Source organism: Pseudoliparis swirei, chromosome 7 (genome assembly GCF_029220125.1).
Source record: "Pseudoliparis swirei isolate HS2019 ecotype Mariana Trench chromosome 7, NWPU_hadal_v1, whole genome shotgun sequence".
Taxonomy (NCBI): Eukaryota; Metazoa; Chordata; class Actinopteri; order Perciformes; family Liparidae; genus Pseudoliparis; species Pseudoliparis swirei.
The window spans coordinates 21,923,246-22,499,961 of NC_079394.1; the positions used below are offsets into that span (position 1 = coordinate 21,923,246).

Sequence of the window (576,716 nt, forward strand, 5' to 3'; positions counted from 1 at the left end):
GTTGAGTGAGTGATCAGCAACTGGCCGCTCAGACAAGTCGCGCACCTCACAGTTGCGTATTGATCAGACAAGAAGACACGCTTATCAACTCCAGTGTTTCCCCTACTATTATAACAAGGTGAAATCTGACCACCCGTCACCCTGTAATTTTCATCTACCCCCCGTCAACTCTTCTCGGCTCGCGCGCGCCAGAGCTCCGATGCCGGCGCGCCTCCCTCAGCCGGGATGCGCGCACACAGTTGAGCCCCCCCCCTAGACAACGCGTCGTCAACGCTGGTTGTGATTTAAAGCTTGGGTGGGCCGCAGAAGATTTTCAGATTTCAAATTGAGTTTGGGAACCGCTGGCCTAATATCACAAATTACAAATTTGCCTCAGAGGGCTTTACAATCTCCACTCACATCGGATCAGGTAGGCTCACACAGCTCGGTAACTTTCACCGACTACCAGGAGCGGCTTGTCCATAAGGGCGACGCACTGCCCAGGGAAAAAAGAAAAGAAAAAAGAGGACACTCCTGATGTATAAACACAACATCCTTATAAGTCGCGTAAATGACGACATGTACATTTAAATGTAATACTTTTTTTTCTGTCGGATTCTACCACAAGACCGTCTGATCTGCTTTTGTATGTCATTGTCGAATCAGGTAACAGTCATTCAGTCAGCCTAAAGTCGTGCTTCAAATGGCCCCGCCCCTTCTGGGGCGATTTTGGGCGAAATGAAAATCGCCCCAGACCTCTCCCATTGACTCCCATGTTAAATCCATTTGTTCACAAAACAGAGCTCTCAATGCATTCTCTATGGCTTCCGGGGGGGCTCGCCCCTCCATGTCGTGTCATAAGTAATCGACATAAAAGCGTATAAGTACGTCATACAACTTCGACAGAGGCATATTCAGTCGAGATGGCTTTCTGTTGTGTGCTGCTAACTACTGGACAAAAAGGTATTGCTGTATGAGGTAATCAGCTCACAACAAATAGATACAATTGTCCTGCTTAAGGTACTTACCGAGTGAGTCGCCTTAGTCATGATAAAAAAAAATTCAGGAGCCGCCACTGCCGACTACGTCTGAATAACAGCCTTTTCCAGCGCTACTAGAGTAGAAGCAGCCAGTTAGATTCACCAACGGCGGAGCATCTCAACACTGATTGGCTTTTGCAACTCGTGTCGGGCGAATACTTGGGGCGAATAAGGCTCAGCTCAATTTGTGCCATTCGCAACCATACCCGTCTGCGGCAAAAAAAATTGAAACGCTTTTGTTATGAACGTAGCAGAAAACGCATTTCCATGCAACGTGTGAAAGGTTACCAGATCAGAGCAAAGCATGACAATACAGATCTACCTCAGTCCGAAGCATCATTTTTATAATGCAGCCTGATGAAAACTGTGTTTAAACAGCAGGAAACAAACATACAGCGAAGACTACACCCTCCACACTTACAAATGACATGGAGGCAGCCCAGTTAACGTATTCAGGTCTCATCAGCCCCTGATCCCTGTGTTGTTTTATTTTGAAGGGTTCGGGGAGGGGGGGGCGGGGGGGCGGCTGTTCCGCTGCAATTATTCTGCTGGTTGAGGAACATTTTCCCTGACATTTCGTATTCCCTTTTTGCAAGCCAGGGAGATTTTAACGAAAACAGGCATTAGGGCTCGCAGTGTGGCAGGCCTATTGCTTTGGATGTACACTACCGTTCAAAAGTTTGGGATCACTTAGAAATGACTTTATTCTTCAAAGAAAAGCATTGTTTTTTCAATAAAGATAACATTAAATTAATCAGAAATACACTCTCTACATTGTTAATGTGGTAAATGACTATTCTAGGTGGAAACGTCTGGTTTCTAATGAAATATCTCCATAGGTGTATAGAGGCCCATTTACAGCAACTATCACTCCAGTGTTCTAATGGTACATTGTGTTTGCTAATCGCCTTAGAAGACTAATGTCTGATTAGAAAACCCGTGCAATTATGTTAGCACAGCTGAAAACAGTTATGCTGGTGATATAAGCTATAACTGGCCTTCCTTTGAGCTTGAAGTTTGAAGAACAAAATTAATACTTCAAATATTAATCATTATTTCTAACCTTGTCAATGTCTTGACTATATTTTATATTCATTTGATGAATAAAAGTGTGATTTTTCATGGAAGACACGAAATTGTCTGGGTGATCCCAAACTTTTGAACGCTAGTGTATGTCTTTGTTGTTGTTTTCCCCCCCGTTGTTTTACAGAGCTGAATTGTGAGTGGCGATCACTGCCCAGTCGCATAGTGTTGGCGTGTGTGCAAAATCATCCACCGAAATGTTGGAATTATGCACAGCCGAAAGTTTGTAGTGTGTATATTCAGTTAGTTTAAGGAGCAGGCAGAATATTAACCATACAGTAACGGGTCCTTGCATGGTGCACAGCTAACACGCCTAAAGGGGGCGGGGTCTTCAGTGTTTCGATCACATTTGAAGGCGTTGGGGTCAGAGAGGGTCTGATGTTACCTCCGGGTCGTCCTCAATTGTCGACAAAGACCCTCTCCTCTCCAAAGGTACTGAGAGCAAATGGAACTGGACCTGAAGATAAGCTAAAGCCATGTGCAGTGATATTTGCAAGGTGGAGGTGGAGGGCTGCGCAATGGGAACATGAACATACTAGAAGGTAGAGAGACGGTCACATATAAAGAGAGATAGCAGCAATATGATGACAATTATTGTTTCATTATGATTAGTTCACTAGAATGGAAGAAGCAAACCGACCTGTGAGGATAAGTTGACCAGCTGAGACGAGGAGGTTCTGTTGTCATGGGCTGTAATGACACAGAATAGAACATGACGCCATCTAACCCCAGAGGAGCCGAAGATTAATGATCAGGTCATAGCTCTATAAATCGCTCATAGAAAGAAAAAAGGAAAGAAAAAAACATTTAATCTGTTATTTTGGAAATAAACAGCTCAGTAAAAAGTCCTCCCAGTCAGAACTCGAGACCGAAGCGCCTCTAATTCCACCGAGGTGAGCCTCTCCAGCTCTATACCACAAACTGACCTGATTTGAAGGATTTCGGCTGAGCCAATCAGCAGCATGTCCAGCTGTGATGGATTTTCCAGAGTCGATCAGAAGTAGCCTGGAGAAAAAAGGTGAAAGGTCTTTAAAAGTCCATAAATTTAACCTTGTGTTAAATATTTATAGAGTATACTCATGCCGGTTGTAAAGAAACCATCATATTTACAGCTTGGTGTCGAGTGCAATCTCTCCTCATTAGATTTGAGTTTAGAGATAGAGAAAGCTTAAATATAAGTCTCTGATCTACCAACTGTGGAATCTCAGTGAGCTATTTTTCCGCTCTATTTTTTTCCTGCTGGATGCAAGTTGTTCAAACTTACCATCACTCTTGTGAGATTCACTGCCCTACGACCTTTCCTCATCTTAGACTTATGGAACATGGACTTGTGCATGTCTGCAACCACTCAAAGCGCTTTAACACTGTCATAATTCACCCATTCACACACTGATGGGAGGAGCTACCATGCAAGGTACCACCTGTCCATCAGGATTAATAACGTTCATACACTGATGGGAGGAGCTACCATGCAAGGTACCACCTGTCCATCAGGATTAATAACGTTCACACACTGATGGGAGGAGCTACCATGCAAGGTACCACCTGTCCATCAGGACTATCTAATGTTCACACAACAATGGCACAGCCCAAAGGGGGGGTTGGGGGGGTTAAGTATCTTGTCCAATGACATGGCCTCAAGGGAGCCAGGGATCAAACCACTGATCTTCTGATGGAGGGACGGCCCGCTCTATTTTCTGAGGCCGATCCCAATCTCCACCCTTCCGGACTCTTGTAACTCCGTGAGGGTTTAGGTTCTGTCCCATTGTTACATCGAGTGTTTGAGGGCTCTTAATAAATTACATTTACACAACAACATTAAGGATTAAAGATGGAACATAGAAACACATGAACTCAAAGGAATGAAAGTAGAAATTCTCTCTATATATAATTAGTTTACACAGATTTATTGATCAAACATTTTGTTTTGTTATTGAAACTCTTTTGACCAAATAAATTATTTGAAAATGAAGGAAAGAGGCTGGAACACGTTAAATCATGAAATTAAAACTCTAAAATACATATCCACAATTGTACAATATTTTATTAACCCTTGTGTTGCCTTAGGGTCATTTAGACCCGAATCAATATTACACCCTCCCCCCGCCTTTGGGTCATTTTGACCCGATTCAATGTTTCACCCTCCTGTTACCTTTATATTTACTAACATATTTTACCCTTTGGATTCAATTTAACGCCAGCAATTAAAACCTCCAGAAAATTATTAGAATTAATATTGTTTTCCAAGTTTAAGTGTGAGGCACTTTATGTTTGTTTGTTGACTACCGAAAGAACACCGACATTAAACATTGAATGGGGTTAAATTAATCCTAAAGCGGGGGGAGGGTGTAATATTGATTCGGGTCAAAATTACCCTAAGGCAACACAAGGGTTAAGTACTCATGGTCACGTGATATGTTGCAGCAAAGTGCTGTCACATTCATATTCACACCATTTCAAGCCCTTACAGCCTTTCACATTCAACGATGGAAGCGGGGTTCACACCGTAGTCGGTTGAAAGCCCGTGGGTAAGTTCTTAAAATGGAAACGAGAGCAGAAAAGCGACCGTAAGAGATTCAAGGAGACCAGAAAGAGACTTAAGGCGATACAAAATGTTCTAAAAGGACCGGAGACAAACGACGCTGCCAAACGACCACGGATGCCTCAGAATGAATAACTGGGCTCGGAGCTTACTACCAACTAGAGTGGGAAAGTACTGACGGGTAGACTGAGACGTGGGTTGGTTTATGAACCATTTTTTATTTGGAACAAATGGTTATTCCTTCAAAAGGATCCAGCAGCGATCAGGACACGGACACACTGTCCTTAGGATACCCTCTTTATGAATATGCAAGCCAAGCAGAGCTGCAGCTCGTTCTGGTGGCTGCAGTGCACGCTCAGGGGTGACAAAATAAATAATGAAATAAGGCACGACGCTCATGACATTAAAAGCTCTAAAGGCACGACGCTGATGACATTAATAAAAGCATCGGAGAAAATTAATAGTTCGTAATTGACATATGAGACTGCTCGATTGAAATGAAGCATTAGAAATGGTGTTGTTATATCATTGGTGCATTTCCATAATCTTCTTAGTTCATTTTAAAATGAATGGATTGTTAGATTCAAATTATTCAAAGATTGCATTTAACCTGCTGGCGATTGTTATACTATTTCTTTCTTTCAATCATTTTGTAAAATGTTTTTGCAAGTTACACATTACCTCACATTACTAGACAACAAATACATTCAAATTACATAACAGCATAACGACCGACTATATGAACAATCAGACAAGGAAAGAAAAACAGGGACATAAATCGAAACATAAATCATCATCCTCCATATTGAACCTACTATACCAATTATTAATATTTATATAATCCTTTCTGCCATTTTATAGTCACAGCTCTGTGGAGCCGAGTATTCCTATAGACCTCAGTGGTAATGACTTTATGAACTTCTTCAATGAAAAGATTTGAACTATTAGAGGCAAGATTAATAATCTCTTGCCCTTAACCAGTGCCGATTTGTCCTCAAGTGGAGCGGCCTTGGAAACCGCTGTATGCCCTGGTGTATATTTAGATGGCTTTTCTCCCATCAACCGTGACCAATTATCTTCAACGGTTTCTACTTCTAACACGTCTACCTGTCTCTTGGACCCCATCCCGACGAGGCTGCTTAAAGACGTTTTGCCTTTAATTGGCAGGTCTCTATTAGATATTATCAATGTGTCTTTGATAACAGGCCACGTACCACACTCCTCATGGACGGATTAAGAAACCACGGCCCCTGGGCCTGGACGTGTCAAGGGCCCCCCCCCCCAACCCGCAAAAAAAAAAAAGAAGAAGTAAAAAAAAAAAGTGAAGTAAAAAAAAAAAAAAACATTTAAATATAAAACAAAATTTAAACATCGCTAACAAAACAGTCCGTATGGAACAACGATACCGGAGCTGAGCAGACAACATAACGCGAATTATATGACCATGACATGAATGACTTAAGCCTAGCATATACCGGCTATGGTGCATCGTGTCATATCATCATATCAATACAAAGTTAATAAAAGCGACTTCACGCAGAGGCTCTGGCTTAGGGGCCCCCTGAGCTCATGGGCCCCTGGTGCCGGTAGGCTCGTTCGGTAATCCATCCCTCAGTAGGACTATTGGGGCCCTGTTACTGACATGAATGACTTAAGCCTAGCATATAGCGGCTACGGCGCATCGTGTCATATCATCATATTCATATCAATACAATGTTAATCACAGTGACGTCATGCGCGGAGGCTCAGGCCCAGGGGCCCCCTGAGCTCTTGGGCCCCTGGGCCTGGGCCCGGTAGGCCCGTTGGTTAATCCATCCCTGACACTCCTTCAAAGTAGTTGTAATTAAACCGCTCCTGAAGAAGCCCACTCTGGATCCAGAGGTGTTGGCTAACTACAGACCGATCTCTAACCTCCCCTTCCTCTCCAAGATCCTTGAGAAAGTGGTCGCAAATCAGTTGTGTGACTTTCTACATCATAATAGTCTATTTGAGGAGTTTCAGTCAGGATTTAGAAAACACCACAGCACATAGACAGCACTGGTGAAAATTACAAATGACCTCTTAATGGCATCAGATAAAGGACTCATCTCTGTACTGGTCTTGTTAGACCTTAGTGCTGCATTCGACACCATTGACCATGACATCCTATTACAGAGACTGGAGCAGTCGATTGGCATTTCAGGCACGGCACTAAGTTGGTTTAAATCCTATTTATCAGATCGATCTCAGTTTGTATTTGTAAACGATGATATATACCTACAGCCACATTGTAACTACCTGGACTTACAGTTATTCTGTGCATCATTTACTTTGAGCTAAACTACTGTCTGTCTTGGCTGAAGCCCCCCCCCCCCCCCTAAAATAGGCCTAACGACGCCCCTGTCGACAACCAATGCTAAAAGGAAAAAGGGTGTAACCGAATTAAAGAACAGGATATTATGCTATTTCTAACAAGCTAGTGTAGACTGAAAGTTTGGAAACAACTTCTGCGAAACCTGAACCCACTGGAGGTTAAAGCTGCCTTCATTCTTCAACCCACTTTGGGCTACTAAGCCCGCGAGGACCTGTCACGAGAAAAAGCGCGGCTATGTGGCGTCCACTGACAGACGGTGTAAAAACACCTTCAAGCCGCTCTAAAGTCTCCCCTCGTAGCCGCGGCTGTGCATCACTCCTTGTATATATCCATCATCTGAAATGCGGGTAAATCTCTCCCCCTAAATAAAGCAAGTAAATGCCCAGCGGCTGCGATGCATTGGCGGCAGTAGTTGTTGGTTTAAAGCGGAGCCGTTCCAAGTGTGGGTGCCACGCGATATCAAACCGGCCTCACAAAGACACCGACGTGCCGCCGTGATCCTCTGGTGTGTTTAAGTGATCACAGGCCCCCGGGAGCTGCTACGTGACTCGCCTCACATGTTGGAAAACCTCAGAGTCAGACAGAAGGAACACTCGTTCACAGCAGGAAGACATCAAGCCCCCCCTCTTAAAGTGGTGCTTGTTACCAAGGTGACACACGTATTTGCAAATTGGGTACGTGAACATACAAAGTACCAATATGAGTACTTAATTGTGCTATTACAATGCTAATGATGCATTTATATAAAAAACGCCATGGAAGGTTTATTATTTTGGGTTGATTGCGTGTTTTGTATTCCCTTATTGGTTTTGATGTATGCCTCGATGATACTGTGTTGTTTAAAAAATGTAGAGAGGCTTTTTACCGAGAGGACGACAAAACTGGACACAACATCATAAAGTCAGAGTATTGTGAAAAAAAAGAAAGAAAGAAAGAAAGAAAAAAGAAAGAAAAGAAAAAAATGCATGTGTGTGCGTGAGTTTTAATTTTTATTTATTTTAATAAATGTATTGTGACCCAAAGGATGAAAATAAAGGAATAATTTCACCAGCAGTAAGTTTCATGCCACTTCATAGACGCTTTAATGGTTGTAAGTCACTTTCTCTCCTTGGTACTGTCCCTGTTCCCTTCTGGAAGTCAGCGAAGGAAGCTTCAGAAGTTAGCCAGATGTGTCTCTCGCACAAGGACTGTACACTCTCTGTGATTTCATTTTCCTTTAACCCGCCTCCTTTTTTCCCTTCCGTCTCCCGGAGATCACTCCTAAAACCCACAGACATCTCATCTGGCCTTGTTGCATCCAGTCACAGTTACTTGAGAGTGATCCTGCTCCCTCAAAGCTCCCCCCAAAGCTCCCCCCAAAGCCCCTCGGCCACATGCGCTGAGCCTCTTGTACGGCAACTCCTGGCGAGCCGCCGCTCATCCATCCCAAACCGAGTGGACCGAAGTGCAGGCTTAAACACCGGCGTTATCTCCGAGAGCTCCCGGAGTCAAGTCACCGGCGAGAGCGAGCCGGGACGGAGAGGAGGAAGGGGAATATCATACCCAGCGTCAAAATCAGAGGAATCAGCCATCATAAATTGTTCATAAATTATGCAAAGAAGTTTATTAGGTAATAATAATAATAATAACTTTATTTATATAGCACCTTTAAAAACAATGTTTACAAAGTGCTCCACAGAGAGTCAAAGCAAAACAAATGGAATAGCAAGAAACCAATATTACATTTAAAAATATATATTAAAATTAAATTAAAAATTAATTAAAAAGAAAATAATAAAAAAATTAATTAAAAACAGACAAACTAAATTAAGGGAACCAAAGTTCTGCATAAAAAGACTAGATCACTTAAAAGCTGTTCTATTAAAATGGGTTTTAAGAAGTGATTTAAAAGAAGTTACTGATTCTGCAGGTACAGGTCTTATGAACTAAATATACACTCAAACTGTAATTCTAAATTGTCTGATTACACCATTTTTACCAAGTAACAGAACACACAAGGTAGGGTAGAGGCATTTGGTGTAAACATCTTTAATAATCTGGTTCTGGTTTTGGTTTCTGCGCTAAAGAAGAGATCAGGAATGACTGTTTAGCTGACAAATGTGCTCCATTAGACTCTAACGGCAATAATAATCTGGGCTGCTCTAATTGCAAATCAAGGATCCCCAACAATGACAACTAAATGTGCTCATCAATACTCTGAACTGAATATCAGGCACACGGAAGAACATTAAGTTGATTCTTTTCAATTTGTTTTTTGGGAGTGGCGGGATAAACAACGTGGGCACACGTTAGTATCTCACGGTGCTTCCTCTTATCTGTACCCGAACACCCTCTTCTTCCTTCCCCTAACTTCTCTCTCAGCTTCAGCGCCATTCGTCCCATTTTCCTTCACTGAATTATTTAAGTATTTTAATTCCATTCAGTTTATTTTGTGTATCCAAATATCACAAATTACAAATTTGCCTCGGAAGGCTTTGCAATCTGTCCACATACAACATCCCCGACCTTTGACCTGGATTTTATATACACTTGCGCAGGTAAATAAGGAAGTCTTGTTTTAAATAATGCATAAAGAAAGATATTTTACATAGTGGATATTAGGGAGGAATATTCTGATGAGTCTATTATAAAAGCGTAGAAAAATACGATCACTGTATTATATTCGTAACTCATGTTGATTTTATGATGTTTTATTGTTATCATACTATAAGATGTTGATGGTATGAATGAAATGGTTTTATTATGGGAGAGGTGTATTTCTCTTGAGATCGTGACTGTTTTCCTGTTTAAGCTCTTATTCTGAAAAGTCTGAAACCGGAAGCGGAAAACACCTATGTTGGCTCATGGCGCGAAATTCAGTCTGTTCGGAGGCTGGAGAGCAGGGGGAGAGCGTGCCAGCGGGGCGATGCATGACAACACAACGCTTACTGGGAGCTGTAAGCTCACTGAATAGAGATTGTAAGCTCTATTCTTATTTGTGAGACGTTAGATTGGTCGTCTGAGGGTTGGAGGTCGACAGAAACTGTTGGAGGCAGACTGTGAGCTTAAGGTATTGTCGCGATTTAACCAATCCACGACCATGCGTGCAGGAAACACCCGCCATCTTCAGGAGGATTTTAGTTGAACTTCAATCATGATTATTCAACAGAGTATCACACAAGATGAATACGTGTACACGGGTCTGTAGGAAGGGCCTCCGCTCGCTCCATTCCTGACAGACTGACATTCAAAATAATTAGTTATGCATATCAAGTCTTTAAGAGCATTTGTGATTGGATGATAATAAGTTGGGGCTTCTCCAGGTATTAGACTTTGAGAGCCCGTGATTGGTGCGGAAAATAAGTTGGAGGTGGCCCGTGGTTTAGACTAGGGCCAGTGTGTGTGTGTTTATTTGGAGGGGGGGGGGCAGCAGAGAGAGAGACAATGTGTGTGTGTGTGTGTATGTGTGTGTGAAAGGTCAGAGAGAGGGCCAGTGTTTGTATGTGTGTGTGTGTGTGTGGAGGGGCAGAGAGAGCCAATGTGTGCGTGTGAGGGGTCAGAGAGAGGGCCAGTGTGTGTATGTGTGTGTGTGTGTGTGTGTGGAGGGGGGGGGGCAGAGAGAGCCAATGTGTGTGTTCGTGTGAGGGGTCAGAGAGAGGGCGAGTGTGTGTGTGGAGGGGGGGGGGGCAGAGAGAGCCAATGTGTGTGTGCGTGTGAGGGGTCAGAGAGAGGGCCAGTGTTTGTATGTGTGTGTGTGTGGAGGGGGGGGGGGCAGAGAGAGAGAGACAATGTGTGTGTGTGTATGTGTGTGTGAAGGGTCAGAGAGAGGGCCAGTGTTTGTATGTGTGTGTGTGTGTGGAGGGGGGGGGGCAGAGAGAGCCAATGTGTGTGTGCGTGTGAGGGGTCAGAGAGAGGGCGAGTATGTGTGTGTGTGGAGGGGGGGGGGGCAGAGAGAGAGACAATGTGTGTATGTGTGTATGTGTGTGTGAAGGGTCAGAGAGAGGGCCAGTGTTTGTGTGTGTGTGTGTGTGGAGGGGGGGGGGGGCAGAGAGCCAATGTGTGTGAGCGTGTGAGGGGTCAGAGAGAGGGCGAGTGTGTGTATGTGTGTGTGTGGGGGGGGGCAGAGAAAGAGAGCCAATGTGTGTGTGTGTCGGTGTGTGAGTGTGTGTGTGTGTGTGGCAGAGAGAGGGCCAATGTGCTCAGTGTTCCACTATGATTCTAAAGAGTCTATATACAACCTATTTTCTATAAATCTATTTCTACAGTATGAAGAGACGTCGGAATGGGGACCATTATCTGGGCTGTAGCAGCAAGCAGAAGATGTATGCTTGTTAATGCTAAAATAAATACTCTTAAAATGCATCCCTGGTTTGAAACTTCTTCCACAAACACCGGGCTCTATCCAGACTCTTTGGATACTCTTTCAGACCTCACACCAGATCAGGAAAAACTCTCAAAAAAATAGAAAAAAAACTTTCACGGCGAAAAAAGGGAAGAAACCTTCAGTAGAGCAACAGAGGAGGAACCCTCTCCAGGATGGACAGAAGCAAGAGATGTCATGTGACCAGATGAACAGCGTTACAGAGTTACATAAACACATTCTATGAATATGACAGAATATATACAAATAATTGCGGTTTCCCAATGTAAACGTATGGTGCAAAAAAAGAAGAAGAAAAAGTTACATGCACATCTCTGCTTTTTTTTTCACGCCAACTTTTGATGTTTTTTGGTTTTTAGTGTGCAGATTATATGTAAATCATGCCCCCACCCCTCCCCTTTAAATATGTGACAGAAACTGTTTTTTCCCCTTGCCAGGCGGTAAAGTAGGTCAGAAATCGCCCCAAGTCAATTTTCTAACCTGCCCCTGTGTCATCTGCTATATTCAGCCCACGTGACTCCCAACACCAACAACTCAGGTGACAAAATGTCAACGATCAATTGCTTCCCCGAGCGCCCGTCTCCCGGGCCAAAGTCTCGTCTTTACCCCGTCCGCCGCCATTTTCCCGCTGACAGCCTGATTGATTGTTGCGGCTCTTGACTAGATCGCTCTCGAGGGTTCCTCATCACCGTTTCTTTGCCACAGATCCGACTGTGCTGATTGTCAACGAGCCATGATTGTGCTTTTGTTTGGTGCCGGCAGCGAGAATTTTGTCATCTGCTTTTTTATTAACATTAAAAATATATATATTTCCTTTAATTATTTTTAAAAACTTAATAAAAAAATAATAATAAACATAATTCCCTCACTAATATCTATTATATTTAATATTTGTGGAGACATCTTGTGTATCGCCAGTGTTTTCTTTATTCATTTAAGTTTTCCTCTGTCCTTTCCTTTCTTCTCTCTCCTCCTGTAATGGTTCTGGGTTTTGAAGTATTGTGTCCTGTTGTATTTTAAAGTCCAACTATCAAACGGCAACTGTCAATGCACAGAAACGCTACGGTGTCAAGCTCTGCACCAAGTACTGAAGAACAGCCGCTCCCGTCTGTGTTGCAGACGGGAGCGGCTCACCTTCACCCGTAGAAACAAGACATCGTGAAAGGTTTCCATGTTCCAATCATTACTGTTGCAATAATCTCCATCACAAGGTAGCCCCGACCTAAAGCATACCCTGCTTTATCTCTTAAGCCCCAACGCACCACATATGGTGCATTTTTGATATTGTGTTTTAAACTGTCTATACTATTATAATAAACATGAGCAAATATATTGATGTTGTACATCAAATTAAAGAAGACAACTGGGGCTACAAGTATCAGTGAGCCATTTAAACACAACTCAAACACCAACTGAAATAAAAATACAAATATCATAATCATAATTTTGTCAGGTGTCGGCCCACTCAGAACGTTTCCGTAGCTAGCGACATGTAGCTGTGTGCAATCATAAAAGAAGAGATGTTCGAAAGCAAGAGGACTTCACACAGATTCTAAATATCTTTACAGAATCCTTCTGCACCAAAGTATCGCGGAGATATAAGCCAAAGAACACAGAAATATTAATCGCTTCATAGCTTTACATTCAGCAAATTCAACATACTTTTGTTCTTGAGAAGAAGAAAAAACGTTTCTCTCCCCTGCATTCCATCTGGCATGGCTTCAGTGTGTGTGTATGTCCCTTTAAAAACCAGGCGGACTTTTGGGGAAGCGTCATAGTCAGCTGTCAGGAAGTTCAATTTCAGCTAATCGGATATCACATTTCAAATATGGCGACGCCTTTCTGTCTCCTATTGGCTCACAGTGCTGTCAATCGTGTATTTCTTGGTACCAATCGATTCTATTGGCTCTAAGTATTCAAATGACGTGTCATTCTTTAAAATCCGCCCTTCCCGTGCAGAGATATCTGCGCGCGCAACAGCTGCGCTGTGATAGATCCAAAAACCGGCTTTACGCACGCGCACAGCACCACTTTGTTTGATCGTTTTTTTATCTTTGATTTACTGTTTTAAAGCCACATAATGATGTATTTGCATGTATTGAACACCACAAGTAAAAGTGAAAGTGAAATAAATGGTTTGGTACATGATAAAAGTCAAATGGCACAGATGGTGCTTCAATGTGCCCAAATGCAAATTTTAGAGACCTCGCCAAAATTCTCTTTACTAAAAAGTCTCCAACTATTGTTCTGCTTTTTTTTTTCTGAGTCAAACTTTGCAGAGAGTCTGTTCACAAGTTGTATTATTATCTGGGTGATTTTAGGCCTTAGCTGTGCATCCATCCAGGATATATTCAACCTGAAAGTGCTTTTTTTTCTAATCGAATAGAAGTTTCATCTTTATTTACTCTTAACCAGTAACATATATACTAATATTTACACATCTGAACAAAAGCTCACATGTGTTCCCTTTATTATAACACCAACATTATTCAAATAGCTTTTGTGGTTGCAGAGCTACACCCTTTTTAGTTTGGGTATGTCATTTCGAGCAGAAACCTAGAAAATCGGGTGGGGTTCAGGAGGTTAAGGCCTGTTTGAATCTAAATGGAGCATAATTTATTCAATGAACATCATGCTGTATTGAAGAAGACTTGAAACTAGAAATTAAGACCATAAACTCATGTTTACAATGTTTACTGAGGGAATAAATCAAGAGAGAAGTGCTTATAGACTTCTATACAACCAGAGGAGTCACCCCCTGATGGCCATTAGAGAAATTGCAGGTTTAAGACACTTCCACATTCGCTTCACTGACCAAGCCATGCCTTCCTCAGTATTATCTTAAATTAAAAACTACACAGAGACGATGGCCGTTCATCAATATATCTTAGCGTACTTGTGGACTCGTGAAACATCATCAGTCGCAGCTTCGGTGACGTCCGGATTTAGGCCGGACAGTCCAGATTTTCAATGCCCTGTCCGGACGCGTATTTGTCCTCCTTTTGGGAGCCGTGCGACCATATATTCAGTTTCAATTCAATTCAGTTTATTTGTATAGCCCAATTTCACAAATTACAAATTTGTCTCGGAGTGCTTTACAATCTGTACACATAGACATCCCTGCCCCAAAACCTCACATCGGACCAGGAAAAACTCCCAAATAACCCTTCAGGGGGAAAAAAAGGGAAGAAACCTGCAGGAGAGCAACAGAGGAGGATCCCTCTCCAGGATGGACAGATGCAATAGATGTAATGTGTACAGAAGGACAGATTTAGAGTTAAAATACATTCAATGAATATGACAATATATGGGCACTTCCGCACGATGTACTAACGGTGTCATCAGTGAGTTCAATAATCATATGCCCTTCACCCAGCCAATCAGCAGAGATCACCTTACGCCACTGCACCCGCCTTTTTGGCATTTGACCAATCAGCAGAGACCAGGTGCGAGTTTGATTTTCTCCTTTTTCCGAGTCCGAAAAGACGATTTGGCAGCTCGAATCTACATTTTCGGTCCAAACAACTAAACTAACCATGGTAAGTTGATGAAACTCACACGTTATGCTTGAATGGTTTTGCTAAGTGATTACATTCATGTTGTTTATGGAGGACTTAGTAAAATGAGTGAAATTACGGCATAAACAATGTAGGCAACATATTTGATCATACGGTTCCTGTAGAAACTAGAATTGATATGAAATGACAATTGTTGGACGTATGCCCTCTGCAGTAACACATCTTTAAAAATAAGGCAATACAGCTTAGGACTTTATGTTTAATGTTGTTCAAGTGTTGTATAACACTATACAGTGATTCAGTGAGAATGTTAACCCATTTCTAGAAAAAGTCAAGCTATAAATAGTGAATATGAGGGATTTTTGTCAGATTATGACCTTATAACAGTTGTTTGATGTTTTAGGAAGTGCCTGCTGCTGCTCTTTTTGGCAAGAGGAGGCATCCTGCAGTGGACAGTATGAAGTCCAAGAGGTGCTACATGGACTGTTTGCCTTCTCCTGGTGTCAAAGGCCCGTGTCTGAAGGACTTCAGATTCAAGATCTTTACGACTGCCAGCAGCCAGATCTAGCTCCAGTATTGCAAATAGAGAATGAACTAGTTGGTGAGTACACTAGTCTGATTTTTTATTTCACAAACAGACATACACTATGATAAAGTTGTGTCAGGGGCATCCACTCAATATGATGCAATTTGTTTGCTCTGTATATAATTTAGCAAATATAGGATACTAATTTACTGTAGGTAGCACTTAAGCCACATTGATTTCTAATGCAGCATTTTGATTTTATGAATGGGCTACATATAATATGAATATTCATTGGGTTTAAAACTATACAGATTTTTGAAAGCTGATGACAGTATTGTTGATACGTGTCCCTGCAGGAGATGAACAGGCTCGTTGGTCTTGAGTACAGGTGGACTGCTGCACACAGATGAAGACACTGCACTCAAGTCCCCAAGAGACTGAATCACTTTAGAAATTCATTACTTTTTGAGTCGTTAAATGTAAAACAAATGTTTGGTTTTCTTTTTGCTTTTAAAACAAAGCCTTGTGGCACTCAGCACTTTTAATCTCAATGGTCAGTTTTTGAACACCACAATGTATTGAATAAATACAAATACTGTGAACAAACACTTTTTGACTCTTCAAGACTATTCTGTGACATATACATAATGTAGAATCACACACAGTTGTATTGTAGAGGGGAGCACAGCAAAGTCCTATGCAATTATATACAGCCTCACAAAATACTGCATAGTGTCCTCCTTTTTGGTGTTATGGATATAGTCACCCTAGTCACAGCCCGAGTACATGTTCCAATTCAAAGTCCGCTTCTCGCAAAGCAGGTTCAAAATACCCGGATGTGAGTTGATCCTACCACTTTCCGGAGGATGCATCAGAGGAAACTTGTGCGTACTTTGGCCAGCAGATAGCCCAGAATGCATTTCACACCAGCAACTGGAAACAATAGCGGAGGAGAAAATAAACTACTGACAGATGTCTTTTTATAAATACTACTGTTGTTGAGTCACGGAATGTCATTTTAGGATGTTTTAATGGCGAGAAGTTAGTCGTTTAAAAATCAAATCTGTGGTCTGTTTGTTATGATTCAGCCTAATAAAGATCTGCGCCGTAGATTTGAGGTTTTGCTCGCGGGACCAGTGAGCTCTGTAGCGCCGGGTGGTCAGCGCGCTGTGTGGCCGCCGAGAGCAGCCTGATCTCGGCAGGACTCTCTTAAATGCTCCGCTGGCTCTGATGTCTTCGTAGCTGTTAAACATGAGATATAATTTGGTTTGGAGGATCTAACGAGCACAAAGAGTTTATTATTTATTCAAAGATAACGTTAAATCAGTTTGACTGAGTGTTAAAATTCATAACTTAATATTTTATTTAAACTTTAACATTGAACTATAGTGGTGTCTTTTAACTTTTGACCGAATTGTTTCCAATTACATGTGTAATAGAACTAGATATACATACAAATATATATATATGTATGCATATAACATTTATTATATACAGTATATATATATATATTTATATATAATCTAAATATTTATAAACAATATATGTTTTTATTTTTTACACAATATATATACAATTATCTGTGTATGATTATTTTATTTTGAATCGTGTGTATATAAATATATATATATTTATACACACGATTCAAAATATATCAAGGTTCAAGGTTTTTTATTTGCCATCTGTGCCTAGACCAGCAGTCCAGACACATCGGAATTATTTTTGCAGGGTTCTCCGAGTCAACAGAGGTACAGAACAAACACACTATAATAATAATAACCGTAATAATAATAGAAATATGAAACATATATTTAAAAATAACACTGTACAAAGAACACACTGTACATAGTGTGGTAAAGTGTATGCAGTATTAACAGTATTAAGTACTAAGTACAGGAACAGGTTCTCAAAAATAAACATAAGAAAGCAGAGTGCAGAGATAATAAGTAGGTAAGTAGGCTAGTGCTGTACCTAGCTTGTAAAAAGAAAGAAAGAGGGGAAAGGGGAAAGTTATGTGGGGATATGTTCAGATGTTGGGGGAAGGTTGTGTGGGGGTATTGCACTGATTGTAGTATTGCACCTTTTTCACACTTTCAAGGAGTGCGCATTTCTCAGTAGTTCTGTTGTGCCATCAGTCTGACTGTGGCAGGGAAGAAGCTGTTGAAGAAGCGTGTCCTGTGGGTGACGATGCTGTCCGCTCGGCTGTGTCTCAGGTTTTATGTGCAGTGTTTGTGTCTGAGCAGAGAGTGAGCTGAATGAAGTGAGTCTCCAATGATTGCCTCTGCTCTTTTCCGACAGCGCTGCACATACATAGAGTCCATGGATGGAAGTTGTGTCCCTGTGATCCTCTTCCTTATGACTCTTTGCAGAGCCTTCCTCTCTGCCTGTGTGGTGTTTCCATACCACACAGTGATGCCTGTGGTGAGGATGCTCTCTATCAGTCCTTTATAGGCCTGGGTGAGAGGGCGATGGTTCAGACCAGCTTTCCTGAGCATCCTGATGAAATAAAGCCTTTTCTGGGCCTTTTTCACTGTGGCTGTGGTGTGAAGAGTCCAGCTCAGGTCAGATGTCACCTGCATTCCCAGGAATCTGTACCCGTCAGCCCTCTCCACCTCAGTCCCTTTAATGGTGAGAGGCTGTAGAGGGGGAGGGTTCTTCCTGAAGTCCAGTATTATTTCCTTGGTCTTGTTTGTGTTGAGGATGAGGTCGTTCTCCTCTCCGTAGACCAGGATGTTGTTCACCAGGGTCCTGTAGCTCGACTCATCCCCGCTCCCCTTGATGAGCCCCAGGACGGTGGTGTCATCGGCATATTTGATGAGGATGGTGTTGTCCTGGGTGGAGGTGCAGTCATGGGTGTACAGGGTGAATAGTTTGGGGCTCAGGCAGCAGCCCTGTGGGGATCCTGTGCTGACTGTGAGCTCCGTAGACACCCGTCCTCCCATTCTCACCACCTGGGGTCTTTCTATCAGAACGTCCAGAATCCAGTTGCAGGTGGGAGTTGGGACGCTGAGGTCTGTCAGCTTCTTGATTAGTTTTCCCAGGCGGATGGTATTAAAGGCAGAACTATAGTCCAGGAAAAGTATCCTGGCATAAATTCTGCGGCTTTCCAGGTGTTGCAGAGTGCGATGTAGAGCTATTGCTACCGCGTCATCCACTGATCGGTTGGGGCGGTAGGCAAACTGGAGGGGGTCGACATTGTCCGGGACCGTGTGGTTGATGTGGGTGAGGACCAGTTTTTCTAGGCACTTCATGGCGACTGGTGTGAGTGCCACTGGCCTGAAGTCATTTAACCCTTGTGTTGCCTTCGGGTCATTTTGACCCGAATCAATATTACACCCTCCCCCCGCCTTAGGATTAATTTGACCCCATTCAATGTTTAATGTCGGTGTTCTTTCGGTAGTCAACAAACAAACATAAAGTGCCTCACACTTAAACTTGGAAAACAATATTAATTCTAATAATTTTCTGGAGGTTTTAATTGCTGGCGTCAAATTGAAACCAAAGGGTAAAATATGTTAGTAAATATAAAGGTAACAGGAGGGTGAAACATTGAATCAGGTCAAAATGACCCATAGGCGGGGGGAGGGTGTAATATTGATTCGGGTCAAAATGACCCGAAGGCAACACAAGGGTTAAGGTGGGTGTGTTTGGTTTTTTGGGGACTGATATGATGATGGAGGATTTAAAGATACGGGGAACTACAGCCTGAGATAGTGACAGGTTAAAGATGTCAGCATACACTCCGGCTAGTTGTTCCCCACAGACCTTTAGGACTTTGGGGGGAACTCCATCAGGTCCCACAGCCTTGTAGGGGTTTACCCTCTTCAGGGCCTTCAGGACCTGTGTGTGAGTCACCTGAAAGGCAAAGTCCATGGGGTCACAGGGGGCTTTTGAGGGTGTGTCCATATTCAGCCTGTCGAACCTGGCATAGAAGTTGTTGAGGCTGTCTGGAAGGGTGGGATCACGGGGGTCTGTGGTTGTTGTGGTTTTCTTGTAGTTAGTGACAGACTGGATCCCCTGCCACATCCTGCGCGTGTTGTGGTTGAGATAGTAGCCTTCAAGTTTTTGGGAGTGAGCCCTCTTTGCTGCTCTGATGGACTTCTGCAGCTCGTACCGGGCTCTCATATACTTCTCCTGATCTCCTGACTTGAAGGCGTCCCGTCTCTTCCTGATGTTATTTTGTATGTCCCCATTAAACCAGGGTTTTTGGTTGGGGAACATACGCACAGTCCTGGGAGGTGCACATAGGGACGTACACCAGCTGATGTAGTCACTCACAGTCTCTGTGTATTCGTGGATGTCGTTAGTGGCCACTTTGAAAGTGCTCCAGTCTGTGGCCTCAAAGCAGCCCTGAAGGCTAGCCTGTGCCCCATCAGTCCAGGTGTTAAAGATTCTGACGAGGACTGGCTTTGTCTTGAGCCTTTTGTTGTAGACTGGTTTGAGCCGGATGGCCATGTGGTCAGACTTTCCAAAATGGGGTTTTGGTTCAGCTGAGAAGGCATTTCTGATGTTGCTGTAGCATTGGTCCAGTGTTTTATTTCCCCTAGTGGGGAAGGTCACAAACTGATGCAGTTTGGGCATATTTTTCCGGAGATTGCAGTGATTAAAATCTCCCAGAATAATGACAGCAGCGTCAGGATATGTGTTTTCATGCTCACTGATCATGTCGTGTAGCTCCTTCAGTGCAGCCTCCTCCTTAGCGGAGGGGGGGATATACACAACACTCACAATGATACATTGCAGTTCTCTGGGCAAATAAAATGGTCTGAGCCTCAAAGTCAGATACTCCACATGTTCAGAGCAAGATGTTGATATGATCTTACTGTTGGTACACCAGGAGTCTTTCCGCTTTCCACAGCGCATCGGTCCTCTCTGAAGACCGTGTAGCCATCTGGTGTAATTGCCTCGTCGGGTGTTCTCTCCCCCAGCCAGGTTTCACAGAAACACAGTATGGAGCAATCCTGAATGTCCTTCTGCATGGAAATCCGAGCATGTAGCTCGTCCACCTTGTTTTCCAGAGACTGAACATTTGCGAACAGTATGATTGGGAGTGTTAGCCTTCCTATGCTAACCAAGCGCCGGAGCCTTCGGTTAGCTCCTCCCCGTCTGCCGCGCCTCCGCTTCGGCCTGTTGTTCTCATGGCTCCGACCTAGCGTCGAGTCAACATAGCATGTTAGCTCTGGGTAGAGTTGCGGCTCATAGGGGGAAAATAGTCCAAATTGACTTCGCTCTCAGCTGTAACAAGGTCGCCCGATCATAGAAAAACGTTGCACTTTGTGTCTTAGCTCGGCACAAAAAAGTAGTGAGTAGAAAAAGACAAATAAATAAGTTGACTCGGAGAGCTCCGCGACGTCGCCCTCTGTGGAGCGCCATCTTCTATCCACACACAATTCAAAATAAAATAATTATATTTAAAGGATAATGATAAAAGCAGGGTTGTCATATTTTGTTTGACTGTAAACAATTATTTAGAGTGAATAATTGGAGTAAACTCAGGAGCAAGAACAGCTGATGTGGTGAAGTCATCAAGTCAGTTGCTGTTCCAATCGCAGAAAGACCGTCCTCTCGTCCTTTGGAGTCTGGACTCCCAAGACCAAACTCCCAGATCCAGACTCCAAAAGAACACAAGTCTGTACTCAGCATACTTGGAATTGAGAAACGTCTCTCGTCTCTTGTGTCCTCTGTTTCCCTGCACTCCCTGTGATTGTCTGCCCTATGTCCCCTGATTGGTCGTTCCCTTAACCTGCCCTCAGCCAATCCTCTGCCTCCTGTTTGATTGCAAGCCACGCCCTCATTGTTTCCACCTGTGTCTCGTTCCCCTGTGTATTTATTCTTCTGATGTTGGAAACTGACCAAATGTACCCGAAATGTAAGCGGTTCTATTCTGTGCACTCTTTTTCGCACTTCCGTACCCCTCCACTCCTTTTCGTCTTACTTGTTCTTCCATTCTTTCTCTCACCTCCTCTCAGTCTTTGCCCCTCCTTCTGTTGCGTGGGTCGTGTTTTTTTTGTCTTTTTCTCCCCTTTGTGGCAGTAACATAAGGCCTTTCCAATGTGGTTTCAATAAAGTAAATCGGTAAAAAAATGTCAGACTGACAGATTTTGTTTTCCAGTTGACATGATGACCGGGTCGCTGAGCCGGTCTCAGCCCATGGCGCCCCTTCACAGTTGCTGTAGACACCCTTCAGTGTCTCCACCAAGCATTTGTAACCAGCAAGCTGTATGGAAACAGCTAAATGTGCTAAAAGTTTGTTCACGTTTGTGAAGTTGTAATGAGAGCCTATGTTTTCAATTCATACATAGAAAGATAAGATAATTAATAAGGGATATTATGAAGAATGTATTGAGGAAAACAGAGGAGAAAAAGTATGATCACTGTTTTATCATTTTAACTGTAATGTTGATTGTAAGATGTTTTATGGTTATTCTAATAATAGGCTGATTCGGGTATGAATGAGATGTATTGATCCTGGGATGGAGTGGGTTTCTCTTAAGAGATCGTAAAAACGTCTGTTTCCAGGCGGAAGAAGCTCTTATTTTGAAGCCATCTTATTTTAAAGAGTCTTCAGAAAACCGGAACTGAGAAACAGCTGTTGATCTCTTCGGGGAAAGCCGCGCCTCCTTGTTAGCCGTTAGCGTATCACTGTGTCATTGAAAGGTATTGATAACCTTCACTTACCAATGGGGCACAAGCTCGACGAATGATGCCGATTAAAACTCTTTGATTAAAACGTGGAATTGGTCTCTTACGGGTTTTCGTCGGACAGCTGATGGACTGTCGGAACGAAAACCGCGTCCGGAAAGACCGATGTATGGTGATCCTGTTTGTTAAATGAAATACTGTTTATTATACATTCCTGGCACCGGGACTTCTTCCTCATACAGGCTCCTCGAGATTCGTATGAACTTGCATGAGGTCGTTTTTTGTGGATCTGTGGAAGAAGTCAACACCTGCACGCTCAATTATTCATATCCTCCCAACTCCCATGGTTCAAGGGCCACAGTTGTGCCAATAAGACATCAGATATAACTCTTATTTCTTTCCCTGTAACTCTCCAGTTGCAGGAGATGCTGGGACCAATATGAGGTAACGACATAGCGCGTTGATGCATTTTGCATTGAGCCTCCAGGAGTCGGCTCTTATCAGTCCCTCCATCTTGGCCCAAGGGGCAGAGTCCCATATATATGAAGCCTTTTGCCTTTACAATCTCCCAACTTTGATCCAATAGTGGCCCTGAAGTCTTTATTACCATTTGGACCTGAGAATGACAGCCATGTACAATTGATGAGACCTCTGGTGTAAAGGTAGATATCATAAGGTGCCAGGTATTGACACATTCTTTCATCATTTTCTTTTTGAAGCTACGGTCAGCAAGTTTGTGTCAGCTTATCTTCAAATATAGTACACATTAGCAAAGTAGTCTGGATTGTGTCTGCGCTTAGATTTTTATTTCATCTCATCTCTATTGGCCAAAATGATGCATGTGCGTTTTATAATATCACCCATTTTCAAAAGCTTTTCAAGCAACTCTACAGAAATGGTGTTTCTGTGTAAAACATCCATTAAACAGACAAATGACGGCGGGTAGAGATAACGAAGGAGGTGAGGACACGCACAGTCCAAATGACATTTTGAGTAATCGTGATCCTTTAAGTTCTGGAGCGTGATGGATTTAGTTCTGGTGTAGAAATGAGGATGTGCAGTGAGTCTGATGCTAAAAAAACAACTATTAAAACTGCTGTTAAATTCCTGCCTTCAGCTATTTACCTGAATATTTGAGTCAAAACCGAATCTGAAAAATAAAAAGTAAATAAGGTAAGATAAGCCTTTATTAGTCCCGCAGGGTGGAATGTTTCCCTCCTTAAAGTACTCAGTAAGTACTCTACTGTTTGTTGTACTTGCTTTACGGAGCTGAGTAAGAATAGTAACGTAATTCTATTATTTTTTATATCTAAACATCATAATACATGTATAGCTGTTTGGGGCCCTTTTAGTTGGGGGACCCAGGTCCAGGATGCCTACCTTAGGATAAAGTCTGGTACTGGTGTCTCTTCTCCTTGAACCAGACTGCGAATTGATTTTGTGTGCGTGTGTGTGTGTGTGTGTGTGGACATTGCCATCTTTTCGCCACCGATGAAAAAAGTGACCATATTTGGAATGTGGAGGAGTGACATACAGCTCTGGTAGCACCCTGTCAATCACACTAAGCCCGCCCTAAAGCATACCCTGCTTCATCGTTCTGTTTAACTCTCAATGGACCATGATCTACTAAATGAACATCATTCTGAATTAAAGAAGAATTGAAACTAGAGATTGAGACCATAACCTTGCAGTCATTTCGGAACCTGGTTGATTTGTTCCACGTTTTCTTCATATAAATCTCAACCTATTTTTCCATCGTCATGATTGTCATGACTGCAATCTTTTACATGAACAGAAATCCAAAAACCATAATAAGTTGTTTTGTCTGTGATATAAGATCTGTGTTGTAAGATACAACATTTGAAAACTATCAAAAAAAAGTTTAACCAGTGTTTCTGAAGCAAATCCTGACATTTTTAACACTTATCTTGTGGGCTTTTTGGACCTTGTTAAAACAGAAACGTACAAACTTTCTCACATGTTAGAGCTGGGAGGGGGTTTGCAATTGTGTCCTGCCTCCGTGGCATCAGAAGGTCAACCACATTTAATAAGTTTAATTTAAAAAACGGATCGGCCTAATGAAATAGGCTAAATTACCATGTGCCGTTATTGCGAGAGCTGGAGCTCTCTCCAGTGTTCTGCTGAAGAGTTGCTCCATTAATTGCAGTGGGCTGTGATTATTCACAAGGGTTTATAATTAGGAGGGAGTCGGGAGTGTTTTATGCCGGGTAATTGCATGTGTCTACCCAGCCGCCATTTCGCTGGGGAGCGGTAAGCTACAGTTCCCGCCGTCGAATCAAAGGGAGGCTGCTTTGGCCCTTGTTGCTTGAAATTGATTTTGAAGCACTCATCAAACAGATTGCTTTTTGTAAACATCACTCTTCCTTAATTTTACAGATTCTGATGATACGCTGCAGAGCCATTATGAATTTCTCGGTTGAATCCGGGTGCATCCGTCAGCTTCCCGCCAAAGTGGGCTTGTTTTTTTCGCTCGGAGGAGGTGAAAGCTGCGTAATTGCTCAGTATTTTCTCAATTTTAAATTGCCGACAGAAATGTATAATCAGTTGTGAAAGGCCCTGGCAATTGGAAAAGCTTGTCACCTACCATTTCTTTGTAACATAAAATGATTAAAACTAAATGTCTACAAGCTATTTCATCTGCTGTGGTTTCCTATTTTGGGGAGCAGCTTTTGAGTTCAGGGTCTGGAAAAAAAGACTTCCGTTCCCCTAGTTATCTTATTATGTTTCGCTGCACGTGATAATCTCATTTTCACGGTAAACAACGTCCATCTTGCATCACTTCAAAAACGTGTCCGCGCACATATGACCCGTGTTAACATTTCCCAATCGTCTGCTTTTTTTGGTGGGCTCTGTGCGTCTGCCATTTGGGTGCCATGTGGTGCAGTGTGCACGGGCTGCTCAAAATGCAGATAATTCACATTCATTTTCCCCCCTATAAAGTCGGGCAGGCAGGGATTTGCATGATCGGTCACGGTGGTGGGGGGGGGGGGGGTAGACCTTCCTAAATGATTATCAAATTATTCATGAGGTCTGGAGAGAACTGTTGTTCTGCTGTCCGTCCTTGAAACCAGTGGTCTCCAATCACTGGGCCGTGGACCGCTACTGGTCCGTGGGTGCTTTGGTACCAGGTCACACGGAAAAAAATGCTTCAAACAAATATTTGATATATATCGTCATGGTCTATCTGTGCCTCTTGTCAAAACTCTTGTCTCGGTCACAAGATACGTTAAAATTAAGTAAAAAACAAACTATATGGCTATAATCCCACGTCATGGTGAGTTGTATTTTGAATGAACTTTATATCATTTTTTTCATGCCGGTTGTATCATTTTATTGTGTCACACCCCCACACCTTGAAGGCTGTGGTGCAAAAAATGGTTTTAGAACGCTGATCTATAAGTTACAGAGTGAGACATCCACTCTCTGCCTCTTTGTCTCTGAGCTTTACTTTGACACACATACACACACACACATACACACACACAAAGCCCAGCGTGAGACTCAGAGAGAAGAATAACGCTGGGTCTTCTTCACGTCTGGCACTTTTAAATATGAAAAAACAAACGGCTGCCTCTCAGTAATGACAGAATCGGGCCTGAACAAATCACGATCCAGCCCCTTAGCAGACGTGTCCCATCTGCTACTTACCTCTTTTGTTGTTACCCATAATACCACTTGTCCTCAACAACAACACTTCCCAGAGCTGCATGCCACTCATTGTACACCTGCTGCTCGGTGTTCAGACTGCACTCCATTAAGCAGGTCTCCTCGCTCTCGCGGAACAAGAAGCATAGCGGCGTGTGGCCGAATGGAGTGCACACACTGTTCCGGCACGCACAATGTGACACAGTGCTTCCTCTGTTCAACACACACTGTGCGAGTGGTCCTCCGATGTACTGCATGTCCTAAAGCAAGTGGATTCATCTTTAAATCTCAAACCTTTATTGCACGGGGGTTTGTCCCAATAGTCCCTCTGTGTGCTCCCACACTGCACTGACATCATTTGAAGCCACTCACTTTTCTTTATTGGTTCGTACAGTAAATCGCCAATACAACCCAGGAGAGCACGCTTTACCTGAATATTGTGAATATTCACAAGGCTTTACTTGCGTGAGTTTACTCGCTTGACTATTTGTGGCTTATTCGCGTCATTCGCTTAGATGGGGCGTGTTTTATCCGTGGAAACAGTTATCATTCCCGCCATCCAACACGAAAGAAATAACCACTATTTCTGGTTTAAACTTGTTGAGGACATCCCACACACGTCTAAACACATAATGCCGTCGTGTTTGGGTTCATAACATTAATAGCATATATATATTTATACATAACATCATCCGTAGGCTCACCGACTACGACTGAATAACAGCCGCTTCCAGCGCTACTAGAGTAACGGCAACCAGTTGGATTCAACAACGGCGGAGTATCTCAACCCTGATTTGCTTTCGCAACTCTTCGTCGGGCGAATTTTTTGCCAAAGTTTAAATATTTCAACTTGAGTCGAATAACACAAATTCTTCGCTTCGCTGAATTCGAGAAAATCCCGGCGCGCAATTTACGTCAATCGCAACCATTCACATCTCTACATAGACTTTGCATGGCATCTACTCACGCAAACAAATTCTCGGTGGTTCCTAATGCGTGCAGACTGTCTGAGCAAGTTCCCATCAAAATGCTGTATCGTAGTGCATGAGAGTAAAACAAGATAACATTGCCACTGTGGTGATGTTGTAGAGTGATACGATGGCAGCCGTTTCCTATTTAAGCGCGGCTTATCCTCGCATTTAAAGGCGATATATCGTCAACCGATCTGATTGTTTGCCTGAAAAGCACCTCTGGCACAAGAGGTCATCATACCCTTCTTGTCACATCAGCATCCATCAGTCGCACGCGCCAACATATCAACCAAAGCGTTGCTATCTTCAATCCTATCTGACACGGCGATCTCTGTCCAACGGTCTGCCACCTTGTGATTACAAAGTCCCACGCAGAGATTACAGCGACGCGGCCCGACGCCGACTGGAGCTCCTTAACAACCTTGGTCTCAAGGTGCCTCGGCAAACGGGGCAACGTGAGGATGTGGCCGCTGCTATGTGCCAGAAGTTGCTCTGGCTAATCTAGGAAAGGGAAACAAAGTTATAGAGGACTGAGTTGTAGCTTCGTCTTCAACTATAAAGTTCAATTCAAACTATTTTAACATAGACCACTATCACAAATTTGCATTTGCCTCAGAGGGTTTAACAATCTGTACACATATGACATCCCTGTCCCAGGACCTCACATCGGTCCCTTTCACAGGACAAAAGGGTAGAAAGCTTCAGGGGAGCAACAGAGGAGGATCCCTATCCCCGGATGGACAGGAGCAATAGATGTCATGTGACCAGAATGATGCATTACAGAGTTACAACACATTCGATTAATATAACAGAAATGTATGAATAATTAGTATTTAGTATAGGCATGGACCACGATCCAGACCTCCACAATCCATAAAACAGAAGGAGGTAAAGCAGTAGGCATATTCCACGATGGAGACCTCCACGATCCATCAGGCAGATGGAGGTAGAGAGGAGGAGTTGGCGGAGTCTCAACAGTGGGGGGAGTCTCAACAGGGCAATGGCATAGTTGGTAGGAGGCATATTCCACGATCCAGACCTCGATGATCCATCAGGTAGATAGGCTCTATGACGTCTCATAGGGTCCGATGATTCCGGGGAGGAAGCTGAGTTAATAATGTGCAATGGAGAGATGAAAATTCATCCATAAGGAGAGAGAGAAGAGGATATAGGTGCTCAGTGTATCCGTCAGCGGAATCTGCAACGACGACTGCCGTATTTCGTTTTTGAATGAATGCGACTCGCAATTATCAAAACCTCCATCGAGACACCAACTGAAGTGTGGTCAAATACAGACTACCCGTGACTCGCCACCCAACATGTCTTGCAGTCTGCTGCAGCAGAATTAGCCATGGACACAGAGGTGCAACTCACCCATGGACAGACATGAGCAATCGCATGGTTCTCGAGGTGTAATTGAAAATAAAACAATAGAATATTGGGTAACACTTTATAATAACTGTAATTAAGTATGAGTAAACACTTAATTTATTATTTATAAAGTGTTGTTGCACACTTTATAAATGATGGGCTCCCCATTTTTTAATGAAGTATTATATAATGCTTCATAGCATGCAGTTATTATAAAGTGTTACCGTTTATTTTTGTTTGTCTCTGTAATATGTGCTCGTTTGAGACAGCAGTGGGGAGAGAAGTCTCTTCTTTCGCTCGGTAACACTTTATAATAACTGCACGCTATGAAGCATTATATAATACTTCATTTACAAGTGGTGAATCCATCATTTCTAAAGTGTGGAACAAAGCTTTATAAATGATAAATTAAGTGTTTACTCATAATTAATTAATGATTGATAGCGTGCTGTTATTGTTAAGTGATACACAAACTTCATTCTTTATGATGAGTAGGATTTACTCTTTTTTGTTGTTGTGCAATATATGCAGTATATGCAGTATAGAGATGATGGCGCGGCTGTGTCCAGACGCCGTCGAGGTAGCTCCGCGGAGATTGTGCGCTCTTTTAGTTTTTGTGTTTTTTTTAAATATTTTCTTTGCCACAAACACATCGGCACTAACAGCATACGACCGCAGCACACTTTTGGACATAAACTTTTGCGCAAAACAAGGGTTTTTGTCCACTTTTTCCATCGATCCAGCGTGGCCTGCAGAGATCGTACGAGCGAACCACAACAACAACAGTGGAGCCGCTACTACGGGGAGACGACGAAAACATCGAGGGAAACGGAGCGGAATTCGGAACAGACTGAGAGTTCAAGCCCACCGTCCACCTCTGCCCAGCATCCTTCTTGCTAACGTCCAGTCTCTGGAAAATAAGATGGATGATGTTAGGGCAAGGATCAGATTCCAACGGGACATGAGGGACTGTAACATCTTTTGTCTGACGGAAACATGGCTGACCGCGCTGGTGCCGGATCGAGTCATATGCCCAACCGAGTCCTTCTCTGTTTTCCGTGCAGACAGAACGGAAGAGTCTGGTAAATCTAAGGGTGGAGATCATGACTAACAACAAGTGGTGCGACCCCAAGAACATTAAGACTCTTTCTCGTTCCTGCTCGCCGAACCTGGAACATCTGACGATCTCATGCCGTCCATTCTACCTTCCCCGGGAGTTCAGCTCGGTCATCACCACAGCCGTCTACATACCACCACAAGCGGACACCGACGTAGCACTATCGGACCTACATGATGTGTTATGTCGGCATCAGAACAAGTATCCCGACGCGGCTGTGGTGGTGGCTGGAGACTTTAATAGGGCAAACCTAAAAAAGGTCATGCCGAACTTTCACCAGCACATTACGTGTGCTACCAGAGGGGAAAGAACGTTGGACCACTGCTATACGCCATTCAAGAGAGGCTACAAGGCTGTCTCTCTCCTCCGTTCGCAAATCGGACCATGCCGCCATTTTCTTGCTTCCGAGTACCGCAAAAGATCGCGGAAGCGGTAGTGACGAGGAACGTAAAGCGGTGGTCTGACCAATCAGAGGCTGAGCTACAGGACGCTCTGCGTGTCGTCGACTGGGACATGATCCAATCCAGTTCCAGTGACGTCAGCGAGTTTGGAAGTAGCAATGAGCCTCATAGCAACGCTAGCGGACACCATCGTCCCCACGGTAAAAGTTAGGGTCTTTCCTAACCAAAAGCCGTGGGTTGATAGATCCATCCGTGAAGCTGTGAACGCCCTGCATTGCTGCCTATAACTCCGGTCTTGTATCCGCAACATGGACGAGTACAAGGCAGCGGTCTATGGACTGAGGAGGGCGGTGAAGGAAGCCAAGAGGAGGTACCGAGACAGAGTGGAATCACAGATGGAGCAGCGCGACACCAGGCGCCTATGGCAGGGGCTACGGACTATCACAGACTACCAGAGCAGAGCCCGCGCAATGCTGAGTGCCGACGCATCCCTAGCGGATGACCTGAACTCATTTTATGCACGGTTTGAGGCTAGCAACAACAGCGCTAGCTGCGCTAACAACAACACCGTTAAGCGTAGCCGAGGTGAGTTCTACCGCTGGGGATGAACACACACTCTCTGTGACCGAGCACAGTGTGAGGAGGGCTCTGTTGAGGGTGAACACCAGGAAAGCTGCAGGTCCAGATGGCATATCTGGGCGAGTACTGAAGACCTGTGCTAACCAGCTAGCTCCAGTGTTCACCACAATATTCAACCTCTCCTGGCTGAGTCCGTGGTCCCCGCCTGCTTCAAGAGATCCACTATTGTCCCTGTGCCCAAGAATGCTTCTCCAGCATGTATGAATGACTACCGACCGTGGCCCTCACCTCGGTGGTCATGAAATGCTTTGAGGCTGATAAAGGACTACATCTGCGCCTTCCTCCCTTCCTCCATGGACCCGCTGCAGTTTGCTTATCGCCCAAACAGATCCACGGATGATGCTGTCTCCCAGGTACTGCACACCACACTCTCTCATCTGGACAGCCAGAGGGGGGGCTATGTGAGACTGCTGTTCATTGATTATAGTTCAGCTTTCAACACCATAGTCCCTCCAGACTGGCCGGCAAGCTGATTGAGCTGGGACTGAACACCCCTGTGTGCTTGGATCCTGGACTTCCTGACCGCCAGGCCACAGGTGGTCAGGGTGGGCAGACACACCTCCAAACCCCTCACCCTGAACACAGGATCCCCCCAGGGTTGCGTCCTCAGCCCCCTACTGTACTCCCTGTACACACATGACTGTGTGGCCAGGTTCAGCTCAACACCATCATCAAGTTTGCGGATGACACAGTGGTGGTGGGCCTGATCTCCGACAACGACGAGAAGGCCTACCTGGAGGAAGTTGCTGATCTGTCACTCTGGTGCCGGGACAACAGCCTCATCATGAATGTCACCAAAACTAAGGAGCTGATTGTGGACTTTAGGAGGGTACAACAACAGAGGACGTACTCACCACTGGGGATTAACGGGACTACTGTGGAGAGGGTGAGCGGGTATAAATACCTGGGAGTCCACATCACCGAGGATCTGACATGGTCAACGAACACAGACACTCTGGTGAGAAAGGCAAGGCAGCGCCTCTACCACCTCAGGCAGCTGAGGAAATTTAAAGTTTCCCAGAGGATCCTTCAGTCCTTCTACTCTGGAGCTGTAGAGAGCGTCCTGACAGGAAGCATCACAGCCTGGTTTGGCAACTGCTCCGCTCAGGACAGGAAGGCTCTGCAGAGAGTAGTGCGTTCGGCTGAGCGCACTATTGGAACTACACTCCTCACCCTGCAGGACTTGTACACCAGGAGGTGCAGAACCAGAGCCGGCAGGATCATGAAGGATCCTCACCACCCCAACAACAGACTGTTTCAGCTGCTGCGGTCAGGCAGGCGCCTCCGTAGTCACGCTGCAAGAACAGAGAGACTGAGACGGAGTTTCTTTCCTCAGGCCATCAGGACTGTGAACTCCGACCTCACCAGGACCCCCACATAGACCCACACAACTGCCCCTCTTAGGCACACACACACACACACACACACACTTACTGTAAATATTGTGTTTTTTATTGTAAATAGTGTGTACTTGTTGCCCTTGCACATTCCTGCTGAGCATTGCCACTTTCATTTCACTGCACACCCTGTGTGTGTATGTGACAAATAAAACATCTTGAATCTTGAATCTTGAATCTTGAATATACAGCAACTGTATTAAAACTATACTGCTCCAGTCATTTGCCCACATTGGATCTCACAACCATAAGCGATGATTGGCTGCCATGAATCTGCCACAGCAGACCAGACGGTGGTGAGGAAAGTGATAACCGGAGCCTCGTTTGAAGAGGAGCATCTCAGATGTCTCCTCGTTAGCGCGACTCGCTGCACCAACAAATTCAGAGCGAGGGGGAATGCACTCAAACTGATTAATAAGTTAAACACAGAAAGAAGCCGCAACTGTGAGTGATATAATAATACAAACGCCATTCGGAGCTGAGCGGAAACAAAATTCTCAACGCGATCCGGAGAATTCAATTCAGTTTATTTGTATAGCCCAATACCACAAATTAAAAATTTACCTCAGTGCTTTACAATCTGTATACATACAACATCCCCTGTCCCAGGACCTCACATCAGGAAAAACTCCCAAGAAATCGAAACAACCCTTTCACAGGGAAAAAAAGGGAGAAAAAATGTAATGCTTCATTCTGTACACATGTTATGTGTACAGAATGAAGCATTACAGAGTGACATAAACACATTCAATGGGTATGATAGAGTTTGAATAGACCTCATACAGCTCCCTCCAGAGCCATCTTCAATGATGATAGTCATCTTGCACAAGAAGAGTTTTAAAGGCTGCATTCAATAGTTTCTGTACGCTTGCTGTCTGGGTATTACATAAGCTTGGCATTACGTTGAAACCAGAACTGTCTTCCAATCAGGGGATCGCCAAAATCATTGTGGTTCATCCTCAGAGGACAACGAATATCTGGAAACACACTGGCAAATTAGTTGGTCCTTACCAAGCTATTACAGACAGATGGAAAAACTGAGATGGTCACCTTAAGGCCCCACCAGAAAATGATTTTACAAAAGTGATGTCGCCTTTATGGACATATTATATTACATTCAAGAAAGACATGGGATTTCAGGATGTATACTCGTACAAACACACACACACACACACACAGACACACACACACATATGCAGATTTCCATGACTCACACATTCAGAATAAAATAGAAAAATCCATCACAACGCTCGCTCCACATTCCACATACAGTAAAAAGACTTACTTTCAAGCCAATTGACAAAACAATGTTTAATTATTTACACACACACTCCATGTGATTGTGAGGCTCTTTCATTTGAAGAGGATAGGTTACAGCTGTCAAGGAGATGGTGAGTCTGTCAATCCATTTTTAAGCAGATATGCTATATGGAATCAACGTCTTAAGATATAGTGCTTTTGAAATCTTTTTTAATTATGAATGTCATAAAAACGCAGTGTCAAAATGGGATTCAAATGCCATCATATTATCATCACTCATTTCAAGCACGAAGCAGAGTCGGTCATGTGTCATGATTTCACCGGGATGATGGGGAAGAACAAGTTGCTCCTTCTTATTTCAGCCATAGTTTCATCAAATTCATATTCCCCCCCTGGATGTGAATTATTTTTGCACACGTCGATTCAAACAATCCAGTCGCTACGTTATTTTCAACACCATAGTCCCCTCCAGACTGGCCGGCAAGCTGATTGAGCTGGGACTGAACACCCCCCTGTGTGCTTGGATCCTGGACTTCCTGACCGCCAGGCCACAGGTGGTCAGGGTGGGCAGACACACCTCCAAACCCCTCACCCTGAACACAGGATCCCCCCAGGGTTGCGTCCTCAGCCCCTACTGTACTCCCTGTACACACATGACTGTGTGGCCAGGTTCAGCTCAACACCATCATCAAGTTTGCGGATGACACAGTGGTGGTGGACCTGATCCCCGACAGCAACGAGAAGGCCTACCTGGAGGAAGTTGCTGATCTGTCACTCTGGTGCCGGGACAACAGCCTCATCATGAATGTCACCAAAACTAAGGAGCTGATTGTGGACTTTAGGAGGGTACAACAACAGAGGACGTACTCACCACTGGGGATTAACGGGACTACTGTGGAGAGGGTGAGCGGGTATAAATACCTGGGAGTCCACATCACCGAGGATCTGACATGGTCAACGAACACAGACACTCTGGTGAGAAAGGCAAGGCAGCGCCTCTACCACCTCAGGCAGCTGAGGAAATTTAAAGTTTCCCAGAGGATCCTTCAGTCCTTCTACTCTGGAGCTGTAGAGAGCGTCCTGACAGGAAGCATCACAGCCTGGTTTGGCAACTGCTCCGCTCAGGACAGGAAGGCTCTGCAGAGAGTAGTGCGTGGCTGAGCGCACTATTGGAACTACACTCCCCACCCTGCAGGACTTGTACACCAGGAGGTGCAGAACCAGAGCCGGCAGGATCATGAAGGATCCTCACCACCCCAACAACAGACTGTTTCAGCTGCTGCGGTCAGGCAGGCGCCTCCGTAGTCACGCTGCAAGAACAGAGAGACTGAGACGGAGTTTCTTTCCTCAGGCCATCAGGACTGTGAACTCCGACCTCACCAGGACCCCCACATAGACCCACACAACTGCCCCTCTTAGGCACACACACACACACACACACACTTACTGTAAATATTGTGTTTTTTATTGTAAATAGTGTGTACTTGTTGCCCTTGCACATTCCTGCTGAGCATTGCCACTTTCATTTCACTGCACACCCTGTGTGTGTATGTGACAAATAAAACATCTTGAATCTTGAATCTTGAATCTTGAATATACAGCAACTGTATTAAAACTATACTGCTCCAGTCATTTGCCCACATTGGATCTCACAACCATAAGCGATGATTGGCTGCCATGAATCTGCCACAGCAGACCAGACGGTGGTGAGGAAAGTGATAACCGGAGCCTCGTTTGAAGAGGAGCATCTCAGATGTCTCCTCGTTAGCGCGACTCGCTGCACCAACAAATTCAGAGCGAGGGGGAATGCACTCAAACTGATTAATAAGTTAAACACAGAAAGAAGCCGCAACTGTGAGTGATATAATAATACAAACGCCATTCGGAGCTGAGCGGAAACAAAATTCTCAACGCGATCCGGAGAATTCAATTCAGTTTATTTGTATAGCCCAATACCACAAATTAAAAATTTACCTCAGTGCTTTACAATCTGTATACATACAACATCCCCTGTCCCAGGACCTCACATCAGGAAAAACTCCCAAGAAATCGAAACAACCCTTTCACAGGGAAAAAAAGGGAGAAAAAATGTAATGCTTCATTCTGTACACATGTTATGTGTACAGAATGAAGCATTACAGAGTGACATAAACACATTCAATGGGTATGATAGAGTTTGAATAGACCTCATACAGCTCCCTCCAGAGCCATCTTCAATGATGATAGTCATCTTGCACAAGAAGAGTTTTAAAGGCTGCATTCAATAGTTTCTGTACGCTTGCTGTCTGGGTATTACATAAGCTTGGCATTACGTTGAAACCAGAACTGTCTTCCAATCAGGGGATCGCCAAAATCATTGTGGTTCATCCTCAGAGGACAACGAATATCTGGAAACACACTGGCAAATTAGTTGGTCCTTACCAAGCTATTACAGACAGATGGAAAAACTGAGATGGTCACCTTAAGGCCCCACCAGAAAATGATTTTACAAAAGTGATGTCGCCTTTATGGACATATTATATTACATTCAAGAAAGACATGGGATTTCAGGATGTATACTCGTACAAACACACACACACACACACACACACACACACATATGCAGATTTCCATGACTCACACATTCAGAATAAAATAGAAAAATCCATCACAACGCCGCTCCACATTCCACATACAGTAAAAAGACTTACTTTCAAGCCAATTGACAAAACAATGTTTAATTATTTACACACACACTCCATGTGATTGTGAGGCTCTTTCATTTGAAGAGGATAGGTTACAGCTGTCAAGGAGATGGTGAGTCTGTCAATCCATTTTTAAGCAGATATGCTATATGGAATCAACGTCTTAAGATATAGTGCTTTTGAAATCTTTTTTTAAATTATGAATGTCATAAAAACGCAGTGTCAAAATGGGATTCAAATGCCATCATATTATCATCACTCATTTCAAGCACGAAGCAGAGTCGGTCATGTGTCATGATTTCACCGGGATGATGGGGAAGAACAAGTTGCTCCTTCTTATTTCAGCCATAGTTTCATCAAATTCATATTCCCCCCCTGGATGTGAATTATTTTTGCACACGTCGTATTCAAACAATCCAGTCGCTACGTTATTTTCAGAGGCAACAATGAGTTCCAAAGCAGAAAGTTTAGAGAAAGTCGTGGGAATCTAAAAGACAGAAGTGTCCAAAAATTTTTACCTGGGTAGTTGTGAAGAATACTTTTAACTTCAAACACTAAAACACTCCCTGTCCTCTATCTCTTGCATCTGATCTCTTGCTCTCTGATTTTCCCAGCTGCTCCTGAACGCATCATCTCACTCTTCCGGTAAGCTCTGGTTGCCAGCTCAACAGCGAGCATGACTTCTTCTTCTCTCCCTCCCGCTCCCTCTTGCTCAGTGTGTCTCATGTATAGTTATCCCCCTGCCTCCCTTAATGATAACGATACATGCAACAAGTGTAGTTTATTTGCTAGGTTGGAGGCAGGTCTAAGTGGGTTAGATGCACGGCTCCGCGCTATCGAAGCTCAGACAGCTATGCTAGTTAGCCCGCCCTCTCCCGTAGTCGGCGCGGAGCTACAGTCAGCTGTTAGCTGTTCCCCGGCGGTCCCAGTGCAGCCGGGTGGTTGGGTAACTGTTCGCAGGAGTAGTAAGTCTACACAGAAGCCCGCTGTGCACCAACCACTTCACGTTTCGAACCAGTTTTCCCTGCTCAGCGACACACCCGCTGAGGAACACACCCTGGTTATCGGGAGCTCTATAGTCAGGATCGTGAAAATAGCGAGGCCGCGGACCAGAGTCGTGTGCCTCCCGGGGGCCAGAGCGGGCGACGTGGAGTCTTGTTTGAAGCTGCTGGCTAAGGACAAGCGGAGATACAGTCAGATTGTAATACACGCCGGTGGTAATGACGCCCGAGCCCGCCGCTCGGAAGTCACTAAAATTAATGTGGAATCGGTGTGTGCTTATGCCAAGACGTTGTCGGACACCGTAATTTTCTCTGGCCCTCTCCCAAATTTGCAGACAGACGAATTGTATAGCCGAATGTCGTCTTTCAACCGCTGGCTGTCGAGGTGGTGCCCAGCGAATAATGTGGGCTACGTAGACAACTGGAAGACTTTCTGGGGAAAGCCTGATCTGATGAGGAGAGACGGCATTCATCCCACGTTGGACGGAGCGCGTCTCATTTCTGCGAATATGACCAAGTTGATCACCGGACTTAATCCATGACAATCCAGGGTTCAGATCAGGAACCGGGAGCAGAGCTGTAGTTTAACACCCTTCTCTGCTCTTCCATTCGAGCAGTTACCCACCCATAACTTTAGAGTAGAGACTGTGTCTGTCCCACGGCCACTTCAATTAAATAAATCAAAAGTAAGCAGAAGAGGAGTCGTACACAATAACCTTATACAAATTAACACCATTATTTCAGCAGTGCAACAAAATAGGTCTATTAAATGTGGTCTCCTAAATATTCGATCTCTGTCATCTAAAGCTGTGTTACTAAATGATTTAATATCAGATAATCACATTGATTTATGTTGCCTAACTGAAACCTGGCTGAGCCATGACGAATATGTCTGCCTGAATGAATCGACTCCTCCAAGTCATATTAATACTCACATTCCTCGAGGCACCGGTCGAGGAGGTGGAGTAGCAGCCATCTTTGAATCGAGCCTATTAATTAATCCTCAACCAAAATTACACTACACCTCATTTGAAAGCCTTGTTCTTAGTCTTTCACATCCAACCTGGAAAACACTACAGCCAATTCGATTTGTGATTCTGTACCGGCCACCAGGTCCATATTCAGAGTTTATATCTGAATTCTCAGAATTTATATCTAGTTTGGTTCTTAAAACCGATAAAGTTATTATTGTAGGAGATTTTAATATCCATGTGGATGTTGATAATGATTGCCTTAGGGCTGCATTCATCTCCTTGTTGGACTCGATTGGCTTCTGTCAGAGAGTACAGAAACCCACTCACAGCTTTGGCCACACGCTTGATTTTGTTCTTACTTATGGCGTTGACATTGAGCATTTGAACGTCTTCCCACAGAATCCTCTTCTGTCAGACCACAACCTCATAACTTTTGAATTTATACTACCGGAGTGTACTCCGTTAGTCAAAAGTTTCTACACCAGATGTCTAACTGACAGTGCTGTAGCTAAATTTAAAGAAGCGATTCCTTCTGTATTTGATTCGATACCACGTCTCAATATAACAGAGGACTCCTGGTCTAACTTTAGTCCGTCCCAGATTGATCATCTTGTTGACAGTGCCACAGGCTCTCTGAGAATGACACTGGACTCGATAGCCCCTCTGAAGAAGAAGACAGTGAGGAAGAGGAGGTTTGCTCCCTGGTATAACCCTCAGACCCGCAAACTGAAGTAAACGTCACGAAAGCTTGAACGCATATGGCATTCAACTAATCTCGAAGAATCCCGCTTAGTTTGGCGAGATAGTCTTAAAACATATAAGAAGGCCCTCCGTAATGCCAGAGCAGCCTATTACTCATCAGTAATAGAAAAAAATAAGAACAACCCCAGGTTTCTCTTCAGCACTGTAGCCAGGCTGACAGAGAGTCACAGCTCTGTGGAGCCGAGCATTCCTATAAACCTCAGTGGTAATGACTTTCTGAACTTCTTTAATGAAAAGATTTTAACTATTAGGGACAAGATTAATATTCTCTTGCCCATAACCAGTGCCAATCTGTCCTCAAGTGGAATGGCCTTGGAAACCGCTGTATGCCCTGGTGTATATTTGGAGGCTTTTCTCCCATCAACCGTGACCAATTATCTTCAACGGTTTCTACTTCGAACACGTCTACCTGTCTCTTGGACCCCATCCCGACGAGGCTGCTTAAAGACGTTTTGCCTTTAATTGGCGGCTCTCTATTAGATATTATCAATGTGTCTCTGCTAACAGGCCACGTACCACACTCCTTCAAAGTGGCTGTTATTAAACCTCTCCTGAAGAAGCCCACTCTGGATCCAGAGGTGTTGGCTAACTACAGACCGATCTCTAACCTCCCTTCCTCTCCAAGATCCTTGAGAAAGTGGTGCAAATCAGTTGTGCGACTTTCTACATCATAATAGTTTATTTGAGAAATTTCAATCAGGATTTAGAAAACACCACAGCACCGAGACGGCACTGGTGAAAATTACAAATGACCTCTTAATGGCAGCAGATAAAGGACTCCTCTCTGTCCTGGTCTTGTTAGACCTTAGTGCTGCATTCGACACCATTGACCATGACATCCTGTTACAGAGACTGGAGCAGTCGATTGGCATTTCAGGCACGGCACTAATTTGGTTTAAATCCTACTTATCAGATCGATCTCAGTTTGTATTTGTAAACGATGACGCCTCGATAACCACCAACGTTAATCACGGAGTTCCACAAGGTTCTGTGCTTGGACCAATTTTATTTACCTTATACATGCTTCCTTTGGGCAATATTATCAGGAAACACTCCATAAACTTTCATTGTTATGCAGATGATACTCAACTATATTTATCGATAAAACCAGAGGAGAGCAACCAACTCGGTAAAATTCAAGCATGTCTTAAAGACATAAAAACATGGATGACCTGCAACTTCTTGATGTTAAACTCAGACAAAACCAAGTAATTTTAATCGGCCCTGAGCACCTCAGAGATCAATTATCTGGTGATGTGGATTCTGTAGACGGCATTGCCCTGGCATCCAACACCACTGTAAAGAATCTTGGCGTTATCTTTGATCGGGACTTGTCCTTTAACTCCCACGTAAAGCAAATCTCAAGGACTGCATTCTTTCATCTACGTAATATTTCAAAAATCAGGCACATCTTGTCTCAAAAGATGCAGAAAAATTGTTTCACGTTCGTTACTTGAGACTGGATTACTGCAACTCCTTATTATCAGGCTGCTCTAATAAATCTCTTAGGTCCCTCCAGTTGATCCAGAATGCTGCAGCTCGTGTTCTCACTAAAACTAAGAAAAGAGATCACATCACTCCTGCACTAGCTGCTCTGCACTGGCTCCCAGTAAAATCAAGAATCACTTTTAAAATTCTTCTCTTAACCTACAAAGCCTTGATTGGTGATGCACCATCATATCTTAAGGAGCTTGTAGTACCATATTGCCCCACTAGAGAGCTACGCTCACTAAATGCGGACTACTTGTAGTTCCTAGAGTCTTAAAAAGTAGAATGGGAGCCAGAGCCTTTAGTTATCAAGCTCCTCTTTTATGGAACCAGCTTCCAATTTCAGTCCGGGAGGCAGACACAGTCACCTCGTTTAAGAGTAGACTTAAGACCTTCCTCTTTGACAGAGCTTATAGTTAGGGCTGAATCAGGTTTGCCCTGGTCCAGCCCCTTGATATGCTGCTATAGGCTTATAGCTGCCGGGGACGTTTTAGGATGCACTGAGTACCTATCTCCTCTTTTTTCTCTCCTTAAGGATGAATTTTCATCTCTCAATCACACGTTCCTCACTCTGCTTTCTCCCCGGAGTCCTTTTGACTTCACGTCTCATGGGGTCATCGGACCCTATGAGACGGCATAGATCCTATCTGCCTGATGGATCATCGAGGTCTGGGTCGTGGAATTCCTGCTCCTGACTGCGCCACTGTCCTGTTGAGACTCCGCCCACTGTTGAGACTCCGCCCTCTCCTCCTCCCCACCGCCATCTGCCTGATGGATCGTGGAGGTCTCCATCGTGGAATATGCCTACTATTAACTATTCATACACTCTGTCATATTCATTGAATGTATTTTAACTCTAAATATGTCCTTCTGTACACATTACATCTATTGCATCTGTCCATCCTGGAGAGGGATCCTCCTCTGTTGCTCTCCTGCAGGTTTCTTCCCTTTTTTTCTCCCCCTGAAGGGTTATTTGGGAGTTTTTCCTGGTCCGATGTGAGGTTTTGGGGCAGGGATGTCTATGTGTACAGATTGTAAAGCACTCCGAGACAAATTTGTAATTTGTGAAATTGGGCTATACAAATAAACTGAATTGAATTGAATTGGTTCTGAAATGGGGGTATGTGTGTGAAGGCACTCCAGGGGCTAAGTGGGGTATTTTTTTCATACATCCATAGATAGATCCGATGTGAGGTCCTGGGACAGGAATGTCGAATATGTAGAGATTGTAAAGCCCTGTGAGGCAAATTTGTAATTTGTGATGTTGGGAATTGAAATTGAATACATTTAAAATTAGCATCCATTCAAAAATCCTTCCAAAATATTGATTAAATTAATAATCAATAAAACACAAGTGTAAGTTCATAAATTTAATTGTATATTAAGTAGGCTATTTTAAGTAATTATCCTAAAAGCTCTGCGTCCCTCCCATATCAGGATGGTGAATCGCCACCTGTCAATCACTGCCGCCTTAAAAACTTAAACAATGGAGTCGTGGTTGAAGCGGAGCGGCGATGCTGCTGAAAACACGGGAGACGAGTGCCAAAGAAGGAGAAACGAGAGCCGGCGAAAAACTCAGAGAGTTTTCAGACGACTATGTTTTAATTGTTTTTTACGTCCACGAGTTGCAACCCACCCTTTCTGCTTAGCTAACACCTTGAGCGTGTTTTCTCTTTTTTAAGGGGAAACTTTCTGAATTCAGGTCATCTTGACACCATGCGTAAAGTCTCCACGACACAAAAACAAAGAAACACTGCTCTGTAGCACACTGCTTAGCATCTTTCATAACATAATAATGTTTGAGATTAGAGAGCTTTCTCCTTGGATATCTCCTCCCTTCCCCAAAGATGAGCTAATGAGAAAATAGATCTGGATAGAAGTTTGATTTTCTTGCAATTTGCTTGAGGTCGACCCACATTTTACCAAGTGTAGAAACTTTCTTTCGATATTAGGATTTTTTTTCTTTTCAAATTTCATCTCTTTTCTTTGCTCGCTTGTGAGTTCAGATATCTTTTTAAAACACAACTGAACTGTTTAAAGGTTTTCAGTGAAAACGCACGTATAGACCGACTGTTCAATGCCCAGCGGACAAAGTCAGAAACTAATTGGTGATTGTAGTGGAGCATTTAGCAGCTAAAGAGTTTTAGTATTTGGAGTTAGATAAGATAAAAAAATTAAATCTCCTAATTATGTAAATAAGCATTACTTACTACAAAATGTATAATTATCATTTTTGCAAAATCCCTGCAATCAACACTTGTTTCTGTTTAATTTAGCCTTTACAGAAAAATGTCATTATACACCTATAGTTTAAGAAGAGTGTGAAGAGAAGGGGAAGAGGTGGCACGACAGTACTGAGGAGTCCTTGCATGATTATCCCTGAATTAATCAAAGAAATTAAGAATAGAATTTATGGAAATAAGGCAAACCTAAACATTGTTTCCTTTTAAGAGCGTGGATGACTTACCCTTTTCAATTCAGTTTATTTTATATAGCCCATTATCACAAATGACGAATTTGCCTCAGAGGCTTTACAATCTGTAGACATCCGACATCTCTGACCTTTGACCTCACATCGGAAAAGGAAAAACTCCCAAGAAATAGAAAAAAAACCTTTCACAAGGAAAAAAGGGAAGACAACTTCATGAGAGCAACAGAGGAGGATCGCTCTCCCCGGATGGAAAGAAGCAAGAGATGTCATGTTTCAACAGTTTCAGCCTATCCAGCGGGATTTCATTTCCAAAATGTCTGGATCTTGAACGTTCACTTGAGTGCACTCGTACCGGTCTGCAGCAACCTGTTCCCCCCTCCTCCTGCCACTGTAGACCTGATCCCAGCCAACCTCGCATCAAAGGCTGGATTTTATGCTGTCCACAGCACCCTCGCACTCGAACAATTGATTATTGCTGTACGTAACTCTACACAGGCACTCGGTAGAGTCACGGATGGACTGCCGCTTCCTCCCTCGAGTTAACTGGCAGAGTTGGTGGGTATGATCACACGCAGCTCACTCTGCTCCCAACGCTTTCATCATCCAGCCCAGTTTCCTTTGGATCCACATCTCTCCCTGACCTTTTGACATCACCTTTAAAAATCTACCTCGGGGGAAAGTAAAACAGCTTTACACTCTGCGCCTGCATGTTGGCTCACCTTCCACCAGATTAACTCTGGGGCCTCCAAGACAGACAGACAGATTGAGTTCTTCTAATGCAAATAATCCTGTTTAAACATAAACGGAAAGCCTTTTAGTCCATATATCAATGTATATATATATAAATATTTATATTAATTTTTTAAAATATATGTGTATATATATATCTGTTATATATATATATATATATTTATATATATAAATATATGTGGATATATATACAGTATATATTTGTTATATATATTACCGTATTATACTTTAATACCAAATATAGTTACTTTTTAATCTCAAAGTCTGGAGCAAAGCTTCTGATCGGTCAGCAAGTCAGGAACACAATCCGACCATCGACGACATTTCAGAAAATACTTAACATACTTAAACCCGAGGCATCTGGAATTGCTGGTGGATTCCTCCCAACAACAAGAATGTTTTTCAAGACAAGCAAATTCATAAATAATTACAGAAAACATTCAGTGTTGAATTTATTGTCATCACGTGCAGATATTGTGGGGCAGTACACAACTTTCTATCAACTGAAAGCGTATACATTTTAGTCGGTTACAAGTTAAAGTGTATACTAGTGGAATCGTATTCATGGTGGGGACAGAGTGCCTGCCCCAAGCGAAGGAGTTCAAGTATCTCGGGGTCTTGTTCACGAGTGAGGGTAAGATGGAGCGGGAGATCGACAGGCGGATCGGTGCGGCTGCAGCAGTAAAACAGGCGCTGTACCGGTCTGTCTTGGTGAAGAGAGAGCTGAGCTGAAAGGCGAAGCTCTCAATTTACTGGTCGGTCTATGTTCCAACCCTCACCTATGGTCACGAACTTTGGGTAGTGACCGGAAGAACAAGGTCGCGAATACAAGCGGCCGAAATGAGTTTCCTCTGTAGGGTGGCCGGGCTCAGCCTTAGAGATAGGGTAAGGAGCTCGGACATCAGGAGGAAGCTTGGAGTCGAGCCGCTACTCCTTCGCATCGAAAGGAGTCAGCTGAGGTGGTTCGGGCATCTGATTCGGATGCCTCCTGGACGCCTCCCGTTAGAGGTTTTCCAGGCACGTCCGACTGGGAGGAGGCCCCGGGGAAGACCCATGACACGCTGGAGAGATTACATCTACCGGCTGGCCTGGGAACGCCTCGGGATCCCCCAGAATGAGCTGGAAAGTGTTGCGGGCGAGAGGGAAGTCTGGGTCGACCTGCTAGGTCTGCTGCCCCCGTGACCCGACCCCGGAATAAGCGGATGAGAATGGATGGACAAGCCGTTGCGCAGATATGGAGTCTGTATGTATATATCAATTGAAATATATATTTTTAAAAGTAGAAGAAAACATTTTAATATTTCCATGGAAATGAAGTAAATGGGGTTGTACTAACAATGAGAAGAGGAAAACACAATTCCAACTATATCTGCTGCATACAAAAATATAAAGTCCTTATATTATTTTAGTTTTCTACACTGCTGTTAAAGAATAAGAGTAGGATTACTACAGTGTACAAATACTGTTGGAGCTATTTATTTGATATTAGTATTTAGTTATTTTATTTAGTAGTATTGTTTAATCATTCAGGTGGTTTGGTTAGATATTTTGATATATAATAGCTTTTTCTTGTGACAGTTTTTAGTTTAGTTGTTGTTGTCTAGATATTTTGTGTCTTTTGGTTGTTCATTTGTTCGCTAATTGGGTAATCTTGTGGGCACCTGTGGTTCTATATAGGAGTAGGCAGGTACAGGACCAGCATGCACCTGGGTAGGCCTTTGGTTTTTGACCAGCGCAGGAGAAGCAGGGTTCTGAGTTCCTTTGTTCTTTTGTTTGTTTTGTTTGGTAAATAAATTATCAGAAAAACAGAATCCTGAATGGACAATACTTTCTTTTGTCTGCGTGAACCACAAACCACATGGTGCATTAGAGGCAATTAGATTTTTCTCATTTTGGATTTATTGGACAAATGGCCACAACAAATACTGTTCCAAGTAAAATCAGAATCACAAGAAACAAACCGAAACTGGTTTAATGCCGACAAGGTTTTGCCTCAATGTCTGGTGCCTACCAATAATATATAACACAATACGAGAAAACAAAAGGAAAAAAGTCTGCTCTAGTTCTGGGAATGAGTTTTTATTACAATCAATACATTTTTGTTTTAAATTGTACAATGAATACATTGTAGTAATACCACTTTTTTAAAGATTTCTCATTATGAAGAAACAAACCTTATTTTCCGACCATTTGTTAACAGCGCAACTTTTAATCTGATTAACAGTATTTCTCACCAAATCTTCAAGAGCTCATTACACAGGTAGGAGTTCTAAATGATCTCCAATTTGAATGTGACAGATTATTTTACTTCCGCCTCATCTCACATATATTAATAAACGAGAATTGTCATTGTATAAGGGTACTAAATCTGTGTGGTGTGCCTGAAAAATATAATATATATATATGTAATGGTTACAGGTACTGGAACCCAAAAGCACGACAAACACAGGAATGCAGGAGAAGGCTGTTTACTTAATCTTTCAGACAGGGTCAAAACCAGGTGATCAGTCAAACAGGGCAACAAATCCAAAAAAGGGGCAGGCAAAAATCTCAAGTCGGGTGAACAGGCAAACAGGGTCGTAACAGGCAGATCAGAACTAGAACAGGGAATTCGCTGGAGAGTTTGGCGGTGACACACAAGACAATCTGGCAGAGGACAAGTGGAAGTGAGGGAGCTAAATAGTGAGGGACTAATGAGGGGATGGGCTGCAGGTGAGAAGGGCGTGAGGACCAGGTGAAGGGAATGAGGGACAATCAGGTGAGGATGACAGGATCTGGAATGACAGGAGAGTTAATTAAACGTGTAAACAGGATGAATTTAACTAGGAAGGTGGGGAATTCGTGACAATATATATATAATATTATATATATGTAATATATATATATATTATATATGTGACATATATATCACATATACTGTATATGTTATATTGTTCATGCACATAATATATTTATTTATATATATATATATATATATAAATATATTGACACTGATACAGGGTATGGACAAATGTCCAAAAAGAAAAGAATACTCTTTGTTAGACCATAATTATCTTTCCAAACAAACATGTATCCCAAATATTCCCATCACTAAAGGATTCCTGGATCTGGGGGGGGGGGGGGTGTTTTATGTTGCATCTACAAGGCTGCTAATTAAAATCCATACCCCTAATGAGTTTTTAGCACCCCTACTGGTTACCTAAGATAAGAGCAGTAAATTTAGGTCCTTTTTAATTAAGTGTAAGATTTACAACTGTTTTTATTTCCCCCAAGAGGCTCTAAATGGTCTCTCTATCTCTCTCTCTCTCTCTCTGTTCTCCTCGTGGCCGAACTCTGAGATTCAAGTCCTCTGGAAGTGACAGTTTCAAAACTCTGCATCGTTAGTTGTTGTCTTTGGAGGCCAGAGGTGTAAGGATGCTATAAAATTATGCATTTCTGGTGCTGATTGCTGTGATGTAGTTCAAGTTGTCAGCACAGGTCTTTTTTTAGCCACATTAACACTTCTTCTGTCTAGCACGCTTCTCAGGAAGGAAAATGCCAGGTGATGAATTTACAGATGAGGGCACAGACATTTACATGAAATATGTCATGCATTTTTATTCTAATACCCAATTGTGGCAGCGGGGGGGGGGGGGGGTGTTAAGGCTCGGCTGCAGAGTGGGTGGAGCGGGGGTGTTGTTCAGGGAACGGTGTCTGATTGTCATCAGCTGGTCGGATGAAAATCAGACCAGCTGATGACAATCTGTGTTTGTGTATCTGCGAGGCTTTGTCTTCAAAAGGAGCTGGATGGACTGAAGACAGGGGTGGAGTGCTGAGCAGAGACACGGTCTGCGGTCCGGAACAATAAAATACATTACGAATATCAATCCGACTGATCATTCCATGGTGCTTGAAGGGGGAACCTACTAGTGACGGCGAGACACTTGTCACACTGGAGCCAAACGTGGAGCCTTTTTTTTTTCTTTGGAAAAAAAACACCATTTTTTGTTGTTGGGAAAAGCACATGGAGAGCAGCCAGCAACACTCGGATCTGCCGACCCAGCTTTTGATGGCGCTGGGTCAGATGCTGGAGGGGATGGCAGCTATACAGCGGGACCAGGCAGAGCCGAACCGGAAACTCTTGGGGACACTACTGGCCCAGGCAGAGAGGCAGACGAAAGCCCTGGACACTTGTCACACCAATGTTTTCACATTGGGAAACCATCCATCCATTTTCATCCGCTTAAACCGAGGTCGGGTCGCGGAGGCAGCCAACCCTGTAATCTGACCCAGACTTTCCTCTCACCGCAACTTCCCTGGGGTCCCAGTTGGATGTGCCTGAAAACCCTTTAATGTCCAGGAGGCATCCAAATTAGATGCCCAAATCACCTCAGCGGACTCCTTTCGACGCGAAGGAGTCGCGACTCAATTGTCATTTTCCCTCCTGATGTTCAAGCTCCTTGCCCTATCTCTAAGGCTGAGCCCATTCACCCTATAGAGGAAACTCATCTCCTTGCCCTATCTCTAAGGCTGAGCCCATTCACCCTACAGCGGAAACTCATCTCCTTAACCTATCTCTAAGGCTGAGCCCATTCACCCTATAGAGCAGGGGTTCCCAAACTTTTTAGACCACGCACCCCCTTCTACATCCCGACCGGGTTCACGCACCCCCAATCCCCCACACCTTAAAAAAAAACGCAACAGAATGCAAGAGTTGTTGACGGGGGGGGGGGTGCGAGTGAGAGTGTGCTCACCTGTGCGCGCATCACGGCTGGGCGTGACGCGCGCCGGCATCGAGCCGAGAAGAGTTGTTGACGGGGGGGAGCGATGCGCGTTATGGGAGCGGCGGCGCTGGGCTTAGCCCAGAAGAGTGAAGCAGCGAAATTTGTAGAAATAGAAACACTCTCAGACAGAAGCTTGCTGTTACGTGCGCCTGCTGCCAGTCTGACTCCGCTGCTTTGGGTGAATGACGTCACGTGCGACCTGGAGGTGTTAACCACTTGTGTGCCAAATCTTTTATTTTTTTATTAACATTCGGGGATAATTAAAAAACATCCGGGGCTTTAGCCCCGGGTTTTTTAGCCTAGGGACGCCACTGGTTAAGACCGAAATGACACTTGAGAGCCCTGAGAATGTTTAATATTAATTATTACACCATTAGACCACCATTACATTTTTCCTCTCGCGCACCCCCTAGAGGCAGCTCGCGCACCCCTGTGGGTGCGCGCACCACACTTTGGGAATCCCTGCTATAGAGGAAACTAATCTACTTGCCCCATCTCTAAGGCTGAGCCCGGCCACCCTACAGAGGAAACTCATCTTCTTGCCCTATCTCTAAGGCTAGGCCCTGTCACCCTACGGTGGATACTAATATCGGCCGCTGGCATCCACAACCTCGTTCTTTCGGTCACGACTCAGAGATCGTGACTATAGCTGGGGGTTGGAATGTAGACTGACCAGTAAATTGAGAGCTTTGCATTGGGAATTCCACACAAAAATCCCCTGTTTCCGTGTGATTAAACAAGCTGCAATGCACAAAGAGTATTAAATTGTCCCGTGGCACACATACAGCAGCGCCCTCTCACTGCACCGGTCTGGCCCTGGAGGTCGCGATGCCTCAGCCCCTTTGTCCAGGTCGCGGGGGAAATTGCTTTTCTGCGCCGAGGTTATTCATGTTTTGCCAATTGGATCATCCCGAGAGCGAGGGAAACCACATTTGTGGTACAGTTGGTTTTAGGGCCTTGTCTCTGAGCTCATTGCGTTAGCAAGGCTCTGATCCAACGCAGCCATGTCCTGTGAATAAAACAGACCGTTCTTTAATACAACTAATTTGGCATCAGATACACCTTTTCCCCCAGTCTATTTATTCCTACTTATGCAGCCCTATTAATGATTTTTTTCTTTGACCCTCTTGGCTTTTAGAAGCACAGCTGAGTCCTCCGTGTCTGTTCTAATGGGATTTTTTTTCTCCAAATGATTTATGCGCCTCTGATTCTTCTCAGCTCAGGTTTTAATTGGTTTTCGTAAAAAAAAGAAATTGCTGAAAATCTCTCGCACTGTGTCATCATAGCGAGCTGTGTGACATTGAGATGAGCACTTAGCAATAGTTTTCTGGAATTTTAATGAGGTGGCTGTTTGCTAAATGTTTTCAGTTGTACCGCCTTACATCTCTTACATCTCAGTTCATATTGTCATTAACTAAGTGGTATGCAAAGTCTCACTGTGTAACGGATCCCCGTATATGAAGTGGCATGAAACTCAGTGCTGGTGAAATTACTCATTTATTTTCTTCCTTTGTCTCAAAATACCTTCAATAAACTTAAACAATCACCACCGTAAGAGCTTTAGCCTCATACGGGTCCATTACTTTTCTTAAATATATAGATGCACATCCGTCCAATAACAAGATACGTAGCCGTACATTCAAACGTAAAACAAAATTGCGATTCCTTTTACCTTTTCAAAACAAAAGTCTGATGTATCTATTAGAGAGAAGGTAACATAAAGCCCCTATACATTCTTCAAATAATACAATATCATCTCGGCATACATCAAAAACAATAGGGCAAATACAAAGCAGGCAATCAACCCAAAACAATATTCCTTCTATGGGGTTATTTACACACTGTATCCAGGTATTTTAAATAAAAATGTATCTCAAAATAATTGTATAACCCCGCCGTGTACTGCAGCAGACAAAGTGTGTGCTCTCTGAATATTGACACTGATCTCTGACTGACATCTCACTTCATCTTGGCATATATTTGTCTGACATTTTGTCTTCCACAGATCCTGCATATATACGTAGCCTCTTTTGATTTTCTTCTCACCTCGAGGGTCACAATGTATAAGATTGCCTTGCTGACATTTGGAGTGGTTAGAGTAGCTGATACCTGACCTTCTCTACTGACTGGTCCCACCTGGCTTTCAGCCGTTGCCCAGCAGTAGCGGTTGTGAATTGAACTCTTAAATATCCACTGCACCCAGTTGACGGTGGCGAGATTTTATTAGATATATAAAACATGAAAAAATTGATTGTCTCATTTGACCAGGAAAGCAAATTGTTCATGGACAGTACACCTGGACACTAGGAGGTGTCAGTGGAAGTGAATTATTGATTGGGAGAGATGTTTGATTCTCTACTGTAGGGACCTAAAGGGTTAAAGGCATTCATGAACTGCTCCGATGTTATAAAAGCTGACTGGGTTTGTGAGTGCATGGAGCTCTCCGACACTTGGATATTGATGTTTACACATCAACGCCTATGCCAACATGAACAAAAACCTAACTTATTTACCTAATTATTCAACCCATTCTCATGATTGTGGCCATACTAACATAGTTTGATTGTTCCATGCCTGTTGAGCAGCTTTGTAAACTCAAAGGGTGGGACTTGGCTGTCCATTGGGTTGAAACTGTGTTTGACTGTTCCCAAGGAGATGTTCAATAGCAGAATGTGTCTGGTTAGGCTGGGAGAGTTGGGGGATAACTCATTGGCCCAATGCAGCACCTTCAACAGCACCACATCCACCACAAACACACGCACATCCACCCACGCTCGCTGACCTTGGCCAAAGGTTTCGTCAATCAGGCAGACATCTCTTCCTCCCCTTCGGTGAGCATTGATTTTCAGCTGGCAGGACACCTCTCTGTGGAGCAGCTGCTGCGCCTCCTCCAGAACAAATCTTCCAGCTGGCCACACAGATGTTGCTTCATCTTCACCTCAACCTTCACCACCCCTGTTTTACTTACCACTTTCTAGCCTATCATCTGGGGTCAAAATGTATTACCCCCACAGAAAAAAAATATTGATAACATGCTTCGATCTGTTTTCGGGGTTGGATTCAAAAAATGAGTTTGCTGGTTGAGTAAAAGTAATAATGATATATGTATAGTTTTTTTCTCTCATCACAGATATCTCCATTACAACATGTATTCCATTCAATTTATAGTGTCTAGAGAATATATTTACCTCAACTTTATTTAAACTAATATATGTTCATATATATATAATTACATATTTATATTTCAATGTAGTTATTTCGGTCATATTATTCAGTGTTGCTACCGGGATAATTCAGCCGCTCAGGGATGCTTCACCAGTGCAGGAATGCCTAACCCCGTCTTGAATCAAGTCGGCAGCCTGGTCGACTCAACAAAAAAAGTATTGAGTGTTTAAAGAATGTAATTGGGCTCTATTTATAAACTCTGTTCTGTGACACTGTGATGTCTCTAGTATACATATCAGTTTGGTAAGTCAAAGACGAATTCTAGTGATGTCACTCAGATGGACCAGGATGAGGTGGCTAGTCACATGATTTAAGCCCATATTAAACACAAGTGATGAACTCAACTATTTGACGTCTGTGTTCTCGGCTAGTTGAATTCATAATTTAAAATTAATTGAATTCATAATTCAAAATTAAGGATTCTTAATTTAAAATTAAGATCTCAACCGATTGGCATCTGTGTTAAATTCTTTAACATTAAGAATCTCACTCTGTAATCGTTAACTCCTCCGATACGACCTTGTACTATTTATTTCCTCCTGACCACCAGATGGCAGCACTGGATATTTTCCTATTGCGTACGCGCAGTGGAGTTGAAATACCAACAAAGTCACCGACCATGCGACGTTGGCGGTATCAAACCTCAATGCCAGCACGCAATCTGCTGCTTATATCTCGTCACCTTAGAGTTGCCGCTTCGCCCTTTTATCCCTACGAACTTCATTATCTTATTGTGGCAGCTGTGGGGGTGGAGTCTCCAATTTGGCCTCGGCTCCTGGCTGGTTGGTAATCAGCCAGCACCCGACGCTGCTCTCACAAAAGGAGCAATTGAGAGTGGAGTGTGGAGAGTGAGCAGAGGTGCCATCGTGTGGTCTGCTGGAAAATAAAGTACATTGTCAAATATCCCGGTATTGGCGTTGAATCTCTGGTGCTTTGGGAGGAAACCCACGGGTGATGGCCATGGAGTTGTCACACTTATCTTGCAGATAGTAAACGGGGATCTTTCTAGTACGGTTTGTGCTAAACAGGTGAGAAGGCTACCTTTGGTTGGCCGTCCAGCCGATGTTAAGAGCCGGCAGCTCTTTCCTACAGTACATTAAACGGGTCTTTCTTGCATTTTGACCTGCTCTGTTGGTAACTCCGGCCACAGGGAACTCAAGAGGAGGATCTGTTGACGATCAACTGCAGCCTCCCGCGGCTTGTTTTTCGGATAAGGTGGTAAGAAGAGCCAATTGTAAGCATGCATTTTCACTGGGGGTCTGATGGTGGGTCATTGCCACAATGAAGCCAGCAATACTGGTGCCTTTGACCGCCTGAGGGGGAATGAAGCTCCTGCTGCAGTGGCTTCCTTCAAGTGCCTTTCCAGTTCCTCCTCAAGGCCCTGGATTGAAGAGCTCCAGTGATTGCAGGGACATGGCTGCCATGCAGGAGGCAGGGAGCTATAGTTTCGATCATGGTTTCAGGTGTTTACCTCATCCAGAGGGCCTTTCTTGCATGCAAACCGAGTCTTTTGAGTTGGCGGCATTCAGTCCATTGGTTCATCAAAGAATGCACCAATTTACAACAGACTGACCATTATTTTATTTGCTACATCACTTAATTCAAATATTTAATGATTGGTATTTATTTTTATAGTGTCTCTGTTTAACCTCTTCCACTCCCCCCCTGATTTTGGAGCAAAAACGCATAAAATGATGTACCGAAATTAAAATGGCTTTACTTTCTGAACCACTCTGACTATATGCAATAATGAGCTCTTTCCAGAAAGAACACACCCTAGCTTACTTGTGAAAGTGTCATGAATCCTTCAGGTTATACAGAAACAGAGCAGTGGGCCTTTGAAATCAGTAACAATGTAAGATTTTTTTCCCGCCTAAAATATAAAAAGTATATTTCAGTCTTAAAAATTGCCGATGTCTGTAACTGAACAGGTAAATGACAGAAAAGGTGTGTAACTACACTATTATTAAACACCTGTCTAAAATTTGAAAAATATATGACAAAGTATGAACATTCTACTTTTTTTTTCAGAAAAAGATCCAGGCGGAGCTCCAAAACGGACATTTGGAGACTCTAAATCAGGGGTGCTCAATACGTCGATCGACCGGTCGATTGCGGCAACCTGCCAGTCGATCGTGGCGTAGTATGGTAGATCGCATGACATTAACAAAAATTGGCCCGCCCCCCTGTCACTTTCTCTATAGCGCCAAAATACAGCAGAAGCATGTCATTTCTGTCTCTACGTGTCGCGTTAACAGTCCTCTGCCCGCCGTCTCGCACGCCGCAGAGCTCTGACGCCGGTTTGCGCGCATCGGGACGGAGCAAAGAAAAAGTCACCCCTCCCGTCGGTCGATCGTCTTGACTTGGTCACATTATAAGTAGCTCGCATGCTGAAAAAGTGTGAGCACCCCTGCTCTAAATGCACATACGGTAACCAAATGATAACCAAATGATAACCAAATGATATTCCAAATGATATTCTGAGACACTAAATGTGTTTTTTCCTTTAATTTTGATATGGTTCAATACATTAGAGCTACATTTACATTTTCCATCTTTTCAATTGATTTTTGGTATGACCACAAACGTTTACCAATGTGTATAACTGTGTAATAACCATTAATACCACTAAAAAATATAACTTTGACTTTGAGAAATAATATATATATTAAAAGTGAATCAGAGCGAAATGTTGCTGTTGTTGCACGAATAGAATTAAAGCAGTGAAAGAGTACATTATGAAGAATATCTGTCAAATGGCAGTAAATACATTATTTGCTAGTTTTGCTACCAGCCTTCATTTATACTTCAGAAACTCTGTGTAAAGACAACAGGCCTTTTAATGTTATCATTAACGTGCGATCTCAGCGGACTGGCGGTTTAAACCATAACAGGAACGCGCACCTGCCAGCTTTTACGGGCACGGAGGTCTACACATCCACAATCTAATTCTGCCTAATGTCATTCTTTCACATCACATCTGGGAGGAAGCAACAACTGTCACCAACCGCGGCGCTAAGTGGATGTGGGATGGCTGAGTGACGGTGAACACGGTCCCATCGTGTCTGAGAACAGACGCACAGCTGAGGAGCTCCTCTGGCACGATAAGTGCCCCGTGATGGATCTTGTCTCTGTTCAACTTCTGAATGAGCTCAGTTTCATCAGCTAGTTCAATTAAATTCAGTTTATTTTCTATAGCCCGATATTACGAATTTTCCTCAGAGGTCCTTATAATCTGTACACATAGGACATCCCTTTGACCTCACATCGGATCAGGAAAAACTCCCAAGAAAAAGAAAGAAAACCTTTCACTGGGAAAAAAGGGAAGAAACCTTAAGGAGAGCAACAGATGAGGATCCCTCTCCAGGATGGAGAGAAACAATCGATGTCATGTAACCAGAATGAGTTACATAAACATTTAACATTCAACATATTTAATGAATATGACAGAAAGTATGAATAGTTCTTGGTAGTCATGGTCCACGATCCAGACCTCCACAATCCATGGGCGGGGCACATCAGCAGGGCCATGGCAGGAGGCATCAGACCCAGCCAGGTCCAATAGACACTATGAGTCGTGATGTCACACCCACGCCATCGACATAATGTAGTCTTTTATAATATAACAGTCAATTTCACAATTTGGATAGGTGGATTCGGTCGAGGCTCTTGGTTTGGAAAGAGTTGCAACCTGCGTGACCATCCGAGAGATAAACTCATGAGACGGACCCGTGCATCGTAGCTCATTGGGGTTATCAGCGTTCATCTGTGCTCGGAGTTATGGACGATGAATACGATCTAGCCAAAGGAACTGTGTGCACGGTGGGCCAAGAAGTAAAATAGTGAAAGCCAATTCATGAACTACACTTTAAAAGGGTTAAATGCAGTGTAAGAAACAAATCACAGTGAACTACTTTAAACTTTCTTTTTCTTTTCAAAATATTTTTATAGATTTTTCTTGGTTTTTTTATGCATCAGCACAGAACAAAAATATGTCTCTTTTGTGCCCTTCGCCAAGAGCATCCTCGCAATTACCAATATTCCATTTTGACTTAAGTTCTCGGAAAAAAATAGACTTTTCTGAAGAGATAATTGCCAATCAAATTTTGTTTGCCACATATCCTTTCATAAGTTGCCTTCTGACACTACTCTTTTTATGGGGTTCAATATGACATAATTTCGCTCTGCCATTGTTTTCCTGAAGGTGTGTTCTTAGATTTCCAATGAATTAATACATTTCTGCTGCTGCTGTCATTATTGATCCTGTTAATTTCTTGTCATCTTTATTAACCTCTCTGAGCATGTGGACTTAGATATCCGAGGGACACTGTTTAGAATTTCTCCACTGTGTCCGACATGTTTCTAAAAATTATTTTAAAAATAGAGATCTTTATTGCTTGTGACTTTAGGAGATGCATTTGGGTGGAACTAATGTAGCCTATATGGGCTATAATATTAAATTGTTGGGTATTTAGAAAAGCACTATACAAGTCTGAATTATTATTATTATTATTAATAATCCCAAGACCCAATGAGAGGGCAATATGAGTATCTTTGTATATATTCTGCATCCCTTTGTTGGCTTTGTTGGTCTCTTTTTTTAGTAATTTCTGTCTCTTTTGTGGCATTTTGAGTCTCTTGTGGTAGTTTAATTTCTTCGTGGTTGTCTTGTGTGTCTTGGCTGTCATTTTGCATCTCTTTGTGGTTGTTTTGTATTTCTTTGTGGTTAATTTTGTTCTCTGTTAGTCTTGCATCTTTTATTGGTTCTTCATTTCTTTGTGGTACTATTGCTTCTCTTTGGGGTTCTTTGCGTGTCTTTTCTCAACGCTTTGAGTTTTTCTGGTTGTATTCATTTTGCATCCCTTTGTTTGCTTTTTGGGTCTCTTTTTGGTCATTTCTGTCTTTTGTGACATTTCGAGTCTCTTTTGTGGTAGTTTAATTTCTTCGAGGTTGTCTTGTGTGTCTTGGTAGTCATTTTGCATCTGTGTGGTTGTTGTGTATTTCGTTGTGGTTATTTTTTGTCTCAGTGGTAGTTTAGCATCTTTAGTTGGTTCTTCATTTCTTTGTGGTCATTTTTGTCTGTGTGGTAGTTTTACATATTTACTTGGTTCTTCATTTATTTGTGGTACTATTGCTTCTCTTTGGGGTTCTTTGTGTGTCTTTTGTCTCTGCTTTGTGTTTTTCTGGTTGTTTTGTGTGCCTTTGTATTACTTTTATATCTATTTGTGGTAGTGTTGTGCATTTTCATGGTCGCTTTGTGTCTGTGGTTATTTAGCATTTCTTTGTATTTATTCTGCGTGTCTTGGTGGTCTCCATCCTGACCCTGTGCATTTTTACACTGGGTGTCAACGGTCTATCATTGGTCCCATTACAGCTCCTCCCAGAGAGTATATCCACACTGTTACGATGAGAATAGGTGTCATCCTAAATCGAGCGGTGCAAGTGGAGCACCGCTGTGCTTAAGGTTACTGCTTGGCGGGTGAACGAGGCTCCTGTGATAAATAAAATGGAGGGGCGAAGACACTGTCTGTGCAATCCACCAAGATTAATGACCAGAGCACTACATAAAGTGAACTAGTTTATCTCAAGCCTAACAACATGAAACTTGTAAATGCGCCATGCCATTATTCGTTTCCCAGGACTTTGCACCGGCGCTCATGTTGCATTCATGGGGTTCCGCCATTACGCATTCAGAAAACATTCTCCCCTTGGACTCTACACTGGCTATTTGTCCGATCTATAGGTGGCTAGGGGGCTGCCTGTCTTCATACTTTGTGTCTTTTATGTTGAACTTGGCAGATACACAAATTTCCGGCAGCGCGTTGTGTTTCATACACAATGCGTTCAAGGCTACGCCGGCGAGAAAATGTGTGTGTGTGTGTGTGTGGGGGGGGGGGGGTAACATCAATTCCACTCAATTTACCTCGGGACCTTGAAATGTGGGACCTGCTTTTTGTCGCTTTTGTCTGCAAAATATTGAAGGACGATGTTCAATCTTCACAAAAAAAACTAAAAAACACCCCAGTCTCTATAAAACTGCTTGACGGTTGTGTTGTACCCATGCACAACATTTATTAAACCTGGTTAGTCACATTTAGTGAGCCACCGCAATCCCTTTATTCATGTAACCTTCCTGTTACTTTGACCCCATTCAATGTTTAACGTCTCTAAGAAAATGATTGACATCATTTTTTTTGGCTTCATATTTCATGACTTTTCCTAATTTATTGGGGACAACTGGAAAAACCTACAATTCACATGATGATATGTTTTCAATGTCCTGTACACAACTTATAAATTTAACCCCAGGCTGTTTTTTACTGTGTAAAACATATAAGAAATATAAACTTTTGTATTTATTTAAAGAGCTATTTAGGTAGTCAACAAACAAACAAAAAATAAAGTGACACTTAAACTTGGGAAACAATATTAATTCTAATAATTTTCTGGAGGTTTTAATTGCTGGGGTCAAATATGTTAGTAGATTTGAAGGTAACAGGAGGGTTAAGGTGTGTTACGGTTTAAACTAAAGCTCCTCAGCACTGCTCAGCTGCAACTGAACTGGTGATTTTTATTTGATCATGGGACCCTTTAGGGAGAATTTAGAGAGGGGCTTGTGTCATTATTTTATAAAGGAACATGTTCTGACGGAGATATCACACAAGCGCAAATATGAAGTGTGTTACAGTACCTATTTCGCCAAATCAATGGACTTACTTGCAGATCCACTAGAGATTGTCTTGTCTTGTGTGTGTGTGTGTGTGTGTGTTTATGGCAGAACAATTGCATCAAAGAAGGTTAGCTGTGGTAACGCACATTCTTCTCACTGTTAGAGTGCATAGAATTAGCACACTGGCTATCCATTTGGTATCCATTTTGTCTTTTGAATCAGTCCCATTGTGTCGAAGAGAGAAAAGAAAGAAGATGGATGTGTTCATCCAGTCGATCTATGCCTGCTTACCCCGCTGGAATGACTCATCACAAAGGAAAAAAGGCTGTGGTCTGCCATCGGCCCCCGTCTTTATCCTACAAAAGCAGAATTGAACTGAGAGGCCGAGTCCAAGACACCACGAAATCCATTGAGCAGTTTATACGAGTGTTTCCCGGACTGTCATTGTGGTCCAGGGCTTCAGGGAAAACAGGAGACATATTTAGCATTTCCGTGCCTGCTTTTCTTTTCCGTGTATTTGTAACCACCGAATTTGACAATGCGACATCATGCTGAGATATTTCCAGCTGCTACAATGCAGTTTAATGACCGCAAATGTACCATCTATGTGACACAGAATGAAAAACATCCCACAGAATCAAAGAGCGGAAAACAAAGCCCTCTCTTTTAAACATCTAAATATTCAACAGTCACACGGGGGGAGAAAAAAATCCCTCTACAGGCAACAAGTGCAGCCTCAAGACAGAGAGAAAAAAGAAAAGTAGAGACGCTCCTTCAGCTCCCTCGCTGTCACTGACACTAATGTGGTCGTTATCGCTACCTCCACCTACAGATAAAAGCCAGTAGGATGCAACAAATGCAGGTGATTCTTCTGAAGTCGAAGTTCAAGGAGACAAGTTAAGGGAAACAAGAATGCAAAATCACGACACTTCATCGCGACTCAACAACAAAACTCTTGAAATGCAATGAAAGGTTTTACCAAGCCCTAAAGCGTTGCCGTGTGTATGGCTGGTATTTCTTCATTGATAGCCATGGAATGTATTTCTATAATATCACTGCATTTCCATATATATCGTTTTCATTGATATTGTTTTAGTTACGTTGTTTAATTGCCAAAGAGACAAACGTACACGATTGCGTCCATAAAATATATAAGGGAGAAAAGATTAAACTTCTGTTGGTCATTTTGGTAAAAAAAGAAAAAAGTTAACAAATATCAAATCCCCAAAAATTGTGCGGATTAGGAAGCTCATGAATTCACCTCTTATACTGCTTTACTCTCGTGTCTTGACTCGCTTGGCTATTTGTGGTTTATTCGCGTAATTCGCTTAATTTGTGCCTTAGAGGGGGCGTGGCTTATCTCTTTGGCTTTTCTCCATGGAAACAGTTATCATTGCCGCTATCCACCATGGAAAAAATAATCACTCGTTCTGCTTTATACTTGTTGAGGACATCCCACTAACGTCGGAACATCTAACGAATATATAACATTAATATTATATATTTATATTGATACATAACATCACCCGTAGGCTCACACAGCTCGGTGAATTTCACCAAATAAGTCTGAATAACTGCCGCTTGCAGTGCTACTCGACCAGAAGCAGCCAGTTAGATTCACCAACTGCGGAGTATCTCAACGCTGAGAGGCATTTTTCGCCAAAGTTTAAATACTTCAACTTAAGGCGAATGAGGCAAATTTTTCGCTTGCCTGAATTTACAGCAATTGTAACCATTCGCGTCTGTACGTTGACTGCATGGGATCTACTCGCGCAAAAAAATATCCTAAAACAATTTTCATATATGGCTCTGCCAAGAAGTGTAATGGATTTCTGAGCAAAATGTCCTTGTATATATTAATATATGACCGTACACAATCTGCACATTACTTTATAGGGAAAGTCAGCCTAATTGATCAGGTTTTTTGAAATTGTCATACAATCTTATTAAGGAGGACCGTGACTATGACCGTGATATTTTACTATGCAGATTTTTAAAAAATTTAAAGGGAAACGTATATTAAATCCTGGATAATAAAAACACTTCTTTAACCCTTGTGTTGCCTTCGGGTCAATTTGACCCGATTCAATGTTTCACCCTCCTGTCGCCTTCGGGTCAATATGACCTGATTCAATGTTTAACCCTCCTGTTACCTTTATATTTACTAACATATTTTACCCTTGAGGTCAATATGACCCCAGCTATTAAAATCTCCAGAAAATTATTAGAATTAATATTGTTTTCCAAGTTTAAGTGTGAGGTACTTTATGTTTGTTTGTTGACTCCCGAAAGAACACCGACATTAAACATTGAATCGGGTCAAATTGACCCGAAGGCGACAGGAGGGTTAAATATTGAATCGGGTCAGAATGACCCGAAGGCAACACAAGGGTTAAAAGGTTTGCCGACTTCAGATGCAAAATCTGAAGTCATTTTACTATCTTGCTTTTAAATAAATTGACAAGTTGCATGATTTCTTCACTTTCCTCAAAGGCCATCACCGCCAGATCAAAGGGCACCAAAGTTGAAATTGACGTTAAAAACTTCCAACAGACTGTATTTTGCATGACGGTAATTATGTTGCAGATGCAAGACTATGTATAGATGATGCACAAACTAGTACAAAACTGAACATGTATGTTTACATTTTCACGATAAAATATTCACAAGAACAGCCTCGACTTTTGCAAAACTCCTTGCAACAAATTTCATTTTCACCAATTTAAATGTACAAACAAAACACCTCAGCTCTTAGTATTTAAGAAGTAGATATAAATCTCTTTCTCCACAAAGCAATCTAAACCAAAATGTCTTGGGTATTTTTTTTATGGGTACTTCTTGTCATATACTCGCATGTTTATTTCTACTTAATTTTGTTTCGTTTTTGTTATCCTTATCCTTTTGCCACCTCTTTTCATCCTTGAATATGTATGCTGACCGTGTTAAAATAGACAGACCCCTCATTGGCTGTAGCTGCTCAGATCCAGCCAGTGCGAACCGGCCGGAGGTCACAGCTGCTCACTGAAGGCCCGCCTCCTTGAAGCTGCCACCAGTGGGGTGCGCTGGTTGCCTAAATTTCATCTCATTTACATTTTCTTCATATTTGAGGACAATCTCATATCAAGATTCCATGAACATCTCCCACCGGTGTGTGCGCTCCATTGTTGTGGTTATTAAACAGCTCCAGATGTACAAAAAGTACAAGTTTTGCAAGATCTCCCATAAATATAAAATAATGTCACAAGAAGACCCCCCCTCTAGTTGGAACAACAACTCCAAAAACACTCACTAACTTGATGTTTAAGCATAAAATACACATGTTCTCCGGAACATCCATGTTGTTTCCACATGACAACGTAACATTCATGAACACACACTGACACACGACTTCCTGACTCGGTCAATGCGACCAACCGGAGCCCCAGTGTCCACTGAGTGCAGTTAGGTGTTCTTATTCTTCTTTTTCTTGTGTGAGTTGTGTCGGTGTGTTGCTTTTAAATCTGCGCTCCCTGCCTCTATGCAACCTTTTAGTCTGCCTCCTCCTGGCTGAACTGGAGTGCTGATGTGTAACCATGAGTGCTGTGGCTTTTTTGGCAGGAAGTTGTTTCATACAGAAATCTCCCAAGTAAAATCTTCAGCGCATCCCAACAGCACAGACAGCAAAAGTACGGTATGTGTGTGTGTGTGTGCGCATTCTAAACACACACTGTGTACGTAAATTGTTAAAATCTTTCTCGATGAATTCAGTCAATTTGACCCAAACAAATTGTTATTATTCTGAAAGTTTTATCGACACTCACAAACTATTCTGTGGCACAAGTAGAATAAAATGCGTGGGCTCAGGGTACATGAAAGGGATTGGACTTTGAGTAAAATGCTATCAGAAATAACCTGAATATCAATAAATTCATTTTCAGCCCTGCTTAGAAATAACAAACTAAATCGAAAGACATCATCTTGGGAGATACACTTGTTTCCCTTATCTATACAGCATTAATGTAGGCGTTTACCCCCCTACCCCCCCCCCCCCACTCCATACACCCCCCCACCCCCCTTTTTCATGCTTATAAATTGCAATGCTGTTCCCCTCTGAAAGACTAAAATACGACAGTATTTCCCCTGACTCGCCAGATTTTCTGTTAATGTCTCACCACAAACCAAACGGGTGATGTTCCCACTCAAACTTAATGACGTTGCGGGGGGTGGGGGGGGGGGGTTGTGTTTTTGACTAAGAGAAGGAGACCAAAACTCAAATCGACACATAATGGGCTTGGTGGGTGTAGAGGGGGAAGCATGCCAGATTCTCACCTGTCTGCCATCCAGTAGTTTTTTTCCCAATGTGGCACATTTTAGATTATAACACTTGAACCAGTCCCAGCTGCAGAATTACGGCACTTCACAGCGTGATTTTCGCCGTCCGTCTTCAGGTGGAAGATACAAGTGGCAGCCTGTGAACAAGCCGTTTTACTTCAACCTTCGTTCGTTAATTGGAAGCCAGGGTGGGGGGTCACATGCCAGAGCGTACCAGTTATTAGAACAAGTGAGCCGAGGCATAATTCACAGAATTCACTAACCTAACTGCCAATTAAGAATTCACACCCTGGTCCAGAAACCTGTTACAAAGGTGCACATCAAGGCAGAAACATCCACATTCAATTCAATTCAATTCAGTTTATTTGTATAGCCCAATTTCACAAATTACAAATTTGTCTCAGAGTGCTTTACAATCTGTACACATAGACATCCCTGCCCCAAAACCTCACATCGGACCAGGAAAAACTCCCAAATAACCCTTCAGGGGGAATAAAAGGGGAAGAAACCTTCAGGAGAGCAACAGAGGAGGATCCCTCTCCAGGATGGACAGATGCAATAGATGTAATGTGTACAGAAGGACAGATTTAGAGTTTAAATACATTCAATGAATGTGACAGAGTGTATGAATAGTTCATAGTAAGCATATTCCACGATGGAGACCTCCACGATCCATCAGGCAGATGGCGGTGGGGAGGAGGAGTGGGCGGAGTCTCAACAGTGGGCGGAGTCTCAACAGGACAGTGGCGTAGTCAGGAGCAGGAATTCCACGGCCCAGACCTCGATGATCCATCAGGCAGATAGGATCTATGTCGTCTCATAGGGTCCGATGACCCCATGAGACGTGAAGTCAAAAGGACTCCGGGGAGAAAGCAGAGTTAGTAACGTGTGATTGAGAGATGAAAATTCATCCTTAAGGAGAGAAAAAAAGAGGAGATAGGTACTCAGTGCATCCTAAAACGTCCCCCGGCAGCTATAAGCCTATAGCAGCATATCAAGGGGCTGGACCAGGGCAAACCTGATTCAGCCCTAACTATAAGCTCTGTCAAAGAGGAAAGTCTTAAGTCGACTCTTAAATGAGGTGACTGTGTCTGCCTTCCGGCCTGAAGGTGGAAGCTGGTTCCATAAAAGAGGAGCTTGATAACTAAAGGCTCTGGCTCCCATTCTACTTTTTAAGACTCTAGGAACTACAAGTAGTCCCGCATTTAGTGAGCGTAGCTCTCTAGTGGGGCAATATGGTACTACAAGCTCCTTGAGATATGATGGTGCATCACCAATCAAGGCTTTGTAGGTGAAGAGAAGAATTTTAAAAGTGATTCTTGATTTTACTGGGAGCCAGTGCAGAGCAGCTAGTGCAGGAGTGATGTGATCTCTTTTCTTAGTTTTAGTGAGAACATGTATTCATTTCAATTCGACACACACACACACACACACACACACACACACACACACACACACACACACACACAGAGACAGACACACACACACACCCTCTCCTATTCATCTCCCTCTATCAGATCCCAACAAAAGCCGGCCTCTGTATGAAGCGCTCCGTATGCCACAGATGATGTATCACAACGACAACGACAACAACAACAACAAAAAAGAAGCGCCCCGGCCATGATAGACACTTACACAGCTCGGATGACTTGATGTATGCAAAGGAATTACCAGGCTGACATTCTGAGAAGAAAAGGCCCCCGGCGGAGGAATATCAGCCCCTCTGATGTCTTTTTGATTGTTCATTTCACGTTAGCTCATGCGCCACCTGTGCCGAATGTGTGTGTGTGTGTGTGTGTGGGGGGGGGGGGGGTATTGACGGGGCCGAGAGTCGCAAAGCAGGATCAGGGTGCGGAGACGGAGAGCGTCAATAGGAAAGGCACATCACTTTTCTAATGAACGGTCGCCCCCGCTCGGCCTTGCCGGGCCTTTGCAAACGCAATCGCTTTGCGAGGCAATATGCGGCGGGGCGGCGGAGGTCGTGCCAGTCATATCGCACACACCGTTTCCTCATAATCTGTTGCCAGGAGGCCTGGGCAGGGGGAGGGGGCACCAAGAGTGATGGGTGGGAGAGAGTGGCGTCAAGAGAGAGAGAGCGGAACGGCACCACACAAGCCATTTTCAAACCACTCTCTTTGAGATACCAGCCAATTATGGGTTTGATAATCCGCCGAGTCAGCTCGGCAAACTTCTTCTGGCTCCGATTCGAGGTTTAATGGATCAGAAAATGGGTTGTATCGGGGATCGGAGTAAAGGATCAGATCTGCACAAAAGAAAAAAGGGACAACATAGAACTTTAAGAGATCCCCCGGGATCAGGTCTTTTAGCCGCATATTCCAATCACTGATAAAGGTCCTTCGTGTTGCTTGGTTCTGTTCTTCGGTGCTCTGCAAGGCACCAAACTATTTTTTTGAGTGCCTTTGCTAACTCGATGAGACTCATCGGGTCCATTGGACCTGGCTGTGTCTGACACTGGTCCTGGCTCCTGACTCCTTGCCCCTGCTTCCTTCATCCAGCCTCTGGGCTAGACCCGGCCTCCTTCCCAACGGCCCTGCCTCCCTCTGTGTACCTCCTGCCTCAAAGGCCGACCTCACTTTTAATGACTAAAAAGCAGACGTCCTGATAACATATTTTCATTGATTATTGGCCAATAACGATAATAACGACGTGAACCGTCGGTGTACCCATCAAAGTTGCCGAACCGTACGATTGGTGACAACGGTCATCTGGCTCATATTACTAATGTTGTCCCCCTTATGATAATACTGCTCCCAAGTTCAATCAGCTGGCACTTTCCTAATAAAGGAACCCACTCGCAAATCCATTAAAATCCATTCTCTCAGTCTAAACATCGTAGCTTTCACTCCCCACTCTCGGTTCCTGGCCCTTATCTGTTGCTCGAGGAGTCTCTCTTATCTGTAAAAAGAAGTGTCTCCTCCACGTCTGTAACTACCTTGTTGTTACTCTCTCTCCCTTGAAAACTCATTCCTTCTCTTCCGTCTTCACCCGTTAGCTCGTGTCAGCCATCCACCTTTCATTCCATCATTTGTGGGAACGTCTGAGACGTTACAAATGAATAAAGTCTCCCGTGGGCAAATGATGGCGTCTCGTGTTTCCACGGATGTGAGGAAGTGGCGCTCAGCTTATTCAGCCATGACCACTCAGTGCTGCTGAAGACCAATAACAAAGATATTTAATAAAGCCGGAGTTGACAATGAAGACGTCATCCGAGGACTAATTGTGTTAATGTCCCTATGGCCAATTAAATTAGTCACTTAGCGCTTCATCAAGTATTGATTAACTAGGAACAGTCAACAATGCCACTTCAACTATGAGGTACAGAATTATTGTCTTGGTTTTCACAATACTGGAGGACGATTTAGAGAGAGAGAAGATTCTTCTCAGTCTTAAAGTAATAACGAAGGGTCTTAGGTGTAAGACCCAAGACAAGTAGGGATGTTTAGTTCACTAAATCAGCAGGTTTGACCTTTGACCTGATAGTCTGATATGGCGTCAAGGTCTTTCTGAGCATCACAATTAAAAGAAATCAGTGTGTTCTCTAATATATTCAGGATATTTTATTGTCATATGCACAGTTAACAGTTACTCTGTCATCCTTCCACACAGTATTACAATAACTTAAACACATCATTTCAATTAAGAATACAAAAAGAGGTAAATGCTAATAGTATATGAAATTATATATATATATATATATATTAAAATAATACACAGAAATATGAGAACAGATCAGAACTGCAGTCGTTCACAGTTCAGTATAGAGTGTATATGTGTGTGTGTGTGTGTGTGTGTGTTGGAGGGGCACGTTGAGGGAGCTGATGGCCTGCGGGTAGAAACTGTTTGTATGTCTCGTGGTTCTTGACTTCAGACTCTTGATGGCAGGAGCCAGAAGAGTCAGTTAGGCTGTGTGTGTTGTGTCCCTGATGGTGTGCTGTGCTCTCCCGGTGACCCTGGTGTGTAGTAAATATCCTGAAGTGAGAGGATATTACATATTTGTCTCAGAGTGCTACCTCACATCGGATCAAGAAAAACTCCCAAATGACCCGAGGACCAGGTGAGGTCCTCACTGATGTGAGCTCCGAGGAGTTTAAAGTTTTTTTTTACCCATTCCACCTGTCTCACCTATGTAAAGTGTGTGCTGCACCCTCTTGGGTCAATAAGAATGAATGAATATACACTTTTATTAATCCCCAAGGGGAAATTAGTTCTCTGCATTTAACCCATCCTTAGTTATTAAGGAGCAGTGGGCTGCGGTGAAGCGCCTGGGAAGCAACTGGGGGTTCAGTGCCTTGCTCAAGGACACTTTGACTTGCAACTAATGGGGAGAGCGGGGATCGAACCCACAACCTTGCGGTTGCAGGACGGCCCTCTTACCCCACTGAGCTAAAGCCGCCCCCCAAAATCACCTCCTTGGTCTGTGTTCAGGGAGAGATTATTATCCTGACACCAGGCCACAAGTAGGGATGCATTGATCCCACTTTTCCATTCCCGATACCGATAGTGATACCTCGGCTATCTCTCACTGTGTGAGAGTGAATGGGGAAGGAAACATCAGCTTTGATTATTGCAAATAAAATGTTAACACATAAATGCATGCTGTCAATGCAAAATGACTGAATTGTAGTTCATTATTTAATTTATCAATTTGGTGAAAGAATTCCCATGCATACCTTTTAATCATTGACATAACTTTGACTCATTAGACAGTAAACTAAAAATAATTTCCATTGGTGTGGTTGAAAAAAAATTCAGGGGCTGAATAGGGTTAAACAACCCAAATAAAGTGAATTTGGAGCAGAGGATGTCTTGGATCATGGATTCAACTGAAGTCTACTAACAGGATCCATGAGTATGTCCCTACAGAGTGAAGATGGTGCAGGATGTAGTCCAGTCCCATGTTGACAACATCATCCAACTTGCAAGGGGTCCAGCAGGGGTCCTGTGAGGTCCTTCAGGTGGGTCAACAACAGTCTCTCAAAGGATGTCATGACCAAAAAGTCAATGCAGCAGGCCTGTAGTCTTTAAACCAGTGCCAGGGGCTTGGAGACCAGGATGGACCTTCACACATCTCCAATGGTCTGTTGAAGATCTGTGTGTGTGTGTGTGAAGATGAGAGTGGATGTATCGTTGGTTGGTTGATGGGATTCTACAGTGTGTGGTGTGGGGGGCAACTCTTATCTCTCTTGTCAGTGTCTTCCTACTGCTCTAATCAATGTGTTTATATCAACTATGGATAGAATGATGTGTCATGGGAAAGTGTCAGTTTAGCAAAAGTACCTCTTTACTAAGGCAACGGTGTACATGCTGCAGCATATATGCTTATATACATATATATATATATATATATATGCTGCTTTAAAGTGTGTAAGATTAAGCCAATCGTCAACCATGGAGGAGTAGGCCATAATCTGCACTATGGATTTTTGTTGTAATCTTTTGGGCACACACTTTCAAGTATTTAGGCACTCAAGTCACAACTTCCTGTCGACCCATTATCATGAGCCAATAGTATATTCAATTAAATAACGTGTTTATATTTCTTTTGAGTAAGCCATTGAGGTTCTACCCCAAATTTGCTTTGCTGCTTTTGCTGGTATTTTAATTGTTTTGACTATGAGGGAGGTTAAACTTGTTACGAAATAGTTTAAATGTATAAAATATGCCTCTGTTTGACCTATAAGTTAACGAGACCATCAGCGAGATTTTGGGCTATTTCTATATTGTTAATCTCCGTTATTGGTGCCAGAGGTCAGATTCCAAGAGAATTCACACAAACTCACCAATTTACCGGAAACTCCTTCACTACAACAGGGCCTCATGGACGGCAGAATCCAAGTCTGGATTTGGCTTTGAATGCCGCCTTCAACCTGCAGTCTGAGCTCCGGCGGGTTCCAGGTGGGGGGGCCAAGACCGGCAAAAGACTACTGGAGGCCCAGGCCTTATTGATGGGCCCACTGCGAGTAAGGGGAGGCATCGGAGAACCAGAAGCAAGACTCGTTGGGGCAGACTGTCAGATCCTGCTGCAGCAAAAATGGAATCCTCGAAAGCAGCTTTAAGATTTATTCGTGGAGTTATTATTAATATGCCAGAATGAACCAGTGGTTTAAATAATGGTATGTTGTGGTTGCGTCTATGAAATCATATACTGCCGTTATACAGTGCCAAGGCCATCAATGATTGTGTCACACAATAAGATACACTGAGAAGGACCTTCCAGACACAGCCACTCCATCTGAATCCCTTTTTGTCAAATGTTGACATGTAATTCAATATTCATCTCATAAATACAATTTGTCAAAGGCAACTGTATCTTTTGAGCCACAAAGATTAGGAAGGGCTTTGACAGGCTTATTTGTCATGTTGCTGGTTTGATATGTATCCAGTTGGCTTGGGTTATGATTGTTTGTTCCATTGTGTTTGCCTGCAGGCATGGTTAGAAATCCATCTAATAACTGCCGAGACTAATCCCTGATGTGCGATCCACAAAGATGATGATGCAGACGTGGAGGAGAGCTGTACTACTGGAGATTTCCTCATCTACAATAAAAAAAGCCCCATGTGATTTATTATATGGACTTTTTTTGGTGTCTAGAATATATCGTCTGACTTTTTGACTTTAATATTGCTTTATCATTGTCATTTATAAGGCATTAGGAAATCTCCAAAGGGTTCGGCTTCCATCTGTATGCCTTAATAAGGTAAACAAACTCACAATCAACACGGCTGTGGATACATCCAGAATTAATAAGGAATAACAACTTCCAAATTCTGTGTTTCTCCTGTTGCTCTGTTCCGGTTAATGTATCATGTTTTCTTGTGTTCACATCTCTTGACACGTGAGCCACTTTGTCACTTTGTTTTGTGTGAGAAACTTTTGGTTTGGCACGGAAAAGTTGGCTGCAAGATTGCCCAACATTATCACCGACAATTCAATTCAATTCAGTTCATTTGTATAGTCCATTTTCACAAATTACAAATTTACAATGTTTTACAATCTGTACACATAGACATCCCTGTCCCAAAACCTCACATCGGATCAGGAAAAACTCCCAAATAACCCACGGTAAAAGTTAGGGTCTTTCCTAACCAAAAGCCGTGGGTTGATAGATCCATCCGTGAAGCTGTGAACGCCCGTACTGCTGCCTATAACTCCGGTCTTGTATCCGGCAACATGGACGAGTACAAGGCTGCGGTCTATGGACTGAGGAGGGCGGTGAAGGAGGCCAAGAGGAGGTACCGAGACAGAGTGGAATCACAGATGGAGCAGCGCGACACCAGGCGCCTATGGCAGGGGCTACGGACTATCACAGACTACCAGAGCAGACCCCGCGCAATGGTGAGTGCCGACGCATCCCTAGCGGACGACCTGAACTCATTTTATGCACGGTTTGAGGCTAGCAACAACAGCGCTAGCTCGCCGCTAACAACAACACGTTAAGCGTAGCCGAGGTGAGTTCTACCGCTGGGGATGAACACACACTCTCTGTGACCGAGCACAGTGTGAGGAGGGCTCTGTTGAGGGTGAACACCAGGAAAGCTGCAGGTCCAGATGGCATATCTGGGCGAGTACTGAAGACCTGTGCTAACCAGCTAGCTCCAGTGTTCACCACAATATTCAACCTCTCCTGGCTGAGTCCGTGGTCCCCGCCTGCTTCAAGAGATCCACTATTGTCCCTGTGCCCAAGAATGCTTCTCCAGCATGTATGAATGACTACCGACCGTGGCCCTCACCTCGGTGGTCATGAAATGCTTTGAGAGGCTGATAAAGGACTACATCTGCGCCTTCCTCCCTTCCTCCATGGACCCGCTGCAGTTTGCTTATCGCCCAAACAGATCCACGGATGATGCTGTCTCCCAGGTACTGCACACCACACTCTCTCATCTGGACAGCCAGAGGGGGCTATGTGAGACTGCTGTTCATTGATTATAGTTCAGCTTTCAACACCATAGTCCCCTCCAGACTGGCCGGCAAGCTGATTGAGCTGGGACTGAACACCCCCCTGTGTGCTTGGATCCTGGACTTCCTGACCGACAGGCCACAGGTGGTCAGGGTGGGCAGACACCTCAACCCCTCACCCTGAACACAGGATCCCCCCAGGGTTGCGTCCTCAGCCCCCTACTGTACTCCCTGTACACACATGACTGTGTGGCCAGGTTCAGCTCAACACCATCATCAAGTTTGCGGATGACACAGTGGTGGTGGGCCTGATCTCCGACAACGACGAGAAGGCCTACCTGGAGGAAGTTGCTGATCTGTCACTCTGGTGCCAGGACAACAGCCTCCTCATGAATGTCACCAAAACTAAGGAGCTGATTGTGGACTTTAGGAGGGACAACAACAGAGGACGTACTCACCACTGGGGATTAACGGGACTACTGTGGAGAGGGTGAGCGGGTATAAATACCTGGGAGTCCACATCACCGAGGATCTGACATGGTCAACGAACACAGACACTCTGGTGAGAAAGGCAAGGCAGCGCCTCTACCACCTCAGGCAGCTGAGGAAATTTAAAGTTTCCCAGAGGATCCTTCAGTCCTTCTACTCTGGAGCTGTAGAGAGCGTCCTGACAGGAAGCATCACAGCCTGGTTTGGCAACTGCTCCGCTCAGGACAGGAAGGCTCTGCAGAGAGTAGTGCTCGGCTGAACGCACTATTGGAACTACACTCCCCACCCTGCAGGACTTGTACACCAGGAGGTGCAGAACCAGAGCCGGCAGGATCATGAAGGATCCTCACCACCCCAACAACAGACTGTTTCAGCTGCTGCGGTCAGGCAGGCGCCTCCGTAGTCACGCTGCAAGAACAGAGAGACTGAGACGGAGTTTCTTTCCTCAGGCCATCAGGACTGTGAACTCCGACCTCACCAGGACCCCCACATAGACCCACACAACTGCCCCTCTTAGGCACACACACACACACACACTTAGTGTAAATATTGTACTGTAAATATTGTGTTGTTTTTTATTGTAAATAGTGTGTACTTGTTGCCCTTGCACATTCCTGCTGAGCATTGCCACTTTCATTTCACTGCACACCCTGTGTGTGTATGTGACAAATAAAACATCTTGAATCTTGAATCTTGAATCTTCACGGGGAAAAAAAAGGGAAGAAACCTTCAGGAGAGCAAAAGAGGAGGATCCCTCTCCAGGATGGACAGGTGCAATAGATGTAATGTGTACAGAAGGACATATTTAGAGTTTAAATACATTCAATGAATGTGACAGGGTGTCTGAATAGTTGGTAGTAGGCATGGACCACGATCCAGACCTCCATGATCCTTCAGGCAGCTGGAGGTAGAGAGGAGGAGTGGGCGGAGTCTCAACAGGGCCATGGCATATTTGGCAGTAGGCATAGTCCACGATGCAGACCTCGGTTATCCATCAGGCAGATAGGATCTATGAGACGTCAAAAGGACTGGGAGGAAGCAGAGTTAGTAATGTGCAATAGAGAGATACAAATTCATCCATAAGGAGAGAGAAAAGAGGAGATAGGTGCTCAGTGTATCCTAAACGTCCCCCAGCAGCCTATAAGCCTATAGCAGCATATCAAGGGGCTGGACCAGGGCAAACCTGATTCAGCCCTAACTATAAGACTATCAAGAGGAAAGTCTTAAGTCTACTCTTAAATGAGGTGACTGTGTCTGCCTCCCGGACTGAAGGTGGAAACTGGTTCCATCAAAGAGGAACTTGATAACAATCAAATATTGATGTTGCTGTTTTAACGGGTGTTGACTAAAGCACAGGTCTGGGTTTGGGGGAAGTAAACACTTTACTTATGCCTCTTAAGGTTTACAGATGGTGGGTGAAAATACCACAGGAAGTGGAAAGAGAGGGCAGTCATTTTGTTTTGTGATCCAACTTAAATCTGTGCATTGATCTCTCTGCCTTGAGGCAAAAAGGTTGAAGGTTTAAGATGCGTTAGATGTTGAGGTTTTGGGGTGTACTGTTGATGGATCGCCTTATTCTGACAGATGTTGAGGGTCTCTGTGGTTCACAGTGAGGACAAAAAAAGAACAAGTATTGCCTTTCATAATGGTACAAGTGCTAATTAGATAGCTGTAACGGAAAATAAACATTGAACAATCAATACATTTGCTTCCAAGCTCAGCATCGGCCCCAACAATGCATGCAGGCCTCCAATCATTATTTTGGAGATCCTGATTACTGTGGCCTTTCAAAACGAAAGTTGTTGCACACTGGGAAGCTTTGAATGGCGGTAATCAACTTCTCATTGATTTTGCACTCACGGGCAAAGCTATAGCTTGTGGAACACAATTACATTGGTATGGAATCAAGGAAGCATGGCAATCTGATTGGACGTCCACTGACTGTGAAAAGTGAGGACGCTTGTTGACCACGCCCCCCCCCCCCCCCCCCCTACACACACATACACACTCTGGCTGAGTTCCCCTTATCGGTGCTGGTTAAAGTTCAGTGTGAATGTGATTAGCGTTAAGAGCTGGTGTGGCAGAGGTTGGTTCTCAAGTGTAACACTCTGTAGGTTTTTCTGGGCCTAATTCAATGTAAGATCTGTGCTGGGAGCTTCCCACATGATAACTCCAACGTCCAACTCTCTTTCCTCAAACATCTGAAGGACTTCGTATGCTTCAAACTAAGATGTGTTCTTAAACTTAACCAAGTGGTGTTGTTTCCTGAACATAACAAAGTACTGTTGTTCGGAATAAACATATTTAACCACATTTAACATCGCGATCATAGTGAAGCTGACTCCAAGGTCTTCCTGACCCAACTTCTTTCAGTGACGAGTTATTACATTATAACATTACATTTTATTTAGCTGACGCTTTTATCCAAAGCAACCTACAATCATGTTACATTCATACACCGTAGCCACAGCTACAGGGAGCAATTCAGGGTTAAGTGTCTTGCTTAAGGACATATCGACTAGGGCGGGGATTAGACCGACAACCCCCTGATTGGAAGAGAGACCTGCGAACCACTGACCCACAGAGTTGAGATGGCTCCATCCAACCACCCCGAAACACTTAACCCAACACCTTTCTGACGTTAGAATAAAGGCAGCTGCATCAAACACCCTTCTAAAACAAACAATCCACCAAGCATGCCCGCTCCACAAAGTGGCTTGCCACTATGTAGAGTAAACAGAAGCAAGTTATTTTAATCAATCTTAACACAACTACAACCCTTGCTTTTTATTCGAAGAAACATTCAACACCAGGAATGTTTTCATGGGGCAACTGTTTAACAATGTGCACCTTTTTTATCATTTGTGTGATTCATCACAATGAGACCAGAGATGTTGTGGTTTAGAAATAAAGAAGAGGTGACTTCCTTATATAGCTCCTCTACGATTAAACTTAAGACAACATCCAATGCACTGAAGAGCTTGATTTCTTTCATTTTCTTTTTGTGCTTTAATCAACTCTTTATAACTGAAACTATTTGAGATGTGTATCGATAAGTTTACAAAATGTACTTACAGCATCAGAAAAGGATCATTTAATATAGCATGTTCCATCTAGTTTACAGATGTAGTCTTCAAAACCTAGTGTCTGAAGTTTTTTCACACGTCTCAAAATTTTTACATTTCTCCATCGGTTGACTGCTATCTTTTTCTCTTTTTTCTGTCTCCACTGTTGACTCCTGTGTTTCTGACATCTTTAGAAAATAGAAGTTAAACATATATAGTTTCGATTATAAGGACTGTGGAATAGTTTTCCGTGCCTGGTCCCTGTCCCAAAGAAGTCAGCACCATCTGGCCTCAACGACTACCGACCGGTCGCCCTCACCTCCCATGTGATGAAGGTGCTGGAGAGGCTGGTCTTGGCCCACCTCCGGCCGCAGGTGAAATCATCGTTGGACCCTCTGCAATTTGCTTACCAGCCTCATGTGGGAGTGGACGACGCCATCATCTACCTGCTGCAACGAGCTCAGTCGCACCTGGATGGAACCGGTGTCTCTGTGAGAGTCACTTTCTTTGACTTCTCCAGTGCATTTAACACCATCCAGCCACTGCTGCTGAGTGAGAAGCTGCGGTGGCGTTGTGGACGCGTCCACCATCTCCTGGATCACTGACTACCTCACAGGCAGACCACAGTTTGTCAGAATGGGCCGTGTGCTGTCTGGAACGGTGGTCAGTGATGTTGGAGCCCCACAGGAACTGTTCTGTCTCCTTCCTCTTCACCCTGTACACCAGTGACTTCCAGTACAACACGGAGTCATGCCATCTGCAGAAGTACTCTGATGATTCTGCAGTGGTCGGGTGTATTAGGGATGGACGGGAGGAGGAGTACAGGGCAGTGGTGAGTGACTTTGTAAAGTGGGCCGATGAGAACCACCTGCGGCTGAACGTGGCCAAGACCAGAGAGATGGTGGTGGACTTCAGGAGGAAGGCGACAGCTCCTACACCTCTGAGTGTCCTGGGAGTGGACGTGGACATGGTGGAGGAGTACAAGTACCTGGGCGTCTCCATCGACAGCCGACTGAACTGGAAGGCCAACATCAACGCTGTGTACAAGAAGGGGATGAGTCGACTCTTTTCCTGAGAAAGCTTGATCCTTCAACGTGTGCAGCAAGATGTTGGAGTTGTTCTACCAGTCGGTTGTGGCCAGTGTGCTGCACTTTGCCATTGTCTGCTGGGGAGCAGCATCGAGCCGGTGACACCAGCCGTCTTAACAAACTGGTTAGGAAGGCTGGCTCCATCATCGGCTGCCAGCTGGAGCACCTGGAACAGGTGGTGGAGAGGAGGACGTTGAAGAAACTGGTGTCCATATTGGACAACCCGGACCACCCTCTCCACCACCTCCTGCAGGGACAGAGGAGTACTTTCTCCAGACGTCTCCTCACGCTCCGCTGCCACAAGGAGAGATACAGGAGAACATTCCTGCCGACGGCTATGAGGCTCTACAACAGTTCACCTCTTGCCAGATCACCCTAACCCTTCTTATATTTTGTGTTTTGGTTTTTTATTCTTGTGTGTTGCTGCTACTGACTCGACAAATTTCCCCTTGGGGATTAATAAAGTATATATCTATCTATCTATATCTATCTAATACAAAAGTCAAACCTCAAAAAGCTAGCATTATTTATTTCTACGTGTTTCATTGACTGAACTCCACATCATCCAACATACAAATCCTGAAACAAAGGTTTTTTTTTACCTTGTAGTACAAGTGGCTTGCTTGTCTGTCTCCTATTATGGGTTACAATGAGTCCAGGTTAGGCACAGCAGAAAGAGTAAACTGATGTTTAAGGGCGCTGAATTTACACTGGTTAACGGCATTACATGCATTTACTTTCCAAAACCAGGATGGTAATCCATTAACTTGAAAAAGATGGGACTCCTACTGGGAGGTCTGATGGTGTGTTACAACCTACTTTCCGTCCGATCGGCGATCAGATCGTATATCGACGGTTGAAAGGCTAATGGATGATATTTCCTTCAACTGTATTAGGGTGAATTTAACTAACTCACTATCAGATCGAATATATTCTTAAAAATAATCTCCAAAGTGTGTGTCCTACTGTATATTTAGAGATCAGCAGGTGAGTGAATTGTAACACCTTAATTACGAAACACTTTGCCATCTCTCGTGGATTTTACAACTTATTATTCCATATGCCTGAGTCAGGCTATGAATGATACATGAACAAACCCTCTCTGTACAAATCTTTGGTACTGTATATAAAGATAGGAATGAAAACTGGAAGTGTTGGTGGATAGAAGAGCTACTCTGGCTCTGTCATGATCTGGAGTTTGTGTCTAGTTTTGTGTCTTGTTTAGAAGTCCTTGTGTCGTCTGTCTCCCTGTGATTGTCTGCCCTGTTCCTGATTGTTTCCTTCTGTGTGATTGCTGGTCCCGCCCTCATTGTGTCCACCTGTGTCTCGTTCCCCGTTGTCCAATCCTCTCACCTTGCCTGTGTATGTAAACCCTGTTCGTCTCATTCCCAGTGTGGCTTCGTACTGTTTGGTCCGCGTTTTTGTCGTTCCTGTCTGGTCTGGTCTGTGATTTTTGTAATTAAATAGTTTGTGCAGTAATGTCGGCGTTTGGGTCCTCTCTTGCTGCGACAACCTGGACTCATCATGACAGAACGAAGCCACCAATAATGGACCCAGCCTTCAGTTTCCGCTGCACGGTTCCTGCCTGGCCAGCTAATTCTCAGGTACTTCTTGAGGAGATGTGGGAGTCCCTCCGGGCCCTGCAGTCAATGTTGGCGGTTCGAGTCCCCGGTGTTCCGTCCCCGGTGTTCTGTCGCCGGTTCTAGTCCACGATGTTCCGGTTCCAGTCCATGATGTTCCGGTTCCAGTCCCCGGAGTTCTGTCACCGGTTCCAGTCCACGATGTTCATGTTCCTGTCCCCGGTGTTCCGCCGCCGCCTCCAGCCCCCGATGTTCTGGTTCTAGTCCCCGGTGTTCCATTGCCGGTTCCAGCCCCCGATGTTCCGGTTCCAGTCCCCGGTGTTCCGTCACCGGCTCCTGTCCCCGATGTTCCAGTCCCCGGTGTTCCGCTGCTGGCTCCAGCCCCCGATGTTCCAGTCCCCGGTATTCCGCCTCCGTTCCGCCCGGCCCCGGTTCTCCCCATCCCGCCTCCGTCCCGTCCATCCCCGGTTCCCCGTGAGCCGTCCCGTCCAGCCCTGGTTCCCCATGTCTCGTCGCCTGGTCCTGGTCCCACAGAGCCCCCATCCCCAGACCCCGGTACCCCTGGGACTTCCTCTCCTGAGCCCGGTCCCCTAGCTCCCCGCTCTTGTCCTCCGGCCCGCCCTCCAGAGCGCGCCCCTCGGCCTGGTTATCGTCCTGCGGCCCGCCCCCCCGGACTGCTTCTGCAGCCTTGGACCCTCCTCCGGCTCCCCTCCACCCACCCTTGTGGAACGCTTGGCCGTCTGGAATTCGTCCCTTGAGGGGGGGGTACTGTCATGATCTGGAGTTTGTGTCTAGTTTTGTGTTTAGAAGTCCTTGTGTCGTCTGTCTCCCTGTGATTGTCTGCCCTGTTCCTGATTGTTTCCTTCTGTGTGATTGCTGGTACCGCCCTCATTGTGTCCACCTGTGTCTCGTTCCCCGTTGTCCAATCCTCTCACCTTGCCTGTGTATGTAAACCCTGTTCGTCTCATTCCCAGTGTGGCTTCGTACTGTTTGGTCCGCGTTTTTGTCGTTCTGGTCTGATTTTTGTAATTAAATAGTTTGTGCAGTAATGTCGGCGTTTGGGTCCTCTCTTGCTGCGACAACCTGGACTCATCGTGACAGGCTCAGTCTGAGAACAAACTAATTTTGAGATAATGACCTTTTAAAGATACGTTTTGTACAATTACATATGTACTGAAGTTGAATAGGGTGAAACTATTAACTAATAGATATAACCGTGAAAAAATTCTGGATTACAGGTTTTCTGAAAATGTGTGTTTGAATGTACTAACTTTTGTGAAAGGACACATTTTTAGACGCAAAATAGACATTAAGACCTACATGTTAATTTTTTTCTTTTTTGTTTCACTAGTCTGAAACGAGACGAGTTATAGAAGCTAAATAAACCAACATCTCAAGATGGAAAACTGAACACAAAGCTGTGATAACAAGCACAGACGCGCGGATAGAAAGGGAGATGGTGTTTAAATACTGGAGAATACATTACATTTGTAAAGGTATTTAAAATGAAATCTTCACACTGATTAATGAATATTTATTCACGTAACTTCGACTATATTCCTTGCTCTCTGTCCATCGGATTGCCTTTTCACGATCTCGATCGACTATGATTGAAAGACATCAAAATAGATGGGAACGCCCAGCCCTGGTTCATTTCAAGCACACAACCATTAAGACACTTCCTTGGTGCTCAATCTGAATGGCACCTGGCATACTTAGATCAGATTGTGTCTGTTGAAAAATGAAACCTCCAAAAAGGTCCAGGCCATTTGTTTCTTTTTCAATTTGCTCAGCCTGTTTCCTTGATTTGAAAGGACAGATGGAGACCAGCAATAGTGACCACAAAAACATGTTTCGTTTGCGTTACGCTTGGTGACACGGACAACTTGTGTGTATAGGTCTCTGTTGTCTTGTGGGAGAACACCTTTTTGAACAAGATTGGCAATCTTTGATCCGACCAGATGGAGCCGAGAGTGAGGTCGGGGGTTTATATAGAAAGATGGGGGCAGAGAGAAGGAGAGTTGCAGGGAGGGACGGATCAATACTAGGGTTTGATAAGCCGATGAGGACCAATAGACCAAACCCCTCTTTTAACTGCACCAGGAGCATTGTATATACACTATAATAACACACCTTTATACGGCTCACATCAAAGTTCAAAAGCAGAGTAAATTCATTCTTTCCTTTAACCTTTTGAGGTCACCTTTATGAGTGAAACCTCACATCCTAACTCGGCTCACTTTTTTACCAGGGTGAGAGAGTGACTCCTGGCCAAATCTAAGGTGATGGATTCTCCTTGAAAAGGAGGGGCAGATTGTGATAGATGGGCAGGTCCCTGAGCCATTTTTCAGCTGCCTCCGCCAGCTGGGCTACCATGGTAATGGCCTCCACCGGACACTGCAGCATGGGGCTTTTTATTTTTAAAACAGAGAAGTTGTCAGGTTGGTGGCTAAGCCAACATTTAAGTCCCCTCTATAAGACTGTAAGAGGTGTAAAGATAACAGTTAAGAGATACGGCTACAATGAAAATCAACAATTCAATTCAGTTTATTTTGTATAGCCCATTATCACAAAATACAAATTTGCCTCAACAGGCTTTACAATCTGTACACAGACATCCCTGACCTTTGACCTCACATAAGATCAGGAAAAACTCCCCAGAGATAGAAAAAAAACCTTCACGGGGAAAAAAGGGAAGAAACCTTCAGGAGAGCAACAGAAGAGGATCCCTCTCCAGGATGGACAGAAGAATAGATATAATGTGGACAGAAGGAGTCATTACAGAGTTACAACACATTCAATGAATATGATAGAGTGTATGAATAGTTGGTAGTAGGCATGGACCACGATCCAGACCTCCATGATCCATCAGGCAGATGGAGGTAGAGAGGAGGAGTGGGCGGTGCATCAGTGGCCATGGCATCAGACCCAGCCAGGTCCAATGAACCCTATGAGACGTGAAGTCACAAAGACTCCAGGCTGCTGGGGGACGTTGAAGGATACCCTGAGCACCTCTCTCCTCTTCTCTCTCTACTTATGGATGAATTTACATCTCTCTATTGCACATTACTAACTCTGCTTCCTCCCCAGAGTTCTTGTGACTTCACGTCTCTTAGGGTCCATTGGACCTGGCTGGGTCTGATGCCATAGCCCTGCTGATGTGCCACGCCCGCTCCTCCTCTCTACCTCCATCTGATGGATCATGGAGGTCTGGATCGTGGAATATGCTACCAACTATTCATACACTCTGTCATATTCATTGAATGTGTTTTACCTCTGTAATGTTTCCTTCTGTACACATGACATCTATTGCACAAGGATCCTGTGAAAGGGTTGTTTCTATTTCTTGGGAGTTGTTCCTGATCTGATGTGAGGTCCTGGGACAGGGATGTTGAATGTGTACAGATTGTAAAGCCTTTTGAGGCAAATTATAATTTGTGATATTGGGCTATAGAAAATAAACTGAATTGAAATGAATTGAATCTTACTTTCTTTGCTCCGGTGAATTTAGTGTCTATATGTCTCAGTTAGCTCGCTAATAGACTATCTTGTCCAACACTGTATGTAAAACATTGTATTTGCAGAGAGGAAGAAATGCAAACATAACATAAAATAAAAATCTTGCACCATAAATGCCTGATGAAGGTCAAATGATGAGGGCTGACTTGTACGCTGACGATACTCTTCAGTTTACAGACAACCTGAGCGAACTAAAGCTAAAGCCATTTTTCTATGGCTGTTAAATAAACAAAACTTCCTCTAAACCTAAAAACTGCAGAAAAGAAGCCGATGCAGAAGTGTCTTAAAATGTGCATTGTCTCTACTGACCAGAAGGGGGCGACTCCCCCGGTTGTATCGAAGTATATGAGAAAATTCACTTCAATTCTGTTTAGTTTTTACAGCCCCAAATGACAAATTTGCCTCAGGGGGCTTTACGATCTCTCCACATATGACATTCCAGGATCGGATCAGGAAAAACTCCCCCAAATTACAAACATGAGTTTATGGTCTCAATCTCTGATTTCAAGTCTTCTTCAATACAGCATGATGTTGATTTAGTAAATCATAGTCCATTTAGACCTAAACAGACCATAAAGCATATGGTTTATGGCGGGCGTTGGATGCATAAAAAGCCAAGATGGCGAAATCCCCGAACTTGAGTTTACGTAACCGCAGCCCACAAACCTAAGGATGACGTCACGATGCCTACGTCGACTTTATGCTCTTTGGCGGCTCTCACTCCTTCTTAGAAGCCAGACCTATAAACCAGAACAATAACATTTAAATAAAATCGACCGCCTGCTGGTCTTGGTTGTCTTTTCCAGTTTATCACTGGGATCCTGCAGAAGGACTCCCGCACACCTCCGTCCCGGTGAGGAGGGGAAACTTCCACGCATAGTGACGCATTCACGGCTCTCTCTCTCTCTCTCTCTCTCTCTCTGTCTCTCACTCTCTGGTAGTCGTTCAACAACAACTGCCCACGTTGACATTCATTACAGCGCAACGATTTCGTGCCACTGGCATCGGAGGGGCAATTTGAGCGGAGGCTGGATCTGTCGCTGTTTACTTCTCGGCAGCTCGGATTGCAAACAAAAACTTGAATGTTTTTCTGCAACAAAACTGAAGCCATATAATTAGCTGGGAGAAGTTAATGCATCCACACTTGACTCGACTGGCCTAAAAAATGCCATATGTGTCAGTTTCCGTTCTTCACAGAATACTCTGAAATGAATCCAGGCTTTTTTTCATTCCAGCTCAACAGTGGTAGGATACTTTGCCTCGAAAGTCTTCTCGAAAAATATGATTTGTTTTTGCTTCAGGTTTATCTGACTCTTGACTCCCATTGAAGCAAATTAGCTTCAAATGTTGAGCCAAACTTTACACTTCCAAACAAACTTAATGTGCTGCCACTTTCTCTCCATCAGCAGACCAGTAAAATGCCTGTGCAGAAATATTTAAATATCAGTCATGCAACACATATTTAATTCTTATCAAGCCATGGTGCACATTTTGCTGTTGGGCGAATATCTTCTTAAATTTTAAAAGGTGGTTGCCAATTTCTCTCAACGGTTGCGAATGGCAACCTTGGCAACTGTTCCTGTCAAGCCCCGCTTCAGGGAACGCTGGTGTTGAGTCCTGAAATGAAAACTGATGCACATTCTTCTTCTTTTTATTACAAATAAAAACAAATGACGCACTTTGATCGTTGAGATCGTTTGTCACCCTTGATTGTGGCTGTTAAAGCGTGCTATATTCCGCCCTTCCGGTCCTCTCCTTCTCATCTCATACCGTGCCGCCTCCAAAGGGATAAAAAAAAATACAAAAAATAGTCCCTGCCGTTAGAGCGGCTTATCTCCTGCAACATGTGAAGCGAGCAGCCCGGTGAAAGTTCCAGGAGAATGTCTCGCTTTTTAATTGCTTCTTTTAAAGCCTGAGCAGCTGCACTGAGGGAGAGGGGACATCTGTGAAATAGCATGCAGGCCTCTCAGAGTTCTGTGGGCGGAAAGCGGCACGCTCTCCTTACACTCACATAGAGCTCCATCGTGGCTGTTCATAAGTTGCTCCACAACAGAGTGCCACTGACTGGGGGCTTTATGGCTTACAGAAGAATGAATGGCGTTGTATAAGAGGCAGGAACTGTTTCAATAATGACAGTCCGGAAAGAGATAGTTGATACAATGTGACCGATGGAGGAGGGAACATTTTCTGCCTCGCCATCGTATTTTTTTCTTTTCTCATAAATTCCTTTTTTCACGGTCACAAAATGTTGAGGTTCAATTTAATGCAACATTATCTCAAAAAAATACAAATAACGTTTCTAAACATCAGCATCTCTGGTGGCGATGGCTCCCTGGGGCTCATGTATCAGGAGCTGCTGTGCTTAAGTCAAACATGGATTTAGGTCACATACACATCCACACACACACACACAGACCACACGCATACATTGCAGAGGAATAACTCAACTAATACCGTCCACAGCTGCAGCTCCGTTGCATCTCTGTCGTCATTTCTGCGCACAAAGTATAATACTTACTGTTCACAACCTCTAAAAGTCGTATTAGAAATGAGACATCAAAGCAGAAGAAATTCTGAAAATCCAATCTCCTATCTATTTTTTTTAAAAATTATTTACATTTTATTATATGTAATTTATATTTATATTATTATTATAGTATTATTATTATAGTATTTATATTATATATAAATACTATTGTAGTATATATATATACTTTAGAAAGCACTATAATTTAGAAAGCACGATCAATAATCAGTCTTGAATATAAAAAGCTTCATATTTCAATATCAGTGTACTGTGTAATTTACAAACAAATGACTTTTAGAGAAGGCACTTCCTGAATGTGGGAAAAAGGACCACAACGGTAAATACTCTTAAATAGCATGCTGTGTGCTTTATGGACTATGTACTCTAAGAAAATAATATCAAATATCTTCATATGTCATTTAATTGTAAGTATGTCGGCCTATCTTCCTTCTCTTTGTGTGGAAAAGTCCAATCAATGAACATGCACCTTTTGACCTGTTGTGCTGCGGTGGAACAATGCTGCCGTGAGCCCAGACGCCTGAATACTGTTATCCAGCTAGTGTAAGAGATTCAACGTATGAGCGAAGTGTTTCTGTGAGATAGATGTACTGTATGCTTCATTTGTGGTAAGAATAGAAATTCCTCCAAACCTAGGCTGAACACTGTTGTGTATACCCATCGCTTTTCTTTAGTTTTCATATGAAACTGATTTTCTTAAGTAATGTGTACAATATCAAAAATGGCCGGTAGGTGTCTCACCACTAGGGGGTTGTCTGTGCATTGTATTCTAGCTTCTTTTGTACGTTTCTCAGCAAAAGAACAGTAACGCAAGACAAAAGAAGAGTGTAGCGCAGTTAACAGGCACCCTCATTAGCCCCAATGCACCCAATTGTCTTATAAACTGTCTATAACATTATAATAAACATGAGCAAATATATTGACATTGTACATCAAATTAAAGAAGACAACTTGGGCTACAAGTATCAGTCAGTGCGTTTACATGATTGTATAATTCGAATCTTGCTTTAGTCGGACTCTGCTATCTTTTGGGGGATCTGCTGTTATCCCAATATACATGGCAGTGAGTAATTCGAATCATTGGCCGAAAGCATGTCATATCCGATACGATAGGCGGCGCTGTTTTCATTACAACTCGTGGTGATACAGCTATTTCCGCTTGACCTCTTCACCACCACCAACAACAACATTTCGAGAAAGATGGCGAACAGAGAGCAAGGCGAAGCTACATCCCTCTACTATTCTTCCATGGTGTTAATAGGAGTACAGCGAATGCAAATGGCGCTATTGGCTGAGTTGATAACGGAGAGAAGACGCCGTCGCCGAAGGTACACGGAGAATTTAATTTATCGTCTCTTTCGACTTCCGGGTCACGACATGGGAGGGCGGAGGGATCTCGAGCATGCGCAAAGACGCAAAGTCCAGTTCCGAATCGAATTCAGAGTTACATGCCGCGAGAGTCGAATTATCAACTGGATCGGACCGAGCTATCCAGGGGTGTTAATCGGACCGAAGTCGGACCGCACATAGTCCGACTAAGGTGTTTACATGAAACGGATAATTCGATTTCAGTCCGACTAAGCCAATAATTCGATTGCATGTAACCGCACTGAGTGAGCCATTTCAACACAACTCAAACACCAACTGAAATAAAAATAAAACGAGCACGTGCACTTTGTGTGATCGTTTTTTAATCTTTAGTTTACTGTTTTAAAGCCACAGAATGATGAAACTTCTATTTTGATAGAAGTTTCATCTTTATTTACTCTTAACCAGTAACATATATACTAATATTTACACATATGAACAAAAGCTCACATATGTTGCCTTTATTATAACACCATCATTATTCAAATAGCTTTTGTGGTTGCAGAGACACACCCTTTTTAGTTTGGGTATGTCATTTCGAGCAGAAACCTCAAAAATCAGGTGGGGCTAAGGAGGTTAAAATAAACTGCATTTAAGGTGTCTGTTATTTTGTGCGCCCATCCCGAATACAGTCACAGAAGGGAAAAATGTTTGCACAAGTGAACGAGCTGTGACAACCAGTTGGATCCGGGATGAACAAGTGAGCCAAGTCTCTGTGGGCTCAACAACCAACCGTCTGATCTCCCGTTGCCGGGTTCTCCGGAGGTCTTATTTCATCCGTTTTATATTCCTGTGACCGGACGGCAGGAGCATGCTGGGTAGCGGAGTAGCAACAGGTTCAAGCTTCTTTTTTTTCCCGATGTTGCTGAATGTTTTCGGTCAGATTATAGGCTGCTGGGGGCCGTTTTTATCTACTTATGGATGAATTTACATCTCTCCATCACACATTAATAACTCTGCTTCCTCCCCGGAGTCCATGTGACTTCACGTCTCATAGGGTCCATTGGACCTGGCTGGGTCTGATACCACCTGCCTCGTGAGCCGGCCTCCTGCCATGGCCCTGCTGATGCGCTATATAAAATAAAGTGAATTGAATTGAACAAATGCTCAATTAATAAACACACAAAAAAGAAAATCAAGACAAAGAAATGTGTGGGCGCTAGCGGCCTCAGCATGTACATAGAACATGTCGCCATTGAAGTCCAGTTTACATCTTGTATCAAATTGTCTGGAACTCTACATGGGTCGAACCGTAGGTAGAAACAAAAAAAAAGAATGCTGAGAGCTTCTAAGTCTCACTCCTTGAGCCTCGACCGTGATTTATTTCTCGTGGAGAAGCACGATTATTTATTTATTTGGATGCAAGCGGGGACAGCCAGCCACAGGGAGAGAGAAACACAATAAGAGAGAAAATGCCTTATAATAAATGGAACTGAGGCAAAAAGAAATATCAAAACACAAAGTGTTGCAGGAGTCCGCTCGGCGTCATCTTGTGAGACGGTCGGCATTTGGGTGCAATCGCAGGCGATGGAGTACAACGCACAACGTGGCATTATTCTTTTGTGCGTAGGTTTGTGCATGGCAGTGTTGTCAAGTGATTCAGAGCTGTCAGCTGTTAACAAAACACACAAACAAAATAAATAAAAAGGACGATAATTGGACAATGTGTCAAGTCCCTATATCAGGTTCTGCTTTTGTCCTTCGTTATTTATTTCGGTTCCGCCTCTTTTAAGCACCCGTCATATCGCCGCTGAAGGCGAATGCTGCGCGGTCACGAAGGGCAACGCTGCTCAAAGGAGTCGCTGTTTTCTTGTGGGGACGTGTTGCCAGGAAACAACACGTCTACACATGAATGCATTTGAGACCTTGTGGCTCAATCTGTTTACCTCACCCGAAAACACACAAACACAGGCAAACTATTAGGGTTTAAAAAAAAACATTTTTAGGTGGCAGAGTATCACAGAATCTCTTGAAAGAGATGGATTGAAGGGGCCTGACCAAGCGGAACCGATTTTAGAATTCCACCCAAAGAGATTCATGAATAATCACATTTTGTCTTGCTAGCTAATCGTGTGTGTGTGTGTGTCGGGGGGGGGTGGGGGGGTAAAACAAATATTCTTCCTCCACAGTGGACTTGCTTCATGCACGTTCAACAAAATGTTTGAACACAAGATTATGGAAGAAATATTAGCAGTCGCCAGGCCATCCATCATGGGGACTGCCCGGGCTATGAAGTGCAGGCTGGGGCCCGACCAACAATGAGTCCTATCTTGTATGTTAGACCTCATGCTTGTGTATTTATCTCCTAAGCGGCTGCAGGACGCGTGATTCATTGAACAGTCTCGCCGATACAAGATGCTGACTACATCTCCGGGCAGTCGGCCGCACCTCTATCTATGATAATGCTCCGCTCGCCCCTCTTTTTCCTCCCGTGTGTTTTTCTTGCTCCCCACTGTAGGTATGCTTATGAAATTGTGTTTCAGATCGTTGGTGTCTATTGGGGGGCAGCCCAGCGTAATAAAGGCTGGCCTGAGGGATGGGTCATCATGAGTGGGAGAGAAGTTGCAGATCCCACAGAAGTTTTTTTTAAAAATATATATTTTTTAAGGGTTAGAAAGTACTTTGTGCAGAGTGGTATACGAGGACGGCGGTTCGGACACGGCGACGAGTCAGCAGTTCTTCCACTATAATTAATTCTCAGTCAACGCTGTCTTTTTCTTGCATTTATGTACTGTGTGTACCAATCTAGCTAATCTGGTCAGCCGGGGGAGGGGTGATGGGGGAGCGATCCTCAGAACGCCATCTAGTGGGACCTGATAGTACTGCCAAATGGTTAGATAATATTTGTAACTTTTTGGTATCTAAATGTGCTAAAGAATTCAATAAAAAAAATATTTCAAGACCAGTAAAATAGAATATCACCATTCACAACATCATCGGGTAACATGAGACAGCTGTTAGCTGTTAGCTGGCTCATTCTCTCGAATGCAGGGTCAGAATGCGGACTGGTCTTGGAAAGGAAAACGTGATGGAGACAAGTGTGCGCCAGTTAAAGCCCCCGAAGTGTTTAGTGAGGAAATATGACCCTAAATACGTTAAATATGGATCCATAGATGCAGGCAGTGATGGTGAGGGTGAGCAGATTACAGTATTTAATTTAGCCAGTATAGCTGGATGTGGCATAATACATATTGACAGCCCACTTGCATTTCTCTCCTGTCTTGTCATGCTATGATTTTTGTTCCCAATTATTTGTGTAGGGCTGTTTGCAATTATTTTGACTGCTATTTAAATTGCTAAATTATGAGTATTGTAGAGGCAAATCTTCTTTTCTACACATATTTACATTGAGAAAATATAAAAATGATCATGGTGGGGGGTCTGTACCAAATCAATGTTTTCTTTAGTCTGTAGAATAGGATGTGTAGACCAGGACATTGTTGTCAAGTAACTTGCATATGTGGGTTATTTCATGTCCCTTGAGATGATGGAGAAGAAGTTTCGAGCGACACGGTACTTGATAAGAATACAAAGTTTATTCTACAAGGTACGTGCCAAAGACAGACGTCTAGAACGACTGGAAACTTTCGGGGTCTGGATCAGAAAGTTCAATGGTTTATCATCTTGATACAGGTTATATAGTCAGAAGAAAAGAGGAGGCGTTCATGTTCGAATCTATGGCCTGGCATTGGTTTCGAGCGGGATTCTAGCCCCCCCTCCCATGATCTCATGCTACCTAATGTAAACCATCTGGTCCAGCTCTAAGCAATGGTATTCTATACCATGGACACCTTGTGGGCCTCTGGGATCAGATCTATAATATGGCTGTATCTTTAAGAGCTGTAATGCAAAATACACGACACATACTTTTGTGTTTATTTTAACCCAAACGACAATCCAAGTGATTTTATTGCCTAAAGTTAATCGAGTACTTCTGTTATGTAAACCGAACATAGTAATTCATTTAAATTCAATTAAGTTTATTTTGAATAGCTCAATGTCACAAATTACAAAGGCCCTGGCATCAGCAGGGCCATAGCAGGAGGCATCAGACACAGCCAGGTCCATATGAGATGTGAAGCCACAAAGACTCTGGGGAGTAAACAGAGGAGGGGATCGGTCCCTCAGTGTATCCTAAAACGTCCCCCAGCAGCCTATAAGCCTATAGCAGCATATTTACATGAGGAGACATGGTATCACATGGAACAGCGGTCTTCTGTTTGACATTCCGTGTTTGTTTGACCATTCAACTTATTCTTTTTGCTCCTTATTCCTGGTCACATGCGTCTAATACCGATGTAGATACGTTTACATTGTCACGGCCTGTCGCAGGCCAAAAGGTAAATGTGTTAATATTGATCTTTTCTAGTCTGAACACTACATCTCATCATTCACCCATTCATACACTGATGAGAGCGACTAACTAACATTCACACGCTGTAGGCACAGCTATAGGAGCAATTCTAGGTTTAAGTGTCTTAAACAAGGACACATCGAGATGGGCTATAGCGGAGCCGGGAATCAAACCGCCGGTCCTCTGATTGAAGAACGACCTTGCTCTACCGCCGACCCACAGTCGCCCATCGTGCCTCAATACCTCGTTCATCAGACGCCGAGTGGCCGTCACCAAGCATCAAGATTTGAGTTTGGACTGAGAACTGGTTGGATGAACCAATCGGTAAAGTCGTGGGTCTTAAAACTAAAACATTACGCTGAAAGGTCCTGAACGCTGAATAAAGCTGAAGGGAGGGGGAGGGGGGAGACCTCTTTCCATATTACATGTTTTCGCATGCTACTGTTCCACGACTATGGCATTGCCAGCTGTATGAGATGCTCCTACAACAGCACACACAGAAGCAGAGCTTCTGGACAGAGCTACATTTATGATCTTATTTGTGAGGCCATCGGTTCTATTGATGATGATGGAGTAACGCGAGATATCAGAATGCAGCGGAGTCACCGGAAGTCAAATATAACTCTGAGCTCCTTAAACTGAAGTTCATCTCTAACTTTAAATCCAATTATAGATCCAGTCCCCTCAAAAAGGCAAACTCAGGAACACCCAGGGCCAGAGGATGTCAATAGTGCACTTCTTGCTGCTGCTGCTCGTAAAGCTTATTGGTATGGAGCGTACAGCGATGATGGAATGAGACCCACGAGAGTCAACAATTGTATTAACTCGGACCAGTTATCTGCGTTACAGTCGGGGGGAGACTCTTCAGATGTTCGTAGAGCCTTTATCGGTGAAAGCCGGGCCCTCCCGTGTCCCCGGTGGAGATTACTCCACCCAGCCAGTATCCTCGACATACCCCCGCACCTCCCCCTCCTGCTCTTCAATTATTGTCAATCAGGACAATTTGTCCGAAATCCGTGGCGAGGGAAATGCTGCATAGACATATTGTCTTTACGGGATGACTCTCCGCTTCCAAGTCAGCCATCGAGGACAGATGCTACCCCCCCCCCCCCCCGCTTGTTAATGAGAGCCCGGCCTTTTTTTTTTTTTTTCCTGGTGGACTCGCCTTGGCTACTTTCCTCCCCCGAGTTTATTATGCACACAATCTGTGACAGAGTACATTAGTTCTACGCACTGTACAGCTGCCAACCCCGAGGTAATCTAATAGCAATGTATAAATTCCTTCTGGCAGGCCAATAAAGCTCAGATTAGTTTCCCTGGCAAAAGGTACACTCGTGCAGCCGCTGACAGACATGTGAGGAGAACATTAGCATATCATCAGTGTATGCTCCCAGGGGGACGGAGGCGCTCGGTGCTTCCCCATCACCTCCGCTGTCTCCGGTACGAGCGGTACACAGGGAAGCAGTGATTTGGTTAACAACTCCTTGATTTAATACATGCTCCGGAGTACTAGGGGTGTCTTATGGATTTATCAGCATTGCAGGTGGAGAGAAAAGCAATAGGTGTCAAATGGATTATGTAAATTAGGGTGAGAAATCAGTTTTATGCCGTTTTTGTTGTTGTTTTTAACCGGAAAACAGTCAAACCTTTTGTTTTTTTGTTTTTATATAACACTGTGATAAAGATAAAGAATGCAAAGCTGGAATTGAATTTAGTGAAAATGGGACAAAAGTGCATGTTGCTGTTTTTGCATTATTCATGAGGGGAGCATTCCATATGTTTATTTTTGTGTGCAAAAATGAATATCATTTTTTTTTTTTATTCTTCCTAAGGCTCAGTGGTGGGCTGTTAAATGTTTGAGGCAATCATAGGATTGATCATTTCAACACAGTTATGTATTTCAACGCAGTGTGTGCCGCTGCGCTATAAAAGGATGGGTAACAAATTAAAACACGCGCACAGGGGGGGCTTATTTTCCATATCATGAAACATACTCTCAGCATACAGCAATGATAACCTGAGTGCTTTAGTTTCCTCGCCGAGTGTCGAAGGGTCACCTTCTCAGAAGATAAGCGGTGGGAGGCAGAATGATGTTTTCCTAACACTAAACTGTTTTTTCAAGGTCCACCATACCCACTTCTTCTTATTATTCCCCTATTATGAAACAGCCAGCCTCAAGGCCCGCTCTATATTCATGACATAAACACAGTTCATATCTAATATTTGTGAATAGTTCCCTGTGTTCCGGTAAACAGCGGCTGCCTTCGCACCACTTGAGCTGCGCCGGTTCCGTTTATTGATCTCCACGCAATAAAAAAGGAGCACAAAAGCACCTTTGGAGATTAGATTTTTTCTTTTTTTCTTTTTAGTCTACATAAATATGGTGGAGGGGAATTGCATTACCTCAGCACATTCATAACATTTCTTTTTTTCCTAAACAAAGTTAAAAATTAAAGTCTTATCCGCAGGGTTGTTCGGGACACGCAAGGATCTCCGGTAACTAATGTAGAACTTAGTCCTCAGGGAAGGTTTTCATAAGCATCAGGGTTCTTATTTTTCTATGCGTTAAGGTAGCTTTATAAACGGATTCAAGTAAAATATGTTTTTTCATAACACTGACTTCATGATTTACTTGCTGCTGGTTTCTTTTTGCAAACTGACACACAGTCGGGCTCATTTTCCCATCGCTTTAGTCGGTGAACATTATATAGTAGGAGCAGAAGATGATTACTATTTTTATTTATTTATTTTCCCCACCGTCAGGGATAAATATTTCCATCAATATGCTCCGGAGTTGCTACACGTCGTCCGCGGCCTCACATTTCCCTGTGATGTGGATGCTGTCTTCAAACAAATGTATTTTCTACTTGCGCAGTCATGCTGAGAGTCTGCATTTGTATTCATTCATTATCAACGCAATGGGAGGGGGGGGGCGGCTCATGCGATATAATGTTCTTCTGTGTGAGTTCACCACTGGAGGAGAACAGACGAATGGACTACACGATTACCTTCGACTGTTTCCTGATTGTTTTTTTGGAATGATTGCTGGACATTGTGCTCGTGAACTATTGTAATGTGGTGAGATTTGTGATTTCTCTTTTTACTCAGACTTGAAGGCAATCGATGTGCATAATTATCCAATCATGAGGGGCAGCGTTCCTCCTTTGTAGACCGCCACAATCATCGCTTTGTACTGTGTACATTTTCTTCATCTTTGCATATTCCTCTGGCATGCACACAAGAAGACGTGGTGACAGAACACATCCCATGGATCAGTCTCCTACCAAAACATATGGCAGTGAGCCTATGATTTTTAGCGAATATTGTGACTTCAGATTTACGCTGGTTCGTAGAGAACTCTGACTTCTGGGTCAGAAAACAGGCCTGGTCAGAAATGTCAAAATCCACACTGACAAAATGAGATCCACTACATCTCAGAGGTAAATGTCATACTTTTTACTCCATTACATCTCAACGGGAACTATTGTACTTTTTTACTGTCCGACATCTCCGAGGTACATAATGTACTGTGTAGACCAGGGTCGGGCACACTTTTTGGCTGAGGGGCCACAATGACTTAAAAATGAAAAAAAAATATTTAGCAGTCCACTCCTCATTAAACACTCAGCACTCACTGTCGACTTTTTTTTTCTTTGGCCGACTCATTGTTACAGAAGAGCTCAATATGTGAGCGTGCATGCAGGGGTGTCTGGAGGATTCAAACAAAGGGGGGGGGGGGGGGGGCTAAGCCCCAAGGGGAGTGCTATGACTTTGTTATTGCTTGGGGCCCCCGGTTATTCATTGTTAGACAGAATAACAGGGTCAAAGTGATATTTTATGCTCATTTGGACACTATCACTGAAATAAAGATGAACTGTTTCAGTGTCAAATATACCATTTAATGAAAAACAATATCAAAATAATATATAATAATGCAAAGAATTGAGAGATGTCGATAGTTATCTCTTGTATTTCGAATTCGCTCTTTCACTCGCTCAATGGAGACAGTTTCTAGTAAAATAGCTAACAGCTAGCTCGGGGGGGCTGAAGCCTCCCTAGAACAGGCCTAACGACGCCCCTGGCGCAGGGCGGTGCAGTCACGTGGGTCTGATGTTCCTTATGCCGAGGAAAAATACTCTGGATGTAGCTGTCAGTTAATTTCACAACTCTAAAACTCTTGTCGTACGAACCCCGTCTCCGGCGACAGAAAGTGACATGCCAAATTCAAATTACCGTAACTTTCCAAAAGTGAACGTTTTACAACATTATTCCAAATGATTCTGAACGCTAATGGTGCGTTCACACCGGACGCGTCGAAAAAATTCTCGACGCGTCTGACGCAGCAGTCTCGACGCGCGTCGAAAAAAGTGTGTTCACACCAGACGCGTCGGGGGCGGAGTAATAAATGGGTCGAGGAACGACAGGACCGTAGAGTACTTCCACTTTTTAGTGGACTGAGCTGCACTCCCACTGCGCTTCTCGCTGCTCTCTCTCTTCCTCTCTCTTTGATACGTGTCTCTGAGACCTTTTCACCTACGGCGGCAGATCTCCTCTGCCATGAAACACATATGCCGGCGGTTGGCTGATAGTAAAGTACAACAAATAGCTAGAATAAAAGCAAGTACATACATTAAAAACTTACCAGGTAGTCCAACGGCTTCTCCGACCTTCTTCCACGCTTTATCTTTATAGCTCCGGTTTCGGTTAGTAAAAAGAGTTGTGTCATAAAGTTCGGGGTGCCCACAAACGGCGACAATAATCTTTTCCTCCATTTTTTCAACCGGCAGGACGATGACGAGCGGAGCTGCTCAACGCTGATTGGCTGACGCAACTATGACTCACGCGTTTTTGCTGCCGGAGTTGGGAAATTTCAACTCGCGCGTCGACGAGCTGCGTCTGTTCGCTCTGTTCGCCCCGCGACAAACCCTCTGTTCATGCTGCTTCAAACGCGTCTGACACGCTGCTCGCTGGAAAATACGCAGCTACGCAGCTTCTACGCAGCTTCTACGCAGCTGTGCATTGACTTTGCATGTAATCTCGACGCGCGTCGAAATTTCGACGCGTCCGGTGTGAACACACCATTAGACGTGGAGCTTTCCAGGGGTATGCGGTACATTACGGGAATCGTAAAAGAACGTGGCGAGCTTGCCTGTGAGGGATGGAAGTGAGCAGAGAGCAGGCTGAAATTGCAAGCATCAACCCTGTAACGCTTCTCCGTTCCCGAAGCACGATGACGGCAACAGGCCAGCGTCTATGTATCTAAATGCTTATTTATTGCTCAGCGCTCTTTTAGGCTGTTTGTGTTGCTCCCCATAAATAAGCATTAAGAAACGTAGACGCTGGTCTGATGCCGTCATCGGGAACGGAGAAGCGTCACAGCAGTCTTTACTGTTATAATACTCGGCGAGCCTGAATAAAAAGCCCAACGGGCCGTAGTTTGCCTACTAACAGGTCTTGTTACGTTTATTTACTTATATTTACGAGTAGGATTGAAAACCCCATTCATACCGCCACCTGGCACAGTTATTATTTCTGCTGGTGTTAAATGAACTCTTAACAGAAGAGAATGATTAATGACGGCCTACGCAGAGGCAAACATGAGCTCAATGAAAGTAGAGAAGATAAACAAACCAACATCTGACCACAGCCAAGAATAATGTTTTTTGAGAGATCAACTCAGCATGTGGGGCTTTGACGGACTCCCGGTTCAGGATGACTCACCACTGATGACCAACGCATTGGCCTCAAGCACATTCATAACCTGCAACACCGGTATCTGAAATCATATTTCACCCAACTGCAAAACTTTATGTGTTTGTCGCTGTAATAAGTTAAGATAACATAAGATAATCCTTTATTAGTCCCACAGTGGGGAAATTTCAGGATCACAGCAGCAGTTGCACATTAGAGCATTAATACAAATAAAAGATACAAATAAAACACAATAAGGATACTAAATACTAAAATACTAAATCTACAGAGGAAACTAAATCTATACAAAAGGCAATTAATATCCTTGGTGCATTATCTTCTGCAAAGCGGACCTTGAGACCCGGGCAGGTAGCAGCTGCAATGCACATTTCACGGTGCTATTTATTCTGCTATACTTCTGTAAGTTAGCTAACAGCAGATCCATGAAATAAAGACCCAGGAATCCGGAGTAGAGTCTAGGGTTTTTAATTAAATTAAATTCAGTTAATTTGTATAGCCCATTTTCACAAATTACAAATTTGTCTCGGAGTGCTTTACAATCTATACACATAGACATCACTGCCCCAAAACCTCACATCGGATCAGGAAAAACTCCCAAATAACCCTTCATGGGGAAAAAAGGGAAGAAACCTTCAGGAGAGCAACAGAGGACGATCCCTCTCCAGGATGGACAGGTGCAATAGATGTCATGTGTACAGAAGGAATCATTATAGACAAATCTAAACACAGTAACAACACAATCAATGAATATGACAGTGTATGAATAGTTGGTAGTCGTCATATTCCACGATCCATCAGGCAGATGGAGGTAGAGAGGAGGAGTGGGCGGAGTCTCAGCAGGGCCATGGCATAGTTGGTAGTAGGCATATTCCACGATCCAGACCTCGATGATCCATCAGGCAGATGGGATCTATGACGTCTCATAGGGTCCGATGACCCTATGAGACGTGAAGTAAAAAGGACTCCGGGGAGAAAGCAGAATCTTCCAATGTGAATCTTTTTTGATTTTGTAAAAAGACTTTGACCTTTAACTTAAAGGCTACCAAGCAGTGAAGGGGAAAAGTAGCTGCAGCATGTACTCTCAGTAGAATCAGAAACAAAAGGAACTAACTACGATAAGAGAGGAGGGACACATTCAAGAACAAAAATGCAATTTGCATTATCCGCCACTTGCCCCCCCCTGGGCCCCCATGTTCAGGTTTATGCAACCCTGGGATAGATGACCAAAAAAAAACAGGACCTCATTCATAATGTTTAATATGCAACTTAATACTCCATGAAGAAACATTCAGGAGGGCAACAGAGGAGGATCGCTCTCCCCGGATGGACAGAAGCAATAAATGGCATGTGTACAGAAGGAACAGTGTTACAGAGTTACATACACATATTTAATGAATATGACAGAAATGTATGAATAATTAGTAGTTAGAAGTAGGCATGGACCACGATCCAGACCGCCATCCAGAATCCATGAAACAGAAGGAGGTAGAGAGGAGGGGGGGGGGGGGGCAGGACAGATCATGGCAGGAGGCCGGCCAACTAGATTACCAAAAAAACACAGGATCTCATTCATGATTTTGAATTATGTGACTTCATGCTACACGTTCCCCTTCAAGCATCAACCCCCCGACAGCTTCTGGCAGAGAACCGAGGCAATGAACTCTCCTCCCGAGGGACCATTACTATTGATAACCTACTTCTACGATTCATTTCATACCATTAAGAGTTCCTCTACCCCTGCGCCTCACGTGAACATATCATTCCTATCCCCATCTCCTCACGCCATGAGAGATTATCAAGTGTGGGTGATGATGGAAGATTTGTCAAGTTCATAAAATGAGCTCTGGGGGGAGTTATTTCCAGGCATCATTGAAGTATGTTTGAAGTGAGCGAGAGTTGATGGCGGCCACAGAATCCACAGCAGAGAAGGTAAATCAAACATTTGCTGACTGATATTGTTCGCCGTTGATGCTTGAACTCAAAGTAAAGGCCTACTTTGTGAACTTTTATCTATGTCTGGCTCGGTGGAGTGCATTTTTAGATGGATATAGTTTAATGCAATTTGCTGAGAACGATTAACAACAACATGCCGTAGCGTACTTTGCATCGCAACATAATGAGACTGACATTTACCGAGGACTGTATAGCGGCAATAATAGTCTATAGCAAAGTGTTAATCGTGTTTCATTTCAGTTCACGTCTGCAATCATTAGCTAAAAAAAAGAAGTAAATGAGTATGAAAATGATACACTGCATCCAAAACTAACACGGATAAAATTAGTCTTTTTTACAAACTATTCTTTACTTTGTATCTCCTAAAACTGAAAGCACTCTCTCAGATCTCCTCCTCTTGTCATTATTTCCATATTTTCTGATGTTGTTACAATGGTCAGTTACAATTATTGCAGTTTGAAAAAGCGTGAATTGTTCTTTCATATCAAATGATTCATGTCAGGTTCATTATCCAAAAGTCAAAATGTATTGAAAAAAGCAATCTAACAGCATCATATATTACAATAAAATATCAACAGTAGCAGAAAATGATATTTTCAAAAAAGTTATTGATGTGTTAATGTCATAAAATATGACAACGGGTATTTAAAGCATTTGAACATTCAATCAAAGCTGCACCTAGAAAAAAAAAAGTTTTTTTGTGATACAACCCTATCATTGTGTTAACTACTCTTGTGGAGAGCACACACAAGTTTTGATAATCAGGAATATAGAGAACAAATATATGGGGTGTCAGATCCATGGAAAAGAGACGGCAAACTGCTTCGTAATTAAGGATTTAATATTCACTCCTCACATGAGCTAATTAACGAGGATCAGCGGGCGGGCGTGCTCCAGAAGAAACATCGTTAAATGTACAGTCGGGCACAGACTCGATGGATCATTTTCATAACAAAGGCACTTCTGTACAGAAGTTATTCCAACCAAAACCATGACCTTTGCCTTGACCTTACCAAGTAGTTTAGTCGCCTTCACACTATAAGTGATTGAGCAGGCGCACTGACCACTCACATAGTAGCATGGTAGTAGCATGCACAAAATAACCAATTGACTCCTCACAAGATCTGATACCATCGTCTGTATGTATGAGGATATTCAATTCAGTTCATTTTATATCGCCCAATATAACAAATTACGAATTTGCCTCAGAGGGCTTTACAATCTGTACACATACGACATCCCTGTCCGAGGACCTCACATCGGATCAGGAAAAACTCCCAAGAAATAGAATCAGCAGGGGCCATAGCAGGAGGCATCAGACCCAGCCAGGTCCAATGAGACGTGAAGTCACAAAGACTCCGGAGAGGAAGCAGAGTGAGTAATGTGTGATGGAGAGATGTAAATTCATCCATGAGTAGAAAGAGAAGAGGAGATAGGTGCTCAGTGTGGGGGGGGGGGGGGCTAATTAACATTAATATTCGGGGCTAATTAAAAAGCCTATAGCCTTTAGCCTAGGGACGCCACTGGCGTGCGTGCGTGACCACATTGAATTTGTATTAACAAACATCCCCAGTTCCCCTATTATGAATTCCTCCATCAGGTCTATGTCAGTGATCACTAAGGTTGAAGTGAGTGCTGCTTCATGTTTTTCAGTATTTATAATATAGTCAGAAGAAAAGTTTATGTTGAATATGTGAATCTTTTTTAATTACCCTTGTTTAATTTATTTATAGTTTGTGTATAAAAGCTGCTCCTCAAGACTGACTTGTAGAGCAGCTTTATGTGTCATAGGTTCAGTGAGTGAGACATGAATTACATCTTTTGAGGCTTTTTAAAACCAGACTTTTTTTTTCATGTTTATGCACTGTTTAGAAATGTTTTAAAGTCTGAAGTTACTGAGTAGTAATGTATGTTGTATTACCTTGTCTCCTTAAGATTCACTTGTTGGTTCATAGTTGACTGTAAAAGGCAATATTACTATATAGTTTTGTTGTGCATACTGTGATATTCTGAACTCTCAGGTTCAAACTGCACCATCTTTTCATTAAATACATTTGAGAAGTTAAAAATGTCTCTCGATTTAGGTCTCAGCTTGTCATTCAGGGGTGATAGTGCGTCCCAAAGCCAGACCAGTGGAGAACCACAGCCCCAGACCAGTGGAGAACCACCTGTCTCAACTGTGACAAAGCTTTTAACAAAGTTAATGTAATAATGTTTGTTTGATTTTTGATAAAGTAATGTGGGTTGAAATATATATAATGAAATTAAAGAGATTTATTTTATAATATTAAATACATTTGCATATATAGTTATACATGTATAAAAATACACCTAAATAAACAAATGCAAAGACAGTTATTTAACAATATGTTCTGGAGTAGTTAGAATTATACCGTGTTAGTGACAACCGGCCCTTCGAGGGCAGCCATGAGGCTGGTGTGGCCCTCGGTGAAAATGAGTTTGACACCCCTGATGTAAGGCGTCAGTGGTCGGTCTCTCTCTCTCTCCTGCACTAATGCTCAACAATCATACACGGAGAAAACCATCATGGAACAATTTTGGCAGTACGCGTTTATCCACTGCCTGCAGCCTGAATGTGTCATGGTCCCCTGTTTGTCATGTGGGTGTCTGTGTGGGCGTCGCCTTCCTTTCCAATTCTTTCTGCCAATCAACCCATACACATGAAAACCCATTCCGTCATCAAGCCCCACAGCATATCTACCTCAGTTCTCCCTCAACTCCTCGCCAGATCGTCATTTCACATTCTTACAAGAGCCTCTTGGATTTGTTTGTATATTCTTGTCGGTAAACTTTTGCTTTCCCAGCCACAGCCTCTCTGCTTCCCCGGAACTCTCCTGGAGAACTACCTGGCTACCCAACCAGCCACCAGCCCGCAAAGGACGCCTTCACGGATCCCACACCTCTTCCATTTCAACTCCTGAAATAAATATAATTGTGTATGACTTCTGCTCCGTGTCCTTACTTTTGGGTGCAGCGCCGCACCACCACCATGACAAAATGAAGCATAAGGCTGTCCTCCAGAAGGCCCTGTTCGGTCCAGAGACAGGCCGCCATTCATTGTTCTTGCACTGTGTTCCTTCGTGCACGTAACATCAGCTGACCAAAACCAACATCATTTCACATTTGAAAAAAACTACGTTGTCTGCTACACAACTGGAGTCTGCTTCATTTTTTCTCTCTCTCTGCATTCATTCAAGAGCATCTTTCCTCCAGCTCGGCCTTTTTAAATTACGCATATTCCACATGTCAGTGAGATGTGCTCTGCTTTTGGATCTGTGTATTTGGGGGGGGGAGGGGGGGGGGGCTGATTGCATTCCTTCATGAATCTCTGCCTTGGAGTCAGTCAGCAGAACCTATGGCCCAGATGACATTTGTATAACCATCGGTGCAATAATGTGTTTTTTTAATCTCAGTGAATATTTCTGATTCTGTGAAAGCAAATTCCATCCTAATGTTGCATGAGATGTGTGAACAAAACGAGGGTTCTCGTGGCTCTGAGAGGCAACATGTTCAGCTGCTTTACGCGATCGTGGGGCAGATAGATATGGGGACTGGAGATGATATTTTATAAATCCCATAAGTGGCCTAAAGCAACTAATTATAGCGCTGAACCGAATGTCTTATTGGTTTTAAATAAAACATTTCCATTAATTAAGGTGTTGAATGGAGCTTTAAATATCTGTATATGTGTGTATTTCATATACAACTGGTTGGTCTCAAGCCTCCTGCTGTTAAAGTCATCCCAACAGACAGGTTGAATGCAAACACATGTGGTTTGGAGCAGAGCATTTCAGCAGAAGATAACATGAAGTGAATTTTTGTAATTATGAGATTGATTTAAACAAAAATAACAAAATCTGTGAGATAATTTTAAACATTTTGAACTAAGCTTCAGAGCTTTGAACTGATTGGTCCGGCCCAGATAAATTGACCATAGTGGGAGTTTTTAGGCGTTTGCTGTTCTTTGTGGAAAGAGTGGGTGGTTCATTTTAGGATGGGTGGGGAGATTCTGGGAGTTTCCATCTTTTGTCAAGACTTGTTTATCACAAACATGTCATTTGTTTTTCTAAATAGGAGAATATTTGAAATATTTCCTATTGTAAAAAGTCACATGGGTCATTATGGACATCGTCAGACGTAGGTTACCGTGTGTTTTCTTCTTCTTTTTTTTCAACCATGTTGTTTCCTGTTAGCCTGAGATATCTGCTCATCAAAGTAATAAACCTTGTGAATATGACAGAAATGTATGAATGATGAGTAGCAGGCATGGACCACGATCCAGACCGCCACAACCTACATCAGCAGGGCCATGGCAGGAGGCCAGCCCACCAGGCAGGAGGCTGGCACAATTATGAGACATAAATAACTTTTTATCCTGATGGCAGATGACAATTTTGGCGATCAAAACTATAACTAACTATACAATTCTGGCAAACAAATACTGGTAGAAAAGCCAGTGGTGGATCAGAGTGAGTACGGTTCATCGTCTGGGAATCATGAACGTCTGTATAGAATTTCATGGCAATCCATATGTGTATATACTGTGTATATATATATATATATATTAGGGCTGGGCAACAATTTGTAATCGCGATTAATCGCATGATTTCCCTGATTAATCGCGATTAATCGCATTCGTATACGTAAAATCCAATAATTAATTCAAAAGTAGTGTATAGCGCACTTCTATTTTAAATGTTCTGCCATATGAATGAAAGTGCCATAACATTTGTTGTCCCTGTTAGAGTGAGACACCAGAAAACACTTTCAGTGCAGTTTGTCAATTCCTAGAACTTGACACTTATTTTAAATGTACTGCCATATGAACTAAAGTGCCATAAAATCTGTCAGGACATTGTCAAACGCACTGTTATGCAGAGACACTGACAGAACGCTGGAGACTGTGCGCGAAGCAGGGGACATGATCAAAAGGCAGTTGTCTCGCAGCAGCGATCATATTTGTGCACTATCTGTGCTCAGTGTGGTGACTTTATTTGACACCGCTGTGCAACTTCAGTAAAGTGTCCCGCGCACGTTTCAGCAGAATGTCTCTCCTCTGTTTTCATCACAGTCAGGGCATGTGAATGGGGGGGGGGGGGTGGGCTGAGATTAAACATCTCTCTTGTTCTGCCTGTCTTGTGATATACATGCCTAAAAGGTGCCAAATATTTCTAGACTTAAATAATATCGGCATTATAATTATTATAACTATGAGGATTTTTTAGTTGCCTATTTTGTGGAGCCCCCTCAGGACTTGGTGCCCTACGCACAGCGCGTAGTGCGCGCTATGGGAGCGGCGGCCCTGGTAGTAGTTTATAGCATGCCGCACAAATAACAATGCAACTAGTGGTAGTGGCAAGGTGCTCAGTGTTGCCAGATTGGAAATGGTGAAGTATCGTACCAAAGGCTCAAAATGGTTGTATTTGGAGGATAATTATCGTGTATCTGGCAACCCTGAGATCGGTCGACCAATGACTGTTCACTATTCTGTCAGCTCACGCAAGAAGGTGGAACGTAAGAGAGATACCATTTCCAAAACTTGTAAGGGGTAAATACTAGTTTATGAAAACCCAGAGAAACACAAATATCCGACAAAGCAAAATCCCGGACATTTTTGGAATCCCTGCCGGACGCATTTTTTAGGTCTCAAAAGCAGGACATGTCCGGGGAAAACCGGACGTCTGGTCACCCTAATTAATCGGCCTGCAGTCTGTAGCTATCCACTTCGCTATGGCATTGGTTAGCTTCTCTTGCCTTAGTTGATCTCCTCCCTGCAGCTAGCGTAGTCTGCCGAAGCCTCGCTCCACTGTGTGTTTGGTTGTATGATTTGCTGGCATCAACGGTGTGTTTAGCATTTAAATGATATTTAAGACTGGAAGTACTCCGGTGATAAGACAATTAATCTTGGCAGTGGTTACATATGACTTTGTTTCTGTCGACTCCGCCGTCTTTGCGTTCACGTGCCCACCCCTAATATATATATATATCCAGGTGGAAACTTCCTTTGGGTACCATGAATTTCATGGTAATCCATCAAACAGTCGTTGTGATATTTCACTTTGACTTGAGCCATGCGGCTTGGATAATAAAAGGTGAACACTGGTTCTCATCACAAACCAACTCTTGAAAAGTTTCAAAAGCATTGCATTTCAGATGTATAAGAGAATACGCCCATTCCAAGAGTGATACAAATTATTAAAAATTCAATTGAAAGCTGGTCAGGGTTGTACTCATTCAGCACCATTATTATGGCTCGTATTAATAGTATGTATGACTTACTTTTAATGTGCTGTACTTTACCTTTGCATTGTGTGTGATTGGTGTTCTTCTTACCACATATACTTTTGTAGTGTGTCTTATCCTGTACTGTTTGTTATGGTTTTATGTTTGTTATGTTCTGTCAAGGGACTACATATGCTAATTAGCTGTATAGCTATAATCTGGTACTGTGCATCAAATGGTGACATTTATGTTTTTACTGTACATGGGCCATTTTACATAAACATAATCATTTATAACATTATAATATGGGTAGATGAAATCAACCATTCTGATTGGTTGAGAATGAGTCACAAGTTGTACTTTAATCAGCCATAATGTCCTTCAACTGTTTACGTTTATCTGAGCGTTACATATCAGTGCGCACTCAAAATAACTAACGGTAGATTTTGCGCAACCGTTAGTTGTCAGTTCAAGCTTGACAGTTACCAAACATGCTTCTTTGAACTTTGATATTTTGGGGGAATGATGTTAGATGAGTGGTTAGCCGAAGAGGATACTTCAGGTGGACGTCATGTTACCAGAGAGAAGAAAGAAATTGAGACCTATGAAATGTTGCGCAATGAAAAACACGGTCAGCCAAACAAAGTGGGCAATGAACTGCTTCCCCAACTGGTGCGAAGAGAAACAGTGACCTAGACCTGAAGACCATCACAAGTAGACCTGAAGACCAGAACCAGAGAAGGAATGAATGAAATACTGCGGGATTTCTATGGCACTGTGCAAAGGTTTGCCGGCCCTCCGCTGCGCATTGGGCCTAACAACACCCTTGAAGCGGACATTATTGACGATACAGGACTGCCTCTCGCACCTTATTGCTTAAATATACAGTGTTTTGGTTTTACATTATGTTGGGCATAAGGCAAAAATCAAATGTGCACTTAAATGGAAATTGCTCTTGCATTATAACCTCAGAACGGCAGTGAAGTGCAATTGTGTTTGTTGGCTTGTGTTGTGGTTTATAGAAGCAATTAGAAGTTCTGTCTGGGGTGGAACAGCAGAGGATCTCCTGTATGTGGCTTCATTGCTCTGCAGTCCAAAATCTATTTCCTCAGTATGAGCGTAGGACAACAGGATTAAAGATGCATGAGATTATCCCCCATGTCCAGCAGGGAAAACGCATTGACCTTGTTCTCAGAGGTATGGGCCAGCCCGTCACCTTTGCAAAAGACCTTCTGCGTTTAACATTTAACATTCATAATTAGCAACCATGGTCTGATGCCAGACTATTGTCCACGGACCGTGAGAGAGTCTCACTGACCGCCGGGTTTGTGTGTCTCAAACGCACAACAATAGAAACTCATTCATTGTGGGGCTGCCGCTGACAGATTATTTAGTAAACGAGTATTTTTCCGATTATTGCATCAGTACTTTTGCTTTCTGTCGGAGCAAGAGCAAATGCAATAAAGAGGACAAATCCATTTCAAAGAAGAATATCGTCCGTCAAAACCAAACCTATCAAATGCCTTTAAGTGCCAAAATACCTTCTGTGGGTCAAGGCTACATTTTTCCATTACCGTCTCAAAGTCAGTGTAAACCCGCAAATATTCTAAATGTATTCCTCAAAGCAGTTTTTTTCATCTACAGTGGTTATTACGGGGAACAATATTGCTTTATTCATTTAATTTAATGTAAAAAGTTTTGGCATTAACAGTTTTGATAAAATGTATATTGTAAGCTGCCTTGTGGGTCAAGGCTACATTTTTCCATTACCGTCTCAAAGTCAGTGTAAACCCGCAAATATTCTAAATGTATTCCTCAAAGCAGTTTTTTTCATCTACAGTGGTTATTCGGAACAATATTATTATATATTCATTTAATTTAATGTAAAAAGTTTTGGCATTAACAGTTTTGATAAAATGTATATTGTAAGCTGCTTGAGATACTTGGATACTTGTTCGTGTTTATAAATATTTAATAACACATTCTTGCTCAAATGTTAATTGTGTTGTTTGCAAAAAACTCTGTCAGTCGCTAAGGCGTGATCCACGATTGGATGATATTAAAATAGAAATGAATGTCCTTTTGATGTTTTAGAGCCATCCAGATGTAAATAACTATACAGAGATACGACCGTTGTTGAAAAGCAAAATATTTTCCATGAGAGCCAAATCCTTGGTAACATGAGACATTCAGAGGTAAACTTCCCCTGCTGCTAAATTAGAGGGTGGGCATGAATATGACAAATTATGAGACGAATTATAAGACACATTTCCACTTCGTATGACAGTTTCAACTTTAGGAGGAATGCAATGGTGCAAAAATAACTAGATCTTATGTATAATGTGATTATTTCTCCTAACCTGATCATATGATAATAGATACAACTGATTAGTAACATATGAATCCTCCTCCCCTCTTTTTTTTCTTCACACAGAAGTAACAGAGGAAGAATGATGCACACTGCCTCTTGCGATAGCAGAGATTCAGTGCCGATCTCATCCATCATTGATGCAGAGCTCTCCATTACAGGTTCATTTGAATGGGACGATAGCACAGCCCTCCCCTTTTGAGCTCTAAAGGTCACTGATTGAATATCGTCCTTTTGCAGAATGTAACCTGATTTCCTTCTCATAGTTGTGCAGTAATTCCGGGGCTCTCTCGGTTTAGTAAACAGCAGCGCAGATTTAGTATGCCACGGAACTGTTGCATTAATCTTCCCCTGGAATTGGTGGGATTACTCTCTGTCAATTTACAGTTTTGGAATTGGGTTTACTATTCAAAGCGTTGCGACATTCTCCTCTGCATAGACCCAGTGCACGTTGCGGCTGATTTGATTCGGCCCAGCGTGTGCTGAACCACCTCTAGTGTCTGGGTAGCTAGAGTATCCGTTGACCAGCTGTTGAGGGAAGGAAATGAGCCTCTGCGTAATGATCGTCCTGTGGTTCTATGCACCTGGCCGTTGCCTTGGAGCGAGGCTTTCAAATTAACTTTGGACTAATGTCTCCAGGACACCTTGTTCAGTAGGCGTGGGGCGGATACTGTGTCTCCTTTACTACTGTATCCATCTCCAGATGGAGGAAATACTGTCTCAACTTAGTGCCAGCCTCAATTAGCAGAGCGAGGCCATCTCAACTTTCTGGCTCGAGGTGTGAGCATTGAAAGTGGAGATGGAGGCCTTGAGGCTTTGTTACGCATTTCCTCCTGTAATGCATCAGGATTGATGATACTTTCAGTGGTCGAGCTTGCTTTTGTTTCCGCGGGTCGCTGCTTCGGCGCAAAGTTGCGTGTCTTTCGAGCTAATGTGAGCAACGCCGGAGGTGAGTTCAAGCCCCCTCAATTCAGATAAACATCTATGTGTCCATGTGTGTCCTATTCATGTACATTTTAAGCAGCAACATAAGCTAAGAGGGATTTAGTCTCAACATATATCTTTTAGCATCCTTTAAGGTGCAATGTGAACGATTTGGCTAGAATGTTTGGCTCATGCTGCATTCACACCAAAAGCGTTGTGAATATTTCGCGCGAATAGATCCCATGCAAAGTCAATGTTCAATTCAATTCAGTTTATTTTCTATAGCCCGATATCACAAATTACAAATTTACCTCAGAGGGCTTTATAATCTGTACACATACGACATCCCTGTCCCAGGACCTCACATCAGATCAGGAAACACTCCCAAGAATTAGAAAAAAAACTTTCACGGGGGAAAAAAGTGAAAGAAACCTTCAGGAGAGCAACAGGGGAGGATCCCTCTCCAGGATGGACAGAAGCAATAGATGGCATGTGTGCAGAAGGAAGCATTACAGAGTTACATAAACAAATTAAATGAGTATGACAAAGTGTATGAATAGTTCGTAGTACAGACGCGAATGGTTGCGATTGAGCGAAGCGAAAAATTGGCCACAAGTTGAAATATTTAAACTTAAAAATGTGCCCGACTCTGATTCAACAAAAATCATGAAGCATAACTAGTGGTTATTTCTTCCATGATGGATGTCGGAAATGATAACTGTTTCCACGGAGCAAAGCCATGGAGATAAGCCACGCCCCCTCTAAGGGGCGAATGAAGCGAATAAGCTACAAAAAGTCAAGCGAATAAACTCACATCAGAATCAGAATCAGAAACAGTTTTATTGCCAGGAATGTTTACACAAACGAGGAATTTTTTTTGGCGGAAGGTGCAACATTTGGACATGACAAACAAACAACAATCAACACGACAGAAAGACAACAAATAATGTGAAAGTGTTTGGGTGTGTGCTTCAAGTGGTGTGTTTTAGTTAAAAGTGTATGTTACGCGTGGCGTGTGTTTAAGTTAAAGTGCATGTAAATAAAGTGGCATGTGTGTGGAGGAGGCCTCAAGTTAAAGTGCATGTTAAAGTGACGTGTGTGGAGGAGGCCTCCAGGAGGGAAGAAGAGGGAGGAGGAGTGGGAGGAAGAGGGAGGAGGAGGAAGAGGAAGGAGCGGGAAGAAGGAGGAGAGAGGAAGGTGGAAGAAGAGGTGGTAGTCCTGGGGGTGACAGTCAGTCAGTCCCGGGCTCCATTGATGAGCCCGACTGCCGACGGGAAAAAACTTTTGGTGTGGCGGGTGGACTTTGTCATGATGGACCGCAGCCTCCTCCCAGAGGGGAGGGACTCGAACAGGGAGTGTCCAGGGTGGGAGGGGTCAGCGACAATCTTACTGGCCCGCTTCAGTGACCTGGAAGTGAACAGGACCTGGAGGGAAGGCAGATTGCAGCCGATAACCCTCTCGGCCGAGCGGATGATGCTCTGCAGCCTGCACTTGTCTTTGGCTGTGGCTGCAGGGTGCCAGACGGTGATGGAGGAGTAGATGATGGACTCAACGATGGCCGTGTAGAATTGTACCATCATTCTCCCTGGTAGGTTGAATTTCCTCAGCTGCCTCAGGAAGAACATCCTCTGCAGCATCAGTGTTGACGTTGTGTCAAAGATGTGTATGTGTTGTGCTGCGGAGATATACACTGTGATGAGCGTGTGTTAACTAGCCAGCCCCGACCTGTCCCGTCTTGTAATACCACTTGGACCTGGAGGGGCGATAGTGAGTCATGGTAGCCCCCCAGGCTGTCCTCAGTCTTACATGAGTGGACGAAGCAGTGGAGCTGAGAGGGCTTTTCAATCACTTTAAAAGCCTGTATTTGGGTTTTTTGGGAATAAATCCAGGAACATCTTGTATTTTTGTGAATTCCTCCCCGCCACTAATAGACTACTAAACCGTGAAAAGAGCGGGCCCCGAAAGACCGGCAGATGTAATGGACATGGACTGAAAGGTTCTTGTATAGCGCCTCTCTAGTAACCATGGATAGCACATTAACACCACATGTCCTTCACACTTGCACATTTTTGTATTTGATTTGTCAGTGTTGTTGTGTGTTGTGTATGCATGTGTGTTGTATATTTACATATATATTTTGTTTTGTATTTTACTTTTATCTTACTTGTATACTTCTATATCTTTCATCCCTGTTTCTTATATTTTGCGTTTTTTTTTTTATTCTTGTGTGTTGCTGCTACTGTCACGACAAATTTCCCCTTGGGGATTAATAAAGTATATATCTATCTATCTATCTATCTATCTGTTCATACACCGATAGCAGGGGCTAACTTCACAGTCACACACCCATTCGTTGACTGGGCATTAGTTCCCTTGCCCAAGGACACATTGGCATATAGATCGGGATCGAACAGCCAATCTTCTGATTTGAAAGAGTCTTGTAGTAACTTACATTCACCCAGTGCAAACTGCAGTGCTTAGGGAACGAAAAACTACGGCCGGTAGTCACTTATTAAGGGATTCATGTGGTCACATTCGGAAAGCTACAGAAACACACAGATGGCCAACGTAAAATATAGGCTATGAACTATAAACTCTTCTTCTTTTGTGTATTCTTGCTCCGCTGGGAGCTGGTAGATGTCTTCTTTTTTCATTTCTTTTTACCGATGACGGTAAACTTAAATAGTATGAACCAAATAGTAGAAGTGAAGCGTTACCTTTGGATTAGTCGCTAAATTCAATTCAATTCAGTTTATTTTGTATAGCCCAATATCACAAATTACTAATTTACCTCAGAGGGCTTTACACTCTGTACACATACGACATCCCTGACATATGACCTCACATCAGACCAGGAAAAAATCCCAAGAAATAGAAAAAAAACTTTCACCTGGAAAAAAGGGAATAAACCTTCAGGAGAGCAACAGAGGAGGATCCCTCTCTCCGGATGGACAGAATCAATAGATGTCATGTGTACAAAATGAACAGTGTTACAGAGTTACATAAATACATTCAATAAATATGACAGAATGTATAAATAGTTTGTAGTAAGTGGCTGTTTCCTCCCGCTACGGCTGCTCTTCCCGGAGATTTTTCGGAGATCTTCGAATTGCAGAGTAAGCATGGACCACAGACACTACTACACCAATAGCTATTGGTCGTGAAACTGCCATGGAAAAGGCACCATCAAAACTGTGAATAGCTAGTGAAGGACATATTGCCAAGGGTAGAATGTCAGGAGGTGGGCTGACACAGGTGGCGATGCGTGTGGCAGCCAGGCTAGTGCCTCTGCAACGAGAGAGGCTCTCCTGGCATGTGTGGGAAGTGTCCGTGTGTTCATAGACACCACACAATGCATGCTGTTTGGAGCGGTGGGATGTGCTGTTGGGCGGCCCTAAATGTGTGGGGAAGCTCGGCATGTAACAACACTGTTATCACAGGTCTGTGTGTTGTGTTCACTGCCGCGCAGGGGAAAGAAATCTGTTGCTCAACAATATCCTCACCACGGAGTTTTGCAGCATTGGAACATAGCACATTTACTCCAGTGTTAAACAAAGTCTAGACGCATTTATTTGTTAAATATGTGATCACTTTCACAGTTTACTTAATTCTAGATAGACTTAAAATATAATATATAGAAAATAAAATGTTCTCATATATAGAAAATGAAATGCAAAACACTGTGAAAGGGGTTATTTGTGTGAGTGGCGGTCACATTTTTAATATAGCACAGTAGTTCTCAAACTTTTTCTGTTCCACTTCAGAGGAAGAAAAATGTTTGTGCCCCACCGCACAAACACAATTGTAACTAAATGGTCCACGCTGAATTTCTATTGAAATAACAACTTTGTGTGACTCCTGTGACTGTGCTTTTTCAAATAATAGAATAAAGAAAATTGCATTCACTTTTAATTAAACCAGATTGCTCCCTCAGACAAAAACAAATAAAAAAGTGCAATCACTTTGTTAGAACAATGTAAATAAAGTTGTTCCAAAAAATAACTAATATTTAGCAAATAGCTTATTGTGGCTGCAATTAACATGTTTGGCATTGGATATATTTTCAAGATAATAACAATAAGTACAACCTGTGAAAAACTAAACAAAATAAGTTCAAACATTTGGCAATAAAGACTTTTACACTAAATATCTTTTCAAAACAATAACGTGCAACTGGTGCAAAACCAAATGAAGGCAGATATGTGTGAGCCATCAAGTTGTATCAGTATTAGTTCAAATTCACTCAGATTTTCAAAGGAATCAATATTCCCTCGATCGAGAGACTGCAAATTAATCATTATAATTTAATTAATAAATTTGACTCCAAAAAGTATATTAAAGATAATATAAATGATCAACTGAGTCCACCTCTTCTTTGCATAATAATATGTGTACTATTGTAATTGTATTGTCCTGTATGACACATGTCATGCATATGTCGGATGTTTAATGTCTCTGAGCTCAAAGACTCGCGACAACACGTTTCCTCGTGAGAGCCACCGAGCTTCATCTGAAACGACTGAAGGCTCCCATCTTCTCACAGAGAGAAAACAGTGGTGTTTTCAGGGACCTTGTTTTTATGACATTGACCACCTTGTGTGGTTCACGGCACATCTAGCGCTTCTCTGTGTATGACACAGTGTGCCCATTTGGAGACACTCTTGATCAGCGCCTGCACCATCTGTGCAGAAACACACACAACTCTCTAATCCCAGCCCGAGTTATGTCAGGTGACTGATCAGCTGATGCCACTTTTACAAAGTGATTTGCCTGCATGCGGTATTCACCAAGTTTCTTCCCGTGGCTTATTTACGTGAGTGGGGTGTAATGTCTCCAAGTGTCTTTTAAATTAGTTTAGGCTTCATGCTGTCCGCTGAGTTTTTAGACATAAAACACAGGCGGGTCTCTCCTCATCTGCGTCGCCTGCGGTTGATTTTATTTTGTCTCCTGCCAAACGTTGTACACACTACTGAGCTACATTTGAGTCGCAAAGGAGCTTGGACATTGCGATCGCTCATTCGCAAGCGTAACCTGTTAATGGCGTAAACACAATGTACTTATTTACTAGTGCTGTGAAAAATAACGCGTTAACTCAGTTAATTAAATTACAGGATTAATTAGTTTTTGTTTTTTAACGCATTTAACGCATGCGCAGAATGAGCTTCCAATCCGTCTGTTGTTGGTCGTCTCGAACCAGCAGCATGTCATTCTGTCTCTACGTGTCGCGTTAACACGACTCCGATCTCCGTCTCGCGCGCCGCAGAGCTCGGATGCAGGCGTGTGCGCGCACATCGGGACGAAAAAAAGTCACTTGCACCCCCCGTCAACAACTCTTCTCAGAGCTCTTGCCTGTCTTGAGAGCCCTGTAAATGTATATATGTGATTAATCATGATTAATCCACAGAAACCTGTGATTAACCTGATTAAAAATTGTAATCGTTTCACAGCCCTATTATTTACACTTACTTTTGGAATATGTGAAGTTCTCGGCACTACCCCCCCGCGCCCCACCTGTAATACCTCGGCGCCCCACAGTTTGAGAACCACTTGTTGTGTTATCTACATAATCTGTGTACTTCTTTCATCACTGCTAATTCAACACAGTCTCATGGAAGTTCTTGAAATAGTCATAACCTGCAAGCTATTGGTTTCGTAAACATAGAAATTAATTGTCCAGATTTTTTGCGTCGAACGACGGGACGGCATTAATTCACAAAACTAAAGTTAGGTTTTGGCAACAGCTCGGCTTAAAATATCTCCGTACAATTATGTTTCTGCAACAAGACGAGCAAGTAATTTTTTTTGAATTTGCCACAAATGTGTTGAGTTCATAAAACCACAACAACACTCAATCTTGTTGCAAAATGGCGCTGTGCCAACGGCTGCTTGTTTCAGTAGTGGCGTTTTGCTTTTATTTTATATTTTTTTTTTTTTTTTCTCTTCTTTTCTTTTTTTTTTTTTTTTTCATTGTTTGTGTTAGTTACGACAGACACTGGACCATAACTTTTTTTTTTCGATTTATTGGCTGTTTGTTTTGTTCACTTTGTCGAGAGTCGAGCAAACAATAACAAACACGGGAAACGGGACCCACTCGCTCAGCTCAGCTGATCGCGCAGGCCGCAGGCTTCTGCCTGCTTCTGAACCTGAGTCGCTGGAGCTAGCTACGGAGCTTCAGGTTGCAGAGCAGGGGAGGTGCTAAGCGAGAGCTAAAACGAGGAGTACCGTCGAACCCAAACCCCTCGCCGAACGTGGGACGTGAGGAGGTTGGCGATATAAGACGCGGAGCTCGCGCTGGGTAGGACCGAGGAGATGATCTTCCGAGGAGTCTCTCTTGCTGTGGCTGACTTGCTGGCTGCCGCACTATCCGGATCACTCGCACTTCCGCGCCCGCCTTCTTCAGGACTGTCGCGACAGAAGAGCGGTAAGACAGAGCGGCCGCGAGAAGGGGTGCGGTGAACGTGTTGTGACGGTGGACCATGTGTGTGTGCGTGCGGTGGTGCCTGTGTGTAAGTGCTGAACTGCCGGCCGTGGGTTGCGTTGCGGTTCTTTTGCCAGAGAGTTCATCACCGTGTGGTGGCCGGTCGACACGTGCCTTACATCAGCTGGCTGCAGGAAGGAAGCTGTGGACACCCCACTCCACTGTGTGTCATCACTGCAGCTCATGCATCTGAGCTGCTGAATCCATCACCTGTGAACACCACCACCAAACATTGAACCATACCCCAACCATAACAATGGCCACAGACTAACAAAACACATACAACTGCTGCTACTACTTGACTAACGCTACACTGCTGCCTCCCCCCGCGGGAGCCCCCCCCGGGTGGTCTGATCATGACCTGCTGTCCGTGTGATGGTGTATGTTCCCTCTGGACCAGGGCTGTGGTGACTGGTGGGGACTGTGAGAGTGACCAGGACTGACTGTGAGACCATCTGGGACGGGAGGACTGCAACGACTGGGATGTGTGGAGGACATCAACGACTGAACCGACTAATACATCACCGACTGCTGCATCACCGAAGTCCATCAACACCACACACACCATCAATCACTGACAACACACCATCATCCAACATCAACATGATCGCAACAAGGACCTGAAGGCTTTCAGGTGACATGAAGGACCTGGTCTGGAGACAGGAATGAGCTGGGAAAGCCCAGCAGCAGAAGAAAGGAGGAGAAGGGGGGGAAGCTCAGGCTAGGGAGGGAGGAAGCTGGGAACAAAGGAAGCTGCCAAACAGGTGAGGAACAATCTGGCAGAGGCAGATAGGTGGGAGGGTGGAGTGGGAGACTTCCAGGTGGGAGGGCACAGCCAGGGGCTTTTTTCCATAGGTTCTTTTCAGCCTCTCCTGTTCACCCACTCACCACACACCACCCACACTCTCCCCCTCCTCCCCCTGCTCACTCCCTCCCACCTGCCTCTCTCCCTGTCCCCTCCCCATAACCCCCCCTCTCTCCACCTCCCCTCCTGGGGGAGAAGACATCTCAGTGTGACCAGACAGGTGAGAAGACATCTGTCTGAACAGACAGAGCCAGGGTCCTGATGTCATCAGCACCTTGAGGCCCCTCCTCCTGCGCCTCTTCCTCCCAGCTGTCTGGTGTCCTCTTCAGTCTTCAACCTCAGCCTGAGGGGTCCCGAACACCATCCAAGTCCTCAACCCTCAAGTCCCCCCGTCTCACTCCTCTCATCACCTGTGCGGCAGGATGAATGGTCTGTCACCTCCTGGCGGATGAAGGGCCTGGAGTGGCGGGGTGTGCCCACCTCCGCGGACGCAGTGGTTGCCGCTGGCCTCATCCACCCTTGCATGGCACCACCAGCGCCATGCCTGCAGCACCGACGGCGCCATCATCTTCCTGCTGCCAGACTCTCACTGGACTGTGTGGACACTCTTGCTTGGACTTCTCCAGTTTCTTTGGCAGGCCACCAGCCACTGCTTGCCAGCTCTGTGTGAGCAAACGGGTGCTCCACAGGCCCCTGGTCTCCACCATCTCCTCCTGAACACAGACCAGTTTCACAGAATGGGCGTGTGTCAGAATGGGCGTGTGTTCTGTGGGGACAGTGACACAGGATGTACAGTCCCTTTCTCCCTCTTCACCCTTCCCTTCCTCTTCACCCTGTACAGTCAGTACGTAACAGTGTGAAAGGACTGCTAAAGGCAGGCATTGGTGGTGACGGGTGGCTGAGGAGGGACACAGAGGAGTGGTGAGGAGTAGGGAGACTTTGTAAAGTGGACTTCTGAGAGTGAGCTGGGGGGAACCAGTGGACGGCTGGTGGACAGTGGAGGAGGTGGTGGGAGTAGGAGGTGACAGAGTGGAGGAGTGGAGGACTGGAGTGGGAGTGTCACCAGGAGGAGTACGTACATGACCGCGACAAACACTGGCTACTGGAGTGCCTGAACGACCATTGAACAACAAACTGGATGAGTCGGCTTACCATCCTTCAGATGCCTGAGAAAGCTTCTTTTTCCTTGGCCCAGTGAGCTGCACGAGTGCAACAGTGATGTTGGTTAGCAGTTGAGTGCTGAGACCAGCAGAAGCAGACATTGCCAGGAACTGCTGGGGGCAACTGCAGTAGGTGGTGGAAGCCGAACAATTAGGAGACCTGGCTCACCTGCTGGCACATCCTCGGACAGCACCAGGAGGAGGTCCAAGAGGGGTGTGGACAGAGGACTGGTGTCCATACCGCCTCCCTTGACCTCACCACAACCACCTCCTCCTCACCTCAGGAGCTGCCTATCTCCTTCTCTATCTTATCAGATTGCCGCTGCCATGACAGATATTCAGCTATTTATTCTTTTGAGTTCACCTTTATTTTTATCTTTATTGTTGCTTTTTATCCCTCTATTTATCTTGTTATTGTTTTTTGTTTTATTTATTTATTCTCTAGTGTTGCTGCTACTAAATCTAATCCTGTGTTTGTTGGAGCCAATGACCTTCCCTCCTACCCACAATGTGTTGTCTTTCTATCTATTTAATACACTCTGACTGTTGTCCATTGACATATGAATGCATTACATTTGTCTACCTCAAAAAAGGGATCCTGCTTGACTTTCCATCGGAATGGTTCTTGTCCTCAGCAAAACGGAAAAGAAAACCAGATGGTAGTATCTTGTCCTATTACATGACCTGCCATGATAATGAGCTTCGGATACACTGAGCACCCATCTCCTTTTATCTCTCTACTTATGGATGAATTTACATCTCTCCATCACACATTACTAACTCTGCCTCCTCCCGGGGACTTTGTGACTTTATGTCTCATAGGGTCCATTGGACCTGGCTGGGTCTGATGCCTCCTATCATGGCTCTGCTGATGAGAAAAATTCAAAAGGAAATTGCACTGGCTGTTTTGTTACCCAGTAACTGAAAACCAGGGGTCTCCTGGAAGTCAGTTAATAAAATCTACATGAAACCTAATCCACTTTACTAAAGCTGTATAGCCATAACTCCCCGATCAACTTTTCCTCTCAATACTGATCCTGCTTGGCGAAAATTGAAAACGAGAGCAAGAACACGGCCTCATAAAGTCTTCAATGTCTTTTTATAGGCAGCATATTGTGTTCTTGCCCTACTGTCGCTGACATTAAAGCATCTCAAAAGGTGAATACAGTTCATCCACTGGCCAGCTGACATGATATCTAGTATAGGTTCAATACTTCTATAAATCAGATGTGGCCGGTGTGGTTACAAGTCCGTAACATTTTCATTAAGTCTTGCTGAATTGCCACGTGTAAAATGGTTGCAACTTGTACAGACCAGCTGATGCCTGCTCCTCCTGCTGCTACTTTAGCTGCAGCTCCTCTCTAACCTCCCCATCCCTACGCCACGCTTCTCTCCAGTTCAACCCACTTGTGGAAGAAGTGGGCCACACTTGATATGCCGCTGTGCTGTTGTTCCATCGGTCTTCCGCCGGAATTGCAAAAGAAAATTAAATGCATTCAACACGTGATTTTGTGTCGCTGAAGCAGCTTTTAAAGCATTACACTGGCACACTGACGAGATGAATGGAAGCAATTAGAATGCGCCCCACGCGTCTCATTTGAATGGGCGACTGAAGGGACATATTCACAAAAGGACACGTCGACCCTCCGTGGTCCTGACAGCGCGAGACATGAGATGGCTTTGATAACAGCAGCCTGGTGGTCACCCCAGCTGGGGGGCGGGCTCAGATCAACCAACAGAGACATCTGGGGGGCCCCCGGCGAATAGACCATCCACTGCACAGCAAGGACTCTTGGATCATCACTGCCTGTTTTGTCTTTCCTCCATCCTCTGCTCTTGGGAGCTAACTGAAGGGTGTCGAAATGGGTTTGGATCCGAGCGAGCTGGGCTTAAAACGTCAATGCTGATAGGCTTTGGCATTTCGGTGTGTAATTATTTATTTATTTCCCCGCCTCGGATGAAAACTGTGTTGGTGCCCCGATAAGTAATTTGAGTTAATATAAATGAAATACATTCACAATACAACCCACACAGGAGCTTTTAAGCTAACAGAGATGGAGAGAGTCTGGAGGAAAGTGATGGAAGGGCTATAATTACTGGCCAAAGATCTGTTTTTTATATCAACAAATTACCAGGTGTACAAAGCGAGCACTGTCGTCTCCGAGAAACAGCGCCGATAAAGCCGCTCCGCTTATTCTTACCGCTGTTTGTCTCTTGACTCTAATCCCATCAAAGACTCCCCATGCTTTTTGTTTTCCCCTTTTCCAAAAGCTAAAATCCTCCCCCGTCTCTGGCTTTCCTCCCTTCGGGATTGGCATCTTGGAGTACGCTCATTGGTGATTACTCACACCCAGACAAATCAGACACATCTCGGAGCGTAAATACAGATGATCCCCTTCCCCACTTCTGTCCACTACAGTTGGTTTCTTCTTAAGAGTAAATAACAAAAGTTCCCCCTGCGCGCTGTCTCCAGCAATAGAATGAAAACGTGACATATTCCTCGATGCCTGTTGAATGCGAGGCATCAGCGTCTCAAAATGTTCATATTTTAGGTTCATTGGCAAATTAACATACAATGGAAGTCCAAATATTGGCAGCTGCGTGTGGACTTGGAAGATGAGGCAGCTTAGTCAGGTATTCAGCATCCTTGTGTTAGGAACAAAACTTGTGCACATTATTATGTGTGTGTTCAATGTTCAAGTGTCTTTTTCTGATCGTTCAGATATTACAATTAGTTGTTTTCTGATCTGCCACAGTCATGTCCAGTCTCTGTGTTCAGGTCACTCAAACTGCTTGGTTAAGGTTAGGTACCGGAAACTACGAGACAAAGTCTAATCGTACAGCCAGTTCTACGTCCAATGCCAACGTGTTCACACTTCTCTTCTAACGATGGATAATATACCCTTCCAAGAAAAATTACTGCATCAATCATTTCAGTAAATAACCATGGGTTAAAAAACAAAGCCCCCCCTGATGGTACGTTCACAACAAAAGTGACGCGATTTTTCGCATCGCCCAGAACGCGTGAGTCTACTCGCTTTGACCATTTGCCGTGTTCACGCCATAAGCTTTGCGAAGCGCCGCAAGGCGCGGGGCTTATCTCCGTGGCTTGCCGCCGTAAAAAATAGTTTTCTTCATCCACCACAAAATAATCAACCACTAGTTCTGCTTTATACTTGTTGAGGACATCCCACAAACCTTGGAACATCCAACGCCCTCGTGTTTGGGTTCATAACATTAATATCATATATATATATGTATATATACAGTATATATATTAATACATGACATCACCCGTAGGCTCATACAGCTCGGTCACTTTCACCGATGAAGTTAACTGTTACGTCTATAAGACTTCCGCTTCCAGCGCTACGAGAGCGGAACATCTAAACGCGTGTTATTGTGTTCATAACATTATAATATATAATATATGTTATTGTGTTCATAACATTATTGTCCGTCTTGTTCTGATTCAACAGTGGCGGGACAGCGGAGCAACTCAAGAGCTGATTGGCCCGAGTTGCGAAATTATCGCCTCAAAGTTGAAATATTTCAACTAGGGTGCGAAAATTGCGCCGCTGAAAACGCGCCGCTGTAAACGCGTCGCCCCAAACGCGCCGCCCGGAAAAGAGGAAGTTGGGTGATGTTGGTGGAGAGCTATAAAGTTAACAAGGGAGGAGGTTGAGGTAGATGGAGGGGTCAACGAAACATTGGACCATTACACGGGATAGCTGTTCTGACTGACTTCAACTTTTGTGGCCGTGGTAATGGCGGGGAGTAAAGGTGGAAGTTAAGGGAACATTGATGGAGCAAATTGGGGTGGATGGTCGCGTCAAAAGAAACATAGGACTTTCACCGAGGAGGCCGCTGTTTGTGTGGAACCTAAATGTACTGTTTTTATAATAATTTCCCACGTTGCATCGTTAGTGTCGGTTGGCTTCTGTAACATAGACTACTCATCTACTCAACGAAGTAGAACCACTGCAACGTTTTCCTTCTGCTTTCTACTCTCCCAGCTCGACTGCAGAGGCGAGCTGATTCGCTCCATTGGCGTCTTTTCAGTGGACGACTTTCCGAGCAAAACTGAACAAATTGTTCGTCTTGACGTGACATTTTGTGTCTATTTGTAGTTGCATCTATTTGAGGATGTGTTTGTTATGTAATCAACCCTAATGAAGTGGTTATTATTGTAACCATGATGACAAAGGCACTCTAACTTGTAGTTACATGACTAAACTTTGAATCAAATAAATAAATAAAAAATAACTCTTGCAGTGATTTCTACCAGTTCTGGAAGGCGCTAACGAATGCTGTTCTGCCGATATTGCTATCGCATCGGAAAGCATTGTTCTGTCGGGCAGTTATAACGACCAGCAATGGTTTGATTTGGAGCACTTGTTGGAGCTATGGTGTGGGTAAGTGTTCGGATTACGCTCAATAAATAGGCAGTCATTAATTGCAGGTCTGCGACGGAACACTAACGCTTGATTTATAGTTGTACATTAAGAGGTTATGGCATCGATACAGAGCCTGTACACGTAGCTGCTGAAGCTGATACAGCCCTGGGCAGAAACTGTCTACGACTTCATCACATCTCATCGGGATTACAGTTGGTCCCTGTGCTGCGGCATTCCGGAGAGAAGCTTTGTTATACTGCCTTCATCTTATAGACACAGGCTTTATTTCTGAAACCAAAATGTTGACCCCAATCACTGCACTCTTTGACTTTAATTTGACTCCGTAGCTTTGGGGGGAGAATGGCTTGGTTGCCGATGCACAATCGACGCAAAACGCCGTTAGTCACAACAGGCAATATGTTAAGAACACTTGTGAAACGCAGCTTGGATCAACTCGATACATTCAAGGGTTTTTGTTTTGATGCTCCTCCCTAGTTGCATTTTCTACATTGTATCTTGTTTTTTGTGTTTTGATTTTTTTTCAGTTTCACTAAACAAGAAATATAATGCGACGAAAACATTGTAAATTACAAAGAAAAACTTGAATAAAGATGAATAAATAAAGAAATGACAGACATAAGTTGAAAATATATAGTAAATTAATAGAGGTCATCAATCGCTCTTTACAATTTCTGGTCAACTATTTTCGGGTCAGCTGAGAACATTTCTTATCTTTTAACTTGTATAATTTCCATTTCCCCCAGCGTTTTTCATGGGACCCTGCTTTGATCCTTAAGAAGAGAATGGAAATATTGCATTTTCAATAGAGTGTATTTCCTCTACAATGTCCAGCCTCTGTCCTGGGCTTGGATGGTCTCTTTTCATCCAGCTCCTTGTGATGACCTTTTTAATTGCTAGTATCAGGATGTTAAAGAGCCTTTGAAGGATTAAACTCGTCCACCATTTCCAATTTAGGTGGCAACATTGTTTTTTTTGTTATTCACGTAATTTTTAACAAGGATGTGGAAAGACACACCGGGTGGGCAGGAACAGAGGTGTAGGGGTCCAATAACTGTCAACAGTTTTTCAGCCAGGAAGCCGCTGTTTGTTGTCAATGTTGATGTTTGTTGTCAAGTCACTTGCATATTTCAGAAACTTTATTTTAACGGGAGCTTTTATCCAATCAGATTTCACCTCCACAGTCTCTATGGAGGAAGAACAGCTCATCTCAGGACTTTGTTTTGACTCGTGTGCTCTGCTGAGCTTTGAGTCTGTTCCATGAGTCTGTTCCATGAGCCTGTTCCGTGAGTCTGTTCCATGAGCCTGTTCCATGATTCTGTTCCATGAGCATGTTCCATGATTCTGTTCCATGAGCCTGTTCCATGATTCTATTCCATGATTCTGTTCCATGATTCTGTTCCATGAGCCTGTTCCACTTTGTTAGTATCTGTACACCGTGCAGCATTTCATCAGTAGATGTAGCAGGCTGACATTCAAGCTAACCTAAACCCCCAAACGCTGTCGACATCTTAACGCTGATTGGCCAAGACTCGACATGTCCCATCAAAGATGTTTTATTTATTAATCACCACATCGCATTTTCTCCGCATTTCACTGCAATTTCATAAAAGCTGGCCGGCCAGTTGACCCCCCCCTACCCCAAAACAAAAACTCTTAGGATCTACACTATTCACGTGGATGATCTATTTTGATTCAATAACGGCGAATTTCGCCGAAAGGGGACAAGTTTGCAGGCATGGTAATGGAAGATGTACTTCCTGTCCATCTCAGGAAAGTTGACCTTGGAGGAAAAACATCCTCTGTGTGTTTGCCAAAATGCAACAGATAAAAAGGCAGTGATGATGTTTGTGGACAAGCTCCTGCCTGCAGGAAAGGCCGCCATTTTGCTTTCTCCTCTCCCAGCTCGGCTGCAGAGGCGAGCTGATTCGCTTCAATCATCTCAGCATTTCACAAAGCAGCAGAAAGCGGGGATGCTTTTTCCGGCGGACATCTTTCTGAGCAAAATGGACGTAATTGTGCATCTTGGCTTGATACGCAGAGTGTCTATTTGACAGTTGCGATCACACATTCTTTAAAGATGGGTATATGCAAACAAACATGATCCTCGTTTCTACCCAGGTAATTTTAAATATAACACAAATTTGGATTCATCTCTGTGGAGCGTACAATAAAGGCATCAGAAGGAAGAATTGCTCAATGGTTACGGCGCTACTTAGTCACAGAGAGCTTTGAATCAGGTCTTTTCACACTTGACACGTAAAAAAAAAAACTCAATGTAAACCGCATGATCTTGACAATGTGGGTTTACTGCACACTCGTCATATTCAATTCAATTCAATTCAGTTTATTTGTATAGCCCAATTTCACAAATTACAAATTTGTCAAATTTTATTACAATCTGCACACATCCCTGCCCCTGCCCCTCACATCGGACCGGGGAAAAGGAAAAAATAACCACCCCCTTCAAAAGGGAAAAAGGAAGAAACCTGGAGGAGGAGAGGAGAGGAGGATCCTCCTAGAGATGGGACAGATGCAATAGATGTAATGTGTACAGGAAGAATTAAAATACAAATTATATGAATATGACAGAGTGTATGAATAGTTCATAGTAGGCATATTCCACGATGGACCACTCCCACTCACATCAGGCAGATGGAGGGAGAGGTGGAGGAGTGGGAGCAGACAGGACAGCAAGGTCAGCGTAGTGAATTCGGAGCAGATTCCATCCATCAGGCAGGATCTATGTCTGCTAGGATAAATGGTCCCCATAGGTCCATTGACCCCATGAAAAAGGACTTCCGGAGAGAAAGCAGGGCGATGTGATTGATTGAGAGATGAAAATTCAGGAGATGAAAAATCAAAAGAAAGAGAGGTAAAAAGGAGGGCAAAACGCGTCCCCTCATATATATAGCCCGATAGCTATATATCAAGGGGGCAAACCTGCAAACCTGATTCCTGTCAACTCAGCAGAACTAGTCTAGAGGAAGGTCTTAAGTCTACTGTCTGCCTCCTACTCTGAAGACTGACTGGACTGATTGGGAAGGGGTGGGGAACTAAAGGCTCTGGCTCCTAAGGGAGCTTTCTGGCTCTCTCTTACTTTTTTTACACTTTACAAGACTCTGTAGTCCTACAGTGGGGAGCTCTCTGTAGTGCAAGCTCTTAAATAATGATGGAGTGCATCACCAATCAAGGCTGTGGGGGCACAAATAATAGGTGAGTTGTTTTAGAGAATTGAATTTTAAATTGCAGAGCAGCTTACTGGGAGTGCATGCAGCAGAGCTGCTAGTTTTTGATTGTTTTGTTTTCTTTAGTTCTGGTGTGACTGGCAAGCTGGAACGGACCTGGGGATTAGAGCAGTTCTAAAGGAGTTGCAGTAATCCAGTGCCAGTCTCCAGTCTCTCAAGTAACGAACGCCAATTTTTTAAGATTTTTTTTTTTTTTGAGACAAGATGTTTGAAAAGATTTGATAGATGAAAGATGAAAAGAATGCAGTGCTTAGAGTGGAAGTAAGGATCGGTGGAGTTAAAGAATAGTCCCAAGATTCTTTCTTTGTGAAGATTCTTAGTGTTGTTGCCAGTCACAGAATCCCGATCACCAGAATATCACATCACCAGATAATTGATCTCTGATCTCTGATAAACGATTAAAAGTACTCGGTTGTCTGAGTTTAAGTTCAAGGGTCATCCATGTTTTTTTGTCTTGGTTTATGTTTTTAATTTATGGTTTTAATAGTCTCTCTTGTTTTCTCGATATATATAGTAATGGTCATCTGTCATCTGAATAATGTTGAAAGTTATGAGTAATAATGACAATAAAATAAAGCATGAGCGCAAATAAAATTGGTAAAGCACAAAGGTCAGAACTCAGAACGGAACTCAATGGTGGTGTTTGGTGGTTATTTCTCGATACACATACAAAACAAAATTCGATCGATCTGATAAATTTAAATTAGTGCTTAAACCAAAATGCCAATCGATAATGCCAGTCTCTGTAACAGGATGTCTAGTGTCAATGGTGTCATGGTGATGGGTGAATGCAGCACTAGACCAGGACAAGACCAGGACAGAGTAGTTGCTGCATTGAGAGTTCATTTTGCTTTTTTGTTCTGTTTTCTGATTGAAATTTCTCAATATTGGTGTTAAATTTCTCAAAAAAAAAACTTGAATGATGAAATTTTCTGATGAATTGCCTAATTTTTCAAGGGAGGATGGAGGAGAGGAAGGGAGAGGAAGGATAGAAGTTAGATCAATCTCTCTGGATCCAGTGGGAATCCAGATCCAGGAGGGAGGTAGCCAAATTTAATAAGTGTGGCCGGTGGAAGTTGTAAGAGACATTGATATAATATCTTAATAAGCTTGAAATTGAAGGCAAATTATGGGCAAAGCCTCGGCAAAGGCGGGGCAAGGATGGGGTCAAGAGATGTAAGTAGAAACCGTTGAAAATAATTGTCACGGGGGTGAGGAGAAAAAACCCAAAAAAATAGTTGGGAAAGCAGCAGCCAACCAGGCCATTTCCACTGGAGGACAGATTGGCACTGGTTGGGGGCAATGGAAGAATCTTATTCTTTAAAAATCTAATTATTTAAATCTTTTCATCAAAGGTTAAAAAAGTAGGTTTAATAATGCTCACGCTCTGTTATTGGCCTGCTTACTCTCTGTAGCTGTCTGCTGAGAAACATTTGGAGAAGTTGAGTTTTCTGTTTTTATTTTTCTTTTATTATTTGAGTAATTACGGAGGCTGGCATATATGTTTAAGACTATATATGTTTTAAGACTATCTCGCCTATTCTGAGAGATTATAGAGAGATTAGTTGACTTCCACTTTCTCGCTTTGATCAACGGCGGAGACATGCTCAGGGGAGGAGGGTTCCTTTCTCCTCCTCTTCTTCCTCACTCTCTTCTTCTTCAGAGGGCTCTCTCAGTCCAGAGAGTTCTACAGCGATATCAAGTCAATCAAGGTGGACACTGTTACTGGACATCAGATCTGTTATCTGTAGAATGTTATATTGGATCTGTTTATCGTCAAATCAAGAAGGAATGGATTCGCGTTTAAAATTTAGCATCCTATTAGTATCTTTTAGACATCTAGTGTAGAAACTTGAACAATTAGAGTACATTATGTTAGTATAAGTTTTGAAGTTGTGAGTGGGAGTCTGTTTGTGGTTCAAAATCATCAATATAATTAAGAACAAAGGTAAGAAGAAGACCAAAGCTGTGCAAGATCTGTCAAAGCCAAACTGTTGAAGCACTTCGAGCTGAAGCTGAGAGTCCAACCACTAAGGGATCATTATCAACATCCATCATTATCAAATCAATATCAATATCCACATGGATCTTAAAATCTCCAACAATAAATACTTAAATATTATAACTTTATAACTTGATATAAATTCTGAGAATTCTCTGTGAGAATCAAATAAATTGAATTGGCTGTAGTGTAATTGTTGTGGCTGTAGAAAGACAAGGCTTTCAAATGAGGTTTAGAAATGTAAATGAAAAGGAGTATTAATTTTTTGGTTGAGGATTAATTAATAGGCTCCTCATCCTCGATTAATATACTATCTCTCCCAGACCATTAATGACAATATGAAGGAGGGTATGACTTGGCCAATATGGAGTCGATTCATTCAAGCAGTCATATTTCACGATCATTCAGCATTCATCATACAGCTTTGGTGATATTATATTTAATTATAATATTTTAAATCATAACAGAGATCGAATATTTTATAGAACCAATATTTAGTTTTTAGATTGTTTTACTTGTGAAATAATTGTTAATACTAAATGTGTATATGTGTTGCTACCTTATTCTTATAACTCTGATTTATTTAATTGAAGTGCTTGTGGGACCTGGATTGTCAGAACTAATTGTGGATTGGGTGGGAATGGGAAGAAAATGCGACACAGTCTCTTGTTGAACCCTAACTCTGCATGAGTTCAGGTCTGCTCCGGGCAGATGTAGAGTATAAGTCCGGTGATCAACAACGCCTGATTCTGTCAAATGAGGCAGCGTTCATGGTCCAATCCGTGACAGACGTGGTTCCTCATCAGATCAAGTTTTCCCCAGAAAGTTCTTTGATTGTGTCATTGCCTACGACCGTCAGCAGGAAAGCGACGACATTCCAGACATCACATTAGAATGTGGGCACGCTGCGCATCGTCTGAGATGAAGAGAAATCGGAATTACGGTTAGCTCCGACAACCATTTGGCATAAGCACACACCGATCTGATTTAATTTTTCCGCCGGCAGCGGCGGCACACTCACGTCGTTACCCACTGTATTTATGTAGCGCTCCCGGTGGCTGGGCGCCGCCGCCCGCAAATGCCCGCAAGAGGCCCGCCGCTCAGGAGGGAACCAGCACCAAGTGGACTCCTCGACTGGTAGCTATGCTCCTGAAGGGAAAGCTTCTCATGCAAGCGGGGTGTCAGCGGGTGTAGGGTGTCACTGCCGAAGTGACGCTGCACCAGCTGGCCAGGTGTGGTGGTGGCGGCTTCCTGCAGGCAGGTACTTCTGCATAGCTGTTTGAACCACTGACCCAGCGGCCAGGCATGCTGAGGCTAAGAGCGTAGCTGGCGCGGCTAAGGGCTCGGCGCCCTAGGGCTAGCTGTCTGAGGAGCTATAAACTGGCCATGTAGCACCCATTAAGGAGACCGCCTGGCTCCAACTAACAAACTAATGTGCACTGTTGCGTTATCATTAAAGGATCTAGGGAGGAGGGGATAAACATTGACATGACACACTGAGCAAGAGAGGAGAAGAGAGGAAAAGAAGGAGGGGAGCAGGTTGAGCTGGCAACCAAAGCTTACGATTGAGTTGGCAGGAATGATGAAAAGGAGCAGGTACCTCACATTTGAGGAGTGTGAGAACATGAGGTCCGTGGTCAGCCAGAGGCGTTTCTTCTAATTCAATGAGTCACTGCTTTTCTGTGGAATGGATTTAATCCTCACTGACATGACCAGAGGAAGTGTATGACATTGGATTAAGTTTGCAGGGCGACACCAGAGACGTATACAGAGTCTCTACATCCCTCCTCCACCATCCAAATATGGTCACTTCCATTCATCGGTTACAAAAAGCAAAGTTGGCGACGGGCCAACATCGCCGATATTGAGGCCTCATAACAGCGGTCCACAAAGTAACGGGTGACCTCATTCCTTACATACAGTCATTAATCCTCCCTGACTAGTATGACCAGAGGAAGTGTATGACATTGAAATGAACTTTGTGGGCTCGTGGGGGGTGTTGGTCTTAAAGGGAGGTGTGATCAGGTGCATTGTTGGTCGCAAAAAGAAGTCTATAAAGGTTGTCTAGAAGTCTATGAGAAAATGACTCTTCTCTTGATTTATTCCCCCAGTAAACATTGTGCACATGAGTTCATGGTATCAATCTCTGGTTTCAAGTCTTCAATACAGCATGATGTTCATTTAGTAAATTATTGTCCATTTAGAGTCAAATAGAGCGGTACGCTTTTGGGCGTGGCTACTGTGATTTACAAGTCGCTGGCGCCACCAGAGACAGAGACGTATACGGACAACATCGCCGATCTTGAGGCTTCATAACGTCGGTCCACAAACCAACGGTGACGTTATTCCTTACATACAGTCTATTGAGTCAACAGAAAGTTAATGCACATGCACTAGATCACACAAGATAAATGGTTCCAATAAAAGCTATAGTGCCAACGCTGTTTACTTTGAATTCGTTGAGCGTTGTTTAACCTTTGTGAATCGTTAAAAGGAAAAGACTTTGCGCTGCACGGGTGCTCATTTTAAAACAGCACTAATCAATAGTTTTATTCTAACAATGGATCAAATGATTATGTGCTCCTGGAGTAAGTCCCTTGTCTTAATTCTGCCACTGTTATGCTATTTCATACCTCTTCACATTCTGTGAATACTGTTTTAAAACACATTGGACGATCAAAAAGTACTTTTTGAAGCCCATCTTAAATTTGGATTAGTTGCTACTGACTGAATCAAATAAAACTGATTTAAACCACATGTCTATGTTACTTCTTTTTATTTGTGCACACAGAACTGGCCTGAGGCTGCTCATAAAAGCTGCAAAGGAAACTCCATAATTTAGTGCAATAAAACAGACAAAACAATGGAAGCATGAAAAGGACACCAACATGTCTACAGATTTCTCTTCTTTGAACACGCATCCGTGATTGAGGGAGCCGGTGCCTACTGGTTTTCAATTAAAACCATTTAAAAATGTTGAACGTCCTTCTACGAGCATGGCAGCTATATGCCATGTTTCCATTTAAATCTTGAGACTTGAAACTTGCACGAGTTAAGAAATCCATCAGTGTTGTGCTATCATGAGCTCAGGCTGATTTGAACAGTTGGTTTTGTATTACTGTACAACTTTGACAGAAATGAAACCAAACCTGCGCTGTGATGGATTACTTAGTGAATCTAAGGCAAGTTTAAGTCTCTGCAAGTGAATTCTCGTCCTGTAGGGAAATGCAACATGCATTTCAAAGATAAAAGCCTCTGGTGGGCTTCAGAAAATGATCAGCAGTTACAACAAGATAACAGGACCTGTAATTGTGCAATAAATGGACTGAAGATGATTCCAAACGCCGGGCACTCCAATCCATCCATCCATTTTCATCCGCTTAATCCGGGGTCGGGTCACGGAGGCAGCAGACCCAGCAGGTTGACCCAGGCTTCCCTCTGACCCGCAACACTATACAGCTTACTTTGGGGGATCCCGAGGACGTTCCCAGGCAACGAGCGAGATATAATCCTTCCAGTGTGTCCTGGGTCTTCCCTGGGGTCTCCTCCCAGTTGGACGTGCCTGGAAAACCTCTTAAGGGAGGCATCCAGGAAGCATCCTGATGAGATGCCCAATCCCCTTCGCTGACTCCTTTCGGTGTTAAGGCTCCACTCCAAGCTCCCTCCTGATGTCCGAGCTCCTTACCCTATCTCTCAGGCTGAGCGCGGCCTCCCTACGGAGGAAACTCATTTCAGCCACTTGTATCCGAGACCTCGTTCTTTCGGTCATGACCCAGAGTTCGTGACTACGGGTGAGGGTCGGAACGTCGACCGACCTATAAATTGAGAACTTTGCCTTTCGGCTCAGTTCCCTCTTCCCCAACACGGTCTGGGGCAGTGCCCGTTTTACTGCTGCAGGAGACCCGATCCGCCTGTCGATCTCCCTCTCCATCTTACCCTCACTCGCAAACAAGACCCCAAGATACTAAGCACTCTGTCCCCACCTGGAGGGAGCAATCCAACGGTTTTCGGCAGAGCACCATGGCCTCAGATTTGGCGATGCTGACTCTCATCCCCGCCGCTTCACACTCGGCTGCACAACGCCCCAGTGAATGCCGGAGGTCACGGTTTTAGGATGCTAACAGGACCACATAATCTGCAAACAGCAGAGAGGCGATCCCGAGACCACCCAAACCTGACCTGCTCCACCCCCAGGCTGCACCTAGATATCCTGTCCATGAAAATCCCAAACAGGACCGGTGATAAAGGGCAGCCCTGGCAGAGGCCAACACCCACTGGGAACGTGTCTGACTTAATGCCCAGAATGCAAACACAACTCTTACTGCAGTTAACTGCAATTAAAGGGCCAGTTCACCCGAATTAAAAACTTTCTTTGACCTAACCTACTGATTAGTAGTTAGTCAGACTTTCTTTACAATGGAAACGATTGGTGGCACTTAACCCTTGTGTTGCCTTCGGGTCATTTTGACCCGAATCAATATTACACCCTCCCCCCGCCTATGGGTCATTTTGACCCGATTCAATGTTTCACCCTCCTGTTACCTTTATATTTACTAACATATTTTACCCTTTGGGTTCAATTTGACGCCAGCAATTAAAACCTCCAGAAAAGTATTAGAATTAATATTGTTTTCCAAGTTTAAGTGTGAGGCACTTTATGTTTGTTTGTTGACTCCCGAAAGAACACCGACATTAAACATTGAATGGGGTCAAATTAATCCGAAGGCGGGGGGAGGGTGTAATATTGATTCGGGTCAAAATGACGCGAAGGCAACACAAGGGTTAATATGACAGCCATGTCTACAGTATAATGCATTCTAAATATATTTATGATTCGTAACAATCTGCTTAAAGCACTATTCATAGGTTCACAATTCTTTATAACAATGATCATAACATAAGTGAAAAAAATATCATTAAATCAATGTGTACAATTATTTATTGTTGTACTTCAAACAAAAAACACTTTGACTAACTTATAATTACATCGTAACGCATTAGAATATGATATAATACTTTACCTCATAAGTCTTTATGAAATGCTTTCAATGTCATTATCATTTAAATCATTAATAATATTTGTGCTTTACGTAAATTAAAAGTGCTATGAGAAAATTATAATGCATTGTAATTATATTAATACATTCGTCACACAGGTGTTAAGAAGTGTGAAGGAAATTTTTTTAGGAATCAAATGTTTCTATAAAGGACAAACTTAATGCAAAATGTACATTGTGTTCACCAGATCATCGTCATTATCATCATGACCTGCCAGTTCACTGAGATTTTTTGGTTTTTATATGAATTACCTATTACTTTTACCTCAGTAACATTTCAATGCAGGACTTTTTCTTGTAATGGCTAATTCTAACAGCGTGGTTTTAGTACTGTTACAAAAAGGTGAGTCGATGCACAGCGCTGGATTGATAAAAACATACGCAGGACATCGGCAGATGTAGGCTCTCAAGGCGTTGTTCACCTGTGCAACTGGATCGTGCCCAGAGTTACACAAACAGTATGCACTCACACACATGCCATTGATCTGTGGTGAGGGATAAACCCACATCCCGTTGTTCCCGTGACATCTGGAGTGTCCCCCGAGGGGAAATTCCTCAACCGACTCCTCGAGCCATCCCCCAATTCACAAAAAAAAAAAAGATCGACCCAATTCAATACCCTTATCAAGCCTGCATCAGCATAAGTCCGGGCCGCGAGTGGTGCAAAACAATTTTAATCACTCGTGCCAAACTGCACATGAAGCTCATTAATGATGTCTCCATCTCTTCTAAGAAGCCCCAACTCAGCGCTGTGGTAATGCTTCCAAGCACCGCTTATAAGAGCCCACAGTTTGTGTTTAGGATGGGGGGGGGGGGGGGGAGTAGGTGGGCCCGTTAATGAAAAGTTTCTCGTGCTTCAATTAGAAGTGGATTCGAGGTAAGCCTTTATTTCTATTTTATTCAGCACGCACAAGGAAACTTTATAAATACCTCCCACTCTTATATCCCAAGCGTTATTATGATAATGGCTCTCTGCCAGTGTAAGAGAAATATTCAACATACACATCCAAGAGGCCACGTCCACCCTTAATTCTCGCAGCGGCTAATTCTGAAGACAAATTTGCGCTTTCTTTTCTCTTCACAAAAACCCCCCACGCCGGAGCCGATTTATCTCCTTGAAGTATTACTCAGAGGAGTTTAAGTGGTGTAACAGAGATCTCCTGTATGTGGAGACAGTCGACGAACGGCGTTCATCTTCAACGGCCGCTGCTCTTGGGGAGGTCGGAGACCTGCGACCTCACGCTAACAATGCTAGCAATGTGCAGCGTCCGTCACAGATCTTTTTTCTCGTCTGCATTTTTTATTTTTATCATTCTGTAGGCTTAAGCAATTAATCCAAGACATTTTTCGACATGTCGCACACACTGTAGTTTAGGTTAGGTCAGGTTACATTAATAGTACCCATAGGTATATTGAGATCAGATCAGTTTCAATAATTGCAAAAGCTCACAAATGCAAAGACAAAGATTCACGAATGCACACGGAAGAATTCACAAATATGTTCGATTTACAAATAAAGTAGACTCACAAATGCACGCAGAACGATTCACAAATTCATTCCAATGCACACATGAATGGATTACGATTCATATGAATGTAAAAGAAAAATCACAAATATATTCTATGTATTCATAAGTTTTTGTTTGTCGATCGCACTGCATGTGATGCGCATTATGAGTCTTTGTGTTTGCATTCGTGAGTCTCTCTGTTTGCCTTTGCAATTATTGAGACAGATCTGACCCCATATAGGTAAACTTGTTTCGCAATGGAAAGTGAGGCGTTCATCTCGACACACATTAAAATCAACACGGACAACAAGACAGACATGATGATGCAAGTACATGAAGCCACGAATCACTTCGTAATTATAATTTGTTCACCTGAAAGATGGCTGCTGAAACAAAGCTGTTGTTATACCACACCGTGGTACTAAATACCTCCGTCTAGAAGGGAGAAGCTTTATAGCATAGGCTGTCAACATATTGCAGGCGTGTGCGGCACAGTTTTGACATTAATATAATAATAGATCAGAAATGTGCGCACCTAGCTATGGATAATGCGTTTTAATCAACGACGGGCAAACCACAAATCTCTCCATCTGCTGGTCGGTAACTCCATTTCATCTTGATTCTGGTCAAATACTCATTCCATAATGACACATGTAACATCTAACCATATGCAATGAGACATATTTATTTTTTGGGGCCAGACCGGATCGGCTCATCATTAGACCTCCTAATGATGGAACCGCATCGTCGCCTCTCTATTCCAGGCGAGATACAAGAATATGTCATGACCTACACAAAGAGCACACAGGTTAATGATGATCCCGCTCATGTGTGACAAAGAGTGTGGCTTGTCTTTAAACCATGAGCAAAGATGAAAGGAAAGAGCTAGCGGCGTAGCTTAGCATCATTAGTGGTACGACCAGAGAGACAAAAGAGAGAGCAGCAGAGGGGGTCTCTCCGGCAGCAGAGAGACCACACAGTCAGTGCGTTTACATGCAATCGAATTATTGGCTTAGTCGGACTGAAATCTAATTATCCGTTTCATGTAAACACCTTAGTCGGACTATGTGCGGTCCGACTTCGGTCCGATTAACACCCCTGGATAGCTCGGTCCGATCCAGTTGATAATTCGACTCTTGCGGCATGTAACTCTGAATTCGATTCGGAACTGGACTTTGCGTTTTTGCGCATGCTCGAGATCCCGCCGCCCTCCCTCCCTCCCTCCCATGTCGTGACCCCGAAGTCGAAAGAGACGATAAATTAAATTCTCCGTGTACCTTCGGCGGCGGCGTCTTCTCTCCGTTATCAACTCAGCCAATAGCGCCATTTGCATTCGCTGTACTCCTATTAACACCATGGAAGAATAGTAGAGGGATGTAGCTTCGCCTTGCTCTCTGTTCGCCATCTTTCTCGAAATGTTGTTGTTGGTAGTGGTGAAGAGGTCAAGCGGAAATGGCTGTATCACCACGAGTTGTAATGAAAACAGCGCCGCCTATCGTATCGGATATGACATGCTTTCGGCCAATGATTCGAATTACTCACTGCCATATATATGGGGATAACAGCAGATCCCCCAAAAGATAGCATAGTCCGACTAAAGCAAGATTCGAATTATACCATCATGTAAACGCACTGAATGTCAGCAACTAATTGTTTATTCCGACTGGAGGAAGAGGAGATAAAGTGGCTGCTGTCGTTGTTAATCCAGTAAAAGCCTGTCAGCCCGGCCCATTTTGGCTTTCAACATCAGGGAAGACAAATTGCTCGTGTGTGATCTTGCTCAGAGAGACAACGGCTGTATCTGTTACTGAGACGCATTACCACACTTTTTTCTCCCAATCTGACACTCGGCATATCAAGCCGTCTGTCAGAGAGTATTATGGCCCTGTGAAGATGTTTTATGGAGCTTTTAATGTCGCAACGCTGTGCACTCGATGCTACTTTAGACATTTTTATGCCGATTCGGCATTTATCATATCTGATGGACTCGTTCTTTGATGTGCACTGGTGTAAACCTTGGATTTCATCCGTCTATAACCAATTATGTTTGCGCTGGCAACCAAAGGAATTTTGTTGAGGGCAAGATTGTGGTTTGGGTTCAAATTGCAGAAGTTGCTTGAGGAAACGTTTCATTTTGTCATGCTATTCAATTCAATTCAGTTTATTTCATATAGCCCAATATCACAAATTATGAATTTGCCTCACAGGACCTCAAATCAGATCAGAAAAAACTCCCAAGAAATAGAAAATGGATGGACGGACGCAATAGATGTCATGTGTACAGATGAACAGAGTTACATAAACACATTCAATGAATATGACAGCTCGTGTTTCTGAGCACCACGTTTCGATAGAAAACCTTGCATTTTACTGCAGCCGGGGTCTGACAGTTTGCTGTCCTGGTTCTGGTTCTCCCGAGCCTCCCATTCCTCCAATTGGCCCGGATCTCTCTAGCAATGCGGTGCTGGTGTTGGCTCCCAGCTGAGGGGACGGCAGAGCAGCGAGGCGATGCTCAGCTCCTGGCCGAGCCCTCTCCCGACTGCAGGAGCTTCTGACTGCAGGTCGAAGGTGGGAGAATGATTACATTTTCGTAAATTTGCATTAAAAAAATGCTCCATCTTTTGCAGAGTTACTACTTTTGTTGCGCACCGAAGAAGATAGACAGCTTTCAAAAGCCCCAACTTCACATTCTGTAAACAACAGATGGGTTGGTCTGAAGGCCCCGTTGGAGCCTGAGCTGAAGGGGTTTCCGGTGAACCTACATGATTTTGTGCGAAATCCCAAAAAGGTGGTACCGATAACACGCATCGAGATTAACTGGATAGAAGCTAAAAGTTCCTCCAAGTGACTTTTAAGTACAGAAGTTGCATAACACATCAACATTACCTTCTCTTATCAAACGGGACATGAACAGCTGTCTCCTGGGTGAAAGTCAGTTATTTTAGACCCACCCATCCACCATTATTTCCTCTCTACATTGAGTTTTCACAATTCATACTTCCTTGTCCACAATTATGAAATAATTGTTTTTGTGGGTTATATGTTTTTCCTAGGTGTAGCTACGAACAGTGTCTGAAAAGAACGGCATGCTTAAACATTTCCAACCAAAACTCATTTTCATTGATTGATATTTGTGCTCTTCAATTTGTCTTTCACAATGCGATATTGCTTCATTGGCACGGCCAGAGTTGAGTACAATTGCGCCACAGAACACAGATTTTCTCTTTGTTTTCTCTTCTCCTTCCATATCTGCTACAATGGACACCAATACAACATGCCTGTGATAAGCAAGTCAGATCATGAAATCTCTCATACTTTTTTGTGTATCGCAAATTATCAAATTATATTTCTACCCCCCAACCTTGCATGCGTTTCAAAGTCTTCTCAACACAGTGACATGTAGAGACTCTCAGATTGTTATTATAACTGTTGAAAAAACAGTTAACTCTCACATGGATACTAAAAGTCAGGAACAGTCCGTCTCTGCTGGCAACATTTTCAGTATCGGGGTCCAGGGTACATTTTCATAGTCAAAAAAAGGTTTACTTCAGTTCAGATAATTGCCACCATAACAACTGGCGGTGCTGTCATGTCTCGTGGACCAGCTCTGTGTTTAAAGATGCATTACGGTGGCCATTCTGTCACTTCTATCAACATCTATGGCTGTCGTTGAGGCCATTGAGACTTAGAAACAAATCAATACGACTCGCAGGCCTTTCAATTACGCTCGCCTGTCGTAGACACAAACAGTAAAGCCACATTTTTTATTGACTCTACATTTCAAGCCAAAACAACTCTTGACTGGCACCTTTCACACATTGGTCGGCCCCCGGTTGCACTTTCAGGGCAACGTCTCAGAGAGCGTCAACATGGTGACATGTCTAAAAGCAAAAGCCATTTCCTGTGTTTTCACCAATGTAATTAACCCTCCGCCTGGAACAGTCGAAACATATCAGAAATCCCTCAATCTTTTAGCCACAGCTCCTCTGAACACCCTTGTTTTTTTTTTCTCTCCATAATACGCCTATGTTTCCACATGCTGCCGGTCAAAGCTGCAGTCCTGATCATGATAAATGACTTTGCTCTGCCTTCTCATTTTTTTTCCAAGACACGGTGGGTTGTCATACGTTTAAGGAAGAAAAATGTGCCTGCGCATTCCTTGCAGACCTCTAGGATGAGCACCTGTGGATCAAAAGGCCACCAAATGGAGTGCAAGGAGACCAAATTGCTTCAGAGACGAGCTCAAGCAGACAGGAATCTATGAGTCCTCGGCTCCGGTCTTTGGATGTGTTCGAGAACTCTGTGGAGCTCAACATCCATTTTGTCGGTCTGCCTGGTCATCATTGTTTATATTGTTTATTTTTCTGCCGTAAGTCTAAACGGCGGAACAGGTGAGTAGAAAACTAAATACTATTTTCAATTAAGATGGAACAGATGTGTTTAACAAATAACAAGTGTTGTATAAAATGCAGTGCTATCAAATGCATGTGTTTAATGAGGAAATGGGTACTTTTCTTGTGCTATTCTACAGAGCGTCCCATGTAATCAAATTGAAATGGTAAATGAACCTGTACTTGTATAGCTTAATCAATGTACTTTAACACTACTTGACATCATTCACACCCATTCATATGCTGATGGTGGGGGGGGGGGGGGCTACCATACAAGGTACCACTTGCCCATCAGGACTATATAACATTCATACACTGATGGGAGGAGCTACTATGCAAGGTAGCCCCTCCCACCTGCCCATCAGGAACATCTAGCCATTTTTGCCCATCCACACGGTTTACTGAAGCAATTTGGGGTTAAGTGTCTTGTCCAAGGACATGAACACCCTACACTAAGCCTATCTGAAACTGTTTAAAGATATTCCAACAAAAAAAAAACTCACTGGTGTAATTATTAAGACACTTCCAGATGCATGTTTCTGCATTTTTTTCCCATTACATAATCCCCTTTGTTCGTATTCTACTGGTATACAATACCAAAACCAAAGATGCCTTTGAAACACAACCAAACACATGCCAAGAGAGACTGATGTTCTTCTGCTCACTGGAAGGATGCCACCAAACACTCTTTTTGTTTTACGAATACATTTTTAAAAAAGAACAATATCCCAGGTAATTATTCCCTTCCTCTTTTTGCAGTGAAAATCTTCATTGTAAATTTCAATGAATGGCCTGATTATGACTCAGCGAGAGTGAAGTGACACATTTCCCGCTGTGGCTTTGCCTGGTCTACGGCTCATGGAAATTCCATAAGCTGAGCGCATGTCAAATCTGCTTGCATGCAATGAGTCACCTCATCTGTTACACAATCTCCTGGGGCCACCCAAGAGTAATCTTCCAAGAGACAAAGCCTGATATCAAACACTCTCACTGCCTGGTTTGTTTATGGATTTTCAGCATGTTCCCTTAAAGAAATTAAGGTTCATCCCCACAGGATGCTCCACATTATGAGCCACTCGATACTTTTTGACACCAAAGCGACGAGGACAGTGGCTCCTGTGCGGGGGAAGTTTCCGGGGCCGGCCTGCTCACTGGAAAAGCAAAATAATCTAAATATAGATGTCCAATAAATTTGAAAATACATCAAAGATGTGCAACGTGAACATGTATTTGATAAAAACTCCGCCGCATGTCTAGCATGATTAATGGCATCGCGTCCATACGCCCCTCCGCCAAAGAGGCAGCCCGCAGTAAACAAGAATACAGTAAGTAGTGTCATTCATCCTGTGCTTGGAAGAGCACACTTCAAGCGCGACATGCCAAGAGTAGCACTATTCTGCGAATAGAGTGCACCTTCCAGAAATAATTGAAAGGTCCCTTCATACAAGGTAATAGAATTGTCATCTTTTTAGATGTCCGTGGCAGACAGAGAATGAGAAGACCAATGGCGTTCCATTCTGTGGTTTCTTTATGCCTTTTGTTATGTGTTTTATACACAAATATATATATATATAGGGAATAGTTTAATTAATATGAAAGCCCTGGCATGAAGCGCAATAGTGGCCACTCGCATGGCGCCTTTATGTTAATCCAAATGTAAATAAGGCATGACAAAGGACCGTTGTCGTGTTGTCAGGTGCAGGAAGCCGATTTACATTTGGCAACATAACAGCTGTGAGTAAAAGTTGATGAAAACGTGTGAGTGTTATATGGAATAAATTGGACATAATTCCCTGCAATCAATAGATTTAGACTTGAATTTGGTTTAAATACATTTTAAAGCATTTCTTTGCATGACCCACTGGGCCGAAAATAATGTTTGTGCATTTGTTTTTCACGGTACCAACAATATGTTTCATAAATATGTTTCACATCCGCCTTGTAGCATGCTTGCATACATGCACAATGTCGTATGATGTATTTGTTGTCCAACTCTTCAAGTTAGCATCACACTGGTTCCCTCTGCAAAAGCCAATGAGATTTTTTCCATTCACTTTTGGATTATTGCAGAAAATAAGTTAATTGACACACATATAACTTAAAAATACTCACAAATGTTGTTCAGTAAAACAATCTCCTCAAATTAAGACCACGTTTGGGATTTTTTAAAGCGTTGAACGCAATCGGCAGAAGTTTAAAGTTAGTGTTCACTACACCGTCTCATTGAGCCAATTGTTAGCAGCTTCCTTTTGGAAGACACTGGGAGAGCTGACGAGAGGCAGATCTACAGACTGGGAGCTGATAAGCCAAGTGCAGACTGGTATGCATGATGAGCAGAGAGGGGGGAGAACAAGGAAGGGAGACCACACACACACACACACACCAAACAATTTCAATTCAGTTTATTTTGTTTGGTCCAATATCACAAATTAAAAATGTTCCTCAGAGGGCTATACAATCTGTACACAAACGACATCCCTGACCTTTGACCTCACATTGTATCAGGAAAAACCGCCGACGTATAGAAGTGACATCCAAGAAGGGAATAGAAAGTGTAGGTCGATAAAATACATTTCTGAAACGGCAGCATGGTTTTAAAAATAGTGATTTGTAGTAAATGTGATAAAACATTATCTTTTAGGTCACTAGGTCGGTACCTCCTCCCACCACCTCCCCAAGGGGGTCGTGCGATAATTTCATGGGGTGGTCAGATGGTCTTTGAGAAAAAAATGTAAAGTCTGTATTAAAAATTAAACACAAGTTCATATAAAATACATCCATATTTTATTTTAACTGAGGGAGGACTTTGTACAACACATCACCTGTTCAAGTGATATCACGGTGTCTCGGGAATAGATTTTATTGAGTGTGTTTGTGTGTGTTTCTGTTGGGGAGGTTTTTCAAAAAACTTAAATATGTTTACATGGACGTCCCTGAAGTCCAATAAGCAGGGTCCGTACAGTCATGGAAAACCTTGAAAAGTCATGGAATTTTAAAATAGTTATTTTGGAAAAGTCATGGAAATTTGTTATATTCATATGTTCATTTACAGTCCAAACAGATGGATTTGCATGTAAGGGACAAAAGTTTTTTTTAATTATATAAATCTAACTATTGTCTCTCATTCGTTAGTGTCATTTAAGGTTATACTGTATGCTTTGGAATTCTCATTGTTAGTTTAAATACTAAATGTTCTCACTTTTTGCTCACACCCGAGATTTCACAAAACGTTTGGTCATGAAAATTTGGTTTAAAGTGATGGAAACCCATTGGTCAACATGTGTCTAAGGGTAGGGGGGGGGGGGGGGGGGTTGGAGACGCTCTGTTTTCGGTGATACCTGCTGTGGCCCTGATAATATATTTTGATAAGATAGATAATAATAATAAGGTGGATATATAATAATGTAGCCCTGTCTACAATAGGATTTGAGATTTTTAACTTGTTTAGCTGATTTAAGTTTTCTAATTGATGTGGTGACCTGTGGTCATTGTTTTCTGGTGTGTGAGACCAACCGCCAATCCAGCCTCACTGTCAGGTAGAGGGGCATAGCCTAAGCAGAGCGTATTGTTGTGAAGTAGGTGACAGCAACAGCTGTTGAGCAGCTGCGTGAAAGTAATTGTGGGACAACGAAGGGCCAGTGGCGGGCCGTCAGGGCCAGCAAGGCCTTCTCTGCTGGCCTAAACATCATCAGAATATATATTTTTTTCTAAATATACTGTATTTCCCCACAAATATGTATTCAATTATTTCCCAGAGTAAGAGTTATTCTCTTAATTTCATAGCGTTCCTCTCGGTTGCACTGCTGCCAGCGCCAGGATGAGATTTGGAGGGCTGGTCTTTATGTTAGATCTTTTATCCAATCATATTCAGCCATCGTGTGTTGCCAGGGGGCTAAAATCTGCCCTTAGGCCTTCAGAATCAACATTGCGGGCGCTGGTAGCTTCAAGTGAATGGGAATGACAATGTTGTGTCAACCAATCAGCTTTAGAGTTGGCTCCTCTAGGCCTTCGAGAAGGCCCCGGAACCGGCACAGGAGCCAGCTAGCAGGCGGAGTGCTGCACGTCTTTTGATTGGATTACCAATATTGAGAGGCGGGTCCTATGGGCAGGTAGATGCAAAACCTCAGAACTAGGAAACTGAATTTGATAAAGGAATTAATTCGCGGACTACAAAGCTGTTTTTTCAACCCACAATGGCGGAAGGAGGAGAAGATGTCGATTTGGTCGAGCATATACTTGAAATCTGCTTTGGGTGCGACAATGCCCTGTTTAGTGAACAAACTAGTGCAAGTGACTTTTTTTCTTCTTCTTCTCCGTCCCGATGCATTCTGCAGCGCGCGAGATGGAGAGCCGAGAGAAATGACATGCTGTTGTGTAGATACGATCAACATCAGACGGCTGTTTAGTTTAATAAATGAACAAAGACGTGCTATAGAGAAAATGACGGGGGCGGGCCAATTTCTTTTAATGTCATGCGATCTACCAATACTACGCCGCGATCGACGTATTGAGCAGCCCTGGTCTAGAGCCATGGCATCATAATGATAGTAATAAGAGGTGGATTAATTCGGGTGGGACTGTGTAGGACCTCACTGAAGGCCCAGGCCCCAGGCCCACGGCCCGCCACTGCAAAGGGCTGACGAATAGTTACGCCTGTATGGATCCATATACCAGGAAATCCGGACGAGACGCATTAGGGAGCTCCTGTGATTCAGGAGACGCCAACTGATGAAGCTGAGCTGTTTCCTGAGGCTGTTGCTCCAAGACCTGCTGTTTTTATTCTCTCAGATAATCCATCCAGTTCTTCACTCCCCTCTCCCAACACTCCGTGGTCATCATGGGTACTCACACACTTTGCACTGCCCCTTTTGTTTCATGCTGGTGTGGACAAGTGAAACGGCCACTACCGTTTCAGGCCTCTACGATCTCCAGCAACGACTCAGGCCTGCAACGGGGGTGTTGTTAGTGTATGTGTGCTAGGGTGAGTGTGTAGGGTGTGTGCGTGAGTGGATTTGTTATATTTATTATATTGGTTATATTTGTTATATTATTGAGGTTCATTAGAAAGCAGTTATCTAGATTTTGTGGGTTTTCGTTGTATGGGGATTGGAATCTTATTTTGTTTTGTGAATACATATTCATTCTGCGTGCAATATAAAACAGTTGGCTGCACCGTCCCTCTTTTAAACATGACCCAGGACCCCGCCCATAGTATATTTGCCATAGCTACATGGGCCGGGGGTTACACTGCTATACAACCACAACGGAAGCAGTTTTCGTGCATTTACTTTTAGTCCACTGTGTCTTAAAATTAATGTTTTTCTATCTAAATGGTCCATGCTCCTTCTCTGTTACAGCTCACTTACTTCCTACTCCGGGCGCTGCTTCTTCGGCGAGACCCTTAATGAATGCAAAGCATAGTTTTTTTTGATAAAGTTACTTTCCCCCGGACCCTTGGGGCTTGTTGATCTGCTGGCCACCGGCCCAAATACAGTAAATGGTCTTGTTGGAGGTTCGACAAAGTGGTTTTGTTCGTTCCTGTAAGCACAATTTGCAGTTTCGACTTGGTTCATTAGTAGTATCTGTAAATGGCTCTGAAAAGGTTCTGTTAATAAGGTGACTATTTCCTGTAAGCATTTATTTTCTAAGTGCCTTTGTATGTTTTGGGTCCTTCGAGACGGGAAGTAGATGTAAATCTCGCAACATGACTTCGCAAAAATTACATTAGCTGACTGTGTACTGAAGGAAAAGGTGTTCATGAGTATTCTTCTTACTCTATGAACTGCTAAGCACCGAGCTGGAATGGGAACAATGTACTTTGTTTTTTATTTTGGCTTTGACATGTGTGAATTCACTTGTAAAATGTATTGTGATAAGATGCAAATGCTCGATTTTAGTCTCTATGTATATAAGAAAGAGAACATGTTGGGATTAATGTCCACATGTGTAGATACATGTCATCTAAATAATGTTGACACTCGTAAGAGCTCATTTCTTTTTTATTTGTTTCACGGTGATTTATGGAAATTAAATGGAAAAAGTGAAACTCTTAAATTCATGTTCGTCAACATGCAACGAGCTCAGTCGCACCTGGATGGAACCGGTGTCTCTGTGAGAGTCACTTTCTTTGACTTCTCCAGTGCATTTAACACCATCCAGCCACTGCTGCTGAGTGAGAAGCTGCGGGTGGTCGGTGTGGATGCGTCCACCATCTCCTGGATCACTGACTACCTCACAGGCAGACCACAGTTTGTCAGAATGGGCCGTGTGCTGTCTGGAACGGTGGTCAGTGATGTTGGAGCCCCACAGGGAACTGTTCTGTCTCCCTTCCTCTTCACCCTGTACACCAGTGACTTCCAGTACAACACGGAGTCATGCCATCTGCAGAAGTACTCTGATGACTCTGCAGTGGTCGGGTGTATTAGGGATGGACGGGAGGAGGAGTACAGGGCAGTGGTGAGTGACTTTGTAAAGTGGAGCGATGAGAACCACCTGCGGCTGAACGTGGCCAAGACCAGAGAGATGGTGGTGGACTTCAGGAGGAAGGCGACAGCTCCTACACCTCTGAGTGTCCTGGGAGTGGACGTGGACATGGTGGAGGAGTACAAGTACCTGGGCGTCTCCATCGACAGCCGACTGAACTGGAAGGCCAACATCAACGCTGTGTACAAGAAGGGATGAGACGACTCTTTTCCTGAGAAAGCTTGATCCTTCAACGTGTGCAGCAAGATGCTGGAGTTATTCTACCAGTCGGTTGTCGCCAGTGTGCTGCACTTTGCCATTGTCTGCTGGGGGAGCAGCATCGGAGCCGGTGACACCAGCCGTCTTAACAAACTGGTTAGGAAGGCTGGCTCCATCATTGGCTGCCAGCTGGAGCACCTGGAACAGGTGGTGGAGAGGAGGACGTTGAAGAAACTTGTGTCCATATTGGACAACCCGGACCACCCTCTCTACCACCTCCTACAGGGACAGAGGAGTACTTTCTCCAGACGTCTCCTCACGCTCCGCTGCCACAAGGACAGATACAGGAGAACATTCCTGCCGACGGCTATGAGGCTCTATAACAGATCACCTCTTGCCAGATCATAGTGCAATAACTACAACAATAACTGAATACTTACACTATGTTGATCTGCACTTCACACATCTCATTTGTTTGCACTACACACATACACACACATTTCATTTGCTCTGCACTCATACACACACTTTGCTTTTTGCACTCTGTCTATATTTAATATTTTTTGTATTTGATCTGTCAGTGTTGTTGTGTGTTGTGTATGCATGTGTGTTGTATATTTACATATATATTTTGTTTTGTATTTTACTTTTATTTTACTTGTATACTTCTATATCTTTCATCCCTGTTTCTTATATTTTGTGTTTTGTTTTTATTCTTGTGTGTTGCTGCTACTGTCATGACAAATTTCCCCTTGGGGATTAATAAAGTATATATCTATCTATCTATAACATGGTTGTCTATGAATAAGGGACATTCTGGAAACATCAGTATGCTTCACTATAGTCCGGCTGGGGTCCGCTACAATGTCTATTTAAACTTTATTATGGTTTAATGTTACTTTTGTGGGGCACATTTCACGGCATTAACCTCAGGTGTAATGCATATAACACAACATATAGCAGTTCTTGGTCCCAGGCTAATGGTCTCAGTGGCTCATCTTTTCACAGTATGTTTCGCATGAATTAAAGTTCACAAAGTCATACTAATCAAATGTTATACAATACACACAGGAGACCCTACGTCACACCTTATCAGAATCACTGACTTCTGAAAGGAACTATCATGATTTTTAGAATGATACATGACATGGAAACCCCTGTGCAGTGTTGTATAATGATTATAATGAAGTTAAGATTAAATTATATGTTGATTTTCTAACTGATGTTTGTGAAACAAATGGTGTCTTATAACACCACCGTTATACTAGTGACCAATTCATCCCAAGGTAGCCCCACCCTAAAGCATATATCCCTTTATCTATTATACCATACATTTACCATCATTTTCAAAAACATCATGAACATCATGCGATATGTAAGTAGTCATTTTCTCAGACTTCTATACAATCTGACTTCTTTTTGCAACTTCAACAGTGGTCTCCTGATGGCCATTTGAAAGAATGCAGATTTAAGGCACTTCCGCATTGGCTTCCCTTTCCAGGACCACTTCTTTTAAACAGTCAATGGTAACAGCCCACCAGGAATACAGGGAGTAAACCTTTGAGTACCACATACATTCAGCAACTATCATAACCATCACATTGACGGTGGATGTCATGACAGACTCTCTGATCCATCTTCCCCATCAGTCACTGAAGTATGCAGGCACCGTTTGGAGTCTTGACAGATCTCTACGTCTCCTCGTACTGTCATAATCTGCTATTTGGGCAACGTTTTGGTCCTTGGGACAAGCACAGGATTGTCAAGGAGGAAAGTGGTTCCCCTTTCAAAAAATCCACCACCAAAACAGATATTGGTGTGACATTTGGAAAAAATAGGACTTTGAATAGTTATTTTCAACCCAATGTGTACCCTTTTTGTGTTGTATCAAACGCAAACCAAACTTTTCTATACTTATGGTGCATTGGCTTATTGTGCATGGTTAAGTATATAGCATATCCAGTGCCATATAACCAATGATTTATAGCATGAGCTAGTTTGCACTACCCTTCTATAGACGGGCCCTTGAAAACCACACAAAAGAAATACATTCAGATAAACACAAACCACAACCGATGCACAAAATACAAACAATTAGACAATACAATTGTCATCAAGCTCAATGGCAAACACAAGATCACTCTTGACTCCATGACTGGTACCATTTTTCAATTTGTATTTAAAATGAGGTATGTCCTATTTGAATTTTGAATGTTTAGGCTTAACATTAGCAATTTAAATTCACTCTAATTTTCAGCTTCATGTCCAGAATTTTAATTGCAAGATTATACATTCGAAGAATAAGTGAGTGATGCCATTCATTCCCCCCTTTAATGGTGTGGTTGCAACACAATTTGATCTGATGTAATATAGTGTTCTAGTGTACTGTACTCACATATACATATAAACACATTTTAATATGTATATATAAATATATATATTAAAGGTGTGGTTCATCAGGCACGATAGCTTTGCCATCATCCTCCCGTCCCCCACCACCTCCACAGTATCCAGAGGACACCCCAGCACGCTGCTGGCCTTCTTCATCAGCGTCTTCAGCCTCTTCCTGTCAGCCGCTGCCATGCTGCTGCTCCAGAAGACCACTCCATAAAAGATGGCTGATGCCACCACAGAGTCAAAGAAGGTCTTCAGGAGTGCTCCTGCACTCCAAAGGACCTCAGTCTCCTCAGCAGAAAGAGTCTGCTCTGTCCCTTTTTATAAAGTACATGTGCGTGGTCAGCCCAGTCCAGCTTGTTGTTCAGGTGAGCACCCAGGGACTTATAAGATTCTACAATCTCAATGTCCAGTCCCTGGATGCTCACTGGTACCGGAGGAGAGTGTCCACAACCAGCTCCTTGGTCTTACTGGAGTTGATGTGGAGGCGGTTCTGCTGGCAACATTCCAAAAGGTCCTTGTTCAGTTCTCTGTACTAATATATATATTAGGCAGGTTACACCCTCGACCGGTCGCCAGTCCATCCAGGACACACATAGAGACAGATAACCATTCAGACTCACATTCACACCTATGGGCATTTAGAGATCAATTTAATATAATATATGTTATATAAATATGATAGATGCTACAAATACAGTATCAGCCCTGTATTTGTAACATTAGAACTCATCGGACAGTGTTTAATGCAGGCAGGAGGATCTGCCTCAGATGACTGCAAGTAGTGAGGATTAAATGCTGAAACTATCACCAAAATACTCAAACTTTTGTTTTATATATGTCAGAAACCCCTCCAGGAAAAATCAGACTTGATCCATCCACAACATGGTGCAATGAATTTGGATGGCTGATATTTATAGAGATGACCTCTAACGCATCGTGTAGTGTATCTGTAAATGGCCATTAAATTGGGAAACGTTAGTACAAAGGAAACAAGTGTACTTTTCTAAGGGCAAGTTATTCCCCCCTTTTCCGATCAATACGGGAAGGACAGCTGGAGGCGGAGGCAGGCAGCGGAGAGACGGCAGCAATACCAACCACAGTCGGGTGACGGCCACACTATCTGTGAGCACACTATTGCCTTTCTGAGTTTAATTTGCTTATGTGTGATACATATACTGCATCAAATTCTCATAATTAAACTGGCGAAGAAGTGAAGGGTTATTTGGGAGTTTTTCCTGATCCGATGTGAGGTTTTGGGGCAGGGATGTCGATATGTACAGATTGTAAAGCACTCCGAGACAAATTTGTAATTTGTGAAATTGGGCTATACAAATAAACTGAAACTGAATTGATGTAAACCAATGTCAGATAGTGCATTCAGGGCCACAGTAAACCAAAGTCTGAAGATTGTTTTTGGTATACATATACATATGGTAAATATGTATCCTCTATCTACCTCCTTCTGCTTTATGAATTGTGGAAATCTGGATTATGGTCCATGCCTACTACTCATTATTCATAATTTGAGTTTTTTCCTCATCCGATGTGAGGTCAAAGGTCAGGGATGTGTACATATTGTAAAGCCCTTTGAGGCAAAATTGCAATTTGTAATATTGGACTATACAAAATAAACTGAATTGAATTCAATTAAATGGTAAATGGACCTGTACTTGTCTCTGGGAGGGGCTACCATGCAAGTTACCACCTGCCCATTAGGAGTACCTTACATTCATACAACATTAACACTGTAGGATATTCATATTTCATTGAAATTTGTTAGTAAAAAATTTGACATTTTTGAGATATGAGTTTTCTGGAAGGCAGCATAAGTACTAGTCCTGTAATTTAATACTGAATCCACTTTTTTTGTTAGTATTGTAAGGATGTTCTGAAACTGGGCACTTCGCAAATGATGGAAAACAGGCTTCCAGACACGCGTGAATTAAGTTATCAACATTTAATGGCAGGAAGTGTAAAACAAACATTCAAGGCCTCACGATCGTGGTCTTCATCATTCTCGGTCCTCTGCCCTCGAGGTCCCAGTGGAAGAAGAAAGCGATCTCTAATCCACAAAGTCTTAGACTCAAAATCAGCCAATCCTCACTCTCAAAGGCCTTTAACACTTAGTGATTGGTTCAAAGTCCCGCTAGAACAATGTCACTGAACACCGGGTCAAAACGTCACTTCCGGTCAAGTCGCTAAACAAGTATTTTCACAATAAAAGTCCCGTCTTGTTATTGTAAGTCACTTCACGGAATTCAACCGGCTTCGTCAATCTATACTTCAAGAGATCCACTATTGTCCCTGTGCCCAAGAATGCTTCTCCAGCATGTATGAATGACTACCGACCGGTGGCCCTCACCGGGTGTGGTCAAATGCTTTGAGGAGAGGATGATAAACTACTTCCTGCGCCCTTCTTCCTCCTCTCCACCGACGCCAGCTTGCTTATCGCCCCAAACAGATCCAGGATGATGCTGTCTCCTCAGGTACACACCACCACACTCTCATCTGGGAGGACAGGGGGGGGGGGGGGTGTGTGACTGCTGTTCATTTTATAGTTCAGCAGCTTTTCACACCATCCTCCCCTCCAAGGCCGGGCCGCTGCTGGACCTGACCTGACTGAACACCCCCTGTGTGCTTGGATCCTGGACTTCCTGACAGGTAGGGGGGGTGGCAGACACACAAAAATCTCTCCCCCTGAACACAGGATCCCCAGGGTGCCAGGTCAGCCCCCACTGTCAGCCCCCACTGTACATCACTGTGTCACACACATCACTGTGCCAGGTTCACACCACACAGGTGGATCAAGTTTGGGACTGACGACACAGGGTGGTGGGCTGGAGGAAAGTTGCTGAACTGAGAGGGAGGTTGACCTGCCTCTGGTGCACAACACACAACTCAAGGGATCATGAAGCCTCATCATGAATGGGGAGGACTAAGGAGGAGATTGGAGGGGAACACGGGGAGGACTGTGGAGACGTGGATGGTTGTGGAGGGGGTGGGAGGGAGTAGGTGGAGGGGACCGACATGTCCACACACAGTCCACATCACCGAGGAAACAACAAACACAGACACTCTGGCCAGAGGGGGCAGCTGAGGAAATCAGGCAGCTTTCCCAGAGGATCCTTCAGTTCCCAGAGGATGGAGTCCTTCTGATCCTGAGCTGAAGCAACTGCTCAGCTGTGAAGCATCTGAAGGCGCTTTTGCAGCAAGGCTGTTTAGAGAAGAGGAAGGGAAGGAAAGTACTATTCTGACTAGACTATTGACTTGAGGGACTATTGGACCACAGGACTTGTACACCCAGAGGGCAGACCACAGGAAGCAGACCACCCCAACAACCAGGACCACTGGCGATCCTCACCTCAGCTCACAATAGACTGTTTCAGCTGCTGCACTGTCAGAGAAGCCTCGAGAGAGAGACCTGCAAGAATTTTCCAGGACCCATAGACCCACACCACTCCCTCACCAGGACACACACAACACACACACACACACTTACACCACACACACACACACACACACACTGTAACACACACACTGTTTTTATTTATTGTGTTGTTGTTGTATTTGTTGTGTTGTTTGTATTTGTTGTGTATTGCTGTGAGTTGCCATGCACTTGTGTTGTTGAACCCTGTGAATCTTGAACAAATAAAGATGAATATTACTAACATAGTCACTCTCATGCAACATACATTAATTCTTGTCATTTACATTTGCATAGAGTAAATATTACCCCTATGCTTCATAATACATTAATAACAATATCAATATTTTCCCTAATATTTCCTATTATAATATCTTTCTATATGTATTAATTTAAAGCATAAGACCTCTGCACATGTTATCAAAATAAACTATTACAACCTAACAGAACCAACAGATTCATTTGGACTTTTCTATGAAGTCTCTCTTTTGCTAATATTAAATGTTTATCTGACTCCTCTGTCCATGGACGTCGCTGCCCTCCCTGAACTAGAAACAATAAAAAAGCTATTAGGCTACAATAAAATATAATTACACAAGCAATATCAGGATTCCCAACTGGTGAACTGCTGCCAGCATTAATAAAAAAACATTGGCGTAATCTGCAATATGAAACGTGGCTTAAATTGAATTGACCTGATAATTGATACACTCTTGGTAAAGTGCAAGATGATTCCCTTGGTAGAGTCAACGGCCCGTTTCTGGAGCAGGCTGTAGAGGGTGACGACATGCAGAATTATATTACGGAGCAAAAATCCAAGAAGAGGCTCAAATATCTGAACTTCAGCGTATCCCTCACCTGTCTAATCAGATTCATATGACTCTGTGATATATGTGTGGAGCGGGTCACGTCTTTCTCAAAAGCACGTTACATGGTAAATCTGCATTTGATCCGTTTATCACAGATGAATATAAATCAAATATCGTTGTCGGAGAACTATAAATTGGAGCAATTTAGTCAAGAGAATAAAAAAAAAAACGTTGCATACTGTTAGGTTGTAATAGTTTATTTTGATTATGCAGACATGAAATGAAATGTAACCTTTCCTATGGAAAACTGGTTTTAATTGTTCATACTGGAGTAAACATTTTATTTGTTGGGGACCATTTTCAGACGGAAGATTTTTTACATACTTTTTCAAGCGGCAGTATGTGGGCCTTTTTTTGTTGGTATAGTCCTGTGTGAATAAGATACATGGATGGATCGTGGAGGTCTCGATCGTGGAATATGCCTAACTATTCATATACTCTGTCATATTCATTGATTGTGTTGTTACTGTGTTTTAATTTGTGTGTAATGATTCATTCTGTACACATTACATATATTACCCCTGTCCATCCTGGAGAGGGATCCTCCTCTGTTGCTCTCCTGAAGGTTTCTTCCCTTTTTTTTTCACGTGAAGGGTTGTTTGGGAGTTTTTCCTGATCCGATGTGAGGTTCTGGGACAGAGACTTCTATATGTACAGATTGTAAAGCACTCTGAGACAAATTTGTAATTTGTGAAAATGGGCTGTACAAATAAACTGAATTGAATACATGACAAATGAAAAGTAATGAGTATTTTCTGTTTTTACTTCAAATAATAATAATAATAATAATCATTTATTTTATATAGCGCTTCTCAAGACACCCGAAGTCGCTTTACAGTCCAGAGTCCAGTAGTCATACATACACACAGTCATACCGGTGGTGGTAAGCAGTAGCCACAGCTGCCCTGGGGCAGACTGACGGAAGCGTGGCTGCCATTCAGCGCCTACGGCCCCTCCGACCACCACCAACATTCATTCATCCATACGAACCGGGATGAGGCTGCAGTGCATGTCTTTATGATGGTGGGGGAAACCGGAGTACCCGGAGTAAACCCATGCAGACACGAGGAGAACATGCAAACTCCACACAGAAAGTACCTAGAACGACCGGGACGACTCGAAAGTTAGAATTCTTATCAATTAAGAGTTGAGACATCTCAGCCAGTATGTGCTTGCAATGATCAAGTTAGAAAATGGAATTGTAAATGTTGACTTATCAATACATGTTTTCATCAGTATGTAATTCTACTGAAAGACGATAGATTATCATATTGCGTTATCGACCAGCCATAAGCTGGTAGTGGCCAGCAGCCAATCACAGGGCGCCAATCCGACGAAAATGTGCGAAATATTTTTCACCCAGATGTTTTTAATAGTTTACAAACCAATCAGGGTTTGGGAAATATTGCATTGTTAAAGCCACGACGTGTACAATTATACACATTCTGATTGTGGTGCCCCCCAGTATGGGTATGAAGAAAAAAAGAAACAAATCTTGCCTTGGTACACTGATTAAACAGACGTGAGAATGCAAGTGTATCTGTATCAATATTTGTTTTTGTAATTATTCAATGAAGAACGCATACCACCAGAATAATTGATCAAAGACACAGATATAAAAAAAAGTAAACATGTCTCATTTCATTCTACAGCATTGACTTTATCAATACTTAATGTGAAATCCCCCCCAACAGTGTAATTTAAACGAATGCTTTGCATTATATATATACATATAAATATATATACGTTATTGATGATAATGCACAATATGACATACAGGTAACAAAAGGAAACTTTGTTTCAGTGTTGGTTTGTTTACAATTGGAAAGAAGACAGGAAAGTAAAACAGAAAACAACAGAGGTAAAGAAAGAAAGAAATGATACAAATAATAAAGTAATCCTATTGCTGCATTCAAGAACAGTTGAACTAGTTGTGTACCATTCGTTCAGCTCTCACGGTCCACGAAAACAAAGCTGCCCACTTCGCTTTATCTGCATGGCTGGCGGCACTTACGCTGATTGCTCCCCCAATCATTTCAAATAAAAAAGCTACAAGAGGTGAATCATTTCAAGTGTTGTCCTTAAGTGCACTTTTCACATCCATTGTAGCCCCGTCACAAGTGCCCAGTCAAAAACGGGATGTTAAAAACAGTGACCGGCGAAGGCAAGAGGTGGTAATTTGAAGGTCTCAGTTCCATGAGTTTTGAAAATTTGGCTTATCTAGAACATTCTGTATTATAAAACATAGTTTGCTTCGAATCGGTGCCCCTATGAATGCCAAAAAATAAAAGGTTTCGATAACCTCTGCCCTACAAAAGGTTGGATATTTCTATTTTGTTATTTTGGCACAAATGGGTCTTTGATTTCACAAAAACAGCATTTGTAGCTGATGACCGTGAGTTTTTATCCACAGAAATGGCGGCTGTCTCTAGAAGATTCAATCAGATATTGAAAAAATAAGACATTTTTAGACACTTGAGCAACATCTTTGCATTTAATTCAGCCGCCTTTTAAAGCATCGAGTTCGATGATTTGGTCGTTGCCATTTTGTTTTTTTGCAACCAGTGAACGGAAGTGAGCATATTTGAACTGAGGAGGAGTAACGTATAGATGTTGTATACAGCTCTGGTAGGATACATACCTTTCAATCACAGTAAACAAGCCCTAAAGCACACCCTGCTTTATGGTCTATTTGACTCTAAATGGACCACAATTTACGAAATGAACATCATGCTGTATTGAAGAATATTTGAAACTAGAGATTGAGACAATAAAACTCATGTTTACAATATTTACTGGGGGAATAAATCAAGAGAGAAGGCAAGTTATTTTCTCAGATTTCTCTACAGCCAGATGAGTCGCCCCCTGATAGTCAGTAGAGAGAATGCACGTTTTGAGACACTTCCGCATCTGCTTCACTCGGCAGAACCGGAGGTTGCTACCAGGGCTTTGTTAACGTTAGCATGATGCATTGGTAACGTTAGCTCTTTAGCTCTCCGCTATGTTTTTTTTATAAATGGAGGTCTGGCTGGCGAGATATACTGTTATTGATTGTCAGTTGTATTCCTGTTGACTATTGTAATAGATATGAAGACATGTAATGTGTACGGTCCCTGTACAAATAAAATAAATACATCTTTGCAGGAGATTCTTTGTCAATCCATATCAAAGTTATTATAACTTCAACTTTGACAAATAAGAAATGTGCCATAAGGATTTGTGGCTAGCAATTATTCTAGTTTTTAATTGTGTCGTTAATTTAGACACATCTTCAATCAAAGATGACAATGAGCAGCACAAATTATGAAAAGTGAATCTGTGCTGGTTGTGTGTGCAGGTATAGCTCTGGCAGTCCTCTGGCCGACCTTCAGCAACATGGCCTTGAATTAAATATGTTGTCCTACAACCAAAGTGTCCAGAAGTACGACACTGAGTCCTCGGCTCCAAGGCAAAACGATTTAGTCATAAATAATCTCTAACTAATAAGCAATATATATATATATATAATTATGACAAATTGGATGGTAGGTTAGTGCAACTGCCTCGAAAACAACAAGTTTTCGACTGTTGTGTGCCGGTTCCTTAGTCAGTAGGATGAAGGTTAAATTCCTCATCAGTCAGTTATTAGTTAACGTTGTAGATTTAAAATTATAAAAAATAATGTCCAAACTCAGTAATGCATATACAGGATCAGTAAACAATCAGCACAAACTATATTGCCACCTTTTTTTAACCCTGGCGGTCTTGGGTGGGGGTGGGGGGTGGGGGGCCTAGTGCATTTGCCCTTTTTGCCCAGCAGGGCCTTTATATTATCTTTAATTGTTAATCTGATAATATTGTATTTCATTGTTCATTGAATCAATTAATTCCTCAGCATATTTGGTTATTGTTGTTTTTGAGTTTTTGGAGATATTCTCATATTATTGTAAAATAATAAATAACAGTTAAAGTGTCAATGACATAATTCAACGTGTATTTTCTGTTCCCCAAATACATGTGAACATTTTGTGTTTAAAAATAAATAGATAATTAGGACTGCCAAGAAACACTTCTTAGAAATGTACTTGGCTCGATCTGCTGTGATTGAAGAGGAAATAATAAAATAATAATAATAAAATGATTACACTGACTACAGTGTCACCACCAGGTTTTGGAAAAATAGAATCAGCTTTTGTCACATGTAATAATGAAGTGAAACGAACTCCTTGTGCTCTGTTTGTGTTGCTGCTGTCGCCATTGGTCCACGGATCTCCTGACCGATGCATTTGTACTAGGAGATGTGCACGCAGCCCTCTCCTCTCCGCCTCCCTCACTCTGCCATTGGTTACCACGAGGTCGGCTCGCGTGATTATGATGATAATGATGATGATGCTTAGAGAAAGAGGGGTAAAAGTCGGAGCGCACGCCTCTCCCGCCGCGCACACGCTCGCGGCAAAAGTGAAGTGAAGATGCTTCTTCCTTTCCGACACACAGTACAGCGCGTAAGCCCCTCACCACTTCTTCTCCTCCTCTTCTTCCTCTTCCTCCTCCCTCTACCAGAGTGCCGAGCTCTGCCCTTCACTGGTTTACTGGAGGAACTTGCGCAGCTGGGCTCGTCCAGCTTGGAGGAGGCGAGAGGGGGCGCCGCCGACGGAGCCCCGGAGCCCCGTCAGCCCCGCAGCTCGCCCGCGGACAGCAGCTCCGCGTCGGGATGGGTGCGCTGACAAAAGGACGTTACCACTCCGCGATGGGCCGCCTCCTGCTCCTCCTTTACTGCACGGTGTCAGTGATCTCCAAAGGTAAGAGTTGCGTGTGATACATGTGTGTGTGTGTGCGTGAAGAAAAAAGAAAGAAAGAAAGAAAGAGCAAAACAAATCCAAGCTTATTGTTCCATGCGCTCGGCTACGCACCACTTGGCACGCGTTCTATCGCGTTTGTAAATATGTTTGCATATCTCTGAAGGTTTTTAAATGCACCACTGTGGTAATTTCATTCTTCAGCGTGTGTTTCTGATTTAATGCCACTATTTGATGCCCCTCCCAAAGCTGTTTATATTGATTCATCAAGCTATATAGCTCCGGCCGTCAACTTCCCACTCTGTTTCGTCTTGCTCATAAATCGATGTTAATTGTCCCGTTTTCACTCACGTTCCACGCGCAGCTCTTTAATGAATCCACCACCATGAAACGCGCTGCGTTGGGGAGAGACAGGTGTCACGCAGTCATGCAACAGGCATGGCAAGGCATTTTTATTTTTTTATTTATATATCTGGGAGTTACTGTGTCTGCTTCTGTCTTCATTTGAGCTCGATCCACTCCTTGATTTCATGAACTAGATGCAGTGTCAGGGAGGCCAGGTCGGGGGGGGGGGGGGGGGGGGGGGTGCAGGAGGCTGTTGTTACAGGGGCAAAAGGGACAGGCATTCATGTTGAATAGGAGCACTAAATAAGAAAAAAGCATTGACACGTTAAAAAAAAACATTTTTAAAAGGGAGCAGTGCATTTTTGATACCATGTGGTTTACATCAAGATCATGTTTTACACGTTTTGTCGGATAAAAAAAAAATTGACGTGAGGTGGCCGTGCCCGCTTGGGAATTGGGCATCCGTCCCAGTTCGATGTGGGATAAGCACCAGCGGACTAGGGTTGTTTTCACCTCTGAGAGTCTTGAGTGGATGGCAAGGTGGCAGAACGTGGTCCTGGGTGGTCCTGGGGGGGGGGGGGGGGGGGGGGCAACTATACCACAGAAACTGGTTTTGAGCAGGCGGGTTTGTACGTCCATCGTCGGAAAACCGAGCAAGACCCGCAAGCACGAAACCTCTCAGGCGTGGTGGAGTCAGGATGAAGAGTAAGGCTGTGATCGTAGGTGTGTGTGGTGGAAGTAAGGAGTGGAGGAGGTGAGGAAGGGGCTTCTTCAATACAGCTTGATGTTCATTTAGTAAATTATGCTCCATATAGAGTCAAACAGACCAGGAAGCAGAAGGTGTGCTTGAGGGCGGGCTTTCTGTGATTGACAGGTAAGTGTCTTACCAGAGCCTACGTCACTCCTCCACAGTTCAAATATAGTCACTTCCTGTTAATCGGTTGCAAAAAGCCGAGACGGCGACGGCAAAAAATCGGCAAACTCGAGACTTCAAAATAGACGACAAACCGACGGTTGAAGTCACGACGACTTAGTCAACTTCTTTAAGAGTCGTAGCCATTGCATTGAATCTCACAAATGTTACAACACAAGAATATGGTTGCCTTTCCAGTTATCTGATTGTAAAGAAAAAAAGTGAATCATCCTTTCTCCTGCCCACTTTACCGGCTGTGGCACTGCGACTGCGTCCTGTGGCTGTAGGTTATGGGTGAGGGTGTCCAGTGATGCTGTTTGAATCTGATGGAATATCACTGATGTGATTCCCCCATTTGGAGCCACAGTATGGTCTGAACTCACCATATTGTGTGGCAGCCACATGGAGCTGAACTGTGCCCAGTAATAGATTGAGGTCACAGCATCACGACTCGCATCGCCCCAATGCCGCCACTGAACATGGCTGTGCAGAGTCCCTCCGGTTAAATGGAGCACATGAACACTCCAGCTTTTTCATCAACGTGCTCGGCTATTGAGAGTTTAGTACGCAGCTTTAAGATAGAACAAATATGTCATTCCTTGACAGTATTGTTTTCAGTATATTTTCATGGAAGGTGTGTTACTGTACAAGGAAGAAAATCTGTCAAAGCCACACAATGATGAGAACTTATGAAAGCCCAGATAACTTAATGCATTCTTACAATGCAGCCATTGGCTCCCACCAATTATTGGCTTGTGACTACTAAACATATTCTTGCAAGCCCCATTAGCACAGGCTGCAAACAGTAAACATTACGAGCCATGAGACGTTTAAGGCTCCAGCTGTTTGTCATTGCACCACCATGAAGTTGGGAGGGATTGCAAGGGACAGATTAAAAACATAAATTGTAATAATTGAAGCAGCAGAGGGAGAGAGATCCTGACTTATAGCCCCTAGTATTCAGAAACAGTAACATTCCCACAATGCACCTTCGTAGAATCTTTAAAAAGCCTGAAAAACGGCCACATCTTTTCGTACGGTTGTATGAGGTAAGTCTTGTCAGTATCTGCTGCCCCTTGTGGACGGGGCAGCAGATAAATGTGTTTTAAACATCTCAAAAAGGCCTACTTAAAAAGAAAAATCTATGTCAATGTTAGGAGTACTTTCTAATAAGAATATTTTCATTGTTGTACTTTCAGTCCGACAGCTGTTCTGACAGGAAATGAAGCCATCGTCAAAGCCACCAGACACTATTGAAAGAAAATAGTAATTTCATCTCGTAGAACGTGCTGATAGTTTGTTCGTGCTCTTCGATGACTTCGGTGAAACCAAAATAACCAAAGTTATGGGAGGTCAGATTTTAATTTATTCTATTTTAATGGAGTCTGGTATCTTTGTAGCGAGAGCATTGACGACGGTTTCAGTTTCCCTTTGGAAACAGACTGTATGGCTCACTCACGACAAGGAAAACCTGCAAAAGTATTCTAAATATAGCGTACACTTGATATGTAGCTGTCTTTAAGGTGCGCCGTTCTTTGGGGTGTCTAAAACATGTATATTTGCTGCTGTAGATGCAGGTTATACGTTACTGACTATGGACACCCGGACTATCCCTTAAGTCTCAAGCCTAGACACTAACGATGTCAACAGGGCTATCTGATGAGACCATCACTGTTATATCAACTCAATTTTCTAAAAGAAATGTTTTTTTTAAAAGATTTATAATCCACTCATACTTATGTTCCACTGTCTTTAACATGCCTGCAATAGGAGCTTGTCTTTTTCTCCCCACAGCCTTGAGTTTTCCAGCCAATGTTGTCAGAAGCAAAGTTGTTGAGTTCAGCCTTCAACTATTAATTCCCAACATACAGAGGCAGAAAGAGACACTCTAGAAACGAGGTTATGAATAAACAAGACAAAACGCGCTGTGTATGAGGACACCTGCCATTTATCTGCACTTTATTCAGCATCTCTCTTACCAGCCAGTTGGGAGATCTGGGCGTTTGCAAATGTGAACCTTTTAAATTGCAGTAAAACTTTAAAAAGGAAAAGGAATTAATCTTAAAAGGGACTCCACAAAGACGCATTGAAAAGCAGAGGTCAGCACTTTGTGGGTCCTGACCCCTCCTGAATAGGGCTGATCCTGCGAGTAGATGTGCAACCTTTCTCCCAATAAATGTACACGATAAAACTGGTTCATGTTCAATTACTTAATCTCGCCAACTAACAAAGACACATCTAGGGCTGCAGCCAAAGATGGTTGCATCAGACCCCAAAGTGGCATCAGACGCCAAAATGGTATCAGACCCCAAAGTGACATCAGACCCCAAAGTGGCATCAGACACCAAAGTGGCATCAGACGCTGCGGTTTCCGACTGGAGAGTGCGAGCTCTTGAGGATCAATGGTGCGCGAGACTCAAGCCATTGGTCACCAAAGGGTTGACTTCCAACATGTAACGCGGCGGCGTGGCCCAGAGGGAAACTTTAAAAGGCCTTTTTCAACCGTGTTTTACAGGACTGATCATGAAACAGATATTTTAAGATGCAGCTTCCTGAGCTGTGATTGGTCGGACTTCCTTTCTTGGGCAGACTTCCTTTCTAGGTCGGAGTATTGATTATTACCTCGTACCATTATCTCCTAATGAAGCCCCACTCAGAGATGCGGAAAGGCAAACAGAATGCCCTAATATGTAATATCCCTCATAACTTGGCTGCTGATGAGGCTCCCGTTGATTTCATTTGACACCCGGGCATATTTGCTCGGGATGATTAATTTATGGGATGTGTGATATAGCGGCTTTGTGTAGTTGTGAGAAAACAATGAGGAAGGGGATTATCCGATATTTGATTGAGGAGTGATGATGTCACCCAGTACATTCGCTGGTAATTAAGTTTCCCTAATGCTGCATACGAGTCCAAGAATATGTTATGAGATCAAAGTATGGAGCCGCTCATGTTTGCCTTGATGGGAAGACTCGGGTAGTAGTGAACAGCGTCTGCTAAGCTCCATGGATACGCGACCGTGTCTCCGACATTCTCCCCAGGCCTTAGTTCACCTTTGACCTTGCGCCACAGATCATACCTCTCTCTGTCCGTGCTCTTCAGGTTGGGGGGAGGATACAAAAAGGAAAAGAAGAGAACAGAGTAGAAAGGATGCAGGGGAATATTGTGACTAATTTGGTTTAATAAGAGGAAAAGAAAAAAAATCTCAAGGTTTATGTCTTATTTTGTTGTCTTCGCGGGCTTTCAGGAAAATAGACAAAGGTCAAATCTGTTATTTTCCCTCAGAGAAAGTAAAGAGGCTCTTATATTTTCTCTGCCGATCCCCCATAATGAATCATTGTAGTCAGGCAGCTGCGGGTGACAACGTGCGCAGTTCAGTGCCCGGATTTACATTTAAATGAAACCAAATGGCTGTACATTCAGAAATGATATACAGTAATGATGATGGTAATAAAAGCAAAGTCCTCTTTCATATTAGATTGGCTCCTGAGACTTGTGCATGTGCAGCAGTTGAGTAATGTCTTTGCTATGTCAAGACTATTACCTTCACATTTCAACGAGTCAATTCGTCAACGTGCCGCCTAAGAGGCTTAATGTAGTCGGCAATCAGCCCCGCAGCTCATTGGCTTCTCCTGTCCGCTATGTGGCTGAAAGCTACTTACATGTTAAATTTTTTTTTCTCCAGCTGCTCCGTGTCATCTCTATCTGTCGGTTTTAAAGAAAGGCTCTGACACATTCAAGGTGTCTAACAGCCTGGTTCTAGAACCTTTGTAGGTGGGATTGTCACGGGGTGGGGAAACCATCTTCCTGCACACAAGCTTTCTTTGTGTCAAAATAGTCATTAAAATATTTTAGAATAATGGTTTGAACACATAATAAAAAAGCCATGTAGCTAAAATTCTAAGTGTATTACTGCTGTTGTAGGCAGTTTACCTATTGGCTTGATTCATAAAAAAGTGTTTCAGTATATTGTAATTTAAGTTTAGGGTCAGGAGTTTTGGGGGAAATGCAAAGGCAAAATAATTCCAAAGTTTGAAAATTCCACTTTCTATAAGCCCCTCCCACCAGATAAGTATGGGCATTCACTTCGACCATCATCCTGATTGTGATTGTGTTCCTGCCAGAAGGCTTATTATTAGCAACCATTTTTCTCTGGCCAAAGAAATGCCCTGTGATTGGCCAAAGTCTCCATCTAAATACATTTGTTATTGTAATTTTGTTATACTAATTTTGTATGGCAAACACAAATGTGAGGATTTTGAAAACTCTTGAGTTGAATATTTTAACGTTTTTGTTATTTACAAGTTAATTCTTGATCTAGTTCATCCCATAATGTAAAAAAGGAAACATAATTTAAGCAGTATTTGAGCATGTAAAGCTTTTGACCGCATCCCACAGTCTTCCTCAGGAAATTGAGTTACCTTCAGAATAAGCTAGACTTTGACAAAGCAATATATTGTGATTTTTTAAATCTAATTTTAAGAAAACTGGTATAGTATAAAGAAGACAATTCCATATGCATAAAAGAGTAAAAAAATATGGTGATGCTGCATTTCACCCCAGGCTCAGAAACATCCAACATTATAACAACTGGTAATTCGAGTTTAACAACAATTATTTAAAGAATACTTGAGTAAAGGAGTTTCACCAATTTCTGCAAAAAAAAGCACTTGATCAAAAAAGATAATCTAGGGATTTATTGATAAGGACAATATTTGTTTGTGGCACAGAACCAGAAATATTTCAGCCACTGCATTTGTCTCGATACTTCAATAATCACAAACAGCCGCAAATAACAGTATTATGGTAATCAACGTTCTCTTGCGGTCCTTAACCCTCAAGATTCGTCATTCCCGGAGAAACCATCGTGCCACGTTGTTTAGAACTCCCGAGTCACGGTTGCGTAATCTGCCCCAGGAAAAAACGCCACAGCTTCCGGTTGACTTAATCTGAGGGGACAGCGTTCAGGACCGGATGAGAGGGCCCACTCAGTTATAGTGCTACATCATGTACAGAAGCTGCAGGTACCCGTCATCCATCTCCGTCAGGAGATCCAATCAGCTTTGCTCGTTGTGCCACACATCATTCCACAGTCCTGTCTAGACTCCAGTCAAGTAGGGTTTCTTTTTGAATATTGCAGTATTTGCATGATCCATGTGAACACGTCTTTTTCTTTTTGCTTCCTTCATCGCTCCCTGAGGATGAAAACCACTCGGGATAAAAAATGTGTGAGGAGGAGAATTCACTGACAAAAAAAAGATTTCCGCTGGGCAAACTGTCTTTTTCATTTTAAAATCTAGAGATGAGTAGTATTGTTTCTCTGACAATGTTAAAAGAATAGATATTATTTTTCATTTCTGGACCAATTCAGAGTGTCAATGTTTCAATTTGAATTTTGTCCGCAAGGTTATGTTTACACATAGCCAATAATATAAAGTGAAAGAGTCAAAACAACAGCGGGAGAAAATATATTAATATCCATGGAATATTCATACAACATACATAGTAGATGATAATTTGTGGAAATAATATACAGTATAACAGTGGCATATACAAAAAGTACTTTTTCTGTATCTGCATGGGTGATACTATTCATTTGGCAAAACCACCCAAATACAAACATAACTGCGATAAACAAAAGCGCTTACATATTCATAGCTATTAATTGAACATCATTTCTTTCCGTTATCTCTGAAAATACTTACATGTGCTCTAAATAAAAACATTTATTGCTGCAAACTGTAATTAATCATACTTGCCCTGTAGAGCTATTACTCTCAAGCATCAGCACAAGTGATGGCGCCGTACGTGATGGCGGCTGTGTGTACGTGATGGCGGCGGTGTTGCGAGCACCCGGATTTTGTAGTAGTTTTTGTTATTTATTCTTCTTATTGCGACTATTTTTGCACAAAACGTTAGCAGCCAGTTAACGTACGACAGATGCACACTTCTGGAGATTGGATCGGCAGTTGCTCGCCGCCTACCAGAGTTTTTCAACTCTTACTCGGACGTCCGCCAGGAACAGTAGCGGAACTATCTCCGTCCATTTTAGGCGCGATGGCGTGCTGGTTAGGCTGAGACGTCGAGCCAATCGACCCCCACTACCCACCATTTTACTGGCAAATGTACAGTCTTTGGACAATAAGCTATGCGAGCTACAGGCTCGTATTCAATTCCACCGAAACTAAGGACAAATGCATCATCTGCCTTACGGAGACATGGATGATGGAGTAGGTTACCGACTCAGCCATCGCGCCGCCAGGATTTTCCGTCCACCGGACAGAACAAAGACTCTCTCTGGTAAAGATCGTGGAGGGGGTATGTCTCATGATAAACAGTTCTTGGTGCAACCAAAGTCATGTACATACTCACAAGTCGTTCTGTTCCCCGGACCTGGAGTACCTAATGCTCATGTGTCGACCATTCTGGCTACGGAGTTTACAGCAGTCACCGTAACTGCTGTGTACATTCCGCCTCAAGCTAACACGGACATAGCGCTGAAGGAACTCTGGGCGATCAGCGAGCAGGAGTCGGCACACCGAGGCTGCTTTCATTGTATGGGGACTTCAACAAAGCGAACCTGAAGAAAGTTCTCCAAGTTCTACCAACACATAAAAGCAACACGCTGGGGTAGCGATCTCACCACTGCTACACTCTTCCGGGATGGATACAAAGCCCTCCTCCGCCCACCGTTCGGCAAATCGGACCACCGCCCATCCAACTACTCCCGCCTACAGGCAGAGGCTTAAGCAGCAACCAATCGCTGTGAAGGAAGTGCAACGCTGGTCGGACCAATCGGAGTCTATGCTACAGGACTGTTTTGAACGTGCTGACTGGGATATGTTCAGGGTCGCGTGGACAACAACGTCAGTGAGTCTCAGTCACCGGGTTCATCAAGAAATGCATAGATGACGTTGTTCCTACCAAGTCGGTTCGATTTATCCCAACCAGAAACCATGGATAAATGGCGATGTTCGCGCTGCACTCCGAACACCGCCTTTGACTCGGGAATATGGCGGAATACAAAAGAGCCCGCCACGACCTCCGAAGACCATCGGCTCTGCCAAGCGGGAGTTCAGGAACAAGGTGGAGGAAAAGCTCAAGAGCCATGACGTGAGAGGTGTGTGGAAGGGCTACAGACAATCACGGACTTCAGAGGGAAAACCAGCGGTGAAGAGAACTCCTCTACCTCCCTCCCAGGCGAGCTAAATACATTCTTTGCTCGGTTCGACGTGAACGGCAGCCCGCCAAGGCAGCGGAGACCAGCCTGCTGATCATCTCAGAGGCTGACGTGGCAGAGCCTTCAAGCGGGTGGACATCCGGAAGGCGGCAGGTCCCGACCACATCCCTCAGAGCATGTGCAGACCAGTTGGCAGGAGTCTTCGACATCTTCAACCTCTCCCTGTCCCAGGCTGTTGTTCCTGAGAGCTTCAAGATGTCCACCATTGTGCCTGTCCCCAAACACCCCAAGGTAACCTGCCTGAATGACTGGAGACCCGTAGCCCTCACCTCGATTGTCAGTAAATGCTTCGAGAGGTTGGTCAAGGACTTCATTTGTTCCATGTTGCCTGCCACGCTGGACCCATGGCAATTTGCATATCGTCAAAACAGATCCACCGACGACGCAATTGCCATGGCACTTCACACCGCCTTTCCCACCTGGAGGAGGAACTGAATGCTGGTTGTGGACTACAGCTCAGCGTTCAACACTATTGTTCCCGCCAAGCTCGACACCAAGCTCAGAGGTCTAGGCCTGCACTCTACCATGTGCAGCTGGATACTGGACTTCCTGTCGGGCCAGCGCCAGGTGGTGAGGATGGGCGGTACCACCTCAGAGCCGCTGACCCTCAACACGGGAGCCCCTCAGGGATGCGTGTTGAGCCCTCTCCTCTACTCCCTGTACACCCATGACTGCACGGCCATGCACAGCTCCAACGTCATCATCAAGTTTGCTGACGACACAACAGTGTTGGGGCTGATCACCGACGACGACGAGACAGCCTATAGGGAGGAGGTTGGATCACTGGTACAGTGGTGCCAGGAGAACAGCCTCGTCCTCAACATCAAGAAGACCAAGGAGCTGATCGTGGACTACAGGAAGCGGAGAGGAGAGCACACCCCCATCTCCATAGACGGAGTTGCAGTAGAGAGGGTCAGCAGCTTCAAGTTCCTCGGGGCACATCTCCGAGGACCTCACATGGACCACGCACACCACTCACGTGGTGAAAAGGGCCCAACAACGCCTGTATTTCCTTAGGCGACTGAGGAAATTCAACATGGCCCCGCATCCTCAGAACATTCTACACCAGTACCATCGAGAGTGTTCTGACAGGTTGCATCACCGTCTGGTACGGGAACTGCACCGCCCTGGAGCGTAGGGCACTACAGAGGGTGGTGCGGTCGGCACAGTACATCGTTGAGGTGAGCTTCCTCCATCCTGGACATATACACCAAGCGGTGCGTGGCCAGGGCCAAACGGATGATGAAAGACAATAACCACCCCGCCACAAACTGTTCACCCTTCTACCGTCAGGCAGGCGATACCGCAGTATCAAGTGCCGACAAACAGACTGAGGGACAGCTTCTTCAGTCAGGCCATCAGGCTGCTGAACAAGGACTGAGACCCTCATTAACACTATACACCAGAACATATTCTGTGAATATCTATGGCCATGGTGTATATTTTATTACATTGTTTATATATATATATATTGTATATATATATTGTATGTATATACATATATATATATATAGTCTCAAAAAAGTGTATATTTTATTACATTGTTTTATATATATATATTGCCATGATGTATATTCTATTACATTGTTTTATATATATATTGTTAATACTTTCTTCTTTTTTTTGTGTGGATATTGTATAGTTTATTCTCATTCTTATTCTTTTTTTAGTCTGCTACTGCTGTCGGGTGTTTTGCACATAAGAATTTCACGAACCGATTATACTTGTATAAAAGGGGATGTGACAATAAAAACTTGAAACTTGAAACTTGAAGTGGAATGGGGTCTTTAAGAAAAAAGCAGCTCTTTCTTTGCATATTAATTTGGTCTTCATAAATGCTGCCGCTCCATGGGTGCTGTAATAGACTGCACAATTAGAGGTGTCAGGTCTCAATGAACTTCTTCATATCTGTGTTTACAGATGGTGCGGACCAGACAAGTTTTTTACATGACCGCTTTATGATAGCATCCTATTTAGCAAGCCTCCACGCAGCCATGAGGACTACTGGGGAATGTGTTTGTGTGTGTGTGTGTCTGCGTGCATCATCGGCTGTATTTGATAGAATCTGTGCCTCATCTCTTATCAAGTAAAAGATAATTCAATATTGTTATCGGAAAATATGTCCCATTGATTTATGGGGTCACGACTCAAATCTGTCAGCCCATCTTGAATGTCTTTAGTTTCTAAGTGAATCATACATAGTCCATAATCTATAGCAATTGTATTGTTTTGGAGTCAACCTATTGTTTTTATCGGCCACGTTATTTTCAGCCAATTGATTGGTGGAAATAATATGCAAATGATATGCAAAATAACTAAATTGGCCACAGTGGCTTTATTGAATTATAAATGAACACCCACAACTTTTTTTAACAACATTTAACTGTTGTTCACACAATTATTTAGCAAAAATAATAACAGACTCAAAGCTGTCCAGCAGGCCTCTGTTTCTTACAATTAACAATAATGAAGGTAATATGTTTTTTACTTGCCAAATAAAAGAAATGTTGACCAGTCTAAGGGTTTGTTTTATTAAGACCTGTATTAATTCACATCCCATACGGTTCTTCCACAATGGAAACATTATCAACTGTTAGTTTAGATATGTTTCGGCTACAGGAGATCTTTGTTGTCCACTCAGCTCATAGAACCCTTTGGCTCGGCTTCAAATGTTATGCTAGCCAAATTAACAATGAAAAACATTGCAAACCATTGACAGATCCTTCTGATGGAATAAGAATACTTCTGATGGTATAATCACATTAGGTCTTTGTCGACGGAATCAGAACCGATGCCGACTGCGTCACGCTACATCGCTAGCAATGTGTCATTATGCGTTGCTGCCATCGCTATACCAGAGTTATAAAACACGTAATCACACCATTCATTAGACCAAACCTATGTCAATTCTGATATGTTCCCACTCAAAGTTCAATTCAGTTTATGTTCTATAGCCCAATATCACAAATTACAAATTTGCCTCAAAGGGCTTTACATCGGATCAGGAAAAACTCTCCAAAAATTGAAAAAAAACCTTTCACGGGAAAAAAAAAGAAGGAAGAAACCTTCAGGAGAGCAACAGAAGAGGATCCCTTTCCTCGGATGGACAGGTGCAATAGATGTCATGTGACCAGAAGTAATCATTACAGAGTTACAACACATAAAATGAGTATGGCAGAGTGTATAAATAGTTGGTAGTAGGAATTGACCACAAATCCAGACCTCTATGAGGTAGAGAGGAGAAGTGGGCGGGGCATCAGCAGGGCCTTGGCATGAGACCCAGCCAGGTCCAATGGACCCTATGAGACGTGAAGTCACAAAGACTCCGGGGAGGAATCAGAGTTAATAATGTGCAATGGAGAGATGAAAATTCATCCAAAAGTAGAGAGAAGAGGAGATAGGTGCTCAGGGTATCCTAAAACGTCCCCCAGCAGGTGAACCTGATTCAGCCCTAACTATATGACTATCAAAGAGGAAAGTCTTAAGTCTACTCTTAAATGAGGTGACTGTGTCTGCCTCCCGGACTGAAGGTAGAAGCTGGTTCCATAAAAGAGGATCTTGATAACTGAAGGCTCTGGCTCCCATCCTACTTTTTAAGACTATAGGAACCACAAGTAGCCCCGTATTTACTGAGCGCAGCTCTCCAGTGGGGCAATATGGTACTACAAGCTCCTTATGATATGATGGAGCATCACCAATCAAGGCTTTGTAGGTGAGGAGAATAATTTTAAATTGATTCTAGATTTTACAGGGAGCAATTGTAGAGCAGCTAATGCAGGAGTCATGTGATCTCTTTACTTATTTTTAGTGAGTACACGAGCTGCAGCATTCTGGATCAACTGGAGGGACCTAAGAGATTTATTAGAGCAGCCTGATATTAAGGAGTTGCAGTAATCTAGTCTTGAAGTAACAAACGCGTGAACCAGTTTTTCTGCAACTTTTTTGAGACAAGATGTGTCTGATTTGTTAAATATTACGTAGATGAAAAAAATGCAGTCCATGAGATTTGCTTCACGTGAGAGTTAAAGGACAAGTCCCGATCAAAGATAACGCCGAGATTCTTTCCAGTGGTGTTGAATGCCAGGGCAATGCCATCTACAGAAACCACATCACCAGATAATTGATCTCTGAGGTGCTCAGGGCCGAGTAAAATTACTTCAGTTTTGTCTGAGTTTAACATCAAGAAGTTGCAGGTCATCCACATTTTTATGTCTTGAATTTTAGTGAGCTGGTTGGTCTCCTCTGGTTTGATCGATAGATATAATTGAGAATCATCTGCATTACAATGCAAGTTTATGGAGTGTTTCCTGATAATCTTGCCCAAAGGAAGCATGTATAAGGTAAATAATATGTATCCAAGCACAGAACCTTGTGGAACTCCGTGACTAACGTTGGTGGTTATCGAGGCTTCATCGTTTACAAATACAAACTGAGATCGATTTGATAAATAGGATTTAAACCAACTTAGTGAGGTGCCTGAAATGCCAATCGACTGATCCAGTCTCTGTAAAAGGATGTCATGGTCAATAGTTGAACGCAGCACTAAGGTCTAACAAGACCAGTACAGAGATGAGTCCTTTATCTGCTGCCATTAGGAGGTCATTTGTAATTTTCACCAGTGCTGTCTCGGTCCGGAATCGAAAGGTCATCATTTAGTAATGTGCGGGTCACTCAACCCAGTACGAGAGCCAATCCCAAACCACTCAGCCCAAAACGTATATATTCATCAATAATCCAAACCCAACCCTTGTAAACTGTCCAGGAGCAGCTACATAATGGGATATATGTCAGTCCACCACTTTGGTCCAGAATAAAAAATGTAATCAACTTTACGATGGATTGATATTAAATTATGTACATTCATGGTCTTGATATATTGATTTAAGTGGTCCTCTGACATCCCCTTTTAAACCCTCCAACAGATGACTTGTTGCGCAGTATGATGGGCCAAATTTCATTACAGTAATTAAGGAAGCAGTTGAGCAACCTGAGTCGAAAAGCCAGTAGCCGCAGCACAAAAGCCTCTCCGATATTAAATCACAGGCATCTTCTCGGATGTCTGACACATGGCCTTTGATATGCCAAACGCTGATGGTTCTCTGCTGTTGCTGTACCAACTTTCATGGCCTTGGGTCAGCTGTTCAAACATGTCCTTTGTTGATCCATGGCGTAGCGGCAGGCCTACCGGGACAGAACGATGTTGAAGGACAAGTTGTTGATGGATAGTGCGCGGAGCGCCAGTCTGAGCTTGCCATGTCCTGTCCGGCCTAGAGGACCTCTAGGCCTCCGCTGGCCGGTACGCGTTAGTCATTGGACCACACCGTTTGTGACCAGTGGCTGACACACACACACACACACACACACACACACACACACACACACATACACACACACAGGTGCTGCAGGAAGAAAAGTGTTTTGATGTTTTTTTACTAAAACCCTTAACATATACGAACACATCTTTCAGCGTGATGTGAAAATAGTGTTAAAAAAAGGTTATGTGATTTATATCTACCACAATGTGGTTATTTCTAAGGGAAATAACGTGATTATCTATTTAATTTGAACAGGATAGTAGAAAAGAAGGCCATTGTGGTGACTATTGATTTATTCTATGAGTTGCTGTTTATGTTTATACTTAAGACGGGATTGTTAGCACACAAAGGAGCCTTCGGCGATCATCCAATAATTTGTAAATGAAAACAGTTCCTCTGAAACGCGACAAGGAAACGCGACAAGGAAACATGACAAGGAAACGCAACAAGGAAACGCAACAAGGAAACACGACAAAGAATTGCCTCAAGAAAACGCGTCATGGAAATGCGTCAAGGAAACACGACAAAGAAACGCAAGCTAATGCAGCAAGGCAACACGTCAAGGGAACGCGTCGCAACAAGGAAATGCAACAAAGAAACGCGACAAGGAAACGCAACTAGGAAACACGACAAGGATATGCAGCAAGGATACGCGCCAAGGAAACGCGCCAAGGAAACACGCCAAGGAAATACAACAAGGAAACACGACAAGGAAACACGACAATAACCATCTTAGAGACCTGTTCACTTGGAAACGGGCCAGCTGCGTCACCTTGTTTGCTATGGTGTCACCGTCTCTCTCTTCAGTGCTTGAGGCTCACACTCTCTCCAACAGCAGGTCGATGCCCAGAACCATCAGCCTGGCAGGTGCAGAAGCACCAGCATGGACCCACAATAAATAACCACCGATGAGGATTACATCATCATTATTTGAAGTTCATGTTATTATATTTTTACACTTTTTTTTTTTCCTCCGAGTTTTCATTTTCAGAGCATTTATTTCATGATTTACTCGGCAGTAAAATGTATGATTGATGTGATATTACTGAGTCTTCTTTCCACAGACATAGCAAAACTAATAATGCCCTCGAATGAAGTTTGACCCGAACACATGCACTTCTGTCTGTGCACCACAGCTGTCATGTCAATGTGACTTCTGCCAGGATCCCAGACCCCAGATCAGCCAGACAACACACCGAGGTGGCCTGATCTCAGCGGGGTGTTGGATAGCATTAGGACAGGATCATGGACAATAAACAAATCCAGGTCTCCATCCCCTCCCACATGAAGAGAGGAGCTGCTGCCTGAGTCCCATTTCCTCATTCTGTTGCTTCAAAATAAAAAAATTGAAATTAACGGGGGGATTTCCATTGTGATGGAGATAAAGGAAATTAAATGTGTTCAACACACAATTAGAGAAGCTTTGTTAGCGGCTATTCTCCCTGAAAACAAGTCTACTAATACTGTTGGGAGGAAGAGTAAGCAGCGAACACAGCGGCAGGGCTTTTATTGAATAAATACGACATTAAATGGGTTTATCTGCTTGTCCTTTGACCACGGAACATATCCGATCCCTCTCCGATCAGGCAGGTCGCATTAAAGTGTCGAGGGTAAACACAGAGCGGCTGCATCCAATAACAAAGGTGGCATCGCGTCACCACGTAGATATCCAGAGGGAACAGCGGCGATTTGTCGCTTTTAGTGTGTGGGGAAGCTTGAAGTTAGCTGCCTCCACACACATTGACTAAAACAGTCCCCCATCTAATTAGTCTTTTGGTTTCCCAGATGTTATTCACTGCATATCAAACATCAGTGGCTTCACAAGCAGGACCAGAGAGAGCGTCCTGCAGCTTCTAAAGAGATGTGCACTGTTTGATGGACCCACTGACCTGGATCAGGCTCAAGGCCCCCTTAATCAGATCCAGCCAGGTCCAATGGACCCGCTGAGACTTGAAGTCACAAGGACTCCGGGGAGGAAGCAGAGTTAATAATGTGTGATGGAGAGATGAAAATTCATCCCTAAGGAGAAAGAGAGAAGATGAGATAGGTGCTCAGTGTATAGCAGGGCAAACCTGATTCAGCCCTAACTATAAGTACTATTAATCAGGAAAGTCTTCAGTCTACTCTTAAATGAGGTGAGTGTGTCTGCCTCCCGGACTGAAGGTGGAAGCTGGTTCCATAAAAGAGGAGCTTGATCACTGAAGACTCTGGCTCCCATCCTACTTTGTTGTTGACTGTTGGATCCAACACGTCTCCCGGCAAGTCACTGTGGGCTTTGAATGAGGAGGTCTGTAGAACCTAAAGATAGCAGCACTGACTGACCGATCAAAGACCAGCGCGACGACTGTGATGCTTCTTTTTCTTCTTTTTGTACAGTTCCCCATCTAATTAGTCTTTTGGTTTCCCAGACATTATTCACTGCATCTCAAACATCAGGACCAGAGAGACGTGTGTACACGGGACGGTCGCAAAAATATCTTTTGGGAAATCTGTTAAAGCAATACTTCACTCTTAAATTAAGTAAATGGGAGGATAGCGCGATTAAAAACATCTGTTTAGCATAACTTAGGCCTCGTGCAGTCAGTCAGACGCAGATCACAGGCCGGCACGTGTGTGAAACTGTTAATGTGGAAGTGTTTAAACACATTAAAAACAGTTCAATTGATGGACACAGTTAAAAAAGCAGAACAGTTAAAAAACTAGAACAGTCTGCAGCAGAGCAACCATGACAGGGAACAAGTCAGGCATAGGCCTGCCTAAAAGGTGAGTTTTGAGGTGGGTTTTGAATACCAAGATTGAGTCAATGTTTCTGATGTCAGGGGGGAGGGAGTTCCAGAGGCGAGGAGCAGAGCGGCTAAAGGCTCATGACTAGGGATGGATATCGGTTTTTTTCGATACCGTTGCTAAACTGGTACTTTTAAAACGATACCGGTGCCTAAACGGTGCCTGAACCCATACTTTAAATAAAAAAATGCACAATGAGGACATTAAAAACCTCTTTGGCCATATTCCCTATAAAAGCCATTATCATGGCCACCCTGACAAAAAAAGGATATCAGACTGTTAACATACACAATATATGTTCTCCATTATATGATGTGATATGTATTGTCATATGCAGACCTTATAGGGTTAATCCTGTCACTGTTTTGATAGGCAAAGAGAACAACCAATTAGAGGTACTGAAGATGACATGTGACAAATACAGTTTTGCTTCTGAGAGCGAGAGTTCCACTGAAACAAAGTGATGCCCCACGGTCTTTATTCCTCTGTAATTATATTCCCGGTAACACCGGGTGTACATCAACACATCTACTAGCAGACTGTCACGCTCGTAGCTCGTAGCTAGCGCTAGCTCGTAGCTAGCTTAAACATAGTTATAATGGCTAATTTATTATTTGTTTGCCTACTTTTATGAATGCAAGACTTGCAATCACCGTTACGGTACTAATCTGAGTTCAGGCTGCTCTTGTCATCATTGGTCTCCATGTTTTCAGGGGGACCGGTGACGGTCTCCCCATCGCGCCCAGCCTGACACTGGTGTGCTTCGCACGGATTCACCCGGTCAAACACGGCGCATGCCTTTGCTTTCAAAGTGAAATGATTGGCTATTGTAACCTGCTGACAGGGCAGAGTCACATTGGCACCGGTTCTCGGTACCCAACCCTACTCTTGACCCCATGCTAGACAGACGAGCTAGGGGGACAGTCAGGTTGATGGAGGAGGCAGACTGAGAGACCGGGTGGGAATGTTGATTTGGAGGAGGTCAGAATATAGTGATGCTGTCAATGATGTATCCAAAGAAATAGTACAACAAATTGTTGCCCGGGAAACAGACTATTATGTTTACATCGCGCCCGCCTACGGAAATTAAATTGCCTCCCACAGACTTGTGTCTAATGATGGGTGTGATCCAGTTTTTGTTGTCCTGGAAATATTCAGTTTATTTTGTATAGCCTAATATCACAAATTACAAATTTGCCTCAGAGGGCTTTACAATCTGTACACATAGACATCCCTGTCCCAAGACCTCTCATCGGATCAGGGGGAAAAAAAGAAGGGAAAAAATGGAAGAAATCTTCAGGAGAGCAACAGAGGAAGATCCCACTCCAGGATGGACAGGTGCAATATATGTCATGTGACCAGAAGGAATCATTACAGAGTTACAAACCATTCAATGAATATGACAGAGTGTATGAATAGTTGGTAGTGGGCATGGACCATGATCCAGACCTCCACAATCCATCAGGCAGATGTATCAGTCAGTCGCGCGCAATTCCAGGATGCTTTATTTTCATTGGTTGCTGAAATACATTTTACCCGGATACAACAGATACGTTTTTTTTTCTGATCGGCTATTGTGTAGCCCATTTCTTTTTTTTTATTGGCTGATAAGTGGCTCCTCACAGCAGAACTCCAGGGGAGCGCTTGATTCCTCCACGGTGAGGGCAGCGCGGCCAGCTCATGTTTGCGCGCTGCGGCACATTAAAACATTAAATAGCCGAGTTTTTTTCAGCGTGAGAAATACGATGTGTGGCGGGAGTGAGTGACTTAAGACCGAAATGCGTGAAACTCACGACGAGTGGGTGGGGCACATCAGCTGGGCCATGGCATCAGACCCAGCTTGGTCCAATGGACCCTAAAGGTAAGTCGAGAGCTGATTGGCCCGAGTTGCGAGATTACCGCCTCAAAGTAAGGGGCAAAAATTGTGCAGCTGAAAACGCGCCGCCCACATTCCGTCGCCCCAAACGCGCCACCCGGAAAAATATTGCATCTATCGCAGCCACACGCGTCTGTACGTTGACTTTTCATGGGATTCGGTTGCGCGAAAAAAATCGCATCGCTTTTGGTGTGAATGTACCTTTAGAGACGTGAAGTCGCGAGATATGCAATGTGTATTAAAAAAAGAGCCGCTTCGGATTTGTTTCTCCCTGCTTCATTTTACGCACAGAGATTATCTTCTGTCAAACTCACAATCAGAGGATAAATCACCAGATTTCTCAAAATGTCTACTACTACTGTTGGTTTCAGAGAGGTAATGATGGTGAAATGATACATTGAGGGCGCCAAGTGTAACCCCTGTGAGATGTCTCCTGGTCAATGAATCTCAATGGAGCTGGGCAGGCTTGTAGCAACTGTTTATTCTGCCTGCATTCATACACAAAGGGACAGAGTACGTCGTCACATGCGACACATGTATTTTTTTCAAAATTGAGAAAAGCCCCCTCAAAGGCACCTTCCTAACCGCCTCCCCCATTTCTTCTTACCGTCTGATCCGCGTTTCAACTGACGTTTTTTTCTCAATCTTGGCGATTGAGTGAAACCGACCATTGAAACACGTGACTTTACTCACCCCAGGTATCAGGCTCCTGGGGTTTTGATGACTGATGGGCAGCGGGCCGGTGTGAAGTCGAGGGTGATGTAAAAAAAATACATTTAAAACCTGCCACCTTTTTCGGCATATTCTCAAGACATAATAGTCTTTTTTCTGGACGGGGAACATAAGGCGGCTGTTATTTTGATGATAGCAGAGGGCTGGAGCTTTTATTTTGAAGGTGATCAAATGACCGGCATGTCTTTTCCACTGACTTTTTCCCTTTTCCTTATTGAATCGAGCCACAATGAGCTCTCAACAATCCTCTGTTGAATTAAGAGGCCCTGGCAGCTTGCCGTGTGACCCGGTAAAGCGGGCGGTTCCTCGTGGGCCCGAGGCGTCCTCCTACTGACTCATTTTCTCGTGCTCGGAATTGTCTTTTGAAAACTCATATTGTCTTTTTGATACAATCTCAGAGTTCTCCGGGGTCGGCGCCGCTGTCGATTACTCAACCCTCCCATGTAAACCGCCGCGTATACATCTCGAACCTCACGCGGGGCCAATGTTTGCGTCTCCGCTGATATTCCTGTGCCATCCCTGATGTTTGTTTTTCATAAGGTGTATCATCATTAATTTGACTTAATAGCGGTTATGCAATAGTGTGGCGTGCGGAAGATGGACTTAACGAATTGATGATGTTTTAATAACTATGGAAGAGCTTCATATTTTCATCTCTTTAGTTAAACTGATACATATACAGTTAAGTCTAGATGTGAAGTTACAATTCCAGTGATTGAAATGCGTTCTTTAAATTGAGTCATTGAAGTTTTCTGTTGGAATTGGAAAAGAAAGTATTTGAGTCATTATTACAGGTATTACATGAAAGGCCTTTCCATATTAGGGATTCATTCGCATGTCCATTTATATTTATATTTTTTTTGACATGCTTGATATTTTTGTCACTTTTACACAGAACCCAAATATTACGCTGAAACCAAGTTGATCTTTCTGAGCCTTCACACTGAAAATAAAGGCATCGACCAATCGAGTTGTGTGTAACGGCACACAAAGAATAGTGTAGCTGAGGGTTATGAAAACATATGCAGTGCAACTGTTTTACATTTGCATCACTGTCGGTACAAATAGTTTTGACACAAGATATTTGCGGACGGGTATTTCCTTCTTTTTCTTCGTTGTTTATTCACAGAGAAAAGACATTAGAAAGAATGCAAACATAAACATACGAGTATGTTAAGGTTAAATCACTAGCTATTCCTTTTATCATAAGGTACTTCCCAATATTTTTGAAATAATTCACTTGAAAACACTGATGTAGAATGTGAGATGCAGTTGAAAGCTCAACAAAAATATTGTACACATTGAGTTTAAAAAAAAAATGATCACACTAATCTTTATGTCAAGGTATTTTCTTTCAGAAAGTCATTCACTCAGATTGTCATATCGCTTTATCCCAGGAACACCCACTCCCCTCTTCTTGCCATTCATATTCTGATATATGTTCATTCATATACTGATATTTGTTCTTTTCAATATTGTAGAGATGCAGACCACAATGTATTTTTAATACAAACTATCCGACAACAAATGCCTTAAATTAAATTATAGATTCTATAAAACGCCATACAGATATCAAATATATTATTCTACCATGTCATGTTCATTTAATTATTCATTACCAAGAAATTGGTAAACATGTCCAAAAACATGTAACAAATCCATCTTTTGTTTTTTATGTTATGAGGCCAACATTTAGTTACAATGCCATGAGAAACACAGGGAGCTAAAACAGCTGCAAATTCAAAGGGTTAACGACGATATGAAACAAAAAATATGATCCAATCTTTGCATTTACCAAGCTTGGACCACTTGATGAATGACTTTTACTATGAAAGGAAATCCCTGCAATAGACTGTCCAGGTGGACCCCACCTTCGCCCCATGTGACCCTAAATAGGATAAGCGGTTTGTATAATGGAATGAATGGAAATCATAAATACTATACATTTGTTCACTGTTGATAATTGATTAAACAACCGTATCATGTTTGGCCTCGTATCGCGTCGCTGTCAAACAGTGATTTTACACCCGCTATAAGTAACAAGACTCCTCCCTCGCTCTTTGAGGCTTTAATGTAAGATACACCGAGATGAGAGGCGGCCCCTCTCGGTCCAGAGCATGTGAAATTCATATCCTCTCTGCGAGCCAAAGATCACCTGCAGAGTAACCGACATCGCCTCCCGATTCCGAAAAGTTTTCAACGTCACCTGCTAGCAGACCGAGGCTACACCGAGCCATCAGTTTGAGTATTGAGATGGAGCCGGAGAGTTAGGGAGGGACGGCGCTTCAACGGGATTTAGAGGCAATGACACGCATCCTTTGACTGCATCAGGGGGCGTTGTGCAGCAATATGAATTTTTAATCAGGCCTAATTCATGCAAAATCATTGATCGGGGCTTGCAAATCTATCAAACAGTGAGTTTGGAATATACATACGCAGCATGCGGCTATTCAGTAATTTCAAAAAGAACCCCCCCAAATTGGTGGTGGAGGAAATATGGAGGAAATAAAGCCACTCATGAAATGTCACTACCGATTTCCGTTAGAATGGTCTCGGCATGGTAACTCGATAGATGTTCGCTGTATGTATGCGCTGTATAAATGGAAGTAGTCCATCACCACCATTGGTCCTTGAGTAATGAGGAGCCGCTCAGGGCTGTATGGAAAGCAGGATGGTAATTGCAGACCAAATGCTTGAAAAAAACCTATTTCTAGACCTTTTTGTTTTTGCGAGTCAGCGGCATACTTAATATTCCACATTCCACATTTAGTCGCGCCTCCATCCAGCAAAGATAAGGACATATGGGGGAGGGGGGGGGGGCATGTCTCCTATTTCAAGAGGAACAAAAAGGCACAAGTAACACAAAAACAATCAAATAACCAATAATGAAGAATTAAAGAGGCATAATACATTACAGAAAAGTAAGTGCAGAACCTTAAATCCCTATCAGTTCCTGTACTCGGAGTGCCTGTGGGTCAGTGGGTAGCAGGTCCGTCTTTCAATCACGGGGTTAGTGGTTCAATCCCCGCCCTAGTCGATGTGTTCTTGAGCAAGACACTTAACCCTGTGTCCCTGCGCCTATGGTGTATGAATGTAACAGGATTGTAAATCGCTTTGTATAAAAGTGTCAACTAAATGACATGTAATGTAATCCTAGAGAGTGGCTTTTGCTTCGGAAAACATCAAGTTAATCTCTATTTTAGTTTTACTCTTGCTGCGGTCTAAACAATTATTTTTCTTCTTTCTTTTTTTTATTGTCTGCCACCGTTTTATGTTGTATGTCTGAAACTTTTGTTTAATGTGCTGCTGCTGTCTTGGCCGATAGAAGGCAGGGCTCTCAAGTGTCACGCATTGAGCGTGAAACTCACGCATTTCGGTCTTAAGTCACTCACTCCCGCCACACATCGTATTTCTCACGCTGAAAAAAACTCGGCTATTTAATGTTTTAATGTGCCGCAGCGCGCAAACATGAGCTGGCCGCGCTTGCCCTCACCGTGGAGGAATCAAGCGCTCCCCTGGAGTTCTGCTGTGAGGAGCCACTTATCAGCCAATCAAAAAAAAGAAATGGGCTACACAATAGCCGATCAGAAAAAAAACACGTATCTGTTGTATCCGCGTAAAATGTATTTCAGCAACCAATGAAAATAAAGCATCCTGGAATTGCGCGCGACTGACTGATACATTTCTTGTCTGTCTTCAAAACTTAAGAGCCCTGGAAGGGTTGGAATCGCCCGCCGAATCTCAAAGGACGGTTGAAAAATGTCACTTCCCCGCAATGATAGTTCTTAAATAACAATAAAAACACGACTCCATAAATTGTGAGTGCTCGTGCTTCTGATGTGGTTCTGGGCCGCTGCCCTTCCGGGTCTAAAAACCGCACTGCGTGCACAGCGCCTATAGATTCTAACAGTTGACCAACTAGTGGGAAACTAATTGCGCGAGATGCCTCCATTCGCCGCATCGGCCTCGGGTAATTTAACAACGATTGGGAGGCAGAGAAGTTCTGGCCGCCACCGCAGCCACCAGTTCTGTGTCGTTTGCTCTGCGCTCACTCGGAAGAGCAGCGTAATTGAATCTCCATTTGCAGAGCGCCACAATTCGATGGGGAACAAGGTCTTGCTCCAGAGTTTACATTTAACGGTACGGGCGTCGCAAAGAGGTAAATAAAATGACGTTTTTTTTGGTCATTGTTGGGTCCGTTCGTGGAGTTGGGTCATCATCCGGTCGCTGTGTTACAAAGGGTTTCATTTTCCGTGTTTTTTTCTGTTTTTTTAGCGATGTGCTTTAGGGGCATGTTAATTGAAATGTAACCTCATGAAATGATGAAATAATAATTTACAGGAGAAAAACAAAAAGGACACACATTCACTGGTCTTTTTTAAACCTGTGTCCTTTGTCTTATGTTTTGTCACTCCTTTAAAATAGAGTGAGACCAGGCTTCTGCTGCAGAACAGAGATTTAAAGAGGCGTTGGAAGATTTTGGAAGGACAGATTTAGTAATTATCATGCGTTTGTCAGAGGCTTCTGGGATGCCCATCATCATAATCATGACATAAATTTATCGTAGGATATACAGACATCCACAATCCTTTTTAGCCCACCTGCATTACATGTGCGTTTGTTGACATTAGAATATCAACAACATTTTGGCCCAAATGATGCTGGAATAGATCGGTTAACACAGCACGCGAGTCCACATGTTTTGGTTTTGTGGTTCCGTTTTATTCATTTTAGATATTTAAACTTTTTTTTCACTCAGAATATTCTTAAGAACTAATTGCTTATTGAGGGCAAGGGCCATTATATTACCATTGAATATGTGGGAGAAAATGGTCATAAAATGACAGGAATAACAGTTATCACGAATATCTCCGGGACCGTCAACAGAAGTGGTACACGTGACCAGGCTTGCAACTCATGATGGATGTTCATGCTACAGATTTGCTGTACCATACTATTTTTTCTTTTTTACTCAATCCGATGCAGAGTCATACAAGCGAGTCAAACTCCAAAAACAGTTCCCATAATTCACCTCTGAGTTTGTAAATCTGGCCTAGCTCAATATAAGATAACCCTGATCCCTGACATCATCGGGACATGTTCTCATGCACCAAAAGTGTTCCGAATATTCGCAACGCTTTACTCGCGTGATTATTTGTGGTGAATTTGCATCATCCACGCCTTAGAGGGGGAGTGGCTTATCTCTGTAGTTTTACTCCGTGGAAACAGTTATGATTTCCGCCATCCACCATGGAAGAAATAACCACTTTCTGCTTTCTAATTGTTGTGGACATCCCACAAACATCGAAATATCTAACGCCCTCGTGTTTGGGTTCATAACATCACCCGTAGGCTCAAACAGCCTGGTGACTTTCACCGACTCCGTCTGAATAACTGCCGCTTCCAGCGCCGTTAGAGCAGCAGCCAGTTAGATTCACCAACGGCGGAGCATCTCAACACTGATTGGCTTTCGCGTCTCAGCGTCGGGCGAATTTTTCGCCAGAGTTCAAATATTTCAACTTGAGACACATTTTTAGATTTGCGGAATTCGGCCTGCGGAATTCGTTTCAATTGCAATCATTTGCTTCTGTGCAGTGACTTTGCATGGGATCTATTTGTGCGAAAAATTTGCACCGCTTTTGGTGTGAACGCAGCATTAGGCTGAAATGAACTCTTGGTGATTTAGCAAACTGAACTGGATGTGTAAAAGCAGTGGAGTGCCCCTTTTATTTAATAACGAGCCCGGTGCAGGTCTGTCCTTTCATCACAATTTACTGCTTTGACTTTGGTTTCTATTTCACGAGGCTGATGAGGATTTCAGTTTATGATCTAATTTGATGAATGGCATTTCTTTCTGTTCTTTGACTCGGAGCGGCTCTGGTATTAATAACCCCGGATAAATGTTACTGTGCTGAGGGTTGTCCCCGGTCAAAGGCCCTCCTCTAAAGGCCATGTTTGTCGTGAGCAGATCCTCTGCTTTTGAACGCGGTGAAGACGAGAGCGTAAATGTCAGCCGCGAAACGGCGGGGTAGGAATCCTCCGCAATTTTTAGGCAAGGACATCTAGCGTGGCAGACGGCAACTTGAAGGAGTAATTGCTTTTAACATCACCGGGGTCTGAAGCCAGAGCGAATGTAAATACGATCAAATGAGATTCTGATGGTGGCCTGAGAGCGAAGGGGGTGAAAAGTAATAAGAAGAAATGATATCACTGGGGAGAACAAAGTGCAGTGATTACATTTATTTCCACTGGCCTATTACTGGAGCGCTGGGGGGAAACGAGCGCTGAGCTTTCTGTTTTTGCAGCGGGCCACAGGCCGTTGAGAGTCCACAGGCCCTTTTTTTATTCATGACGTGTCAGAAAAACGGCTGTTCGGATGATGTGGACTGAATTTAATTTGCAGGAGCATTTCGAAGCATTTTAACGCTTATACATTTAAAAAACTGTTTTTAAATATCTAAATGTACGGCCTGTAGAGGACAGATGCTTAAACTATTTCTGCACATTTGCTCTGCCGGTAGGATGGATACTCGTCATCTATTAGCTCGTCTTATTCACTTCCAGAAATGTTATGAGGATTTTTCATGTCTGAAAAGAACTCGCAAAAACCCTTCTGATTTCAGGCACAAACGTAAATGAATAATTAAATGTTTGTGTTTCCTAATGGGTCCAGGTAATTAAAGCGTCTGCCACATTTATCATCGGATCGCATCCAGGTGTTCGCAGCGTCCTGCTTATAAGCCGCCGACGCTGCCGTCATGAGCATTATTAGTACGTGTGGCGGTGGAGGAGTGTCCTAATAATCCTAATAATAAAACAGCAGAAGTGGTCAGGTTTGCACCGCTGAGATCTGTGACGGCATGCACGGCATTAGACATGATGCATTGCCATGTCAATGCCCCTCTCCCCTCCCCTATTAACACAAGGACTGCAGGACATGGTGTTTTTTTGGGCGGACAGCTGCATTGTGACAGGACTTGTGCCAGTTTATAGGGGTGCAGTCATTTATCTCACGGTCGCCACGGTAACTCTGATGCTTCGGATGGAGAGGACGGAGCTTTTGCCTTTCTTGATATTCTCAAGCGACAGATTGTTGAAGGCATCGTGTTTTGAATTTGCAATGGCGTTTCCAATATGCACTCCCATTATGTCATTATATTGGAATTATTTTCTAAATTAATTGTTTGTTTATTAAAATGGTTTTAGAAAAGGCTATTACAATCCCCCAGAGTGCACTTTGACATATTGAATAATTGCTTAATTTGTAAGCCCAACAGTCCAAAACCCGAATATTGTTGCTGTAGTATCACCATCATGATCAGAAGAGCATCAGCTTCACAGTAGAGGAGCTGGAAAGACAGCGTGTTCGACATTTTTACTTGAAAGACTGAATTTAATTAGTGATTTCGTAATTGTCAGATTGTTTGTTTCTACTCTAGTCATCTCTTCCGCATGGATAATTTATTGGCACATCATTTTTGTCTTGACAAACTCAAGAGCTTACATCTTGGCTGTGGTTCCTGGCCTTGGCGTCTCTGTTGGGCAGTACTTTAAAAAGGTCCAGAAACCTTCAAAGGGAGTTGGTTGCCGGGGAGTAGCAGACACTGTTTAAAGACTGTGGCTCAGTGGTGAGCAGGGTCGCCAATCAGGCTAAACAAGTACAGGTCTATTTACCATTTATCATCACAGTAAATTCAATTCAATTCAGTTTATAGTTTTATGTATAGCCCATTTTCACAAATTACAAATTTGCCTCAGAGTGCTTTACAATCTGTAGACATCCCTGTCCCAGAACCTCACATCGGATCAGGAAAAACTCCCAAACAACTCTTCATGGGGAAAAAAAGGGAAGAAACCTTCAGGAGAGCAACAGAGGAGGCTCCCTCTCCTGGATGGACAGGTGCAATAGATGTCATGTGTACAGAAGGACAGATTTAGAGTTAAGACACATTCAATGAATATGACAGAGTGTATGAATAGTTGGAACATGACTGTGTTAGCGTTATGTTTTTGTCACGTGCAAATGTGCAATCATCGTATATTTTTTCAGATACGGTGGAATCGCAAACTGATGCACAAAAGGAGATCTCTCCCGATTCAGCTACCAAGTTTAGCTCCTGAGTTTAGCTCAGAAGACTTACAAACGTCTCTAATAAAATGTCCGTTCTCTGATTGCTGATTGATTGATTGGTTGGTTTCTCATGCAGTGAGGAGAGTCTGGTGGGTCGAGGAACATAAGCAGGTGCTGTCATGTTTTATCAGGGCCAACCTAACAACTTAGTTAGGTTCAGGCGACAACACTACGTGGTTAGGTTTAGGAAAAGGTAGCAAAATAATGAGTTAGGTTCCGGGGAAGATAGTAAAATACTTAGTCAGGGTTTAGGAAGAAATCGTAAAGTATTTTGTACGGTTTTGGAAAATATGGTAAAATACTTTGTTAGGTTTCGGGAAAGATGGTTAAATACTTTGTTAGGTTTAGGAAAAGATGGTTAAATACTTAGTTAGGTTTAAGCAAAGTATTTTGTTAGGTTTAGGAAAAGATGGTAAAATGCTTAGTAAGGTTTCGGCAACAACACTACTTGATTAGGTTGGGTTAAAAAAAGAATGAGGTTTGGGTTAAAATAACTACGGAGCTGGTGTTACTTAAGTACTTAATTGAGTTACTTGACATATAAGTCAGCGTTAACTTCTAGGAGGCACACGAGGTTACCCACATCCAACCTACTGCTCTCATTATTTAACTGACTTCAAACAAGGCTGTGAAAATCCCATGATGTTAAAATGATGTTACCTTTGATCCGGCCAGCGGTGCTTTAAAAAACTGGCCAAGTTCCAAGTTTGAAGTTAGGTCCCACACAGCCGGCATCGATCCATCCTCGAGCTTCAGTTTTAAAGTGAATCCCGCTGTGCACTGACCCTCGAAAAACTTTTCCAGTCGTGGTGACCTTTTGTTTCAACAAGTCTTCACTTTCTCGGCGGTCGAGACAGACTTGTCTCTCTGTTCTTGGTTTACAGGGGAGTAGCGTGCATTGGTGGACACACTCCAGTGGGCGTCAGAAAATAGATAGACAAAATAAACTGAATTGAATAGAGATATTTTGGTGTTCTCCACCAGGGACACATAAATACGTTGAAAAACCATTTAAAGTACTTTTGGCATGAACATAGTCACATTAAACCTTATCTTAACTGCGAGAATTACGGTCTCTAAGTATGCAGGCCACAGTGAAGAGACACTTTGTCAGTTCTGGCTCCTGATCAGCAGGGGTTGGCTCTTTGCTCATTCGTGGGGCTACTATTTTCCCACCTTTCTCATCACCCACAAAGTTGTGATGTTCCAGGACCAGCTGCCTATGCCCGGTGCACCCCTTTTGTGTCATTGTACATCAAGACTCCTTTCCTTTGTCAAGCAGAATAATGCACCGAGCTACTTACAACTGTGTGATTCTGTATGCATTTACAACATTGCACTTCCCCTTTGAGTCATTGTTTTTCCACTGCTTGTTTTTTTTTAGTGCTAGAGTGCATGATTCACAATCACAGGGGGGGCTGCTTTATTGTTTTGCCAACGGAATTCCATTTTACAGCTCCATGCTGTGAAATGGTAGACGCGAGGCAGTACACAAGATGGGCCGGAAGCCAAGGCAGGAAAGAGCTTTTCATTAGACTAATATTCCTCCTGTGCATTGGCTCTTTTATTATGCTCCCGTTCCTCTTTCCGGGGGAGACAGATAGAGGCAGTGAGAGGGGGAGCTCTTGACCTCAGATTTAAACGAGTTAAAATGTTCCCTCCGCGCTGTGATAAATGACATAGATTAATCACTGTGGTCCCATAGCTCGACCGTTTGTTGTCCACAAGCAAAGAGGAAGTACTTAATGAAATGTTTTCAAACTGCTATTTTAGAAGTTTGGTCCAAACCACTGCTGTTATGCAATTATTGAATATGAGTTGTTAAGGATGAGAGACGCAGTGCGGTTGCTGTCCAGTAGACTGCAATGGCCCCCTGGTTATGTGGTAGTCACTCTGATGTAATGCCCGTCATCACTCAGGCCACGGGGTGGGATCCGGATGATGAGAGCAATGTCTTTCTAATGATAATTGTGCTGAGTAACGTGGGCTGTGGTCACTCACAGCTTCCGCTACTCCCTGTAGACTGCTTGTGACAGTGAGGGGAGTTTAGACATCATTTTCACCAGCAGTGAACATTTTATCTTGTGTACTGCCTCACATTTTGTTCACCATTAGAGTATGTTTAGCAAAGCCCCCATTTTTTTTACCCCATTCACCATTGCATACCAGCACATACAATTTTAGCATGTGTGCCCTAATGGGAGTGAAAGTGAGTCCCAGGATTAGATTCATCAGTGTTGGTGACATCCTTTCACCATTTGACAACTAATTACCTTCGCATTGAAAATGCGGAAGGTTATGTTTTGATCGCCGTGTATTTATTTATTTATTTGTATGCGTTTTCCTCGCACAACTAAAAAAGTATTAAACCGAATCCCATGAAATTTGGTGGGATGATTGGTTATTATCCGGGGACCAATTGATTTGATTTTGGGATTGATCGGGTCAAAGGTCAAGGTCAACGTCATGAAAAGGTCAACATCTTCTTGAATTGCGTGAAATTTGGTGGGATGATTGGTTATTATACGGGGACCATTTGATTAGATTTTGGGATTGATCGGGTCAAAGGTCAAGGTCATGAAAAGGTCAACATTTCTTTTTACCATAGCGCGGTTCATTTCTATCCAATTGGCATACAACTAATGCCAAAATGTTCATAATTCAATGCCCAATCTTGTGATATGCGAAGGTATGCGCTCTACCGAGTGCCCGTTCTAGTTATTAATGGGTTTGGCAGACTTTGTGGCAAAGCTGTTTGGATGGAGTCGTAATCGCCTCAGTGGGTATTAAAGAGCGTAAAAACAGAAGAAAAAAAACGTTGTTAACGTTGCTAAGTATGGCAAACCCCAATGGAGAAAAGATTAGGAAACATTAAACTCTGTGTTGTTGTTGAGGAACAATCTGGTCCGGCCTTTTGAATTATGCAGGTGATGGATGGATTGTGGTGGTCATGGTGAAATATTAATTAAGAGCCAATGCTAACCTATTGTGTTCAAAGTCAAATGCATTGCTCTACCTGCAGTCATGGGCGGCATGCGATGTTGATTCCTGAGTTTGCAAAGAATGGTTCTGTGGGATATGAATTGTTTATTGCGGACTGGAGTGGAATTAACTCAAATAAAAGGAGACTGGGTGGCTTTCCAAAGACAAAACAAAAACTCGCCCTTTTCTATGCAAATGATCCTCTTTGTGATTTGGACTGTTTTTTGCAAAGATCAGTGCTAATAGCCACATGCAGTTACAGCTAAATTAATAGCGTATTCAGAGGGTTTGTTTAAATGATAAGCACTGACTGACTTATATTAGTTCCCAAATGTCTCTGTCTAGTTTAAATTCCCTGGGAAATTGCACCCAGATCCAAAACGTTATGAGCATATTGTGAATTTGACCTTGAGGTGGATAGCATTTGTTAAGAAATTTGCCACAAAAGGTATTTAAAAAGCCAAAAGAGATTGTACTAGATTCTTCTTTTAAATATGGATACAAAAGGTTTCACTTTCTTTCGGCCACATCGCGTCGCCCCAAACGCGCCGCCCGGGTAAATATCGCGTCTATCGCAGCCGCACACGTCTGTACGGTGACTTTTCATGGGATTCGGTCGCGCGAAAAAATAGTTTCGCTTTTGGTGTGAACGCACCTTCAGAAAGACTCCTGAAAGAATCCCTCAGTGAAAGATTAAGTTACAGAAGCTAGCAAACATTAGCTTGCTAGAAGATGTCGTCAGGACTTCAGCTCTCTAGGTAATCTGTAGTTTGTAGACCCTGGTTACTGTCTGTAACCGGAAGACTAACAAGTTCATAAATGATGTGGTTGACACTTTTGTATTTGCACATATGTTTTGCTAACTGGCTCTTAGAAGTGTCTACTTAGTTTGAACTAAAACCAAAGGGATTCATTCCACCTCTAACTCAACTCTGCTTTGTATACCCAAATCTCCACTCTGAGATTAAGTGCTGCGAGAACTACAATTGCACCGTGATTTGAGCATTAATTAGGTTGATTATGACAGAGCGTTGACAGAAAAAAAATCTAAATTATATAATAACATAATTAAACAGAAAATGCTAGACTGTGGGCAGATACTTTTTTGTGATATGGCTATTCTGGGATATTACAAATTCTTAAGACAATGTAAGGAGTTTAATTGTCAAGAAAAACGCCACATGAGCAAACACTTCGCTATCTAGCATTGCTTAGTTAATGGATTGTACACTGCGTATTGGTTCTTTTGCTTTGAACACTAATCCAAGAACAGTTACTCCTAATTAACTATCAGCAGCTTTTCCGTAGTAGGCTACGCTGTCTCTGGCTCTGAGTCTAAAGATACACGAGAAATCAATTAGGGGGATAGGGATCTGTGTGCACAAAGGACAGGGTCCAATCCCTAAGGCTGTGGTGGGCAATAATGATGCAGCATCTTCGTATACAGTTGGGTTCAATTCCCTGTGCCTGCAGGTCTGGAAATGAACATCATCTCCTCACTGATATCCAAATAAATGTTCTTCTTGGATCTGTGGACAGGCCTAGAAAAAAGTGTCCAAGTCGAGCAATTAGGCTCCAAAGTGCCAAGTGAAGTGGCATTAAAGTGGCAGCATTTGCCGAGCTCGTTTTCCACCCTCTGCTGCAATTGGATGTGAATAAAAAGAGACGGTAAAGGGGTTCTGAACTCCGAGCGGTGAAACTATATGCCACTTTCGAAATTGACAGGAAGAGACAGGTGCAAATTATATCCGCTTAACCATATTACGGCGTTAGGCAGCGGTGGTGAGAAAAAAGGGAGCTGTTTGAATCTCTCAGTCATCATTTATAATGGTTGAAATCCCCGGCCCATGTCTGGATTTAGAAGCGGGAGAGGTATGTTGGGGCAGGCTGGATGTTCTCATAGCTGCGGTAGGTGAAGTGATGACTAGTATGGCAGAAAAGGGCAGCTCAGACCCTCCCACTTTTTTATTTTTCTCCCATATCGACTCCATAATTTATAACCTTTTTTCTGCGTGTGTGTCATTTCAATCCAGTAAAAGGGGGATTTTGTTTTCATTGGCTGTGTGAAATAATTTAGTATTATAACACAGTTGACCTTCTACTTTATTGCTGCACAAATCTGTCTATTGAATTCCCTTGTGCTTCTTTCTATCCCCTCGAGTCCTTCGACTATGAAAAGATATTAACACAATCAGTTTGTTGACGTGGGCGTATGTTGGCTTGTGTATCATCTGACTCGGGAGTTTGCACCATTCTATTGGTTATAACAAAGAAGATCCTTCTCTTGGTTTGGGGGAATGCAGCAGTTTGCATCTTACCAAGACTAACAATAGAAGTTATGGCTGCAAGATATATTGCAGGACGTGTGAAGTTGACTTGCTTGATGCCAAAGTTAAACTCAAACAATTCTTAATTTTTAAGACTAATACAGTGTTTCCAATCAAAAAGCTACAATCTAGGTGGACCAGCCACACTTTCAGAGGCTTGTGGTTCTGGCTCTTTTCAGAAACCCTCGCACGGACCTGGTGGTGGCCCTATTGCCCACTGCGTCATGAAAGCCCCGCCTCTTCCTGTGCGGCTCTTAAATTTGCTCTCAAAGTCCTCCAGAATTATGTATCTAAATTTAAAATGCACAAAATGTTGGGTAAATATACTTGTATTCTTTTTGTGTCGCGATGTAACAACTATTTCAGCTTTTTCCAATATAGACAACTCTCTGATTTGCTCTAAAGATACAGCAGACTTTTTCACTCTGAATTTCGAAGAGCCTTTTTTGTTCTCCCTTTTGTAGATGGTGCCATTTAACACAGCTTAAAAAATAAAACCTTGGGAAATGATTTAATGTGGCCATAACCTTGAAACAGTCAAGCTCCACACCCCTTTAATTTTACTTCTGACCAACCTTGAGATGAATTCCTACTCTACAATTCAACCTTTGCACGTAAGCTCCCCCAGCACTGCCAAATTCATCACTCCCCGCCTGTAACGCCTATCATTCCAATGTGTCACATACAGGAAGAGGGGTGATACATAACCGTTAGCTGCCATGTCAGGACACTGCTCATCACTCAGTGTGAGTAGTGAGAGTCGCACATTGTTTTCGGCATCTCCAAAACAGGCCTTCGACGTTCCTCGTGGGGGAGGGGGGGGGTTAACGCTAATGAAATGGCAGAGAAGGAGGACTCTGGCTTTGCCGTGAATGTGCAGATGAATGAACAAGCCTGCCGGGGATGATACATTTTGTCTGAGCACTCTTAGCACTTTTATTCAAACGAGCTGTGAGACAAAATGTGTCCGTATGTGTGTCCCCCCCCGTTGACTTTGCAGGTACAAACTTGTTTGCCACTAACATTGCGCCGAAGGAGTCTCCTTCATTATTTTCACCCGTGTGCAGGAGGAAATGTGCAAGTTAAGAATAGCAGCCTCGGTGTTAAAGTAATTCTTTTCCATTAAGGCAGTTTGCTGAAAGTCGAGGAATGAAAATGTAATCAAGTTGACGGCGTCTGTATCAGTTTTCGTTTTCCATAATATTTCTTACGTTTTTTGTGTCTTTCTGCAAGGATAATACTTGACCTCCTCTTTTCTTAATTTATCGTTTTTTTGCACCACAAATTGATCGACAGGAAGACGCGCTGAAATTTACGTGACATGTTAAAGAAGATTATGTTATTTTGTGGGCTGGATGAGAGAGCTCCTTGGCTGTGGGATTGTACCAATTACATTTCAAAGAAGAAGGATTAAGGAAAACCTTTAGCTAAAAAGGAAGGAGAAGTTATGTTTCCAAATTGGCAACACTTATTACTTCTACGCATCCTCCAGTATAAGCATTTTTAACTGAGAGACAGATTAAAGTATAGAGTTGGTAAAGACGGATGAACTAACCCTTTGGGCTTAATTAACATTTTTGAGATTAGCATAATATTCTCCACTGGGATGTCACTTCCTTCTTGGCTCTTTTTGTAAATTGTTTTAAAACATCAAAGCCGAATTGCCTCGGAGATATCCCAAGTCTTCCAATTTAGCGAGAAGGATGCGGACCCCGTGGACCACCACCGGGGAAAATCAGTGAGGGGATAATGAGGAAGAGGAGGTGGAAATGGCTCCAGAAGGTCCTGCAGTGGGAGATTATCTCTCTAATGGCAAGGCTTCAACAGCTTGTGCTGCCCACTGAAGACTCGTCCTTCAGTCAATTTTGGGGCAAAAGGCGGTTGGAGTTACAGTCTTCATCGCTTCCACTTCTGAGAACAGGAGGAATCTATCGGATTTCGGGAGTATCAGCGTTTCATCCAATTACAACACTTTAACAGTTGGATTCATACTGACACTGAATATATGTAGATGAAGTGCTGTAAATCCAGGTTCTGCCTACTTGGGTGCTGGATTGATGAATTTTCCAATATGTCATGCCGACAACAGCCGGTCCTCCAGCTTCAATATGATGGAACATGGAGATGGATTGATTCATCAATACGAGGCTGGTTGTCTATGTTCTTTGCCCTGAATCGATCAAATAACATGCAGGTTTGCATGAATATGGGCCCGGCCTCATTAACCTGCTTGCGGTCCGGGGGCTAACATTAGTTGCTGGGACCCTGAGGGGCGGAGTCAAACTGGACTAAATATTCGGGGCTATTTTGCTTCAATAACATGTCTTGTTTCAGACTAGCAAATAAAACATCCAAAATACATTATTATTATCTTTATCTATTAGCGTCTGTACATTTCTCCTAATTTACTTACACTCGATGATGCCTAATTTGCATATTTAAACTTCACATTTAAGAATAGTCGTATTATAAGGTAACGTTTCATGTTCCCCTGAGGTGTCTTCAAAATGTGTGCAATTTAAAAAAAACATATTTAAAAGGTTGTTTTCTCTCAGAGTCCACTTCAGCAGCTTTTACATCTACCACACTTTACACTTTCATTCCTATTTTTATTCCGAGGCTTTGTACAGAGGAGTTTATTCATATATCATTCATAGCCTGATTTATCAACCCTGTATCACAAAAATTACGTTCCCCCAGACCTAAAATGCAATTTGCAGTTACGTTTGACTGAAACATATTTCTCTCCAAATTACGTTTGACTGAAACGTATTTCTCTCCAGATTACGTTTGTATTTGACGTATTATAATTACAAATACGTCTCTGATCAACGTATCTTTGCCGTTTGTTATCTCTCTTTTCTACAATGCCGTTATGAATTGTAAAAAGCGTCCTCTAGTCTTATTTATTATTTTGTTATATGTTGTTTCGCCTGCGTATTATGACAGCAATAAGCGTTGTAACGGATCATATGAATTGTCGTGAAGACTTACTGCTGGTGACTCTCCTTTATTTTCTTTTTTTAGGTGACAATACATTAATTAAAACTCATACACTATCACCACCTCATCACCACCTTAACAGAGTTAGTCCCATACGGGTCAAATCAACTATTAAACTTGTTATAAAATGCGCATCTGTCCGTAATCTATACCATAAAGTACGCATTTTAACCTAAAAAAAAGTGCGCTTCCTTTTAACCTTTCAAAATAAAAGTCTGATTTATCTGTTAAGCAGAAGTAGTATAAAACGTCTATATTTATTCAAACAATACAATATAAAAGGCATACATACATCAAAATCAATAAGGAAAATGCCAAACAGTCAAAACTCAAAACAATAAACCCTTCATGGCATTATTTACAGGCGTGTTTACTTCTCATCAAACAAAAAGAGCAGGTACCCGGAAAAATCTGGGAAATAATTTGGGAATTGTTAATAAAACATGATTTACCCTTCAACTTCCACTGATATGCATGCAAACTAATACATTGTTTCACACACACACACACTGACAGAAACACATAGACACTCATATACGTACACACACACAGGCAGAAACACACACATACTCACACACACAGACACACACTCTCATACGCACACACTCTTACACACGCACACACACACACACTCACACACACACACACAGAATGACAGACACACATACAGACACTCACATACATACACACACAGGCAGAGACACACACACACACACACATATACACATACACACACACGCATACTCTGCAGACTGACCCTTGACCTCCCAATTGTCTCTCAGATATAACCCTACTGCTTTATATTAAATATATTATATCTACTTAAATATAAGACTTTGAGGTCATGAGGGGAATCCCCTCCAAAACCTTCACAAGAGAAAATTGTCACCGTGCCAATAACCCTTATACGATCCTTAAAACCAGTCTTTTAGTACATTTTTCATACTTTCAATCAACTTAAAGATCTGGATTCTTTTCAGATTCAAAGAGGGGCCTCTGAATATGAATACCCTAACGTTTTGGACTGATAGCTCTGAGATAAGGGCCCCAAAAACAGGTCCAAAGGGTCAAATTGGGTAAACATGTCAGAGCTTAGCTTTCTTTTCCAGGTTGTAGCCACTCCCAAATGGGGTAGAATACAATTGAAATTGTTGATATAATACAAACATTTGAAGAGTTGTTAACCTTTGAAGGAAGGAATTTTGTTTTTTCCGGGTTTTTAAACCCTTCCCAAGCAGGGATGCTAAGTGCTATATGTTGCCAGCCTACATGGTTGGGCCCCATTTGGGAGGGGCTACAACCTGCAAAAGAAAGCTAAGCTCTGACATGTTTAGAAGAAAAAAAAGCTAAAATCAGCCCAAACTCAAAACAGGGTCTCAGATTTGTTAAACCACACACCCTCTTCAAGTCCTGGATTTCAGACAGCCAATTAACTCTTGTGGGTGTTTTGGAGGAAATGTCACCCCATCACCTCGTTGTAGGCCCTGTCGTGAGTGTCTGTGTTCAATTTGGGATTTCCAGGACTAATATTTAGGAGATTATGGCCATTTTTGCACTTGTCAAAAAAATGCAAATTTAAGAGAATAAGGCCCAATTTGACCCTTTGGACCTGTTTTTGGGGCCCTTAACTCAGAGCTATCGGTCCAAAACTGGAGGGTATTCATATTCAGATGCCCTTCTTTGAATTTGAAAATAATCCAGATCTTTAAGTTGATTGAAAGTATGAAAAATTAACTAAAAGACTGGTTTTAAGGATCTATAAGGGTTATTGGCACGGTGACAATTTTCTCTTGTGAAATTTTTGGAGGGTATTCCCCTGATGACCTCAAAGTATTGTATTTAGGTCAATATAATATATTAAATATAAAGCAGTAGGGTTATATCTGAGAGACAATTGGGAGGTCAAGGGTCAGTCTGCAGAGTATGCGTGTGTGTGCATGTGTATTTGTGTGTGTGTGGGTGTGTGTGTGCGTGTGTGTGATTCTGCCTGTGTTTGTATGTGTGCGAGTGTCTGTATGTGTGTGTCTGAGTGTGTGTCTGTGTGTGAGAGTGTGTGTCTGTGTGTGTGTCATTGTGTGTGTGTGTGTGTGAGTGTGTGTCTGTCTGTGTGTGTGTGCGTGTGTAAGAGTGTGTGCGTATGAGAGTGTGTGTGTGTGTGTATGTATGTGAGTGTCTATGTGTTTCTGTCAATGTGTGTGTGTGTGTGTGTGAAACGATGTATTAGTTTGCATGCATATCAGTGGAAGTTGAAGGGTAAATCATGTTTTATTAACAATTCCCAAATTATTTCCCAGATTTTTCCAGGTACCTGCTCTTTTTGTTTGATGATAAGTAAACACGCCTGTAAATAACGCCATATACATACTTTGGCTCTAATAAGTAAAATTAATGAAACAAGCATTTATTAATAATTCAATTTAGGGGCCATAGAGATGCCATTATCCATAAAGCTAAATTCCTTTTTTTGAGGCCAGCAGAGGTAGGCATGTAGAGAAAAGGCTAGCTAGTGGACCTTCAGCTATGATTATTTTGTCAAACTATTTATATATAAATCTGCAATTGATGATATTCAGATACGCGAAGCCTTTCGGGCGACTGCTTCATGAACTCCGTCAAATGTACATGTTAACTTACATCTTTTCCATTTTTATTGAGAGCTAGTTTGATGTGCGTATTCTTTTTAAAAAAAAAAGTGTTTTCCGATATTAACTGAAAATCATGTGTAGTAGCACATGTTTTTTTTGTGGTAGAAACCACCCATGATTTCTTTGCTTTGGTCTGTACAGTAGCAGGTTTGTATTCTAGGGAGTGAGCTAAGTAATATGCACATAAACCTGATGTGTCACAAGCAATCAAGAAAGAGAAAAAAAAGCTATTTGCCATAATGTATCTCTGAAAATAACCTCTATAAATAGTATTGTTTTCAATCACAGTAACAATGATGATGTATGAAAATGTACACTATGTAACCATTATTCGTTACGGACGGATTATTACGCATGCAAAACGACAAGGAACATGTCCAGACATGTGCTTTCTCCAGCTGAGCTAAGCGACGTTAGCAAGGGGAGCAGATGTGTTGCTACTGCAGCATTTCAACACACATTTCAAACGTCAATGCTTACAGACAACTTTTGCTTTTGTCAAGTTCTTCTTCGTCCTTGTAGATTTTAAATGTAGAAAACCATCTGCCGGCTGGTTCCAGGACAAGAACGCAAACTGTTCTTGTTCCCGAGGTGTCGAGGTGAGCTAAACGTCCTTGATACATTTTGAATCTTTTCTCACTCCGTCAAAAGAAATATCCAAATTTTTTCAAAAATCAATGTCAACATTTCCAGACTTGAAAAAAAGAAAAGAAAATTGCACTATTATTGATGTTTATACCCAGCCAATTATGCTTTTCCTTGGTTTCAAGATGATTTTCTAAATTAATACATTTCGGTGCAAAAGCAGTTTGATTTATAGATCACCTGTCTCATGAAAAGAAATTGCAGAAATATCCTCCAAAAGGTACCCTATCTGCACATCATGTGAAAATTTAATCCTTATTATTATTATGTTGTCGCCAATAATGCTCTGGGGGATGCAAACCGGAAGTTTACTGTTGCTATAGATTCAGTGGGTCAACATATTGAGCCATGTTGTTTATTCTATTTTTATAGAAAACTGGCCCCCTCAAAAATATGTCAAATGACTTATTAGCAGTTCCTGTTTGTAATACACCCCATGATATTACAGATCAGGTGATTGCTCTGATCAGAAGAAAACCCAGATAAATTCTTAAGTAAGTTCAGGTGTGAGGAGCGTTTTGTTTCTGTTTCTTCTTCTTCTTCTTTTTCTTCTCTTATTCTCCTCCTCCTTCTTCATCTCTTCTTCTTCTTCTCTTATTATCCTCCTCCTCATCTTCCTTATCTTATCATCCTCCTTATTATTCTATGAATTATAAGCAGAATATTATGATATCCTTGGAGAGTGTAAGCAACACTTAATCTAAAAAGTCATCAAGTCTACGTGTACGAATTCGAATGAGTGTGATGGCATTCCTTTATGAAATCCCAAACAGGCAGAATGTTTACCTTCACAAGATAATATTAAGATAAAGCTGCATTTATATACATGTTATTTGTATTACTAGATTAATTAAATGAAAAATACAGGCAGACTTGACGTTATGAATTTGATTCCACCGTTGGGGCAACATGTATTATCGTTCGTGTTTGATTTTTGCCATCGTGGCATTCCCTCGAACTGCTTGTTTGTTTTTCCTTCGTGCCCGGCTACCGCTGCTGCTGCAACAGTCGGTGAGCGAGCCATATCAGCCGGGGCCGGACTAACAATAACTTACAATAACTTTGCCTCACATCTGTCCGCCTGCCCTCACAGTCGGAAAACAGAGTTGTAAGAGTTAACATTTTTTTTCTCTAAATTCCCCCCCCTAAAATCACTCCACAGCCCGTCGGTGTTGACTCCGATAACAGGCAACCGGAGCGTAGTTTTAATCTGTCCCATTTAGCCATTAATCCATCATGTGTTGACATGAAACATTACTTTTTAAACTGATTTGAGCTCAGTCTCACGGGACCGCAGAGTAACATGTTGTAATTTAGTTTTAAAGTCATAGATGTTGAATCCATTCAGCTTGCCAAGAAGGTTACTTAGGAAATAAACACAAAAAAGAGATAATACCATTTCATTTCAAAGATTAAAGAATCATGTCACACCACAGACAGCAGATCAACGCTCTGGTCATTCTGTTAGCCTCCCGTTTCGTCTCAGCAGGTGATCCTGATTGCTCTGTAGCAGCTGAGTGTGCCGTCTGTCAGGAAGCCACCCTATGAACACGGAATCCTGGCAATATTAATAACCCAGCACCTACACTTATTTATTTAGTTCATCTCGTATTACATTCCTCAGGCCAAGACCGTATTGCTCACCACGTAGCCAGCTGGCTACAATAAGGCCGTGACACTGGCGGCTGATGGAGGAAGGTGTAGTTAGAACACAGCCATCCGAAGGTTTCAGGGGGGGGGGGATGCTATCCATCTCGAAGGCGAGAGATGCGCCCCCCCCATCCCCCACCCCCCTCTGCAAGGTCAAACAGATGGGTTGACGGAGGAGGTTGTGGACGGAGCCGGTGCTCTTTGTTCTAGCCTCGCTAGCGAGCCTTCGGAGTCCAGCTGGCCCGAGCTGGAGCCGCCCCCGTCGGCTCTCCATGGGCAGTAATCGGGACCACTCTTGGAATTCGAGGTGCCGTCTCCTCCGTATGATTGATGCACGATGATGTGCACGAGTCACGCAATTAGTCATGGGGGGGGGGGCAGGCATCAGGCCTAATTATCACAGCGGTGTGACACTCAGAGATGCTCCGACACCATTTTATCCTCAACCATTCGATACCTGAACCTGCATAACAGACGAGTACTGATCTGTTATGCTCAACAACAAAAACAAGTGTGCATAATAGAGGGTCAACGTGTTGCAGTGTCCTTCAACCTTGATCACACCAGATGGCTCGAGTCCCAGTTCCCATCAGAGACCGACACAGATCACACCCAGGTCCCTCAAGTCTTTTATCTTTCTGAATATCCCTCATCTCTGATGGCTTTATTTTGGCCAATCAGGAGATAATGCTGTGATGTTTCATCATTAACTATATCTATTAAACACAGCTGTGTTTACACCATCACTTTGACCTGAGGAAGACCATGTGTGGTTGAAGCCTATCAGTGATGTCCTTTTTTCTAGTGCATGATTTGTTCCCTTCTTTTTCCGTCTCTCTTCATTAGTCTAGTCATTCGGGGCCCGTTCACATGTTGCGTTTAATAATGTGAGGAAAACGCCAGCCGTATCGTCTTCACACACTCCCGCCAATGCCGCTTTGAGCAGCGAGACTCAAGTGGAGCTTTAACTGCATCAGGCTCCACCAGACCTAGGACCAGTTAGTCTCTCATAGGCAGACCTCCGCAGCGGCGTGGGGACCAGCTGGCCACCTGGCTCTTAATCGGGCACAAATGCACCAAATATGCAAGTCAATTGATGAGTGAATGAATCAATAGTTAACAAAGTGAAAGTGATCATTTTTCTCTACTCAAGTAAGTAGATAGATAGATAGATAGATAGATGTATACTTTATTGATCCCGCAAGCGGGAAATTACAGGCAGATCCAGGAAGATTACAGCATAACACGAGGGAAGAGAGGAGAAAATAAAAAACAACCCCCAGAATATGCCCCTAGAGGGGTACAGTGTGGGAGCAGAAAAAACACCTCAGCACAAAAGCACATACATCTAAACAAGACGTGCAACGTGGAGGAAGGGGGGAGGGGAGGTAAACCAAAGACTGGGTGGTCAAGCTCAGCCGTAGGGGGGCAGAAGGTAACCAGCGTAGACAGGCAGCCAGCCATCCGGCAGCCCGTTAGAGCGCCAGTAGACCACACTGGGGGCATAAAGCAGGCGAAGGCGTGGGATGGGGGTGAGGGTAGTGAATGCATATCAGTGTGTGTGTGGAAGTTCGTGTGTGAGTGGCCTGGTAAGTCGTTCTCCCCCAGGCCACAACAGACACTGCATTACAAATACTCTAATGCTGCGTTCACACCAAAAGAGTTGCACATTTTTTGTGTGAGTAGATCCCATGCAAAGTCAATGTAGAGACAAGAATGGTTGCGATCCACGCACATTTTTACCGGGCGGCGACCGAATGGCGCGAATTGAGTGAAGCAAAAAAATTTGCCTCATTCACCTAAAGTTTTAATATTGAAACTTAACCGAAAAATTCCCCCTTCGCTGAGATGCTCCGCCATGGTTGAATCTAACTGGCTGCTGCTACTCTAGGAGCGCTGGAAGCATCAGTTATTCAGACGCAGTCTGTGAAAGTCACCGAGCTGTGTGAGACCACGGACGATGTCAGGAACCCAAACACGAGGGCGTTAGATATTCCGACGTTTGTGGGATGTCCTCAACAAGTGATAAAGCAGAAATAGTGGTTATTTCTTCCATGGTGTATGACGGAAATGATAACTGTTTCCACAGAGTAGGGCCGTAGAGATAAACCACGCCCCCTCAATGATGCGAATTACGCGAATAAGCCATAAATAAGCCAAAAATAGAGTAAACTCACGCGAATATATGAATGTGAATATTCACAACGCTGTTGGTGTGAATGCAGCATGACGAGTACAATTTACTCAAGAAAGGTAATAAATACTACATGTAAGGGAGTCAATGCGCCTCGTAACTATACACAGTTCTGCTGTACTCGCACTAAACCAGTGGTTCTCAAACTGGGGGGCATCCCTCTAGTGGGGCGCCCCACGACTAGACACTGGCATTACAGGTGGGGCACGAGGGGAAATACATATTTTTTTATTCCAGAACTTCACATATTACAAAGTAAACGTACACAAAACTAAGTCATTAATAAATAAAGAGAGAAATGCCTTTACTTTAGTGTACATGTTTACATTATGGCATTAACAGGTTATGCTCGATTTGGCAAGAATCTCAGTGAGTTCGTTTTTCCTGCTGTTGCCCTTCAAAACAAGACCTCAATTTTAGCATTAATTGAGAGTGACCGTATCAAGCCTGCAACCCCGTTTGAAAAAGAGGTGTAGTGAAAAACTCATAGCAGCATATAATAGTGATAATAAGAGATGACTCACATATCTGCACTAGTTTTGTTTTGCAAAAGTTTTACATTATTGTTTTGAAAAGATATGCAGTGTACAACTCAGTAAAACTCTTTAATGCCAAATATGTGAACTTGTTTTGTCGTAGTTTTTCACAGGTTGCACTTATTGTTATTATCTTGAAAAGATATTCGGTGCGAAACAGGTCAATTGCAGCCACAATAAAATATTATTAATTTTTTGCATGGATGAAACTGTATTTATATTCTAATAAAGTGATTGAAAACATATTAGTTTTTTGTCTGATGGAGCAATCTGGTTTCATTGCAAAATATTAGGATTCACAAAAAGTTGTTATTTCAATACAAATTCAGCATGGACCAGTTTGTTACAATTTTGTTGGGGTGGTGGGGCGTGAACATCTCTCTTCCTCCGAAGTGGGGCGCGCCAGAAAAAGTTTGAGAATCACTGAACTAAGCGATCATTCTTGCAGTTGAAGACATTAAACGTGAGTCCTCAAACTGAATCAAAGCAAGAAACTCCATGTTCCACAGTTGCAAAAGAAAAGAATGAGGCACACAAAACATGTTCACCACATTGTGTGGAAAAATAGATTGTCTCTTTTTCTTTCCTGAGGTAAATGCAGTGTGTGCCACAGCATCGAGGTTTCGAAACACAATTTACTGTTTTGAATTTTTAGAGAAGAAAAGAAAAAAGCTTCTAGAGCAAAGCACATGATGGATGTGTCACTTGGCTTATTTGACGAGTTAATTGAAAGCTGTGCTCTGTACTCGGCTGGATTAAGTGCTGCAAATGACAGGCTGCTGTCAATGAGCAGGACAAATGCACCAGCCGTTCACATAAATGGAAAATCAGTCATCAGAGTCCGCAAAAGGGGAATTGTTCCATCTCAAGAACGGCATTCACATAATTATGTCATGTGCTCCATTTGCTTAATTTGATTTGCATGTGACTAATTCATCATGCAAAACAACCAGCAGTTATTCGCTGTTGACTCAGTGAACATTCTGCATCACATTGGGAATACATTATTAACTGCGGTCAGCATTGGCTGCATAAAAACCTACACAACAGCATTTGTGTAAGGAAGACAAGATTCTAACACAAAAAGATGTCTAGATGTAGTGTTTTGTCTGCCTACAGCAGTTGCTGATGTTTCTTTCTCTTGTTTCCTTGAGTGCTTCTGAAGTCAATTTACTATATGGTCCCCCAAGAGCAGGTGGAAGGAGCCTCCGGCAAATGTATGGGGCGTTCCATGGAGGTACAGTGCAACTGACAGAAACCCATTACAGCCGTCAGTCGGGCGCTGGCGAAATCCATTATATGATCACCAAGATCAATCCATAAAGGTAGCTTTTTTTTATGTCTGCGTTTGAAGCAGCCCAGGGTGATTTTAGCCTTAGGTTTTCAGGAACCTGTTTGAAATTCCCTGAGATGGGCATGTCAATTTGTTGTCAGAAGCCACGGCTCCCCACCGGTAGTTCTAGGTGAAAGTGTGGGTACGGTACTACTGGGGGGGGTTATGGTCCACCACTACGCGTCTCAACAGACAAAATACTATCCCCTCATTGAACAACTCCATTACACACAGCACTCTCAACACACACATATTTTCTTCCCAGCAATGTATTGACATGACGTGACGGATTGCCAATGAAAAGCCGCCATCCATCAAAACCATACAAGCCTGTATGGCTGTGGGGAACAAGTACACTGACAATATTTTCTCAGAGTTTACGCGAGCATGCTCATTGGAGGCAGGTCATTAGTTTTCCCAAATATCCAAGACACCCAAATCTCCCATTCTATTTTTAGCTCAATGCATTTTAGCTCAGGAAAATGTCATTCGCATACTCCGATAATGTCATTGAGCGGTGATGTACTGCATGCTGTTGACTTGTCTGAGTTAATGTGTTGTCACACTCCATGACGGTGCACTGAGGATCATTTCGGCTTCTCGATATATATATAAAGCTTTTGAATCAGACACAGCCATTAGTTCAAACTCTGACATTATGTGGTGACTTCACATTGTTCAACAATATGGCAGCAAACCTTTTTAAAATCATTGGCCGGACTAACGGCAGGGAACCGCTCACTGGCATTGACCAAGAATTCAGCGAGCATAACCTGACCGTTCTAATGGCTCTTTCTTTTTTGCACCACAACCATTAACATTGAAATATCCCTATTTACCGAGTGTGGAAAGGCCCATCAGCCGCCGGAGTCGACCCCGGCGTCGCCTGCCGGCAAACAACTTGCGGGGCCCTCGTTGCAATCTGTCTAATGAGTCTGTGCAAATGGGCTAACGGGGAATTCAGTGCGAATCCTCTGTCCTACCTCTAGGCTTCATCGTCCATAGCTAATTGTCTCAAGCCCTAATGACCGACCTAAATGAGCAAAAAATGGAATCCGGACATGTGTACATGCTCCGACAGACGGGATCAGTAGAGATGGTATGGATTCTCCGACAGAACACATGGACCATGGACAAATGGGTGCCATGCGATACTGACAATTGATCCAAGCTGTTTGGTTAGCTTACGAAGCATCCCTTTGACACAAAGCGAATCCCAGCTTGATTATTTCCACTCGAGTGGCGTGACGATGGCCAAGCCTCATCGCTAGGGAGCAGCTTTCCACGCGTGTTCACAGCAGGACCGCCACCTTTGTGCTGCCCCCTGAACCAGAACCCATTGCTATATTCAGTTTGCAGAGCTGGTCAGTCGCAATCTCTAAAGCAATAGCGGCTATTTGTATTTGTTTGTGTTCCCTGTCCCATTTTCTGGTACACTGAACCAGAACTGAACCAATATGGTCCGTTGCCAGGTGCCACCCAATGTTCTTCTTTTCTTGGCTTCAATTCGATATATGGTGCTATTCATCACGGCTCATTCTTTCTCAGACCAGTCGGGGGATCTATAGCAGATTTCTTCTTCTTCATTTCATTCTTTGGAGTGCCGGGTTGGGAGGGGGTGGGGGTGGGGGGTTATGGCAAATGAGGATGCTGTGCAATATTTCAAGTGTAATTGTTGACACCTGGCATTACTCAAAATAGTGATCACACATCAGTTTGATGAGAGTGTCGGTCAACGCTGTTATTTTTATTCTACAAGTATAGAATTCGATCAATGCCTACTACGAACTATTTATATTCATTGAATGTGTTCATGTAACTGTGATGCTGTTCATTCTGTACACATGACATATATTGGTTCTGTCCATCCTGGAGAGGGATCCTCCTCTGTTGCTCTACTGAAGGTTTCTTCCCTTTTTTCCCCGTTAGAGGTTTTTTCTATTTCTTGGAAGTTTTTCCTGATCTGATGTGAGGTCAAAGGTCAGGAATATCATGTGTGTACAGATTAGGGCTGCAACAACGAATCGCTAAAAATCGATTATTAAAATAGTTGGTAACGAATTTCATTATCGATTCGCGATTATTACGGCACTCAATAAGTCGCGGAGTATAAACAAAGTTGAGTTGATCGCAGAGCGGCGCCGGAAAAAAAATAGCAGAGCGGAGGGAGAGGACAGACCAGAATGCTGCATTGTGCCAGCCAATCAGCGCTGAGCTGCTCCTCCGTTAGTGAATCTATTTGGCTGCTGCTGCTCTCGTGGCGCTGGATGCAGAAGTCATTCACGTAGTTGGAGTGACATTCACGGAGCTGTGTGTGCCTAAGGGTGATGTTATGAACCCAGACACCAAGGCGTTAGAAGTTATGACGTGTGTGGCATTTCCACAAGAAGTATAACGTAGAAATAGTGTTTACTTATTCCGTGGCGGATGGCGGAAAATATTTTTCCACCGAGCAAAGCAACGGAGATAAGCCACGGCCCCTCACTGACACGTATGACGCGGTTAAACCACAAATAGTCAGGCCAGTAAAGCGCTGTCAGTTCTGTTTGTGACAGGGTTCATACACATGCTGACCAATGGATCTCCAGGACCTTTCCATGACTAAACCAAATTTCCATGACCAAAGATTTTGTGAAAACACAGTGTACACAAAAACGTGAGAAGATGTAGTATTTAAACGAACAATGAGAATTCCACAGCATACAGTATATACCGCGTTAATTAACATATTAATATCACAAATGTGCATTTTTTTTCAATGACTTTTCCAGGCCTAGAACCATTTTAAAATTCCATAACATTTCCAGCTTTTTCCGTGACTGTACAAACCCTGTTTTGAATAAATGGTTGAAAATTATTATTATTTTTTTTATCCGATTAATCGATTATTCTAAAAAAATTGACAGATTAATCAATTATCAAAATAATCGTTAGTTTCACCCCTAGTACAGATTGTAAAGCCCACTGAGACAAACTCATGATTTGTCATATTGGGCTATATCAAATTAGCTGAATTGAATAGAATAACACTAATATTAGCTTTGTGTTAACATTTTACACACTTCCAAATGACGCACCCGCGCCGGTAAATCCTTATAGTGTATACACATGGTAAACATATTTTAGATGCAATTCAATCTGCGCCGTCTTTCAGACATAATTACACTCATTTAATAATCTATACACTTTACTAACCCTACAATCTTGTCTGCATTTAACCAATGGGGAGAGCGGGGATTTAACCCGGTACCTTGTGGTTGCGGGATGACCTCTCTCTCCACTGAACGACAGCCCTTTTGATACAATGCACGACACATACACAGAGTGAAGAGAGAAACGAGAGGTGCAGACAAACAAAATCAGTCGTCGTCCTGCCTCTTTAGTGTGCCAATTAGCATATGATAATTAGTTATGGACAATTGGCCTCCTGGATGGTTTCATTAAAAAGTATCACACTGGGACCTCATTAGCATGCTAATATAAGGGGAACCGTTGGACATGTTTTACTCCGGTGGATGGATCTCGTTTAAACGGGAGCAGTGTGATCAAGGATCGAGACGGCTTTGAAGTCTCCCGTAAAGGCGTCAAGTGGGGGCGTTTGATTCGATTCGTGTCGTAACTTGTTTTTCGAGGTATTATGAATACCTGAGCGTTATGTAAAGTGTTTACAGAATGCGCTCAATATCCCCCGGGCGTAGAAATTATTCACGGCAAATTTGCGGCCACCCTCAATGAGCAGAGCCGTGGAGGAGACGACAACAATGACGACATAATAACACCTCCAAATCCCCCCGCTGCCTTCAGCACCTGTCATTGACGGGGAAAGGTTACTGTCGCTTGCCGCCAGCTGTGTGTGCGGGAGGGGAGGGAAAAAGGAGTCTCCCCGGGATCTTTTTTCGAGCAGCCCATCCCGTACAGCGTTCCACTTCTCTGCCCTTCTCTCTGCGGGTCTCCGCTGAGCCTTCTGACAGCTCCAGGTTGTTTCACGATAAAGCAGAGGAAGGCGGTCCAGAAGTCACACAGCGGAGGATGAAGAGCAAGATTTAAATTAACTCATGTATTCCGACCCTGGGAGGAAGAAGCAAGGCATTCATTGTGTATGTGTGTGTGTGTGGAGGGGGGGGGGGGGACTTAGTTCTTCAGATCACACACCAGATCCAGGCTTCCTTCCTGTCCCCGCTGCCAAACAAATGGCCTCATGCAGATGAACTGAGCTAATCTTTTCCCCCTCTACTCCATTTCCAGCCTGTTACAAATAAAGTCGGGTAGCGAGATGAAGACAGTATTGGCACGACTTCCTAACAAGATTGCTTTCATAACAAGGGAAGGGAGTTGAGCTTGCCGGATGAATTATTGATATGAACCCGACGGTGACCCCGCCACAGATCAGGGCGCAAAAGTTCAGTGCTGCAAATCCTTGACAGGCCTCATTATAAGAGCGAGGCAGCTGCAGCAATGTGTCCCTCTGCACCTTTGTTTGACGTCCTCAAGGAAGAGCTCTTCAAATGTTATCGGGTTGCCGGGTGGTAAAAACCACGGTGTGACAACAAGTGTCAAAAGCTAAAGCTGCTCTAAAATAGCGAGCTGTGTAGTGCAAATTGCTCGACAAAATCAGAATCGGGAGTTTTTAGAAATAACCGTCGGGGGTTGGGATATCCTCTGAGATTTAAGCTACTTGAAGAAGCGACACAGTGTTCTGAAATGAAATCCTTCCATATCCATCAGCCACAAAGAAGGCCTTATTTTACACTAAACAACCGAACCTGGTTTAGGGTTATTAGTTTGTCTTTTACGAGCACATAGCACGCAATGCATCCGATGACTCCATCAACCTCGGCACCCCCGACTGCAGAGTGTTTAGTTGGGAACGTGGCGCCTCTCGATCCAATGAGCACATTCTCTGTGATGAAGCTGCGTCATTATTCAAACTAATACAGTGGTTGCATACTCAAGACAATGTCATCTTCTTATTAATGTCAGATAATTGTCTATACTTCTTTTTTAAATTATCATCTCATTCTCTGACCATAATTACCGTTGGATATTCTATTGAGCGGATGAGCCAGGACATGATAAAGCAGAGGGAATGCAGAAGAGGGTATTAGGGAACAGGGCTGGAGAGTGCTGCACATAGAGGAGCTCCCATAATGAAAGTCATTAATAAAATCCAAAGAAAGACGAACTGTACAACTATTACACAGTCGGTATTGAACAACTACTGATTCACAGTAGGGTTGTCACGATACCAAAATTATAACTTCGATACTATACCTGCCATAAATATCGCGATACCCGATACTCACGATACGATACCAGAATTCGATACGATACGATACCGTTATATTTATCTATATCAGACAGCTTGACATGCTTTTTTAATGAAGTATCGATACAAAAATAATGCAAAACTGTATCGTTTTGAACGTACAGGTACTTTTTTAGTATCGGTACACCGTGCAACCCGACTTCACACACTCCTGTGCAGAGCCAATGTGCTGGAAGAATCAAGATAGTTCAAGTTGAACTCCCAGCCGAAGTGCGAGTTGCTCATGATAAATAAAATAATAAGAAAAAAGTAGCCGCCCTCTGATAGTCTGAATGGGCTTTTCTTGTTTGCTAAAACCCTTCTGCTCATAGGTGCCTCGGCTTCGGAGAGATTTGTGCTAACGGGACGCGAGCTGCACCCCTCGCATCTTCCAACTTTTCTTGCCCCCTTTTCACACTTTTGTTTCCTCTCAGGATACCTTTTTGGCGAGACAGCTGTTCTGGGGCTGAACATTGGCCAACAGGCAGTCATATTTTTCCTTACTCTGAAAACAGTCCATTGTTTTATCTTCTATTATTCAGCCATATTGCTCCATTAATCCTGCCAAAAATAATAATACAAGAAGAGAGGAATTAAGAGCTTCTATGTCGGAGCATAATTAATAACATTTGGTTCACCTACTAACGGTTTCCAAATCTCCTTCTAATTTGCAGCATGTAAATGTATTTATGTATTTAAATGTGGCTGAGAGAGCATCTCGATATTGATTGAGCTCTAATTTCTTTTAAACTCGGATTAACGAAACAATTGGTTAAATTTTCTTTTTTACTGTGCAGCAGAGCTTTGCTTAGTTTAAACTCCTTTTAAACCTAGTTTAGCAAGCAGAACTAATCTTTGATTAAAATAATCCTTGTTGGTGAAACCCAATTCCAGGCTTCGTAATTAAAACTCCCTGGCCTCTAACATAGAGCACCGAGTATGGTTCCTGTGTGAATAAAACAAAAACAAAAAAAGGACCAGATTTTGAAATGTTTATTTTATGAAGTGCTTTTGTTCACAGAGGGTTGCTGCACCGTATGTGCATTATTACTTTGACTATATCATGTATATTTAATCACCAACCTGTCCTGATAGCTGCTGATCTGGATTGATCCCAGACGGGAGTCGTACATTATCATACAGATTGAAGTGATTTCCGGTGTGTGACTCCTGATTTCCAGTACATAAGCTGAAGGCGGGAGGTCTGGCTATCTTGAATAGCTGCTGATCAGCTAAAGGATACAGAGCGGCTGGAGGAGAAACCCTGCAGGCTTCTTGGACTTCAGCCTGAATGGGGAACTCAGGGTGAAACGGGCAACGGCAGTTATGCAAGGATCACCGGTGGTCACTGACCAGATGTTCGGACATGAGAGGCAATGAATAACTAACGAGGCTACGAATAAACCTAATCCTTAATATTACAGAAAGGTACATTAGTTGTGGAAGCTTAAAGACTGTGAAGACTGACATACATCTTTCTGGTTGCCTTTTGGTTTGTGTATATTGACGGCTCGGCACATTACAACAAATAGAAAAATCTATTTTCTACTAAGTCATTGTCGTGCTCTCAAGTTTGGTGCAAAGGTCAGAATAATGTTACCCTCTGGGTTGAACTCCAACACCTTGTACCCTTGAGCATTCATCTGATATGTTGGCTAAGTAAGATCAGATTTTAGATCATGTTTGGCATACAACAGCTGGCGCTCATATTGGATGATTCTGCACCTCATGATTTGGGCCCAAAGTTCAATGAGGCAAAAACTAAAGGTTGTAGTGTTCGGACGATCCAGCAGTCCGCTGGGGGAGTTTGTGCGGCTGAATGTTAGTCGCTAACCGCTAATTGAGGGTCCGTCCCCTGGAGCCACATCGAGCCTCCTCCAGGGCAAAGTAGTGTTCTGGTAGGGGGGACGACAAAACGAAAGCACTTTATTTAATCCAATGAATGAAGTATCAAAGCCCGCACCGACCCTGTTCCCTCAACGTGATCAACAAGCCGTTGGGGGAAGCTCTACTTTGTGGTTCTCTCATATTGGACTAACAACAGAATAGACAATTCAATTCAGTTTATTTTGTATAGCACCAGAATCACAAATTTGCCTTGGTGGGCTTGGTATCTCAATAGAGGTGAAAGGGTATAAAAGGTATAGAAAGTACACTAGTAGGATTATGTATTGTGGTATGAATTCTGACTTTACCGTGCTGACTGGTAGAGCCTAGACCGATCAGTCCGATCGGTCAGAACAGCTGTGGCAAAAAAAGCCAGTTATTGCAGGTTTAATTAACCATAGTGTGTTTGCCACGTGCCGCCTACATTGTAGAAAGCATGAATCGCTTTTGATAAAAATAACACAAAATACAGTTTAGACCCATTTTTTCACACTTCTGTTAAAAAACATATATTTGTATTCACTGGTTGTCCCTATTGTCTGATATGATATCCCAGAGCTCATGTTTCCCTTATTTTTGTGCTGGTTGTTTTGCAGCTCCTAGTTTTAGAAGATATTTTGAGGCGTCTTCCTGATAATTGGTCAGAACTGCTCCTATTGTCTCACAATAAATGACCTGTTTTTGTGCTTCTCTCTTGATGGATACAGACTTTTTGTTCTCAATCCCAGGTTTGGTAAGCAGAAAGTGGTACAGCGGCAGTATAATAGCAGCTGTGAAAAACAGTAACTCGAGCAAAAGAAAGAATATATATTATGCATTGAAATGACAGCAACAGATAGACAATATCTGCAAATCGCCATTTGAATAGAGGACTGGTATGATTTATGACGTGTGCATTTTGGTTGAAGCGTCGCTACATTTCCTAACAAGACATGCTGAGTGTGTCTGCATTTTTAGTGAAGGGTTTTCTAGTTGTACATGTGTGTGTACATGTTCCAGTTAATATGATCTGAGACCATGTCTATCACAATGTACAGTAAATTCGCGTTAGCTAACCTTGACATGAAAACAGTTACTTGTTCCAGTCGTGATAATATCATGAAGAATAATATTATCACTGCTGACAATATTTTGACGTTCATCTTTGTGGCTGTAATCAGCGCTGAATCAATATCTCATCTGTTATGGTTCCATTCAACGCCCTCTCCACGGAGGGTCCATTGCAAACATCAGTCTTTTATCAAAAGCGCCGGGGCTCGCGGATCTTTATGCAGCGAATCTAGAGGCAGCCCAGATGCCCTTGGCGACATATAAAGGCAAGATCATGCCTATAAATCACTTTGGTATGAATTGCAATTGGGGAGTAAGACCAGCCCAGTTTAAATTCAAAGCCTTTGAGTCACCGTGACCACATCCTCCCTCTCTTTTCGTCCCTATTTGTCTTCTTTACACTGATGGCCATCCAGCTCTGCGGCAGCTCGGCTCCCAAAAGGCCGCGGCGAAGCCAAGTTAGAGGCATCAATTAAACGGCCATGCTTGGTTTATTTATTTTCTGCATAGAGTAGAGCAGGCACAGATTTGTCTGACTCCCCCTGACAGTAATTTACATGATGTCTGTAAAATATCCCCCTTAAACCTTTTCCCCCTCCCCAGTCCTTAAAACGGGATCAGTCATTTGAGGGTGAGTGGGGGAGATCGGGGGGCATGTTGACTCATTTTGCATAGTCTGAACAAGCAGCAGACGGGTATTTTCTCAGCAACGGGAGCTATTGGACTTGATTTACGTAACTTCTTGCCAAGAAGCCAATGACAAAAGCCCGACTTCATTCGGAACACTTTGGAGATTAAGTGCTCTCCTTTTTGGTGCCATCTTCATTCCCGCTTGTTACGTATTGTTGGAGGGAGGGCTGTCGTGCCCTCAATTTAGTGCAGCTTTGGGCCTGATTTGTGGTATCACAGGCTTTTCCACTGTGGGGTTATTTTACAGTTAATTCTTTCTTCTGTGAAAATGTTTTCACGCCAGCATCCCCACCCCACCCCCCTGTATATTTTCTCCTGTTTATTCCCATAGTACAGACAAAGCAAGAGTGATGAATAAATTTGATACAAATAGATCTTTCAATCTTTCGTCATGTCCTTCTTTCCTATAGGAAGCACATTACACGGATGAAGATGTTACACTAAATATAGATGTTTAAGCACTGTTGGGGGGTGTAATGCCAAATCAGATTCCTTAAAAAAATGTTTTATGGATTTTTTTTCAATCCTCGGAAACCCAGTCATTTCGTTCCCCGACATACGCGACAGCCTTTTACTTCTTTATATTCTTCTGGAACAAGAAACCAATAACCATCTCCTTTGCCTTTTTCTGAGGGTATGTTACTAATACTGTCAATCTCTCCTCTTTAGATGCAAAATGAGGACTATTTGTCTTTTTGCTCTGAGCTGATTTGAGTTTGGCCTTACAAGTTATGATTGAATATGTGGGTGAATGACTGAGTCAGCACTTTACGTTTGAGATACTTAATACCCGATTTAGTGTGGAGCCCCAAGAGACTAGTGACTGGGATGACAACTACTGAAGATAGCCAGATATCTCATTTATGTGCTTTACCATGATTAGCATAACCTAACCCCCTGCTGAGCCTGTAAAAAACTGAACGTGCTTTACGACGTGTTTCGGATGCCACATTAAACGGCCTGTTGCCTTGCTTCCATGCCGATAGTCAAAGTGATTATGATAACGGCTCCAATATTTGAAATGGCGGTTGCCGTTGGGAGAGCCACAAGTGGCTAGCTAATTAGACACGCCTCCTCTTAGCTCCAAGTTTTAGCACCTTTTGTCAATGTACGATAGCAGCGTGTCAAGTGGAAAGGAAATGGAGCCCAGTCAAAGGGAACATTAACTACAACATAACTAAATTCACTTGAGGACTTAATGGCGTACTTAATCCTGCAGCCTTACCAACATGCATGCTCACTCTTTAGCAGTCCTGCGGTAACTATGAAGCTATGACAAGTGAATAAAACACTCGACAAACAACATTGACATTGATAAAATTTAATTTGTGCATATTTAAGGCACGATAGACGGAGAGAGAGAGAGAGATGAAGAGATGAAGGGGAACAGAGCACATTTAATTACTCTGAGCATCCATGTGGTGTAATAGGCGCCTGCTGTTCAAACAACGAGCAGAGCCTCCCCACAAGGAAAGCTGCTGACGCCGCAGCTTTCCTCTCATCTAGTCTGTGCCCTCAATCTCTCTTGATCAGGAACTTCAGAGAAAACTCGCAAAGTTCTATCTTCTTTTTTTTTTGCAGAGCCTACAGCAGGAGAGAATAATGCCCAAGATAGAATATATCTTGGGCATTATGACAGAAAATGACCAGGAAGGAAAAATGCCAAGCAGCAAAGAACTCCTGCATTAATCCAGATAGTAGCCTAGTTTAAGGGGCTGGATGATATGGCTATTGATCAATGTCAATAAATATCACAATATATATCCACTACCGTTTAAAAAATTGGGGTCACTTAGAAAAAGAAAAAGTATAATGTCCTTTTTTTTTCTCAAGAAAATCACTGTTTCTTTCAATGAAGATAACATTAAATTAATCAAAAATACACTCTATACATTGTTAATGTGGTAAATGACTATTCTAGTCGGAAACATCTGTTTTTTAATTAAATATATACAGTATATAGGTGTGTAGAGGCCCATTTCCAGTGTTTTAAAGGTACATTGTGTTTGCTCATTGCCTTAGAAGACTAATGGATGATTAGAAAACCCTTGTGCAATTATGTTAGCACAGATGAAAACAGTTATGCTGGTGAGAGAAGCTATAACACTGGCCTACCTTTGAGCTAGAAGTTTGAAGAACAACAAATATTTCACATACAAATCATTGTTTCTAACCTTGTCAATGTCATGACTATTCATTTTCTATTCATTTTGCAATTCATTTGATAAATAAAAGTGTGAGTTTTCATGGAAACCACAACATTGTCTTGGTGACCCCAAACTTTTGAACGGTAGTGTATGTAATGATAAAAATAATGCTCAATCTAGCTATGTTCGTGATTTTTTGTCCTGCCCCTTTTTAAATCATTATCGAGGAGACATTACATATTGATTTATTGTAACCAAAACATTTAGTTGATTGCATGAATCATATATATGTACAGTGTATACAACACAACTCCTGAGCATGATCCCCAGAGGTTAGCCATATGCTAACTCACATAGACAGAAAATAAATAAATTGCTTGTCTCTTTACAAATGTTACCACACCAAATGTAGAGAGTAAAACGAGGCCTTTTGAGGGTACCGTGATGCTTTATCAACCGCTTTACAGCTGCAACAGTACATATGACAGACACTACAATGGCTGTTCGTCTCGTGTTTTTGTAGTTGCAGCAGGTTGAAAAATAATGATGTTGTATTAGTTGTTATGTATTTTCACATCCAGCAAAGATAATTGATTATTTCAGAGCACTAGATCACTTTCACATAATAACCTCTTCTGTGCACTACAGATTTATAAGGTAATGTCACATCAATAGAAGGCAGTTAATCCTTTCCGGCTAACGGACACCTAATTGTAAGACAAGCCTTGTCTATGACTGATATCTATAAAGATACATTTAAGATGTTCGACCTTGAGAAGACTTTGTTTCATTGAAGTGAACACCATTCTGGGAGCCTTTCAAAGTCAATTGAGTTTCCACCAAAGAGTTATGCGAGTCCTTCTCCCCAGCTCAATCTCCAAGGCTATTTTTATCCATCCGACTGACAGATCAAGTGGCACTGATCAGCACACCTGCTTCTCTGTGATGAGGGCGAGAGTGAGCAAAAAAATGGAGCTCATACATCAATGTGTCACTGTCCAGCGGGCCCGATGGGAGCAAGCTCCCACGGCCAGGTCACGACCGGAGACCCACCCACATTTGCACAATCCAGACTGGGCTGGCCTCATGCAACAAACATTTCTTTGATTTTGTAGGTCGTTAGCTGCTTTCCAGCCTTTTTGAGGTATTAAGGGGTATTTTAAAAGGATGTGAAAGTACTGCTCGGACTATGTAGTTTTGGTGATTTCAATTCCTCAAAAGTATATCCACAACATTGACATCAGGAACCAGTGCATAGTATTTTCTATCTTCCCTGTTCTTGAGATGTCAGGAGGACCTACTAGAGAGTGCTCGAGAGTTTTCTGACATGCAGTATTTACGGTGCATGTGTCCTCCATGAAGGTCTGAGAGCAGCAGCCTGTCAACGTGTGGCAAACATTTGATGGTCATCGAAACATAAGGCTTTTCAGGCACTGGCAGTTGGCCTTAGTGGTCATTTGTGAAGAGTGATATGACAGCGGCGGGGCACATATCTGTCAGATGGAGGACTTCTGACCTCATACCCTGCTGGAGAAGTTGGATCCGGAGAGGTGGCGGTGGTGGACCTCCAGGGGTCTCGTCACACAGCGCTGATATAAATGTTACAATGTACGGGGCGAAATAATGCGCTACAGCTAAAGTCTTGGTTGGTTGTTTTGCAAAAGGATGCCTTTCCAATACTTCTGAGTTTGTACACTTTAGTTCATCATGTGGCATTGCTTTAGAAAGAAAATACATTGTTATTCATCTTGACCTTTTTAGAAGAACATCATTAAATTGAAAACAAACAAATCTGATTAAATAAAACTTCTAAACCAGTACACTCCCAGCACTTTCTTCTGACCCATATACTGATGCACATGTTATATTTCTTTTCTCCACAATCTAAGAAGCGCAACAACTGCCAAAAACTGGGAAATATAAACTTCACAAATTAATGTTTAATACACACGCATACATTCAAACATGTAATACATCAATGTTTTCAAGGGCACAACCTATCCTGTATTCCTGTGTATATGCTGTGTATCACTTTACTCATTTGGAGGAATCAAGTCTCTGAAGTGTTCAAACTAGCAAATCAAAGTCAGGTGTAATTCCTGTTGTTACTATGATGATCATGACTGAGAGAAGCTCTGTATCTTGAATTGTTTCAATGCTGAGAATGTTCATTCCCATAAGTCTGTGGATCCAAAGAGGACCAGCATCCTCTGAGCAAGACTCATGTGTGGAAAGTTTTCCCCTTGAGATGAGTTAAATGTCAGTAATGGCATTGATTCGAGGTGCTACATCAGCAGTGTACCGGACTGCAAAGTCTCCGAGTTCAAGTTGCACATCACTGGGGATACGACATGTCAAAGGAGAGCAGATTGTGGACATATCAGGCTCTACTGCTTTGAAGTCTCCAAATCGCCTGGAAAAATTCCCCATGCCCTCAACATGGCGGCATATCTGTTGAGTTGATCAGCAGACTGAGTCTTGTCTTTTGGTCTCGGGAGGTGTGTGAGAGTGTTGCTCTCTACTCGTCTACAGGGGAGCCAGCAGCTTCTTCAAAAAGGACTTGAGTAGGCTGTGCATCTCATGTGCGAAGAGACCCTTTCCTTCCAATTTTGATATCAGTCCATTCACGGTACATGGTAAGTGGGCTTGTCCCATTTTAAGTAACACCACATGTCATTCATCCATTCATACACTGATCCAGTGATGGCTTTGGTGCCACCTGCCCAACAGGGCTATCTAATCACTCATGTCGATGTCTTGCCGATGGACTGCCGATCTTTTGAGTAAGGGACTGTCTGCTCTAACTTCTGAACCAGTTATGAAGCCAAACGCCATGTCAGTCGAGCAGAGCAGTCTTTACTTGTTAGTTTGGGGATGTCCTTTTCCTTTTGTCGGACAACACTTCTGAATCTCTGATTTCAGGTCCTACACTCCTTGGAGCTCTTTACCCATGCAGAACCACCTGACAGCTGTGTGGTAGCCACACATCAGTTTGTTCAGTCTCATGCTCCTCCAACCGTTCAACACATTGGCTATGATGTAATGCTCTCTCCCTGAGTTTACAACATGTGTAACAACAGCATGTGATACTTTCAGTGCAGACACTTTTTCAAAATTAAAGCCAATTTAGGTAATTTCATCCAACTTTTTAGCTTCATAAGTAGCATTGTATGGTTTGACTTAGACCTGTGAAGCCAAACTGAACCGTCATGAGGGCCGGTTCCGGCCAGCCGGGCCATATATTGCCCAGGTCTGCTTATGCACGGTGTTTCCCAAGGCATGCCGTTGGCGATACTCCACATTAAATACCTCAGACTTGCTGGAGCACAACAGCTAAGTAAAAATCCCCCCCAATTCTAATCCTAATTCTGGCCAACCTCTCAGACGACCTGTTGTACTTCCTCCATAAGTGCCTGTGGTCGCCCTGTCCTCCTGTTGTTGTCTTTGCTGGAGCCGTGATGTACCGGCCTAATAATCAGTGCTACCAAGTCAACCAGGAATATATTGTGAGGCCACTGGCCGTGCCTGAGGAGAATCTGCTATATAGTGGCAAGAACTTAACGTTTTATTGAAAGAGTAGACATGCACCTTGAGGCTTGTTGGTTTAACAACGGCATTTGGGGGAAGTATAAATCTGCCGGCGCAATATTCTTCAGCAGAGAATCTCTGTATCTAACATATTGAATCTGATTTTAAGTAAAAATCTGCTCTGTGTGTCCATTCTATCTGGGAAAAAATGGAGCTTGAACCAGACAGTTAAGAGAGCTGTGAATGGAAAAATGCTGGTGCTTGTGGGGTATGTGTGTGTGTGTATGTGTGTGCCTGAGTGATTGGTTGACAGTATATTGTACCAAGTAGCTAAACTGTCACCACTAACACTGGCACAGACTTCCGATTACTCTGCGAGAACAGAGCAGCATATTGGCTTTTTACTGCATTGTGAATTTGTCTCGTAGAGACGGTTTGATGAATGCCTTGACATATCTGTGACCATTATTTTAGAACACTCCAGAAAAATCAATAGTGTTTGCCTTCGCTGCCCAAGGCAATGATACCCATGAATGCTTTATTTACCTCTTTATGTGTGGAGATTTGAGGCGCTATTCAGTGTTGCCTAATGAACGAACTGCCCTGCAAAACACTCCGGCGATAGGGCACGAGTATCTAATCACCTCCAAATGTCACTCCGGCTCTCTCCCATTTATATTCTGTTCACTCTCCACCTCATCAATAATAGGCAAGGAGGGAGCCCAGTGGAGACGCAGCATGGAGAATGTGTGTCCCGGTGCACCCCTTCCGCCCCCAGGAAGGCCCACTGAGGGCCTGGATGCGAGGCTGGTACCTGGTCTTCTCCTCCTGCCACAGCCAGTTAATGAGGCAGATGTCAGTTAGGCCAAAAGAGCTCCTCCTCAGTGCATTGAGCTTAGAACTAGATCGAGGGCCCCCCTCTATAATTGGCACCTGATGTGTCGGATGAGCTCGGTACACTTAATAATGCACTCTAGGCTCCATTGCTCCTCTCTCTAACCAGCTGTCTGCTCACAACCCCAATGCCATTCGACCTCAAAGCCGGGGTGTCAAGTATTGCCTTTGACACAAGGCCTCTGTGGTAGAGGAGGAAGCTATTGGTCCACTAGGCTGCCCTGACCTCTTGGCCGTCCATCACTCGCCATCCATCGCCAAAGAGCGATCACCTCGGTAGATGAACCGAGGGTACAGGCAGTGCTTTCAGAAGAATGTTGGATTATATTTGGCTGTCATACGAGCAGCCTTATCTGGCTGAACCGCCACGTCATCAGGTGTGCTGCTATAGCGAGCCATGCTGGTTCCTATAATAATAATAATCATTTATTTTATATAGCGCTTCTCTAGACACTCAAAGTCGCTTTACAGTCCAGAGTCCAGTAGTCATACACACACAGTCTTACCGGTGGTGGTAAGCTACATCAGTAGCCACAGCTGCCCTGGGGCAGACTGACAGAAGCGTGGCTGCCAATCAGCGCCTACGGCCCCTCCGACCACCACCAACATTCATTCACATCCATACGAACCGGGGTGACGCTGCGGTGCATGTCTTTATGATGGTGGGGGAAACCGGAGTACCCGGAGGAAACCCACGCAGACACGAGGAGAACATGCAAACTACACACAGAAAGGACCTGGGACGACCGGGATTCGAACCCAGGGCCTTCTTGCTGTGAGGCGACAGTGCTAACCACTGAGCCACCGTGCTGCCAATCAGATCCCAGTGGACCGATGTCCCTGCCAGGATGCTGACGCATATGCCGAATCCTGAACACTCTGCTGGCAATAGCGGACCAGCCTGTCTTCTACAATCAGTCTTGAGTTCCCCAGCATTGCTTCGTGGGCAGAATATGTGTTTTAGGAGAGCATGGCCTGTGATCCTTAAGCTGAAGGAGCGCTTCTACTGAAGAAAAAAAACTGAAAACACAAGCGTCTCCAATTCTGCCCCTTCCACACTTTCCTGGCTGAGGGGATAGTGTGCTAACACGTTACTCGTCACATGCTTTTCTTTTTTTCCCTGACCTGCTGTATGCCTAAAGCCTATGGAGCTTCCTGCAGTGTAGAATCCTTAACCCTCATCCTGCAGAACCGAGAGGGATTCTTTCTGGCAAATCTCACAAAGACTGTCTAGTCAAGTGTTTTTTAATACAAATAAATTAGGTTCCTGGGGGAGCACAGTCAAAAGATATAACTATTTATTGAGTTAATGTGCACTATGTTGCATACACATAAATATCATTTGAATTGTGGAATATAACCCCAAATCACAGAGATGCTGATTCATCCAGGATTTATATGTCCTTCTGTACACATTACATCTATTGCACCTGTCCATCCTGGAGAGGGATCCTCCTCTGTTGCTCTCCTGAAGGTTTCTTCCCTTTTTTCCCCCCTGAAGGGTTATTTGGGAGTTTTTCCTGCTCCGATGTGAGGTTTTGGGGCAGGGATGTCTATGTGTACAGATTGTAAAGCACTCCGAGACAAATTTGTAATTTGTGAAATTGGGCTATACACATAAACTGAATTGAATTGAATTATATTATCACATGAATATCACAAGTGTTTGGCAAAATATGGTAGGAAAATAGTTTGCAGTCAAAATGATCCTATTTCTACTTGAAAAATTAAAGATATTTAAATGTTTACCCAAACTGCTTCAGAGGCCTTTACAATCTGTACAACATCCAACATTCTCTGTCCTTGGAATATATTTCAAGTATGGACACGGAAATGGTGATCCCTACAAAATATGAGTTTAAATGTGTTAAATGAGCGTTTGTCATTGGCCAGTAAGCTCCACAATAAGCCCACACAAATTGCCATGTGATTGGTTGCGTGCTAAACATTGCCGAAAGCTCTAGATTCGGTGAGACTGGAGACAGCCTGCCTCTTTGTGTCCGCGTGTCTGAACACAGCGCTGCAGCTGCACGGGCCGAAGCTGAAGATGTGTCTGCTGAGTCCGACCAGACACTGGTTCATTGTCCACCTGACTTAGTAATGGCAGAAGGGGAGGGATTTGTAAAACAGGTGGTTGACTCGTCTGAGATGTTACAGACATTCTCTTTGCTTCTGACAGGACAGACACCATGCACAGACAAATACCGACGCTAACAGTGCGGCTAGCATCCATCACTGGTTGGCCTGCTGAGATAAACTGCAAGCTAAAAATAAGCTCCTAACAATACCCCCATTCACACATTAAGACTCAAGTAGGTCATCTACAAACGCACAGCTATTCTCACCCCCAGACTTGAGGCTGGCGCACAATTTATTTCTTTTCTCAGTAGCTTCTTAAGTTAAATAATATGCTGCTGGGGAACATTTTAGGATACACTGAGCACCTATCTCCTCTTCTCTCTCTCCTTATGGATGAATTTACATCTCTCCATCACACATTTTAACTCTGCTTCCTCCTCCGAGTCTTTGTAACTTCACGTCTCATAGGGTTCTGTGTCTGATGCCTCCTGCCATGGTCCCTGCTGATTTCTTGGGAGTTTTTCCTGATCTGATATGAGGTTCTGGGACAGGGATGTCATATGTGTACAGATTGTAAAGCCCTCTGAGGCAAATTTGTGCTATTGGGCTATTTAAAATAAATTGAATTGAATTGAATTAACTGTAAATAACAGGGTCAAGTGGCTTTGAAAAAGCTGTTACTACATTCATATACATGGCAAGGTTTCATGTAATAAACACACAGCTATATGGTGAAAAATAATCATTCTGTCCCCATGCAATGTCGTTCTTTGGCGACATTTACCAGATTGCTTGTCAAGCAACACACAGTGGAAAGTATCCGTAAAGATCTGGGATGATTGTTGAGATGCATTGGAATATTGCCAATAATCCTGCCATTGTTGGTCGGTTGTGTTAGCGTTCTATTTTACTTTCAGTCCCTTTTGGCGTGCTAGAATTTGTATTTAAAAAGTGGATGTAGTCAGAGTGAGCCTTGAGTTTAGCAATTTTGCAATCACCATCTTGGATTATAGCAGTCGCCATCTAGTTTCTTTTGCAAACAAAAGTTTAAGGAGAGGGTGGAGCTAAATTCAACAGGACACTCAATAACACAGACCATAATTACATAATTAACTTTTATGAATTTCAAACAATAGAAAGGGACACAAACACAGAACACTCCTAGATTGGACAACTCCATTGTACTCGACATTTCAATTAAATTCCGTTGGAGGGGGGGAGAATCAGCAGCTCCATGACAGGAGGCCGTCCCACCAGGCAGGAGGCATCAGACACAGCCAGGTCCAATGGACCCTATGAGACGTGGATTCACAAAGACTCCGGGAAAGGGAAGCAGAGTTAGTAATATGTGATGGAGAGATGTACTGTAAATCTATAAGTAGAGAGAGAAGAGGAGATAGGTGCTCAGTGTATCCTAAAACGTCAAAATGGGAACATAACTTCCTAAATGAACATCATGTTGTACTGAACAAGACTTGGGATGGGATGCGCCCATTCAGATATCAGCTATCGGGCCATTACTTATTCAAATAGCTAGATTGAGTATTGTGATAATGCAGCTGATCTCGTCAATTCATTTCTAAATGTTATATGTTATTTATTTCCAGTATATAATATATGTAGTTTATACTTAAATTTCAAGTTTAATTTTTGACCAATGTATTGCTCCATTAAAAAAGTTTACATTTGAATTGCCAATTCGTTATCTGCAACCGCTTATCCTTTTCAGGGTCACGAGTGGGCTGGAGCCGACTGGCTGATACATAGAGATAGACAGCCATTCACACTCACATTTATACCTACAGGCAATTTAGAGGAGTCAATTAATTTGGAGGGAAACCCAAGGTAACATGGGGAGAACGTGCCATGTCCTCTCCATCTCTTCCCACACAGTAAGGGCATGGCCCTGCCACTATTCCTCTCATTACTTGTTGTTTTCGATGGGTTGTATAGTTATGTTGAGGCGTGATTAGTGAGATTAGTCAGGTTTAGCATAAGAATATCAGGGTAAGCAAACCAAAGGCAGGGTAAGGAATATGAATTCACTATTGTGAATTCACTATTGTGAATTCATATTAGAAACAAAATATTGCGACAGGTGAGGTCACATGATGTTATTCTGCACAATATTTAGCCTGCTGTGTCTTCCTGTTTGTTGAAGGGAGAGTTTGTATTTTCTTAATTAATATCTTCGTACTGAATCTGATATTTTTGGGATTATTGGAGTTCCGAATGAACGGGCCGTCGGGACAAGGGCAGGGCCCCCACAGTTAATACATATTCCAAAAATGTGTTTGTTTTGCTGTTACAGTTCTGTGTTAATAGAGTAATGGCTTTGAATGCGGCTCAGTCAATAATAAACATAATCAAGGATTGGAGCTATTACTTTTATAATATTAAAAAGAAAACTTTGTTTTCAAGAAACAGCTTTTCCCATATTTATACTAATTGATGTAATATAATTGATAATGACAAGATCCACATGATTTTCAGTTTCTCACTAACCTGTTATGTAATAGAAAGGTATGTAACTATGAATGTGAATTTGAATATATTAACTAATTTGGCTTTTCTATTTTGACTTCTTATGTGTTTCCGTTTGTGAGAGCACCGACTGAATGCAAGACTATAATCGTTGACATTTTCTTATTGTGCAACAATGGTTTATTATCATACTGTGGTATTTTGTTTGATCATCAACAAGCATTTGAGTTCATTGCAGAAACAAAACTTGAAAAAAAGGATTTTCTATGTTTAATCCCAACTAATTCATATAAATCTGGGCCATTCACAGGGAAATGCCTCACAATCCAATGATGCATTATGTATTTATTCATTAGCACGACAGCAAGTTAAATGATAGTCGGGGCGTCTTGTGGCAGCAGGATTGTTGAGGGAAAGAAGTCAGATGCATTTTTCTCCCGATATTGAATCGCACCAATAAAGGCCGTCAGCAATTTCTAGGCAAAGTGGAGCCGCTGAGACAAAGGAGAGATGAGAGGCGTAGATAATGGCTGGTGTTGTTTTATTCATCTGCGGGAATGGTTGCTGACCACTGTTTTGTTTGTGTTGAACTCATTGTGTTTGCAGTCAGAACTGCGAGTCTGCAAATTTCTCATTAATTCCTTTCTGACTGCCAGCCAGTGATGGACTCGGACGTACAGCGCAGAACACAAGTTATTTAAGCGACTCCCTGACCTGGTGGATGACTTTTTTCGAGGTTTTCAAGCTTTAATGTGTATTGTTTACATAACAGAGGAAACATGTTTGCGTCTCTCTATCTGATATCTGAGAGATACATGACATTTCCACTTTAGCTTTTGTTGCTCTATATAAATCGGTGTTTCTCTCTGAAGTCCAAATCAATTGATCTGAATACAGTATTCATAAAAATTGTAAAAAAGAAATGGTTGTCATATGTCAAGAAACCCCACACTTTTTTTTTAATGGCCAGACAAAGATATAGCTTTCCATGCTCTGGTCAATTTTTAGATTGTTGGCTATTTTACATCCCTAAAAAAATACACATTAAGGTCCTTAATATACTACTTTGTCTATTTGTGTTTGTAGAGTTCTCGAAAATTCTCCAACAATATGCATCACAACATTTTCACCATTTAAACCAAAAATAATCAGAAACAAATGCAACAAATGTCTTATAGGAACAGTGAGTATGGTTAAAATGTATATATTGTCAAATATATATAATCACATGAATCAAAGGATGTTGTTTCAAGCCAAACAGATGTAATCATCCAGATTTTACTCTTGAATATCATATACAAAAAGTACAGGTGGTTTATAAGATCCGATCTGTAAACCCTTGACATTACCAGAGAACTGGACCGACATCGACATCGGTGGATTACTACTACTACTCCTGTAGTCAAAACCCTGCTTATGAGATTGTGTTGCTCTATAACAACATCACTCATCCTCTGCTACTAAAAACAACATTTCTAGAACTACTAGAGGGGTGAAAACATATTCATTGCAGATACTCTTCTACAGGAAATGTAGCAAAGAATATCCAAAGCAAAAGTATCGAAACCACTCTGATTGCCAATGAATCTCCGGGTGGTAGAGTGCAAAAACACCATGGTGTCTGACGGAATGATAAATGATCACTTCAATTCTACGCAATCAAAGTGGCGACAAAAGCATTTGCTTTCCGCTAGAGAAGCAATCTAGCATCTGTGCCTTGGCGTGGAGTTTAAGTTTGGCCTGAGCTGAAAAGAGTTTATGTTTAATGTAGCCTGTGTTACAAACTGAAGGATGACGATGTCCATTCAGCATTCCAGATGATTTTATTGTGCTGTGAATACAACAAGACAGTCTCACATTAATCGCTGCGTCACATCTTGACTGTGTGATGCTGGTCTATTTTGCATGTTTCAGAAAATAATTATATTAATTGTGAACATACAACGCAAGTTACGTATGTAACTATGGTTCTATGAATCCTGGATGACCGCCAGAGGCGGTGCTTAGCACTGGATATCTTCCATCTTGCGCATAGCAGGTCGAGTATTAATAACAACAAAGTCACCCGTGACCTCGGATGACCCGCCCACCGGGTATAAGTTCCGGTGTCATCCCGAGATCAGTTCTACGGAATCTTCTCGCGAACTCACGAGATTCCGAGTGACTAAGAACTCTGGCGGTCATCCAGGATTCATAGAACCATAGTTACATACGTAACTTGCGTTCTATTTCATCCTTCCTGACCGCCAGAGGCGGTGCTTAGCACTGGATGACTTATACCAACAGAGTCACGAGGAATCCCAAGGAAACTACCTCATATGACTCAAGCAGAGGATCTGGACCACCTGCAATGCATGGAGGGTGTTCCCGTTCACTCTGTAGTCTCTGGTGAATGTGCGCAACGATGCCCCTGAGGCTGTTGCATACATATGCACCTATATGCCCATCTGGCCTCAATGACTACCGACCGGTTGCCCTCACCTCCCATGTGATGAAGGTGCTGGAGAGGCTGGTCTTGGCCCACCTCCGGCCGCAGGTGAAATCGTCGCTGGACCCTCTGCAATTTGCTTACCAGCCTCATGTGGGAGTGGACGACGCCATCATCTACCTGCTGCAACGAGCTCAGTCGCACCTGGATGGAACCGGTGTCTCTGTGAGAGTCACTTTCTTTGACTTCTCCAGTGCATTTAACACCATCCAGCCACTGCTGCTGAGTGAGAAGCTGCGGGTGGTCGGTGTGGACGCGTCCACCATCTCCTGGATCACTGACTACCTCACAGGCAGACCACAGTTTGTCAGAATGGGCCGTGTGCTGTCTGGAACGGTGGTCAGTGATGTTGGAGCCCCACAGGGAACTGTTCTGTCTCCCTTCCTCTTCACCCTGTACACCAGTGACTTCCAGTACAACACGGAGTCATGCCATCTGCAGAAGTACTCTGATGATTCTGCAGTGGTCGGGTGTATTAGGGATGTACAGGAGGAGGAGTACAGGGCAGTGGTGAGCGACTTTGTAAAGTGGGCCGATGAGAACCACCTGCGGCTGAACGTGGCCAAGACCAGAGAGATGGTGGTGGACTTCAGGAGGAAGGTGACTGCTCCTACACCTCTGAGTGTCCTGGGAGTGGACGTGGACATGGTGGAGGAGTACAAGTACCTGGGCGTCTCCATCGACAGCCGACTGAACTGGAAGGCCAACATCAACGCTGTGTACAAGAAGGGGATGAGTCAACTCTTTTTCCTGAGAAAGCTTCGATCCTTCAACGTGTGCAGCAAGATGCTGGAGTTATTCTACCAGTCGGTTGTGGCCAGTGTGCTGCACTTTGCCATTGTCTGCTGGGGGAGCAGCATCGGAGCCGGTGACACCAGCCGTCTTAACAAACTGGTTAGGAAGGCTGGCTCCATCATCGGCTGCCAGCTGGAGCACCTGGAACAGGTGGTGGAGAGGAGGACGTTGAAGAAACTTGTGTCCATATTGGACAACCCGGACCACCCTCTCCACCACCTCCTACAGGGACAGAGGAGTACTTTCTCCAGACGTCTCCTCACGCTCCGCTGCCACAAGGACAGATACAGGAGAACATTCCTGCCGACGGCTATAAGGCTCTATAACAGATCACCTCTTGCCAGATCATAGTGCAATAACTGAATACTTACACTATGTTGATCTGCACTTCACACATCTCATTTGTTTGCACTACACACATACACACACATTTCATTTCATTTGCTCTGCACTCATACACACACTTTGCTTTTTGCACTCTGTCTATATTTAATATTTTTGTATTTGATTTGTCAGTGTTGTTGTGTGTTGTGTATGCATGTGTGTTGTATATTTACATATATATTTTGTTTTGTATTTTACTTTTATCTTACTTGTATACTCCGCTACTGTGGCCCAGGTCCTGTGGAGCAGGACGGAGACAGCCCGTCTAGCGAGGGTAGAGCGCGGACGCTGGCCTCGCTAGTACGGTAGCTGTAGCAGCCAGGGTCGCAGCAGTAGCACTCCGCTACTGTGGCCCAGGTCCTGTCGAGCAGGACAGAGACAGTCCGTCTAGAGCGAGGACACCTCTTCAATACAGTAGCTGTGATTACTGGTGCTGTAATTACAAGCATCCCACGAGTAGCCTGGGCGAAAGCCTGTGCTACGGGGGAGCAGGTCCTGTGGAAAACAGTCGTAGTGAAAGGGCAGGTCTCTTCGAGGACCCTCTCCACTAGTATGGCAACTGTACTTACTGGTGCCTCCCAGTAAGCCTGAGCGAGAGCTCTGCGCTACTGTAGACGCTGATCCCGTGAACACGGGTCAGAACCCAGCATGTCTAGTGAGAGAGTGAGGACACACTTCACTCATCTGGTCTGTCAGCATTAGCGTGGCATTAGTTGGCCTGAGTGGAGACGCTCTGCTAGCTGTAACAGCGGCGATGTCATGGAGGTACATGTGCAGTATGCATCAGTATCGACTTATAGCCTCCTTAGCGTCCCCCCGGTGAGCCTGAGCGGGACGCCCTGCTCACTGGAAGCCAGTAGCAGTGTAGCAGTGTGGCATCCAGCCGCAACGAGCGGACGCGCTCGTTAGCGCTGTAATCGCCCACCAGTAGCCTGAGCGAGAGCGCTCCACTACTTGGGCCGAGGTCCTGTGGAACAGGAGGTAGCTGTCGGGTTTAGCGTAGGCTCCGTTAGCCTGAGTGGACACACTCTGCTAGCTATGCACGGCGGCAATGCTACCAAAGTCAACACACACGCCATCTCAATCGCTACAGAGAGCCGGTCGCGCCGGTGTGGCAGCACCGAGCAGACGTGCTCCCGTTAGCACACAGTTAGCAGGAACGAGAGCTCTGCTCCTGTGGGATATGCCGTCATAAGCAACAATTGTATTCGATCTCACCCAATTGAAGCTTCGCGGTGAAGGCGCTCTGGTGAAGACCGAAAAAGACTTGTGCGTTCTCCGGTCCGCCTCGACGGACCGCCGTAGAGAAACGCAACGTCCTCCTCCGAGGAGGAGAGCTCGTCGCAGCCTCTGGAGGGCGACGGATCGCAACTCCGACCATTTAGTCACAAGGCTCCCCGCGACGAGCTTCAGTTAAACTTCAGCCTTAGCTGATGCCTGCGTTTGCGAGAAGATGAAAAAGAGCTGATCTCGGGATGACACCGGAATTTATACCCGGTGGGCGGGTCATCCGAGGTCACGGGTGACTTTGTTGTTATTAATACTCGACCTGCTATGCGCAAGACGGAAGATATCCAGTGCTAAGCACCGCCTCTGGCGGTCAGGAAGGATGAAATAGAACCTAAAACTATACATCGTCACACACTACTGTTGATATCTGTCACGGGACACAACTTGTAACTGTATAATCTTACATGAAACAATGCAATTCTCAGGCCAGGGTATTGACACTACAATGGCGCTAAAACACTAGCGCGATTAGCATAATATAGCTAGTGGTGCTAGCCTTACTTAGCTGTCTTCTCTTTCAGTACTAAACACTTAATAACTTCCAAAATATAGCACCGCCAAGCGAGCAAACATAACATTAATATATATGTCGCTTGTGTACTTTCCCCACCTGTGAATACAACAAGACAGTCTCACTTCTTGACTGCCTGTGTTATGCTGGTCTAACTTGCTTGTTTTAGACAATAATTACAGCGGCCAGCAGTCTTGCCAAAACCCGCTACGGACACCTATTGGCGAACACGAGTATTCACTTTAGGTGAAAGCAGGTAGGTTTTAAGTTAACATAAATCGTTTAAAATGATAATAACCAGAAAATAAGGATTGTGGAGGCAAGGTAGGTACACAATATAATACAATAACAATTATGATAACAATATTAGCCGATTAAAATGTCCAGAGTGCCACACCTGCATAGAGCAAATTGTTTTGTCTGTAGCGGGTAATGGCACCCGATGACAAGCTTTAGGGCTTCCAGTCTTCTTGCTGATAGTCTCATCAGTATTACTTCAACTCATTTCATAAAAGTCCCTTGTAATAAATTCAAATCGATTTCAATTGAATTCAGTTTATTTTGTATAGTCCAATATCACAAATTTGCCTCAGAGGGCTTTACAATCTGTACACATACAACATTCCTGTCCCAGGACCTCACATCAGATCAGGAAACACTCCCAAGAAATCGCATCAGCAGGGGCCATGGCAGGAGGTATCAGACACAGCCAGGTCCAATGAACCCTCTGAGACGTGAAGTCACAAAGACTCCTGGGAGGAAGCAGAGTAAATAATGTGTGATGGAAAGATGAAAATTCATCCACAAGGAGAGAGAAAAGAGGAGAGAGGTGCTCAGTGTATCCTAAAATGTCCCCCAGCAGCCTATAAGCCGATAGCAGCATATCAAGGGGCTGGACCAGGGCAAACCTGATTCATAAGCAAGATTAAAAATAAAAAAATTCAAGACACGTTTTGTAACATCTAGGCAGATGAAGTAAATTTCAACTAAGTCTTTCAACCCAATGTCTATCGTATTTGGTTGATTTCATTGTTCACCCTGCCATTAAACTGATATATAATGTGTATTCCGGTGCCCTGCATCGAGCTACACACCAACGCAACAACCCTTTTAGCGCCTGCAATGAAAGCAAAATCAAAGAAAAACCACCAAAGAAAGCAGACTGTTGTTTAAACATTGTTCTTCGATCAAGCAATCCGGTGCTCTGTATTTCCACGGCTCGGCACGAGCAGCCGAGAATGAAACTGTTGTGTTCCCCTCCGTCCGTGTACTTTTCCCCTCTGTTAAAATTGTCAATGAGCGTCACTTTCATGTCTGCCGAATGTGGGTCACATGGCGGCGCTCCGCTTGTGGTCTCTGTGGTCTCGCGCTGGATAAATAACAGCGCATCAGAAGCTACTTCAAAGGAGCTGAGACAAGACTCACTGTGCCGAACGTTGGTGTAGACGCTCTTATTTCTACGGCTCAGTCCACCAAAGGCTTGTTTCTGGCCACTTGCAGAATTCCTAAATTGTTGATATCGGCCCGGATGTAGAAGTCTAAAATAAAAATCTTGATTCGTCATTTGGGATGCTACCGCTGCTATCCTTCATCAATTGTAATGCATGTTAAGGATGTATGGAGGGGCAATTTTCTCAACCCGGTCCATGGGATGAACAGTGTCTCTGGTTTGACGGCATTAACTCTGTCAAAGCTCTGGAACCGCTTCTCTATGGAAGATAATGAGGCAGCCAGTGGAGAGGTAATGTCGAATAAGTGGGATCCTCTCCTTGTCTCTTGTTACGTGTCAGTGAAATGGAGTAAAATCTTTGGCAAAGCTGTCCACGCCAACAGGAGACGAGCATACCTTTTTATTACGGTCCTTTTAAAAGCCCCGTCTTGAGAACATCTTTGTCTGTCACGGTAGAGAAATTCCATTCACCTCTTAAGAGACAGTTTCACACACACAGTGTTCATCACGGCCCGGCTGCCACTCTTCATGACGTTAAGTAGTAAGCTGACCCTGGCGTGAAGGTCAAGGATGACAACGTCGAGATGGAAAGATTAGCGGGTGAAGTTCAGTGTTTCAGCTTTGAACTAAGAAGGGGGCGGGGGGAAGGGGGTTAGAAGGATTAAGATACAAGAGCCCATTCGCTGTAAAAAAAAAAAAAGAAAGTCAAGGAAACTGCATTGCCAATAGCAAAAGCGGCCATGGTGATTTTGGTCTCTTCAAAAACAATACTGATTGAGTGTGGACATGGCGTGATGCAGGGAACCTGCTCACTGCAACGTTACGTTTTCAAATTTATAGCCAGCTGTTGGAAATTTACCGAAGCAAATGGGTTCTCAGAGTAATGACTTCCTGCGCATTTTAAATGAAGAAGTTGGCGTGCCGTTGATTTAAAGTAAACATGGGGACTGATTGTATTGATATATATATATATATATACATATACAGTATGCTGCATTATTAACGGGCAATGCTTGTAGTCCACACCACCGTAATGAACACATTTACAAGAACCAGTCACATTTATTGAGAATAAAACATGACAACACAATCAGACAGAAATGTGGCACTAAAACGCCTTACACTCAATAGAAATCAGAAAGAACCATATAATAAGAACAACAGAGTCAAATTAAAACAACGCTACTGCAGAACACAACTCATCAACGGCCGTTCACTTAAAGTTAAAGTCCATCCTCTTCTCTTTGCCAACAAACAACTCAATTACGCGGTCGGAGAGTTTGTCGTTGAGCTTAAAGTCCACTAACAGCTGCTTATCGATGGCCATGGTAAAAAGTCGTTTTTTCCCAGTTGCGTTTCTGGAATATCAAGCTAGCTAGCTAGCTGTGGGGTCGGGCGACTGTTGGTTATAATGTCCTTCTTTTGCTGAAACGTCCTCCTTGAGAAAAGCTCTGATATTAAATCTGCTCCAAGTCCGCTTCTCCTCCTTCCGCCATTAAAATTTAAAACCAAAAAACTAAAACTGTGGTGACTTCCTGACTTCTTGACCCCTCCTAATCTATCTCCTTCTCCTCTCAGTTGAACTGCATGCGGGCCCACGAACCAATCACAGCGCAGGTTAATCTGACGTACTTTCATGAGCTTCCAGAAGGCCAGAAGACCTAAAAAAATACACCCAGTATGTCAAACTAAAGATATGATTGGTTGAAGATGATGTCGATCATCGATAAGGTCCCCATGTACTTCAAGCAGGCTGTACTTGTCTTGGCCTGTGAAGGCCTGAGATGAGCTGCTCTTCTTCCATAGAGACTGTGGAGGTGAAATCTAATTGGATAAAAGCTCCCGTTAATATAAATTGGACTGGAAGCACAGCAACAAAAATAAATAAAATAGCTTACATTTTTTAACTATGTTTAGGCCTTCTGAGAAGGCTTAGAAGGCTTGGACGGCCCGTCCCTGATAAATATATATATATATATATATATATAATTAATCATAAAAAGGAATGCATAATTAATAAAACATGATGTGCCACCCTGTTTAAGTAACTGTGCGCTGTAAACAGAAAAATGGCAAAGATAAGGAACAGCGGTTAAATCAGATATCAGATTCATGTCATATAAATCTTTGTTTCCTATAGGGCTAGGCATACTAATATCAATACTTGTTTTGTAATGTTGTGTATCATTTGTTATCATTATTAATGTTGTATTCTATAAGATGCAAAAATAACAACATGACATCAGCATTACATATCAGCCATTGGCCGCCCTAATATTTCCATCTGCATCGGCCACTACCGGTGGACCACTGACTAATGAGATATTTTTATACCTGTGTTGGCATTTATTTTTTACATTTGTTATGCAGTCCTGACTGTGGCGTCGGTCTCAATCAAGAGAGCAAACTGCGAGTGAAGCTGCCCTCCTCACCTCCTTTCTTTGACAGTTGTGGGCTGTTTTCTCCTCTATGAGATGCACTCCCAGACGCTCTTTACCTGATTCCAATCTGCCTCCATGTCTGTCATTCAATTCGGTGCTGACTCAGCACTCCACTGAGAGTGGAGACATCAACAGATCCATGGGATAGATCAGAGACCTCTCTCTCTCTCTTTCTTGCTCTCTCTGTCTCTCGATCTCTCTCTCTCTCTCTCTCTCACTCTTTCTATCTCTCTCTCTTTTTCCTTCCCTTTCTCTCTTGCTGCCCAGCCAACTTTGAAACTGTATATTAGATTCCGCGGTGGACTGACTTTTCGGGCTGAACCCGGCTGCTGGGAGACCGGGCTCAGAGTACAGGCAAGGTCAGATGCACCAAGCATTCATTCCCACATGACAACACACAACGGACACATTTTCCATTCTTAATTAGCATTAATCCCCAGGCCTTTTGTAAATGCTGCTGGCTGCCAATTATCAATGATTACGCACTATTAGCTTCTGGGAAGGTGACGAAGGTCAAGGCCGGCCCTTTTCACTGGACGCTATTCAGTAGAAGTCGAGTCTGGTAGATAGAAGCAATGAAAAGAACTTGCCCCACATATTTATCATAATGATCATTTAGCTCGAAATGGGCCACCAGCAGGTACCGTAGTCATATTTTGGCTCGAACTTGAACGGCATGTGTGAATTTAAATGTTTTGCTCGATCTCTGCGGACAAGTTTGAGACGTGATGTCATCCCTAATCGTTATATTTTTGGGCGCCTGGCCAGAAGGCTCCGGAGTCGCCATCATGCTGTTTGCAAAGTGTCTTGACACAGAAGGTTTGCGTCTAGTTATGTGATAAGTTTGCTCGTAATAGAAGATACAGACGTGAAGTTACTTGACTCAGAGGCCAAGCTTGGAACTGATACCAGACTGGACCAAATATGTTCAAAATGATATTTAAATGCAGTCGTGCTAAGGGTATTCCACGGTTATTGCACTACACTTGCAGAGGTCTGTCTGCCTGGAAGATAGAGAATGAATCGTGCCTCAAAATCCCATTAAATTTATTTATAAATTTTAAAAAGCAATTATGATTTAATACATAATGTTTACATTCATTTGATACATTAAGAAACATGAAATTGTTAAATTGCCTATTTCATCATTAAATGTCTTTCTTTTTTGCAATGTGATTTCTCTTTTTCATTTGTGGTTACAGTTTGAATGCCGCAGAGTGAGATAAGTCATTAGTTTAATATAAATATTCAGATTGAAAAAAATCTGAAAAATCCCTCAGATGAATTAATCCATAAAAAAAGGAATCCTGTTTATATAATCTCTAAAGACATTTAAATAATGTGATATATGAGGTTCTGGGACAGGGAAGTCTATATGTACAGATTGTAAAGCCCTCTGAGTCAAATTGGTATTGTGTGAGAATGGGCTATACGAAATAAACTGAATTGAATTGAATTGATAATTAAAAGCAGATCCAGGATTGAGGATCAGAGCTCATCAACCATCAATCAGACCTCATCTAAAATAATAAGGTTAATTAGCGAGTTATTTGATCAAATGTAAACGTGAAAAAACGTATCAATTCCATAAGCCAGATTCTTTGGCGTGGCATTTTTTTTTCAACACCAGGGGTACATAATTTATGTAATTGTTTACATAAATTATGTACCCCTGGTGTTGAAAAAACCAAGTTCTTCACTTCATCAATCATGGTCCTGGATATTCGGATATAACACATGAAAAATAACTCTTGAACAGTTGAAGATACGTCGCACCGGACACCATCCGATGAGAAGTAGTTCCTGATGTCCGAGCGAAGAGAAGAACTGTCAATCATCCATTTCCTAGTTGGAATTACTTCTCTCCCGAGCAATATTTCTATTCATCCTCGCCAGACTACAATAAGCAAAGCGAAGATTGTCAGCTGGCGTTGCCAAGCGACAGTAATTTTGGCCTTTTTGGTGGGCCAAGTCTACTTCAGTTAGTGGTTTCCAATCTAGAGAAAGTAATAGGAATAGTTCCCTGCCTCTCCAGCACACAGCTGTCTAGAATAGATCCCCCCCACCTCCCTCCCCCCTCCCCCGTTTGATTATTTTCATTGGTGCAAAATTGCAACCCGCTGCTTTCATCCTGACGGACGGAGATCAAAACTTGACGTTTGCTGTTGATGTTTCCGATAGCTGAATCATGTTCCGCTGTCAAACTGCGCTCGAGCTCTGCTGGAAATATCTCGACATCTCATTTACATTTGGCTGGTTATCCATCGAAAAATGAGAAAAATTCACCGGCAAGCAACAAAATGTTCAGAAAACCCCCCAGAAAAGCAGGATGTGTTGTGACTAGCTGTTCCATTTGATGTCAAAGTGTTTTTTAGGGTGGATTTTCCCTTTTAAAGATCCCTGTTTTATATTGGCGGTAATTGGATCTTTGACAGGTTCTTCTGAATGACATTAAAAACAGGGGTGGCCATCCAATTGTAGTGCCACACATTTGTAGTAATGAACTTAAAAGCATTTGAGCCGTGGAGGAGGAGGGAAAAAGAAAGATAAATAAATAATGGGAAGCAGAAGGCATGATGGGGGGGATTTCAAACTAATTTGCATTGCACAATTGATTTCTCCCAACTACCCTGTCCGCAATGTCAGTCATTGCCTCTTTTGAGTTTTAATTAAATCCCCCGACTGAGTTCTGTTTGAATTTCTGATTCGAAGCCACAGTCAATAGCGGCAAAGTGTCCAAAGATTGGGTCCCGTTCACTAAATCAATTCCAACAATGCTTCCTGGCCCGTGCCTCTGCAGAGAGAGTCAGCTTCACAATGGGTGTCAGAGGAGATAAAATCTACCCGCTTCTAACCATCCCGTCCCTGCTGGGGGGGGTGGGGGGATGTGTGTGTGTGTGTGTATGTGTGTGTGCGTCTGTCCCCTTATATGAGCAGTAGGGACTGAGGGGGACACACACACTTCAAAACTGGGCGATCAGTGTTCCATTCTGCTCGTTGCCTCATGATAGGATCTCATTTTACAAAAACTATAATGTGATGCCGTTCATAATGGATGGTGATGAAGATTGAATTATCCACAATTAGGAGCATGCGACATATATATTACATGGTAATATATATCCTACATAGTCCATGATAACATCATTATGTACGTGGATGTATTGCATAGTGTTATCTTCACACTTAAAATGTAAATGAACATGTCCAGACATACTGAATACACGTTGCACACACCCATACATGTTCTTTGTTCATATCATGGTTTATGAAATTGAAGCAATTCGTGTTCAAGAACTCTGCAAATTGGATCTTAATACTATTCTACAGGAAAGATATGTGCCAATGTAATATGTGATGAAATATATGTAAAAAAGGAGGTTTCCCAGACAAAGCCTTGTGGTAGCGGCTATGAATAGGACCCACCGAGGACCCAGGTACCTTCTTCCGCTCATTACCACTCACCTCCGGAAGGTCCTGTGTTGCATTTTTAATGAAATGGAGAGCGGAGCAACAGCTTTCATTTCCTATCTCGCATTCCTTCACAAAGCCAAGTCCTCTGTCAGAGATGATAAACTCCAATGTGGTGAGAGGTCAAGTGAAATATTTACATGTGCCTCTAAGCAAACCACCCAATCAATTATGAGATGATATATTCACAAATCAATGGGACGTAGCTGACAGCCCGAAAGAAGAAATGCTCCATCGCAGGAAGATTGGCATATTGGCTTCTGAGAGCAGATTACAGTTTTTCGTCACCTTTTCAAGGCAAAGGGACAAAGTTTCCTCTAATTTTCATCGAGATGTGAAATGGCAGCGGGCCCACCCGTATATCCCTGCTGCTGTTTTCATTTTGAGGGGGACATTCAGTGTGTCCTTCTTAATAATCCACCATAATCCCAGTCATCATGATTTTTGTGGTTTTATTTATACACAATGCACACAGTAGAGTGACGCTGAATTCACGAGCTACGAAACGTACACTGTAAGAAAAGATCCTAATTTTACGGTAAATAACTCTAAATATTTACAGTAGTTTTTCCTTTTTTTCAAATTATATACAAAACTCTGTGAAATTACAGACATTATCCGTAAATTAACAACCCAACTGTTAATTTAAGTATTATGCTAATAATTCAAAATAACATTTTTTTCCCATTTTTTTAAAGAAAAATGACTGTATTATTAATACAGTCTTTTTACCGTTTTCTTAAATGACATACAAATTCATGTAAAATAACAATTATTACCTGTAATTAAATGTGTAGCTCCTTATATGAAGGTCTATGTCCATACTAACAATTTAACGATTTTCTTTGTAATTTTAAGGTAGATCATATTATATTTATATTAACATGTACTTTTACATTCAAACTCTGTAATTCTAAATCTAAATTTAGCTAACTTCTTTCATTTCATTAAACATATACATATTGCAGTTTTTCAAGAGTACAAAGTAGAAGAAATAATGCTAAGTTTTTGATACTTGTTCTTTAGAGGAGCATAGGGCGACCATGAGTATTTGCTGTTATTTGTCCAGAGTCCAATATTTGTAATCAGAACTGATAATAAATAAATTAAAAGAAATTCTGACACTAACATCTTTTAAACACACACATGCACACACACACACACACACACACACACACACACACACACTACTCTGCCAACTGACCCTTAACCTCCTAATTGTCTTTTAAAATTAATCTTACATATTATATTTACCTAAATATAATACATTGACATCATGGGTGAAATCGCCTCTAGAATCTTTACAAGAGGAAAATCCTTAAAACCAAACTTTTAGTTAATTTGTCCTACTTTCAACCAACTTAGGTATGTGGATCCTCTTCAGATTCAAAGAGGAACATCTTAATATGAATACCCTAGAGTTTTGGACCGATAGCTCTGAGTTAAGGGCCTCAAAAAAAGGTCCAACGGGTCAAATTGGGCCGAATTCTCTTATATTCGCATATTTTTTGACAAGTGCAAAAATGGTCATAATCTCCTAAATATTAGTCCTGGATATCCAAGATTGAACACAGACACTCAGGACAGGGCCTACAATGAGGTGAAGGGGTGAAATTTCCCCCAAAACACCCACAAGAGTTAATTGTCTGTCTGAAATCCAGGACTTGAAGAGGGTGTGTGGCTTTGCAAATCTGAGACCCTGTTAAGAGTTTGGGCTGATTTTAGCTTCTTTTTTTCGAAACATGTCATAGCTTAGCTTTCTTTACCAGGTTGTAGCCACTCCCAAATGGGACCCAACCATGTAGGCTGGCAATATCTAGCACTTAGCATCCCTGCTTGGCAGCGGTTTAAAAACCGAGAAGAACAAAAAATGCACTCCTTCAAAGGTTCACAAGTCCTCAAATGTTTGTAATATGACAAATCTCAATTATGATGTTCTACCAGTCTGTTGGACCAGTGCTCTGAGATGTTGGAGATGTTCTACCAGTCTGTTGGACCAGTGCTCTGAGATGTTGGAGATGTTCTACCAGTCTGTTGGACCAGTGCTCTGAGATGTTGGAGATGTTCTACCAGTCTGTTGGACCAGTGCTCTGAGATGTTGGAGATGTTCTTCCAGTCTGTTGGACCAGTGCTCTGAGATGTTGGTGATGTTCTACCAGGCTGTTGGACCAGTGCTCTGAACTTCTCCGTAGTCTGCTGGGGGAGCAGCATTGTAACTGGAGAAAACCAACCGACTCACTAAACTGGTGTGGAAGGCCGGCTCCATCATTGGCTGCAAAGAGGACTATCCGGAACAGGTGGAGAGGAGGACATGAAGAAATGTTTGTCCATATTGGAGAACCGGACCACCCTCTCCACCACCTACTGCAGGGACAGCGGAGCACGTTCTTCAACAGACTGCTTTAGCTCTGCTTCACAAGGACAGACCGGAGAACATTCCTGATACAGAAGAACATTCCTGATAGAGGAGAACATTCATGATACAGGAGAACCTTCCTAATACAGGAGGACATTCCTGAGACATGAGAACATTCCTGATACAGGAGAACTTTCCAGTTACAGGAGAACATTCCAGATTCAGGAGAACCTTCTAGAAACAGGAGAACCTTCCAGTTACAGGAGAACATTCCTGGCAACTATTAGACTTTACAATGAATCACCTCTGGCCAGATCCTCCTCAAATTGAACAACATCAATGAACATTACACCGCTTTCACTTTATATACACTTAGATACACTGTATTTACTTTCATTTTTATTATTTTTTAAATGTCCTTTATTTTTTAACTTAAATGTAATATGTCCTGTCCTGCTATTTTATTGTATTGTATTCTTCTAAGAATCTAGTTACTAGAGAAGAAAATAGCACAGACAGAGACAGACAGACAGCCCGTCCAACAGAGAGAGAGAGAGAGAGAGTTCAAAGGAGAGGCCAGGTGTCAGTGATCAGACTGATCACAGCAATCAACACAAAAAGCAGATTGAACTGTTGAACCCGGTTTCGCGCCACTTCTCCCAGTTTGAGTTGCGCGCTGCTCTCCTGCTTCAGTGACTAAGGAAACGCCACAGAGGGAACGACAGCCTCCTGACATGACATCTCTTCTTGAGGTAAGAATGCCAACTTAATTTAATTTCAGAGAGTAACGTTGTTGTATTGAACGAGCAACGTTAGTGACACTTTGAGGTTTCTACTCGGCTCTCTGGTGAGGGGTTGAGCTAGCCTCATGTGAGCTAGCGGGTAGCTACTTTTGAATTCGAGGCATAGTTTTCTGCAGTTCTGTGTCGCCTTGGACATCAAGAGTAAGTTAACTTGGCTATCTGTTCAGTGTGAAGTGTGTTCACGTTTCTTTAACATCGTCGATGTAACGTAGGTTGTCTGTTTCTGTGTTGAAAGAGCCAACATTAGCTTACTTTACACATGTTAGCCCAGGTGATGTTTAGCTAACGCTCGTGTTATAGGTTCATTAGTGGCAGGTGGGTTAAGACACCTGAGGGGTCACGTGCTACACACTTCATCTAATAACCACGATTTTATTGAAGTGCTTTGAAACTGGTTCCACGCAGACATGTACAGGCGAGCACACACATGCCGGAGCGGACAGTCCGGACAGGCACGTGAGCAGACACGTTATTGTACAGGTCTGTTCACGTGACGTCGGGACTCTGTACACGTGACGCTCTTAACTTGATGCTGTTGACGTGGTCGGGACTCTGTTCACGTGACTGTTGTTAACATGATGCTTATAACTGCGCTGTGGCGGACATGACAGCTCACAGCTCCTCAGAAGCTCTGTGCACCGTGAGCTGTCCAGTGAGGGGATGGTTTCATGATCAAATCTTCATTTACGTACCATTATCAGATACGAGGGCGTCACTGCAAAGAGGCTATCATTTGAGTCCAATGTTTACATTTGTGTACAGATATTAAGAACAATTAGTTAATTGTAAAATCTAATTATTTTCTCCTGCCACCTTTCAGACATTATAATCAATTTGGATGGAAAAACTTCGATGACCTTAATGACACCCATGCAACACGGTGAGATTATAATCCATTTAAATGCCAGAAGCAAGCAATTATTTGTTTTAAGATGTTTTTTCTTTATTTGTGTTAGAGCTAGAGACACACAAGCACCACAGGGAGGATCTGCAGCAAAGGGACCACGGAAATCAAACCTTGGCCGCCATGTGATGACGACATGTGGCACTTGAGGTGAATCTAGCCTTTTCATTTTTATTTACAACATTAGCATTGAAAAGAGCAAAAGTTGATGCTTGAGATGATTTTGTTTTACTGAGAGAGAGGATGTATGTCCTCCCTTTGTCCTTTATCCCCTTACTCTTTCTTTTTAGGTGTGATTACGACTACCAGCATGAACCTCAACACCTTCTTTGCTGTTCCACTAGTGTGACCCATGATTGTACAAGTTGTCAAGGATAAACAGGGTAGAGATTGTTTTAAGTTCAGTGTCTTAATTTAACAACAGAATACATTTTATTGTTGAACCACCTAGTCATGTTGTAAATGCTATTTAAAGTTATATTATTGTTAATCTTTTCTGTTTTGTCTTTTTTCTGGCTGTAGAGAGAATCATGTCAGCCCACAGACAACCGGTTGACCTGTTAGTCTTCAAGCAGTAATGATGACTCACATGCCTTAAGTTTCAGTTTCCTGAACATCATGTCGGCATGAGAGATTCTGTCCCCACCTGTCTTCAGTCTGGACCCAATAGTTTTTATTTTTTGAGATGCGTTTTTAGTCACATGGTTTTCAGAACAGTTCAGGGGCTTTGTCTGAGTTTCCCCCAGTGCTGCAGTTATTGTTACCATTCAGGGTTGTTCAGAAACATCCAATTTGTCATTCTCATTTGAAGGGCTTGCTGTTGTGATTCTTTTGTGTACACTCAGGATTTCTTTGTATTTTGGCATTTTACAAATGTTTTTGAAGATGGTCAACAAAGTTGCACAAATAAATGTTTAACTTGCTTTGTTGTCCTAAATGTGGTAATTTAACTGTTAATCATACATTCTTGCAAAAAAGAAGGCATGATATTAAGTAGATTCTATTTACATTTTAAAAGAACAAAGTGACAATCAATAACATTACACATTACATAGATTTTAAGTCATGTGGTACCAATTATAAAGTTGATTTATAAAATATGACTTTATGTAAAGATAAATAACAATTTCAGTTTAAATGTGTGAATTAAGTAACATTCTTCCAAGTTGAGTTGTTGTAACTTATTTTATTTATTGAATCCAAATCAGTATTATCCAGATATTTAGTAAATGGAAATCAATTTCATCCACATAATTAGTAAATCTAAATTACTTTTTCCACAGCTATTTGGTATATCTAAATTACTTTTTTTTGAAAACCTAGTAAATATTAATCATTTTCACCAATAAAATTAGTAAATATAAATCAGTATTATCCAGATATTTAGTAAATGGAAATCAATTTCATCCACATAATTAGTAAATCTAAATTACTTTTTCACAGCTATTTGGTATATCTAAATTACTTTCTTTTGAATACCTAGTAAATATTAATCATTTCCCCTGTATAATTGATTTGGATTTACTCAACATTTGCCATATTATTAGTAAATCCAACATATTTGTATTTAATATTTTGTTTAAATTTGCTTAATTAAATCAATAGTTTTTAATCAAAGATGAAGTATTAAATTATATTCAATTATATTAATTGTCACTTTGTTGCCTTAATTTTATTGAGTAGACAATGGTCAAACTTTTCTGAGTGCAGGTCAGGAAAGTAGGAATGAAAATCTTTAATCACGTTGGTCAAATGTCCCACTATGACCGACTTGACTGGAGCTCTGTCCACATCCTCACGAGAGAAAAGCATCCACCTGGGGAAAGCAGGTGAAATCTCCCTCTGCAGAGGACCTTCTCCACAGCTCTGCTTTCTTCAGGAAGCCACCCACCTTGTCATACATGTTTAAAATGCTTGTCTTCTTGCCCTGCAGAGACACATTCAGTTCGTTCAGTTTGCTGAATATATCTACCAGATAGCAGCTTTGCAAGCCAGTCTGTGTCCTGGAACAAGGTGGCATGGGGAGACCTGTGCTCGATCTTAAAGGTGTGTACTTCAGATCGTAATTCCAACAGCCGGTTGAGTATTCTCCTGAAGAGAAACCAGCGTACTTCTGTGTGCAGTGTTGTGTGTTCAGCTCCCATGTTTTCACAGAGGCGGCGAAACAGGTGTGCATTGCGTGGCCTTGACTTTATGAAGTTGATCACTTTGACGCTGTCGTTCAAAACGTCATGTAACACAGGGCTCATTTTCTTGCACGCCAACGCTTCCCTGTGTGACACAGTGAGTCCACTTCATGTCGGGGTTTTCTTTTTTAATGCGCGCTATGAGTCCTCTCGCGCTGCCCGTCATTGAGGCCGCTGCGTCCGTGCAGGGGGGGGGGGGGGGGGGGGTGCTCGTGAGAGTGTGCTCACCTGTGTGCACGGATGTGTCGGCGCGCATCACGGCAGAGAGATGCGACCCGAGACGTGTTAACGGGGGGGGGGGTGCTGAGCGATGAAATATATCTCTTGTTCTATTTTGTGGTGCCCCCTCAGGATTTGGTGCCCGACGCGCAGCGCGTAGTGCGCGTTATGGGAGCGGCGGCGCTGCGTGGACGTAAATCCCATTAAAACATAGTCGTCTGAAAACTGACGGGATTTTGCCGGCTCTGGTTTGGCCTTCTTTGTCCCTCCGTGTTTTCAGCAGCATTGCTGCTACGCTTCAACCACGACTTCATTATTTGAGTTTAAAAGCCGGCAGTGATAGACGGGTCAGGACCGTTAAGCGTGTGCCACCTTGGGTCAAACCATCCTGATATGGGGGAGACTCTGGGTTTTTAGGATAATTAAATTAAATTGCCTACTTAATATACAATTCAGTTTATGAACTTACACTTGTGTTTTATTGAATATTTATTAAATAACTATTTTTAAAGGATTTTTGAATGGATGCTAATTTTAAATAGATTTAAAAAAAATCTCACGTACCCCCTGGAGTGCCTTCACGTACCCCCAACATTATAATAACTCAAAAAGATGACATCATTTAAGTAGTCATAGTAACGAGTGATCTTCTCACCTCGCCGGTTAACGGAAACGACCGTTGGTTCCGTCCGGAAGCGACGGTCCTCTCTTCGGCGCACGCGACTACTCCGGTCGGCTCCTCCGGGCTCAGGCCGACCGACAGCGACCGGAAGCGGGGTGGAGCCTCGGGGAGGGGCGGGGGAGGTGGGAGACGGACCGGCGGTTGTTGTGACAACTAACTATGAAAAAGACGAAGAAGAAGACGAGTTCCGGTTTAGGTTTACAAAATAAAAGTCTGCATCACGATTCCGAGACGCTGACGAAAAAACTAAATATTATATTTTTTTTCATTTGATTTTAATTCGTTCTGAACTTAAATTTAGGTTCATGTTGTAAAGTATTCTCAAAACTGGGCACTACGCAGATGGTGGAGAAACAGGCTTCCGGACACGCATGGATTAAGTTATCAACATTTAATGGCAGGAAATGTGAATCAAACATTCAACGCGCTCTCTCCTCGTGTCAAGGCTGCAGGCTCTCGGCACCTCCCGAGAGCACAACCTTCCCTTCGGGGCTTACCTGAGAAAAGAGGCCGGTCTCTCTGAGACACGGAGTTTTCTCTCACCGGTCGAAACGTCACTTCCGGTTCCGTCGCTAAAGTATTTTCACAATAAGATTCCAGTCTTGGTTTTGACTGCATTAAAAGTCACCTTCACGGAATTCAACCGGCTTCGTCAATCTATAATACTAACATACAGTCACTCTCATGCAACATACATTAATTCTTGCCATTTACATTTGCATAGAGTAAACATTACCCCTATGCTTCATAATACATTAACAATATCAATATTCTCCTTAATAGTGTCTATTATAATATCTTTCTATATGTATTAATTTAAAACATAAGACCTCTGCAGATGTTATCAAAATAAACTATTACAACTTAACAATCCCTCCTTTTATACTTATCCAATAGTATAAACAACCAAGTAATAGCCCTTTTATTTTGACCCTCTATGTCAGGGGTGCTCAATACGTCGATCGCGATCGACCGGTCGATCGCGATCGACGTATTGAGCCAGTCGATCGCGGCGTAGTATTGGTAGATCGCATGACATAAAAAAAATTGGTCCGCCCCCCTGTCACTTTCTCTATAGCGCCACATTACAGCAGCAGTATGTCATTTCTGCCTCTACATGTCGCGTTAACAGTCCTCTGCCCGCCGTCTCGTGCGCTGCAGAGCTCCCCCCCCCCCCCCGTCAACAATCCTTCTCGGCTCGCGCGCGACATCACTGCACCCCGTCAACAATCCTTCTCGGCTCGCGCGACTCTCACTAGCACCCCGTCGGTCGATCGCCTTGACTTGGTCACATAATAAGTAGCTTGCGTGCTGAAAAAGTGTGAGCACCCCTGCTCTATGTAAACAAACATTGTACAACATTTTAATAAGCACTCATTATCATTCAGCATCCCTGTGGAAGAACATCACTCCCTCCTTGCATCCCTGCTTCTCAAGGAAACTAAATAACACTAAGTGTCAGTGTGAATGTATTCATCACACAGGTGAAAAATCTTGCTGTCCTGATGGTTCCGGTTGATGTAACGTGTGCACAAAGTGTCCATCTGTGCTTGTGTCTGTGCATCCCTGTGAATCCAGTCCCTCCGCATACATGCTCTGCAACTCCAGTATTCCACCAAGCAGATTGTCAATGATAGTTGCGATCGTCCCACTCAGCTGAGGGAGCATGAACTACTGCGTCCACAGACTGCAAGCAGTTAACTGTCTACCAGCAATTCACACTCACTAAATCTCAGCTGAGGACTTCTCAAGGATCTCGGCCTTCATGCAGCTACCTGCATGCAGTGGTTCTCTGCCGTCATCCAAAAGGTCGGAAAAGCCTTGTCTCTCTGGAACCTGTCTCATACCTCCCGGGCATCCCAGCCCCTGGGGAGATATTATTCCTCATGGTTTTCACTGGCTGAGCCGTCGGTCCGTCGGTGGATTCGCATATCCACATGATGTCATCTGTCCCTCTTCCCCGAATGGCATCGCAGGGGTCCTCAGGATGGCTCCGTCTGCTCCTCAGTCTCTCTGAGCCAGGTGATGATGGTGTCCGATGCTCCTGTGGGCAGCTCCTCATGGCAGGTCCTCACAGCAGGCAGTCAGCACACGATGGAGGTCGATGCTGTAGCGTCAGGTGTAGCTGTTGGAGAAAATGAGAACACAACACAAAACAGCGGCCACTAGGGCGGCTCTATACAGAATGTGACACTTGACTGAATAATTTTCTATATCATAATTTCTATATTTAATAAGTATCTAATACTTTCTAGGCTTGAATTCGCAATTTTTAACTGAGTCGGAGGAGCAGCTTCTCACCCCGTCCAACAGAGTCGAGTCTCATCCAATCTATCAATCCAATTTATCTTTACGGTTATGATAAATGTAATTGATCCTATCTATGGCCCTTGACTAGGGCATATAAATATTCAATCTACTAGGATCTGATAGTAGCGGAACTATCTCCGTCCATTAGGCGCGATCTCTCATGCGTCGCCTAAAACGGAGGAAGCGAGCTGGCGTGCTGGTTAGGCTGAGACGTCGAGCCAATCGACCCACTACCCACCATTTTACTGGCAAATGTACAGTCTTTGGACAATAAGCTACGAGCTACAGGCTCGTATTCAATTCCACCGAAACTAAGGACAACTGCATCATCTGCCTTACGGAGACATGGATGTCGGAGGAGGTTACCGACTCTGCCATCGAGCGGCAGGATTTTCCGTCCACCGCGGACAGAACAAAGACTCTCTCTGGTAAAGATCGTGGAGGGGGTATGTCTCATGATAAACAGATCTTGGTGCAACCAAAGTCATGTACATACTCTCAAGTCGTTCTGTTCCCCGGACCTGGAGTACCTAATGCTCATGTGTCGACCATTCTGGCTACCGCGGGAGTTTACAGCAGTCACCGTAACTGCTGTGTACATTCCGCCTCAAGCTAACACGGACATAGCGCTGAAGGAACTCTACGGGCGATCAGCGAGCAGGAGTCGGCACACCCGAGGCTGCTTTCATTGTGGCGGGGACTTCAACAAAGCGAACCTGAAGAAAGTCCTCCCGAAGTTCTACCAACGCATAAAAGCAACACGCGGGGGGAGCGGATTCTTGACCACTGCTACACTCCCTTCCGGGATGGATACAAAGCCCTCCTCCGCCCACCGTTCGGCAAATCAGACCACCGCTCCATCCAACTACTCCCCGCCTACAGGCAGAGGCTAAAGCAGCAACCAATCGCTGTGAAGGAAGTGCAACGCTGGTCGGACCAATCGGAGTCTATGCTACAGGACTGTTTTGAACGTGCGGACTGGGATATGTTCAGGGTCGCGTCGGACAACAACGTCAGTGAGTGCCGTCCTCAGTCACCGGGTTCATCAAGAAATGCATAGATGACGTTGTTCCTACCAAGTCGGTTGGTTATCCCAACCAGAAACCGTGGATAAATGGCGATGTTCGCTGCACTCCGCAGCGTAACACCGCCTTTGACTCGGGAATATGGCGGAATACAAAGAGCCCGCTTCGACCTCCGTAAGACCATCGGCTCTGCCAAGCGGGAGTTCAGGAACAAGGAGGAGGAGAAGCTCAAGAGCCATGACGTGAGAGGTGTGTGGAAGGGGGTACAGACAATCACGGACTTCAGTGGGAGAACCAGCGGTGAAGAGAACTCCTCTACCTCCCTCCCAGGCGAGCTAAATACATTCTTTGCTCGGTTCGGCGTGAACGGCAGCCCGAAGGCAGCGCCGCCCGAGGAGACCAGCCTGCTGATCATCTCAGAGGCCGACGTGCGCAGAGCCTTCAAGCGGGTGGACATCCGGAAGGCAGCAGGTCCCGACCACATCCCGGGGCGCGCCCTCAGAGCATGTGCAGACCAGTTGGCAGGAGTCTTCGCAGACATCTACAACCTCTCCCTGTCCCAGGCTGTTGTTCCTGAGAGCTTCAAGATGTCCACCATTGTGCCTGTCCCCAAACACCCCAAGGTAACCTGCCTGAATGACTGGAGACCCGTAGCCCTCACCTCGATTGTCAGTAAATGCTTGAGAGGTTGGTCAAGGACTTCATTTGTTCCATGTTGCCTGCCACGCTGGACCCATGGCAATTTGCATATCGTCAAAACAGATCCACCGACGACGCATTGCCGCGGCACTTCACACCGCCCTTTCCCACCTGGAGGAGGAACTGTTGTGTGCGAATGCTGGTTGTGGACTACAGCTCAGCGTTCAACACTATTGTTCCCGCCAAGCTCGACACCAAGCTCAGAGGTCTGGGCCTGCACTCTACCATGTGCAGCTGGATACTGGACTTCCTGTCGGGCCGCCGCCAGGTGGTGAGGATGGGCGGTACCACCTCAGAGCCGCTGACCCTCAACACGGGAGCCCCTCAGGGATGCGTGTTGAGCCCTCTCCTCTACTCCCTGTACACCCACGACTGCACGGCCATGCACAGCTCACCGTCATCATCAAGTTTGCTGACGACACAACAGTGTTGGGGCTGATCACCGACGACGACGAGACAGCCTACAGGGAGGAGGTTGGATCACTGGTACAGTGGGCCGGGAGAACAGCCTCGTCCTCAACGTCAAGAAGACCAAGGAGCTGATCGTGGACTACAGGAAGCGGAGAGGAGAGCACACCCACATCTCCATAGACGGAGTTGCAGTAGAGAGGGTCAGCAGCTTCAAGTTCCTCGGCGTGCACATCTCCGAGGACCTCACATGGACCACGCACACCACTCACGTGGTGAAAAGGGCCCAACAACGCCTGTATTTCCTTAGGCGACTGAGGAAATTCAACATGGCCCCCGCATCCTCAGAACATTCTACACCAGTACCATCGAGTGTTCTGACAGGTTGCATCACCGTCTGGTACGGGAACTGCACCGCCCTGGAGCGTAGGGCACTACAGAGGGTGGTGCGGTCGGCACAGTACATCGTTGGAGGTGAGCTTCCTCCAACCTGGACAGAAACAGCAAGCGGTGCGTGGCCAGGGCCATACGGAGGCTGATAGAGATTAACCACCCGGCCACAAACTGTTCACCCTTCTACCGTCAGGCAGGCGATACCGCGCTATCAAGTGCCGCACAAACAGACTGAGGGACAGCTTCTTCAGTCAGGCCATCAGGCTGCTGAACAAGGACTGAGACCCTCATTAACACTACACACCAGAACATATTCTGTGAATATCTATGGCCATGGTGTATATTTTATTACATTGTTTATATATATATATATTGTATGTATATACATATATATATATATAGTCTCAAAAAAGTGTATATTTTATTACATTGTTTTATATATATATATTGTCATGATGTATATTCTATTACACTGTTTTATATATATATTGTTAATACTTTCTTCTTTTTTGTGTGTGGATATTGTATAGTTTATTCTCATTCTTATTCTTTTTTTAGTCTGCTACTGCTGTCGGGTGTTTTGCACATAAGAATTTCACGAACCGATTATACTTGTATAAAAGGGGATGTGACAATAAAAACTTGAAACTTGAAACTTGAAACTTGGCTGTGGCTCAGAGATAGAGCAGGTTGTCCTCTAATTTAGCGGTACCCACCGGTATCCACAGTACCGGTCCGTGTTACCTTTCGTACCGGGCCGCACAGAAAGAATGAATGAAAAACTATTTGATTGATTGAAAATGGGAAGGATACATCCGTCCGAGCCTCTTGACACACGTCGAGAAGTCACGTTACCCCAAAAGTTCATCCCGCAAGCTGGCAAAAATGAGTTACTCACGTGGCCTTAAACTCTGTTGTTGTTCTGGATAAAAATTATGGCAGAGTATCCTGACATTCTGACTTTTGCAGTTACGGCGACCAAGGTTCAAGGTTTAAGGTTTTTTATTTGCCATCTGTGCCTAGACCAGCAGTCCAGACACTTCGGAATTATTTTTGCAGGGTTCTCCGAGTCAACAGAGGTACAAAACAAACACACTATAATAATAATAATAGTAACCGTAATAATAATAGAAATATGAAACATATATTTAAAAAAACACTGTGCAAAAAACACACTGTACATAGTGTGGTAAAGTGTATGCAGTATTAACAGTATTAACAGTATTATGTACAGGAACAGGTTATCAAAAATAAACATAAGAAAGGAGAGTGCAGAGATAATAAGTAGGTAAGTAGGCTAGTGCTGTACCTAGCTTGTAAAAAGAAAGAAAGAGGGGGAAGGGGAAAGTTATGTGGCGATATTGCACATGTTCAGATGTTGGGGGAAGGTTGTGTGGGGGTATTGCACTGATTGTAGTATTGCACATTTTTCACACTTTCAAGGAGTGCGCATTTCTCAGTAGTTCTGTTGTGCCATCAGTCTGACTGTGGCAGGGAAGAAGCTGTTGAAGAAGCGTGTCCTGTGGGTGACGATGCTGTCCGCTCGGCTGTGTCTCAGGTTGTATGTGCAGTGTTTGTGTCTGAGCAGAGAGTGAGCTGAATGAAGTGAGTCTCCAATGATTCCCTCTGCTCTTTTCCGACAGCGCTGCACATACATAGAGTCCATGGATGGAAGTTGTGTCCCTGTGATCCTCTCCGCGGTCCTTATGACACTTTGCAGAGCCTTCCTCTCTGCCTGTGTGGTGTTTCCATACCACACAGTGATGCCTGCGGTGAGGATGCTCTCTATCAGTCCTTTATAGGCCTGGGTGAGAGGGCGATGGTTCAGACCAGCTTTCCTGAGCATCCTGAAGAAATAAAGCCTTTTCTGGGCCTTTTTCACTGTGGCTGTGGTGTGAAGAGTCCAGCTCAGGTCAGATGTCACCTGCATTCCCAGGAATCTGTACCCGTCAGCCCTCTCCACCTCAGTCCAGACCAGAACTAAGATATGGAGTAGACTGGACATAAAGAACACACATCGAGTGTCATTATCTCCCATTATCCCGAGATGGAACCGACTCATTGCAGAGAAACAAGCTCAGGGCTCCCACTAATTCGGCGTAATGGTGTCTTGTACTGTTATGCACTTTATATTCGGTCGTATATTTTTATTACGTCATATTTATTGCCAACACCATGAAGACCGGCCCGTGAAAATATAAACCGGTCCGTGTTCCTAATTAGGTTGGGGACCGCTGCTCTAATTGGAAGATTGGCTCCTCCAGTCCTGAAGTGCCCTTGGGCAATACGTTTAACCCCAAATTGCTTCGTCAGTGTCTTGCTAGTTAGTTTAGATCCTGATGGGCAACCGTCTCCTTGCATGGAAGCTTCTGCTACCATCGTATGAATGTGTGTGAATGGATAATGCCCTGCAGACATCAGCAGGGCCATGGCAGGAGGCTTCAGACCCAGCCAGGTCCAATGGACCCTATGAGACGTGAAGTCACAAGGACTCTGGGGAGGAAGCAGAGTTAGTAATGTGTGATGGAGAGATGAAAATTCATCCATAACTAGAGAGCGAAGAGGAGCCAGGTGCTCAGTGTATCCTAAACATCCCCCAGCAGCCTATACGCCTATAGCAGCATCTCTAGGGGCTGGACCAGGTGAACCTGATTCAGCCCTAACTATAACTCCTTCTACTTTGGCTTTACTTTTTAGAACTACCTGGTCTGTCATGACTCGTAACTTATGTTGGCTCACGTTAACTAATGTTAGCAAACTTAATGTAGATATTGCTGTGAAATTAACTTAACTGAGTCAGTGTGCTGGCTTTATTACACCACTTGTGCTGCTGGGTTAAGTTTGGAACTTTGGTGTCGACCAAACATCAGCAGAGGCTCCTTAAAAAGGTCCATATGCATCCGTTGCTATTAATCTATTGTGGACAACCGGCAGGACAGGACCAGACATGTGACATTATTTTATATTCAAATGGAAACCACCACTACATTTGCACTACCCCTGCGCTGATAATTGAAACTGTGAAGCAGGCAATCCTTTAGGTGCTCTTTTTAATTATCCACTTAAGATCTTTTGGTTACCACAGCACGAGTGTACCGAGTTTTCAGTCCGGAATTGTTCATGGGTTTGATTATTTTGTGTGCACATGAGACTGCAGGGTTTCTTTTACAATGCAAAGATCTACACTTTTTCAACCACATGACCACAGGATTGTCCACTTTCAAGCCTAACGACCGGGAAAAACTAAAGACTACCAAACAGCACACTCAAATTACTCTTGTGCTTTGGAACTCGAAATACAATTGCAGCCGAACCAGAGCGTTGCATTAATGCATAGAAACGATCAGTGCTCTGTTTCTATCTGGGGTTGTCTGATTTGGATGAATCACCTTCAGTTTTTTCTCCGCAGTATAAACAAGAGTGTTAAATAAGATTCATCAGAGCCGCCGTCTCAGCTTGGGTTTAGAGGCCATTTCCCATGAATCCCAGTATGGGGCTTCCGTGGCCCTCGTCAGCCAGCTTGTAAATAAATCAGCCCCAACCCGTCGGGCTCTCGTCTGTTGAGATTCAATTTACCTTGCGGCCGCTGAATCACTGTGCACTGCAGTGAGCTGGACAGTTGTAGTTAAAAGATAGAGAGTTGAGTTGAGTTGAGGGGGGGGGGGGGGGACGACTTATGCAGAGTGAGTCTTGAGTTTGACAAGCTCAAGCACCCCACCCCCCCCCCCCCGCCCCCTCTCTCGGTTTGACAGGGAAAATGAGTTGGAATTGGAGCTTTGTCAGGTAGCCACAGTTGGTAATTTGTAGCTTTTCAATTTTAATGTGCCAGGAGACGGAGCAGGTAACACTTAAGGAATTTGTCGTCGTTGAAAGAGTGATCAAAGCCCTTCAGTCAGCCAGACATGTTCCATCCCAATGGTTCTGTAGACCTTTTACGCATTTTCACTTTTAGTGATGTATGACAGTCCACACATGCTTTAGAGGACCCTATATGGACCGATTGCTCTGTCTATGAACAGCGTTAAGCTATAATTAAGCTTGTGAACCAACTTTTTTCAGAAGACATAATCATTTTAAATAAAACCAATGCAGACGTCTAGATTTGAATTGTGTCCGATCTGCAGTGGGTGAACCGTGAATTACTTTATTAGGCTTATTTTTTTAACATCATCGTTCAGTCATATACGTTGGCTTCATGTTTCGGGTTTGGGATCAGTCAACACAGAAGCTGTGGTAGCTTCCTCTGTTTTTTGTTTTTTTTAATCTCAAATCGATTAAAGAAATGTGTCAATAAGAGTTGTTACACTGACTGGGCTTTACACTTTATTTTCTGTCCCCAATGCATGTGTGTGTGTGTGGGGGACAGTATAAAAAGAGTTTTAGTGAGCTACCCCACTGTTCATCTCATGTGGATGTAACAACGCTCAAATTAAAGCAGTGTCAGCATGTTAAACTCATAGTCACCGTTTCTTTTTTAAATCCAGTGTGCTGCAGTAAAGAGCCAAAACAACATAACAACGTGTCACTGCCCTCACAGTTTCTTTTCCCACCTACCCCGAATTATTCTATTCTAATTTCTCAGAGATACTACTTGAAGCAAATGCATTTAGCTACCAAAACGCTCTTCAAATACCTAAGATCATTGAAACCTGGGACATTAGATCATCAAATTAATTAAATGAGTTTTATGAAATTATGCTTGTGACTGTAGCTCAGCATCAAACCACCTAACGAGGCATTGATCTATTCCCTGTGGATTCCAGTTTCACGCCTTGGGATTCCTTTTGAATCTTATGAGCCTGTGATGCATTACAAGCAAGGTTAGTATGGCTACAAGACAATCCATGGCTGGGATAGATTTTGTAGTAATATGTAGATCAGTGTCATCAGTATTTCCGGCAACGACATTTCTGCAGTGGCTTGAAGTCTAATAAAAGGGCGGATTGATTCAGCCGTATTGCGAGGATTAGAGCAGCAGACACCTCATGTTTATACATGAGACCGAAATGTGACGCCGAAGAGCCCCCGGCTTACTGGTACAACTAACGGCATCCATTACGACCGCTAACAATCCTAACAAGCCAATTCTTTGTGACTTGAAGTGCTGATAGAATAACTGTTCTTCTCTTTGGTGGAGGCAAGCACCTGGGGAAGTAAAGTAACATGATCCACTGTATGGTATCTACAGCTGTGATCACCAGAGCTACCAACTCTCATGGTTTCGCCGTGTGACACACGCTTTTGCATGTTTTCACACGCTCTCACTCCACACAACCAATTTCTCACGGCAAAAGAAATTCTGATTTTGGGCCGAGGCGCGTTGGTTTCTTTTCAAACTCCGCGACGATAGATCAGATCAGAATCAGAATCAGAATCAGAAACAGTTTTTATTGCCAGGAATGTTTACACAAACGAGGATTTTTTTTTGGCGGTAGGTGCAACATTTGGACATGACAAACAACAATCATCACGACAGAAAGACAACAAATAATGTGAAAGTGTTTGGGTGTGTGCTTCAAGTGATGTGTGTTTTAGTTAAAAGTGTATGTTACATGTGGCGTGTTTTTAAGTTAAAGTGCATGTAAATAAAGTGACATGTGTGTGGAGGAGGCCTCAAGTTAAAGTGCATGTTAAAGTGACGTGTGTGGAGGAGGCCTCCAGGAGGGAAGAAGAAGGAGGAGGGAGGAGGAGTAGGAGGAAGAGGAAGGAGCGGGAAGAAGGAGGAGAGAGGAAGGTGGAAGAAGAGGTGGTAGTCCTGGGGGTGACAGTCAGTCAGTGGGGGATCCGGGCTCCATTGATGAGCCCGACTGCCGACGGGAAAAAACTTTTGGTGTGGCGGGAGGTCTTTGTCCTGATGGACCGCAGCCTCCTCCCAGAGGGGAGGGACTCGAACAGGGAGTGTCCAGGGTGGGAGGGGTCAGCGACAATCTTTCTGGCCCGCTTCAGTGACCTGGAAGTGAACAGGACCTGGAGGGAAGGCAGATTGCAGCCAATAACCGTCTCGGCCGAGCGGATGATGCTCTGCAGCCTGCACTTGTCTTTGGCTGTGGCTGCAGGGTGCCAGACGGTGATGGAGGAGCAGATGATGGACTCAACGATGGCGCTATGGAGCGCATCTATTCAATTCAATTCAATTCAGTATAGCCCAATTTCACAAATTACAAATTTGTCTCGGAGTGCTTTACAATCTGTACACATAGACATCCCTGCCCCAAAACCTCGCATCGGAGCAGGAAAAACTCCCAAATAACCCTTCAGGGAAGAAACCTTCAGGAGAGCAACAGAGGAGGATCCCTCTCCAGGATGGACAGGTGCAATAGATGTCATGTGTACAGAAGGACAGATTTAGAGTTAAAATACATTCAATGAATATGACAGAGTGTATGAATAGTTCGTAGTAGGCATATTCCACGATGGAGACCTCCATGATCCATCAGGCAGATGGCGGTAGAGAGGAGGAATGGGTGGAGTCTCAACAGTGGGCAGAGTCTCAACAGGACAGTGGCGTAGTCAGGAGCAGGAATTCCACGACCCAGACCTCGATGATCCATCAGGCAGATAGGATCTATGTCGTCTCATAGGGTCCGATGACCCCATGAGACGTGAAGTCAAAAGGACTCCGGGGAGAAAGCAGAGTTAGTAACGTGTGATTGAGAGATGAAAATTCATCCTTAAGGAGAGAAAAAAAAGAGGAGATAGGTACTCAGTGCATCCTAAAACGTCCCCCGGCAGCTATAAGCCTATAGCAGCATATCAAGGGGCTGGACCAGGTGAACCTGATTCAGCCCTAACTATAAGCTCTGTCAAAGAGGAAAGTCTTAAGTCGACTCTTAAATGAGGTGACTGTATCTGCCTCCCGGACTGAAGGTGGAAGCTGGTTCCATAGAAGAGGAGCTTGATAACTAAAGGCTCTGGCTCCCATTCTACTTTTTAAGACTCTAGGAACTACAAGTAGTCCCGCATTTAGTGAGCGTAGCTCTCTAGTGGGGCAATATGGTACTACAAGCTCCTTAAGATATGATGGTGCATCACCAATCAAGGATTTGTAGGTTAAGAGAAGAATTTTAAAAGTGATTCTTGATTTTATGGGTAGCCAGTGCAGAGCAGCTAGTGCAGGAGTGATGTGATCTCTTTTCTTAGTTTTAGTGAGAACACGAGCTGCAGCATTCTGGATCAACTGGAGGGACCTAAGAGACTTATTAGAGCAGCCTGATAATAAGGAGTTGCAGAAATCCAGTCTCGAAGTAACGAACGCGTGAACCAATTTTTCTGCATCTTTTTGAGACAAGATGTGCCTGATTTTTGAAATATTACGTAGATGAAAGAATGCAGTCCTTGAGATTTGCTTTACGTGGGAGTTAAAGGACAAGTCCCGATCAAAGATAACGCCAAGATTCTTTACAGTGGTGTTGGATGCCAGGGCAATGCCGTCTACAGAAACCGCATCACCAGATAATTGATCTCTGAGGTGCTCAGGGCCGATTAAAATTACTTCGGTTTTGTCTGAGTTTAACATCAAGAAGTTGCAGGTCATCCATGTTTTTATGTCTTTAAGACATGCTTGAATTTTATCGAGTTGGTTGCTCTCCTCTGGTTTTATCGATAGATATAGTTGAGTATCATCTGCATAACAATGAAAGTTTATGGAATGTTTCCTGATAATATTGCCCAAAGGAAGCATGTATAAGGTAAATAAAATTGGTCCAAGCACAGAACCTTGTGGAACTCCGTGATTAACGTTGGTGGTTATCGAGGCGTCATCGTGTACAAATACAAACTGAGATCGATCTGATAAATAGGATTTAAACCAAATTAGTGCCGTGCCTGAAATGCCAATCGACTGCTCCAGTCTCTGTAATAGGATGTCATGATCAATGGTGTCGAATGCAGCACTAAGGTCTAACAAGACCAGTACAGAGAGGAGTCCTTTATCTGCTGCCATTAAGAGGTCATTTGTAATTTTCACCAGTGCCGTCTCGGTGCTGTGGTGTTTTCGAAATCCTGATTGAAATTTCTCAAATGAACTATTATGATGTAGAAAGTCGCACAACTGATTTGCGACCACTTTCTCAATAAATCTATAAACCTATTCGCTGCATAGACATCCTATTTACCCCAAAGAGTCCCGAAGTTAGCAACAGAAGAAGATTTTCAAACAGACACAACGAGCAGAGACTACGGTGTGTTAATGCATGGCTCTCAAGTGTCACGCATTGAGCGTGACAGTCACGCATTTCGGTCTTAAGTGTGGTGATGTAAACTCAGCTGTCATAACAAGCAGCAGGAGAGCATCGTGTTAACCTCTTGGTATACTGCATGCTCAAAACATCAGAGCATTGTTTATTAAGGCTGCCCACATAGCATTTATCACTCTATTTGCAGGCCTAGGAAAAGGACCCTCTCAAACATTTTCCAAACAGCACTTTGAACAAGTAGCCTAAGATGTATTATAAAGAATTTAACATAAAGACAGGACATTTGTGCAATAGAATTAGGCATGTTTTTGTAAATGAGAGTAGTTATTAAAAACATTTAAATTCTTTAAGGTAGCAAAGATGCCTCGTAAAAGACCTTTGCTAGGCCAGAATGCAGGGTACAACATGGGTACAACGCCACATTAATTCAAATGTCCTGATATTTGAGCCCCCAACGTGTGTGGCTGCGTGCGCGGCAACATTTTGGTCACCCCCGACAAAATCTCACTCCAAGGTTTTTTGAAAAGTTGGCAGCTCTGGATCACTCTTTGAGGAAGTAACTGTATATTTCTTTTAGGGCTGTCAGCGTTAACGCGTGAATCTATGCGATTAATTTAGCCGCGATTAACGCACTAAAATATTTTAACGCAATTAACGCAACTTTGTTTACTTCCGGTGTGCGTTGAAGTTGTTGCACTCCTCTGAGTGTCAAGCCGCGGCAGTCCGCCTCCTTCCTCCCGTCTGCTCCTCGATATTCACAGAGAAACAGAGGGCGACGTGTCGGTGACGCGGGGCGGAAGGTGCAGGTGACTTTTTTTTGTTGCTCCGCCCCGATGCGTGCGCAGACACGCCGGCATGGAGCTCTGCGGCCGCGAGACGGAGAGCGGAGAAGTATGAATGACACGTCGAGACAGAATGACATGCTGCTGTAGAGACGATCAACAACAGACGTTTAGTTTAATGAGAAAATGAGCCCAGACTCCAGAGGGTTAACTTGACATATTTGAATGTCAGTCAGTTTACCAAGGCCACTGGTTCTTTTGTTCAGTGTTAAAGATGACAGGACCAATGGGGTCTCTAATACACCTTTGTTTACTAATCTGGATGTTTCACTGAAGAAACAATTTATCATCCACGATATTAAATACCTCGCTGGCACTTTATATGTAGAAGCCTCTTTGAAAACACAGCTCTGTGTGAAGTTTTGTCTTAAAAAAAGAATACAATTAAACAAGTGTCTAAAATACACGCTGTCTGAAGGGATTACTCGTTCATTTAGAAGATTTAGTCTTTAGAAGAAAAAAAAACTTTTAATCGCGATTAATACATTTTAAAATGTGCGATTAATTAGTTAATTTTTTGTAATCGATTGACAGCCCTAATTTCTTTACATGAGTGACATGGAGCAGCAATCTGGAACCCCCAGGAAATCTTCTCGATGATAATTAAATAGATACATAATTCTGAAGTGAAAAATAATTAATTGCGTCAAATGTATTACAATGTAATGTTTTATAATGACCTGTCACAAGGGCACTATTATTTCACAGTGGCAGTTGTCTTCAATAATAGCACTTTTTATTTCATCATGTCACTTTTCTTTTCACAATGTCTCTTTTTATCTCATGATGGAAGTTTTTTTTCTTCATGTCACTTTTAACTTCATGAAGTCACTTATAGCAGTTTTTATTCCATGATAGAACTTTTTTCACAAGAGCACTATTAAAGTCATAATGGCCCTTTTTATTTCAGAATATAATATTTGATGTCAAAACACCACTTTCTGAATTTCTTAATGGAACTAATTTGTCACAATGGCACATTTTATGTCCAAAGGACATCTTTAATTTCAGAATACAACTTTTTATATCATCATGGCATTTTTGTGACAGTAGGGTTTTCATTGTCCCACTCATCTTTGTGATATTATTAAATAAAACTTGACATGAAATGAAAGTGTTAGTGGGAGAATTCCATTTCAGTTACAGTCACTCAAGAAGTTCCCATCTCACCCAAAAGGCCTTTCATTCAATTTCAGGGTGACAACATGAGATCGCACTTCCTTCACAAAAACACACAAACCAGAAGAATTATGTTTCCTTGTTTATGCCATGGTCTGCACAGCATATGTTTCCCAGACTTACTGTAGTGGCTGGAACTCGAATAATGTTGACATTTATTATTCACATGTTTTTAACAGCCTAATCTCGGGTTTCAACTTCCCCTTTTATGACTGTATCTCATATACATAATATGTATCAAATTGTTCAAGCTCTTTTTTGAAGTGAGGCTACATGTTACCACTGAGTGAACTATTCCAATGTGGCAACCCTATTCCATCAAATGGAAATGTTCTCTCACTCTCTCTCTCTCTCTCTCTCTCTTTCCCACGGGTTTGACTGACTTTCGATGACACATTCATGACCTCTAAACAGTAAAGCCTTTGCCGTTTTTATCTGTATCTTATAACACCTTTCGCAAACGGCGCTCTCTCGGTGACAAAAAGCAGCGACAGGATGTGCTGACGTCAGGCCTGTGTTACCTGTGTGTGTGTGTGTGTGTGTGTGTGTATGTTACGATGGCCTTTACGCTCAAAGAGGGCAGGGAGACTTGGGGTGTGCCTGTGGACCATTAAGTGTGGAAAACGCTAATAGTGGAGAGCCCATAATAGTATCACATCCCTGTCCTTGAGAAGCCCAGATCCGACCTGATCAAATCCAAACACAAGTGGGTCGACTTCCAAACGAAAGATCGGTGGTTCGAACCTGAGTTTTCCAGGCCATGGCGATGTGTCCCTGTCCAAGACACTGAACCCGCAAGTTTGTCCCGAATACTGTGCCACTGTTGTGTGAATGAGAGTTATTATTCATTTGTTTAGTCCTGATGGTGCCTGCTGTCTGTTGTCATGTCCGAAGAGTGCATAACCCTAACCCAAACCCAGTGCATGGTTTGGGGTGAGAGGGTGTGAGAGTGTCCATGGATGGCCTTCAATTCGGCTGGAGGAAGTTTTCAAAAGCAGCTCATTAAAACACTTTACCCGAAGAAACTGTTCGGAAGTAGAACCCTTTTTTTGACAGATTTCTTCTGTATATCTTTTGCTGGCATTTACCTCTGAACTTGGATTCGATAAATATAAAGTCATTGTTTAGACAGCTTTGCTCTTAGAGTAGGATTTTCAACAGCCTATTCTTAATAAAGGCAGCAAAGCTAATTCATTTTGACATTTATGTATTGCAAAGAAACTTCTGTTGATATTAAACCGATCACTTTCTGAGCGGCGCAGGATTTTCCGAGGAAAGAGCCTTTCCTAAACTTTCTCAGCAAAAGAGGTACTGTGTGCGATTAGTCAGCTTAAACAAGTTAAATAAAGCAGCAAAAGAAGCGTTTTATCATTTGAAAACGTTTCTGTAAACAGATTAATAGAGTACATTGTGTGGCCTTTTTCATTGATCTGCGAAAAAGAGCCTCAGCAGACTATCTCATGAGTGGCAGATATTTGAAATTGAATAGTAAAACCAGCCAATATCTACTCGTCGATCAGTCTAAAAGGAACACTTTCACACCATATAAAGGAAAACATCCCACTCTGAGAAGAAGAAGAAGCAGGACATGCGAGAAACCCCAACTAGGGGATTTGATTACCTCTCTCTCTCTTTCTCTGTTGCCCTTTGTGGGAAGTGCAGCAGCCTGTCAATAACTGTCAGAGGCTGTCTCAGTCAATCAGGCCCGTATGGCTGCTCAGGCCTCTGGTGTAACGAGAGGATCCAACAGAAACAACCTATAACTGACACAGCTCCAGATCTATGCACTGTAATCACTGGGGAGCCCACCTCTCAAAGTGCAGCCTCGCCAGCTGCCTGTCAGTGGACACATGTGCCGTGTAATTGCTTGTCATACCATTCAACCTTTTAAAATTGATTACAGGCCACGTAAGAGGCTGAGAAGTGCACAGGCTAGGTGGTGGAGGAGGAATATTTCTTGAGTCATCACCCACAAAGGGTCGAATTCCCCCCTGAGGCCTGCGTTTGACACATCAGCTAGCATTCTGTTCACAACATAGCATAAGGCTACCGTTTCAATATTACAGAACACATGTTTTAATCAAAGCACTGACATAAGAACCTTGCACGACAAGGTGTTGAAGATATTTTGAATTCATGAACACTTCTGTGTCAAATCAGCAAGTGTTGGGGGCGCTAGAAACAGCTGTGTGTGGGGCTGGTTACAACCGTTTGTGGGGCTAGATTGTGTGTGCGGCTAGATACAACTGCTTTTTGGGCTACATACAGCATATGTTTGATAATAATACATGCATATCGTTTTTTTTATTATTGTTTTCATGTATTTATTTCCCCCCCTCTTACTCTCATTCATGTCCATGTTGGCTACTTGTGTCACACAAACACACTATTACACGTTTTGTGTTAAAAAACACATGTACAATTCAGGAATTTATATATAAAATTCATATATCAAACTCACAATGTTTTCGATGCGGCCCCCCTGGACCCCCACTTCCGCGGCCTATGCCTTTAGGTTGGTGTCCCTTGTTAACCGAATAAGTTTCCAATATCCCTGCAGACATCCGGGTCATGTCACGTCAGAGCCTGTTCTGGTAAAGTGGTGCTTGTTTAATGAAGGTGGTTGCCGTGCTGTCGACTGCAAATATCTTTCTTACCTGGATACATATGTGCATTCATGCAATGTCACACACCTGAAAGGAAGATATCATTTATGTTGTACTTGGTTTAAAGGAAATGTGCTACTGTTTTCCGTTGCTTCTCACTGTGGGATTTGCTCTCGTGGATGCATGGCTTTGAGCGCTCCCTCCAGGTCATTAGATCAGTGAAGCACACATAAAGCTAGAGCATTTCCACATGGCCCCCCAGAACTTTCAGACACACCAGCTGCAGTGTTTGTCAGCTATCTTTTATATAATTTGAATGCAGTTACAATAGTTAGTTACAATATTTTAGTTTATTTTTTGTTCACCTAGTGAAGAAAAGACACAAAATGCAACTATCGGGGACGCCTTATTGATGCGAACTTTGAGGTAACTTTGAGGTAACTTTGAGGTACTCAATACTGAACCGACTGAAGGTCAATAAGAGCCCACAAATGTTTTGCCAGGTTTAGCAGGCCATAAACTCACACAAACACCAGACTCTCCCACCATAAAAGAAAACTGAATCTGACCGTCACTCGGTTGAAAGAATCAGTGATTCTTTTGGGACATTTCTGTTAAAAAAAGGACTTGATCATTGCCATTTTTCGTCAATTAACTCATTGATTCACAGTCTGCTGTCTTAGATCTAGATCTACGATTTGAGGAAAAACCACCAAATAGCGCTAGATTCATGAGCACTGTCAGTAAATTACCTTGTAAAACAAACAATTTAGTAAAAATGGGTGTCATGACTTCTGTGATTTTGGTCTTCCTGAATGGCCGTTGGTCAGAAAACACATGTCTCAACTACATTCATTTGTTTAGTCCTGATGGTGCCTGCTGTCTGTTGTCATGTCCGAAGAGTGCATAACCCTACCCCAAACCCAGTGCATGGTAACTACATTATACCGCAGTGATTTATCTTTGACTGACAATATATAACCAATGGAACTAAAAGCACTTTGACAGATTACTCTTCCATGTCGGCAAGTCGGTTGGTTTTTAAACTAAACCGGAATAAACCCGAAACCAGAAGAAGCTTTTAAAGTAGGCAGATATCCTAAAATAGATGCTATGCTTTGGAAAAGAGTCTTGCAGCATGCCAAGCACACACAGCGAAGCATGCAAAATGACTGGTCCTTCGGGGTTTAAATAGGATTTCTGTTCGAGTTCACGTTGAGGTTAGCGTGAAACGGATTGTCAGTGGATTTTCACGCGAGTATCGGAGATGGGAGTGTGTGTTTCGGAGTCCTGTCCTTTCAGTGTCTATAGCACCTATATTCTGGAGTTCACCCAGCGGTCTCTCAGCGGCGCCGCGTGCAGAGCCTTTTTCCTGCAGAGACTTTTTCCTGCAGTTGTGTTCAGCTCAATCTCTCTCCTTTAGTGTCAAGGATTAGTCTGACACCTCCCGACTCTCCTGCCTTTCAAATAAGGAGGACTCCTGCTGAAAAGCTTGAGAGGGTGCTCACCATGTAAAGCCAGTACTCACACTGCTGACGCTCCTCATCCTTGCCCTTCGCCTAAATCCATGAGAAGTCCCCAGTGATCCCCACGAATTGTGAGAGGAAGAATGTGTGGTTTTAAAGGACTTTGGCTGTGGAGCGGCTGTGAAATAATAATGTCCAACTCCTGCTGTCAGTTTGATCTTCTGGGAACCCCCTTTCTCTTCTAGGGTCCATTTTTAGAAGAGTTTGCAAAAAGATCGATGCTGAGGCAAGCTGTCAAATGTAGTGGCAAGAATGGGTTGTGTGGTATCAGCTTTCACGTTACATAATGTTGGTTTTCGTAAAAAATGAATTAAAAAATAACACCAATGTGACATGTTTACCCAGATTACCACGATCCTCAAATAATTGTATATCGTCTTTACGACCTAGTTTAATTTGCTGGTCTTTATTCTAATCTTAAGGGTATCTTCCTACTAGACTAGAGTCCCTTTTCCATAAACATGGCTTTACTCAGTTTGCCATTCAGCCCAACACTGCGATCTTCTTTACAACATGAATACCCCGCTTGACTGGACTCGTGTTGATCATCATGAAGCTGAGGTTGCTGTTGGAAACTGGAGCCAAGTCTACAGCTCTTTATTTTCAACATTATTTCCATGAACACAAATCTCCTGCTTTCATACAGAGCATGATTAAGTGCAGTGCAATTTATGAATTCTTTAAAATATGAAATCGACTGGTTGTGATAGTGCTCCTAACATTGTCCCTGATGGATCTTTAGTTTTTAGCTGCACTTTTCTGCAAGGCGTTTATTACCTTCAATTGCCTTCAGCGCTGCACCCATTCTTTTAATGCACTCCATCTCAGCTCCACCTCATCTCGTTCTATTCTCTCATTCACTTTACGCCATGCAGTACCCTCTACTCTGCTTCACATGCCAGACACCCAATGAACATGTTGACGGTACTTCCAGTCATGTGTGAAGACCGGCAGAGGTCAAACCATCAAGTTTCAGCAGGCCAGGGGGGCTGACTGTACAGTTCTGAGTAACTGTATCTGCCGTGTGCGTTTTAGTTCTGATTTACACATTTCACTCAGCATTTTTGTATTGTGCTTATCCCTGAGCTCCGGTAGTTCATAGTAAACATACGAGTTTTCTACCAGTGACGGATTCAATTCAATTCAATTCAGTTTATTTTGTATAGCCTGATATCACCCATTACAAATTTGCCTCCGAGGGCTTTACAATCTGTACACAAAGACATCCCTGTCACAGGACCTCACATCGGATCAAGAAAAACTCCCAAGAAATAGAAAAAACCCTTTCACTGGGAAAAAAGGGAAGAAACCTTCAGGAGAGCAACAGAGGAGGATCCCTCTCCAGGATGGACAGGTGTAATATATGTCATGTGTACAGAAGGAATCATGACAGAGTAACAACACATTCAATGAATATGACAGAGTGTATGAATAGTTCATAGTAGGCACGGAACACGAGCCAGACCTCCACAGGGTCACCTTTGCCACCTCAGCTCCATAAAGGTAATTGGCGTTCATTACTCAACATTGGGCGAATTTTTCGCATCGCTCAATTTGTGTCATTCGGCGATAATACGCGGCATTCGCATCCATGCATTCACTTTGCATGGGATCCACCCGCGTGCAAAATTTGCAGCACTTTTGGTGTGAACGCAGCATAAATTTACAGATCTTCAAAGACTCTGGTTCTGTTAAGTCTTAGTCATCTGCACTTTAAAAGGCAGGTTTGCATAAGAACCCCATCAGCAACAACTTCACACACTTGTCATGATGTTGCTTTGTGTTGTTGGATGTATAAAAAAAACAATGCAGTCTCCGGGGTCAACTCTTTTTCTGAGCAATGGTTTTGCTGTCAATATTTCAAAAGTCCAAAGCTGCATGACTGTATTGCCCCGCCATTACAATCTGCACGGTCTCAATCAGCGCCGCCGCTCCCATTACGCGCACTACGCGCTGTGCGTAGTTCACCAAGTCCTGAGGGGGCACCAAAAAATAGGCAACTAAGAAAATCATCATAGTTATAATAATTATAATGCCGATATTATTTCAGTCTAGAAATATTAGGCACCTTTTGGGCATTTATATCACAAAACAGGCAGAACAAGAGATATATTTAACTGCTCAAAAAAAGTTACGATGGTGCCCCCCCCCCCCCCGCTGCCGCTTGCCATGGGTGCCCTTTCCTATTTCAGGGGGGGCATATGCGTAGGGCACCAACATGGCTAGCAGCAGCACTGGTCTCGATCCTTCATGGCATATCCAAACAGGCTCTAGTGCTCATTGCCCTGGCATGTCTCTCAGAGATTGTTGATTTTAATCTGTTTTTGTTCAACATGGTCCCCTGGCTCCCAGGCATTGTCAGCCAGCCCGAGCCGACAGTAGCGCCGCCATGTCGTCCGTGTCCCTGTATGCGGAGTGATACCCAGGGCTTCCATCAGCTCCAGGTCCACTGCACTGAGCCACATGTTAAGTCAGGTGGAAACCTGTGACTGGCAGCAGATAGGGCGAGGGAGCATTTTAGAGGCAGTGTTAAAACTAACCAGCGTAATGAGGAAATAAGTGACTTATTGGCGCCACAGTCATTTCCTTCATTAAGGCTGATATTTATGAGCAGCCATCAAGAGCGGAGCAGCCACCGCTAAAGCTCCAGGTTTATGGAGCGTGGATTGTTACCTTGTTCCAATTATCTGCTACCTCTTGAATGTGCTGAATGTTTAAACATTCGGAAAAAATGAACATGGCGCATCATTAGTTGTTGTGCAATGTGAAAAACAATAGAGTGAAAGGAGAGGCTTGTCTGGGTTAGGCAGCGTTGAGTTATTTGTATTCCTCCCAGCAGCAATTAGTTGATTAGAGTAAGGATGCTTAGTGGCGAGGAAGGTGTTGAATGGAGGAGAATGTCATGCTCCAACCATTAAATATGTTAGGGCTTCAAATTATGTTTCTGTTTGAACAGTTTTAGTTTTATATGCAGGTTTCCATGTCAATTTGTGAAAGCAATAAAAGCTGTTTTCTTTGAAAGTAATTAACAGACTGAAGACAAAATACATAAATAAAGGAGTATCAAACTTCATTCTCAAATCCATTTCCTGCCAGATTACGGTTGTTTTTGTTTTATCCATCTATCCATTTTCATATGTTTAATCCGGGGTTGGGTCATGGTGGCAGCAGACCCAGCAGTCTGACCAGGCTTCCCTCTCACCCGCAACACTTTCCAGCTTATTTACCGCGGTATCCTCCCAGTTGGACGTGCCTGGAAAACCTGTGTTGGGAGGCGTCCATGAGGCATCCGAATTAGATGACCGAACCACCTCAGCTGACTTGTTTCGACACAAAGGAGTAGCGGTTTAACCCCAATCTGCCTCCTGATGTCCGAGCTCCTTACCCTATCTCTAAGGCCGAGCCCGGCCACCCTACAGAGGAAACTCATCTCCTTGCCCTATCTCTAAGGCTGAGCCCGGCCACCCTACAGAGGAAACTCATCTCCTTACCCTATCTCTAAGGCTGAGCCCGGCCACCCTACACAGGAAACTCATCTCCTTACCCTATCTCTAAGGCTGAGCCCGGCCACCCTACACAGGAAACTCATCTCCTTACCCGAGCTCTAAGGCTGAGCCTGGCCACCCTACAGAGGAAACTCATCTCCTTACCCTATCTCTAAGGCTGAGGCCGGCCACCCTACAGAGGAAATTCATTTCACTGTATCCACGACCTCGTTCACGACCCAGAGCCAAAATCAAATGTCATTGATGTCTAAGCCTTATTATGTGGTTTTGTTGTTAACCGAACAAATTGGTTTCTTGCATTAAAAAAAAATTTATTCACAACATTAACCATGTGTTTAAAAGCAGTTTAGATGTAATGGAACATCATTTGTCGAAACCAAGATGCCTTGTAACACTTTATTTTAAATAAGAAGTACAATTATCCAGATTGCTTTAATATTCAAATTGAGGAAAGTCAACTTATCTTGGTCCAAAAGTTGTCATTAAGTTCTCTCATTCAGAGAATGCAAACACTCATCGAAAACCTTTTAACTTTATTTGAGCTTGGTTTTGGTAAAATCCTAAACATAATTACACACGCAACAATCTGACTCTACATTAAGACACAATAGAAACTGTTCAATTATTATTCTCTAATCTCGATTTACAAACCTACGAACACACAACATGTAAATAAAGCAAAATTGCAATTACTAGGAGCTAGACCTCCCCATACCTCCTTCCTCTGCTGGTCTCTCTTTCGTAAATGGTAAATTGACTCTTGTATGGTGCTTTTCTACTCAAAGTGCTTTAACACTGTCATCATTCAACCATTCACACCCATTCATACACTGATGACAGGGGCTACCATACAAGGTTCTACCTGGCCAGGACATCAGGGTGAGCTAATCAATCATACCCATTCATGCACCCGAGGCCTATAGCCTGCAGAAGCAATTTGGGGTTAATGTCCTGCCTAGGGACACATCGACATGGACTAGCAGAACCGGGGATCGAACCTCTCTAATTGAAGGGCAACCTGCTCTGCTACTCACAGTTGCCCCTCTACTAAAGGTATACAGAGCAAACTTTTATCAACCTAAAATCTAGCTCCCAGTAAGACACAAAAAAGTCACCCCTGCTAGTACCTGGAATGGGTTTCATATTGGAATCTCACTTTTATGTTTCTAAAAAAGTAATTATATTATTGCCACAGAGGTTTATTTAAAAAACAATATATATTTTTTTGCAAGATAGTTAATAGTTGCCATTATTTAATAACAGCGCTGGTAGTTACTCCACAATCCAAGGCAACGTTTTAAATCTACTGGTGATATAATTTGTGAAATACTCGGCTCTTTAATTTAATTCAATGTATAGTCATGGAAGAGCTGTCTGGTTTTCTTGATAATGTGCGCTTAGGAAGAGAAACTGTTCTTCTTTTGAACAAAATGCCTCCCACGTCACAGCAGTACGGAGGGCTTGACGTTGTGCACCGGCAATGGGATCTTTTTAAAATAGCTCTCTGTTGACTCGGCACAGGGTCACACAGTTATTACATTCTTTGAGAATCCATCAGTTTAAGCTAAATATGAGAATGATAATTACCTGCAAGGTGTCATAATATACTGTTCGTTCTCATAACATACAAAAAAAAGAATCAGGAAAGAGGTAGATAGATGGAGCATCTGATGAAGAAGGATGTACGAATTCTACAGCAAAGAACTGAGATGAAGACAATCTCAGTGTGTGCAAACAGCTTGTGATAGCCGGCGTGATAGCGTGCCTTCCCGTGTGGTGATATATACTGTGTGTGTATATATATATATGTATATATATATTAGGGCTGTGAAACGATAAAAAATTGTAATCGGGTTAATCACAGGTTTCTGTGGATTAATCATGATTAATCACATATTACCGATATTCTCGGTATATTTTGTGAGAACATAGAGATTTATGACAAAAGACGGATATATACATTTATACATTCTTCGATACAATGGTGCTGCAACTCAGCAGTTATTTAGCAGTTTTCTTCCATATGGAACATTAATACATCTTCATCCTAAACAGAATGTTTAACCATCCTGTTACCTTTCGGGTCAATTTGACCCCATTCAATGTTTAATGTCGGTGTTCTTTGGGGTCAATTTGACCCCAGGCTGTTTTTCACTGTGTCAAACATATAAGAAATATCAACTTTTTTATTCATTTAAAGGGCTATTTAGGTAGTCAACAAACAAACATAAAGTACTTCACACTTAAACTTGGGAAGCAATATTAATTCTAATAATTTGCTGGAGGTTTTAATTGCTGGGGTCAAATTGACCCCGAGGGTAAAATATGTTAGTAAATGTAAAGGTAACAGGAGGGTTAAACAGAACATTTTTCTCTTGTTTGTCAACCATTAACTCCACCATGATACAATCTAAAGGCCTCTAGTCTTCCTCTAGCAGCTGCTGACGCAAACTCACTGTGTGGGTTTAGTTCATGAACTGGGCCGTGATGAAAGGGACGGCGGGGACACCGCTGCAAAGCTGAAACCTCACCGGCCCGGACACGGACAGGTGGACAGATTGACAAGTGACTTTTTTTTTGCTCGGTCCCGATGCGCGCACGGAGCTCTGTGGCGCGTGAGACGGAGATCGATAAGTGTTAACGCAACGCGAAGAGACAGAAATGACATGCTGCTGTGGAGATACGATCAACAACAGACGTTTAGTTTAATAAAAGAACAAAGACGTGCTCTAGAGAACATGTCAGGGGGCGGGCCAATCTCTTTAATGTCATGCGATCTACCAACACTACGCCGCGATCGACTGGCAGGTCGCGATCGACGTGTTGAGACCCTGATCTACAGGAAGTAAAAGTCGTAACAAGGTTTCCGTAGGTGAACCTGCGGAAGGATCATTACCGATGAACAGACCGTCTGCATGAGAGCGGACATAGTTCAGATTGAAGTGGTGTATTGGAAGCTCATTTTGCAAGTGACTTTTTTTCGCCCCGATGTGCGCGCACACGCCGGCATCCGAGCTCTGCGGCGCGCGAGACGGAGATCGGAGTCGTGTTAACACGACACTAGAGACAGAATGACACGCTGCTGGAGAGACGACCAACAACAGACGGATTGGAAGCTCATTCTGCGCATGCGTTAAATGCGTTAAAAAAAATAATGAAGTTAAACCTGTAATTTAATTAACTGAGTTAACGCGTTATTTTTCACAGCACTAATATATATACATATACTGTATATATAAGCTAAGCCATGTTGATTTCTCCACGGTACATTCTCTTGCCGTGTTTTGTTGTTGTTTTTTTTAAAGTTCATATACGACATGAATATGGAAATGGGTGGAAATGTATTAAAGACAAGAAGGAGGCAGTGTTAGAAATAAATTAAAAAGTTGGCAGGAGTCAGTTTTTCATCACATTTCCTCTGGCCCGAGTACCTCTGTAGATAGAAATAATAATTCGACTTCATACACCATCCCTCGAACCCCGTCATCCAGTTCTGTCCCATGCATTCGCCGACATATGTCAGCACGAAAAGAAAAAAAATTAATCTCCATCTGTTTATAGGACTGTTTTCGACCTGTTCACTGATTGCTGGTGTTGAGCATTCTGTCATATTTCTCATTACAGTTATTATCCTGTATGTCTTTTTGCCAATCTGCTCGCTCGTCAAACACAATACTATCTCATAAACCTGCCTTTATTGCAAAAATGTACAGCCTTATAATCTGCACTATATAGGTACAGAAATGAGAACTAATAACTATTCATAATGCTTTATAACAATAATCACAACTCATCATAAAGCATTTTACAATTACTTAAAAGGTAAAATATCACAGTAATACATTTTAATCTTTTTATAATGCATTATTAATTCTTATAATGTATTCCAACTATTGGAATTATAATACACTGATGTGGACATTATGAAGTATTATGGTACTTGGCCTGATAAATCATTATATAATGCTTGATAAAGTGTTATGATTCTCATCTTATAGCATTATAAATATATATATATATATATATATATATATATATATATGTATATGAGTGTTTAGAAATCTAACTATACAGTGCTATAAGTTGATTGAAATTTAGCTGGTCACAATGACATAATGTTTTAACCACGTAGAACAAACAATAAAGCATGAGTTGGTTTTCAAACCCACTAAACTAAGTCTGAAAAAGATTGCTCTCCAAAAATGAAAGAAATAATTGCAAGTCAGAATTGAGCCATTGTGCAATAGAAATGTGGCTTGTGGCATTTGCGTTCACTCTGCAACAACTTGTATCTGTGGTACAAAATACAAGTAATACAACTTTGTTACTTCGCATAAATGTAATACATTACATTACTTCCACCTCTGGCAATCGGTTACATCAATAGTTTTTACCCATAATGCAATGTCATTACCTGCTTTCACAGCACAAAACAAATGTCACTGCATGTAAAAACATATAATGCATCCTAAAATGCTACCTAATGGAGGGTTTTATGAAAGAACATCTGCAGCAGCCCTGCCTTGCTTTTGTTCCTTCATTTTTCTAGGATGCATTGAACCCAAAGAAAACAGGTTATGATGGCCTTTTGAATAGCTAAAGGATGTGTGTGCTCTCACAATATAATAAAGATCTACCTGTCCTACAGTAGGTAATGTCACCATTTTATTCCCATTCATTCACCTCAATGCCTGTTTGTTTTATGTTTGGCCTCCCTTTACACCTGCATCCATTCATTTACCCATTTAACAAGGAGAACATTGATTGAGAGAGGTGGTGAGAGGGCCGATTCGATTTCAGGGGACAGAATTGGATTTGATGGTGGGACATAATAGGTTTCATGGGCTTTTTTTACGGCACTGAATAGTTTAGCTGGAGCTGCCTCGATGGGACCGAGGTGTAATTCTGAGAAGGATTCTGGGGACGGCAGGAGCACAAACAACCTGTTCCTTTTTTGCCCTGACCTCAGAGCTCTCTGTGTGGAAGCAAGCACATGGAGGTCAAGACCTACCTTCCAACTAGAAAATAGAATATCCTTGTAAGTCAAGCTCTCACAATCTAAGAATGGCGTTTCCAAAACTGAGCTGCCACGACAAACAATAGTCTTGAAATTAAAAAAACTGAAAAGACAGGGGCGGGACCAGCTGTGAATTCTTGTTAAAGACACGGTGGGACAGCGGCAGCGCAAAGGCTGTTTATTTGTGGAATAAAATCCAGGGCTTGTGGCAGAGATAAGATCTATTCAAACTCCACCGGCACAATTTAGGAAATCAGTCCCTTCCTAATTTCTCTCCACTTGGTCTGCTCGCATTTTATTCATCCGCAAATTGCTCTGAGGAGAACAGTTTTGCTTGAATTGGGCACAAATTGTATTCTCTGTATACACTTTTCCATTCTATAATATGCTAGCTTTTGAATTCAACCCTTTTCCACTGAGCAGTCATTTTTAAATTGCGAGCTGCTGATGTTTTACTGTTGTTTGTGTTGAATGTGTTGTTCACGACTAAAACTTGAAACAAATGTGTCTCGCTATTGTTCATTTCAATAACGTTCTTAGATAAGAGATGTGGGATGATAGAGTAACAACGCTGTTGGTTTGCAGGTGCCACGGGGGATGCTCAGCCGGACGCCCTACCCTCGGTGCAGGGCACCTTGCCACACTTCATCCAGGAGCCGGAAGACGCCTACATCGTAAAGAGCAACCCCATCAAGCTGCGGTGTCGAGCCGCGCCCGCCTTACAGATCTTCTTCAAGTGCAACGGGGAATGGGTGCACCAGAATGAGCACTTTTCCCAGGAGTATAAGGACCTCAACACTGGTAAGATAAAGCTAGCTAACGTGATGTAATTTAAAGGAAAGGCTATGCAGGCGTCCACATGTTTGTCTGTATTTCAGTACAATTCCTCACTTGAATCCTCCTACACTGTAAAATGTAAGAAGTTAACTTTACTTGAAAAAGGTGAGGAAACCGATTGCCTCAAATTTTCTAAGTAAAGTAGCTCAATAATTTTAAGTTCTTAAAACTAAAAATAAATGAGTTTTGGCAACTGATGTAATTGGAGTAAACATAAGTTCAGTCAACTCATAATATGTCATTTCAGACAACTTAAAAGATATGAGTGAAGGTAACTTAAAATCTTTAATCATGTAATAAGTTGACTTTACTTGAAAAAGGTGAGGAAACCGATTGCCTCAAAATTTCTTAGTAAAGTAGCTCAATAATTTTAAGTTCTTAAAACTAAAAATAAATGAGTTTCGGCAACTAATGTAATTAGAGTAAACATAAGTTAAGTCAACTCATAATATGTCAGTTCAGACAACTTAAAAGATAAGAGTGAAGGTAACTTAAAAATCTTTAAGTATGTAATAAATTGACTTTACTTGAAAAAGGTGAGGAAACCGATTGCCTCAACATTTCTAAGTAAAGTAGCTCAATAATTTTAAGTTCTTAAAGCTAAAAGAAACTAAGTTTAGGCAACTCATGTAATTGCAGTAAACATTAGTATAGTTAACTTAACAATTATTAGTTACAAGGTGAACTTAAAAAAGACAACTTAAAAGATCCAAGTTATATTAAGTAAACAGTACTAATAAGAACTAGTTAACTTTACTAGTCAATGAGATCCCATTACTTAGAAATAGTGAGGAAACCGATTGCCTTAAAATGATCAAGTAAGCTGAACTAAAAACTGTAAGTTGTTGAAACAAAAAAAGGAGAACAGTTACAATGGAAGAAAACGTTTATTTAGAAGAAAAACACATGTTTTAAAACTCAATCAACGTGCTTAAAACGCTGAACATGTTGCCAGATTAGGTTTTGTAACGCAGAAATATGATGAACACAGAGTTTTCGGCATTTGCTAAATTTCACGACAGAAAAACAACAAAAACAGACATTTTCTAGAAAAGAGATAGAAGGGTGAAGTTCTCGAGCCTGACTGCACATCATGAACACAGCCCCTTATGGCATCAGTAGATTTTTGAGTGATTGTATTTTAGGGTTTTTGGTCCAAGTGAGAAGCACTCTATGAATAAATTCAGAAGGTGTTCCTCACTCGTTGAGGATACTCCAAATTCAGGGGTAAATAAGTCCGAAGAGTAGCCACACGGCACGGGGAAGATTATCACGGTCACCCATCACGACTGCTCCTCCCAAAACGATGGCAGTAGTTGTAGACTCCAGGTCCAGCGATTGAGGAGGCCACGATGTCTTCAGCACCGTCAGGGTCCCAATGGAGGTGTGGGACACGTCCAGAAGGTCATCAGAGTCCTAATAACAAGAGCAGCATAAAAAACACAATTACATTTCAAATTTCACGTTGCATTTCTATGGTAGAACACACAATGGTTACTTGGATTCTGATATTATTAGATAATCAAGTGAAAGATGCTCAGGAGTGAGTGCGATGATTAATTCATTGATCATGTGATTCACTGAATGATTGCAAAAGCTAATAATAAAGAATATGAATTATCATATTTACAAATAGGGATATTTGAATGGAACAACAATAATAGAGCAAATGTAAACAACAGAATGTAGAAGGACCTGAGAACAGGTCGATGCAGTTGCATCACAACACACCCCGATCAGGACCCGTTGGTGGCTTCTGCTGTGTTTCCATAGGGTCAAGTCGAAGCTTCACGCCATCCTAAACTCACACCTTCAATAAAGAAAGACCAACGTTTGTACGTGGGCAACCAACCATATTCGTGGTAAACATCCACATTTCTTTGTCACTGCTGCTTCTGGGAAATGTGCTCCTACCACAGGAGGCTGAACAGGTACCTACCATCGTCAGCCGTCACACCTGCATCATATTGGCTGCTCCTGAACCTCCTGTGGCAGGAGAGCGAGCATATTGCCCAAAAGCAACAAAGAAATAGCGATAATGTTACAAGTGAAAACCCTTTTTTGGTAACAGGAGATATTAGTAGAACCCCTCTACCATCATGCAGACATGTGAAGGTGTACAGATGCCCATTTAGGTGTGATATGATTTGTAATTTTTTATTTTGAAGGCCTTTGGGTTTTGAATGGGGTGACTAGAGAGCTGCAACTGGACCCGACTGGAAAGACGGGAGATCCCACTAAAAGGGCCCCAATCAGGGATAAGTGAATCAAAAAGTATAGAAGCACTGATTGGAAGAGAAGTAGCCAATACCAAAAGATTAACAGGCAGAACACATGAGATATATTGGGCATCCTGTGGTGTGGAATTAAATAATTTTGACGAAAGTCGACTTACAAATTCTTGAAGAAGTCTGCGTTGTCATCTCCAAGGATGACGGGAGAGCCACGGAGGACTGCTGTTCACCTCCCATTCACATCTGTACTCTAAAAAAATATTTTAAACACACACAATTCACAAGTGTTAAAGGACAATCATTTGACAGCTCTGCATGCAATGCTGTGACACTACTTTATTAACCACATAAAGAAAAATGACTGCTTGAGAAACTTACCCCAGGTGTGACTTGTTGCAGATATTCAAGTTTCTGTCCGACACTTTCCCCCTCTGGGTTTTGAACTTCTCCAGGAAGCGAGGAGTGTATTTGTCGAGATCTTTGAAGAACTCTGATTGCAACTCAGATTTTTGCTTGATAAGCGACAGAACTCAGCCAGAATCTAACGGAAAGAGAAATAAATTAATATTTAGTCATATTAGACCTACAGTATACACATTACAACATACTACATCACACTGGGCAGAAAACTAGTGGCTTCTAGATTGAACAGATTTCATCAGCTCCCCTCATCGGCACTTCATGGTCGTCACAGGAGACACTCTGTGTGAAGACATGGACTCAATCTGGCAACACTTCCATGTGTTATGCAGTAGTGTGTAGAAGAAAATAAGCAATACTTACAATTCATTGCCAGGTTTTTCAAAGCCTACAAAAGAAACAACAAAAGCAATTAGTCAATCTGCAAATAACTCCTCGTCAAGATGCATTTTTACGGCTAAAAAGCCATCAGTTTAATGGAAGATTTCACAGACAAATATGATTACAAATGCTTATCCTAGATATAGATAGATAGATAGATTGAAGTCATAAATAGTCTGTAGGGAGGTTGGCAGGGAGCTTAGTTTCAAACTTGCTATTGGTTATAATGGATGTCATTTCCATTAAATATCACAAAATAAGAAATGATGTTCAAGTAAAAAATAAAAAACCGTTGTACCACATTCGCTGTGGCCGAGAAGTTCTCCATCATACGGTTGTGGTTGAATTATTCCTCGTTACTGTAGTGTTATGGAATAATAGGGTTTTGAGCCCAAGTATCTTTATTAGCTTAACCATACGTAACACCGTGACTGACTGGATTCGGGTAACTCCAAGAGCGGACTGACGACTGTACACGCCCCCCCTCTGATCACACATGCCTTCGTATCACTCCGCATGTCTATAAAGTAGTACCATTACATTACAGTTACATTCAACCTAACATTGCATTCACTCTTAACTCAGTGACAGTAGCGTTATGTGACTCCCGTAGTGCTGCGTTAATGCACACGAGTGAGACAGCCACGACGATGTCCGCCATTAACATTGTGACTCGTTTGTTTTGACGGTCGAGCTAGCTTACATTAAACGCTTCGTAAAGTTAACATTCAACTACGAATATACATATGAACAATATGGCGAAGATACGACGATGTTTACTAAGGACATGAACGGAAAAACGTTATTGAGACGCTGAAACTTACCTGAAAGTAACTCGCACACCTGCACTGCCTTCTCGCTGCCGCCAATCCGTCTCCGCCAAAGAACGTCTTCAGTGGTCGACTGCGCATGCGTATTCGAGCCGAGTGCTGCCGAGTGCGCCCGAGTTTCTTCCAAGTCCGCCTCACTCATTTTTTTAAAGTAAAGCTAACTTGAGATAATAAGTTTAATAACTTTACTCACCAAAAAGTGTTCTTTACTAAGTTTCTTAAAGTAAGGTCAACAAAGTAAGCAGAAATGAGTAAAGCTCACTAATTTTTTAAACTAAACTTTACTATTACATTTTACAGTGTACTTTCTCGAGTGAGAAGTTATTATTAGAACGCAGCCATGTTTTTTTCTGCTTTCACTGAGAACTTGAGAAGTCTGGGTTTTAATCCAGCAATAGCATTGGCAGAATATTGCATATGCCATTTAGTATCCTTGGAAAGTGCATGAAGACAATGGCATTTTATTTTGGATTTTGAAACAAAGATTCAGGTCACTCCTTGAAAACACAAGAGAGATAATTTAATGTCATCATGCATTAATGTAGCATGTCACTCTGCAAGTAGATGGTTTGAGGTGCGGATCATAGCTACATATACTGACCTTCAATATCTCAGATGGTTTAAGCCTAAAAGCCAAGAAAAGAAAAGCAGCTTCAATAATCATAGCTGGGTCAAGCAATATGTGCTATATGCTTATTTTAAGCTCCTTGCATTGCTCGACGGAGGAGATACCAATTCATCAAAATTCAGTTTCAAACAAGTCGTCCCTCACAGAAATGGCTTTCTAATGCTTTTCTCTGATGATCACATACTGTGAGTTGCTCCCTGTCAGGTTGTTGCACATTTAAATATTTAAGCTCTTTAATAACATTTTCTAATTAATATTTCTTTTAACCCTTGTGTTGCCTTCGGGTCATTTTGACCCGATTCAATATTTAACCCTCCTGTCGCCTTCGGGTCAATTTGACCCGATTCAATGTTTAATGTCGGTGTTCTTTCGGGAGTCAACAAACAAACATAAAGTACCTCACACTTAAACTTGGAAAACAATATTAATTCTAATAATTTTCTGGAGATTTTAATAGCTGGGGTCATATTGACCTCAAGGGTAAAATATGTTAGTAAATATAAAGGTAACAGGAGGGTTAAACTTGAATCGGGTCATATTGACCCGAAGGCGACAGGAGGGTGAAACATTGAATCGGGTCAAATTGACCCGAAGGCAACACAAGGGTTAAGGCTGCATTGGGTAAGTTATGGGTCACCCTGCCTGAAAGAGCTTACCTTAAAGCATTTCATTATTGTTATTGTGGCTGGAGAGTGGAGAGTTTCATTACACTCTGAGCGGGAACACTGAACACCCTTTTAGTTTGGCATGATAATAGAAAAGTGGACACTGGCACATTTAGCAACAACATATTGTATTTATCCATGTGGGGAAATTCTGGGGGTTCAGTGTCTTGCTCAAGGAAACTTCGAACCGGGTTACGGGACAACCACTCAGCCGACCCCAAATGTGTGCTGGTTTGGAATGTCAAAAGCCCCCATTGGTCCCAAAGGATATTTCGCAGTCTGCTTTAAAGGCCTTGAAAACAAGTTCTGTAAACGTACTTTGTATTAAAGGGGTGTTCCACATTATACACATGAAGGGCATTTTGGTTAGTCTTACACAAAGAAATAAAGGTGTTAACTAGAACCTTATCGTATAGGGTTCTTAGGGTTGTCATCATAGGTGAACCGTTTTGGTTACTGATATAATCTTCTAGTTCAAACAAGACATATTATTAGTAGAAGTAGAGTCTCTCCTTAGAACATCTAAGGGTTGCGTCCTCAGCCCCCTACTGTACTCCCTGTACACACATGACTGTGTGGCCAGGTTCAGCTCCAACACCATCATCAAGTTTGCGGATGACACAGTGGTGGTGGGCCTGATCTCCGACAACGACGAGAAGGCCTACCTGGAGGAAGTTGCTGATCTGTCACTCTGGTGCCGGGACAACAGCCTCCTCATGAATGTCACCAAAACTAAGGAGCTGATTGTGGACTTTAGGAGGGTACAACAACAGAGGACGTACTCACCACTGGGGATTAACGGGACTACTGTGGAGAGGGTGAGCGGGTATAAATACCTGGGAGTCCACATCACCGAGGATCTGACATGGTCAACAAACACAGACACTCTGGTGAGAAAGGCAAGGCAGCGCCTCTACCACCTCAGGCAGCTGAGGAAATTTAAAGTTTCCCAGAGGATCCTTCAGTCCTTCTACTCTGGAGCTGTAGAGAGCGTCCTGACAGGGAGCATCACAGCCTGGTTTGGCAACTGCTCCGCTCAGGACAGGAAGGCTCTGCAGAGAGTAGTGCGTTCGGCTGAACGCACTATTGGAACTACACTCCCACCCTGCAGGACTTGTACACCAGGAGGTGCAGAACCAGAGCCGGCAGGATCATGAAGGATCCTCACCACCCCAACAACAGACTGTTTCAGCTGCTGCGGTCAGGCATGCGCCTCCGTAGTCACGCTGCAAGAACAGAGAGACTGAGACGGAGTTTCTTTCCTCAGGCCATCAGGATTGTGAACTCCGACCTCACCAGGACCCCCACATAGACCCACACAACTGCCCCTCTTAGGCACACACACACACACACACACACTTACTGTAAATATTGTGTTGTTTTTTATTGTAAATAGTGTGTACTTGTTGCCCTTGCACATTCCTGCTGAGCATTGCCACTTTCATTTCACTGCACACCCTGTGTGTGTATGTGACAAATAAAACATCTTGAATCTTGAATCTTGAATCTTGAATCTGTGAAAAGAATCCACCCAGTACCTATGAGATGTTCTCCAGAAAACCCTTTGATAGTGTAATGTTTCCCGCTTCAAATGTGCAACTAGTCTCATATCCAGCTGCCATGGACTTTGGAAATCTCATTAAAGGGCTGGGCTGATGTGATCCAGAGAAACCTACAACACTTGTGGTTTCCAATCTTTTTTTTTATATCTAGAAAGATAACATGAAAATACTTCTACCAGAGCCGTTACTATTTTAGTGATGCACTGGATATCAATTCTGCCAGACTGGTCAGTTATATTAAACAGTAAAATAAAGAGGAATCCTGCTATCTGAGCCAATGATTTTAATCATTTCAAAGTCTAAATTGAAACTTCCTTCCTACAATAATTTGTATTCATTGGGTTTAAGTCCCAGTTATGTTCTTTTTATTTGTGTTTTAATGTTCGTGAATTAAATTGAGTAGGAGTTTAGTGATTCTATGTTTGGACCATGACTAATCATGGAGGAGATATGTGGACCCTCAGGCAAGACCAGCTGGAACAAATAAAGATCCTTGGGATACATTCACAACGCGGTCGACAGTCGTTACATGTTCAATAAATTATGTTGAGAGTTCCGGGCCGAGGTTGTGATTTGACGTGTGAGGGAAGCAGTGGAGGGCCATACCAATTAAGTCCCATTATATTTTGTCAGGTGGAAGCGTGTTGAATAGAGGACCTGACTTAGGCCTCCAAAAGGGATTTCTGGCAAACAACAAAGCCAATGTGACACCTCAGCTGGAATGCTCTGTGATTAGAGGCAGTGAGAAATCCCTCTTACTTGTATTCATGAAGGTCCCTCCACAGGAAAGAGGCTTTAATTGCTTCTGGAAGTTCATTATAGTGTGATTGCTGTGCTTTTTACATTACATTACATGTCATTTAGCAGACGCTTTTATCCAAAGCGACTTACAATAAGTGCATTTCAACCTAGAGTACAAACTAAGAACAACAAGAATACAGGAAGTAACATTTCCTCAACATAGTCGAACTACAAAAGTACCATAAGTAAGTGCTATCTAAGTGCCACTGAAGTGCTAATCTGTGTTTTAATCCAGATATAGTCGGAAAAGGTGTGTTTTCAGTCTCCGACGGAAGATGTAGAGACTTTCTGCTGTCCTGATGTCAGTGGGGAGCTCGTTCCACCACTGAGGAGCCAGGACAGCAAACAGTCTGGATTTCGAGTGATTAGCTCGAGGTGCAGTAGTCACAAGTCGATTGGCTGTTGCAGAGCGGAGCGACGTGCGGGTGTACGGTGTGACCATATCCCGGATGTAGACGGGCCCGATCCGTCTAGAGCACGGCACGCCAGGACCAGTGTTTTGAAGCGGATGCGAGCAGCCACGGTAACCAGTGGAAGGCGGAGGCGGAGTGGTGTGGGTGAATTTCGGGAGGCTGAAGACCAGTCGAGCTGCTGCATTCTGGATGAGCTGCAGGGGTCGGATGGCCTTAGCAGGTAGACCAGCCAGGAGGGAGTTGCAGTAGTCGAGGCGTGAAATGACCAGAGCCTGGATCAGAACCTCGCCGCCTTCTGAGTAAGAAGAGGACGATTCTCCTGATGTTGTGCAGCATGTACCTACAGGAAGCGTCGTCGCAGCGATGTTGGCCGTCAGGAGAGTTGACTGTCGAGTGTCACCCGAGGTTCCTGGCAGTCGGGTAGGGGCCAACACAGAGCTGTTGAAGGTGATAGTCAGGTCGTGGGTGGGGAGCCTTTCCTGGAAGGAATAGTAGCTCAGTCTTGTCAGGGTTGATCTTCAGGTGGTGAGCAGACATCCACTGAGAGATGTCAGTCAGACAGGCAGAGATTCGTGCCGCCACCTGTGTTTCGGACGGTGGAAACGAGAAGATCAGTTGGGTGTCATCAGCATAGCTATGGTAGGAGAAGCCATGCGAACGAATGACAGAGCCGAGAGAATTTGTGTACAGAGAGAAGAGGAGGGACCCAGGACGGAGCCTTGAGGAACCCCAGTAGTGAGAGGACAAGGATCAGACACAGATCCTCTCCAAGTTACCCGGTAGGTGCGGTCTTTAAGGTAGGAAGAGAAAGAGCGAGTGCAGTGCCTGAGATCCCCAGGTCCTGAAGAGAAGAGATCAGGATCTGGTGGTTCACGGTGTCAAATGCTGCAGAAAGGTCGAGAAGGATAAGGACAGAGGAGAGAGGCTGCTCTAGCAGTGTGAAGCTGCTCAGAGACAGCAAGGAGGGCCGTCTCTGTCAGTGGCGGCCTTGAATCCAGACTGGTGAGGGTCAAGAAGGTTGTTACTGTGGAGATAGGAGGACACTTGGCTCAAGATAGCTCGCTCCAGAGTTTTGAGAGAAAAGGAAGAGAGAGACCGGTCTGTAGTTGCTGACTTCAGACGGGTCGGCGTGGGTTTCTTCAGGAGAGGGTTGACTCTCGCCTCCTTCAGAGAGTTAGGAAACAGCCAGTTGAGAGGAGCTGTTAATAAGATGGGTGAGGAAGGTCAGAAGGTCAGGAGCAATAGCCTGGAGAATGGGAGACGGACGGGTCAAGGGTGCAGGTGGTCGGTCGGCGGAGGTCACCAAGCTAAGAACTTGATTGGGAGACAAGGGGTGAAAGAGGAAAGAGAGGGGGATGAAGAAGTTAGTGTTGGTGAGGTGATAGAAGATGGATTTGTAAAGGAGGAGCGTATGTCGTCTATCTTGTTTGTAAAGTAGTCGACAAAGTGGCTCGGCAAAAGGGTGGAAGGAGGAGGGGGACAGGGGGGATCAAGGAGGTTGGAAAAGATAGAGAAGAGTTTTTTGGGGTTAGAGAAGGAAGACTGAATTTTGGTCAGGTAGAACGAGCTTTTGGCTGCAGAGATAGAGGAAGAGAAGGAGGAGAGGAGAGATTGATAGAAGAGCAAGTCTGTAAAATTGTCGTACGCTTGATAATGGCAAAATAAAATTTGGAACCTCAGTTGTTTGCTGTTCTGTCTGCAGACAAAAAGTACAAGGGTTCACTTGGTGGTATCCGTCAGTTAACAAATGCCACATTAATGCCGGGCATCCAGCAGGGGAGGAAGGTAATCAGTGGATTTGACAGATAAGAGTGAGAAACTACCAAAAAGCCTGCTTGGCCCCCAGGCTACAACATGCAGTTGCTGTGTTAACAAATTGCCAGAAATGCCTAATTCCAAAATGAAAGCCAGACTATCGCGAGAAAAACATTCTTCATTTTATAATGTTAAAGTTGAATACATAGTAGGTGGAGACATACTTATGGTCACGTTCTCATCGTAATCAAAGCTAACCCGGGGAGAAAAAACATCTCGGAATGGATCGGGGTTCTAAGGTGGCCGTGATGCCCTTTTGTGGGGAGAAAAGATAGTTCTTGCGGTTACACTATATAATAACTGGACGCTATGAAGCATTAATTAAGGATGAGTAAACACTTAATTCATCATTTATATAGCATTGTTCACCACTTTATAAATAATAGAATGACCATTTGCAAATGAAGTATTATATAATGCTTCATAGCGTGCAGTTATTATAAAGTGTTACCGTTTATTTATTTCTGTAATATTTGGTCATATTAGAGGTAGCAATGTCTCTCTCTGGTCCTATGGCTCGCTAACACTATAATAACGCACGCTATGAAGCATTATATTATACTTCATGTTGGTTTAACTGGTTATGAAACAAGTCAAAATAAAATACTGATTTGGCTAAAGATTTGGCTTCCTTGCACCTTGCGCCAGGAGCAGAGCTTCGCTTCGCTACTCCTGGCCCCCGCTTGGAGCCAACACTGGCAACCAGCTGCTGTTGGCCCAGGCCGTACACTGTAAAATGTAATAAGTTAACTTGACTTGAAAAAGGTGAGGAAACCGATTGCCTCAAATTTTCTAAGTAAAGTAGCTCAATAATTTTAAGTTCTTAAAACTAAAAATAAATGAGTTTCGGCAACTGATGTAATTGGAGTAAACATAAGTTAAGTCAACTCATAATATGTCAGTTCAGACAACTTAAAAGATACGAGTGAAGGTAACTTAAAATCTTTAATCATGTAATTAGTTGACTTTACTTGAAAAAGGTGAGGATACCGATTGCCTCAACATTTCTAAGTAAAGTAGCTCAATAATTTTAAGTTCTTAAAACTAAAAACAAATGAGTTTCGGCAACTGATGTAATTAGAGTAAACGTAAGTTAAGTCAACTCATAATATGTCTGTTCAGACAACTAAATTATACGAGTGAATGTAACTTAAAAATCTTTAAGTATGTAATAAGTTGACTTTACTTGAAAAGGGTGAGGAAACCGATTGCCTCAACATTTCTAAGTAAAGTAGCTCAATGATTTTAAGTTCTTAAAGCTAAAAGAAACTAAGTTTAGGCAACTCATGTAATTGCAGTAAACATTAGGATAGTTAACTTAACAATTATTAGTTAGGTTAACTTAAAAAAGACAACTTAAAAGATCCAAGTTATATTAAGTAAACAGGACTAATAAGAACTAGTTAACTTTACTTGTCAATGAGATCCCATTACTTAGAAATAGTGAGGAAACCGATTGCCTTAAAATGATCAAGTAAGCTGAACTAAAAACTGTAAGTTGTTGAAACAAAAGAAGGAGAACAGTTACAATGGAAGACAACGTTTATTTAGAAGAAAAACACATGTTTTAAAACTCAAACAACGTGCTTAAAACGCTGAACATGTTGCCAGATTAGGTTTTGTAATGCAGAAATATGATGAACACAGCGTTTTCGGCATTTGCTAAATTTCACTACAGATAAACAACAAAAACAGACATTTTCTATAAAAGAGTTCTATTGGAATGGAACAACAATAATAGAGCAAATGTAAACAACAGAATGTAGAAGGGCCAGAGAACAGGTCGATGCAGTTGCATCACAACACACCCCGATCAGGACCCTTTGGTGGCATCTGCTGTGTTTCCATAGGGTCAAGTCGAAGCTTCACGCCATCCTAAACTCACACCTTCAATAAAGAAAGACCAAAGTTTAAAACGTGGGCAACCAACCATATTCGTGGTAAACATCCACATTTCTTTGTCACTGCTGCTTCTGGGAAATGTGCTCCTACCACAGGAGGCTGAACAGGTACCTACCATCTTCAGCTGTCACACCTGCATCATATTGGCTGCTCCTGAACCTCCTGTGGCAGGAGAGCGAGCGTATTTCCCAAAAGCAACAAAGAAATAGCGATAATGTTACAAGTGAAAACCCTTTTTTGGTAACAGGAGATATTAGTAGAACCCCTCTACCATCATGCAGACATGTGAAGGTGCACAGATGCCCATTTAGGTGTGATATGATGTGTAATTTTTCATTTTGAAGGCCTTTGGGTTTTGAATGGGGCGACTAGAGAGCTGCAACTGGACCCGACTGGAAAGACGGGAGATCCCACTAAAAGGGCCCCAATCAGGGATAAGTGAATCAAAAAGTAGAAGCACTGATTGGAAGAGAAGTAGCCAATAACAAAAGATGAACAAGCAGAACACATGAGATATATTGGGCATCCTGTGGTGTGGAATTAAATAATTTTGACTAAAGTCTCCTTACAAATTCTTGAAGAAGTCTGCGTTGTTATCTCCAAGGATGACGGGAGAGCTACGGAGGACTGCTGTTCACCTCCCAGTCACATCTGTACTCTAAAAGAATATTTTAAACACACACAATTCACAAGTGTTAAAGGACAATCATTTGACAGCTCTGCATGCAATGCTGTGACACTACTTTATTAACCACATAAAGAAAAATGACTGCTTGAGAAACTTACCCCAGGTGTGACTTGTTGCAGATATTCAAGTTTCTGTCCGACACTTTCCCCCTCTGGGTTTTGAACTTCTCCAGGAAGCGAGGAGTGTATTTGTCGAGATCTTTGAAGAACTCTGATTGCAACTCAGTTTTTTGCTTGATAAGCGACAGAACTCAGCCAGAATCTAACAGAAAAGAGAAATATATTAAGATGTAGTCATATTAGACCTACAGTATACACATTACAACATACTACATCACACTGGGCAGAAAACTAGTGGCTTCTAGATTGAACAGATTTCATCAGCTCCCCTCATCGGCCCTTCATGGTCGTCACAGGAGACACTCTGTGTGAAGACATGGACTCAATCTGGCAACACTTCCATGTGTTATGCAGTAGTGTGTAGAAGAAAATAAGCAATACTTACAATTCATTGCCAGGTTTTTCAAAGCCTACAAAAGAAACAACAAAAGCAATTAGTCAAACTACAAATATCTCCTCGTCAAGATGCATTTAAAAAGCCATCAGTTTAATGGAAGATTTCACAGACAAATATGATTAGAAATGCTTATCCTAGATATAGATAGATAGATAGATTGAAGTCATAAATTCTCTGTAGGGAGGTTGGCAGGGAGCTTAGTTTCAAACTTGCTATTGGTTATAATGGATGTCATTTCCAGTAAATATCACAAAATAAGAAATGATGTACAAGTACAAATAAAAAAACGTACCACATTCGCTGTGGCCGAGAAGTTCTCCATCATACGGTTGTGGTTGAATTATTCCTCGTTACATTCAACCTAACATTGCATTCACTCTTAACTCAGTGACAGTCGCGCTGTGTGACTCCCGTCGTGCTGCGTTAATGCACACGAGTGAGACAGCCACGACGATGTCTGCCATTAACATTGTGACTCGTTTGTTTTGACCAGGGGTCCCCAAACTTTTTCCTAAGAGGGCCACATAACGTTTGCCCTGACTGCTGGAGGGCCAGCCGGGGGGGGGGGGGGGGGGGCTAGTTAGAATGTGCTCACCTGTGTGCGCGCATCACGGCTGAGCGATGCGCGCGCCACTCGCTGTGAGTGCTGCGCGTGCAGACAGCATTTAATGGAGCGAAGCAGCGTGTGCGCTCTGATTGCTCTTTTAATGAAGTATCGATACTAAAAATATGCTAAATCACATCTTTTTTAACGTACGGGTACTTTGTTAGTATCGCTACACCGTGCAGCGTGACAACAGCAGATGTAGCGGACTAACATTCAAGCTAACCTAACTTCCCAAACGCTGTGGACATCTGAACGCTGATTGGCCGAGACGCGACACGTCCCATCAAAGATGTTCTATTGCGAAGAGCACCACTCCACATTTTCTCCGTGTCTCACTGCAATCTCAACGGCAGCGGGCCAGGTGAAAAAAATAATAAATCGGAACGCGTCTCTGGTATTGTTCAGGGGGCCGGTCCAAATGGGGAGGCGGGCGGCCGTAGTTTGGGGACCACTGGTTTTGACGGTCTAGCTAGCTTACATTAAACGCTTCGTAAAGTTAACATTCAACTACGAATACACATATGAACAATATGGCGAAGATACGACGATGTTTACTAAGGACATGAACGGCAAAACGTTATTGAGATGCTGAAACTTACCTTAAAGTAACTCGCACACCTGCACTGCCTTCTCGCTGCCGCCAATCCGTCTCGGGCAAAGAACGTCTTCAGTGGTCGACTGCGCATGCGTATTCGAGCCGAGTGCTGCCGAGTGCGCCCGAGTTTCTTCCGAGTCCGCCTCACTCATTTTTTTAAAGTAAAGCTTACTTGAGATAATAAGTTTAATAACTTTACTCACCAAAAAGTGTTCTTTACTAAGTTTCTTAAAGTAAGGTCAACAAAGTAAGCAGAAATGAGTAAAGCTCACTAATTTTTTTAAGTAAACTTTACTATTACATTTTACAGTGTGGGCCCACTGGAGGGAAAAGAGGCACGGGTGAACCAGAACCAGGACTTAATTACATTTCTAGAACCTTACTCTGAACTAAATGACACACTGCATTCAGATTAGCATGTCACACAGAACTGCAACACGTGTAGAGACACAAGATTACTCAGTGCTGGAACTCTGGTTTACAAATAAAAACTTTCGCGTAAGCTAAAACTACCACTAGCTTACAGTGGCTAGTTAGCAAATGTTAACACCAGGGGCGGACTAGGGGGAAAAAGTGGCCCGGGAGTTACTGCGAGACCGGCCCACCTCAATGAATCGCACGTATCGACCAATCAGTGGCTTACTTGGAAATATACCTCTACACTTAACATTATAGCATAATTACTTAACACGTTTTTTGATATTTGACCTTATTATTCATTTCACAATGCTTCATAATGTGTATGTTTATGATTTTTAAAATTATTTAAGGAATCAATCTCTATTAGAATTTTTTTATTTTAATAACATTTGGCTCCACCAATTTGCCTGAATGGACACATGAAATAAAATGATACTGCTATTGTAACACACCAAGGTAGATATAGTTTGCTAGATGAATATGCTTGATTCTAGGCTGGTATCAAATGATACTAAAACTACAGAGCCTTCAGGAATGAATGTCAGCAGAGAATGACCACACAATAAAGAAACGGGAATCAGAAGGTAGAATTAGTGTGAACTATATTGTAGAACAGAAAAATAAGATTGGGTGTGACCATCAGTGGTATCAGTTGTGTTGAATACTGGGTCATCCAGGTGATGCACCTTCCTCCAGACATCTTCTCTTTTTTCTCACTGAGCTTTTCAGCTCCACCTTTAAAGGATTTACGTTTTGGTGCCATGCTGTCGAATCACGCTAAAAAACGGTTTCGTCTGCGAACGTGTGATGCATGGTTCCCATGGTAACGGGCCGCACAGAAAGAATCCCCCCAAAAAAATCAAAGCCGGAAAGATATATTACTTCGAAATATGACCGGATACATCCATCAAGTACCTCTCAGCCTACAAGAGGCTACGTGATAACATTACCCCACAAGTGAAACTTAAATGTACGTTTCAACTTTGCTGGAGTGCCGCTGTTCCGGATAAGTATCAAGGCAAAATATCCTCAAGTCACCAAAAAGCTCTGAAAACCTGCAACATCCAAACCATGAGTTTGAATATACAGATCAGCAGTGTTGCATGCTGGGTGTGGAAACCATGAGCTTGAATACAAATCGTAAGGAGTAGTATAAATCTGTCAGTGAAGAGTGGCTTTAGTATTAAGAGTAAATTTAACGTCTTCTGTGAAGCATAGAATGTAGTCAAGGCCGGCGATGTCCGAGGGAGGGCCGGTTCGTGATGGAGGCTGGCCGGGGCCCAACCCCGTCGGCCTACAGGGGATTTCCCCGGTATCCCCTATGGCCAGTCCGCCCCTGGTTAACACAGTTTGGATAGATAATGTGTTGCTGTAAATGACATTACTAAGACAGTTTGCTGATTTTGAAACTCGTTCTACTTTTACAGTATGCTTCACCATGTAATAAAAATAAATATTGTGTGAAAAAACAAAAACAATGAGTTAAAATATCCTAAAATGCTCCGTACATCCTTCGGCGGCGATCACACCAGACGCGACTTGTAAAAGCGCAGCCGCTACTAAAATGCCTTGGCAAAAACGCGCCGGGCACCTATGGAGCGGGCCTGCGTGCGCAACCGGGCGATAAAACTTCATTTACAAAATGGATTCAAGCAGATGTTGCACTCTTGCCCTTGCTGTGTTGTGTGATGAGGAGGAGGAAAAAATCCCCCAAAAAGCGGAGATTTTGGGTTCACGATATTAAAAAAAAAGGGAAAGAGTACGGCGAATACCACACGGAAACGTGGAAGGACGTGGTAAAGTAATAAAGCCCGCCTCTTGCTTGAACCAATTGGCTGCCTTGGCCGAGTGTGACATTGATGAGCGGTGCGCCTCCGTGCCTCACGCTTAAAGTTGAGAATATTTTAACTTTTAAGCGTGCCTACAATACACGGCCATAGGATTCAAGATTCAAGATTCAAGATTCAAGATGTTTTATTTGTCACATACACACACAGGGTGTGCAGTGAAATGAAAGTGGCAATGCTCAGCAGGAATGTGCAAGGGCAACAAGTACACACTATTTACAAATAAAAAACAACACAATATTTACAGTAAGTGTGTGTGTGTGTGTGTGTGCCTAAGAGGGGCAGTTGTGTGGGTCTATGTGGGGGTCCTGGTGAGGTCGGAGTTCACAGTCCTGATGGCCTGAGGAAAGAAACTCCGTCTCAGTCTCTCTGTTCTTGCAGCGTGACTACGGAGGCGCCTGCCTGACCGCAGCAGCTGAAACAGTCTGTTGTTGGGGTGGTGAGGATCCTTCATGATCCTGCCGGCTCTGGTTCTGCACCTCCTGGTGTACAAGTCCTGCAGGGTGGGAGTGTAGTTCCAATAGTGCGCTCAGCCGAACGCACTACTCTCTGCAGAGCCTTCCTGTCCTGAGCGGAGCAGTTGCCAAACCAGGCTGTGATGCTTCCTGTCAGGACGCTCTCTACAGCTCCAGAGTAGAAGGACTGAAGGATCCTCTGGGAAACTTTAAATTTCCTCAGCTGCCTGAGGTGGTAGAGGCGCTGCCTTGCCTTTCTCACCAGAGTGTCTGTGTTTGTTGACCATGTCAGATCCTCGGTGATGTGGACTCCCAGGTATTTATACCGCTCACCCTCTCCACAGTAGTCCCGTTAATCCCCAGTGGTGAGTACGTCCTCTGTTGTTGTACCTTCCTAAAGTCCACAATCAGCTCCTTAGTTTTGGTGACATTCATGATGAGGCTGTTGTCCTGGCACCAGAGTGACAGATCAGCAACTTCCTCCAGGTAGGCCTTCGTCGTTGTCGGAGATCAGGCCCACCACCACTGTGTCATCCGCAAACTTGATGATGGTGTTGAGCTGAACCTGGCCACACAGTCATGTGTGTACAGGGAGTACAGTAGGGGCTGAGGACGCAACCCTGGGGGATCCTGTGTTCAGGGTGAGGATTTGAGGTGTGTCTGCCCACCCTGACCACCTGTGGCCTGGCGGTCAGGAAGTCCAGGATCCAAGCACACAGGGGTGTTCAGTCCCAGCTCAATCAGCTTGCCGCCAGTCTGGAGGGACTATGGTGTTGAAAGCTGAACTATAATCAATGAACAGCAGTCTCACATAGCCCCCTCTGGCTGTCCAGATGAGAGAGTGTGGTGTGCAGTACCTGGGAGACAGCATCATCCGTGGATCTGTTTGGGCGATAAGCAAACTGCAGCGGGTCCATGGAGGAAGGAGGAAGGCGCAGATGTAGTCCTTTATCAGCCTCTCAGCATTTCATGACCACCGAGGTGCGGGCCACCGCTCGGTAGTCATTCATACATGCTGGAGAAGCATTCTTGGGCACAGGGACAATAGTGGATCTCTTGAAGCAGGCGGGGACCACGGACTCAGCCAGGAGAGGTTGAATATTGCGGTGAACACTGGAGCTAGCTGGTTAGCACAGGTCTTCAGTACACGCCCAGATATGCCATCTGGACCTGCAGCTTTCCTGGTGTTCACCCTCAACAGAGCCCTCCTCACACTGTGCTCGGTCACAGAGAGTGTGTGTTCATCCCCAGCGGTAGAACTCACCTCGGCTACTAACGGTGTTGTTGTTAGCCGGCGAGCTAGCGCTGTTGTTGCTAGCCTCAAACCGTGCATAAAATGAGTTCAGGTCGTCCGCTAGGGATGCGTCGGCACTCACCATTGCGCGGGTCTGCTCTGGTAGTTTGTGATAGTCCGTAGCCCCTGCCATAGGCGCCTGGTGTCGCGCTGCTCCATCTGTGATTCCACTCTGTCTCGGTACCTCCTTTTGGCGTCCTTCACCGCCCTCCTCAGTCCATAGACCGCTGCCTTGTACTCGTCCATGTTGCCGGATACAAGACCGGAGTTATAGGCAGCATGCAGGCGTTCACAGCTTCACGGATGGATCTATCAACCCACGGCTTTTGGTTAGGAAAGACCCTAACTTTTACCGTGGAGACGATGGTGTCAATGGTGTCAAAATCAATGGTTTTGCTCGCGACGCGTTTTTGAGAGTCGCGTCTGGTGTGATCGAGCCCTTAGGATGCAAAAGCAGAAAGATCTACATTTCATTGTTTTCATTGTTTGTGACTTTGCCCCTTAGTTTTGAATCCATTGCCAATGTAAAAGTTATTATAAAAAAACTAAAACACTATCATTATTGAATGATTTTTTTAGCAGGCTTACTTAACGCAAAAAAACAAACCACTTAATCAAACGATTATATCCAATAATGAAAAGTCCTTGAATGCATTACTCTGAGTTCCTCAGAGTTATTTGAATGAGGACATTATTAATATTATTGATAGATTATAGAGACATTGTGTGATTATTGGCTGAGACGCTTTTCCAGAGCATCCCAATGTTCCTTGATAGTATTCAACCTCAAACCTGATCTCTCGTTCGCGATGCTCCCCTGATGCCCCTGTATGCTATCTTTGTGCTAACACTGTAATTACCTTCGCATTGAAAATGCCGGAAGGTTATGTTTTGATCGCCGTGTATTTATTTATTTATTTATTTATTTATTTGTATGCGTGTTATTCGCAAATCTCAAAAAGTATTGAACCGAATCGCATGAAATTTGGTGGGATGATTGTTTATTATCCGGGGACCAGTTGATTAGATTTTGGGATCGATCGGGTCAAAGGTCAAAGGTCAAAGGTCATGAACAGGTCAAAATCTTTCGCAGAACTCAAAAAGTATTTAACCGAATCGCATGAAATTTGGTGGGATGATTGTTTATTATCCGGGGACCAGTTGATTAGATTTTCGGATCGATCGGGTCAAAGGTCAAAGGTCATGAACAGGTCAAAATCTTTCGCAGAACTCAAAAAGTATTGAACCGAATCGCATGAAATTTGGTGGGATGATTGTTCATTATCCGGGGACCAGTTGACTAGATTTTGGGATCGATCGGGTCAAAGTTCAAGGTCAAAGGTCATGAACAGGTCAAAATGTTCTTGAATCACATGAAATTTGGTGGGATGATTGGTTATTATCCGGGGACCATTTGATTAGATTTTGGGATCAATCGGGTCAAAGGTCAAGGTCATGGTCATGGAAAGGTCAAACTCTTTTTTTACCATAGCACGATACATTTTTGTCCAATTGGCATGCAACTAATGCCAAAATGTTCATAATTCAATGCCCAATCTTGTGATATGCGAAGGTATGCGCTCTACCGAGTGCCCATTCTAGTTATAACATGCAATACACACCATTCTGTAATTGGACTGCAAAAACTCCACAAATAAAACTCAACAAGATAGATTTTAGCCGCAAAGGTGTTTTGGCAAACAACGACAAATACTCTCATGTACAGTCTCATGAGACATTGGCAGGAAAAGCACATTAATAATCAAATTAACAACATTGATAAAGACTGCATTCCATTCAGCTTAAGCGGCTCGAAGGCTCCGGCATTGTGCATGGTGGCGCCCCCGTCATGGCTTACTGTTGCACTTAATGGAACTGAAGCATCGCTAATGTTATTAGTTACACCTGTGCTCACGCATGCCATGGAAAATGGCCTATTGTTGGAAGAAGGAGCTTTTAATATCATCAGTAATGGATTACTGCTATGCTTGTACATGTAGAGGAAAAGCACTGAACCACAACAAAAGGGGCAATGTTAGATGTTTGTGCCTGTTTTGAAAAGAAAAAGCATGTTGGAATACAATATACATGTTTAAATTAAGTGATAGACATTAAATATCATTATAATGGCCAATACTGCCTTTCAGAATAGTTTTCTGAAGAGAAAAATGAATGAATACTACACAGTGAGACGAAAGCTACCCTTGGGTGGGACATGATTTTTTAAATGACCACAGGCATTGCTGTCGGTGAACCAATGCTATCACCAAAATGATGTGAAGCCACGGCAACAACGACCTGTTTGACCTCAGGCTGGATTGAAGATTGACTGTTCCTTAAAAGCAGTGACAGGTGCTGAGGCGTAAACCCAACCAGCTGAGGGGAGGACCTTTAGCTTAAGATAATAAAGAATTGTGGAAGTGGATAGAGTTCTTTAGCATCAGGGGTGTTACACATGCAGTCCCAGAGCCAGAACCGGCCAGCAAAAGGGTGTAATTTGGCCCACTGGAGGAAAATTGAAGCGCAATTAAAAATATTCAATGAAATGCACTGCTATGTAAGGGATTTTGTACAGCCAGCAAATGCTAAATTAACCCCGACCCACTCTGTATCATCCTGAAGGGGTTAATTTTGCACGAATGACCAGTCTTACTGTACATTATCCCATGTAGAAATCAGTAATTTGTCACAAAAAGTATTTAATACATTTTATAATAACTTAGAAGCACATAGTCCCAACAAGAAACTTAATAGCACACAGATCTGAATAACATTCAAAATGATCATAGGAAACATTTGCACACAGACATCCACTGTTTTAAATGTGTGCAGGGTTACTACACTTTAATTGTAATAGCAGTCTGCAGATTGGTCCATGAAGAAAGTCTAAAAGCTTTCTTTCCCAACTTGAGGACAACAAAAATTGTGATTACCAGAATAATAACCCTCAACATAAAGCAGGCCTCTGAGTGTAAAACCAAATGGCCAGTAAGACGCCCACAGTTTGTCATCAATCTCAAAGCCCCTTCCTCTTCACCCTTCCTCTTCACCCTGTACACCAGTGACTTCCAGTACAACACGGAGTCATGCCATCTGCAGAAGTACTCTGATGATTCTGCAGTGGTCGGGTGTATTAGGGATGGACGGGAGGAGGAGTACAGGGCAGTGGTGAGTGACTTTGTAAAGTGGGCCGATGAGAACCACCTGCGGCTGAACGTGGCCAAGACCAGAGAGATGGTGGTGGACTTCAGGAGGAAGGCGACAGCTCCTACACCTCTGAGTGTCCTGGGAGTGGACGTGGACATGGTGGAGGAGTACAAGTACCTGGCGTCTCCATCGACAGCCGACTGAACTGGAAGGCCAACATCAACGCTGTGTACAAGTAGGGGATGAGTCCACTCTTTTTCCTGAGTAAGCTTGATCCTTCAACGTGTGCAGCAAGATGCTGGAGTTATTCTACCAGTCGGTTGTCGCCAGTGTGCTGCACTTTGCCATTGTCTGCTGGGGAGCAGCATCGAGCCGGTGACACCAGCCGTCTTAACAAACTGGTTAGGAAGGCTGGCTCCATCATCGGCTGCCAGCTGGAGCACCTGGAACAGGTGGTGGAGAGGAGGTCGTTGAAGAAACTGGTGTCCATATTGGACAACCCGGACCACCCTCTCCACCACCTCCTACAGGGACAGAGGAGTACTTTCTCCAGACGTCTCCTCACGCTCCGCTGCCACAAGGAGAGATACAGGAGAACATTCCTGCCGACGGCTATGAGGCTCTACAACAGTTCACCTCTTGCCAGATCACCCTAACCCTTCTTATATTTTGTGTTTTGTTTTTTTATTCTTGTGTTGCTGCTACTGACTCGACAAATTTCCCCTTGGGGATTAATAAAGTATATATCTATCTATCTATCTATCTATCTATCTATCATAATACACACAATCCAGCATGTGAAGACCTGGTAAAAGCTAGACACCACAAATGGCTTACTTAATTTCTAAAGTAAGAGCTTTTTTTCCAACACAGTGAGTATTACAAAAAAAAAGTGGTCAACAATTGTAACATGCTGCCAAATACTGACTACTTAATGCAGATTCATGAAGAGGTTCATTTCCCCTTCCTTCAGGTGGGCTCATCGCAGATCATTTTTGAAAGGGAAATTTGATGCATATTTCATGGTCATTAACTCAAATTAGGTTTGGCTTGTTCATCAGCATCACCACGTCAGTAAGTGTCCGCCACCGACGCCACTCTTCACAGACTGACTGACAGCAGCCCCCCCCACATCCTTTTCAAAACCTGTTTCATCATCCGTGCCATTCCTCTGACTCCCATGACCGTTTTAAGGGGGTTGGGAACAGATCTCGAGCCATTTCACCTCAAACTCTGTGCCGCCGACACACCTCTCATCACACTTTACTGCTTGTGGCGCTGCCAGGCCGAGTGACACCTCATGCTAGCCCAAGTGGATTAGCAATTAAGAGCAGCCTGAGGATGTCGTCGCTGTAGGCCCACCTTCTATCAGTAATGGACGCAAAAACCACAGAGAAGGACGATCTTAAGGTGGAGGCTTTGTCCTGGCTCAGCAACGGACAGCAACATAGTGTGTTGGATTAGTATGGCTAATCAAAGAGGAAGATCAGTGAAGAATTGGAATGCGATTAGGACATGGGCCCTCAATGCCACCAGGAGCTCCAGATAGCATCTCTTATTTACCAACTAGCCTGATTAATCACTACACACTGATAGAACTGACAAAGCCCTTGAGTTCCCCAGCAGCAACCCTTATTGTCTATATATCTATATCTGGAATGTGTGCCATGCATTTGAGGACAGGCGAACCTGCAAAGTGTGTGCATAATTATTGATTGCATGTTTTATAGATTATTGTCATGCCCTTTGCAGATATTTTTTTTTTTAATTCATTTGAATGTCACTAAATGTGATCAGAAATGTAGGGACATAATAAGTTGGGGCTTGTTTTTTCCTTAATCTTGACATTTCAGCGTAAATTTATCCTTAGCTTCGAGACTTAATTTCAGGGTGCTGCACAGAATGCATAACAACAAATAATATACACTACCGTTCAAAAGTTTGGGGTCACTTAGAAATGTCTTTATTTTTCAAAGAAAAGCACTGTTTTTTCAATAAAGATAACATTAAATTAATCAAAAATACACTTTATACATTGTTTATGTGGTAAATTAATATTCAAGGTGGAAGTGTCTGGTTTCTAATGAAATATCGCCATAGGTGTATAGAGGCCCATTTCCATCAACTATCACTCCAGTGGTACATTGTGTCACCTTAGAAGACTAATATCTGATTCGAAAACCCTTGTGCAATTATGTTAGCACAGCTGAAAACAGTTATGCTGGTGATATAAGCTATAACTGGCCTTCCTTTGAGCTTGAAGTTTGTAGAACAAAATTAATACTTCAAATATGAATCATTATTTCTAACCTTGTCAATGTCTTGACTATATGTTCTATGAAATGTTCAATTCATTTGATAAATAAAAGTGTGAGTTTTCATGGAAGACACGAAATTGTTTGGGTGACCCCAAACTTTTGAACGGTAGTGTATGTATGTATATATATATATATTAGGGCTGTCAGCGTTAACGCGTTAATCTATGCGATTAATTTGGCCGCGATTAACACACTAAAATATTTTAACGCAATGAACGCAACTTTGTTTACTTCCAGTGTGCGTTGAAGTTGTTGCACACCTCTGAGTGTCAAGCCGCGGCAGTCCGCCTCCTTCCTCCCGTCTGCTCCTCGATATTCATAGAGAAACAGAGGGCGACGTGTCGGTGACGCGGGGCGGAAGGTGCAGGTGACTTTTTTTTGTTGCTCCACTCGATGCGCGCGCAGACACGCCGGCATGGAGCTCTGGGGCGCGCGAGACGGAGAGCCGAGAAGAGTGACCGACACGTCGAGACAGAATGACATGCTGCTGTAGAGACGACCAACAACAGACGTTTAGTTTAATAAAATAACAAAGACGTCTTTAAGGAAAGAACCTTACATTACTTCTGCTGTAATCTGGCGCGACAGAGAAAAGTACAGGGGGGCGGGGCCTCAACCCTGATAGAATGGTGGGGGAAACACTGGGAACTTCGTCAAACTATTTTCATGCTAACTAAGGCATATTGAATTACAAAAGCGGACCGGCAATAGCTAAATTAGGTACAATTTCCACAAAAGGATTAATGCAGGCCTGAAGATGAATGTTTTATCAGTGAATACTTTATATCAATTGTTATGGAAGCTCATTGTCCAATAACTAATGACACAATCTCGGCACTGCTGGCTAAATTTCAGTGCACATTACTTTGAACAACCATCTTCGCATGATAAAATATATTTTTTTTAAATGTCCATCCAGATAAAGCTGGAATAAGAGTCATGCAGAGCGGACTATGAAAAAGAAATCAGTCCACATATTGGTCATCCCAATGTATCAATCTATATTCTAATGTATGGAGGACTTAAAATGACTTAAGTATAAATAAATAAATAAATGAATGCATGAATAAATACAAGAATAAATAAATAAATGCTTAAATAAATGTATAAATGAATAAATAAATGTATAAATAAATAAATAAATGCTTAAATAAATGTATAAATAAATAAATAAATACAGGAATGAATAAATATAAGTTATAAATCAACAAGACATCATTAAATAAATATATTTCTGCATTTCTGTATTTCTTCATTTATTTATTTATCTATTTATGTGTCCACACGTATTTCTTCATTTATTTATGTGTGACATTTACGTGTCCGTATATTCAAATGAGCTGGGCGGTCCGAACCTCTGCCTAAAGCATGATTGGTCACAGGAGTGTGATGCACCTGGTGTGTTGTGCTCTACTACTTCTGCCTGGCACATGACGCTGAAGTTGACTCGCTCAGCTCACCGTTAGCAGAAGTTAGCCTCGACAGCTTTTTGACTTCAGCCGTTTATCAATTCCAAGAACACTGAGTACAGACTCGTGTTCTTTTGGAGTCTGGTCTTTGGAGTCTGGTTTTGGGAGTCCAGACTCGAGGACGCAGGACGGTCTTTCTGGTCTTGTGACGTCACCACATCAACTGTTCTTGCGCATGAATTTACTCAAATTATTCACTGTAAAATAATTTACAGTGGAGTAGAATGTGTTGCGGTGTTCACTGTTGTTTGGCGTGAGGCTACGAATAAACGATAATAAATATACAACGTCTCGTAGCTTTCCTGACCCAGGGTCGCTACAATATGAAGTTATGAATCTTAACCCTCAGTCAAATTGACGTAACGTTATCTTTTAGTAAATAATAAACTCGTTGTGCTCTTTAGATCCTCAAAACCTAATTATATCTCATGTTTAGCCGCTACGGAGACGTCAGAGCCAGCGGAGCATTTCAAAAGTCCTGCCGAGATCAGGCTTCTCTCGGCGGCCACACAGCGCTGAGCGCGGCGCCTGAGCTCAGAGGTCCCGCGAGCAGGACCTCAAATCTCCGTCGCATATCCTTATTAGGCTGAATTTCGATAAACCGACCACAGATTTGATGCTTAAACAACTAACTTCTCGGCTGAAAACATCCTTAAATTACATTCCGTGACTCAACAACAGTAGTATTTAGAATGTACAGACAAGAATGCATAATACACGCTGTTCGTCTACAGATCCAAGTGCTAGGGATCGATTGCTTCTGTCTTGCTCCCTGACTTGACCAATCCTGTTCAACAATGAGGTTCGGACCGCCCAGCTCATTTGAATATACGGACACGTAAATGTCACACATAAATAAATGAAGAAATACGTGTGGACACATAAATAGAGATATAAATAAATGAAAAAATACAGAAATGTAGAAATACATTTATTTAATGATGTCCTGTTGAGTTATAACTTATATATATTAATTGCTGTATTTATTTCTGTATGTATACATGTATTCTTGTATTTATTTATTTATTTATACATTTATTTAAGCATTTATTTATTTATTTATACATTTATTTAAGCATTTATTCATTTATTCTTGTATTTATTCATGCATTTATTTATTTATTTATTTATACTTAAGTCATTTTGAGTCCTCCATACTAATGTGGCTTTGGTCTTGTAGATGGGTAAAAGTATAAAAACATTCTTTTAACCCTCCTATTACCTTTGGGGTCAATTTGACTCCATTCAATGTTTAACGTCTCTAAAAAAATGATTGACATAATTTTTTTTGCTTCATATTTCAAGACTTTTCCTAAATTATTGGGGACAACTGGGAAAACATAACATTCACATGATGATATGTTTTCAATGTCCTGTACACAACTTGTACGCATCGGTGTTCTTTGTGGTCAATTTGACCCAAGGCTGTTTTTCACTGTTTAAAACATATAAGAAATATCAACTTTTTTATTTATTTAACCCTTGTGTTGCCTTCGGGTCATTTTGACCCGATTCAATATTTAACCCTCCTGTCGCCTTCGGGTCAATTTGACCCGATTCAATGTTTAATGTCGGTGTTCTTTCGGGAGTCAACAAACAAACATAAAGTACCTCACACTTAAACTTGGAAAACAATATTAATTCTAATAATTTTCTCGAGATTTTAATAGCTGGGGTCATATTGACCACAAGGGTAAAATATGTTAGTAAATATAAAGGTAACAGGAGGGTTAAACATTGAATCGGGTCATATTGACCCGAAGGCGACAGGAGGGTGAAACATTGAATCGGGTCAAATTGACCCGAAGGCAACACAAGGGTTAAAGGGCTATTTAGGTAGTCAACAAACAAACATAGAGTACCTGACACTTAAACTTGGGAGACAATATTAATTCTAATAATTTTCTGGAGGTTTTAACTGCTGTGGTCAAAAAGGGTAAAAGATGTTAGTACATTTGAAGGTAACAGGAGGGTTAAGACCGTATTTCCTCGAGCCAATTAAATGGGCACATGGTGAATATCCTTAAATATAGTTATCCATCAATAAATTAGCGTTCACAAGGGTCTCAAAGGGGCTAGAGCCGATCTAAGTGGTCATAGGTCAAGAGGCGGAGAACACCCACGACAGGTCATAGGTCAATTATAGGGCTGAAACCTTTACACTTCATACACCTGGCATTACAGTGATTTGTGCGTGATTACATTGCAGTTATGTTCGACAACATGAACAAAACACATGTAAATGCAGTTGAAACGAATTGAGGACAGATAGCAGGTCAAACTACCTGTGGAGGGTGTCAGGGACCCACTGAGACCACACTCGAGACAATCTTGCCCCCATGGTCCATAAAGTTGGTGCTCCTAACCCCCACAACAGATCTGTGGATGTGAGTATCAAAATCTCCTGACCCCATGCATGACTAGTGGGCGGAAATAAGCAATCTCCAACTCAACGCCACCAGTTGTTTCAGATATTGGATCTCAACGTGAACACCGGAGACAAATTATAATCTCAGTTGTATATGTAAGGTCAGATCAATCCCCATGCGAGGCACATTCTAGTGCTTTAATGGTAAAGGGGGTAGTAGACACAGACAACCATTAACACTTAAATGCAAACCAAGGGGAAATTTAGATTGAACAATTAAGCTAAACGACCTGTCCTGGTACTGTGCAAATAAGCAACCAATAATAGTAGATTAACACAACATTCTCTTGTAAGAGATTTTTACCAGAAAAAAATATATAATAATGGATAAAAAAACCCACAGTAGCCAGGTAGTATTAGCATAGGTGTAGGCTACTGGTTGGTGGTTAGTGGTTCACAACAAATGTATGCGTCTGGGCCCTCCTAGCATGGCGCTAGACATGGTTCAATCCCAAGTCTTCACTCTATGTATTTGGCCATTAGCTGGTTGATCGACTATCTTTTTCTTAATGTTTTAAGATTGCACACATTTTGCCAAAAAAGTAGCTGTTGCAGAGGAACAGCCTGCCAAAATATCAAAAGATGTCCTGGTTGTTTTATATTCTGAAAGTTTCCGACTTTTGAGCAGCTTTTGAATCATTTGCTTGACAGGTGCTTTCATTAAAATCCTATTTGTGATGCGTATGATACCAGTCACTTCATCAAAAGGCAGTATGGATTCAATATTAGTCAAGTGAATCTATCTTTTGAAGCTTGGATAAATTGGCACAGCTGTCTAATTTGTACCGCTATCATTCATGCCTTCTGCTAATAACTCTGCTGATATACATCTGAAACATGAGAGAGAAAGAAAAAGGAAGGCAGCTATATATGAAAAGAATATTACCGAGGCCAATATGGGATTAGGAGTTGACTCAACGGTGTTTTGGGTGTCAATCTGTAAAGCCTGTCATGAAATCTGCCTCACCCAGTCATAAGGGGCTGAAGCAAAAGCATTTCATTAGTCTGTCATTCAGTGGGCCATGATGTCCCATGATGATCACAAGAATGAAAACCTGCATGTACAGAGAACATTGTCTGGTTCAATCTACAGTTCCTGCTGTGAAAAAGATGAACACGCTTGCCGAACGTGAACAGAACTTTGGAAGAAATTAATAATTTCTCAAGAAATTGTGGTACACCCGCAGGATACACTGGCTACAATAAAAACTAAAGAAATGAGGGAGACGTTAAAGGTCAAAACATTTCAACCTAATGCAAATTAAAGCACAATTCCTGGAGTAAGGTGTGAAACATTTCTGCAGACTACAACTTTGACATTGGCCTTGAAGAACACAAATACATATGTGGCACAAAGTCACAAATAACTGCTTGTTCAAAAGCTATAAACAGATTGACCTCCGAGGTTAACCTTTCCAAACTTCTGATTGATGCTACTCCTTGTAATGCAAGATTCATGTCAACCCCAGGAGATTAGTAAACTGGATGTAGGTGGGTTTCTTCTGAAGTCCATCCCCTGAAGTCAACGCTGTCCTATAGCCTATTGTGAAGAAACTCTCAGCACTTCCTCCCACGGTCCTTGTCTCGCCTTCGGGGCAGAGAGCACACTGATCTCCTGGGTTCTGGTGTGTGGAGCAGTTCCCTCCCACCCATATGTCCCGGACAGCGACGGGGAGCCGTCAATCATCGGCGCCGCCTCTCTTGGCGCACTTCCCCTAATCGTGATTACTGCCTTCGAACCCGGGAGTGTGAGAGGAAATCAGCATCAACCTGACTCTATGAGGGGGAAACTCTTTATCCTTGTTTTTTAGAAACGAGGAGATGTGTTTATGCTGTTAGGACTCGCACTTTCTCCTTTTATGTGATTTTAATTGAGGCAGTTAAGCCTCCCTTAGAGGAATCTGGCTATTAAGCGCTTGGAGTTGCACACAAACATGGACCTGTATAGAATCCCTGTGTTCAATAGTTACCGATGAGGCAGAAAGAAAGAGAAAAAAACCATTGACCTTTCTTTCCAGAATCTGTGGAGTTTGAATGTTATCATCGGTAAGCAGCGAGAGGACAAAGCTTACGCCCTATACACTGCAGAAGCTGTGTCACATGTGTGTGTGTGTGGGATTGGGGTGGTTGTGCGAGGTTAGTATTTATCATCTGTATGTACAATTTGTCATGCGGGGTGTGTGTTTGCACGAGAGTTAATGTGCATTGTGTGTGTAGCTCAGCCATCTGGGTATGTTATTTGTATTGACTGTATTGGTATTGCATGCACCATGTGTCGATAATTAGATTATGTTTGTGTGTTAGGCTGTGGTCATTGTGGGTGCGCTTGATAACAGGTTGTCGGTATGTATGTGTGCCAAGCTCAGGGTGGTTGTTTGCTTACATGCGTGAATGTGTGCTGATATTGCATTTTACGGTGTGTTTCTTTGCATAGTATAGAATATGTTGAGTAAATGCATTTGATGGTGTGTGTGGTGCAAAGGTCTGAGTAAAGCAGATAAACAGTCCTCACCTGCCAAGAAGGCCCCACGGGGGCTTTGTCGCTCGTGTCTGTGTGTGTGTGTGTGTTTGTACGTGTGATTAGGATGGGGTTGCCGGGTGGATGGAGGGCAGGGTGCGGCGCTGAGACCTTACCACCCTTGGAGCTACTCCACTGCCGCAGCCTCACCTCGCCCTTTGCAGCGCGGTGCGTATATATATCTCAGGCTGAAGCATAATGGCCTCTAAAGCCGGGATTGATGTTATCTTTGCCCCGGGGTTGCTTTGTGAGCCAGTTAATGGGGTTGTTAACCGAATGTGGCCCGGACAATACACCTCACACACACACACACACACACACACACACACACACCGTCTCACCACCACTATATACTCCTCGGGAGGAGGAAGGAGGGTTGGTGACTTTTTTCTCCAAGAAATTATTTTATTTAGCCTCACCGCATGTTTGCTGCCAGGGCTGAAAAGTAGGCTGTAAAGGTTTTAGTTTTGTTTGTCGAGAGAAAAAGGAACCCTTACTGATGAGTCAGCGAATTTGGCTATAATACCCGAGCAGTCACTGGAGTATCGATGCATGCGCTAGTGTTTTTATTTCCAATTTGGACCCTTGGGACGGAGCTGGGCGACACTTACTGAAGAAAAGTGAGGATGCAGAATGATTCCAAGAGCCTCTCAGTGCTGCATGATTTCAGCAAGACATAATTCAGGACCAGAGGGGAGGGTTCACTCTTTAGTTTGTTAGCATTTTTTACCATTAACTAATCGTCAACAATGTGGCTATAGAGATAGATGGGGCTATGACATTAAATGAAGGTTCTGGTCTGGAATTCAATTCAATTCAATTCAGTTTATTTGTATAGCCCAATTTCACAAATTACAAATTTGTCTCAGAGTGCTTTACAATCTGTACACATAGACATCCCTGCCCCAAAACCTCACATCGGACCAGGAAAAACTCCCAAATAACCCTTCAGGGGGAAAAAAAGGGAAGAAACCTGCAGGAGAGCAACAGAGGAGGATCCCTCTCCAGGATGGACAGATGTACAGATGGACAGATTTAGAGTTTAAATACATTCAATGAATGTGACAGAGTGTATGAATAGTTCATAGTAGGCATATTCCGCGATGGAGACCTCCACGATCCATCAGGCAGATGGCGGTGGGGAGGAGGAGTGGGCGGAGTCTCAACAGTGGGCGGAGTCTCAACAGGACAGTGGCGTAGTCAGGAACAGGAATTCCACGACCCAAACCTCGATGATCCATCAGGCAGATAGGATCTATGTCGTCTCATAGGGTCCGATGACCCCATGAGACGTGAAGTCAAAAGGACTCCGGGGAGAAAGCAGAGTTAGTAACGTGTGATTGAGAGAATTTAATTCATCCTTAAGGAGAGAAAAAAAAGAGGAGATAGGTACTCAGTGCATCCTAAACGTCCCCCGGCAGCTATAAGCCTATAGCAGCATATCAAGGGGCTGGACCAGGGCAAACCTGATTCAGCCCTAACTATAAGCTCTGTCAAAGAGGAAGGTCTTCAGTCTACTCTTAAACGAGGTGACTGTGTCTGCCTCCCGGACTGAAGGTGGAAGCTGGTTCCATAAAAGAGGAGCTTGATAACTAAAGGCTCTGGCTCCCATTCTACTTTTTAAGACTCTAGGAACTACAAGTAGTCCCGCATTTAGTGAGCGTAGCTCTCTAGTGGGGCAATATGGTACTACAAGCTCCTTAAGATATGATGGTGCATCACCAATCAAGGCTTTGTAGGTTAAGAGAAGAATTTTAAAAGTGATTCTTGATTTTACTGGGAGCCAGTGGAGAGCAGCTAGTGCAGGAGTGATGTGATCTCTTTTCTTAGTTTTAGTGAGAACACGAGCTGCAGCATTCTGGATCAACTGGAGGGACCTAAGAGACTTATGAGAGCAGCCTGATAATAAGGAGTTGCAGTAATCCAGTCTCGAAGTAACGAATGCGTGAACCAATTTTTCTGCATCTTTTTGAGACAAGATGTGCCTGATTTTTGAAATATTACATAGATGAAAGAATGCAGTCCTTGAGATTTGCTTTACGTGGAAGTTAAAGGACAAGTCCCGATCAAAGATAACGCCAAGATTCTTTACAGTGGTGTTGGATGCCAGGGCAATGCCGTCTACAGAAACCACATCACCAGATAATTGATCTCTGAGGTGCTCAGGGCCGATTAAAATTACTTCGGTTTTGTCTGAGTTTAACATCAAGAAGTTGCAGGTCATCCATGTTTTTATGTCTTTAAGACATGCTTGAATTTTACCGAGTTGGTTGCTCTCCTCTGGTTTTATCGATAGATATAGTTGAGTATCATCTGCATAACAATGAAAGTTTATGGAATGTTTCCTGATAATATTGCCCAAAGGAAGCATGTATAAGGTAAATAAAATTGGTCCAAGCACAGAACCTTGTGGAACTCCGTGATTAACGTTGGTGGTTATTGAGGCGTCATTGTTTACAAATACAAACTGAGATCGATCTGATAAATAGGATTTAAACCAAATTAGTGCCGTGCCTGAAATGCCAATCGACTGCTCCAGTCTCTGTAATAGGATGTCATGGTCAATGGTGTCGAATGCAGCACTAAGGTCTAACAAGACCAGGACAGAGAGGAGTCCTTTATCTGCTGCCATTAAGAGGTCATTTGTAATTTTCACCAGTGCCGTCTCGGTGCTGTGGTGTTTTCTAAATCCTGATTGAAATTTCTCAAATAAACTATTATGATGTAGAAAGTCGCACAACTGATTTGCGACCACTTTCTCAAGGATCTTGGAGAGGAAAGGGAGGTTAGAGATTGGTCTGTAGTTAGCCAACACCTCTGGATCCAGAGTGGGCTTCTTCAAGAGCGGTTTAATAACAGCCACTTTGAAGGAGTGTGGTACGTGGCCTGTTAGCAAAGACACATTGATAATATCTAATAGAGAGCTGCCAATTAAAGGCAAAATGTCTTTAAGCAGCCTCGTCGGGATGGGGTCCAAGAGACAGGTAGACGTGTTCGAAGTAGAAACCGTTGAAGATAATTGGTCACGGTTGATGGGAGAAAAGGCCTCCAAATATACACCAGGGCATACAGCGGTTTCCAAGGCCATTCCACTTGAGGACAGATTGGCACTGGTTAAGGGCAAGAGATTATTAATCTTGTCCCTAATAGTTACAATCTTTTCATTAAAGAAGTTCATGAAGTCGTTACCACTAAGGTCTATAGGAATACTCGGCTCCACAGAGCTGTGACTCTCTGTCAGCCTGGCTACAGTGCTGAAGAGAAACCTGGGGTTGTTTTTATTTTTCTCTATTACTGATGAGTAATAGGCTGCTCTGGCATTACGGAGGGCCTTCTTATAAGTTTTAAGACTATCTCGCCAAACTAAGCGGGATTCTTCCAGATTAGTTGAACGCCATATGCTTTCAAGCTTTCGTGACGTTTGCTTTAGTTTGCGGGTCTGAGGGTTATACCAGGGAGCAAACCTCCTCTTCCTCACTGTCTTCTTCTTCAGAGGGGCTATTGAGTCCAGTGTCATTCTCAGAGAGCCTGTGGCACTGTCAACAAGATGATCAATCTGGGACGGACTAAAGTTAGACCAGGAGTCCTCTGTTAGATTGAGACGTGGTATCGAATCAAATACAGAAGGAATCGCTTTAAATTTAGCTACAGCACTGTCAGTTAGACATCTGGTGTAGAAACTTTTGACTAACGGAGTACACTCCGGTAGTATAAATTCAAAAGTTATGAGGTTGTGGTCTGACAGAAGAGGATTCTGTGGGAAGACCTTCAAATGCTCAATGTCAACGCCATAAGTAAGAACAAGATCAAGCGTGTGGCCAAAGCTGTGAGTGGGTTTCTGTACTGTCTGGCAGAAGCCAATCGAGTCCAACAATGAGATGAATGCAGCACTAAGGCAATCATTATCAACATCCACATGGATATTAAAATCTCCTACAATAATAACTTTATCAGTTTTAAGAACCAAACTTGATATAAATTCTGAGAATTCAGATATAAACTCTGAATATGGACCTGGTGGCCGGTACAGAATCACAAACAGAATTGGCTGTAGTGTTTTCCAGGTTGGATGTGAAAGACTAAGAACAAGGCTTTCAAATGAGGTGTAGTGTAATTTTGGTTTAGGATTAATTAATAGGCTCGATTCAAAGATGGCTGCTACTCCACCTCCTCGACCGGTGCCTCGAGGAATGTGAGTATTAATATGACTTGGAGGAGTCGATTCATTTAGGCAGACATATTCTTCATGGCTCAGCCAGGTTTCAGTTAGGCAACATAAATCAATGTGATTATCTGATATTAAATCATTGAGTAACACAGCTTTAGATGACAGAGATCTAATATTTAGGAGACCACATTTAATAGTCCTGTTTTGTTGCACTGCTGAAATAATGGTGTTAACCTGTATAAGGTTATTGTGTACGACTCCTCTTCTGCTTTCTTTTGATAGAATTAATTTAAGTTTAAGTGGCCGTGGGACAGACACAGTCTCTATGGAGCTCTGGGAGGACTGGGTGAGAGGGGCGGATGCCCCGAGGAGGGATGTGCTATGGGGGACACTGGGTGACAGGGATGACAGGGGCGTGGGGCTACTCTGTTTCTGCTTTATGACATTAACCCTTCGTTGTCACAGATATGGTTGTCCGTTGATCAACTTGGTTATGTTTGCAGAAACGAGACGCGCTCCGTCCAACGTGGGATGGATGCCGTCTCTCCTCATCAGATCAGGCTTTCCCCAGAAAGTCTTCCAGTTGTCTACGTAGCCCACATTATTCGCTGGGCACCACCGACAGCCAGCGGTTGAAAGACGACATTCGGCTATACAATTCGTCTGTCTGCAAATTTGGGAGAGGGCCAGAGAAAACGACGGTGTCCGACAATGTCTTGGCATAAGCACACACGGATTCCACATTAATTTTAGTGAGTTCCGAGCGGCGGGCTCGGGCGTCATTACCACCGGCGTGTATTACAATCTGACTGTATCTCCGCTTGTCCTTAGCCAGCAGCTTCAAACAAGACTCCACGTCGCCCGCTCTGGCCCCCGGGAGGCACACGACTCTAGTCCGTGGCTTCGCTATTTTCACGTTCCTGACTATCGAGCTCCCGATAACCAGGATGTGCTCCTCAGCGGGTGTGTCGCTGAGCAGGGAAAACCGGTTGGAAACGTGAAGTGGTTGGTGCACAGCGAGCTTCTGTGTAGACTTACTACTCCTGCGAACAGTTACCCACGATCCCGGCTGATCGGGCACCACCGGAGAACAGCTAACAGCTGACTGTAGCTCCGCGCCGGCTACGGGAGAGGGCGGGCTAACTAGCATAGCTGTCTGAGCTTCGATAGCGCGGAGCCGTGCATCTAACCCACTTAGACCTGCCTCCAACCTAGCAAATAAACTACACTTGTTGCATGTATCGTTATCATTAAGGGAGGCAGGGGGATAACTATACATGAGACACACTGAGCAAGAGGGAGCGGGAGGGAGAGAAGAAGAAATCATGCTCGCTGCTGGCAACCGGAGCTTACCGGAAGAGTGAGATGATGCGTTCAGGAGCAGCTGGGAAATCAGTGACTCCGGAAACCCAAGAGGGCTTTGTAGTATGCACCTTAACTATTAAGCTTCCAGAACACTCAAGTCAAGTCTTTTATTGTCAAATACACAGAATGACACAGGGTCAGACTGGGCACTGAAATTCTTAGGACAAGGCACCACACAACAACTATCATAGCCTAACATAATATAACATGACATAATACTAACATATATACATATAATACACATAATAACTAAACTACAGACATCACTACTACTCATCACTGCTTTCCATCTGTTCATCGATTCATGTTCGGCCTCTTGTCAGTGCCATCCGTCTAGCATGTTCTCGGTCTGTTCCACAGGCCCCGCCCAGCTGGTCATATCTGTAATACCCTCCCCCCCTGCAGGGAATGAGTCCTAAAGGCCATCCCGACCCAAAGGGATTGATTTGCCATTTTCCGGAAGAGTACTCTTAGATGTAGAAATGCTAACCCCCAATCTGCAAAACTCAGATGCAAAATACTTCTGCCTCTCGCATCAGTACCGTATCATATGCAAACTAGAACGGGCACTCGGTAGAGCGCATACCTTCGTATATCACAAGATTGGGCATTGAATTATGAACATTTTGGCATTAGTTGCATGACAATTTGATATAAATTGGCTGCGATATGGTAAAAAGAAGATTTTGACCTTTTCATGACCTTGACCTTTGACCCGATAAATCCCAAAATCGAATCAAATGGTCCCCGGATAATAACCAATCATCCCACAAAATTTCATGCGATTCAAGAATATGTTGACCTTTTGCATGACCTTGACCTTTGACCCGATCGATCCCAAAATCTAATCAAATGGTCCCCGGATAATAACCAATCATCCCACCAAATTTCATGCGATTCGGTTTAATACTTTTTGACTTATGCGAATAACACGCACGCATACAAATACGCGGCGATCAAAACATTACCTTCCGCATTTTCAATGCGAAGGTAAAGATGCAACCCTGAAGCCCCTCACTAGGCTGCTTTCCACACCTGGGCTTCGCCTCGAGATTCTGCCCGTGAAAATCACAGGCAAAATTAGTGAAGGCACAACCCTGGCGGAGCCTAATGCTGCGTTCACACCAAAACTCGCGCGAGTTTACGACGTTGTGGTTTACGCTTTGTTCGCGCCTTAGAGGGGGCGGCGCTTATCTCTGTGGTTTTACTTCGTGGAAACAGTTATCATCCACCATGGAATAAATAACCACTATTCCTGCAATATAATTGTTGTGGACATCCCACAAGTGTCGGAACATCTAACGCCCTCGTGTTTGGTTTCATAACATCGCCCGTAGACTCACAGAGCTCGGTGACTTTCACGGACTGCTTCTGAATTACTGCTGCTTTCAGCACTACTAGAGCAGCAGCAGTCAGTTCGATTCACCAACGGCATGACGCCAGCGGAGTATCTCAAAGCTGATGGTCTTTTGCAACTCAGCGTCGGGTGAATCTTTCGTTTCTCGTCAATCGCAACCATTGTGTATTGACTTTGCATGAGGTCTACTCGCGCGAAAAATTAGCAACGCTTGGTGTGAACACAGCACAACACATAGATAATCTGGACACAAGTGTGTATCTCCACTGCAGGGTCTTTCTGTGTAGAATATGGGGAGGCCGGTAGATACCCAAGTCATGTTTTGAAGATCAATACCAGCATCACGTAACAGCAACAGAGATATGCTCGTGGCATTTAGAGAATTTCACCAACTCATATCATGGTTGACACTTAATACTAGGTAATTTTACTAATTTAGGAACCTTCCTAAGCAAAAAAGACTGCAGCTGTGGACCATATGGCTCGTGTGGCCCCCAGTACCCCATATCCCCCGGTTTGCTGTTTTCCTCTCTGCTCATTTGGCAAAGCTGCACCAGTTGTACAGCAACAACATGACTTGCACTGGCAGAGAAAATTAAAGTAATTCAGGTGTAATCTAGACAAATTGTGTAGTCTTAATGATGAGAATTAATGTGCCCAATATGGTGTGGTGACATTTTTTTTGCAGATGCCACCTGGAGCGGAGAAAGAAAGGAAGATGAATGTGAGAACTTAAGTTAGTGAGGACTTTTCACTTGAGTGGGTCGGCTTGGTGTATCAATCTGCATTTAACACCCCATCCAGACACAGCTAGAGTTTTACAAAACAAGTTGTCCTAGTTCTTTGTTCATGAGCCACTGTGGTTCTAATGGCTGGTTCTAAATGCTTTGTGGGAACGTAGTGTCACTTCTGTTCTCGCCATCTCATAACAATGCAAGATGTGTTCAGTTGTTAGCGGCATATTTGGAGTTTGTCAAGCTTGATTCATATTTTGGAAGCCTGAAATTGGGTATCATTTCAGAGAGGCTGTGTTTCTCTGGTTACAGCGGGCACAGGGCTTAATGGAGATGGGAGATAAAGGTTCTCTTTTCTGGAGGGAACAAGAAATGATGTGCTATCTGATATCCTTCCCGAAAAACAAAAGTGGAATAGACTCTAATGGCTCCATGCACATGCATAAATGTGTGTGTAGTGTATGTCTGTGTGTCTTGTGTGCAAGCCAGTTTTGCTGGTATGCAATATGAATGTGGGCAGAGTGAAATGGTGGCTAATTTTGGGATGCATTTTGAAACGAAGCCTTTCGTGTTTTTAAGTGCTCCGGTTACCAAACAGCGAGGAGAATCTTTCAGAATAATACTCACAGGAGTCCTCCGTCAGCATTAAGCCCCGTTGTGGAAGCCAGCCCTACTCGGAGAGCCGGAGTGGACATAATGAGACCCCGATGGCGGATGATGCTAATGTGTGAATGCTGTTCCTGAGATCTAAAGTGTACTGTCCTAACATCTACTTATCTGCTGTGGCTCTTGTGGCATGTGTAGGTGGCACGCAAGTGCAGGCAACCACATGGGGAAGGAAGATAAAACAGAATATTACAATGGGTTATTAGGCTGTGCAAGATAGGCCTTTGTGGTATCAAGATACTGTATGTTCTACTGATTGCGTGAAGCAAGACAATTAATATTTTGCCTTCAGAAACTGGATACATTTCAAGTCAAATCTTACTAGATCTTTCAAACAAAGCTGTCTAATCATATATTATGCACTCTCCTGATTTGATTAGTTTCGGAACCCCTTCATATATTTTGATGATGGTGGTGCATGTGATTGGATGTTGTTTAAGTGATTTTGAATACTTGCATTACACCTGTTATGAGAAGCATTGAAACAATACCTGCACATATTTAAAGAGATATTTGATCGCTCGTTTGTTGTTGTTGTTGTTTTGATAAAACTACAGCCAGGTTAAACTTAATCCAAATAGAGTTTATATGCTTACTGTCTGATGTCTGATGTTTCTTGTGCCATTGGATTTTCCAGATCTGAGCAATGACTTTGTTCAATATGATGCGCTTATAACGGATTGGAATAATGGCCAACACTGCAAAAATATGAATACTCTTTTAGTGCAAAGAGAGCAACAGTAAAGTACAGCGTAGAGAGATCAAACCACAGCATGCATCCAAATGTTTGATCACATTCTACATTTACACTACTGAGATGAACAGCTCATCATGTGCAATATGTTGATTTTATCTGTGTTGATTTGTACTTAGCATACCACAGCTGCTTTCTTTTTTGCCTTTTCATTATTTATATAGTTTCTGGTAAACTCATTTCCCCTTACCTTTTGACTTGAATGCATAGAAATGCTGCTGTGGTTTTGATTTCATTTGAACTGTATGCATGATAGGTATGGCAACATCTATAGAAACATATTATGTAACCTGTGGCAACATGGTACGCCCTTGATAAATAAAGGCGATTGCGATTTCAGTTTGAATATCTTTAATAACATGCTGGCTCACAGTGCAACCCTGTATCACAAAAATTACGTTCCCCCAGACCTAAAATGCAATTTGCAGTTACGTTTGACTGAAACGTATTTCTCTCCAAATTACGTTTGACTGAAACGTATTTCTCTCCAGATTACGTTTGCATTTGACGTATTATAATTACAAATACGTCTCTGATCAACGTATCTTTGCCGTTTGTTAGGCCTATCTCTCTTTTCTACAATGCTGTTATGAATTGTAAAAAGCGTCCTCTAGTCTTATTTATTATTATTTTATCTGTTGTTTCGCCTGCGTATTATGACAGCAATAGGCGTTGTAAAGGATCATATGAATTGGCGTGAAGACTTACTGCTGGTGACTCTCCTTTATTTTCTTTTTTTAGGTGACAATACATTAATTAAAACTCGTACACTATCACCACCTCATCGCCACCTTAACAGAGTTAGTCCCATACGGGTCTAATCAACTATTAAACTTGTTATAAAATGCGCATCTGTCCGTAATCTATACCATATAGTTCACATTTTAACCTAAAAAAAAAGTGCGCTTCCTTTTAACCTTTCAAAATAAAAGTCGATTTATCTGTTAAGCGGAAGTAGTATAAAACGTCTATCTTTATTCAAACAATACAATATAAAAGGCATACATACATCAAAATCAATAAGGAAAATGCTAAACAGTCAAACAACTCAAAACAATAAACCCTTCATGATGTTATTTACAGGCGTATTTACTTCTCATCAAACAAAAAGAGCAGGTATCCGGAAAAATCTGGGAAATAATTTGGGAATTGTTAATAAAACATGATTTACCCTTCAACTTCCACTGATATGAATGCAAACTAAGAGATCATTTCACACACACACACACACACACACACACACACACACACACACACACTGACAGAAACACATACACTCATATACGTACACACACACACAGGCAGAGACACACACATACTCACACACACAGACACACACTCTCATACGCACACACTCTTACACACGCACACACACACACAGAATGACAGACACACACACAGACACACACTCTCACACACAGACACACACTCTCACACACAGACACACACTCAGACACACACATACAGACACTCACATACATACAAACACAGGCAGAATCACACACACGCACACACACACACAAATACACATGCACACACACGCATACTCTGCAGACTGACCCTTGACCTCCCAATTGTCTCTCAGATATAACCCTACTGCTTTATATTTAATATATTATATTTACCTAAATATAAGACTGAGGTCGTGGGGGGAATCCCCTCCAAAACTTTCACAAGAGAAAATTGTCTCCGTGCCAATAACCCTTGTACGATCCTTAAAACCAGTCTTTTAGTTAATTTTTCATACATTCAATCAATTTAAAGATCTGGATTCTTTTCAAATACTTTTTTTCGTCCCGATGCACACGCCGGCATCGGAGCTCTGCGGCGCGCGAGACGGAGCTCTGAGTAGTGTTAGTTTTTTTCGATTGCTAAACGACAGCGGGCACAACTGGAGTCACATGTGCAAAACTCTAACTACAGTCTGCACTACCAACAGTCACCTGAGCTAAACAGTTCACATCACCTGCAAAACTCATTCCAAGCAACACAACTCTGAACACATGATTCAAAACACGCTCAGTGCAGCCAAACAACATGCACACCTCTCACTGAGATAACACACACTGTCACTCAGAACACAGAGTAAAAACACGAGCATCAAACACCAATACAGAAAATACTAACTTTTCATCATTACAGTTTGAACAATTTCAGTGACTTCAAACAAAGTAATATTTTCTTCAAAGAAAAGAGTGACATTCTTTCACATGATTTATTAAATTTTTTAGAACATAACAATTCTTTAAGGTAAATGAAAATTAGCAGTTTGCTTCAATAGTCTGCAGTAATTTACGGAATTACAGTAATGAGAAAAAATGGTAGAAACTAAAAATACATAATTCAAACAAATAATTGAGGGGCTAATCCTGCCTCTCTCTAGCATCAGGCCACATGTTGTCATTAACATCACATCTAATGTTCTCTCTTGCCATGCACCTGGGGAAGAACCTTCTTGTTGTGTTCTGTAAGGCGAGGTTTGGACCCAAACGCAGCAGGCAGAGTTTCAAAATAAAAAGGTTTCTTTAATTGTTCACTGAGCAGAACCACAGTCTGGCAACAGGAGAGAAACAACAGGGACAGGGACAAGAACCGGACAGGAACAAAAACGACCAGACAAAGAACAAGCAGAAAGACACAGGCTAAATACACTGGGGAAAACGAGACACAGGTGGAGACGATCAGGGCGTGGCTGGGGACAATCAGGAACGAAACAAGCACAAGGAAGGAAGCGCAGGGAAACAGGAAACGAGACAGGGACTTCAAAACAAAACAGGAAACACTCCAAATCATAACACTTCTGGAGGGCCTTATCCATCCCTGGCAGTCCTCTGGACTCGTGTCCTCACAAAAGAGACATTTGGTCATGTGGGTGGTGACCAAACACTTGGTTCACGACATTACATTACATGGTCTATAAGTGTAGCCCTTATTTCATCTGCAATAACAGCTCTTTGTCTTCCTCCACGCATCCCCCTCTCCTGCCTTCTCCTCCACGAACCCATCTTCCTTGTTCCATTTCCAAAATGAGTCTTTCTGAGCTCTACCTATATATACTGTAATATATATATATATATGTGTGTGTGTTCACTAACAAGTCTAAAACAAGACACCTGCTTAGCCTTTCAGCTGAAATTGCAATCCGCAGTGTTTGAAAGGCACAAGGCTGAACTCTATTCCGTTTGAATGTGTGGTTCACAGTTTTGACAGCAGTGTGTTAGCATTTGAACAAAGTGCTGTCGATCCTCAGTGTTGTGCAGGTTGTGGTTAAAGTCATGGGATAAGTGTTAGAGTTTTGAAAACTGTGTTCAAGCAATGAAAAACAAACTAGAGTTTGGTCCACATGAACTGCTGCTGTGCAGACTGTAGTTAGAGTTTTGCACATGTGACTCCAGTTGTGCCCGCTGTCGCTTAGCAAACGAAAAAAACTGTAACGCGACACGTAGAGACAGAATGACATGCTGCTGGTTAGAGACGACCAACAACAGACGGATTGGAAGCTCATTCTGCGCATGCGTTAAATGCGTTAAAAAAATGTATCTAATTAATCCTGTTATTTCATCATAACGCGTTAACGCGTTATTTTTCACAGCACTAATTTTTACATTACTCGATAGAATGTTTGTCAATGCCTTCCAACATTTCAATTCAATTTAGTTCATTTTGTATAGCCTATTCTCACAAATTACACATTTGCCTCAGAGAACTTTACAATCTATACACATAGACATCCCTGTCCCAGAACCTCACATCGGATCAGGAAAAACTCCCAAAAAATGACCAACATCAGTATGTTAGATGAGTGTTGTCTCATCAGCCATCCAATTTGCAAAAGTTTGACTCAATTTAACAAACAGTGACTGCTTGATTGAATTGGGCACATGTCTGAGACTATTTGCATGATTGCATGAATTTGCTTTTTCAAATCTAGGTCACTAAGTGCTTGAGTAAACAAACTGTCATTTTTCTGGGAAGGATTGTCTCCTTTTGTTATGTGGGTGAATCCATTTAGCCAAGCTTCTCCCCTGTATAGAATCATGATTACCGATCAACCTCTTAACTCCTTGACATTATAGGTTTTCCCTGCTGATATATGCTCTTCTAAAACGTTGCGTTTCTATGTTAGTTCGACCATCATTACCTTGCGTTAGCTCTACACTAGCTGCTTAGGTTTACTGGATGTATACGTATGCTGCTTTTGCAGTGAATACAGTCCCAACCAGGATTACAGGAAGTACTAACTAAAGTTATAAAATAAATATCGTGCATTAAATTTGCCTCTGGATTCAGTTCAATTCAGTTCAATTCAGTTGATTTTTTATAGCCCAATATCACACATTTGCCTCAGAGGGCTTTACATCGGATCAGGAAAAACTCCCACAAAATAGAAAAAACCTTCAGGAGAGCAACAGAGGAGGATCCCTCTCCAGGATGGACAGATGCAATAGATGTCATGTGTACAGAAGGAGTCATTACAGAGTTACAACACATTCAATGAGTATAACCGAGTGTATGAATGTACACACCATGGCCTGCCAATTTGATGTGAATAACTGTTTTCTGATCCGTACGGTATTGATGATGTGTTTGCCCATTGTACTTCTAACATTCTGATTGTGACATATTTTATGTCCCGTAGGAATTGTAATAGTAGAAGTTTAAAGTAACAGAAACTTGAAATACTTCAAAAAGTACAGTATTTGAGTAAATGTATTTTTACATTCCTGAACAGAAACGGAAGCAATATCAGATTAAATAGTAAAACTTTACATTTTTGTATTTTAGTAAAAGAGTATTGTATCAAACAAGGAATAATCTTTTTTATTTTTTTATAAAACGGTAGAAATTAAGCTTTTTTCTTCTTTTTACCCAATTAAATAATTGGTTAAACAAAGTTATAATATCATATTAATAATTTTTTTTAAGTGACAACATGCCGTTGGGAACCACCCAAGTAAGCCCGCAAGCCTCAACTCAGGGCCGAATCTGTTTAGAAAAAAACACTGAAAATGTATATCAATTGGTTTTTGAAAGACAAGTTTCAGAGAATCACATTATTTCACTATTGTGTACAATATTTAAAATATCAATCGCATACTATTTAAATTGAGATGTTTTAAAATTGTATCCTATTTTATTTAGACTCTAATTTTGCATTTCTATTGATTTCTATTTCATTGTTTTTTGGAATTGGTTCTTCATTAGCATTAACATTGCGATTGTTGCTGGTACTGGTACTTAAATTACACAAACCCGCCATGTTTAAAAAGGCAAACTATCATCAGTAGCAAGTAAAAAAATGGTAATCTTCTTACATTTTACCAAAGTGCAGCCCGCAAAACTAATCAGTAGAATTTCAGAGTCAAATTAAGCCAAATAAGGCAGTTGACATGATGCATGTTTGCCCAATGATGACTGTGGCAACTGTCTCTAATTTGGCCTCGGCTGCTGGTGATTGGCAATCAGTCAGCAGCCGAGGCCGCGCTCATAGAAGCTCCCAGTGGAGAGTGGAGCGGGAGAAAGGGAGCAGAGGCACAGTGTTGTGGTCGGCTCGGTGTTGTGTGTGTGACAAAATAAAAGATGTCATTGAGCGAAACCTCTTGGTGCCTGGCTGGTCCTTGGTGCGGGTGGGGGAAACCCACGGGTAGCGGCATGAGTCGTGCTACAGTGGAGCCCAACGTGGGGCCCCCTGGAACCCAGCGCCTGGAAGGGATGCGGCCAGATCCGGATGTGGAGCTGATGAACAGCTTGGGGCAGATGCTGGCCAGTATAGAGGAGATGGGGCGGGCAGAGGCGGAGGAGAACCGCCGGTTCCTCAAGGCCCTCCTGGACCCGCCGGCTCTGCGGCTGAACCCCGTTCCCCAGGACCCGTCGGAGCCGCCGACCTCCGAGCCGTCGGAGCTGCCGAGCCCCAGGACCCGTCGGAGCTGCCGACCTCCGAGGTCCAGGACCCGTCGGAGCCCCAGCACCCGTCGGAGCTGCCAACCTCCGAGGTCCAGGACCCGTCGGAGCTGCCGACCTCCGAGCCCCAGGACCCGTCGGAGCTGCCAACAACTGAGGTCCAGGACCCGTCGGAGCTGCTGACCCCAGAGCCCCAGTACCCGTCGGAGCTGCCGACCACAGAGCTCCAGTACCCGTCGGAGCTGCCGATGACCCCTGTTCCCTGGGACCTGTCGGTGGAAGGCCATCCCCGGGCCCCGGCGCCAGCTATCCGTCTCCATCCCGGCCGGTCCCAGCGCCCCGTTCCCCGTCCCGGCGGGCTTCAGCTCCCCGTCCCGGTCGACCCCAGAGCCCCCACGTCCTGAGCCCGAGCCCCCACGTCCTGAGCCCTTTCCCCCAGAGCCCCCACGTCCTGAGCCCGGTCCCCCAGAGCCCCCACGTCCTGAGCCCGGTCCCCCAGAGCCCCCTCCTCCGCCCAAGCTCTCATGGGGGGGGAGGGGCAGTTGGTTAGGCCGGATGGAGCCCCGGCCTAAATCTGGTGGTGGGGAGTGTGGCAGCTGTCTCTAATTTGGCCTCGGCTGCTCGTGATTGGCAATTAGTCAGCAGCCGAGGCCGTGCTCATAAAAGCTCCCAGTGGAGAGTGGAGCGGGAGGAGTAAGCAGAGGCGCAGGTTTTGCGGTCTGCTTGTGCGTTGTTTGCTGACAAATAAATGATGTCTTTCAACGAAACCTCGTGGTGCCTGGCTGGTCCTTGGTGGGGGAAACCCATGGGTAGAGGCATGAGTCCTGCTACAATGACATTTCTGAATTGCCTAATGTATCCTGAAGATAAGAATATATGGCTACCACAGCCCGCTATAATACACAGCGACTTTCCTCCAAGCATGTAAAGAGAGTGGGTTGATGTGACATTGAACAGATATACGTTTAAGTGAGAGTGATAGTCTAATCCTGAGCTCTTACTTTCCCTTTACGAATGGTCCAGTATTTAGGGTTTTCCAGTACATTGAGCAATATATTGCCATTTTATGAAAGGTCTAATTTTGATCTATGGTGCTGCACCCAATTCCAATTGTACCTTTATTGGATGGTTAATAGAAGATAACCAGAGGGAATATGCCTTAAAAGTGAAATATAACAGGGGACAAAAGTTTCCCCTCTGAACTCGTACGCATGAATTTACATCTTTTTAAGCAGAAATGATCATAATGCATTGTTTTTAATTCAATTCAGTTTATTTTATAAAGCCGGGCCATGACAGGAGGCCGGCTCACCAGGCAAGAAGCCAGCCCACCAGGCAGGAGGCATCAGACCTAGCCAGGTCCAATGGACCCGATGAGTCATGAAGTCACAAAGACTCCGGGGAGGAAGCAGAGTAAATAATGTGTGATGGAGAGATGAAAATTCATCCATAAGTAGAGAGAGAAGGGGAGATAAGTGCTCAGTGTATCCTAAAAAGTCTTAACAGATTTCTTCTCACCCACATTCAAGTGAATAAGCTAGACTGTGGCACGCTCTTCTTCACTGGAATCCGAACAGATACAACTTAGTTCTTTATATTTGCCCTCTTGCCAATCTTTTTCTCGGAGTGATTCAGCTATTTTTGGACAGATTCATCAAGTTATTTGAGAAACTGCGAAGAGCAAAGGAGGGGATTGGGGAGGAGAACAGATCAAGTGTTTACTCTAATGAGCCCTGTCAACAGTATTCTGCCTATAAACAAAAAGGGCTGACAGATGACACAGTAGCAGCACTTATCTCCATCTTGCCGGGTCCACACTTTTTAGGGCATCACGCAAAGTCATCAGTCATTATTTTCTTCTCCGCCATCTCTCCTCCCACACATACACTTGCAAGGTCTCCGCTGCTGCTTGATAAATTATGAATTGTGCTTGTGTCTCTGTCTCTACGGGGGCTGCAACCACAAAGCTGCAGCTTTGTTTATTCCTCTTCTTAAAAGTTACTTTTTATTTATTTTTCTCCAGGCCTGTCAATCACGATGGCCGCAAAAGACGCCGCAGTGCACCGTATTGAGATGATGGGCCTAATTTGTATCAGCTTTTCGCAACTTGTCAACAGTGCTTGGTGTGAAAAAAAAAAGCAAGAAGCCCACTTTTCTGTTGTTGCCATTTACACCCAGGCACAGTGGAAGACCGCCCGCCACAAAATGCTCTCCATTTTTTTATTTCACTGCGAACGCCAGCGTGGATCCATTGCCGTGGCCTTGCCGCCAGTCACTTGGGTATAATTGGTATTCATTCCGAAGTCTGCTCAGTGCTTCACAAGCTGTGCAGCAGCAGTAAGAGGGTGTATTCACAAAAGCCACAAGTCATGAGTGGAGGGGTTTGGGTATTGTTCTTTGGCAGTCCCCAGCTCATAGCACATCCCTTGCCTTTAATCCAGCTGTGGCCAGCAAGCTGCGAAAGACGCTAAGGAGGGTTGAGAAAACACATGTGACAGGCCATAAACCGAGGACTCAGATTAAAACCAGTTGCTGTACACCCATCTGAAGCTTAGATGACAGGGTGACGGAGCCTTCCAACTGATGGGAGCGTGTTGCCTAAGAGGATTTTCAAATAAAGGGTTTTCTTCCTGTTCTTCTTCTTTAATGCATTCAATTAAATACAGTCAGAGCAATTGCACAAAGTGCAGTGTTCACATGCCTTTTGTGTTACATAATATTGGGTTTTGTCCTCTTGTCGATTGAACAGCGAGTCTACATATGCTGTTTGAAGTGTGGTTAAGTGTGGTTTCAATTATTAATGCTATTTCTGCTACAGCTGATTTAGGTCTCTTGTTAGTGCCGTTGAGCGCTCACAACATATAGTAAAGGCCCCTGGAGGACTGTGTTTATGCCAATTTCCTTAGTGATGCTCAAGGGGGTGGGGGATGGCCACAGGACTGATAAAGGAAGTGTGTCAGCCTTCTTAAGAATTTATACATAACTAATGATGTAATACCCATTGATCACTGACACAAGCTTGTAGATGTATCAGGCTATTGATGAATGATTATTTAAGGACCCTTATTTAGAAAGCAGGGCTACATTAACGGTCTGTAACTATCTGACCCAGCTGGTACAATCACATCGAAACCCAAGGTCCTCTCTCCGAAGGCGGTCGCATTTTTCTCTCCCTCTCCTCCCCATGACCTTCCCCTCCCTGCTTGGCTTCTCTCGTCATGTCTTGTCTGTCTCTATACTTGAGAGACTCTCTCCGCATCGCTCTTCGAACTAAAAACCATGGACGTGATCAACTGGTCCCTAAACGCAATTGACACCATCTTCTCGACGAGAAGCTCGGGTTCGGGGGAACCTGCCTGTCCTGCTGGGACGAGTGTTGCTGGTTACACGATGGACGCGTGGGGGAAGTGGCGTGTCTTGTGCCTAGCAGCCCTTTCCGTGGAGGACGTAGAAGACATCTACCTATTCGGAACTTTGATTACAGGATTTCTGCTGATTGGAGTTGGTGCTGCCCTGGCTTATCGGAAAATTAAGGAAACGGTGACAGCCGTTAAAAGCCCCCTAAGGCTGCCCGACATGATTGACGCGTTGGGCAGAGTTGTTGGCACTCAGACTGTGGCATTAAACCGTCAGAATGACAACATCGTGGAGAAGCTGATGGCTCTGCAAATGAAATTGGATCGATTTGAAATCCTATTGGGAAATGGGAGGAAAATGGAGGAATAGTAGGTGCGCACAATTGAAATGCAGCTACTGAAAGACCAAACAATCCCAATCTTATCTGCTTTCGGCTCCCTCTACCAGGACGGGCTTTGGCCAAGGCCGTGACTGGAACAACAACTCCCCCGAAGATCACTGAAGCGAGACTCTCTCATTCCTTCCCCCTATCCACAGACACCTGTGGTTGTTTTCTCCCCAGGACCCTTCAAGGCTATCTCCATGGCAACGACCATCTTGCGGTCTGGGAACTTTGTCTGTTGTGGACTGGGGGAGGACGACAGACCAAGGCCACTCACACACAACTTCAACACACTGATATGCAATCACTACCCCCCGTCCCACGCCCGCCTGCTTTGCCCCCAGGGTGACAGGACGGGTCTGTGTCCGGCGCCGTGATGGCTGACGGACCGGGCTGGCTGCTTGTCGGTGCTGGTTACCTTCTGCCCCCAATGGCGGGGCTATCGCCCAGTCTTTGGCTTACCTCCCCTCCCCCCCTTCCTACTCGTTGCAAGTCATGTCTAAGATGTATGTGCTTATGTGCAATGGTGTTTTTTTTTTTCTCCTGCTCCCACACTGTACCCCTCTAGGGGCATAGTCGGGGGGTTGCTTTTTCTTTTTCTCGCCTCTCTTCCCTCATGTTATGCTGTCATCTTTCATCCACCCTTTCCTAGATGGCGCCGCGGACGGCGCCTCGGTGTCTTGGTGCGCGAATCTTGCACCTTCCGCCAAAGAAAATTCCTCGTTTGTTTGTGAAAACATTCTTGGCAATAAACCTGTTTCTGATTCTGATTCTGATTCTGATATGTTTTGCCATGCTAATGGATCCTTAATAATGGCAACTAATTCAAATATACAAATATGTAAGAAGATCACAAACTTTTAACAATGCATTAAGCGGTGGTGGCACCTAATATATAAAAATTGCATTCAGAAACAACGGAAACAATGCAAATGAAAAGTCTCCTAGGAGACCTTTTCCGTCGTAGACACACAGGTTCTACAGAATATGCATTCTAATCAAAGTGCACCTTAGCAGAAGGTGAGGGTGGACAGATGAGTCCAACACGGGACTTTCACCCATGAGACCGTTGGTCCTGTCTTGTGTAAAACCAAGAGGCACTGTGAAATCTTTTAAACCCAAAGTGGCACAGTGATTCTGGGAGCTATGTAGTGTGGCATTAGCTCTAGCTAGGGTCTCCCAAGGCAAACAGGACTCGGCGGAGAGCCCAGACTAAGAGCAGCACTGATGGATAGTGGCATTCGAACTACAGCTACCTCGCACGGACCAGGGAAACTGGGGCACCCTCCCGGGACCAGGAGGGGAGCTCGCCAGCGAGAGCCTGCTTTCGTTTAGGGGCCTGCAAGAATCAATATGGAGCAGCCACCCTGTGGACTGACCACCCGCAGGGACAAGCATCGGGGGCAGGTGTTATGTAGACTGGGCGGCGGGCCAGGCAGGGTGCCTGGGTGAGCGGATTGCCAGCAGCATAGTTCTAGGGACGTGGAACGTCACCTCGCTAGTGGGGAAAAAGCCAGAGCTGGTACAGGAAGCTAGATATAGTTCAATCAGGTAAGACCTTGAATAGTGTTAATAAAGGATGTTTATTGTTTAACATGTGATGCGCAATGGTGAAGTCTCAGAGTCTTTGGTGCTTGGACTCTACGGGGAGATTTGTAGTTGAGGGCTGACTGCCCTGATCAGCAACGAGAGATCCCCCCAGTGGAGTCCAGACCTGGTGGTGGCTGATGAGCTGATGGAATGATGAGTTGAAGCTGATGGATCCTTGAAGACTGGCTGGAGATGGGGTGGTGGAGGGGTGCATGACAGCAACCTGAATGAACTGAAGGTAGAGAGACGGTCATATTTGAGTGAGACAGCAGCGAGACGATTGGCTCGCCATGTCCTCATTTCCCCGCTTATTGGATAGAGTGGACCAGCTGATCTGCGCAGCTGGAGTCATGATTGACGACGGTGAGTAAGTAATGAGTGGGAAATGATTATCGGACTGAGGGATGAAAGGCTGGTGTGAGGGGTATGGTCTTCCTGTCTGAACTTACGCGAAGCTTCAATTGGGCTTACCTCCACGGACAGTTCAATTATATACAGTATATTTTAATTGCCCAATATTACAAATTTGTCTCAGAGGGCTTTACGATCTGTACAGAACCTCACATTGGATCAGGAAAAACTCCCAAGAAATAGAAAGAAAACCCTTTGACAGGGATAAATGGGAAGACCAGGAAAGGAGGATCCCTCACCCCGGATTGACAGAAGAAACAGATGTCATAGGTACAGAAGAACAGCATTAGAGAGTTACATAAACACATTCAATGAATATGACAGAAAGTATGAATAGTTTGTAGTAGGAATGGACCATGAGCCAGACCTCCACAATCCATGAGACTGAAGGAGGTAGGAGGTAGACACAGCCAGGTCCACTGGACCCGATGAGACAAAGACTCCGGAGTTAGTAATGTTTGATGGAGAGATGTAACTTCATCCATAAATAGAGAGAGAAGAGGAGATAGGTGCTCAGTGTATCCTAAATTGTCCCACAGCACTGGCTCTTGCTTTTGCCGACCGTCCTCGGCTTTTTGGAAAAAAAGATGTCAGAAGTGAAATGTGGAAGTACTTTGACTACATTGCAGACAGTGAAGGAAAGCCCCCTGACATATAGAGAATGAGCGAAAGCCCACTGACATACAGACAGTGAACGAAAGCCCACTGACATACAGACAGTGAAGGAAAGCCCACTGACATACAGACAGTGAAGGAAAGCCCACTGACATAGAGAGTGAGCGCAAGCCCACTGACATACAGACAGTGAACGAAAGCCCACTGACATAGAGACAGTGAAGTAAAGCCCACTGACATATAGACAGTGAGCGAAAGCCCACTGACAGAGAGTGAAGGAAAGCCCACTGACATAGAGAGTGAGCGAAAGCCCACTGACATACAGACAGTGAACGAAAGCCCACTGACATACAGACAGTGAAGGAAAGACCACTGACATACAGACAGTGAAGGAAAGCCCACTGACATACAGACAGTGAAGGAAAGTCCACTGACATGCAGAAAGTGAAGGAAAGTCCACTGACATACAGACATTGAAGGAAAGCCCACTGACATAGAGACAGTGAAGTAAAGCCCACTGACATATAGACAGTGAGCGAAAGCCCACTGACATAGACAGATTTATGGTATTGTATCGAATGCTGGTCAACCAGGAGATAGCGTTCATTTTTTTTATCAGATCAATTTAGAATTGTGGTCAGAAAAATCAAAAGACCATAGTTATAAAGCCTTGAGGTGTCATCAAACGACGTGATGACCCAAATAAATCAAACTGCTTTACACAGAGTTAACACCAGAATTCGCAGATCCGCCCATTCCCTTTTTTTTTTGCGTATTGTACCTTTTCCCCTTGATTGAGTTGCTAAGGGCGAATTGTTACAACATAACCAAAAGAATGACAACATTTAGTTTAGATGAAATACCGATCACGTTTTCAGCCTATATACGTTGTTTTCTAAATGTTTGAATGTGGAGTACGTGTGATCGAATACAATATTGTTGACAACACCAAAAAGCTACATAAAAAACTATCCTTATACTGTAGCTGCGAGCGTGGAGTGGCACTATATGACATTGCGTAATCACTGCCAGAAAGCAGGTCGAAGTACATCCGCCCCGGAGCGGGCGGCTCCAGAATCCTACATAGCGGAGTTATTTCCCCACAGACCCCCGATGGCAATAGCGGAGGCGCAAATCGTCATATTAAAAGTCATTGTAGCGGCACCATTTTTTTCAAGCTGTTATTTTAAGGTACAATTGTTACATAATGTTACTTTAAGTATCAAACCAACTTATTTTAAACTTGGACATTTATGTTCCCTTCAGGATGACTTATGAACATTTGACTTTAGTACAATACTGAGGTAAAATGTATATTAGTCCAACAATCAGAATTATGGACTTGGTTTGGGGAGACACTCACAAATTAAAATCTTTAATTTCATTGAAAAAAGTTCAAATCTACACCTGACCAAAGTGTTAAGTAACATATTAGCCCAAACCTGACCCAAAACTCAATGCATTGCTGGGGACCAACTAAATTAACCAAATCCAAACCCGACCCAAAGCTTTACTTAACAGAGCGGCCCAAACCCGACTTGAAACCTAATACTTGGAGGTGGTTGGATTCGGGTCCCAGTAGCAGGCTCTAACTTCTATGTCTTCTCTGTTGTTCCAGGGCTGAAGGTGCGTGAGGTGATGATAAATGTGTCCCGTCAGCAGGTGGAGGATTTCCATGGCCCGGAGGACTACTGGTGTCTCTGTGTGGCCTGGAGCCACCTGGGCACTTCCAAGAGTCGCAAGGCAACTGTCCGCATCGCCTGTGAGTATGAAAAGACCTCCGCCATCAGAACTGTGGCGGAGGTCTATAAAAAGCTTTGTGTTATATTTTAGCAATATGTAATAAACTAGCAAGAAAACTTTAAGGGAAAAGAGTAGTTGAGGACAAATACAGGCAATGGTGGCCGGTGGAACATTAGCCACTGCCATCAGTATGTAAATGGGTGATTGATGTCACACTAAAAAGGTACAGTAGTACCTCATATTATTACAATGACAAGACAGCACTCTGTGTTCAAATGCATATGAACAATAAACTTTGATAAAAACAAGAACAGCTCTGCCATATTTATAACTAGATACAAATATTGTTGATGGAGCAGCTACAGTGTGAGCATAGCCTTCCAAGAATCAATTCGAACTCTATTTAAAAAAACAGAACTGATAAAGCATACATTCCGACTTTTCTTACAAATCTGCATCAATTTATAGTTATTTCGGCATCCTTTGATCCATTTGTTGCAATCACAGATTGTCAGGATGGCTGATGTAGCCAGAGAGAGATAGGACCCAAACTCCAACAACATTCCCCAGAAAACATAATCTTTTTACTCAAAACAGGTCAAACACAAACTAACCAGTACAAATCAACACTGGAGAATGAGACAAAAAGGGGTTCATATACACAGGGAAGATGCAGGTGATTGGACACAGGTGGACACATTGCGGGCGGGGCTAGCGATCACACAGCAGGAAACAATCAGGGACAGGGCAGACAATCACAGGAACAGGAAGTGCCGGGAAACAGAAGACACGAGAGACAGGGACTTCAAAACAAGACACAAAAACTCTGGATAATGATAAATATTAATCCTTTATGTTGTTGTTTATAAAACTGTAGTAAACCAGTTTAATTCAGCCAACACGTGACTTACAGACAGCATTGCGTTTACGCCTAGACCTCAAGCAATACTGTTTTCTTAGTTGCTGAAACGTGATTGATATCCATAGAAGCAAGCCATATGTGTGTGCTACATTAGCAATGAAGAAAATCAAATATAGGTACACCAAGGCAGCACTTTTCTAGTCTTCCTAAAAAACTGAAAGTGCTTAACACTACATGTCATTTACCCATTCATACACTGATGGCATGGGCTACCACACAAGGGGCACCTTGATATGGACTGGAGGAGCCAGGGAGCGAACCACAGATCTTCAGAACGGAAGACAACCCACTCCACACAGAAGAATAATGGTCCTGAAAAGATTATTTAAAAGGCTCTGTGGTTCTATGAAGAACCATCACCGACTGAAGAACCATTATTTCCTTAGAGGCACCATTATAGGTTCTTTGAAGAACTCTTTAAGGAAATGGTTCTTTAAAGAACCGTGGTTTGAAAGGTTGATCATGGAACCAGAAATGGTGCCTTAAAAGAACATTTTATAAGGTTCTTTGAGATACCTTTTAAATGTTATTTGAAGAACTATTTAAGGAAATGGTTCTTTAAAGAATCCTGGTTTGAAAGGTTCTTTGTAGAACCAAAAATGGTTCATCTATGGTATCACTCTGAAGAACCATTTTCGGTGCACCGCTGAGCCACAGCCAGCCCAATGAATGTATTTCTTTAAAACACCAAATGTGATTACATTTCATATTGTTTTTGATACTGTGAGCACATCTGCTCTGTACTGTAATTTTCTATATAAAAAGCACAATATAAGTGCAGAAAATAAATAATATAACAGAAGCAGAGACAACTGATTTACAGAGTCTGTCCATTGGTCTTTAACCTCAAGCCGACTGGAATTCAAACATTTTTTTGCAATTCTAATCTTTAGTTTACCCCAAACTGTGTGAACACAACAAGCCAATATTATCCAAGCAGAAAATGAATCAGATGTATCAGTGGTGAAATAATCTATTCATGGGAACAAATACTGTCTAATCAAGTTTAGACACAATCAGCTATTCACAGCCAAGTTTTGTCGAAATCCAATATCTCTGCCAGATGGTGTTGTAGGTTATCTTAAAGCCCTCCTCTGTGTTCACGCCTGGGTGTAAACTCCAACAGTTCATCCTTGATTTCTTCGGTGGCCCTGGAGAAATAACTGTGAGAAATCACACACATCATGAAAGTCTTTTCTTGTCCTTTGAATAAAGTAAGAATTAGACTTCATGAATGATGACGTGATGCCAAATACTTTATCTGCTAGGATTTACATATCATTGTGTTGCACTGACCTACCTGCCATCTGAACCGCGCCACTATTATAGAGTTCCCCTCCTACATTTAGATCCCTTATATGCAGGGAATCTCTCATGATCTGCAGGTACATGAAACCCAATCATGTTGAAATGACCCATCAAAGGTAAGAATATGATTCGTCACTTGTGTATGCACATGAATGCACAAGATGACCAGAGCAACCCTTGAGCACTTTTAACGATCCGGTGTATCCTTCAAACCATCTTGTTAACAGATTACCTAACACAAGGGCCATGGGATCATCTCCATCCTGCACTGGTTGGAGGGTTTTTGAAGGTCGTGGCATGCACAGTCGAGGGCAGGCCGGCGTGTTAGCTGCCGGAGAGAATTGAGGCAAGGTTTACCCTAACACTTGACACCTGACAGCTGCCTCTTATCTCCCCACGCAGACCTGAGGAAAAACTTTGAGCAGGACCCCCAGGGGAAGGAGGTGCCAATCAACGGGATGATCGTACTGCACTGTCGCCCTCCGGAGGGAGTGCCTGTGGCGGAGGTAAGGCCGCTTTTACTCGCTCCTTCTTCTCGAAGGAGAAGCTTATACTCCCCGCCGAGCAGAACAACATTTGCAACAACAATAGGGAAGAAGCCTTCAGGAGAGCAACAGAGGAGGATCCCTCTCCAAGATGGACAGGTGCAATATATGTAATGTTTGCAGAGGGACAGATTAGAGTTAAAATACATTCAATGAATATGACAGAGTGTATGAATAGCTCGTAGTAGGCATATTCCACGATGGAGACCTCCACGATCCATCAGGCAGTTGGAGGTAGAGAGGAGGAGTGGGCGGAGTCTCAACAGGGCAATGGCATAGTTGGTAATAGGCATATTCCACGATCCAGACCTCATATATATTGGTGTTAGATACCAGCAATACATTAAGAAGTGAAAGTGTTTCTTCCAAATTGGAATGAAGAGGATTCAGAGCATATATTTATTAATCGAATCTTCTGTTCATTAAAGATAGAGATCAGACTCCGAGATCCACTTCTCAAATTCAGTTGTTAGCATCAGTAACCTCGCGAATGTGAGCTTTGAGAAACATCTGGTATAATGTTGGGCAGGCCACAAAGCGAATGGTCCAATTACAGTTTTTTTCTTTTTGTGGGATGATGTAAGGCAGTGGGTATCGGGGGGATGTTACTCTTTCTTCGACTGGATTCCGTAGTTTCATCCATCAGCAGCTCCCACTGTGTTGGTGAAGACATCAAAGTCATGAAAGAGAATCTCATCACTATGTCTGTTGGTTGCAACATAGATATCAAGATATGTGGATGTGCATTGCATCATCGCATCTCATAAATCAAACATGAAATATACCAGGTGATCTGTACTGCTCTGAAATATTTGGGACTCATTAAAGAAGACTATTCTAAGCATCTTGTCCTATCTTGACTTAAGTTTAAAAGAAGATAGGATAGAAAAATAGGATATAATTATATAATTATAATTAATTATTATCTCATTATTACAGAAGAAAGGTTCCCTCTGACAGTCCTGGGCTTTCGGAACTCCAATCTCCTCCGCACGCTCTTTTTACTTCAACAATATGCAGATTAAATATTAATTGATTTTATAGATGATATAAGCATTACAAGTCATACTTTTCATAGTTCTAGTTTGAGAACAGCCTGAACTATAAAAGTACATGTCTTTGTTTTAATCCTTACTCGTCCCACACCCAACAGGGCTTTAGCAATTATTTTGAATGCAATTTAGGAAAAGATCTATGCCATCCTAATGCTGCATTCACCCCAAAAGCCACGCGATTTTTCGCAAACGGCCAAAACACGTGTGTAATTGTGCGACCATTTGCCGTGTTGCGGAGCTCCATGGGGGGCGGGGCTTATCACTGTGGCTTGTTTCCGTAAAAAAAACTTTCTATTTTCCTTCATCCACCATGAAGAACTAACCACTAGTTCTGCTTTATACTTGTTGTGAACATCCCACAAACCTCCGAACATCTCGTGTTTGGGTTCATGACATCACCCGTAGGCTCACACAGGTTGGTCACTTTCACCAATTAAGTTAACTGTTACGTCTAAAAGTATTTTGCTTCGAGCTCTACGAGAGCGGAATATCTAACGCTCTCGTGTTTGGGTTCATAACATTATGAACGGCTGTAGCTAAGTGGGGAAAGGGGGTCGTCCTGCAACCCCAAGGTCGTCGTTTCGATCCCCGCTCTCCCCATTAGTTGCAAGTCAAAGTGTCCATGAGCAAGTCACTGAACCCCCAGTTGCTCCCCGGGTGCATCACTGCAGCCCACTGCTCCTTAATAACTAAGGATGGGTTAAATGCAGAGAATATATTTTGTTGCCTGTGTACCTGTACTCTGTGCAATGACAATAGATTGAATCCTATTGTTACATATATTTATACATAACATCACACGTGTTTTATTCTCTGCGAGTCAGGTACTCATGAGGTATTAAAGAGCTTCGGGTGCCCGCAAACCGCAACGATGAGTGTGTCCTCCATCTTGTTCTGATTCAACAACGGTGGGACAGTGATGACGCGCGGAGCAACTCAAGGGCTAATTGGCCCGAGTTGCGAAGTTATCGCCAAAAGTTGAAATATTTCAACTAGAGGCGAAATTCGGGCAGCACGATGCACGCCGCCCAAAACCACCCACAAATGTGCTTGCGCCTATCGCAACCACTCTGTACATTGACTTTGCATGGGATCTCGTTGCGCGAAAAAAACGCCCCGCTTTTGGTGTGGACGCAGCTTTATAGAGGATTTCTAAAATAAAATTGGATTTGTTTTCTCAAATGCTGTAAAGAAGCAATACCACAAATATTGTTTTTCATCCTGAACTGAGATTAAGATGGGATTTCAGACTAAGAATGTTTCCGTAATGAGGCACCTGGGATCGGTCCTATACTGTATGGTAAGATGTTTTCTGATTATTATTCATTTCCCTGTTTACATGACTCTAATATATCCTCCAGGGTTGTGATCATCTATGGCACAACAGGTGTGGTTGTAAGGCTTCCTCATCCATCAAATATGTAATTGTGGTATCAGGTCAGCAGTGGTGGAAGAAATTGAGAGCAAATGCTCTCAACATGGCGGCGGCTAGAATCTTACGCTGATAATATCATGAATTGATCTAGCAAACATTGTCTTGGTTGACCCTTTTTTTTTAAAGACCGCTATGACATTGTAATTTTGCACAGGATTACCTGCAAACAGCAACAGACCTGCAGCTGCAGTCTGACTGGCGCCAAGCCTTTATTGCGCACTATCTTAAAAATGCTCATTACGTAAGTGTTAATCCAACAAAGTTAATATAATTAAAAACATGTGATAACATGATCATATTTTCATATAAACTCAAGTACTGTGATAAGCATAAATGAAAATATATGTACATTTCCAGTAGGGCTGCAACAACGAATCGATAAAAATCGATGATTAAAATAGTTGGCAACGAATTTCATTATCGATTCGTTGTGTCGCGCGATTATTACGGCACTCAATAAATCGCGGAGTATAAAAAAAGTTGATTGAGCGCAGAGTGGCGCAGGAGAAACCAGAGCGGAGCCGAGGGAGAGGACAGACCATAATGTTGCGTTGTGAGAGCCAATCAGCATTGAGCTGCTCCTCCGTTAGTGAATCTAATTGGCTGCTGCTGCCCTCGTGACACTGGAAGCGGAAGTCATTCAGGTCGTCGGAGTGACATTCACGGAGTTGAGTGCGCCTACGGGTGATGTTATGAACCCAGACACCAGGGCGCTAGATGTTACGACGTGTGTGGCATTTCCACAAGAGTATAATGTAGAAAAGTGTTTTTTTTTTCGTGGCGGATGGCCGACAATATTTTTCCACGGAGAAAGGCAACGGAGATAAGCCACGCCCCCTCGTCGACACGTATGACGCGTTTAGCCCACAAACAGTCGGCTGAGTAAACTCAGGAGAGTAAAGCGCTGTCAGTCTGTTTGTGACAGGGTTCACACACATGCTGACCAGTGGATCTCCAGGACCTTTCCAGGAATTTAAACCAAATTTCCATGATTAAACATTTTGTGAAAACTCGGTGTACACATGAACAAGTGAGAAGATGTTGTATTTAAACTAACAATGAGAATTCCAAAGCATACCGTATATATTCCGTTTAAATTAATATTTGAATATATCAAATTTGCATTACTTTTCCAAAAATTACTAATTAATTACTGTTCTAGGTCTAGAAATAACCATTTAAAAACTCCATGACTTTTCCAGGTTTTCCATGACCGTACGAACCCTGTTTTGAATAAAGGGTTGAAAATTACAGTTTTCTTTTTTATCCGATTAATCGATAAATAATCAACAGATTAATCGATTATCAAAATAATCGTTAGTTGCTCCAGTTGTCTAGAAACCTCACAGGAGGTATTTGCTTGGTCGGGAAAGAACGTGGTGGGTACTGAAGTCGACACAAATATCAATATTTTTCAAGTGATTATTCAGCAATCTGCAAAAAAAGTTCATCTGCGGAAACAATGTTTGTGTTGCATTGACATTGTAAGTACTACTATTGTAAGTACTACCACAACTACCTCCTGGTTGTAGTGGGAACACGTCATCAATGCTTACTATTGCATAACGTGGACCCAAGGATAAAGCCCAAGATACAGTATTTAACAATTCAATTCAATTCAGTTTATTTGTATAGCCCAATTTCACAAATTACAAATTTGTCTCGGAGTGCATTACAATCTGTACACATAGACATCCCTTTCCCAAAACCTCGCATCGGACCAGGAAAAACTCCCAAATAACCCTTCAGGGGGGAAAAAAAAGGGAAGAAACCTTCAGGAGAGCAACAGAGGAGGATCCCTCTCCAGGATGGACAGATGCAATAGATGTAATGTGTACAGAAGGACAGATTTAGAGTTTAAATACATTCAATGAATGTGACAGAATGAAGCTGCTTTTGCCTCCGCCTCTGAGCGGCCCTGCCTGCTGGAGGGCGCTCATCCCCACACCTCTTATGCTGCGTATGTCACATAGTTCAAAGGGTCCTGGGTTAAATCCCGCTTAATGTAAAAATTAGGGCTGTGAAACGATTACAAATTTTAATCGGATTAATCACAGGTTTTTGTGGATTAATCATGATTAATCACATATTACCGATATTCTCGGTATATTTTGTGAGAACATAGAGATTTATGACAAAAGACGGATATATACATTTATACATTCTTCTATACAATGGTACTGCAACTCAGCAGTTATTTAGCAGTTTTCTTCCATATGGAACATTAATACATCTTCATCCTAAACAGAATGTTTAACCCTCCTATTACCTTTCGGGTCAATTTGACCCCATTCAATGTTTAATGTCGGTGTTCTTTGGGGTCAATTTGACCCCAGGCTGTTTTTCACTGTGTCAAACATATCAGAAATATCAACTTTTTTATTTATTTAAAGGGCTATTTAGGTAGTCAACAAACAAACATAAAGTACCTCACACTTAAACTTGGGAAGCAATATTCCCGATGTGCGCGCACGGAGCTCTGTGGCGCGTGAGACGGAGATCGATAAGTGTTAACGCAACGCGAAGAGACAGAAATGACATGCTGCTGTGGAGATACGATCAACAACAGACGTTTAGTTTAATAAAAGAACAAAGACGTGCTATAGAGAACATGTCAGGGGGCGGGCCAATCTTTTTAATGTCATGCGATCTACCGACACTACGCCGCGATCGACTGGCAGGTCGCGATCGACGTGTTGAGACCCCTGATCTACAGGAAGTAAAAGTCGTAACAAGGTTTCCGTAGGTGAACCTGCGGAAGGATCATTACCGATGAACAGCACGACCGTCTGCATGAGAGCGGACAGAGTTCAGATTGAAGTGGTGTATTGGAAGCTCATTTTGCAAGTGACTTTTTTTTCGTCCCGACGACCAACAACAGACGGATTGGAAGCTCATTCTGCGCATGCGTTAAATGCGTTAAAAAAAAAAAACTAGTTAAACCTGTAATTGAATTAACTGAGTTAACGCGTTATTTTTCACAGCACTAGTAAAAATACGCCACCTGCTGTGGTAAATGTGTTCCTGCACTTAATAATAGATGCAAAGGATTATGGGTAATCCTCAGTGACTCAGGATTCCCGAATAGACTGAGCCAGCGAAGGTACCCACAGGAGATGACCAAACTATTCTGTCCTTTGTTATGAATGCAGATGTGGGATAAACTGATGTTACCATAAGCCTGCCCAGATACATGAGAATCATTTGCCAGGAGACATCTCACAGGGGTTACATCTTCACACCAAAAGTGTTCGCGGGAGTAGATCCCATGCAAAGTCCATGCACAGACGCAAATGGTTGCGAATGACAATAATTTTCACTGGGCAGCACGAATAATGCAAATGATGTGAATATAGCGAAACAAAAAATCCATATAAATATTTCAACTTTGGCGGAAAAATTCCCCCGATGCGAAATATTGGTGGTTATTTCTTCCATGGTGGATGGCGGAAATAACAACTGTATCCACAAAGTAAAGCCATGGAGATAAGCCACGCCCCCTCTAAGGTGCGAATGAAGCGAATAACGCGACTAAACCAAAACTTGTCGGGCGATTAAACTCACATCGCAGCATTAGTTTCCCTGCAGTGCAGTATGCAAAGCTCCAGATCACTTCTGTAACAATATAATTAGTATTCACAGGCTAAAGTGTGGAAGTCATTTGTAGTAGTATCAAGAGCAATGTCCACGCAGGTCAGTATGGATGCATTGAAAAAGAAAGAGGACTTTAAATCAAGGGACCATTTTTTGTGTCCTGTGAGATTTTTTTTTAACCCAATCCACATTCTTTTCTGAAACCTAGCTAACTAGTTGTGTTGCCTAAACAGCTTCTCAACAGAGTGCTCATGCTGTTTATTCGTTCGTCGGAGAATGTGCAAAAAATAACTATATTTTTGCCCAAGCAGTGAAATCAAGTCCATGAAAACAAACTCAATGCTGCACTCATGACGAATGGAATGAATATGTGTGGACAGTATGTGAAATGTGAACGGTGTCGATCCCGCAGATTTACAACCAGCGATGCAATACCCCTCAGCTCCTCTGAGCCTTTTACCTTTTATAGCTCATTGCTTGGGTTTTTCAGCTAGCAACCTCTACTCATGAGCAAACACTGTGTGCGCCCACTGTAAACTATCAGCCCAGCATCACATTAAGCAACTAGAACGGGCACTCGGTAGAGCGCATACCTTCGCATATCACAAGATTGGGCATTGAATTATGAACATTTTGGCATTAGTTGCATGTCAATTGGATACAAATTGACCGCGCTATGGTAAAAATAAGATTTAGACCTTTTCATGACCTTGACCTTTGACCCGATCGATCCCAAAATCTAATCAAATGGTCCCCGGATAATAAACAATCATCTCACCAAATTGCATGCGATTCTAAGGTAATAAGGTAATAAAAGAGGGCTCACTCTTTGCGTACCATTGCTTTCATGCAAAATGCCTCCTCTACATTCAAAGCAGAATTCCACATCAAAGTTTAAAGCCTCTTCATCTGTGAGTAATAGTAGTTAACTGCTCTACAGTCAGGAGAGCTGTTTCATAAAGCATTCAGGGATTCTGGCTTACTTTATGACTTCATGTTGGTGTTGAGGTGAAGCTCAGGGAGGGCAAGGACTCCTACAGGAGGAAGCTGGAGGCCAAACTCCAGCTGAACAACACAAAGGAGGTGTGGTCTGGGATGAAGCAGATAACTGGCTTCAAGGTGGGAGGGAGACAGCCAGGGGGCTCCCTGGAGAGGGCCAACGAGCTGAACTGTTTTTTCAATAGGTTCAGTTCACAGCCCTCTCCTGTCTCCTCCACACATCACACCTCCCAAACACCTCCCCCTCTGTCCCCCCTGCTGAGCTGCACATCCACCGAGCCCTCAATAACAATGGGCTCCTCCACCCTCTCTCTGTGACGACTGACCAGGTGAGAAGACAGCTGGAGAAACTACTCCAGCGCAGAGCTGAAGGTCCTGATGGCATCAGCCCCAGGGTCCTAAAGACCTGCGCCACCCAGCTGTCTGGTGTCCTGCAGCACCTCTTCAACCTCAGCCTGAGGCTGGGGGAAGTCCCGGTGCTGTGGAAGACGTCGTGCCTGGTCCCTGTCCCAAAGAAGTCAACACCATCTGGCCTCAATGACTACCGACCGGTCGCCCTCCGGCCGCAGGTGAAATCGTCGCTGGACCCTCTGCAATTTGCTTACCAGCCTCATGTGGGAGTGGACGACGCCATCATCTACCTGCTGCAACGAGCTCAGTCGCACCTGGATGGAACCGGTGTCTCTGTGAGAGTCACTTTCTTTGACTTCTCCAGTGCATTTAACACCATCCAGCCACTGCTGCTGAGTGAGAAGCTGCGGGTGGTCGGTGTGGATGCGTCCACCATCTCCTGGATCACTGACTACCTCACAGGCAGACCACAGTTTGTCAGAATGGGGCGTGTGCTGTCTGGAACGGTGGTCAGTGATGTTGAGCCCCACAGGAACTGTTCTGTCTCCCTTCCTCTTCACCCTGTACACCAGTGACTTCCAGTACAATACGGAGTCATGCCATCTGCAGAAGTACTCTGATGACTCTGCAGTGGTCGGGTGTATTAGGGATGGACGGGAGGAGGAGTACAGGGCAGTGGTGAGTGACTTTGTAAAGTGGGCCGATGAGAACCACCTGCGGCTGAACGTGGCCAAGACCAGAGAGATGGTGGTGGACTTCAGGAGGAAGGCGACAGCTCCTACACCTCTGAGTGTCCTGGGAGTGGACGTGGATATGGTGGAGGAGTACAAGTACCTGGGCGTCTCCATCGACAGCCGACTGAACTGGAAGGCCAACATCAACGCTGTGTACAAGAAGGGGATGAGTTGACTCTTTTTCCTGAGAAAGCTTCGATCCTTCAACGTGTGCAGCAAGATGCTGGAGATGTTCTACCAGTCGGTTGTCGCCAGTGTACTGCACTTTGCCATTGTCTGCTGGGGGAGCAGCATCGGAGCCGGTGACACCAGCCGTCTCAACAAACTGGTTAGGAAGGCTGGCTCCATCATCGGCTGCCAGCTGGAGCACCTGGAACAGGTGGTGGAGAGGAGGACGTTGAAGAAACATATGTCCATATTGGACAACCCGGACCACCCTCTCCACCACCTCCTACAGGGACAGAGGAGTACTTTCTCCAGACGTCTCCTCACGCTCCGCTGCCACAAGGACAGATACAGGAGAACATTCCTGCCGACGGCTATGAGGCTCTACAACAGATCACCTCTTGCCAGATCATAGTGCAATAACTGAATACTTACACTATGTTGATCTGCACTTCACACATCTCATTTGGTTGCACTACACACATACACACACATTTCATTTCATTTGCTCTGCACTCATACACACACTTTGCTTTTTGCACTCTGTCTATATTTAATATTTTGTGTATTTGATTTGTCAGTGTTGTTGTGTGTTGTGTATGCATGTGTGTTGTATATTTACATATATATTTTGTTTTGTATTTTACTTTTATTTTACTTGTATACTTCTATATCTTTCATCCCTGTTTCTTATATTTTGTGTTTTGTTTTTACTCTTGTGTGTTGCTGCTACTGTCACGACAAATTTCCCCTTGGGGATTAATAAAGTATATATCTATCTATCTATCTATCTATGTTGCACAGAACGGTGTCATTTGTTGCTCCAAAGGCTATAAAATAGGCACATGGAATACTGTTGGAGTGCTGCTGTCCATAGCACATGAGCAACCCAAACCTGAACACAAACAGCGACAAATTTCATGCGATTCGGTTTAATACTTTTTGACTTATGCGAATAACACGCACGCACGCATACAAATACACGGCGATCAAAACATAACCTTCCGCATTTTCAATGCGAAGGTAACTAGCCGGGGAAGATAGTTTCATTTGTCTGGCTTGTTTGACTAGCTTACTGGTCTATTCATGAAAATCTACCTGTTCTCACTCCCAACTGTTAAGATACCGAAACTTCAGTCCGTGACCCTACGCTTCAAACTATGTAGCCTACCCCTCTAGACATGTCAGGGACGCAGTCATAATAATAATAATAATAATTTAGACTTTTATCGCGCTTTTCTAGTACACAAAGACGCTTCACAGGGGACAAGAGACAAACAGAACAAAACAAAAAGAAAGCAGACAAAACGAACAAACAGGACATATGGTAACAATTAGAAAGGAAAGCAGACTGGAGAAGCTATGTGGGTCGTATCGGGGGCAAGGGGTTAGCAGGTGAAAGCGAGTTGGAAGAGGTGTGTTTTGAGGGCTTGCTTAAATAATGGTAGGGTGGGAGCCTGACGGATATGGATGGCGAGAGCGTTCCAGAGGGGGGGTGCTGCTGAGAAGGCCCGGTCACCCCAGGTCCGGCGCTTGGTCCTAATGATCTTCAGAGCGGTTGTGCCGGTGGACCTGAGGCAACGGGTTGGAGCGTGGAGGGGGAGGAGGTCTGAAAGATAGGGAGGGGCCAGGTTGTTTAGGGCTTTTTTGGTGATGAGTAGTAGTTTGTAGTCTATCCTGTACTTGACCGCGAGACAGTGGAGGTGGTGTAGGACCAGGGTGATGTGTTCGTAGCGTCGGGTGGAGGTGAGCAGTCAGGCGGCAGAGTTCTGGACATATTGGAGTTTATTGAGGATTTTGTTGGGTGAGCCGTAGAGGATGCTGTTGCAGTAGTCTAGTCTGGATGTTATGAGGGCGTGGATGAGGATTTCAGTGGTGGCAAGGGACAGGGAGGGCCCGAGGCGTGCAATGTTCCTTAGATGAATGAAGGCAGTTTTGGTGAAGTGGTTGGCATCTGGGAGGAAAGATAGGGTGGGGTCAAGAATGATCAGCAGTGTCAGTTTCCACTCATTGCATGAATAGGGTCTTCTCAAAATAAACTTTGATATTCAAGGAAACATAAAAGTTTCTGGATATTACAAGACCACTAAATTTAAAAAAAATTCCACCATAAGATTTACACAGCCTTTAAGTATTATTTAGTTTTGGCCACCAAACTACTTGGTTAGGTATAAACAACACAAGTCTTGGTTAGGCTGAGGACGGTTGACCTTTATAACACATTGTCAGTTGCTCTGACCTAAAGGTGGACTCGGCTTCAGATGCCGAGGGTGACCGACCAAGCGTTGGTATTTGATGAGTTGGGAGTGAGAGCGCGTTGAACAGAAGCACGGATTCAAATGAACGCCAACGTTGTTAGGTGTATGTTGAATTTGTAAATAGACCATTAACACAACTGTGGCTTAGTGGTGAGCAGGGTCGTCCTTCAATCGTCCTTCAATTGTCCTTCAATCGGTTTGATCCCCGACTCTGCTAGCCCATATTGACACTGAACCCCAAAATAGCTCCCCTAGCTGTGTCTACAGTGGGTGAATGTGTGTGAATGTCAGTTAGTCCTGATGGGCAGGTGGCTCCTCCCATCAGGACTAACTGAATGGGTGAATGATGTAATGTAGTGTTAAAGTGCTTTGAGTGGTCGGAAGAATAGAAAAAGAGATATTCAAGTACATGTTCATTTACCATTAACACAAGTTAATCCTTTAAAAGGTGATTATTCACCCAATGATCTTATTAAGGAAGAACCGTAATGCTGTTCAGCCTTGTTATAACATCGTCGTTTAAGAAGCCCATTGAGTTCAGAAATTCAATTATATGTGTATTATGGTGTTGGACAACCTTACTATTTATATTGAGAGGTGTTTCTGTTTATCCTCGCTTTTCACATCCAGACTACTTGAAACAATACAATGCATTCTAGCACCATTAGAAGCTATGACCTCAGAGCTAAATCATAATTAACACCTTTTATGATAGTGTTTTCTGAAATGGAATATATTATAGCCATCATAAAAGTAAACTTGATGGCAGTTTTGTATTTTACTGCATTAGATGGTACAGGTATGGATAGATGAATATACTGAATAGTTTATTAAGCAAATATTTTTATTTTTCACTTTTCCTAACAAACTTGAAAGACTTACTTTGGCTTTTCCGATCTTAGTTGTGTGTCTCCTAGCATTTGTCAACATTTTCTTCTTCGGGCAAACTGAATCATCTTTAATGCCATTTGAGAGCTTTTCAACAAAGAAAATACTCACGGGAGCCTCCTGTTTATTTAAATTTAGGACACGGGTGTGTGAGTCATGGCTGGGAACGAAATTGCTATATGCAAATCCTCAATAGTGTTGCTATGAAAATACCTTCATACATGGTATCCAAAGCGAGACTGTAATTTGCCCACAGTTAATAGAACTTAGAACCGGCTTATTTGTAATTGTGTTTCTGTGCTCCCGATCCAAAAACCAATCCCCCACCTTTACTTCATGGATATCAGGGAATGTGAATGCAGAGCAGATCTTTTAACCCGGCGAGAAGGGAGTCCATGATAACCCTGTATAATGACTTTCTTTTGAGAGGTTACTCTGAGAGAAAGTGAGGAATGAACAGCCAAACTGGAAGCCAATTTCAACTTCCCTGAATGAAAGCCTTTAATCCACGATGAATCCCCTTGATCTACAGTAGCTCAGGTAGACAGCCCGGGCTACGGCACAAAGGGGAATCAACTAAATACTTCTGCACTGTGATACAAGCTGTTCTCTTATAAGCTCTGCAAAGACACCGCAATGCTTTTCCAAAACAAGCTAGCATTTAACTCCATCCTTCCCCCTGCCTCCTCTGCTCTCTCCGATTCCCCTACTTCTTTTCTCGCAGGTCACAAAGAGTCTCCTCGAGAGCAGATGATGAGCTTCAATATCGAGCCAAGCAATTACACCCCTTCCACCCCCCACCCCGGGCCGAAGCCCGGGAGCCCCCTCTATTTATTTTGTTCGGATCGGGGGTGGAATGGTAATGGCGTGCCACGCGGCTTGGAGGGGGTGGGAGAGGTGGCATTTGGGAAGCGACGGGGGAGGCGGATCGTTCGACTTTGTGTTCTCTCTATATCTTTTTCTGATTAACCTCTGGAGCGGGGGGGGGGAGCTCAGCTGAGTGTGCTCCGCCGGCGGCTCCCGGGCTAGTCGTTCCTATGAACACACGCCGAGCCCCGCAGAGTTCAAAGTGTCTGCGGCGATGTGTGTGGGCAACGAGCACGCCTTTCTTTACACGTGCTGTCGATTGGTTGCTGGGTGGGTGGGAAACATCGGTTGGATTAGCGGCGGTATAGCTTCAAATATGCTGCGCAGCGGCTCCCACCAGTCTCCCACTAGTCCCGGGGGTACGCCTGTCAGAGGAGTTTAATCCGTATAATTGGAGTGACGAGATACCCGGCAATTAAAAAGTTCCGCTGGCTTCACCACAAGGAAGCGCGAGAATCGCTCCGAAAGGGGAGGACGTCACGCTACGTTGTGACACATGAGCGTGACTCAGCAGACAGATTTTTCCCCTCGTAGCGCCGAATCGCATCGTTCGTACCGCGTCACCGTGACATCAAATGACCGTTGGACCAGAGGGTGGGGGCTGGGAAATGCGTCAGCTGGCGAGGTCTTGATCAGCGCTCTCCTCTCATAAGTCTTTATGATGGCTGCTGTGTCACCCGTTACATTGCTCCTCTGTCCTCTAATTGCCCCCTCATTCCGCCACATTTCTCAGCATCTAATCATCAGCAAATGTCATCCGAATGAGCTGTGTGTGGGTTTAAGGAGAGGAGAGGAGCCGGCCGCTGGGCAGGGCTGGAGGAGGTGACCTTCAGGGCGGTCCAGGTAATTAAATCACAGGGAGCAATCCTTGATGTGGGGCCCCCGTCTGGAAACCCTTCAGTTAAGGCTGACACTGACGGCCGCATCGTAATTGAAACAAATGTGCCAATTAGGCAATTCATTTCTCACATCCTCTGCCACACACTTGCCAGGCTAATTTGTATTTGTCCTTTCATATTTTATTTGCTCCCTCCCTCCTCCCTCCTCCCTTTCTTTTCTGCTCAGCGAATCTTTACATCATTACCTACGGGCAGACAGACAGATAATGTGCAGCGTGGACCCAACCACTACGAGGGCCATGCGCTAATTGCCTCTTTCAAGTCACACATTTTCCACGCAAAATTTGAAATAAATACATGAAAAGTCCGAGGCGGTGGGGGGTTTAGTGACAGATGACTATAATCATGAGAAATTAGACTCTGTCCCCAGTGCTCCATCTCTATTTTCTTATCTTTCAACGATGTTGAGCGCTTTACCTTTTGATGGAGCCAAAGGCTGTCTTTTAATTGTGATGAACAATCTGGGAGCCTTTTCTGATGGGCTTCCAAGTTTTTCTTAAAGGCCATCAGAAAAAAAATGCAGGCCTCTGCCGCCATTACCGTTACTGTACTGTACTTCCATCTGCTGCTAACAGTGGTACAAATGACTCCAATAGGTGTGAAGAAAAAAAATATTGTGAGAAGTGATTACTGTGTTATGATGTTCATTATCATTTTTATTTGTGTCAATATATAGCTACAATCTATCATCCCTTGGGCCTGTGTGTCATTTATATTTACCCAGTGTTTGTATGCCCACAGGCACTTCCTATTTGCTTCCAGTGAGTGTTGTTTATTACAAAGGTTGCCTGTGCACTTCCTTCCATAAATCCATCAGCTCAGCCCATTCTGCCACACTATGAATGTAATTTGCAAGCGCCGCCATGCAGTGCCCATACCAGGGTAGAAGCAGTAAAGTGTCACTAAGTTTTTTCAATTCATAATTAGTTTTTCTCTCTGTCACTGCTAATTGGTTCTAGTGCTTCCTTTTACTGTTTAAGGGCCCGTTTGCATGTTCTAAAAACACTCACACCGCGCCTGCTGCTGCTAAGCAACCAAAGCCTGTGCGCTGTGATGACGATGATGGTAATGATGATTATAATGATGAAGATGATGATGATGATGATGAAGTTGCGGTAATTTAGAAGTAACCGTGACTGACTAAACTAAACACAGTCAAGCCTAAAATAAGTGGATTTCCAGCACCGTAAATCCGACACATTAGCTTTAATGCTCCATTTTCCTTTCTTACATTGTCGGACCTTTCAATTGGATTTTTCAACGTCCTTGGACAAAAATGGGGAAGATCGTCAAATATTCCGTGGAAGAGATCGTCTCTCAAAGTACTCTAGCAGCCGATTGGCACTCCCAGGTCGTGGAATATTGAAGTGTAGACAAACTGTGACGCTGCCACCTATGAAAACTGAAGTCAGTGCTGAAGGGACTTTCACAATCTCTCTCCGGCCAGCAGGGGGGTTGCAAAAAAAAGTCTGCTTGTATAGACGTCTCTCTGAAAATGTCTCTACTTCTCACTTGATTTATTCCCTCGTTGTAAACATGAGTTTACGGTCTCAATGTCTATAGTTTCAACTCTTCTTCAGTACAATCCAATGTTAATATCGTAAATCATGGTCTATTTGAGTAAAATAGCCCACAGGTATTCGACCCATAGTGAACTTGAAGTTAATATCCTGCCAATTGGCATTGCAGCAGGAGATGGGGTGTAAAATATCCATTGTGCTCCTCTGTAAATTAACTTCAACTTAAAAACTGTAGGTTAGTCCAGCTGTCTTTTTTTACTGGGCTGTGGGTGAAAAACTATCCACATAGTTGCTCTGTATGGGATTTAAATCACTGATAAGTCATGTCAGAATTCATTCCACCTCCCATCGGGTCCCAAAGGGGCTCTAGGGTAAATAAATAGAGTTCTTACAGTTGTATTGTTGTGGCCTTCACCTGTAACCTATGAGATAACCTTATGAAACGAAGCAGTCAGACACTTAGCCAAACGTATTTGTAAGATAAAGGAAAAATGAGCGTCAAAATGATGCTCTACATTGCTTCCTATAATTGTCAACATGTTAAGTGTGCTCACTTGTACCACTTCACCTCCAAATGAGTGCTTTCTGTAAATCTGGCTTTACTGGTGGCTTCACATCCGGTCTCATCATGTGTTTGTTGTCCTGTCGAGCTTCGCTGTCGTCGAGTCACATTGTTCCCTGATGTGAGCTAGAAAAGATCATGACCAGAAGAATCAAACAGAAGACCCTTGTTATAAAGAACAAAAATGATGCTTTTGGGGCCCAATCACACAGAGAAAGAAGTTACCAGCAACAGTATTGTTTTCCTATGGTAAGCCAAGCTTGGTGTGTGGTTTTTTAAGATGCACATTGAAGGGTAAAATATCCTAAACTTTTCATAGACAGCCAATCAAATCAGGCAAGAGGCGGGATTTACTACTTTACCACTTCCTTCCTCGTCTCGTGCCAGTAGATTTCGTGGTGCAATGCGAGTGCAAATACAGACAGAAAAGGTTGGTTAGCTGTATTTAGTATGATCTTTATCGTGGCCTTATAGTTTATTAATAATTGAGAATGTGATGTTTTCATATATCTGTTCTTTTTCTTGCACAGGTGGAATGGCTGAAAAACGAAGAGCTGCTTAGTTCCCTGACCGACGACAACATTGACACCCGCGCGGACCACAACCTCATCATCAACGAGGCGCGACTGTCCGACTCGGGCAACTACACCTGTCTGGCCAGCAACATCGTGGCGAAGAGACGCAGCGCCACAGCCACTGTGATCGTCTTTGGTACGCCATACCAGACGCTCTTATTTCCTGTTTACACGGCGCTTCAGATCAATTGGTTTGGTTTCCTGCGCCCAATACACAAGTGATTAAGACACCCATCTCCGTTTTCCCCACTGAGGAGCGATGTTTCTTGTTTATTTGCACAAAATGTATTATTCAAAGACTCAATTTACTGCCTCTCAATTAAAATCAATGTGTACTTTATGGAAGGAAATAAGACACTGTGTCTTAATCTCATTTAAAAGGAGTGTCGCTTATTAACTATTTATTCGCCAGAGGCCCTTCGGCGATGCAGGTTTGCCGGCTTCGACGGCGCTGCTGAACATTAAGCGTTAGACGGAGAGATCATAGAGTAAACTGCTTCAGTCAGAGCACTAAGTGGTCGCCTTCAACCTGTCGACCAGTATGAGTCAATGTCGCCTTTTAGAAATGGCAATTCCGTTAAAGGGCTGTTGTCTTTGCTTTGGTACAGTTCTTACGTCTATCTTAATCCAAGAGCAAGGAGCATCGGATGCAATTTAAGCAACAGCGAGCTGTATACATCCACCGCAATGAATGTGCGGCGCTCAATCTGCTCCAGCCGTTATGCATCGTTGCTCTGCAGTGCCTCGGGGACCACGTAATCATTATTAACCCCGGCTCTCGTTCGAGTATTTCACTTCGCCAGAAAAAAGTACGAAATGTGTTGTGTTGCGCCCTCACTGCACCTCTTCTCACTCTCTTATCGTTGCTGCACTCCCTCCAGTGAACGGCGGCTGGTCCCTGTGGACGGAGTGGTCGGCCTGCAATGTGCCGTGTGGGCGGGGTGTCCAGAAGCGATCTCGAACCTGTACCAACCCGGCGCCTCTCAACGGCGGCGCTTTCTGCGAGGGCATGTCTGTGCAGAAGATCACCTGCAACGCACTCTGCCCAAGTCAGTTTTCACTCACGGAAATTTTTATTTTATTTTAAATTTATTTAACCAGGAAATGCCTGATTGAGATTAAAAATCTCCTTTACAAGAGTGTCCTGGCCAAGACAGCAGCAGTAGCATGTCACACAAAGTTTCAGACAATACAACATAAAACAGTGACAGACAATATTACAAAAATTTAAAAAATCACAGCATGAATAAAACCAACATAGTGTGCAGTATTTAGGGCTCTCAGACCATAAAACACAGTAAAAAACACTCAATTACAGGACAAACAGACAGGTAATCGCTTGTGCTGCCATCTTGAGTGCAACTTTACGCAGTGGTGCAGATTCAGAAGTTGCTTTTTCTCGAGTTGTCAAAGGTTATAAAATACGTGGCTCAGAAAGGATTCTGCTAACATGTCGACAATTGTGTCAGGCTGCCGTACATGTAATTGTCCACATTTCAATAACTAATGATCTGTGTGGATGACAGGCCAGTTTTTATTCATGCTTTGAGCTGCAGTTTCCCCTTTCACATTTGTTTTCAGATGAATTGCAGCTCTTTTTTCAGCGCACAGCGTGCCACCCATATTAACATCCGCTGATGAGACACAGCGTCAGTGACTTGAACGAACTCTAGTCCTGGCCTCTTTAGCATTGTAGACAACCAATTATAAGGATTGCAAGGGACATATTCATAGTTACCTGACAACATCCCTGTAACCACGGTGCTGATGGGGAGAGAGAGAGAGAACTCAAAGGATGGGAGGTAATGAGAAAAAAGGAGGAGGTTGCCGTGAGAGAGACGATATGACTCAGAGCACTGTGTGATTCGGAAGGGGGGAGGGGGTGATGTAGTTTGTTAAGAAATGAATATAGGGGTTCTTGATAAGGTAAAGGTTATCTGGCAGTGAGAGTCATGTTTTCAGGCTCATCAACATACCGGCAGTTCTGCATTTCTTTAGGGCAGACACAATAATGGTATTGTAGCTCTGATTGTTAATTTTGGTGGATATTTGAGTCCGGGTCAAAATAGGGGATTGACCGGCTGACCAACTTTGCCTTTGCTAGTGTCACCTTGCGATTGTGGATAACAACATAAATAATGACCTCTCCTTTTACTATTGTGTGTCTTTGCCAATGCAAATTATTTGTGGATGAAAGTACTTTAGCTTTCTTTAGCTTCAGCTCTGAAGATTATTTATGCCAACAACATGTATGTAGACCTACATATAAAATCAGGGAAAGATCTAAACAGGCAAAATCATATATGTCCTAAATATATATTAAATGGGTTCTATCTGAGAGAAATAAAAACATTTTCTCTGCTGTGTACATTTAATTGTGAGATCAGTTTTCAGAGGGATGAGAACAGAAGTTTACTGGAACCAATAAAAGGAACCAATGAAGGGCATCGAAAAGAAGCTGTTTTACGTATAAATAATTTAAACACAGACATTGCACCAGCTAAATTAAATCTACACTGTTGTCAGCTTTTAACCTTTTCTCTGTAGAACTATGGTAAACAGAAACATTCACTTCAGGACTAAAAATAGGAATCCCAATGAAAGGAAATGTGTGATATGAACATTCTATATTTATATTTATACATAAGATCACCCGTAGGCTCACTCAGCTCAGTGACTTCCACTGACCACGTCTGAATAACAGCCTCTTCCAGCGCTACTAGAGTAGCAGCAGACAGTTAGATTCACCAACGGCGGAGCATCTCAACGCTGATTGGCTTTCGCAACTCAGCGTCGGGCACATTTTTCGGCAAAGTTGAAGGCGAATGATGCAAACTTTTCGCTTTGCTCAATTCACCACATTCGCACCACCCTACGAAAATTTGCGTCAAACGCAAATCCCATTCAAAGTCAATGTACAGTCCCGCAAATTGACTTTAAATCGGATCTAATTGCGTGAAAAATTTGCAACGCTTTTGGTGTGAACGCAGCATAATAAACCGGTTGCGTGAGATGACATGTAGAGGCTCGGCCTGGAAGTTGGCAGACTAGTCGACGAGGAAACACTGGCCGAAACAGATGAGGGAAGACGACAGAGGATGTAAGGTTTAGGGGAAAAGTGTCAAACATTATATCGAGCAGTCTTTAATATTGACGCATAGTTTCCAGCTTGGGGGCACACCGCTCATGTCTATCCACGTTATCAACAAGTGTGAAGTGAACATATGTTCAAGGTGGATAATAAGGTGACATGCCTCGTCACTTGTGTGCAGATGTCGGGCTCCATGTAGACATGTCAGTCCCCAGTGCATTGTTGCGCATCCTGTTCACACATGCTCCGCGTACTTTACTGTTTTCCCAAAGAGGGTGGAAGCTTGAAAGCCTCGTGCCAATCTGTTCAGACTGCCGAGCTGCAAATGGGGACAGACAGTGGGGTCGAGTTTAACGGCATCACAGCAGGATCTGTAACTGGTACCGAAGTCTGGTAAATAATTCTGGCACTAAACTATGAAACATGAAGTTAAAAGGGTGATTCATTATTTACTACTGTTGTGGAGCAACGATCTGATGAGCCAGCGCCTGATTAGTCTTCTAGACATGCACAATAAACAGTCAGGTGCAATAATGTGTTACAAATAAATGCCTGGCAATGTACCATTGAATGTTAGAGAAGAGGCCATATTAAAGCAACCGATAGTTATGGATGAAACACATTTTTTCGAATGCTAATGCTGCGTTCACACCAAATGGGAATATTCGCAACGCTTTATTCGCGTGAGTTTACTCACGTCACAAATTTTGGTTTAATCCCGACATTCGCATATTTAAGTAAGCATCAACTTCGTTACGGTTCCCATTTGTCCTCGTCACTGGAAATCTTATAGTCCTGAATTTATACATACATTCAGGAAGCCTCTATTATTTGGAACTGGATGATGAAAATGTCCTCTCCACTAAACAGACAAAGTTTAGTGCCTCATGTTAAAGATATGTAAAACTAGAAGAGTTCCTATGAGTGTGTCTTATTTAAATTCATCGTTTTCTTGCTTACTTTTATCTAATAATGTTTTAATGAGTAGGTCATTTTTGGTTTTATTCATGCTGTGATTTAGTTTTTCGTTTTATATATTGTCTGTCACTGTTTTATGTTGTATTGTATGGAACTTTGTGTGACGTGCTGCTGCTGCTGTCTTGGCCAGGACACTCTTGTAAAGGAGATTTTTAATCTCAATGAGGCATTTCCTGGTTAAATAAAATGTTAAATTTTTTTTTTTTTAAAGTACACACAAAGAGCTGCGTCCACTGTGCCCGTATTCCAAGCACAGTATAATAATGCTAACACAATGCTTTTTTGTATTAAACTTTTTTAAATTCCTTAAATATTTTCAACATGATCGATGTTATGGTCTACCATCTTTAGAAAAATATTATATTATGGATATTTTTAGCATACCATCCCGTGATTCCCTTTTGAAACAAATATCTTAGCTTTACTGCTTAATCAATAAAGGTGAATGAGTGTCATTGGGATAAATTGGGCTCAGCTCATATTTTCTGCCACGCTTTATATTATTGCACACACACACAGATTCTAGTTAAAATTGGCAGCGACGTGCATCTTTTTTTATGAAGGTGGCACAGAAAATGACACTGTCGGCCTCCTTGGGTTTCTGTGCAGGAATAAGTCTGATGAGGTGACTGATCAATAACGATGACTCAGCTTTTGCTCTTCAAGGGGCTTTTAAAACTCACTTTCTGGCTTCTGATCTGAAACAAAGAAATTGATTTTCTAGACACTGACTGATGGACGAGTATCGATGTTTTTCAACTAGCTGCCTCTCTGCCAATTAAAGCCGTCAACAGTTGGGGAGGGTGGGTTATGTTTGCCGTGTGGAGTTCACAAAAACAACCCATTGCAAGAGGAATAAGAATATCCTACTTATGCAGAGAGAAGCAGACCTCTGCCACCACCAGGACCTCACAGAATGACTGAAGTAACATGCAGGAGAGATCCGTGTCTTTGTTGGGGGAAGGAGATGCAGATGGGAGTGAAGCATGGGCTGCCACGAACCCAGCAGTCTGAGCTACTGACTGACAAGCCCGTCCAGTTCTGTCAAGGCAGCCCAGAGCGTTGCCTTAATGATGGCACAGAGAGCACAGAGAGGGAAGACAATACTGACAGAAATGAAGGTGCAAGGAGGGGATTAAAACCCAGTCAATGCAGATTGATTGTGTACTGTGTTGTTCCACGGTGTGTCTGTGCAACATATCAACATACAAAGTCACCTTTTCAGCAACATACAGTACATACTCGATAAATCTTGAGAGATTACTCGGTTCAGGCAACAACACTACTTAGTTCAGTTTAGGAATTCAATTCAGTTTATTTTGCATAGCACAATATCAAAATTACGAATTTGCCTGAGAGGGCTTTACAATCTGTACACATGCGATATCCCTGTCCCAGGACCTCACATACAAATCAGACAGGAGGTATCAGATACAGCCAGGTCCAATGGACCCTATGAAACGTGAAGTCACAAAGACTCCGGGAGGAAGCAGAGTTAGTAATGTGCAATGGAGAGATGTAAATTCATCCATACGGAGAGAGAGAAGAGGAGATAGGTGCTCAGTGTATCCTAAAACGTCCCCCAGCAGCCTATAAGCCTATAGCAGCATCTCTAGGGGCTGGACCAGGTGAACCTGATTCAGCCCTAACTATAAGACTATCAAGAGGAAAGTCTTGAGTCTACTCTTAAATGAGGTGACTGTGTCTGCCTCCCGGACTGAAGGTGGAAGCTGGTTCCATAAAAGAGAAGCTTGATGTGGCAGTGGGGGGTGTGTAGGCTCGGCTGCAGAGTGGGTGGAGCGGGGGTGTGGTTCAGGGAACGGTGTCTGATTGTCATCAGCTGGTCTGATGGGTAATTAGTCCAGCTGATGACAATCTGTGGTTTGTGTATCTGTGAGGCTTGGTCTTTAAAGGAGCGGGATGGACTGAAGACGGGGTGGAGTGCTGAGCAGAGACGCTGTCTTGGTCTAGACGAATAAAAGATATTGCCAAACATCCCCCCCGACTACTCCGTTCATGATGCTTATAGGGAGAACCTACTGGTGACGGCTAGCAACGTGTCACACTGGAGCCAAACGTGAAGCCCTTTCTTGGGAAAAAAAAAAAAAGATATATATATATTTTTTTTAAAGCACATGGAGAGCAGCCAGCAACACTGCCACCGACCCAGCTTTTGATGGCGCTGGGTCAGATGCTGGAGGATGGCAGCTATACAGCGGGACCAGGCAGAGGCGAATGGCCCAGGCAGAGAGGCAGACGGGAGCCCTGAGCGGCGGACAGCTGCGTTTCACTAAACCCTCCACCCTTGGCGGGGTGGAGGTCTCAAAGATGACAACGGCAGACGACGCCCAATCATTTCTGGAGATGTTTGAGGTGACGGCGGAGGCGTGTGGCGGCGGTCCGTCTACTGCCTCTTCTCACCGGAGAGGCGCAGACAGCGGCGCTGTCGCTGCGCGATTACGCAGCCGCGGCGTGCCGTCATCGATCGGCTGGGACTGACTCGCAGGACCACCAGCGGAGGTTCCGGGAGGCAACGCTGGGACAGGACCGCCGCTTGCCTACGCCACACCGGCTGAAGACGCCACCAGATGGCTACAGCCCGAACTCCGGAGGGCGGCGGCGGTGGAGAAGGTCACAGGAGCAGTTCGTGGAGGCTGCCGACCGAACAGCAGAGTGGGTCCGCTGTCACGGCCCCACGTCGCTGGAGGCCGCCATTGCACGGGCGGAGGATCACCTGGCGGTGCACCCGGCGGGCAGGTGGACAGCGACAGCTCACTGGCTCCGCCAGACCGACGCGACCCATACAGGCCCCAGCAAACACCGCACCCTTCCCAACCCACAGGTAGTCCTCAAACACCAGGGCAGGCGTGTTGAGGTGGACACATCCGGTGGGAGTGTCCGCTGATGGAGGTGGGCCAGGTGATCCGGGTTGCCGGCTCCAACACCTCCCAGGTCCGGGAGCGGGGTGCTGGAGTCCCTGAGGCAGGCGGGCTTACGGCCAACCCGGGAAGTGTGCAGTTGGACGGAGGGATATCTGGGGTACCACGGCGCCGGGCAGGTGCGCCTCAGGTGGACAAGACCGCCGCCATCGCAGCCTGCCCGCGCCCAAGACTAAAAAGAGGTGAGGCAGTTTTGGGGCTGGCGGGCTATTACAGGCGGTTCATCCCGAACTTTGCGAGCTGACCAGCCCCATGACTGACCTGACCCGGAAAGGTGCCTCAGATCCGTCCAGTGGACGGAGCGGTGCCAGTTGGCGTTTGAGGAGGTAAAGCAAGCTCTGTGGGAACCACCTTCACACACCTAACTTCTCTCCTTTACTCTGCAGACCGAACGAACAGAGGGCTGTTTTTGTCCCAGCAGGTAGGGGTTTGACCGCCTGCTGTACATCAGCCGCAAGCTGTCGGAGAGGAGGGCAGGTACAGCACGGTGGAGAAGGAGTGCCTCGCCATCCGTGGGCGGTCGACTCCCTACTACCTCCTGGGACGCCATTCACCCTCTGGTCGGACCACGCCCGCCCAATGGCTCCACCGCATGAAAGATACAATCACTCGGTGGTATCTGGCTTTACAGCCTTTAATTTCAAGGTGATCCATAGGCCGGGACACAGATGGTCGTCCCGCGGGGAGGGGGGAGGTATGTGGCAGTGGGGTGTGTAGGCTCGGCTGCAGAGTGGGTGGAGCGGGGTGTGGTTCAGGGAATGTGTCTGATTGTCATCAGCTGGTCTGATGGGTAATTAGTCCAGCTGATGACAATCTGTGGTTTGTGTATCTGTGAGGCTTGGTCTTTAAAGGAGCTGGATGGACTGAAGACGGGGTGGAGTGCTGAGCAGAGACGCTGTCTTGGTCTAGACGAATAAAAGATATTGCCAAACATCCCCCCCGACTACTCCGTTCATGATGCTTATAGGGAGAACCTACTGGTGACGGCTAGCAACGTGTCACACTTGATAACTAAAGGCTCTGGCTCCCATCCTACTTTTTAGGACTCTAGGAACTACAAGTAGTCCCGCATTTAGTGAGCGCAGCTCTCTAGTGGGGCAATATGGTACTACAAGCTCCTTAAGATATGATGGAGCGTCACCAATCAAGGCTTTGTAGGTGAGGAGAACATTTTGAAATGTGATTCTTGATTTTACAGGGAGCCAGTGCAGAGCAGCTAATTCAGGAGTAAATAGGAATATAGACCATGAAAAGCTAAGGTTAAGCCAACAAACCGTCTTAGTTTGGTTGAGGAAAAGATGGTTGTTTGGTTTAATTAAGCCCAAAATGAAATTCAATTCAATTCAGTTTATTTGTATAGCCCAATTTCACAAATTACAAATTTGTCTCGGAGTGCTTTACAATCTGTACACATAGATATCCCTGCCCCAAAACCTCGCATCGGATCAGGAAAAACTCCCAAATAACCCTTCAGGGGGAGAAAAAGGGAAGAAACCTTCAGGAGAGCAACCAAGAAATGAAAGGGATAAAGGACCGACGAGTGAGCTTGCTTCATGACCCCTATGCACACAGATGTCAAGTGTCATCCACCAATGGGCTACTTTTATAGGACTAAACATGGGCCTGCCATCAATGCTGTATGCAGTCCTCTAGTCAGTAGTGTTCCTTCTACAGTTGCACTGATTAGGAGCAGTCTGTCTGTCGCTGCATAGACATTCTACAATACCTATAGCGAGCTCATGATTTTTTATATTTTAATAAATCCGTGGTTTTTTTGGAATTAGAATTAACCAGAAATAAATATCTGAACCAAGAAAGAAAAGGGCAGAGGATTCACAAAGCAGTGTGGGCTTATAGCTGCAGAAATGTCACCAAAACAAATTAATGAGGGATCTGGTGATGAGCCAATTTAAGAAACTAGACATAAAGAATGCAGTGAGCAGCAAAAATAACCAAAAATAATACAAAAAAAGGACGCTTGGATTGTGGAAATGATCTGCAAGGTGTGAAAAGTGATTCAGAGTTTTGGAGTCACTACAGATTGTACGACTGTATCTATTGTTTACCAGATGAGCTCATTCAACAGCATCATAGCATCAAGTGGCGGGGGAGTGGTCAGGAGAAACAACATACAACATCACCAGCTACTGCGTTTTAAACTCTGCAACATTCAAATGTATCATTTTCATTTGGAGTACCTGAGAAGAAACCTCTGGCTTACAGAACATCACAAATGAAAATGACCTCCTGTGATTTGGACATCGCAGCTGCTACCAAAAAAAATCTTATGGTCTCCGAATATGTGTTAAGCTAAGCATGATAAGCTCTTCCTTGATCAGATGACAGCAGAGCAGAGGAATCCCAGCTATTAGCATTTAGCAGGCTGACTTGGTTTTAGAGACTTGTATCAAATCCAATTATACAAACAGGCCCAGGGGTTAATGGGGAGGAAATGGCTCCCTAGCTGTGTCGCCACATCAAGCATATACTCCGTGTCATACTGTTTGCCCATTAAGGACATATTCAAATGTTTAATGTGTGTAAATATAGCACAGATATGAAAGTGCACGGAAAAATCTGTCATAAATAGCTTTAGCTTAATATTATAAGAGATGTCCCTCAAATCATCAGATTCAGTTGAGGTTTTGCGAATATAGAATATTTAACATCATATTTTATTCTGACATTTGCTGAAAAACTAAATATCCTCAAGCACAATCTTGAATAAAGTGATTAATGGGATTATAAAAAGTGGTATTTTTTTTCTGTCGGGGCATGACTTCTATTTGTGTGTGGAAAAAAGAAACGGGAGAGTAAACGCCCTTTACATTTTTGGGGGGATTCTGCATTTATTTTACAGATCACAGTGTAGAAAGAGGGAGAGAGGGGCGTGACATGCAACAAAGGTCGCAAGATCAAGATCAAATTGCGTTGCCTGGTTACAGTGCATGCCATAACCACAACGTCCTGGTTTGGATTTTGTCCCTTTGCTACTACTCTGTCCCCCATTTATACACTGTCCTCTGTACTATAGGCAAAAATAATTTAGCATAGCTGCCTTATCTTTCTTTTGTGTGTGTGTGTGTGCAGAAACGTGCTGTGTATCTGCTAATCTTCTAATGTCCACATTTGCACATATCCTCAAACTACAGTTGATGGAGGCTGGGACGAGTGGAGCGAATGGACCGTGTGCAGCAGCCAGTGCGAGAAGCTGCGGAGCAGGGAATGCAACTCCCCGGCACCCAGACATCGAGGCAGGATGTGTGAAGGGAACAGTGAGGCCACTGAGAACTGCACAGATGGACTGTGTACCCAGAGTAAGGCCTTTTCTCTCCCTGTTGGGCATTATCATCATCGGCGTTCTCATCATTTCCCTATCATCATCTCACCATCACATATATACACTCACAGCAACATGGCAACGCATCAAAAGCATGTTTGAAGAGGAGATGTGTGTTGGAAAGAAATCCCACTGTGGGTTGACACAGTTGCCCCGTGCATGATAATGCCGGCGCTCTTTCTCCTGTGTGCTGCTCACTTGACATATTGGATGTCATACTGAATCCGTCACAGAGAAAGAAGTGCAGACGTTCACTCTTGAATGGCGTCTGACGTTTGGAATTAAATGTCATTGCACTGTTTGGCTCATGCACATGCAATGCTAAATGTTTCACTCAGCAGTGTCAACCCTAGTATGAATAACGGTTTCACTGTCGGGCTGAACCGTTTTTTCTTCAAAACTGAACACAAGGGACATCATTGTATTTGTAGTTTAACATTAATCTCTCAAATCGTGGCTACCAATACCAAAACATGTGCAAAGCTGTTGACCATGAGAGAGAGCTGGTGTGAAGTTTTAAAATGTCCCCTTTAAAATTTGAAGCGCAGCATATTATTTACAGGTTTACACTAATCACCAAAAGGCTCTGATTCTGTGAACTAGCTTGTCCTGTTGGTAGCCGTGTTAGTAGGCCTCCTACATATCTTTTATGAGTATTCCCAGGTATCGCACCAGAAATTCTGAATGGAAATGACAAAATCTGTTATAGTTTCCTCAATTCTGCAAATAGTTTATTTTTAACGCTGACTGTTATTTTTATATTTGCATGAGACAAAATCATCTTTTTTGTCATAGCGTGAACATAACATAGCGTTAGCTAGTGGTTTTAATGTAGCTAACGGTAAGAGTTTTCAGTCAGACATCGTAACACTGTAAGACGTGACCTAGCATCAGCGGGTTATTATAGTGGACAACTTTGCAGCTGTTACCAATACATTACATTACATAATTAAATTATCTCAAGTGGGCTGTTTGGATCAATTCAACGGATTAAACAGCACAATCGCTTTGGAAAACAAAATGTTGCCACTGTATGTTTCTGCAAATCACGGACACGATGAATGTCACTGCCGGTCAGAGCCATTGATGAAGTACATCGAGTGACCGGCAGAACGTGTAACAAGAGAAAAGGACCATGAAAGTGTGGGTGGGGAGTGTTTATTGTGCTAGATGGGACAAAAGGAGTCTGTTGGTCGTGATCCGTGTGAAACCAAAAGTCAATGTTGACTTTGCGCTTGCTAACATTATGTAAGACAGTTTAGCTGAGAGAGTTTGTTATTTATTAAAAATACTTAGGTTATTACACTTCCATTTATTATTTTCACTCAAACCATGATCTGTTTTCTAACCTGAGGTAGTTTTGTTGCTTAAACCTAACCAATAGTTTCACAGCGTTAATAACGTGGCATTTCTGAAACCCTAATTTAACACGTCATTGTGAAACTTGTTTTCAGTTTAGAAATATTGACCTGCAAGGTTTGCAGAAATATTCAATATAATATTGATTTTCTGGTGATTGGGTTAGATTTGAGATATATATGAGTGTTTGTTATAATTAATGTATTAAGGTAGGCACACGCGTATGTTTTTTTATTACTATTTAGACCCCAAACATATGTTTTAGGAAATAACTAAATGAAATTATATTACATTTTATAATGCTAAAAATAAATTTAAAAAGGTCCCGTGCAGAGGATTTTAATGTTCATTTTGGTTTTCACAATATCTATGGAAAGAAAGTCATTTGGAATATTGTGGGACTTCAATTTATCTTCAAGAAATGAAATGAGTTTTTTGACTTATGTGAGGAGATCATTAGCCCACCATTGGATCAGTTTGCACCTCACCACCTTCAGCGGTGGTGATATGAAGACAGTAATGACGCCTGCCTGGCCCCATTATCGGATGCTGTATGTATCGTCAAAGAGCACAGTCAGCAGGAAAGCGTCTCACTGCTCAGGGTGCCGGATCTGAGACCACACTTGTTAGTGGCTTCACGGAGGCTCGGACTTTAATCACCACTTTCTCTCCTCTTTGTCTCATTCTATCTCTCTGTCTTTGCAGATCGAAAGCTGCTACATGACGTTAAACCTCAAAGTGAGTCTTCCTCTGTAAATTTATTTTATCTTCGACGACCACGACTGCCACTTATATTATGTAACGCCCTGAATTCTGGGGGCGACAGAGATGATAGAGTCTAGATTCAAAGGAGCGACGGTCGTTTGCATTCATCTTTAGGAAAAGGAAGCTTTAGGAATCGCACGCCCTAAGTTCACTCTGGACTGAGCAACTTCAGTTGTTGACCCCGCAAGATGTGCTCACTATGCATTTATTGTCATTAGTCAGCGACCCACTTTTTATAAGAGCACCGTCGCAGCTTTGCTTTTTACTTTGAAAGAGATGTATCGGTTGTGACAAGGGAACATGTGCTACGTCGTGGAGAATTAATGGGTTGTAATCACGGCAAATGGAGCTAATTTGACCAATTTACGGCGCGGTCCTCACCTTCTTGTGGCAGCTTTCAATCAACTTGCTGGAGTTGCCCCGGTTAAGTGATTGTCAGGTGCCTGCTTGAGCGCTTTTCATTAACGGGGCCACGTTAATGGAAAAGTTGTGTCTACGTGCAAGTCTTTAAGGAAAGCTTGGATGATTGGATGGGGATGGTATTAAGCTGGTGTGTGGCGAGGGATCACCCTGGTAGGAATACTCTAAATAAAATGTTCCCTCTGATTCATCCTTATGACGACTGGTGACCACAGGCTGCACCGCATAGGCGCCACCCTGCATGCACGCTGAGATATCCATCGACGCGATTGGATATAGACCGGCGGGTCTAAAGGCAGTTATGCTAATGCCCTCCATGTTAGCAGCTTGAATGTAATGTGTAACAGTTTAGAGTAACGGCTGGACATATTCGATTATGCCTATCTGTGGTGCATAATGTAGCATAGAGAGATGAAACAGATGGTCTGCTCCATCTTACCACTTCCCATTCGTGTTTCATTTCCATCCCGAAGCCAGACTAACACTTTCTTACTCTGTGTTTGACCTTCAATGTCGACATAATAATAGCAGCATTGTCTTCCTCTGCTTTTCTTCCATCTCCTCCTCACTGGCTCTTTATTAATACAACAAAGACAAGGCTTTTTATTATGTGAAACACATTTAACAACAAATTCTTCATTAGCAAAGATGCCTTCGTCACAGTTAAAAAAAGAAGAGACAAATCTTATTGCTGGAGAAATCTCAGAAGAAGACTTTCACATGCTGAGAATTCACAAATAGTGAAGTGAGCTTTTATTATGTACCCACTTGCCTTGATAAACTCAGTATGATGTATATTTCTACAGCACTAATTCAGTGGTCAAGAGACAATGTCAGTCGCTACACTATTATCGTTATTAATGTTAGTTGCATTGCTATTATTGCCAGTGTTTTTTGGGGGGAGTTTTTCCTGATCCGATGTGAGGTCCTGGGACAGGGATGTCATATATGTAAAGATTGTAAAACCCTCTGAAGTAAATTTGTAATTTTAAGCGTAACAAAATTAATTTAATTTAATTTAATTTTCCGAGATTAAAATAATTAATTGATGAGAAACAATCTCAGAGATTAGAAAGTACATTGTAGAGTGCGAAACTGTCTAATTACATTGCCCCTAAATTATTGTTATTATGGTAAGGATGGTCCTGAAAGTGTTTTCTCAGATGTTCATATTATATGAACATAATGCCAACATAGCATAGTATTTCACTTTATCCTCATGATATTTTGCTAATGGTTTATCAGATCCTTGCGATTGCTATTTTTCTGAAGTCCTCTCTGAAGGTCATGAAAGATACACATGCTCTTTTATGTTCTTTCTATATCCTTTTATGAACAAAATACATACTAATATAAGTGAAGTTACAGGCAAGTACGTAAAACTCATATCTTCATAATCTCAAGAATTAACATATTTTTTTGTTTGAAAATGTATAATTGTTTTCTCGTAAACATACTCAATTAGGTTTTACCCTGAAAAGTATCCCTTCCCCCTGGCTTCAGAATTATTTATTTGTACCTACAATGACTCTAATATGTTGTCGTAACAGGCTACTAATTTAACAAAACCTCAGGAAGTGATGATGATGGTTTGAAAGCGCACGCCACCAATTTAGTGTTTTGCAGTCTTGTATTGACGGACAGTTGAAAATTGATATAGCAGAACCACAGTTATTGTCTTCTATTCCACGCGCTCTTCTTCCTCGCGGTGGCTAATGAAGCATCGAGTCGCCGGGGTCAAGCCGAGGTGAGGAGTGGGCTGCAGAGGTCCGCTGAGCTCACTCCACACCCGAAAGATTAGTTTTCATTTTCAGAGTCTTCAACCACAGCTGACGCTGACATGAGGCAATTTATCAGCCTTTGCTCAGCCATCTCTTGAGCCACCAAAGCCTTTATGAAACCTTTTTTTTATATATGCTCAGTATCACTCCCCAACACCTGTAAACGAACTGAGTTGTGTTCCCTTTAATCTTCTATTAGTAGGGCAAAGACGAAATGACTTGAGTTTCTTATGAATTGGTGATAGGACCACCTTTAATTATTTGACAGTGTCCCTACAGTCATGGAAAACCTGGAAAATTCATGGAATTTATCAGTGGTTATTTCCATGCCTAGAGAAGTTCTGGAAAAAAGAAAATCCCAAAAGTTCTGGAAAAGTCATGGAATTCTTTTTATATTCATATGTGCATTCACGCTGAGTTTTAAATAATTAATATGCTTTTAAAAGAATGCTCAACAATTAAGCCGGCATACGCGCTCATAACTTTTCCCATTTTTCTCGCTGCAAGTGAACTGAAAAGACATAAATGTTAACTATTTTAATCAAATTAATGTCTCAATTACATACTAATACATTTGTATTATTTAAGGTTGTACTGTATACTTTGGAATTCTCATTATTAGTTTAAATACTACATTTTCTAAAAAAAAATCATGTATTCACTGAGATTTCACAAAATGTTTGGTCATGGAAATTCTGGTTTAATGTCATGGAAAAGGCATGGAAACCAATTCGTCGAAATATGTATGAACCCTGATTTGAATACCCAATTTTAAATGAGAATTTACATCTTGTCTCATGTGTCTCATCGTGTGCTTTAAGGTATGGACAGCTCCAATGACGTGGCTCTGTACTCGGGCCTGGGTGCCGGCATCATTGCCGTGGCGATCCTCGTGGTGGCCGTCATGCTGTACAGGAAGAACCACAGCGAGTACGGCGTGGACGTCATCGACTCCTCCGCACTAACCGGCGGTTTCCAGTCCTTCAACTTCAAGACCACCAGACAAGGTAAGAGAGAGAGCGAGAGAGAGCGGGCAATCAACTCCACACCGCCGAGGACGGCGAGGCCAAAAAAGGCAGCGTCGTCAATGCCCTCCGCGACAGGGCCATGCCGGTGATTGATGGCGTTAGCTCGCAGCGTGGCACGCAGCCTCCCCATCTGCTTTTGAATTTATACTTCCACAATCAGTGAAAGGACCTGTCCTTCTATTTTGACAGATCTGCTTCTCAGTTGTTGTGAAACAGGGCATAATCAATCTCCGGTGGCGGGTTGCGGGTGGCGGGTTGCGGGTGGCGGGTTGGAGCGTCGCCACCGTGGACCACACATTTGACTGTCAGGCAACCAATCTCCTCCGTCAGATCACACTGACCTAAACCACTAATGGAAAAATGTCAGGGTGTATGGAACAGTGAACATCAATTCAAATTGTGTTGTGCACAGCAATAACTTCTGTTGCTCATGTGCCCCGGCCCGCCTCGCTACAGGCATTCCTATGACTTGATGATTCTGTATTTCTGGGTTAGCGCATTGTGATAGCCATCGTGGCGACGGGGCAATCCATCTTCGCCACAGTGACAAACCCACACTGTGCCCTCGGCTCCCCCACCCCTACCCCTCTCAAAGAATTGGTCGGTCAAACCCCCGCCGATCACGGGGGCTGGTAGGTGGTAGGAGCCGGGTCTACATGCAGCAGGTCATCAATCCTAATTTAAATAGGCCAGCCTACCTGCTGTGCCCTCCACCGGCCACCATTTTACACTTTTCCTTCCCTGTGGAATGTGGACACTTTCTTCAGGACCCACTTTCCTTTTAGAGGAAGTTGTGGAAGTTAATTTCATATTAACCTACTTCTGCCGCGATTGCATTGTTAACATTTAAATGTCCTTTTCATAAACATAGCAGGAAAGTACACATTTCCTCTAGAGGGGGGGGGGGAGGGTGGTGGGGGTTCTCTATAGGGTTCGTACGGTCATGGAAAACCTGCAAAAGTCATGGCAATCAAAAAATTGTGATTTCCAGGCCTGGAAGAGTCCTTGACAAAAATCACGGAAATGTGTTATACTCATATGTTCATTTTACGCAGTTTGATTAAAAGAATAAACATTCATATAAGTATTTATTCTTTTAATCAAACTATTTTCTCTCATTCATTTGTATCATTTAAGGTGTACTTGTGTATACACTGATATTTTCACAAAAGATTCGGTCATGGAAATTTGGTTTGATTTAAAGTCATGGAAATCCATTGGTCAACATGTGTATGAACCCTGTCTCTAAACATGTTTAATTGCAAATATTAGCTTTATCATGCCTAAGACAAAATACACTAAAAGGAGTTGGATGGCTCTGGGCTGCTGAATGAGTTTTTGGACATGACCCCCTGTCTCTCCACATTACTTCTCCCTCTGAGTGATTTTTAATCAGAAGCCCAATTCCAGACCTACCCCTCAAGGTATTCAACCCGAGGTACATTTCATTAACTTCTCTCATCTCGCCACCGCCATTCCATTTTCGCCGCGCTGTTCTTTAAAGATGCACACTCGAGCAATAATCAGATCATTCTCGACTCGACCGGAGGAGGGGGGAGAAAACTCAGCGGTGATGGAATGTCAGCTGCAGAAGGGTTAATGTCCAACGGGCTGCAGCTGTGGAGGGAATATCTGCACTGTAGGTTGACTGTCACTGTCATATGGGGTCAGATCAGTCTCAATAATTGCAAATGCACACAGAGAGCAAACAAATGCAAACACAAAGATTCACAAATGCACAGAAGAATGTACAAATAAATTAGACTCACAAATGCACGCAGAACGATTCACAAATACATTCCAATGTACACATAAATAAATTACAATTTGTTTGTTTTTTTGATCGCACTGCCTGTGTTTGTGAATCGCTACACATTTGTTTGTGGGTTTTTGAGACTCCCCTGCCTCGTGGCTCGATTCACTTTTTTTTTGACAGACCTATCCGTAGCCAATCAGATGTCTCCCTCATTTGCACCGCATTTGTGAATCTTTGTGTTTGCATTTGTGAGTCTCTCTGTGTGCATTTGAAATTATTCAGACTCATCTGACCCGATACTGTTAGACTGTTTTAATATATCAAATGCATATTGTCATTCTTTTTTATGCAGCATGATCTTTGCAGCGATGATCTGAGAATGTTATTCCGTATTATATTTGATCATTGTATGCATGGTCCATCAGTGATCACCAAATCTACTAATGAATTCAGGTTAATAATCAATAATGTATATGTCTGGTGATGTCCCCAAATCTATTCGTAGCAGTGATTATGTAGCATTAATTTCAGAATACAGTATTAATATGGCTGCCGCGACAATACAGTTTATTCACACAACAATATGAATACTGTATGTTGGAATTAAACCTACATACAAACTACTATGAATAGATTTGGTGACATCATCAGACATTTAGATCATCGATTATTCATTGGAAGCATTTGTCAAGTAGAAGGGACAGAAATTCTCAATAGGGATACTTGTATTCTTCTCTGTGTTTTCTCAGAGTGAACATGTTTGTTTTTCACAACTGGTCAAACAATAAAAGACAGTTTAGGATGGAACTTTCAGCTCTGGGAAACTAATCGAGATTGTTCCCTATTTTCTCGATATACACTTTGAATTAGGGCTGCAACTAACGATTATTTTGATAATCGATTAATCTGTTGATTATTTTTTTGATTAATCGGATGAAAATAATCTGAATATATGTATGTATGTGTGTATAAATATACACATACATGTACGATACGATTCTCTTAATTAGTGTAACTGAGGGTTTTACGTTACTTAATAACACAAGAAACACAGCAACTTTATCTTTTTCCGTCTGCTCCTTCACAATAAAAGCCCCGCACCAGAACACTGTTGAACTAATATCTTACATGAGGTTGTTCAGCTGTAGTAAGACGGCATTGAAGGCCTAGGTAGAAAATGCACGGCCCGTCACTGTAAGCACATGTATATGTGGCCGTGGGGGGTGTGTAGGCTCGGCTGCAGAGTGGGTGGAGCGGGGGTGTGGTTCAGGGAACGGTGTCTGATTGTCATCAGCTGGTCTGATGGGTAATTAGTCCAGCTGATGACAATCTGTGTTTTGTGTATCTGTGAGGCTTGGTCTTTAAAGGAGCTGGATGGAGAGAGTGCTGAGCAGTCTGTGGTCTTGCCAAATAAAAGATATTGCCAAATATCCCCCACGACTCCTTTCATGATGCGTATAGGGAGAACCTACTGGTGACGGCTAGCCACTTGTCACACTGGAGCCAAACGTGAAGACCTTTCTTGAAAAAAAAAAAAAAAAAGATTTTTTTTTTGAAAGCACATGGAGAGCAGCCAGCAACACTCCGATCTGCCGACCCAGCTGTTGATGGCGCTGGGTCAGATGCTGGAGGATGGCAGCTATACAGCGGGACCAGGCAGAGGGAACCCGCATTTTTGGGGCACCTGGCCCAGGCAGAGAGGCAGACGGGAGCCCTGGAGCGCTCGCCCGACGGACAGCATCGGCTCGCCCTCCACCCTTGGCGGTGGAATGACAACGGCAGACGACGTCCAATCATTTCTGGAGACATTTGACCTCTTCTCACGAGGAGGCAGACACGGGAGGCGTGACAGCGCGCGCGCGCTGGCCTCCGACAGCGCGCGCCGATTACACGCAGCGCGGTGTAGCTGTCATCGATCGGCTGGGGCTGACTCCGCAGGACCACCAGCGGAGGTTCCGGGAGGCAACGCTGGGACGCCGTTTGCCTACAGGACACCGCCACCAGATGGCTACAGCCCGGGAACTCCGGGCGCGGGCGGCGGTGGAGAAGGTCGTTATGGAGCAGTTCGTGGAGGGGCTGCGGCGGAACAGCAGAGTGGGTCCGCTGTCACGCCCCCCCGCTGCTGCCGCCGCCATTGCACGGGCGGAGGATCACCTGGCGGTGCACCCGGCGGCAGGTGGACAGCGACAGCTCACTGGCTCCGGACAGACCCTTCCCAACCCACAGGTAGTCCCTCAAACACCAGGGCAGGTGTGTTGGAGGTGCAGACAGCGGACACATCCGGCCAGGTGATCCGGGTTGCCGGCTCTCCAACACCCTCCCCAGGTCCGGGGGTATACATCAGGCAATGGTGGATTCGGCTGTACACATCTATGATCCACCAGAGCCTGGTTCGACAGGGCATTGGTGGAGGCATTGTGGGTGAAGATAGTATCCCATAGTGTCAGCGGAGATTAGATACGGGGGAAAAGCATAACGTGAAGGTTGCGGTTAGCTCCCCTTAATCTTGGGAATCGATTGGCCGGGCTTTGACAAGTTAATGGGGAAGGCTGCGGGCAGACAGGGTCATGCGGGGTGTGCGCGTGCTCAGCGGTGACGCGAGGTTGTCCGACACTGCAGACGGGAGGGGGAACGGGGAGCTCCTGGCGACTCCTCCTCCTCCAGTTTCACTCCATGGAAGATTTTCCACCGAACAGTCTCGGGATGATACTCAGCCTTTGACCAAGTGATACGAATTGATGGTCAGCTGGTGCGCCTGACGCAGCGCAGACCTATCCGCACTTCACATTGATCAGGGACAGACTGTACAGAGTGAGCCGTGACACTCACACAGGGCAGGAAAGCACCCAGTTGCTGGTGCGAAGAGCCGGTTGAAATGGTTTTCCAGGCGGCTCACTATAACCCGATGGCTGGTCACATGGGATATGATAAAACTCTGGAGATAATGACCCGATTCTATTGGCGGGCATCCGGGCGGATGTCGCCGTTGGTGTCGTCGCCGGACTGTCAGTGGTAAACCCTCCCGACCATCAATTGGTAAACCGCCCTCTGCCATTAATGGAGGTTCCATTTGAGCGAATCGCTATGGACCTCATCGGGCCATTTCACCGGATATCGCTTTGTGTTAGTCTTCGTGGATTACGCAACACGATACGGGCGGGCGCCTTGCGCGCAACATTTCTGCAAAGAGTGTCGGCGCGCGCTGTTTCAGGTCATCTCCGGTCGGAAACCCGAAGAGATTCTGACGGACCAGGGCACCCAGTTCATGTCAAGAACACTGAGAGAACTTTACGGGTTACTGGGCATCAAGTCTCCCACAGACCGACGGTCTGGTGGAGCGCCTGAATAAAACTTTGAAGTCCATGATCCGTAAATTTATAATGACGATGAACGTAATTGGGATAAATGGCTTGACGCTCTGTTGTTTGCAGTCGGGAGGTTCCCCAGGCCTCCACGGATTTTCTCCCTTTGAACTTTTGTTCGGCAGGACTCATGGGGGTGCTCGACCTCATTAAAGAAAACTGGGAGGAGGGCCGAGCACCAGTAAAACGAGATCCAACACGTCCTGGACCTGCGAGCAAACTCCACACCCTGGGTCAGCTGTCACGTGAGAATTTGCTCCAGGCCCAGGAGCGCAGCAGCGCTGCCAACAGAGGTGCCAGGCTGAGACAATTCACACCGGGAGAGAAGGTACTTTATTGCTTCCTTCTTCCAGCTCTAAACTCCTCGCCAAGTGGCAAGGCCCTTTGTGGTCACCGTCCTCGCATGGCAAGGGCCCTTTTGTGGTCACACGTGGGGGGATGTTGACTATGAGGTGGTGCGTTCCGATAGGGGCGGACAGATTTACCACCTCAACCTCCTAAAAGCATGGAGGGAGGCGGAGTCTGTTTCTCTGGTGTCCTCGGTATCTGAGAGAGAGGAGCTGGGGCCTGAGGTCCCAAAATCCACCAATCCGGCCGCCTTTATGAAGACAGTCTCCGGGACCCAGAAAACAGACATTGCCCGGTTGCAAAAACAGTTTGCTGATGTGTTTTCTCTCCTTCCAGGACGCACAAACCTCATAGAGCACCAGATTGAGACTCCTCCGGGCGTGGCGGTGCGGTTACGACCTACAGGTTACCTGAACACAAGAGAAAGGTGGTTCAGCGGGAATTAGCGGCAATGCTGGAGATGGGGGTAATAGAAGAGTCCCACAGTGCCTGGTGTAGCCCCATTGTTCTTGTGGTCAAGAAGGATGGGTCTATTCGGTTCTCGTGGACTATCGCAGGGTGAACGATGTGTCACGGTTCGATGCTTACCCAATGCCCGGTCGACGAGCCCTGGACCGACTGGGCACCGCGTGTTTCTTTACGACACTGGATTTAACCAAGGGCTACTGGCAGATTCCTCTGTCGCCAGAGTCTAAGGAAAAAAACCTTCTCTTCTCTTGGGTTATACCAATTCACCACGCTCCCTTTGGTTGTTGTTGGGGCCCGGCTTCAACGCCTCATGGACCGGGTGCTGCGTCCATGCCTACCTGGATGATGTGATCATACACAGCACCACCTGGGCGGAGCATATGCAGCGGGTGGGCGCGGTACTGGTCCCTGAGGCAGGCGGGGCACGGCCAACGGAAGTGTGCAGTTGGACGGAGGAGGGTAGTATCTGGGGGTACTACTTTGGCGGGCAGGTGGCAGCCTCAGGTGGACAAGACCGCCGCCATCGCAGCCTGCCCGCCCAAGACTAAAAAGAGGTGAGGCAGTTTTGGGGCTGGCGGGCTGTTACAGCAGTTCATCCCGAACTTTGCAGAGCTGACCAGCCCCATGACTGACCTGACCCGGAAAGGTGCCTCAGATCCGGTCCAGTGGACGGAGCGGTGCCAGTTGGTGTTTGAGGAGGTAAAGCAAGCTCTGTGGGAACCACCACCACACACACCTCTTCTCTCTCTTTTACTCTGCAGACTGATGCGTGGAACAGAGGGCTGGGGGCTTTTGTCCCAGCAGGTAGGGGGTTGACGCCCGTGCTGTACATCAGCCGCAAGCGGGCGGAGGGGGAGGGCAGGTACAGCACGGTGGAGAAGGTGTGCCTCGCCATCCGGTGGGCGGTCGACCCGCCGCTACTACCTCCTGGGACGCCATTCACCCTCTGGTCGGACCACGCCCGCCAATGGCTCCACCGCATGAAAGATACCAACGCGAATCACTCGGTGGTATCTGGCTTTACAGCCTTTAATTTCAAGGTGATCCATAGGCCGGGTACACAGATGGTCGTGGGACCCTCTCCCGCTCTCATGGGGGAGTAGGCGTGTGTAGGCTCGGCTGCAGAGTGGGTGGAGTGGGGGTGTGGTTCAGGGAACGGTGTCTGATTGTCATCAGCTGGTCTGATGTGTAATTAGTCCAGCTGATGACAATCTGTGTTTTGTGTATCTGTGAGGCTTGGTCTTTAAAGGAGCTGGATGGAGGAGAGTGCTGAGCAGAGACGCGGTCTGTGGTCTTGCCAAATAAAAGATATTGCCAAATATCCCCCCCGACGACTCCTTTCATGATGCGTATAGGGAGAACCTACTGGTGACGGCTAGCCACTTGTCACAGTATACATACATGTACATATATACATCTATACACACATACATATAAGTATATATATATACATATATTTATATATACATTCATATATATACATTCATACGTACAAATTCATGCATACACATAAGTACATAAATGTACATAAACTGTTCTCAAGCCTACTTGAGGATCTGGGAGAGTCCTGGGGACCAGAATATGGTAACCAGGATGTGTACCCTAGATACTAGTAGGAATACGACTGGTGGGGGATTTGTAAATCGCACAGAAGGGGTGGGGGAGGCAATTTCCTGAGATATATACATGTACATACATAAATACACACACATAAATCTATATAATTAAGGGGGCGGGGGGGGGGGGGGGCTCAAGCACTGTTCTCAAGCCTACTTGAGGTTCTGGGAGAGTCCTGGGGACAGGACCAGAATATGGTAAACAGGATGTGTACCCTAGATACTCGTAGACTGGTGGGGGATTTGTGAATCGCACACAGGGGCTGAGGGGTGAATATTGATATTGTTGTTAATGTATTATGAAGCATAGGGGTAATGTTTACTCTATGCAAATGTAAATGGCAATAATTAATGTATGTTACATGAGAGTGACTGTATGTTTAGTATTTCAGATTATCGAAGCCGGTTGAAGCCCGTGAAGTGACTTTATTTGCAGAAAAAGTTAAATTGGGACTTTTATTGTGAAAATACTTGTTTGTGACTTGACTGGAAGTGACGTTTTGACCCGGGGTTCAGTGACATTCGACCCCTCCATTGTTCTAGCGGGACTTTGAACCAACCAAAAGGTGTTAAAGACTGGACTCACCTTTGAGAGTGAGGTATTGGCTGATTTTGAGACTAATACTCTGTACTGGAGAAATAGCTTTATCTTCCGTCGCGGCCACGGGTGCTTCAGGCTGAACCTGAGGAGCCAGGACCTTCACGAAGACTTTGAATTTTAAAAAAGAAAGTTGAATTAATATTAAAATACAATATTTTACAGTGCTGGAAAGGCATACGACTATAAAGGGAGCACATCATTTTACTTACGAATTCCAATATGTTGTTTGCATGACAGGAAAATGCAATCAATATTTGTGAACATGAGCTACTCTCTCCCTCTTAATGCTAGAAACCAGAGTAAGTAAGTCTCAACAGATCTGGAGCCACTCCGTCGACAGGAAGGGAGGCTGATTTATTGTCTCTCTCTTTTTAAACCCAAATTGAGAACTGATTGCTCTGTCATCAAGTCATTGCCTTTGGAGCCCACTTTGTAATTGAAATTTGAATTTATGAGGATGGATGGGGAGTGGCTCTTGACCCAAAGAGCCCTCATCATGTTTTATGTCGTAATTTAAGTTCTAAGTAAATACATTGAGTTGAATATGGTGCAATTATGTCGAACTTATTTTTTTAAATTCTTATTTGGTACTTTGTCCAGATTTTATTCCCCATCTTAAATCCTTGTATAAATTATTGTGCGAATAAAATCCAATATTTTTGTCCACCTTTACCTGCTCTCACAGTTCTATGTGTACCCTGGTCCTTCACAAGCACTTTAGTTTATACATATGGGAGGAAGTAGTTAATATTGTTGGACTGTCCTAGGAGTACCGCGTATGCATGCCTTTAGAAGAAATGGTGTAGTTCCCCTTTAAAACACCACTCAAACATACACTTAACTGATTCGGTGATCTGTGCACTAAGTGAAAAGCTGTTCACACCGTGTGAAGGTGTGAACACGACTCTACAGTTTAAGTCGGAATTTACTTTGATAGATTGCCACTTTGCTTTTAGATGTGTGCACATCGCAGTGGAAATTGAACAAGACTTAATGATTAATTGATTATTCAAGAAAAATAATGAAGAGATGAATCAATACTGATTAGCTATCATTAGTTTGAAGCCAGGACTGCCCTTTATCACCGGTCCTGTTTGTGATTTTCATGGACAGGATATCTAGGTGCAGCCTGGGGGTGGAGCAGGTCAGGTTTGGGGGTCTTGGGATCGCCTCTCTTCTGTTTGCAGATGATGTGGTCCTGTTAGCATCCTCAGACCATGACCTCCGGCACTCACTGGGGCGTGTTGCTGCCGAGTGTGAAGCGGCAGGGATGAGAGTCTGCACCGCCAAATCTGAGGCCATGGTGCTCTGCCGAAAACCGTTGGATTGCTCCCTCCAGGTGGGGACAGAGTGCCTGCCCCAAGCGAAGGAGTTCAAGTATCTCGGGGTCTTGTTCACGAGTGAGGGTAAGATGGAGCGGGAGATCGACAGGCGGATCGGTTTGGCTGCAGCAGTAAAACAGGCGCTGTACCGGTCCGTCTTGGTGAAGAGAGAGCTGAGCCGAAAGGCGAAGCTCTCAATTTACTGGTCGGTCTACGTTCCAACCCTCACCTATGGTCACGAACTTTGGGTAGTGACCGAAAGAACAAGGTCGCGAATACAAGAGGCCGAAATGAGTTTCCTCCGTAGGGTGGCCGGGCTCAGCCTTAGAGATAGGGTAAGGAGCTCGGACATCAGGAGGGAGCTTGGAGTCGAGCCGCTACTCCTTCGCATCGAAAGGAGTCAGCTGAGGTGGTTCGGGCATCTGATTCGGATGCCTCCTGGACGCCTCCCGTTAGAGGTTTTCCAGGCACGTCCAACTGGGAGGACACCCCGGGGAAGACCCAGGACACGCTGTAGGGATTACATCTCCCGGCTGGCCTGGGAACGCCTCGGGATCCCCCAGAATGAGCTGGAAAATGTTGCGGGCGAGAGGGAAGTCTGGGTCAACCTGCTGGGTCTGCTGCCCCCGCGACTCGACCCCGGAATAAGCGGATGAGAATGGATGGATAGTTCGAAGCCCTAGTCCTGGTATGGAATCTGAATAGGTGATACAACACAGTTGAAAGAAAACGTCATAGTATAAGAAGATAAAAGATCAACATTCATGCTATAGTATGCCATACAAATGTCACTGTAATATACCATCCAAAGACAAATTATAATATGTCATAAAAAAAGTAATGAACAGACATTGTGTAGTATATGGAAGAAAACTCATTGTATAGAATGTTGACGTTAAAACTGCCATAATATGATAGAGAGAAGTCATAATATTGGGTTTTAAAAAAAAGGTAGTATAGTATACATAGTGTAGTATCTGTATTTAGTCTGTCAAGCAAAAAGTCTTCAAATTTATATAATTTCTGGCAGATTCCATATTCTGTTTTGTCAGGAATTCCGTTTTGGGAAGACGAAAACGGCAGAAATAGTTTTTAAAGAGCAAGTCATAAGACCAACACTACCCCCACACCCCCAAACTGCTCATCACTGCGGTAATTAACGATTTCCCTAAAAATAAAACAGCCTCTTAGCCTCCCGCCTTGCAACAGCTGGGCGGCAAGGACTTTGTGACTTCGTCGTTATATTGGCCCGGCTCGCCACCGCACGCCAGATCGATGCGTCAGCAAGCTCCGTTTTGGCGGCGCCATCACAATTAATGGCCACACAGACGAAGACCCCCCTCCGCCTCCCCCTCCCCTCACCTCAGGCTGTTGGGTCCACGCTGCGAGCTGAAGGACTCCTCTCATTTACAGAGCAGTCACCTTTACACCCCTTCCCGGCCCTCCCCTCCCGTCTTTCAGGAGAACGACTCGTGTTTGTCCAGAAGAGCTGACTCGGGCAGATGGGTTATGGAGATCAAGCTGCGCGTGAGCGCCCGGTGATTAAATCTAACGCTCTGACCGTGGCTCCGAGCCCTGGACCTTCTGTCCGGGTTGTGCTCCCCGAGCCCTACCTCTGATGCGCACGGTCGCCACCGCCACGGACACGTCGTTTTAATTGGTGCTGGAGCTTCAGCGGTCAGCTGCTGCGGGACGTTTTACAGAGACGTGGCTCTTGATCCTGGTTTGAACTGGATTAATTTCTCCTGACGATGTCCAGGAATTTGGAATTCATTTGAATCTGCTATTTCTGCTTCATGTACAATAGTAAACTACAGTATTGTGATAATATTGCAAACTGAGCGGTACTTCTTCCTGTAAGAAATAATTGACATACTAAATACAGATACTATACTATTTACTGTATACTATACTACCTTTTATTTAAACCCACTATTATTGTAACACCCTGTTCTGTTTCTCCTGTGTTCCGTGTCTCCTATGTCTCCTCTGTGTCTTCTCTGTCTTAATTGTTTAATTCCCTGCACCTGCCCTCAGCCACTCTTGTCTCGTTACTGTCTGATGTCGTACACCTGTTTCCCCCCCTATATATTGTGTGAGTCTTTCCCTTGTCTGTTGTCGGATTGTCATCTCTAGTTCCGTGTCCTTTTCCCGTCGTCCTGTCCGTGTTCCTGGTTCTGCCTGTTGACCCTGCCTGCCCTGAACCTGGATTCTCTGCCTGCCCTGTTTGGACCTTGTTTTTTTGTAAACTGTTTTGCCTCATTAAAGAGTGTTTTTTATGCTATATTACAATGACATTTATGTAGCATACTATTGCACATTTGTCACCCTTATATAATGTCAACTTTTAATTTGAAAAGCTGACAATGTTTACCGTATTTAATTCCATTACCGTGTGTGATTACTGTCCAGGAAACATCCAGGTGAATATGTGGCTGTCTCTCCATCTCTGCAGGCAACCCTCTGCTGCTCAACTCCTCCATGCAGCCAGACTTGACGGTGGGCCGGACGTACAGCACCCCCCTCTGCTTCCAGGACGGCACGGACAAAGAGCTTTTCGACCCCCTGCCGGACATCAAGGTCAAAGTCCAGAGCTCCTTTATGGTTTCGCTGGGTGTGGCCGAGCGGGCGGAGTTCCACTCAAAGGGCCCCGCCGAGACCTTCCCTCGGGACTTGAGCCGGGACTACAGTGCCGCCACCGCGGACAGACGCAAAAAGGGCCTGCTCACCCTCAACGGGCCCTTCAGCGCCGGCAACGAGCAGCCGAGGACCAACGGCGTGTTCGGCCACCCCGGGGGACGCCTGGTGGTGCCAAACGCCGGTGAGGTTCACAGGAAGTAGATATGACGTGCAGTTTCTTCTGTTGTGTCGATAATGAAAACAAGATGCTCACACAGCGAGGCTCTTGGTTTTCCATAATGAGAGGCTGCAGCAGCTGTTCGTTATGGAAGCCGTTGTCAACGGCTTTCCAGAATGCCTTGCGACGCGGCAAACCTCTAACGTGTCTCCACCGTGTTCTCCACGTCCCTGGTGCTCGACGTTCAACGATCTGCTGTTTGCCCATCAAGACCGCACAGTCTGTCTTTGTTGTGTTTTGTACATACACACATACCCACACAAAGTGGTGAACTTTTCTCAGCTGTAGAAGGTGGTACACTATCTAAAAAAATCCTCTAAATTAGTGACTTCCAAAGAGGGATGGAATAGAACAGTAAAGTATTAAACATAAAAACCAATACGTTGACAGGACATAATCAGAGAATGAACAAATAACCTGAATAATGTATTGGTACATTTAAAAATTAATGAAAAGTAAGTATACTACATGTAAACGTAAAAAGATTTTAGTTTTGTCCTTTTTGTCACACAGCCTGCTCTGGGGTTTCCCAATTATTTCCCAAGCCTTTTCCTGAGCCCGTATTCCCGGAGACAAATCAACCATAATAACCAATATTTGCTTATTTGCTTTCTTGCTCGATGAAAAACATAGACACCACTCTCTAAGCTTATCATAGACTTAAAACGGGATAACTCTGTTCAAACATAACAAAATCCACCAAACAGCATCCCACAAGCTCACTAATTAGCATTTTCTAACGTGTTTGTTTAATCTGCCTGACTGTCTTTGCTGTGAGCAGTGGCTTCCTGAAGTCATACACCGGTTGCCTGGCAACCCCCGTTGACGAAAGAACATTTTGATGAAAACACCCCGTGAACAATCTCTTCGCACACAGCATACGACTCTGGCGGGAAGCACACTAAAATCCTTTTGTCTATAAAATATGAGAATCAGCCTTCCGAATCCACCAAATGCAACAGTTCTTCAGGTTGGTAAAACCCTCAGAATCCTAGACATGACACTGGGGAAGTGAAATCCAACTTGGTACTTTATCAGCGAAGCACCACTTATACAATGAGCCAAAAGAGCTTACGGTGTTTTCTATAAAAGGTCACATCGTCTCTATAGAAAGAGATAGTTTGGCTGTTTTGCAGTGGGGTTGTACAAATACTTGCAGGAGATGGCGGGCCTTGATTTTGGAGAAGCAGACGTGGAGTACAGGCGTGGGGGGAAAAGCAAATGCAACCAGACTAGAAACAGGACATCAGTAAACAACATTTCAGCCACCTAGAAGAATCCATATAATTCAAGTGTATGCTATATTTAGAATACTGTCAGACATCCCTTTCTGACAGGGAACTCACAGAAGACTCACAAGAAGAACATGAAAACTCCAAACACGAATAGCCACCACACCACTAATGCAGCCCAAAGTAATATGATTTTGATATTAAAATGATTTTATTCAATAGTGCATTACTTTACTCGTGTGCTTATTCAGTTCCTCATACAACCCCGCTAAAAAAACATCAAATATATTTTAATGTATTTTGAGTACCACAGATGTTTGCTGCTTCAGGAGACACTGCGATAGGACAGGGATGTCGTATGTGTACAGATTATAAATTCTTAATTTGTGATATTAGGCTATACAAAATAAACTGAATTTAATTTAATTGAACTACAAACATGACCAAAAAGAAGTTGAAGTAGTATGAGTGAACCCTAGCTTGTCAAAAGTCCGTGGATCGATAAGAATTTTCTTTCTTACCATTAAGACACGATATATATCGCGAGCTGTTGCTAAAATACATCCATCTGGTTGCCAGGGCAGGTAGCTGTTTGTTATTCCTCCACATACTCGCAGGGCAAATGAGGGTTGAGCTGTCAAGTCCCGCCAACTCAAATGGAGGAGTTTTTCCGCCGACCGTTGCAGTCGTCGCCGGGTCAACCGTCTTTGCTCTGTTGGTGCACGCCGCCTCCTCGTGTGTGTGTGCACGCCGGCAGGCGCGGCGAAGGTGAAATCAGCCGTCCTTCAGGCTGAGGGTCTGAGTGGATGAGTCGGTGCTGTCAAGTGCAGCACTCACAGGCTGTTCTGCAGGAACCGCTATTCATTAGAGTGGATAGCCATCTGCAGCACTCCACCACAGATTTACTGGAGTCACCTTAGTGATATGCAGTGTTCCTTACATCGGTGCAGTTTGATCGGGAGTTGATTTACACAAACTATAAAACACACATTTCCTCACTTGCCCAATGGCCTATATATAAATATATATATAACTATAGAGATTGTTTTACCTCGATAGGTTTTGAGATGTCTGCCTCCGTCCCAAGACAGAGGTGTAAATATTTAATGCAGTTCAATTCAAAAACATCATGAAAGAAGAAGTAGCAGCAACATCTTTCTCCGGGAAACAACCTATCACTCTGGATATAGTCCTGAGACCACAATTTGAACATTTGAACTACTTTCCACAAAAGAAAGCGTCCCGAGGTGTGTACAGATGAATAAAACACAGAGAAGCAAGTCAAAGCACGGGAAGATCATATATCTTCCTCACTTTCACGACAAGCGTGCACACCGTTGTGTTCAAGTCAACAGCTCTTCAGTGACGTTGTGCATGTGTTTCTGCAAGTGTTTCTGGATGTGCCCGTGTTCTGGATGTGCAGCACGTCCTGTATGCTGTGTCTGTGTTGTCCAATTTGGTGCATTTCTTTCGTCAGGCAGTCCCTTCTTAACCCTCCTGTTATGTTCGTTTCTTACATACAGCCGTGATGTTCCCGGGTCAATTTGACCCGGTTAATGTTGAATCCCAGGAACATCATCTCTGTTATATAAACCTGCAGGGGGGGGTTGCAAATACATGATTTTTTAAATTTATTTTTATGTTGATTACACTAAATAAGGTAATCAAAAGAAGTTTTATACAGAAAAAGTACTTAGAAGTATTTTTCCAAGATTTTCAAACTTTGAAACGGGTCAATTTGACCCGCAACATAACAGGAGGGTTAACCTGAGGGCTGGAACTTGTGAAAAGGTTGAAAAATAAAGTGACACATTAGTTTTGTACATTATCGTGACGACAAATTATTCAAAATTACATTTTTAAAGACGACATACGCACTTTAAATACTACATAAAACCTATGTAAGGGGGCACAAGTAGACATTATTGGTCACTGGCCAACCTTTTGTCACGGCCCTCAGTGTCTCATTATGACCTCTGTGGCTTTGACCTGGGGGCGACTGTGAGTCAGTGGTTAGCAGGTCTGTCTTTCAATCAGAGGCTTGGCGGTTCAATCCCCGCCCTAGTTGATAGCTGTTTATCAATGTCAAGTACGCGGAGTTAGTAATGTGCAATGGAGAGATGTAAATTCATCCATAAGTAGAGAGAGAAGAGAAAATAGGTGCTCAGTGTATCCTAAAACGTCCCCCAGCAGCCTATAAGCCTATAGCAGCATCTCTAGGGGCTGGACCAGGTGAACCTGATTCAGCCCTAACTATAAGACTATCAAGGAGGAAAGTCTTAAGTCTAATCTTAAATGAGGTGACTGTGTCTGCCTCCCGGACTGAAGGTGGAAGCTGGTTCCATAAAAGAGGAACTTGCTAACTGAAGGCTCTGGCTCCCATCCTACTTTCTAAAACTCTCGACGGTCTACACGACAACTGGCTTTATATGAAATCCCAGCTTCTGAGCACGTGCGGTTTAAGAAACGATGTGCTTTTTGTTCCAGACAACACACACGTGTCCTTCAGCCACTTGGTGTGACGGCTTAAGTCAAACATATCTGTTCTCCGGATGTTTGGGACCCTGACATGAGAGGCAGCTGTTCACAGACAACCGATCACCATTGTTTTTACTCATAACAACGGACATTCTCTGTGCCTAAACGTACCAAAACATAACAATAAAAGAAAAAAACCTTCAGTAGAGCAACAGAGGAGGAACCCTCTCTCTGGATGGACAGCAGCAATAGATGTCATGTGTACAGATGAACAGCCTTACAGAATACAACACAGAATGCTGCAGCTCGTATTCTCACTAAAACTAAGAAAAGAGATCACATCACTCCTGCACTAGCTGCTCTGCACTGGCTCCCCGTAAAATCAAGAATCACTTTTAAAATTCTTCTCTTAACCTACAAAGCCTTGATTGGTGATGCACCATCATATCTTAAGGAGCTTGTAGTACCATATTGCCCCACTAGAGAGCTGCGCTCACTAAATTCGGGGCTACTTGTAGTTCCTAGAGTCTTAAAAAGTAGGATGGGAGCCAGAGCGGTCAGTTATCAAGCTCCTCTTTTATGGAACCAGCTTCCACCTTCAGTCCGGGAGGCAGACACAGTCACCTCATTTAAGAATAGACTTAAGACTTTCCTCTCTGATAGTCTTATAGTTCGGGCTGAATCAGGTTTGCCCTGGTCCAGTCCCTAGATATGCTGCTATAGGCTTATAGGCTGCTGGGGGACGTTTAGGATACACTGAGCACCTATCTCCTCTTCTCTCTCTCCTTATGGACACATTGTCATCTCTCCATTGCACATTATTAACTCTGCTTTCTCTCTGGAGTCTTTATGACTTCACGTTTCATAGGGTCCATTGGACCTGGCTGAGTCTGATGCCACGGCGCTGCTGATGCACTGCCCACTCCTCCTCTACTTCCATCTGCCTGATGGATCACGGAGGTCTGGATCGTGGAATATGCCGACTACCAACGATGCCATGGCCCTGTTGAGACTCCGCCCACTCCTCCTCTCTACCTCCATCTGCCTGAAGGATCATGGAGGTCTGGATCGTGGTCCATGCCTACTACCAACTAGTCATACACTCTGTCATATTCATTGAATGTGTTTTAACTCTAATCTGTCCTTCTGTTACATCTATTGCACCTGTCCATCCTGGAGAGGGATTCTCCTCTGTTGCTCTCCTGAAGGTCTCTTCCCTCTTTTCCCCGTGAAGGGTTGTTTGGGAGTTTTTCCTGATCCGATGTGAGGTTCTGGGACAGGGATGTCTATATGTACAGATTGTAAAGCAAATTTGTAATTTGAGAGAATGGGCTATACAAAATAAACTTCATTAAATTGAATTCAACACATTTGGGGCGGGGCGCATCAGCAGGGCCATGGCAGGATGCATCAGACCCAGCCAGGTCCAATGGACCCTATGAGACGTGAAGTCACAAAGACTGGGGTAGCAGCAGAATTAGTAATGTGTGATGGAGATATGTAAATTCATCCATAAGTAGAGAGAGAGAAGAGGAGATAGGTGCTCAGTGTATCCTAAAACGTCCCCCAGCGGCCTATAAGCCTATAGTCGAGTATGCTTCTTTAATTGATCCTTTATCTGACTTAGATGTACACAAGTTAGAATCTATTGAATCTGAAATATATTTTGCCTAACTTGTTCTGTGTATTGATAAATCCACACTGCTGTCCGTGGCTCTCGACTCTTTAATATTCTCTATACAAATCGCCTATTGGTCATATTCATATTTTGTTGTAATGGTAACAGGTTTTGGAAGGTAATCACCATCTGTGTATTTATTTAGACTTATTTTGAAGGAGCAATGGGCGGACCAGATACTAATCTAAATTCAGAATCCTGATTCTAATGATTATAAATAACACCTGCTGCTACAGCATACTAATAAATACATCTTCCTTCACTTTGTGATGTATTTATGATGACTAGTGTTAGCATGCACTAAGATCAGCGTTTTCCTTTTTAACATTAAATTGCTACTTAAACTGAGTTGACTTGCTTATTTTAAATGTCACGGTTGATTCTATGAAAAAGAAGCTCTCATAAATATTCTGATAACCCCTGCATGTAAGACATGCTGTGAGCCCTTATTTTCACCTCCACTGTCAGGCAGTTGGAGTTGTCGCTGTTGACACATTTCTCTGTGTGTTTTTCCAGGGGTCAGCCTGCTGGTGCCTCATGGAGCCGTGGCTGAAAATATGTCCTGGGAGATGCATATGGTGATCAATCAGGGAGAGGCAAGGTGAGGCCAGAGTTTACCCAAATATCATTTTGAGCATCTCTCCGCCTGTCAGTCTCCCACTATCATATCATCCATCTTGGTTGGCTCTCCAATTCAATTCAATTCAGTTTATTTGTATAGCCCAATTTCACAAATTACAAATTTGTCTCGGAGTGCTTTACAATCTGTACACATAGACATCCCTGCCCCAAAACCTCACATCGGACCAGGAAAAACTCCCAAATAACCCTTCAGGGGGAAAAAAAGGGAAGAAACCTGCAGGAGAGCAACAGAGGAGGATCCCTCTCCAGGATGGACAGATGCAATAGATGTAATGTGTACAGAAGGACAGATTTAGAGTTAAAATACATTCAATGAATATGACAGAGTGTATGAATAGTTCATAGTAGGCATATTCCACGATGGAGACCTCCACGATCCATCAGGCAGATGGCGGTGGGGAGGAGGAGTGGGCGGAGTCTCAACAGTGGGCGGAGTCTCAACAGGACAGTGGCGTAGTCATGAGCAGGAATTTTACTGCCCAGACGATCCATCAGGCAGATAGGATCTATGCCGTCTCATAGGGTCCGATGACCCCATGAGACGTGAAGTCAAGGACTCCGGGAGAAAGCAGAGTTAGTAAGGTGTGATTGAGAGATGAAAATTCATCCTTAAGGAGAGAAAAAGAGGAGATAGGTACTCAGTGCATCCTAAAACGTCCCCGGCAGCTATAAGCCTATAGCAGCATATCAAGGGGCTGGACCAGGGCAAACCTGATTCAGCCCTAACTATAACTCTGTCAAAGAGGAAGGTCTTAAGTCTACTCTTAAACGAGGTGACTGTGTCTGCCTCCCGGACTGAAATTGGAAGCTGGTTCCATAAAAGAGGAGCTTGATAACTAAAGGCTCTGGCTCCCATTCTACTTTTTAAGACTCTAGGAACTACAAGTAGTCCCGCATTTAGTGAGCGTAGCTCTCTAGTGGGGCAATATGGTACTACAAGCTCCTTAAGATATGATGGAGCATCAACAATCAAGGCTTTGTAGGTTAAGAGAAGAATTTTAAAAGTGATTCTTGATTTTACTGGGAGCCAGTGCAGAGCAGCTAGTACAGGAGTGATGTGATCTCTTTTCTTAGTTTTAGTGATAACACGAGCTGCAGCATTCTGGATCAACTGGAGGGACCTAAGAGATTTATTAGAGCAGCCTGATAATAAGGAGTTGCAGTAATCCAGTCTCGAAGTAGACGAGCACAAGTGAACCAATTTTTCTGCATCTTTTTGAGACAAGATGTGCCTGATTTTTGAAATATTACGTAGATGAAAGAATGCAGTCCTTGAGATTTGCTTTACGTGGGAGTTAAAGGACAAGTCCTTACTCTCCTGATTCCCGCTAATTATTTACCATCTTCTGGTTCTTTTATTATGGCTGCAGAGTTAAATAAGACCTCGGTTGTCTCGCTGCCACACTCAACCGAAATATCTGAATTTGTAAAAAGTTTACAGATGTCACCCGCAAAAGCAAAAGCAGCAAAGATTGTCAGAACACTGAACCAATAATGTGTGAGTCCATCTCTCGAAAACTTAATTGGGTCATTAGTTCCTCTTGAAGACGTTATTAAAAACTCACATATCCTTTTCATAAAAGGCTGTGTCATTTCCTCATGAAATGTTCTTCATCAAATGGAAATAGTGCATTTGTTGAGGACTACTTTTAGTGGCGGACTAATCCACCTTTGATACTGTTGTATTTACACAATAAAAACGTTCTTGATGATTTGGGTGTTTTCCTGGAATTTGTTGGCAATAAGGACATATTTTTGTCCTTATTCTGTATCAATTACTGATAAGTCATTGATACAAATAGAGCAATTGTTAATGCAAGTTGGTATTAGCTGCCAATACATGTGTCTGTTTCTACTCTAAGTAGGCTGCTGGTTGTGTTTACTCACAAATATAAAGAATGCAAACATGGCGTATGTGTACCGATGCAATCCAAAAAAACACTGGACTTTCTCATGTTGATCACTTTGTTTCGATTGTTGCCTCCATTATTATTATTATTGCACTGTTGTTGCTGTTATTGTTGTTATTATTTGTAGTAGTAGTAGCGATAGTGGTTGTAGTTGCAGCACTAGCATATTGGTAAAGAACCATAACTAGCGGTTATTGCAATGCAGTCATCATACATTAGATACAGTAACAGATGTATTAGTGTCATGGTAGTCTTTTCCAGAGGGCCCCTCACAGGTGGTAGTCGGTGCTTTGATGCCCCAGCTGCTGGGGAGAAACAAAAGTTGAAGCTGTGCGACACAGGTGGTGGTGAAGGAGTTGTAATTGAGTGCTTAATTTTTTGCCAACCGACTCGTAGGATCCAAAGTCAAACCTCCAATCTCTTTGTCCGCACTAGAGAGTCAATATGTAGTTATGTACTCCACTCGGTGTCAAGAACGAGGCATCTCTGGGAGAGAGTCACGACCCGGGAAAGCTTGTTTAAACGATGATGAACGCGCAGATGAATGGAGCATAGTGCGCTGACGAGATTTGAAGGCGCAGATGTCTCCTGAGGCCTTTCATCTCTGCGGTGCATGCATTATGTATTCATAATGACCCTCGGATGGACTAAGCCTCTCTCCATTGGGAGGGGTAGGGTGGGGGGGGGGGGGGGGGTTGGATACTGCGTGCTCTTTCCCCGCAGAGAGCCACAAGAGCTTTCATGTTTCCTGTGAAATGTCACTGTTTATTCACACCACTCAAGAGACCCCACAGCAACGCACACACATTAGAGGTGGACACAACAATGTATAAGATACTCGCCAGGTCGAGTCAGTTATGCACGTCAATTTTAAAAGCACTCAATTTCTTTACTGATCTCAAAGAATGCAGAGCAGCTCCACTTTGTTCTGTGTGGTAAACAATATGTCATATAGAACCTATAAATCACTAGCTTATGCAGCAAATCCTGTTCAGTACAGCATCGTTGAAATGTATATTGCGTGCAGAATCCATAAATCTTTACAAGGATCCAGAGCTGCCTTCATCCCCTGTTATACATTCTCACCTGCTAGCACAGGTGTTGGGTTTTCTCCCGCTGGTTTATACCACCTTTGAAACGCTTCAAAAATATTTCAGTCTTCAACCTGACAGTATGTGGTTCTGACCACAGCTGAGCTTTTCAAGTGCCTTTTCTATTTCTCTTTCTTTTTCCGTCGCTCGATGGGAGCACAGGGGATGTTTACCGTGGACACATTTTTCCCTGTGGGCTGTTGCGCTTCTCATCTCGCCAGCTGACAATCACTGTCTACATCCTGGAAGGCCAGAGGACATGCTGAGAAGCCCCAAACCCTGTCCGACCTTCTTTTCCCCCCACCCTGATAGCATTCCATTAAAGCTTAAAAGATGTGTTCTTGGAGTTTTTCAAAGGCTCATCTAAATCTTTTGAAGGCACGTTTTTGCTTAGGTCAGAGATTTTTCCCTTTGCCCCTGAGGTTTTGTGCGGCGCTTTGTGTTGCAGGATAAATCCCTCAATCTATTAAGGTCGAAACAGCTTTGTCCTGGTAGGAAAAGAGCTGTTAATGGTGGAACTTGTTTCCACAGGTGACCATTGGTCCATTAGTGCTGTATGTCATGTGTTGTGGTCAAGACGTTCCCGCTTAAGTTGTATTGTACAGTGCATTGCAGAATCTGTTCTCTAGAGTTTGAGGGTTAAAACGAGAATCTAGTACCCACGGTTATCCATCCCTTTAAGGTTTAGTGAGGACAGACGCTTGACTTGCCTGCTATACTGTGTGGCTTGTGTGATGCAGTGTTGTTCCAGGTCCCCTCTAATTATAGCAACTTTTTTAAAACATTTTTACAAAATTCCAGAATGTTAACGAACTTCCAGAAGATCTGCAATTGCTGGTGAATTGCTTGTTTCCATCATCTACCGTTATGCAATTACTTTGAGTTTGTTCTTTGACATACGCGTGAAGAACTGTTGGCCAAGTCTTCCAAATTGGGAAGAAGTGGCCAGGTATGGGTCTTTGTGTCTTGTTTCCTGTTGTATTTTAAAGTGTCCTCTGTTTCCCTGCACTTCCTGTTCCTGTGATCGTCTGTCCTGTCCCTGATTGTTTCTGTGTCTAATTCCCTGCATCGTCCTGTTTTGTCCTTAGATGATCGCCCTGCCTACTGTAGAGTCTACTTTCTTGTATTCCTCAGTTATTTACAAAAGGAATAAAGTTTATTTTTCCCCGTTGTCGACATTTGGGTCCTCTCTCTCTCTCTCTCTCTTGCAACAAGAGTCGTGACTAGAAGAGGACGTCAGTCAAACCTCAAGCAGTGAAAGAGCTGTTTTTATCTGCCACTTGTCATTTCATCCACGGAGCAGACATTTCAGTGGATATGCTTCACTTAAATCATCATTTATTGTCAAAATCTGTTTCTATTTCACTTTTTTTTGCTTATTTATGATGCATTCACTTTTCCACCTCAGCCAAGTGCTAAAACGCAACAAAATGATGAGTTTCCTTGGCACTAATTGCTATAATGGCAAAGTAGATGAGCAGAAAATTCTGGAAATAAAAGCAGTGTTTGTATTAAAAAAGAGATACTGCATACTGTTAGGTGTGCCATTTCACCGCTATTGTTCATTTTAATACTAGTTTATACTGGAGACAATTTGGTAGAATAGATCATGCATAGATTAGGCGACTTTGGCATTGATAGATGTATCAACCATTCAATATGTTTTATGAAAACAACAGTATGTTTTATTTTCCTTTGCACTGTGAAGAACAAACATAGAACTTTGACCTGATCCACACAATATAATTTCACTGTACGAGTAGAAATAATCATATCATGGAAATTCAAACAGTAGCTTTTGATTTTGAATGGCAAGTTTACATTAGAGACTGATAGTGGTGCTCAGAGAACATCCACAATTGAAAAGAATAATGAATTAGCTCATTCGATTTTGATATATTCTGCCCGTTAGATTTTGTAAAAGGGCATATATCGTCCCAATAGTGGTGCTAGATTTAAAAAAAACAAGGGATCATTACAACATCCTCTGAGAACCATGACTAGAAGCAGCACTTTCCATAGAAATCTGGAAAGTTGCTGAGATATCTTGTATTAAATAAAGTGTGAACAGAAGGGCAGCCTGCCCCAACATCGATTGGCATTGCAATCCCTAAGGCCCCCCCAATAAATCAACAATGTCTTCAAAGTAAGACCTGTATTAATTACATGTTTTAAAGATTTCATCGCTGTATATTTTGAGTGCAATATAAACTTGGAAATATAAAGTTTGTTTTAAAGGGATGGGGATTAAAGTGGACATTGATTTTTGGTATGACCATCATCTTTTCCATTTGCTGTTGAAATAGACCCATGACTCAGCTAACGTCCATCCATCGACACACACACACTCACACACACACACACACACACACTTTATTGATTTCATCAAAACAAGATCAGACTTTGAACAATCAACTGCTCGACATTCAGGATCCTTTGATGGACTCATAACCAATGACTATGAGTCAGATATATACTGTAGGTATGGACGAGTCTCTGAAACAACAGTTAAAGGTGTGATGTATCAGATCTGGCCACCTGTTCCAAATAAATAGGTGGCGGCATTTCTCCTCCTGACTTCACCCTGGACCAAACTACTGAAACACTTTGCGCTGGCAGTAGAGGCTGTGAGTTGAAGACAACAAAATACAAGTTATTTTCTTGTTTCTGCCACTTTAATCCAATAGGATAACTATCAAAACCTGCGAACCTTCAACGTAATTGACTTCTGCTACTATTGTTGTTATTTTGAGTCATTGTTCTATTATTATAACTTCTACCTTTAGTACTAATTTATAATTCCACTTCTTATCAGTAGTCATATTTTTCCCATTACGGCTAGCCTATTATTGGTGTTTCTAGTGCTATTACTTACTGTAATTAGGGCCCGAGACGAAGGGGTCGACGAGTCCGCCGAGGCGAAGAGGACGAGTCGTCCGGAGACCTATTATTCACACTTAGGGCCGAGGACGGCGACGTAGTCCGTCCGACGAGGACCTATTGTTATTCACACTTAGGGCCCGAGACGAAGGACGTAGTCCGTCCGACGAGGACCTATTGTTATTCACATGTTTCTTATTATTATTCTTCCGCGCCTTAGCATGGAGATACGAGTGTCTCGGACTGCCACGACAACGTTCAAAATTTCCAAACATATCAGGATCGGCGAAAAATTCGATATTTTTGAGGTCGCGGGAAAAAGTGACAAGAATTAGCTCTCTAGCGCCCCCTTGAGGTAGAAAGCTAATAATTTTTTTCGACAATGACCGATTGACTTGAGATTTGAGATAAAGGTTCACCTGGAGCTGCTCTACAAATTACTCATTGGTGAAAATCAAATGCGCCTGACTAGATTTTCCTCCATTTTGAATTTTGTAAAAAAATATTTTTTTCACTTTTTTCCAAAACGCTTTGTCCGATTCACCCGAAAATTTCTGTGGTCCATTATTGGGTCAATGTCATCATAATCTGTGAAAATCTTGTTGATATCTTATTACGTTCAGACGATATGGACCAATGAACATTTAAAGGGTGTGGCCTAATATTTGAAGTTACATAACTTCCAAATCCTTTGGCCTAGCCTCACCAAATTTCTATCATATGTCCATATGGCATCCCTTAACCTACCCTATTTTTTGCATAATATTTGAACATTAGGGGGCGCTGCAATTAATCCCTCAATATCTGCATTTTTGGCCATTTTTGATGTTTTGTGATAGTTAACTCCTCCTAGAGCGTACACCCGATTCATTCCAAACTCGCCCTATATGATCTTGAGACCTTTTTCCTACTAGTTATTTGAAGGATTTAAAAAATATTAAACTTTGAGAGGTCGGTCGAACTTTAAAAAAACATAAAAAAACACAATTCGCCATAAAAATCCAAGTTGATGTAACTTGCCCATACATGATGTAATCTGCTCCATATTTCTCAGATATCATGACATACTGACCCTGAAGAGATTAATATGCAAATTTTTTATTATGGTCAAAGCGCCACCTAGTGGCACCATGAAGTTACATGTTTTATTCTTTTATACCCTGCTCATCACAGATTAGTCAGATCCCACTCAAAATTTCCCAAAATAGACCTAATACCTTGGTAATGCTCCCCTGCGAAGCTCGTAACGATACGTTGAACATTGGGACCTCGGTATAGCGTCAAAGTATGGTCCTTCGCCGTGAGCGAATAAACCAATGTCACTCGACTCCACATCATCGGATCCAATCCAAACTCCACATGTGTGATGAGACTCCAGGCCTGAAGACCTCTGCAGTCTAATTTGTCATTTTAGTCGTAGCGCCACCTACTGGTAACGGGAACACAAATAGTTCTTTCTTTGGGCCACGGTATTTGCCCCCAATGACCGATTACCTCGTAATTCATCATACGTGTCCGCTTAGACCTGCTCTAACGAAAATTACATTGTGACCGTAAGCTCCACCCACTTAGATTGTCCGCCATTTTGAATTTTGTTAAAAAATATTTTTTCCGCTTTTTTCCAAAACGCTTTCTCCGATTCATCCGAAAATTTCTGGGATCCATTATTGCTTCGCTGTCATCATAACTACCGAAGATCTCGTCGATATGTCATTGCGTTCGGAGAAGAAAACGTCTAACTCTTTGACGCTCGGTCTGAAGGTCGCAAACCTTCTCGGTCCGGCGAACGGACGACCGGCAAGTACGCTCGACGTGCGTGAATTGTCGAGGGCCCGCTCAATGCTGCTAGCAGCTTTAATGTTATGATTAATATTAATAGTGGGAGTTGTGGTCGTAAATCTCGTCCAAATATTGTATTCCATGTTTGTTTTGAATTTGATTTAAGAAACACTGTCTGCAGTACAAAAGCAAGACAAATACGCAATAAGGATCTTGGCAAGACATACTAGCCTACTATTTCTCTGTTAATCACAGAGGTGCTTCAAGCATTTATTCAACTTGTTTTGGATTTTAGAAGTTATTTTTAGTTTAAGATTAGCCCTCTCGATAATGAGTGACCAAATAGCAGGATGAGTCTTTTCTAAGTGATTAACCTTGTTGCCTACACTCATTTTCCCATCTAGTGGGGTTACAGAGTGCCACGGTCTGGGATTACAGATGAAGTGGTATCTAAATTTGTCCACTGGTTATCATAAATCAAGGCACAGAGCACTGTGATGTTGTATAAAACAAATCGGTGATTAGCTTAAGTTATTAATGTTTTTCAGTGTTGTTCTTTTAGTCAAGTAACTTTATCTTTGACAACTGAAGCTGTTGTGATGAATGCCTTGCAGCTAAAAGAAGGCCGTAGCAGAAGATAGATGTTGTGACTGAATGAAGCAGGAGAACTAAAAGTCCTTGTTAGATATTTGCAGCGATGTACGGAGCCTCACCTCTAGATGCCTGTTTGATTAATGTGTCCGTGCGCCACATAAGCTGTCTGCATCCACTTAAAAATGGACAAAAGCACAGTGGGACAAACAGGTGGGAGACTACAAGCAAATAAAAAGTGAATCTAATGGAGCGTGCTAATGTGTGCATTCATTAAGCCTGCCGCCTCCTCTCCACTGGCCCAATCTGCCACTTTGCACGGCTCCCCAGGTCTCCGAGGAGTGAGTCATTGCTCACTTTAAATAATGCAGCTCATCGAGGGGGCTTGAGGGGCTGCGGCGCAGAGTCCTTAGGCGTCATGACAAGTGGAATCGAGAGAGTCCACTGGCCTCAGCAGACGCTTCTTTAAGGTGGCTGCCTGACGCTCGTTAAGGAAGAGGTAATCTGCACTTTGCATTAAATGTGTGATCAGGCTCAGCGCTGTAGGCTGAGGGATCGGGCCCTCCCTCTGGACCAGTCAGGAGAAGGGATGATGTTGACATAACAGAAATAAACGACGGAGCCAGGAGTGGGTGTGATAGGAGAGGACGGGTCAAATGTTCAGGCGGTAATTTGGAAATCTGCCGTCGTCGCTGTGGACCGAGCATTTACAATGAAGAAGCATTTTATTCAGACATGCTATTGCAATAGTTCAGATAAATTTCTCTTTGTTTGAAAAAAAAGGTTGGGCTGTCAAAAGGAAAAAGTAAAGTTGGACTACCATTTTCTTTGACGCAATTAAGAGTGCATCATTGCATTGGAGGTAGACGATATGGTTTGTGGGGTATCAATTGCCATTTAAAGCAGACTTATCATTCGTTGTTTGTACATATGCCTAAAAAAAAGGTAATGCACGATTATTGGTAGAACCAACGTAATTGGAAGAAAGGATGTGCAGGGCTGCCTCTAAAGGTGCATTCACACCAAAAGCGAAACTATTTTTTCGCGCGACTGAATCCCATGAAAAGTCAATGTACAGACGCGTGTGGCTGCGATAGACGCGATATTTTCCCGGGCAGCGCGTTTGGGGCGATTGGGGCGACGCGATTGCGGCGACGCGATGTGACCGACGCGTTTCCAGCGCCGTGTTTCCAGCGGCACAATTTTCACTCCCCGAGTTGAAATATTTCAACTTTGAGGCGGTCATCTCGCAACTCGGGCCAATTAGCTCTTGTGTTCCGCTCTCGTAGCGCTGGAAGCGGAAGTCTTTCAGACGTAACAGTAACTTCATCGGTGAAAGTGACCGAGCTGAGTGAGCCTACGGGTGATGTCATGAACCCAAACACGAGGGCGTTAGTGTGTGGGATGTCCACGACAAATATAAAGCAGAACTAGTGGTTAGTTATTCTGGTGCATGAAGGAAATGATAACGGTCTTTACGGAGATGAGACACGGTGATAAGCCCCGCCCCTCGCGCAGCATCTCGACGTTCATGGCTTGAACACTGCGAATGGTCGAGCGAGTAAACTCACGCGCTTTGGGCGACGCGAAAAATAGTTTCGCTTTTGGTGTGAACGCACCTTAAGGAAGAACGGTTGCGCAGCATTTAGAGCGACAAACACTGGTTACCAGTGAAAGTAAAAGTTTGTGTTTCTTTTTAAACTAAATGTTGACGTAACTTTAACTGTGTACTTCATTTTACCTCGCAAATGTAATTACTTTAACCACACATCCATAATCCTTTCCTCAACCTTACCATGTAGTTTTGGTGCATGAACTGATTGTGAATTATAAATTTTTTCTGTAAGATATGTTAAATTTAAAGGGAGGATTTTATCCAAAAGCAGCACAGTGAGATGATACTGCTGTGGCTCCGTGGGAAACCTTTTATCGGGCATTGAGAATGTAGACAGGAGCAATAATGCAATATAAAATGTCCTGAAGGATAATTCTGGTAATTCTAGTGGTGGCCAACATTTTTAATGATTAATATTCACGTATTTGTATTCATTGCTTAGATCTCGGAATGTGTTAAATGGGGAGCTTATATTTGTGTATAGTGCTTTTCTAGACTTCAACACGTAATATATCATTCAGCCATTCACACCCATTCATTCACTGATGGCTGGGGCTACCATGACCAGACAAGGTATACACAAGGTTTTTGAAAGGCTAAAATGCCAATAATAAGCAGAATAATGTGAGATTAAAACATGTTGTGAATTATTTTGAATGCATTTTTACTTTTGGACTTGAGACCACTTTGAACTTATAGGAAATGTTTGTATCACATGGGTCAGAAAGCGTCCTGTCAGCCACCACTGGACCTAATGGACACAAACAGTTTAATACGGTTCACTACAAGTCTGCTTGTAATCAATACTGACAACAGTGTCTGCACTTTACCGGAGCCCCATGAAACATGAGAGCAGAGGATATTAATGAGCTGGTGGAAGGTCATCAGTGCAGCCTCATCTCGATCTGCAACAGTGCAGAAATATAGAGTTTAACTAAAATGACTCATCATGCAAAGAAGAAAAACTGTGCAGTATTCAAATGTTGATTTTAGAATACAAATGTAAATGTAATAAATGCTGAATAAGATTTGAAGTTTAGAAATGTTCAGTAACATTTACTACCGATAAATAAACACAAAGTAGTGCTGAAGTGAATGAATCAATGTCATGAGGGTTCATCCTCTTGGGATGATAAATATTGACTCGCTCTAGTGGAGATGTAGAGAGATATTTCACTGGAAAAGTTTGACGTGCTTGTAGCTCGACATAAAAAATCAAAGGATCTTCAAATATATTTTGATTAATTTCAATCCGGACCAAAAAGATGAAGAGACTTTATTATCAACACTGACTTGCTGATGACCTTGAACTGTGTTGCTAACTTGACTGATACCAGTGAGCCAATGAAACACTATCTAAGGGAAGGTTGGAGTTAACAATGTACATCCAGCTTTCTTGATCAGACATCACAGAGTGCTTTACTATTTAAGACAAACAACAAATGTAGACACTGACAAGCCCTCTGCATTGGGACCTCCCCAAAGGTAATAAAAAAATATAATAATTCAGTAACTTCAGCCTTTTTTTTTAACAGACTCAACAACAGTGCTTTCTTGCACTAACATGAAATGTAAAAGTCCAACTACTGAGAAATTGTTTCAAAGGACCCAAATGGTGTAACTTTAGCTGAGAATACTCACACACTGAATCTATGACAACCAACGATGCACGATGGAAAAAGGCAGTGTCCTGAGGATCAGCTTTTATTAAAAAACTCAATTCAAAAAGATTCCAGCATACAAAATGAACGTGTCTTCTGATTACCAGATAGATAGATAAATAGATAGATAGATAGATAGATGGATGGATGGATGGATAGATGGATAGATAGATAGATATATTAAGGGATATAAAGATGGAGAGATGGATAATATATTGATAGCTTGAGAGATAGATAGATAGAGGGATATATAGATACTTAGAGGGATAGATAGATACATACCTTTTTCATCCCCAGTACGAAATGTCTTTGTAGCAGCAGCAAACAAGGTTACAAAATATGCAATACAATAAAATAATAAATAAAATAGCACAGCAGGACATATTCAATTGAATACAATTAAATAATTAAATAATAAAGAAAATGCAAAGTATATAACGTGAAATCAGTAGGTAAATACGGAAAACACATTGTGCGTTAAAGAAATTGAAGCAGTACTCACGTCAACCTGACATAGACCGAGGTTAAAGTAGACAATTAAGGCCACAATCAGGTAATAATAGTGTAGTAGTGAGTAGTGAGGTCATAATCAATGTCCAGTCTATTCTAGAGCTGAGAGGTCACACTCACAGAGACAGGTAGTGCTGAAGGGTAAGAGGGCTTTTTCTGGGTCAAGGGAAGGATACTCGCTCTTCACGTTGCTGCACCAGAACTGGGTCACAGCAAACGCTAAGCAACATTGTGTGATTAGATTACATACATAGTCAGTGCATGGATGCGTATGGATGGGTTACAGATCCATACGCATCCGTGCATTAACTTTGCTGCCCAGTGGAAAGAATACATCATTCCGCTGGGCGGCGTGAATGACGTGGACAAATGTGCCGTGCCACTACTCCTCTCCGCTGCATTAAATAGTCCGGCAAGTAAAGTGAAGCGAATGTAAACGCAGCTTTAAGGAGTGTGAACAGACGGTATTCCGCTGCATCAAAATAAATGTTTTGCCATGCAACTGTTACAGGTATTGGATTGGTACCAAGCAGCCAGATGATGTGATTCTGCAAACAGGACACACAAATGACGCCAAGCACATTCACGTCTGGTCATTGCGCATCGCTCCGCAGAATCCCATTTTCATGTTTCTTTCTTGTTGTCATACTGATAGAAATGAACAAATACAGTGGATTGGTCTCTAACAAGCAGGTTGTTATCGGTCCAACACTAATTATCTACTATCATTCTTCCTCAATCTCAACCTGTTAGTTTAAACGCATTGTGTAGAGTATTGTACTTTAAAGCTGTTGCTACTGCTGCTTCCATAACAACTAAAAATCACTTCCCACTCAACGAAGGCAATCTAAACAAATCAACACACCGCTCTCTGATCTAATGTGAGCTTAGAAAGCTTTGTTGAGGCATTGATCGCCTCTTCCACGATCCCGCCTGCCCTTTAAAAAAAAAAAAACTCCAACATCGCCACCATCACAGGCGAGAGGTGTTTGTTGTGAGCCTCTTCTTTAATGAGCTCGCGCCTGATCGCAGTGACTTGTTTACTCCTGTGCCTGAACAAAGTCCTGCAGCCCGGCTCTGTAGCACTATGGGATGTTCCAAAAGCAAGAGCCCCACCGTCGTTTGTGTCGCAGCAGCAGCTAAAGGAGAGATATTGAAAGGATATTTCGGGACAGTTTGAGTTTGGTTGGTATGAAGGTTAGGTCAGTGGATTATCAACAGTACACCGCTGGAGCGAAGGGATGTATACTGCAGGATGGGGGCAGAAGCATCGCTTATTTTTCGCCTCTTAAAAAAGATCGATATCAGCTTAACGCTATATTTTGAATATTACTTCAACCTGAGCATCAGAGAGCCCTTCCAGACGTGGCACTGAAGCTGCTCTCGATGCTTTCTTCAAAGCCACCAGAGTCCTTTGACAAAAACTGTCATTTTACTAAGCGGAAGAAGGGCTGTCTGAAGAGCTGAACATATTTATTGAATTAATTAATTCATGAATAAGTGAAATATGATTAAATCAAATGAAGAACGGTGCCCACAGTCAGCATTCAGGCTGTACAACACGAGGCATGACAGCAAATCCGCTATCGTGAAAGATTTATTTTTATCACAGATTATGGCTCATGTTCGTGAGAGAAACAAATTACTCTCTTCACATTTCACATTAAGTGTTTTTCAGTCATGCAGTATACTAATGTATTGCTAAAACTACAACTGCATTTGTGAAGGAAGCGCAATGGCTGTCAATTTCTAACAGACTTCATTCTCTGTGTATGTGTGTGTGTGTGTGTGTGTTTGTGTGTGTGTGTTGTGTGTGTTTAGTGTCCAAACACTGGAAGGCTGTGAAATCCTCCTGGGCCCCGAGGTGACATACGGCCCTCCGGTCCTGGACCTCTTCACCCCGGTGGCCATGACCATCGCTCACTGCGCCGAGGTGGACACAGAGAACTGGAACATACAGCTCAAGAGGAAAACCCAGGACAGCAAGTGGGAGGTGAGAGCTGCGGCGGGCCCGCACATGTCAAGTGCAGTACAGCCCATCGAGATCTTTGCTCGGCTCAGAAATGCCGCTTCGCCCCCCTCCATTGTCTTTTCCCCCAATTGCTCTATTCTTTTTTGGTGGGGCTAAATAAATGTCAACAGGAAGGAAGGCAGGGTAACCAACACCTCAGTGTTTCCACTGTTTAAGATTGTTGTACAAGGCCTGCTGCACTCCAAGACGAGATCGTAAATGGCATTGAAATGCGGATTGTATAGACAGAGTAAACCAGTAAAATAGGAGGTGGGATTTATATGACTATGGAAAAGTGTGAAAGGAATTGCTTGTTGTGCCAAAAATACGGGGATTTAACACCCAATTCTGCAGTTCCCTTTACTTCTATCGAGCTTATTGTTTTGGTTGTTTGGTCACACATGTAACTTAATTACAACTTTTTTTCTCAGCACCAGCCAGCAGCTATTTTATGTAAAACAGCTCTCAACAAAGAGCTGGCAAGGGAATAAAAACACGCCTTCGTATCTTCTGGATGTGTACTTTTTATGCTAACACATTTTCTATTGAAACCTTTTTTTGGTCATATTACATCAATGCTGGTGCTGCTACCCCCAAGTGGCAAACAATACAATTAATGCAGCTTTGATTGATTTTATTCAGTTGAATTAGTGTGTCACGGATGGGAGAGCATGTGTCTGATCTCATGTCAAACAAGCAGTATTAATGAATCAATAATGCAGATTAATGCATCTGAAAACAAGCAGGACTAAGCTAAGCATAGTTAACAGTATTTCCTCCATGCCAGTATTCAGTTTCAATTCAATTAAGTTTATTTTATACAGCCCAATATCACAAATTACGAAATTGCCTCAGAAGGCTTTACAATCTGTACACATACAACATCCCTGTCCGCGGATACAACACATGAATATGACAGAATGTATGAATAGTTCGTAGTAGGCATGGTCCACGATCCAGAAAGGGGGGGCGGGGCACATCAGCATCAGGACCATGACAGGAGGCCGGCTCACCATTCAGGAGGCATCAGACACAGCCAGGTCCGATGGACCCTATGAGACGTAAAGTCACAAAGACTCCGGGGAGGAAGCAGAGTTAATGATGTGTGATTAAGGGATGTAAATCCATGCATAAATAGAGAGAGAAGAGGGGATAGGTGCTCAGTATGCGGCTATAGCTCAGTGGGGAGAAGGGTCCACCTGCAACTGCAAGGTAGCCGGTTCGATCCCCGCTATCCCCATAAATTGGATGTCAAAGTGTCCATGAGCAAGTCACTGAACCCCCAGTTGCTCCCCGGGTGCTTCATTCACTACAGCCCACTGCTCCTTAAACACTAAGGATCGGTTAAATGCAGAGAATACAATTCATATATGTATATAACTTAGGGCTGTCAGCGTTAACGCGTTAATCTATGCGATTAATTTGGCCACTTAAAAAATATTTAACGAATTAACGCAAATTTTTTTTTTTTTTTTTTTTTTTTTTTTTTTATTACTTTATTAATCCACAAGGGAAAAAATCCTAGTTTTGAAACCCATCCTTAGTTATTAAGAGCAGTGGGCTGCAGTGATGGCCGAAGCTGCTGGGGTTCAGCCTGCTCAAGGACACTTACACTTTTTGCTTCTTTGTTTTGTTGTTGTTGTTAAAACTCGAGTGTCAAACCAAACACTGTGACATTAAATTTGATTTATTTTCCTTTTTCTCCTTATTTCTCCAAAAAATATACAGCAGGAACGAATAATCATCGGAAATGGTGAAAACTCCTTCCTTCTCCTTCCTTCTCCCTCCCTCCTCTACAAAGGAACGTCACAGAGCTGCGGTAAAAGGTGAAAGGGGGATGTGAACTATGGAGGCCTGTGATACAACGCTTATTGGTCAATTGGTCTGTTCATTCAACATTTCACAAATTCATTGAACTATTAATTGTTCACCTCACAAACATTACCTGTTCATTTGTTACAAGCCTAGCAGCCTGTTAATATAACTATATGTAACTTGACATTAAAAGAATTTCTTTCATGGTTAAAATTGTCCTTTCAAAGTGACTTCTGATCAGACCAGGACGCATTAACTGTCACGTCTGTACACTTGGGACTTTAGCCAAAAAACATGGTCTGCATTGAAAGGCGAAGTCCGGTCCAACCGTGGGACCTTATCTTTGAAAAGATATGTATGGTAGTCGATGGTCCTGGGACAGATGATGTCGCATACTGTACAGATTGTAAGGCCTTCTGAGGCAAATTTGAGATTTGGGGCTGTACCAATTAAATATACAAATAATTATAGTCATTTAGCTGACGTTTTTATCCAAAGCGACTTACAATCATGTTACATGAATTATATGGACAGATTGTAAAGCACTCTGAGACAAATTAGTAATTTGTGAAAATGGGCTATACAAATAAAGTGAGTGAGTTTTACATTCATACAGCTACAGGGATCAATTCAGGGTAAAGTGTCTTGCTCAAGGATACATCAACTGGGGCGGGGATTGAACCGCTAACCCCCTCATTGAAAAACAGACCTGCTAACCACTGACTGAGCAGGTCCGTCTTAGCTGATCCACAGTGGATAATTGATCCCATTTAAATGTTGCCATGCAATCCAAAGGTGATGTTTATCAATTAAAAAGATAAATACAATTTCAAATTCTAGTATATAACTGTTGAAGCATAAGACTTTGAAAATAGGTATTTAGGAAGACAACACATCCAAAAGTGTGAAAGTGGCATCCCGCTCTGAAGCTACGAAGCCTGTGTTTAGTACCAGGATGTTCTCACACCAACAACGGGGTGTCACTCCTTCTTTATGATCAAAAAGAGTCACTGGATTGGAGACATCGGGTAAGATTATGACACATTTGCACATGGAACATAGCTAAGTTACATCGCTTGCTAAAACCAGGTAACGCCCATGTTCGTGACATACATTGTGCGAGATGGGTACAATGGCAAACTGTAACTTTCTTTTAAACCAGCAAACATCATATGTTTCATTTATGGCAGAATCAAAAGGGGATCAACAAACGTTTGTCTACGATGACTACATTTGTTTTTGATAAATAAAATCCTGTGGAGGGCACCAGAAGGGGGGGCTTTGCCTTTCTATTAAATCCGGATCTCAGTAAGGTGTAGACAGCATGTGCTGACAGCTTAGAACCACTGTCAAGTCACTACTGAGGAAAACACAACATTTCCTCATTTAACTTAATTAAATAAAGAGTGTTTTAAAAACAAAACAATCGGGGACTTTAATCATGGAAGAATTTAGAGGAAATTTAATGTGTTTTTCCACCGTTTGATCAGCCGCTCCTTTGATTAGAAAATATATCCGATCCCTATCCGATCAAGCAGGCCAAAACAAATATAATATAAAAACATATGGACACAACCAAGTTTTCAATCACTTAAAGCACCAGTGTAACCGCCGCCATAGTTACCTTCGCATTGAAAATGCCGGAAGGTTATGTTTTGATCGCCGTGTATTTATTTATTTATTTATGTATTTATTTGTATGAGTGTTATTCGCAAAACTCAAAAAGTATTGAACCGAATCGCATGAAATTTGGTGGGATGATTGGTTATTATCCGGGGACCATTTGATTAGATTTTGGAATCAATCGGGTCAAAGGTCAAGGTCAAGGTCATGGAAAGGTCAAACTCTTTTTTTTACCATAGCACGATACATTTTTGTCCAATTGGCATGCAACTAATGCCAAAATGTTCATAATTCAATGCCCAATCTTGTGATATGCGAAGGGATGCGCTCTACCGAGTGCCCATTCTAGTTTCCTTATGTCCTTCTTTCACTATTTCATACAGTACCAGATGTTACTCACTGTAGGGCAGTGGTTCTCAAATGAGGGTACGTGAAAGCCCTCTAGGGCAGTGGCTCACAAACTTTTTTCAGTGATTCACCCGCTATAAATAAATGTTTCAGCCAAGTACCCCCTAAATAGCGCAAAGAAATGTTGTTTAAAAAAAAAGAAAGCTGTGATATCAGTATCTGATATATTAAACTGTAGAAACTGAAGATTGCATTGTTGCTTTGAACTAAGTGCTTTTGCACTTTGATTTTAGTGAGAAACTTGTGCTGATGATCTTCGTCATTCTTGGTGGCAGAGAGGCGACTCCTGTGATCAGCTCTTCTCCAGGCACAGTCACTGCAGAGAATGAGGCCTCATGTAAATATGTGGAGGCAAAGGGGAGTCGCTGCTCCAAAGCTTTCTGTCCCAGGTCAGGGTGCTCCTGTTCACACACACAACTGTGTGAGTGTAGATGTGGCTTCATCTGGAGGCCTCGGTCAGATGACTGAGTATCTCCCTCAGAGAGAGCAGCGCACCTCTGTGTGCAGCAGCAGTGTGTGTGTGTGTGTGTGTTCAGCTCCCATGTGTTCACAGAGCGTGCATTGCGGGGCCTTGACTGTATAGAGCTGATGATGTCATTCAAAACGTCATGTAACACGGGCCTCATGTTGTGAGTGAGTCCACTTCACGTCTGAGTTTTCGGTTTTATTGCGCGTTGCGAGTCCTCGCGCTGCCCATCATTGATGCTGCTTCAGGATTTCCAGCTCACGCCGTCAGGAGAAAACTCAGGTGTGCTGGCTTCATGCTACTGTTGGCTAACCTTTCTCCACAGAAAGGGTGGGTAGCAACTGAACGTGTATGTAAAACCAATTAATCTCCGTGTGATCAGCAGCGTCGCCGCAACCCCGACTCCATTGTTTATGTTTTCAAGGCGGCAGTGATTGGCAAGTGATGACAGGTGGCGTGTGCCAGGTGGGGTCAAAGCATCCTGATATGGGAGGGATGCAGAGTTTTTAGGATAATTACTTTAAATAGCCTACTTAATATACAATTAAGTTTATGAACTTACATTTGTGTTTTATTGGTTATTAATTAAATAACTATTTTTTTAAAGGATTTTTTAATGGATGCTAATTTTAAATATATATTTTTTTAAATCTCACGAACCACCTGGAGTACCTTCACGTACCCCGAAGGGTACGCATACCCCTATTTGAGAACCACTGCTCCAGGGCGTATGCAAGATTTGTTTTCAATATTTTTTAAATGCACATCAATTTAAAAAGTCTTGGAAAATTGTTGTTTAATAAATATTCAATACAATATAAGTGTAAGTTCATAAACTGAATTGTATATATAATATATTGTATGCAAAATGCTGCGTATTACTTATTTTCTTCAAGCCAAAATGCTTTGCACTGGTCAGGGGGTACTCGGCTGAAAAAAATGGTTGAGAACCATTGGTGTAGAGCAGTGCAACCCAGGATGCACCAGTTGGCTGACTGTTATCTCCCTCTGTTTGCTGACCTTTTATATTATATATATATGGTCCTGTTAGCATGGTGGTGTGACATTTACTGTATGTGTGGGCCATAAAGGATTGTTGGGGCTTTTGTGGGGTTGCTCATTGATCCCGCCTCCTGCTCTCTGGGGTCTCAGAGGGTGACATAAGACCCCGTGAAGGTAACACTGCCCGTCCAGCAGGAGGAGAATAAAGAAACAATTACAGTGTGTAATGGGCAAGAAGAGGCATGGCTGCTGTCAATCAGTGGGGGGGGGGGTTGCATCGGGGGAGGTATAAAGGGACAGTTTGACAAGGGAAGTATCGATTAGTGGATCAGGAAATCAGGAAACATGGAATGCTGAATTTAGATGTGAGGCATTCAGACGGAGAGTCATGGAGATTGTTTCACTGGCCGGGCACGACTCTCCATTTCCTTCCCCCGGACATTTCCCAACCCCAATTATACATTCAAACATCCACACTCACACTCACATATCTAACACAGCGTCGACTACAAACACAAGCTTGTTTCTTGTTAGCTTCGCTCTGATGCTTTGGGTTAGGACACATTGTATTTCTACTAGCTCTTTATGTGTATGTGTTTCAACAATGTCAGCTTTTTTCTTATTCTTCTTTTTTTTCTCCCCTCCTTCGAAGAAAAGTGTTTTATACCGGTCTGGATAAAGTCCCAGGAACTTAATCCCAAAACGAAAGGCATGACAAGCCCAATCGCTGTCTTCATTTGCATTATTTGCTCATGTTTCGGAGCAGCAACTTGAAGAGAATATTCATTCATGCGGTAACGTAAATGTGAATCTGATACCAACTTTTGGCAAGCTGTGCATGGGTCAGAATAATGAATACCACAGCGTTGCCCCCAGGCTGTTGTTGTAGTTGTTAGCCCTAAAAGAGCTTGTTATTTAGAGGAAGAAGCGCCATATTTTCTTGCTTTCTACATTGTCTTCTTTTGTCCTGAATTATGTTTTTCTAAACTGTGGAAATGGCTGACATAAAGAATACTTGAGAGCTTCAGCGGCCTCTGCACCACAAGCAAAGATGCAACATAATGGACCTTATTCTTCAGTTAATGTAATGGTTTATTTTTCAGTTTTTACAATTTTTGCCAGGTTTGGTTTGGTACCCTTGTACTAAAGATCAAAATCTAAGTATTTTAGTCCTGGTTGCTATTATCTTATTTTTCACCAGTATAAAATGCTGAGTCTGAGTATATGTTCAGAGCAGGTAGCCACATCTTCACTTGGTCCTGTAGTTTTGATATTGAAACATTATACACTGTTATATTAATAACATAACAACAGTGCTTATTTTATTATAGGAGATAGCAGTGGTGATAGGAGGGTTGTCTATGTTTGAGCCCAAAGGCTCTATAGCCACAGCCTTTCTCCATCCTAACTAACGCAGAGATATGAGATGCATAAGAATAATTTGTTCGTGGGGGAGATGTGAGTGAATACAAGATACATGTCGCTTTGAGATTTCACTCTAATATTAAAAGAGGGCAGAGCTCCTCAGAGCGTCTTGGTTTGAAATAATGACTTACACCAAAGAAAGAGCGAGAGAATTAATACCTGCAAATGTACAAGTTGCAATAAAATACCCTTTTTCTGGCTGTCGTTAGAATACACACGATCCACAGAAGACTCCTCCGCACTCCTCAGCCACACTATATTGTTATTGAGTGTCATATTGCTGTGAGATAAGCCACACTTATGAGGATGATGAAAGCACGAGTGTAAAATGCATAAATATAAAGTGTTCACTGAAGGAATCCAAACACCTGATGTGGATGCGGCTGAACACGTGCCGTAATATTTCTCACTTCCTGTTGCGTCTCATTGAGCATTACGGCGTGTACAAACACACGGATAATGAGATAAGTCTGTTAGATAATGGAGAATTTAAGCTATGTGGCGGTTACGCCGGTGTTCTAAAGCAGTCTTGCGGGACCTGATGGCTGTAAGCTGCCATACGGCCAGTTAACTTGTGATTATTTGCGAGGGGAAAAAATAGGACTCCTCAGGCTGCACTTTGGCATGCCGTTTGGTCTCACAGGTCCTCATTAAATGGTATAATCACATGTAGTTCATGGATTTTATCTGCTTGCAAGGATGAGGCTTGCAACGTGCTGCGTGACAATATTGGGATGGGAGGGGGTCTGGATATAGATTTTAAGGTACATTGGTTGCACTTTGCCTTCCATGGCCTGGATTATCCTCCTGCAGAAAAAGATAACCCTTTGGCTCCAACGTGGGTTCAAGGATTACAAAAAAATCAACACTTGTACGTCACTTACTCACCCCGTGTGGACTTGAAGGAGATGAATTAAAGTAGAGGGATCCTCTTCCGTTGCTCTCCTGAAGGTCTCTTCCCTTTTTTCCCTGTGAAAGTTTTGTTTCTATTTTTTGGGAGATTTTCTTGATCCGATGTGAGGTCAAAAGTCATGGATGTTGTATGTGTACAGATTGTTCAACCCTCTGAGACAAATTTTGAATGTATGTTATTGGGCTGTATGAAATAAACTGAATTTAATTGAAAGTAAATGTGGGATGTAAAGTAAAACTATATTAAAAAAATGTGTTTACAATCTCTCACACCCTTTGCGCTCTATAATCCAAGTCTCATTTTCCCAGTCATATGCTCACTACTTCCCAAGCATATGCATCTTCACTAAAACCGTGTTACCAATTTAAACCATTTCAAACACTTCTGCATAAACAGGTTTTTTAAATATCAAGGTTTTAGTGAAGACGCATGTGTTTGGGAAGTAATGAGCATACGGCTTGATGAAAAAGACTTGCACTATATTGTATGAGGGTTTTGCTTCAATTCATCAGGGTTTTTATGCATGTTTTGCTTTTAGGGTAACACGTGATGGTTAGGTGATACACAAATGATCATTTTGTGGATGAAGTATTCCTTTAAAGAAATACTTATTAGTCATACATTATATTACATGTCATTTGCAGTTTTTGTTTTGTGTATTTTCCTTGAAGTGAATCGTGGCATTTCCACTGAAATTGGTCATTGCAGAGAGTAGGCCTTCTTCAAATATGATTTGTTCAAATTGAAAAAAAATTGAAAAAGTTCATTTCAGATATTTCCTTTGGCTTGTCATTGCTTGTTATAATATAACTCTACTTAGTGGCTGGCTTGGTCTTCTCCTCAGCTTCTGATGAAGGAAAGGGAAGGAAATGAGTATAGACTAGTTGGAAACAATGTAGTGCTTCACAGCTGCTGTTGTCTCCTAAATAAAACAGTACTATGCATTGTTCATAACAACCATTTTGTATTCTGTACTGAACCATGCCTCATGTAGGAAATGTTCTTCCTATCATATTCTCAGGAGACTGCTTACAACCTTGTGGGCGTTTGCTTTGTGATTTAAAACAGGTTTATATTACCTGCATCTTGATTCAACAGCAGTGTACCATAACTCAATTCATAATACACTCAACTGTATACACACATGTTCATTTGATCATATTTCTAGTCATATCTATATAGCTCTGGGCATGAATATTGCAGTCTATTGCAAAATTCAATAAACGCTGTGTACTACATCTAGTATCATATCGGAGGAAGTCTGAGTGTGTAAGATAATGTCTGACTGTTTCTGATGATTGGAGGTTGAACGCAGGTAACTGAGTTTTAATCCATTGATTGTACTTTAAAGGCACAATTTGTAATGCCTGGCCATATACTCCAAACAAATAGAGGGCAGCATTTCACCTTTAACACTGGGTTCATACGATCTAAATGTATAGTCATTGCAACAGCGGGGCAAGAGACAAGTGACTATCGCCTCTCCAGGAACAAGTGGTATCACAAGACAGGACGGTCCGCGGCTAGCTTGTTAGCACGGTCCTCGGCTAGCTGGTTAACACAGTCCGTGGCTAGCTGGTTAGCATGCTCATCTCAGTAGATATCTCTGCAACACAAGACAAATACGTCTTTAAAATAACATCAACAGTGTCACCGCTTCGCATTCTGTTGAAGATAAATGTAATTTCATTATGGTTTAGATTAAAATGCTGCACTTATCTTTTAAATGAAACATGATGACACATGTTTCTTAAACTCTTCTGGAAGAGTTGATTTTATAGAAACAGGAGTAGAACTAAGAATGGTATGTTGGTTCATATAAAATACAAATGTTAGCATGCGCATGAAAAGCCTTTGGGCAAACTTAATAAGAGCCATTGTAAAAAATATATATCGTCATATATATAAATAGTTTGAGAATAAATGATATGTGAAGACGTATACATAATGAGAATATACTTGACATTTGACTGTCATTAGATACTCAATTATGGACCTATTCTTTTTGCACACAGTATGTTCAATATATGTGTGCCCAAAGATGTGTATGAAATAAACTCACTATACTTTTAGAATCTTAAAATTGATCATTATACATAAGGCTTCCTTGTTGTCTTGCATTCATTTCCCAGCACCATTGTTGGTAAAATATATGCAGTGATCCACCTACATCTTGTGTTTGAATATTACAAAAGAAACAAATATTCTAGCAAATAGGATTTTACCGTATCAAGGTCTGAAAACCAACATGTTAATAAAGTGTGTTCAAGTGTGCAGAATGTTTTGTTTTTTTAATAGTCGGTTAATGATAAGACACATACGTTTGTATCGAGTGTTTATATGTTAATCTTTTTTTGTACCCCATAGTATTCTCAACAGTTATGCAGAGCAATACTGAATGTGATATATTCTAGCTGAGAGGAACATTGGGAAGATAGCTACTACGTCTTCATGGGGGAACCATCTCCGTGCTTTCATTGCAGGAAGTGATGTCGGTGGAGGAGGAGTGCACTTCCTGTTACTGCCTGATGGACTCGACGAGCTGCCACCTGCTTCTGGAGCAGCCGGGCTCGTACGCCCTGGTGGGCGAGCCCCTGACGCAGGCTGCCATCAAGAGGCTGAAGCTGGCTGTGTTCGGGAGCATGGAGGCCGGCTCCATGAGCTACAGCCTGCGGGTGTACTGTGTGGACGACACGCCGCACGCCTTTCAGGTGGGGGAAGACGCCGGTTAGGTGTTTAACTTCTTGTTTTTGTCTTTGGCTCTTCCAACCAGGGTGATATTTTCTAGCAGCACTTTGATCCCAAAGGGTTTTCCACAATCTAATTTATTCATTAAGACAATATGGCCAGTAATAAATAATGGCGTAGGTAGTTCTTTGAGCCCAACATTTAGGTTATAAACCAATACGTTTTCCAAATTGTTCGTGAGCTAAACCTAATTACGGGATTTTGTTGCCGAAACCTTATGTTGTTGGTTTTGTTGCCTAAACATAACTGTACATAGTTATTGAAAGTTTTTAACGTAAAGTCGACCCGAAAACAAAGTTGTGCCGAGGGACGCAAAATAATCAGAGGATTTGTGTCCCACAAACACTAGACCTATTTCATTCATTTCATGACCAACTGCTGTGAGACTGTCTAAAAAAAAAAAAATCAAAGTAAGATCTTTATATATCTACAATAGCTACAAAGGGGACACATTTGACCGGTTGATAATTGGAATCTGTGGAAAGTAAGCTGTAGGTTCCTCTACGCGATATTGTTCTTATATTATATGTCAAATCTCACCGGTGTCACAAACCCACAGAGAATCATCCCCTGACTCTTCCATTCCCCTCAGCTCTATACGCAACATTTTATAGCCGGTGTTACGGTTGTTACGAGCTCAGACACTTAGAAGGAAGGGACCAATTGCATACGTCTGTTGTTGTCGTGTACGGATAATTCAGATGTTGATAATAGCAGAGAACGCAGCTGTCCTCGCGAATGCCGCATTGTTTAGTTCTACAATTCAATGAGAAACCTTCTCGTGTCGTGTCTGGTCTGAACATACCGGAGGAGCCGATGTAGAAGAGAAAGCGTCCAGCGACTTGAAGCGTCGCGTGTTGTTTATGGGTTGAAACAGGAAGTTAGCAAACTGCCCTTCCTTTGAAATACATTTGGTCAAATGAATAAACACTTCATCAACATACAATTGGGAGTCTGTTTTGTGCAAACATATATCACGTAGCATAACTCTGTAGTACAAAAACAACAACAACAAAAAATATATATAAGGATGTTACGGGATTCGAACTCATGTCTTTGGGAGGAAAAAATGTTAATTGACGGGGATCTTACCACTAGGACAAGATCGACATGATTTACTCTGTTCGCACAATTAAATAACCTGCACTGCGGTCACTGGTCACCACGAAAGGCAGAGAACCACCAGATCAACTTGTGACCAAGCACACCGCCGACCACCATGGAGCATGTTGACGTGAACGAAGGAGCACTCTACAATAGTGATGGCTTCTCAAACAAATATTCAGCTGTTTCAATTCAAAACGTCTTTAAAGGGCTGCACATTAATGACGAAAATGTTTGTGTTGTTGTCATGAGGTAAACATACACAATCTGGACAATAAGACCAGAAATGGTCATACATGTATGAATATCCAAACATTACACCCATATGTGATTGTTTACCTGTCATATTTAAAGTAAACTAAAGAAGTGACCTCTCTGTGTTCTTGGCTGGTTGAATTCTTAATTGTGTGGCCAGCCAAGAACACAGAGAGGTAAACAGTACAGGTCACTTATTTACTTTATTTAAGTGGCATAAATCACAGACACAATAAGGCAAAGTAAATATGACAAACTTAATGTGGTCAATGACCATGGTCTATGGACAGATGGTAAACAATCACATATGGGTGTAATGTTTTGCTTACACGTTGCTACCCCCCCCCCCCCCCCCCAGCACCACCACCACCAATGAGTGATTTAATGCCACGTTGTATCGTTGTTGTTTTTTTAAAGCATTTCTTACTCAATTCCCCTAAGATCCAGAATTCAAAATGTACATTTTCAATTTCACATTTTCCTACTGCAATAATAGGAACATATTGTAGATCATGGCCTAGATTCAAACTGAACATCTGGTGTGTATGCGCTTTTAGCCGGGGCTGTCTGAGGCACCGGAGACCTCAGCGTGTGTTCTCTACCTGTTAAACCAAGTGAGTAATTGCAGCTTCATTACCACTGAAACACTAGTGCTGAGCTGATGGTGGGATCTCTGTCACCGCCTGACAGCTTCTCTCCCAGAGGTTTTAATATACTGAGACAAAGGCTGCCGTACTGTAATCACTGCCATTCAAATGTTAACGTGAATATTCTATCCTTCAGCGACCTGTCGGGTAAGCATTAGGATCTCATAAGTGAACACTAAGCCTCCCGTCCTCCCCAGAGAGACTAGACTAACTGAACAGAGCATGGCGTGCCTCGTGACTGACTCTGCCATCCCGAAACCGCCTCTCTGTCATGTCGCCGCCGACAGCGGCAAGCTGGCTTTTTAAAATGCATTCTGGATTTGGTTTATGAATTTCCAGCCTGCCGAGCAGATGCCAGACTTTTGCGGGTCCCTTGAGCTCCTGTCTGTTAGCACCGCTTCTCTGCTATGTGTTTTCCAAAGATCGGGCACAATCACAGTCTGAGTTCTGGATCAACAGGAAGCCTGATGCAAAACAAACATTTGCGTGAGGGAAACATTTTCTACAGATGAGAAAAAAGGAAGAGTTCCGATTGGTAGCTTTCTGATATCTTTCTCTGATATTGTACAATGCTGCGGTTTCTTTTCACGCCCTCAACAAGTCAAATCTTCTGGATATTTCAATCAAAATTGATGCCCTTTTTGTAATATTTCAATGTTTTATAACTCTTCTGGAAGAGTTGATTTTTTGAAACAGAAGTAGAACTGAAAATGGTTTGTTGGTGAATATAAATGACAAATGTTAGCATGCGCATGAAAAGCCTTTGGCCATAAGTGCCATTGTAAAAATATATATATATTCATATATATAAGTAGTTCAAGATTAAATGATGTGTGAAGACTTATACGTCATGATAATACTTTGACATTTGACTATCCTTATACTCAATTATGGACCTATGTTCTCTGATGTTGCACATTGCTGCAGTTTCTTTTTCTTTTCTTTTTTTAGTGAAATATCTAGAATCTAGATATTTCAATCCAAATTGATGCCCTTTTTGTAATGTGTCAAAATTCTTCATCTCATTTTTAAATTAGCAGAGAAAACAATCAGATAAAGTAAGAATCCTAAAACAACACCTTTTTAGATTCAGTGATTTTTTTCTCTCTAACAAGAAATTCAGGAAAAGTCTTGTTAAATAATTCCTCTCCACCAGAAAGTCAATTTTCAAGGTCACAGCATTCAGTACTGGAGACTTAATTGATAAAAGCTTCCTTCCTGAAAATACCACCAGGCAGGCGTTATGTTCCACCATAAAGGTTGAACTTAACCTTTAGCTTTTAGCCTTCATTTCTAAATCCTGAATTATGTCATCAACAAAACAAAAAAACAATAGTCTTCACATTTTGGGTTTCCACTATTAAATTGTTGGATATCTCTATTACATTATATACATTGCGACATTCACTTAACTGTAAAAGATAACGTGCCATGTGTCATACAGATGATCAGAAACAGCTTTCTTGCATTGTCTATAAATTCACCTGTGAACAGTTCTAAAATCTAGCTATATGCTACATGGGAAAATATGAATATAAACGACTTAGACGTACACTCCACCTCGGCCAGGAGAAAGCCTGAGAGTTACAATGTGACAGGATCTAGTTTCTGAAACATTTTTCACTGCTGTAAATTCCCATTTTAAAGTTTTCTTTGATGCTATTTGGCCATAAGTTGTAATTTTTCCCACTCCACGTCTGAGAGTGTTTTACAAAATGTACTGACTAAACTGGTTTGTCGGTGGAAGTAAACATGCTGCCATTACTGCAGTAGCATGAGTTCACTTTTTAACAGCTCTTGATTATAAATCTACTTAAAATGACCAGTAACATAGTCATTAAAACACCATTAGTGATGGTAGTTATCTAAAAATACGACACGCAAAGTCACAGAATGGATTGACGCCACTGAAAGCACCATGAATTATGCATCTAGCAACTTCTATGTGCCCCTTCTCAAGATCCGATTAAGAAAAATTATTGTGCTGATTACATTATAGGCTCCTAAATTTGTGCCCTTTTTTGCATCTGATTGCAATTTTCCATTTTGGAAAGTAGAGATCTTGCTTTTGCGCCAAGAACCCAATAAGCAGAACAATGGCAGAGAGACAAAGAATCATGGAATGTTTATTTCGCGAGCTTCAACCGACGAAGTGCAGAGTCATTCCTCAAAAATTAGACCGTATTTGGGATTAAATATTCCATGATTACTGGGGGGTCTGGGTGTGACACCCCTTCTGTGTGTTATCCATGTAATCATGAACAGGGAATTATGAAGACCAGAAAAGCCGACACAGGGCTGTTTGTTTCCTGTGTAAAAAACGACAATCTTTTCCTCAACCTAACAAAGTAGTTTTGTTGCCTCAAACTAACAAAGAATTTCAGGATTTATTCCTAAACCTAACTAAATATTTCAGGATCTATTCCTAAACCTAATTCACTATGTTTGTTGTCTACACCTAACTTATTATTGTGGCTCAGTGGTAGAGCAGTATCATCCTTCAAACAGCGGAGGTTCAATTCCCAGCTATGCTAGATCATGTCGCTGTGTCCTTGGGCAAGACGCTTAACCCCAAATTGCTGCTTGAGGCTGTTCCTGAATGTTAGTTAGTCTACCCTCAGAGACAAATTTGTGATGTTGGGCTATACAAAATAAATGTTATTTAATTAGTTCTACAAGTACAGTCCATTTTCTATTTACCTCAAACTTTGTACATTTTGTGAAAACATAAATGAGTCCCACACAACAAAGACAAAGGAGGAGGAGTTTCCCGAACCAACTATGGGGATTGGTCTATAGCTCATTCCTCGGCCACTCAAAAACCAGTCAGTCCGGAGAGACATAGCCACAAGAGTATTTTTGAAGTATTGGCGACTCTCTTCAATAAAGAAAAAGGAGGTCTGCAGTTTTTTCTTCTACAGTAGAGTCACTAAAGGGCTCTTAAAAACTCCATAACTGGCAAGAAAGTTGCTGATTTCTCATTCTTGGCGGACATTGCAACACTCCCTTAGCTTGTGTGATGTGCCACACAGCAAATCAGGAACAATCACAATCTCCACAACGACATTTTTCAGGCTCCTCTTTCTGTCATTTACATTACATGTCATTTAACTGACGCTTTTATCTAAAGCGGCTTACAATCATATTACATTCATACACCGTAAACACAGCTACAGCAATTCAAGGTTAAGTGTCTTGCTCAAGGACACATCGACTAGGGCGGAGATTGAACCACCAACCCCCAGATTAAAAAACTGACCTGTTAACCACTTTTTCGACACAGTCGCCCATTTGTTTTTCATGTGTGCGTCTTCTATCTGCATGTTGACAACAGTTGATTGGTTTCACGCCTACAGTGACAACAATATGCAATACGCCTTAGGCAGGCTTTTACGCAAACACATGTGTGATAAAAGTGCAAGCACAAACACACGCATGCATATTGGATTTGGCTCTCGACTTTTCTCTCTCCTCCCCATGACCTTCCCTCGCTGCTTGGCTCTCTCGTCATGTCTTGTCTGTCTCTATACTTGTGAGACTCTCTCCGCATCGCTCTTCGAACTAAAAACCATGGACGTAATCAACTGGTCCTTAGCGCAAACATTGACACCATCTTCTCGGCGAGAAGCTCGGGTTGAGGAACCTGCCTGTCCTGCTGGGACGAATGTTGCTGGATACTGGCGGGTCTTGTGCCTAGCACCACTCTCCGTGGAGGACGAGAAGACATCTACATATTCGGAACTTTGATTACAGGATTTCTGCTGTTTGGATTTGGCGCTGCCCTGGCTTATCGGAAAATTAAGAAGCGGTGACAGCCGTTAAAGCAAGGCTGCACGACATGATTGAGGCGTTGGGCAGAGCTCTTTGCACTCAGACTTTGGCATTAAACCGTCAGAATGACAACATCGTGGAGAAGCTGGGCTCTGCAAATGAAATTGGATCGATTTGAAATCCTATTGGCAAGCGGGAGGAAATTGGAGGAATAGTGGTGCGAAAAACTGAATTGCAGCTACTGGAAGACCAAACAATCCCAATCTTATCTGCTTGCTCCCTCTACCAGGACGGGCCCAAGGCCGTGACTGGAATAACAACTCCCGAAGATCACTGAAGCGAGACTCTCATTCCATTCCCTTCCCCTATCCACAGACACCTGTGGTTGTTTTCTCCCAGGCCCCTCAAGGCCATCTCCATACCATCTTGTGGACTGAGAACTTTGTCTGTTGTGGACTGGGGAGGGCGATGCCATTCACACACGAACTTAACAAACTGAAATGCACTCACTACCCCCCATCCCACGCCTGCTTTGCCGGTGACAGGAGGACCGGCTGGCTGCTTGTCGGTGCTGGTTACCTTCTGCCCCCAATGACGGGCTCAGTCTTTGGATTACCTCCCCCCTTAGTCATGTCTAAGATGTATGTGCTTATGTGCAATGGTGTTTTTTGTTTCTCCTGCTTGTACCGGGCATAGTCGGGGTGGCTTTTTCTTCTCGCCTCTTCCCTCATGTTATGCTGTCATCTTTCATCCACCCTTTCCTAGATGGCATTCTTGCACCTTCCAAAAGTTCAACCAAGCTGCTGCATGCACGGACACTTATTCCGAATCAATCAGCGTGGCCTCGGCATTAGTCACAGCTCTGTTCCCAGTCTTTTCCCTTTGTGATTGAGATGGCTAAGGATAGACGAGCCAGACGCAGAACCATCCCACCGGGACACTGAACAATGGATACCTGCAAGCGACAATCAAAGTGGTCTTTCATCATCGCAAACCAGCATTTAAATCTGAGCTTCAATCTGTCACGTTCCGGCCACAATTGTGATGCTAATGTGAACGTGAGTTGTATGATTAGTTCAGCCGATGCTCAGCGGCGCTTCTTGGTGACCTGTTTTCTGTGATAAGTCAATTAGTGGATGTGACGGAGGAAAGGATTTGCAACAGGTGTTTTTGCTGATATGCAAAGGTAGTGCAAATGCTCTCGCATTTATCTCATTTCTCTCTCGTTTTATTTGCTATACTATTCTCTCTTATCCCTACTTTTCATTGTGACCGCTTTCCTTCCATTCCCACTTCCTTTACCTGTTCCTTTCCTTTACGTCTACCCTCCAGGGAGTGGTGGTTGCAGAGAAGACCAGAGGTGGTCAGCTCCTCGAGGAGCCGAAGATGTTGCCTTTTCGAGCGAACACCTTTAGCCTCCAGGTGTCCATCCAAGATGTTCCCCAGTTCCTGTGGAGCATCAAACCCTTTACCACATGTCAGGTAACCATGGAAACAGCAATAACTACAGCAAGATATTATATCCCAACATGAATATGATACTAAAGTGCTAATTTGCAACAAAGGGGTGTGTTTGGGCTTGTTAGTGAGAGATTCTCCCTCTGTGTTGTGGGATGTAACGTTTATCTGGTACCACTCGAGGCACTCATGGAGAACAAAATTATACAAATTTAAACTTCAACTTTCAGCATAAGCAGGCAGCTCTTATTTGAGCACAAATAGGCACTTACTTCTTTGCTTTTTCAACACAATTTGTCATCATATTTAATTTGATGTAATATTAAAATTTACTACAAGAGGTTTTTACCTGGAAACAGTCGCAATGTAATAATGATGCCTCTGTATGACCTACACAAACAAGACCATCAGCAAAGAGATTGGCTATTTCTATTTAGTTATTCTTGCCTGTCACTGGGTCCTATTCCCCTCAACATCAAATGACGATTTTCAGCATGCAGACTCTAAGAGCCGATGTGTACATTTTCACAGGCAAGGTTTGGCGGGAAGAAGTACGTTAGCCAGTTTAAAGCTGTATTTCAGAAGGCTGAAATTTTCAGAACTGGTGGTTGCGTCTACCCTCCAGGGAGTGGTGGTTGCAGAGAAGACCAGAGGTGGTCAGCTCCTCGAGGAGTCAAGATGTTGCCTTTCGAGTAACACCTTCAGCCTCCAGGTGTCCATCCAAGATGTTCCCCAGTTCCTGTGGAGCATCAAACCCTTTACCACATGTCAGGTAACCATGGAAACAGCAATAACTACAGCAAGATATTATATCCCAACATGAATATGATACTAAAGTGCTAATTTGCAACAAAGGAATTGTGTTTGGGCTTGTTGATGAAGATTCTCCTCTGTGATGGATGTAATATCTGCCCACCTTAGAGGCACTCATGGAGAACAAAATTATACAAATTTAAACTTCAACTTTCAGCATAAGCAGGCAGCTCTTATTTGAGCACAAATAGGCACTTACTTCTTTGCTTTTTCAACACAATTTGTCATCATATTTAATTTGATGTAATATTAAAATTTACTACAAGAGGTTTTTACCTAGAACATTTAATGTAATAATGATGCCTCTGTATGACCTACACAAACAAGACCATCAGCAAAGAGATTGGCTATTTCTATTTAGTTATTCTTGCCTGTCACTGGGTCCTATTCCCCTCAACATCAAATGACGATTTTTCAGTTTACAAGACTCTAAGAGCCGATGTACATTTCACAGGCAAGGTTTGGATGGAAGAAGTTAGCTGAAGTTTAAAGCTGTATTTCAGAAGGCTGAAATTTTCAGAACTGGTGGTTGCTGCCTAGGTAGGATAAGCACAAAGAAAAGAAAAAACTAAAATGGAAAGTGATGGAGCACAGGCAAAAAGAAAAAACAGAGTCAACAGATGGAGAGAGGAGTTTGAAAGGAATCCAAACGGATCCTTAATTTACCCTTCCTAAATTCCCATCCCTAGTACGCAGACTGACTAATCATAGCGTAGCATCGGCAAGCTCCCACCAGGATTTGACAACTATCCGGCTCTGCTCCATAGACTCCCACTCAGTCATGCTATTCATGCTTAAACGTTGTGTAACTCATTACCTAGAGAGGTAGAAAGGAGATGTACATTTCTAAAACATAACCTTTCTACATAAAAACCTGTGGAGCTAACATTAGCAGAGTGTGTTAGCGCATGATTAACAAGCTTTAGCACTTTGCTATACAAAAGGCTGTAGGTGTATACACACACTCTGTTTTCTTTTTAATGAGCATAACCGCGAATAAAAACCTAGCAGGCTTCACGGAACATTGTCAATTTCTACGGTTTCAATCACCAGATGATGTGCTGGTTCACGCTCACACAGTGATCTGTAGGCGTTAGCTTCTATCTGTATCTTTTAAACCTTTTCACTGCTGAATCACATTGACATAATGGATATATCCTTCAAACATATTTTTAAGAAACTTCTGAAATTACTTTTAGTTTTGTTTCCAGAAATGTGATCATATTAATACAGGGGGTTCTCGAAAAAAAAGAAGCAATCTCAATGGAATTCACCTGGTTAAATAAAGGTTTATGGTAGCTCTAACTTGTGTGTAATATGTAATAGTTTCATTGATAACTAAATTAATTGTGGGACCTGGTTTTACGTCAATGACTAAACTAACTTTAAAACAAAGCTTTAGTTAACGCTAGTTCTATGATGCAAGCAGCGCAAAGCGTCCTGTGATAATAAACACGTTTGTATAAAGTTGAGCGACTAAACCACGGAAGTGAGTACACCTATTTATAACCAGGCTTTATACTTCCACGGTCAACTTCATCATATTGCAGTTATTAATCCTAAATAGTCACAAATAGATATGTTACCTTATCGCCAGTTATATTGAAAATGAAATAACAAAATTGTACTTAAAAAAACAGAAGTTGCATCTTTCTATCTTCCGATACAATAAACGTGCTCACCTTTTTAAAACATGGGCTTGTGGTACTGATGTTTTTGATTGTGCTTGTTTAGACTTGGTGGATGCGAGGTTGTTGAACTCGTTCTGAAGTGCTGCTAATCTAACGTGATGCTAAATCATACTGCTGCTGCCCCGCTGGGTTCACAAAACAACCTTTATACAGTCTTAAGGTGCGTTCACACCAAAAGCGAAACTATTTTTCGTGTCGCCCAAAACGCGTGAGTTTACTCGCTCGACCATTCACCGTGTTCTCGCCATAAGCGTCGAGACGCTCCGCGAGGGGCGGGGCTTATCTCTGTGTCTCGTCTCCGTAAAGACCGTTATCATTTCCTTCATCCACCAGAATAACTAACCACTAGTTCTGCTTTATATTTGTCGTGGACGTCTCACACACTAACGCCCTCGTGTTTGGGTTCATGACATCACCCGTAGGCTCACTCAGCTCGGTCACTTTCACCGATGAAGTTACTGTTACGTCTGAAAAACTTCCGCTTCCAGCGCTACGAGAGCGGAACTCAAGAGCTGATTGGCCCGAGTTGCGAGATTACCGCCTCAAAGTTGAAATATTTCAACTCTGCGAAATTGCGCCGCTGAAAACGCGTCGGCCACACCGCGTCGCCCCAAACGCGCCGCCCGGAAAAATATCGCGTCTAGCGCAGCCACACGCGTCTGTACGTTGACTTTTCATGGGATTCGGTCGCGCGATGAAATAGTTTCGCTTTTGGTGTGAACGCACCTTTAGGCGATAATGTTTGACCTCCATTGTTATCACATAGGCTCCTACAAAGTGGACAAGTCAAATCTGGCTTGAGAAAAAAAAATTCTGTACGCTTCATGACATTCATCTGGTATTGATTCGCTTCATATTTTGCACTTTTAAGCTGTTATTTCAGCGTGCAACCTGCCGTCACCAAAATTTCCCTCCTGAGGATCAGACAGACGGACATGACTTGAGAGTATGAGAGGAATGGCTTTCTGTTTGTTTTGCTTGCAGGAGCATTAAGATGCGAACAGTATTAGATTGAACTCATTGAATGCACCACGGCCGTCGTCGAAATGCTGTTTTGTACCTTGTTGTTGCCATTCGCAGAGCAGCTGAGCTGTATCCCCCCTGGATGCAGGCTGAAAGCTGTATTTCAAAGACACCCACCCTCTCCGTGGCCTTTATTTATGAGGGACTTGGGATGGCAGGCAGCCACCGCAAACCTGCTTTGGCGTAGCAAGGTGTAGAATAATAGCCGAGCGCCGCGCCCATACATCAAGTCAGCTTTTAGTGCTAAAGAGCATTCAAGCTTTCCACGTCAGTCACCCCCCCCCCCCCCTGTCTCCCTCTCCCTCTCCTCCGCATCCTCCGCCACCCCTACCAGACTCCATTATCTGCTGCTGTGAGCTGCACTGGCCAGCCGAGACCAAAGCCACACACCGTCCGTCGCTTTTAATGCCGCCACCTTCACTGAGAATCGTTTACAGGTCACTTTTAATATGGCCGAGAGGTCAAGGACGTTCCCCCCACAGATGTGCCCGATCTCTGGAAATTAATTATATATCAAAGGCTGTCTTTTTCCCTGTTGCCCCGTATTCCCACATCCTGTATATCGCTTACACCGAGTTAGCTGGAAAGCTGCTTCTGCTATCAGACTTTACTGTACAAGGGAATCAGCCTGGATTTCTTCTTCTCATCAACACTACTTAGTTTGACCATTTATCAAGGCACGGAACCACTGAGACAGTTAGTGACCGTGTGGGCCCTATGGCAGCTCTGTCTTGTATGCAATTTGTAATAGTTTCATTGATAACATATAAATTGTGAGACGTGGTTTTACATCAATGAATAAACTAACTTTACATTACGGATTTGTTATGGATTTAAGCCAATAAACAAAACTATCAAAAGGTGCAAGTGGTCTTATGTGCAACACAGTTTCCCGATGTCCCGTCTTTTTGTTCTCCTTCTGCCTCCTCAGGAGTTCTCCTTCCCTCAAGTGTGGTGCAGCAACCAGCAGCCCCTGCACTGTGCCTTCTCTCTGGAGAGATTCAGCCCCGCCACCGCCCAGCTCTCCTGCAAAATCAGCGTGCGCCAGGTCAAAGGTCAAGAGCAGATTCTGCAGGTCTACACGGCCGTGGCCGAGGTGAGGCTCTGCAGCTGCGGAGGAACGGGGGGGTGGGGAGCGTTTCTCGCTTTCTCGCCTCAACCTTTATATAACCTTCCTGGAGGGGGCCAGCTCTCTTGAGCTTGCATTGTGTATTAATAGAGCAAGGAGGACACTCTTACTTTCTCCCTCCTTTCTTCACAGGATAGTATGCTAAACACAGACAACAGAGATGCAGCTTTTCACTGCACATATGTTTTTAACCTTTATGCATCCGGGGAACTCCAGGCACACAGACCACACATTAACACCTGGGAGCCGCTCAGCAGCTCCACTGGAGCGGCTCGGAGGTAGAACTCCTCACTCAAGAGCACCTTGACAGTCGTCGTTGAGCCAGAAGAGAGTGTGTAATACACTGCTTTTTTTTTTCTTTTTCACAAGCAGTCGCAAAACGTGCTTGTCACACCTCAAGGCCGCCAAAAAAACGCATGAATACTGCAGTAGGACGCAGGTGAAATAATATTTGTAATTACTTTTTGCGTTTTTTATTATTTTTAAATCTGACCCGTATGATTAGTTTGGGTTTGACAGATTGTGGGAAGAAATAAAAGTATTTATAGGAGCTGTGGGTAGAACACAAATCAGCAACACACACACACACACACACAAGTGCAGACACACACAAGTACACACACAAACAGTAAACACACGTGATCGTTGTGGGTCTCCAAGTTGGATCAAAACCATTTTCATGCAGAGCACCAACACAGCGGTTTCAGAGGCGCTCCACGCCAACACGAGCCATCACATTCCCCCAACAGCACAGATTCTAGTTGGATTTCCAGAAAATTGGCAAATGAAAATGCAAATGTTCCCACTGATTAATGATGGTTACTATTATGTAAACAGCAGTTGGTTCATCTTGATTCGGCTGTCATTAAAGAGACGTTACAGTCCACAGAGACGTGATGCGTTCCCAATACCATTTTCACTTCTACATCGCAGCCAAGTGTAAGATGTTTTCGTGTTGGTGATGTGCACAGGGTACCACTCTCTCAGCCCTGACGAGGAGGATGTTATATTTTACTGGCAGACGATGAAGAAATCCCCAGCTGACTTCTTGTGTTTCCTGATTCGGTTCCATCTCCCAGCCAGCTGTTCAACTGTGGCCAGGGTTTTCTTTTTGTCTGCCAGTAAAATAAGAATTAAAAGGAAAATCAGGTGGCGACGTATATGCTTGAGCATCGTTTGTGTGTGTGTGTGTGTGTGTGTGTGTGTGTGTGTGTGTGTGTGTGTGTGTGTGTGTGTGTGTGTGTGTGTGTGTGTGTGTGTGTGTGTGTGTGTGTGTGTGTGTGTGTGTGTGTGTGTGTGTGTGTGTGTGTGTGTGTGTGTGTGTGTGTGTGTGTGTGTGTATGTGTGTGTGTGTGTGTGTGTGTGTGTGTGTGTGTGTGTTGAAACCTGCAGATGGGCCAAATGGGAAAAGTCACTGCCAGCATAAACACATAAGGCAAATGTGAAAAAGTAAAGTAATACTCCACCCTAGGTCCTGAGCACCAAACACATAATCACCTGGAGGCTTGAACGGTGGCCTAAAGGGACAATTCAAGATAACCACCGCTGAATGAGACGAATTGAGCAAAACTTTGAAAATACACCGAACGCTGAGTTGCGAAAGCCAATCAGAGTTGAGATGCTCCGCCGTTCTTGAATCTAACTGGCTGCCGCTGCTGTAATTGCGCTGGAAGCGGCAGTTATTCAGACAGGTGATTTTATCAACCCAAACACAAGGGCGTTTGTAGGATGTCCACAACAAGTATAAACCAGAACCAACCAATCAGTGAAAAAATAACATTGAATGAGGTTGGAGTGCTCCAGACCCTGGCCCTGCTGATGCGCCCCGCCCCCCTTTTCTGGATAGTGGGCCATGCTACAAACTATTCAAACACTCTGTCATATTCATTGAATTATGTGTTTATGTACAGTAAATCTGTAATGCTTCATTCTGGTCACATGACATCTATTGCTTCTGTCCATCCTGGAGAGGGATCCTCCTCTGTTGCTCTCCTGAAGGGTTCTTCCCTTTTTTCCCTGTGAAGGGTTTTTTATAAAAATGTTGGGGCAGTTTTTCCTGATCCGATGTGAGGTCAAATGTCAGGGATGTCACATATGTGTACAGATTGCAAAGCCCTCTGAGGTACATTCTTAATTTGTGATATTGGTCTTTATAAAATAAACATAATTGAATTGAATTGACTCATTGACCTCTCATGACTCAAAGGAACCAACTCCAAACATGTAAAAGCCACATTGTAAGTACACATGATTTCATAATCAAAAGATAATTGTACCTGTTAACACTTTTGACTGTTACCTGTCTGAATTGTCCCGACCCAGTAAACCCCATCCACATGGCTCTCCAAGCTGGTCACAACAAGAAAACTCTTATCTGACCACGGTCTAATTTGAGTCTGTTTCTGTTTTCCTCCAGACTGAAAAAGAGTCCGTTCCATTTTTTATGCAGACAGACTGCACCATCACGTCCCAGACGGGGCCCAAGGCCTTCAAAATCCCCTCGTCCATCCGCCAGAGGATCTGCGCCACCTTCGACACTGCCAACGCCAAGGGCAAGGACTGGCAACTCTTAGCCCAGAAGCTCCACTTAGATCGGTGAGCGTGTGATGTGCATTCTCTCTTCTGAGATGGCGTGATGTCTGAATACTTTTTTTTTTCTTTCTCCGTAATGGCCACCGCCGCCAAGTATGACAATGTGCTGCGAGCGCTGTTAACCCGTTAACGAGCGTGGCTTAAGATCATCATCCTGTAATTGAATGAATGTGTAGTGTGTGTGTGTGTGTGTGCATTGTGGTTTTGTTAATTATAACACTACATCCTTTAAAGGAATAATGTGTCTAATCAACCGCATCATTACTATTTCTGTCACAGTCTGTCGAAGATATATATTGTTCATCACTTCTTCTTTTTTTATACTTTATTGATATCTTAATTTTTTATTGTATCTGTTAGTAAGTTTACAACTGTAAAGAAGAAAACAGGAAAGTAAAACAGAAGTATATAAAAAAAATGATGACAAATAATAACAATGGCATAACAAAATACAAAATGATTATAATAATAATGAATAATAAAACAACCACCCACAGACCCACCCCGCCCACGGCCTTCACATTCTTTCACATAGTTTGCGTAGAACAATATTGTAAAACTAAAGTTAAGTAATTATGTTTAGTTACATTTAGTCAGACGGATAATGGCAGAGGACCAGATACGTACATACACATTACCAGATGTGTCTCATTCAGTGGGCAACATGGACAGATATTGAAAATATAAAATGAAAAGTTGCCTTTTCTTAGAAAAGTCTAGTCATGTTTGTCCATTTTCATAGTGTTAGAATATGCAATAATGATGAATCTAAGAATTATTCAAATCCAGTTGTTGTGTTTGGCCGGTCTGATCCGGTAGCAGCTGTGATCTCCTGTTCAGTGCATGATTCATGAAACGCTGGTATCTAAGAGTCCTTCGGGGGTCCAAAATATCCAGATAAGTTTTCCTCTCCAAGTTGTGCGGCGTTGAACCGCGAGCCCGATGTGACCAATGGCTGCAGCCTTTCATGTTGCTTGTTGTTTTTCCTCCTTGTGCAGCATCAGGCAGCGGCAGGGAAACATTGCCCCCTGCTGGATCCAGAGAAACATTGAGACATTGTACCGGGCGTAACAACAACCCTCTCTTTCTTTAATTTTTGCAGCACCTGATAATTAAATCCCAACCAGATTGTGTTTGCCAGTAATTACTCCTCATTTGTGATGCTAATTTATTCTCTATATGTGTTGATAATTCTAAAAGGTCACACCTTTTTTGTTTTGTCTACATGTAGAACCAGATGGTTTTGTTTACTCCACCAAGACAATTTGTGTTAAATATTTATTTTGTTACTGACCAATATAATAAGTGGATTGTATAATAATCTAGTGAAAGGAACCGAAGGACACATTTTCTTTTATTATTGATTAAGGACTGATGTTTAGAATTAGGTCTTTATACTGTGCATTCTCTAATTAGCTATACTTATTTCAAACTATATTTTACTTATTATATAGTCATATTTGAAATGTTAATCACTTCGTCCTGCTCAAAATAACACAACACTTATTTGGAATTATACCTTTGGCATGTAATTGTTATATGTGGTTTAAACAGGAATTCACATTTAGTCTAAATCACTCAAAGCGTCAACAGTTTGTGGCAACATCTGGACGATGGACAAATTGAGGTTGGGTGGGTGGATGGAGACATTATTGATCCTAATTTGGGAAAATATTGTATGACAGCAGCAGGTTGTACAGGCTATATAATAATATAAACGGACTGAGGGAATGGTTATAAATGTTATGTTCCGGATGTATAAGTGGGCGTCTCACGAGCTGGTAGCGTGTCTGTCGATGGACAGCAGTGATGTTGTTGTGTGTTGTGTGTGTTGTGTCGACTGGGTGAACGTTACTATGACCGAAGCAGCGTGAAGACGGTTTGGAGGTTTTCACGTTTTTTGCGGGGGTTTGGCGTGAGCTCGGCCAACAGTAGCTTGTTCTATGTTCTCTGAATAAACACCCTAAAGCACCCTATAAGCCGTCTACGCCTTCATGACCTCCTGGACCCTACATTTGGTGTCAGAAGGTCAGAAGTAAAACTATCATCAACGCCATCACGGTAGCAGCAAGCAGCAGTGAAGTAGCTACCTATCTTGATGAAAGCATGAGAAACATGAGTCTCAAGATTAAGCGGGAAGGAGAAAGTGGGAAGGGCAAAGAGGAAACGCGGCGAGAGCCACAACGAGCCGGCGACGCACCGAGGCCGAGAAGAAATGACCGAAAGGATGGCTGCGGAGGCTGGCTACAACCACTCAGACGCGCCGGTGAGGGAAATGGCGGCCGTGAGAGATAACTTCTTGGGACGCGGGGACACATGACACAGGAACGGAGAGAAGCTGTTGGCGATCACAATAAAGACCCCAAGATAAGCGGTACAAATCCAGCAGGGCTTTCATGCACGAAATTTGAACCTGTATATGATGCCCATGCCACTGAGTAAAGCTCTCCAGTTAGCGCCCAGTTAGCGGGGTGGGTGGCGCTTTATTTTCTGCTGCGTCGTCCTGATGATCGGAGTGATGCACTAATTGGGGCTCTAAGCGGCGGTTGGACAATGCTCTGCCATAGCCTGCTCGCTCAGACTGTGCAGCAGACATGGCAGCCAGAGGGCCGCTGAGGGCTCGCTGGCGGCGATGAGGGCTTGTTCACCCTCATCCCACGCCTCGTTGATCCACGCACAGCTAGCGGGGTTCCTCAGTCCATCCAGCCATGCCAGCTGACCAGGCATCCAGCACTACTCGCTCACTGGGTGCTCAGGAGGCTTTGGACTTCAGCAACGGAAATGCCACGTACTGGCGCCACTTGGGTAAAGTGGTTGCTGAGCACCAAAGGGCATGGGTTGTGAGGCAGAAGGAGTTAGGCGCAGCCTGCACAGACGGGGGAATAACCAGCTAGTGAGGGGCTGGGGAGCTAACCCAGAGAGGCAGACAAGCCACGACCAGAGTCAAGAGGGGGTGTGTACAATACCTGATCGACACTGCCCCGTGCCACATGAACAAAGGAAGCAGTGAGGACCGCCGATGGGGCGTCGGGACCCAGCATCATCCCAGCCCCCTCAGATTGATGCGACCGGGCAAATGTCCCCAAATAAGACATAACCAAGCCAGATGGTCAGCTAGGCGACTAGTGTTTCGTTGAACATGGATAGGAGACTGTTGGTATACAATGCTCACCATTGGAGGGACATGCTGCTACTGGTAGACACAGGTTTAAAGTAACAACAACCCTGAGTGAGCCCGATGTGGTGACAAGACACACGTTATTTTCCCACTATCGTGAAACTGCAGGGTGTCACCGAGAACTGGGCTCTTCCCACTATTTGCAAAACTGCTGGGATATTGGAAAAGTCTATCCGCTGCCGGTGTGAGTTGTAGGGGCGAGGACTGTATACTGGGGCTGGATGTTCTCGGGGCATTGGACTGTGTCATCGGCCTGAGAGAACTCTCCGGCATTGGATGTCATCCAGATGTGGCCAGCCACGGCTCACCTGTGTTCACGACCCATGTCATCCCTGGCTGAGACAACATGATGCTGCTAGCTGCATCGCTTAAATGTCATATCCACCTGCCCTCCACCCTGCCCCGGCTGTGATTTGCACCACCCCCAGCCCATGTCCGGCTGGCACAAGTCCACACACCACCCTGCCCCGCCTCTGCCCACAGCGACCCCGTGAAAAGTCTTGGCAGTGAAGGGAGATCAGCAGGCAAACTGTGGTGGTCGCCACCTGACCACAAGACCTGTTGGCTTGGCAGTCTTGAGTTCAAGGACTGTTTTTCAATGGGAGACTCTTGTGGGCCGCTGTTGTGGCAGCTGTTGACATGAGAAACAGGAATGCCACGGCGATTGAGGATGAGACCTCGACATTGTATTCTGGCCAGCAGGCTGCGGCAGACAGGAGATGCACCGGCCGATTGCGGTCTCAGGCCACCAGCCCCTGGGCTCGGTACTGCATTCCCCAGAAGAAGCAGGAAAGGAGGCGTGGCCAGATGTGGACTACAGGCCCCTCAAAGTGACAAAAGGACTCCTACCCCTTCACGCGTAAACCTCGACCACCAGTGGGGTCAGCCTGAGTACTCCTCTTTGGACCAAGAGGCGGGTGGAGGGAGTCCCTCTCAGCCCCTGAGCGAGGCCATGCCTTCATCACGAGGGGGGCTTCTCCTACCCCTGTTGGCCTCTGCAATGCTCCTGCCACGTTGAGCTAATGGACAGGGTACTCGCTGGTATCCCTCGGCAGGAGTGTGGACAGCCTGGACGACGCTGGGCCTCTGCAAAACTCCTTCCAGAAGCTCGAGGCCCTGACAGGGGTGCTGGAGAGGTAGCAGCAGTCTAAAGCTGCAATTTGGGAAACATACATGGCTGACAGGAGGTCACATTTCTAGAACTTCCAGCTTGGGAAGTGGCGGTGGCCTTTCATGGATGATAAAGTGCAGTTGCCCTCAGGATTGGCTACACAACACCTCTGGGGACCTGAAAAGGGGGGTGGCCTGGCCTCCTACTACAAAGTTTGTGAGGTTTTCACTGCATAGCTGTGCCACTGTTCCGCCTGCTGCAAAGGCCGGGTGGTGTTTGATTGGACAGAATTTTGTGAGGGCGTTCACCATAGCTGTGAAGCCTGGAGGCCCCAGTCCTCCTCACCGCTAGTCTCACCTGCCCTCGACCACAGGCGCCAGTAGTACAGGCTGGGTGCTGTGCTGGCCCAAGTGACTCCTGGCACCACCGACCTCAATTCTGCCTTTAGCAGACACACGGACAAGGCTGAGCGCAGCGTTGTATCCGCGAGGCAGAGCTGCTGAAGGATGTGGGTCTGTGCCATCGACTTTTTCAGATATTACCTTGGGGGCCTCCACTTCAGTCCGTGTCACGCCACTCACGCCTGGTGGCTCATGTCTTTTAAGGGCAGAGCCCATTGCTTGCAGCTGGATTGAGGAGCTGGCGTATGATTTCACTGTGGTCTGAACCCGGGGTATCAAAGCTCAGAAGGCTTTCTTGCCCGGGCCTTGCAGGCGCTGATGGCTGCAACTACTGTGAAAGGCGCGGGCACGCACGGCTGCAACCTGGTGTGAAATGTGCTGCCCGTGGGCTTGATGGCGCCAGCGAACATGATTTGACAGCTGTGGGGCAACAGAGGTGGGGGTTTGAAACAGGAAGCCGATATAGAGCACGCCGCCAGTGCCATGGGTGGGATCAGTGGACGAGGGGGGAGAAGGTTACCATGGAAGAGACAGCACAAAGGGACCGCTTGGGTGGGATCCAAGCCCTGCGACTGCGTGATGGTGTACCCCAGAGAATTGGAAAGGCCGACGACTGGAAGACACAGTAGCGATGGTGAATGTCGCTCTGAGAGAGACAGTGCTGCAGGCGGCCATGAACTCAGAGAGACCACACTTGATGGGTTAGACCCTCCGTCTGAGAGACAGTGGGATTCTACTGGGGCCAACATAGGCGGGATGTGGGTGCGCTGCAGAGCGCTGGGCGACTGCACAGCGAAGAAAGGCCCTGCAACATAGGCGGTGCCCCAGCTCCGGCAGTTTCCTGGCTGGGTGTCCCATGGAGAGGTGGGATTGGCCCCAGACAGATTACGAAGACTCTCCAGCAGTTCGTTATCCTCACCTACATGGACTATTTGCTGGGATGGCCGAGCGTACTGCATGCCGAACCAGGAGGCAGAGGCCTCAGTGGATGCTCTGGTGGGGAATGTTCAGCAGAGCGCATTTCGAAGTCATCCACACAGATCAGGGCAGAAACTTTGGTGTGACCGATGTCTTCGCCATATGTGGGGCCCTCTAGTCATCCACAGATCAGGTAGCAGAAACTTTGTCTGTCCGCCACACATGCCGAACCAGGAGGCAGAGACGATTGTGGATGTGTGACAAACTGGGATCACAAAACCGCCTGACATGACACCCCTCCATCCACAGAGCGATGGGCTGGATATGAGAAGTGAAGCGTCGCTGGCAACAGGTAGCTGTGAGGCGGCAGCTACAACGACAGTGATGTTGGACGCACCACGGGCTCTGGTGCTGATGGCTTCATAGGTTTCGCGTGCAGGACTCACTCCTGCCTCCCTCATGCCTCTCATGCCCGGCAGAGAAATCCGGACGCCAGGGAGAGGATGATGGAAATTCCTGATGCCTCTTCCCGAGGGGTCCCCCGGCTCGATTTATGCCTGGAAACTCCAGACCGGGCTTTGGAGTCGCCCACGAGTTTGCTAGGAAACCGATGCGAAAGCGGGCGTGAAGGCAAGAGGAACTACGTGCGCCACGTTAGAGGAGCCATTTTTGAAGTCGGAGAGCTGGTCTGTATAGCCTCAGAGGAAGAAGGGTGGTGCCCAAAGTCACAGTGAGTGGGTGGGGCCCTGCCGAACTCTGAGAGACTTGAGAGGTACAGGGTCCAATTGCCCACACGAGGAAGGAAAGTCGTTTCATCGAGACAGGCTGGCCCAGGCTGGCATATCCATTCTATCAGGACAAGCCTGGGCACGGGCCTGGGGCACGGGGAAGCCCAGACTACCCTCAAACTCCCCCCCCAACCCTTCCCAATGGGCCCTTCACAGGCTCTCCTTACAGGCTGGCCCGCCCCTCCCTTCCCCGCCCTGCCCTTGTCCCAGCGCCCCCTTAACCCTTTTCCTTCTCCTAGCGCCGACGGCAGCCGGGCAGAGGAACCGTGAGGCCCCTGACCACCTGAGAGACTTTGTTTGCCGAGGCGAGGGACGGCGAGGGGAGGTAGTAATTAATTTGAGGAATGTTATGTTATAAATGTTATGTTCCGATGGGCGAACGTGTCTCAGTGAGCGGTAGCTGAGAAGCGGTTCGTGATTGGCTAGCGAGATGTTGTTGTGGCGATGGGCTGGTGAAGGTTCAACGCCGCTGGCACAACAGCTGGCCATAGTGGCAGCTAAACATCCAGCGACTGGGGCGACCACGTGCGCCTCTCTGGTGCTGATATGACACAGGTCTGCGGTGCGGGACTCCACTTCACTGCTCTCCTGCCTTCTCATGCTCGTAGAAATCCGGACGCCAGGATGGGATGGAAACTCCTGGCTCCTCGCAGTCCCCGGGGCTCGGGCTCGGGAACTCAACTCCAGGACCGCTTGAGTCGTACGAGTTTGCCAGGAACCAGTCATGATGCGGTGCAAGGCAAAGAGGTTTCAGTGTGTGCACACGTTGGGGCCATTTTGAAGTCGGAGGCTGGTCTGGTGTATAGCCCTCAGAGGAAGAAGGCAGAGGCCCAAAAGCTCGACAGTGAGGGTGGGGCCTGCGAGTCCTGGAGACTTGGAGGGTGGTGTACAGGGGTCAACTGCCACCACGAGGAAAATCGCTCTGCATCGAGACAGGCTGGCCCCAGAACACATCACCCCATCAGGACAATAGCCTGGGGCACGGGAACAAGAGACTCGTAGACTACCCTACAACCCTTCCCAATGGGCCAGCCTTTCGGCCCGCCTTCACAGGCTCTTGTGTCCCTGGCCCCCGCCCTCCTTCCGTCCCTGCCCCTTGGTCCCCGCGTCATAACCTTTCCTTCTCCCCAGCGCGGCGGCGGCAGAGGAACCGCCAGGCCCCCTGACCACCTGAGAGACTTTGTTTGCCCCTGAGGCGAGACTTTATGGGGGAGGGTGGTGTAGCGGACTGAGGGAATGTTATGTTATAAATGTTATGTTCCGGATGTAGTAGACGTCTCACGAGCTGGTAGCTGTGAGCGTGTCTGTGGTGGACAGCGAGTGATGTTGTGTGTGTTGTTGTGTTACGACTCGTCGAGAGCAGAGCTATGACCCGAGCAGGCGTGAAGCTGGTTTTGGAGGTTTTCACGCGTTTTGCGGGGGTTTTTGCGCGAGGCTACGGCCATTGTATGCTTGTTCTATGTTCTCTGAATAAACACCCTATAAGCCATCTACGCCTCGTAGTTGCCCTGGACCCAGGTCGCTACGTCTCGTAGTTTCCTGACCCAATTACGCTACAATAATAAGAACAATATATACACAGTAAGACAGTATACATAAACATTAAAGATATCGATAGAATACAGAATGTAAAGAATATGTAAGAATACACCATGTGTGTGATTTACACCAAATGCAAGCAACCTCCGTGTTTGAAAAGTGAAGCCGGGTCTGTAGGAGCTGTCGAGTAAAATCAACCATGCGATTCTTTTCTTGAATGTCACCATTTTTTTTTCTTTGCAGAACAGCAACATAACACAACATAAATTAAACTTTTATTTGAAAATCCTGGATTCATCGCCGTCGGTTCTGCGCTTGCGCTTCTAATATTGAGAAAGAGAAATAGTATGCCCTTCTGCTTTCTTCAAACCTCAGGTGACGTCTACATAGTTAGCAGCCCCCCCGCATTGCATTGCATATCATCGCCATCAAGCAATCATATGTAAAGAATATGTGAAATACACCATATGATGAATTTACCATGCAGCAACCTCCGATGTTTGAAAAGTGAAGAAAGCGGGTCTTGTACAGGGCTATCCCAGTAAAATCTTGTACATTCTTTTCTTAGTCCTTCCATGCTCTTTTTATTTTAAGAACAACAACATAAACATAAATTAAACTCATATTTTACAGAAAATCCTGATTCATCTTAAATGCGGTTCTTAATATCGCTTCCCTAATATCGATTGAGAAATGATAGCACCCTTCTGCTCTCTTGCTAAACCTCAGGTGGCGTCTACATAGTTAACGCCCCTGATGTCATCATTGCATCATCATCGTCAACTTAATCATGGCAATATATCAGCATGATCAATAGTGTTTAAGCAAAATTGTATCTATGGTAGAGTACACGATTACAATTTACAAAATGGTAATATTCTCTGGACTACCATACTCCATTCTGACTCTAATTCCTTGTAAACATTCCTTCCATGAGTTTATGGCATATTTATCAATTCCGTCGCTGGTGAGAATTGTGTACTTTTGGGTTGGACTTTGGAGTACTTTTGGGTTTGGACTTGGGGTTTGGTCTTGGGAGTCCTTGGAGGGAGGATTGATGGCGTCACCTGATCAACTGTTCTTGCTCAGGTTTACTCAATTATTTCAGCTAAATAAAATTTCAGTCAAACTAATATGATAACCCTGCTTTAAAAATATCCTTTAAAACCAATTATTTTTCCTGCTTTTGTGTGTGTGGACATATATATTATTATATACATATGGTGTGTTATTGATTATATATATATATATTAAGCAAATATATATATATTTATTCAACAAACAATTAAAATAAAATAATCATACACAATATTGTATATCATTGTGTATCTATAGGTAGAGCACACGAAAATAAAAAATAAAACATATATGTAAAAAATAAAACATATAATATATATGTGTAGATATATATAATTATATTTAATTAAAATATTAAGTTATAGATTTAACCTCAGTCGCTGATTTAACGTAAAATATTGTTATGAATTTAACCTCGTCACTGATTTAACGCTATCTGTGAATAAATAATAAACTCTTTCTGCTAGTTAGATCCTCCAAAACCCAATTATTATATCTCATGTTTAACCTTCTGGAGACATCAGAGCCAGCGGACATTTAAAAGTCCTGTGTCGCGATCAGCTGCTCAGCGGCTACAGCGGCCTGACCGGCTGACCGCCCAGCGCTCTGCGAACTCCCGGAGCTCACTAAAGCCGAGCAGAACCTCTCAAATCTCAGCGCAGATACAAACCGATCTGAATCACTCGACGACCACAGATTTGATGCCAAACTACAAACTACCATGCAAAACATCTTCAAATTATACTGCGACTCAACAAGTAGTATGAAGAAAAAGTCAACTTAGCCGGTTGTTTATTTTCTCCTCGGTATTATTTCTTGTTGCTGGTGAAAAATGCATTCTGGGATATCAGCTGGCCAGAGTACGCACCGTCTCCTCTCTGATGCAGCAGACTTTTAAATTCGAAACATGTCCTCGGACTACATTGATAGCGTTTCACCTCCTAAAGGACAAGGTAGCCTCCAGAGGAGAAGAATGCTGATTGATTAACGCCTATGTCTCAATCTCAATTTTGAGTCTTCAATACAGCATGATCTTCATTTAGTAAATTAAGCTCCATTTAGAGTCAAATAAACCATTTATAATCAGGGTATGCTTTTACTACCAGAGTATTGGTTGGGTCAGGGAGATATACGGTTGTTTCTTCGAACAGGGTAGCTTTACTACCAGAGTGTTGTTGTCAGGGTCAGGGAGATGTCTGGTTGTTTTCTTCTGAACTTGAACCCTTTCACAGTATTTCTTTTGCTACATCAAGTTAGTTGCTTGATTTTTGGTTGCCCTATAAACTCCTCAGTGTGTCACTTCTAGTTATAAAAACAAATGCCAACAGCAAACAATGCAGAACTCAAGGCTTCGAGATGGTAATCTATAACATAAATGTAGGATAACATACTATATGCATCAGCAAAGATCAAATGAGGTGGAGTAAAAGCTATAATGGTGTGCATATTCACTATATGCAAGTTATTGAAATTATAACAACTAATTAAGTACAATGGTGCAGACAGTAAAATTAAGATGAAGTTCTTCTTGTGTGCAAGGTTATTGAAGTATAACACTAATTAGAGTACAATGGTGACAGTAACAAGAAGATAGATGAGAGTGAACTGCTACTATAACTCTATATATTAGAAAATATTGTAAAATTGGCATCTTGCTTTTCTATAACTGAAACGATATGCAGCTGTGTTTTTTCTTTTCCTAATTACGTAAGTTTTTTTCGTTTACTCCAAGTCTGTCCAACACTCGCTAAAACCACCAATGTTGTATTAATCCATGCTGAAAGTAGTCCCAAAAGATGGATTATTTCCTCCTGTTTAAGAAAAACATTGGCTATAACCTACAGTGCCTAGTTGTTGAAGAATTTATTTTCCAGTCCTTAAATTTTAATTAGATTTGTTGTCAAAATCAAAATATTATTACATGTAGCTGGCTTTTTATCCAAAGCAACTTGCAATCATGCTACATTCATGCACAGCTAGAGGGAGCAATCCAGGATGTCTTGCTCAACAACACATCGACTAGGGCGAGGATTGAACAGTCAACCCCCTGATTGACAGACGGACCTGCCAACGCCAAGGGCAAGGACTGGCAACTCTTAGCCAAACTCCCCCAGATGGGGATCGGTGAGTGTGATCTCATTCTCTCTTCTGAGATGGCGTGATGTCTGAATACTTTTTTTCTTTCTCCGTAATGGCCACGCCCGCAATAGTGACAATGTGCTACGAGCGTAATGGCCACCGCCAAGTATGACAATGTGCTGCGAGCGCTTAACCTGTTAACCCGTTAACGGACGTGGCTTAAGATCATCATCCTGTAATTGAATGAATGTGTAGTGTGTGTGTGTGTGCATTGTGGTTTTGTTAATTATAACACTACATCCTTTAAAGGAATAATGTGTCTAATCAACCGCATCATTACTATTTCTGTCACAGTCTGTCGAAGATATATATTGTTCATCACTTCTTCTTTTTTTATACTTTATTGATATCTTAATTTTTATTGTATCTGTTAGTAAGTTTACAACTGTAAAGAAGAAAACAGGAAAGTAAAACAGAAGTATATAAAAAAAATGATGACAAATAATAACAATGGCATAACAAAATACAAAATGATTATAATAATAATGAATAATAAAACAACCACCCACAGACCCACCCGCCCGGCCGGCCTTCACATTCTTTCACATAGTTTGCGTAGAACAATATTGTAAAACTAAAGTTAAGTAATTATGTTTAGTTACATTTAGTCAGACGGATAATGGCAGAGGACCAGATACGTACATACACATTACCAGATGTGTCTCATTCAGTGGGCAACATGGACAGATATTGAAAATATAAAATGAAAAGTTGCCTTTTCTTAGAAAAGTCTAGTCATGTTTGTCCATTTTCATAGTGTTAGAATATGCAATAATGATGAATCTAAGAATTATTCAAATCCAGTTGTTGTGTTTGGCCGGTCTGATCCGGTAGCAGCTGTGATCTCCTGTTCAGTGCATGATTCATGAAACGCTGGTATCTAAGAGTCCTTCGGGGGTCCAAAATATCCAGATAAGTTTTCCTCTCCAAGTTGTGCGGCGTTGAACCGCGAGCCCGATGTGACCAATGGCTGCAGCCTTTCATGTTGCTTGTTGTTTTTCCTCCTTGTGCAGCATCAGGCAGCGGCAATTGCCGGCAGGATCGCCCTGCTGGATCCAGAGAAACATTGAGACATTGTACCGGGCATAACAACAACGGTAGTAACCTCTCTTTCTTTAATTTTTGCAGCACCTGATAATTAAATCCCAACCAGATTGTGTTTGCCAGTAATTACTCCTCATTTGTGATGCTAATTTATTCTCTATATGTGTTGATAATTCTAAAAGGTCACACCTTTTTTGTTTTGTCTACATGTAGAACCAGATGGTTTTGTTTACTCCACCAAGACAATTTGTGTTAAATATTTATTTTGTTACTGACCAATATAATAAGTGGATTGTATAATAATCTAGTGAAAGGAACCGAAGGACACATTTTCTTTTATTATTGATTAAGGACTGATGTTTAGAATTAGGTCTTTATACTGTGCATTCTCTAATTAGCTATACTTATTTCAAACTATATTTTACTTATTATATAGTCATATTTGAAATGTTAATCACTTCGTCCTGCTCAAAATAACACAACACTTATTTGGAATTATACCTTTAACGGCATGTAATTGTTATATGTGGTTTAAACAGGAATTCACATTTAGTCTAAATCACTCAAAGCGTCAACAGTTTGTGGCAACATCTGGACGATGGACAAATTGAGGTTGGGTGGGTGGATGGAGAGACATTATTGATCCTAATTTGGGAAAATATTGTATGACAGCAGCAGGTTGTACAGGCTATATAATAATGTAACGGACTGAGGGAATGTTATGTTATAAATGTTATGTTCCGGATGTAAGTGAACGTCTCACGAGCTGGTAGCTGTGAGGCGTGTCTGTGATTGGACAGCGAGTGATGTTGTTGTGTGTGTGTTGTTGTGTTACGACTCGTTCGGAGCAGAGCTATGACCCGGAGCAGACGTGAAGCTGGTTTGGAGGTTTTCACGGCGTTTTGCGGGGGTTTTGGCGAGGCGCGTGAAGACCAACAGTAGCTTGTTCTATGTTCTCTGAATAAACACCCTATAAGCCATCTCGTCTCTCATGGCGTTCCTGACCCAGGGTCGCTACATTTGGTGTCAGAAGTAAAACTTTAGCTATCATCAACATCGCCACGCGAGGTAGCAGCAGAAGCTAAGTGGCTAGCAGCTACAAAACGCCACACCGTTGAGAAACATGGCGTCGGGGAGCCGTCTCAAGATTAAACGGGAAGGAGAAAGTGGCGAACGGAAATTGCCAGCGCAGCCGAGGCCTGGCAGCGGGCACCGAGGCGGGTAAAAGAAATGACCGCTAGGATGGCTGCGGAGGCTGGCTTTGAACCGGGGGCGGTGAGGAAATGGCGGCCGTAGAGGAATAACCGCCGCCCAGGAAGGGACATGACTGAGCACACGGAGACACGGAGAGAAGCTATTGCGTCCACAATAAAGACCCCCAGATATGACGGTAAATCCAACTGGGAAGCTTTTCATGCACAATTTGAACTATTAGCCCATGCCAGTAGATGGTCCACTGAAGTAAAAGCTCTCCAGTTAGCGATGTGCCTCACGGGTGACGCTTTATCAAGCCTGCTGCTGCTGAGTCCTGATGATCGGAGTGATTATGATGCACTAATTGGGGCTCTAAAGCGACGATTTGGACAATGCTCTGCCACTAGCCTGCTCCGCTCTGAACTATGCAGCAGACAGCAACGGCCAGAGGAGCCGCTGAGGGAGCTCGCTAATGACATTGAGGGGCTTGTTCACCGCACCTCGCCCACATGCCCTCGTCCATCCAGAGTGAGCTAGCGAGGGACCATTTCCTCCAGGCCCTGCTGCCAGCTGACCTGCGCATCCAGACACTACTCGCTCACCCTGGGTCGCTCCAGGAGGCTTTGGAGTCAGCAACGGAGAGAGATGCTGTGTGCTGGCGCCATGGGTAAAGTGGTTGAAAAAGCACCAAAGGGAGCGCTGCTTGTGAGACGGAAGGAGTTGGCGCAGCCTGCCTGGGTGGGGAGCTAACCCAGCTAGTGAGGCTGCCACTTGAGAGATGAGAGGCAAGACAAGCCACGACCAAGAGTCTGCTGGGGTGTGGCCAGCCTGGCCACCTGATCCGACACTGCCCCGTGCCACCGCGAACAAGGGAAGGCAGGGGACCGCATAATCGGGACGATGTGACCGGCTGGCACTCTGTCCCAGCCCCTCTAATTAACGGCTACGCAACCGTCCGACCAAATAAGGGCAACCAGACCACGGAGGATTTTGATGGTCAGCTAGGCGACTAGTGGTGCTGGGTCGAACATGGATAGGAGACTGTTGGTATACAATGCTCACCATTGGAGGGACATGCTGCTCTGCACTGGTAGACACAGGTTCGTCAGCAACCCTGGTGAGGCCCGATGTGGTGACAAATGGAACTGATATTTTTCCCACTATCGTGAAACTGCAGTCCGTCACCGGGGAGCGAACTCCTATGGTTGGGGAAGCAATAGTGACTCTGGGCCTGGGGAAAAAGTCTATCCGCTGCCCGGTGTGGGTTGCTAACCTGGAGGACTGTATACTGGGACTGGATGTTCTCGGGGCATTGGACTGTGTCATCGACACAAAGAGAGGAACTCTCACGTTCCCTGATGGTCATGTCATCCAGATGTGGCGCCAGCCACCCCGGCCTGGCTGTGTTGCGACCCACACCGTTGCCACACTGACGGCTGAGACAACACATGATGCTGCCCCTAGCTGCATCCCTTCAAATGAGCTATCCACACTGCCCTCCACCCTGCCAGCTGCTGAGTTGCACCCACCCCCAGCCTCTGTCCGGCCAGCTACAAGTCCACACACACAGGTGACAAACGCCTCTCCACCTGACGACCGTGAAAGAGTCTTGGCAGTGAAGGAGGTCTGGCAGGCAAACTGTGGTGGTCTGACTCCTAGCGAACAAGACCTGTTGTGGCAGCTGCTTCTTGAGTTCAAGGACTGTTTTTCAATGTCGGAGGACGATGTGGGCCGCACAGATCTCATCCAGCATGACATCGAAACAGGAGATGCACGGCCGATTAGGATGAGACCTCGACGCCTCCCACTGGCCAGGCAGGCTGCGGCAGACAAAGCCCTGCAAGAGATGCAGCGAGCGGGAATCATCGAGCCTTCCACCAGCCCCTGGGCCTCGGCGATCGTCATGGTCCCCAAGAAGCAGAAGGAGGCGTGGCGTTTCTGTGTGGACTACAGGCCCCTCAACAAAGTGACAAAAGGACTCCTACCCCCTTCCACGGATCGGCGAGGCCCCCGACACGGTGGCAGGGTCAGCCTGGTACTCCTCTTTGGACCTTCGGGCGGTATTGGCAGGTCCCTCTCAGCCCTGAAGCGAGGCCAAAACTGCCTTCATCACGAATGGGGGCTTGTGGCAGTTTAAAGTCCTTCCGTTTGGCCTCTGCAATGCTCCTGCCACGTTCGAGAGGCTAATGGACAGGGTACTCGCTGGTATCCCTCGGCAGGAGTGTGTTGTGTACCTGGACGACATACTGGTGCATGGTGACTCCTTCCAGGCGGCTCTCGAGGCCCTGAGGCGGGTGCTGGAGAGAGTGGCAGCAGCAGGTCTAAAGCTGCACCCACAGAAATGCTCCTTCATGCAACAGGAGGTCACATTTCTGGGGCACAAGCTGGGGGGCGGTGTCGGCACCATGGATGATAAAGTGCAGGCGGTGAAGGATTGGCCTACCCCAACACTGTGCAGGACCTGAAAAGCTTCCTGGGCCTGGCCTCCTACTATAGGAAGTTTGTGAGGTTTTCCTGCATAGCTGTACCACTGTTCCGCCTGCTGCAAAAAGGGGTGGTGTTTGATTGGACAGAGGAGTGCCATGCAGCGTTCACTTCACTGCAGAGAGCCCTTGTGGAGGCCCCAGTCCTCTCACCGCCTGACCTCACCCTGCCTTTTATCCTCGACACGGACGCCAGTAATGCAGGCGCAGGTGCTGTGCTGGCCCAAGTGACTCCTGAAGGAGAGAGAGTGGTGGCGTATCACAGCAGACAGTTCAACAAGGCTGAACGCCGCTACTGTGTCACGAGACGGGAGCTGCTTGCTATGGTCTGTGCCATCCGACATTTCAGATATTACCTTGGGGGCCTCCACTTCACAGTCCGGACCGACCACTCTGCCTTACAGTGGCTCATGTCTTTTAAGGAGCCAGAAGGCCAGCTGGCACGCTGGATTGAGGAGCTACAGGCGTATGATTTCACTGTGGTCCACAGACCGGGGGCACGCCACGGAAATGCTGACGCCAGCTCCGCCCCGGCCTTGCAGCGCTGATGGCTGCAACTACTGTGAGAAAAGAGAGGCGCAGGAAGAAGGCGGCTGCAACCTGGTGTGAAATGTGCTGCCGTGGGACGGTGGGCACGCCAGCGGGCCATGGACTGACAGCTGTGGACGCAGCAGAGTGGGGGTGCAAACAGGAAGAGGATGTCGACATAAGGCCAGTGCTCGCTTGGGTGGGATCCCAACAGCGACCACCTTGGGGAGAGGTTACCATGTGTTCTCGAGCCACAAAGGGACTCTGGTCAATTTTTCAAGCCCTGCGACTGCGTGATGGTGTACTGCAGAGGGGGTGGAAAGAGCCGGCGACTGGAGAGACACAGTGGCAAGTGGTGGTGCCCAGGGCTCTGAGAGAGACAGTGCTGCGGGCAATGCATGGAGCTCCGGGATCTGGTCACTTGGTGGTCAAGACCCTCCGTCGCCTCCGCCAGGGGTTCTACTGGGGCCAACATAGGCGGGATGTGGAGGACTACTGCCGCCGCTGCGACAGCTGCACAGCGAAGAAAGGCCCTGCAGACAGATCTCATGCCCAGCTCCAGCAGTTTCCGGCTGGGTGTCCCATGGAGAGGGTGGGGATTGATGTTCTTGGACCGTTTCCTCACTCAGAGAGGGGCAACCGCTACATCCTCACTGCCATGGACTAGTTTACTAAGTGGCCCGGCGACTGCATGCCGAACCAGGAGGCAGAGACGATTGTGGATGCTCTGGTGGGGGAATGTTCAGCAGATTTGGGGCCCTGAAGTCATCCACACAGATCAGGGCAGAAACTTTGAGTCCCGTGTCTTCGCCGCCATGTGTGACAAACTGGGATCCCACAAAACCCGCACGACACCTCCATCCACAGGCGATGGGCTGGTCGAGAGGTTCAACCGCACGCTGGCACAACAGCTGGCCATAGTGGCAGCTAAACATCAACGCGACTGGGACGACCACGTGCCTCTGGTGCTGATGGCTTACAGGTCTGCGGTGCAGGACTCCACTTCCTGCTCTCCTGCCCTTCTCATGCTCGGCAGAGAAATCCGGACGCCAGGAGATGATGATGGGAAACCTCCTGGCGCCCTCGGGTCCCCCGGGGCTCGACTATGCTCGGAAACTCCAGGACCGCTTGGAGTCGGCCCACGAGTTTGCCAGGAACCAGATGCGCAGTGCGGGCGTAAGGCAAAGAGGAACTACGATGTGCACGTTAGAGGCGCCATTTTGAAGTCGGAGAGCTGGTCTGGGTGTATAGCCCTCAGAGGAAGAAGGGCAGGTGCCCAAAGCTCGACAGTGAGTGGGTGGGGCCCTGCCGAGTCCTGGAGAGACTTGGAGAGGTGGTGTACAGGGTCCAACTGCCACCACGAGGAAGGAAAGTCGCTCTGCATCGAGACAGGCTGGCCTACGCCCCCTACGGGCACATCCACCCCATCAGGACAAGAGCCTGGGGCACGGGGAACCCTGGACTCAGCCCAGACTACCCCAAACCCTTCCCAATGGGCCCAGCCTTTCGGCCGCCTTCACAGGCTCTTAGTGTCCCTGGCCCCGCCCTCCTTCCCGTCCCTGCCCTTGGTCCCAGCGTCCCTTAACCCCTTTTCCTTCTCCCCAGCGCCGACGGCAGCCGAGGAACCGCAGGCCCCTGACCACCTGAGAGACTTTGTTTGCCTCGAGGGCGAGGGACTTTGTGGGGGGAGGGTAGTGTAACGGACTGAGGGAATGTTATGTTATAAATGTTATGTTCCGGATGTAAGTGAACGTCTCACGAGCTGGTAGCTGTGAGGCGTGTCTGTGATTGGACAGCGAGTGATGTTGTTGTGTGTGTGTTGTTGTGTTACGACTCGTTCGGAGCAGAGCTATGACCCGGAGCAGACGTGAAGCTGGTTTGGAGGTTTTCACGGCGTTTTGCGGGGGTTTTGGCGTAGGCTACGGCCAACAGTAGCTTGTTCTATGTTCTCTGAATAAACACCCTATAAGCCATCTACGTCTCGTAGCGTTCCTGACCCAGGGTCGCTACAATAAGAACAATATATACACAGTAAGACAGTATACATAAACATTAAAGATATCGATAGAATACAGAATGTAAAGAATATGTAAGAATACACACCATGTGATGAATTTACACCATGCAGCAACCTCCGTGTTTGAAAAGTGAAGACGGGTCTTGTAGGAGCTGTCAGTAAAATCAACGCACATTCTTTTCTTAGTGTCACTTCCATACTTTCTTTTATTTGCAGAACAGCAACATAAACATAAATTAAACTCATATTTTACAGAAAATCCTGGATTCATCTTAAATGCGGTTCTTAATATGCGCTTCCTAATATGCGATTGAGAAATAGTATGCCCTTCTGCTCTCTTGCTAAACCTCAGGTGACGTCTACATATAGTTAACGCCCCCTGATGTCATCATTGCATCATCATCGTCATCAACTTAATCATAGCAATATATCAGCATGATCAATAGTGTTTAAGCAAAATTGTATCTATGGGTAGAGGCACGATTACAATTTACAAATCTGTGTAACAGATCTTATACTACCATTCTCTCGACTGACTACCATGGGGCTCTTCTGATTCCCTTTGTAAACATTGTAAACATGAGTTTATGGCCGTTTATCAATTCCAAGTACGCTGAGTAGAGACTTGTGTACTTTTGGAGTTTGGACTTTGGAGTTTGGTCTTGGGAGTCCTTGGGAGGAGGGAGAATGGTCTTTCTGCGATTGGAACAGCACCTTACTTGATGACGTCACCACTTCAGCTGTTCTTGCTCATGAGTTTACTCCAATTATTCACTGTAAATAAAAAATTTCAGTCAAACTAATATGACAACCCTGCTTTTTTCATTATCCTTTAAATACAATTATTTTATTCTGAATTGTGTGTGTGGAGATATATATATATATATATACAGTATATATATATATTTATTGATTTATCAACAAACAATTAAAAATAAAATAATCATACACATATCATTGTGTATATATATTGTGTAAAAAATAAAAACATATAAATATATATGTGTAGATATATATAATTATATTTAATTAAAATATTAAGTTATGAATTTAACCCTCAGTCACTGATTTAACGTTATCTGTGAATAAATAATAAACTCTTTCTGCTAGTTAGATCCTCCAAAACCCAATTATTATATCTCATGTTTAACCGCTACGGAGACATCAGAGCCAGCGGAGCATTTAAAGAAGTCCTGTCGCGATCAGGCTGCTCTCAGCGGCCACAGAGCGCTGACCGCCCGGCGCTGCGGAGCTCGGAGCTCACTGAGCGAGCAGAACCTCAAATCTACGACGCAGATCTTTATTAGGCTGAATCATAACAAACCGACCACAGATTTGATGCTTAAACTACAAACTGCTCGCCTGAAAACATCTTCAAATTATACTGCGACTCAACAACAGTAGTATGAAGAAAAGTCAACTGTCGGTTGTTTATTTTCTCCTCCGGTATTATTTCTTGTTGCTGGTGGGAAATGCATTCTGGGATATCAGCTGGCCAGAGTACGCACACGTCTCCTCTGATGCAAGCAGACTTTAAATTCGAACATGTCCTCGGACTGCGACTGATGACGTTTCACGAGTCCTCGAGAACACAAGTAGCCTCCAGAGAAGAATGCTGATTGATTAACGCCCTATGTCTCAATCTCTAATTTCGAGTCTTCAATACAGCATGATCTTCATTTAGTAAATTAAGCTCCATTTAGAGTCAAATAAACCATTTATAATCAGGGTATGCTTTTACTACCAGAGTGTTGTTGGGTCAGGGAGATGTCTGGTTGTTTTCCTCTTCGAACTTGAACCCTTTCACAGTATTTCTTTTGCTACATCAAAGTTAGTTGTGAGCATTTTGGTTGCCTATAAACTCCTCAGTGTGTCACTTCTAGTTATAAAAAACAAATGCCAACAGCAAAACAATGCAGAACTCAAGGCTTCGAGATGGTAATCTATAACATAAATGTAGGATAACATACTATATGCATCAGCAAAGATCAAATGAGGTGGAGTAAAAGCTATAATGGTGTGCATATTCACTATGTGCAAGGTTATTGAAGTATAACAACTAATTAGAGTACAATGGTGCAGACAGTAAATGTTAAAGATGAGAGTTCCTTGTGGAACTGCTACTATAACTCTATATATTAGAAAATATTGTAAAATTGGCATCTTGCTTTTCTATAACTGAAACGATATGCAGCTGTGTTTTTTCTTTGTCCTAATTACGTAAGGTTTTTCCGTTACTCCCCAAGTCTGTCCAACACTCGCTAAACCACCAATGTTGTATTAATCCATGCTGAAAGTAGTCCCAAAAGATGGATTATTTCCTCCTGTTTAAGAAGTAACATTGGCTAATACCTACAGTGCCTAGTTGTTGAAGGAATTTAGTTTCTTCAGTCCTTAAATTAGATTTGTTGTCAAAATCAAAATATTATTACATGTAGCTGACGCTTTTATCCAAAGCAACTTGCAATCATGCTACATTCATGCACAGCTAGAGGGAGCAATCCAGGATGTCTTGCTCAACAACACATCGACTAGGGCGAGGATTGAACAGTCAACCCCCTGATTGACAGACGGACCTGCTAACCACTGACCCACAGCCACCCACAAAATCAAACTATATTATAACATGAAAATGATGCTTGAAGGACAACAGTTTGAGAACTACAGGCCTTGTTTTCCATGCTTTAAAATCACCCTCAACACCACTCTCTCAAAACAAATGAGAGCAATTTAATGTGTTAACAGAATCAGTTTTATTCGTGATGCAGATCCGAAGCCAATGTTCCTGTATTCCTCCTCCTGTGAACTTTGTTAATCCAGTCTTGTTTGCTCCTCTACAGAAACCTGGGTTATTTTTCAAAGCAGCGGAGTCCGTCGGCAGTCATCCTGAGCCTGTGGGAGGCTCGCCACCAGGACACCGCTGACCTTGACTCCCTAGCCAGCGCCCTCGAGGAGATTGGCAAGATCCACTCCAAAAACTCCCCCAAGGACCAGGACGAGCCGGAGTCCGACTTCAATCACGTACAAGCGGGTGGCGTCTGTGCAACGGGCACGCTAACAACAAATCAGATGACGGAGGACTCTGCTCCGGAATATACGGGCTGAGAGAAAAGAGAAAAACTGACAAACTGAGGCATATATATTATCTGCGAATGGCAACACAGCCGGTGATGGACGACACACTGTGGCCGCACGCCGGAAGGTCAAGAGGTTGTGAATAGACGGCGTGAGCATTCAATGTGTTGACCAAATTCCAAACAGATGGAGGTGAGGCAGTACCAGCTGTGGATCTATCCCCTCTCCTATAAGAATCTGACTAAGAATGGACTGTAAATCTTTTTCTGCCTTGCCACTCTATTTTAAGTTAATTTTTAATGTATTTGTTGTAAAAGCTGCCTCTTCTCATATCTTCATTTCCCAGCTCAGAAGGTGAGCGGGGTATTTCCCTACCTTAAAGTGCACATTACAGTGTTTTCTTAATTTGTGTTAGAAGAGATGGGAGAAGCCCCCCCCCCCCCTCTCCAACCGCCTCCCGTCCTTTTCCAAACTGGTCCACACAGCAGCTGGACATATTTGCATAGAAGTTCTCATCTGCAAATAAGGCAACAACAGTGGCGTCATTTCAGGCCCACCTGATCTAATGTTTTTTTTTCAAACATTCCTGTGTCAACAAATGAATGAGGACTTTAGAAGCTACTTTTCTGACGTCCAATATTATATTTTTAAAAAGGAAGCTGCAGATTGCTTAAATGTTGTGATTGTTAACTTTCAAAGCCAAGTATCTTGAAATGCTCCCATTTTCACCTCTTTAAAAAAGTCTTCAAAGAAATCTAGTCTATAGGGAGTTTAGCACTTCTGATAGACAACCAGTGTAAAAAAACAACAACAAAAATAGGAAAAAAATACAATATGAGCCCCAGTCTAATCCTGACCTAATTTGTGTTAGGATACAGATAAAAACATGGTTGTGGTGTGATGTGGCAGAGTGAGATTTCTAACCGTGGCATTACAGTTCATTACAGTTTCCTCCGCCTGTTTCCTCCCACTAACAGCCATCACACAGAGCGTATATCAGACCCTGACACACCCGGCTGCCTCCACCACCAACTCCCCGCACCCCCCAACAAACATGCAGAAGCGCACATTTATATTTTTTCGGCCACAGAGGTCATGTGCACACAGACTGGGAGTTTGCATATTGTCCAATAAACAGTAAAAGGAATACTGATGGTTACATATCATAATAAAGATGCATCATAGTGGAAGAATGTTCTAAGCATGTGAAGGTTGTGAAATCTAAAAAGCAAAACACATTTTGTTTTAACTTCTGAAGTAATGGTAAATTAAAGGCTGGCTGACATGTAGACATTCCCAGTTTAATCATCATGAACAGGGGTCCCCAAACTAAATCACATCGTTGTTAACGTACGGGTACTTTGTTAGCATCGCTACACCGTGCAGCGTGACAGCAGCAGATGTAGCGGACTAACATTCAAGCTATCCCAAACGCTGTGGACATCTGAACGCTGATTGGCCGAGACTCGACACGTCCCATCAAAGATGTTCTATTGCGAAGAGCACCACTTCACATTTTCTCCGCGTCTCACTGCAATCTCAATGGCAGCGGGCCAGGTGAAAAAAATAATAAATCGGAACGCGTCTCTGGTATTGTTCAGGGGGCCGGTCCAAATGGGGAGGCGGGCCGGATGCGGCCCGCGGACCGTAGTTTGGGGACCACTGATCATGAAGGACGATATCATATTGTTAAACTAAATTGGTTATAGTTAAGAAAAACCTTAACATTTTAAACTTTTGAAAAAGGTACAGTGTGTAGCATCTGAATAGCAAATTACAAATTTGTCTCAGAGGGCTTTACAATCCGTACAAATACTACATCCCTGTCCCAGGGCCTCACATCGGATCAGGAAAAACTCCCGAAAAAAAACTTTCACAGGGAAAAAAGGGACTTAGCCTTCAGGAGAGCAACAAAGGGGGATCCCTCTCACTGGATTTACAGAAGAAAGAGACGTCATGTGTACAGAATAAACAGAGTTAAAGAGTTACATAAACATGTTCAATGAATATGATGGAAATTATGAATATTGAGTAGTAGGCATGGACCATGATCCAGATTTACATAATCCATGAAACAGTAGGAGGTAGAGAGGGGGAGGGGCATCAGCAGGGCCATGGCAGTAGGCCGGCTCACCAGGCAGGAGGCATCGCGAAAGAGGCCGGACCAATGAGGTCAGCCTTTGAGGCAGAAGGCACAAAGAAGGAGGCAGGGCCGTTGGGAAGGAGGCCAGGTCCAGGCCAGGGGCTGGATGCAGGAAGCAGGGGCAAGGAGTCAGGAGCCAGGACCTGCTTCAGACACAGCCAGGTCCAATGGACCCTATGAAATGTGAAATCACAAAGGTTCCGGGGAGGAAGCAGAGTTAGTAAGAGGCGTACATTTGTCCATAAGGAGAGAGTAGAAGAAAGAGGGGCTCAGTGTATTCTAAAATGTCACTCAGCACATATGGAACAAGGGACCAAACCACCGATGTTGTGATTTGAGTACAACCCGCTCTATTAGTGAGCTAATTTGGTAACAACCGAATAAGTGGCTGGTGCACGGTTCTGCAGTCTCACATCCCCACAGCTACTGTAGAAAGATTGCAACATGGCGCACTTCGCGAAGAGAACCCTTGCTTCATTTGTAGATGAAGAGCTAATTCAAAGCTAACGTGAACACGATGCTTAGTTCTAATAAATAAAATCAGTTTGAATTATTAAATTCCATTTCTGCTAATAGCTCTCCTGAAATACTACACTCTACCCTTTTAAGCAATTTTCAGATGTTGTTATTATGCTCTTCTGAACTAGTCAAGCTCTAGCTAGCTATTTGGATACATTCATGCAACATACATATAAATCAAATGTGGATTTAAACTTTTTACAAGAAATACATTCAGAAACAATATCCAATATTTATGCTACTGATATGTTTACATATTGTTTCTCAAATCACAGTGGATCTCTGCCAGAGGGATGCATGCTTGGTGAAAAAGGCCTCACAAATTATGAAAGAACACATTCTCTCACTTTACCCCTGGATGCATCCAACCATGCATTTTGTTTTTGAGATATCTGCCCCGGAGATGTCTGCCTCCATCTTCGCTCACAGTTTTGAGAGATTGCATTGGAAATAATTAACAGCAAGATATCCAGAAACAATGGGCCAGATCCTCTAGAAAATTCACAGGAGTTAACAGACTTGTACGTAGAAAACAGTTCCACCATTTAAATTACTGTAGGGCCTACTGTGAAGGCAGATATCTGTAAAGAAAACAAGTAGGCCTATATTTATAGTTCATACAGATCTGGTTTCCTGATATGGTCGTCTAAATATAAAAAATAAACAAAACTGACAAATTGATACTCAAGCAGATGAAAGCTAGCCAGTAAAGCTTATGACAGAAAGGTGTGGAGCTGTAGAGGCGGGTTCAACTCTAAAAAAGACCTGACTGACAGCAGGAGGGAAACGATTGGCATTTCTAAATTTGATATAAACACTGAAATTGAGATTAGCGTCATTAGCACACCATATGTTCCTCTGGGATTCAGCCACACAAGATCACACTAACTTTAGGGGGAAAGCTACATTCATGAATTTACATGTCCACAGTAATAACATGTTTGCCTGAGGTAAAACCACAGTGTAACAGAGACTCCATTCGGCTGCTGCCTCTACTTGCTATAGCCTAGCTAGCTAGACTAGCTGCATCTCAATTTGGATACTTCTGTTAGTAGCCTACATGTGCTGCACTGTGTACACATGATGTACTTGCGTAGTGCGTGAATTTTGACAGGGTAGTGAAGTCTCAAATCCAACATGGCTGTTATGAATTACCGAAATACTTTTTGAAAATATGACCCCTTCCTTTTTTCTTTTTAATGGAAAATTTGCAATTGAAAGGAGCAGTAGCTACCGCCAACATTTGACCGTGATTGTTGCTCGCCAAAATATCTGCCAGCTTGTTTGCTTACTTGACTTGAATTGTATTAAAACTGAATAAAAATAAACGTGATTTTACTTTTGTTTGCTTGTGTGTGCCCCTGGTTCATGTGAGGTGGAACATTTGTTCACAAGTTTAGTGGTTCCTCCTCTTCCGATGGGTAGCCAAGATAGCGGCCACACTCAACTTTTTAACCATTACGAGTCCGCCATCCTGGTACTCAATGTTCATTGCATTTTGTCATACTTTATCAGCAATTGAGACAGAATCATTCTATAACTTGGGGGTACAATTCACATTAACAAGAAAATGCAAAAGTAATGTAGCCTACTTTCTCACAAGAAAAACTTAGTTTCTGTTAAAATAGTGCCTACATTTTACAGGCTGTAGCCACTATTGCAACGCTTTTGAAATATTGTCTCCTTAACGTTTAAAATATATTTAAATGAGAATCATAAAAGAAATGTAAAGCCTAACATTGTATCTGTTATAGTTAGCGGTGAATAAACATACTTGTTTACAATGCATTATTACTGATAAAATATTTAGAATACTAAGAGTGCAGTCAGAGACAAATTACGTCTTCTATGCTGGTCACATCTGGTTTTGGGACTTTTTTTTTTAGATGCATGAGGATGTTCATTTAATGTATTAGTTTATTTAAGACTGGGTTAGTGTACAATAATTGTATTCAAGTTATAGCTATACTCTCATGTTATATTTTCAACAGCAGTTCGACAAAGCTCTTTGCGTTGTTAGGCCGCCATTGATCCTTGGGCATGTATGAAATGCACATATATCAATAAAAAAATTATAAATCCACCTGTAGGACGTAGATTTGACCTTAATGACAACATTAATTAATACACCTATAGTCCCGACCTTAATGACAACATGACTGTCTTTAAACCGTTTTCTAACGTTAGTATTAAACTGACTAAAGGTGATACACTCATACTTTTGGGGATAGTATTCAACTGATTTGTAGCTGTCATTAAGAAAGTACTTTGAGCACATTTTGTTGAACAATGTTTTATGTAGCAGTAGTTGATCATCTGTGTGTCTTGTTGGACTGAACCGTGCAGCATCTTATGAAGTAAACAAACATTAGACGTAATCAAATAATCAAAGCTGCATTTGCATTAGGTATTTATATTCTTTATAGCTTGTGAGTTGTAAAGTCACTTGCTGTTTTAAATTAGAATGGACATCACCGTGTCATCTGCGAACATTTATATCTCGACATCAAGACAGATGATTGACAAATCATTAATCCTGAAAAACAGCGGTCCTTGGATGGACTCTTAAGGTCTCCCAACAGTGGAGTCTGGGAAGGTAGATTGATGACTGTTTATTCTCGTGCAATGTTGTTTGTAGCCCAAATAGGATGACATGAAATTTATTGTGTACATTATGTTGCATTAGTTTTTATGAGAGCACCTTATGATTTACTGCATCAAACACCTTTTTGAACAACTATCCAGCATAATAATGTAGACTTTTATTAATCCCACAAAGTGGAAATTCTTCTCTGCATTTGACCCATGCTTAGTTTTTAAGGAGCAGTGGGCTGCAGTGAAGAGCAACCGGGGGTTCAGGGTCTTGCTCAAGGACACTTCGACATGCAACTATGGGGAGAATGGGGAATCGAACCAGGTACCTTGAGGTTGTCGGACGACCACTCTCCCCATGAGCTACAGCCAAACGCTTTCCTCTATATGCACTCTATACACACCTCTATATAATTATTAACTTGAGGCCAGGACCCACTAAAATGAAAACATGGACATTGCAAAAACTGTCCATTTAGTAACATGACAATGTTAAGCTAAATGTGTGCATACATGTTTGTCTAATTCGATTTTCATTTAATATTTTCTTAATCTGTAAAATATCTTTTTTTTGCATAAAAAATGCTATGTTAGCTTTTAAACAGTGCTGATGAGACAAATGAACAACACGTTACGTACGTTTGTGTTTTATAATTGTCTACTGTAGATCAAATTGAAGATTACTGAGGCAGAGGAGGGTAATATTCGGAGAAAGAAAACGATATTATACATGTATATTATAAAGTCCTATATTTTGAAAAATGAAAAAAGAAATGTCAAAGATGTGTTTTCTCGTCTACAAATATGTATCCTTCAGGCCCTTCCTTTCACTCCGAGGCCATGCTTACCATAAGAACACTACTTTATTTGCAACAAAATTCAAACAGCTGCTGGTGGTTCCAGTTTTTCCACCATTCTGATTTGTACATTTCTTTTCTCGTAATTTTATACTTTATCATTAACTGTAAACACCCACAATTGTGGCTAGTTTTTGGTGTGTTGAATACTTATTAAACAAAAAGAAGCTACCTTTGATTGGTAGCTGCATTCTCCACTTGATATGTATGCCCAGTTGAGTCAATCTTTGCTTTTATCCACTCCGTGGCCTATAAATGCTCACAAATCCTCAAACACTGAGATTATTCTCAGTGCTGATATTCTCAAATGTATAAAGAGTCAGTGAGCTAAAAGGAAATTGTGGGACAATATGGAATCAGAGACCAATTGTTCATCTTCAAATTGGTACCTTCTGACCTGCAGTCAGCTAAACAAACTCAACCCACAATCTCAACACATCTCTTCTAATGTATATTCTGTTGGTGTTTTCCAAGGTGAGAGAGGTGTACACTATGTATTTTGAATATGTTCATCAGTGTTTTTTTTATCAGGAATGATATGGTGACTTTGAATGCATCACTGAGCATAGCTGACCAGACATGTTCATGGCTTCTCATTTCTCTACATCATCTCTATGCATTTCTAATTCTTTAAAATAATGAGCGGGGAAGAAAAGGAATGGGAAAGTTATCCTTTTTTTCTCTCCCCGATATGATTGTTACGTTAATTGTGACTATATGGATTTCCCTTTTAATTCCTGCAAGCAAAGAGTGTTAAAATGGAAATGTTGTTTATGGCTGTAGTTGTGGCGGGAATAAAAGCCACGTGGCATAGTATGAAGAACTATGAAGTCTCCACAGAGTGAAGAGGTTGGGTTGGCCGATGATGCAGGATTTTCAAACAGTATGTATCGTGTGTATCGTGTGTAACTAAAAGGACAATGTTACCGAATGTTACGGAACTTACGTCAATTACATCATGTAGCTTACTTAATGAGGAAACAGACTTAATATTTTTACAGAATCACGATCTTTTCCTAATGTCGTTTTGTTGCCTCAACCTAATAAAAAAAACTGTTTGAAAACTAAGCATACACAATAGATATCACGCCCAATGAATAATGTACTGGTAAATTCCTCAAACAAGAACAATGTATTATTCTGATGATTGAATTATAGCCTATACATTATCAGTTGATAATATGAAGCCAAACAGTTTTCTTTGACTCAACATGCTACTACATTTTGAGTATTTCTTACACTCGGGTGTGCATAGTAAACAACTGGTTATGAGCTTTAGAAACTAAGATACAAAAATGTTGAATTCATATTGGTAACGGCCATGAGTAGCAAGTTATCATCATCATCGTCAAAAAATGAATCCATATATTGCATACCTTCAAGAGTTGGTACTTGACGGGTTGGGAGTGAGAACATACCTAACACTTACCAAGCACCTTCATTCTGGATGCGTTTTCAGCACTGAATGTCATAAAAATGTTGAAATCCAGTTTTGAAAGTAATCTCATACACACATAACACATTTCTTTTAACTTTTTATTTATTGAATTTTTTTTCAGTTTCACTGAACAAAAATGAACGTGACAAAAGATTGTAAAGAACCAAAAGAAAAACTTAAATATTATAGAAAAGAATAATACAAAATTAAAGTACAAATAAAGAAAAGTCAGACCACCAGTAGAAAATATATAGTAAAATATATTGTAAAGTGATCTCATACAATCGTAAACAAACATATCTTTTTTTAAACTTTTTATTTATTGATTTTTTTTCAGTTTCACTGAACAAAAAATCACGTGACAAAAGATTGTAAATGACTAAAAGAAAAACTTAAATAAAATAGAAAAGAATAATAAAAAATTAAAATACAAATAAAGAAAAGACAGACCACCAGTCGAAAATATATAGTACATTAATAGGGGGGTCATCAATTGCTCTTTACAATTTGTTATCAATTCTTTTCAGGTCAGCTGAGAACATTACTCATCTTTTCCCTTGTATACAGTTCATTTTCCCTCGTGTTGTTCGTGAGATCCTGCTTTGATCCTTAAGAGAGTACATTTTTCCATCGAGTATATTTCCTCTACAAACGTATTTTCACTGTGTATACTGCTTTGGTGTAAGGCTAACTATTTCACGAGATAAAAAGTTCGCTGTCCATGACTTTCTGAGCAAGTTGGCCGCATGCTCTTTCTTTTTGGCTTTACACATGGCCTTCAGCTTCATATCACTAGTCTTGTGCCTTGTAACGACTGTAAATGGTGAATGTTGTAAAGTACAGATGCGGATGAAAAAAAAATAAAAAATCACACTGACACTGGTATAGTTAAAAAGTATTTCAGATTATAATATTGAAAATAGGCTGCAGAGCTTTTCTAGTGCTGAGCATCTATGTCTGGTAATGCCAGGCAGCTTTAAGGTATAATGTATCTATAATTATGGAAATTGTCGATGTTTTTCTGTACAGTAGAATTTGCAAATGTATATGCAGCCTTTTTGAAAATAAATGTACAGTTGAAAGATCTCAACTTGTCTATTATGGTTATAATATGCTAGAATCTGATTCACGTTAAATCTGAAAAGATGATCACCAGGAGAATCCAGGTGCAAGAAGTTTGCATTTTCCTTAACATGAATGAGGACATTTCCCCCATAAGTTCAGCCAGAAAAGGAAGAAATTGGTGCATTAAAATCACCAACATGCAGGAAATGAAATGTTAAAAACTCAATATTCCCTGAATGGAAAAGCTTGTGTTTGTGGCACGATTACAGCCATCAAACACAATCCCAGACGAACGGACTAATTCTATTCTGCATCTCATGTTAGTCGAAGTTGCACGACTCCATGCATTATCAAATAAGATTAAGACAACTATGGGAGTATTAGCTGAGTTTCTTGCACATTTAAGGCCTGTGTGGTAAGAATTCAATTCAGTTTAAATTGTATAGCCCAATATCAAATTACAAATTAGCCTCAGAGGGCTTTACAATCTGTACATATACGACGTCCCTGTCCCAGGACCTCACATTGGATCAGGAAAAACTCCCCAAAAACACCTTTCAGTGGGAAAAAAGGGAAGAAACCTTTAGGAGAGCAACAGAGGAGGATTTGTCTCCCCGGATGGAAAGAAGCAATAGATGTCATGGGTACAGATGAACAGCGGTAAAGAGTTCAGGCATTAGCAGGGCCACGGAGGCAGGAGTCATCGTGAAAGAGGCCGGACCAATGAGGCTGAACATTTGAGCATCACTGTTCAGAATGATGCATGTGTGCAGAGCTTGAAACTAGAGCGCTGCTGTCCGGCTCATCTGCTGCAGTTTCTCCATGCTCACATTCAATCTCACTTTTACATGAGCACGTCTATGAGCAACACTTTTGTGACATCTCGGTTAGTTTGGAAGCCAACGATGGTGCAATAAGTTACTCGAGATACTTTCAGCACACTTCTTGTGTCCACGAGTTAAGCTTTAAAAATGAACAATGTTGGCAGCTAGCCAATAGAGGGCCACAGGGCCTGGCCACACCCACCTTGAGTAAAAAAAAAAAGAAGAAGGATTATAAGTTCACAACATCACCAAAGATCCCGTTAACCCTACACCCCATAGCTTTCCTCTCAGTATACACGGAAGAGCCTGTAAGTGACGGATAAATGATAATGTCCATATCGTTAGAATTGATCTTGACCTTGGTGCAACAGACGAGCAGAAAGCAGTACAGTCAGCCCGAATGCAAAATACTAATGTCTTATCTTGGAAAAAGTGTGAGAGGTTTCAGCCTCCTCCCCGGGCCTTATCATCGAAAACAGAAGTCGCAGCAGTCTGCGGGGGTGAGCGGCTGGAGAAATCCTTCCACTATGTGAGTCTGAGGCTGAGCGATTGTGGACATAGAATAGGGTGGAAAACCGAGGCGCCGTGTTCTTAGAACGAGATGTTGATGACCTGAGGTGCTCAGTGGGCTCACAGAGGGACTGCGGCCTCTGTTCATCAGCCAATGAAAATATCAGTCGCCCAACCGAGTCCACCACCGAGTCCACCAGGATTAGGATACACTGAGCACCTACCTCCTCTTCTCTCTCTACTTATGGATGAATTTACATCTCTCCATCACACATTATTAACTCTGCTTCCTCCCCGGAGTCTTTGTGACTTCACGTCTCATAGGGTCCATTGGACCTGGATGTATCTGATGCTACCTGCCTGGTGTGCCGGTCTCCTGTCATGGCCCTGATGATGCCATTTGTAATATTGGGCTATATCAAATAAACTGAATTTAATTTAATTGAACCAGGCCCATCAAGTTTGTACGGCTTTCGCTCAGACTGCTTTCTAAACTGTGACCCCCCCATTCCAACTACGTGTCTATACAAGGTATAGCTTCGTATCACGACTGAAGCCGAGGCTCTAGCTAGATTTTGAATGCCTTCTCGGGCCTACTTCAGCATATATATTCACAGACCACGGTTCAGTTGAACTTCCTGTTTGGCTGCATATCTGCATTGCTGCAGATATCAGGAAACAGGCACACATGTTTGTTGAAAGCTGTGATGATGACTTTATGTAGTTTATTATGAGGGGCTGTGTGTGATAGTAAGTCTATAGTTTGCCTCACAGCAGAGAGGAGCCACTAGGAACTGTTATTTACTTTGCACTCGAGAAGCAGTGGATCTGTTGAAAGCTCTCCAAGGTGACATGCGATGTGTGTAGGGTTTTTATTTACATGTGTTGCATTTGTAAATTAAACTAGGGTCAGACTTCATGAAGTGAAGAAGAGCTGCTTCAAATTAATTTGGCGGAAGACCCCTCACAAAATATGACTTGGATACTTCCGAGCAAAACTACTCGGTGCATTTTCAATCAAAGGTTCTGTTCCGCACATGGGGCCGGAGTCTTACCCACTCAGCGTTTAGACACATTTAGCTATTTTCTTATGCTGCCTTCTCATTCATAATTTGGTTTTGTCTCTTAACTTCCAGCTTCCATTTTTGCATATCGGAGTTGGTCACAAGTCATTTTTTTGACCAAGACGTCTGTGAGCTGCAGTCCGGTCAGGTTGTGACTTGAGTTATCTTCTTATGGTTGTAATAAAAAAGTACTTCCATGCCATTCAGTCAGGCTAGATCATGGCAGAGCTATATCTAAAGACATATAATATAAGGAAATGTCAAAGTCAAAGTCATCTTTATTGTCACTCGGAAAGTACGTTTCTCTCTTGTCCAACATAAAGTGATTGTAGTAATAATAATAATAATAATAGTAATAAAGTAAATTAATAAAGTGCAAAACAGCTAACAACAACAACAAAGAACATTTAGACAACAAATAATTTTCCAAAAATTATAATTCAATTCAGTTTATTTGTATAGCCCAATTTCACAAATTACAAATTTGTCTCGGAGTGCTTTACAATCTGTACACATAGACATCCCTGCCCCAAAACCTCACATCGGATCAGGAAAAACTCCCAAATAACCCTTCAGGGGGGGAAATGGGAAGAAACCTTCAGGAGAGCAACAGAGGACGATCCCTCTCCAGGATGGACAGGTGCAATAGATGTAATGTGTACAGAAGGACAGATTTAGAGTTAAAATACATTCAATGAATATGACAGAGTGTATGAATAGTTCATAGTAGGCATATATTAAAATATAAATTAGGAACTATTAAAAAAAAATGTACATCTGTCTAGTAGCAGTCAGACATATGAGTCTAAAAGCGGAGGAGTAGGAGAGTGGGGAGAGAGTTCAGCTTCCTCACCGCCTCTGTAAAATATATACATTTATATATATATATGTAAACAACCAACAGAAGCCACCTCAGAAGCAGTTGCAGTGTTGCAATATGTTTGATTTATTGTACTATTATTACGTTATTATTATGATTGATTAGATTCTTTTGTAACTCATTCCAGAGAATGATTGTGTGTACACTTGGCTCCATGGTCGCGGGTCAGATCGTGGCTCTGGGATGTTATCCGTCGGCCCCGCCCAGTCGATTACGTCACCGCCATTACCTCCAAGGAGTCTCACTCTCACACCTGCGCTCCATTCTGGGACACGGCAGCACATTTCGTCCTGCCCACAAGTTTATTTCGACTCAATGTCCGTGTGAGGATAACTACTAAGCATGACCAAGCGCCCACTCTTCTTGGTAAGTGTCCTGTAAATGTTTTGCTTTTGATGACATTGAATTAATACAAAATTAAAAAGTTTTAAAAAGTAATAGATACAATGTCTGCTTCGCTCCGACAAAAACATTAGCGTACAACACTTCCTGAGAGTGACACGCAAGTCGGAAAAGTTTCCGTAGAGTCGTTATTTTTTTATATGCCAACTCTCAGCTGGTGTTTGTTTGGGAAGTAAAGTCCCGCGTGGCGGTGTTACGGTTTACGAAGCGACCGTGTTAACTTTGTCGTAGTTACAGACAGCTGTTGAAAAGAGGAAGATAACACGTAGCTGCCCTCGTTAACATCAAATTGTTTCATTTGTATTCTATATATTAAATATATGAGAGGGGTTGACACTTCATTACAAAATTAAACCAAGCAACATTCACGAGGGCACAGCTCCGTGAAAAGTCGCCAGTTAACAGGGTCGCCTGTTAAACCGTAACACCGGTTAAAGGTTTTTTTCTGTCGCATTAGAATACCGAATTAACCTCTCGTTTTGGGAGAATACGTGTGTGTCTCGCTACCAATTGTGTCCTCGCGGAATGTCACAGGTCTCCGTTAAAAGTGTCTCGGTCCGTCCGAGTCCAAGTGAGAAATTCCTCGTCGCCTCCAGAGAGTAACGCGCTCATTTCCCTCCAACACGACCAAACAAGTGTAAAGTGACCATCGTCGAGTGCACATTAATAATAAAAAATGTAGAATGAAAACAAAATAAATTATACCTGTAGTTGATTGGACGTCTTCCTGACGCGTTGCCCCCAATCTCCGCTTAAGAATGTGTGAATGTGAATCTCTCCTCGATATTTCCACATGTATATCTTCTAAATTCCAGGGTAAACTATAGTCTATGCATTGTATAGTAATCGTTCTTCAATTTGGCGAGACAGTAATCCACCATGTGGCTTTTATTTACGTGATATTTTAGCTTTTATATCCGGATTGCTTGGTGGCATAACCTGCTCCACGACCGGAAGTGAAAGTTTAAATGTCTTTTTTTGATTAGATTATATAGGCACGCCGATAAATAGCATGTCTACTTCAGATTAACGTTGTCTTATTTTCTTAGGTTACTGTCGCATTCAATTGTTTTGAATGGAGGTTTGTTTGATTTGTATTATTCTGTATTCATTGTTTTGGTTTTATGGACGATAAATTCTTTCAATTGTTGAATATGTTTTAATCTAATTTAAATGTAATTGTGAGGGGAGGAGGTGGGGCACGGCACGTCATGGCATGGCACGTGATTTTTATTAGTTGAATAACTGGGAAATAATGGGTGTGGACATAAACCACACCCATTATTGTTTGGTTCTTTTTTTCCACCTGGCCAGGTGTTGACTATATTTGGACATGATGCTTGTTTTCAGCTGAGAAGTGTTTGTCTTGTCAATTGTAAAAACGTTATCGGATCACATTCACATTACATCATTTTGGTTGATCTTCACAATATTGTATGGCATTTATTCGGCGTGTGTTTTAATCTCAAAAGATGTTGAAGCACGTTAAACATTAAGCTGAATGGGAACTCCCTTTTCCCATCCTGTCTGAAGCCAGGTGCATTTGATTGGCCGGCTACAGTCATAGGAGTTTCATCATCTCCATGAGACAATGACTCATATTTTGTGCTTTGAGCATTCTAACTTTTGATGAGTATTCCTTTTTAAACAAGCCACTTCCTGAGAGCAGAGCTGATGCGTAAAGCCCTCCAGACTGTCGTCACAGGACTAGACTGTGAAATCCACAGTGTGACTGAAACAGTCGGGAGAAAAATGTAGAATTGCTTCAAATAACGTGGTCATAAAATGGTTATGGCCGTCTCTAAAACATATCGGATATCTGAGCAAAACTCTAAAGATATTTTTAGTTTACGATACGACAGAGATGATGACATATTTAAATCTCTTATCACTTACTGTTGTGTGCCGGCGATGAGTCAATCAATTTAATTCAGTTTATTTCGTATAGCCCAAAATCACAAATTACAAATTTGCCTCAGAGGGCTATACAATCTGTACACGCAGGCACGTGCACAGATAGAGCCCTAGTGGTGCTCAAGCACCAGCCCCTTTGCCCTGGATGAGAAAAGTGCCCTTTTTGCTGGAGAAACATTTTTTGTATTCATCCGTATTTAAGAATAAAAGTTACTCTGTCATCAAGTCCCCCCCAAATGTGTTTTATCATCCGACGGGGCATTTATTTGAGTTCTTGTGAGAAGTTCGCCCCGATCCGCTCCGCGGCGCTCACGAGCCCCCCCCTCTCCCTCCCCCCGCCGCGCTCCTCCCTCCTCCACTTCCTCCTCCGCGCAGGTCTCCTCGCGCCACCAAACGGGTGCACCTCCTTCTCTGACCGGCAGCATTTTTTAAACTCTGTGATTTCAAAGCCTCGTCCAGCTGTTTACTGACGTTAGTTATGTTTAGAGAATAGAGAGAGGGAGAGAGAGAAGAGAAAGAAGAGAGAGAAAGGGAGAGAGAAGAGAGAGGAGAGGAGAGAGAGAAAAGAGAGAGAGAATTCTTATTCCGTTCTATTCAACAGGGGCTAGTCTAGGATTTGCGTGGCCAGACTGAACAAAAAATCATAAGGCCTCTCTTGTTCAGAGGTCCGGGCCAAATGTGGAGGCGGGCCGTATCCGGCCCGCGGGCCTTAGTTTGAGGACCACTGCTCTTGGCTGTTGATATCTATCAATATCGCTCATTTTGAAAATGACGTCAGAGGGCAATACGGATCTGTATCAGACCAGCGAGGAGGGCAATATGTGGCTGGCATGACGACCCATTAGCCAATCAGAACGCTTGTACTGTTGTTGCTATATAATAATTCATCTTTATTCATAAAGAAAATGTAAGCTAGTGGTCTGATGCTGCCAGAGGAAACGCAGGTCGAGGATGTATTGCATCATCAGAATTTTTTTTTAGCATTGGGTGCCCTTTTTTTGGGTTTGAGCACCTGCCCCCCAAAATGTCTGTGCACGTGCCTGTGTACACGTACGACATCCCTGTCGTAAAACATATCGTACATGTATACATGTTGACTCGTCCTTTTTCCCTCCCGAAGGTTCTTGCGTTATTGAGCCGGTGCCTCACGGATGCTTTTCCACAGCCCGGCCTCGGCTGCAGGGAAGACCTGGAGTATGCGAGCGGCAACGTCTGCTGTTTAAAATGTCGAGCTGGTAAGACACAGTTCTATTCACACATCCATCACTGCAGTTCAATCTTGATTGGTTATCAAAAAGGTGTTGTGTAGGTGTATAAAGATATTTTGGTGTGTGTGTGTTAGGTACACGTATGACATCAACCTGCACTAGAGAAGGAGAGCAGGGGAAGTGTGAGGAATGCGACGATGGGACATTTACAGAGCACGCCAACGACCATAAGTACTGCTTCAAGTGCACGCAGTGTCACTCAGGTAGTTCTCCTCCACTGCTTTAAACCATCGATTTGGAATGACTGTGGGGAGATAGAAAAGAAAAATCAATATTCAACCTTTTCAAAGTGCTTTGGGCCTAAACGGCAACTTAACAAGCTATTTTTTTGCGTCGCTTCTCAGATCAGGAAATCGCAAGTCCTTGTACTCACACTCAGGATGCTGAATGTCGGTGCAAACCGGGACGGTTCTGTGCCCCTGAACAAGCATGCGAGGTGTGCAGCAAGTGCTCAAGGTGAGTCGATACCTAGAACACGCCTCATTAACAAGCCCCGGTTAATTTAAGGTGCGTGATGGAAGATCGATCCTTTTTTCTTTTCTTTCTTTTTTATTATGTTGTGCCTTTCTCAATTAGAGACCCTTTCATTTTGAATTCCTTCATCTTTTGAATTCCTCTTTTTGTTGTTGCTTCCCTCCAAACTAGGTGTAAGACGGATGAAGAGCTCGTGAGGAACTGCACCTCCACCACCAACACGGAATGCAAGAAAACGCAGCCCACCGCTGGCTCTGCCTCAGCCTCAGGTACACGACTCGGCGGGCGCGAATGCCACCTGAAATATATTCAGTATGTGAAGCTGCAACACCAGAAAAGAAACTAAGCTTCACATAATAAGGTGCTAATGGTCTACAATTGTGCTTTAAAAAAAATATCATCAGCAATTGTCTGGCTGATTCCTGGAGTCCTGGTCGCTGTTCTGGTAATTGGCGGGATACTAATATTTGCTGTGTGGAGATATCGAAGGGCAACCGGTATGTACAAATTAAAAGATTTCTCAAAAATGGAAGAACAAACATAATGTGCAAATATTAGATTAAATACAAAGATATGTTTTACCATGTTTATTTGGTTGAGAAGAATAGGCTCTAGTTGTATTCCTGCACAGCCGCGATCAGCTTGAACAGAATGGAACAATGACGGCGTCAACGGGTGGTTTCAGGAAATTAAGACTGACCAAAGGAAATTACAGCATGGAGTATAACGGGACCCATTTTAATTTCTGACAGCTGAAGTTTGGTGCACCACGGAATTGCTTGTCCGTCTAATGCTAAAGAAACCATTTAATTTCCATTAGAGTAGGAAATGAAGAGCCGTCTTTGAGACAATGGCATACACTGAGACATCCGCTTATACATGTTATCTAAATTGTGTGTGTGTATATATATATATATATCAAATTGCTTCCACAATGGGTTAGGAAAGGTGAGCAGGCAATTATTATATATTTGGAGTCACAGAACTACTTCAAAAATGAATTCATCTTCATCAAGATATTTGCTAATTATATTGTGTTGATAAACTAGTCTCGCTGCCAGCTTGTATTTTTTCTTTGATTTCTTTCTTTTAGTCCGGAGCATTTATTCCAGACACTTTTTGCCATACTCCATAGCTTCCTTGCAGCCCAGCAAGTATTGGGGCATAGAGCTAGATTGACGTACCCTGTAACCAATCAGAAAGCTAGGATAAGCCGCCATGCTGTGAAGAACTGTGGGCGAGTCAGCGCCGTGGTTACGCGTTGCGTACTGGTTGGTTCGCATGAGAAGTGATGTCACTGCAGCATCTGTGTATTTGACACACTCTGGCTGTGCGCCATAAGTGTGTTAATAAGAATTATGGTACTGGACGTCTCGCGCTCGATGGAAATCAGGATACGATGGATTCAGTTTAACAATATTTAATGGCAAGTAGTTTAACAAACAGTTAAAGCTCATCAGCATACATATAAACATTAACTCTTCCTCTTTACATTTTATCATTACATAGTCAATACAGAAACCAGTGTATTTCCCTTATGCTTCATAATACAGTCATAATATTAGTGTTTCCTATTTATAATATCTTTCTATATGTATTAATTTACAGAATAAGACTTCCTCTTCCTCTGTGCAGAATCAAAATAAACCATTACAACCTAAGTGTCAAAGCAGTAAGAGCGCAGAAACCTGCTGAACTGGTCCGCAAACAACCATCAACGTCACACCTGGGTGTGAGGATACACAGCAGCACAGTACAGAACAACAGCCTGGCCTACATTATCATAATACTAATGACCTCCATGTGTCGTCATCATCTGGACCAAGCGCTAAACTGGACTACTCCCAGTCTCCAACGTTTGCCATGCTGTTGGTAAAATCCACCCAATCCAGCAAAGATTGGTGTGGGTTCAGGTTCCGGAGCCGCCAGAGGCGTTTTATGCCCTTTTTGTGATTCAGTGTTGATCTATCCATCACAACAAATTGAAGTCGCACGTAGGTGCCATCAAATAACTGCTTGATGGCTTTTGGAAAGCGTCATAATCCTCTCCCCACATCCTCCCTTCAGACACTCGGAGAAGTTCCCCCGACAGGCGGGAAGCTGGGAAGGTGAGTCACTTAAAATATGTTCACATATACTGTAGAAGTAATTAAAAACCAGCGCGGAGCAGTATTGTCCTCAGATGCCCTGGGTTGATTTTTATTAAGAGTGAAGATTAATACAGCAACCCGTACCTAATTTACTTTGTAAAAAGTGTTTACAAAGGAGCCTTTCTTCTTTTAAGCATGTTCCTCTCCCTCCCCAGCATGACCCCTGTCCCACCGATGACCGGAGCGGCGCGGAGACGCAGAGGCTGAGCTGTTTGAATGCGCCCTGGCTACTGGTGAGAGCCAAATCCTCGGCCGGCGCGCTGGACGAGTGCAAAGCGCTGCACGAGAGCCTCAGCAGCTCCGCCAGTAACTCCCAGCACAGCCTAACCGGCTTCCCCTCCTCCGCCTTCCCCGCACCTCCCCCCCGAGCCGTCCCCACGGCCCCCGTGCAGCCCGGCAGGAGGGTGAGAGCGACAACTCATTTCCACCTCTGTCTCCTTCCTCCTTTGTTTCTCGTGAGCAACTTATGCCAAGTAATGTATGGATGGATACACAAGTGTGTTGTATTACAATTTTTCATGGCTGTCTCCTTTTCTCTTTTTTTTGTGAACATGCTTTATACGTTTGTATTTCACTTTTGCAACCGATGAACGGAAGTGGCCATATTCTGAATGTGGAGGAGTGATGTAGAGACGTAGAGTTCTTTTCTCATAGACCTCAACACAACCAGAGGAGTCGCCCTGTGATGGTCAGTCGAGGGAATGCAGCAGCTTTCATTCACCTCAGTTTATTTTGTATCGCCCAATATCACAAATTTGCCTCAAAGTCCTTTACAATCTGTACACATAGACATCCCTGTCCCAGGACCTCACATCAGATCAGGGAAAACTCTCCAAGAATTGAAAAAAAACTATCGTGGGGAAAAAAGGGAAGAAACCTTCAGGAGAGCTTGTTTTCATCATTTTGATTATTGTTGGTTTTAGTGAGCACTTAAGATTAATTTAAATGACAACATTTTCCCTGTGGTGTTTGGAGTTGTGACTTGCTGCTGATTTATTTCCTTCATCGCCCACCCCTGTTGTGACACAGTTGCAGGTAACTGTCATTGTCGTGTTCAGAGTTTTTCCACATGAGTCACGATCCTCGTTGCACCGGTTAAAGATTAACTCATTTATTGGCTTTCATTTCTTTCCACTCCAACCTGAAACGCATCTTTGCATTTCTCAATACATATTTGATCAACACAATTATTTCCAATTCAAGCAAGTGAGCATGGGATATTTTTTTCCAGACATGCAAGGTAACTGAATAAGAGAATTCACTGCATTCCAATTACAATTCATGACTGACTCATGAAGAATTTCAGACTTTTATATTCATTAATGGATGGACTGGCGACCGGTCCAGGGTGTACACTGCTTTCGCCCAATGTCAGCTGGGATCGGCTCCAGAGCCCCGCGACCCAAATGAGGATAAGTGGTGTGGATAACGGAATGGAATATTCATTATTGTTTCTCTTTTGTCATCTAGGAGGATGTGGCCTTCCCCACACTTGTTGCTGTGAATGGTAACGTTCTCTTCTTTTCATTCCTTCTCTCAAACTTAAGACCTTTAATTACTCCACTGGTACACTTATTCAGGTGTACGTACTTGTGTAAAAGTCTATACTAAAGTTCATAATAAAAGAACTTGCTCCACCGGGGGACTACACAGCTGACGGAGGCGCTTTCAATGAAGGTATTCTATCTTTGCTTGCAGGTGAAGAGTCTCTGAGGAAATGCTTTGAGTATTTTGAGGAAATAGACTTGAACCAGCAGAACAGATTCTTCCGTCACCTCGGGATCGCCGACAACGTGATCAAAAGCAAAGATCACCTCCTCTATGAAGACAAGATCCATGATTTGCTTACAATTTGGGTGGAGAGAGTGGGCCGGGAGGCCACCCTGAACGACCTGCTGAGTGCACTGCTCGATTTGAACCAGAGGCGAACCGCGGAGGCCGTGAAGGAGAAAGCCCTCGCTGATCGTCATTACTACGTTGAGTGTTAACGAGAAGGGGGGGGAAACCCTCAGAAAGCACGTTGCTGACGGCCACTGCGCCATGCCACAATGGCTGGTGCAGCGTCGTATGTGACTGTTGCCCAAACTGCGTCTCACCACCGTGACCCTCAGTGGCATCCGCTGCTTGTGGGAGAAACCTTGTGCATCCTTAACCGATCGCACTGCGTTCCCAACTCAGTGTTCTTTTGGTGAGTAGTCCACCTATTCAACCAACAGTTTGCTCGTACACTTGCACATTCCATAGCTGAAGTCCCAAACTTCACTTGGCCCATGTTGCCGTGTAGAGCTCTGCTGTGGAAGTACACAGGCTCTTCAGTCGAACCCTGTCTGATTCTCCTGGTGCACCTTCCACACTCCGAAACCACAGCGTCTAAATGAGGCTGACTGACTGAAGTTTATTTATAAGCCAGTCTTTGGTGACAAAAATAGTGTTTGCAGTCTAATTCAGACACGAGCTCTATTGAGCCCAGATCTTAATACTGGTCTGATGTTTCAAATAGTCCATCAGACCTTATTTATGATTTTGTTCCTTTTTTAAGATGTTTTATTTATTCACTAAAAAAAATAACTCTGTCCTCAGGAATGAATGTCGTTAATGGCCGCTGTATTCAAGCGGCTATGAACAAAAAGCCTAAAGATCAATGAAATAACTCAAGTTCTGAAGGTGGATAATGGCTTTACAGCCTATCTATTGTGTATGTTGATTGAAAGTGTTGGTCAAGATTTAGTTTGACTTGGTTTACTTGCTCGAAGCACCTGATCAATATTGATCTGACTATGATTATCTAGGGTTACGCTTCTGCCTTAGTTCTGATCACAACATTGACTTCAAAAAGGTCAACAACCACAAGGTTCTACGGGGGGGGGGGGGTTGTGACACACTGCCAAAAAAAAGTGCCTTTCCAAAGTTCCTCGTCTGCCATTTTATAGAGAAGTTAGTCACAATGTTACATGTTCCCTCTCACTCAGGTTATATTTACATCATTGTGTTTTTTTATTTTTATTACAACTTTATCACTTTACAAAATGGGAAAAGTTGAACAGTTTGAATGTGTTTAGATAATAATGAACACTTCGTCATTCTCCTTTTTTTCCATTTTGGCTGAACTTTTTGTTGTCATATTCTTCCAACATGGTGGAAGTGGTTTGGTTTTGTGGGGAATTGACCCTTCGCTAATTCCAGCCAATCGCAGCATGAGTAGCATCGGCCAGCTCCCACCAGGGTCTGATTATTGTGAATTGTGGTGAGCCGCTGTGTAATAGAGATGCTCAATACCTGAAGTTCTAAGGAGATATAATCTTTCTTTTTTTTAAGTGTAGTTTGTTCCTCAATACCTGTGTAGCTAACATTAGCACATGCACTTCTTTGCTACATATGGTGCTGACGGTAAACTGATGTCTGCACATGATGCTCTTGCTTTTAATGATTGTAACAGTGAATAAAGACCTACCTGACTCTATGTATCGGTGTTCATTCATTTCATTGCCTTCTTTCTCAATTGTTAGTTTTTCTAATGTGGGTTTCTCTGTGTTTTTAAAGTCACAAACCTCTGAATTGTGGGTGATTTCCCCATCTGCAGAAATAGGGACTCTCCTAAAGTGTGCTTCAGGGGTTCGATTGCCTGCGAGAGGGCCCTAAAACAAGTAACCATGTGACAGTGGGAGAGGCCGGAACTCTCCGTCTGATTGGACGTTGGAATCGAGAGGCAGGAGCTAATACAGTGGAGCATTTCAGACCAGGACAGACGGTATTATAATGATAGTTTTCACGTTAAAGCATGAAACATGTAAGTAGAAACCCCAAATGAAAATGAGCATATATTTTCTTTTAAAAAAGAATTTAACCACACATATACTTCAGACATACACAGACAAACTTTAAGTTTGTATGTTTCCAAAAACATGCGGTGTAATCTGTCGGCAGATTTGAAGCTAATCTTTGAAGTAATTCCACATAAATCAAGCAGTTGTGAAACGGAGAGAAAACTAAATGTAACCTTATTCATGGAAGATGCTGTGACCTGTCATTACAAGAAATGTATTCCTTCAACTATGGCTGTTCTGAGTGTCCTGGTGAGGCATCATAGCCGGGCCCTCTGGCTGGTGACATTGAATGGATTGTTGCCATAATTAAAGTTATTTATCGCCCTGTGTTTATCCTGCTATGACGTTAAATCGAGCATAATCCAGTGTAGCGCTGCAGTATAATCTGTGTTTATACATGTGTGCTTTCCCTGGTGTCACATGTCAACATTTCTATCTTGGGGGTCGGGGGGGTAGCCACCCGAGACAGCAAAAGACCTGTCACACACAAAAGGCCAAGCTCTCAATTATGCATAACTTTGAGCCTCAATATAATTAAGATGGTAAATAGACTTGTACTTGCACAGCTCCTTTCTAGTTCTCCGACCACTCAAAGCTCTTTAACGCTCCATGTCTTTATTCACCCATTCATACGGTGCCCATCAGGACTAACCACATTGGTGGGCTCAGCTTTTGGGAGCAATTTGGGGTTAAGTGTCTTGCCCAAGGACACATCGACATGGACCGGTGATCAAACCGCCGATCCTCAGCCCCACTAAGATGATTCATAAAAATGTTTAAATCGTGCTGAATCCGTCATAATAAAACCTTTTGCCGAATGAATCTCGGCCCGATTGCCAAAACTGAGGAGTACCTGCCCACCTGGACGTCACCAATGGATGACCAGAAGGTAAATAAACCCTGTGTCTTTTGAACCAACACATGCAATCTCATTACTATAGTGGGCAACCAGAGTGGGATCACCACGCAAAGACAAAAAGAGAGCAGCCTTCCGTCAGGTAGAACAATGTCCCCTAAACCTTGACCTGTGTACCAAGGCCATGCGGTTTAAGTAAGTTTCAGAGGGCAAACAGAAAAAAAATTGGAAAAAAACGTTCACAGGGAAAAAAGGGGTGCCGCATCAGCAGTGCCATGGCAGGAGGCCGGCCCACGAGGCAGGAGGCATCGCAAAAGGGGCCGGACCAATGATGTTGGCCTTTGAGGCAGAAGGCACAGATAAGGAGGCAAGGCCATTGGGAAGGAGGCCAGGTTTAGGCTGGATGCAGGAAGCAGGGGCACAGACCCAGGACCAGCTTCAGACACAGCCAGGTCCAATGGACTCTCTGAGATGTGAAGTCACAAAGACTCCGGGGAAGTAATGTGCCTTTGGTAAGAGTATATCATTTTGACAGTGTTCCATTGAGCAGCCCGGGGCCCAGCAGGCCTGAGCCACACCACACCAGAGGGGGATCGGCCAGGATCCTGAACACCATTTCGTGGGACAAACGTGACTTCCTCATGCATACATTAGTCTGAGCTCACGAGCCTCTCAGACTTCCATTGCTTTGCCGAAACATTCTCTCCATTTCTCATGCAGCGGGTTGAATAGCACGCTGCGTTAGCAGCTCATTTACTCTGTGGCTTTGCCTAACATTACCATTATGAATATTGATGGGATAACCATGCCCGTCAATCCCGATACTAGCCCTGCGGTGAGCGCCCCGAAGCCAGAGCGTTTCGTTAGAGGTGTCGCAGAAACATTCAGCGGAATGATACCTCGGCTGTGACTAATCAGCTGTACGACTCTCATGCATCAGACTAATGCTCGCCGAGAAGAACATTATCAAACATTATGTTGCGGCCGTCTAGCAGACCAGATAAATTACCACTCAGGAAAAAAAGTGATTTCAAGGTACATGTCTATTAAAAATCTGAGAGATCGGTGGCCGTGTTGTACTTTGGTACATGAAACACAAATGTGTTTGACTTGGGAAATGTAAATCAGCCTGCGTTGTTAAAGACCTAATGCCTTTGCAATACAAGTACAAGACAAATCTGGATAGAAATTAAATCTACTTACGTGACTACGAATGCTATTGGATGGTAGAGGATGTAAATGGAGTGAAGGAAAAACACATTATTATTATTAGCATTATCCTTTCTGTTCTGTGGTTTGTGAAATCAAAGGTGAGCCATCCAACCAGCAAACTACATTGAAAAAATAAAGCTTCAACCATTTTATACAAATTCCAAACAGATGCTAATAAAACCAAATAGCAGAAGACGCATTCCGAACACATTAATATCTCATTGTGATTGTGATTGTGGATACTGTGCAGCAAAGGAATATGGAAATGAAGTTGCTCGGACATCAGAGCAGCATTTCATCTTCACTTGAGGGGATCTGTTTGAAACACTCACTCAACACATGGTTAGCAAGAGCAAGACTATGGAGGTAGATTTGCCTTTAATTGTCGAATGGACCCAAAATAGTCTGATTGTATAGCAGTCTATGAGAAAATGACCCTATTCATGTTCTCTGTAACATACTTTACTTTTAGACCACATGAAGAGAAAGTGTACAACAGGTCACAGGGAGGTAAGTAGTACGATTCAATTCAATTCAGTTTATGGATGCGGGGCACATCAGCAGGGCCACGACAGGAGGCATCAGACCTGGCCAGGTCCCATGGACCCTCTGAGACATGGAGTCACAAAGACTCCGGGGAGGTAGCAGTAAGTAATGTGTGATGGAGAGATGGAAATTCATCCATAAGGAGAGAGAAGAGGAGATAGGTGCTCAGTGTATCCTAAAATGTGCCCAGCAGCCTATAAGCCTATAGCAGCATCTCTAGGGGCTGGACTAGGTGAACCTGATCCAGCCTTAACTATTAAGCACTACTAAAGAGGAAATTCTTAAGTCTACTCTAAAACACTCCCGGTATTTTTTTTACAATAAACCAACGTCACAACTGCTCAAGCATAATAAAGCCAGAAGGTAGAAGGTAACCAACCCTGAACTTAGTCGATTACCCCTGAGTTTGTGATACTTTGAGTTTTCAGTGATCAGAGTCGGTTCGGTCAACAGCTATGTGCTATAGCCTGAGTCAGAGCAGGGAAAAGTTGTATTCAGTGTTGTCCATTAGTTTACCATTTAACAGACTATGTAGTGGTGGATTGTGTTAGAAAAATATATTTTAGGCTACAGCCTACATTACATAAAAATATACACTACCGTTCAAAGGTTTGGGGTCACCCAGACAATTTCGTGTCTTCCATGAAAACTCACACTTTTAATTATCAAATGAATTGAACATTTCAGTCAAGACATTGACAAGGTTAGAAATAATGATTAATATTTGAAGTATTAATTTTGTTCTACAAACTTCAAGCTCAAAGGAAGGGCAGTTGTATAGCTTATATCACCAGCATAACTGTTTTCAGCTGTACTAGCATAATTGCACGGGTTTTCTAATCAGACATTAGTCTTCTAAGGCGATTAGCAAACACAATGTACCATTAGAACACTGGAGTGATCGTTGCTGTAAATGGGCCTCTATACACCTATGGAGATATTTCATTAGAAACCAGACACTTCCACCTTGAATATTAATTTACCACATTAACAATGTATAGAGTGTATTTTTGATTAATTTAATGTTATCTTTATTGAAAAAAACAGTGCTTTTCTTTGAAAAATAAAGACATTTCTAAGTCACACCAAACTTTTGAACGGTAGTGTATTTGTCTGTTTTAACAAAACACAGATGGCGAGCATAAAAGACATAATAAAAGAAGTCGCAAAAACAACATGCAAATGTTTGAAACTGAATTACGGGTGACTTGACTCTTTGTATAAGCAGCAGGTTAGCTTCACAGAGTTAGTTACTGGGGTTACTGTGGCTCCGTGGTAAGAAGGGCTGTTGTTCAATCAGCAGATCAGCGGTTTGATACTCTGCTAGCACATTTCGATGTGACATTGGGCAAGACAATTAACCGCAGTGATTAATTTATTAATTCAATTCAATTCAGTTTATTTGTATAGCCCAATTTCACAAATTACGAATTTGTCTCAGAGTGCTTTACAATCTGTACACATAGACATCCCTGCCCCAAAACCTCGCATCGGACCAGGAAAAACTCCCAAATAACCCTTCAGGGGGAAAAAAAGGGAAGAAACCTTCAGGAGAGCAACAGAGGAGGATCCCTCTCCAGGATGGACAGATGCAATAGATGTAATGTGTACAGAAGGACAGATTTAGAGTTAAAATACATTCAATGAATATGACAGAGTGTATGAATAGTTCATAGTAGGCATATTCCACGATGGAGACCTCCACGATCCATCAGGCAGATGGCGGTGGGGAGGCGGAGTGGACGGACTTCACGTCTCATAGGGTCCGATGACCCTATGAGACGTGAAGTCAAAAGGACTCCGGGGAGAAAGCAGAGTTAGTAACGTGTGATTGAGAGATGAAAATTCATCCCTAAGGAGAGAAAAAAAAGAGGAGATAGGTGCTCAGTGCATCCTAAAACGTCCACCGGCAGCTATAAGCCTATAGCAGCATATCAAGGGGCTGGACCAGGTGAACCTGATTCAGCCCTAACTATAACCTAACTATAAGCTCTGTCAAAGAGGAAAGTCTTAAGTCTACTCTTAAACGAGGTGACTGTGTCTGCCTCCCGGCCTGAAATTGGAAGCTGGTTCCATAAAAGAGGAGCTTGATAACTAAAGGCTCTGGCTCCCATTCTACTTTTTAAGACTCTAGAACTACAAGTAGTCCTGCATTTAGTGAGCGTAGCTCTCTAGTGGGGAAATATGGTACTACAAGCTCCTTGAGATATGATGGCTTTGTACGTGAAGAGAAGAATTTTAAAAGTGATTCTTGATTTTACTGGGAGCCAGTGCAGAGCAGCTAGTGCAGGAGTGATGTGATCTCTTTTCTTAGTTTTAGTGAGAATACGAGCTGCAGCATTCTGGATCAACTGGAGGGACCTAAGAGACTTATTAGAGCAGCCTGCTAATAAGGAGTTGCAGTAATCCAGTCTCGAAGTAACGAACGCGTGAACCAATTTTTCTGCATCTTTTTGAGACAAGATGTGCCTGATTTTTGAAATATTACGTAGATGAAAGAATGCAGTCCTTGAGATTTGCTTTACGTGGGAGTTCAAGGACAAGTCCCGATCAAAGATAATGCCAAGATTATTTACAGTGGTGTTGGATGCTAGGGCAATGCCGTCTACAGAAACCACATCACCAGATAATTGATCTCTGAGGTGCTCAGGGCCGATTAAAATTACTTCGGTTTTGTCTGAGTTTAACATCAAGAAGTTGCAGGTCATCCATGTTTTTATGTCTTTAAGACATGCTTGAATTTTACCGAGTTGGTTGCTCTCCTCTGGTTTTATCGATAAATATAGTTGAGTATCATCTGCATAACAATGAAAGTTTATGGAGTGTTTCCTGATAATATTGCCCAAAGGAAGCATGTATAAGATAAATAAAATTGGTCCAAGCACAGCACCTTGTGGAACTCCGTGGTTAACGTTGGTGGTTATCGAGGCGTCATCGTTTACAAATACAAATTGAGATCGATCTGATAAATAGGATTTAAACCAAATTAGTGCCGTGCCTGAAATGCCAATCGACTGCTCCAGTCTCTGTAATAGGATGTCATGGTCAATGGTGTCGAATGCAGCACTAATGTCTCACAAGACCAGTACAGAGATGAGTCCTTTATCTGCTGCCATTAAGAGGTCATTTGTAATTTTCACCAGTGCTGTCTCGGTGCTGTGGTGTTTTCTAAATCCTGATTGAAATTTCTCAAATAAACTATTATGATGTAGAAAGTCGCACAACTGATTTGCGACCACTTTCTCAAGGATCTTGGAGAGGAAGGGGAGGTTAGAGATTGGTCTGTAGTTAGCCAACACCTCTGGATCCAGAGTGGGCTTCTTCAGGAGCGGTTTAATGACAGCTACTTTGAAGGAGTGTGGTACGTGGCCTGTTAGCAGAGACACATTGATAATATCTAATAGAGAGCTGCCAATTAAAGGCAAAATGTCTTTAAGCAGCCTCGTCGGGATGGGGTCCAAGAGACAGGTAGACGTGTTAGAAGTAGAAACCGTTGAAGATAATTGGTCACGGTTGATGGGAGAAAAGCCATCCAAATATATACCAGGGCATACAGCGGTTTGCAAGGCCATTCCACTTGAGGACAGATTGGCACTGGTTAAGGGCAAGATATTATTAATCTTGTCCCTAATAGTTAAGATCTTTTCATTAAAGAAGTTCATAAAGTCATTACCACTGAGCTCTATAGGAATGCTCGGCTCCACAGAGCTGTGACTCTCTGTCAGCCTGGCTACAGTGCTGAAGAGAAAGCGAAACCTGGGGTTGTTCTTATTTTTCTCTATTACTGATGAGTAATAGGCTGCTCTGGCATTACGGAGGGCCTTCTTATAAGTTTTAAGACTATCTCGCCAAACTAAGCGGGATTCTTCCAGATTAGTTGAACGCCATATGCTTTCAAGCTTTCGTGACGTTTGCTTCAGTTTGCGGGTCTGAGGGTTATACCAGGGAGCAAATCTCCTCTGCCTCACCGTCTTCTTCTTCAGAGGGGCTATCGAGTCCAGTGTCATTCTCAGTGAGCCTGTGGCACTATCAACAAGATGATCAATCTGGGACGGACTAAAGTTTTACCTCAGTAAATATTGTAAACATGATTTAGAGTCAAACACACCATAAAGCAGAGTATGCTTTAGGGCGGGGCTACTGTGATTGACAGTAGCAGTATACGTTGTCTCTACATCACTCCTCCGCATTCCAAATACGGTCACTTCCATTTAGCGGTTTCAAAAAAACAAACATGGCGACGGCTGTATTCCAAAATGGTGAAAGGTTCATAACGGCAGTCCACAAATCAAGGGGTGATGTCATGATGACTACTTCCACTTCTTATAAATAGTCTATGTGCCACATTCAACCACCAAAATACAATTGAGGCTGATGGGAATGTTGTAGTTTGGCAGGACTTTGGTCATAAACCAAAGTATGATATATCAATTGACATTCACACCAAAATTAAAGAAAAGTCCGGGATATCCCCCAAGTCATAATGATTTATCATCTGTAAAACATGAATGTTACCTACGATGTATCGTGTAGGTGTGGAGATCTTTCAGTTGGTAATTGAACATTTCTACTCGATGGTGCCATATAAAACAGTTGGGGATTAATAAAATTCCTCGGTGCCATAAGAGGACTGACTGACTTACCCTTCCCTATTACCATGTCATTGGCATGGCACTTTAACCACTGCATTTCATGAAGCACTCAATCTACTGCAATGCAATACATGTGTCAAACAGATGATTTCAGTGATAATTGTGAGCATTTACTGGCCGCATATATTGGAAGCATCTTTATTACGATGCTGAAGTACTTTGAAATATCGGAATGTCAGCCTGGAGTGTTTTACGGTTGTGTCTGATTACTGAAGATGATCATGTTTTGGCACTTGAGCTCTAACCAATTCACTGTCGGAACAGTGTTTGTCCGGATCACCATTAACAGAAAGGCACCGTCAGAGAGTGCTCTTGTTCCACAAGAACAATCACAATGGAGCCAGTACTCTCCAGTATTGTGGCCAACGGCAGCTGGATGATACACATATCATTGTAGAATAGAGAGGGATAAAGCACCTGGTCACCCGTCAGTTCTCAGAAAAAGAAATTGCCCAGGAAAACAAAGCCGAGATTGCAACCGGGAGTAGGAGTTGCCCAAACCATAACCCCCTAACCGGGGGGCTAATGGCAGCTATACCAAGTAAAGCAGCTGGGCGGGCCACACTTTGCACACACGTGTACTCCTATAGTACGAACACACACACCAAGTTGCAGGCCTGGAGGACTAACATGAAAAAAGCTAGAGACGATCATCACACCTTTTATATGGCCATAACCCGCTAACACAGGGGTCGGAAACCCACAGCTCTGGTGCCGCATGAGGCTCTTTAGCCCTTCTGTTGCGGCTCCCTGAGCCTTTGACAAAAAAAAGAAGATTTAGTGGACAATGATTCAAAGTGAACACCTCTTATCTTTGAGTTTGAGCTATTACTGTGTCACTTAAAATAACGAAAATGTAATATTTGTTGAACTGAAATGTGCGTCACATCCTATGACGTCGCTGTCCAGCCTCTTCCCCTGCAGGTGGCTCATCATGATTCACAGGGCCCCGCCTTCGTTAAACTGTCAATGGATAAATAAAAGAAAGTCACAGAGACAAATAGAGAGTTTAATGCTGCATGGACATATTCACCTGTATGTTTTATATGTGACAGGAATTATCAAACATGTAATGTTGAAAGACTCTTCCAGAACAAGCACGAAGCAATTGCTGAACAGTATCAAGCTACAGATGATCTAAGAAGAGCGATAGTTCTGCATCGGTGTCTTGTTTATTTGACCTTTTTTTCTTCTTCTAATCTTCATAAGAGTTTGATTTTGTTATAACCAGTAAAATAGCAATACAATGTTAACAATTGTCTTTATTCTGGTTCTGTAATTTCATAAATACAACAAACTGTAGTTTTTGTATACATAATTTGACTATATATATAAACTTTCCAACGCTTTGATATCAAATAGCTTTTGTGGCTCCGGATACATTTTATTTGGTGCAAAATAGGGCCAAATGGCTCTTTGGATAAGAAAGTTTGCTGCCCCCTGCCCCAACATATAGAAGGCCCAACCCCCAGATGAGTAAGGCCACGCCCCTACACACAATTATATGAAATTGGCCAAAAGACAGCAGCCAGGGATTAGGGCTGAAGACTGCTGGTGGAGCGCGCACACACACACACACACACACACACAAATTAGAATAATAATAACAATTTAGCTTCCCAAGTAACTAGAAGCTCAAGAAAGGAAGACCCCATGTCATGTCAAGGCCATGTGGAGGTTTAAAAAAAATAGATTAACATATAAAAAGTGATCAACCAATTAATTCAACTCTAAAATCCATTTTTATCAAACCCTCAACAGGAATCTGACTCTCACTCACTGAAATATCTTCTCCACAACTTTTGTACCTATTTTCGCAAATTTGACAGCGGTTTCCTGTAAAAATTGTGTAAGACCCCAAGAAGACCAGCTGCCCCTCCAGAGAGTCCATTCCCATTCTGTGATAACAGCTCCATTGGCCCTCCACAGCTGCCAAGCATTTCATGGAGCTGAGGGCAGAGACCCAACACTTCTAGTGTGTGTGTTTATGATTGTGAACCAAAAGGCCCTCTGGGATCACACTGACATCCAGTGGTGAAATGACTACTGGTCTCCTTTGAAGAGAGTGTTCTCTCTCTTTCTCTTCCCCCCCCCCCCAATCCCCATCCCCCCACCCCCCATTGCCACAACACAATGCTTATAATAAAGCCATGTTCAGTTCACATCCCTTCAATTTGAAATCACATTTTCATCAGCATTGTGCCTACGTTCATTCAAGAATGATTAATTAGATTTCCAAAATTATCTATCACAATTCCTGTCGCGGAGCCGTGTAAGTGCTCTTCCAACAGGATGCTGGGGACTTCTTGCAATTTTGAGTGAATAGGGCCTGATTTTCGATGAAGGCCATGATGATCACTCCATTCAGGCCAAGTAAGAAGGATACAAACAGCTTGCCAGTCTTTATACGAGGAATTATATTAATCAGCATTGAGAAAGGAATAAAAGGGATTCATTTTTACTTTTTTGTGGTTATCGGCATTTCTTTACCGGACGTAAAGGACAATGGACATGAAATTTAGCTTTAAAATATGAAGCTGCGAAAGAGAGTGTAACATTTATGCTACTGCCTCCTTTGCCAGAAACAAGGAGACATTTGCCCTGTCCCTTAATCTGAATTTGTAATACTGGTATACGACTCTGCAGAGAATAACCTGTAAAACATGGAAAAGGTCTCTGTGATGACATCATTTCTTAGTCATAAAGTTAACTCTTTATTCGCCGCCAATAGAGCGACTCCACACTGTGGATCAGTATGACATCACAGTATCAAGTCTTGAGTTTGGTTCCAGGTCGGAATGGTTCATTCCACAGTATATAATAACCCAAATGTCCGTTTCAGTGGGAATCAAAGTGGGGATTGTTTTCCCCACACAATCTCTGTGAGGCCGGTGAACTTTCTGACCTGAACAAAATATGACAAGTCAGCCCGAGTGCAAGTCACCATTTGACATAGCACGCATTCAAGGACAATGAAAAAAATAATTTTAATATGTAAATATCTGTAAATAATACCAGGGAATCTGTGACATCTTCTAGACAACTTTTTTGCAATACTTATTTTGCAATGCATGCATAGGCTCCAGGTATCTGAAACATTAACATTATTTTTTTCAGTAAAAGTCCTACAGTTCAGGTATTGATTTTACTATAAAACCAAAGGAAACATATCGAGAGTACCACAGCCAGTAGACGGTAAATGGACCTGTACCGACCACTCTAAGCACTTTAACACTACATGACATAATTCACCCATTCACACCTATTCATACACTAATGGGAGGAGCCACCTGCCCATCTGGACTAACTAACATTCACACAATGTAGGCAGAGCTAGCAACTATGGGGTTAAGTGTCTTACCCAAGGACACATGGACATGGAAGATCGGTATCCCTAGTATACCTGAAACCATCAAAAGAAGCAACAACTGTTTCTGATATAATTTTATTCAGTAAGAACAATCATGATAATTATTTCAAAAAGGAGACTGTAATAACTGTGTGTGTGTGTGTGTGTGCGTGCCTGCTTGCGTACTGTGCGTTACTACAGTCTCCTTTTACTGCTATGAGTGATATGACAATAATATGACAATTGTCATATCATATCACATGACATATCACTCAATGCACATGTGTGCGTGTGCGTATGAGTAGCGTTTGTCAAGTGAGGATATTATTTTAAGTGTCTCTTGGGACTGTTGGAACTTGCACACTCCTCAACAGACTGGCACAACAAAAAGCAGACATGTTCCTGTGACTAATATTGATATGGTTTTGCCTGGGAGGTGTGTGGTTCCTGCAGCATGACGAGGTGAGAAAGGAGGGGGAGTTTGAACACAATGAAGTCTCACACATTTATTTACTTACGCCTGGTCATCTCTCACTGAGAACACTACAGATGCTTAAAGTTTGAATAAAACCATTAAACATCAACAGAAGTAGTCACTAATTTCAGTTTTAAAATATATTTTTTATTTCAAGTTGGACGTGTGGGTCAAACAAACACAGGACTTTTACACATGAGACCATTGTTTGTGTCCCGTGTGAAACTAAAAAGCAACGATAACATATTTTACCATAGATTTGTTACTTAACTTACATACTTAATTAATGTACATAGAAATATAAGTAATGTAAGAAACATATTTACTCAATGTAATGAAGCTACTTATTTCAACCACAATTTTTTTCTAAAGCTAACCAAATTAACCTTTAAAAGACGTAACACACATTGAAAATTGAGGGGCACCTAAGAGCATCCTAATTTAAAACATAACCTGACAGAGTCCCCCACATGGTTGTAAACTGTCGGTCACATTTTACCATATTCAATGTTTATCATTAATTTGTTTAGTTCTAAAACTCATATGAGTTGTTTCAAAAGCTTTCCAGGGACTGGAGACTTTGACACTATAAGCCTGTATAGTTATGCATCTCTTTCTTTATAAAAAACAGTAATGTAGCCCCCTAAAAAAGCTAAATAATCCAAATAATCAGATTATTCAACCTGGTCACGTGTTTGAGGTTGAGGTTGAGATCAAATCGTGATTGAAAATGCAAAGTGTAAACCTTGATTCTCAAACAAATGGTTCAGTGGTTTACCAATGTTTCCACATGACAGTCTTCTTCTTATTCTTCTTCTTCTTCTTCACCCATTGCTTTTTATTGCATTCATCACTTTCTTTACGAAAAAACACCACTGGCGTTAAATATGCGATATGGCACAGGTGTGCTTAATATTTTACATATTATGACAGAGCACAGGACATCCTGGGTATAAGGTGTTTAAAAATCACACATGAAAAACACATTAGAAAAACTGTTCAAAAACTTTCAGTGACTTTTGATTCATCACAAATAGTAAATATCAGAAAAGCTCCTGTCTAGATTGCAGAATATATAAAAAAACATACGTTCTTGTATGTTCTTTAGAAAAAACACCCCTCAAACTGACTGGGTCTAGGAGACATCTCAGAAAATATGTAAAGATAGAGAAGTTACAAAAATTAAGTAGAGCTGTTACCATTTGCTCCAACACAGTTACAAAAGGGGAAAGTCTGAAATCCAAGTATTTTAAGCACCTATACAATATGCATGGTGAACAATCTGACAACAATAAACAACAGTAATGTGTGCATATTCGGTACATTTTAATTTGCTCATTAATGATATCAGCACTGGTGCAAAATAGATCTGAGAGGTGGTCCCATGATGTTCTTCTTATTGTGCACGTCTCATTGTGTTATTTCCAAGAGACACTTTCAAATCTATTCTTTTATTTTATTCTTTCATATAAAAAAATGAATTACATGTTTGACCACAGTGGGTCCGTTTTTGATATTCTGCAAGCCCGAACTGAAGTGCAAAATGTATTTCCAAATTTACAGTGAACAAAATATTATGGACTCACACTGCCTCCAGGTGGAGCTGGAAGACAACAGTTCTTCACAGCAGCCATGAGGCCTTCTATACTGCGACTGTAATCACTCATACACACAGCCTAGTAGCCGACTATTGATTAATTTATACTTCATACGATACTTTTATAATTGCAGCCTTGTTTATTATGACTATAAATTGTTCAATTATTTAGGTAAAGTGATGTTGTTTGCTTGAATTAAATGTTACTTTTTACCTGCTGGGGCTTATTGCTTTGATGGCATCAATGACATTATGTCTCCTCGTCTATTCATAAAGTTGTGTCACCCACATATATACCCACATATATATATTTATATATATATATGCAGTGGCGGGCCGTCAGGGCCAGCAAGGCCTTCTCTGCTGGCCTAAACATCATCAGAATATATATTTTTTTCTGAATATATTTTCCCACAAATATGTATTCAATTATTCCCCAGAGTAAGAGTTATTCTCTTAATTTCATAGCGTTCCTCTTGGTTGCACTGCTTCCAGCCCCAGGTTGAGATTTGGAGGGCTGGTCTTTATTTTAGATCTTTTATCCAATCATATTCAGCCATCGTGTGTTGCTAGGGGGCTAACATCTGCCCTTAGGCCTGCAGAATCAACATTGCGGGCGCTGGTAGCTTAAAGTGAATGGGAATGAAAATTTCGTGTCAACCAATCAGCTTTAGAGTTGGCTCCTGAACCGGCACAGGAGCAGCTAGCAGGCGGAGGGCGTGCACGTCTTTTGATTGGATTACCAATATTGAGAGGCGGGGCCTATGGGCAGGTAAATGCAGAACCTCAGAACTAGGAAACTGAATTTGATAAACGAATTAATTCGCGTACTACTAAGCTGTTTTTTCAACCCACAATGGCGGAAGGAGGAGAATATATCGATTTGGTCGAGGATATAATTATAACGCCATTCTCAAGACGAACTTTAAGACCGACGCTGACGCTACAGGCGGGACAGGGGCTCGCTCGCCACTTTCAAAGTTCCAACTACGAGCGCTACCGATGGCTCAGACTCCGAGAAGCTCTGCACACTGGACCAGTGGCGTCCCTAGGCTAAAAAACCCGGGGCTAAAGCCCCGGATGTTTTTCAATGTTTTTGTTTTTCAAAAAACCAAAAACAGCGCCCAGCAGGCGCGCGTAACGCAACGCTCGCACTGGCTACTGGCTAATGTACGATGTATAGAGACGCACTGGACTGCTGGGAATGCCTATTATTTGCAAGTGATCGATTTGGTGTTTGGAGCCACACTGGCTTTGCAAACCTGAGTTGTCTAACCGAGGCAGCAACGAGACACCAAAGTACGGCTCGGCACCTACAAGCAATGGTGCTTTGAAAACTTTTGGGGACACCCGAGCGGATCTACATATCAACGAACACGCGCGCAGGGCAACGGCGCTGCACAATGAAAAAGTGAAGAAAAATAGGGAAATATTGAAAAGACTCATTAATTGTGTCATGTGTTTGGGTAAACAGGAACTTTCATCTTCATCATCACGGTGAAACTGCTCTGGGTGAGAATGCGCTGTTTAGTGAACACACTGTAAAAAAAAAAGGCGGACTTAAAGCTCAAAGTTTGTGGACCAGAAATGGATAGAAGAAGAATATTAATATAACTCTGTTGCACTCGATTATGTTCTTGCCTATTAGTTGAACTGGACTGTATTGTACTCTTCCCCTGCAATTCTCTGAATAAAAATGTCAATTTCAAGGTGACGCAACGCCTGGTTATACTGCGTCTCTGTCTAACTGTATCGTGTCTAGAGCCATGGCATCATAATGATGGTAATAAGAGGTGGATTAATTCGGGTGGGACTGTGTAGGACCTCACTGAAGGCCCAGGCCCCAGGCCCACGGCACGCCACTGTATGTATGGAGGACTAAATTGTTCAGTTCAAACGTGGCGTTATCACGATTAGATAGCGTGGAGAGCTGCAGGAGCGCTGCTGACAACGAAGACTACATTTCCCACAATGCCCTGCGTGGTCCATGCGGAAATCGGTTCGGTAAATATCTCTTCCTGAAATAGATTGTTTTTAAACCCGTTTGCGTAGCTTTTATGTCTTTACAAATGCAGAGTGCAGGAATAAACGCTTCTTGAACCCGGGAATTATTCTGACCGTTCGTGCTAGCAGCGACGTTAGCTGCGGAACTTTACAACAGACATGCGAATTAACGCTAAATATTGCCCCAGCTGAGAGAGAAGAGGTGCTGCGCGACCGCGGCATGAATTCAAGTCACGTTCACGTATTGTAGAAATGACACATTTTAAGTGCGTTTAGCTTTGCTTCAGAAACGTCCGAATACAACGTTAGGTCGAACATTGTTTTAATAGTTCGCTGGAGACGGCACGAATGTCAAATGTGGAGCTGTAACCTGCCATTAAAGCGTCTGAGTATTTTGAAAAGCGCTATAGAAATGTAATGTATTATTATGTTTAGGGAGACGTCAGAAAGTGCTCGTTGTTTTTCCACAGAGGTTTTGTTTTACGAACTCGGTGAAGGTCTTTTTGAAGGTCAGCAAAGTAGTTCGCACTTTTAACTTTACTTCTGTGTGTGTGTGTGGGTGTGGGTGTGGGTGGGTGCTCTAATAATAATGTCTGTTGGTTTGGTTGTGTGTTTATCATGTTTATAATTGCTCTCCACTCAAACTGATGAATGGGCCCGCACTCACCGTCCCTCTTATTTCTAGGCACCAGATGCAGCAGGCTGACCCGTCGTCACCTCCCAGCTGTTCCTCCACCTCTGACTGCTTCCCCCTCAGTAACACAGCCCAATGTGGAAGTGCGCCCTCAGTTGAACCCGAGAAACGCATAGTGAGAGCCAACGTGAGTATCGGTTAAGTATATTTCTTCTGATCGTGAAATGTCCAGCTTCTCATAATATTGTTGAGTTTGAGCAGTCGAAGGAAATAAGGACCTGTCGACAATTTTGAAACTAATTGTATTGTTGTTTGCGTGTTTTTTGTTCTTACAATGGATACATTTAAGTTCATTATTTCCAGACTTTTATATTTTGTCTTATGTCTGGTATGCATTTAATTGAGTTTAACGTTTAATGATGTCAGTTAGCTACTGCATGGGTCCATTGCAGCTGTCAAAGAGTTGAGCGGGGAGGTGTGATCCACAGAAGCTTCAAACAGGATTGAATTGGATTTAAAAGTGAAAGTTGTGTTCACACATGTTCGTTGTTTCAACAGCATTTCAATGACGGAATCTGTCAAAGACAGAAATATAGTCTTTGAATTGCTGTCATAACAATTCCTACATGTGACTGATGTCTACAGTCAAACAAGAAAGAGTCAGCTCAGTCTTAAAGGGACAGTGTGGATATTTTGCAGAAACAGACACGGAAGCTACGCAATGTACTGCTAAACATATTTCAGCCACCGTAAAAAATTTAATATCACTTTAGGTTTACGCTATATTTAGAATATTTTCACAGCTTCTATGAGGAACTGAAGCCGTTAATTTCACAGTCTTGGTTTTGTTTTCCTGAAACGACACACATCGACTGTGTGACCGTCCTTCATCATCCTGCCACCCACAATCTGTTCTGATGTTGAGCTCTTCCCATTGGTTTAGCCGCCACACCTCTGCAGAATGCCGTCCATCGTGAGCTTCTACGTGTGCTACCTGCTGTGCCTGGGCCTCAGTCTGGCCTGCATGGTGTGCGTGTGTTTGTGGAACAGCCGGTGGCGGGGCGGTTTTGCCTGGGACGGGTCGTCGCTGCAGTTCAATTGGCATCCGGTGCTGATGGTGACAGGCCTGATTGTGCTGTATGGCAACGGTGGGTGCTTTTTTTTCTCTTCTTTTTTTCTTTACATTTCTCTTGTTGATAAAACGGTTCCATTTCATTTTCTCACTTCTACTTTTCCTTGTGTGACATTCAGGCCACATGCATCTGCATGATAATCACATAATAATCACAGATAATCACACATTACAGGTATCATAGAGACCTACCGTATATTAAATGCAGCACTTCAATAGCATAAATATGGGCTCACGTCCACAGTGATTGAAGTCCCAGCTTTTCTTTTGTTGTTCTTTTTTTAATGTATTTTTCTCTTTCGAAATATTGACAGGTACATGACGCAGTAGACATGTACTTTAACTGATATTTCTATCGTTTTCCATCTTTTTGTTAACATATACAAACAAACAACAAAAACCCACCCACCCCTCCCACTGGTACACCCACGTAGAGTATAGGAAAATAAATACATACAAATAAATAAACAGAGATCACACATATCTGTTACATCTGTATGTAGACACACCTGCATCACTACAGAGTAAATACCCTGTCATTACATCACACAAGTACAATATATACAGAAATTAAATGATAATAGGATTGGCCAGTCGGCAGAAACCAGAGTGTCCAAATTGTTGTTTATCTAACAGTCAAATGTATAGATAGAGCTTTTTTTTCTTTTCGAAAAGACTCCTTTCAATAAGGAACCACAGTATAACTCCACCAAGGTACATTGTATTCTAAAGATGGCTGCTGTTTGTTTCTGTTTGGGTTCTGAATGGCAGAATACTACTAATAATGCTTTACAAGTTGTACAATACACACTATAGAGGCCTTTCACAATAACACATCAACTTTCAGTACTCATTCAGCATATGAGTTATTTCCCTTAAAAACGCCAGATCCTACATTTCCCTTAAGGCAACAATGCTCATGTCTTTCAAAGCCTCCATATTGTAATGCAGTCTTGAAAGATGTGCCATCAGGCACAACAAGCATATGAACCAAAAATGCCTCTATAAACCCAGATGACATTAAATGCAGCGCACAAATTGAATTTGGTATCTTTTCTTGTCGTCGCCTCCTCCCTGCAGGAGCCGTGTTGTACCGCATCCCCCTATCCTGGGGTCACAATAAGCTCCCCTGGAAGCTGCTGCATGCCACCGTGATGCTCCTGGCCTTGGTGCTGTCCATCGTGGGTCTTTGCGCCGTGTTCGACTACCACAACGTTGGAAACACTCCGAACCTCTACTCTTTGCACAGCTGGATTGGATTTGCTGCTACGGCACTTTTTGCCATACAGGTATAGGCTTATGATGCAGGAAACAAAATAATTGTGCCATGCTGCGTTCACACCAAAAGCGTTGTACATTTTTCGCACGAGTAGATCCCATGCAAAGTCAACGTACAGAGTGGTTGCATTTGGCGGCAATTGCGCAGCGTGAACAATTTGCCTCAAGGTGAAATATTTCAACTTTGGCGAAAAATGGAAGAGCGAACCACTAGTTTTGCTTTATACATTGTGGTTAGTTCTTCCATGGTGGACGCCGGAAATTATAACGGTTTCTGCGGAGTGAAGCCACAGAGATAAGCCACGCCCCCTCTAAGGTGCGAATGAAGCGAGTGACGCGAGTATATTTGGTCTGAACACAGCATTAGTCCAGGTGGGCGTGGCTTTTCATTCCGTCTCGTGCTGCCTCACTGTCCGTGATGTCCGTGTCTTTTCATCGGTCCATCCAGTGGGTGGTGGGTTTGGCCGGCTTCCTGCTGCCCTGCTCCCCCGCGTCTCTGCGCGCTCTCCTCAAACCTGTCCACGTGTGGATGGGCGGCAGCATCCTGTGGCTCAGCATCGCTGCCTGCATCTCGGGAATCAATGAGAAACTGTTCTTTGTTCTGTGAGTGCCATATTGCTGAGTGACTTTTTTTTAAATACACATTTTACTTGGAGATATTGACATAACCCCTCTGGAATGTATTTTTCCAACATCAGAGGCAGTGTGTATGCTGCCCTTCCACTCGAGGCTGTGTTGGCAAATGTATTGGGAGTTTTGATTGTGGCCTTTGGTCTGGTTGTCCTGAAGATTTTGTCCAACCACGAGTGGCAGCGACCAGAGTCCGGGCCCGAGGACCTGGTTTACGCGGTGAGAATATGCCTATTAAAAAAAGGTTATTTGATTTTAAATAGAGTATTTCATAATCCATTTCTTACTCTCTCCTGCAGCCGCTGCATCAAGAAGAACATGAATGAAGTGAATTTAAAAAAGAAATGCTCTCCGCAAACCCTGTCCAAACAGTTTGACCATCACAGATCATTCCCTTTAACAATCCAAAATATCTGCTTTGCATGTACTAATAGCTATTTGAACACTGTGAGAATTATGCAGGTCGTTTTGGGTGTAAATATTTCTTTGAAATTCTATTTAGAATTTTAGCTAAGACAACCTTAGAACATTTGACCACAGATATGTTCCTAAGGTGAAGAATATATCTAAAAAATCAACAACCATAAAATACATTTAAAGCTGGTGTTGTATTATAAAGGCTGACCTAACGTCGATGATCAAATGTTGCTATTTAAGTTTACATAATGACAACTGTTTGCCGGAGTTCACTTTTTGTTATTATTATTCCTTTATTTAAGATCAATATTGAAGTATGACATTGTAACAAATGTCCAGGTTTCTATTGAGCTTTTTGAATAAAGCTTTGAATGTCTGTCCACTTATTTTTTGGCATCTTAAAAGATATAAGCATATAGTATTTTGGGGCTTCTATTAGCAATGTCATTCCCAAACTTGTGATAAGCGAGATCTGATCTAGTGGTTTGAAAAAACTCCTAACAATTTCACTCCAACTGAAATTAAAACCCCAACAAATGTCATGAAAGGATGTTAAAAATGGAATACTGCTCAGTCGTTTATTCAAGCAGAATAAGTGAGACGTCGAGTTTATTTTATACAGCCCAGTATCACAAATTACGTATTTGCCTCAGTGGGCTTTACAATCTGTCCCAGGAAGACAGGAGGCATCAGATACAGCCAGCTCCAATGGACCTTATGAGATATGGAGTTAATAATGTGGGATGGAGAGATGTAACTGCATCCATAAGGAGAGAGAGAAGAGGAGAGAGATCCTCAGTGTATCCTGAAATGTCCCCTATAAGCCTTTCGCAGCATATCTAGGGGCTGGACCAGGTGAACCTGATTCAGCCCTAACTATAGGACTATCAAAGAGGAAAGTCTTCAGTCTACTCTTAAATGAGGTGACTGTGTCTGCCTCCAGGACTCAAGGTGGATGCTGGTTCCATAAAAGAGGAGCGTGATATCTGAAGGCTCTGTCTCCCATCCTACTTTTTAAGACTGGACCACAAGTAGCCCCGCATTTGGTCACAACATCCAAAGGACAGATGGAGAGGAAAATGACAACGTTGCAGCACTATCAAGAGGAGTTGGAGGCGGCAGTTCAGTGCTACAATGAAAAGATGTTACTAGTTGGAAGTGGTAATGGGAATTTAGTTTGGGACACAGTCTTAGAAGTATGGTAACATCTGTATTAAAACTATGTTTCAACATTGTTCTGGGAGGACTGAGTGGAGGGATATTTAGTTGGTTGCAATCAATCACGTGACAAATACTGCACACTATTATTGTATACATATGCAGACACCACTGGAATCTAATTATACCAGTATAATAGTGTAATACTAATAATATCAGTAAAGCTCAAATCTGTAACTGAAAAAATACCAGATTCAAACTAAATGAATCCCGAATTATACATGCTATTTGTTTTCGTATAGATACATTGTTATTGGTCTCAGAGTCAAACACAGAGAGGCTTTCCAGAGGTTGCTGTAACAGTTGACCTTAAGACCAAATCATAGCTGAAGTACGTTGATGGTCAAAACCACAAAATACAGAAGTAGAGAAACTCCCCCGAGGGTAGTCTTCTGCAGTGTATGTTTACAAAACAGGGCTCAACATATAACTATGAGTGAAACCGCCCAAACACATCAAATGTGTCACCCACGCTGCCAACTCCACACTGAAGGACCAACCCAGGATTGGGGATTGGACCCGGGCCCCTTTTGCTGTGAGGTGACAGTGGCAAAGATGTGATTGTTATGTGTCTCACACGTTCACACCTTGACAGTCAAAGCAGCAACTCAGGGGCCAGGTGACAATTCAGCTGTGTAAAGAGGGAAAAGATGAAGTGAGTTTATGCACCACTGATCATGATGGAGTCACTGCTCCATGTGTCATCTTGGCTGGAAGTGAAAGTGGAGGAGCACATAGTGATCAGCAGATGCTACAAACACCGCAAGAAACGCCCCAAAAAATCATAGATGGGAGCCAGAGCCTTCAGTTATCAAGCTCCTCTTTTATGGAACCAGCTTCCACCTTCAGTCCTGGAGGCAGACACAGTCACCTCATTTAAGAGTAGACTTAAGACTTTCCTCTTTGACAGAGCTTATAGTTAGGGCTGAATCAGGTTCACCTGGTCCAGCCCCTAGAGATGCTGCTAAAGGCTTATAGGCTGCTGGGGACGTTTTAGGATACACTGAGCACCTATCTCCTCTTCTCTCTCTCTACTTATGGATGAATTTACATCTCTCCATCGCACATAACTAACTGCTTCCTCCCCGGAGTCTTTGTGACTGCACGTCTCATAGGGTCCATTGGACCTGGCTGCCTCCTGCCTGGTGGGCCGGCCTCCTGCCACGGCCCTGCTGATGGAACAGAACACAATACATATAGTATATGACGTGAACACATAGGATTATACATGAAGTGTAACATTAGCTGACATTTGTTTTACTTGTGAGCTAGAAGGTTTGCCACGTTAACTGGGAGAAAGAAATGTCCCACAAGGTGGCAGCAGACTATACTAGTCTAGTCCAGTGAAGCTTTTCAACACTTACAGGATGTATGCTGCACTCTTGTGATGTGCCTTAAATCACATGACGGAGCAAAAAAAAGTATCCTACAAGTGGCAGGTCAAAGTAATGTGTAATAATTACTTTTCGGAAATATACTTAAGGTCAAACAAGGGAGCTAAAATGTTGTATAGAATACCTACAGCGATGTGACGTAATTGGAGTGGAGACACATTTGTTATATCTATTAATGTATTGCACAATATGTATAATAATAACCTAAACATACTAATAAATATAAATATAATTTCCTAATTACGCTTGGAAATCCAACACAGCAATGTCAGCGTTTTATTGCTAACAGTTTAAAGTAAAATCATACTCCTACTTCTTTGTATGTCCCCTATTGTACAGTCCTATTGTAGATTGATAAAAGCTAAATGTAACCGATAATCAAATCATTGCAATATTATTTGTTCTTTTGTTTAATTTCAGGCCTGAAACTTGTCCAGCTGGACCTCATCAAACTAGACTAATATGCTACAGCAGAAACAAGCTGCTTTGGTGCAATATTAGAATAATTTGGAGTTATACTTTTGGCAACCTGATAGAACTTTATTTTGGTTACCTGCCACTATTTCCTTTGGACATGGGATGCTTGTGCACAGACATTTTGGGGGGCAGGTGCTCAAACCAAAAAAAAAGGGCACCCATTGGCAAAATGATTTTTCTATTAATCACTGTAACTTGAAGTGAGCAAGTAATTGGTTGTTACGAAACACCTGAAACACATTGTGTCGTGAGAAGACATGAGAGCTGAAGACATGAGCGCATGTCGAGGCGAAATTCTCACAAGAACTCAAATAAATGCCCGACAGATATCCAAACACATTTGGGGGGAATTGATGACAGAGAGAGTAAGTGTTATTCTTAAATACTGACTAATGAAGAAAAAATGTGTCCACGTCCCTGGGAAATAAATCTGGAACCGGAGATGTGCCAGTTGTCGATTTACAATATCCTATTTCTGATGTTCAGTTGTGTCTATTCCCCAAGTTATGTGGTATAATAAGTTGGCTGTACTCAAAGAAGAAGAACAACTCATATTGTCATTTAATTTCTGGATATATTGTACTTGTGTGATACTGGGTATTGACTGTGCAGGTGTGTCTACATACAGATGTTCCAGATGGGTGTGTTTGTATACGTCTGGCTCGGCGAAATGAGGTGACCTCTTTGTTTGTTTTGTGTCTACATACAGATGTTGTGTGTGTGTGTGTGTGTGTGTGTAAATGAGGTGACCACTTTGTATGTATTTAATGTCCTGTACTCTAGTGTATACAGTGGGAGGGGTGGGGGAGTGTGTTGTTATATGATATTTCAACAAAAAGATAATAAACAATGGAAATATCAGTTAATGTTTACTGTGTTATGTACCTGTCAATATTTCCAAATAAAAGAATACATTATTTGTTTAAAGAAGAAGAACAAATGAACTGAAGACTTTACGAAAAAAGATAATGGAAAGTAATCATTTGACCTCTCTAACAGTTTCAAGAAGTTGAGTGGGGAAACATATATGTTACACCCAGACCCTCTGGGTAGTTCTGTGTTCACTGTCTGTTTCTGTTGTGTTGTCTGTCACTCACCTTGTCTCTCGTTTCAGACTCCTCCCTCCTTGTGTGCCGCCCTCCTGTGTGATTGCAGACCCCGCCCTCATTGTTTCCACCTGTGCCTCATTCTCCTGTGTATATAGTTCTGTGTCGACCTCTTGTTTGTGTCGGTTCGTCTCTAAATGTTGGCAAGTAAAGATCTTTTGTTCCTGAAGTCTGACTACCTCGTCTCTACTGTCTGCGATTGGGTCCTACTTCCCGTGACTCCCCGCAAAGTCGTTACAGTATAGCTGTCAAATAAATGAAGTTTAGTCGGAAGACCATACACCTGCAAGCCCGCGTCATCTATTTCTCATCCATCTGCCAAGTACAATCTGGTGCAGTGCATCAAATGGTGACATTTGTTTGAACTGTACATGGTCCCTCTGAAATAATAAGATTATAATATATTTCATCTAGCATACAGTTTGGCTTTACAGCTCATACAGCTGTACTGAATAGCAACAGATAACAGAAATAATACCTACATATTTAGTGATGCATTTTCATCTCTCCATCACACATTACTAACTCTGCTTTCTCCCCGGAGTCCTTTTGGCTTCACGTCTCATGGGGTCATCGGACCCTATGAGACGACATAGATCCTATCTGCCTGATGGATCATCGAGGTCTGGGTCGTGGAATTCCTGCTACGGACTACACCACTGTCCTGTTGAGACTCCGCCCACTGTTGAGACTCCGCCCACTCCTCCTCCCCAACGCCATCTGCCTGATGGATCGTGGAGGCAGGCCCGGGGTGGGTAATCGGGAGAATCGGGAGAGTTCCCGGTGGGCCGCTTCACTTCTGGGCCGGTCGAGAATTGTATTTGTTGACATTTGTCACGTGATTCCATCTTCTCTTAAAGTGGGCTACACACGTTCTGCATTCTGACACCGCAGCCTCTGCATGGGTTACCATGCGAGGAAGTTCACCCCTCCCAAATAATAGAGTTGGTTCAGTCCATTATGGAACCAACCAACTCAATTTGGGAGAGGAGAACTTCCTAATAGAGTTGGTTCGGTCCTTATCCGTCTTTTCCAAAAAGTTTTCTCAGCTACTGATAGCTGGGCCGGCCCGACCGCAACGATACGCGTCAGGGAGGATGGACGGGAGGAAGAGGGCAGGAGGGGCTGGAAAAGCCAGGTTGAAAAAAAGAAAGGCATTGGAGGAGGATGCTGCCAAATGTGCTAAGCTTACAGATTTATTTTCAAGAGGACAAACACCTAGTGGCAACTGGTAAAGAGAGACAAAGGCCTAATGATTAGCAACATAACGATTCGGCTAACGTTGTAGCCTTGATTCATATCATTGTAGCGTTGTCAACCTATTCCCAAGCAAAATATTAAATTGAATTAAAATATTAGCCTTTTTATATCACCCAAAATATGGCGATCCATAGACTTTGCAAATATTACGCAAATATTGATATATACTATTGATATTGAAGTATGCAGTAATATCACTCTTAATTTTTCTTTGTAGCTTCAGAGCAGCAGATAAGAGTCTCCTGCTGAAAATGATGAGCCCGACATTTGCAATGAGGAGGCCATGACGACAGGGACAGGTAGAGAGGATAACAGAGAAAACAATATGATTTAAAGTTATATATTCTAAGAAAGAGCAGTATATGACAATACTTGATGAACCAATATGCATTGTTTGCTCAGAAGTGGGTGTAGTAAAGGAGTAAATCACCACTATATAATACTCATGCAGAAAAATGATAATGACCATGACAATGACCATGACGGCCCCCATGAGGTCTCACTCCAACAAATCTGGCCTACTGCCTAATCTGAGTCTGACACCCCTGCTACGCCCTTCTGCCTTTTTTGTTAACTTCTCATTTTAAGTGGATTATTATTGTTGTATTTAACCTTTACATTATTTGTTGGACCATGGTATTAATAAAAGAACTACAGGATAGTAAGAGCTGAACTGTTGCTTCATTTATCCAATTTCCACTACCATGAAAAAAGTGGGCTGGTCTTGAGCCTGAAATTCCCGGGCTGAAAAGTGGCCCCACTCTGGCCCTGCGTGGAGGTCTCCATCGTGGAATATGCCTGCTATGAACTATTCATACACTCTGTCATATTCATTGAATGTATTTTAACTCTAAATCTGTCCTTCTGTAGTACAGAAGGACAGATTTAGAGTTAGAATCTGTACACATTACATCTATTGCACCTGTCCATCCTAGAGAGGGATCCTCCTCTGTTGCTCTCCTGAAGGTTTCTTCCCTTTTTTTCTCCCTGAAGGGTTATTTGGGAGTTTTTCCTGATCCGATGCGAGGTTTTGGGGCAGGGATGTCTATGTGTACAGATTGTAAAGCACTCCGAGACAAATTTGTAATTTGTGAAATTGGGCTGTACAAATAAACTGAATTGAATTGAATTGAATATAATTTACGACTGGGATCCCATTCGGTGTGGTACTTTTCTATTAAATTAGATGCTCCCCCATTACCCCATTTATTCACGGTTGTTTAACTATCACCTCGGCGTTGTTAACAATGTTTCCGACGGCCTTTGAAGGCAGCACGGGCAGTCCAGTAACGCCATCAGAGAGAGCTGTGTTTCAGGTGTTCGGATCCGCTTGTTTCCACGTCCCGGTGCCATCTGCGGTGAGGTCATCGTTTTAAAGGTGGGCGTCAATAGGCGGGGCCAATGGGCGGGGCCACCGCTGCTCCGGTCCGCAGCTGCAGCTCTAGCGGGAGAAAGTTTAGAGCGAAGAGGGAAAGAAGAAGCTGTTGACTTTAAGGGTTTCTGCCGTGCAGCCTGCGGAACACAGCCCGAGGAGAGACACGGACAGTAAGTTCAACGAGACGTGCACACATGTGAGAGGTACCTGAACACAGCCTCAAAGCCTTTGTTGTTGACAATGTCTGGTGGCCAGTTGCCAAGCTGGAGCACTTCTAGTGCTTATAGAGCATGCGTTACACTTCTGTCTAAAGTAGATAGATCTGAGCTAGAATCATAGGAATATTTTTATTTCCGTTTCTACATCATTGAAATATGTCGGTAGTTCAGTGCATTACATTATATCACTTCACTAGAGTACTTTTTTTGTCAATTAACCAATTAGTCGATTGTCGGAAGATTCATTATAAGCAGTTTAGATATTAACTGTTTCAGTTATTCATCAATCAAAAACACCAACGATTTGCTTTCAGTGTTTTTAAGGGCGATGTGTTGCTTGTTTTCTGTTTCGGATGACGAATTGAATCCATTTGGGGTTTCAGTTGTTGGTCTCTGGAACTTTGACATGTTTTATTTAATTGAATTGACTAAACGCTGAATCGATTATTAAAAAAAAAGTAATCAACATATTATGCGACAATGCAAATCTACATGACAACAATTTATCTCCATGCACCTATGATATAATCCAGTGGCGGGCCGTGGGCCTGGGGCCTGGGCCTTCAGTGAGGTCCTACACAGTCCCACCTGAATTAATCCACCTCTTATTACTATCATTATGATGCCATGGCTCTCGACCAGGGCTGCTCAATACGTCGATCGCGGCGTAGTATTGGTAGATCGCATGACATAAAAAAAAATTGGCCCGCCCCCTTCATTTTCTCAATAGCACGTCTTTGTTCATTTATTAAACTAAACAGCCGTCTGATATTGATCGTATCTACACAACAGCATGTCATTTCTCTCGGTTCTCCGTCTCGCGCGCTGCAGAATGCGCGCATCGGGACGGAGAAAAAGAAGAAAAAAAAGTCACTTGCACTAGTTTGTTCACTAAACAGGGCATTGTCACACCCAAAGCAGCTTCACCATGATGATAAAGACACATAACTATTCACTGAAAATAAAAGAAAGAAAACAAATAATTTGCAACATAGGCTATTTGCCATTTTATTTTGTGCCAAACATACATACACATTGAATAAAAAATAGAATGCATTGTATGCCTACTCACCAAAGACTGATTATTTGAACACAAAATCCATCCTTCTTTCTTTCCTCAAGAAGACTTCAATGACTCTGTTGTACAGTCTATCAAATTCAGTTTCCTAGTTCTGAGGTTCTGCATTTACCTGCCCATAGGCCCCACCTCTCAATATTGGTAATCCAATCAAAAGACGTGCAGCACTCCGCCTGCTCGCTGCTCCTGTGCCGATTCCGGGGAGAGGAGCCAACTCTAAAGCTGATTGGTTGACACAACATTGTCATTCCCATTCACTTGAAGCTACCAGCGCCCGCAATGTTGATTCTGAAGGCCTAAGGGCAGATTTTAGCCCCCTGGCAACACACGATGGCTGAATATGATTGGATAAAAGATCTAACATAAAGACCAGCCCTCCAAATCTCAACCTGGCGCTGGCAGCAGCGCAACCAAGACGAACGCTATGAAATTAAGAGAATAACTCTTACTCTGGGAAATAATTGAATACATATTTGTGGGAAAATATATTTAGAAAAAAATATATATTCTGATGATGTTTAGGCCAGCAGAGAAGGCCTTGCTGGCCCTGACGGCCCGCCACTGATATAATCTATTATCATATGAAACAGTTTGTTTGTTTGTTTTGGATTGGTTCAAACAAAAAGGTATTGTTGGTCTTAAGATCTCAGCTCTGCTCCCTGTGTCTATGTACAGCTCTTTTAAGAGTGCTTCAGATGATGTACAAGAAGAGCAGTGGATATTGTTATAAACTGACATTTTGATCTTTTGTACTACTGCAGCAGGAGTTGTGACTCAAATTTCTGACTTCCACAAAGCTAAAATTACATTAACACAATTTTATATAGCATTTTGTTTCCAAATATCCTCATGAGCATAATTTCTTTTCCCACCAAAAACATCTGGTCAGTGTTTATTCAGAGAAAGGCAGCAGAGGGTTCAGATTTCCAGGTCTCTGGATCAGGGAAGCTGTTGAGCTTGTGTTGTGAACAGAGGAGCCAGAACATCCTGATCTGTTTTCATTAGATGTTGCTAAGTGGCTGCAGTTTGGTCCAATCCTCGTCCTTTCTTCTTGTCGACTCTTTCACACCAAGAAAAAACATGAGAGGGACCATACATTACAACCAGAAATTAGCTTTTCTGGAAAGGAAGTTTTATTCCAGAAAGCATCACCTGAATTCTTTATCAGTTTATATGATTACTGCCCATATTTTCTCCAATGACACTATCGTTGTTTGCAGACTCAGAGGCTGTGGGCTCAGTTACATCTGTACATCCTGTAGTGTGTGTGTGTGTGTGCGTGTGTGTGTGTGTGTGTGTGTTTGTGTGTGTTGGTGCCGTTTCTAGCTTGTCTCTCACTGCCACGTTACTATGAGGAAAGTAGAAACGCTGCAGTTGAAGGATCATCTGTCACCTTGCCAGATGTTGATGCACAAAACTCTCACGATTTGGAGCTTGTGACACAACAGATTTAATTGGTCGTGGAAACACAACTGGTGATGAGTCTGTGGAGGATTTCTGTTGTGTTCCGTGTCACGTTTTGTCCGACCATAAGCTTGCAGTTGTATCAGTCGGGCTTTGAATTGTGATTTTCTCTGAGACATAGGGGCCTATAGCCATAAATCAAGTGTTTTTCTATGGGATTTTGGCATTACATCATGAGTTCAGCTATTCTTGGACTCATTTTCTGAACTTATTGCAAAGAAAACTAACGGACACACATTCATTTCAATAGTTGTGCAACTGTTTCACAAGCATTCATATTTAGACATTTTATTCCATCTACGGAAATCTTTATTCCATCTCTGGTCAGATCACAATAGATTCCATCACAATAATAATTCAAGACAGAGCAAGTTCTAACTTTTTTTATTTTATTTGCTGTTGTAAAGAGGAAAGTGTCCTCTATCATAATCATAATCCTGTGCTGCATAGGACGTAATAACTTTATTATTTTCATAATGTGCAGTTTTTTAAAAGTATTTAAAAAAGAATGCCGAACACTTTTAAACTGTGCCCGTAATAGCCTGTCAAATAAGTGATCACATGTATTGGGGCAGGGATGTCTATGTGTACAGATTGTAAAGCACTCCGAGACAAATTTGTAATTTGTGAAATTGGGCTATACAAATAAACTGAATTGAATTGAATTGAATTCATATTAAAAAACAATAAAAGTAAATCATTATTTTAAATCTGCAATAAACTGATTTTTCTGACCACTTGGTGGCTGTGACCGAAGCTAAACTCGCAACATTGTCCAACACTAGCTAAAATACTTGATTTTTACACAACCAACCATCCCAATTTCAAATAGGAATCAATCCAGAATTTTTTTTTTTTTACCCATGCCACATAAGCAACTTGGAGTTGTTTCAGTTCATGTCCTTTTAGCTCTGTGGTCTCCACCAATGAAATATCATGCTTTTGAGAATCTAAATGCTGGTTGCTAACTCTGTCTGCTGTTTGGCACAAGGCAAGAAGCATACAGTAGGTTTATCGGAGCCTTTTCATTAAAAACAGCTGTAGGGAAATGATGTCCATGGGGTCAGGGAGAGGGAACCAAAAACATACATTTACAGGCTCTAAATTCAAAGCAATGAGCTGAAAGATGCTAAAACGGGATCAGCAAAGTCATACATAGACATTTAATCTGTTGACAGTATGACAATATTGATAAATCCAGCTTTAATATTCCAAGTGGAACAACAACATGGCGAGCTGTTTCCCCAGTTTAAAATTGCACGTTCATGAATTTAGTCTCTGCCTCGAAAACGCCCACTCCTAAACTCAATGTCTTCAGTTTGAAACACAGGCTTCCTGTTACACATTAGTAGTCTGCCAGCTCAAATTGAGATTACCCTGATGACATTATTAGGGGTTCTTAGAATGTAAAATGTCCCATATTTATTCTTCATTGTGATTCCCCTCAAATAAACTGTTGTTTGAAGAACCATCTGAATTTGTTTTCGTCTTTTCATTGGTTCCAGAGAAAATGGTGACCATCCAGTTTCAGCCCGTCATTCTGTTGGTGCTATTGGAGCTGGCTTTCGCCCAGTACGAACACCTAGGCTACCCGCCGGGCTTTCCTGACCCCGAGCAGGAGCATTACACCGCCCCTCAGCTGACGCCGGACACGCCCAGGATACAGCTGCGATTGGCAGGAGATAAGAGGAGACACAACGAGGGTCGGGTGGAGGTTTTCTACAACGCCGAATGGGGCACTGTCTGTGACGACGACTTCACAATCCACGCCGCTCAGGTGGTGTGCAGGGAGCTGGGCTACCTAGAGGCCGTCTCATGGTCCCCATCCTCAAAATATGGGAAAGGACAAGGTAGGTAAAGGAAAACACTGTTGAGTCAATTTCCATCAGGGTGGAAACTTTCAGTATGCAACATGTTCTCGCTCCACAATCCGCGAACTATGACGCGTACCCACAATTTTGTTTGTGTCAATTTCCCCTCTTTCAAAATACAACTCACTGCAAAGTGGTTTTGGTTTTGGCAACACAACTACTTGGTTAGCTTTATGAAAAGATTGTAGTTTGTTACGTATAGTTAAGTGGGCTACGTTGCGTAAACAAATTCAAAGTCAAATTATGTAATGTATGTACTTTAAATAAGCCAATGTTGACTTTTGGTTTCACATGGGAAATGAACACCAGTTTCCTGGGTGAAAGTCGTATGTCTGAGTTGTATCTTATGTAATCGACGAAATAAATCCATATTGACTTAACTTTCTCCTTTTCTCCCGCCTTAACACTGGCCTTGTAGTTAGATGCATAACCACTGACAAAAGATTCCCTATTTGAAGGGGGGTGTCCTGCAATATGACAGGTACAAATATCATATTACTCACAATAAAAAATGGATTACATTTTTCAAATAAGGCCAATACTGGCTGAACATGTAGTATATTGGCGGAAAGTGGATCATCTTTCAATTCATGACAAATTTTTACGATGCATTGTAAACTGCTTCATGGTTAATGGCCTTACCACCTTTGGAGAAACCAGGTTTGCCTTCAAGAGAAATCCATTCCTCCATCGTTTCCACTTCCAAAGATATAAAATTCCTCTCCATGAAAGCACTGAGGAATGTCTCTTGTCTCTTCAGGACCCATCTGGTTCGACAATCTCCACTGCAAGGGCAAAGAAAAGACTTTGGCGCTGTGTCTTTCTAATGGAATCGGCATTTCGGACTGCAAACACAGTGAAGACGTGGGCGTGGTGTGCAGCGACAAGAGAATCCCGGGGTTTAAATTTGTCAACACCCTGCCCAACCATGTGGAGGTAAACTCTTCTGACTCCATCCATCAAGCACATCTTCTTTCAGGCTTTTGTCGACCTTTTATCAACTTCTGCTGTTTTTCATTTCCATTTACCGTCTGCCCAAAAGACGTGTTCGCTGATAACTTGTAAACTTTATTGATATGGAATGTAAATCATACATTCCATCTTGAGTCTCAGAAAACCTCTTCATACTTGGAATACGCAACATTACTGCCTTCTTCTGTTTTGGCAATGGGTTTTTTAATCTTTCAGAGGGAGTCTGTTACTGTACATACAGCGTGGTATGGCTGTTTCAGGCAGGACCGTTGTGTAAGAAGTCACAATTCTTTACATAACATTTCATTTAGCTAACGCTTTCATCCAAAGCGACTTACAATAATTCTACATTCATACACCGTAGACAAAGCTACAGGGAGCAATGCAGGGTTAAGTTCAATTCAATTCAGTTTATTTGTATAGCCCATTTTCACAAATTACAAATTTGGCTCAGAGTGCTTTACAATCTGTACACATAGACATCCCTGTCCCAAAACTTCGCATCGGATCAGGACAAACTCCCAAACAACCCTTTACCGGGAAAAAAAGGGAAGAGACCTTCAGGAGAGCAACAGAGGAGGATCCCTCTCCAAGATGGACAGGTGTAATAGGTGTAATGTGTACAGAGGGAATCATTATACACAAATTAAAACACAATCAATGAATATGACAGAGTGTATGAAGAGTTGGTAGTAGGCATATTCCATGATGGAGACCTCCACGATCCATCAGGCAGATGGAGGTAGCGAGGAGGAGTGGGCGGAGTCTCAACAGGGCCATGGCATAGTTGGTAGTCGGAATATTCCACGATCCAGACCTCGATGATCCATTGGGCAGATAGGATTTATGACGTCTCATAGGGTCTTGTTCAAGGACAAATCGACTAGGGCGGGGATTGTACCTCCAAACCGAGGTTGATTGAAAGAGACTCCCTGACAATATATAGCACCTGGTGTACAACAGGAAGTGGTATCACCGCACTATTTATCAAGAAGGTTTTCTCTCACAGGCTGTTATCAGTGATGGATTTAAGTTAACTTATTTTACTGTTGAAGCCCAAACATGTACTGCATGTATCATGCGTCTCATTAACTTTACAATGCATTGTCGAATTGTGCTTTCCATTTCATATTGGTTGTGACGGAGAGATTGAAACACATAAAAACTAAATTTACAAAAGGAAAAAGGTTAGTATAGGTCAAATTCAAAATCTGCTGGATGCTGCGTTTGCCATGCTACAACTTAATAGGGACTTTTCCAGCCCGGTAAACCAGATCCCCAGTTTGCAACACAGGCCAAGATGACCCTGATGACATCATTCAGGTTTTTCTTTCAGACGTTCAGAAAACTGTATACAATTGTTATCCGAAAGTAATAAATCTTACCGATGTTTTGACTGGAAACAGCTCTGTACACTTATAGCCAATACCCCAGAGTGACTCTGGTTTAATTACAGTCCTTTCTAAATAGCCCGCAGTAATAGTGTGTCAGCGAAAGTGAAGTTAAACTGGTAATTGTTGGGTGTTGCGCTCATAACTGTCAGAGTCGTCTGTCCTGACCCTTCGAGAGGCTTTGCTGAGCATCGCTCTCCGGGCTGACCAATAAGCTCTGACCTAATTGCTACCAAAAAGCCGAACGCTATCTCTCTGTTCGCTTTGCAGGTCTCATGAATCCACATTCCAAAGTTATGAGCAAAAACTGAAAACCAGAGCTGAAAATCTCTCTTTCTCTCGGACCCACTGCCCTGTTCTTTAAAAACTAATAAAGCATTTTTCACAAGGCACTCAAAACATGCGCCGACATCTCTGCAGAGGATCGTTTCTTTTCTTTTTCCAAAAGCAACACTCTGGATTTAGAAGTTGTTCTGTTCGTCTTTAATTGAAAAAACTATTAATTGATTTACCCCTCTGACTATAAGCGTTATTTCTCCATAACAAGGTATCAAATGACGATGAGAAAACATCAAAGGGGGTTGGGTCTGGTGACATCACATGAATCTGCAGCGTCTCTTTATTTTATAGAGATTTGAAGTGAGTTCAAACCCAATCAGCGTTGAGATTCTCCTGCTGTCGTCACTGACTTAGAATCAGATCCGGTGGAAATAAGCTAAGAATCAGATACTCAGATATGGGGGAAATAAACTTGTCTCTAAGTACCCACAGCTCTACCTCGTGTTTGTACTGTCCCCAGACAAAAGTATGGGTCAAATTGTACTGTATTGTCTGTGGTTCATCAAATGTGTATCTATGGTATAAACAATAACGTTGCTGCAGTACTATTTTGAGTGCTGGTTGAGCACACACAATGTTAGCAGAGCCTTGCAGTAATCAGTCCGCACTCCATTCCCAAAACAGACATTTTAAAAGTTGTTTGCTCGTCGGCAGAAATAATGAAGCATTGATTCAGACTTTTGACTCATCTGCATTATTATGTCGTAAGCTCGGCATCTTTTTTTATCCGTTTTTCTTGTAATAAAAACGTTCCGACATTTTGACTGGAAACAGCTCTGTACACTTAAAGCCAATAACATGTTGTGGGAGGTGAATACATCCAGCTGCCTTCCTGCGCACAGGTTTACAGAGGCAAATGGTAAAGATTATAATTCTCCAGCAAGCACGACTGGAGAGGTCTAGACGTCTAGAGTCAAGCAGCGATAGTAGCTGGAAAAAAAAACGTTTCCATTCACGGAGAGTCACATGTAAAACGCAACCAGCTGGGGCCCCGCTGCCATACAGCCTGGCCTTATCTAATGAAAGTGGTAATCTGGCTACCCACCTGCACTCATTCTGCCGTGTAATAGCAGCCATGACGACATCTTGTGGCACAGGATGATTATGACTTTCAGTGTGGTTAGGGGCCCCCACCACTGCCTTCTCATGTGATGGTAACCTTAGTGAAATGGCCAACCACACAGGACATACCCAGAGGGTGAGCTAGGAGGGAGGTGAAACATGAACCCTTGCATGTATCTGTCGCTGACCTTTGACATTTGTGTTGAGATCCCTCTCTAAGACTGCTTTCTTTGTCTTCTCGCATTGTTAAAATGTCAAGTTTTTTTTCTTTTGCCGACTTGTAAACTTCCATCTCGTTGCATGAATTTGTTCTGTTGTGGTTCAGAGGAGCTCATGTTTTTTTGCATTGGACTCCAGCAACTGTATATTTAGCATTGTGTCTCAGTCTCAGCTGCACAGCAAACACCAAGAGATTGACATACCACATCCAGAACTGGAATATTTACAGTCACGTCTCTCCACAGTTTATTTGTGTGTCCCTGTAATGCTTCGAGGAAGTCTGCTGCTTTGCCTCAAACATTTCAGGTTTATGCAGAGTGATCATGCACGTGTGTTACATTCCAATTTCAACATGAAAAAATTCCAGGGCTTGTGAAATGTGATGTTTGGCAGTACCCTCCGTCTCCACGCTGGTCCCGTAGGTCGCCTAGTTTATTCAAATGATATGAAAAGCAGTTAGAAATGTCTGAGGAGCACCTTAGTCACTTGACTTGTGTGGAAATGTTAACTGATGTGGAGACTGGCTGCACAAGGGAGCATTATAGAACTGTCTGTCAGCGGTGCAGAAAGGCTGGAGAGTTGTAATTAGGGCTGAGTATTGTACACCTTGTAGATTTTTTTGGTGCAAACATCCTCAATTATAGATCATCAAAAGCTTTTGAAAATGGGTCATAATCTTGGACTCTCACAATGTTTTCGCACAAGCTTGTCTGGTTGCTTTTATAAAGACTGTGCACTGTAAAATATTCTTATTAATTCAATTCAATTTAGTTTATATTGTATAGCTCAAAATCCCAAATGACAAATTTGCCTCAGAGGGCTTTACAATCTGTACTAATACCACATCCCTGACCTTTGACCTGACCTTAAAACTTCCCCTCAAAAAAGAAAAAAACCCTTTCACAAGAAAAGAAAAAAAAGTGAATAAACCTTCAGGAGAGCAACAGAGGAGGACCTGACATAGGCATGGACCACAGTCCAGATTTCCACAAGCCATGAAACCGAAGGAGGAAGAAAGGAGGGGGGCATCAGCAGGGCCATGGCAGGGCCACGGACACAGGAGGCCGGCCCACCAGGCAGGAGGCATCGTGAAGGAGGATGGACCAATGAGGTCAGACCTTTGAAGCAGGAAACACAAATAAGGAGACAGGGCTATTGGGAAGGAGTTCAGGTCCATGCCAGAGACTGGATGCAGGAAGCAGGGGTAAGGAGTCAGAACCCTTGACCAGTAGCTATGACTCACTGGGAAATGTGTCACTTTTCAAAATTCCATATTTTAACAGCATCCTCTTATTTGTCCAGCTGACATGAAGAATCGTCAACTATTTTCAAATAAATAATCTTAATCAAACAAGCGTTAACTAGCTCTGATATCTCGTCATTGGTATCGATCTTCTTGTCTTTGTCTTCGGTCACAATGGACTGAATATCATTAGGCTTTGATTGAACAAAACAAAGAATATGATGACTACTTTGGGTTGTTAGTTACAGCCTTTTATATATGCGTAACCTTGAGTTATTAGTGTGCACTCATATATTAGAGCCTTATTATTAGAGCTGAAGCTATTTTTTAAATTTTTGTATTCTTCCCTCAGAAACCAGAGGGGAGATATTCCATTTGGTCGTGTGTGTGTCTGTCCGCAGCTTATGTTGCACACTATGGCCCATCAGCCTAATGTTTTTTGTGCACATTTATGAATATGCTCAAGGACCTCTCTAGGTTGCATTGATTGACAATGTTTGTGCCCCCTTTTTCATTTTTCAACTTTTCACTTTGCTTAAACGCTGGATCAAATTGTGTATTTGTATTATTCCCGACATATTATTATGCCTGGCAGAGATCTGCACTTTATTGAATGCCCTGTTTGATTCTTATGTTGATATTTGTAGCCATAGTTGTAAATACAATGATATTTAATTATTCTTTTTTTTCTGTAATTCCATAATTGTACGAATCATTGCATGAAGACTGCAAACATTTTCTCCGTATTTCTAAGATTGCACAAACACCAATTTATTATAATGTGTCATTCACAAGGTTGACAAAGATACATGGGTACCTCATATTATACATCTGGAACTCTCCTCTCATGAATAGATCAGGAACTGTCCTTACTATTTGCATTGTTCGTCTTCACTTCTTGTCTCCTTTTCTTCAGCTCTTTTCTCATGCTCCCTCCTTCTTCTCTCTGCTGCTCTCCCTCTCAGAAGTATATTACAAGCAGCCATGAAGTCCCCCCCAAGCAGAGTTTACAGCTCCCATTTTCCTCTTTTTAGTAATTTCTTCCCCTCTGTGGCCTTAAGGTAAAATCTTCCAATTTCCTCCCTGTACAATGTTGCGGTAGGGCGCCATTAATTGCCTTGTCAGCACGTTCGCACGATGAATGTGGATTCATACACGTCTTTCTTTTGTGTCGCAGTCTTAAAATGGTTTTAACTGTTTAATTATTTTGCACAGAGCTATGAAATGTTTTCTGCTGCTTTGTGAAAGCTTTCGCCCCCAGGCATCACATTCCCACAGTGCAACACGGGCGGATGTTTAGCCTCTGGAGACACTAAAATGAAGTTTTCCATCTGACATTAGTATGAATGGAGGATCTGAATGGAGACTTAAAGCTTGCTTTCACATTCAATGGCATTATTCTATGTTTTCGACAAACGGGCATCAACTTCATATGCCTTTAATTATTCTGATTGTTAATATTTTTAGCCATATGCAGAAGGGAGTTGTCTCTTTAAATCAAGTGTGTTATTGAAGAGGAATGTAGTGGTGTCTGCTAGTTTTTTTCTTTGGCTAGTCTCCGCAGCTTTCCCTTTTTTTTCTGTCACAATAACATGTGTCACATGACAGAAAAGACCACAGCGTCTACGGTTCAACTCGTATTTGGCGTATTTTAGCAACTCAATGCGAAATTACCAGCATTCTTTTATGGAACATTGGCTACACTTTTAGGACTTGTCGTCCCTGTTGGCGTACAGTTTAAGCATCAAAGTTTATTCTTGTTTGGGAAATAGGATTTCGACAAAAATAATCCCAACTCAAGGACAGCTCACTAGTTTTTTGGGGAGCTTTCAAACATCACATGGTCATTATGAAGACCGGACCAACCAGGGAACGTAGCTAACTCTATCCAATGAAGTTTGTGTTGTATCTGTTTTTTGTCTATGTGCAAAAAGCGAGAAAATGGAAATTGAGGTTATTTTTAGCTGATAGTGTAGCTCTAGTTATGGTCGTATCGTAATAGTTAGTCCCTACTGAAATGTCACCAACATTTAAATTGATTGCATAGCTTTCTTTGGACAGACATTCATGTCCCCTAATGACTTGACTTTTCCTCTATTGACATGTAAGGTTATGACTGTTATGTTTTGTTAACTCTTGAATGAATTGCCATGGTATTTGGAAAAGACGTGTTTGTGCCCCCGTTTCATTTGTCAACGTTTAACATAGCTAATGCTAATTAGCGAGTGTTATCACGCTAACAAGCTGTAACACCCTCTGCCTCTTTGATTGGTCATGCTCTGTGCACCTGTGGTCTCCTGATTGTTCATGCCATACACCTGTGGTCTCCTGATTGTTCATACCTATTATATGTTGCCTTCCAGCCTGAGTTCCTCATGTGACTTTTTCTCTGTAAAGAGTTTTTTAAAATCTTACTTGCCCCACCCTTTCAAGTAAAAGTGTGAACGTCACGTTATTGTTGTCAGTGGGAGCATGTTAGCTTGCTGATATTTGCATTTAGCTCACAGCCAAGAGAGCCGCTATATGGACGCTCTAATAAAACCTGTTTGGGAAATGTCAGGAATTACATTTGAATGTACAAATACAACAACACAAAGTGCTCTTTGTGTTATGCAAATAAGACTATGTTGTTATACTGTTCACATATTGCATATCTAACCTGCCATTTCTTTACATACAATACAGAGGAGCAAATGTCTTAACTACTCTTTATTTAGTAGGTTTGTCAGCCTGTCAACTTTGTTAGCTTGAACATTGATTTACTTTGTCGACAGATAATAGCGCTAATAATGTTTACATTGTAATACAGAATGAGACTAGCAGTACTGCCAACTACATCCCTGAAATAACTCAAAGTGTGTCTTTCTTTTCCACAAGTTTTAATGTTACTTCAATGATTGTTCTTGTAATTTACACTTCAGTTTGGGCTTTGTAAAACTGTTGTGCTCTTTTAATGGATTTTAAACTACGACATCCTGCATTCTCTAAACATTACTCAATTTGCATTGCAGCTGGTCCGTTTTCCTTTCTTAAAGTCTAGATAGGGACTTGTAAAGAATTGACAGCATACAAACCTGAAAACGGCTGCAGCTCATTAAAATTCTCTGAAAGAGAATAACTAAATATTACACTGCATGTGTTATTTTTCTGTAGATGTGAGGTGATTTATGCTGGCAGAGAGACTTGTTGAGAAACTCTATTGGAACCATATGTTCCACGCACTATTTGTTCTTGCAAACGCAGTCTTGACTCCACAGTGGACTGTAGAGGAAACTTATACTATGTAGCTAAAAACTATGACATACTAAGTCCACTCTTCTTCCAGGAGTCACAGATGACTGGACAATATAAAGTAACTGAAACAATAGTTCATCACTATGGAGGGTATTTGGATATTCTATTTCAGATGCTGTATCCCAAGTAGCTTATTGGGAATGAGAGACATGTCTGGGACATGTCTGGGACTCCTCCAAGTGATATTAATACTCACATTCCTCGAGGCACCGGTCGAGGAGGTGGAGTAGCAGCCATCTTTGAATCGAGCCTATTAATTAATCCTAAACCAAAATTACACTACACCTCATTTGAAAGCCTTGTTCTTAGTCTTTCACATCCAACCTGGAAAACACTACAGCCAAAGCCAATTCTATTTGTGATTCTGTACCGGCCACCAGGTCCATATTCAGAGTTTATATCTGAATTCTCAGAATTTATATCAAGTTTGGTTCTTAAAACTGATAAAGTTATTATTGTAGGAGATTTTAATATCCATGTGGATGTTGATAATGATTGCCTTAGTGCTGCATTCATCTCCTTGTTGGACTCGATTGGCTTCTGTCAGAGAGTACAGAAACCCACTCACAGTTTTGGCCACACGCTTGATCTTGTTCTTACTTATGGCGTTGACATTGAGCATTTGAACGTCTTCCCACAGAATCCTCTTCTGTCAGACCACAACCTCATAACTTTTGAATTTATACTACCGGAGTGTACTCCGTTAGTCAAAAGTTTCTACACCAGATGTCTAACTGACAGTGCTGTAGCTAAATTTAAAGCGATTCCTTCTGCATTTGATTCGATACCACGTCTCAATATAACAGAGGACTCCTGGTCTAACTTTAGTCCGTCCCATATTGATCATCTTGTTGACAGTGCCACAGGCTCTCTGAGAATGACACTGGACTCGATAGCCCCGCTGAAGAAGAAGACAGTGAGGAAGAGGAGGTTTGCTCCCTGGTATAACCCTCAGACCCGCAAACTGAAGCAAACATCACGAAAGCTTGAACGCATATGGCGTTCAACTAATCTGGAAGAATCCCGCTTAGTTTGGCGAGATAGTCTTAAAACTTATAAGAAGGCCTTCCGTAATGCCAGAGCAGCCTATTACTGATCAGTAATAGAGAAAAATAAGAACAACCCCAGGTTTCTCTTCAGCACTGTAGCCAGGCTGACAGAGAGTCACAGCTCTGTGGAGCCGAGTATTCCTATAAACCTCAGTGGTAATGACTTTATGAACTTCTTTAATGAAAAGATTTTAACTATTAGGGACAAGATTAATATTCTCTTGCCCTTAACCAGTGCCAATCTGTCCTCAAATGGAATGGCCTTGGAAACCGCTGTATGCCCTGGTGTATATTTGGATGGCTTTTCTCCCATCAACCGTGACCAATTATCTTCAACGGTTTCTACTTCTAACACGTCTACCTGTCTCTTGGACCCCATCCCGACGAGGCTGCTTAAAGACGTTTGCCTTTAATTGGCAGCTCTCTATTAGATATTATCAATGTGTCTCTGCTAACAGGCCACGTACCACACTCCTTCAAAGTGGCTGTTATTAAACCTCTCCTGAAGAAGCCCACTCTGGATCCAGAGGTGTTGGCTAACTACAGACCGATCTCTAACCTCCCTTCCTCTCCAAGATCCTTGAGAAAGTGGTCGCAAATCAGTTGTGCGACTTTCTACATCATAATAGTTTATTTGAGAAATTTCAATCAGGATTTAGAAAACACCACAGCACCGAGACAGCACTGGTGAAAATTACAAATGACCTCTTAATGGCAGCAGATAAAGGACTCCTCTCTGTCCTGGTCTTGTTAGACCTTAGTGCTGCATTCGACACCATTGACCATGACATCCTATTACAGAGACTGGAGCAGTCGATTGGCATTTCAGGCACGGCACTAATTTGGTTTAAATCCTATTTATCAGATCGATCTCAATTTGTATTTGTAAACGATGACGCCTCGATAACCACCAACGTTAACCACGGAGTTCCACAAGGTGCTGTGCTTGGACCAATTTTATTTATCTTATACATGCTTCCTTTGGGCAATATTATCAGGAAACACTCCATAAACTTTCATTGTTATGCAGATGATACTCAACTATATTTATCGATAAAACCAGAGGAGAGCAACCAACTCGGTAAAATTCAAGCATGTCTTAAAGACATAAAAACATGGATGACCTGCAACTTCTTGATGTTAAACTCAGACAAAACCGAAGTAATTTTAATCGGCCCTGAGCACCTCAGAGATCAATTATCTGGTGATGTGGATTCTATAGACGGCATTGCCCTAGCATCCAACACCACTGTAAAGAATCTTGGCGTTATCTTTGATCGGGACTTGTCCTTTAACTCCCACGTAAAGCAAATCTCAAGGACTGCATTCTTTCATCTACGTAATATTTCAAAAATCAGGCACATCTTGTCTCAACATGATGCAGAAAAATTGGTTCACGTTACGTTACTTGAGACTGGATTACTGCAACTCCTTATTATCAGGCTGCTCTAATAAATCTCTTAGGTCCCTCCAGTTGATCCAGAATGCTGCAGCTCGTGTTCTCACTAAAACTAAGAAAAGAGATCACATCACTCCTGCACTAGCTGCTCTGCACTGGCTCCCAGTAAAATCAAGAATCACTTTTAAAATTCTTCTCTTAACCTACAAAGCCTTGATTGGTGATGCACCATCATATCTCAAGGAGCTTGTAGTACCATATTGCCCCACTAGAGAGCTACGCTCACTAAATGCGGGACTACTTGTAGTTCCTAGAGTCTTAAAAAGTAGAATGGGAGCCAGAGCCTTTAGTTATCAAGCTCCTCTTTTATGGAACCAGCTTCCAATTTCAGTCCGGGAGGCAGACACAGTCACCTCGTTTAAGAGTAGACTGAAGACTTTCCTCTTTGACAGAGCTTATAGTTAGGGCTGAATCAGGTTTGCCCTGGTCCAGCCCCTTGATATGCTGCTATAGGCTTATAGCTGCCGGGGGACATTTTAGGATGCACTGAGTACCTATCTCCTTTTTTTTTCTCTCCTTAAGGATGAATTTTCATCTCTCAATCACATGTTACTAACTCTGCTTTCTCCCCGGAGTCCTTTTGACTTCACGTCTCATGGGGTCATCGGACCCTATGAGACGGCATAGATCCTATCTGCCTGATGGATCATCGAGATCTGGGTCGTGGAATTCCTGCTCCTGACTACGCCACTGTCCTGTTGAGACTCCGCCCACTCCTCCTCCCCACCGCCATCTGCCTGATGGATCGTGGAGGTCTCCATCGTGGAATATGCCTACTATGAACTATTCATACACTCTGTCATATTCATTGAATGTATTTTAACTCTAAATCTGTCCTTCTGTACACATTACATATATTGCATCTGTCCATCCTGGAGAGGGATCCTCCTCTGTTGCTCTCCTGAAGGTTTCTTCCTTTTTCCCCTGAAGGGTTATTTGGGAGTTTTTCCTGGTCCGATGTGAGGTTTTGGGGCAGGGATGTCTATGTGTACAGATTGTAAAGCACTCCGAGACAAATTTTTAATTTGTGAAATTGGGCTATACAAATAAACTGAATTGAATTGAATTGTTCTTGGGCCTCTGGTCTTTGGCCATCCCCCATTTTTCAGAGACTTCTAACCGTATGATAATTCTGGAAAAGGGTTTATTTCAGGTGTAGAACAAACCCCTTTATTATTCCAAGTGTGAGGAAACATGAATAGTGGTACAAACAATGTGCTGTTGAAGGTAATCCACATTGTCAATGGCAATCGCGGCGCAGTAGCTATCTTCTGTAAAATAAATACGAACTTCAGCTAATTACAAGCCAATGACGTCAGCTCAAGGACTTAGCAAATAGCCAACAAATTGCTGCGGGGCAACAGGCATCAGTCTCACTTGGTATCAAACATGTACCAACTGTTTTTATTGGCAAAGGCTTTGGGAAAACATTTTGTTTTCACACACTTGGGGCACGAAACATTGTGAAAATGGGGCCATACCCACATTTGAAAACTCTATCCAGCCACCGACCTAATGAAAAAAACCGCAGCAACCAAAGATCTTTTTTAATGTAGTGCATTAATCCAGAATTCTATTAATTTCCAATTTATGCAGGGCTACTAATACCACACTTTTTCTGCCTCCCGAGTAGCAGATCAGGCTTTGCCCCACTTGCTCTCGAGAATCTCGACTGACATGTTGCCTCTAATTCCATGACCGTGGTGTAATTAGACTTCCAAAAAAGAGGAATTTAGGCTTAAAGCATTGGTATTAGAAAATATGTATCACAACCTCGAAGTAGCCTCTGTGGAACGAAGCTGAGTTGCAACAGATAACCTCTCCGGTCCAACTAATCCCACTAATGGCTTTTCCATCCATGCCACTTTTCCTCCTGAACAAGCAAAGACTCAGGAAAGGCCCCTCTACCCCGGAGTTTGCCGAAAAAAGCCACGTTAGAAATCTTTTTTTCTTTCTGCTGGCCTTTCTACACGTGAGGACTATCTCATCTCTAAATAGTCAGGGAAGGGGAAATGACAAGTGATAAATGACAAAAGTAGACTATTTCAAGTTTTGTTATGTGCACAGATAAGGGTTTTTGTATGGATTTTGTTTATCTCGCCAAGATTTAGAGTCAATCCGTTTGAGGGAGAGGGTAGAGTATTCTGTTTATCAGACATTTAATCTCGCTTTTTAAGCACCACAGTAATCTACGTCAGTCATCTAACAACGTCCTTTGCCATTGAGTCATGTACTGTGTATCCAGTAAATCTAGACATGGTCACCATCGCCACAATTTCAGTCATTATCATGTTCCATGATTTCAGCCTTGATCCAGTTTCTTACCCTCTGCAGTCCAGACCTTTGCCTCTGACCAGAATGATTCATGTGGTTATCTTTGGGAGAAAATAGTAGAGGATAGCAAGACTGATGGTTTATACCTTTCGCTCTGTTGGCCTCTGCCCTTCCCCGGAGGCAAGTGCCAATTTAGGAAACCCTACTTTGTCATTATTTGATCTCCAGGTTCTTCTTGGCTGAATATGAGAGGAGCCTTAACCCCCCCAGCTGCCAGACTGAGCGCCCTCCCTTCGGTCTGCACTGTCACGTAGCACAAGAATGTGGGTTTGGTCTATTTGAGGGGGAAATGTTTATTTAATCCCTCCTAATAGTCCCAGAGGAAAGGCTGTGGCTTGATTTTTGACCGCCTCACACTGCCTCGAGCAAACAGGCTACTGACCAAGTTTTGCTTCGATGCTCACAGGACTTTCTTCTCCACTTACAGGGATGAACACATCTTTCTTTTTTTGGGCCATCAAAGTTACAAACAAAGAGGGAAAACTGTTTTGATCAATGGTCCTAATTAAAACATAGACACTAAAATGATCCATGGGTAATAGCCTTTCAAATCAGATGGAGGTTTATATTCACATGTCTTCAAACCTTGTGTGCATGCTGTATGAGGCCATGGAAATAAGTTCTGTAAAATATCTTTAAATAGCTCCAATCTTAATGTTTTAATGTTCAACCCCCCAAAAAAGGGTCTTAGACGGGATGCCATTTTTAGTGTCAATATCTTTTAGATTCTTACACAGAAACATGACATTTGCTCAAAACATGTTTTTCTACAGCAGGAAAAGGGACGAATAAAAGGAGTAAGATTGAACCCAACAATACAGTTGTGTGCCATTAAAATTAAACAATTTAAAATGATGAAAAGCCTAATAGAACAGCAGGGAACTGCATAGTTGGTTTGATAATAGCATGTCGCTCGAGCAAAAGTTCAGTCAGGAAGACACTCTTTACACTGGTTCCATTCATAAGTATTCTCTTAGTCTTGCAGTGATTACTCCATCAGCTGACTGGGGGCGTGTACGATGAATGAACCAATCAGAGGCAGCACAGTTCTGTAAGCCAATCACAGCATTGTTGGAAATATTAAAAAAATATGTTCTCCTCTCTGCTGCTGTCAGTTGTTGGTTCAGCTCAAACCGATGCGACCCTCCTCCATCCCAGGCTCCTCCAATCAGCATTACAGCAATTCTTCTTCTACACCACCACCAGTGTCTGGACTCCATGGGAGGATTCTGCCTTCGCAGATATCAACATCTCTACCCCTGGCTTATCCTAAACTTAAAGACCTAAAAGATCCTAAATACTTTGCACTATTTCAATATGCAATTGTAATAAATTATTGTTAAACTCTAAATACTAGTTTTTCCTGATTAATCTGTGTGTACGTCATTACAAAACATCTCTCAAATTCCATCCGTTGGGAATATATAATAATATATTAACAAGTGCAGCTTGGATCTCAGTGATTTTAGTGCAACCCCCGGGCTGCCCTTTGCTCAACAGGGATGTTGGGCGAGTGAAATTAAAAACTTTAAGGACTCCAACACAAACTAACTGGTGTGCTTTCATAGTAGTACAGGACTGTCCATTGCCTCTTCTACTCAAGTCTGTGGTTGGTGATGATGTGTACGTAGGGCGTCTGGAAAAAAAGGCGGTCACTTTAATTGCCTCCTACACTCACAATGATGATTTTGTAAAAAAAAATTCTTCCGACTGATGCTTTCCACGTAGAAACGTGTGGCACACATAACCATGGAAACTCTTAGAATTTCACCTTTTAAAGAAAGAAAAAAAAACGGTTGCAGGGCAGCTGCTCATGGCATTAAGAAATAATAAGGTGATTGTCCGTAATTTTTTGGGGAGAAATCGGGGGAAGAATTTGCAAGCAGTGCAAACACGGGGCGGAGCGGCTGTGGTTGCAATGTGGATTTAGGGGGTTCAGAATCTTTGAGTGTTACATAACACAGGAAATGCTGTTTCTAGACATATACATATATATGTATATATGTACATATACATATATAGCTTGTTTATATCATCAGATCACAAGTAATCTAACCTGCAAATTAAACACAAATGGACAAATATGTTTATTAATGGATTACACACATAAACATATGTACTTCGCCTGCTTTGCCCCCCCAGGGTGACAGGACGGGGTCTGTGTCCGGCGCCGTGATGGCTGACGGACCGGGCTGGCTGCTTGTCGGTGCTGGTTACCTTCTGCCCCCAATGGCGGGGCTATCGCCCAGTCTTTGGCTTACCTCCCCTCCCCCCCTTCCTACTCGTTGCAAGTCATGTCTAAGATGTATGTGCTTATGTGCAATGGTGTTTTTTTCTTTTCTCCTGCTCCCACACTGTACCCCTCTAGGGGCATAGTCGGGGGGTTGCTTTTTCTTTTTCTCGCCTCTCTTCCCTCATGTTATGCTGTAATCTTTCATCCACCCTTTCCAAGATGGCGCCGCGGACAGCGCCTCGGTGTCTTGGTGCGCGAATCTTGCACCTTCCGCCAAAGAAAATTCCTCATTTGTGAAAACATTCTTGGCAATAAACCTGTTTCTGATTCTGATTCTGATTCTTACTTTGACAAATGATATGTCAGTAAGAAATGTATTTATTTATTTTGCCGCTAGACAGGTTTTATATTTTCACATGGTTTTAAAGCAAGTTTCTTGACCTATGTGCATTTTTGTTTTTGTCCCCAGAATATCGATATTCAAGTGGAGGACGTGCGCATACGAGCCATCCTGTCATCCTACCGTAAGCGGATCCCTGTGACTGAGGGCTACGTGGAGGTCAAGGATGACGGTAAATGGAAGCAGATCTGTAACACAGAGTGGACGCAGCATAACAGCAGAATCATCTGTGGCATGTTTGGCTTCCCCGGGGAGAGGAAGTACAATGCCAGAGTTTACAAGTGAGTACTCCACTACTGTAAGTGTGGTCCTGGGTCACTCAAAAAGAGCACAGGAGGATTTCGGGCAGGGATATGCCATTTTAGGGCCACTACTGGACACTGACAGGAGGCCAGGGGCCAGATAATAAATGCATTAATAATATTTTTCACAAACAAATAAACATTAAAAAGCCCATAACTTCTCTTTTTTTATTTGAAATGACTTTTTTTTTTGATAGTCTCTTGCTAATCTGAAACACAATGGAAGCCCATCTCCGCCACTGAGAACACAATTAGGATCCTATCAGTCATAATTATGACTTGCATGATCCTAATTTTGTTCAGTACGGAAATGGGCTTCCATATTACCTTAGTTACATTAAAATTAATACAAAATAATGTATTATGAATCACAAAATTGGACATTCTGCAGCCAATTGGGAAACAGATTTTGCCCATGGGACGTACATTTAGTATCAGTAATTTAGAAAGCAGGCATGAGAATCCCTCACCTTTCGGCGAAATTCGCCGTTTTAAAACCAAAATAGGTGATTTACGTGAATCGTGTAGATCCGAAGAGTTTTTGTTTTGGGGTAGGGGGGGGGGGGGTCAATTGGCCGGCCGGCGTTTATGAGATTGGAGTGGGACACGGAGAAAATGTGGAGTGGTGCTTTTCGCAATAAAACATCTTGGATGGGACGTGTCGCGTCTCGGCCAATCAGCGTCAAGATGTCTTCAGCGTTTGGTGGTTTAGGTTAGCTTGAATGTTAGCCCGCTACATCTGCTGCTGTCACGCTGCACGGTGTAGCGATGCTAACAAAGTACCCGTACGTTAAGAGCGATGTGATTTAGCATATTTTTAGTATCGATACTTCATTAAAAGAGCTCGGGATCAGAGCGCACGCGCTGCTCCGTGTCAAGCTGTCTGCGCACACTGCGCAGCACTAACAGAGAGTGGCGTTAAGTGGCGGAATTTTCGGCTTTAAAAATAAAAATAAAAAAAGATGCCAGAAGTGAAATGTTTAAATTCAGTCTGTAAAGTTCTGTAACTCTACAGCTGCTAATCCTGATGAACTCTGTATCATCTGGTCAGATACAGACTAAAGGCCTCATAGTGTATAATCAATGCTATGATGGCTCCATGTAGTTTCATTAATATCTTGTATGCTAATACTAATATTACTGCCATTTGTTAAGTGTTGAAAAAGTTGGTAAAAAGTGAACCATACAGATATTTTATTTATTACTATTATAGATAAATATACCAGTGTCTTATTTATGGTATACTGTTTTTATGGTATTGTATCAGTATCATGATATTTATGGCAGGTATGGTAGAGAAGATCGTGACAACCAGGTAGAGGCAGAACAGACTCAAGGGACAGACTCAAGGACCAGACTCCAGGAACAGACTCAAGGGACAGACTCAAGGGACAGACTCAAGGGACAGACTCAAGGGACAGACTCATGGAACAGACTCAAGGAACAGACTCGTGGAACAGACTCGTGGCTCAGCAGAGCACAAGACTTGAAGACTTGTTCACGCCAAAAAAAAAGGGAGTTGGTTCATGAATGACCATATTATACACGATATTACTATTATTATACTTGGTGTCAGAATGGAGGACCTACAGATTATCATACAACGCGCCTATCCGTCTCACCTTTTTCACCCCTGACCCGTTTTCATGCCTGAGAAAGGCCAAAGAAGTTCATGGTCATACAAAGTTATTATTATTATTATTATTATAGGTGTCAATCAGTGGGTGTATTGTTGGATAATCCGTCTCTGGGGAGGTTTCAGATGTTAACTTTGACACTAAACTCCAAAAAAGCTTATAAGTGTAGTTTGGATTTGGCTTCATGTCCCCTTTTGTGTTCGAGGGTTAGGTTAAACTGTAGAGCTTAATATAATTCTCATTGGTTAAACATATGTCAGTTTATATGCTCCACCAGCTTGAAGCAGAGAATGTACTGCTTTGAATGTTGGGTAAATTCACCCTTGGTTAACAGCCCATCCTGCAAGGACCTAATGTCAGTTCACATAGAGTATCCATACATTCCATCAGTTCAGCGGGGCTATACATCTTTAAAAAATTAATCAACAAATGTTTATCATTTAGGAACACTACCACTGAAGGTTGGTGTTGAAAGATTAAAGTACATTGGAATAACTCTAAATTGTACATGTTCCAATGTGTTTACATCAAAAGCCCATTGAATTTTTACCTGACTCTTGCATATCCAACATTAGTGCATTCCACAAAGTTGTCGTTATGTGTGAGGGATCTAAATCTTGCTTACATGAGGAAGCTTGCAGCAAAGAGGCCGCAAGTTAATCACGGCTTACCATAAAACATCCAGAACTCAAGTTAACCTTGAATTTACTGTCTGCGTTTGGTAACCGCAGCAGAGCACGAGGGCTCCCTCAATTTCCATCTACGTGCCAGCCCACTCCCACTTTAGCCCGGGGGAAACGTCTGTTTTAACAGGCTGCCACTTGAAACTGTAGTCACACGGTGCCAATCCTGAACCGGCTCCTGTGCCGATGTGCCTTGTAGAGCTTAACTTCTTCCAGAGTCGGTGTAGTGGCCATTTGTCCAATAAATCATAATCCAAATTAAAGCATTGTCCATTCAGGATTCCGTTATTCTGATCATTTATTTAACTAAACAAAACAAACAAACAAACAAAAGGAACTCCTAATGCTGCCTCTCCTGTGCTGGTAAAAAAACAACATAGGTCTACCCAGGTGCATGCTGGTCCTGTACCTACATATAATCACAGGTGCCCACAGGGTTACCCAATTAGCAAACAAATGAACAATCAAGAGACTAAATGTATCTAGACATTAAAATTAACAAATTAAAATGAATAACTATCACAAGAAATAGCTATATCACGTGACCACAACAACCTTTGGCGGCCATGTTGGGGTCCATGCACGGCATTGTTTTGCTTTATTTTATGCCGCTCTTCTTTAGAAATGACCATTATATCCTGAAGGAGACACAATTTCAGTTCAAAACGGTGTGCCTTGTGATTATGGTACTGTGCCTCACTGTTGGATGTGGGACTAATGATTCAGAATATGGGTTTATCAGCTCAACAAGACAGGCTATTACTTCAACTTGTCATGCATCTACTTCGGCTTCACTCAGCGTATGAGCGTTAGGACTAGGGATGAGAATTGATACGATTTTAACGATTCCGATGCCTTATCGATTCCTGCTTATCGATTCGATTCCTTATCGATTCTTTTCTCGATTCTTATTGGGCAAGGGGTGGGAAAAAGAGCATAAACGGGTTTATTTACATTAATTTTCTTTTATATAATATTTTATAATGCTGCACACACCATATACAGTATGTATACATACACATTTAAAAAATTTTAAATAACCAAAAACATTTATACATATTCCTCTTGAACTTAAAATAAAACTTACATAACTTAAATAAAATGTATTCTGTTTAATTTAAACATGTTCCTAGAAATTACAGTGCTCCTTCCTTTTTTTTAAAGGGTATATGAACTGAGCTGCCAAAAATGAAACTAGCAGTGGCAAATACCAAGTGTGCATTGCACATCAATTGCATGGATCATCAACAATTCTTGTGCAGAAAAATAAGCATGTCTGCTTTCTCCGGGAGGATACGCGATCTCTCAGGACTTATTGTGTCTCCAGCCGTGGAGAACACACTCTCAGATGGGGTGGAGGATGCCTGAACACAAAGATATGAGGAGGTGTACAAGACGTGCTAGCTGTAGCCCAGTGGTCCCCAAACTACGGCCCGCGGGCCGGATTCGGCCCGCCTCCACATTTGGACCGGCCCCCTGAATAATACCAGAGACGCGTTCCGATTCATTATTTTTTTCACCCTGCCCGCTGCCGTTGAGATTTGCAGTGAGACGCGGAGAAAATGTGAAGTGGTGCTCTTCGCAATAAAACATCTTTGATGGGACGTGTCGCGTCTCGGCCAATCAGCGTTCAGATGTCGACAGTGTTTGGGAAGTTGGGTTAGCTTGAATGTTAGTCCGCTACATCTGCTGCTGTCACGCTGCACGGTGTAGCGATACTAACGAAGTACCCGTACGTTAAAAACAATGTGAATTAGCATATTTTTAGTATCGATACTTCATTAAAAGAGCGATCAGAGCGCACGCGCTGCTCCGCTCCGTTAAATGCTGTCTGCACGCGCAGTGCTCACAGCGAGTGGTGCGCACATCGCTCAGCCGTGATACGCGCACACAGGTGAGCACTCTCACTAGCCAATGCCGGAGCTAAAATGTATGCTTCAAACGAAGGGACAGAAGATAACTTGATCGACTACACACAATAAAGGCAAATTGCTTCACACAGTGAGTGGTTGTGATCACTTTTGAGGAGTTTACCTTGGACAGAAAGAGATGAAGCGCCGACTTTAGCTGAGCTGCTGCATGCATCAAACACATGACATTCCTGTAATTTAATTCCATGCTGTGTTCAAATGCTTATTCATATTTTTTGTATTTCCTCCCTTCGACGAAATAGACTTTTTACACACGTTACAAGTGGCGTAGTTGTCATTTTGTCGTGTGAAATAGAGCCAAACTTTAGAAGGCTTCTGCCTCGTTGCCATGTTTGCTGCAGTCTGAAGAAGAAACGAAAAAAGTTTGCGCATGCGCAACGCCACAGAGGACCGTTAGCAGAACCGTTAAAGAATTTGGCTGACGATCCCAAACAATCGGTTCACTGGGAACCGGTTCTAAAACAGAACCGGTTCTCGATTCCCATGCCAAGTTAGGACTGTTCTCATGTGTTTCTGTTGACACATCGGGTTGTGGGCACGTTTCCATTGACACACTCTCGTCAATAATCTCTTTTTGCTTTTTTCGCCGAGCGAAAATCAATGTCTTTCACTTGCGCAAAAGGAACTGTGGATGGAAACTTGGGAGGAAGCCATGAACATGGCAACTTCGTCGGGCGATGTCTGCCTTTACTCTGTGATTCATTTCAAGGTAAAATAAAACACTGGCTACATGGGAACAGCACTCAGCACGGCCAGCCAGGCACTGCTGGTCCTGAAGGAGCTGGAAGCGGCTTCATCCAGACACTCGTCCTGGAGGCGGAGCTGTGCGACTACGGATCATAGTATGAACCCAGACACGGGGCGCTTGATGTTCCGACATTTGTGGTATTTCCACAACAAGTATGACGCAGAAATAGTTGTTCATGTCCCATGGTCGATAGCGGAAATGAAAACTGTTTTACAGGAATGTGACCGGGCTATGTGCTGGTAACTAGCGAATTAACCACAAAGTGTTGAGCGAATAAAATCAGGTAAAAAAGCGTTGCGAATATTCAATTCCAACCGCTGAAATCTTTCTTTGGTAATGCAGAAGGACATGAGGTTGCTGGGCTCTCGCATAATCAAACAGCGGACACGATAGCCAGGTCAACTTCTTCTGACATTTAATAAGTGGACCCCAAGATGGCGCGATTGAGATTCTGACGTCACGTGAATACGCTCTATTCTAATACATCAAAACATCTAACCTAAATATGCAAAAAAACCTGAATGATTACTACTTGTCTATACAACTAAATACTAATATCAAATAAATAGCTCCAACAGTCGGTTTGGGAACAACGGATTTAAATTCAAATGTCTAAATTGTCACAACCAGAGATGGCAACAAACAGAGAGACAAACAAGAAGTGATTTAATTTTCCACAACACAAGTGAAACCATGTAAATTAGAGGTACCAGTGGTGAAGTCATATGGCAGTGTGCACGAAGAAACAGAACTGAAACATAAGCCACAGCGACACAGAGGATGTCCTCCTCCAGAGAGACCCGGCTGCCAAATGAAGAAGTTCTTTAAGGCCAAACCAGCTCAGGTGTGGCTCATCCAACACCTGTGTCTGTATGGGAGAAGGAGGAGGGTCATGAAAAAGATGTGGGTCCTTGTGGTGTGTGTGTGTGTGTGTGTGTGTGCTGTAGAGTTTTCTAAATGGGAAATGATCAGCTTCACGCTACAAAATGACACATATTTAGTGCTGTGTGAGGTTAATTACAGTGAAGATGTGCTTTCCGGTGCGTTGGTAAACTTGTGTGGGACGAAAAATATAGTTAAAAGCGCAGTCAGTTCCAGGACCTCACATCGGATCAGGAAAAATTCACAAGAAATAGAAAAAAAAACTTTCAAAGGGAAGAAACCGCTAAGAGAGCAACAGAGGAGAATCCCTCTCGCCGGATGGAGAGAGGTGCTCAGTGTATCCTAAACGTCCCCCAGCAGCCTATAAGCCTATAACAGCATCTCTCGGGGCTGGACCAGGGAAACCTGATTCAGCCCTAACCATAAGCACTATCAAAGAGGAATGTCTTAAGTCTACTCTTAAATATGGCGACTGCCTCATGGACTGAGATTGGAAGCTGGTTCCATAAAAGAGGAGCTTGATAGCTTATGGTGCAAATGTAACCCATTGCACTCAATTACAAGTGACCCCTCCCCCTTCAAGCTGTGTCTTGTGCTCTCATTGCTTATATCACCCTGACAGATCCAGGTATTTAGTCTGCTAGGTATCTGTGTCTGCAAAGCATCGGCCTTGTAGACAGAGTTCCTAGCCAGACGACCTCCAAAATGTTATTTATTAAATTGTTGAATTTCAAATACTAATACCTTGCACAATATATTATTGAAAATGTTATATCGCTCTTCGAACCCATTACTTTCCATAATGCAATGGTATGGAGTTGTCAAACCTTACCCTGCTTTGTAATTATTCCTATCTTTCACAATCCATGCCGAGACTTTCTGTTCTAGATTTCCAGTCTTAAGACCCGAGCCGAGCTCCTTCATAGCCACAGAAGGCATTAAACAACTGTTTTCACCTTGACAAAAAAGCTGATATTTACTATAAATGGAGTTCTCCTGCATTTAAAGGCCCATATTCATGTGAAGTATTATTGATGGTAGAAAGTTAGTTAAATGTATTAAAAGTTTAGAAAAACCTTGAATGTGAACACATTTAAAGAGGTTTTGGTGAGAACTTTCACAGCCTCGGGACCAACAGTTCATTCAATCACCGTTCCATTTGAACAGCAGTGATATGCATCACAGCTGTGTTTAAATTGCATTTGAGAGCATTAGTTTTGGATAGCTTCCAGTCTACAGCTTCCCTCTCACCAGCTCCCAAATGAAAAACAAATGCAGCTTGTCCAATTTTAATACTTTCTTTTTTTTCACGTACACCTCAGACACGAGCTACAAGGATAAGACAGGCCGCTCTGCCAATGGCGCTCATTAAATACATAATATGGGCTCACTAAGTGGAAAGGAAGAAATTTTCACCCCACCAGGCCTGAAAAAGTGTCATTACCCCAGTGTGTTCTAATGTGAACACTCCAGCTGTCAGCTGACCTTTCACCTTTGTTGTAAATTACAGTGTGCTAACAGCATTGCCCTTGTGTGATGTGAAGATAACGCTTTGTGATAAGTTTCCTTATTTCACTATTAATCTGGATCTAGAGTTTCAACTGCAGTTTATGAAGTCCTTTTTTTATAGATTCCATGAATGTAAAGTAAATTAAGAAAAATAGTGCCATCATTAACCATCATGTGTATTAACCTTTTTTTGTTTTGCCATTTGGTTGCAGTACTCCATTATTAAGTAAATGTCACACTCTAGCCTTACAAATGGCTATGCTAACGTCAAGTGTTAGGAAAACAGTTCCCTATTATTGTTATTATGATCATACAGTTGCAACTAGTGAAACCAAAATAATTAGCTGCTGGTCTTACTTTTTCTGTAAGCATCTAACTCAAGACCAAAACATATTTTTTATTACTACTAGCAAAACCTCACTTATGGTCATTTAACCCACTGTCAAAGGAAAAATATTTTAGCCCATTAACATAGGACAAATATTGTGATGGAGTCAGTGCAGCTATTTCTGAAAACAGCTTTGTTGACACCAGACATATTTAATGTGCCACTAAGGGAAGACAGTAGCCTAAGCACTTACTGTTACAGTGGCTCATTATAGAAGAACAAATCTATTTTAAAAATATGTTCATGTCTGAGCAAGAGCTGGAAAAGCAAGTCAATCTTTAAGACTATGGAATTAACAACACCCTATCAATAGTGGGGTATTTTAGATGAGTGCAGTTTTACGTTTGTGCTTTTTCTCATGCTAGTTGTCTAATTTTTCTGCGTTTGATATACCCGGTTAAAAAAAAGGTTCAACCGCTGAAAGATTTGTTGACCGTCCTTTCCTTCTCCTTCTGTCCAGGATGTTTGCTCGCCGGAGAAAGCCCACATACTGGGACTATGCTGTGAACTGCACTGGCAATGAAGCCCATTTGTCCAGCTGTAAACTGGGCCAGGTTACATCCATGAAGTCCAATGAGACCTGTCCTGGAGGGTTGCCTGTGGTGGTGAGCTGTGTGCCTGGCAAAGACTTCGCCCCGACACCCATGACGGGATTTAGAAAGGCTTTCAGACAAGAGGTGAAGTATCTTCTTCCGTTCATCTAAAATACCCCACTCAGGGCTCCAGACTGCGACCAAATGGTCGCATTTTGCGCCTAAAATTAGACACAGTGCGAGTAAATGTGTCATCAACTCGCGCATGCGCGACCAGTAAATTAGCAGATTTTGTTGTTGTTGTTATTAAATATTTTTGTTGCTGACAAACTTGTTCTACACTTCAGCCCATTATAGTTAGAGGTAATGCCTGAATGACTGGTTTGCTAACCGACATTAACTCCAGAAGAAGAAGAAAGGAGACGAAAACCGAAGAAGAAGGCTGGCCTGTGTGTGAGAGCGGGGGGGGCTACAGGCTCACTGCAGCGGAGGGCCGCAGAGTGAGAGGTCAGAGGGGATCCTCACCACCGAGCGGCGTCCCCGTCCCCCGAGTTGAATCTCTGGGTCGACTCAGCCGACTCTCACATGTCTGAGCCCCTATAGACTGATGTTGACGGCAAACACATTCGATCAGGAGCGCGCGAGGGTTTTGATAAAGTTAGCGGAAGGATTTAAGTGACAACATCCGGTTTTGCAAAGTTAGCGGAAAGAACCACGTGAAACAACATCCGTTTTTCAAAATAAGATGTCGACAAATCATACACGAACATATAAAAGTAAACAATGAACTGATTTTGTATCTTTATAGATCGTTTCTGAGATTTAGCTTAAATTATGCTAACATTAAAACATTTTTACTGGACCAAGGAAGAGTTTATAAAAATTAGTCAGTCTATTGTATGTTAAGAAAAGTCCTGTATATAGATTTCCCCAAGAGTTCCAGGAAATGAATAATGCAGATGTGTTCCATACATATCTGAAATCCCCTACAATAGCAATCAAACAATTTTAATGTATCAATTAGGACATTTTTCAAAGTAAAAGTCCTAAATGTTTAAAGAAATCGGTAATTTATTTAATGTTTGAGTTGCTTTATATATGTATTTCCTCATAGTCCTAGGCAATAATGCTACACAATAAATAGAATGCTTCAATCAACACCGTGATCGGTATTATCAGATCGGAAGATACTGATTTCGGTGATCGGTATTATCGGCGATCGGCAGATACTGATTTCAGTGATCGGTGATCGGCACCAAAAACCTAATCGGTGCATCTCTAGAAACCAATAAATGTTTTGATTGGCCACATCGAAGTGCAACATGCACATGCTCAAGGTATGTTTTCTCTTAAAATATGTTTAAACTCAATACAGTAACTTCTGAAGAGTTCTCTGTTGTGAATGTTTTGCAGTTCATGAAGGAAAACAGGCATAAGATTGTATATTGTCAAATTATTGATCAGTAATACAGTAAAAATGATGGGAAAACTTTGCAAGTCGATTTATAGTGTGCACCCCTAAATTTTCTGCTTGCGCCCCTAAAATTTTAAGTTAGGGGCCACTGTGCTCCTAGTAAAAAAAGTTAGTCTGGAGCCCTGCCACTATTGATATAGTTTTACTTAAGTACTTCAGTAATTCCATAGTCTTAAAGATTGACTTGCTTTTCCAGTTCTTTCTCAGCCATGAAAATATTTGACCTTACAATAAACACATTAAAAAATATATTTGTCCTTGTATAATGAGCCACTGTAACAGTAAGTGTTTACTGTCTTCTGTCAGTGGCAAATGAAATGTGGAATGTCTGCTGTAAACAAAGCTGTTTTTAGAAATGGCTGCGCTGGTTCTGTTCAGTTCACTGACTCTAGTAAAGGTTGGAGATCAAGGCCGAAGGTGGCGTTTGCTATCATGGTCACTTTGTGTACTGTATCTTATTTCCCATTAAAGTGAATTATTGTCATCTTGAGGTATTATAATGACACAATGTAGTAAAAGTCTTTGGACATGACAAGGAAAAACATGTTTCTCCAGAAACTTTCGTCAATGAGTATGAAGGTAGGCTCCGGAGTCAGAAAAGATGCACCATCATTGCAGGGTTTTTTTTAATCTTGAAAGATATGGTGTAGACAAGCCCTCCAAAAGAGCACTGTCAAGTTTATAGTTGATCACTCCGATTGGGTTCATCAGCAGGGCCATGACAGAAGGCCGGCTCACCAGACAGGAGGCATCAGATACAGCCAGGTCCAATGGACCTGAGACGTGAAGTCACAAAGACTCCGGGGAGGAAGCAGAGTTAATAATGTGTGATGGAGAGATGTAAATTCATCCATAAGTAGAAAGAGAAGAGGAGAGAGGTGCTCAGTGTATCCTAAAACGTTCCCCAGCAGCTTCTAAACCTATAGATAGATAGATAGATATATACTTTATTAATCCCCAAGGGGAAATTTGTCGAGACAGTAGCAGCAACACACAAGAATAAAAAACAAAACACAAAATATAAGAAACAGGGATGAAAGATATATAAGTGTACAAGTAAGATAAAGTAAAATACAAAACAAAATATATATGTAATATACAACACACATGCATACACAACACACAACAACACTGACAAATCAAATACAAAAATATTAAATATAGACAGAGTGCAAAAAGCAAAGTGTGTGTATGAGTGCAGAGCAAATGAAATGAAGGGTTAGGGTGATCTGGCAAGAGGTGAACTGTTGTAGAGCCTCATAGCCGTCGGCAGGAATGTTCTCCTGTATCTGTCCTTGTGGCAGCGGAGCGTGAGGAGACGTCTGGAGAAAGTACTCCTCTGTCCCTGTAGGAGGTGGTGGAGAGGGTGGTCCGGGTTGTCCAATATGGACACCAGTTTCTTCAACGTCCTCCTCTCCACCACCTGTTCCAGGAGCTCCAGCTGGCAGCCGATGATGGAGCCAGCCTTCCTAACCAGTTTGTTAAGACGGCTGGTGTCACCGGCTCCGATGATAGTGATAATGATAATGATAATGATAATGATCTTTATTTGTCATTGTGCAAAAGAACAACGAAATTTAGATGCAATCCCAAGGTGCTAATAGGACAATAGACAATATAAAAACAACAAGACAATATAAACAAGACAATATAAAAACCAAAATGAATCATAAATAGACATAGGGGAACTGTACATAAGTATAAATGAGATCTATCGATGTAAATATAAATATAAAAATAAGTATAATAAACTACGTATGTAAACTAGGCATATTTCTTAATGTAAACCTAAGTTTTTTATTGCACGATTCCTCATATTGAACGGGGATGCGACATTTGACTCTCTAAAAACTTAGCAGCGTTTAGTGCGCTTATGGCCCTCGGAAAGAAGCTGAACTTAAATCTGTTGGTCCGGGTATACATAGTCTTGAAGCGCCTGCCTGAGCGCAGCCGTACAAAGTGTTCGTTGCCCGGGTGAGATGGATCCTTGAGGATCTTGACTGCCTTCTTAAGGCAGCGAGAGCTGTACAGTTCTTGCAGGGAGGGGAGGGGGCACCCGATGATCTTCTGGGCCGAGTTGACGACCCTCTGAAGCGCGTTCCTCTCTGCGGCTGTGCAGCTGAGGAACCACACGCAGATGCAATAGGTGAGGACGCTCTCCACGGAGCAGCGGTAGAAGGACACAAGCAGATCCTGTCTGAGGTGGTAATTCCTGAGTATTCTCAGGAAGTAGAGTCTCTGCTGTGCCTTCTTGACGATCGCCGTGGTGTTGGTTCTCCAGGACAGGTCCTCAGCCAGGTGAACGCCCAGGAATCTGAAGACCGAGACTCTCTCCACACAGTGCCGTCAATGTACAGGGGCTGGATGACAGTTTTCTTCCTTCTGTAATCGATGATCATCTCCTGGGTTTTGAGCTTGTTCAGCTGCAGGTTGTTCGCTTTGCACAACACAGACAGCTGCTCCACCTCGTCGCTGCACGCGGTCTCGTCACCCGGAGATGCAGCCCACCACAGTGGTGTCGTCAGCAAACTTTATGATGGAGTTGCTGGGGTGGGCGGTGAAGTCATTAGTGTAGAGGGAGTAAGTAGGGGCTCAGCACGCAGCCCTGGGGACCCGGTGCTGAGGCTGAGGGCCGTGGAGGTGTGGGGACCTATCCTCACCCTCTGGGGCGGTCAGACAGGAAGTCCTTAATCCAACGGCAGGTAGAGTGTGATAATCCCAGGTCTGACAGTTTTGTCACCAGTCTGTCAGGAAGGATGGAGTTAAATGCCGAGCAGAAGTCCATGAAGAGCAGCCGTGCGTAGCTCCCCCCCCCCTCCAGGTGAGACAGGGCAGAGTGGAGAGCTGTGGCGATGGCGTCATCCGTGGACCTGTTTGCTCTGTATGCAAACTGGTGACGGTCCAGGCCGGGCGGAAGGGATGAGATGATGTGGGAACGAACCAGCTTCTCGAAGCACTTCATGGGGATGGGGGTGAGTGCCACTGGACGGTAGTCGTTTAAGCAGCTGATGGTTTTCTTTTTGGCACCGGGATGATTGTGGAGGTTTTCAGGCAGGATGGGACGGTGGCCTGGGACAGGGACTGGTTGAAGATCTTGGTGAAGACCCCCGCCAGCTGGTCGGCGCAGTCTCTCAACACCCGTCCCGAGACGCCGTCCGGCCCTGCTGCTTTCCTCGGGTTCACGGCCTTCAGCGTGCGTCTCACTTCGTGTTCCGTGAGGATGAGGCTGCTGTGGGCTGGTGGATGTGGTGTGGCTGCTTCCGTTGGTCCCACCTCGTAGCGGGCGTAGAAGGAGTTCAGCTCTTCCACCAACTGAGGGTCGCCCCCGTCGGCCGAGGGGTGGCTGGGTCTGTAGTTTGTCATGTGTTGGACCCCCTGCCACACCTGCCTGGAGTCGTTACTCTGGAAGCAGTCCTCAATCTTCGCCTTGTAGTCCGCCTTGGCCCTTCTGATCCCCCGCTTCAGGTCGGCTCTGGCCGTGCTGTATAGCTCCCCATCTGCGGAGCTGAAGGCGGTGTTCCTCTCTCGGAGCAGACGCTGCACCTCTCCCGTCATCCACGGCTTCGTGTTGGGATGTACCCGGATACGCTTGTCCACGGTGACGGAGTCTATGCAGTGCTTGATGTAACCCAGGACCGCTGAAGTGTACTGTTCCAGGTCCTCGTGCTCGAAGACCCCCCAGTCGGTGGACTCAAAGCAGTCTTGCAACTGTGGAGTGGCACCTTCAGGCCAGGTTTTAACTGTCTTTGATGTGGTGGGAGCCCTTTTTCTGATGGAGGTGTAGGATGGGATTAGGAGTAGGGACACATGGTCTGACTGGCCTAGGTGTGCTAGTGCTCTGGCTCTATAGCCCAGCTTGATGTTAGAATATACCTTGTCTAATGTTTTATCTCCCCTAGTGGCACATCTAACATGCTGGTAGAGTTTGGGAAGCACTACCTTTAAGTTAGCATGGTTAAAGTCCCCCGCAATAATGTGGACAGCCTCAGGGTATGTGTTTTGTTGTTTACTAATTGTATCGTGCAGCTCACCTAGCGCCACGCTAGCGTTAGCATCGGGTGGAATGTACACTGCGGTTATCAATACAACATTAAATTCTCTTGGTAGGTATCTGGGCCGGCATTTAACAGTCATATATTCTACGTCTGGGGAACAGTGGTTACTCACTATGTTTGTGTTTTCCCCCCAAGTGTCCTTTGTGTATATTAGGAGGCCCCCGCCTCGCGACTTGCCTGTAGCCTCTTTTGTTCTGTCGCGTCGGTGGAGAGTGCGGCCTGCTAGTTCGATAGCTAAGTCCGGGATGGACGAGTGGAGCCAGGTTTCGGTGACTATTAGCACACAGCTATCCTCACCGTGGTGTTAGTTGCAACCTGGAGTCTCAGCTCGTCCATCTTGTTTGCCAGAGATCTTGCATTTGTTAGGAAAATACTCGGTAGCGATGGTTTGTCCGGGCGTTTCCTTAGCCTCTCTCGCAGTCCGGCTCTGCAGCCTCGTTTTTGCTTACGCTCCTTCCTCCGTCTGCGGTACTTGGTTCCGGGTATGTTGAACCACGGAGTACCGGGTCTCCTGGCGATGTCTACCGGGATGTTATTTCCGTGGATAAACTCGGCTGTGACGGTGCTTTTGCTGCGTAATCCGATTTCTAGTAGGTCTTGTCTATTATAGCTGTATTTCGCCCAGCAGGACGAGAAAAAAAACACACACATAAATAACAAAAAAAAACACCAAACGGGAGAGCGGTGAGCCTCTGCGACTTGTCGCGACGCCATCTTGGATCATGCTGACTCCGATGCTGCTCCCCCAGCAGACAATGGCAAAGTGCAGCACACTGGCCACAACCGACTGGTAGAATAACTCCAACATCTTGCTGCACACGTTGAAGGATCGAAGCTTTCTCAGGAAAAAGAGTCGACTCATCCCCTTCTTGTACACAGCGTTGATGTTGGCCTTCCAGTTCAGTCGGCTGTCGATGGAGACGCCCAGGTACTTGTACTCCTCCACCATGTCCACGTCCACTCCCAGGACACTCAGAGGTGTAGGAGCTGTCGCCTTCCTCCTGAAGTCCACCACCATCTCTCTGGTCTTGGCCACGTTCAGCCGCAGGTGGTTCTCATCGACCCACTTTACAAAGTCACTCACCACTGCCCTGTACTCCTCCTCCCGTCCATCACTAATACACCCGACCACTGCAGAATCATCAGAGTACTTCTGCAGATGGCATGACTCCGTGTTGTACTGGAAGTCACTGGTGTACAGGGTGAAGAGGAAGGGAGACAGAACAGTTCCCTGTGGGGCTCCAACATCACTGACCACCGTTCCAGACAGCACACGGCCCATTCTGACAAACTGTGGTCTGCCTGTGAGGTAGTCAGTGATCCAGGAGATGGTGGACGCGTCCACACCGGCCACCCGCAGCTTCTCACTCAGCAGCAGTGGCTGGATGGTGTTAAATGCACTGGAGAAGTCAAAGAAAGTGACTCTCACAGAGACACCGGTTCCATCCAGGTGCGACTGAGCTCGTATAGCAGCATCTCTAGGAGCTGGACCAGGTGAACCTTAGGGAAGCTTCATATTTGAAACAAATAGCGTGCTTCCTGCTTTTTGGTAGTTCTTTTGACCCTGCCCTAACATGACAATGGCCCCATAAAGAAATGGTTTTCCCAGTTTTAGAACCCCATCAAACCTAAGGTGGACTGATTTGTCTGGCATCATGACATGAAAACCCAAAGCATTATAGTCTTTTGATTTTGTCTACCGAAACTTTTTCTTAGCATTTTTGGTAAGTCTTCACTTGACATCCTACTGGTTTCACAGGTCTTCCTGATAAAGAAAACACATATTGTGCTTCCTACCTTTGACCTCCCCAGTGTGTAAAAGAGGGATTTTTCCATCACCCATGTCCATTGCAGATTTAAAATAGGCATTATTTTTTAGGCTTCAGGGGATGTAAAGTTCACTTAGTCCGTAAACAATCGCAACACCTTTCAGATCAGCTCCTCTAAGCTGACACGATTTCTCTCTGTGTGACTCCATCCACATTCCAGGGTGAGGTTTGAGCTTGCCTCACGTTCCACAGCTGAGATCTGAAATGCAGTAACAGGGATCTCTGCTGAGTTAAGACTTTGGTTTAAACAAGAATATGACAGTCAAGACAAGAAGAGATGCAAGAATGGATGAAAATACCTTGATCACTTCAGGACATGAGATGGTTGCCCAGATAATGCAAAATATGTGAAATTATTGTCGTGACAGATTGTTTTAACTACCCAAAACAATATGTTACATTCAATATCACAACGATTTCTTATAAAAGCCAGACTAAACATAACAAGTTGGAATCGGACATAGTTGGACAATACATGACAATTGATATTTATAGGATTATTTACCGATGATGACTGCTTTACATTAATGTTATTGTTAATTTCAGTATGTGGATGTATGTTTATTACAGAGCATAAACATTCTGATGTCTGGGCTTTGTGAATACCGATAGCAGCGTGTCAGATTAAACTGGGACTAACGCATTTACTTGTAAAAATAAACACTTCCAGTTTGTCTAAACAGTTCATGGGAGAACCACATTTATAGCATGTTCTATAAACATAAAGCCACCCAGTCTGCTGCCTCAGCTTCCACAGAAAAGGGAAAAGTTGAGGTTCCACTTAAGGCTGTTCTTTTTTCGAAGGAACCAAAATAAAAAGTACGATGTGGTACATCTGGTTTTAGAATTTGAACATTTCAGCTTTTACATAGATGTGCGTGTGTTTTTCCTCTTCAGCAACCGCTGGTTCGTCTTCGTGGGGGGGCCATCGTAGGCGAGGGTCGAGTGGAGGTGTTGAAAAATGGAGAGTGGGGCACCATATGTGATGACAACTGGAGCTTGCTATCTGCCACCGTGGTGTGTCGAGAGCTGGGCTTTGGTACGGCCATAGAGGCCCTGTCCGGAGGTCGCTTGGGACAAGGTATACCAGTTTTACATTCTCACTGTGCTCCAAAAGTTCATACAAAGTTCTTTTTCCACGGCAAAACATTACAAACTACAGTATTAAAATATGTCTAGTCTAAACTAGACTGCTGAATAGAGGCCACAGCATAAATAAAGTGTATTGTGAGCTACAACAGTCTGGAATAAGGTGGTACAAGTACAGGGTGGCCCTGACACCGTCAGCGATCCCAACGAATTTAGAATGACCGTCTTTGTTGTTGCATGTATATTTCCTACATGGCACGGGACAGAAGGTTATGATTGTGTCGCAAAATCTACAAATCCCCAATCCCCAAACAAATTCAGCAATCCTCCTCCCATCACCCTTGTGCGCCACTTCGGACCTTTTCAATTCAATTCAGTTTATTTAGTATAGCTCATTCTCACAAATTACAAATTAGCCTCCCAGGACCTCACATCAGAACAGGAAAAACTCCCAAAAAACCCTTTCACATGGAAAAAAGGGAAGAAACTGATGGTGAAAGGGATTTAGCTTGGTGGAACAGGATTAGTTCCATCTGCTATTTGGTGATGAGCATTTCGTGTAAAATAGTTTTGTTTCAGTCCATGAATATTAATTGTAACATTTTGATTGTCTAAATTGACTGTTTCATACTTTGAAGTCTGTTTTCTCACATTTTGGGTCTTGCATGTTTTAACAATGATTCTTACGAGTATACCACTGGTGTTTCCTGCCTCCTAATGGAGGCCTCCACTCACTTTATGGTCTCTTCCCAGACGGCACCTGTAGGGTTCTAACACCTCCTGCATGGAGAGTTTTACAGCAGGTTTGGAAGTTGGGACCGTCCTGCCCAATAACAAAATATGACACTTCTAAAACACACACTCGGCATAAATCCACCCTGTGCTCTACAGTGTTGTAAAGCCTTAGCTCACCTGTTATCAGGATATGCTGTGGAAAGAAATGCGTCTGTGTTTCCTTTTTCATAAAAACACATTCCAGTAACATTATACGTGGAAAATGTTGAAACAGAGCATACATTTCCAGCATGATTTCTCATCCAGTGGCTGTCTCTCTTTCCTTGGAAGAAAAGAAACCCAGATGGAAATAATAATGTAAAATATCTGATGAAGCTATCGGAGCTGTTTTGAATTTCCCCGATTACATCATCCGAAGCGCTTATCCAGTTTAGTTTTGCGGGGCCCAATCCCAGCAGACTAGGTGGGGTTTATCGCAGGGCTCCTATCGATGTACAGTATGGTCAGCTGCTCTTTTCCTTTATTGCTATTTTGCTTTCCCCTTCCCATATTGACAAGAAAAATTACTATTTTTGTCATCGTGCTTATTTGACCTTTTAAACTAATTTGGGGAAATATTCTTGATGGGAGTTGATGAGAGCAACTCCAATCGCATGTCTGTACACTGAATATGAAGCTTCAGCTGCTTGGCTTAGTATAATGACTGGAAGAATTTATATATTCATCTATGTTCATAGATACACTACCGTTCAAGCGTTTGGGGTTACTTAGTGCTTTTCTTTGAAAATAAGGACACTTCTGGGTTTTTTATGACGATAACATAAAATTAATCAGAAATACACTCTTTACATTCTTAATGTAGTAAATGACTTCTAGGCGGAAACGTCTGGTTTTAATGAAATATCTGCAAAGGTGTATAGAGGCCCACTTCCAGCTACTATCACTCTAGTGTTCTAATGGTACATTGTGTTTGCTAATTGCCTTCGAAGACTACTGGTTGATGAGAAAACACTTAAACTCTAGTGCAATTATGTTAGCACCGCTGAAAACTGTTATAAAGAAGCTATAAAACTGGCCTTTTGAGCTTGAAGTTTCAAGAACAAAATTAAAATTCTAACCTTGTCAATGTCTTGACACTATTTTCTATTCATTTTGCGAATCATTTGATAAATTACAGTGTGAATTTTCATGGGAAAACACTAAATTGTCTGGGTGACCCCAAACTTTTGAACGCTAATGTATATAGGCTAGACATTTTCTATGTGCTGCTTCTAGCTTTTTATACTAAGCTAAGCAAATACAAATGTTGAACTAGGGTTTAGATCTTAACCAGGGCATTTATTTTAAATGGAAGTCGGTTGCTCCTGTCCGTGTCTTCCAGGAATGGGCCCGGTCCATATGAACGAGGTGGAGTGCTCTGGATTTGAGAAGTCCATCACAGAGTGTTTCTTCAACAAGGAGACTCTTGGTTGCAGCCATGAGGAGGATGCAGCCGTCAGATGTAACGTTCCTGCTATGGGCTTCCAGGAGTCGGTGAGCAACACACTCATTCAGAAACGTGATGTTTGTTGGTCTTATGAATGTTACTCTTGCCGATGTTAGTTACATTTCTATCACAATCATCAATAGCCTGCTGAGCTGCAACTGTCTATTTTCTATATTGCAATATTTAATAATATATAAATATTTAAATATAATTTGTCGTAAATATATTGCTTTTCCAGTTTCTCACTGAATAGTTGCGTGTGTTATACCTTTGCACCATCATGATGATGGAATTTCATTACATCTGGTGTAACCTTCCACTTGGACTCAAGGGTGAACTGATTAGAATTCAGTGGTCAACAGTCATGTGACATCATTTTGGGTCCAAACTCAAGAATCCAAATGCCAATTACCACACGTAAATGTCTCAAATGATGAAGCGATACCCTGTTGGACTGACATGGATACTTGGTTGGTTGGCGGAGGCATACAACCTAGAGGCGGGAATTCTAGTTTCAGCATTCTTTTTTTCTGCCCGTTTATTTTGTTCATCCTCATAGTGCTCCATAAATCATAAGTAGTAGTAGATGAAGTAAACCTATCATGCATATATTACATTTCCAAGACCTTAGAATCAATGGCTGCATTATGTTTTCCTCAACATTTAAATAATGCTTCCAGTCAAACCTCACAGATTCAATTCAGTTTATTTAGTATAGCCCAATATCACAAATTATCCTAAGAGGGCTTTACAATCTGTACACATACGACGTCCCTGTTCCAGGACTTCACATCCAATCAGGAAAAACTCCCCCAAAAAATAGAAAAAAACTTTCACAGGGAAAAAAGGGAAGAAACCTTCAGGAGAGCAACAGAGGAGGATCCTTCTCCCCGGATGGACAGAAGCATCAGCAGGGCCATGACAGGAGGCATCAGACACAGCCAGGTCCAATGTGTAGCCTATGAGACGTGAAGTCACAAAGACTCCGGGGAGGAAGCAGAATTAGTAATGTGTGATGGAGAGATGTAAATTCATCCTTAAGTAGAGCGAGAAGATGAGATGGGTGCTCCTTAAACATCCCCCAGCAGCCTATAAGCCTATAGCAGCATATCTAGGGGCTTCATGTCATAACAGTGTGGGTTCAGCCTCTGAGTCGGTTCTGTACTTTTGTGCCCATGTAGCTGCGTCTGAAAGGAGGTCGTAACCCCTACGAGGGCCGTGTGGAGGTGCTGGTGGAGAGGAACGGTTCTCTGGTATGGGGGACGGTGTGCAGTGACAGCTGGGGAACCATGGAGGCTATGGTGGTCTGCAGGCAGCTGGGACTGGGCTTCGCCAGCAATGCTTTCCAGGTACAAGTTATCATCATTATTATTATCACAAGTCAGAATAGCCATGGGGTCAAAGTCTGTCTGTTTGGGTTTGTTAAAAATTATTTAGAATGATAATAATTAATTATGAATGTTCTTCTAGTAGAGCGCACATCTGAACACAGGATCTTCCACAGGAAAAGTTCCAGTTTAGCTAACATTTTTACTGTACATGTCAAATTAGTACTTTTCTAAAACTCCAGTCATGATCAAATTATTGCTCTGTGCACTCAATTTCTCACTAATCACACGGGAAGTGTCATGGAAATAACTTCATATTTCTGTCAGTTAATTAACTTAATTGAGTTTAATTGGTTATATCGAGTATAGAAATAGTTATCTTAAAAATTCTTCCCTATTGAAACCTAAGAATTCATACTTTCCACTTTTTGTTATAAACTTAAACTAAGGATTTCACATGATTTTGATATCTAAATATCAGTTGAAAGCCTTTTTTCAATTGAATTATGTTCTGATGTGAAGTTTATTTCTGTTGAAAATTAAATGTCCTTTTATTGTGGTCAATTTTATGGCGGCTGAATTTTTAAGATTTTACAAATCAGAAGTGATTGGGGTATGTTTACTGTGTTATGCTAATGACCATAACACATTAAACACCCCCCAATATCTTTATCTGGCAGCACTAATTAATGTATTCTAGTCATAAGGACCAAAACGTTGCAGCTCAAATTGTTTTATTTAAACAAAAAACTATTATACAGTATAGTGAGGATATAAAAGGATAGGGCGCGCCCTCTAGTGGTCAATGTAGAAAAGCTTTTCTTTACAATGGTTTTACTCAAAGAGGACTGAATGCTTCATCGGCATCGTGAAAGTAAATTGTAGTTTTGCCATCTCGGTATTCCAAAACTCCTTGTAAAATAGTGGTGGAAATACGCTGGGACTGGATGTATTATTCCTTTGTTCTAATATTTAAAAAATTACCCATTTTTTTACAAATCCATTATTAACGACATTTTCAAGTTCTTTTTTCCGATTATTTTAGAAACATAAATATTGTGAAATTAAATGTATACTTTCTTCCAAGTTAGAGAGTAACCTTGGTCTCGGTCGAAATAATAGTAAAGTAAGTGTAATTTAAAGTATGTGTCTGGCTCCTTTAATATAACTGAATTATTTCATAAAGTATTATAGATTTAATTAAATAGTTAATGAAAAAATCAGCGTTAGCTTCATATTAGTAATTAACATTAGTAATAATAATCTAGTGATACAATTCACAGTAATATAGTTTATTTTCGCATAATAAGAACATTTACCTTTGTGACTGAGGTCTATGGACACAGGAAGTCACATTTTAGAGATTTTAAAGATATTGGGCGACACAAATTTAAAAAATGTTAATTTATTTATACAGATAATACCTCTGTACTTTACTAGAGTCACATTTTAACTGTAGGACTTTCACTTATAATGGTGTAGATTTAGATGGAAGAATTTCTACTTGCATGAAGTACTTGAAATGTTGCTTAAATAAGGTTTCACTGTAAAATCCTCCATAACAGTTTACTTCTAACAAAATAAAAAGTAGTCAGGTATCTATATATATAAACATCAAAAGGTTCCATTACAATTTAGCATCAGGGCTTTTGTGTAAATCAGTTTTCTACAGGTACGTGATCAATCAAAGTTCATAATACCTGAGGTGAATGACATATGGATGCCCCCCTCCCCTCATCCACTGTGAACGGGTGTCATGTTCTCTCCACAGGAGACTTGGTACTGGCCAGGAGAGGTGAGCGCTGACTCTGTGGTAATGAGCGGCGTTCGCTGCTCTGGTACCGAGATGTCTCTGTCCCACTGCCTGCATCACGGGGCTCACCTCAGCTGCGCCAAAGGAGGCGGACGCAACGCCGCCGGAGTCTCCTGCTCGGAGAGTAAGAAACACAAGTGAATACGTGGTTTCTGGTGAATGAACACAGGATCTTTCACAGGGAAAGTTTCAGTTTAGCTCAAATTGTTACTATACTTTACATGTCAAATTAGTACTTTTCTAGATCTCCAAGATCTTGATCAATGTATTGCTGTGTGCACTCAATTTCTCACTAACCACACGGAGGAAGTGTCATGGAAATAACTTAGTAATTTGGTTATTTAATTAACTTCATTGAGTTAATTAGTTATATTAAGTGTATAAATATTTTCCTTAAAACTCTTCTCTATTGAAACCGAAGCATTCATTGATTTACTTTCCACTTATTGTTGTAAACTTAAACCAATGATTTCAAAAGATTTTTATATCTACATATCAATTGAAAGCCTTTTTTTCAATTAAATGATGTCCTGATGCTTTCGAGAGGGCTCCTGCTCCTTTAAGATCCTGCAGTCTGTAGAGTCATGAATGAAAGTGAAGACATTTAAAACAAATAATACTAATCATTTTTTTCATCAGATCTTGACTAAAGCCTTCAGCTTTGACTCTTGAGTTTTAATTTAATAACATAAAATAGTTTCTACCTCTGGAGAAGCTCTACCTTGCATAGCTCTACCTTTGCATAGCTGAAACCCAACTATCCCTCAGGAATTACCAGGGGGCTCTCCACTTTGAAACAACAACATTTACATCACGGTGCCAGAGCTTTTTTCCATTAATATTTGCCAACGTCAGCCTCTATGTCACTAAGTATGTCTTGTCTCTGTCTGCTTCCCTGTGTTTCTCTTTCATCCTCCGGTCCACAGCGGCTCCTGACCTGGTGTTGAACCCTCAGGCGGTGGAGCAGACCACCTACATGGAGGACAGACCCATGTTCATGCTGCAGTGTGCATATGAGGAGAACTGTCTCTCCTCCACCTCCAGCCAGGCGCCGGCCAACACCTACCGGCGCCTGCTTCGCTTCTCCTCCCAGATCCACAACAACGGCCAGTCGGACTTCCGGCCCAAAGCGGGCAGACATTCCTGGGTGTGGCACGAATGTCACAGGTTAGTGTCACTGCCCTATTTTATCTGTCCTTGGATTTCTTCCCTGAATTCACGAGTTGATAATTCCACAGTGATATCCAGTAATAATCTTTCTAGAGTCAAACATTTCGTTTAGTAGCCTACAGAGCTGAAGCTGGGAGGCGACTAGCCTAGCTTAGCATAAAGATCCTGGCTGTCTACAAAGTTATAAAATAGGGCTTATAAAACGATATGTATGTAAGGTACATAAGCACACAAATGCAATAATGACAGTTTTAGAGGGAATTGCATTCATTTCTTGACAACTGCTGGGACCAGGTTACCTGGAAGTGCTTAGTGGATAGAAAAAGTGTATTTGCAGCATGTACCATGTAACTAAACAACCAATTTAATATTAAGTTAGGTTACAGATCAAACACAAAAGACACAAAATGTTTGAATAATTGAACTCTAGAAGTATTTTTTGTACTTCTGTACTTCGGTTTTTAGTAAAGACTGCAGTCTTCATGCTAAGCTAGGCTAATCACCACCAGACTCCAACCTTAAGATTTGTATGAAACTCGCAGAAAGAAAGCAAATAGGTGTATTTTTCCAGAATAATTCTTCATTAAATTTCTAATCCATATCAAAAAATTATGTTTCAAAAACCCTTTCTCCCCTAACAGGAAAGAGAATCTGGTGGTGTGGAGAATACTAATGTTGAAACTATACTTGGAGTGAATCCTCCTTTCCGAGGAGGATTTCCCACTGAAATACATGTGAGAGTGTTAAGAAATCTTCTCACAGGGAAGGAGTTGTAACCAGTTTATAATCCAGGAACATATCAAATGCAACTTAGTTATTTATAACAAGCACTACATTCTTTGTAAACCACTAGCAGAAGAGAACATTTGAATCATTCAGAAATGACATCTCAAATAATCTAGTATTAGTCCATACTCTGAATAATGGACTAATTACATTTTGCTGTTCAAAGGGTCATACTTATTTAATATGCTACAATTTCACACACATGCCTAATAGGATAACATGCTGAAGTGATAACATTTTGGGCAGACTTGACTGGCGGAGGCTAACACCCAAAAGGCGGTCATGCTAGTTGGTGCTCTTTCTTTACCAGACTAGAGCTACAACAGACAAGTGCCATCCTTGTACATTTTGCGACTGGCTGGGATTGTAAACCTGTATTTCTGTCTGTGTGAAGGCATTATCACAGCATGGAGGTGTTTACGCTCTATGACCTCTTCACCCTCAATGGAACCAAAGTGGCAGAAGGGCACAAAGCAAGTTTCTGCCTGGAGGACTCAGAGTGTGATGAAGGTGAGAACAAAAAGAGGGATTCCTATTTGGATTTCAAGATGTGAATGTGCTTTAACTTTTTAGAAATGTGGCAGAGAACCCCCTTTTTCACAGTCAATAATTGGTTTTAAAGAAAATAGTCTTGCACTTTTATTAGTACGTCCAATCAGCTCTGATGGAAGGAGGGTACAGTTAACCATTCACACACTGATGGCACAGCCTTCGGGATGAATCTGAGGTTAATGGAATGGAGAGACTGGGAATTGAACCGCTGATCTTCTGATTGAACAACCCACTCCATCACTTAGCAAGATGGATGGATAGATGGATACTTTATTCATCCTCATTTGGTTATAGCAGCAGCAAGCTTATTCAATTATACACAAAATGGTAATACTAAGTATGAAAGTGTACAGTATAAAATGTCTGGAGACTTTCTGTGTTTAGGGTTGCCCGCCACATTCCCGTGGACGCAGCAACAACTGGAGGAAACTTTCTACCAGTTAGGCACAAATGTCCACTTGGACTGGACACACTGATTAGATTGTGTTGGTCAACATCTGACCCATTCTTGTGAACCTGATATCTCAGCAGATGGGAATTTCCTCAAATGTGGTAAAAACATCCACTTTAGGTTTAGAATGGTGGTTAAAGATCAAGGAAACGGTGACTTCAATTCAGTTTATTTTGTATAGCCCATTATCACAAATTACAAATTTGCCTCAGACGGCTTTACAATCTGTACACATACGACATCCCTGTCTCAGGACCTCACATCGGATCAGGAAAAACTCCCAAAAAACAATTTCACAGGGAAAAAAGGGAAGAAACCTTCAGGAGAACAGAGGAGGATCCCTCTCCAGTATGGACAGGTGCAATATATATCATGTGACCAAAAGGAAACATTACAGAGTTACAACGCATAACATGAGTATGACAAGTTGGTGGTAGTCATGGACCTCCATGATCAATCAGGCAGATGGAGGTAGAGAGGAATGGGCGGGGCATCAGCTGGGCCATGTCCAGCCAGGTCCAATGGACCCTATGAGACGTGAAGTCACAAGGACTCCGGGGAGGAAGCAGAGTTAATAATGTGCAATGGAGAGATGAACATTCATACATAAGGACAGAGAAAAGAGGAGAGAGGTGCTCAGTGTATCCTAAAACGTCCCCCAGCAGCCTATAAGCCTTATAGCAGCATCTCTATAGAGATGGGACAGAGAGGAAAGTCTTAAGTCTAAATGAGGGGACTGTGTCTGTCTCCCGGACTGAAGGTGGAAGCTGGTTCCATAAAAGAGGAGCTTGATAACTGAAGGCTCTGGCTCCCATTCTACTTTTTAAGACTAGGAAACACAAGTAGCCCCGCACCTCACAAAACATGTATAATTAATTTTTTTACAGCGAGCAGCTTTAATGTTTTGGTTTACTCTTTGGTTCACTGGCCTCAACCTCGTTTCCACTAACACTAACCTTTTCATCAACTGCATAATATGTCGATAATACAATAATGAGTCAATGCTGTGTTTACAGCTTGTTATTCTGCCCCATAGTGGCCACAAATAAATATATCCATGCAGCTTTATGAATGGTTCCTAGAATGGTTCTCTTTGCCAACATTTTCTTCACTTTGCAATATCTTACTACAGGTATTGAAAAGAGGTATGAGTGTGCTAACTTTGGAGAGCAGGGTATCACTGTGGGCTGCTGGGATACCTACCGGCACGACATTGACTGCCAGTGGATCGACATAACTGAAATCAAACCTGGAGACTACATTTTCCAGGTATTGTTTCCCATGTTCCACTAATCTTTTTATCTAAAGAGTGACATTATTTACAGTACTGGCGTCTCACAGCATTAACATACATGTTATTCCTCTTACAGATAGCAATTAATCCAAACTATGAGGTAGCGGAGTCAGACTACACCAATAACATCATGAAATGCAGATGTCGATATGATGGCCATCGTGTGTGGATGTACAGCTGCCATAATGGTAAGACATATTAGATTAAATCCAAAGTGGCTGAAACAAAACAAATCTCGTATTTCTGTTTAATTTCCCCCTAAATTTGGATTGTGTGAGTAGAGGTGAACTGCTGCCCCCTAGTGGTCAATTCTTACAGTGCCCCTTTAAGATGACTTTGATTTGTAAATATATCATACATGTTTTTGATAAGCACATGCAGTTGCTGCATTCATTTTGACGTTACTTGTTAGCGCATTAAAGTCATGTGGAATTATCATCAGTCATTTGGAATGAATTTACATTTACAACTTGCATGGCTATGATTCCTTTCAGAAGGAATAAATGGTATACTGTCTTTTACTGAACAATATACTCATCGTCCGAATATTTTCAACTTCAAATTTTTCTAGTCGCATCATTCGCACTGCCAGGTGAAAATTAGCCTAAATCGCAACCAGTCGCGTCCGTGCATTGACCATGCATGACATCTACTGACATCAACGCTTTTGATGTGAGCGTGTTTGTGGTAACGGTCTCTGTCTCTACTAGGTGGCTCATTGAGCACTGAAACTGAAGAGACGTTCCCAGGCCTCCTCAACAACCAGGTGACCCACAGGTAAAGACAAAGCAGTGCAGACGGACCATCTGCAGCCCACCGACCACTACACATCTCCATCCGTAGTGGATTCTAACCAGCCAGCCCTGCCCTGGTCAAACTCTTATTTCATGCTCTCCATCACCCAATGAGGTCAGCTGCTTTCTTCAACTCTACACTCTCCTGTACCTCCCATCCCAAAGAATATTTTACCCCCTGCCTCACACAGAGGCAGCTTACGGACACGTTCCAACTCCCGAGTTAAGATCAAGAAAATGTCAACGTCCTGTGAATTTTAAACTTGCTTGGAAGTTGCAGGCATTTTTTTATCAAAGTGCAGCATTGGCAAATGTCATCAAGAATGTGTGGTATTTACAGCGCAGCACTTACCCAGAACCCTGCCAGGCAATTCAAAGGAATCATTGTGGTCTTTCTTTGGAAATAAATGCAGTATTCCTCCACTTTCCAAGAGTTTCATAAAGTGACTTTTACACAGTTGAGTTTTTGTTACACAGGCGGACTGAGCATTTATTCTGGATATGAGTTATTAAAGCTGAAATGTCACATCTTCATCAAGGAGTTGATGCAAATCAAGCTGTGGCATTATCAGGTGCTCAAAAAGCCAACAGCCCACTGTATCACAACATACAAGGGCTAATTAACTTATTCAGTTGTTAAAATAGTCCTCTAAGGCTGAAATATTACATACTGAATAGCCCCAACACCCACTTTAAATAACTGGAGCATATATTCTCGGAAATTGCTCCGATAATTACATGGACAATTCTGTAGTCTGAATAAGTCAGTCAACCTTTTTTTTCAAAGCAAAATTGCACTGTGATCCTTTTTGGGCATCAATTTATATGAGGGAGAGAGAGACTTCAGGGGCCGTCATTTGGCATTGGTAAAGAGACGCCTGTAGATCAGTAGAGGGAACTCCGCTTTCCAGTATGAACACTTGAATAGCCCTTATTTAAAACATTAGGTCCAAAAAGGTGTAAAATGTACTTATAGTGGTCTATAGAAATCAAATCAAACTATAAATCAAATTGCCACTGACGCACCGTGGGTTTTGGAGTTGACGCAGAAAAAAAGAAAGTTATGTCCATTTCGGTATGTTGATTCTGTAAGGGTCTGTTCTGTGTCTACTCTGTCTCCTCGGTGTCTATTGTGTCTTCTCTGTTTCGTTGATCGTTTCATCCCCTTCAACTGCCCTCGGCCTCTCCTGTCTCCTTGATCGTTTCATTCCCTGCACCTGTCCTCAGCCACTCTCGTCTCGTTACCGTCTCATGTCGTACACCTGTTTTCCCTCCTATATATTGTGCCACTCTTTCGCTTGTCTGTTGCTGGATTGTTGTCTTTTTTCCGTCGTCCTGTGTGTGTCGTGCGTTTACCTGATCCTGCCTGTTTCGACCCTGCCTGCCTGCCCTGAACCCCGATTCGGACTTTGTTGTTTTTTGTGTGGATACATTTGCCCCATTAAAGAGCGCCTTTTTGTTTATCTACACAGACTCCTCGATTCCTCTGCACATGAGTTCCTGCACCTCGCTATCTGTCACGCCGACGTCACAGGTAGCGAGGTGCAGGAGCTCATGTGCAGAGGAATCGAGGAGTCATTGTAGATAAACAAAAAGGCGCTCTTTAATGAGGCAAACGTTTCCACACAAAAAACAACAAAGTCCAAAAAGGGGCAGGCAGAGAATCGGGGTTCAGGGCAGGCAGGATCAGGTAAACGCACGACACACACAGGACGATGGAAAAACGACAACAATCCAGCAACAGACAAGGGAAAGAGTGGCACAATATATAGGAGGGAAAACAGGTGTACGACATGAGATGGTAACGAGACGAGAGTGGCTGAGGACAGGTGCAGGGAATGAAACGATCAAGGAAACAGAGAAGACACAGTTGACACCGAGGAGACAGAGTAGACACAGAACAGACCCTTACAGATTCTTATCATTTATTTTCCAAACAAACAAAAAGAAGAAACAAAACGCTGACAATCTTTGCTGATGCTGGTAAAAAACCATAGGCCACCCTGGTGTATGCTGGTCCTGTGCCTACCCACCTCTAGATATAACCACAGGTGCCCAGTGTTACCCAATCAGTGAATTAAACTAAAACTATCATAAGAAAAAAGCTCTTCTAACAAATCACAATATAACCTAAATAAGCAATGAATACTCAATATTGTTTTACAATAAAACTAAATACAAATGTCGAAATAAATAGCTCCAACAGTACTCTTAGACACAAATCCAGAATCATTTTCATTCCTCAGTTCATGTGAATGAGCCCCGAGAGTGAGGCGGCGAGGTGTACCCCTTATCTTTATACATTTGTAGGCAGTTTGCAGGGTAGAGAGCTACTTAACTAGTCAGCTGGCGCACATTGTACCAACATCACTGCTAGCCAATGGCATGTCCACCTGTTTAGACAGTCAAGAGTTGCAGATATTCCCGACTTTCTGTTAAAGTTGTAATCCTTGTTTAAAAAAAATAATAACCTTGCGTACTAATGTGTGTGTGAATCCTATTTTATTGTACCTTTTGGAATGGTGCTATCAAACTGCTCCTCTGTTTTCTGAGGGTGTAGTAGGCTACATGTTGAATAGCCACATCATGCATACTGACAGTATACTTGAAGAGAGCGTAAAACGATTCGCTTTGTGTATTAAACTATAATAAAGGAGTTATAAAACAATCACATCTGTGATGCTCAATGTTGATTCTCTTTATTATTAATTTTTTTTTATCTATTAATTTTTTTGCATCACCACAATTGTTTTTTTTACTACGAGAACTATGACACTGCTGTTTGCTCACATTTTTATTTTAGCTTGATGGTTGAATGAACACGTGGTTGTATTTATGCGATTCATTATTGTTGACCATAATAGCTGTGGATTTAAATCCTAAATCTAAAACCTGTTGTGTAATTTTCAATATTAAAATGGGAATTTCACTAAAGGCCCATGAATACCCTGGAGAAAAAAAACGATATCCCTTTTGCATCACCATTCATCATAAGCCTAAAATAGTGCATCAGTGGACATTGGTGACTCAACTTTAAGATTGCATTTATTTTTCTCTGAAGAAAAGTAAATGTTATTTAACAACTGTTCCCATTTCATCCACTCTCTTAGTCTAGAGTCTCTAATCCACCAAACACGCATGTCTCTAAGCTGTAGGAGTAAAACATCCACACAGACACTAAGATCTCGCTGGGAGCCGAAACACAGACCGGCCAGACCAAAACACAGGAGATAAAACAACGTTTTAGGACACACTGAGCATCTATCTCCTCTTCTCAATCGACATCTCTCCATTGCACATTATTAACTCTGCTTCCTCCCCAGAGTCTTTGTGACTTCAGGGATGTCTATGTGTATAGATTGTAAAGCACTCCGAGACAAATTTGTAATTTGTGAAATTGGGCTATAGAAATAAACTGAATTGAATTGAATTAAAAACTCCTTATTATCAGGCTGCTCTAATAAGTCTCTTAGGTCCCTCCAGTTGATCCAGAATGCTGCAGCTCGTGTTCTCACTAAAACTAAGAAAAGAGATCACATCACTCCTGCATTAGCTGCTCTGCACTGGCTCCCCGTAAAATCAAGAATCACTTTTCAAATTCTTCTCTTAACCTACAAAGCCTTGATTGGTGATGCACCATCATATCTAAGGAGCTTGTAATACCATATTGCCCCAATAGAGAGCTGCCTCACTAAATGCGGGACTACTTGTATTTCCTAGAGTCTTAAAAAGTAGAATGGGAGCCAGAGCCTTCAGTTATCAAGCTCCTCTTTTATGGAACCAGCTTCCAATTTCAGTCCGGGAGGCAGACACAGTCACCTCGTTTAAGAGTAGACTTAAGACCTTCCTCTTTGACAGAGCTTATAGTTAGGGCTAAATCAGGTTTTCCCTGGTCCAGCCCCTGGATATGCTGCTGGGGGACGTTTTAGGATGCACTGAGCACCTATCTCCTCTTTTCTCTCTCCTTATGGATGAATTTTCATCTCTCCATCACACATTATTAACTCTGCTTTCTCCCCGGAGTCCTTTTGACTTCACGTCTCATAGGTTCATCGGACCCTATGAGACGGCATAGATCCTATCTGCCTGATGGATCATCGAGGTCTGGATCGTGGAATTTCTGCTACCAACTACGCCACTGCCCTGTTGAGACTCCGCCCACTGTTGAGACTCCGCCCACTCCTCCTCTCTACCTCCATCTGCCTGATGGATCGTGGAGGTCTCCATCGTGAAATATGCCTACTACGAACTATTCATACACCCTGTCATATTCATTGAATGTATTTTAACTCTAAATCTGTCCTATTGCACATGTCCATCCTGGAGAGGGATCCTCCTCTGTTGCTCTCCTGAACACTCAAAAAAACGATTCAAGCCCTTCTTAGAGGTGACACATTTAAATATTGTTTGATACATTTAAATAAATCAATTACAAAACGAAGATATTTATATTGAATGGGTGTCACACAAAATGTAGGAATACTTTCATTTATTAGATTTATTTAGGTTACACTCACAAAAACGATTCAAGCCCTTCTTAGAGGTGACACATTTAAATATTGTTTGATACATTTAAATAAATCAATTACAAAAATAGATATTTATATTTAATGGGTGTAACACAAAATGTATGAATACTTTCATTTATTAGATTTATTTAGGTTAGATGGTGTGCATATCAACTCAAAATAAATGTGTTTCATTGAGGACTACCCTTTGCGCATGCGCCTTCTGAAAATCAGTTGTTTGCATGAGGTGAAGACATTTTCAGGGCTGTACGGTGGTGTAGTGGCTAGCACTGTCGCCTCACAGCCAGAGGCCAGCCGCGTATACCAGTAGGAGACTTTTCATGCTGGAGAGCCGGGAGGCGCTTCAATTCCCACCTTAACTAATTTAACAAGAGCGTTTTTTATTTTAAAATTATCCAAAATGTGAGAAGACACCTACATTTAATCTCAATAATGAAATGTCTTTATTTGTTTAGCATGCATCACTTACTTAAAATTAAAGAATCGAAATAGAATCATTTATAGCCCTAAAGTAATAATGCAAATAATATTAATCTTTAAATATAATGCTTCAGATGTACTTTTATTAGGGCACAACATGTTTATTTTACATGTTTATTTTACACATTTATTGTATACATGATTAAGTGTACAGCTGATCATATCTAAATATTTTATTATTTATTTTTCCATGTATTAATTCCACTAAAGTGAAGACAGTCAAAGGGATGATTTTAATATATTTTATTGAAAATACACAGCTGAATTCTAAAATGAACAAAATTAAAATCCTCTCAAAGAATTAATGTAAAACAAATGAAATGAATAAAAAAGTATGACTAGAACTATATATATGTGTGTGGTCACTTCGTATCCCCGGCTCTGCAGAAGAAGTGTGGGATGCTGGCTTTGCATGTGCTTTGGAACAAAGTTTGAACAACAGATGTAAAAAACTAATTGTTAACAGCAGATGTTATCAATACATGATTAATATACACTCTATAACACCCTGCGAGGCTAGGAGCACTACACACTTGGCCTCAACACGTTGGGTTCCTGATCTTCCCTCACAAGCTGAGGGGCGATGGCGAGCAGCTGAGGAGGGACCGGCAGCAGAGTCTTCGCTGTGGGATCGAAAGAAAAACAACGAAACGACACGTTGTGAGAACGACGTTCAGGATGGTGGAACGTGAGGAGCAAAACTAAATAATAACCTTTTACTGAAGCTTTAGCCACAAGGGGCTCATCTGGCTGAGCAGGTCTGGAAACAGTCGCTGCAGCTGGTGACTTGGTTCCGTGGGCTGGAACAACAACTCTTTGTCATTTTCCTTACACAAAGTGTGTTAATGCTTCTCAGTGTATATTTACCTGCTGCTTTTTCAGAATTAAAATACCCTTTACTTTAATTCTAAGTTGCTATTTTGTTTGTCAGGTAACGCAGAGAAACAATAGCAATATATAGCACACAACCTGTCAATCAAAGATGTGGCATGTATGAACGGTTTTTGTTCACATGCCACATCCTGGAGGGACAGTCTAGAGAAAGCATGCAAAAAAAGGAAAACACTTACCATCATAGGCGACATGTTAAATCCTTCAGTTAGGAGGAGAGTAAGAACACATCAGAACAGGCCAGAACACGGCCACAATAACAAACTATTTCAAAGAATAGATAGATAGATAGATAGATATATACTTTATTAATCTCAAGAATTTTTTGGTGTCAGTAGCAGCAACACAAACAAAAAAAAACAAAAAAAAAAAAATAAGAAGGGAAGTGATCTGGCAAGAGGTGAACTGTTGTAGAGCCTCATAGCCGGGCAGGAATGTTCTCCCTCCTCTCCTTCTCCTGGAGCGAGGGAGCGTGAGGAGTCTGGAGAAGAATGCCTCCCTGTAGTCTCTGGAGGGAGTGGTCCGGGTTGTCCAATAGGACCGGGAGTTCACAACCTCTCCACCACCTCCACTCCACCCCCCTTCCTTCCAGCTGGATGCCGGAGATGGAGCCAGCCTTCCCTGCTAAGAGTTTGTTGGGCTGGTGTCACGCTTACTCCCTGCTCCCCCCGACATGGCAAACAAAAGCAGGCACACTGGCCCACAGAATAAGCCATAACTCTGCATCTTGCACAAGCATCTGAAGCCATGCTTTTGAAGAAACGAGACGACTCACTCAGAGACGACAGCGCTGATGTTGGCCTTCCAGTTCAGTCGGCTCATGGAGACCAGGCATGTATATTCTCCTCCACAGGTACTGTACCCCACCCACAGGACACACGTAGGGCACGTCGACTCCTCCCTCCTGTCCACCACACCACCTCTCTGGTCTTCCATCTCTGGTCTTGGGTGGTTCATCGGCCACGTTCACACGCCCACCACCACTGCACTGTACTCCCTCTCCTCCCATCCCTCTTGCCCATCCCGACCCCTGCAGAATCATCACTGCAGAACCATCAGAGTATCAGACTCCATGAAGCACCTGGTCGTGTTGGACTGGGGAAGGGAAGTGGAAGGAGACAGTCCCCTGTGGGGTTCACATCACTGACCACCAACCCAACAGCACACGGCCCATTCTGACACAAACCGTGTCTGCCTGTGAGGTAGTCAGATGGTCGAGAGATGGTGGACGCTGATCATTGACACCCAGTCTGCAGCTTCTCCTCAGCAGCAGTGGCTGGATGGTGTTAAATGCACTGGAGAAGTCAAAAGTCACTCTCACATCGAAGAGTTCCACTCCACACGAGAGGCAGCTCGCCAGCAGATGGATGATGGCCACCCACACACTCCCGGCTGAATTGGTAAGCTGGTAAGCAAATCCAACGATGATTTCACGGAGGGCCGGAGGGCCAGCCTCTCCAGCCTTCCAGCACCTTCATCACATGGGGAGGTTCATCACCACTGCCTGTCGATTGAGAGTCGGTGGTCATGCTGACCAGGGGACAGGGACCGCACAGCACCGACTTCACAGCACCCCAGGCCCAGCCTCCTCAGGCTGAGGTTGAGCTGGCGCAGGCAGAGGGGACAGCTGGGTCTTAGGGCCCTAGGGACCCTGGGGCTGATGCCATCAGGACCTTCAGCTCATGCTTCTCGTGTCTTCAGGCTCTCAGTCTCACCTGTCAGTCCCAGGAGAGGAGAGGGGAGGGAGAGGAGCCCATTTGAGGGAGGGGGGACAGAGGGCAGGGGGGCAGGGGGGGGAGAGGGAGGAGGGAGGAGGTGTGTGAGGTGGAGGAGGAGGAGAGGGGGAAGGGTGTTGAACCTGAAAAACAGCAAAAGCTGTTGCCTCTGTCCCTCCTCCCTCATGTCTCCCTGTATCTGCTCTCACAGCTATCTGCTTCATGCCAGACCACACCTCCAGACCTTGTCTAGCTGGAGTTTGGCCCAGAGTCCTTTGGTCCTCCTGTAGGAGTCCTTGCCTCTCTGTCCCTTTCCTTGTCTCCTCACTTCAAAGCAGCCCTCATGTCCAGAGACTTGGGCTGTCCTGGACTCAAGAAGCGAAGTGTTGGGGCTCTTCAGATCCAGGGTTGTTGGAAGGGTTGACAGGGAAGCAGCCACATGGTGGGATGGTCGTGTGTGGGTGTTCATCCGTGTATGTCGTGATCATGTAATGGCAGGGAGGACTCTGGTGAAAACCGAATCCTCCCTTCACACGGGTGGAGAAAAACCTGTTGGTGAAGACACATCCGGGGCTCTGGAGACTGCTGCTGGGGGCCCTGAAAGCACAGGCGATGAAATTAGATTGTTAACATGTACAGTACGATTTAAAAAAGCTCCGTTTGTTAGAGTAGATCCACTTACTTAGTCTAGTGTCGAACTTAGAGGGAGACAGATTCAACATCTCTCTCTCCAGCTCCAACTCGATCACTGGGAGATGAAACATGAACATGAGGTGTGTGTGTGGTACATAACATGGTCACTACAGAGCTGTATGTGCATGTGTTCGCGAGCTGACCTAGAGTTCTAGATGTGGCTGCAGGGGGGGGGGGGGGGGGGACTCAGCCCTCTGCTGCAGGTTGGACATCTTGCTGTTTTTGATGCACTTCACTCCCAGAATGAAGGCCGCATAACCGTCAGCCCTGCTCTTCCAGATCTGCTCCCAGGTGTCCTTGGCCCTGACTCCAAAGCCGACAATAGTGTCCCCTTCTGAAGCCACAGGTGATGCAGGCTTCCTGGAGGAAAGGTACTCCCTCAGGTCCTCAACTTCCTGGAAGCTCCTGGCATAGTCCAGAAATGACAGCAGGCTGTCCTTGCTGTTTCCTTGGGGGTTGAATTTACCGACTCTCTCCTCTTCTTCTACCGTTTTCACAAGGTAGATGACGTAGCCAATGTCATTTTCGAGGAGCCATCTGAATGATTTCCCCACATCTCCTCCCCGCTGAAGGACCGCGGTCAGAGCATTGGTGCTCACATGATGCTGGAGCTGAGCAGGAGACTTGTCCTGAAGCGAGGGATCAGTTTTCATTCTCATGGCCTCATCGGAGGGATCCTGCCGCAGATGACCCGATGGGCCTTTCTGAAGGACAACGTCTTCCTGCCTGGGAAGAAGTTGGTGGTCTTCTTCATCATCTCCTGTGCACAGCAAAACACAACGCAGCGCATAGACAGAGTCCCTCACGTTAACAGTGATGAGCATTTGTAATAACTAGGTAACAGCTTCATTTATTACACAGATGTAGGCAGACGGACAAAAAAAACTAAGTGTTTTCCACATTATTCTTTATTCTGCTTGTCATAGAACTTGAACCCATCTTAAACGTGGGGAACTGTAGTAATTACCCATTCAAACTAATATTATTCATAAAGACAAGTCAATGAGTTCCTGTTGATGTTGACCACGTTACACACACAACAATATACATTAAATACGTCCCATTCAATACTAACCAGGCCCGGGGTCGGTAATCGGGAGAATCGGGAGAGTTCCCGGTGGGCCGCTTCACTTCTGGGCCGGTCGAGGATTGTATTTGTTGACATTTTTCACGTTAGTCCATCTTCTCTTAAAGTGGGCTAAACACGTACCGCATTCTGACACCGCAGCCTCTGCATGGGTTGTACCATGCGAGGAAGTTCACCCCTCCCAAATAATAGAGTTGGTTCAGTCCATTATGGAACCAACCAACTCAATTTGGGAGAGGAGCACTTCCTAATCGAGTTGGTTCGGCCCTTCGCTGTCTTTTCCAAAAAGTTTTCTCAGCTCCTGATAATCTGGGCCGGCCCGACCGCAACGATACGCGTCAGGGAGGATGGAAGGGAGGAAGAGGGCAGGAGGGGCTGAAAAAGCCAGGTTGAAAAAAAGAAAGGCATTGGAGGAGGATGCTGCCAAATGTGCCAAGCTTACAGATTTATTTTCAAGAGGACAAACACAAGTGGCAACTGGTAAAGAGAGACAAAGGCCTAATGATTAGCAACATAACTATTCGGCTAACGTTGTAGCCTTGATTCATATCATTGTAGCGTTGTCAACCTATTCCCAAGCAAAATATTAAATTGAATTAAAGTATTAGCCTTTTTATCTCACCCAAAATATGGCGATCCATAGACTTTGCAAATATTATGGAAATATTGATGTATACTATTGATATTGAAGTATGCAGTAATATGACTCTTCGTTTTTCTTTGTAGCTTCGGAGCAGCAGATAAGACAGTCTCCTGCTGAAAATGATGAGCCCGACATTTGCAATGAGGAGGCCATGACTACAGGGACAGGTAGAGAGGATAACAGAGGAAACTATATGAATTAAAGTTATATATTCTAAGAAAGAGCAGTATATGACAGTACTTGATGAACCAATATGCATTGTTTGCTCAGAAGTGGGTGTAGTAAAGGAGTAAATCACCACTATATAATACTCATGCAGAAAAATGATAATGACCATGACAATGACCATGACGGCCCCCATGAGGTCTCACTCCAACAAATCTGGCCTACTGCCTAATCTGAGTCCGACACCCCTGCTATGCCCTTCTGCCTTTTTTAATGTTATGCATATTTTTTGTTAACTTCTCATCTTAAGTGGATTATTATTGTTGTATTTAACCTTTACATTATTTGTTGGACCATGGTATTAATAAAAGAACTACAGGATAGTAAGAGCTGAACTCTTGCTTCATTTATCCAATTTCCACTACCATAAAAAAAGTGGGCTGGTCTTGAGCCTGAAATTCCCGGGCTGAAAAGTGGCCCCACTCCGGCCCTGATACTAACCGTACGGTGCTAACAACACACAGTGTTACAATGCTAACCAACACAAGTAAAGTAAACTATAGAAGCATTTGAACAACATATACAACTGAGAACCGTTCATTAAGTAACTTCATTGAGAAAATGCGGCGTACTTACGTGTAACTGTTGGTCCGAAAAAGAACTATGAAAAGATGCTGCGCGAAGCTCAGGTGCGTGTGCTGCTGCAGGTCGTCTATCACTCAAAGGGGAACATACGGGTCTCTTTGCCTCGTGTCCAGGGGGGAAACAGCGCCCCCAAAATCCCACGTGTGGCCAAAGTTATATCGCATCGGTAGTGATAAGAACTACCATAGAGAATGAATGGGAAAAGTTAAGGAAAGTTAAGGACTACTATACACGGCGCTGGCGCGAAGGGCCGTGGGTTCAATTCCCAGTAGGGGCGTTCCTTCTGTGTGTAGTTTGCATATTTTTTTAGTTAGTTAGTTTATATTTTGAGTTGGACAAACACAAATTAATTTAATGAACATCGTTATTTTATTTTAGATGTATTTGATACAAATGAGTTGGACTAACTTAATTACATTTTATTGCACTGATGTGCTAAATTTGAGTTGGAGTTGCATATAATTATTGGATGGAAAACCTGCCAACAATTTAATTGAGTTCATCCAATGAGTCATTTATTTGAGTGAAGGTGTCCTCCCTTTTTCCCCGTAAAGGGTTGTTTGGGTGTTTTTCCTGATCCAATGTGAGGTTTTGGGACAGGGATGTCTATGTGTACAGATTGTAAAGCAATCCGAGACAAATTTGTAATTTGTGAAATTGTATACAAATAAACTGAATTGAATTGAATTGAATTGCCACCATTGCAAACAGTGCATTGTAGAATCAACCGCACTACCTAATCAGAACACTAGATGGTGGGCACGACTTACTCAGAATTGGAAAGACTTCCACGTCTTCATATTTAGATCTTACATTCAGAATGAATGTTGCATCACAAGTCCATAAAATATTCTAAACCAACTATTTGCCCAATTTAGTCATTGCATTACTGTCTTATTGTACAGTTCCAGTTTAGCGTCAGAGCAGAGCAGAAACAAGAATCCTGTCAAGTTGAATATTTAGTTAAGTTCCATCTAAAATTGTTTGGCCCCACCATTTATAAGTGAGCACACAGGCGTTTTTCCTCACTCTCGTGTAATTATAGTCACTCCATTGCTATTTATTGGCCTAATTTAATGTAATCATAAGGTTGAATTTAATTATTGTCCTAATCTCAAAAAATGCATTTATTAATACTAACCATGTGTGTTCTAAAAACTGCTCACTGTAAGCCATACAATAAAATGCAGTAGAATAGGTAGATAATGAGCAATGACGGTACAAACTACAATCTGAGCAGTCTGCAGCAATACAGATGCACGTCGAAAGTCAGAGGGAGGGAAGGGAAATGTAGTGGTTTATCTAGACTGCCTAGTTGTGAGGGTGTGTTTGATGGATGATATGGAGAGTCAGGCATGTTTTCCGTGTGGAGCTCGAGTTGACTTCTGGAACAAGCTTGCTGGAATTGTTCCTTTTCAATCGGAGTAATTGTTGATGTTTTTGCTTTTAGGCACTGGTCGGCAGGCATAGGACGAGGGAGGCTTCAGGAAAGTAAAAATAACCCATCCGAAACGTTAAGCTGCACAATGGATCTTTTTTCCCCTTGCGTAATATTAAATGAAACTAGGAAACATATCATTGTAGTTGTGTTTAGTGTATGTGTGTTTGCTTAAAAGGTATACCTTTTAGAATCAGTATAATTGTTATTATTCCCTTTTAAATAATAATACAAATAATTATACATTCTCATCTTATATCCCAGGCGAAAAATATATATATTTTAATGTATTTCAAATATACTATCAAAGAAATGTACTTTCTGCAAATATATAAAAAGTATACTAAAGTCACATTTTCACCTATTTAAAAGAATTTAACTTTCAACACACTAAAACAATTGCACAGTAGTATAATTTATTTGTTTTCCAACATATTGTGATGTATTAAAGCACATTTGATGAATGCAAATATACCAATTGTTTTGGAATTAGGAAGTAAACTTATTCATGCTATTATTTGTATATATTAATTGTATTAAAAAAGTATACTTTGTGTATAATATAATTACAAATATATAAATACAAAATACACATTTAAAAAATCATGTATGATCTTTTTTGTTTGTATTTTCAAGACTGAGTTATTGACTGAAATAATTCTCATAACTGGGGGCATCTAAACCTCCATCTACTGCAAGTAATATAAATGGATAATCCTACCTCATACAACCCCATGTCCAAACTATCCCATTAACTTTAATTAATGTTAAAAAGGAAGGTCATCTCGGAGCCTATAGACTGAAGTCCAAAGGCAGATAGTCTATCAGCTATTATTTAAGAAAACAACAGATTTTCTCAATTCCGGCAACAATACAGCAAGAGAAGCCATGGTGTGGTCAGATTGAAGGGATACAGAAGTCTACCGTGTATTGGCTATAACCATGGATGGCCATGCCATGAACATTAGAAGGTGCACTCAGCGAGTCCTGTGAGCCCTCTTGCCTCTCAGGGTCCATTGGACCTGGCTGTGTCTGGTGCCGGTCCCAGCAAATGTATATCTTCTTTGTTTGAAAACCACTCTGAAAATGTGGTACAGGCTGAGATGACGAAGTAGGCGCAGGAAAGCGTTTCCACCTGGTTGTCATGTTTCCATCACTGCCGATCAGAGACGATAAATGCCTGTGTCTACTGAAGAGTTATTTGTTCTGGGAATGAATGCAACCTTTCCCACTAAAGACAAAAGCCAGGTGCTGTTTTTTTAATTTATTTTTTATCCAGTGGAAAAAGGGTCTAAAAGATAACAAAATGCCGCCCTTGAAAGCAAATCAAGTTGAAACTAGAACGGTGCATCAGATAAGAGCAGATCTTCTCCAGGTGTGTCTATTACAAGCGCTACTGGATTGTGTGATTGAAAGAGCATTACCAGCTTCGCTGCAACTTTAAGCCTTTATTTAGGCCTTCAGTATATTTGTGTCAATAACTTATAGACTGCTAGGGGATGTTTTAGGATACACTGAGCACCTATCTCCGCTTTTCTCTCTACTTATGGATGTATTCACATCTCTCCATCACACATTAACTCTGCTTCCTCCCCGGAGTCTTTGCGACTTCACGTTTCATAGGGTCCATTGGACCTGGCTGTGTCTGATGCCTGGTGGGCTGGACTCCTTTCATGGCCCCGCTGATGCGCAAACACGTCCAAAATGATTTCCCCATAGAGATGCAGTCTATAATGTCCCCCTACTCTGGCCAGTGGCTGGGGTTCGGCAATCAACTGTGTTAATGCTTGTGATTACTAGTGGCAAGGGACCGGTCAAAAGAAGTGAGTCAGCAGTCAATGGCAGTGCAAAAGGTGCAAGAAGAGAAGCCAGCATGATGTAAAATATGTACCCATTTTATTTGTTTTAGATTAATAACATGTTAGGATTGAACTGAAAAAAAGAACAAAAAAAGTCAATTTAACCAAACTCCAGATACATAAAGTATGAGCTAAATTAATACAGTGAATACAATTGTATTTACATATTTAAAAATGATCTAATAGTGATGGCATTCAGAAATCTATACTTGTACATGTAGTTATTTAATAATTTACCAACCATACGCACTACAGTTTATTCAACTCAATGACATATCATAATCTTAGGTTTTAGATGCTTGTTAGCATAAATAAACAAAGCCAAGTTCTGACTGTCATGATTTCACAGTAAACTGTCTGGTCACTCCAGAAAAAGGGTGCAGTGAAACTAATCTGCGTAGTTATAAAATGTAGTTTGTTTTAGAACGTATAGCTCCAGTGACTATAAGCACAGGGCTAGCTATAGGTAACCTATGTAGCTGGTGAGATAGCACACTCCTTTCCTTAAAATGTTCTGTTGATTCTGCTCTGGTAATTTGATAATCAGTTTGCAGCATTTCAATGAATGACTACATTAATGAAAATGAAGCTCTCAGCGCTAACGAGCTTGCTTTCTCACAGTTAGCAAGCTCATTAGCTTCGCTCACTACCTAATGAGATAAACCGTTCACACAGTTTATTCAAAGGACATAGTTGTACCATTGACTCAAGTCTGTCTGCAAAAGCGTTGTTCTTTTTTGGAAAAGTATATACGTCGACATGGCAGGTTAAACTAAATTTGATGGTGCAAATCATGGGCAAATCTACCAGCTGTGGAAAATTCCATTGGAATGAATTAGAATGTCTGGAAAACTCTGGGGTGACCAGCCCTTTAGATTTTGACAAAGGCAACATTCAAAACCATTACAGGCACTGCCAACTAACAAGAGCACTTTCATTACTCCACAATATATACATTTATGCTTATTCAATACCAGTCGAAAAGTGACCGAATACTATGCATAGCATAGTTTACGCTTGAGAAGTAGTATTAATAATATGGCATGCTTAATACAGAGTGAGTACAGATGTTGTCTTTTCTTAAAAATTAAAAATAAAAAGACATTAAAGTCTAAATCTTTTTTAGCTTGACTGGAATGTTTGGATCTGGACATAGTTCAGCGATGTCAGTTGATAAACTCCAAACTTTCTTGCGAGAATCCATGAATAAGAACAAAGCAAACAAACTGTAGGACGCGGCACACGCAGCAAATCAAAATAACAAGCAGAGTTCTATTTCTTGATCAATTTACATTCCTCAGTTCAGCTCAAACAAACAATTAAAGCATGGGTGTGGATGAATTACATGGTACTTTATCAACAACAACAAAATAACTTACCCTGTCAGTTGGCTTCATTATTCAAAAAGGAGTGTGCAAAAAGAAATATACGAAAGTTCAAGTTATTTTCATGACTAATAAATTGTGCAAGTGAAGTAGTTTTTCTCCAAACAAATTAACAACCCCTCATTTAATGTACGGGGAAAGTGATGTCACAAATAATTAGAAAATAATAGTTGAAGAAGGAAACGTGGTCACAATGGATGCTACTCCGAATTGGACATGAACGTGATAGTCAGTGGAAAAATTGTAGAGACGCAGATTGGGGAGGTCCTCAGGGAGGTGGGTACTGGTGCTGGTCTCCTGCAGACCTTGAAACAGATACATATAGATTAGTATGTGACATGAAACTGAGTGCGCATCAAACAAAAAAATGTTTCCCAACAAACACACTTTTTGTAGCAAGGCAGTTGTTGATGATGTTATGTTAGTGAATTAGTGAATGTATGTTGACCAAACCATCCTCGGAATGTTTATCAAATGAGTAATACAAATTTTTTTTTTTTAATCGGTCTTAATTAGTCTTAAAATGGCTGGTGTGAAATAAAAATAAATACAGTCAATGAAAAGAGCAACAAACTAATAAACACCAATTATTCATTTGCCTCATACATTCCGCACTGACACTAAACACTCATGTGTGTAGCCTAATTTACTGATTTCTTTTTCTTTTCTTTTGCGTACTGTGGCCAAGCAAGCAAGTTTGTACGCGGTACCAAGCAACACCTTGTCGGGATGAGTAGAACATCTTTTTGGACGAGTTGCCAGGACACCGACTTGGCGCCTTCAGCATCTGAACAAATGCTTGGCAGTCGGGAGCCGTCCGGGCCAAGTCTGGTTTTCCTACAGTGCACTCATCCCACTAGATGCTGATCCATCATGCAGCTTTCACCTGGAGGCTCTCAGCCAAAAAACACAAAAAAGGCCTGATCCAAGCCAGTTAGGCCTTCAGCCATAATGGGGAAAGGAAAGATCAGTGGACAACTCACTCGATAAGTGATGTTACACAAATGCTAAAAAATAACAACATCACTCAGTGCGTTTACATGATGGTATAATTCGAATCTTGCTTTAGTCGGACTATGCTATCTTTTGGGGGATTTGCTATTTTCCCAATATACATGGCAGTGAGTAATTCGAATCATTGGCCGAAAGCATGTCATATCCGATACGATAGGTGGCGCTGTTTTCATTACAACTCGTGGTGATACAGCCATTTCCGCTTGACCTCTTCACCACTACCAACAACAACCAACAACAACAAGCATAAATTCTGTCTGCTCTTCGGTCCAGAAATGTGTGGTGGCTCTTGTGTTCTCCATAGCGTTGTTTGTTTGTTTTCTGCCGGCCAGGCTCCCGGCAGTGACAACTTATCGTCTCATTCGACTTCCGGGTCACGACATGGGAGGGAGGAGGGCGGCGGAATCTCAAGCATACGCAAAGACGCAAAGTCCAGTTCCTAATCCAATTCACCGTTACATGCCGCGATAGTCGAATTATCAACCGGATCGGATCGAGTTATCCAGGGGTGTTAATCGGATCGTAGTCGGACCGCCCATAGTCGAACAAAGGTGTTTACATGAAACGGATAATTCAATTTCAGTCCGACTAAGCCAGTTATTCGAATGCATGTAAACACGGTGAGTCATTTAGTGGTGAGGTAAAAAAATGTGATGCTGTGCAAAAAAAATGTTTAGCAGACGCCGGTGCATACTTCTGAACTATAGGTTACCTTTTTTAGAGACAGGGTACAGACACTCAGTGCGTTTACATGATGGTATAATTCGAATCTTGCTTTAGTCGGACTATGCTATCTTTTGGGGGATCTGCTATTATCCCAATATACATGGCAGTGAGTAATTCGAATCATTGGCCGAAAGCATGTCATATCCGATACGATAGGTGGCGCTGTTTTCATTACAACTCGTGGTGATACAGCCATTTCCGCTTGACCTCTTCACCACTACCAACAACAACCAACAACAACAACATCAACATTTCGAGAAAGATGGCGAACAGAGAGCAAGGCTAAGCTACATCCCTCTACTATTCTTGCATGATGTTGGAGTACAGCGAATGCAAATGGCGCTATTGGCGTTGTTTGTTTTCTGCCGGCCAGGCTCCCGGCAGTGACAACTTATCGTCTCTTTCGACTTCCGGGTCACGACATGGGAGGGAGGGGGGAGGAGGGCGGCAGGATCTCAAGCATGCGCAAAGACGCAAAGTCCAGTTCCTAATCCAATTCACCATTACATGCCGGGATAGTCTAATTATCAACCGGATCGAGTTATCCAGGGGTGTTCATCGGATCGTAGTCGGACCGCACATAGTCGAACAAAGGTGTTTACATGAAACGGATAATTCGATTTCAGTCCGACTAAGCCAGTTATTCGAATGCATGTAAACACGGTCACTGAGGATTTGAGCTAAACTGGCAAAAGAGGAAACTGTTAGACAATGAAATTGTGACACCTTAAAGATGCAATGTGTATTTTCTGCCTCGAACTTTAGTCTCCTGGTGGAATGGGGCTAATGTAAACTATCGGCTAAGATAGAATTGTTATTTTGATTGGCACTGGGTTGTAGTGGTGTAGCTTTACAACAGTCAGTGCGTTTACATGCAATCGAATTATTGGCTTAGTCGGACTGAAATCGAATTATCCGTTTCATGTAAACACCTTAGTCGGACTTTGTGCGGTCCGACTTCGGTCCGATTAACACCCCTGGATAGCTTGGTCCGATCCAGTTGATAATTCGACTCTCGCGGCATGTAACTCTGAATTCGATTCGGAACTGGACTTTGCGTCTTTGCGCATGCTCGAGATCCCGCCGCCCTCCTCCCTCCTCCCATGTCGTGACCCGGAAGTCGAAAGAGACGATAAATTAAATTCTCCGTGTACCTTCGGCGACGGCGTCTTCTCTCCGTTATCAACTCAGCCAATAGCTCCATTTGCATTCGCTGTACTCCTATTAACACCATGGAAGAATAGTAGAGGGATGTAGCTTCGCCTCGCTCTCTGTTCGCCATCTTTCTCGAAATGTTGTTGTTGGTAGTAGGGATGGGTATCGTTTGGGTTATTTCCGATACCGGTGCTAAACCGGTACTTTTAAAACGATACCGGTGCCTAAACGGTGCCTGAACCGATACTTATTTTTTTTTAAACGCACAATGAGGACATTCAAAACCTCTTCGGCCATATTCCCTGTAGAAGCCGTTATCATGGAGCACTGACACACAACGGATATCAGACTGTTAACAGACACAATACATGTTCTCCGTTATATGATGTGATATGTATTGTCATGTGCAGCCTTTATAGGGTTAATCCTGTCACTGTTTTGATGGGCAAAGAGAACAACCAATCAGAGGGACTGAAGATGACACGTGACAAATAAAGTTTTGCTTCTGACAGCGAGAGTTACACTGAAACAAAGTGACGCCCCACGGTCTTTATTCCTCCGTCATTATATTCCCGGTAACACCGGGTATACAGCCGGGATCGCTGTACATCAACACATCTGCTAGCAGACTGTCACGCTCGTAGCTCGTAGCTAGCGCTAGCTACGAGCTAACGCTAGCTACGAGCTAGCTTAAGCATGGTTATAATGGCTAATTTATTATTTCTTGGGCTACTTTTATGAATGCAAGACTTGCAATCAACGTTACGGTACTAATCTGAGTTCAGGCTGCTCGTCATAATCGGTCTCCACGTGTTCAGGGGGACCGGTGACGGTCTCCCCATCGCGGCCAGCCTGACTGGTGTGCTCGACACGGGTTCACGTAGTCACACACGGCGCAGCCTCCGCTGTCAAAGTTAAATATGAGAGGCTCGTAACCTGCTGACAGGGCGGAGTCACCAGAGAAGTTCACAACAATAGTTTTTTTCAATTTCAATCGGCTCAGGCACCGGAAAGAAGCACCGAAATGTGCGTTGCGTTTCGGTCCGGGTAATACCGGTTGTATTGTAACCGGTACTATATTGGCACCGGGTTTCGGTACCCAACCCTAGTTGGTAGTGGTGAAGAGGTCAAGCGGAAATGGCTGCATCACCACGAGTTGTAATGAAAACAGCGCCGCCTATCGTATTGGATATGACATACTTTCGGCCAATGATTCGACTTACTCACTGCCATGTATATTGGGATAACAGCTGATCCCCCAAAAGATAGCATAGTCCGACTAAAGCAAGATTCGAATTATACCATCATGAAAACGCACTGAGTGTGACAAGAGTGTGCAGATGAAGCATTACGTTTATGTTTTCTCTATTAGCAGCTGGATGCTGATTCCATGCATGCCAACTTTACACTGGTAACAGAAGAACAGCAGGGGCTTGTGGCCCTGCTTCACGCCGCATAAAGCTTAACGTTACGGCTGTGAGGAGAGCAAACGGCTCTCGGCGAGGTAGTCTCCCGGTGGAGGGGTGTCGTCTCGTTTGTGATTGATAAACAGCAAGTTAATTAAATTCGCCGCCCCGTATTGCTATTTTTCAAGGTCAAGTCGGACAACGCTGCTTCGAGGCTTTCGCCAAACGCAAGTGGACGTGGTTTGATCTCTCAGCTCCTTGCCCACATTTTTTTTAATTATGCAGTGAGTGGATTTAGGCTTAGACTTTGGAGGTTGCACTTAAATTACAATTTATTGGCCATAATTATATTTAATAAAGGGCCGCTGTCTGCTGGTGTATCAGTCCAAGACTGCAGGAGACCTAGAAGACGAGACCATGACAGGATAAAGAGGCTTAAACTCTGGGAAGGATACTGTCTATATGCTGGCTGTGGTTTATCCCATCTTTGACCATGGCAAAGCTCCAACACACTTTTCTTTCAACAGCTACTTAGAAAAGTCCTGGGTTTACATTCCTCAATAGGACATGTTTATGTGTCCAGGCGCTCAGCAGGAATTTAAAATGAGAAGATAAATCCCTATATGCTTCTGTACAGTAATAGGGCAATGGCTTCTCCATCCACAGGGGTGTATGTCTCAAAACACTTGCCAAACCCAACATTCCCCAACAGGTAAAATATTTATGGCTTAGTGTCTTCGCTACAGTGCAGACTGGGCCCCGTCCAGCGCTATACAAAGTACTTTTCAGTATGATTTGGCCCAGTACATCCTAGGTGACACCCCCGAAAACAAACTGCCCTCTGTCTTTTTCAGTACACCGCAGGAAATAAAGGGATTTACTGTTACAGAGATTGAAGCAATTTATGGGGGATGAGCTGTGACTGTGCGGTGTCAGCCAGGGTTAAGATCTGCAGGTGTATCAAAGCCATCTTTGGTCTCTCCCCCCTCAGACACTGTCCTGCCTGATAGGACTTAGACAGATACAGTATCTCTTGGAATTAAACACCTTTTGTTGGGAACCTTTTCTTTTATCTAGAGAGCAGACATAACAGCCAGTACACTGCTAACGCTGCTACTGTAGTCTGTTTAGTAGACAGCATGGCAGTCGGCAGACAGAAAAACTGAGAAGAAAAAAAATACACTTCATCTCAATCATAGCTGTCGCAGAATTAAAAAAGGGCAAGATCAACGTTGGCTGATGGACCATTCATAAAAAATAACTAAGTGCATTTATTTGCCAATTACTGGGAGCTATTCAGTTACATTGCCTCTTTGAAAAATGTTGAGGGAACTTAAGTTCTCCCCCGGTAAAAAGTGATGCAACCATCATGTCTCTGCTTTTATTTTGAAAGGTAAGAACAGAAGGACATGTATGCAGGGTGTCTACAGGAATAAACAAGTGAAATTTAAGACTTTTTAAGACCACGTTTAAATAAAATTTAAGACCTAACTTGTGATGGAAATACAAATCATACATTATACATTAATCTAAACACACTGATGTCTGTTCAAAATGAACAGTATGGTGTAATGCGAAAGGATAACACAAAAATGGCATTGCTGTTGTAAATTATATTTATTAATACAACATTTTCAGAACATTTAGGTCCCATGAACAAATGCTTATAACATCAAGTAAATATATTTTAAAAAATACGGGCAACATAGTTCCTTTTGAACAAAAAAATCTATAAAATAACATAAATAACAATTCCAGTTGCTTTTAAAATGCAATACATTTACATAATAGAATGTATGTGTGTGTGAATGAGTGAGTGAGCGAGCGAGTGAGAGTTCTCATGTCTCTATGTGATGGATGTTTGTGCACAGGTTCATGTCTACTCCTGAGCTTTTGTGAATATACTAGGAAAACAATCCTTTTCAAACTATATGAATAAAAAAGCTTCCAGTTGACATTTGGTCCATTCTCCTGGAAAAAAGAAAAAAAAAGGCAGACATTAGCCATACAAGAGTCAACACATCTCTTCATAACACCACCACTTCAGATTAATGTCAGACAGAGACTAAATAAATATGAATGAAAACTATTTTTACAAATTAAGCAACGCGAGCCATCCCTTGAGCCTAGTGTATACTATGTAGACATATTGACAGGTAAACACCACTCTACTTACTACCATTCTATAACTATTTTTTGTTTGTCTAATTAATGTGTAGTGCGCCTATGCATAGCTGTTATTAACTTGACACATGAGTAAAGCTTAACTATATGAAACACATACTCATATATAAGAGGATAGTTAATACATATATTTATGGCAGACTTACTTTGAGATGCTGAAGTAGGTCCTGGGCGGTGTCATGGCCCATGAGCTGTGCTCCATAGGATCCTGACTGGACGTGGTCATTTAACCAATAACGCACATGAAGTCCAGTTGTCTGCTCTCGGTGGTCTGGTCCAGAGTCTCCTGGAACAGAATGAAGAACGCACTGCAGCGTTGGACTTCGGTGATGAGCTCTTTGTTGCACGGCGCTGGATTTCCTCAGGTGACCTCCAGCGTTGTAGTTGACGTCGTTGCTAGCGGCGGAGCAGCAGTTAGCCCCGCGGGCTGCTGGCGGCCTTCGCTAGTCTCTGTGCTTCTTGCTCTGCACATGAGATTCCACCGCTGGAAAGTCTTGCGACACATAACGCAGCTTCAGAAGCATTTCACCAACCGTGACCAGAAACACTCGTTCTTTTCAAGCCGTTGATGAACTTGCATCCTGCCATGTTTTCTAAAGTAGCCGATGCTTCACGTTGTAGGGGATGGGACCTCATATTCGCAGTGACATGACACCCAAAAAATTTAAGACCAATCCAATCTGAATTTAAAGGACCCATATTATGCCCATTTTTCCACAAGTTGATATGATTCCTTGGAGTCTTAATGAAATGTTTGTAACATATTTTGGTCAAAATACCACAAGAATCATTTCAAACAGCACACTTTTTACCCTGTCAAAAACACCTCCCCACAGATTAACCTGTTTTGAGTGCATGTTCCTTTAAATGCTAATGAGCCAGCTCCCCCCTCTCCCCCCGTCCACGAGATGCGCTCGCCTAGCTGCTGCCTGCAGATGAAGATAGCGTCGTGCAACGATATCGTTTTGAACCAGAGTCAGACCCTGAACAAGAAGAGGCTCCCGAACAAGTTCGAGAAGTTAGGGCTCAACAGGACGTTTCTGAATGTCACTTCTACATTATTATTTTTTTTGTACATTGGCTAAGGTCTCAGTCTTGTTAGCGGTTTTGAGAGCATAGTGGTGCTAGAGATTCGAGTACGTGAATAGTTTGTGCATGTATGAGTATAGCAAATACAGTGTGTTTATGTAAGTTACTATTTGTGAAAGTGTTTGTGTAAATACAAGTAACAGGAACGCCATTAAGATATAAATGCTACATGAGTAAAGTTCCATCTGGAAACTAAAGTGTTATTTGACAACAGTAAGTGACCAAGCAGGGGCGGGGGTAATGTTTTTACCTCCATTAATTAGTGTTTAAACCTTGTTTACTTATTAAATCATTGTATTTGATGACTTATGACTTATTTGATGACTCATGTCTGAAATATGAACACAACTTTCAAATAAACTTTACCTGCAAAGTTGTGGTGGGGGGCGGTCCAAGGCCATGTAGCCAGACTCCCTACATGGGCGTGCTTCAAAATCTACGTAGACGTTGGTGGTGATCCCATTTGACGCACTCAAGCATATCGTTTCTGATATATCGGAACCACAACAAGCCGCGTGTTTTTTTTTTCCAGCGTTTTTGTGTTGGGAGACATGCCAGATACCCAAATTAACGTATAGGACTAAAAAAGTGGAATTTTCATAATATGTCCCCTTTAAGACAATTAAAGACTTTTTCAGGCCTTATTTTTTGGCAAAGCAATTTAAGACTTTTTAAGGACCCTGTGTATGTGCTGCCATTGACATCTATAAAACAGATTTCCCCAAATGAATACCTACAAATACTTAATGGACGTTTGTCTTGGGATGCTCTTCTCACATTAAATGTTCGTGCCACAACTCTTGGACTCTGGACTGCTTTCTCCCCTCTCCTCCGTCGGCCATGCGAGTAATGCACAATTGGAATATACACACTACTTTTCACGATGCATTGTGGGATACTTTGTGTAGGAATTTGAAATACAAAATGAAGAACTCATTATATAGTCCACTGTTTAGGAAGTGATTTCGAAAACAGTCCTTGCCTTCTTCAATAACCTAGGTAAGAGCTGTACACAACCCAGATGGAGAGAGTTGGAACCTATTTGACTAATATTGCATTTTACATTTTTGTCAAATTACTTCACAAAATGAACAGAAGATGAAAACATTGGGTAAAATTTAAAAGTGACCAAGTCTAACTAGAGCCAGTTTCTCAAAGGTGCCCATTGATGATAAACAGCTACTAAATGGTTGGTTATAATCTTAGTCATAGGTAAGCTAATCTCATGGGATCTGTAATTGTTTGGCTGGTGTTGGTTCCTTTGGCTGTCGAAGAGGCTCAGTCGTATCAATTTGTATCTGCTACGGTTTGTGTTTGGTTTATGGGGACACAAGTATCTCACTGATGAGCAATGCTTTCAAACTAAGGGTTGACTCACCCACATGACTCGAATGTGGTAGATCCCTGACGGCTGGCAAAGTAAACAATGTAATAATTGTTTGATTAGACCTTCTTAAAAGACCTTCTTGCAAACCACACTTGAAGGTAGTCTGAAATGTGATTCTAGTTGGTTTTCTACAGTTGCTTCTCGAGTCGACTCGAGTCTGGATACTCGGGTCGCTCAAATCCGATTTCATAGTGTGGCGGTGCTGAGCAGGATCCATTCTGCTACTTGCAGAGTGCTATGGAGGGCATCAGAGTAGAACAACCCTCAAAATGTATACCGGCCTTTTTGCGATGCGACTTGACGGAACGTTTGTTTCAAAGGGAAATGTTTCCTGGTGAGAAAGCTGCATCATCAGCGTAGCAACCTTACTCCCGCCTATGTTGTTACCACAACAACCCATACAGATAGGGTTGGTGTCTGGAGACACAAATACCATCTGATCACTGGCAAATAAGTGCGGACAGTCAAAGATTTGATTTGAGAAACAAATCAGGTTTGCCTGAAGTCTGTTTGTTACTTACTGACTGGTGTGTGCTCAAAGAACACTGAATCGCTGTTTGTGTTCAGGTTTGGGTTGCTCATGTGCTATGGACAGCAGCACTCCAACAGTATTCCATGTGCCTATTTTATAGCCTTTGGAGCAACAAATGACACCGTTCTGTGCAACATGAAGTCATAAAGTAAGCCAGAATCCCTTAATGCTTTATGAAACAGCTCTCCTGACTGTAGAGCAGTTAACTACTATTACTCACAGATGAAGAGGCTTTAAACTTTGATGTGGAATTCTGCTTTGAATGTAGAGGAGGCATTTTGCATGAAAGCAATGGTACGCAAATAGTGAGCCCTCTTTTATTACCTTCGCATTCTGCGGAAGGTTATGTTTGCTGTGTATTTATTTGTATGTGTGTGTGTGTTTGTGTGTTATTCGCATAACTCAAAAAGTATTAAACCGAATCGCATGAAATTTGGTGGGATGATTGGTTATTATCCGGGGACCATTTGATTAGATTTTGGGATCGATCGGGTCAAAGGTCAAGGTCATGAAAAGGTCAAAATCTTCTTTTTACCAATTTGTATCCAATTGGCATGCAACTAATGCCAAAATGTTCACATGACATCAAGCTCCCCACACTCTCATGCCAAGTACCAAAAAAGTGGCTGCGGCGAAGGTATGCGCTCTACCGAGTGCCCGTTCTAGTTGCTGCTGTTTGACTCTAGGATTGTTCTTTGGACTACTTACCAAAAAGGAGGGAAATGTGTTTTGTAAGTGTAAAAATGTATTTCTACGCTTTGAAAATATTTTCGCATTTGTGTTGTACATACTGTACTAAACATAAAATACTCATTACAAGACTCACCGTGGCAGCTTTCATCTAGTCTGGCCTCTCTCTTCAAAGATGGTAACCTCAATCTGAAAAGGATTCAGTCAAGGAAGAATATTTAAAGTTAAGTAAGGACAAGACACATTTGACATTAAAATAAGGCCAACTGAAACTAAAATTGTTGCAAGAAAATACAAACTATAATGATACTGTAGCTATTTAGCATGTGTTTTAAATTCATTATTAACAGATTTCAGACGGGTTGGTGATAACAGCATCTTGCCTTTCTGTGGTTGTTTATCATGGCAGTAGCTGACTTACATTTTGCTAGACTAGACTGTTACGGAAATTTTCTTCAAGCTAAAATCAGGCTTCTCTCTTTTAGCATTATTAGAGTTTCCATTAAAAATAAAGAAGAAGGATCATGGATGAATAATGAAAACTCAATACAGCGTTGGAGACAAAAATGTCAATCCACTTTGGGCCAAAGTCATCTGGCCCAAAAGATCCAGCAAGGACAGTTATGGAGTAAGGGACATGAATAGGGATGGGCATCGAGAACCGGTTCTGTTTTAGAACCGGTTCCCAGTGAACCGATTGTTTGGGATCGTCAGCCAAATTCTTTAACGGTTCTGCTAACGGTCCTCTGTGGCGTTGCGCATGCGCAATTTATTTTGGTTTCTTCTTCAGACTGCAGCAAACATGGCAACGAGGCAGAAGCGTTCTAAAGTTTGGCTCTATTTCACACGACAAAATGACAACTACGCCACTTGTAACGTGTGTAAAAAGTCTATTTCGTCGAAGGGAGGAAATACAACTAATATGAATAAGCATTTGAACACAGCATGGAATTAAATTACAGGAATGTCATGTGTTCGATGCAGCAGCTCAGCTAACGTCGGCGCTTCATCTCTTTCTGTCCAAGGTAAACTCCTCAATAGTGATCACAACCACTCACTGTGTGAAGCCATTTGCCTTTATTGTGTGGAGTCGATCAAGTTATCTTCTGTCCCTTCGTTTGAAGCATACATTTGAGCTCCGGCATTGGTCCCATTATTGATCACTTCACGTTTGGATTGAAAGTCCAGTTTTGAGAAATGTTTGATCGTAACGGTGTTAATTATCGGAGGGCGTGTGTTATCAGCAAACGTTCGTGTTATCGTGTTAACCCATTATTAAACTGAGCATATCGATTTTTAATCCATTATTAAATTTAGCATATAGCTACGCTAGTTTAGCTATATAATCTTCCATTTTCAGCCCCCTACATTGAGGCAGAGGTCGTGTTTGCCTCCCCTCTTAATGTGGCTTTATGTCAGCTCAGCAAATTCAGCGATTTTGTTAGTGCCATCTGTTTCATTGTGTAAACCAGCTTTCACTATATAAATAATCTGCATTGCCATCCAATTTAGCTGATGAGGTTCAGAGTCAGACCAGTTCAGAGGCTGGTTGTCTGTCTGGGTCACAGGCTACAGCTAGCACGTCTTGTACACCTCCTCATATCTTTGTGTTCAGGCATCCTCCACCCCATCTGAGAGTGTTCTCCACGGCTGGAGACACAATAAGTCCTGAGAGATCGCGTATCCTCCCGGAGAAAGCAGACATGCTTATTTTTCTGCACAAGAATTGTTGATGATCCATACAATTGATGGTTGCACACTTGGTATTTGCCACTGCTAGTTTCATTTTTGGCAGCTCAGTTCATATACCCTTTAAAAAAAAGGAAGGAGCACTGTAATTTCTAGGAACATGTTTAAATTAAACAGAATACATTTTATTTAAGTTAAATAGTTTTATTTTAAGTTCAAGAGGAATATGTATAAATGTTTTTGGTTATTTAATTTTTTTTTTTATGTGTTTGTATACATACTGTATATTCAGTTTCAGTTTATTTGTATAGCCCAATTTCACAAATTACAAATTTGTCTCGGAGTGCTTTACAATCTGTACACATAGACATCCCTGCCCCAAAGCCTCACATCGGACCAGGAAAAACTCCCAAATAACCCTTCAGGGGGGAAAAAAGGGAAGAAACCTGCAGGAGAGCAACAGAGGAGGATCCCTCTCCAGGATGGACAGATGCAATAGATGTAATGTGTACAGAAGGACAGATTTAGAGTTAAAATACATTCAATGAATATGACAGAGTGTATGAATAGTTCATAGTAGGCATATTCCACGATGGAGACCTCCACGATCCATCAGGCAGATGGCGGTGGGGAGGAGGAGTGGGCGGAGTCTCAACAGTGGGCGGAGTCTCAACAGGACAGTGGCGTAGTATATGGTGTGTGCAGCATTATGTGTGTGCAGCATTATAGAAAATTATATAAAAGAAAATTAATGTAAATAAACCCGTTTGTGCTCTTTTTTCACCCCTTGCCCAATAAGAATCGATAAAAGAATCGATAAGGAATCGAATCGATAAGCAGGAATCGATAAGGCATCGGAATCGTTAAAATCTTATCAATTCTCATCCCTAGACATGAAGCACACAGAAAACATGAGAACACCAGGACACATATGATAACTCCTCAAGCAGCCATATTGGACAAATTGAACGTCGCTACCACCTGGACGACGGACAAATGAGGAGGTGAAGAAACACAATAAGGATAAAAACAGCCTCACTTTAACCCTAACAAGGCTCATAGGGGCATCATAATATATAAACATGTTCTATAAATAAAAAATAGAACCTGTGATTTATATTGTATATTTACATTAGATGGTATTTATATATTATTATTATTAGGGCTGTCAATCGATGTAAAAAAATTAACTAATTAATCGTACATTTTGAAATTCATTAATCGCAATTAAAAGTTAAAAGTTCATTCTTTTTAAAGACCAAACTTCACACAGAGCTGTGTTTTCAAAGAGGCTCCTACCTATAAAGTGCCAGCGAGGTATTTAATATTGTGGATGATAAATTGTTTCTTCAGTGAAACATCAGATTAGTAAAAAAAAAGAAGTATATTGAGACCCCATTGGTCCTGTCATCTTTAACACTGAACAGCAGCAGAACCAGTGGCCTTGGTAACTGACTGACATTCACATATGTCACGTTCACCCTCTGGAGGCTGGGGGCATTTTATACATTTTACAACAAAAATTCAATTCACCTTTTAAATCATTTGCATGTGACACATGCCCACGTGTTATACATCAAACATTCCAGAACAATCTCAGCTCTATTCAATGAGGCACATTGTCCTGGTACCGTGTTCTCTGCTCTCTGACTGACAGGCTGCTATCGAGCCTCACCTGTGAGGTGGGAGGTCCTTTGTGATTTACTGAGTGTTCATTGGTTGTTTTTTCCCAAAATGTTGACAGACAAACGGATTGACCAATCACGGGGAAGGTTTCGTGTGACGAGTTCTTTCCGCGCCGCGTCACCCGACACGTCGCCCCTCCGTTCCTCTGTGTGTCAGAGGGGGAGGCGGGAGGAAGGAGGAGCAGGAGGAAACCCGACTGATTCATCCACGAGTTTAAACTGATTTCTGCTCCTTATTTCCGCGGAGAAATTATTGTTTTAAAAATGGAAACAGTATTAAACCGTACTGCCGCGGTTTGACACTCGGTTTGAGTGTAAAAACTTCAACGAACACCGGAAGAAAACAAAGTTGCGTTAATTGCATTAAAATATTTTAGTGCGTTAACGCGGCCAAATTAATTGCATAGATTAACGCGTTAACGCTGACAGCCCTAATTATTATACTGAATTGTATGAAAAATATGTCCTTATTATGTTAGTGTTGGAATACATTTTAAATATTTAACTACAAAGTAGAAATGCGTGTTTGAGACTACTTTTTGGTTTGAATCATACTGGGAAGTTTGCTGAAATGGATTGGATGGCCCTACCAAAAAAGAATTCCCCCCGCCGCCACTGTCTCAGACTCAAAGGACATGTACATTCTCAGATGGTAGTGTACGCAGTCACATCGGTTCAGCTGAGACATTCCTGTCAATCTCCCAGTGCTCCCATGCCAAAGTCAGCACAGCAGCCCGACAGTGTCTGAGAAATAATCCAGACGACTGCCAACTCTACAGAATCCTAGGCGAGAGAAGGAACAAAGCTCAGCTGTGAACAATTTCTGTCATATTTTGTTATCCCTAATCCCTCATTGCCGCCGAGTTACAATTATCTGAGATGTTGAGTCACCACACACACACATACACACACACACACACACACACAGCCAGGATGTTGGTGCACCCACTGATTTTACACAGATGCTATGGATTACATACTAACTTTTATCTGGTGTTTTTTACAGGGTATCCGTACATAGCGTTGGATTTCCTGTAAACTGCTCAGACTGCTGCTTTCCATTTTCATCCAGCAGTTAAAGGGTAGGACGTGGTTGGGGCAGAAGGCCTATAAATCACTTCATCTAGACATGATCATTCTTGCATAACAAGATTCTTTGTTATTGTAGAAAAACATTGTTTCTTTGACCCTTGGCGGTGTTTCTAATTCATCTGTATGATTGGCAATCTGAGTTTGAGTCAGATAATAAAATCTATGAAGGCCTTATCAAAAATAAAAATACCACCAGTGCTAATATAAGCGTAATACGAGGGTAAGACGAATCATAAACTATACGCTACTTAATAGTTACCACAATGAGAAAAAACACGACTGCCATCAGGACCTTTTTTTGCTCAGTTAATTTTCTTCTCAACTTGAGACGTTCAGGGCACTCCTACAAAAAACACAAAGTGCATGGGGTGGAAAAAAGCGAGGCGCTCAGTAACGGTCACTGAAAATCCATCACATAAAGCCGCAACTGACTGCTAAAACGCACTCTGTTTGATCGAGCCTGAGGGGGTCATTGTTTGCAGATTTATTTTCTAAACAGTTACACAAGGCTCAACAGTTACGGTTTGAGGAAAATAATCCTAGCTGAGTGAAGAGAACAAAGTATTTCCAGACTTTTTGGTAGGATACGACTCGCAGACCTCTCTCGACGGGATCGGTGAGCAGGAGGCCTCGTGGTGCGTAGATCTTGTCGTTCTGCTCCTGTATGTACTTCGCTATCTTCTTCAAAACCTAAAAGGGGCACAGCAATCAGTTTCACATGCATTTGCGTGGATGAATTTTCATCTCTCGATTGCACATTACTAACTCTGCTTTCTCCCCGGAGTCCTTTTGACTTCACGTCTCATATGAGACGGCATAGATCCTATCTGCCTGATGGATCATCGAGGTCTGGATCGTGGAATATGCCTACTACCAACTATTCATACACTCTGTCATATTCATTGTGTTATTACTGTGTTTTAATTTGTGTGTAATGATTCCTTCTGTACACATTACATCTATTGCACCTGTCCATCCTGGAGAGGGATCCTCCTCTGTTGCTCTTCTGAAGGTTTCTTCCCTTTTTTCCCCGTAAAGGGTTGTTTGGGAGTTTTTCCTGATCCGATGTGAGGTTTTGGGACAGGGATGTCTATGTGTACAGATTGTAAAGCACTCTGAGACAAATTTGTAATTTGTGAAAATGGGCTATACAAATAAACTGAATTGAATTCAATTGACTTGAATAAGTGATTATATTTACAATCTGTTGATGTCCAAGTCTTTCATAATGTTTCAAAGACGGTGTGTATCTCCTTGTGACCAGAAAAGTGGGCGTATGCTTTAGGCATGCTACTCTACCTCACGCTTGGAAGAGTTGGCTAGTTGTTGTGTGTACAATGCTCAGAGCTGGCTGTGACCAATGAAGAGGCTGAGTGATGCAAACTGCGGTTAAATTCCTGATTGAGACACCCCAATGTGCTGTATGTCCAAAAGATGCTCTTAAAAACCTGATAAATTCAAACATATTCGGAAACTGGAAAATGCTACGATCATAATGAGGCCTAATGCAGAATGCATTCAAACAAAATATGTTTTTTTAATGACCAGTATCAAATAATAGTGTATAATTACTGATTTTTGTGTAAATGTAAAACAGAATCATTATAACAGAACATGTACTTTTTTTTAAGAATCTTAATCTACTTTAGCATTTACACAAGACACAACTGAAGTTTCTATTTTCTGTCTATAAACTAATCAACTTATTTTCTGCTCAAGACAAATAAAATACTCTTGTTGGATTTGGCTCCAGACTGTTTTGTCTGCACTGAGACCGCTCAGCAGGAAGGGGAGACTGTACGATCCTGACATTCAGTAAGCCCACGTTTCAATGAAAACCATATTTTATTGTCATATTACATATAGTTACATACATATATGAAATGTATTCTCTTCATTTAACCCATCCTTAGTTATTAAGGAGCAGTGGGCGCCTGGGGAGAAACTGGGGGTTCAGTGTCTTGCTCAAGGACACTTCGACATCGGTACCTTGCGCTTTCGGGACAACCACTCTCCCCACTGAGCTACTGCCGACCCCACGCATTTTGTCCAAATGTTTAAATTCTGTTAGGCTCAAATTTATTTCACAGCGTGGAATTTGTGTTAAGGTGGAATGGAGTTCATCAGGAACCTGTGCAGTGTTAGTGCTTCAGCTAATTATAGATGCTCGCTAACACATGGCGAACGTGAGGATACAAATAAAATGTATTATTATTATAATGTTCATGTTCATATGTTTTCAATGACCTTAAACTAAGAATTGTTGTGTTTATGTTACCTAAAAATGGTCTGTCATGTAGTACCACCATCTTTCTACAGTAGTCCAGAAGAGACAATCCAAACAGAGCTTGAAGGCCACCGTAGTTATCCGCCACGCTTTGGAAAGGAGTCCTGTTGCTCCTCACTTTAAAGAAAGCAGTCATTTTGTTTCCCAACTTAGGCGTATTGGTGTAGAAAAGTGATCCCTCACTTAGTCGTGGTAATCTGGAAAGACTGCTATGTCACCGTGAAGCTAAATGGATTTTCACATTAAATGTCATGACTCGAGGTAATTTAAACGAGGTATGTCTCATGTAACAACTTGTTGAACATTTACAATTTTCTTATATACCACAAATTCATAATATTTTAATTCTAGTGTACCACAGGAATGTCTGGCCATTATGTAGTGGTAAGACATTGTTTTGGAAATGCCCACAGGGCTCATACTAATGCGTTGTATAATCTGGACATAGTTTGTTTAATGTATGTGCCAATTTGCTTTTGGTTGACTCATAGGATGTCATGTTGCTTTTTTCAGTGAGCCAGGTTTAAAGACGCCTCTCACTACTCCAGACTGCAATTATTTAGGAAGATCTGTCAATTGCCACGATGTAAACCGTGACTTTTTCAGTCATGTAAAATTCTGCGGTGCCCGTTAACACCTACCCCTGGCCCTGAAAAGGCCCAGGACCACACCTAGAAATCACGAGCGGAGGTAACAACTGCACCACCATAGCAATTTGACATGGTAGAACTGCAGGTATCAAAGCTTTGACTTTTTTTTTTGTGTCCACTCTCATTGACAACGCTGGATAAAGGCATAAAGTGCCTCTTACCTTCTCATAGTGAGTCTCCATACAGAGGAAGATGATGTACGCTGTGAGGCAGGCCAGACAGCCTTCAATGTATGACTGGCTTCCCAGCTTCTCCGCTTCGGCGTATAGATTATTCAGTGTCTGCACCGTCTCCTCAAACTGCTGCTTGTCGATCTGAAATATATGAAACATAAATATGGATCAAAGAGATGAAAACCTTTGGACACAGAGCCAAATGTAGATCTGGACTGGAAGTGTTTGAGAGCTTTCTGTCTCCGTTGGGATATTCGAGAGGAAACTTAGCACCAGATTGTTTTCCCCCATTTGTTCCATCTTTAGATAAATGAGGTGTATTTTATGTTCTGGTCATACATCATGGGATTGCTGGAAACACCAACTGAAATTACTGGGATTCCTTGGCAATATGCTGTGTGAATGATTTCACTTAATAAACTGACGGGGCAAACATACTGTAAACAGGATACACACACAGGGACAATCCAGGAAAGGATGTTGGAGATTTTTCCTTGGCTCTGACCCACCGTGACTACGATAAAGACATATCTCTGATGCTCTGCAGACTGCAGAACGCTTCCAACTGTAACCATCACTGGCTGATAAATCAAATCAGTTTTCCTCACAAATTCCTCAAGTCAAGGCTCGCTGCGGGGACGATCGATGGAGGGTGAAGAAGTTCTGGACTCTTCTGGTGTTTTCACTGGGTTGTTGAAAGGAGTTCCACGCTGGTGTCCAGAATGGATCTGGTGATGATACTCAGGGGAAAAAGAAGGAGCCTCCAGATCAGAAGTGGAGCCTGTGAGGGCCTCCTGAGGCTCTCTAAGCCCTCCAATGTTCTGCTCCCTTGTGCCCGAGGAATGCAACAACAAGCTCCAACACATCAGTGATCTAAGGCGTGTTTGATTGCCGCCATTGAGAGCCTTTGTTTTCCTTCTAATTTTCCTAATTCAAAAGGCGTTGATTCAAACTACATTCTGCCGTGTGAACGTTTTCAATGAGTGTGCGCAGGGAGGCAATTAGCTAGTCCGTCCAATCATTGTCAAGAGTCCAACGACAGCCAGTTTTCTTTTTCCTGAAAATAATTGTTCTAAAGTTTTTAAAATATCTTACCTACACAAGGGTTTAATTGTAACCATCACTGAATATGAATGATGATGTGAAACGAGGAAATAAATATTAGACAGAAGGTTAGTGTAGACTGTTAGTCAGAAATTAACGAAACTCTATCGAATGCTTTGGCAATCTAGCTGCCAAATTACATTAAGAACACCGAGTGCTTTCCAAGTTCCTTGGTGCAATTCTCCAAAAGCATTTAAAAAAGGAACAAACTGCCAAAAATAATAAAGTCCACAGCCTGTGATAATTATGTGCAAGAATAATGATATTACAACGTGCAACTCAAAAGCTGAACTGCATGGTAAAACCAAGAAATGTTGGCTAAAAGGAACTGTGGAGACATAAATGAAAAATTGAAGCCACTGAACAGCTTGGCATAATACTGCATATTTCTTGAACTAGGATTACAATATAACCATCACAAATATACATGGGAAGACAGTTTGATAGGATACTTGAGCCTTTACCCTCCCAAAGGGGGAACATTCTTCATTTGTCCAGCAGTTCAGTGCGTCTGTGTGAACTGAATCCTACCAGAAAACATTGGAGACCACCCAATCAAGAGGGAAGTGCCAATAAACCCCCAGTGAGCGGTTAAGGGGTTCTGAGGCTGCTCTTTTCATGTGGTTATGCATTTAAAAGCCAAAGTCTTCTGTCCTTCAAACTCTGAACAGTTTTTTGGCTGGCACCTTTTTTAATGTGGCATTAGAAGCTGTCGAGTCTCAGCGACCTGCTCTCCCGAATCTGCATCATTGCCGGTGCCTGCTCTTAAAATAGTGACACCCACAAAGCATGGTAAACCAGACCAGGGGTCCGCGTTTCAAGGTGGGCCCGGCGGAATCGGTGGAGGCAGAGGATCGTCGGTCTGGGAGCCTGGAGAGGGAGCGCAGCGAACACAAAGTCCATGGCAAGGTGACCCACCTTCACCCCAAGCCTTTAGAAGCCAACAGAGGGCCAGCCAGCACCATGGAGACATACTTTGGATCCTCCCACACCGAATGACCGTCTACGATCCACTGAGTTGAATCCCACAGACACAACCACCCGTTAAGAAGTGTAGAAATATTTTCGGTTCATTACCACATTAGTCGCAGTCTAGGTAATTAATGGTAAACACTAGATAGTTTGCTATGATAAACACTTCATGTCAGCAGTGTCTCTATTTTATATATATATACACACACACACAGTTAGTAAAGTTATGCCAGAAAGCGACATGGGTTTCCTCCCACAGGTCTGTGCAGTGTGCAGATTGTACACTGTAGCTACTCGCTGCGTAGCTGACACGAATGTTAGGTATCTGCACAAATTAATTAGTGTGCAGGATTTTCGGTGCTAAAGCTGATTATTAAACTAGTCTATGAACCCTTATTTTCTGAAAATGTATGGAAATGCTGCGAGCACCTGTTTGATGAATGTATGTGGGGCAGTTAGTTTGAGTGAGTGAGTGAGTGAGTGAGTGAGTGTGTGTGTGTGTGTGTGTGTGTGTATGTAAGGCACATCGCTGTCCTAGTCTATAGAGCGGATGGATTTAGTGGGACATTTGAAAAATATTCTTTGTATCCATGCGCAATATAATCTTCATCACGAGGAATCTCATCATGGACTATTATAGATATAAACAAAGCTATCCCTCTGTCCCACCACACATACTTGCAGTTACATTATATTATATAGCCTGTATTGCAGAAAAAAGGGGAAACACGAAAGTTTTAACATACTTTTTTTTATTAGTTAATAGTCTCTCTAGTACCGGATTTTGGGAGGTGCTGTAGCGCCCTCAACACAACTGTTTCCCACGCCCTGCTATATGCATAAATCATAACAATAAATACATACTACTAATATATTGTCATGGAAATTGACTGTTTGAACTGTATTTTCGTCAGCTCCACGCCTACTTGATGCTTTTATTTTGTGGCCAATTTCTGTAGCACCAGTGCTATGTACAAACAAGTTAACATACAGGTCTGTTTATTATTCTTTCTTCATTATCTTTCACATGGCGACACATAATTAAATACATTTAAAAATATGTATTCAAATTGTGGATGATCCCCAAGACTTTTATTTGTTGGAGTGCTATCCAGAGTGGCCCTTAAACCAGCTTATGGATGTAATGGACATGAAGTTGCCATAAATCAGTGCAATACTGTGAATGAACAAGTCATTCTGAAGGACAGTGAGGAGGTGCGTCCTACCCGGGACTCCAGCTCAAAGGGGAACTTGGTTTGGAACTGGCACACAGTGCCGTTGGTATAATCCCTCTGGATGAAGACTTTGGCAGCGATGGCTGCCTGTTGTCTCATGTCATGCAAGCTGTGGGTCTGTGAGAAAAAAGGGGATGATTAACACATGATCATACATTGATACTGTTCTGTCTATTCATCATGTTACATGTTATATGTTACCATATAAAGACTGAGAGTTAAAAAGGCATATGAACAACTTATTTACAATATTCAACACTTATTGTTGCATGTTCATTATTTCTCGATTTTATAATTGAAAAACTGATAAGTCAGACTTATAGCTGCATATGTGCTATGATAGAAAGGTTTGTTATCATCACTACAATATATTGGCTTGCAAATGTAAAAGAATAGTATATTGCATGTTGCACATACTCGTTATTAATTTAATGAAGACATGGTGGTAAGTGTACCACAAAAGGGGAAATTCACAAAACTCTTAAGTTAGTAAGGTATTCTTTTTTCACAGAAGACATGGATGTGATCAAAGCAGTAAATAATACAAATTAATAGTGGCTGAATTCCATTTAACTGCTACACTTTCAAAGTCCTGGTATCGTACATACTAGTTCACTGCCACACTGGGGCACTTGACCAGAACAGATCCACCGTTCTCACTCTGGCCTGTAATTAAACGACTAGTAGGTTTATATGAGTGTCTATACATTTTCTGGCATCAATTAGGCTAACTGATCTATCGACTGCACCAGACCACCAGCAGCAGTTAGTTGGTAGAGTACATACTAGCTCACTGCCACTGCCTTACTGGGACACTTGGCCAGAACAGAGCCACCGTTAGTCACGCCTTTGCTTTTCTCACTCTGGCCTGTAATTAAACGACTAGTACATTTATGAGTTTATATTCAATTTCTGGCATCAATTAGGCTAATTGATTCATCGACGCACCAGTACACCAGCAGCAGTTAGTTGGTCTCCACACAGCGTCGGCGTTTCGACGAATAAATAACTATCACCCATCACCAACTATCCTCACTAGCGTTACCATCCCGACAGGAGGCACAGTTTCGATAACGTTCGTCACCCAAAGCCTTATTCATCCCCCTCTCACTGTGGTCCAGTTGTGTAGCCAGATGTGTCATTAGCACGCTGCCAATTCAGTCACCGGTGTGCGGTATTAACTGGTTTTTGAATTAACTGGTTTTGGTACGCGTGCATGAGGCAGATGTGCCGTAGGAGTGGCCTCGAGTTGCCTCTCAGGACCCGTCTCGACTAACTAGGAAATGCACATTTCCATCGCTTAGCCTCTCTGTCACGTTCTTTTTATGTAACGCTAATGTTTTAAAGACTAAACACGGATTACTTTGCTGTAAAATGTGATACCTGTTCGGGAGGCTGTAGTTGAGACGCCGAGGACACGGAGCGAGGACAAAGTAGTGAACAAGTGATATGTTAGTCATGAAGGTGGACAACGTTTCGTTAATGCCGTCGAAATCCTAAATGAAGGCTGGAGCAAGCTGCTCCCCCGTCATGTGTCAAAAGACACGCTCACTCCTGTGTGTAGTTATGTGTGTCCTTATCGTAACAAAACAACAGGTAACAGTCATGTTTAATCTGGACAGTGAGTGCTGCACAGGGTAGAGTATAGTTACGAGGATATATGTTGATCCGTAGTCTCGAATATAAAACATAAGAGATGTGAAGACAGCACAAAGTCTTGTTGTGGTATCACAACTTAATCTGAGTCGATCACAGTTTCCCAGCTGACAGCGGTGGGCGAGCTGGGTGTAAACAACGGCTACATGCTTCATTACACACTGTATGAAGAGTAAACTGGTCTCACATCGACTTGACGTCAGATAACGACGTATAACATAAATATCAGACTGACAACAAGAGCATTTTGTCAAGTATTTATTGAAGTTAGTCGTATATTGAACAGGCACCAGCAGAGTCACCTACTTTGTCCTCGCTCCGTGTCCTCGGCGTCTCAACTACAGCCTCCCGAACAGGTATCACATTTTACAGCAAAGTCATCCGTGTTTAGTCTTTAAAACATTAGCGTTACATAAAAAGAACGTGACAGAGAGGCTAAGCGATGGAAATGTGCATTTCCTAGTTAGTCGAGACGGGTCCTGAGAGGCAACTCGAGGCCACTCCTACGTCACATCTGCCTCATGCACGCGTACCAAAACCAGTTAATTCAAAAACCAGTTAATACCGCACACCGTGCCTTTTCAAATCCAGCAAAGAAGCTTAAGCGGATATGAAAAACGCTCCTCGTTCAAATGAAAAACAGCTTGCCGACGACGTCACATGTAAGACTGTCAGAAAACCTCGAACTTATTAAAGATGACACGACTGCTAACAGTCGTAATCACAACATTATGATTACGTTAACCTGTCACGTGACCGAGTGACGAGAGCTACACCGGGCTTTTACCCTTCTGATTTCTAATCCTTCACACTCCCAGAAAACAGGAAGAGAATGATACGTAAGGGAAACAAATGTTCATACCACACTGACGGAGGAAACAATAGGGATTATCAACGTTAGTCTACCTCTGCCATGTTGAACACGATTTCTGTTTATTTTCCGCTCGAAGCTATTTTTGTGTGCTACGAAGTAACCCTTCCGGGAGGAACATTGTTGTGATAACAAGGGTTCCGGTCTTGGAGGACCGTTCACAAAATTTAAACCAACGAGTTTTTAAATGATTGTAGCAAAAGAAACAATGTAACGAGTGATGGAAATTAACTCTACATTGACTCAAGTACCAAAGCAATTCTGATGTATATTATTTGAGTGTGCTACTTTCTAACTCCACATTTAGCCCCACTATATGAATGCTATAAATGATACCTTAACGCTATAATTACTCGTAGATTAAAATGTAAACAATATAATATAATGCACTGCCCAAAATCATATACAAATTATACATTATAAATATGTTAATCATTCGGATATTTCTGTATATATATATATATATATATATATATCCCTACAGTTATGATTTAGCTTTTTTGTGGATGGAAGTTGAAGTCATTGAAAACGAATGAACACCAACATTGAACATCTTTTTTAAATAGTTACATTGGCCAAAGTATTGCATTAAAATACTGTTTCTTTCAATAAGACAAGAAGATTAGATACGACACAGAAGTTTTTGTTTGTGTGTATGAAAAACACACTGAACTGATTTTGGATTTCTATTTCAACGACAGCATTCGGCCTTAATATCTAAGAGATGCCATGTTTCTGGCCTCGGACCCTCACAGACCCAGACAGCTGCGGTTGTGCAACTAGATTTACTTTCAAATTTTAGTAAAAATCTATCTTTGGAAAGGGCTTCGAGCCTAGAAATAAACAGGCTCCCTGTTGTTGAGTAAAAAACAAAGCAACCAACTAAATATCGCTATTACTTGAATATTTGGAATAGAAAGTGGACCCATCCGGAGGGATTTGTTGTTTGAGATTCAGCCAGCCACTAAAGCCTTCTCAAAACACCATGTCGTGTAATTAGTTTGACAGCGAGCATAAGAAAAACGACCCTCACTGCATGCCTCTTAGGGAATTAGAGCAACAGTATAACAACTTTGGACACACATTTTCACAGCCTGTCAGGAGTCGGTGTTCAGTTTTGAGATCTGAGTGCCTTGCCTGTGAGGAATGCGTTTTTCACAGCCTGGCATCCCTATGCATCACAAGGCCTGATCCCAGCTTTCAGTGGGTAATTAGTGGATCTGTATACATGTAAAAATGCAACTATTGCTCCTGCACCGGGCTTGTTTGTCTGCTGGCATGGGGCTGGGCCTTTTAAGCCCCTCTCCTATGTGGTGGCTGGTGTGGGAGAGACCACTAATGAGCACCATTTGGGCCATTCATTTACAACACATGCTGGTTAATAGCCCACGACAATAGTTTTACTGCTGCTAGGGCCGCTCTGTCTGAAGTGGCTCTCTAATAGAAACACTATACATCCTCCGTAGAACCGCAGCTGGAACATTCAGCTCAGTAAATGTCACTTTTAGAGAGAATGTGTGTGTATATATATATATATTTAAAAAAATTATAGATATATAAATAGACACCCCGGTGTGTCAGGGGTAAGAGGTATGAACGCAGAGGACAAAAGGGAGAGTTTAGCACTAACAGTAAGGTCTAGGTGTGGTTAAGAACTAAAACGAGCCACCAAACATCATTGTGTGAACATGAGAGGTAGAGGTTAATCTCAATCTGTGAAGGAAAATCTGCTCAATTACATTTTAATGATTTCTGGCCATTTTTGGTTTTGATGACTTAGCCTGAAGCGCCCGTGTTGAACCATAATCACTGACATCTTGACTCAGGCATTGAGCATTTGCCTCCAAAGGTAGGAACAAATTAAACAGACTACCTCACACCAAAGATGAAAGAAGGGGGAATTTTTACATCACCATTTTAAAAAAGCACCCCATGTCCAGACTGCAGACAGTATCCAAAAAACATTTATCTCTCGTGGTGAAATGAAAGTATGTCTTTCAGAACAACACTTAAGTAAACTTTTTAGGGTACCTTAAGTACTTGCGGTACTTTTTACTCTACTACATTTATCTGACATCTATTACTATTCAGATATACTCCAAACATCAGTTTATAAAATAAGACAATGTTATTGGTAAAGATAACAATAAGTACTAAATAATAATATCCTCAAGATTATAAGATCATTATAATAAAAAGTACACCAATGCTTAGTTGCTAATGATCAGTAATAATTCAATTCAATTCAATTCAGTTTATTTGTATAGCCCAATTTCACAAATTACAAATTTGTCTCGGAGTGCTTTACAATCTGTACACATAGACATCCCTGCCCCAAAACCTCACATCGGACCAGGAAAAACTCCCAAATAACCCTCCAGGGGGAAAAAAGGGAAGAAACCTGCAGGAGAGCAACAGAGGAGGATCCCTCTCCAGGATGGACAGATGCAATAGATGTCATGTGTACAGAAGGACAGATTTAGAGTTAAAATACATTCAATGAATATGACAGAGTGTATGAATAGTTCATAGTAGGCATATTCCACGATGGAGACCTCCACGATCCATCAGGCAGATGGCGGTGGGGAGGAGGAGTGGGCGGAGGCTCAACAGTGGGCGGAGCCTCAACAGGACAGTGGCGCAGTCAGGAGCAGGAATTCCACGACCCAGACCTCGATGATCCATCAGGCAGATAGGATCTATGCCGTCTCATAGGGTCCGATGACCCCATGAGACGTGAAGTCAAAAGGACTCCGGGGAGAAAGCAGAGTTAGTAACGTGTGATTGAGAGATGAAAATTCATCCTTAAGGAGAGAAAAAAGAGGAGATAGGTACTCAGTGCATCCTAAAATGTCCCCCGGCAGCTATAAGCCTATAGCAGCATATCAAGGGGCTGGACCAGGGCAAACCTGATTCAGCCCTAACTATAAGCTCTGTCAAAGAGGAAGGTCTTAAGTCTACTTTTAAACGAGGTGACTGTGTCTGCCTCCCGGACTGAAATTGGAAGCTGGTTCCATAAAAGAGGAGCTTGATAACTAAAGGCTCCCATATTATAATTAAAAATAACACAACCTTTCTATATGGGTACTTTTACTTTGATGCTTTTAAGTACATGTTGCTTAAGATACTATCAAACTTGTATATATGAATAAAAAAAGATTTTTTAAATCTCTTAGTATTCATTTGTGTCTGATATTAAATTACATGTCTCTCTCATTCTCACGCTTCACAATCTGTGAATAAAAGGGTTGTGGATTTGAACAAACATGATCTTCCTCAATCTACTTTACTGAAAAGCTCTTTCTCTGTGCATCGAACTGTGAACAGCACAACTGGTTTCTAAACTGGTTGTGTTTTAGGAAACTTTCCTTTCAGATGAATCTGAAGGCAGCCGTCCCCTCTGGCCATTCCAGCCACTAAAACATCCAACTCAAGCAATAATAAGAAAAACAATTTTTACTCAATACAATGCAGGCTTTTTACTTGTTATGTAATAGCTTTCTGTTGTGGTATTGGAACATGTACTTAAGTTTTGGATGGCAATACGTCTTCCACCACTTGTGGAACAGCATGTTGCTGGCCTCCTTATTCCATCCTCTCATTCTGAAGCGTTCTACCTCCAGTGAGGCCTAAAGGCCGAAGATCCACACATGCAGGAGTTCCTCCAGATAGAAGCGGGTCCTTTTTACTGTGCTTTATATTCAATTGACTAAAAACAAAGGATCTACAAGTGGAATGCGTGGCCAAATTCATGTCCTTGACAGAAAGTTGCTTCTTATGCTGCAGTTTGAAATCCCTTAATGTACCCTTAATGTACCCTTGCTCCCCCGTGAACATGAACCGATAGCCAACCAGCTGAGCTGTTTCTGACGGCAGCCAGCAAGCCAGTGTGTTCTCTGTATGTTCCGACATTCACTTATTATAAAAGCGGTATACAGGAATCTGCCATTTAGTGACCTCTATTGGCAGCCTGTAGAAGCTGAAGCCATTTGAATACATCTGGCACATGTGTGGGAAATCCCAACAGAGATTAGCATTCTGCTTTGATGAAAAAAAAAGGTCTCACTCAGGAAGGACTAACAATTCACAAATCATTTGAAAAAATAGAATTGTTGAAATTCAGAAATAGCTTTTTTCTAGATTCAGGTAAGTACAACTTAACTTATACACATATAATACATACTTCGGTTTGGGTTTAATTTTTTATTTATTCCTTGAGAAAGAATGTTGAGAGAAGGGGAGAGTTGGAGAATATAGCGAGTCTCTTTCTGGCTGTGGATGAAATTGTAGATCGTAATGTACAACTTTATTAACTAATGCTCATGTATATATGTGTTTATTTATTGCTGATTAGGCTCTTTTTTTTATCAGCCTCCACTACTGAGCAGCTGAACATGTTCCAGCAAGTGTGGACTTTTTGTTGCAAATCATGCTGAAAGCCAGAAATCTCAGCATCTGCCCACATAATTATTTAGCCATTTGCATTTATCGACAATCACATTAACCACCATGGGCAAATCTACTCCGGGTAATCATTTATTCTTTTAATTTGGGCTTTTAAAAATTGAGTAAAGAGCTGGGATATTCTTCAAAGCTTCTTATGAATTAAATAATTAATCGTTTTACTGTATTTCATGCATGAATGCCTCAGTCACACATGGTTTATGTGTACCAGGAATCCTTCATGCCACCCCCAAATTACCAGTCTAATGATATGACGTTATTATCTCACCTCCATATGACTCACAATTGCTTCAGTGGTGGTCGACAGTCTGCATTATACAGAATGTGGGAATTCAAACAATCACTTTCCTCAAGATGCCTGCAGGATTTAAAAAGAAATATACATGCCTCTAAATTTTTATTAGCTGTTTAATATCCTGTTTAGGGTGTCTTTTATCATGTTAGTGTTATTAAGTCCCTTAAGTCACCATTTCATGTAGGTACCAGTGTTCTCCTCTGGCCAAGCCATACAAATGATCTAAGTCAGAGTCCACATGGCATGTTATGTGCACACAACCTTTGCACCCAAAAGTAATATTGTACACTTACTTTTTTTTAAAAACAAAAATGTAATCTTTATTTTGTGGCGCAAATTGAGACACAGAATAGCAAAAGGTCCCTTTATTCATGGCAGCAGGATGTGGGTTGCCCTCATGTCGGGCATGTTTTGACTGGGTTTGGGGAGTCAGATTACCTCATATTTCATTCTGCAGTCTGAGAGGCATTAATCATCCCGTTAAATCCAGACAGTTTTATAGTGTTGTGTGTGAGAGTGCTGAAACCCACATAACTCTGCTGCTCATTTAAGACCTGCGTACCCAAATGTCCAACTTAACAAGCAGACATCTTTGCAGCTGGCCATTCCTTCACAGTTCCAGTGGCCAAAACCTTCCTTCACAAAAAACAGTGGCCAAAGCGTTCACACTAAACAAAAAGTCATTTCATTCCTTTTTCTTTCTTTTTTTAATAGCTACCATCTGCTACCTGAAGAACCATACAATATATCTACTGTCAGAATAAAACCTTGTTTCCAAAGATGTACAGTTGGCAGGGTGTACTGGTAAACATTCAACCATATGAAAATGTATCCAAAGCAATTCAAGATTGTATTAATATTGACAAATACTTGTCATTTCTTTACCCAGAAAAACATTGTTTGTTGTCCAGGAATGTTTTCCTTCTATGGTTTTCAGACAGGCTTCTGTAAAAGACATCAACGTTTGTTTTCCTGGAAACAATGCTCTACATGCCCAGCTGACCTGCTGTGCACTAACTAAAAGATGGATTTTTGATTATAGATCTGGAAAGTGATTTGGGGATGCATTGATATTTTTGTGTTCTGGACGAAACTCATATTTAAAATCATGTCGATGTCTGCCAGACATCAAAAGAGATAATGATGAAAGCTCTTTCTTGACCTAAAACAAATATAAAGAAATATATCCTTTGGAAGACCACTAGATACAATATGACTGAAAGTTCCAATAAAAGCTAGCAAGTGAGAACATTTAGTTTTTTATTTATCGATTTGTCAAAGAATGTGCTTCATGTTATGTGTTGCATTTAGCTTAAAAGGCCTTATATTTCAAACTCATGCAGGTTCCAAGCTAATTGTCTAATGCATTGGAATTAAACCATAGAGACATATTGCTCGTCTTGCTCCTCTTGCTCATATTGCTCGGTCTGATTACACGCTAACAATAAAAATAGTGCATTTGAAGTTTACAGTATACACCAATGTGCTGCGGGACAAAACTTGTGTTACGGCAAAAGTACTATTGCAATTAGTTGAAGGGAGAAGGCGGAAATGAGACGCTTGGCTTGTATCTCATGGAAGAGACCAAACAATCATGTGGCGCTGATTGGTGAGATACACACAGATGTTTTATATGAATGTTGCCGTCTATGGCAACATACCCTCCCATTAAACAAAACAGATTTTGAAGAAGTACTGTAAGTGATTCCACTTCATCCTTAATCATAAGCTGTATTTTCCATTTGAATTAAATGTTTGATGAGCAACACAAATGGCTTGGTCGTACACTGTCTCTTTTTTTACTTTGAGTTCAAATGTTCAGCTGTTCCCATGACCGACTTTGCACACTGGAACTGCCACATCCTGTCTAGTTTCAGTCCAGCGTTATTACCAGTTATTACCAGGCAATTTACCTCTAGACACCTGCCTTCAATGTATGTACTGCATGTACTATGCATACTGTTCTTCTGAGTTGTGGGTATCTCTGACTTTTCTTAGAACAACAGCTCTGCTCATTTTATAGACTGCAGAAATAAGTGGCCATAGCAATTCAGATTTCATGGTATTTATCCCAAAAATAAATAGATATGAATCATTTAAGTCCTAGAGAATAACTAGAGCTTGTTCACTTTCTATTTGCAGGCAGGTCATCTTGCCATTTATGTTCCACCACATGCAATGCATTTGCTTGACTTTCTTGCCGTCGATGTCGTCTTTGTTGTGAGGTTTGACTCCTCTGGTTGCAAAAAAAGTCTGGTTGTATAGAAGTCTATGAGAAGTCTAGCTTTAATTCTGTCCAGGTCTTACAAATTACACCTTTTAATTAAAGCTGCCTTTATTTTTCCTATATTTAGAAACAAATTATATACACAGAAAAGCATCAGACGGCAACTTCCAATACTGAGAAGTGAATCAAGGAAGTATCTTCAAGCTGCATTCTCTCAACTGACGATAAGGGGGAAACTCTGGTTGTACAGAAGTCTATATCAAATTAATCTACTTCTCTCTTGATTCATTCCCGCAATAAATATTGTTAACATAAGTTTATGGTCTCAACCTCTAGTTTCAAGTCTTCTTCAATACAGCATGATGTTCATTTCGTCAAATAAAACAGAAAGCAGAGTTTGCTTTGGGGCGGGGCTACCATGATTGACATGTTGCTATCACAGCCATATAAAGCGCCACTACGTCACCCCTCCGCAGTCCAAATATGGTCACTTGCGTGCACGGTTGCAAAAAGCCACGATGGCCAAACTTTGCAAGTCCACAAACCAACGAGTGACATCATGATTTCCTAATATCCAAACAATGGTTCGCACAAATTGTCATCTTTAGTCACGCTACTTGCATGACTAAAATACCACAGAAAAGCATTTTTCAGAGAATCTTGATTTTGTCTTGCTAACACCAAGTGAAAAGGTTTAAGGCTTTTTATTCTAAAAAAAAAGAAGTGTTAACCTGTCTTGCTCTGCAATTATTATTTTCATCAACCGTTGGGATTATTTTGGCCACCAGTGCAGATCTGTCTGTAGAAGCACACATTCAATCTGCCCAATATCCCAATGCTGAAACCACTCTTACTTTATTCCTAAGACTTTTACTTTACTTTCATTTAAGAGTAGACTTAAGACGTTCCTCTTTAATAGTACTTATAGTTAGGGCTGAATCAGGTTTGCCCTGGTCCAGCCCCTAGATATTCTGCTAGAGGCTTATAGGTTGCAGGGGGACGTTTTGGGATACACTGCGCTCCTCTCTTCTTCTTCTCTCTTTATTTACTCTCTCCGTTGCACATTATTAACTCTGCTTCCTCCCTGGAGTCTTTGTGACTTCACATCTCATAGGGTCCATTGGACCTGGCTGTGTCTGATGCCTCCTGTCATGGCCCTTTTTCTATTTTTGGGGAGTTTTTCCTGATCCGATGTGAGGTCCTGGGACTGTATGTGTGCAGATTGTAAAACCCTCTGAGGCAAATTCGTAATTTGTGTTATCGAGCGATACAAAATAAACTGAATTGAATTGACTTTATGCAGACATGTTGCACAATTTGAAATTCCACAAGCGATTAACTGCATTGTATTGTTTGGACATCTCATTGCTCTGTTTCTACTGGTACCAACTGCAACCAATTGCAACAAAAATAATTCTCACTCCTCTCGAAAAGAGCAAATTAGACTGATCAAGGCAAACCGCAGCCTTTGTACAGCTCTCCCTCCCAATACTGTCATAATTATCTTCATAAGAGAGATGATGGACAAGCCCAATGAAGATCTCGCGCAAACCATGGTCCGAGATTGAATCGTCTACTCTCTCCTCTCGCTTTCATTACCTCGCCTCGGCACTCTTGTGTCTTCTGTGGGGAAATGGTACATTCCATGTCATTTCATGAAGTCATTGCCAAACCATAAGTTGCTGGTGTCAGAGCGGGCTTGCATTAGGGACTATAAGATGACCCCCCGCTCCCCTTCAAGAAGCCCCTCAATATCTTGTAATATCAGGAGTTCTTTCAAAGAGCATATTTCTCAAGTGGATCGAAGAAACTGTAGCTTGTAATTTGCAGCCAAGTTTCCAAAATATTTACCGCCACAAGATGAAATCAAGTGTTTAAATGTTATGGCTAAATCTTAAATAAAAAACAATAGTGCAGTCATATAATGGTTAGGTTAAAAGTAACTAATATGCTGCGTCTGTGGACAATTCATCTCCATACTGACAGATGTGTGGCACACTAGATATTATCTGAATATATATATATATATATATATATATAGGATAATCAGAAACTGTAGAAAACACACAAGTGGCCTATCGAATGTATTTGTCCTTTTTGGGATGAGTCAAAGGGTTTGGAATATTGTATTCTGTTTTGTCTTAACAATACTCGCATGCCATGTATGGAGGTGAGAGAGTAATTTGTGGTGTCCCATACTGAGAGAGTGTCCCATTCCTTCCTTCAAAGGTTAACAACTCCTTAAATGTTTGTACTATATGAACAATTTCAATTGTATTCTACCCCATTTGGGAGTGGCTACAACCTGGAAAAGAAAGCTAAGCTCTGACATGTTTACCCAATTTGACCCTTTGGACCTGTTTTTGGGGCCCTTAACTCAGAGCTATCGGTCCAAAACGTTAGGGTATTCATATTCAGAGGTCCCTCTTTGAATCTGAAAAGAATCCAGATCTTTAAGTTGATTGAAAGTATAAAACATGAACTAAAAGACTGGTTTTAAGGATCGTACAAGGGTTATTGGCACGGTGACAATTTTCTCTTGTGAAAGTTTTGGAGGGGATTCCCCCCATGACCTCAAAGTCTTATATTTAGGTAGATATAATATATTTAATATAAAGCAGTAGGGTTATATCTGAGAGACAATTGGGAGGTCAAGGGTCAGTCTGCAGAGTATGCGTGTGTGTGCATGTGTAAATGTGTGTGTGTGGGTGTGTGTGTGTGAGTCTCTGCCTGTGTGTGTGCATGTGTAAGAGTGTGTGCGTATGAGAGTGTGTGTCTGTGTGTGTGTGTGTGTGTGTGTGTGTGTGTGTGTGTGTGTGTGTGTGTGTGTGTGTGTGTGTGTGTGTGTGTGTGTGTGTGTGTGTGTGTGTGTGTGTGTGAAATGATCTCTTAGTTTGTATGCATATCAGTGGAAGTTGAAGGGTAAATCATGTTTTATTAACAATTCCCAAATTATTTCCCAGATTTTTCCGGGTACCTGCTCTTTTTGTTTGATGAGAAGTAAACATGCCTGTAAATAACGCCATGAAGGGTTTATTGTTTTGAGTTGTTTGACTGTTTGGCATTTTCCTTATTGATTTTGATGTATGTATGCATTTTATATTGTATTGTTTGAATAAATATAGACGTTTTATACTACTTCCGCTTAACAGATAAATCGGACTTTTATTTTGAAAGTTTAAAAGGAAGCGCACTTTTTTTTAGGTTAAAATGCAAATTTTATGGTATAGATTACGGACAGATGCGCATTTTATAACAAGTGTAATAGTTGATTGGACCCGTATGGGACTAACTCTGTTGCGGTGGTGATGAGG

The 576,716-nt window shown here is 42.9% G+C and overlaps 6 protein-coding genes and 2 long non-coding RNA genes across 27 annotated transcripts; 4 read left to right on the forward strand and 4 right to left on the reverse strand.

Annotated features, from left to right (window-relative positions):
* The first annotated feature begins 152,194 nt into the window (after positions 1–152,194).
* Positions 152,195–435,664, forward strand: unc5db (unc-5 netrin receptor Db). Its single transcript, XM_056418402.1, has 16 exons — positions 152,195–152,263; positions 265,250–265,465; positions 318,373–318,516; positions 321,130–321,233; positions 337,130–337,310; positions 338,056–338,223; positions 347,335–347,499; positions 352,669–352,854; positions 364,804–365,169; positions 371,110–371,194; positions 385,094–385,265; positions 395,419–395,646; positions 402,793–402,942; positions 407,377–407,541; positions 409,991–410,169; positions 431,424–435,664. The coding sequence occupies exons 1-16, from the start codon at positions 152,212–152,214 to the stop codon at positions 431,686–431,688; spliced, it is 2,826 nt and encodes a 941-aa protein (XP_056274377.1). The 5' UTR covers positions 152,195–152,211; the 3' UTR covers positions 431,689–435,664.
* On the reverse strand, positions 266,418–269,432 carry LOC130196360 (uncharacterized). 4 transcript variants are annotated; one of them, XR_008832229.1, is made up of 7 exons: positions 269,361–269,432; positions 268,519–268,543; positions 268,114–268,276; positions 267,897–267,985; positions 267,441–267,487; positions 267,233–267,311; positions 266,419–266,917 (listed from the first exon to the last, which is right to left on the reverse strand). It is a non-coding gene; the product is annotated as an uncharacterized LOC130196360 (long non-coding RNA). The 4 variants fall into 4 exon arrangements; XR_008832231.1 differs by lacking the exon at positions 267,233–267,311 and having other exon boundaries at positions 266,418–266,917; positions 267,354–267,487; XR_008832227.1 differs by lacking the exon at positions 267,441–267,487 and having other exon boundaries at positions 266,585–266,917.
* Positions 435,665–443,810: 8,146 nt separating the features above from the next.
* Positions 443,811–453,218, forward strand: LOC130196354 (tumor necrosis factor receptor superfamily member 10B-like). The gene is made up of 10 exons (XM_056418390.1): positions 443,811–443,916; positions 446,987–447,101; positions 447,209–447,337; positions 447,479–447,590; positions 447,780–447,877; positions 448,013–448,105; positions 449,676–449,716; positions 449,914–450,162; positions 451,229–451,265; positions 451,457–453,218. The coding sequence occupies exons 1-10, from the start codon at positions 443,893–443,895 to the stop codon at positions 451,744–451,746; spliced, it is 1,188 nt and encodes a 395-aa protein (XP_056274365.1). The 5' UTR covers positions 443,811–443,892; the 3' UTR covers positions 451,747–453,218.
* Positions 453,219–468,203: 14,985 nt separating this feature from the next.
* Positions 468,204–472,740, forward strand: LOC130196356 (lysosomal membrane ascorbate-dependent ferrireductase CYB561A3). Of its 2 annotated transcripts, none has more exons than XM_056418393.1 (7): positions 468,204–468,273; positions 468,959–469,094; positions 469,851–470,055; positions 471,120–471,328; positions 471,766–471,920; positions 472,016–472,166; positions 472,247–472,740. In XM_056418393.1, exons 1-7 carry the CDS (start codon positions 468,257–468,259, stop codon positions 472,271–472,273), a joined length of 900 nt encoding a protein of 299 aa, XP_056274368.1. In that variant the 5' UTR covers positions 468,204–468,256; the 3' UTR covers positions 472,274–472,740. The 2 variants fall into 2 exon arrangements, with proteins under 2 accessions (XP_056274368.1, XP_056274369.1); XM_056418394.1 differs by lacking the exon at positions 468,204–468,273 and adding an exon at positions 468,292–468,782.
* A 6,497-nt stretch (positions 472,741–479,237) lies between these two features.
* On the forward strand, positions 479,238–528,998 carry loxl2b (lysyl oxidase-like 2b). 4 transcript variants are annotated; one of them, XM_056418386.1, is made up of 14 exons: positions 479,269–479,364; positions 483,460–483,804; positions 484,586–484,761; positions 499,890–500,101; positions 508,361–508,577; positions 516,689–516,872; positions 518,997–519,148; positions 520,283–520,450; positions 522,201–522,366; positions 523,169–523,409; positions 524,593–524,708; positions 526,334–526,470; positions 526,572–526,683; positions 527,206–528,998. In XM_056418386.1, the coding sequence occupies exons 2-14, from the start codon at positions 483,465–483,467 to the stop codon at positions 527,274–527,276; spliced, it is 2,292 nt and encodes a 763-aa protein (XP_056274361.1). In that variant the 5' UTR covers positions 479,269–479,364; positions 483,460–483,464; the 3' UTR covers positions 527,277–528,998. The 4 variants fall into 4 exon arrangements, with proteins under 4 accessions (XP_056274363.1, XP_056274361.1, XP_056274362.1 ...); XM_056418387.1 differs by having other exon boundaries at positions 479,299–479,397; XM_056418388.1 differs by lacking the exons at positions 526,334–526,470; positions 526,572–526,683; positions 527,206–528,998 and adding an exon at positions 524,054–524,146 and having other exon boundaries at positions 479,238–479,364; positions 524,593–524,682.
* A 3,528-nt stretch (positions 528,999–532,526) lies between these two features.
* LOC130196361 (uncharacterized) lies at positions 532,527–533,444 on the reverse strand. 3 transcript variants are annotated; one of them, XR_008832233.1, is made up of 3 exons: positions 533,369–533,403; positions 533,012–533,098; positions 532,527–532,921 (listed from the first exon to the last, which is right to left on the reverse strand). It is a non-coding gene; the product is annotated as an uncharacterized LOC130196361 (long non-coding RNA). The 3 variants fall into 3 exon arrangements; XR_008832234.1 differs by having other exon boundaries at positions 532,700–532,715; positions 532,832–532,921; positions 533,012–533,444; XR_008832232.1 differs by having other exon boundaries at positions 533,012–533,444.
* A 1,831-nt stretch (positions 533,445–535,275) lies between these two features.
* LOC130196317 (uncharacterized) lies at positions 535,276–538,361 on the reverse strand. The gene is made up of 3 exons (XM_056418344.1): positions 538,129–538,361; positions 535,784–537,059; positions 535,276–535,501 (listed from the first exon to the last, which is right to left on the reverse strand). The coding sequence occupies exons 2-3, from the start codon at positions 536,419–536,421 to the stop codon at positions 535,276–535,278; spliced, it is 864 nt and encodes a 287-aa protein (XP_056274319.1). The 5' UTR covers positions 536,422–537,059; positions 538,129–538,361.
* Positions 538,362–541,454: 3,093 nt separating this feature from the next.
* Positions 541,455–566,487, reverse strand: LOC130196357 (golgin subfamily A member 7-like). Of its 11 annotated transcripts, none has more exons than XR_008832224.1 (7): positions 564,838–565,307; positions 563,881–564,006; positions 560,567–560,719; positions 558,057–558,158; positions 553,139–553,191; positions 543,540–543,759; positions 541,455–543,124 (listed from the first exon to the last, which is right to left on the reverse strand). XR_008832224.1 is itself a non-coding variant. In XM_056418397.1 (6 exons), the coding sequence occupies exons 1-5, from the start codon at positions 564,907–564,909 to the stop codon at positions 553,150–553,152; spliced, it is 495 nt and encodes a 164-aa protein (XP_056274372.1). In that variant the 5' UTR covers positions 564,910–565,307; the 3' UTR covers positions 541,455–543,759; positions 553,139–553,149. The 11 variants fall into 11 exon arrangements, 7 of the variants coding, with proteins under 7 accessions (XP_056274372.1, XP_056274373.1, XP_056274374.1 ...); XR_008832226.1 differs by lacking the exons at positions 541,455–543,124; positions 543,540–543,759 and adding exons at positions 547,019–549,091; positions 549,451–549,590; XR_008832225.1 differs by lacking the exons at positions 541,455–543,124; positions 543,540–543,759 and adding exons at positions 547,019–549,091; positions 549,451–549,788.
* Between the last annotated feature and the right edge of the window lie 10,229 nt (positions 566,488–576,716).

What these genes read in the sequence shown, in the direction of transcription:
- unc5db (XM_056418402.1), top strand. Translation starts at nt 152,212, where the DNA reads ATGGGCCGCCTCCTGCTCCTCCTTTACTGCACGGTGTCAGTGATCTCC. An exon ending in CTGCAACGCACTCTGCCCAA is followed by an intron (nt 338,224 to 347,334) that starts GTCAGTTTTCAC and finishes CTCAAACTACAG; the next exon opens with TTGATGGAGGCTGGGACGAG. An exon ending in ACACGCCGCACGCCTTTCAG is followed by an intron (nt 395,647 to 402,792) that starts GTGGGGGAAGAC and finishes TCTACCCTCCAG; the next exon opens with GGAGTGGTGGTTGCAGAGAA.
- LOC130196354 (XM_056418390.1), top strand. Translation starts at nt 443,893, where the DNA reads ATGACCAAGCGCCCACTCTTCTTG. An exon ending in GAGATATCGAAGGGCAACCG is followed by an intron (nt 448,106 to 449,675) that starts GTATGTACAAAT and finishes TCCTCCCTTCAG; the next exon opens with ACACTCGGAGAAGTTCCCCC. An exon ending in ACAGGCGGGAAGCTGGGAAG is followed by an intron (nt 449,717 to 449,913) that starts GTGAGTCACTTA and finishes CTCCCTCCCCAG; the next exon opens with CATGACCCCTGTCCCACCGA.
- LOC130196356 (XM_056418393.1), top strand. An exon ending in GATTGTGCTGTATGGCAACG is followed by an intron (nt 470,056 to 471,119) that starts GTGGGTGCTTTT and finishes TCCTCCCTGCAG; the next exon opens with GAGCCGTGTTGTACCGCATC. An exon ending in CCGAGGACCTGGTTTACGCG is followed by an intron (nt 472,167 to 472,246) that starts GTGAGAATATGC and finishes TCTCTCCTGCAG; the next exon opens with CCGCTGCATCAAGAAGAACA.
- loxl2b (XM_056418386.1), top strand. Translation starts at nt 483,465, where the DNA reads ATGGTGACCATCCAGTTTCAGCCCGTCATTCTGTTGGTGCTATTGGAG. An exon ending in CGGAGTCTCCTGCTCGGAGA is followed by an intron (nt 522,367 to 523,168) that starts GTAAGAAACACA and finishes TCCGGTCCACAG; the next exon opens with CGGCTCCTGACCTGGTGTTG. An exon ending in GATGTACAGCTGCCATAATG is followed by an intron (nt 526,684 to 527,205) that starts GTAAGACATATT and finishes TGTCTCTACTAG; the next exon opens with GTGGCTCATTGAGCACTGAA.
- LOC130196317 (XM_056418344.1), bottom strand. Translation starts at nt 536,421, where the DNA reads ATGCTCATCACTGTTAACGTGAGGGACTCTGTCTATGCGCTGCGTTGT. An exon ending in AACCTGCAGCAGAGGGCTGA is followed by an intron (nt 535,502 to 535,783) that starts GTCCCCCCCCCC and finishes CTGTGCTTTCAG; the next exon opens with GGCCCCCAGCAGCAGTCTCC.
- LOC130196357 (XM_056418395.1), bottom strand. Translation starts at nt 564,909, where the DNA reads ATGGGTGATAGTTATTTATTCGTCGAAACGCCGACGCTGTGTGGAGAC. An exon ending in CCTTTGAGCTGGAGTCCCGG is followed by an intron (nt 560,720 to 563,880) that starts GTAGGACGCACC and finishes CATATATTTCAG; the next exon opens with ATCGACAAGCAGCAGTTTGA. An exon ending in TGGAGACTCACTATGAGAAG is followed by an intron (nt 558,159 to 560,566) that starts GTAAGAGGCACT and finishes TGCCCCTTTTAG; the next exon opens with GTTTTGAAGAAGATAGCGAA.